General features: G+C 50.5%; 10 protein-coding genes, 2 non-coding genes and 3 pseudogenes across 14 annotated transcripts in view; 8 read left to right on the top strand and 7 right to left on the bottom strand.

Moving 5' to 3' along the window:
• RCOR1 (REST corepressor 1) overlaps positions 1-64,692 on the bottom strand; it is a 116,709-nt gene extending 52,017 nt beyond the window's left edge. The window contains exons 1-2 of the mRNA XM_052659765.1: positions 64,386-64,692; positions 64,248-64,307 (exon numbers count right to left, since the gene is read on the bottom strand). Of these exons, the coding sequence (XP_052515725.1) occupies positions 64,248-64,307; positions 64,386-64,692 (367 nt within the window). The remainder of the gene's footprint in view (positions 1-64,247; positions 64,308-64,385) is intronic.
• A 68,413-nt stretch (positions 64,693-133,105) lies between these two features.
• Positions 133,106-137,117, top strand: ANKRD9 (ankyrin repeat domain 9). Its single transcript, XM_052659855.1, has 3 exons — positions 133,106-133,261; positions 134,274-134,348; positions 134,942-137,117. The coding sequence occupies exon 3, from the start codon at positions 134,992-134,994 to the stop codon at positions 135,946-135,948; it is 957 nt and encodes a 318-aa protein (XP_052515815.1). The 5' UTR covers positions 133,106-133,261; positions 134,274-134,348; positions 134,942-134,991; the 3' UTR covers positions 135,949-137,117.
• A 5,497-nt stretch (positions 137,118-142,614) lies between these two features.
• On the bottom strand, positions 142,615-240,301 carry TECPR2 (tectonin beta-propeller repeat containing 2). The gene is given in 22 exon segments (XM_052659854.1): positions 142,615-142,790; positions 142,792-142,901; positions 143,188-143,337; positions 143,644-143,785; positions 164,962-165,110; positions 176,864-177,097; positions 178,409-178,498; positions 179,183-179,423; positions 182,223-182,364; positions 183,580-183,760; positions 185,428-185,601; positions 187,601-187,784; positions 190,015-190,973; positions 192,087-192,404; positions 192,848-192,980; positions 194,806-195,118; positions 201,713-201,870; positions 207,502-207,633; positions 208,029-208,157; positions 226,483-226,771; positions 229,880-230,057; positions 240,260-240,301. Coding segments are annotated over 20 exon segments (4,200 nt in total). The 5' UTR covers positions 226,702-226,771; positions 229,880-230,057; positions 240,260-240,301; the 3' UTR covers positions 142,615-142,748.
• A 170-nt stretch (positions 240,302-240,471) lies between these two features.
• On the top strand, positions 240,472-254,959 carry CINP (cyclin dependent kinase 2 interacting protein). Its single transcript, XM_052659824.1, has 5 exons — positions 240,472-240,523; positions 245,187-245,355; positions 247,439-247,568; positions 252,574-252,703; positions 253,841-254,959. The coding sequence occupies exons 1-5, from the start codon at positions 240,472-240,474 to the stop codon at positions 254,041-254,043; spliced, it is 684 nt and encodes a 227-aa protein (XP_052515784.1). The 3' UTR covers positions 254,044-254,959.
• Positions 246,436-246,552, bottom strand: LOC128067145 (U5 spliceosomal RNA). The gene has a single exon (XR_008201347.1). It is a non-coding gene; the product is annotated as a U5 spliceosomal RNA (small nuclear RNA).
• Positions 254,960-257,188: 2,229 nt separating the features above from the next.
• Positions 257,189-270,910, bottom strand: ZNF839 (zinc finger protein 839). Its single transcript, XM_052659470.1, has 8 exons — positions 270,623-270,910; positions 264,582-265,433; positions 263,481-263,687; positions 261,815-261,907; positions 261,012-261,161; positions 259,192-259,332; positions 258,911-259,040; positions 257,189-258,141 (listed from the first exon to the last, which is right to left on the bottom strand). Exons 1-8 carry the CDS (start codon positions 270,908-270,910, stop codon positions 257,942-257,944), a joined length of 2,061 nt encoding a protein of 686 aa, XP_052515430.1. The 3' UTR covers positions 257,189-257,941.
• Positions 270,909-282,512, top strand: LOC128066511 (translationally-controlled tumor protein-like; annotated as a pseudogene).
• Positions 281,763-281,858, top strand: LOC128067177 (uncharacterized; annotated as a pseudogene).
• Positions 282,259-282,332, bottom strand: TRNAI-AAU (transfer RNA isoleucine (anticodon AAU)). Its single transcript has one exon. It is a non-coding gene; the product is annotated as a tRNA-Ile (tRNA).
• Positions 282,513-289,964: 7,452 nt separating the features above from the next.
• LOC128066510 (60S ribosomal protein L9-like) lies at positions 289,965-291,339 on the top strand (annotated as a pseudogene).
• Positions 291,340-293,418: 2,079 nt separating this feature from the next.
• Positions 293,419-337,575, top strand: MOK (MOK protein kinase). The gene is made up of 12 exons (XM_052659545.1): positions 293,419-293,551; positions 307,859-307,973; positions 321,749-321,838; positions 323,116-323,186; positions 330,847-330,925; positions 331,048-331,096; positions 332,667-332,845; positions 334,193-334,294; positions 335,033-335,206; positions 336,137-336,257; positions 337,228-337,416; positions 337,495-337,575. Exons 1-12 carry the CDS (start codon positions 293,545-293,547, stop codon positions 337,573-337,575), a joined length of 1,257 nt encoding a protein of 418 aa, XP_052515505.1. The 5' UTR covers positions 293,419-293,544.
• A 2,652-nt stretch (positions 337,576-340,227) lies between these two features.
• On the bottom strand, positions 340,228-406,277 carry WDR20 (WD repeat domain 20). Of its 3 annotated transcripts, none has more exons than XM_052659808.1 (4): positions 405,998-406,277; positions 360,768-360,950; positions 348,837-350,096; positions 340,228-340,410 (listed from the first exon to the last, which is right to left on the bottom strand). In XM_052659808.1, exons 1-4 carry the CDS (start codon positions 406,244-406,246, stop codon positions 340,357-340,359), a joined length of 1,746 nt encoding a protein of 581 aa, XP_052515768.1. In that variant the 5' UTR covers positions 406,247-406,277; the 3' UTR covers positions 340,228-340,356. The 3 variants fall into 3 exon arrangements, with proteins under 3 accessions (XP_052515768.1, XP_052515766.1, XP_052515767.1); XM_052659806.1 differs by lacking the exon at positions 340,228-340,410 and adding an exon at positions 343,310-344,030; XM_052659807.1 differs by lacking the exons at positions 340,228-340,410; positions 405,998-406,277 and adding exons at positions 343,310-344,030; positions 369,589-369,694.
• Positions 406,278-445,789: 39,512 nt separating this feature from the next.
• On the top strand, positions 445,790-451,115 carry HSP90AA1 (heat shock protein 90 alpha family class A member 1). Its single transcript, XM_052659809.1, has 11 exons — positions 445,790-445,917; positions 446,363-446,524; positions 446,614-446,980; positions 447,283-447,416; positions 447,709-448,029; positions 448,198-448,363; positions 448,538-448,728; positions 448,837-448,984; positions 449,148-449,416; positions 449,704-450,037; positions 450,320-451,115. The coding sequence occupies exons 2-11, from the start codon at positions 446,363-446,365 to the stop codon at positions 450,427-450,429; spliced, it is 2,202 nt and encodes a 733-aa protein (XP_052515769.1). The 5' UTR covers positions 445,790-445,917; the 3' UTR covers positions 450,430-451,115.
• A 21,826-nt stretch (positions 451,116-472,941) lies between these two features.
• LOC128066508 (uncharacterized) lies at positions 472,942-476,538 on the top strand. Its single transcript, XM_052659544.1, has 3 exons — positions 472,942-473,049; positions 473,825-473,875; positions 476,044-476,538. Exons 1-3 carry the CDS (start codon positions 472,942-472,944, stop codon positions 476,536-476,538), a joined length of 654 nt encoding a protein of 217 aa, XP_052515504.1.
• Positions 476,539-478,439: 1,901 nt separating this feature from the next.
• DYNC1H1 (dynein cytoplasmic 1 heavy chain 1) lies at positions 478,440-540,050 on the bottom strand. Its single transcript, XM_052659503.1, has 78 exons — positions 539,702-540,050; positions 532,126-532,213; positions 530,032-530,205; positions 529,550-529,805; positions 528,976-529,162; positions 527,224-527,495; positions 526,905-527,132; positions 522,714-523,790; positions 521,875-522,054; positions 520,283-520,432; positions 518,412-518,558; positions 516,782-516,922; positions 516,252-516,428; positions 516,052-516,162; positions 515,850-515,969; positions 515,129-515,368; positions 513,296-513,451; positions 513,042-513,155; positions 512,715-512,825; positions 512,427-512,636; positions 512,129-512,275; positions 511,623-511,789; positions 511,354-511,527; positions 510,415-510,580; positions 510,144-510,332; positions 509,854-510,048; positions 508,908-509,190; positions 508,333-508,433; positions 507,615-507,774; positions 506,469-506,712; positions 506,113-506,296; positions 505,700-505,912; positions 503,710-503,948; positions 503,388-503,544; positions 501,621-501,848; positions 500,933-501,163; positions 500,679-500,819; positions 500,218-500,451; positions 499,925-500,131; positions 499,720-499,841; positions 499,159-499,324; positions 498,033-498,196; positions 496,983-497,112; positions 494,989-495,122; positions 494,413-494,527; positions 494,153-494,314; positions 493,853-494,067; positions 493,566-493,770; positions 492,416-492,589; positions 492,191-492,310; positions 491,850-491,970; positions 490,371-490,566; positions 489,873-489,990; positions 489,577-489,792; positions 489,079-489,291; positions 488,848-488,975; positions 487,164-487,317; positions 486,423-486,569; positions 486,168-486,318; positions 485,795-486,048; positions 485,575-485,709; positions 485,392-485,486; positions 485,110-485,284; positions 484,855-484,930; positions 484,093-484,253; positions 483,872-483,983; positions 483,716-483,776; positions 483,503-483,626; positions 483,296-483,409; positions 482,560-482,730; positions 482,263-482,480; positions 482,063-482,166; positions 480,589-480,800; positions 480,094-480,247; positions 479,578-479,720; positions 479,320-479,488; positions 479,002-479,129; positions 478,440-478,821 (listed from the first exon to the last, which is right to left on the bottom strand). Exons 1-78 carry the CDS (start codon positions 539,952-539,954, stop codon positions 478,693-478,695), a joined length of 13,938 nt encoding a protein of 4,645 aa, XP_052515463.1. The 5' UTR covers positions 539,955-540,050; the 3' UTR covers positions 478,440-478,692.
• Positions 540,051-572,401: the final 32,351 nt, after the last annotated feature.

Below are 572,401 nucleotides of genomic sequence, written 5' to 3'. Positions count from 1 at the left end.
ATAGGCAGTAAGCTCTGTGACATCAATTAATCTTGGTAATTATTTTTATATGTCTCCTCAGACAAGTGAAACAAAAGCAAAAATGAATAGGTCTCAAATCCAAAAAGCAAACAACCCAATCAAAACTGGGCAGAGGACCTGAAGAGACACTTTTCCAAGAAAAACATACAGATGGCCAACAGGCACATGAAAAGATGCTCAACTTCACTAGCCATAAGGGAAATGTAAACCAAAACCAGTGAGATTACCACTTCACATCTACTAGAATTGCTATTATCAAACTGAAAGTCACGCAGTCATGTCTGACTCTTTGCGACCCCATGGACTATACTACAGTCCATGGAATTCTCTAAGCCAGGATACTGAGTGGGTAGCCTATCTCTTCTCCAGGGGATCTTCCCAACCCAGGGATCAAACCTAGGTCTCCCGCATTGCAGGCAGATTCTTTGCCAGCTGAGCCACAAGGGAAGTCAAGAATACTGGAGTGGGCAGCCTATCCCTTCTCCAGTGGATCTTCCCGACCCAGGAGTCAAAGCGGGGTCTCCTGCATTGCAGGTGGATTCTTTGCCCATTGAGCTATCAGGGAAGCCCTGCTGTTTTTGTGTGTGTGTGTATGTGCCTTTCCCTTCTCCAGGGGATCTTCCCAATCCAGCGATTGAACCCACATCTCCCACATTGCAGGTGGCTTGTTTACCAGCTGAGCTGCAAGGGAAGCCAAGAATACTGGAGTGGGCAGCCTATCCCTTCTCCAGAAGATCTTTCCGATAGCTCAGTTGGTAAAGAATCCACCAGCGAGGCTATTATCAAAAAGACAACAAATAATAATTCTTGGTGAGAATGTGGAAATAATAATTCTTGGTGAAAATGTGGAGAAAAGGAAACACTCACACACTGTTGTTGGGAATGTAAATTGGTGCAGCTGCTATGGAACAATATGGAAATTCCTCAAAAAATTAAAAATAGAACTACTATATGATCCAGCAATTCCACTTCCAGGTACTTATCCAAAGCAAACAAAAAAACATTAATCAGAAAAGATATAAGCACCTCTACGTTCACTGCACTCACTATGTCAGCAAATTTGGAAAATTCAGCAGTGGCCACAGGACTTGAAAAGGTTTGTTTTCACTGCAACCCCAAAGAAGGGCAATGCCAAAGAATGTTCAAACTACCACACAATTGTGCTCATTTCACATGATAGCAAGGTCATGCTCAAAATCCTTCAAGCTATGTTTCAAGTACATGAACTGAGAACTTCCAGATGTATAAGCTGGATTTAGAAAAGGCATAAGACCCAAATTGTCAACATTCACCGGATCACAGAGAAAGCAAGAGAATTTCAGAAAAACATCTACTTCTGCTTCACTGACTACACTAAAGCCTTTGACAATGTGGATCACAGCAAACTGTGGAAAATTCTTAAAAGAGATGGGAACATCAGACCACCTTATCTGCCTCCTGAGAAACCTGTGTGCAGGTCAAGAAGCAACAGTCAGAACTGGACATGGAATAACAGACTGGTTCCAAACTGGAAAAGGAGTACTGGTCAAGGCTGTATATTGTCACTCTGCTTATTTAACTTATATGCAGAGTACATCATGTGAAATGACCACCTAGATGACTCACAAGCTGGAATCAAGATTGCTGGGAGAAATATCACCACCTCAGATGATACCACCCTAATGGCAGAAAGCGAAGAGGAACTAAAGAGCCTCGTGATAAGGGTGAAAAAAGAGTGGAAAAGCTGGCTTCAAATTCAACATTCAAAAAACTAAGATCATGGCATCCAGTCCCATCACTTCATGGCAAATACAAAGGGAAAAAGTGGTAACAGTGACAGATTTTATTTATTTTCTTGGGCTCCAAAATCACTGTAGATGGGGACTGCAGCCATGAGATTAAAAGACACTTGCTCCTTGGAAGGAAAGCTATGACAAACCTAGACAGCATATTAAAAAGCAGATATATTACTTTGCTGACAAAGGTGTATATGGACAAAGCTGTGGTTTTTCCAATAGTCATGTTCAGATGTGAGAGTTGGACATTAAGAAGGTTGAGCACTGAAGAATTGACAATTTTTGAACCGTGGTGCTGGAGAAGACTGTTGAGAATCTCATGGACAGCAAGGAGATCAAACCATTTAATCCTAAAGGAAATCAACCCTGAATATTCATGGAAGGACTGATGCTGAAGCTCCAATACTTTGGCCACCTGATGCAAAGAGCTGACTCACTGGAAAAGACTCTGATGGTTGGAAAGATTGAAGGCAGGAGGAGAAGGAGGCAGAGGATGAGGATGGTTGGATGACATCACTGACTCAATGGACAGGAGTGTGAGGAAGCTCTGGGAGATAGTGAAGGACAGGGTAGCCTGGCGTGCTGCAGTCCATGGGGTCACAGAGTTGGACACAACTTAGTGACTGAACAACAACATGTTCATTTAACAGCCAATAATCAAGATACGGAAGTAACCTAAGTGCCCATCAATAGATGACCACATAAAGAAGATGTGGTATATATACGCAATGGAATACTAGTCAGCCATAAAAAAGAAACCTTGTTGGTTGCAAAAACATGGATGGACATACAGGGCATTATGTTAAATGAAATAAGTCAGGGATGGAAGGACAAATACTGTATGATTTCACTTATATATGGAATCTAAAAAAAGAAACGAACAAACAGAATAGAGTTATAGATTCAGAGAACAAATAGGTGGTGCCAAGAGGTGGGGTGAGGAGAAAAGAAGTAGATGATAGAGAATAAGAGGTACAAACTTCCAGTTGCAAAATGTGTCACAGGTATGAAATGTACAGTGGGGAATACAATCAGTAATTATGTAGTATCTTTCTATGGTGACATAGACTTACCGTGGTGATCATTTTGAAATGTATAAGAATACTGAATCACTATGTTGTGTGAAGTAAAGTGAAGTGAAAGTCGCTCAGTCATGTCTGACTCTATGCAACTCCATGGACTGTATTGTCCAGGCCAGAATACTGGAGTGGGTAGCCTTTCCCTTCTCTAGGGGATCTTCCCAACCCAGGGACTGAACCCAGGTCTCATGCATTGCAGGCAGATTCTTTACCAGCTGAGCCATAAGGGAAGCCCACTATGTTTGTTGTGTAACAGGAACTAACATAGAGCTGCAGGTCAATTAAAAAAAATTTTTTTTAATCACAGAAAAAGACATCAGATTTGGGATTACAAGGTTGGGGAGAGGGGAGGGATGGGATGAAGGCAGTCAGACGGTTCAGTTCAGTTCAGTTCAGTAGCTCAGTCGTGTCTGACTCTTTGAGACCCCATGAATCACAGCACGCCAGGCCTCCCTGTCCATCACCAACTCCCGGAGTCCACCCAAACTCATGTCTATCAAGTCAATGATGCCATCCAGCCATCTCATCCTCTGTTATCACCTTCTCCTCCCGCCCCCAATCCCTCCCAGCAGCAGGGTCTTTTCAAATGAGTCAGCTCTTCAAATCAGGTGGCCAAAGTATTGGAGTTTCAGCTTCAGCATCAGTCCTTCCAATGAACACCCAGGACTGATCTCCTTTAGGATGGACTGGTTGGATCTCCTTGCAGTCCAAGGGACTCCCAAGAGTCTTCTCCAACACCACAGTTCAAAAGCATCAATTCTTCGGTGCTCAGCTTTCTTTATGGTCCCACTCTCACATCCGTACATGACTACCGGAGAAACCATAGCTTTAACTAGAGTGACCTTTGTTGGCAAAGTGATGTCTCTGCTTTTCAATGTGCTGTCTAGGTTGGTCATAGCTTTTCTTCCAACGAGCAAGCATCTTTTAATTTCATGGCTGCAGTCACCATCTGCAGTGACTTTGAAGCCCAAGAAAATAAAGTCTGTCACTGTTTCCACTGTTTCCCCATCTATTTCCCATGGAGTGATGGGACCGGATGCCATGATCTTCATTTATTGAATGTTGAGCTTTAAGCCAGCTTTATCACTCTCCTCTTTCACTTTCATCAAGAGGCTCTTTACTTTCTTTTCGCTTTCTGCCATAAGGGTGGTGTCATCTGCATATCTGAGGCTATTGGTACTTCTCCCTGCAATCTTGATTCCAGCTTGTGCTTCATCCAGCCCAGCATTTCGCATGATGTACTCTGCCTGTATCAGGCTTCCCTGACAGCTCAGCTTGTAAAGAATCTGCCTGCAACGTGGGAGACCTAGGTTCGACCCCTGGGTTGGGAAGATACCCTGGAGAAGAGAAAGACTACCCACTCTAGTATTCTGGCCTGGAGAATTCCATGGACGGTATAGTCCATGGGGTCACAAAGAGTTGGACATGACTGACTTTCACTTCACTCAGACTGTAAGTTAAATAAGCAGGGTGACAATATACAGCCTTGATGTACTACTTTCCCAGTCCATTGTTCCATATGTTCTAACTTGCTTCTTGACCTGAATACAGGTTTCTCAGGAGGCAGGTAAGGTGGTCTGGTATTCCCATCTCTTTAAGAATTTTCCACAGTTTGTTGTGATCCACAGTCAAAGGCTTTAGCGTAGTCAATGAAGCAAAAGCAGATGCTTCTCTTATTTTTTCTATGATCCAACAGATGTTGGCAATTCGATCTCTGGTTCCTTTGCCTTTTCTCCAGCTTGAACATCTGGAAGTTCTCGGTTCACATACTGTTGAAGCCGAGCTTGGAGAAGCCTATATACTCCAACAAAGTTTTTAAAAGATACCATCACAGACAAGAGGAATCTAAGGAGACATGGCAATTAGATGTAATGTGGTATCTCGGATGGGATCTTAGGAGAGAAAAAGTAAAACAAAGGAAGTAAAAACAGGAAATATATGGACTTCAAGTAATAACAATGTATTAACATTGGTTCATCAATTGTAAGAAATGTACCATACTAATTTAAGACAGCAGTAGGGGTGCTGGGTGTGTGGGAACTCTCTGGATTGTCCTGGTAACTTCTGTAAACCTGAAATTATTCTAAAATAGAAAGTTTACTTTGAAAAACTTCCATTCACAGCTTCCCCACTGTCTTCAGGATAAACCTATGGCATTCCAATGCCTTGCACAGTCTGGCCAGCCTTTCTAACTCCACGCGCCACTCTGCCAACAATCATCCCCACGTGATAACTAGGTCACTAAGCCTTTCTGCTCTCTCACATATTTCCTCTTACACTTCCTTCTCACTGCAATGTCCCTCCCTCTCTTTTCCCACAAGCTAACTGCTACTAGTCCTGTAAGACAGCCCCAGGATCACCACCTTGGGAAAGCCTGCCCTGACTCTCCTAGAACAGCTCAGTAGTCCACCCCCTCACCACTCCTGTATCACCAGGGACAGCTTCTGTCACAGGTTAGACTTCGACAATGGTCTCCATAAAGACACAAGCTGCTGTGGAAAGAACAATGACTTTGTAAGTTAAACTCAATTATTACTGGTGGCAATTATTACCAGAGGCTTTGGGGTCAGTACAATCTAATTATTACCTATTAATACTATGTGCCAGTAACAGGGTTAAAGTACTGTACATATCTATGTCATAAAACACACAAAACAGCTCTGTGAGATAAGAATTGGTTTACCTTATGAATCTTTCTATACAGTGGCCATTATCTGAGCTCCTGTCTGAGACTGCATTCCCACTTTGCCACTTTGCTGCCCAGTGAGGATGAACTCAGCTTCATGGATCCATGTGTATACCGAGAGCCTGGGCTTCATTCAGAAGGGTACATGCTAAGTACCCAATACATACTTATCACTCCCTTCAGTCTCCTCTGTTAGACTGGGGCCCTGGAGACTTCTGTGTCTTCACTGCCTGGACCGTGACCAGGGCTTCATAAAAGCTGAATAAACTGGAATGCATAAAGTAACAAGTTAGGCCGCCAACTAGTGGAAAGTTTTAGGAGGGAGTGGTATGATGAACCCCTCCACCTCTAGAAGGCACGTCTCACCTCCCCCCAACCCCCCAACACCTCTCCTCAAAGAGGACAAGAATCTAGCCTGACAAGAAGGCCATTTCAAACATACAACGATGTACAATATTTCCAGCTGACAACACCAGGTGCAAACCTTCCTCAGTTCTGGTAACCTGAGTCCAACCAATCCTGATCTCTGTCCCTCTGATTCTTCAAGGAATTTAGGTTCCGATCAAATGCTACTGAAGTAAACGCTACACTAGAAAATGCACTTGTATACTCGGATCCTTTCTAATTAAAAAATGTTGCATGAAGGGGGACCCCTTCCAGGGCTGGAAAGGGCACTCTTGTCTGACACTTGGAAATGAACTGTCCAAGGAGACATGCGTGCTGACAAAGCAAGATATTTTATTGGGAAGGGGCGCCCGGGCGGAGAGCAGGCAGGTAAGGGAACCCAGGAGAACTGCTCTGCTGCATGGCTTGCAGTCTTGGGTTTTATGGTGACATGAATAGTTTCCAGGCTGTCTCTAGACAATCATTCTGACTCAGGGTCCTTCCTGGTGGCACACATTGCTCAGCCGAGATGTATGTCAGCGAGAAGGATTCTGGGAGGTGGTTGGACACGTGGAATCTCTTTTTGACCTTTCCCAAACTCTTTCTGTTAGTGGTGGCTTGTTAGTTCCGTGTTTCTTACCAGGACCTGCTGTTGTAAAATAACTCACATTGAATGGTTACTATGGTGCCTGGCCAGAGTGGGCAGTTTCAGTTAGTGTGCTTCCCCTAACAAAAACATCATGTTTTCTCTCACTCTCCCTGACCTATCAGTTCAGTGCAGTTCAGTCGCTCAGTTGTGTCCGACTCTTTGTGACCCCATGGACTGCAGCACGCCAGGCCTCCCTGTCCATCACCAATGGCTGGAGTTTACTCAAACTCATGTCCATTGAGACGGTGATGCCATCCAACCATCTCATCCTCTGTCGTCCCCTTCTCCTCCTGCCCTCAATCTTTCCCAGCATCAGGGTCTTTTTCAGTGAGTCAGCTCTTCGCATCTGGTGGCCAAAGCATTGGAGTTTCAGCTTCATCAGTCCTTCCAGTGAATATTCAGGACTGATCTCCCATAGGATTGACTGGTTTAATCTCCTTGCAGTCCAAGGGACTCTCAAGAGTCTTCTCCAACACCACAGTTCAAAAGCATCAATTCTTCAGCACTCAGCTTTCTTTATAGTCCAACTCTCACATCTACACATGACTACTGGAAAAACCATAGCCTTGACTAGACGGACCTTTGCTGACAAAGTAATGTCTCTGCTTTTGAATATACTATCTAGGTTGGTCATAAATTTTTTTTCAAGGAGTAAGCGTCTTTTTATTTCATGGCTGCCGTCACCATCTGCAGTGATTTTGGAGCCCAAGAAAATAAAAGTCTGCCACTGTTTCCACTATTTCTCCATCTATTTGCCATGAAGTGATGGGATCAGATGCCATGATCTTAGTTTTCTGAATGTTGGGCTTTAAGCCAACTTTTCCACTCTCCTCTTTTCACTTTCATCAAGAGGCTTTTTAGTTCCTCTTCACTTTCTGCCATAAGGGTGGTGTCAGCTGCATATCTGAGGTTATTGATATTTCTCCTGGCAATCTTGATTCCAGCTTGTGATTCATCCAGCCCAGTGTTTCCCATGATGTACTCTGCATATAAGTTAAATAAGCAGAGTGACAATATACATCCTTGACGTACTCCTTTTCCTGTTTGGAACCAGTCTGTTGTTCCATGTCCAGTTCTAACTGTTGCTTCCTGACCTGCATACAGATTTCTCAAAAGGCAGGTTAGGTGGTCTGGTATTCCCATCTCTTTCAGAATTTTCCACAGTTTATTGCCATCCACACAGTCAAAAGACTTTGGCATAGTCAATAAAGCAAAAATAGATGTTTTTCTGGAACTCTCTTGCTTTTTCCATGATCCAGCAGTTGTTGGCAATTTGATCTCTGGTTCCTCTGCCTTTTCTAAAAACCAGCTTGAACATCTGGAAGCTCACAGTTCACGTATTGTTGCAGCCTACAGGTGTCTTGAACTCAAAATCAGTCTTCTCTAGAGAAAACATAAACATTTTCCTTCCATTCTGTCAATCTAACAAACTCATTCCTTAATACCAATGCAATATCACTATGTATATAATCTTTAAACCAAAACAAGGAGGGACAAAACATTTCCAGCACCATTTAAATACACAGTGAAAAGTTTTGTGTCCTGGGTCTCCCTATTTCTCTTAACACTATTCTAACGAGCAATGTCACAAAAGTACACTGGGTCCCAATGGGCAGAACTACTGGTGTTTCACCACCAGGCACACCAAGAAGGGAAAACCCCTCTGGCCACCATCTGACTAATGGTGATACACCACCACCATGAGAAATACACAGGGCTGGTTTATCCTACACAATCATCCCCACGTCTGCATGGCCCAGGGAAAATTTCAGTCACTGAACTACCAGTCGAGGACACAGCTTTAATATTGTACCCATTTATTAATTAGAATCTACTTATAAAGAGTTGGTTGGGGAAATGAGAACATGGAATTCTTTCCAAAAGTTTGGCAGAGCAAGATGTTAGAGAGGAATACAGAAAAACTGGCAAAAAGCATTGACAGAATACCGACAATTGACATAAATTAGTTTAGCTTTCAGAAGGGCAGTTTGGTAATGTTTACCAATGCCTCTAGCAATTTATCCTAAAACAAAATCATCATAGAGTTACATAAAAATTCATCTACCAAGCTGCTCATCAAGTGCTACCGAAAATGGCAATAAATTGGGAACAACTCAAACGTCCAAGAGACTTTAAAAGTTTGATATAATGATACAAGGGAAACTACGAACACTTTAAAAGAAGTTGCTTTTTTAAAATGTACATTTAATAACATGAGGAGACAATACACCAAGTAAAACAGAGCAGGCTACAAGAAGCGCTGTATGTTACTGAATCATCCAGGGTAACAACTCATGTCCACTTACAATTACGTTTCTATTAACATAACTCCGTACCTAAGAAAACCCCAATATAGCCCACTCACCCGGCTGGGCTGCCTTCTAACAAGAGCACCTACTGTCCTCGCAGATGCTCCCTCCCCAAGGCTTCTCTCACAGCTGAAGACTTAATAAATGATTAAATTGTTGACACTTAGTAAGAAATTATTTCCTTCCATCTGATGTCTTAGGAAGTTAGGAGATGCTTAGAATATAAACCCAATGACATAGTTTAATCAAAGAAAAAGGAATGATTATCCAATCTATTGATGGAATTAAAAAACAGCACTATGGATCAAATTTTTTAAAATCTTCATAATTATTGCTGACTCTTCCATAACTAATCCAGATGTGTGAGGATTTTATTAGCTTCTTGCCTTCTTAATCTCTCTTTACAGTGCTTTATCCCTTTGAAAAAATTTTGGACATCCTTGGTCCCACATGGGTGCATGCTAACTCAGTTTAGTCGTGTCTGACTTTTTGCAGACCCATGGACTGTAGTCTGCCAGGCTCCTCTGTCCATGAGATTCTCCAGGCAAGAACACTGGAGTGGGTTGCCATGTTCTCCTCCAGGGGATCTTCACCCAGGGACTGAACCTGCGTCTGTGTCTCTTGCATTGTTGGCAGGTGGGTTCTTTACCACTGAGCCATGTAGGAAGCCCCCCATGGTCCCATAAATGGTCTTTAAAAAAAGCACTACAAGAAATCTAACATATGTAGAATAAGCATACTTTCTATGACTACAATGCCATTAACCTAATTGAACCCAAGAATACTGTAAAACACTTTGCACCCAAAAGGTTAAATATCTATGCTTAAAACAGAACACATGAAACCAAATGTAAAATAAGACTTTTTGTTGCAGTTTTAAATAGAAATTAGGGAATTCCTCTCTTTTTGATATACAGTGATATACAAACAACTTAGTAATAGACTTTGGGGGGTGGGTACCACCTGTAAGCAATGGGTCTCACTCCTGTAAGCAATGATCTTAATTGGGCATATAGTCTGAAGCTAGGACTATTACTATACTAATTCAAACAGTAACATATAAATACAAAAATCACATCATATCTCAGAAGAGTTTAGAAATACCACAATACACAATTTTACTGTTTTCTTTTCTTTTAAAAACAAATCTAAGCCAATTTATAAATCACACCATATTAACAAAACCTCTATCCTTAATATTACAGCTGAAATTGAAAACTGTCATACAATCTTTTCATTAACATACTAATCTGGTATGCAGATGACACCACCCTTATGGCAGAAAGTGAAGAGGAGCTAAAAAGCCTCTTGATGAAAGTAAAAGAGGAGAGCGAAAAAGTTGGCTTAAAACTCAACATTGAGAAAACGAAGATCAAGGCATCCGGTCCCATCACTTCATGGGAAACAGATGGGGAAACAGTGGAAATAGTGTCAGACTTTATTTTGGGGGGCTCCAAAATCACTGCAGATGGTGACTGCAGCCATGAAATTAAAAGACACTTACTCCTTGGAAGAAAAGTTATGACCAACCTAGATAGCGTATTCAAAAGCAGAGACATTACTTTGCCGACTAAGGTCCGTCTAGTCAAGGCTATGGTTTTTCCAGTAGTCATGTATGGATGTGAGAGTTGGACTGTGAAGAAGGCTGAGCGCCGAAGAATTGATGCTTTTGAACTGTGGTGTTGGAGAAGACTCTTGAGAGTCCCTTGGACAGCAAGGACATCCAACCAGTCCATTCTGAAGGAGATCAACCCTGGGATTTCTTTGGAAGGAATGATGCTAAAGCTGAAACTCCAGTACTTTGGCCACCTCATGCGAAGAGCTGACTCACTGGAAAAGACTCTGATGCTGGGAGGGATTGGGGGCAGGAGGAGAAGGGGACGACCGAGGATGAGATGGCTGGATGGCATCACTGACTCGATGGATGCAACTCTGAGTGAACTCCGGGAGTTGATGATGGACAGGGAGGCCTGGCGTGCTGCGATTCATGGGGTCGCAAAGAGTCGGACACGACTGAGCGACTGAACTGAACTGAACTGAACTGAACTAATCTGGTAATATCACATTTTTAAAATGTTGGAAAACCAGATGCCTTCAATTTCTTAATACTAGTCTTAGAAAAGGAACATCTCTTTTTAATTTAGCACAAATGGAAAGGTTAACTTTATTATATAAGATTATTAAATTATAATAATTTTATTATAAACAAAACTTATTTTTGCCCCCCAAAGTAACCTACGCAAAAATATCTGTTCAAATTTTTATACTTGTTAGGGAAATCACAACAAATACCACTTACACTGTACATCAAATTCATAGAACAATTTTATTAAAAAGCAGCAAAATGTTCACATTCATCAGATCACATAAAGCACACAAACTCTGGTTCACATCCACAGAGAACCCATGATGATGAACCAGTTAAATAGATGGGTTCAAACTCAAACTACTGTAGGTCAGAATTCTAGGTGTACTGCCTACAAAGTTTAAGACACTGAAAAAGTTCCTTGGAAAGAAGTCTTCATTTTCTCAAATGAAAAATTGACTACTCTTACTATGAAAGCCAGTGTTTGGAGTAAGACAAGCAAAAAGTACCACCTGAGAAAAACTGAACATAACTTTCTAAGTGCTTCCCAGCTATGGCTCTCTTCTCCTACATTCCAAACCACTGACCCAGGCCCTCAGTGCCTTGTTCAGGTCGCAACATCTTTATCAAACTCTCTGCCTCCTCCCCTTGCCTCCAAATCCAAACTTGTTCCAAACAGATTCAGGAAACATCTGTCTTGCCTGTGTAATTCTATTTCACATTACCTCATGTAACTCTACTTCACATTTTCCTCCAAGAATTTCTCCGAAGTTCATGCCGGCTCCTAACCTGACTTATAATGTTACAGCTACAAAGAACGTCACAGTCTGCCTAATTTACAAGTGAGGAGACCATCCTCTAGAGACATGCAGTGTCTTGCCCAAGGTGATTCAATGCCAAGGCTAAGTCTTTAATACAGGCTCCCACTTCTATTTCAGTCCCCAGCTCTCAGCCACACTTGATCACATTGAGTCCAGACCTTTCACGCTCAGGAAAAAAGCATGGTTCCTTGTCATGGTGCTGTGGGACTTCACAGAAATTTCTGGTAAAACAAAGTAATTGTTCTTGTTACTATTATGTTACCTGCCACCAGAAGAGCCAAAACACCAACAGAAGGCTCATGAGCTGGAATGACTCTGCCACCTAGCCACTCATAACTCTGGTGAGAAGACATATTTGTTTTGATAGTAGAGATCTCATAACTTTCTATCAACCAAACAAACCAACTTATTTATATGCAAATAGCTAAGCTCAATAATTTATCCAAATATTTGTTAAGATACTATGTAAAACACTTCATTTAACAGTTAAATTTTTAAAAGCCCAATAAGCCAACAGAAAAATGGGCAAAGAAGCTATTTCCTAGGAAAAAGTGGCTTCCCTGAAGAATTCCAAGTAATTTATGTAAATACTCCCTTTCTCCAGAAGGTGGAGCTTTACTTCCCACCACTCCCTTGTGAGCTGGACTTAGTAACTGGATTCCAAAGAAAAGAGCAGGAAAGAGGGCGGGGTAACCCACTACCTTGGGCAGGTAATGAAGGTTAACATGGCATGGCTCTGCTCTCTTCATGATTCCAGCACGTACGCCATCCCTGCTCCCCCGACCCGCGACGCACACACACTCTAATGTGATGAGAAGTGAAGGGAAGTCTGCCACTGTACAGTCCTCCCCAAACCCATTACACCAGCCTCACTGTAAGAAAAAGGACAGATATATTCAGGAATATTCTACAAAACTCCTCAAAACTCTCAAGCTCATGAATAATAAGGAAAGACTGATTAACTGTCACAGCCCAGAGGAGACTGGGCAGGCAAGACAGTTCAATGCAATATGGAGACCTGGACTGGATTCTGGAACAGAAAAGGCACATCAATGGGAAAACCAGTGGAAGCTGAATAAGGCTGAGGCAACAGCGACGCAGCAGCGCTGGCCTCTTCCTTTGATGCTGCGATAGACGGGAATGGAAACCTAAGAGGCCAGCACCAAGGGGCCCTGGGAGAGGCACCTGATGATCCACAGTGTACAGGAAGGGGAGAAGGGCAGTAGCCATCGGCTTCTGAGAAAGTAACACCCCCAAAACTTCTAGAATTAGCGCAATAAACATAAGAAAATGTCAAAACTACAATTTGCAGATCATTTTTAAAAAGATCACTCATCAGAAAGAAAAACCCTGTACTTGTTTCAGAGAAACAATGCAATGGGAAACTGTCCAGTTAAAATTATATCCTTAATAATCATACCTTAGGAGAAACATATAAAGTTTAAAATCTCACTAGATAAATAAATCAAATTATCTAATATCAAAAGGGATGGGTAAGATCGAAAGTTTTGCTTTATACTACAGATAGCTTTTCCAGGATGATGACAGCCATTTTAATTATATGCCAATTATGAAAATTTTTTTCATCTTCAAAAGCCATTAATTAATCAATCCTCACAATACTTCTGTGTTACAGAAATCTTATTCAAAGCAAAGACAACCTGCCTAAAAAGGTTTAAGTCAGTCAGCTTCAAGTGGAAGTAAACCAGGTTTAGATCAAAATACTTGGGCTTTAAAGCACCTAACAAAAAGCCATTATGTCTCCATGCCTTAAACCTGAGGACATGAAGTCACTTGGGAAGATTCACCAAAAGAACAATACAGGCGGGAAATCCTAAATCCAGACACTGGGCACATACTAGTATCCACCACTGGGATGAGGAACATCTTGAAAACAAAGAAACAAAACGCCTTTTGAAGGCTGGGTGTGTTAGTTGCTTAGCCGTGTCTGACTCTTTGAGATCCCATGGAATTCTCCAGGCAAGGAAACTGGAGTGGGTTGCCATTTCCTCCTCCAGACATCTTGCAAAGATAAGTTCAAGAGCCTTTTTTACACATTCCTACCTTGCATGTGTTTGGGCTTACACAGTCAATCTAACAAAACTACTTCAGGGCAAAAACCAAAACTAGAAAATTTTTTTTTTAACAGCTGAGGCAAAGTGAATTAAAAGAATAAAAATGACTTATTTCTACTCGAATGAGTTCACCAAGAAACATTACTACTCACACAAGCTTAATCTTAATTTTGGAATTTACTGTATTGCCTGGTTCACAAATTTTTTTTCATCTTATCTTTTGTTTTATACAAACCAAGTGGGAGGAAGAGATGGGGCAAGACAAAAGGAAATATTTATTAACCAACTATTATGTGCCAGGTACTTTCACAAACATTAACTTATAATCATCTCTAAAAAATATACCAAAGTCAGTTCTTAAAAATTGAAAGACCATAAAAACACAGGAAAACATCATGATAAAGTGGAAAAAAGTAAATTATGAGGCTTGCCATAGACAAGGTCCTAATGCCAATGAGCACCATAAAAGGAAAAAAGTAACGTCTGAATATGAGTCGTTCTAAAGGACGACAGATAGGACACTCTCTGGAAGCCAGTGCCAACACACACAGGAGAAACGAGTAAAATGGCTGTCTCCAGAGAGAAGAAACAGAAGGCTAAGAATGCAGGAGAACTCTCCTTTTCATCATACAAACCCTTTTGCATCTTTTAATTGTGTACCACATGCCTATAATACCTATCCAAATATTCAATAAATTTTTATTTGAGAAGGAAAAAAGTTAACTACGGGGAATGAGCTGTGTCCACGACCACCGATCCTCAGTTACTGAGACTGGCTGGATCACCGCCCTCTGGCTGGGAACACCGTGGTTCCCGCAAACGTCCAGGCCTTCCACATCACAGGAAGGGGGATGTTGTCAGAACCCACAGCCATTATAAGGCATTACTCAATGACAAGCTCAAATCAGAATTTAATCTTGTCTTTACTTCCTCTTCAGCTTTACGCAAGTGCCCAACTCAAAATGGAATCCACATTTTACCTGATGGCTACAAACATGTAACAGCAATCTTTTACGAATTACTAAGAAATAACACTAAACCTCGACAGCAGCTATATTCAAATGGACACACACACCCTTCTAATTTATTTTTACCTATACATTCTTAGAGTCAGGCACGACTGAGCGACTTCACTTTCACTTTTCACTTTCATGCATTGGAGAAGGAAATGGCAACCCACTCCAGTGTTCTTGCCTGGAGAATCCCACGGACAGAGGAGCCTAGTGGGCTGCTGTCTATGGGATCGCACAGAGTCGGACACGACTGAAGCAACTTAGCAGCAGCAGCAGCAGCATACATTCTAAACACATTCACTATTTATCAATAGTAATATTTTTGTCAACTGGAAGACAGAAAATGTTAACAGCAGGTGGCTGTTAAGCTTCTAAGCAAAAAATCTCAGCTGGGAGGCTGGTTCTAGGTTGACAAAAACAGAATATGCTAGAGAGAAATGTAGTTTTGAGAATTTTCACCCAAAGTAAGGTTTCAATGAAAGGACATAATAAAATACTTAAATACAAATGTAGGCAGATGGTACAACAATATGTGAAGGGAAATGGTCAGAAGGACAAGCAGACAGGCAAGCTTAATAAGAGGACAAAACAAATAACATCACACAAAACACTTAGTTTGAGGACACAAGAATCAGGCAAAGGTCTGAGAAATCTAAGCACTGCCCAGAGGAGACAGAGGGCAGGAAGGTACCCACCGGGCACTTCTCAGCACCCTTCTTCCATCCTGCCAGTCACCCTCTGATGCAGCCATTTACGGGGTTTAGTGAAACAGTTCTGGAACGCAACAAGACTCTGTCCAGATTGAAGTAGAGTTGCCTAATATTTTTAAGCCCCAGTTTTCTCTACTGTAAAGATGAAGAAAACAATTTCTTCCTCATAGAGATTAAATAAAATAGCATTTTAAAACAAGCAGCAAAGGTTATTTAGCACATATGAGGGGCTTAAAATAAATGATCCAGACATCAGGACTAGATTCAATCCTAAAGCTGCTTCTAAGAGACCTGGTTACCCTGCTCCCATAGAAAACAAACCTAACAATTCTACTTATTCCAAGCATAAAGATCCTCTAGATCTAAAACTTAAAGAGTAAGTTTTCTTTATTTAAAAGGCCTACTACTAATAATCAACTCAGGCAACTCTCAGCCACCAGAGATCAGATACATGCAAGTCTCTAAATAATAAGGGGACCCATTCACTCTATAAGTACGCTTACTCATATCAAGAATTTCTACTTCAGTCTGAAACTATTTTTAACTCTATATCCCTCATAAATGGCAATACTCAAAACTTACAAGTCAAATTATTTTCCCTAATCACAGTCGGTGATCTGTGATGCAACTGTGAGAGTTCTATTAGCTGCTGGTAAATTAGGAGTTCACTTTAAAAGTGAAAATGTTCTCATTAAAATACATGGATTCTACTATGAGTCCAAGTCCTAATACTTACACAGCAGTTAGGAGTGAGAAGACAGACTATTCAGTACATGGCACGCCATCCAACACTGAATAATTCATAACTCTAAAAGGGGGCACCTTTCCTGGCCATCCAGTGGTTAAGAAGCCACCTTCCAATGCAGGGGATGCAGGTTCCATCCCTAGTCAGGGAAGTAAGGTCACACATGCCCACAGGGCAACTAAAGCCTGTGGGCTACAACTAAGATCCGATACAGCTGAATAAATTCATTCATTTAATTTTTTAAAAAAGAGAGTTCCATGATGTTAAAATATCTCAGGGAAATCAGTTCCAAACTCAGCTGGAAAGAATATCCATGATAGCAATGAGACCAAATAGAGTTCAGTAACCCCAGAGTTCACTCCTTCATATATTAATACAACAACTGCAGAATAATCAAACTCCTGCAAAACTACAGAAATTTCAGACAGTATCTGGGACTGTTTCCCCATCAGTAAAACGAGAAAACTGGACCTGACCTCCAGATTCCACTAACAGGCAAGAGAGGACATCTCCCTACCTACTGCACTCTGAAGCCTGCCCCCTCTTCCCGCTCTCCCCCGGGAGATCCTGCTTGGTTTTATTTTGGTTTGTTTCACTGATGGGTGTGGTGAGGTCTGTGAGGTTTGTGTGCTTTTTTTCACTCACTTCCTCCTGAAGCTTTACTACACACTGATTCATGGTAACCTCGGTCGTTCGCACTGCTTGCTGGTCACTACACTGCTTCCAGCTCCCTCTGCCTCACTGCCCTCACACACCGCCAGGCTAGAGAACCAACCCACGGTGGATCATTAGACAGAATGCCCGTTTCCTCACTAGTCAGACTTTTTCACTGTAGAGCACAGACTGCATTCTAACCCAGCAACTCAGTTGCTCACACCATCTCTGAGAGGGTCAAAGACTCAACTTTAGAAGTCACGGGGTCAGATGCCACAGAACTGCTTCTGAGGAGACCTTATAGCCACAGGTGCTCCTCACGATGAGGCCAGGGGCAGCGAACACCACTCCTAGAAACTGCTGCCTGAGGCTGGTCCCTTCAGCTCTTCTGGCTCCTTCCCATCCTCCATCTTGCCCTGGTTCATGGAGCAGAAGTCACATGCCTATGGCTAACTGCACAGAAGGGTGGGAAAGCACAGTAATGGCTTCCACTTTAGGACGAATAATGTGGGAAATTCCCTCCAAAGACAATGTTCTAAAGGTGCTGGTGGCCAAAAAGATTAAAGGTATTACTGAATCTATGTCCCAATTTCCTGATTTTGATATGTGCTTATAAAGGAGAATGTGTGTCTTTATAGGAAAAACAATGATACATTAAAAAATAATAATCTACAACTTGATAATAAAAAGACAACCAAATTAAAAGTGGAAAAAGGATCTAAAAAGATATTCATCCACATAAGAACATGAAAAGATGCTCAATATCATCAGTCAACAGGGAAACACAAATTAAAAGCACCAAGGAAATTCCCTGGTGGTCCAGTGATGAGTGCAATGGCCCAGGTTTGATCCCTGGTCAGGCAATTAGATCCATAAGCGACAGGGCAAAGAAAGAAACAGAAACACACACACACAGTGAGATATCACTTCACACCACCAGGGTGGTTATAATTTAAATGACAGACAATAACAAGTGTAGACAAAGATGTGGAAAAAATGCAACCCTCATACACTGCCAGTAGGAACATGAAGTGGAGCCGCCCCTCAAGAATGGAAAACAGCTTGGTGTGGAATCCAAGACTGGAAGCAATGCTCCCAGGACCCAAGGGTGCCAGTCCACTATCCCGGAGATTCCAGAGCCACACAGACCGCAGTCCACTGCTGAACCTCATCTGTTCCCTCTGCAAGACTGTGGGATCCTCTCCACCCTCAACGTTCTGAAATTCGTTCATTTATTTTTTCCTTTACTCACTGTGCTGGGCACTTGGTGGATCTGCTCAATCTGGGGATTTATGACCTTCAATTCTGGGAAAACTTTTAAGGACTAATTTAATCACTGTGTCCTTTCAATTTTCTTTTTTCCCCTCTCTCTAGTAATTCAGATGTAGGCTCCCCTGAATTGATCCATTAACTGTGATATACTCTTTCTGTTTTGCTTCTGCATTTATCACTAACTATTAACATAAAGTCGTAATTGCTTTAATCGTCTCTCTCCCGGCATGGCATCTCTCTTCCCTGTACATATATACATACACGTGAGGAAAGCAGACAGCATACGGTGCTGCTTCAGTACACTTCTGCTACAAAGCCTCAGCACCATTACCACACTTGAAGAAAACCGACACTGAATACACAGTCCACATTCACACTGCCCCACGTAGTCCTCTTCCTCAAACAATATTCTCCAATGATCTAACCAAGGCTCGGGCACTCTACATTCTCCTTTTCATCGGTCTTTGCTTAATACTTTCTGGAAGATTTTTTTTCAGTTTCCTATTGAAAATTTCCTCTGCTATTCTATTTTCCAAGAGCTCTTTCTTATTCTCTGAATGGGTCCCTATTTTGTGTGTGTGTGTGTATATATATATATATATATATATATATATATATATTTTTTTTTTTTTTTTTTTTTGGCTGTGCAGCACACAGGATCTTAGCTCTCTGACCAGGGATCAAACCCATGCCCCTTGCAATGGAAGTGTGGTGTGTTAACCACTGGACTGCCAAGGAAGTCCCTTTAAAATACTATTTTTGTATCATGAATTTAACATTTTCTTTAAGTTCTTTTAGCCTTTTGTTTTTGAAGTTTGAACTTTCCTTCTGCAATTTACATTTTCTCTCTTCATTCAATGTCTTTTTTACCTGCTTGCATTACTGTTAGAGGCTTTCTTCATGTTTACAATGATCCTTGACTGCTTAGGCACAGTTAGGAAGGAAGCCTTAACTAAAAAGCAGGTTTTCCCTGCATGTGCACACAAGGCTTCCTAAGCAGCAAGGCTTGCAGAGTGACGGGACACGGATCCATCTGTTTCCCTGAGAGCCATGATGGACTGTACTCTCTAAAGCTGACCACAGTACCTCCTACTTCATGTGATCTTCTAACACTGTGACCAACCGGAACTCTTGCCTCCAAGAGGTGAGGTTTATGTTCCCTCCCCCTTGAACTTGGGCAAATTTGTAACCAAAGCATGTGACATGCTTTGACTTTCAAGCATAGAGACAAAACAGATTCTACCTGTTTCTCCTGAGACATACACCTTTGCAAAGTGTGTGTCTGAGTACGTGATCTGAGTGCCTTGAAGCAGCGGCACAATCTAGTCCACACGCAGAGACCTCGTGGAGAGGCCCTGAGACTACATGCTGAGAAAGGAGCCTGCCGTGCCCCCACCACACACGCAGACCCACCTCCCTGTGCCCAGGGCTCTTCCAGCTCCACCGACTGAAGGCAGCCAAGACATCAGAATCGCCCAGCAAAGCTCCCCCAAATTCCTGACCCACAGAAACCATGCAAATAGCGTGGGGGGTCATTTTTTAGGCACGAAAGTAAGAAAAATACTATTATACACTGGAAAAAAGGGGACCTTTGTTATGTGGTGTGCAGTCATGTGGAATCTTTTACCTAATCAATTCAAACGACCCATCGAAGGAGACTCCCAGGCATAACACTGAACATGTCACCAGTCTCTTCACAATGCCTATGATAAAATGAGAGGGGAGAGAGAGGAGTAGCTAGGGAAAACGAATTGTTAAAAATAAAGGAAGTCAGCTGCGCCTGAGTGCCATAAGTAGTAAAGCCTGTGAGCCTAATGCCCATGCTCCGCAACAAGAGAAGCCACGGCAACTACAAGCCGCACACTGCAGCTAGAGAAAAGCCCAGGCAGCAACCAGGACCGAGCACAGTCTAAATAAATAAGTAAAGGGATAGATCAAAATGAGAAGTGGCTATGGGGGAGAAATCAAATCCAGGCTATGGCTGAAAACCTTTTTTAAATACCTCAGAAAGATCCAAGAAGGTTCCAAACTGGCATTTCAAAACAAACCAAGGGTCTTCTAAAAACATTAAGGGCTGCTTCTAAAGAGCCTCTCCACTGAAGCAGTGGAGCTGCTCAGACTGTTAGGAGCAGCTGTCCCGCAGCAGATGCACAAGGAGCCGGAGGAAGTGAAGGACCCATCAGAAGTGTGGCTTTTGTCTAACTGGAATGGATTAATAAATTGACACACAGAAAACCTACACAAATTTTTAAGGAAGTGTACCAGTTTGGACTGAAAGAGGCAAAAATAATACAGAACGAATGCCTTTTTTCTTCCCAAAATATTATGAGCATGAAGCAGGCTAAGAAAACTTCCCTCAGCTTTAAAACCCAGCCAGTCCTTTTTTCTTTAAACGTTATACTGGAGCACAGCTGATTAACAATGCTGTGACAGTTGCAGGTGCGCAGCAAAGGGATCCAGTTATACATATGCATGTATCTGCTCTTTTTCAAATTTTTTTCTATTCAGGTTATTGCAGAGTAATGAACAGAGTTCCCTGTGCTACACAGTAAGTCCTTGTTGGTTATGTATTTTAAATACAGTAGTCAATCCAGAATACATGTCAATTGCAAACTCCCAATCTATCCCACTCTAAAAACCAGCCATTTCTTGAAAAAAAAAATTGCAAATCATAGATCTAATAAGAGATTAATAACCAGAATACATAGAGAACTTGCAAAACTCAACAGTATCAACAAGAGATTTTAAAAATGGGCAGAGTATTTCAACAGACATTTCTCCACAGAATACACACCAATGGTTAAGAAGCACATTAAAAGATGTTCAGTATCACTAATCATTCAGTTCAGTTCAGTCGCTCAGTCTTGTCCGACTCTTTGCGACCCCATGAATCGCAGCACACCAGGCCTCCCTGTTCATCACCAACTCCCGGAGTTCACTCGGACTCACGTCCATCGAGTCCGTGATGCCATCCAGCCATCTCATCCTCGGTCGTCCCCCTCTCCTCCTGCCCCCAATCCCTCCCAGCATCAGAGTTTTTTCCAATGAGTCAACTCTTCTCATGAGGTGGCCAAAATACTGGAGTTTCAGCTTTAGCATCATTCCTTCCAAAGAAATCCCAGGGCTGATCTCCTTCAGAATGGACTGGTTGGATGTCCTTGCAGTCCAAGAGACTCTCAAGAGCCTTCTCCAACACCACAGTTCAAAAGCATCAATTCTTCGGCGCTCAGCCTTCTTCACAGTCCAACTCTCACATCCATACATGACTACTGGAAAAACCACAGCCTTGACTAGACGGACTTTAGTCGGCAAAGTAATGTCTCTGCTTTTGAATATGCTATCTAAGTTGGTCATAACTCTTCTTCCAAGGAGTAAGCGTCTTTTAATTTCATGGCTGCAGTCACCATCTGCAGTGATTTTCGAGCCCCAAAAAAGAAAGTCTGACACTGTTTCCACTGTTTCCCCATCTATTTCCCATGAAGTGATGGGACCGGATGCCATGATCTTCGTTTTCTGAATGTTGAGCTTTAGGCCAACTTTTTCGCTCTCCTCTTTTACTTTCATCAAGAGGCTTTTTAGTTCCTCTTCACTTTCTGCCATAAGGGTGGTGTCATCTGCATATCCGAGGTTATTGATATTTCTCCCAGCAATCTTGATTCCAGCTTGTGTTTCTTCCAGTCCAGCGTTTCTCATGATGTACTCTGCATAGAAGTTAAATAAGCAGGGTGACAATATACAGCCTTGACGTACTCCTTTTCCTATTTGGAACCAGTCTGTTGTTCCATGTCCAGTTCTAACTGTTGCTTCCTGACCTGCATACAGATTTCTCAAGAGGCAGGTTAGGTGGTCTGGTATGCCCATCCCTTTCAGAATTTTCCACAGTTTATTGTGATCCACACAGTCAAAGGCTTTGGCATAGTCAATAAAGCAGAAATAGATGTTTTTCTGGAACTCTCTTGCTTTTTCCATGATCCAGCAGATGTTGGCAATTTGATCTCTGGTTCCTCTGCCTTTTCTAAAACCAGCTTGAACGTCAGGGAGTTCACGGTTCACGTATTGCTGGAGCCTGGCTTGGAGAATTTTGAGCATTACACTTTATTAGCACGTGAGATGAGTGCAACTGTACGGTAGTTTGAGCATTCTTTGGCATTGCCTTTCTTTGCAATTGGAATGAAAACGGACCTTTTCCAGTCCTGTGGCCACTGCTGAGTTTTCCAAATTTGCTGGCATATTGAGTGCAGCACTTTCACAGCATCATCTTTCAGGATTTGAAACAGCTCAACTGGAATTCCATCACCTCCACTAGCTTTGTTTGTGGTGATGCTTTCTAAGGATCATTAGGTAAATACAAACAAAATTATACCCAGTAGAATGGCTACTACCAAAAAAAATGGAAAATAACAATCATTAGTGAGGATGTGGAGAAATCTGAACTTTTACGTGGTGCTGGGAATGTAAAATGGTACAGTTGATGTGGAAAACAGCAAGGCAGTTTCTAAAAAAAAATTAAATTACCATATGAGCCAGTAATTCCACTTCTGGGTATATATCCAAAAGAATTAAAAGCTGGGTCTCTGTGATATTTGTACACCTAAGTCACAGCAGCATTAGTCACAATAGCTAAAACATGGAAGCAACCCAAGTGTCCATCCACAAAAGAATACCCAAGCAAAATATGACACATCCATACAATGGAGTATTATTCAGCCTTGAAAATGGAAGGAAATGCTGGCATTGGACAGCATGCAGGAACCTTGAGGACATTATGCTAACAAAAACAGGCCAGTTACAAAATCACAAACACTGCATGAGTCCACTTATATGAGGTACTTAGAGTAGTTAAAAATTACAGAGACAGAAAGTAAAATAGTGATTGCCAGGAGCTGGGGGGAGGCGGATTGTGGGAATGAGAGGTTAAGTGTTTAATGGATACAGAGCTTCAATTTACAAAATGAAACGCATTCTGGAGGTGGATTTTTGCTGACGGCTGTACACTATGAAGGTATTCAATATCACTGAACTGTTCACTTAAAAGTGGTTAAGATGGAACAAGAAGGTCCTTGTGCAGAGCACAGGGACCTGCATCCAGTCTCCAGGGAGGGAGCACGATGGACAAGACTGGGAAAGAAGGCGCATGTGTGAGACTGAGGCGCTGCACAGCAGGGGCTGGCATGGCAGTATGACCTGTAAAGCAACTATACTTTGGTAAAAAATGGCTGAAGAGAACTGAAAGTTGCTCAGTTGTGTCTGACTCTTTGCAACCCCTGGACTATACAGTCTATGGAATTCTCCAGGCCAGAGTACTGGAGTGGGTAGCCTTTCCCTTCTCCAGGGCATCGTCCCAACCCAGGGATCGAACCCAGGTCTCCCACATTGCAGGCAGATTCTTTACCAGCTGAGCCACAAGAAAAAATAATTAAGATGGAAAATTTTATCTTACATGTATTTTAACCCAATTATTAAAACCTAGACACTACTAATAGTAAAGGATAACTCAGAAGGCAAAACAAAACTCTCAGAGTAGAGCCAAGAGCCTTGGAGAATCACCCCCAGGTGAGAGAACGGATTCCTGATGAAGGGCCGGCAGCTGTGCCCACCTGGATTTCAGAAACACCTTGGACCCGTGACTGCTGTGCCTGTTTTCTCCTTTTCTGAACAGGTGTGCCTGCAGCATCTATCCTAAGCCTTACCCACCATGTGGAGAAAACAGTAGATTACTTGGCTCTTAAGTTCACATGTGTCCAGATCCAGAACTATACCTGAGGAAACACATCTGGCTACAACTGGCCTGATTTAGGGGACAGGATCTGATGTCACAACTGGAAAAGGGTGCTGGGGGAGGGTATGAATATAATTTGCATGTAGTAGGAACATCTTTGACTATACAGATAAAGGTCCATACAGTCAAAGCTATGGTTTTTCCAGTAGTCACATACAGATGTGAAAGTTGGACCATAAACAGGGCCAAGAGCTGAAGAACTGATGCTTTAGAACTATGGTGCTGGAGAAGCCTCTTCAGAGTCCCTTGGGCTGCAGGGAAATCAAACCAGTCAATCCTAAAGGAAACCAGCCCTGAATATTCATTGGAAGGACTGATGCTGAAGGTGAAGCTCCAATACACTGGCCACCTGATGCGAAGAACTGACTCACTGGAAAAGACCCTGATGCTGGGAAAGATTGAGGGCAGGAGGAGAAGTGGGTGACAAAGGATGAGATGGTTGGATAGCATCACCACTCAATGGAAATGAATCTGAGCAAACTCCCAGAGACAGTGAAGGACAGAGAAGCCCGGCGTGCTGCAGTCCATGGCGTGGCGACAACTTGAACACGACTTAGGGACTGAACATCAACAATGGGGAACATCTTACAATCAAAAGGTAAATTGTGGTAAATCATCTTTTCCAAAAGTGGCCACAACATCCTCCTACACATTCTCCTCAGAATCAGACTTTGATTCAAATTCTGCCAAGAGGTGGAGTCTACGTTGCCTCCCTCTGAGGCTGAACAGACATGAGACAAGGGCAGAACCGAGGCCATGAGGCTCCCGAGGCAGGTCACAAAGGCGATACGACTTTCACCTGGCTCTCCTGGCACGTGCCCATGCTGAGACCCAGGAAAGGAGTTGCCGGGCCAGTCCAAGCTGCTTCAGTGGCCCTGCTGATCTGTGTGCAGCCGCTATGTGACCACAACCTGAAGAGAAATACAAGCCAAACCAGCCCACATGAGCCCTTCCTAAACCCTGACCACCAAAATCCATGTGAGATAGTGAAATAACAGTTGTTGTTTTCAGGCAATAGCCATGACAACAGCAATACAAACAGTGACTAGGATACAGGCTGACAGTTGTTGGAGGCTGTAGGCCTTTATATCTGGGCCAGTTTTCTCTCAAAGAAGAATCTTCTCATCTGCTGCCTGGAGGGTATAACCAGGCTGCAAGAATTCTGGGATGTCCTGAGGTTCTCACCATTCAACATGGAAATGTCACGCAATCTCTGCACCTAGCACCCTCTCTGGTCTAGGCACCCTGACTCCAGCCCTCCCCTCCAGTGTCCCTGGGGCTCACACTCCACTGGCCCTCTGCTGGGAGAGGGAAGGGGTGGCTGCTGGGTGACCGGGGTGGAGCCAGACTTCCGGCCGGCCCAGCAGCTGAGCCCTGCCCACCCCACACTAGGCCCTGCAGACAGCTGGCACGTCCACCTGCCTGCCACCTGGCCTCTGGGAGGCGCTGCAGCAGCAACCTTCTTGCTTCCTAGAGCCTCACACCACCTCTCCCTCCCTCGGCTCAGCCTCCTCAGTTCTGCCAAGGTAGTTACTTTACATTAGCCTACTTTCAGTTTCCAAAACACTAGTGACATCTCCAGACTGCTCTACTCTTTCCAGTATCCCATTACTTAAGGCATCAAAACTCAGTCTTTTTACTTCCCTACCCGTCTGCCAGCTCTATATGCTTTGTTCACGTTCCCTCAAAGCTAATCTCTTAGTTCAGCCTTCACTCTCACTATAAAATCTTTCAAATGGCCTTCCAAACTCTCTTCTACACTCTACCCAGGCCTTCCTATGATGTCTCAGAATACTTCTCTGCTGATATTATGCTAGCACATACAAAGTGTTCAGTGAGTTTAATGATTAGTATTATCATTAAATAATCAGCCCAAGACTTTCGTAAGGATTATCTCTTAATCCTCATACCAACCCTATGAGATAAATATTATCCTCACTTAACAAAGAAAGTAGTTCAACAATTACCTATGGAATTGAATCGTTTCTCATTCTCCTCTTGCCAAATAATCTCAATAGTGTTACCCAAGCTCTAAAATTTTATTTTCTACAGTTCAAAGGTAAAAAATTGGAGGCACTACACATAATTTACACTAAACACAGATTTTCAAAATCACAGACACTTGCTAATACTGGCATTTAACAAAACACTTTACTCCTTCTAGATGACTCCTAGTCCCACTTATTCCTTCTCTTACATCATGAAACTAAAAGGACATGGGCCAAGATACAGCTGAGGCAGGAGAAAAGGGGATAAAAACCAAACACACCCACAAGGACTGGAGTCATAATTATATCAATGCCTATGTTAATACCCTCATCCTCAAATACTGAACTTATCCAATCACAAGGGAGGTTCTCCCAAATGTCCCCAACATGAGATCCAGAAATATAAGATTCCTTTCATGAATATTCAGATGCAATGCTGGGCCAATCCTCAGTGTAACTTGTCTACAAAGAGAAGTGAGTCACAGCTACACAAGTTCAAAGCCAACAGATGAGGATATGACCACCTGTGTAAAACCAGCCTTCATACTACACTTTACACACTACCCCAATCCCACAGTCATTGTACTAGACACAGGAGGACAGAGCAGAAATAAAATATGGATTAATCTAGTGGGCAAGAAATATGAAACCTTGTGCAAGTTATTAAACTTTCTGAAGCCTTAAGAGTAGGCTTCCCTATCTGTAAAACAGTGAGTAGAAACTACTTCCTAGGTTGTCCTGCGATGCACTGACCACAGTGGCTGGCATACAAAATGCATAAATGTCATCTACTATTTCTAAATAACTACTCAAACATATTCTTTAAATTATAATCAGACAAGAGGTTAGTAAGTATGGTGGTCTCTGGGTAACTGTGAGATTCAAGAGGAAAAAGGTAAGAAACCATTATATTTCACTCTGTACCTTTTTCAAATTTAGCTGTTTTACACCAATGACACATTACCTATTAAAAGATTTTAATTAAAAAAATGAAATTTCAACCAAAATAGGAGAGGCATCTGATGCCCCACAAGGCCTCCTTCATGAGTCTGCCAAGTCTGGGAAGGACGACCTAGAGTATCTGTCGTCTTTCTGGAATTGAACATGTGTTCTGAGATAGATTTAGGGGTCCACATCTAGTCCCTACACAGCTGAATACTAACCTTTTAAACCTAAAAGGCCAAGCTTGCAGCACAGAGTTATCTTATTCTCTTCAATTTCAAACATTCAACTAATTAAAAACATGACCAGTTCTTTCCACTATAAAAGGTGTATACAATTTCACAGTTTTAATTCCAAACTATTCTGTTTAGTTACCTTCCCCCACAGAAGGTAAAACATCCAAACACTTTTTAATGAGGAAATTTTATTACAGTTCAAGCTAGATCTGCCTAGCAACAAGTTATAAACTTGTGTCACCCTACTTATGTTCCCATGGATACAGTCATGAACAGTACAGTGGCAGCTGTACAAAATCAGGAAAAGAACCCCAAGAGATTCATATTGAAAACTTGAACAGAAAACAATACTACGAAGGCAGGGATAATGTCTAGTACCCTTCCCATTAAAATTCACCTCTCCGTTACTTACAAGTCCAAACATCCTTCTGCTAGAATCTCCTTCCTTAAACCGACCCCCAATCAGTGTTTCTGAAAAAAACTGTTAATAAGAGTTCAGTAACAACGTCTACATCAGAGCTGATACTGACCTTGGCCTATCTGTATATTCCCAGGGTTGGTTCCCATAGTTCTTTCTGATGTAGCAAATTTGTCAAATTGGCTTGGACACAAGGTGGAAACCCATTCTATGCGTTAAATCTATAATCTGAGGAAAGTTGAATGTTTTTACTGGTTTCTTAAACTAATATTTTTTTAAGTACTGATATTTGAAGTAAAAGAAGTACTTAATACAAACTGTGAAGACAATTACTTTAAACTTGGATGTTTATTTCCAGTTTTTAAACACTATAAAAACTATAAAAAACTAAATTTAAATACACTACAACTAGAGAAAATAAAGAAATGTTCCCTCATAACAATGTACTTTTTCCCAAACTGTAAAACTTCTAACACAGAAAAGGCAAAGACTTTTCTTTAAACCATCTTTCTCCTAGCAATCTCACCAAAAACTAAAAATCCTAGAAGTCGTAAATAAAATGACAAATTTGTATCCATAAAATCTAAAACTTAAAAAAAATTTTTTTAACTTTTTAAGAGCTAAACTCCTTACATCATCAAAATAAAAGCATTTACCAAACTGGTATCAAGGGCTTCCCTGGCAGTCCAGCGGTTAAGAATCTGCCTCCTAATGCAGAGGACACGACTTTGATCCCTGGTCTGGGAAGATCCCACACACCGTGGAGCAGCTAAGCCATGCGTCACCACTACTAAGCCCAGGTGTCCAGAGCCTGTTCTCCACAAGCAAAGCCACTGCAGTGAGAAGCCCACACACTGTAACAAAGGGCGGCCCCTGCTCACCGCAACTAGAGAGAGCCTGCGCACAGCAATCGAGAGCCAGTGCATGAATATATATCAAAAGGCTAGTGCCTTTAACGTACAAACAGTCCTCATGAAGCAGTAAGAAAATAAAATGGGCAATGGTCACAAATAGTTCATAGAAAGAAAAAACAAATGATCCATAAATATATGTATACGTATACAAAAAGACTGAGACTCATTCTTACAATAAGGACACTTTCAAAATCCTCCTAGTTTTCTATCTAAATTTTGATCCCATTGTTTCATTTCTAGGAATCCACAGTTGTTGTGTTAGTCTCTCAGCCATGTCTGACTCTGCAACTCCATGAACTGTAGCCCACCAGGCTCTTCTGTCCATGGGGTTTCCCAGGCAAGAATGCTGGAGTGGGGTGCCATTTCCTTCTCCAGGGGATCTTACCAACCCAGGGATTGAACCCACATCTCCTGTGAGGCAGGCAGATTCTTCACCACTGAGCCACCTGGGTACCTACTGTACAGAAAAGTGAACCTAAGTGAGCAGAGACTGCACGTAGCAAGACAATCATGCAGAAGTTGTAACAGAAAATACCAGAAACAGGAATATGTTTGTCAATAGGGTTAAATTATGACTGTAGTGAAGTGAAGTTGCTCAGTTATATCTGACTCTTTGCGACTCCATGAACTGTAGCCTGGAAGGCTCCTCTGTCCATGGGATTCTCCACGCAAGAATATTGGAGTGGGTTGCCATTTCCTTCTCCAGGGGATCTTCTCGACCCAGGGATCAAACCCAAGTCTCCCGCATTGCAGGCAGACTCTTTACCATTTTAGCCACCAGGGAAGTCAAATTATGATTAAATCTACACAAACACTACACAGTCATTATGAAGAAAAAATAGCTGCCTTTATAGTTCATTTCTATATATGTGTATATATACAGTCTAATAAATATATATGGCTTCAGTATTTCTCTACATAGGAGATTTTAGAAATTTATATGGAGGAAAATTTTAAAGTTGGCATGAGAGAAACTAGAAATATGGGACAGAGAAGGACTTAGAAATTAAAAACAATAGCAGTACGTGCAAAAAAAAAAGCCACAGATTTACTAAAAAAAACATTGTATCTAAATGGCAAGCAATCTGAGACCATATATCTGCAACAGATAACTAATATATCACATTGATAAGAAAATCATAAAAAAAGATTCAATGATAAAAGGATGTAGAGACAATTCAAAAGAGTACAGAGAAAATGTTTTACCTCTGGAAGCTGCAAAAATTATTATTAAACAAGGCAGTCTTGTTTATTAATCTATTTGTCTAGTGCAAGCAAAAATATATACAGCAAAACAGACTGCAATTTACTGCTGCTACGCACTACTGTGTGCCTTCTGGAACGCAGCCTGGAAATATGTCTAAAGATCTTCAGAATGTTCATACATGGTGACCTAGTAATTTTGCTTTGGGGAATCCACAGAAAAAATCCAAAATACAGGGAACTGTTTTATATATATGGAGATTTATCTCAAATTGCTTATAAGAAAAAAATTAAAACTGAATATTGAAATTAAACCTGAATATTACCAACAATAAAGAGAGGGTATGTCTGGTAATATTCTATTTCAAGTACCGTTATCCAATTATTAAAAGTTTTGAAGACCATACACATAGAAAACTATTAATGTCATCACAACACTAATAATGAGCTTACTTCTTGTCAGGTACTGTTCTAAGCACTTTATGTACTTTAATTCATTTAATAATAATGCTAGGACAATACTAATGGCACAAAGCATTACTGTTGGGGGTTGGTTTTTTTCCTTTTATTTGAGTCAGAAACCATTGAGAATTTAATGAAAGTTTTCAATGCTGACATTTTCCACAAAAAAAGCACAACATTTTGCACACCACTTCAGAGGGTTCCTAGGTCCCAGGTAAAAAACCCTGTGTGATCAATATGTTTACCACAGCGTAAGAAACAGGCGTATGGAAATCACAGGGCAATACAGCCAGGTGGAACTGCTCTACACTGGGCTGTGGGTCTCCATATTCAGTGGAAGAGAAAGCACAGACCATCTCTAGTTGGGAAGGATTTTTGTGTAAATTACCAAGGTGGGGGGTGGGAGAGCGGAAGGGGTGATCCGTGAGAATTTTTAAATCAAACAAACCTGAGCTCAATCCAAGCTTGACAGATGACTAACTATGTAACACTGGGTGAGTCAGTCTTAGTTCCCTCTGGGTAAAAGGCCAGAGTTCTTCACAAGACTGCTATAAATGTACATCTATCTATAAAAGATAATCCTCTCCCTACATAATTACTTAACAATTTTAAAAATTAACATTACCTACCCCAAACTCAGGATCTCCCTGGTGGCTCAGTGGTAAAGAATCCACCTGCCAATGCAGGAGATGTGGATCCCTGGTCCCTGACCCAGGAGAATCCCCTGGAAAAGGAAATGGCAACAATCCGGGAAATGGCAACCATCCAGTATTCTTGCCCAGGAAATCCCACAGACAGAGGACCCTGGCGGGCTATAGCCCACGGGATCACAAAGAGTCCAACATGGCTGAACAACCAAATGCCACCGCCGCCAAACTCATCTGAAAAGCGAACAAACTAGCTACCATCCCCTGAACCTCAATACACACGAGTCTGCCAAGCGCATCCCAGCCCACTAGTCACCCCAGCCACCTTTCTCCCCGTCCTGCAAGTGGAAAACAGACCAAAGGCAATATGTAAACTGAGCCTTGCCCCTTACTACAAACACAGCTCCTAGTGTCACAGCTGCCGCAGCATTAAAAACATAACTCAAAACACACTGCGGAAGAGAGTCATAAATACCGAAACATTTGTTGTATACTACATGAAACCCTCTGCCCCCAGTGGCAGAAAGCATAGCGCTTCACTTGACCACAGTCCACTTCTCAACTTGTTGAGCAAAAAAGAGGTCTCCCAACTACTCAAATCTGCAGAAATCTGGTTTGGAGAGGTCGGTTTTGTTCTGGTTTTTACACTACAGTCAGGGCTAATAAAGAGGCTATTACACTGCATTCAAGCCTAGAATTTTCACTGACACTCCCCCTCACCAGCTGGGGCAAGACAGCACAGGGCATCAGGAAGCCCTCCTCAGGAAGTCCGTCCCTCCCCAGTGAACTCAAGGAAGACAGAACGGCCCTCAGCCCACACTCTGCAAGCACAGCTACGTGTGGGTGCACAAGCATGTCAGTGCAAGACACTCTGGAGGTGCTTCACATCAAAATGGAATCTTAAAGGTCACACCTCAGAAGTCTACCTTCTATTATACAGAAAAACAAGATTTTTAATTTTAGAATTTTCTTTTACAGATGAAATATTCTACGGAGCACAAGTTCCATTTTGGATTGCAAACCGACGTTCCTTCAAAGTACAGAGTAAAAAGAACTCCACCCACACAGCTTTCTGGATCCCACCTGGCCCCAGACCACATGGGAGCTGCGGATGCGCCCGCTGTCCTGTGAGCACCTGTAACAACTTCCTACCAGGTGAGAGGGAGTTTCTGAGCAAACAGACCTTCCGAGATCCTCTAATTAACTGCAGAATGAAGCTCTATCTTAAGAAAGGATGAGGTTCCAAGTTATCATGTAATGTGAAAAAGGCACACAGTCAAAATCAATCTTGAAAAATACCTCAGGAAAACTCCCCACTGGAGGCCAAAAAGCAAAGTCATCTCAGGAAACGTAAAGCCTTCACTGTCAAAATAACTCCTATACTCACTTACTGAGCACCCAAAGTTGTTGGCTTGTTATTTAAAAGTCATGTTCCACTTAAAACATGAGACCCGAACTTCACATGGTCAAACTCCGTCCTGAGTGAGAGAAACCCAAGACTGAGGGTAAGCCCAGCTCCTGCCTCCTCCAGGGCACAGGCATAACTATGATGATCGCACGTGCAGGCGAGGCCTAGCCAGCTTCAGTTTATACCCACCAGCTCAACATAAGCTTTAACAGGCCCCGGTTCACTCTCAGAAGTAGTTTGGACTAGTCTACTATCAACGAACCTGCTCCATGCCTCGTGTAGTGAATTCACAACAAATCTGGGCTGGTCTATGACCCGTGTTAACCAAGCACATGTGACAGGACTGACGATGTGCCAATTTTGGACCTACAGGTTAAAAAGATTAGCAATTTCTGGGACTTCCCTGGTGGTCCAGTGGCTAAGGCTCCACACTCCCAATGCAGGGGGCCCAGGTTCGACCCTTGGGTGGGGAACTAGGTAGGATGCCACATGCCACACCGTGTGGCCGAAAAACAAAATAAAGTAAAAGCTTATAAAGTTTTTTATAAAAAGAACAGCCAATTTCTGCTTCCTCTTTCTTGAAATGCTTGCTATGGGGAGCCCTGAGCCACTGCGTAAGAAATCTCACTGTCCCAAGTACAGGCCCTGCAACTGCACAGAGAAGCACAGAGTCCAGGTGTCCCAGCTGCTCAGTGAAGCCAGCAGACAATACCAACCCCGGCGACTTCCAGACAGTGACCTCATGAGGCACCCCAAGCAAGCCCAACAGGACAGCTATCCAGGCTCCGCAAGAACCACAAAGTAAGCATTGTTATCTACAGCTTAGAGGTTTGAGTGGTTTGTCACACTTTTCTGTAATTCCTTATGGAATACTCCAGTGGTAGGTGGAGCTGATTTGATAACCTGAGCCAGAAAGGGCAGGATCTTTGGTGATGGCAGTCACTACTTCCTGTCTGATCTCCTAGGCAAGGTATGAACCTCAGATCCAGAAACCTAACATAACAAGTAGACGGGGCCAAGAAGATCTGGGAAGGCTAAAGCTGAGAAAGGCTTGAGGTTCAGTTACTGCTCCACTGATGTTAGAGAGGATTCCTGACTTCCAGTGGAATCTCAAACACCTTGAATATTTATCACCATAATGGCTGAAATGCAACAAATAGCCTGTCCAAGATTTCTAAATTCCTGCATGCCACAAAACAACATGACATCTCTACTAGTCGTCAAGAAGACAGGATCAAGATCAAGGTACTCCAAGTTGGGTTCTGCCACTCACCAACTGAGACCTTTGGGCAAGCTGGTTAAGCTCTCTAAATCTCAGTTTCACCATCTGTACAAGGGGGATGATACAACTTGTGTTGCAGGATTTTTTTAAGGATTAAATAATCGTGTCCGTAAAGCGCTTCAACAATGTTGGTTCTTGCACACATATGCGTGCATGCACACGCGCGCGCACACACACACACACAGAGCTAGAAACAAAGGTGAGAAAGCCGATAATGCGCCTTTAGAATGACATCAGCTCTTTCACAGTTAGACTACTAAACACGTATCTTAAAAGGACATATACAAAAGGCACCTACAAGCCAATAAAGGTATTCACTGCTGAGAACTCAGGCTAGAAACCTGTATTTTATAAACTTCCTGGGAAGAGATTCTGTCCATATCTTTAAACAAAAAGAAAGTTGCTACTGAGAGACAGATTTGCACCAGGCACTATCCCAGAAGCTGGGGTATGAAAAGCAACTAGATTGAAAAGCTCTCACCTCAGAAAGCTGACCCTTCTAGTGGGTGTCTGAGGGAGTCAGACAATAAACAAAATAAATTAGGAAGTATGTCTGATTAATGAGAGTGAATAAGAAAAATAAAGCAAGGAAAGGGAACAGGAAGCAGCTGAAATGCTTAGACAGACTGACCCTGGAAAAACTTCAGTGAGAATGTAGTATCTCAGTGCAAAGGGAAAGAGATAAGGCCATGAGCCACATGGATTAAGGGTTGGGAGGCAGAGGAACAAGAATCAAAGTGAGTGCAGAGACCCTAAGGCAGGTGCGTCTCTGACAATGGTCAAGAAACAGCAAGCAGGCATCTGTGACCGGAGTAGAGCAAAGCTGGAGCTGAGGTCAGGTGTGACAGTGACCAGATCTCAGAGGGATGACCAGGCATCCTGCTCTAGATGTCACGGGAAGATGGGCCAGGCCAGAGGGTGCCCAGATACTGGTCACACATGACTGTGGCTTGTCAGGGAGGGTGTGCTTCCAATGAAGTTAACACTTGAATCAGTAGGCTGAATAAAGCCTACCTATTATGAAGACTGTGTTCATAATTTGGATGGCCTGCAACCCATCAGCTGAAGGCCTGAACTGAACAAAAACACTAAGAGGAAACCTCTCCAACCTGACGACTTGAGCTGGTTTTCAGGCCTCTGAACTCAGGCTAGAACTTACACCGTCCTCTCTCCTGGGTCTCCAGCATGCCAAGGGCATATCTTGGAACTTCTCAGCCACCAGAGTCACATGAGTCAATTCCTTGTAATAAGCCATATAGATATTGACACAGATGGTTCTCCTATTGATTCTGTGTCTTTGGAGAACCCTGCCTGACCAGACTTTAAAGAGGAGTAATCTACTGGGTCTCTTGGGGGCAGACAGGTCAAATAACATGAGGACTGCAAGCTGACCACTGGATCTAGCAACAAGGAAGTCACTAATGATGTTATGAGTGATTCTGGAGTGGGGCCTAAATGGAATGTGTTCAAGAAAGAATAAAGGAAAAAAAAAAAAAAAGAAAGAATACAGGGATAGGAAAGAAGAGAATATAGACAATTAACTACAAGAGGAATTTTAAAAAAAAAGGAACAGTAACAGTGCTTTTTAGGCTACTGAGAACGGTACAATAGAGAAGAAAAATCTAATAGCATTATATAAAGAAGAATAACTGGAGTGAGTCTTCGAGTAGGAAGAAGGTCGAGTGCACGTGAAGAGGTGGTGGTCTCGGCCAGGAGCATAAACACTCTCACAAGACAAGGTAGAGGGCCAGGCACACAAGTAGGAGGGGCACATATGCCTGTGGGAGCCTGTGGACGTTTCCTTCCAATGGCTTCAGTTTCTTTTCCAGTGAAATAAAGGAAGGATGGGGAAGGAAGAATTGGAAGGTTTAAAGTGAGATATTTAAATAACATTCAAGAGAGTAACTAGAGTAAAACAGAATGTGACCGAGAACTGGCCTGCTGAAGTTTGATGACCAGGATTCTGAAGTCAGACTAGTCACTAGGCTTTCTCAGCCACTCTTCAGCTGTGCAGACACAAGCAAAGGATAAGCAAGAGGCTGGATTAAACAGGCCACGACAGATGCAGCTGTGCCCCTCCCCCAGACCCCACCTCCCAGCTCCAGCTGCCCTACCAGGCTGCCAAGGCTCGCAAGCTTCACATGCTCACAGAGCCCCAGCCCACACCCAACACCCCAGCTGTCCCCACCTCCCCCAGGGGTGAGGGCTGGGCTTTGGTGGGCTTTCTTCTGTCCACTCTAGCACAAGCCACACCAGCTCCAACACCCAAATTCAGCTGCTTTTCCAGCAGGTACTTAAGGAAGCCAAGAGACAAACCCGAATGCACAGAATACTTTAGACCCTGGGAGGCAACTCTGACCATTAAGAGACAGGAGCCAAGGCATGTCTCCGTGGGCCTCCCCACACCCCGCCCCTGGGAGTGTTCTCAGAGGTGCTATGGTTCTCTGGGGACTTTCAGCATTGCTGAGCAACCAGCTAAGGTCCTTGTGAACCAGTGGCCAGCTTGGTAACATACCTTTTCCTATATGCTTTCTCTCCTTCTCTGCCTCACTTTCTTGTTCCCCTCTTACTCTAACTTCACATAAAGTATTAGCATATAAGCTTTGTCTTATGCTCTCTTTTCTGGCAAATCCAGGCTAAGACACAGGTTGTGGCTTAGCCAAGATTGTAGATGAAACCAGAAGAACACAAGCAAACAGGAGTAGAGGATGTGATTATATCGACCAACTATGGAACTTAAGTGAACAAAACCACGACAATGCTCAGAGGAAAAGTGGTAGGATCAATGAACTGAAAGTCACGATGGAGTTGAAGTCTGTAGGAAATGGGATGTTGGAAAGATGTGAGCTAAAAAGATCAAGGAGGAACAGTCAGAGTGCTAAGTTTGATACTAAGATGACAGAGGAGTTTCAGTAATCCAAGGGAACGGAAACACAGGGACGGGCAGAGAACAGGGGACCTGGAAACGGGTCAAAGAACTAGGAAGCTGAGGTGCTTAAGGACCAGGGTCACTGTAATGTAACCGTTGCCCAGCCACTCACAGCAGCTCTGAGATCAGTCATCTTCAGGGATACTGAAATCACAGAGGACTACAGACACTGGACTGTACTCAGCCACAGAAAGGTAGAAGCTACTCCTGTTCTAGGGACAGTCTAGTAACTCAGACCCCACCCACTGAGGATACTCACAGAAACTGAGCAAAATATTTAAAACATGCGCTTGAAGCAACAAGACAACTGACAAGGTAACGTCAGAATGCAGGAGAGATAGGCTTGGGGAGGGAAGGCCAGCCACTGAGGTCACGTTTTTCCCCGAAGGTGGTTTGCCAATTTCACAGGGGACCACTGAGAGACTGAGCAATGCCTCTGACAGGCTTGCGGAGCTAGGGCAAAGACACTGGCCTGCAGCAGCACTACGCCAGAGCGAGGAGAGAAAGACAGGCGAGAGGGCGCCCATTTCCTGGCAGACACTCCAGCAGGCTAGCCTCCAGGAGTTAAAGATGAAACTGAGGAAGACAGACCTTCAAAGGGATTGCACCTTAGCTCTGAATCATTTCAACTGGCTCCTCTGAAATTGGATTAAGGTGATTCCAGTATCCTGGACCTCAAATTTCTTCTGTAATCAATTTTTCAAATTCCAAGTTTGATATAAAACATGTAATAAAAAATGACCAGGCATATGAGGAAAAAATACAACATGAAAAGACAGAAGAAATATAAGATAGAAGCAGATCCCAAGCATTCCACATATTAAGAGATGCCAGATTTTAAAATAAGTGCACTTACAATGTTCCAGGAGATAGAAAACAAAACATACTATTTTAGCAGAGAACTAGGAACTATTAAAAAAAAAAAAAAAAGAACCAAATGGAAGGTCTAAAATTTAAAAAAAAGACTATACAACTGAAACCAAGAACTCAATGGATGGATTTAGAAGCAGACAGAGAAAGACAAGTTAGACCAAAATATGTCAAATGAAGCCCAAAAATATTAAAATTTGAAAAACATGGACCAGAGGCTAAGAGACAGGGATACAGAACATATATGAAACTGAAATTCCAAAAAAGAAGAGGAGAACGGAACAGAAGCAATAACTGAACAATGACTGAGAAGTTTCTAAAATCAATGAAACACAGCAAGCCACAGAAGCCTAAGAATTCTGAGCAAATTAAAAAAAAATTCATATCTAGGAACATCATAATAAAACAGCTGAAACAAAGAGAAAAAAATTTAAGTCACCTAAAAAAAAAAGGCAGGTTACAATTATACTACTTTACTAAAAAAGACAAAACACAATGAAATACTTCTAAAGTGCTCAAAGAAACCCAATAAAAACAACCTTTCATAATAAACCTGAAATGAAAACATTTTCAGACAGATTCATCACCAGCAGGTGTCCCCTAAAAGAAATATCATAGGATATTCCGCAAGCAGAAGAAAAATAAACCCAGAAAGAAAATTATGAGAAGACACAAAGAAACAAAGGGCAACAAAAAGGGTAAATATGTTAATAAATCCAAATGAAATAACTGTGTAAGAAAACTGTTTCTTATAGGAATTAAAACATGTAAGACTTAAAATATAAAACAACCAAGGCACATAGGGAGCAGAAAGGTAACTGAAGGGGTCTATAGTCCTCGCACTGTCCTTCAAGAGGGTTAAGAGCACTTAGTTTACATCAGATTGATAAATCAAGCATGTAAAAACTGTAATCGCTAGGGGAGAAGATTCTGGGAAGATGGTGGAATAAGAAGCACAAGAAATCTGTCTCCCCAGCTAGACCACAACTACACTGGCAGAATCTGGTGATGTAGCTGCTGCAGAACTCTGGGGCTACTGAAGGCTTGCAACTTCTAGAAAAGACTTGGAAGGTACACTGTTTAATTTCAACTTCAGCTTTTATACCTGCATCCCTGTGTTCACAGCAGCACTATTTGCAATAGCCAAGACATGGAAACACATGTCCATTGACAAATGAATGGCTAAAGATATAGTATATATATAAACGGACTATCACTCAGCCATAAAGAAGAATGAAATAATGCCACGTGCAGCAACATGGATACAACTAGTATCATCTCACCAAGCAAAGTCCGAAGGAACAAGACAAATACCATATGACACCACTTACGCAGAATCTAAAATATGACACAAAATGAACATATCTACAAAACAAAAATAGACTCACAGACATAGAGAACAGACCTGTGGCTGCCAAGGGGGAGAGAGGTGGCAGCTGGATGGATAGGGAGTTTGGGGTTAGAAGATGCAAAACCATTTTAGATAGAATGGATGAACAACAAGGCTGTACTGCACAACACTGTACTCAATATTCTGTGATAAACCATACAGGAAAAGAATATGGAAAAAGTATACATGACTGAATTACTCTGCTATACAGCAGAAACAGTCAAACTTTTGAAAGTCAAAGACAAAGAGAGATTCTCAAGAGAGAGAAACGACACATCACATCCCAAGGATCCTCAGTAAGAGCACAGGCAGATTTCTCATCAGAGACTCTGGAGGCCAGAAGACAGCAAGTCAGTACACTCGAGAGTGCTGACAGGAAAGACTCATCAACCAAACACCCTGTATCTGGCAACACTGTTCTTTAAACAGCATTAGAAAGGAAGGAGATTCGGACAGATACGACGACATGAACGAGTCTTGAGGACATGACGCCAAATGAAGAAATCAGTCTCTCTCGCACACACACAAAACAACCAGAAACGGTATGATTCCACTTATGTGAGGTCCCCAGAGTAGTCAAATTTCAGAGAGACAGAAAGGAGAGTGGCGGTTGCTAAGGGTTGAGGGGAGGAGGGAATGGAGTGTATTGAAGGGGTTGAGTCTCAGTTTTACAAGATGAAAAGCATTCTGGAGATGGATGGTGGTGATGGTTGCACAATATCATGAATGTATTGAATACCCTGAACTGTGCACTTAAAAATGATGAAAGATCATAAATTTTCTATTGCATGTATTTTACCACAATAAAAATATTTAAAATCCAAAATTAAACCTCTCGGGTAACCATTAAGAGAATAGTATTCTGAAAAAGATCATATAACTACCAAGCTAGGGAGAGAGGGTAGAAGAATAATACACACAAAATGCAAAAGAAGATCAAAGGAACAAGAAAGAGAACAAGTGGGTCAAATAAATAGAAAGCTTTGAATCAGCAGATTTAACTACAAATATATGAGTGAATACTTAAAAGAAACTGTGAACAGTACTAAATGTCCAAGGTAAAAGCAAAGATTTCCTTTTAAGATTCGGATGAAAATGTGTATAGACATACCTAAAACAGAAGAATAAAGACAGACGGAGAGCACAAAGATTAAAAAAAAGTCACTATGCAAACACTAACGAAAAGCAACTGGACTAATTATATTGACGAGGCAAAAAGCATTAGGAGAGGCAAGGAGTGACACTCCGTCACTGGGGTTGGCTCTTCCACAGCAATCTTGGGAGAGGCAGCAAAAAGCAGTACTGAATGGTATAAATCTTTGACATCACAGTCATTGTGGTGTTTTATGGAAGAGAAAAAAATGGTACAGAAGTGTTAACACAGAACAAGGAAGATATCCCACTTCTTGAGTGGGATGTGACAATGACAGGAGGAATGTAAGGGGAAAAGCAAGGTCCACTTGAGAGGGCTGCAGGGAAAACGGTGTCACCAGGAAACCACCAAGCTGCAGTAAGAACAAGAAGGTGAGGGACGTCACAAAAGAAACAGAGGATCAGAGGGATTCTGCTGCTGCACCCCGAGTTTAAGGCTGAATGAATATACAAGTGTCCAGAGAAGGTCAGGGGTGCGAGATGGGATCAAAAAGAACGTACAGTCTTAGAGAGCCCATAGAACGAGGGAATGCCCTAGGAACCCTGGCCTTCCTGGTGACTGATTACTAAGGAAAAAAGCACATAATGAGATCAATACCACAGGCAAAGCAAGACAGAGATGCTAGGAGCGCTAAGGGAGGGAATGGTGGGGTGCGGATCCGCCAGAACACCTGAAGTTCTGGGGCTTCCTCTGAACTTCTGTTGAAGCCTTGAGGTTGGCAGGGTAGCCATCTCATTCTGAGCACAGGAACGCTTTCTTGATCCCCTGAAAAAGGCTGGGACTCTGACCTGGGATTTTAAAGGGCCAATAAATCTCTGGTAGCTACCAAAAGGAGGGTTAGTCTCAGAGGAAGAAGCAGATCTGGTTACACAGCCCTCTCCCAAATCTACCTGGGGAGTTCCTAACTGCCCAAGACCCAGAAGAGTTTACACTGTCTCTAACAGGGTTGTTAAACACAATTATTCTCACAAAAGAAAATGTTACTTTTCTATCAAAGGAATCAGGCTAAGGACAGTTCACCAGTTCTGCACCTTTTACTGCATTAATTTTTTTTTTATTCAAAAGATTTGTATTCTGTGCCAACTGGATGCTCAACAATGTTCTAGACTCTGAGGATACAGCAGTAAACAAAGACCTGCGCCTTTATGGAGTCTAAATTTTAGAACAGACATTAAACAAATGTACACATTTATGTTAGTAAGTGCTACAAAAATAAGAAACAGTATACCAGGATAAGAGCTTCCCAGGTGACTCAGTGGTAAAAAATCCATCTGCCAATGCAAGATACTAGGGTTCAGTTCCTGGGTCAGGAAGATCCCCCGGAGAAGGAAATGGCAACGCATCACACTACTCTTGCCTGGAAAATCCCATGGACAGAGGAGCCTGACAGGCTACATACAGTCCAGGGGGCTACAAAAGAATCGGACACGACTGAGTGTGCACACACACGTTACAGAAAGCACAAAGGAACATGTTTTTAAAAAAGCACAGGGATGTAATGAGAAAACCTAGAATGAGGGAAACTCAGCCAGACAATCTAGTGGTTTTCTATAATTAAATTATGAGAGAAATCAAAAAGAAAGGGTGAAATTTAGATATTAAAATTCATGTGTGTGCTTTTGGCCAACATGGGAGTAACAGAGACCAGAATTACCCTCCTCCTTGAAAAATCCAAACAAACATGAAACAACGGTATTCCAGACGACGCACATCAGTGACAGCTCAGAGATGGGAAACGAGAGAGGTGAGCCCTACTGCTGTCCCAGCTTCCTGTTCTGAGAGCTTCCACGCCATGGAGGCAGGAAAGTGAACTAAACTGTTACAGGTAGCTACAGAGATGGCAAATATACTTATTTTTAAATGTTCAATACCATCTGTCAGTAGGCAAATGTAAGGTAAAACCACAGTATGATACCACTACATACACATTAGAATGTCTAAAATTAAAATGACTGACCATCCCACATGTTAGCAAGGTTGTGGAACAACTGGAACTCTCATACACTGCTGGTAAGAATGCAAAATTATACTGGATAAACCCACCTTGGGGAAGTTTGCAGTTTCTTAAAAACTTAGGTATACAACTACAATATGATTTCATCCTGAACATTTACCACAAGAGAAGGAAATACATGTTCACACACAGACTTGTACACGAGTATTATTCACGCGTGCTCAGTTGTGTCCGACTCTTTGTGACCCCATGAACTGTAGCCCGCCAGGCCCCTCTGTCCATGGGATTTTCCAGGCAAGAACACTGGAGTGGGTTGCCATTCTTACTCCAGGGGATCTTCCCGAACCAGGGGTTGAACCTACATCTCCTACATTGGCAGGCAGATTCTTTGCCACTGTGCCACCTGGAAAGCCAAGGTCATTACCACCTACCTATAATTTCTTTTAATAAAATACATATAAGGGGGAAGGTATATTGTTAAGTATTACTCTATCATTCTGGAATTTCTAAATGACACATACTATTCATACTAATATTTGTCACAGCCCAACAATGGAAATAACTCAAATGTCCATCAAGAAGTGAGTGAATAAAAAAATTCTGGTGTATTCATACAAGCTAATATGACTAAGCAATAAAAATTAATCAAATGATACACACAACAAGGTGGATGAGTCTCAAAATAATTATGCTGAAAGAAGCCAGATGTCAAGATAGTACAGAAGTTAAGCTTTCATTTATATAAAACACAAGAAAATGCAAACTAACCTCCAGTAACAGGAAGCAGATGAGTGGCTGCTTGGGGGAGGAAGGGCAACTAGCAGGAATCACAAGGAGCAATGAGGAAACTTGGGTGTGGGATGATGAATATATTCAGTCTCTCTTTTTTTTTTTTTTTAATTTTTTTTAAATTCAGTCTCTTGATTGTGGTAATAATTTCACAGGTGTGTACATATGTCAAAACTAATCAAACTGTACACTTTAAATATGACAGTTTACTGAGTGTCAATTACACCTCAATAAAGCTACTTTTTTAAATGCAACATGTACATCATTTTGAATGCTGGTCTAAACAACTGTTTAAAAACAGCTGACTGGAGATTTAATCACACGAAGGAACAAACATTATTTTTACTTAACTGTGCTATCTGTGGTTATATATTTGCTGATGCTGTTGTTGTCTTTTACACTTAAAGACAATTATTTTAGAGCAGTTCCAGGTTGACAGCAAGACTGAGAGGAGGATACAGAGATTTCCCATATACTCTCTGCCCCCACCCATGACAGCACCCCAGCGGAGCGGGACATCTGTCACAGCTGACGGACGTGTCCTGATGCATCATAATCACACAAAGCCCAGCACACACCAGGGCTCATTTCTCGGCCGGACACTCTGAGTCTGCACGAACGTGTAGCAGCAGGTATCCATTACTATGCATTCAACAGTGTTTTTCCTCTGCTCTAAAAATCTGTTCTGCCTAATCATTCCTCCTCCTACTCTAACCTCTGGCAGCCACTCATCTTTTTACTGTCACAGGATATCATCGAGTTGAAAGAATACAGTATGAAGCTCGACTGTATTTTAGAGACAGCACACTTATAGATGGACAGTAGGTAGGTCAAGATAGGCCTCACTGAGAAGGTGATATTTAGGCAAAGATTTGAAAGACACAAAGGAGATAAAAGTTAAAATAGTAACACAAGAACCAGACTAAATAGGTCTCGTAAGGCCACTGTGAGGTTCTGGGCAGTAGAGAAACATGCTGACTTACACTGCAGCATGTGGAAGCAGAACACTTACTGGAAGGCAAGCTCAGTAATTCACGTTACAGACGACGGTGCACAGGAGGACAGCCGCAGTAGAGGCCAAGAGGAGCTATCTGCTCTCCAGGCTGGCAGGGACGGCTTGCAGGCAGGGATGGGAAAATGATACAGGTAGTTCCCACCCTCAGTGGGCAGGGAGAAGACAACAAGAAAGTCAGTAATTACCTAAAGAGACAGAAGTGCTATAACAGACGTAAATCCAAGGTTCAATAGTAAGACAGATGAGGTAGACCCAAGTTAGAGGAGATGGCAGGACAGTCCATGAAAATTCCCCATAAATGTTGCCGGACTTCTGTGCGGGTATCTCAACCTCAAAAGAGCTACATCCTCTATTGGCAGAATGGTACCACCAATCAGCAAGTCACTTTGGCCAAGACCCCAGGAGCTGTCGTCCCCCCGTGGCACACGTTAAATCCATCGTTCCAGTCTGTCTACCGTAACCACTTAAGAGCTTGCCAGCACAACCTCGTATCCCAGCCACCTTCACAGCATCCCCTTACCACTCAACTCCAGGAGGGCCAGGTGTGCAGTCTGTTCAGAGTGCCCAGCAGTGTCTGGCACACAGTACATGCTCATTTACGAGTTTCTGAATAAGTGGTCTTCTCTACCTTCCATTAATTCATTCTCACAAGCTCTCCTCATCACAATAACCAATGATCTTTCCAAACTGCAACTACATTCACAGCACTCTGTGGCTCAAAGTTCTCTAGTCTTTGAACTTCACTGATGGTCCAGTGGTTAAAAATCCACCTTCCAAGGTAGGGGACGTGGGCTCCATCCTTAGCTAGGGAACTAAGACTCCACATGCCTCAGGGCAACTAAGCCCACCAGCCCAGCACAACTACTAAGCCCCCATATCGCAACTAGACTGGCCCGAGCATAACAATGGAGAGCCTGCATGTGGCAACGAAGACCCAACACTGCCATAAATAAATAAATACAACATTTTTTAGAAAAAGAAGTTATGAAATGAATTTTTAAAAACACACATGGTCAACACCTGTGACACAGTATTATTTCACAAAAATATTACACTACTGCCTCCACAACACAAACGTTAGGAGGGTTGTTTTTAAGAGAAATAAGTCTTAAATGATTATTAAAGCTCATTTAATTTTGCACAGCAAAGGGAACCACTGAAAAAAACAAAAGGACAACCTATAGAACGGGAGAAGATACTTGCAAATGATGCAACCAACAAGGGGCTAATGTCCAAAATATACCAACAGCTCATATAACTCAGTATCAGAAAAACCCCAAACCCAAACAACACAATCAAAAAATGGGCAGAAGACCTGAAGAGACATTTTTCCAAAGAAGAAATACAGACGGCCAACAGACACACGAAAAGAGGCTTAACATCACTAATTATTAAAGAAATGCAAATCAGAACCACAGTGAGGTAACTCCTCACACCAGTCAGAATGACCATCATCAAAAAGTCTACAAATAACAAATGCTGGAGAAGATGAAGAGAAAAGGGAACCCTGGAACATTGCTGGTGGGAATGTAAACTGGTACAGCCACTATGGAGAACAGTATACTGCTCCTGCGGCTAAGTCGCGTCAGTCGTGTCCGACTCTGTGAGACCCCATAGATGGCAGCCCACCATCTGGGATTCTCCAGGCAAGAACACTGGAGTGGGTTGCCATTTCCTTCTCCAATGCATGAAAGTGAAGTCCTTCAGTCATGTCCGACTCCTAGCGACCCCACGGACTGCAGCCCACCAGGCTCCGCCGTCCATGGGATTTTCCAGGCAAGAGTACTGGAGTGAGTTGCCGAACAGTATGGAGGATCCTTCAAAAACTAAAAATAAAACTATCATATGATCCAGCAATTCCACTTCTGAGTATATATATAAAAAAAAACAACCACAAAACACTAATTCAAAAAGATAAATGAAAAAAAAAATGCACACCAATGGTCACAGCAGCACTATTTGGTACAACAGCCAACACATGAAAGTAACTCAAGTGCCCGACAAAAGACAGTATGATTAACAAGATGTGATACACACACACACACACAAGAACGTGAGTCAAAAAAAGAACGAAATATTGCCATTTGTGGCAATGTGGATAGACCTAGAATAATATTATGCTGAGTGAAATAAATTAGACAAACTGTATTATACTGCTTACACGTGGAACCTGAAAAATAAAATAAATGAATGTATATGCAAAACAGAAACAGACTCACAGATACAGAAAACAAGCTCACGGTTACCAAAGGGAAGAGAGAAGAGGGGAAGGGAAAGTGAGGGGTATGGAATTAACAGATATAAAATACCATATATAAAATAGATAACAAGAATTTACAGCACAGCTCAGGGAGCTATATCCATTATCTTATAATAACTTATAATGGAGTATAATGTGTAAAAACACTGAATCACTATGCTGTACATTCAAAACTAACACAATACTGTAAACCAACTCTAAGTAAAATAAAATAGGTAGTTTCCTGGTAGCCTAGTGATTAGGACTCCGTGCTTTCATTGTTATGGCCCAGGTTCAGCCCTTGGCTGGGAAACTGCGATCTTGCAAGCCACACGATGCAACCAAAAACAAATAAATAATAAAATACAATAAAAACATTTAAATGACATTTAAAATAAATTCCAAATGGGGAATGACTGCTAATAAGTACAGGGTTTCTTTGGAGGTGATGAAAACAGAATCAGACAGTGGTAATGGTTGCACAACTCTGTAAATACACTGAAAATTGCCAAGTTGTACACTTTAAGAGAGTAAACTTTATGGATGTCAATTATATCTTAGTAAAGTTATTATTTAAAAATTAAATAAGCTCCTCAGCTTAGCACACACAGCCTCAGTGATCTGTCATATGCTGCCTCTACAGTCAGATCAAACTTCCTCAAAAACATCACATCTCTCAGTCCTGGAGAGCTCCCCTTTGTCTACCCTTCCAGACCGACCTCAGGATCACCTGGGGAAAGCCTTCCCCTCCACACCGATTCCCACCACCCCCTCAACCCCCCGCACCCCCCCACCCCCGTCCCTAGAGCACAGGCCCGCCTGTCTCACACAGCGCCCACCGCACCCCAGGCGAGGTGCTTTATGACTGCTGGACCAGGAAGCATCCAAAAGTCTAACACACAACTTCACCTTCTATAACGTGGAAAGCGAATTTATTAAACTTTAGCCAAAAAAAAAAAAAGTGTTTTTATTTATTTGGCTAAAGATGGCTGCCAGACAATACAGGACTCAATAATATTTCTATTGCTTTCTACATGTTCAAATTCTCCATAAGCAAAAAAGCAACTCATCAATGTTTAGGAAAACTATACAAGTGTAAAATCCTGTAACAGAGGGAAAAATTAGTGTTTTTAGACCACCAGAAGTAAAAGCAGTCCATCGTTTTTTCACATGAGTTCCTTAAAATAGTACAAAAGTACTATGGGTAAAAAGCTAGACAATATATGTCAGAGCGGAATTATGTTCCTGAAAAGCTAAAACTAGAAAACACCTAATTACATCTCATCCTGCTTTTTCCAGAGCATAATTCCAATTTCATACATGTTCTTAAATTGTTTTTTTCCTTCACAATTAAACACAGTCCACCAATGAATGTGTCCAACTGAGGTAAAAGCTGCATGTTTTTAGACTGCCTAATGATCATTAGCCTGTCTCATCTGCACCAAACTTTCTAGAACTTACACTTCAAATCACTGGTATTAACACTTCACTGGTATTAACACTTTCACTTTGCCACTGCTACTTGATCACATGAGACAGAAAGTGTGATTTAAAACTTTTTTACAGCAATAGAACTCTTGTTTTTAAAATTATCTAGAAACTTAAAATGCAAAACTAAATAAAAGCTCAGTTATTCCAGTTCAGACCCTGTTAGCAGGCAAGGGCCTGCATGCCCACCCCTAGCCTCTCTGCTCCACCAACCGCTGTACAAAACGGCAATGCCATGGAAGCTGGCCCGCTGCCACACAAGCAGAACACCAGCAGGGCTCAGAATGAGAGTTCATCAGTTATACAAAACCCTAATGCAGTTCAGGAGTGTCAATACATGGTATATGAAAGTGGCAGATGTTCAAAATCTAGAAGACGTCAAGCTGAAAATGACTAGGAAACAATGAAAATTCTATAAGAAGGGCTTCAAAAGGAAATACCAATTTTATTACAAATACTCGTTTTTTTCACATCCCAGCAAGATGGTTCCTCTGTCCATGGGATTTTTGTGGGCTACAGTCCATGGGGTCACAAAAGAGTCAGACACAATTGAGTGACTAAGCACAGCAAAATGGAGATCTTACACAGTCCAAGAAGGAGATATTTCCTAAATTACACTTTTCAAAGAGAAAAGTATACTTTTCTCCAAAAAAAAAAATTAGTTCCTAACTAGGGCTAATAACGTTTAAAGCTAATTTTTAATAGTTTTAATTTATACTAATAATTTATAAAGAATAGTGAACTAAAAAAAAAACTATTCTGCTTTGGAAAATTCTGGGCTAGAATCATCCGATTTCAATGAGTAAGCAGTTAGTCTGAGCACTTTGTCATGGGCACTAAAATGAATAGTGGCTATATAAAAACGTGAAATTTTAATATCCTGGTTTCTAAAAGCATTTACAGAAGGCTTCCATGAACATAAGACTCAAAAGTTTAAAAGCTATAACACACCAAAGCAATCTTCAGAAAAAAAAACAACAAAACTGAGGGTATAATGTTCCCCGATTTTAAACCATATTACAAAGCGAAAGTCATCAAAACAGTATGCTACTGGACCCAAAAAAGACACACAGAAAAATGGAACAGAATATAGAGCCCAGAAATAAGCCTACATTTATTCAGTCAATTAACCCATGACAAAGGAGACAAGACTATCCAATAGGGAAAAGACAGCCTCTTCAATAAATGGTGCTGGAAAAATTGGACAGCAGCATGCAAAAGAATCAAACTGGACTACTTTCTCACACCATATACAAAAACAAACTCAAAAAGGATTAAAGACTTTAATTTAAGACCTGAAACCATACAACTCCTAGAAGGAAACACAGGCAGTCCATCTGGTTACTAGAAGGGATCGGGTGGGAGTGGTTGTGAAACAGAGGATGGGGAAAAAGAGATACAAATCTTCAGTTTGTAAGAACAAACCTCCAGTTATGGGGATGTAACAGACAGCCCAAGGTGTATGGTCAATAATACTGTGACAGCCCTGTATGGGGACAGATGGTTACCAGACTTACACTGGTGATCATTTCATAATACATGCAAAAGTCAAACCATTATGCAGTCTACCTGAAACTAACATAGCACTGTACATTAACTATACAACAATTTTTTTAAAAGCCCTAACAGCTTTAAGAAGAAATGAAATAGATTAAGAATAACAGACAACATATAAATGTATACTAATATTTTCTTTAAAAAACGAAATGAAACCAATTCTTCTACTTTTCTTTTTAAAAAAACCTAGACTTCTGTTTCCAGCCAAGGTGGGGTGAACCAGATTTATCCTATCATTATAAACAACTAAGGGCTTCCCTGATAGCTCAGTGGGTAAAGAATCTGCCTGCAATGCTGGAGACCCTGGTTTGATTCCTGGGTCGGGAAGATCCCCTGGAGAAGGGAAAGGCTACCCACTCCAGTATTCTGACCTGGAGAATTCCATGGACTGTATAGTTCATGGGGTCGCAAAGAGTCAGACACGACTGAGCAACTTTCACTTTCACTTCACTTTCACTATAAACAACTAAAGACCAGTCAAATCTACAAAGCGACAGTCTTCAAGACAGTGGACATCAAGCAGCAGAGTACACTGAGCCCTGAGAGACAGGAAACAGACAGGGTCAATTCCACAACTGCCCCAGCCACTGCCTAGTGAACGCTGCCAGCTGGCAGCACAGGGAGGGAGAGCCCAAGGAAGCCAAGCAGTTTCCCCAAGTTTAGGAAGCAAGCTGAGGCCAAGGAAGCCAGGGCAGCTTGAGTTTGTAGGGCAGGATTCCATAAGGGGAGTGCCTCACCGAACTCCAGAGAGCTCCTTAAGGACTCAGCACAGTACTGATCAGCACACGTCTGTAAAGAAAATACTTGAGGTTTCTGATTGGGTAGAGAACGCAGAATGAAAAATAATTAGCCCTGGGCTACGTGGCTCTGATCCCACCTAACAAAGCAAGATGTGCAATGAACAAACCATTTCTAAGGAACTTAACCATGTTCTAGAACAAAGCTCAAGAACATTTATAGAACTGTAAAGATATCCAGCATCCATCAAAATAAAATTCATAATGTCTAGCGTCTAAACAAAAATTACCAAACAAGCAAAGAAACGGGAAAAGACAACTCATAATGAGGGGAAAAAATCAATCAACTGATACCAACTCAGAAATGAGACAGATAAGAGAATTACTAGACAAGGGCATTAGAACAATTATAAAGTGTTTAAATGTGTTTGAGAAGTTGGAGCAAAGGCTAAGTATGCTCAGGAGAGATATGAAACCTAACATTTTCAAACAAGGGTAACCCTTCACATTGCTGATGTTTTAAGTTCTACATTTCTCTTCAATATAGTCACACATCTTGATTATCCTTTTGGTTTAACTAGGTGTTATACAACCATCCCCCTACCATCACATAAAAAGCTTTCAATTTCTACTTGCTTTCTTAAGAAGCCTTATTTTGAATACCTTAACAGCAATATTTTAACAAATACTCCACTAGAGGAATTCCATACGCAACCATCACATTCCAGTATCACATTTCACCATGCACCTTGATTAGAGGCAGAACCTCTGAATTAATTATAAAAATTAAAAAGAACAAGCTTTCACTCCTAAAATTCTCTGGCTTCGTGCTGTCCAACAGCATGGAAAATATCCTGCTCTGTGCAGTCTAACACAGCAGCCAGGAGCCACGTGCTTGAAATGATGTGGTTAGTGTGACAGAACTGCATTTTCAGTTTGATTTTAATAAATTTAAATAATTATAGATTACTAGTGGCTACGTTACTGGACAGCACAGCTTAAAACAATTTAAAAGAAAATCTGGATTGAAATTTTCAGAAAGATTAACATTTTCAAAATAACAGTTTTATAGTTTTAAACTTCATAGTTTAATATTAATTTTTAAATTAGTAAACATTATAAAATCATAAACACAGGAAAACCCCTATTTTCAAGACTTGGCTCAAAGAACCACTTCACCTACAACTTCTTCCTGGTTTCTTCAATCACTAAGCCCCAAGTAAGGAGACCCCACCCCACTATGCTGCCAGTGCCCTCTGTCATCAGCAATGTGCAGGGGGAGGGGGATGGGGAGGGGGAAGGAACCACTTAATAGACGAGATTTTCTCTTGGGGTGAGGGAAACATTCTGGAACTAGACGGTGTGGTGGGAGCTGCACAACAACGTAAGTGTCCTAAACGCCACTAAATTACTGACTTCACAACGGTTAACCTGGGGATGCCTTGGCAACCCAACGCTTAGGACTCTGTGCTCTCACTGCTCAGGGCCCAGGTCTGATTCCTAGTCTGGGGATGAAGATCCCACAAGCAGTGCAGTGTGGCCAAATAAACAAACAATTTTTTAAAGGGTTAATTTTATGTTATATGAAAGTGAAAGCGTTTTAGTCACTCAGTTCAGTTCAGTCACTCAGTCCTGTCCGACTCTTTGTGACCCCATGAATCGCAGCACGCCAGGCCTCCTTGTCCATCACCAACTCCCAGAGTTCACTCAGACTCACGTCCATCGAGTCCGTGATGCCATCCAGCCATCTCATCCTCGGTCGGCCCCTTCTCCTCCTGCCCCCAGTCCCTCCCAGCATCAGGGTCTTTCCCAGTGAGTCAGCTCCTCGCATGAGGCGGCCCAAGTGCTGGAGCTTCAGCTTTAGTCACTCAGTTATGTCCAACTCCTTGGGACCCCATGGCCGGTAGCCCACCAAGCTCCTCTGTCCATGGGATGCTCCAGGCAAGAATACTGGAGTAGGTAGCTATTTCCTTCTCCAGGGGATCTTCCTGACCCAGGAATCAAACCCAGATCTCCTACACAGCAGGCAGATTCCTTGCCATCTGAGTCACCAGCGAAGCCCCATGTTATATGAAATTCACCTTGGAAAAAAAAATTGTAAGAACGTATCTAAGATGTATATCTCTAACTCATACAAATTCATTATTAAGAAAGCACCTAAAACAGGGAACACCAGGTTTTTAATGCAACTTTAAAGCTCACTTATTCCCTTAGGTTTCCATTTTTTAAGTAAACTTGGTTCTTAATTATCAACTGTCCACTACAAAATGCCTATTCGAGCAAAGTCAATCAGTGCACACAAGTGCTCTTATTAAATGCAGAACCACATTCGACTATGTCAAGTGAGAAAGATAAACCTTTAGATATTTAAACAGAACTGGCGGCTCAGAACACTCAGAAAGCAGAAGTGCATGACACCACGAAGACTTCACGGGACCACCTGAGATCAGACTAGCCAAGTCTTACCCTACCCGTCTTACCATCCTGCTCCCACACGTGCACGCTAAGTCTGAAAGCAGACAAGTCCCAAGCCCAGAAGCTTCTGTGCCAGTAAAACAGGATGTGCAGCCTTCAGTAAGTGTGTGTGTATATGTGTGAAATAGCACAGAAATACCCTGAGTTCAAGTGAATGGAATGTTTAACCAATCCCAAAATTTTAATGAACCTTTTCAGACATAAAGAAGGCCATCAGCGAGTCTTTCCTGGTCACTAGATGAAGCTGCTGAAGAGGGGCAAGCACAGCCAAGCTCCGGGGCAGAGGCTCACCAGGGCCCCTCGGTGAAAACACAAGGCAAGCCTTGGTTTCTGCGCAGACAGAAGCTAGTCCTCAGTTAACCTTATGATCAAACCAACCATGGCAAACCTCACATTTAAGTCAACCAGAATAGAACTTACAATTTTCTGTAAGTATACTCTGGTCTTTGAAAAACAGAACACAATTCACTAATAACACTAAGAAATACATATATCGGGGTTTTTTCAGGGGAAGAGAGGCAGAGTTAGTTTGGTTTTCATTTTTTTAATGGGGAAGGAGATTGGGAATAATATACAAGGAAGGAGAATTAGTTGCTGAACAATACTAACCAGATAGTTGTACAGGTGAAACCAATGGCTTTTAAAAATACTCTTAGATATTTTAATGTGTGTATCTTTTCACACTTTATTCAAGACATGGTTCTTAAACTCATTCCACAGCTCAAGTTCAATGTGAACCTGCAGAAAAACATATGGGGAGGGGGGAAAATAGATATTTAAATGTTATACTGTCATCTGTTAAACTAAAAGGTAACCAACATAACACGGTCCTTTGTAACCTTAAGTCATCCAATCACAAAAAATCACTCCCCTCAAAAAACAACTATATTTTACACTCTGAAAATGACTATTTCAACATACGTGCAAGAGTAAAGCAACTCATTCCAACTCGCCTCAGTCAACCAAGCCAGACACCTCCCATTTCATTTGTGCTTTCATTGAGAAGAAGAGGAAGAATGCAACTGGGCACGAATCAGGCTATGGCCACCCTACACAAAAATCTCCACAATACCTGGGACCACATGCAAACAACTAAGCAATTGATCCAATAAAGCGCTGTTCCAAGTGGTTTTTCTTAAGAGAGGATTTCTGGCTAAGCCTCCCTGAAATACACTAGATTGCAGTCTGACTGCAACTTATCTTAGTGGTATCCTGGTATTTTTCCTTCCTTAGCAATAAACAAAATAATGATGCTTCTGACAACAGATGGCATCTTAGAATGGGTTACCTTGGGCAAGTTACTAGGGTGAACCATAACAGTAAACCTCTCTGTGCCTCTGTTTCCTCATATGGAAAATGATGATAACAACTTTATCTGATGTGATTGTTGTGATTGTTATGTTAAATTATTAATGAAGTATTCAAACCAGTCTGCATATAGCAAACACTACACTAACCTGGCACTGACATTATTCCTTCAAGGGTTTTCTGTTGTGATGACAAGTGGCACCACACCACTCATCCACTCCCTCAAAATCAGTGACAAAACCGTAAGACAGCTGAATTGGGTTTTAGTCCATAGCACGTTCACCTTTTACAGAAAAATAACTGACCATCATAGAAAGTAAAGTTATGACTTTAACCTCTAACTCAGTTCAGTTCAGTCACTCAGTCATGTCCGACTCTTTGCAACCCCATGAACAGCAGCACGCCAGGACTCCCTGTCCATCACCAACTCTCAGAGTTCACCCAAACTCATGTCCATTGAGTCGGTGATGCCATCCCTCCATCTCATCCTCGTCGTCCCCTTCTCCTCCTGCCCCCAATCTTTCCCAGCATCAGGGTCTTTTCAAACAAGTCAGCTCTTCGCATCAGGTGGCCAAAGTATTGGAATTTCATCTTCAACATCAGTCCTACCAATGAACATCCAGGACTGATCTCCTTTAGAATGGACTGGTTGGATCTCCTTGCAGTCCAAGGGACTCTCAACAGTCTTCAACACCACAGTTCAAAAGCATCAATTCTTCGGCACTCAGCTTTCTTGGCAATGGCACCCCACTCCAGTAATCTTGCCTGGAAACTCCCATGGACGGAAGAGCCTGGTGGGCTAGAGTCCATGGGGTCGCTAAGAGTCGGACACGACTGAGCGACTTCACTTTCACTTTCATGCATTGGTGAAGGAAATGGCAACCCACTCCAGTGTTCTTGCCTGGGGAATCCCAGGGACAGGGGAGCCTGGTGGGCTGCCTTCTGTGGGGTCACACAGGGTCGGACACGACTGAAGCGACGCAGCAGCAGCAGCAGCTTTCTTTATAGTCCAACTCTCACATCCATACATGACCACAGGAAAAACCATAGCCTTGACTAGACGGACCTTAGTCGGCAAAGTAATGTCTCTGCTTTTGAATATGCTGTCTAGGTTGGTCATAACTTTCCATCCAAGGAGTAAGCGTCTTTTAATTTCATGGCTGCAGTCACCATCTGCAGTGATTTTCGAGCCCAAAAACATAAAGCCATCAACTGTTTCCACTGTTTCCCCATTTATTTGCCATGAAGTGATGGGACCGGATGCCATGATCTTAGTTTTCTGAACGTTGAGCTTTAAGCCAAATTTTTCACTCTCTTTTTTCACTTTCATCAAGAGCCTCTTTAGTTCTTCACTTTCTGCCATAACGGTGGTGTCATCTGCATATCTGAGGTTATTGATATTTCTCCCAGCAATCTTGATTCCAGCTTGTGCTTCTTCCAGCCCAGCATTTCTCATGATGTACTCTGCACAGAAGTTAAATAAGCAGGGTGACAATATACAGCCTTGACGTACTCCTTTTCCTATTTGGAACCAGTCTGCTGTTCCATGTCCAGTTCTAACTGTTGCTTCCTGACCTGCATATGGGTTTCTCAAGAGGCAAGTCAGGTGGTCTGGTATTCCTATCTCCTTCAAAATTTTCCACAGTTTATTGTGATCCACACAGTCAAAGGCTTTGGCATAGTGAATAAAGCAGAAATAGATGTTTTTCTGGAACTCTCTTGCTTTCTCCAATGATCCAGTGGATGCTGGCAATTTGATCTCTGGTTCCTCTGCCTTTTCTAAATCCAGCTTGAACATCTGGAAGTTCATGGTTCACGTATTGCTGAAGCCTGGCTTGGAGAATTTTGAGCATTACTTTACTAGTGTGTGAGACGAGTGCAACTATGCGGTAGTTTGAGCATTCTTTGGCATTGCCTTTCTTTGGAATTGGAATGAAAACTGACCTTTTTCAGTCCTGTGGCCACTGTTGAGTTTTCCAAATTTGCTGGCATACTGAGTGCAGCACTTTCACAGCATCATCTTTCAGGATTTGAAATAGCTCAACTGGAATTCCATCACCTCCACTAGCTTTGTTCGTAGTGATGCTGCTTAAGGCCCACTTGACTTCACAAGTCACTATGAACAAAGCTATTATGCTGTTAAAACTAGATGTTGAACAGAAATTAAATCAGAGCTTTTCAAGTCATCCAGCACTGCAATTTAGGTCAATTGGTTAGTAATTAGTACACCGAATTAACTGAAGAAAGTTGCAACATAACAAAAAAAAGATGTATCAAATTCTCAGTGACAATCATCTTAGAAACCAGGAGTCCTAGTGACAACTGGTAAGGAGCTATGTACCAAGTCCAGTCTCTGAGCAGAAATATATCCAACCAGGGATATGTTTTTATTGCTTCCTGAAAAGAAATTCCATCAACTCCCATACTAGAGAGGAAAACTACAACAAAAACTTTACAACTCTACAACCCTAAGAAAGGATCAGTATCCAAATATACAAAGAGCACACACAAATCAGTAAGAAAAAGAACACCCTACAGAAAAACAGCAAAAGACGTATACACAGAAGGAAACCAAGTAGCTGCAAAAACACAAAGAAGCACACTTGACCTCACCAGCCATTAGAAAGATGCCAACACAGACGACAGAAAGACAGCACTGCAAGAAGTCAACAAGCCCAACACCTGTGAAAACTGAATGAAGGAAAGGAATTTTCTGTGCCTGTTACAGGAATATGCACAAAGAATTCCATTTACCAAAATACTTTGACAATAACAAAACAGACCGCTTTTCATACATAAGTATATACTCAAGGACAAAAACAGGCATAAGCATTCTGATGACCTTGAGAGCCTGCCACTCAAATTTCCCTTCAAGAGAGAAAGAGCTGGGAGGAGTGTAATTAGCTGACAGCCCCAGCTGCCCAGCACCTTCATGGTCCCCTGCAGCACGCTGCATGCTAACTCCAGGCCAATGACAGAATACAGCCAGTTTTCTAGAGAAGGCCTGGTCCTGCCCAACACACGCTAACAAACCGCCTTCGCTCAGGCTGCACTGCAGTCTCAGGCTCCTAGATCTCGCCATCCATCGCCCTTCCTTCTGTTTTCCTTCACAGGTATCACATCTGCATCCACCCTGAAGGCTCTGCTGCCTCACCTTCTTCCCTCCTGCGGTCTCAGGCATTTACATCTCCTTCACAGGTACCACATCTGCATCCACCCTGAAGGCTCTGCTGCCTCACCTTCTTCCCTCCTGTGGTCTCAGGCATTTACATCTATGAAACTCCTGCACAAGAGTTTCATGTCCATCGAATCGGTGATGCCAGACAACCATCTCATCCTCTGTCATCCCCTTTTCCTCCTGCCCTCAATCTTTCCCAACATCAGGGTCTTTTTCCAGTAAGTTGGCTCTACGCATCAGCTGGTCAAAGTATTGGAGCTTCAGCATCAGTCTTTCCAAAGGATATTCAGGGATGATTTCCTTTAGGATTGACTGGTTTGATCTCCTTGCAGTCCAAGGGACTCTCAAGAGTCTTCTCTAGCACCACAGTTCACAAGCATCAATTCTTCCACATTCAGCCTTATGATTCAACTCTCACATCTGTACATGATTACTGGAAAAACCATAGCTTTGACTATACGGACCTTTGTCAGCAAAGTGATGTCTCTGCTTTTTAATACGCTGTCTAGGAGAAGGAAATGGCAACCCACTCCAGTGTTCTTGCCTGAAGAATCCCAGGGATGGTGGAGCCTGGTGGGCTGCCATCTGTGGGGTCGCACAGAGTCAGACATGACTGAAGCGACTTAGCAGCAGCAGGTTTGTCATAGCTTTTCTTCCAAGGAGTAAGTATGTTTTAATTTTATGGCTGCAGTGACTGCTGACAGTGATTTGGGCGCCCAAAAGAAAATCTGTCACTGCTTCCACTTTTTCCCCTTCCATTTGCCATTAAGTGGTGGGACCAGATGCCATGATCTTAGTTTTTTTTAACGTTGAATTTCAAACCAGCTTTTTCTCTCTGCTCTTTCACCCTCATCAAGAGGCTCCTTAGTTCCTCTTCACTTTCTGCCATTAGAGTTTTATCATCGGCATATCTGAGGTTGTTGATATTACTCCTGGCAGTCTTGATTCCAGCTCGTGAGTTATCCAGCCCAGTATTTCACATGATGCACTCTGCACATAAGTTAAATAAGCAGGGTGACAATATACAGCCCTTGTCATAATCCTGTTCCAGTTTTGAACCAGTCAGTCATTCCATGTCCAGTTCTAACTGTTGCTTCTTGACCTACATACACATTTCATAAGAGACAGGTAAAATGGTCTGGTATTCCCACCCATAAGAATTTTCCAATTTGTTGTGATCCACACAGTCAAAGGCTTTAGCATAGTCAATGAAGTAGAAAAAAATGTTTTTCTGGAAATCCCTTGCTTTCTCCATGATCCAAAGAATGCTGGCAACTTGACCTCTGGTTCCTCTGCCTCTTTGAAAGCCAGCTTATACATCTGAAGTTCTCAGATCATGTGCTGCAGAAGCCTAACTTGAAGGATTTTGAGCATTGCTTTGCTAGCATTGAGCACAACTGTATGGAAGTTTGAACATTCTTTGGCATTGCCCTTCTTTGGGACTGGAATGAAAATTGACCTTTTCCAATCCTAAATTTTCCAAATTTGCTGACATATTAAGTGCAGCACTTTAACAGCATCATCTTTTAAGATTTTAAATAGCTCAGTTGGAATTCCGTCACCTCCACTACCTTTATCTAAAATTATGCACACGTTATTGTACCCAGAAACAAGGCTTTAAAACGATAAAATTTGGTGTCACACGCCTCAAACCTACCTGGAGATGCTTTTAATGACTGAAAGACAAATACAAGTCACTTTGTCTCTGCAGGCCTTACCTTCCTCATCTAGAACACAGGAAGGCTGCATTGAGTGGACACTACCATTTTCTCTCTCATTGCTCTGAGGGAGAGAAAATCCAGAAGCTTCAAAGAATTATGTCTAGCATGCAATTTTTACATGATCCTCATATTAAATAAAGAATATGACTAACTTAAACAAAAAAAAAGAAACAACAAAATTTGACTAATTTGGAAAAAAGTAGGCGTTTTAGGGCTTACTATCAACATTTCACTTGAAGGACATTTTAATTTTACTTAAAAATATTTATCTCAAACATTTTATCAAAACACTTTTGGTCACATTAAACCGTTCTATTTTATACTCTGTTTTTTAAAAAATCAACAATAAAAAATATAAAACTCAACCAGAAGATATGTGTATTAGTAAAATTTCCAGAACACAAAACAGAAACAGTTAAATTACAACCCTTATCCCTGATCAATCCTAGGTCACACGTATTTTCCATACTCACTATTTGAGGCTGTAGAGGTGACTCAGCCCAGTCACTGAGCCAGCACTCAATCCCCATTCCTGCCTCAGTTGGGCCTTTACTGCTGCTCCAGAGACTCCCTCTATGGCAAGGTTTTTTCAGCTCTCTGTTTTAATGTAAATACCAACAGAACACATCCTCCTTAGCAAAGATCACTGTTTTCCATCAGAGTTAAGGGGACAAACAGAAGCCTTATTTCTTACTTTAACATTATGCATGGAACCTCTAAAGAAAGGCTCAGAAGAAAATGAGGGCTAAATTATAAATTAAGTATAACAATCAACATAGCAGAGAGTAAAATATAAAAAGTAAAATAAACTGGGGAAGAATACAGTAATTCGGATAGACGTTGATGTTTCATTTCCAAAGACTAAGAAGATTTTTTTCAATTAAACTGCCCTATAGAACTTTATAACACTAAAGAAACTAGCTTTCCTAGAGTAAGCCTAGGGAAAAGAAAAGAAAAAGAAGAAGGAAAAGAAAAAAGAATAAGCCTAGGGCTTCCCTGGTGGCTCAGTGGTAAAGAATCCACCTGCCACTGGAGGAGACACAGGCTCGGTCTCTGACCCGGGAAGACCCCACATGCTGCAGAGCAGCTGAGTCGGTGCAGCACGACTACAGAGCCATGCGTGCTCTGGAGCCAGGAGCAGCGACTACTGAACCCACATGCCTCAGCTACTGAAGCCCGCATGCCCTAGGGCCCATGCTGCTCGACAAGAGAGCAGCCTCCATTCACAGCAAGTAGAGAAAAGCCCAGGCAGCAACGAAGGCCCAGATAGCCTAAACAAATTAATGAAATTGTTTTTAAAAAAGAAAAGAGTAAGCTTACATTTCTTCAGTACCAATGACTTTCAACACTGCTTTTAAAACAACTCTGCTCTGATGAGCCTCTACCAACTAACCTTTGGATCACACCCAAGGAAGTACTCATCACCCAAGGACGTACAGCAGCAGCAGAATCTCACTTTGACATTAACTCTCAAAGACAAGGACTTGAGAATTGAGAGTAAAAACTCCCTGACTCAGAATGTAAGTAATGTGTGCCTCACTTTGGCCCAGGGGTGGACTCAAGGCCCACACTACCCTGAAGCTTGATCTGAGCAGGGTTATCTATTCCGTCTGGATCTCAGTGTACTTTTCTGCTATAAAAATGCTTTGGACTAGTTCTCTCTCCCAGCAAAAGGGTATTTACCTAAATTGCAGCCGGTCCATGTAACTTCAAAGCAATCATCTTCAAGTATCTCTGAGTGCATAATTCGCATTCAAATCTACGGCTTTATTATAATCCAGCCTTACCTTTGCAGTAAAGCAGGCAACGCAAGGACCACTACTTGGCAACTTCAAAGTCCTTCAAATGATAACTAAAGTAAGACAGCAGAAGATGTTTGCTTAGCATTTGCTGAGTGCCAGGCACTGCACTGGACATTTTACGTGTATTAACTCAGTTAATTTCTTTTCTTGAGGAAGAAGTTCCATTACCTCTACTTCACAGATGAAAGCAAAAATAAAGAAACCTGCCCAGGGCCCAAATATAATTGTCAAGAGGCATTGTCAAGATCTGAACTTGGGTTGATGGTTCTCACAACCCAAGCTCACAGTCTGCTCTACGTTGCTTCTGAAAGAAGCCTGAAATTAAAAAGATGACTGTAACTGACATAATCACAGGCCACAGTGATGAAAGAACCTGATTCACAATGCAGGAAACAGAGGCTCCTGAGATAAAATGACCAGCCTGACCCTTTTAAACCACCTTCTTAATCACAGAGACAGGGCACTAGACCTCCTGAGAGACAGCTCTAGGCACCTCCTACTGCACGGCATCACAAAGGGGGTCACACACAGGACTTCTCACTACCCTCGCCTCTCATCTGGGTAAACACTGCCTCCAAGTGTGCCTCCACCATGACTTCACCATAACTTATGAATTTTGGGGTATCTATAAAATTTATTTTTACAATGAAACTAAAGCAAAGCAAATAATGTGTTCGAAGAGGAAGACAGAATCACCACCAAGAAGAAATGAAAAGCAGGTAAAGACACTCTGTTCAGGAAAATTATTCTACATTTTATTAATATAAGTCAACTCTGAAAGTGACAGTTGAACCAATGACAACCACAAATTTTCTAATCTGGTTAAATATATTGGATTCAATGTTCCAAATACAGGTTGCATGTTTAAAGAGCCATTACCTCAAAAAAATTTACCATTAACACTTCCTCTTCTGTAAGAGCCTTAATTTTACTATTAGTGAACTGTGATCACTAACTCTGATAGAAGTTGACAATAATAACACATGCTTCAGAAAACAAAGAACTTGAGTCAATCTTAAAATCCTGCCACTGTGTTCCTCTAGTTAGAAGACAACAAAGAGGAAGAGTACCAAACAAGGGATCAAAGAAACACAGAGGCTACCGCTTCTTCCTCTGCACATTTATCGGTAAGACCATGGAATTACTTACATTTTTGTACAGAAGAACACTACTAGTTTCAAAATAAATTATGTTTTGCAAATGCAAGAAATAACTGACCAGAGGTAGGCTAGCATAAGCACTCTTCCCTCTTATTTACTGTGTGTTTATTAAATTCTAAAAGAAACCAAAGCCAACTCAGCATACGATATGGCATAGAGTATGAAATAGAGTATGAACAGTCTGGACCCCACACAGGAACAAAGACAAAGTTAAATATATGAAACTGCATTCTGGTCTTTGTTTTTAAACCTACCTGATAAAACCTGTTCACCATTATAAACAAAGATGTTATTTTAACTACCAAGTTCTGATCCAGTGGTCCAGTTTAGGTCGTAATTAGGTAATAAGACATGAATCAGCATTTTAGGACAACTGCTCCGTCCACTTTGTTCACCATGTGTGAGGGATGACACAAATGCATCTTTCCTGGACTATACAGGGAATTTCAAGAGGATCTAGTTTCAACCATTTGTTTTTAAAGCTAAATAGGGTCAACTTGGGAGACTGTGGGTAAACAAAACCTGACCTTAAAAAAAAAAAAAAATCAACATTCTTCCACTCATACATCTTTACAGAGATAGGTTTTTCTGTGTTTTTTTTTTTTTAAAGTGGCTTTCTGGTGAGTTTCACATTCACTAGTTTGTTCAAATGGTGGTAAAAATAAATAAATAAATAAATATGCATTCAAAACTCAGGAAGAGAAAAAGAAAAAGCAGTAACAAGCACAATCTCAATTCCATATTATTCCTAACTTGTACTCATGGAAAAAAACTAAGTCCAAAGACCTAAAAAAAAATTTGCTTGACATGAAACAAAACTGGTGTGTCATTTCTATTCCAAAATGGAAGTCTTCCCTTCCCTTAGATTTTAAGTTAAATGAGAACACATCTTTTAAATAAATAAATAAGTAGTAAAAAGTAAAGTCCTACAATTTCCAGCCATGCCTAGGAATCTGTCCCACTGCTCAGAACAGCAAAACAAGGCTTCAAATTATTTCACACCAGTTAAGATTCCTTTCCAGATTAAAACAAACACAAAATAGGAAATGTTAAAGCCAAGAGCCAATCAACTGACAGTAAGACTATACAGCAAAACATTTGCAGTGTTTCACTGTTTAGAATGGCAGGTCTCTGACAAATTTATGCTTGCCCTTAGTCCATCAAAACTGCAAGGACAGCTCAAAATATGATCCTACTACATGTGCTGTTTCAAAGATAACAACTCCAAAGAAGTCTGCCTCATTCCTAACAACGCAGAGCTAGGCATCAACATTTAGAACAATATCAGAAATCTAACTCTCGCTGTTGCCATCAAATATGCACTTATCTTTAGTCAAAGCCAACATATTTAAACAAAGCTTTCAAATGAATGTAACCAAAATGTACCCCAAAACTGACCAACTTATTCAAAGATGTGTACAAGTTGATATATATATTTTTTTAATATGTGGGGGAAACTTGGTGAAGAGCTTTGCTTTATGGTCTGTGTATTAAAACAAAGATGGACTTGACCTACAAAATGAAGATAGGGTCAACTGTAACCAAAAAACAGTATGCTTCCCCTGGTGGCCAACCGAGGAATGGAGAAGGCATGCACAGGGGAGAAGAAGCCTGGCCTGGGAGTCCCAATCTGTCGCTCTTATAAATGAGAAGTGACGACCAAAAAAGGAAGACGTGGGGGAAGGAGAAACTATAGGAAGACTAACAGAAGTTTAAAAGGAATCAAACCTGGGCGTCAGACGGCAGATACTTTAAGAGATTTAAATCATCAACAGACCAAAACTGTAGAAGGCAAATGCGGGAAAGGTCATTTATTTCCAGAGAACCCAACAGCTCACTCAGGGATGCCTACGTATTTTCACTTCAAAGAACACCCAGAGTTTCATACCTTAATAACAGCTTAAGAGCAATCGCCTTTTTCAAGGGCTAGATCCTTGCAATTTTCTGCAGTCTTGTTTCCAAGGAAAAGCATTTATGCATTTATTCTCTCAAATAAACTCGTGGTGTAACCTACATAGAGAACCACCAGTTCTAAAGCCCTCCAACCAGGAGGACTGTTAACTCCAGTTCCACAAGGTTCTCTTCTGAATTTGATTTCTGAAATAAAACCCACGTCCTTTCAAACATTTTCCACGCCAACAATCTTTAAAGACAGTCTTATACGGAGACAAGCTAGAATCTCACTGACGAATTCCTTTGTCTGGTAGGATTTTTCTGGTACTTTGAATTTGCTTGCACACAGAAGCGCAGCAAGGGTAACAAATGTTCCAAGCAAGGGGGTTGGGATGCCTTGGAGGTGTTAGGCTGAAGCTTTCCGAGGGTTCTAACCTTTCACAACCTCTTCCTTTAAAACAAAACAAACAACAACAAAAAAAGGAAATAACACACATATTTACAAATAGGTCCTACAAATCAAACTGCCACCGGCAAGCCTCTCTTCCCCAGGCAGGCGCCCTCTGGGAAGCACACTTCTTCGACTAACTGGTTTTGGGGGGAATCTCAGGACGGGAGGGGAGTCGGGGGCAGGCAGGAGGCCGGGGGCCGGCAGGAGAGGGCACGCGGGGCAACCTTCCGCAGGGGAGCGGCGGGTCCGAGGCCGTCCCGAGCCCTGGGGCGCTCGCAGAAAGCTCCGTCTCCGGCGCGCGGCCACCCCCGCCCGGCCCCGGCGCGGCTCGCGCGGACCGGGGACGCCGGAACCCCGGGCCAGGTGGCCAGGTGTGGCCGGCGCGCCGCCGCCTCGCGTCCGACCCGCCCGGGCGACCCTCGGGCCTCCCCGGGGTGGGGGGCGGGGGGCCCGGCCCGCCGGCAGGACACACTGGCGCGAGCGTCTCCCCGCGGACGGCAGGACCCACACCCACAGCAAGAAAAGTTGTCCGAGGCCGTCCGCCCCCTCGGGTCGCCGGCCGGCCCGGGGCGCTACTCACCGGGGTCGAAGTCGGGCACCACCGCCTGGTACTGGGGTCCGACCCGCATGCCGCCGCCACCTGCGAGAAAAGCAGAGGGGGGCAGTCAGCGCGCGGACGGGCAGGCGGGCGGGGGCGGCGCGGGCGGCTGCCACCTACCGTGCTCCTCGTCGCTGGACGAGCCGGAGCTGCCTTCCTCCCAGGAGTTGCTGCTGCTGTTGCCATTGGGCGCCGCCGCCGCCGCCAAACTTTTATTCTGCCCATTATTGGGGGCGGCGGCGGCCGAGGCGGCGGCTGAGGCGGCGGAGGCGGCGGCGGCTGAGGAGCCGGCGGGGGCTGAGGAGCCGGCGGCGGCCGAGGCGGCGGCCGAAGCGGCGGCGGCGGCCGAGGCGGCCGCGCTGGACGCGTTGTTCCTCCCTCTCCGCTTCCCTGAGACCTCGGGGCCCTTCTCCACCATGGCCGGCATCGGCGGGGGGCCCGGGCCGGCGAAAGTGACGGGGGACCCCGCGGCTCCCGAGGAGGCGGGGGTGGGGGTGGGGGTGCGCTGGGCCGGGGGAGGGGGTGCGGGCGGGCGCGGCCGGAGCCTGCGGGCGCGAGTTGGGGCTGAGGCGGCCCTGGCGGGCGGAGCGCGGAGCCGCTTCAGAGCCCCCGGCGCCGAGCCCAGCGCAACTTTCGCTCTCCTCGCCGCCCGCACTTCACTGGCTCTAACTACTCCGGGAGCAGAGAGCGGGAGGGGAGGGGGGCGGGGCCTGGGCCAGCAGTGAGGTGAGTGGGGGGGTGGGGGGGAAGCCGCGCGCAGCCGAACCCGGCGCGGGGAGGGAGTGGCTCCGCCCCCCGCGCGCCCCATTGGATCTCGTGCCATTTGGACGGCGAGCGGCAGCCCGATTGGCTGCGGGCAGCCGTCCATCCGAGGGGCCGGGGCGGGAGAGCGGGGAGGGGGGTGGTACCAGGCTTCCGTTGGTCAGGTTCGGTTGACGCGTATCGCCCGCTGTACGTGGTTTGAGGTTTGCCGTCTCTCTACGCCCCATGATCCATCTCTCTAGGCAATAGCGAGGAGTTAGCCGCCCTCCCCGCCCCCTCCTTCTGCCGGCACCCCCCCCGCCCCGCTTCCCCTGAGCGCACCCCACCCCCACCCCGCGGCCCCGGCCCCTGCGTTCCCCCGAGGGCTCCGCCGAGAGCCCCACCGATTTCCTGAAGGGAAACATGCTCGACGCGAGAGAGGAGACCGAAGGCGAGGTCGGGACTACTTTCCCCCTCGCGCGGAGGACTACCTCTCGCAGTTTGAATGGGTTCTTATACAAAGAAGGGAAACTAATTGGAAGAAACTAATTGCGGCCCCGCGGTTCCCACGGGGTTTTGGGGGGGGTGTCTCCGCGCCGGGGGCAGCGCCGGTGCAGGGGGACAGAGTTCCCAGGTGGCGGTGTCTCCTGGAGTCGGAGGAGGCAGTGTGGGAGCTCGGGGTGCGGGGTGGGGTTTTGGTGGGGCTTTCTGCTAATTGGGGGGTAGGGGGGACGTTGGAAGTCGCCGCAATCGCCCGAGTTTCGGGGCGCTGCCGCGCCTGCGAGGCCGAAGGATAGGGTCCTGAGCGGGGGCCCTGCCCGGACGCAGAGTCGGGGCGCGGGGTGGGGTGGGGGGGGTCCCCCTGCCATCCCAGATGGCCGTTTGGAGAGCTGTGAAGGGGCAGGATTGTCCCCGGGCGGGGAGGGGAGCCCTTAGAAAACGGGGATGGGGGGCTTACAGAAACGGGCTGGGGGTCCAAGATGGGTAAAGGGGGTAGAAACCGTTTTCATCCCAAGCCCTCGGTAGGGGGAGGAGGGTCAACTTCCTCCGAGGCAAGAGCCACTTTTCCGGATCTGCCGCCTGCACGGCCTCCGCCGCTCCACCCTGAGCCCCCCGGTGAGGAAACGCTCGACCCAGGCCGAAATACCCTTGCCCTGGACAGTGACCAGTGAGCCCAGGGGCTGCTTTTTTAGCTGTGAGAGGGGGATGGGAGAGTGTGACCCCCTCCCCCGCCAGGTCTGTATCTGCCCCACCCCCACCGATTCCCCCAAACGACGCGCGCTCTTCACACATAATTGGGAGGCGAGAGCAGGTCTATAAATGAAAAAAAAAAATTTTTTTTTATTTTAAATGCAGCGGATGGCTATTTTTCTTTTAAGTTTCTTCGAACCTGCGCTTAATATGGGGACAGTTTACACCAGCTCTGGTTATAAATAGCTACAGGGAGAGATCTGGAGTTTGATGGTTTTAAAAGCCTGAATAAATAAGCAGGATGTTCTCCTCCACGTTTTCTGCAGCATGGACCGTCGTTATTACTTCAATGAAGTGACCACGTTCACTTCTGCCCGAAGGGCCTGTAAGAAAAGGCGCTGTGCCCTCGCAATGGAGGAGACTTGCCCTCACCGAGTTCAGGGTCTCAACTCCTGGATTCCCCTTAAAAGGACACCCGTCTCCTTGGAGAGCCCAGGTGGTGCAGGTGTGTGCCCCCCCCCCCCCCAATAACTCCCCACCAGCCGCAGTGAGAGGATAGAGGCAGCAAAGCCAAAGGTTGGGAACCAGAAGTGGCCTTCACACCTGGCTGAGGGCTGTGACTCATCTCCTGGGGAGCACTGCGTGAGAAATGAGGTTGAGAACACTGCCCTGCTCACTTGGTGTCTATGGAGCTTTACTACCAGACTCTGGAGAGATTAGTCTACAAAGGCACATGGCTGATATTGAGTCATCTATTAGGGCCACAGGGAAGATGCCGGATATGGGGTCACCAGTTCCACCTATACCAAACCCCAAGGTTGGAGCTACTTCCTAGCTGGGTAATGACAGTGGATACATCACTGGGCCTTCCAGCCAGTCACTTTTTTCAACAAATATAAAACAGCTAACATGTGCCAATCCCAGTTCTAGTTTGACCCCGAAGTCATACAGAATTCCATACTGGCCTTGACCCTCTCAGCTTCCTGGTCTGTAAAACACAAATAGTAGTACTTACCTCCTAGCCGGCTGGATTTTTACAAATTCCATCTCCCCATCCCCTCTCCTTCCACCTGAAGCAACCCTGCAACCTAAAAGAAAGCCCCTTTCCTGCCCCTGCCTATTGTTGGGGGGCAGGCAAGGGGGCCCACATACAGCCCTTCTGATTGGGAATTTGTGATGTCAGACTTAAAGCAGGCACTCCACAGAGTCAGCAGCCCTAGCATGTTTTCTGGGGACACTCTCCCCACCCTCTAAGACTAAGATTTCACACTCTCTTCCCTCTCCTTACACACCTCCCACAGCCCTTCTGCCCTCAGTCCCAGCAAATGACCTCGCTTCATTTCTTCAGTGAGGAAAACTGAATCCGTCATATGGGATCTCTCATCTTCCAGTCCCCAAACTGACACATCTCCCTACCTGGCATCCACCTCCCCCTCAGGCTCTCCCACCGCCATCTTGATCTCAAGCACCCGCTTCCTGCTGCCCTCCCGTTGCTGCTGTCCTGTACCATCAGCCTGTCTCTCTTTTCCCTTGGGTACCATGTTCCGAAAAGGAGGTAGGAGGGGGCGCGGAGCTCACCATTGCTCCCAAGCCCCCTTCTGCCTGCTCTCCCCGCCCCCCCGTAGAAAACTCAGAGGCTAGTCTAAACCTGCCTTCTCCACTCCCTCCCTTCCCAGTCTCTCCCCACCCCACCCCAGCAGGGATTTATCCCTACCCTTAACTATTGCTAAGGTCACCCACAAGCTCCCTCCTGCCCAATCCAGCGGTCACTTCCTGTTCTCAGTGCACTTCTCAGCAGCACCTGGGTCTGCCACTCCTCCCTTGGGAAATTCCCTCACTTCCCTGGGCTTTGGTCCTCCTCCTCCTCCTCCTTCACAGACCACTCCCCCCTCAGCCCCCTTTGCAGCTTCCACCCTCTCCTCCCGATTTGTAGGTGTTGGGGTTCGTCCTGGACCCTTCTCTGTGCCTGATGTATCGTAGGAACTCATTAAATATTTGTTGAGTGAAAAATGATAGGGAACACAGGCTGCTCATGCGTGCACAGAGCAGGACCAAGCCCAGTGAGGAGAGGGTTCCTGGCACAGGTGAGGTCTGACGGAGACAACGTGAAACACACCCTTGAGGAGGACCTTGGGTTTTGTCAGCGCAGCATCTCCCAAGAGGCAGCCCATGCTCACCACCCTCTCCCAGCTGTTGGCTTGGGGCTTCCCCATCTCCGACCAGGACGTGACCCAGGTCTGGCCAATCAGAGAGCCCTAGAACTCTGGCTGCAGTGATTGGCTCCACAAGGGCACATGACCTGGTCAGGCCAATCAAGGCTCTCGCCTGAACTTTTTCTTGGAGCTCTCAGGGAGGAAGGGATCTCACTCCCTGAAATCAAGACCCAAGGCTCTAAAGCCTAGAACTTCCAAGGCCAGGCCAGGGATGGCACAGGCGAGACGGGCTGCAGGGCCAGAAGCTGGAGGAGGCACTTGCCCTGCGAGGGCTCTCTCGCCCACGCCAGTCCAGGCCCTGTTCCCTGGAGCTCTTCTTACACCCCCAGTCTATGCAGAAAGGCCAGTTGAGTCTGATACAATCTTCTGACCTGTCCCCACTGCTCATGCCCCGTGAGCCAGGCCTGAAACCCTGGCTTTTAAAATAGAGCCATTGGAGATCCTGAGATAGAGAGATTGGAGATTCTGCTACAACTCAAAGAATCCTGATGCTGCTGAGTCGCTTCAGTCGTGTCCGACTCTGTGCGACCCCATAGACAGCAGCCCACCAGGCTCCGCCGTCCCTGGGATTCTTCAGGCAAGAACACTGGAGCGGGTTGCCATTTCCTTCTGCAATGCGTGAAAGTGACGTCGCTCAGTCCTGTCCAACTCTTAGCGACCCCATGGACTGCAGCCTACCAGGCTCCTCCGTCCATGGGATTTTCCAGGCAAGAGTACTAGAGTGGGGTGCCATTGCCTTCTCCTGAATGATACAAATAAGTAAACACTAACCCAGTGCAGAAGGAGAGAACGGATATGCTATGCTCTGCTTAGTCACTCAATCATGTCCGACTCTTTGCGACCCCGGGGACGGTAGCCCACCAGGCTTCTCTGTCCCTGGGGATTATCCAGGCAAGAATACTGGAGGGGGTTGCTGTGCCCTCCTCCGGGGATCTTCCCAACCCAGGTCTCCCACATGCTGGCAGAGAAATAGCACCTTCTCTCCTGTGAAAGGTTTAAAGATAATAGCTAATGTCTTCAGGTATATAACTGCCTAGTTCTGCTCTCCGGATAGAGATCTTGGGTTCTTTTAATTCACCTAGTAATCCCAGGGGCTCATCCATGCCTTGTAGGTAAAGAAACTGAGACACCTAGAGGTAAAGGCATCTGTCTGAACCACGTGCCCCACAGCAGGTCTCAGCCACAGAGCCATGCAAGCCACATGCCTCACCGGAGACCTAGGAAGGCAGGGAGGACAAAGTTTGAGGATGTGGGTAAAAGACCTTGTTTGATTCTACACATACCGTGTGAGCATGCCTGTGTGCGTGCTCAGTCATGTCTGACTCTTTTGCAACCCGCTGGTCTCCTCTGTCCATAAGATTTCCCAGGCAAGAATACTGGAGTGGGTAGCCGTTTTCTTCTCCAGGGGATCTTCCCAACTCAGGGATCTAACCCTCATCTCCTGCGTTAGCAAGGGGATTCTTTACCAACTGTGCCATCTGGGAAGCCCTCTGATTCTACACATAGTGTTTATAATTGTTTTTAAATATTTATGTCATTTATTTGTATATCTGGCTGCCCTGGTCCTCAGTTGCAGCACGCTGCATCTTCGATCTCATTTCAGGACCTTTCAGTAACAGCATGTGACCTCTTAGTTGTGGCACACGGGACCTAGTTCCTTGACCAGGAATCAAACCCCCTGGCCCTGGTTTGATTGCAAGCATGTCTTCTTGGCCACTGGACCACTAGGGAAGTCCTGTGTTTATAATTCTTACTGCTACTCTTTTTTTTTTTTTTTAGTTTTAGTATTATTGTTAGATGGCTTGTTAGAAATTTGCTAGGCATGGAATAGCTTCTACAAAGCTGGAGCCAGGAAGAAGGATGTGTGCTGGGCTGTGGCAGAAAAACAGCCAGAAGCCAGTCCTGGGTGGGTTCATTCCCCGAGAAGACTCTTCAGAAACTGAGATTCCAGGCAGAAATTTTAGCTCTCTAGTTCTTAACCTGTAACCCATGGATAGAGCTCAGGGGTACTGTGAGCCCTGGAGGGTAGTTACAGGTTTGTTTAAATGAACCTGTAACTGAAATCTATCATTTTCTTCAATTATGAATGTAGGCAGTATTAGCGATGGCTAGGGCTCTGTCTCCCCATAGAAATCATGATACTGTCTCATCACATTTCATGTTGGAGAGATCTCAGAACAGTGTGTACACTCAGCTCCAAAATCACAGCAGATATTAGACCTGCCTCCAGATCTTGTTACTTAAATGTGTTAATAACTGAAGAAAAACTCAAAATGGATCATATACCTAAGTGTAAAAGCTAAAACTATAAAACTCTTTTGAGAAAATACAGGCGTAAACTGTCATTTCAGAAGCAGAAACTTAGAGTTAAGCGCAGACTTTGTTTTTAAGTACAGACTTCTTACACAATTCCAAGAGCATAAGGAACAAAAAGGAAAAATAGATAGATTGGACCTCATCGAAATTTAAATATTTTGCTTTTCTTTTACAAATGATACTGTCAAGAAAGTTAAAGACAGTCCACACAATGGGAGAGGATATTTATAAATCATACCTGGTAAAGGGTTTGCTCTAGAATACATAAAGAAATTTCACAACTCAATAATAAAAGATGAATAAGCCAATTTATTTGGAGAAGGTAATGGCGCCCCACTCCAGAACTCTTGCCTAGAAAATCCCATGGATGGAAGAGCCTGGTGGGCTGCAGTCCGTGGGGTCGCTAAGAGTCAGATACGACTGAGTGCCTTCACTTTCCCTTTTCACTTTCATGCACTGGAGAAGGAAACGGCAACCCACTCCAGTGTTCTTGCCTGGAGAATCTCCCAGGGACGGCGGAGCCTGGTGGGCTGCCGTCTATGGGGTCGCACAGAGTCAGACACGACTGAAGTGACTTAGCAGCAAGCCAATTTATTTATTTATTTATTTTTGACTGTGCTGAGTCTTCGTTGCTTTGCAGGCTTTTCTCTAGTTGTGACGAACAAGGGCTGCTCTCTAGTTACGATGTGCGGGCTTCTCTTTGTGGTGGCTTCTCTTGCTGTGGAGAAGGGCTCTAGGGTGAGAGGGCTTCAGCAGTTGTGACGCTGGCCTCTAGAGCACAGGCTCGGTGGCTGTGGGGCATGGGCTTGGTTGTCCTACAGCATGTGGGATCTTCCCAGATCAAGGATTGGGAAAACCCATGTCTCCTGCATTGGCAGGTGGACGCCTTACCATTGAGCCACCAGGGAAGCCCTAAACCAATTTTAAAATGGGTAAAAGTATCTAAACATTTCTGCAAAGAAGATATGCAAATGATCAATCAGCACGTGAAAAGATGCTCAACAATAGCCACCAAGGAAATGAAAATCAAAACTGCAATGAGATAGCACCAGGTATCCATCCCATAGGATGGCTATCATAAAAAAAGAGTGGTGATAACAAGTATTTGGGAGGATGAGGAAACGTTGAAACCCTCATACACTGCTGGCGGAAATGTGAAATGATGCAGCTGCTTTGAAAAATAGTCTGGCAGTTCCTCAAAAAGTTAAACATAGAGTTACCATGCAACCCACCAATCCTACTTTTAGATATATAACCAAAAGAATGAAAACATATACCCACACAAAAACTTGTGCACAAATGCTCATAGTGGTATTATTCACAATAGTCAAAAAGTGGAAACAAGGCCTTCCCTGGTAGTCCAGTGGTTGAGAATCCACCTTCCAAATAAAACATCATGTCAAAAAAAAGCAAAAAGAATCCACCTTCCAACGCAGGGGACACGGGTAGGATCCCCGGTTGGGGAACTAAGATCCCACAGGCCTCCAGGCAACCAAGCTCACATACCGAAGCTAGAGAAGTTCACGAGCCACAATGAAGACCCAGCGCAGCCAAAATGAAAGGGGAGAAAAAATGGAAACAGAGTAATGTTCATCAGCTGATGAATGGTTAAACAAAATGTGGTCTAGTCATAAGATGGAATTTTTAAACTTTACTATATAATTAATTTTTTTGGCCTCGTCACAACATGTGGGATATTAGTTCCTCCATCAGGAACTGACCCCGTGCCCCCTGCAGTGGAAGCACAGAGTCCTAACGACTGGACCACCATAAGATGGGATATTAGTCAACAATAAAAAGGAAAAAATAGACACATGCTACAATATGGATGAGACTTGAAAACATTATGTTAGATGAAAGAAGCCAGTCACAAAAGAGCACATATTATATGATGCCATTTATAGAAAATGTCCAGAGTTGACAAATGAATAAAGACAGAAAGAAGAATGCAGGTAGCCAAGGGCTGGGAGAGGAGTGCACTCGGGAATGAAACGCTGATGGGTATGGGGTTTCTGTCTGAGGTGATGGGATGTTCTCAAACTGCTGGTAGTGCTGGTCCCAGACTCTGACTATACTAAAAACCATTGAATTGTACAGGTTTCCCAGGTGGCGCAGTGGTAAAGAATCTGCCTGCCCATGCAGGAGACACAAGAGATGGAGGTTTGATCTCTGCTAATTGTGTCCAACTCTTTGCGGCCCCATGGACTGGAGCCCTCCAGGCTCCTCTGTCCGTGGGATTCTCCAGGCAAGAATACTGGAGTGGTTGCCAATACAGGAGGGTTGCCTCCTCCAGGGGATCTTCCCAACCTAGGACTGAACCCGTGTTTCCTGCATGGGCAGGCAGACTCAACCACTGAGCCACCTAGGAAGTCCACGGGGTGGCAAAGAGTCAGCCACGACTGAGCAACTGAGCACACACACACACACTGAACTGTATGCTTGAAATGGGTACATTGTATAGCTCATGAATGGTTTCAGTAAACTGTATGCTTGAAATGGGTACATTGTATAGTTCATGAATGGTTTCAGTAAAGCTGTTTTCAGTCAAGCCTCCCCGCTGGGCCTGGAGGTCTCGGGTCCGGCTCCCCGCATCGGCCTCCTCTGGCTGATGAAGTCCTAACTTCGCTGGGATGCCAGGGCCAGCGTAGTGACTACAGGAAGGGCCCCTTAGGTCCTGTCTTGCAGCTCCCTGCTTGGTCAGGTCCGCGCTGTGCAGTCTGTCAGCCCCCAGGTGGAGTCTTGCAGCCTCGACCCTATGGAGGTCAGAGGCCCAGTTGGAGCCTGCCATCAGGGAAGGACTCAGGAACAGAAGTACCAGGGCCAGGTCCTTCTTGCCCTGTTCCTGCTGCCCTTTCTTCAACCAGCCTCAGGAATATGTCCCTCTTTATCTAAGAAGCCTCCCCAAGAGGGTTGGGAGATGGCCACAGGCCCAGGGCAAGTGGCAGGGGGCAGCGCGGGCTACAGGCCTATGGAGGGTCAGCTGAGACAGACCCCAGCCCCAGGCCTGCAGGTGGCCATGGGGAGTCTTCTCGCTGGAGCTCAAAGGCCCGGCAGCCCCAGGTCTGTCTCATTTCCTCACTTTGGGGGACCTCTGCCTTCCTGGGGTTGCTTAGGGCATGCCACTCCCACCAGGCCACATGGCCCCCTGCATCCTGTCTCAGCTCATGGGTCACCTCCTCCAGGGAGCCCTTCTGCCCTCCCTGACCACCTGAGGCCCCTGTCCCAGCCCGGGTCCCTGTGATCCTGCTTCCTGGCACCGGTCACAATGATAACCACCTTTTGCAGCTCTGTCTTTCTCTCCTTCTGGAAAGTAAGCTCCATGAGGCCACTCTGTGGTCTGAGGGCCTCATGCACAGCAGGGTTCATTAAAATACCCCTGCTAAGGGTCCTGGGGTCAGTCTGGGATGTTTCGACAAAACCCGAGTCAGAGTGTAAACGTGTTGCTGTGCAATAAACCCTGAGCACGTGTGGCTTCCCAGGTAGCCCCGCGGCTGGCAGATGCCAGCTTTCAGGCTGCCGCCAGCTGCACCCAGACATTTAGACACTCAGAGACAGGGTGTCTCTCGTCTAGAAACCGCCTTCCAGCGTGTGGTTTCCTGTCCGAGGACGCACCCCTTATCTACAGGAGGGACAGTGGGAGTTAGCTACTCCTCCCCACCCCAACTCCATGGGATGCTGTGGCAGAAAAAGGCAAACCTGCTAAAGTCCCCCTGAGACAGACGGACACACGGACCGGGGAGACAGCTGGCCCTGGCAGGTGATTGTGGGAGCACTGGGTCCTGGAGACAGGTCACTGCCACAGGTGCCAGGCTCAAGGGAGCCTTGTGGGGTCTTTTCCTGGGCAGGGCAGCTCAGGACACCTGGGCAGTTCCTCCTCCCTCCCAGCTTGAATGTGTGTCGGACACCATCCCTTTGCCCCAGGACATCCAGACAGTGTGTATGCATGCTCAGTCGCTCAGTCCTATCCAACTCTTGGAGACCCCGTGCACTGTAGCCCACCAGGCTCCTCTGTCCATAGGATTTCCCAAGCAAGAATACTGGAATGGGTTGCCATTTCCTCCTCCAGGGAATTTTCCCCACCTGGAGATTGAACCCGAGTCTCCTCTCTCTCCGCATTGGCAGGCAGATGCTTTACTACTGCGCCAGCTGTGAAGTCCCAGGACAGCCAGAGATCATCTTTAAAACATGACCTGGAACCTGCCTTCCCAATTCGCAACCCCCAGGTTTCCTGCTAAGGATACAATTCAAAGCCTCCTCCACAAGCTCCAGGCCCTGGGTGGGTATGGGTCTCCCTTCCCGCCCTCTGATCCCTGCCCACCCACTCACCTCCTCCGGGACTTTGCACAAGCTGTTCCTGGCCTGGAGTCCCTGCCCCCTCTCACTCTGCCGTCACCTCCTGGGAACCTTCCCACCTCCCACCTCCAGCAGCCAAGGCCTCCTCCTGCAGCCCCTCAGCTTTATCTCAGTGACAGTTGTGGCTCTTTGTTCTTGTGTGTTATCACTCACTCACTGGACTCCACCTTGGCACCAGGACCTGTCTGTCTGTCCCGCTCACAGCGTGCTCCAGCCCTGGTCGGTGCCTGGCCTAGAGGAAAATATACCTCCGGGTCCTCCTCGTGGCCCCCACGTGGAGTGGGGTGCTGTTGAGAGTGGTGTAGGTGAAGATAAGGCCGGAAGAAGACCCCCTCACCACTTGCAGGAAGGGCTACTGTGGCGGGGCTCAGCAGAAGCCTCTCCTTGGTCCTCCCACCCTTTCACCAGCCTTCCTCCCTCTGGCCCAAGCATCTGTTTTTTTTTCTTAATTAAAAAAATTTATTTTATTTTTTCTAATGGCAGAAAGAGAAGAGGAACTAAAGAGCCTCTTGATGAAGGTGAAAGAGGAGAGTGAAAAAGCTGGCTTAAAACAACATTCAGAAAACAAAGATCATGGCACCCGGTCCCATCACTTCACAGCAAATAATAGATGGGGGAAAAGTGGAAGCAGTGATAGATTTTATTTTCTTGGGCTCCAAAATCACTGCAGATGGTGACTGCAGGCATGAAATTAAAAGACGTTTGCTCCCTGGAAGAAAAGCTATGACAAACCTAGACAGCATATGAAGATGCAGAGACATGACTCTGCCGACAAAGGTCCATCTAGTCAAAGCTATGGTTTTTCCAGGAGTCATGTACTAGATGTGAGAGGTGGACCATGAAGAAAGCTGAGCGCCAAAGAATTGATGCTTTCGAACCGTGGTGTTGGAGAAGACTCTTGAAAGTCTGTTGGAGAGCAAGATCAAACCAGTGAATCCTAAAGGAAATCAACGCTGAATATTCATTGGGAGTTGGAATATTCACTGATGGTGAATATTCACCGATGTTGAAGCTAAAGCTCCAATACTTTGGCCACCTGATTCGAAGAGCCAACTCATTGGCAAAGACTGATGCTGGGAAAGATAGGGCAGGAAGACAAGGGAGCAACAGAGGACGAGATGGTTGGACCGCATCATGGACTCAATGGACATGAGTCTGAGCAAACTCCAGGAGACAGTGGAGGACAGGGAAGCCGGGTGTGCTGCAGTTCACGGGGCTGCAAAGAGTCGAACACAACTGACCAACTGAACGAGGACAAGGATTTTTTTTCCAGCAGTATCACGCAACTTGTGGGATTTTAGTTCCCAGACCAGGGATCGAATCCAGCTCCTCAGCAGTGAGTGCAGAGTCCCAACCACTGGACTGCCAGGGAATCCCCCTGAACATCTGTCTTGCTGATATCTGTCTTCCCACTGGCCTAGAACATGTGGGCCTCAGTGAAAGTTAGGGGTTCTGATGGGTGGCCCTGGGAAGAAGACGTCCTTTCAGGCAAGGGCACAGCTCAATAGTGTCAGGCCAATTTACTAAACACCCAGCCTTTTCAGAGACAAGGGAGGAATGGGGCAGACCCGGGGCTGCCCCACTCCATCTCCAGGGTGCGGCCTCCGCCTGGTCAGACTCCCCTCTGAGGAGCAGGTGAAGCCTGTCCGCAAGGGCTGCCTCGGAAATCTCAGGAAGCCTGCGAAGGAATGGAATGATGGTCGGTGGAGCCCATTCGCTCACCTTCAGTCTTGCCCCAGAAAAGAAAAGAAAGTGAAGTTGCTCAGTCGTGTCCGACTCTTTGTGACCCCATGGACTGTAGCCTACCAGGTTCCTCCCTCCGTGGGATTTTCCAGGCAAGAGTACTGGAGTGGGTTGCCATTTCCTTCTCCAGGGGATCTTCCCGACCCAGGGATCAAACCTGGGTCTCCAGCATTGCAGGCAGATCCTTGCAATGCTTCCCTCTGAGCCACCAGGGAAGCCCTCGGTCTTGCCCCAAGCCCCATCAAAATGAACAGAAAGAAGAGCGGCAAAATCTTGGAAGCCAAAAATCAGGTGGGTGAGTGGTCACTGACTTCACCCACAGCTAGAGCTGGTTCCAAGTCCCGCTGGAAGCTGAGGGGTTGCCTCTGACTGTGCAGACCCCCAAAGCCCTCCCATCCCCACCAGGCCCACCTCTCTTCCCCTGCCCTGGCCCAGGAGGAGGAGGACTCACTACCTTCTGGTGTACTGAAACCTCCTCATGTCAACCCAATGGACTAAGGTGTGTGACTCCAGGTGGCAGAGCCGGCCAAGGACGGAGGGACCCGGCCAAAGAAAGGCATGAACCATGGGCAGACGGCGACTGTGTGGATGAGCCTGAGAGCAACATGCTAAGTGAAGGAAACAGGCCCCACGGTGTCTGATTCCATTTCTGTGACATACAGAACAGGCAAGTCCACAGAGACAGAAAGCAGATCTGGGAGGTCCGGTGCTGGGGAAGAGGGAATAGGAGTGACTGTTTATGGGGCCAGGGTTTCCTGCCGAGGCGAGGAGAAGGATCTGCAACTGATAATAGAGATGATTGCACAACACTGTGGATGGACCTAACTGCAGCTGAGCTATAGGCAGGCGCCAAAATGGTAAAATGATACATCGTATGTGTATTTTCTCTCTCTCTCTCTCAAACACACATACAGGAATTGAGGGGCCAGGGTTGGAGTCCAGCCTTCAAATTCAAGGCCAGGACCCCCTAACAGGGCCAGAGGGGATGGTGGGGCAGGTGGTAGACAGCCTTGCATCTGGACGCAGCTGTGCACCCTGCACTCTCCCTCAGCCTTCCGACCCCAGCTCTTTTTTTTTATTATGATTTTTATGATTTTAATTTATTTTGGCTGTGCTGTTTCTTTGTTGTGGCAGCTTCTCTCTAGTCATGCTGAGAGGGCGCTGCCGTCTAGCTGCAGCGTGAGGGTTTCTCACTGCGGTGGCTTCTCGGGTTGTGGATCATGGGTCCTGGGGTCCGTGGGCCCAGTAGCTGTGGCTCCCGGCCTCCAGAGCACAGGCTCAGTAGTTGCAACGCACAGGCTTAGCTGCCACCCCAGCTCTTGTCTGGACGTGGTCTGTGATGGAGCGGCCTGGGTGTCAGGCACGACTGTCACAGTGAGAGAAGCACCCGGGCCTGAGCACCCGCCAGTGCTCCCTGAGTGGGAGACGCTGCTGGTACTATCCGCCCCCAGCCTCCTCTCTCGCTCACCCCTTGGTGATCTCAGGCTGGCTCATGGCCTTAAAGAACACCTCTACCAGATGACTCCCAAATGTATGTCTCTAGCAGAAACTCGTCCCTCAAGCCCGGCCGCCCGCTCCAGGACTGTCTGGTGGCCCGTGGGCATCACCCCTGCCCCGCCCCCCCCCCCCCCCCCCCCCCGGGGACTGTCACCTCTTCTCCCATGCGCTCACTTCACAACTTTGGAGGCACCTTGCTTGGCTTCTCTCCTCCTCAAATTCCGCCATCTGCTCTGCCCCCAGGCGTGTGCAGAAGCCAGCCTCCGCTGGTTCCTCCAGGGTCCCTGCCCGGGAGGAGACCTGTCACCTCTCACCTGGACTACTACGACTGGCTTCTCGGCCTCTGCCAGAGGAAGATGGTGAAAACAGAAAGCAGATCGCTCATTCCCCTGCTCTAAACCATCTCCGGGCCGCCCTGGGGGCTCAGACGGTAAAGAATCTGCTTGCAGTGCAGGACATCTGGGATTGACCTCTGGGTCGGGAAGATCCCCTGGGGAGGGGAATGGCTGCCCACTCCAGTATTCTTGCCTGGAGAACCCCATGGACTGAGGAGCCTCGTGGGCTATCGTCCTCGGCTTCGCAGTCAGACGCCACAGCTGAGTGGCTAACACTTGCACTTTTCAGACCTTCCAGGGGCTCCCGCCATGTTCAGAATGGAAGCAAAGGCTTTGCAGTGGCTCTGAAGGCCCCACCCAAGCAGGCCCCTGGGGCCTCCTGGGCCCTGTCTTGTCACCTGGCCTCCTCTCTGTCACCACTTGGCTGTTGCCCCACTATCCTTCCTGCTGCTCCTCGAACAAACCAAGCTCGCCCAGCCCTCAGGGCCTTGGCGCCTGCTGTTCTCTGTGCCAGGAGTGCTCTTCCCCTAGAGACCCCCTCAGCTCACTCCTTACCTCTTTCGGATCTGACCGCCCTTTTGAAACGGGCCACCCTCCATCCAACACACTTTTTCATTTGCACACATCATCAGCTGGTGTGTTTTTGCCGAAAAAGGTCCATCTAGTCAAAGCCATGTTTTTTCCAGTAGTCATGTATGGATGTGAGAGGTGGACCGTCAAGAAGGCTGAGTGCCAAAGAATTGATGCTTTTGAACTATGATGCTGGAGAATCCTCTTGAGAGTCCACTGGACAGCAGAGAGGTCAAATCAGTCAATCCTAAAGGAAATCAACACTGAATATTCATTGGAAGGACTGAGGCTGAAGCCGAAACTCCAATACTTTGGCCACCTGATGTGAAGAACAGATTCATTGGAAAAGACCCTGATGCTGGGAAAGATTGAAGGCAGGAGGAGAAGGGAGCGACAGAGGATGAGATGGTTGGATAGCATTACCGACTCAACGGATGTGAGTTTGAGCAAGTTCCAGGAGTTGGTGATGGACAGGGAATCCTGGCATGCTGCAGTCCATGGGCTTGCAAGGAGTTGGACCGGACTGAGCGACTGGACCACAGATAACCCTGTCTGGCTCGCGCCTAGGATGACAGCCTCTTGAGGGCAAGTACTCCTGTGTTCTTCGTTCACTCTGTTTCTCCAGAACCTAGAGCAGTGCATGGCACACAGTGGGCTTCTGTAAGTATCTGATAAATGGAGGACACCGGGCCCAGAGGGGCAGAGCGGTGCAGCTGTGACTAGCAGCTCCAGGGCTTCCTTCAGGCCTCTCTCTCGGGCTCCCAGATCCCTCCAGCCCACGGCGCTTGTTATTTCTGTTAGTAGCCGCCCGTATGCAAGACGGAGTGTTCTTACTGCGTCTTCTTGCTGAGAAGGCAAATATTCAAAAATACTTTGACAATGACGTTCTCCACTTCCCCGAGGCTGTGTGAGATGCCAAAAATGATGTGCCTAATTAGCCGCACCGACTCCCCGCACATCCTGGCATCTGTGTCTCCCGGGGAGAGGGCATAGTGGCGAGACTCTCTGGATGCTGCCAGGGGACCCCCAAGGCAGAGGGCAGTGGAGCTTGAACCTGGGCCAAGACTTGCTGCACTAGGGCTGCCCTGAGGGCCCCTGAGCCCGTCCCTGGGGCTCTCTGGCCTCAGTTTCCCCATCTGTAAAATAAGAGGCTTCTGCCTCAGCTTCAGGTCCAAACGGGACCTGATCTGCTACAGGACGCTCTGACGCCATGTGCCAGCGCTGGTGAGGCTCGAGTGGTTTTATCTGAACCTCAGAGACTTGAGCCCCTTTCACTTAAGCCCACTCTCAGCCTCGTTCACTTTATTTACTTATTTTTAAAATTTTAGTTTTGGCTGCACTGGGTCTTCGTCGCGCTGGGGGCTTTCTCCGGTTGCGCCAAGCGGGGGCTCCTCTCTAGTTGTGGGGCTTGGGCTTCTCACCACGGTGACCTCTTTAGTTGCAGAACACAGGCTCTAGTCACGCGGGCTTCAGTAGTTGTGGCGAATGACCTCAGTTGCATGTGGGATCTTCCCGGACCAGGGATCAAACCCATGTCCCCTGTCTTCCTGCACCACCAGGGAAGTCCACAGCCTCCTTCACTCTTTAACTGTGCTGTGGGATCTTCGTTCCCTGACCAGGAATTGAACCCAGGCCCTGACAGGGAGAGGGGAGAGTCTTAACCACCAGTGAGTATGAGTGAAAGTTGCTCAGTTGAGTCCGACTCTTTGGGACCCCATGGACTGTACAGTCTAAGGAATTCTCCAGGCCCGAATACTGGAGTGGGGTGGCCTTTCCCTTCTCCAGAGGATCTTCCCAACCCAGGGATCAAACCCAGGTCTCCCGCATTGCAGGCAGATTCCTTACCAGCTGAGCCACCAGGGACACCGTAACCACTAGACCATCAGGGAATTCCCATCAGCCTCCATCCCTCTTCACGAGAGCTCCACACCCTGAGAGCACCCCACTGAGCCAGGTGCCGGGGACACAGCGACAGGGTCCCCCACCAAGGTTAGCTCTCTCCTGGTCCCAGTCCCCTCGAGACCAGGCTTTATTTGACTCTCGCAGCACCACAGGAGGCCTCCAACACAGGAGTCATTGCTCCCACTTGACAGATGTACAAAATGAGGCCCTGAGAGAGGAAGGGACTTGTTTGTTCCAGACCACACAGGAAGCTGGGCAGGTGGAACCAGACCTTGAACCTGTACTTCTGAGTGCTGGTCCAGGACTTGCATCTGGACACCCCTGAGGAGCACCAAGATGGGGCCTTAAAAGCTGGGAAGGGGCCCCTGTTCTCAGTCAAAGACAGATGGACACAAGCTCACAGACTCCATCGGGCTCGGGGCCGTGGAGAACAGCCAGAGGGGCTGGACCTGGCCAAGACCACAGCAAGAGCAAGAGCGCCCCACAGATCAGTTTCGCCAAAACACTCCTCTGCTCAAGACCCTCCCGTGGCTCCTGCTCCTCAGCCACACAGGCCTCCTAGCCCCGTGTCCCTTGTCACCCTCCAACTGGCTGCAGCAGACGGTGTCTGGGTCCCTCCAGGTCCCCATCTTGGGACCTTGGCTGGGGCTGGGGTCCCCTGGGGAGCACCCCTCCACCCCCAACCTGGTCTCCTTTCCTTTCCTCCTTAGTGGCCCTTAGGCCATGCCAGCGCTCCCTCCCTTGGGCCCAGAGATCAGGAGGACAAGATCCCCACCCTCCAGAAGCTCAGATTTGCAGAAGCAAATACATCTATGAAAAATCAGAATGTTGTGGTGGTTTAGTTGCTTGGGACCCCACGGACTGCAGCCTGCCAGGCTCCTCTGTCCACGGGATTCTCCAGGCAAGAATACTGCAGTGGGTTGCCATATCCTTCATCCTGGGGATCTTCCCGACCCAGGGATCGAACCCACATCTCCATTGCAGGCAGATTCTTTACCAACTGAGCTACGAGGGCAGAATACAAGGCAAAGGCACCTTGGGAGTGAAGGAGCTGACAGCCATGGCAGCTTCTGATCCTCCCCCAGGGCCAAGAGAGGCTGCAGCATTCCCAAACTGAGAAGAGCTGGAAGGGCATTCCCGGAGGGAGGAACAGCCTGTGCAAAGGGCCAGGAGTGAACGAATATGACTTGTTCCTGGTAAATCACCCACCACACCCCCAGCCCGGTTCTGTGTAGAGATGTGGTGTCAGAAGAAGCTGAGGAGCATGAGGACTTTGAATGCCAGGCAAAGGGTCGGGCTTCATCCCCCAGGACAGGAGTGAGCAGACCAGCCCAAAGGCACTACATCTACCCCATCACCGGTGTTCGTACAGCCCGGGAGCTGAGAATGGTTTCACTTTATTTTTTTAATTAACTAATTAATTAATTGATGTGGCTGCGTCAGGTCTCAGCTGCATCACCTGCAGTCTTGGTGGCATCATGCAGGATCTTTCACTGCAGCACGTGGAGTCCCTCGTTGTGACTCATGGGCTCAGTAGTTGTGCACGGAGGCAAGTGGGGTCTTAGTTCCCTGACTGGGGATGGAACCCGAGTCGCCTGCATTGCAAGGAGGATTCTTAACCACTGGACCACTGGGAAGTCTCTGTTTCCACTTTGGCTATTTACTTTTTTTAAATGGTTGGAAAAATCAAAAGAGTCTGAAATTCAAGTTTCAGTTTCTATAAATAACATTTTATTGGAACGCAGTCACGCCCACTTGTTTGCATATTGCATGCAGCTGCTTTTCACGCAAAGATACAGTTGGTTCAGAGGCTCCCCCCACCCACTGCGAAGCCTGAACTACTTGCTATCCGATGCTTCCCAAAACGTCTGCCCATCCCTGTTCTAGGAATTGGCAGTGGTTCCCATCGGGGATTCTAGGAAACTCTCAGCCCATGAGATGCTCTGGGAGAAAAGGGTTCCCAGGCAAGTAAATCTGGGCTCCTCTGCCTGCTGCACCCCACTCTCTCCAGAGAGGGACAGGGAACAATAGCACAGTAAAGGCACTGAGAAGTCCTGCAGGAAAGGATGCTATTCAACTGCTGAGTCATCAGAGATGTTCCAAGATACTGGAATCCTCTCCTTCCAGGCTCAGGGGAAGACTGCACATCTCCTTGGAGGGAGGCATGGCTGGGGAACTCGCTGTGCCACTGAGACGCAAAGCGATGTGTTCTGAGTGGAAACTTTACGAGCCAGTGGGTGAGTGAACACTTCCCCCTCCACGTCCCCCTCACGCCCGCCTTGGCCACCAGTGTAGCTCCAACAGCCTGGGTCCTGGACTGAGGAGACTTGGAGCAGAGACCGTGCCAGCCCGTGATGGACGTGAAACAAGACCAGGAAAATGTCCCTTCCTGTTTTGCGCCTCTAATGAATGAACGGGGTGGAGGGGCATATGGGAAAATTCACTGGGGGGTGAACCTAAAGAATAAAGTCTAATAAAAAAAAAAAAAGGGCAGTGCATACGACCCAGAAATCCCAGTCCTGGGCATATGTCTAAGTTGAAAAGATACATGCACCCCAATATTCATAGCCATACTATTTACAATGGCCAAGAGCTCAGTCGGTAAAGAATCTGCCTGCAGGGCAGGAGACCTGGGTTTGATCCCTGGGTTGGGAAGATCCCCTGGAGAAGGAACTGGCAACCCACCCCAGTATTCTTGCCTGGAGAATCCCAAGGATAGAGGAGCCTGGCAGGTTACAGTCCATGGGGTCGCAAGAGTCAGACACAACTTAGTGACTAAACCACCACCACCACCAAGACATAGAAGCAACCTAAATGTTCACCAACAAAGGAGCAAAGCTGTGGCATGCACATCCAATGGAACATTACTAGCCATAATAAAGAACTAGATAATGCTGCTCACAGCAACATGAATGGACCTAGAGGTTATCATACTAAATGAAGCAAGTTGGAGGAAAACAAATATCTCGTGGTATTACTTATACGTGAAAAGTGAAAGTGAAAGTCAGGCATGTCTGACTCTTTGCGACCCCATGGACTATACAGTCCCTGGAATGCTCCAGGCCAGAATACTGGAGTGAGTAGCCTATCCTTTCTCCAGGGGATCTTCCTAGGGATTGAACCGAGGTCTCCTGCCTTGCAGGTGGATTCTTTACCAACTGAGCTATCAGGGAAGCTCTTTACTTATATGTGGCATCTAAAATATGATACAAATGAACTTATTTACAAAACAGAAACAGTCACAGACAGGGGGAACAAAACTAATGCTTACCAAAGAGGAAAGAGGGAGAGAGATAAACTAGGAGATTAGGATTAGCAGATACAAACTATCATGTATAAAATAGATGGAACTTCCATGGTGGTTCAATGGCTAAGACTCTGAGATCCTAAAGCAGGGGGCCCAAGCTTGATACCTGGTCAGGGAATTAGGTTTCACATGCCACCAACAAAGATCGAAGACCCCATGTGCTACAACTAAGACCTGGCACGGCCAAATAAATAAATATTAAATTTAACAATAAAATAGACAAATAACAAGGTCCTAATGTATAGTACGAGGAATTATATTCAATATCATATAATAAACCATAATGGAAAAAACTATGAAAAAGATATTATATACATATATGAACCATCTTGCAGTAAATCAGAAATTAATATTTTGTAAGTCAACTACAATTAAAAATTTAAAAAATTGAAAATGGGCAGAGGATCTGAATAGATGTCCCTCCAAAGAAGTTATATAAATAGCCAATAAACGTGTCAAAAAATGCTCATCAGTTAGTTAGGGGAATGCAAAACCACAGCGAGGTTCCACACCCAGAAGGATGGCTTTCACTAAAAAGACAGACAATACCAAGCGTTGGCAGGAAATGAAGAAACTAGAACCCTCATACACTGTTGGTGGGATGTGAAATAGTACAGTCACTTAGAAAAGCATTTGGGCAGTTTCTCAAAATGTTAAACATAGAGTTACTGTAAGACCCAGAAATCCCATTTCTAGGTCTACACCCCAGATAAATGAAAACTTAGGTCTATGAAAATCTTGTATCCAAATGGTCACAACTGTATTATTCATAACAGCTAAAACATAGGAAGAACTTCGGAGAAGGCAATGGCAAGCCACTCCAGTACTCTTGCCTAGAAAATCCCATGGACTGAGGAGCCTGGTGGGCTGCAGTCCATGGGGTCGTGAAGAGTCAGACACAACTGAGCGTCTTCACTTTCACTTTTCACTTTCACGCATTGGAGAAGGAAATGGCAACCCACTCCAGTGTTCTTGCCTGGAGAATCCCAGGGACGGGGGAGCCTGGTGGGCTACAGTCCATGGGGTCGCACAGTCGGACGCGACTGAAGTGACTTAGCAGCAGCAGCAGCAGCAGCAAAAAGAACTTAGTGTTTATCAGCTGATGAATGGATAAGCAAAATGTTTTCTACCCATATGATGGAATATTATTCAATCATTAAAAGGAACAGAGTACACCACGGGTTAACCTTCAAATTATGGTAAGAAATTAGCCACAAAAGGCAACATACAAGGTTCCATTTATATGAAATATTCAGAATAGATAAAGCTATCCAGGCAGAAAGATTAGTGGTTGCCAGGAGCTGGGAGTAGGGAGTGGGTTAATGGAGATAGATTACCGGTGCGCTTAAGGTTGCTTTGGGGGTGATGAAAGCATTCTGAAATTGTTTATGTTGATGTTACACAGCTCTGCGAGTGCATTAACTGAATGGTACGTTCCAGGTGGGGAGTTCTATGGTGTCTCAAAACCTTCTAGATTTTTAAAATCTGTAGGAGAAAAGGAAAAAAAAAAAAAAGAATCTGAGGTTGCTTATTAGTATCACATATCCTAGCCCATCCTGTATAATATAATTCAGAGAGAGGAAGGGACTTGCCCAGACCTCATGGCTGGTGGGCGGCAGGGCTGGCCACCCACCCCTTGCCGCATTCCCCTGGCGGTGGAACGGAGACTGTGACCCTGGTGGGTCCCAGACCTTGGGTCTTCTGGTGGTACCTGGGCAGCCCCCTCTATTCTCCATGTCCCACCCTGGAGGACAGCTGTGGCTCCCTAGAGAGACTGCCTGGCAGCTGCTATGCAGGGGGCAGTTGGATCCCAAATATAATCACAGCCAAGATGGAACCGGGTGATTTCCCATTTCTGCCAAGAACAGAGCCACTCTTCTCTTGAGCTCCGTGTGGGGCTGAGGGAACCACAGCCCCCCTCCCCAGAGCCCTTCCCAGCGGTTTCACCAGGGCTGCAGTATTCACGGGACACATGGACCCATCTCTTAAGTGGCTCCCATCCCGGGTACAGCCTCAATCATTCGTTAATCAAGGGTCTGCACCATGCGGTCCTGAATTGGGTACTGGGGGCAGCGTTGCATCCCCTGGACACCCTCCTTGTCCTGGAGGCCACCCTACCAGTCACTGGGCCTCCACCAGACCCTCCGGTCCAGCCCCAGTTACATGACCGTGGCTGGTCCCAGCCCCGAATATCTGGTGACTCCCAGACACTTCCAGGCCAAACCAAGCTCCTCAGCCTAGCATTCAAGGCCCTTTGAGGTCTGGTCCCTGCCTCTCCCATCACATGAACGCCCAGGGCTCCTGCAAAAGGAGCCTGATCCCAAACTGTTCTTGGAATGGCCCCTAGCTGATCCCATCCCTCCGTTTTGTTCACTGCGTTCCCTCGCCTGGAATGCCCTTCCCCAGCCTGTCTCGTTGGTCCAAGTCTCTGCTGCTGGAGGCTAAGTAGGAGGGAAACAGGGAGCAGAGAGGCCCCTGGCCCTGTCTCTGGCTGGGGTAGGTGCAGGGATGCCAACGAGGCGATTGCCAAGGCTCTACTCATCAGACTCAGCCCAGGTGAGCTCTTGCCAAGTGCTCCACGGGTTAACCCGCTGGCTCCCGTGAAGCCGTCATCTGTCATCGTCCCCCTTGTGCCCAGGAGTAATCAGAAGTCACCTGCTCAGTGCCACGCGCATGAGACAGCGGCAGAGCGGGGACTTGAACCCGAGCAGAGCCGGACTCTGGCGCTGCCCTCTGAACCGCAGTGCCCCTCCCCTGCCTGAAGGAGCCACCTGGCTGCGGTCCCAGCTCTGGCTCCACTTGCAGCCTTGGGCCGCATCATTTCCTGTTGGAGGGCCTCCGTGTCCCCATCCTCACCGAGGGGAGGAGGGTCCTGCCTCCCTACCCAGAGGACAGCCTCTATCAGATGGTCCCACAAATACACCAGGCCCAGAGGGGCGGAGACAGCGAGCCCACAGAGAGCCGTAGCCTCTCCCTGGCTGCTGGGGGGACAGACCAGCAAAGGGACTGAGCCACCAGGATGGGTAATAGTGCTGTCTGGATATATACAGTGCTATGTATACAAGAGGTCACTAATGAGAACCCACGGTGGTTAGGGCGGGAGAGAAGGCACAAGCTGTTTATAGGGCCCATGCTAACCTGCAAAATGTATTCCAGTATACATTAGGTGCCAGTGGGGAAGAATCCGCCTGCCAATGCAGGAGACGCAGGAGACTTGAGTTCAATCCTGATTTAGATCCCCTGGAATAGGAAATGGCTACCCCACTCCAGTATTCTTGCCTGGAAAATTCCACGGACAGAGGAGCCTGGTGGGTTACAGTTCATGGGGCTGCAAACAGTCAGACACAACTGAGCGACTGAGCATCATACATTAGATCCAGACAAATACTGTTTGATTCCTAGATCAGTCAAATTCATAGTCAGAAAGCACACTAGTAGATGCCTGGGGCTAGGGGTGCGGAGGGGCAATGAGGAGTTGGTGTTTAATGAGCACGCAGTTTCAGCTTGAAAGAAGTGAAACTTGGCTGCTCAGCGGAGTCCGACTCTGTGACTCCACGGTCTGCAGCCCACCAGGCTCCAGGCTCATCTGAGCCACTGGGAAGCTTAGGGGAGAAAAATTCAGGAGATGGATGATGGTGAGAGCTGCACAACACTATGAATGTCCTTAGTGTCACCGAACTGCGCAGTGAAATATGGTTAAAATAGTATGTTTTGTATGATGTGACTTTTGCTGCTGTTGACTTTTGCTGCTGTTATTTAGTCGCTAGGTCTTGGCTGACTCTTTGCGACCCCATGACTTTTACCACACACACACACACACACACATTTTTAAAAGTGCTGTGCAGATCCATGAGGGGGTTGGAGGAGGGGAGATGTGAGCTGAGGGGTGAGGGACAATCAAAGGTTTACCAGGCAGCCAAGGGTGCGAAGGACACCCCAGGCTTTGGGAGGCAGGAGAGGGTCAGTGTGAAGCCTCTGCCCTCGGGCACCCTGCAGCTGGAGAGGGCAGTCCCACGGTGGGAGCTGGGCTGAGGCTTGGGGCAGCATTCCTGCTGGCCTGCCTCTGGGGCCCTGAGCTCCCATGACCCCAAGCAGCAGGGGTGGGTGGGCCTCTGTGATGACCCCCCACCCCGGGAGTGACCCTTCACTCTTCACTGTCCATTTAGGAAGAGCCTCTCCGCTCCGGCCCCTCCCCGCTGGTCACACACAAGGGGAGGAACTGGGGTCAGCCCGCACTGTTAGGTGAGGAACAAGCTCAGGTCTCCTCCTGGCCCCCTCTGCTGGGTCCTGGGGCTGGAGGCTCTGCGAGGCACGGCCCAGGCCCAGCCCTCACTGGGACCAGACCCTTGGCTTGGAGTCTAGCCCAAGGGGACTGGGCACAGAAGAAGACCACCTGTTCACCTGTTACCTGCAGCATCTCCTCGGTTGCCCAGGGTGGCACACACAGCCCAGAGGGGCCCAGGGCTCTGTCACCCCTCACATCAGCCCACGGGGACCAGGAAAGGCCTGGCAGAGTTTAGGGCTGCAAAAAGCTAGAGTCTAAACCTCTGCGTGCCCCCTTTTACAAATGGGGAAACAGGCCCAGCTTGGGGGTGAAGGAGAGGACCAGTGTCCCCCAGCCTGTAGACTCTCTGGACTCTCAAGAAGGAGGTGGAGAGCCAGGCTGGGCCTTGCCTCTCCACCGGAAGGGCACGCAGGGCTGGAAGTGGAGCTGGGACTGGGGCCTCTGCCACCTGGTCCTGAGGGGCCCCCTGGGTTGTGGCCAGTGCCAAGGCGGGGCCAGGCCAAGAGGGGGACCATCTCGGTCACTCAGGGCTCCTCACAGCCTGTCCCCACGCTGGGAGGGGCGGCCCTGGGCCTCAGCAGGGGCCGGGGGACCCTCCGTCCCCATTCAGGACCTGTCTGCTTCTCCTGTGACGAGGGGGGCTGCTCCCCGCCTGCCCCGCGCACTGCCTCCCCCGGGCCTCCTTAGGAGGACCCTCCAGACTGATTCATCTTTCCGAGGGAGGAGGCGGTGAAAGGAAGGGACAGCGTGGCCAAACCCAGCGAGAGGTCAGAGGAGCCAGTGTGTCCGGGCCCGCTGTCCAGACAAGGAAACTGAGGCCCCAAGCGCGAGAGGCTGGCCCGAGGCCACCCGGAGCCCCGGGCTGAGCCGCGGCGGGCGCTGGCCCCCGCGGGGGTCCCCGCAGGCCCACGCCGCCTCCGTCGCCTGGCGCCGCCGGTTCTTTGTCTCCCGCGGTCACCATGGCTACGCGTCCCAGCGCCGCCTCCGACCGTGGCCGGCGGGATTTCTCTTCCGCGCGGGGCTGCATGGACCTGGCCGCAGGCGGGGGCGGGAAGCGGCCGGCGGCGCGGGCGGGCGGGCCTCGGTCTCCTGACCCGGCAAATGGGCGGGTACGCCTCCAGGGAGGGGCCCGGCGGAGCCCCTGACCCTCTCCTTAGGGGGTGCTGAGTGGCCTGGGGTCTCTGCGCCCCTTCCCGCCCGTGTCACGTGGATGAGATTGCAGGCGGTGGCGGGAAGGGCCCAGGAGCCGAGGGACACGGGCAGGTGCCCACTCCTTGGTAGCCAGTGTCATTATTCTGAATAAAACGTGGTGACTTGGGTCCAGGTGGCCGGGTCTGCAGGCCCGGCTGGTGCAGGGCGGCGGCCTCATTGAGCAGACCACACCTCCACCCCCAGCCAGTATTAGGAAGAGCTGAGCCTGGATCTGATGACAAAGGATACTGCAGGGAAGAGCACTTTATGCGGAGGGAACAACATAGACAAAGATCCAGACGTCAGAGGTCTGGGGCCCCTCCCTAAGCTGAAAGCAAGCCAGGTCACAGGAGGACCCCGCAGAGACCTGGGGGGAGGCCAGCCCTTCTGGCTCCTACCCAGAGGAGCCCGTTTTTGGTCCTCAGCCCTGCTGTTGCCCAGTCTGGAATTCTTAATTCTTGAACAGAGTTCCTGCAGTCTCCTTTTACACTGGGGCCTGCAAATTATGCAGCTGGTCTTCACCGAGGCAGTGTGGAGCCAACGGAGGGTTTTGTGTTTAATTATTATTATTTTATACATAGAATTTACCACTTTAAAGTGTGCAGTTCACAGGGAACCTATTCAATATCCTGGAATAAACCACAGTGGAAGGGTATGAAAAAGAAAACATGTATATATGTGTGTGTGTGTGTGTGTGTGTGTGAGAGACCATCACCTTCCTGAACACCAGAAACTAACACAATCTTATAAATCGACTATACTTCAATTAAAATAATAACAATTTGGGGGGGACTTCCCTGGTGGTCCAGTGGCTAAGACTCAGAGCTCCCAATACAGAGGGGCCTGGGTTCAATCCCTGGTCAGGAAACTGGATCCCACATGCTGTGACTAAGACCTGGCACAGTCAAATAAATAAACACTTAAAAAAAATAATAATAATTTGGGGAAGGGTGGGAGGGAGGCTCAGGGGAAGGCGTATATACATACTTAGGGCTGATTCCACTTGTACAGCAGAAACTAACAAAATTGTAAGGCAATTATACTCCAATTAAAAAACACATTAAAAAAAAAAGCAAGATGATGCCGGTCAGACCCCCTGATGACCAATTTCAGGATGACTGTCAGAGCTGACTGCTGTTTCTACATGTAGCCCCCTCCCTCTGCATATAAAAACTCTTGCCCCTGACAGTCAGGGCAGGGAGTCAGCCTTTGGACAGGAGCCTGTCCTCCCCACCTGCCTACCCCAGTCCCTAGCCCCATTCCCAGCATCTGAAATAAACTTTACTTCCCACCAAAATAATAATAATCGTAAAAGTGTGTACTTCAGAGGCATTAAATAACACACATTGTGAGCAGCCATCACCACCATCCATCCACAGAACTCTCTTCATCTTGCAAAGCTAAACCACTCCTCATCCCCCCAGCCCCTGGCAACCACCCTTCTGCTTTCTGTCTCTGAGCAAGGTTACACTAAGCACCTCCCATAAATGGGATCATGGAGACTTGCCCTTCCGTGGCTGGGTTATTTTACTCAGCATAACATTCTCAAGGTTCATTCATGCTGTAGCTTCTGTCCGAATCTCCTTCCCTTTGAAGCCTTGAATATACGCTACTGGATGGATAAACCACATAATTTATCCAATCACCCTTCCATAGAGATAAAGCCAGAGGGTTCCCCGTGGCTTACAGTCTCACCTGTCCAGCCCCAGCCTCACCTGACACTACCCACCCTTGCTCCCAGCATTCACTTTTCTGTTATCAGTATGTTTCTGTTAATGAAAACAAACCTTCTACGTATGACAAACCTAGACAGCATATTAGAAAACAAAGTCATTACTTTGCTGACAAAGGCCCATATAGTCAAAGCTATAGGTTTTCCAGTAATCATGTATGGATGTGAGCGTTAGACCATAAAGAAGACTGAGCACCAAAGAATTGATGCTTTTGAACTGTGGTGTTGGAGAAGACTCTTGAGAGTCCCTTGGACTGTGAGATCAAACCAGTCAGTCCTAAAGGAAATCAGTCCTGAATATTCATTGGAAGGACTAATGCTGAAACTGAAGCTCCAGTCCTTTGGCCACCTGATGCGAAGAGGCAACTCATTGGAAAAGACCCTGATGCTGGTAAAGATTAAAAACGGAAGGAGGTGACAGAGGATGAGATGGCTGGATGGCATCACTAATTCAATGGACATGAGTTTGAGCCAACTCCAGGAGATGGTGAAGGACAGGGAAGCTTGGCATGCTGCAGTCCATGGGGTTCCAAAGAGTCAGAACAGGACTGAATAACTGAACAACCACAACAGCAACAATGTATCAGGTGCTGGGGGTACATCAGAGAACAAGAAGGACAAAGACCTGCCTCCAGAGAAGCACAGGCCTAGGGCTGCCGGTTCCCCCACCCCCACCCGGCCCTGGGACTTGGGGTCTTTAATCCTGCTGCTCCCCCGCCTGTACGCACCCCTCCCCTCACTTCTTTTGCTTTAATTCTCTCATGCTCCCCTCAGACTTTCTTTCTCAAAGCAGTCTTTCCACCTTACCAGCGTGGTCCTTTGCACACATCTGTACTTCCCTGCCCCTCTTTGCAGCAGAGGTTAGCACAGCCGCTGTGGTGGGCTACTGATTTACAAGCGGATCATGAAATCAATTTATGAAACAAACAGCGTTTTCTTTCTTTTATGCAAAATTTTCATACAGGGCAACGCGCCCATTTTAAGTAGCGAGTTCTTTAAGTTTTAGCCAGTGTATGTATCAGTCATGAAACAGCATTTCCATACCCCAAGATGTTCACCAGTGCCCCTCCCCATCAATCCTTGGGCCCCCAGCCACCACAGATCAACTTCTTGTCGCCGTAGATTAACTTGGCCTGCTTTAGCACTTCACATAAATGGGACCATACAGTAGGTAAGAATCCACCAGGATTCTTTCAACTCACTGTCAGGTCTGTGAAATTCATGCGTGGTGTTGTGGGTATTGTTTAGTCAATATGTCGTGTCTGACTCTGTGACCCCATGGACTGTAGCGCATCAGGCTCCTCTGTCCATGGAATTTCCCAGGCAAGGATACAGGAGTGGGTTGCCATTTCCTTCTTCGGAAGATCTTCCCAACCCTGGGATCAAACCCACGTCTCCTGCATTGGCAGGTGGGTTCTTTACTGCTGAGCCACCAGGGAAGCCCTGTGCACTAGTACTTTATTTTCACTGCAAAGCGGTGTTCCTCTGTACAGTTACACCACATTTGTTTATCCATCCATGGCTGATGGAAAGTTGGGTTGTTTCCATTTTTGGACAACTACAAATGAAGCACTTTTTTAAATGAAATAAGGGTAAGCTCTGTTCCATAAGCTTTTCCTTGCTGTAATTGAAGACGTATGTGCAGGGCATGGGGTAGAATGCAACGCTTCCTGCCGCCGCATGGAGCAACCAGCTCCGGAGCGCCTGTGTCCATGGTCAGGGGCAAGTGGAGTCCACATCAGAACTCAGCAGGCTTTGCTCTGGGCAAGCGTAGGAGTGGAGAGGGTGGTCTGTGTCTGAAAAGGGATCCACTGACCCGGAGGTCTGGGCTCAGGCAGTGGGACCCCCGACGGTCTCTGGGAGGGTGTCAGGCCCCACCCTCTGGCTGGTCCCCACCTCCTTCTAGAGCTAGGGAAGCCTGGGAGGCAGCCCGACTTCTGCGGCTCAGCAGCCCTTCCTCTCAGACCCCATCCCCACCATCAGGATTTCCTCCCCTGCTACAGCCTGAGCCCTGATTGTGGGAGACCGGGGAGCTCCGGAAAGGAGCCTGACAACACCCCCCCGGGGGGCCTTGGACTTGAGCTGCAGGGGTCCCTGGGCAGGCACGTGTCTCTTATTAGCTCTAAGCTGTCCCTCCAGGACAGCCTGAGTCAACTGAGGCCAAGAGACTGGGGCCCAGCCACGAGAGGGGCTGGAGCACTGGGACGGGGGGTGGGGGGTGGGGAGGCAGTTCAGACCCAAATTCTGACACACACTCCTTTCCGGTTCTACTCGGGAGGATCTTCTTGTTCTCATGGCCCAGTCCCATCCACGCTCCCCTTGGAGGGCCCCCGACTCCTCCCTCTGCCCTCCTCACCGTCTCCTGCCTCCCCTCCGAGGACAGCTGTGCTCTTGTCATCCCCATTTTGCAGATGAGAAAACTGAGGCCCGGAGAGGTTAAGCAAGTTGTCAAGGCCACTTTAAAGCAGGTATAGGGAGGAAGTGACGAAGCCAGAGTCGTCCTCCAACCACAATGTTCCAGGCACGGGGTGTCTCAGCCAGTCCCAGCCCTGCTTGGCAGGTGGGCAGCCCTGAGTGGCCCCGTGCCCTGCCCACGAAGGTGGGCAGACACCCCCAGCAATCCCTTTCTGTTTCCACCTCTCACACCATTCCTCTCCTCCCAGCAACTTTGCACCAGACCTTCCTCAACATTCAGGCCACACTGCTATGAGGTCCTAGGACTCAGGCCTGTGACAGGTGTTCCCAGACAGACTCGGGTTCCCAGGGCAGTGAGGGGGTGGGGGAGAAAGCCCGGCGGTCTGCCTGGAGGTGTCCAGCCACAGTTGAGTCCGTTCAGTTCAGTCACTCAGTCGTGTCCAACTCTTTGGGACCCCATGAACTGCAGCATGCCAGGCTTCCCTGTCGATCACCAACTCCCAGAGTGTGCTCAAACTCATGTCCAGCAGCTGAGTTACTAAGAGCAAAATCTTACACTCAAGCTGAACACCCACCACTGGGGACTGGGCACACCAGTGCAGGCTCCTGGCACAGGGGTCTGGAAAAAGGGGTGAGACGGCTCTCTCTGGGGGTCTTGGCATGAGAGAAGAGTGCCTGGCCAGGCGGCAAAGTGAATAAAGCGGGGTGCAGACCATGGGTGTGCAGAGAGAGACCCCTGCGCGCCTGGGAGAGAGAGACAGACGTCAGCAGGAACAGGAGGACCCCTGGGGACCTGCAAGGGGCTGGACACCCCTGCTGGGCCGCGTTTTTCCAAGGCATCCTGCTTCCCAGTGTTCTTACCAGAAACATTTACTACTTAGATTAAAAACAAATTATACAAAATCTACTGAACGAAAAACAAAGCCTCACGGGAACCTTCAGAGTTTTTCCAAGAAATGTCTACGGAGAGGGGGACTACGAGGGTGGGGGCATCTCGCCGGGGGCCTGAGTCCCCCCCTCAATCCTGGGGTAGGGATCCTGGTTGCCCCTCCCTACTTCCTTCCCAAACCCTCCCAGTCCCCAGGCTGTTACCGTATTCTCCATGTGGAAGCTCCAGTTACCACATTCCCCCGAGTATGTGCCACTCAGTTTCTCCCCCCGGGACTGCCATTCTTGCCCTGGATCCGCAGAACCCCTCCCCGCAGGGTAAGGAGAAGTTCGGATGGCTCAGCATCCCCGGGGACTCCACTGTTCCCTCCAGGGGATGGTGCTCCTCCCCCTTATCTCTTTCTCTATTAATTAATGTGTATTTTTATCGAAGCAATGTAATAGTTTAAAGCATATGTACTTGACACGCACAGAATTTTCCAAGATACACAGGCCTACAGTGATGAGCAGCAAGCCCTCCCCAACCACCCCACCCCCAACTCTCCCCGGAAACAACCACAGTCAACGCTTTTGGCTTCTTCTGGGTTTTATCTCCATGTTTATAAATAACATGCTTGTGCTGCTGATACTTGATTTACCAATTTGAGCCATTATCTGCTGACTTCCTCTTACAGAAGACAAGGGTTGAGCTCTCTCACACACAGTCCCCCTCGGCTACACACCCACACAGCACTCTCCCCCTCTGTCACTTCTTATTACCAATACGCAATAATTTTTAGTTCAAGGAATATTCAGTTGTTTAATGATTATGTAAACACTGTCTGCTACTGAGTCAAGTAATGTAAATGTGGTTGTATTTCCTTTCTGGTTTAACTTTTAGTTTTTCATGAAGTTAATAATTAGCTTTGTTTAGGCTACTTTAAAAGTGGGTCCTAAATTTTAAGAAAGTGGCTCCCAATATAAAAGAATGAAATTGGATCATTTGTAGAGGCGTGGATGGACCTAGAGAGAGTCACACAGAGTGTAAGTCAGAAAGAGAAAAGTAAATATTGTATATTAATGCATATATGTGGAATCTAGAAAAACGATATAGGTGACCTTACTTACAAAGCAGAAACAGAGACACGGATATAAAGAACAAATGTATGGATAACAAGGGGGAGTGGGGTAGGAGGAGTTGGAGGGTTGGAATTGACACATATACACTATTGATACTGTGCATAAAATAGACAACACATGGGAACACACTGCAGAACACAGGGAATTCTGCTTAATGCACTACAGTGTCCTAAATGGGAGGGACATCCAAAAAAAGGGGGGAAGTATGTATATGTATGGCTAATTCATTTTGCTATGCAGTAGAAGCTCACACAGCATTGTAAAGCAACTATACTCCAATAAAAATTACTTAATAGAAATAAGTGGCTCCCAAAGACTCCACCATCTGGTGTTCACACCCTTTTGCAGCCCCTGGCCTTGAGTGTGGGCATGACCTTGACTCATTCTAACCAACTGACCATGGCAAAGGCAACGGGATAGACACGGTCTTGTAGTATAAGATCGCAGAGCCTGTCACGCAGGTGGCTCTTGGACCCCCCTTGACTAGGAAGGAGCAAGCTGCCAAGTCGTGTGGTCCCAGCAAGAAATTGTGTGTGGTCTCTAGAAGTCGAAGGCAGATGCTGGGCAATAGTCAGCAAGAAGCTGAAGCCCTCAGTCCTATACAGCAAGAAACTGAGTTCCAGCAACATCATCAGCGACCCTGGAAATGGATCCTTCCCCAGTCCAGCCTCAGATGAGTCTGCAGTACCATCAAGCACCCTGAGTGTAGCCTTGTGAAGCCCTCAGCCAATGACTCAGCTCAGTTATGCCTAGACTTTCCCAGAAGGTAAATTTGTGACAATTTGTTAGGCAATGATGGGTTACTAATAGCTTGCTTACTTATCCATTTCTAAGTATACCCGATGGTGGACAGTCTCTCAATATTATTTCCTAACTATCAAAGAAACTGTGCTCCGCTTGGTCCATACCTTCCCTGCCAGAACCACCCCAACATCATCACCACCCCTCAACAATCCAGGCTGGCTGCTTCCGTTTCCCCGACCCAGTCTTTCTTGTTCTTGGTTTCCTTGCTTTGCTAGAGAACCTCCTCCAGGAACTTCCTGAGAAAAGGAGCATGGAAGATTGATTAGTATAACTCTTGCACATCTGAAGAGGTCTTCAGCCAACATCATGCTTGGTGATAGCTTTTTTAAACATTTTGGCCACGTCACATAGCATGTGGGATCTTAGTTCCCAGACCAGGGGTTGAACCTGCCCTGTCTGCTCAGCAAGGTGAATTGTTAACCGCTGGACCACCAGGGAATCTCCTTCAGCAGCACTTTGAAGGCATTTCTCCATTGACTTCTTAGCTCCCAGGGCTGCTGCTGAGAAGCCCAGAGTGTCTCTGACTCTCAGTCCTTTCCATGAGACAGACTTTTCGTCTCTGGAACTGATTAGTATCTTTGCTTTATTCCCGGTGCTCTGGAACCCCTGTGCCTTGAGGGGAGGGGAAGACGGGGATGGTCTTTGTGCAAGTCTGTGCAGGGCAGGCCTCTGCATTCTGGGGACTCGTACTCTGCAGGCCTCTCCTTCTGGGACTTCTGTACTTGGATTTAGCTCTCATCCTCTAATTCCGCCCCCCGCCCATTTCTTTGTCATTTAAGTCTACTCCTTGGCGATTTCCCTACCTTTCACTCCATCTTTATTTCAACTATTGTCTTTCAAACTTCTACAAGCTCTTGGCTCCATTAAAACAAATAACATTGTTCTGGCTTAATGTCCTCTCTGAGGAATAAGGATTAATTCTGACGTTTTCTTCTGCCCCCTGATTCCTCTCCTTTCATCTTACTTCCTTTCCTATCTTTGTTTTGCTCTCTCTTCTTCCACTGATGGGTTTCCTCTAATGTCTGATGACACTCAGCTGCCATACACACCCCCAGAGGGCACAGACGGGCCAGTCGGAATCCCTGTGTGGAAGGACTCCCTGGATTTTCAGGCATCCAGGCAGCTTTCTTGGGTGTATCAGTCAGCTTTGCAAAGTTATGCTTCAGTAACAAACAATCCCCCCAAATCTCAGAGACACACAACGGCAAAGGTTTATTTGATGCCTGCAGGTTGCTGCAGCTCTGCTCCACGTGTCCTTTTCATCCTGGGCCCTCGGCTGAAGGAGCTGCCTCCATGTAGGACAGTCTTCTGGGGCAGAGGAAAAGAGCAATGGTGGGACCACAGGACGACTTTTCACATTTTCAGAAAGTACATGTCACTTCCACTCTCTATTCATTCACCAAAGCAGGGCACATGGCCTTTGCAGCACGGGGCAGTGAGTGATGGGGAATCTTCCCGTGCTGGTGCTTCCGGGTGTCCACAGAAGGCCCTCCACCTTCCGCCCAGGGACACACACGTGGTTGCTGGCATTCCAGAGGCAGGGCAGGGAAGGATTGGGAATCCGTGGTCACTTAAGCATCTTTTTCAGCTCCACACTCATTCCTGCCTCTGCCATGCCCAAGGTCCTGATTTTGGAATCTCTCTCCAAAGAGGATGCATTTTGTCTTCTGCAGGAGGGGCCGGTGCAAACAGGGAAGTGAATGGTGAGCAGCTGTGGGAGGGCCTGGGAGTCTGTGTTTTCTACGCTGAGTAACAGATGACCACAGACGGAACAACTGAAAACCACAGACATCTATTGTTTCACAGTTGCTAGGGGTTGGAGGTCTAGGTGGGCTGCTGCTCTGCTTGGGGTCTCACGTGGCTGCAATCAAGGTGACACTCACTGCGTGCCCACCTGGAGGGTCTACTGGGGAAAAGGTCCACTTCCAGGCTCATTTGGTTGGTTGCTGGCAGGATTTCTGTCCTTGTGGCTGTGTGACTGAGGGCTCCAGCTTCTTGCAGGCTGCTGGCTGGAGGCCACATGCCGTGTCTCGCCTCATGGGCTTCCTCTTCAAGGCTGCTTACCTTGTCCAGCCTGCCAGGAGGGTCTCCTTAGACAGGGGTGGGCCGTCCCATCACCTGTGCCGTAGTCTATTGGCTAGAAGCGGGTCACAGCTCTTGCCAGGGGTTACACAGGGGTGTGAACATCAGGGGACAGGAAATCGCTGGGGTCACATTAGGGTCTGTCCACCACAAGGGCTGTCTTCAGACCTGCCCCCACCTTCCACAGTGGGGCCCAGACCCAGCCCCACCACCAGTCCCTGCCAGTCTGTGGGTGCCAGTCTCTGGTACAGGCCACCCCAGGGCGGCACACAGGTCAGTTTCCATCTTCATAAAATGTGCGGCCCCTCTCATCTGCAGAACTCTCCTGTCTCGTGTTTATACCTTTTTAAACTGTTTTGCCATCATTTTTATGAAGTTTCCAGAGGAAGCAGAGGTGAGCATGAGGTTTAGTCTCCAGGTTAAACCTCCCCCCTCTACCCACCAGCTAAGCCTCCCCCATCTGACAGCCTGGCTTTGATGTGGTCTTCCCTGCCCCCTCTGCCCATCCTCCACCCCCGCAGGTCCTGTAACCACAAGCCCACCCAATGCAGAGGCCTCTCGCTGCTCCTTGCCTGCACCTTCAGAGAGACACTGACACACGCGCAGACACACTCCAAGTCCTTCACACTCAAGTTCTCATGCAGGAGTTCCCTGAGCACCCTGCACTGTTTCCTGCCTCGGTGCCTTTGCACATGCTAGCCCCTCTCTGGGATTCCTCCCCTCCCCTACCTCTGGGCATATCTCCCAGTGATCCCCACTCAGCTGAAGGCTGGGGCCCCTGTCCTTGGAAGCCGTCTCCAAGTGGTCCAGGATCTCGTATCCACAAAGATCTGCAAAGTGGGGCTCGCATCCATGTCCCTCGACCCCCATGAAGCCGACCAGGGCGAGGAGGCATTGTGGCAGGATTGCATGACAAGCAAGGAATTCTTTCCTTCACAAGCTGGCAGAGCCCTGGGAAGGCACCAAGGCCAGAGGGATCTATTAAAACCCTAACTGGCCGCACTAAACCCCTGCTTACAGCCCATCCATGTGTGGCTGGGCTAAGATCCAAAGGCCCACAATGCTCTGCGGGCGGTCTCCGCGCCCCGCCCCCACCTCGTCGTTCTTTCAAGGGAGACCAGGAATCCTCCCCAGTCTCCGGGTGGAAAACTTGGAGCTCTTTCTCTCCCTTCAACTCCAGACCCTCCCCCAGTCATTCCCTGAGGGCTCTCAGGGTCTCCCCCTCAGGCAGTCTCCAGCCCCGGCCCCCCCTTAAGTCCCCCTCCCCACAGTTCGGAGGCACAGACCCCCCTGAGCATCCCCAGGCTGTGAGCCCCGGGGGGCAGGGCTGTGTCTGCCTCACTCAGGACAGGTCCCGTCTCAGACAGCAGGTGCTGAGTGCAGGAACATGGGCAGCAGAACCCACTGTGCAGCTTCCAGTGGACAGATAACCAAGTCAGAGGATCCTCGGGGGTGAGGCGAAACCTGTAAACAGCCTGAAGCCATCAAGTCGAGCAGACAAGTGCAGCGACCCAGCCTCAGCCGCAGCTAGCCCGGGGCTGCGCTCTCTGCCCCTCACCCTCCCTCCGATGAGGTCTCCACCTGAGGTAGCCCAGGTGCCCCCAGGTCACCAGCCCCCTCCCCACCCGCAGGGCTGGGGGTCCTTCTCCAAACCAGTGGGGCAGAATGCTGCTTGCAGGCTTAGAACTAGGAGGATAGGGCGCCACTCCCTCACCGTATCCCTGGAAGGGGCCTGGGTAGGGTCCCCCTGGAGAACCAGGGTGCTCTTAGAAGAAGGAGGGGTTAGACATCCCCCCCAGGGTGAGCCCAGAGGAGTGGGACCAGCCCTGGGGCCCCAGGAGACTCAGCACTGGAGAGCTGTCCTAGGCCACTGAGTCCAGCACCGCGAGCGCTGGTCCGGGGCCAGGCCGCACAGTGGTCCAGCCCGGAGCTGGAGGAATAAAGCAGGGGCCTGCGTGCCTTCCTTGCCCCGCAGCGCCCAGGGCGCTGAACAAAGGACCCACTCCCGGGCGGTGAGTCACCAAGTGGAGAGTAGGCTTCCGGGATAAGGTGGGCCTCTGGAGCTGGGCTTCCAGCGGGCAGGGAAGCGTCCACACCCACAGGAAAGAGTCCCTGGGATCCCCGGCCCATTTGCCGCCCGTGAAATGGGTCAACAATCGCCCAGCACAAAGCCAGGGGGCGTCGCAGACCAGCCTGAGAGACGGGGCGGGCAGCCTAGGTGCGGGGCTCTTTTGCGAGGCCAGGGTTTGAAAACAATCGGGTTAATCTTCCCCATCAGGGTTTGGGGACAGGGTTCAAAGTTCACAAGTAATCTCCTCGCGTGAGAGGCAGAGGGGCGCATGCGCCCTGGGCCGGGGGAGCCACTCGCCCGTGGGTCCGCGATGTGGGGCCCCAAGTCCACAGGCTCGCGTCTGGACGCGACACTCGCATCCTCAAGCCCCGCTCGGTCCCCGTCCCGGTCCCCGGGCTGTGCTGTGTTGCTCCTGGGCTGAGCTGGGGCAGGTGCCTGACAGTAGCGAGTCCTTACCAGGGAAGAAGGGCGGCCCTTGATGGAGCGCGCAAGGCTGTGTGTGGAGGCGGGGGTGGGGAGTTCGAATCTCGACGCCATCTCCCCCTCCTGAGACCTTGGGGGCCACTGAGCTCCTCGGTATCTCCCTCTCCTCGCTCTTCACCCCTAAAACGTGGGATAATATAAATAAAACCTGCCTGGTGAGGACGCGCTCCGCTCCCCCGCCCCATAGCGGCAAGGGTACTTCTAGGGGTGGAGTTCGGGTCATAGACAGATTTGGTGGTATTTTTATGGGGGAGGAAATGACAACCCACTCCAGTATTCTTGCCTGGAAAATCCCACGGATAGAGCCTGGTAGGCTACAGTCCATGGGGTCACAAAGAGTCGGACAAGACTGAGCGACTTGACTTCTTCACTTTATGCGGGAGGGGAGTTATTTACTGACCCCCCCCTCCCTCCGCCAGTGACTGTACATTACTGTCGGTCTTGGACAATAAACCTTCCCTCAAGAGACTCGCAGTTAGGGGTGAGGCTTGGAGGCGGTGCAATCGCCCCATTTCACAGAGGCGCACGGCTGGGGGCGGACCGAGTCTTCCTGGAGCTCGGCCAGGCTGAGCGGGCAAAACATCTCACACACACACACACACACACACACACACACACACACACGCACACACGCACACAGAGGCCCCGCCCCCCCCCACACCCACAGGCCCGACTCAGGCTAGCCCCGGGCTCTCACACACACACACACCAGCACACACACACACACACACACACACACACACACACACACACACACACACAGAGCCCCCTTCACCCCCAGCCCCGGGTCAGGTGGAGCCCCGGGCTCTCGGATTTCACCCCGCCACCTGTTCCCAGCGGGCGCACAGAGGGTCTCCCCGCGGGCTTCCCGAGCCGCCTTTTAGGGGCCCTTCTCTGGCTCTTGGGGGGTGGGGATGGGCCGCCAGTGGTGTCATCACCACCTGGCAAGGCTCGGCGAGCACCTGGCCGGGAAGAGGAGCACAGCGGGCTGGCAGACGGGCCCAGAAGGCCGCGAGGCTCAGGGCCCTCCTGTGCGCCAGGCGCCCCACAGGCCGCGCGCCCTTCGCTCCTCCCCGCTCCCCGACCAGAATTCGCTTCCTGTTGCAGCCGGGGAAACTGAGGCCCAGAGTGGTTCAAGCTCGACGGCGATCTGGGCATTTGGGGAGGGAGAGTTGCGTGTTAGGCAGGGGACCCACTTGGGCGAAGGCAGTGGGCCAGGATGCGGGGGGGCTAAGCCCCGGGTGGGGCCGGCGGAGAGCGGGGTCGGCCAGAGGGCGCGCTGGAGGGCATCCGCCCGCCGGAGGGCAGGAGGCTTAGCTGGGGAGCTGGGCGGTCAGATGCGATCGGGGGAACAGCCCGGAGGTTCCAGAAATGGTCCGTCTGGTCTGGAGGCGGGCGGGGAAAGAGGACCAGCCTGTGGCACCTGGTGAGCGCTGGGAAGCTGGTTCTGGGGAGAAAGCATGACGTGTCTGCCTTTGCTGGGGCGTGAGGGTGACTCCTGCAGCTCTCTCTGCACAGATGCCTCATCTGCCCCCTCGAAGGGTCTGGGAGTGGTCAGGAGGCCCAGCGGGCTCCCGGGAGGAGGAGGCACCTGGCAGTGCGACAGCCTGCTTGGAGGCGGTGGGTTGCTCCACGGAAGGCGGTGGGGGCCGCAGAGGCTGAGGGCAGAGGACAGCCAACCGGGCGCCCGGTCAACGGGTCGGACCGGCTGGGGAGGGGGCACAGCCCCTGGGCGCGGCACCCGTGACACATTCCTGCCTGGAGGCTGGTGACCAGGGAAGCCACATCCGGGGGTGTCACCCTGGGCGGGGTCTGGGGCTGCCCCGCCCCTCAGAGAGCGCGGAGGGTGTGGCCACGGCCGGGATACGCCCCCCGCCCCGCCACCCCGCTACCCCCGCGCCACCCCTAACAGAAATCTTAGGGCTTGTTCTAAGGTTTGTTCTTCTCTAGAGATGCACCCCTCACCTCCGCCCCCGCCCCAACCCCGTGGCCTCTCTCACTCTCGGGTTGTCTCTGCCCCCTCCCACCACCGCTCCAAGGAGGCAGATCTGTGGCGGTCAAGGGAGGTGGTCTGTACCCCTCTTCTGCCCGGTCTGTACCCACTCTTCCTGGGGGCGAGCCTGCCTCCCCAGGACTCATCACTCCCACCCCTCCCGCAGCTAAAGGCGCCCATCGCGTGCCAGTTCCAACCTGCCTCTTCCTGAACTTCAGACCCAAACAACAGCTCCCCTGAGGGCACTGGCAGGCTCCTCAGACACGCCATGCCCAACCCAGCTTCCTCCTTGGGCTCAAATCCGTGTGGGTTCGAATCCCAGCCTCATCCGGGCTGCGGGGTTTGAGGACAAGCTCCTTCCCTCTTTGTGTCCCCCCAAAATGGGGAGGATAATAGTGCTGAACTCATAGGGTGGTTGGAGAAGGGCACGACAACCCACTCCAGCATTCTTGCTTGGAGAATCCCATGCAAAGAGGAGCCTGGCGGGGTACAGTCCATGGGGTCTCAAAGAGTTGGACATGACTGAAGCAACTTAGCAAGCATGTACAGAGTGGTAGATAGTGGTCCTGAATCAGCGTCCACAGTAAATGCTCTGTCCTGAGTGAATTAGATTCTAAGAAGACCCTTATCCCACTCAAAATGGACATTTTATCCTTGAGATCATGATGGGCAGCTTTCAAAAAGACCCCAAATGATCTTGGCAGTGGTATTCATACCTGGGCACAATGCCTGCCCCTTCAGGGTGGTTGGGAGGTAATGACCTGTGCTATGAAAAGAGCGGACTTGAGAGGATCGTCACTTCTGAGATTGTTGCTGTTCAGTCACTAAGTCATGCTGGATTCTTTGGGACCCCATAAACTGGAGCACTCCAGGCTTCCCTGTCCTTCACCATCTCCCAGAGTTTGCTCAAACTCATGTCCATTGAGTTGGTGATGCCATCCAATCATCTCACCCTCTGCCACTCTCTTCTTCCCCTGCCCTCAATCTTACCCAGCATCAGGTCTTTTCCAGTGAGTCAGTGACGAGCTGACTCACGGCTGTGGTTTAACTACCCACATGGCTATGGTGTTTCCAGCCTCTGGGGCTTCTAAGAGCTTCAACTGAGGGAGCATCCCTGCCCACCCCCACATTAAGCTCTGTGTCCCATCTGTCACCGAGGCTCAGTGGTTGTACCTCTCACATGTCCCCCGGGGTCTCCTTTTCTCCCTCCCAGTAACCACACTGCCCCCTGCCTCCATTCAGCTCCTTCCAGAAGGCTGCACTGGACTCTTCCTGTCCTCATAGGCAGCTGGAAGGTATCTGTCCCTCCCCTGCTGACACCTGCCCGCCCCTCCCCTTCAGCCATCCCTCTGCCCCACCTGCCAACTCCTCCTTCCACGGCTCCCCCTTCTGCCTTTAAATTCCAAACTTCCCACCTCACCCAGGTACATTTCCAAGGCCCCTCCTTGCCACCTGCTCACCCAGATAGAGGGCAGATAGAGGATGTGCAGAGCCCAGGGCTCTGGTCCTACCAGCCGGCACTGCTTACCTGTCCTCTGCGTCCTAGTTGGCCCAGCTCTAGGACAGAAGTAATGATGGCTCTCCATGCTCTTCCCAGGATTGTTGGGGGAATAAGATAATAGAGAAGAAAGGGCTTGGGAAGGGTCAAAGACTTTGTGAAGGAGTGATGATGAATAATAATGTGATGATTAAAATAATAATCGTTATTATTAATTAGGGGCTTCTGTGGTGGCTCAGATGGTAGAGAGACTGCCTGCAATGCGGAAGACCTGGGTTCGATCCCTGGGTCGGGAAGACCCCCTGGCAAAGGAAATGGCAACCCACTTCAGTATCCTTGCCTGGAAAATCCTGTGGTCAGAGGAGCCTGGCAGTCTACAATCCATGAGGTTGCAAAGAGTCGGACACGACTGAGCAACTTCACTATCACTATCACTATTATTAATTATCAGTGTTGTTACAAGCACTCAGAAACAAGACAGTCCAAGCCATAGGGTGGCTAGTAAGAAACACCAAAAAGCAGCAAAAATCCACCAGGTCTTTCCCCAAAGTGGCAGACTTGGGGGGAGAAGAGGTTGGGGGTTCAGAAGACCTGGGTTCAAGTCCCCTTCCAAGGAGAGGAGCCTGCCAGGCCAACCCCCCTTCCCCAGATACAGCAACTGGGTGCTGGAGCTGCAATATTTGTAGGGGCCATGAAATGGCTCAATTTTATTTAAAATCAGAATGGGGGGGAGGAACTTTTAGTATGAAGAAAATGTTCTAATATATTATTAATATATTCTTTACAGTAATGTAGTCATACAATAGATTTGTGCATGTGTGTGTGGAGGAAAAAGCCCAGGAAGACCAACTCTCAGGCCTCTGAGAGTAAGACAGGTGGCCCTGGGCTCTGGGCAAGGTTTTCACACTGTGAGCCTCAGTTCCTGGCCTCCCGCATGGCTGTGGTTGCTTGAGCCTCGTGGGAAGGAGGGAGCAGCGCAGCCTGGGTGCCTGGTGGGGGCTCCTCCCTCCATCCGTCCCTCAGGGTCTCTGATCACTGCTCTGGCACTTGAGACACAGTTTAAGAGAGGCTGACGAGGTCTAGGCTTGAGGCCTCAGGAGGCTTAAAGGGATTAAGATGAAGAAAGTGAGAAAGGAAAGAAAGAAAGAAGGAACAGAGTGAACCAGATACAAGGAAACCTTTGGGGAGGACAGACCCTGGCCCAGCCAGTGACACAGAGGCAGAGGGAGCTAGAGCACGGGGTACAGAGCTCCACCAGCCCTGCTGGGGTCCCCTGCCAATAAGGAGAGACAGGAGCCCCCCACAGCCCATCCAGTCTCAGTGTCCCAGGTAGGCCATCTGAGTGCCTCTCATGTGTCAGCGTGTGCCATGCCTGCGTCAAAACCCTGCTTGCCGGAGCAGGCAACTCAGCTGCCACGCAGCCCCATCTGTTTTCCAGGTTTAGGCATGACCCCTCCATCTTAGGGAACATGTGCGCCACTCAGAAGATGCTCAGGGACAGCCCGGGTGGTCCAGTGGCTAAGATGCCTCGCTCCCAATGCAGGGGGCTGAGTCTGATTCCTGGTCAAGGAACTAGACCCCACGAGCCGCAATTAAAGATCTCGAGTGCCGCAAGGAAGGCCCGTTGCAGCCAAAATAAAATAAATAAATAAATGTTAAAAAAAAAAACAAACAAGAAGATGCTCAGGAGGAACTCCAGACAAGCTGAGGGAGGGGCAGAGGCATGTTTGGGACAGGAAGTCTGCCCTGGATGCCCCAATACCCAAGTGTGTGTGTGAGACAGGGAGCGATTTACCACCTCAATCACATCCTCACATACGTGCCCCCGTAAGACTGTCACCAACACACTCAACCCGAATGCACACACGCGCACACACACACACACCACACCCCGGGGCCAGTCTATAGCCCTGGGGGAAGAAAAGTTCTGGCCTCTTTCTGAATTCAAACACCACTCTGCCAAACACCCCAGGACAAAGCTGCAAGGGAAACGCTTATTCTTCCTAAGAGGCCGTGTGTGACCAGCAGCCCAGGCCCTCCCGGATCCCATCAGGACCCTCCTCCCTGCAGCCTGGGGTGTGTGGTGCCTGGGGCCTCCCAGGGCAGCCCTCAGCCCCTCTGGGCCCCAGACCACTCCGAGCCTGCCAGGCAGCCTGCTGGAGAATCTCGGGTATGGATGGGGGGCTGAGTCGGGGGAGGCAGGCGTCAGGAGGGAGCACCGAGAGGGGCCCTGGCGTCTCCCCCCTGCCCGGCCTCCTGCCAAGACCCTTGCCAACTCCCCCTTCCACCCCGACCCTGGCTCCAAGCCCAGCAGCCTCCCCTTCAACGCTCTCACGGTTGAAAAGAGAGGGTGAAGAGACCCCACTAAAGCACAGCCTCCAAAACTCCTCCGGAGCCCGGGGGCCTAGAGGGCCCTGACTACCCCCCCAACCCCGCCCCGGGCCTCAGTTTCCCCCAAGAAGACCCGCCTAGGGCCCCGAAGATCCGTGCGGATGGGCTAGGGTGGGGCCCGCACGTCCTCCCCCACCGGCCTGGCAGGCCGTGGGCGTTCTTGGCAGCAGGCAGCGAGTCCCAGCTCCGGAGGAGGAGACCAGGCGGGGGCGGAAGCTGCGGGCTCGGGAAAGCGAGCAGCCCGGCCTCCCCAGGAAGGGCCTCCATCCCCCGCACCTGGAGAGGCCGGGCCCCGAGGGCAGCGCCTCCAGCTGGTGGAGGAAAGAAAGGGAAGTCGCTCAGTCGTGTCTGACTCTTTGGGAGCCCTACCAGGCTCCTCTATCCATGGGATTTTCCAGGGAAGAGTACTGGAGTGGTTGCCATTTCCTTCTCCAGGGGATTTTCCCGACCCAGTGATACGAACCTGGGTCTCCCGCGTTGCAGGCAGATGCTTTACCTTCTGAGCCACCAGGAAAGCCCCAAGCTGGTGGAGGAGGGGAAGGGTCATCTCAGGCCCAGGGTCGCCTTCCCCGCCCCGCCTCCCACACACCAGATCCCCGCTCAGAAGTGCCCTGGGACAGATCCCCGCCGGCGCCAAAGGCCCAGGCCTCAGTCTCCACTTTTGTAAAACGAGTGGGCTGGGTGGCGCTGGGCTCCGCGCACTTGGATCTCCTGGACTTGGGGTGCTCCTTTCTTCACCCCACGCCCCTCACCTCCTTCCCAGGTCACTAGAGGGGTTGTGGACCCCAGGTGCTAGAACCCAGGATCTCAGAACCTAGCTCCTGGACTCTCAGACTCCAGAACCCCAGGACAGGGAAGCCTGGACCAAGGACGGCCTCCAGAGCTTGGGCTGCTGGGGGTCGTGTTAGGTCCTGTGAGGTCCCTGTCCTTCAGGCAGCTGAGCGCTTTTCGTTCAGTCCCCCAGGTCCAAGGCCTCGGAAGCAATGGCGAGCAGGATGGAGCTCTTCCTGCGGAACCTTGGGGCTCTATTCTCGGAGTTTCCTGGTCTCTGATCCTGGGTGAGTGAATCCCGCTTTGGGGGCTCAATCCCACCCTGAAGGCTCCTGTCCTTGCCCTGCAGGGTCACCAGGAGGGAGCAACGGCCCCTTATCCGGCTGAGGACACCAGGGCCGGCGGAGTCCACCCACTGACCCACCCATCCTCCTCAGCGCGGGACTGCAGTGACCTGGAGGCCAAACCAGCCCTGGCCCAAGCGGCCCCTCCAGGCAGGGCGGGGCCTCGGGAGACCCAGGGGGCGGGGCGGGGCCTTGGAAGACCGGGGGTGGGGCGGGGCCTTGGGAGGCCGGGGGTGGGGCCTCCGGGAGACCCGGGGAGGGGCGGGGCCTCGAGAGACACGGGGGGCGGGCCCTCCGGAGCCTCCCGAGTCTTAGTTCCCGGGGTGCTCTCCGCACCCACCCTTCGCGCTGAGCGGCTGAAGGGGCTGATGTAACGAAACATCCCCACGCTCATCGCTTGCCAGGGACCCTGCACATCCTGCCTGGGCAGCTGGGAGCTGTCTCGTGCCCAGCCTCAGGAGCTCCGTGGTCACGGGCACAGAGGGCATGCCCAGAGCTCGCCCTAGGCGGGGGTGGGGCGCACCCCAGGGTCTCTGGGAGGAGCTTTCTTGACTCGAGCATCAAGTGATGTTCTAATCAGACCATGGACCCCCGCAGAGCCTCGAGGAGCCCCAAACTGTGGCTGGGGCCAGGCCTAGAGTCTGGGATCTGAGCCCCCAGGGGTCAGTAAAAGCCCAAGCGTTTCAGACTTGCCCGGCTTCAGTCTCCAGCCTGTGGAGTGAGAATAACCCACCTCAAGGGCTGCAGTGAGGACCAGAGAACATCCGGAAGTGCCAGCCTGGCCTGTGGCCTGCCCTCTTCCCCATTAGCCTGGTGGCCTTAGGAATGGACTGCTAAGAACTTCAAAGCAGGTGAGGCTGGTGCCTGGCATTTAAACATCTGGAAACTTCTACAAGAGCCAGGTCTACTTTAGGGCCGAGATTTGGGGTCCAACCCTCCTACCCTCAGTCTTGGAAGGCCAGGCCAGCAGGGCAGGCCCTGGAAGACAGTGGCTGTTTCTCCATAGGAACACCAGGGTGTGGGGGTGGACAGTGCAGGGCCCTGGGGGTCCCCAGCCCCTCCCAGAAGCTCAGCCCCACAGGTGCACCTTCCGGGCTGCCCAGGCTGCCCCCGCCTCCCCCACTGGCCCGCACGCTGCCGCTCTGAGATTCACACCTCAGGACTCTGCCCTTGCCAGGGACCCTGCCAGCAAAGCTCTGCCTTCCTCCCCATCTGTCCGTCCTCAGACGGCCCCTCCCATTCCTCCTCAGTTGGAATTAATTCATCAGCCAGAGCGGTGGGCCCTGATCACCTATGCCCCACTGAAGTGGACACCCCCGAGGGCAGGGTCCTGCATTGCCTGCTCTGGGAGCCAAGGACACAGAACCAAGAGCCGTTTCTGTCTGAAGGACAGAAACACAAATCAACAGACGCTATTCGTAGCCTCACGAGAATCCCACGTTGTCCCCAGTTTACTGATGAAGTGGGCTCTGCAAGGTTAAGTGACTTGCTTGAAGCCACACTGCCTGGAAGTGGCAGAGCTGATTTAAAGGAAGGCCAGTGCGGGCTTCCCTGGTGGTGCAGAGGTTAAAGCGTCTGCCTGCAATGTGGGAGACCTGGGTTCGATCCCTGGGTTGGCAAGATCCCCTGGAGAAGGAAATGGCAACCCACTCCAGTATTCTTGCCTGGAGAATCCCACGGACAGAGGAGCCTGGAGAGCTACAGTCCACGGGGCCACAGAGAGTCACACACGACTGAGCATGTGCGCAGTGGGCCTCTTGGGCCCCTGACGAGATGCAGGTCAGTCAGGCTGACAGGTGCAGAAATGGACTCCAGGTCTTGCTCTGGGAGGAAGGGGGAGCTGCTGGAGGAAGCTTCCTGCCTGGAGAAGGACATTGTCCAAAGCAGGGACCCATGGAGAGAGGGGTTCAGATTTCAAGAGAGGGGCTCTGCCCCTGGCCCAGGGGTCTGAGAGCACAGAGCCCGGCCCCGGCCCCAGGGCGCCGTCCGGGCTTGGCCCTGCGCAGGCCGGCCAGCTGGTGGCTGAGGAGCCCCGTTTACTCCGGCCCCCGTGGAGGTCACCTCTCCACAGCAGTGGCGGTCTGAGGAGTTGGGGGACCCCAGAAGCCCTCTGCCAGTCCCGCTGCCCTCAGAGTCCAGGTGGGCACACGGGCAGCAGCGGACTGGCGTCTGTCTGCCCTTCAAACAAGCCTCATCTCCACACGGTCTGCTGTCTCCCCCTTGGCAGGAGAGGCGGGCGGTCCAGTGTGCTCCTGGCTCCTCCGTGAGGCTGTGGTGTGGCAGTGCCCTCGGCTTTCGTCAGGGCAGGTCGGGGGCCTTGTGTCTCCCGTCATTATCGCTGACGACCCTCAGCCATCCTATTAGCTTTCACTAATGCGGGAGACCCGGGTTCCATCCCTGGGTCAGGAAGGTTCCCCTGTCGGGGGGCATGGCAACCCACTCCAGTATTCTTGGCTGGAGAATCCCACGGACAGAGGAGCCTGGTGGGCCACAGTTCAGGGGTCGCAGAGCCGGACACAACTGAGCGAGTGAGCAGGAGCACACAGCAGGCACTTGGCCGCTCTGAGAGCGGCTCTGGAGGCTCTCACTTGACTCCTGATTCCGCAGACGGGAGAAGCAAGGCACAGAGGCTGTGTGGCTGCTCTGAGGCTACGCAGCTGGTACGTGGAGGACCGGGGACTTGAAACCCTGCTGTTGCTCACCAGGCTCATGTGTCTTTTGTATCAAACAGCTGGAGCCCCCACCTTGAGACAGGGAGAATGTGCTTCTTCCCCTCCTAACCCCTCACCCCATCCCATGGGAAGTCCAGGCCCCCCAGGCCTCGCTCAGGCCTGGACGAGGACTAGGAAGTCTGCTGCGTGACAGGGCCAGGCTGCCTGACCCCTGACCGCCGGGGCCACCCCATGGGGGCGGGGGTCAGGGGACGGGAAGGGAGGGGGCGGGGCGGCTCCCAGGGCCTGGCTGCCGGGAATCACCCTTTGGTTACACAGGAGTCACAAGCCACCCCCAGGCCTGGCTCATGGCAGACTCCCTGCAGTTCCCCAGGGCCTGCCCCTTCCTGCCAGCCCCATAAGGGCCTGAGCACAGCAAGTGGGGTGTCCCGAAGCCTCGGCTCCCCGCTTCCAGCAGGTCAGGTGACTCTTCAGTTTTTTGAAGAGCTCCTTATTTATTTTTTGGCTGCACTGCGTGGCTTACAGGATCTTAGTTCCCTGACAAGGGATTGAACCCAGGCCCTGGGCAGCGAGAGTGTTGAGTCCGTCCTAACCCCCGGACCACCAGGGACCTCTCTGGATCTCTTTAATATCTGTTATCACGGTCATACAAGGGATGACGTTAGGAGAAAAGGGAGCTCTAGGGGGACTTCCCTGGTGGTCTAGTGGCTAAGCACACTGAGCAGGGGGCTGGGGTTTGACCCCTGGCCAGGGAACTAGATCTCACATGCCGCAACTAAGAAAAGATCCCCAGCGCTGGCAAACACGTAAACAAATGCAAATAAATATTAAAGAGAAAAGAAACAGAAAGGCTTGAGAGGAAAACAACCCAAGATTTCTTTCTTCCCCGCCCCACCCCTAGAGAGCCATCCCAGCTCTGGGGGGTGACTTCCCCCTCCCCGCTGCCCCTCCTCACCAGCCCCCGAGTCCCTCCCCAAAGGCACCCAACCCAGCTTTGTTCCTCTCTTCCCCAGCCGCCTCCACGGCCCTAAAAGAGGACAGCCCAGCTGACTTCCGCCCCCTCGGATCCCTCCTGTCTCAGGAAGGCCGTGGGGGCCTTCCTTGCCCCCCTCCCCAAAAGGGTCTCCCAGGCTGTGTTAATCAGTTGACAGTTTGAAAATCAATAGTCAGGTTTTAAGCTGCTGCAGATTTGTGCATCTTGGAACAGGCACTTTTTAAAAGGAGCTGTTGTACCCTTGGTCTCCGCCTCCCTGGGCTCCCTGCTGCAGGGTCATGAGATGTCAGAGCAGGGAGGGGCCTTGGAGACAGTCTTCCTACAGCCCTGGTTCACAGAGTCAGCCAGGAGCTCAGAGAGGTGAAGGGGCTTGCCCAAGGGCACACAGCTTGTCAGAGCTTGGGGCAGAGACTTCTCTCGGTCCCTCAGGTTCCTGTCCCCACCCTGCCACCTCCATTGTCCAAGGATATAAAACCTCTGAAGGTCTGTCGGTATTTGCTGCCTGGAACGAATTCCCAGCCCCTCTTACATCTAGGTGTGGTGTGGCCATATAGTTTTGGCCTAGATGTGAATAATGTTTGCTTTCAGAAAGAGTCTTTAAAGGACAAGGCACATCCTGTTCGCCTGTTTCTTTCCTGCTGCCTGTAATGCAGATATAATGGCAGGAGTTTCAGCAGCCATCTTGGACTACAATTTTTTCACATAAAAACTGCATGGCAGAGCCATGTATAGAAGGAGCCCAGGTTTCTGATGCTGCCCTGACCACCTCTAACCATCTGCAGTATGAGAGAAAACTAAACTTCCATCTCGTGAAAGCCCCTGGCTCAGCGGGTAAGGAACCAGCTTGCCAATCCCTGGGTTGGGAAGATCCCCTGGAGGAGGGCATGGCAACCCACTCCAGTGTTCTTGCCTGGAGAATCCCATGGACAGGGGAAGCTGGTAGGCTGCAGTCCATGAGGTCACAAAGAGTCAGATACGACTGAGCGACTGAACGCAGCACACACTGGCATTTTGGGTTTCCCGCTGGGTCTGTCTGACTCAGGCCAGGGCTCTCCTTCCTCTCCCAGGGTGTCTTCTCTAAGGAGACTTCACAAGGAACCACCAGGTCTGGGTGCAGAGCAAGCCCTGGGCTTTGTGACTTGACACTGCATGGGAGTGCAGGGACCCCAAATGTTTTTGAAATAGCTTAAGCCCTGAGTGAGGAAATCTCACTCAGATCCCTAAAAGATCACAGTCCCTTCTTTCCAGTTGAAAGGAAGAGGGCAGGAGCCCCCCGCTCAGCCTTTGCTGACGTGTCCCAAAGCCCCTGAGCCCACCCAGCATCTGTTCTTAGAAGCACCTGCCTGCACCCCTGTCCGCCCATCCCAGGTCCCCAGGTGTCAGACAGACTGACTGATGGAAGGTTGCATTGACTCAACCTAGCGGTATAAACAACCCCTACTCCCGGAGTGGTGGCTCTGACATCCCCAGAGCATCCCAGACCCCAGGGACTCTGGGTACAGCTGCATCCCTCCCTGAGCCCTCCTCATCCTGGGGGACACGTGACAGAAGCCGCGTTCCCCCCCACACCAAGATACGCAAGCTACTGCCTGGCAATGGCTAGGCAGCTGGAATCAAGATCCAACCCACAGGACCACGAGCGGCTGGCGCCACAGTCCTCCGGCGGGACCCTCAGCACCGTGCCGCCTCTCTTCCTGGCCCCCGGGCTCTCCTGGCATCAGTGCTGCCTTCTGTCAAGTGGGCACATGGCTCCTTGCCCTGCCGTCTCCCTCCCACGCTGCTCTGTGACTCAGAGAGAACAGATGAGAGCAGGGCTCTGGGGTGAGAGGCTGGTGTGCACGTTGCCAACCTGGGGGGCTTGGCAGGCAGCCGCAGATGCCACCCTTGCTGACCCCACGGTGGCAGATGGAACACCAGCTCGTCCGTCAGCAGCCCCTCAGTTGTGGAAGCCAGTGGGCTCAGACGGCGGCTGCTGGCACCGAATCCCTTGGTTCACGGAACCAAGTGCCTGTGGATGTTGTGCTCTGTCCCTTTAACATGGGGGCGCTTCAGCAACAAGACTTTTATGCATTTACTCAATTCTCCACCTCTCACCCTAAATGCCTGAGTAACGCAGATGCTCTGGAAGGTGATCTGTGTCTGTCCGGTGGCTACTCCCCGCTCTTCCGCCCTGCACTCCTAACTGAGAAGCAGGCCCCCAGCCCAGCAGAGAAGCCTTTCTAATTGCCGCTTCACCTGTGCAGCTGGGCAGGGCCTCCCCTGGGGCTGGAGCTTGTTACCGGGAGGAAACTGATTTCCCCAGGTTAGAAAGATTCAGGCTTGGGGGGTGACGTCTGCTGGTTTGGAGCCTTGATCATTCACAGCAGGCCTCATTCGCTCACGGTGGGTTTTCTGTCAACAGCTTAGAAGGGATCCCTCATCATCTGGGCTCCTACCCCACTGGGGTTCCTGGCCTAAGGGGCAAGGGTGGCACCCAGGGTGCCACGACCCTGCACAGGCCCCCGCGGGTCTGGGATCTGTAACCGGAAAGGCTGGGGCCGACTCCAGCAGGCTGCGCCCTCAGCGGAGCCCCACCCACCCTGAAGGCCTGGCCCTGGTTTCTTTCTCCTTCTTCTAAGAGCTTTGTTGATGTATCGCTTTTGTGCCGTGAAGCTTCCCGAATTGGAAGGGCACAACTCAGAGATCTCCAGCACATTTATAGAACTGTGCAGCCACCACTACAGTCTAGTTCTAGGTCATTCCATCCTCCTCCCCCCCACGTTTCCAGCACCTCTTTTCAGTTAATCCCTGCTCCCACCTCAGCAAGCATTGACCTATTACCTATATACTTGCTTTTTTTCTGTACACGCTGCCAAAATGGAACCACACAATACGTACTCTTTTGTGTTTGGTTTCTTTCTGTGTGTGTGTGGCATGCTTAGTCACTCAGTTGTGTCTGACTCTTTTCGACCTCATGGACTGTAACCCGCCAGGCGCCTCCATCCATGAGGATTCTCCAGGCAAGAATACTGGATTGGGTTCCCATGCCCTCCTCCAGGGGATCTTCCCAATCCAGGGATCAAACCCAGGTCTCCCACACTGCAGGTGGATTCTTTATCATCTAAGCCACCAGGGAAGCCCCAAGTTGTTTAGGAATTCCTTCTAAGATTTTCTCTTTTTTAAGTTGTATTTTATTGTGATAAGATCTATCCTCCTAATGCAACTTGAAGTGTGCCACTGGAGTGTTTGATTTCTTTTACTTAGCATCATATTTTTGAGGTTCCTTCTTGTTGTGGCATGTATCAGACTTTGTTCCTTTTTCAGTTTTTTAAAACTAAATAATTATTTATCTTTGGCTATGCTGGGTCTTCGTTGCTGCAAGGCCCTTTTTCTCTGCTTGCGGAGAGAGGGCTTCTCCTTGCGGGAGCACCGGCTCTAGGGGTGCGGCGTTCAGTAGACGCTGCCTGTGGGCTCTGTAGTCGCGACTCCTGGGCTCTGGAGCACAGGCGTAATAACTGAGGTGCACCAGATTAGTTACTCTGCAGCAGGTTGCATCTTCCTGGATCACGGATTGAAGTCCTGTCTCCTGCACTGGCAGGTGGATTCTTCACCACTGAGCCGCAGGAAAGCCCAGAGTTTGTTCCTTTTTATTGGTGAGTAATTTCCTGTTATGTGGACAGACCACAGTTTATTAATCTATTTGCCAGTTAATGGCATGTGGACATATGCTCCCATCTTTGGACTGTGATGAGCAGTGCTGCTGTGAGTGTACAAGTCTTTGTGGGAACATATATTTTCATTTCTCTTGGTTATATACCTGGGAGTGAAATTACTGGGTCATCCAGAAACTGCCAAAGGTTTCCAAAGTGGCTGCACCCGACTCCCAGCATGTGAGAGCTCCAGCTACTCCACTTCCTTGTCAAGAGCTGACATGGTGCATCTTTTTCATTTTCTTGATTTTCAGCTGGAATGAAGATTGTCAGGAGGAACATCAACAACCTCAGATATGCAGACGATACCACTCTAATGGCAGAAGGGGAAGAGGAGCTAAAGAGGCTCTTGATGAGGGAGACAGAGGGATGAGTGATAGTGGCTCAGTTGTGTCTGACTCTTTGTGACCCCTTGGACTATATCTGCCAGGCTCCTCTGTCCATGGAATTCTCCAGGCAAGAATACTGGAATAGGTTGCCATGTCCTTCTCCAGGGAAGGGTGAAAGAGGAGAGTGAAAAAGTTGGCTTAAAGCTCAACATTCAAAAAACTAAGATCAAATGGCATCTGGTCCCATCACTTTATGGCAAATAGATGGGGGAAAAATGGAAGCAGGACAGATTTTATTTTCTTGGGCTCCAAAATCATTGTGGACAGTGACTGCAGCCATGAAATTAAAAGATATTTGCTCCCTGGAAGAAAAGTTATGACAAACCTAGACAGCATATTAGAAAGCAGAGACATCATTTTCCCAACGGTATAGTCAAAGCTTGGTTTTCCAGTAGTCAGAGCTGGACCATAAAGAAGGCTGAGCACCAAAGAATTGATGCTTTCGAACTGTGGTGCCGAAAAAGATTCTTGAGAGTCCCTTGGACAGCAATCGTAAAGGAAATCGATCCTGAATATTCACTAGAAGGACTGATGCTGAAGCTGAAGCTCCAATACTTGGGCCACCTGATGTGAAGAGCCTGGAAAAGACCCTGATGCTGGGAAAGATTGAGAGCAGGAGGAGAAGGGGATGACAGGATGAGATGGCTGGATGGCATCACTGACTCAATGGCCATGAGTTTGAGCAAGCTCCGGAAGATGGTGAAGGACAGGGAAGCCTGGCGTGCTGCAGTCCATGGGGTCGCAAAGAGTCGGACAAGACTGAGCAACTGGACAACAATGAACAACAGCCACCAATTTATCAAAATCTTTTTATTTGTTTTATAGGAAGAAAAGCTAAGATATCTTTGTCTAGCCCAAGATCATGAAGATGATCTCCCAAGCTCATTCTTGAATTTATCTTCTTACCCTTCACCCCCTGCTTCCTAGATCTGACAGTTCCACCTCCTCAGTTTTTTCTTCTCACACTCAGCCACCTCCTTTTGTTCCATTTCAGTGGTGACTTTAATTTTTTTTTTTATCTTTTGGCTGCACTTCATGGCTGGTGGGATCTTAATTCCCTGATCAGGTGTCAAACCCCTCTGCATTGGAAGCGTGGATCATAAGGACTGAATTGCTAGGGAAGTTCCAGCAGTGATTTTTTTAAAAATCCCAAATCAAATCACACTCCACAAGGACAGGAATGGTTCTGTTTTGATCACCAGTCAGTCCCAAGTGCCTGGAACAGTGCCTGGCATACAGTAGCTGCTCAGTAGATAACCCTGAGCACCTACATGGAGACACTGAGCACCGAGTTGGGTTGGGTCATATTGTTCCTTGGGAGACACTGGGCTGCACTTGGAGAAAATGCAGCTTCAGTGTCCAGGCCTTCAAGACTCAACAGGGGCTTCCCAGGTGATTTGTGGTAAAGAATCTGCTTGCCAGTGCAAGAGAGGTAGGAGACGTGAGTTAGATCCCTGGGTCAAACAGATCCCCTGGAGAAGGAAATGGAACCCACTCCACTATTCTTGCCTGGAGAATCCCATGGACAGAGGAACCTGGCGGGCTACAGTCCAGGGTGTCGCAAAGAGCTGGATACAACTGAGCGGCTGAGCACAGCATAGCACACAGAAGACTCAACACGGTCCGACCCTACCCACCCTGCCCCCTTGCCCACCCCTCTCCTGCCACCCTGATCTGCCGGCTAACCCTCAAATGTGTCAAGCTCATTCCCATCTCAGGGCCAGTGCTTTAGCCTGTGATTCATTTCCCCTGCACTCCCCAGGCCTGGCTCCTTTTGTTGGTCTGAACTCAGCCCAAATGTCACCTCTTCTGAGAAGGCTTCCCTGACCACCTTATCTAAAGCAGCTGCCCCACCCCCACATCCGATACATCAACCTATTTTCATTGTCCACAGAGCACACATCTCCCGATGTTTTCCCAGTTTGTATCTTTACTCACTGGATGGTTATCCTCCAGCCTCCATGGGCCCCAGGATGGAGCGGGGTGGGGGTGGGATGGGGTTGAGGGTGAAGAACAGAGCTCCTAGTGCTCTTTAGCCAAGCCCTTCCTCCTTCAGGAGGCCTCCTCGGTTATTCTGACCCCCAAAGCTCTCCTGTCTCTTGTCTGTCTGCCTTCCTTTCCCACTTCAGTAAACTTACAGCTGGTGGCCCACAATGGCTCATGCTTCCTGGTATTCATGTCCTGGGGAAGTCGCATTCCACACTGACTCTGGGTTGGTCATGTCACTTATCCTGGCCAGTGAAATACTAGCAAATGTGATGGAAGTAGAGGTTTGATGAGCTTTTGCATACTGAAGCTTGTCTTAGTGGAACACAGCTGCCATGGTGTGAAGAAGCCCCAGGTAGCCCTGTGTAGAGGCCAAGCAGAGGAGGACAAAGCACAGGGGCTGATGCCAGGACCTCTGCAAATACCAGCCTCCAAGGGTGCTCAAGTGCCTGGTACATGGTGGCATGGGGGGATTCCTGGCGGTCCAGTGGTTAGAACTCGGGGCTTCCATTGCCTGAGCCCAGGTTCAATCTCTGGTCAGGAAACTAAGATTCCACAGGCCATGTGCTGCAGCAAAAAATAAATAATAAGTGACACAGTATTTGCATATAACCTATGCAATATCCTTCTGTATACTTAATTATTTTAAAAATATTTATTAATTTGACTGCCAAGTTGACAGTTAACATCAACTGCAGCTGTGTGGGTAAAGCCACCTTGGACATTTCACCCCCTTTGAGCCCCCAGCTAATTGCAGCTGTATAAATGATCTCACCCAGCAAAATATGAAGAACTGTCCAGTCAACCCAGAGGATGGTGAGAAATAAGCAATCATTGTTTCAAGCCACCGATGTGGGGTTGTTTGTTACACAGCAGTAGATGACTGATCCACCTGTGGAAGTCTCTCTGGTCTCTCAGGGCTTATTGGCAAACTAACTGCAGCTCACCCACCCGTCCACCACTCCTGCCCCCTTCCTGTTCACTGCTCTTGGAGTTGGTCAGTTTGCCCAGTCCTCCCTGTCCTTGCACAGAAGTCCCTCCCAGGCCTTACTGACCTGTCTCCTCGCAGCCCAGTTCCATGCTCCCTGCACAGGGGTCATCGGGAAAGCTCAGGCCCTTAGTGCCACGTGGCAAGGCCCTCCCTGCCTCTGCAGAGCCTCAGCTCCCCATTGGAGAAGCGGTGGCAGAGTGAGAAGCGGTCCCAGGGGAATCCCTGAGCCTCCCACCCAGACGGCAGCAGACCATCAGTGGGCTCTGCCAGGCACGTGCTGTCCATTGGCCCCTGGAGTGGGAGCAGAGAGACAGGCTTGGGACACGGTGCCATGGGGGTGGGTGGCACAGAAGTGGGTCACAACCAACCGTTGGTTCCCGCCAGCCCACCTCCCAGGCGGGCACCTTGTGGCCCGCTTCTGCGGACACTCTGGTCTCGGTGCCAGCATTCTGTAAAATGGGCCCGAGGTAGGATGAACTCTCCCCTGGTGAGGGCAGTTAGACCGCTTGCCCAGGCAGGCCCAGCTGGGTGGACTGCATTCCGGGCGAGGCAACAGCTGGCGGGAAGTTCTGTTCCCTGCGGGGGAGAGGAGGCCTTTGCGGAGGACTGGGGCTGGGCTGGGCACCGGGGCCTCCGTTGGGCCAGAGGCCCTGCTGCCCTCCCCACCCTGCCACCTGCTGGGGTCCGAGGCCTCCTCGGAGCGGGGCACCCCAGGAGGGGAGATGCCTGGACGGAGTAATGCAGGGAGGGGCCCCACTTAGGCCCCCGCCACGTCCCCGGATTTCGCAGTGGCCTCCCGGGGCAGTGGCCTCGCGCACTAGGAAAGGGGGGTGCCGCTCACCCCGGGTGACCGCGCGCGGAAGGAAATCGGGGTTCGCGGGCCCCGAGGGGGTGGCCTAGTAGCCACAGGCGTAAGATGGGCACGACTGTCACGGCGGAGACAGACCCAGAACGGGAAGGGGTCGGTGGCGGCCGCACGGCGAGTGGAGGGCGGGGTGGGAATCTGTTCGTGGACCCCGGCGCGGTGCAAGGGCGCTCAGACGACCCCCGTCCTCCGGTGACCGAGGCGCCCGGCTCCCTCGCGGGGCCAGGTGACGGCCCGCGGGCTGCGCTAACGCGCGGGGCCGCCAGGTGGCGGTGTCGGCCCGCGCCGGGAGGTGGGACCGGACGCCGTGTCCCGGACTGAGCGGACCGGGAAACTGAGTCAGGGCGTCGCCCTCCTCCGCCGCCTCCCTGTGGCTGCACAGCGGCATCCGATAAGGGGACCCCCTCCCCAAGCCCTGGACCTGATGAGCCCTGTAAACCTCGTTGACGCTCATGCCCCTCTGCCCATTGGCTCCGCCTCCCCGCACCCGTTTCCCCTGGTGTCCCCCGAGAAAGTGATAGTGAGGACGTGGGCATCCAGTCCCCGACCCTCTGGGGTCTTGAGAAGGCGGAAGCTCATGTGCGCGGCTGGCTAAGCTGAATGGCCAGGGCGAGGCCTCAGTTTCCCCTGCTGACACACTGCACTGCAGGCCACAACTATTTACTCAAGGGGACGTGGAAAACAAAGCCGGAGGGTCACAAAGGGGGGCTGCTCGCGGCGCGGCCCACCTGGAGGGCTGCCCTCTCCCCCCGGGTGGCTGAGGTCTGGTGGGAGCCCCTCCGGATGTTCACCTGGCCTGCCCAAAGGCATAGCCAGGCAGGAGTCCAGCCCCTCTGTGCTGGGAGGCTTCTGGAGACAGCAAACCCATCTTCCCTCTGCGTCCTGCTCTGCCACCTGGCCTCCCCCAGGAGGAGCCAGGTCCGAGTTCTGTGGGCTCCTGCCAGCCAGAACTTGGGCTGGGGCCCGGCTGGGTCCCCTCGCGCCCAGGGCTCCCTGGTGTCCCGGCCCCTGATGCAGCAGGGGTGAATCAGCCCCTCCAGGGGCAGGCCTGCTCTTCCATGGGGTGACTGGGCCTTACCCGGCTCCCACCCAGCCTGCTCCCTCACTTCCTAGCCCGCCCCAGCCCCACCCTGATCAACTCCTTCTGCACTTAGTCACCTGCATTTATCCAGCACCTACTACCCTCCCCCGGGACAGGCAGGCCCCAAGCTATGAGCCAACAGAGGAGAAACCCGGTAAGACCGCAGGACGCCGTGGGTGATAGGGCCAGATGGGCGGGGCCCGCTCCTCTAGCCAGGTCACACCTGAAGTGAATCCCTTTGGACTTCTGGGGCCTGAAGGCCAAGGTTCTCCTGGAATGTGAAGGGGTTCAGCCTTGAGGACTGAGATGGTTGGATGGCATCACTGACTCAGTGGACATGAATCTGAGCAAACTCTGGGAGATGGTGAAGGACAGGGAAGCCTGGTGTGTTGCAGTCCATGGGGTCACGAAGAGTCAGACTCCACTGAGCAACTGAACAACTGGCCTTGAGGCAGAGCAGGGGTTTTCCACGCAGGTGGGTGGCACCTTTGAGCAGGAAAGGCTCCCAGAAGAAGGGCTGAGTTGACAGGATCGCCTCGGCGGGAAGGAGGCTGAAGCTGAAGCTGCAGCCTGCAAGGTCTGGGGCAGTCTGGCCCTGGAGGGGGAACAGAGTGGTGAGGAGGGGGGCAAGGTGTTTGAACGCAGAGTCCTGGCGGTGATGTGATGGGTGCTGGTGACTCCTCTTCTCCTCAGGTGGCCTCCTCCAGGAAGCCTCTCCTGCCCACTCACCTCGGGTCCTCAAGAGCAGGCTCCAGGGGCTTGTCAGTTGAATTACCCAGCTCAGAAGGGCTGGCTGACCATCCGAGTTCCCTGGCCAGGGATGAAGGGGCTCCCACCACCTCCACCTGCATCCAAGGCCCCCGCCATCCTGTGAGTGGCAGAGATTTCTAGCAGAACTTATGTCAGCCTTCACCAAGGCTTGGGAGTTCACGAAAGCAGAGCTTTCCCTTCCCAGACCAGAATGAGGCCTCTTTGCTCCGACCCTGTGGGCAGAGTCCTGTCTCTTCTCTGAGCTCGGTTCCCTACCTAGAGAGAGCAGGCTGACGGTGCAGCCTTCCTCACCCCCGGCAGATCCATGAGGCAGCATTTCACCCACAGGACCTGCCTCTTTAAAAACTTGCCTTAATTACACAAATAATATTTGAATATGTGAATGACTCAAACCACAGAGAAGGTGCAGGGAATCAAGAATCCTTTCCTCCTCCTCCCTGACTTTCTCTCCAGGAGGCCCTGCAACCCACACATCATTGTGTGGCTTCCAGTATTTTTCAAACATCATGAGGGACTTTCCTGGGGGTCCAGTGGTTAAGACTCTATGTTCCCAGTGCCAGGGGCATTTGATCTCTGGTCAGGGAACGAAGATCCCGCTTGCCACAGAGTGTGACCAAAACCCAAAACATATGTATATGCTTTTCCTTTTAACATTTTTATGCTGAAATGTTGAAAATTAATCCTAAGAGCTCAGTTATTGAGGGCAGCTCCATGCCCAGCACAGCGGAGTCCTGCAAGAACGCCGTAACTTCTCAAGGACAGCTCTCTGATCCCCACTGACAGATGGGGAGACTCAGGTTCTTTACTGGAGGCTGTGGCTGCTTGACATTAATACTTGGGATGAGCATGAGTCACAGGGCAACTGTAGATTTCCGTCCTGAAGTGGAGCCAGGCAGGAATCTCCCTGGCCGTCCAGTGGTTAGGACTCTGCCCTTCCACTGTAGAGGGCACAGGTTGAATCCCTGATCAGGGAACTAGATCCTGCAAGCTGAGAGAGGGAAAAAAAAATTTAAACAAGGACCTGTTGAGAGTGTTGTTGTTCAGTGTGTCCAATTCTCTAGGACCCCATGGACTGTAGCACATCAGGCTTCCCTGTCCTTCACCATCTCTCGGAGCTCACTCAAATTCATGTCCAGTGAGTCGGTGATGCCATCCAACCATCTCATCCTCTGTCGTCTCCTCCTCCTGCCTTCAATCTTTCCCAGCATCAGGGTCTTTTCCAATGAGCTGGCTCTTCACATCAGGTGGCCAAAGTATTAGAACTTCAGCTTTAGCATCAGTCCCTCCAATGAATATTCAGGACTGATCTCCTTTAGGATGGACTGGTTGGATCTCCTTGCAGTCCAAGGGACTCTCAAGAGTCTTCTCCAACACCACAGTTCAAAAGCATCAGTTCTTCGGCACTCAGGTTTCTGTATAGTCCAACTCTCACATCTGCACATGACCACTGGAAAAACCATAGCTTTGACTATACGGACCTTTGTCAGCAAAGTGATGGCTCTGCTTTTTAATACAAGGGGACACTGTTACAATCGCACTGAGATGACAGGGACTGTCCTGAGCAAATACCCTTGAGTCAGGGCTTTTTCAAGTGACAAAGCCCTGTCTCCAATTGGCCTAATCCTGAAACTAGATGATTCACATATTAAAGAAAATACTAAGAGATAGAGGAAAGCAACAGAATGGGAAAGACTAGAGATCTCTTCAAGAAAATTAGAGATACCAAGGGAACATTTCATGCAAAGATGGGCTCGATAAAGGACAGAAATGGTCTGGACCTAACAGAAGCACAAGATATTAAAAAGAGGTGGCAAGAATACACAGAAGAACTATACAAAAAAGATCTTCACGACCCAGATAATCATGATGATGTGATCACTAATCTAGAGCCAGACATCTTGGAATGTGAAGTCAAGTGAGCCTTAGAAAGCATCACTACGAACAAAGCTAGTGGAGGTGATGGAATTCCAGTTGAGCTGTTTCAAATCCTGAAAGATGATGCTGTGAAAGTGCTGCACTCAATATGCCAGCAAGTTTGGAAAACTCAACAGTGGTCACAGGACTGGAAAAGGTCCGTTTTCATTCCAATTCCAAAGAAAGGCAATGGAAAAGAATGCTCAAACTACCGCACAATTGCACTCATCTCACATGCTAGTAAAGTAATGCTCAAAATTCTCCAAGCCAGGCTTCAGCAATACGTGAACCGTGAACTCCCTGTTGTTTGAGCTGGTTTTAGAAAAGGCAGAGGAACCAGAGATCAAATTGCCAACATCCGCTGGATCATGGAAAAAGCAAGAGAGTTCCAGAAAAACATCTATTTCTGGTTTATTGGCTATGTCAAAGCCTTTGACTGTGTGGCTCACAATAAACTGTGGAAAATTCTGAAAGAGATGGGAATACCAGACCACCTGACCTGCCTCTTGAGAAATCTGTATGCAGGTCAGGAAGCAACAGTTAGAACTGGACATGGAACAACAGACTGGTTCCAAATAGGAAAAGGAGTACGTCAAGGCTGTATATTGTCACCCTGCTTATTTAACTTCTATGCAGAGTACATCATGAGAAACGCTGGACTGGAAGAAACACAAGCTGGAATCAAGATTGCCAGGAGAAATATCAATAACCTCAGATATGCAGATGACACCACCCTTATGGCAGAAAGTGAAGAGGAACTAAAAAGCCTCCTGATGAAAGTGAAAGAGGAGAGCGAAAAAGTTGGCTTAAAGCTCAACATTCAGAAAACGAAGATCACGGCATCCGGTCCCATCACTTCGTGGGAAATAGATGGGGAAACAGTGGAAACAGTGTCAGACTTTCTTTTTTCGGGCTCCAAAATCACTGCAGATGGTGACTGCAGCCACGAAATTAAAAGACGCTTACTCCTTGGAAGAAGAGTTATGACCAACCTAGATAGTATATTCAAAAGCAGAGACATTACTTTGCCGACTAAGGTCCGTCTAGTCAAGGCTATGGTTTTTCCTGTGGTCATGTATGGATGTGAGAGTTGGACTGTGAAGAAGGCTGAGCGCCGAAGAATTGATGCATTTGAACTGTGGTGTTGGAGAAGACTCTTGAGAGTCCCTTGGACTGCAAGGAGATCCAACCAGTCCATTCTGAAGGAGATCAGCCCTGGGATTTCTTTGGAAGGAATGATGCTGAAGCTGAAACTCCAGTACTTTGGCCACCTCATGCGAAGAGTTGACTCATTGGAAAAGACACTGATGCTGGGAGGGGTTGGGGGCAGGAGTAGAAGGGGACGACAGAGGATGAGATGGCTGGATGGCATCACGGACTCGATGGATGTGAGTCTGAGTGAACTCCGGGAGATGGTGATGGACAGGGAGGCCTGGCGTGCTGCGATTCATGGGGTCGCAAAGAGTCGGACACAACTGAGCGACTGAACTGAAGTAAGAGATTTATATTTTAATATAAATATTAGATAAAATATTCATGTAATTAAATAGTGCATTAAAAAATAAAAATCCAGCTGGCTCACTTAATGAGAGAGCCGGAGTCCTCAGGCATGGCTGTCTCCAGGGATTCCCCATGGACTGAGAGATCCTATCAAGAGTGTCTCACAGCGGGTGGGGACGCGGGCGGGGGGGGGGGGGGTGAGGGAGAGGTGCCCTAGGCTGCAGGCCTACACAAGGTCCTCTCTGCGAGCCAGCAGGGCCCCGGGGGTGGGGGAGGATGCAAGCCTTCCAGCTGGGAAAAGGCATCACGACCATTTTGTGCGCCCCTTCAGATGGCCACCTAGGACATTTCCAATTTTTTATTAAAAACACAGCAGTATCATACTTTCATAATTTAAAAAAAATTCAGAGAAAAAAACCCACAGCAGTGATTGTCTATTTGGTGGTTGAGCCGCACTGTCTTCCAAGGCAGCCCTCACTTTACTCCACTTCACTTCCCGGTGCCCCACAGACTCTCCGCTTTTCTCAGACGGGAGGCTGGTGGCTATCCTCCGGCGAGCAAGTCTATGGGCACCATTTTCCCAACTGCGTTTCCTCACTTCGTGTCTCTGTATCACATTCTGGTAATTCTCACAATATTTCCAACTTTCTCATTTATACTTTTCTGATTTCTGTCATCAGCTATGTTCCCACTACATCTCACTGAAGCCAAGATAATACTTGGCATTTTTAGCAATGAAGTAATGTTTTTAATAAGTTAATTTATTTCTTTGATGGTATCAGGTCTTAATTGCAGCACAAGGGGTCTCTAGCTGGGCCAAGCAAACTCTTAGTTGCAGCATGTGGGATCTAGCTCCCCCACCAGGGATCAAATCTCAGCCCCCTACCTCAGAAGCACGGTGTCTCAGCCACTAGACCACCAGGGAAGCCCCACAAGAAAGTAGTTTTTAATTAAGGTATGTACCGTGATTTTCCTAAAGAGATGGGGATACCAGACCACCTTATTTGCCTCCTGAGAAATCTGTATGCAGGTCAAGAAGCAATAGGTCAAACCAGACATGGAACAATGGACTGGTTCCAAATAGGAAAAGGAGTACGTCAAGGCTGTGTATTGTTACCCTGCTTATTTAACTTATATGCAGAGTATGTCATGAGAAATGCCAGGCTGGCTGAAGCACAAGCTGGAATCAAGATTGCCAGGAGAAATATCAATAACCTCAGATATGCAGATGATACCACCTGTATGGCGAAAATCGAAGCGGAACTAAATAGCCTCTTGATGAAAGTGAAAGAGGAGAGTGAAAAAGCTGGCTTAAAGCTCAACATTCAGAAAACTAAGATCATGGCATCTGATCCCATCACTTCATGGCAAATAGATGGGGAAACAGTGGAGACAGTGTCAGACTTTATTTTTGGGGGCTCCAAAATCACTGCAGATGGTGATTGCAGCCATGAAATTAAAAGATTCTTGCTCTTTGGAAGAAAAGCTATGATCAACCTAGACAGCATACTAAAAAGCAGAGACATTCCTTTACAGACAAAGGTCTATTTAGTCAAAGCTATGGTTTCTCCAATGCCCATGTATGGATGTGAGAGTTGGACTATAAAGAAAGCTGAGCACTGAAGAACTGAGACATTTGAACTGTGGCGTTGGAGAAAACTCTTGAGAGTCCCTTGGACTGCAAGGAGATCCAACCAGTCCATTCTGAAGGAGATCAACCCTGGGATTTCTTTGGAAGGAATGATGCTAAAGCTGAAACTCCAGTACTTTGGCCACTGATGCGAAGAGCTGACTCATTGGAAAAGACTGATGCTGGGAAAGATTGAAGGCGGAAGGAGAAGGGGACGACAGAGATGAGATGGCTGAATGGCATCACTGACTCAACGGACATGAGTCTGAGCAAGCTCCAGGAGTTGGTGATGAACAGGGAAGCTTGGCGTGCTGCAGTCTGTGGGGTCGCAAAGAGTCGGACACAAGCAACTGAACTGAAACAAACCTTGGTTGTTTAGACATATTACTCTTGCACGCTTAGTAAACTTTAGTGTAGTGTGAATGTAATGTTCACATGCCTGGGGAAGCCAAAATATTTTTGTGTCTCCTTTTATTGCGATACTTGCTTTTTCATGGTGTCTGGAACAGAGCTTGCAGTATCTCTGAGGTCTGCCTATAAAATTAAGCTTGAATTCTCTCCTAAAATTGTAAAGAATTAAGCAAGTGAACAAAAACCATAACAGTGAGCATCGTACATGGAACCTGGCACTTGGGCCAGTATTTATCTGGAGTAAGATACCCACGAAAGGTACTGCTGGACCCAACAGCACAAGTGTTTTCCCCGCTGGTGGGCCTTACCCAGGTGCTTGCCCGCCCCTCGTGTGAGAGTGAGGGCCTGACTCCTGACCTTGTCGGTACAGGCTGTTTTCCGTCTCCTTGGGTTTTGCCATTAGGCGAATTATTAGAGCTGAGTATCAGGCGTTTACTGGTCAACCTGTGAACTGCCTATTCGTACCCCTCCCCCATCTTCCTGGGTTAGTCCTTCTAATTGGCTGCTGCTGCTGCTAAGTTGCTTCAGTCGTGTCTGACTCTGTGCGACCCCATGGACCGCAGCCTACCAGGCTCCTCCGTCCATGGGATTCTCCAGGCAAGAATACTGGAGTGGGCTGCCATTTCCTTCTCCAATGGATGAAAGTGAAAAGTCAAAGTGAAGTTGCTCAGTCGTGTCCGACTCTTAGCGACCCCATGGACCGCAGCCTACCAGGCTCCTCCGTCCATGGGATTTTCCAGGCAAGAGCACTGGAGTGGGTGCCGTCGCCTTCTCCACTAATTGGCTGCAGGAGCTCCTTATTCATTCTGAATACAGACCCCTGGAGGCCAGGTGGGCTTTGACCCTTTCCAGCCCAGTGGTGGAAGCACAGGGCCCAGGTGAGGTGGGGGTGAGAGGGATGTTCCCAGCCTCTTGCCTGATCCTGGCCACTTCCCATACTGGCCATGGCCAAGCCTGCCCCCTGGAACACCTTCCTTTCGAGATCCAAAAATCTACCTGACTCATCTCACAGGTAAGTGACTGGCGCTCGGGCAGGTGCAGTCACACACAGCTGGTGAGCAGTGACTAGCACCCAGCTCATTTGGCACCAGCCTCCCCCAGGAAGCTCTGTGCCCCCGACTCCCTGCGCAGTGCGCACCCCGAACTGTGCTCCCAGGCCCAGGCCACCTGCCACCTGCCACCTGCCCTCTGCTCTGATGCCACGGGCCAGGCTTGCTGGCGGCAGCTGGGACTCAGGTCAGGGAGGATCTCCGCGTGGTCAATGAACTCCTCTCCAGCCCCGCCCTGCACCCCTTGTCACGCTCAGCAGATGACCTTGGAAACAGAAGCCATCAAAGCAGACCTCTGACTCACTCGTGCTCTCATTGGCACCCATGCCCAACCCTACGCCGCCCAGGAAGAAGGGTCCATGCTGGAGGCTGGGGGCTCCCCTCCACGCCTGGTGGCCGTCCCTGAGGGCCTGAAGGTCCTGGCGCCACAGGCCTTTCCTGCATCGGTGTCCTGCTCACATGAGCACACACGCACACGCACGAGCAAGATGCAGCACACTGCACACGGACACGTGTACACACACGTGTACACAGCACAGCCAGCCAGGACCTGGTGCACACGTGTCTGCATGCGCACCACTTATGTATTCAGTGTTCACTCTTTCATTCATTTTGGCCCAACCAGGAGACTTGTGGGGTCTCGGTTCCCCTACCAGCGATGGGAACCCGGCCCACCGAGTGAAAACGCCGAGTCCAAACCACCGGACTGCCAGGGAACCCCCACCTCTCGCACTCTTTAGCCCTGCTCACCTCCCGCCCCTTCTCCTCTGCTCCTACACATCTTCCCCAGCCCTGCCCCCAGTCCCCTCTCCACAGGCTTCTCCAGCCGCCCATGACCTTCTGGAAAGGGCACCATGACCTCCGTGTAGCCAGATCCTCCTGACCCTCTGGTGGCACTTGCCCCAGGTGGCCACTCCCTCCTCCACAGGGCGCCTGTGCCCTCCGACCCCTGACTCCTGGCGGCCTCTCCCAGCTCCTGGCTCCGCCCACCTCCTCTCCCTACCCTGTGTGCTAGATGTCAAGCCTGGCCTCCCAACCTTCCCTCCCATGTCAGGCTTCCAGTACCTTCTCTCTATCGCCGGCCAGGGCTTCTCCCTCCACTTCCTGTTGCCATGAGACCCCCAGAGCAGCTGACAGGCATCTTTGGAGGCGCCCTGCTCCTCCCCACGCTTCCACATGCTCAGCCTGACTGGGAGGCATTCTGGACTGTGCTCTCGCTCTTGGACGCTGCCCAGTTGCCCCGAGCACACACAGGATTCCCTGCTTCTGCTTCTCCCCCGTGAGCTCCCTGCCGCTCACCCCAGCCACCCCTTCCCAGGCCGGTCGGCTACAGGGGCTTCCACCCTCTGCCCCTGGGGTTGGCTCCCTGCAGCCAGAGGGGCCTGAGAAAAGACCCCCAGCCCCTGCCGGGCCCCTGCTCAGAGCCCTTGCTCCCCTAGTCCTCGCACTGACCCTTGGGTCCCTCTGGACCTGGGCGCACGCAGACACCTGCCCGTGGGTGAGACAAGCTCTCCCAGGAGAGAGGGGAGTGTGTCTTGGGTCAGGTCCAATGCGAGCATGACAGGGTCAAAGGTCAAAGCCATATTTAGAAGGCTGACTGCCCACCCTCAGATCCCCTCTTAGTCTGTGGAAATTGAGCCCTCTGCCCCGGCTTGTGCCCGCTCCCCACCCCCAGCCCCTTCACTGCCCACCAAGCCCATCTGCCCTCCCGGGGAAGCTCTGTTCACAGCCCCGTCCACAGCCCGAGATGGCAGGATGCTGCTTCTCTGGGCGGGGGGGCACCTGCCCCCACAGCCACCCTGGACGGCTCGCAGCCGTCACAGCCCCACGGAGGCGCGGGGAAGGCGTTCACAGTAGCACCAGGGCCCCACACCCGCGCTGGGCACAGGCAGCTCTCGCCAGCAGAAGGTTCCTCTGCAGGGATGGCACGGGACCCAGAGCAACATGTACCCCAGAGGGCGAGTCTGAAAGTGACCTAGGAGAGAAAGGCAGCCTGTCGAGGCTGGTAGCTGATGGATCCGACCAAAGGGTTACAAGGTCCGCCACCGCTGTGGGGAGTGCCAGCGCGGGGCTGGGCCGCCGGACGGGCACATCGGCCTTCAGACGTCCCAACAGGTTCGTTCCTAACGGGTTCATGGGTTCCCAGGTATTGAAAAGTTATCAATACTATTATTTATGCCTGAAATAATCCACCCCCCTCTGCCTCCAGGTCCTCGGGACAAACCCCAGCTCCTTGTCCTGGCCTTCAAGGCCTTAGGCTCCCCTCCCGCTGCCCTCTGCAGCCGCCCTCGGTCACGGCCGACCTTTACCCTGGTTGTGTCCTGACCAGGATCACCTTTCCTCTGCCTCACCTGGTCTTTCTGCCTAAGTTCATTTCTGAAGGCAGCTTCTAAGTAGCAACGGGGCCAGATTTTATGTTGAGAGAGGCCTTCAAAAAGGCTCTTTCTCTTCAGGAAAGCCAGCAGCAAGCAGTGAGGAGGGCAAGTTGAAGCAGAGGGCCAAGAGGGCTGGGGGTGGAGAGACAGTTGCCCAGAGGCCAGCTGCACAGCAGACACCTACAGCCGATGCCCCTTCACCCTCAGCCCACTGGTGGCCGTGGAGACGGTGTGAGGTCTCACCTATAGCCCTTGAGGAGCAGCCTGGGCACGTGGGACCCATGTGGTTAGCGTCTTGAACCACAGGGAGTTCACTTGGGACACCACCTCCCCAGCTTGTTTCCCAGGGCCTGGGGGCTATGAAAGGCCAAATGTCAACCCCAGAATTTCTATCTGCTTTCCTCTTCCTAGTGGCTCAGAGGGTAAAGCGTCTGCCTGCAGTGCAGGAGACCTGGGTTCGATCCCTGGGTTGGGAAGATCTCCTGGAGAAGGAAATGGCAACCCACTCTAGTACGCTTGCCTGGAAAATCCCATGGACGGAGAAGTCTGGTAGGCTACAGTTCATGGGGTCGCAAAGAGTCGGACACGACTGTGCGATTTCACTTCGCTTTGTCCCCCGTCAGAAACATCAGCAACCTGACAGCTGAGAGAAAATGTAGGAGACTGAGGCCTGGAGAGGGGAGGACACAGTGAGAGGTGAGGCGGGGCAGAGGCAGAGGCAGAGCCTGGACTCCCAGCCCGGTGCTCCCCGGACCCCAACCGTGGTCCACGGCCATCTCTGTTCATCTGGTGCTGATCAGGGCTGCCCAGGTGGCACCAGTGGTAAAGAATCTGCCTGTCAATGCAGGAGATGCAGAAGGCATGGGTTCGATCCCTGGGTTGGGAAGATCCCGTGGAGTAGGTAGGATATGGCACCCCACTGCAGTATTCTTGCCTGGAAAATTCAGTGGACAGAAGAGCCTGTCAGGCTACAGTCCATGTGGCGGCAGAGTCGGACATGACTGAGCAGGCACCATCATGGATCCCCGCCCCCACCCCCCCTCAAGGTATGGTAAGGCCTGCAGGGCCTTGTTGCACTAAGGTAGGCAGCAGTTTGGGTGGCAGGGTCTGGTGAGATCTTGGGCATGTGTGTGCTACTTGTAGAAAGGCCAGGTGGGCAGGGCCCATTCAATCATAAATGTCTGAAGAAAAGAAACACACGTGTCCAGCTTCCCTTTTGTGTGTTCCTCACTTGAAGGACCGATGCTGAAGCTGAAGCTCCAATACTTTGGCCACCTGATGAGAAGAGCTGACTTATTAGAAAAGACCCTGATGCTGGGAAAGACTGAGGGCAGGAGGAGAAGGGGACGACAGAGGAAGAGATTGTTGGATGGCATCACCGACTCGATGGGCTTGAGTTTGAACAAGTTCCGGGAGATGGTGAAGGACAGGGAAGCCGAGTGTGGCAGTCCACAGGGTCGCAAAGAGTCGGACAAGACTGAGCGACCGGACAACAACAACGCATGAAGGTCACCTCCCTGTGAGACCCGGTTTCATGGTTGGTGAATCAGGGGTCATAATTCCCACCGCCACTGGCTGTGGAAATGAAATCAAGCGTGTTTAGCACAGAGATTGGTGCAACTAGGCGCTGATAAGTGACTGTCTGCATCCGGTTCACCATCCATTCCCTGGGAAAGTCAGCCTGGAGCAGGGGCTCCAGATGCTCGGACCCTCTGGGGCAGAACGCGGCCGGGGACGCTTAGGGGTCACAACCCCTTCCCCCTCCACGTGCGGTCCCGGGAAAACAGTCCCGGAGGTCATCCCCAAGGTCACAGAGGGTCAGTGCAAAGGGGACGTGGAAGACGTCTCGTGGGGTGCCGAGGAGAGTCACGCTCGGCGGAGCCCGGGCGCCTGAGTGCGAGCACAGACTCGCTGAGCGGAGGCACAGCAGGCCGAGGGGCCCTCCCGGCGCGGGGGGCCAGCCGCCGGGAGCCGGGAGCCCTTCTCCGCCAGCCACTCGGGTTTCCGGGAGCCCCGCCCCGCTCGCTCCCATCGCGGCCCCGCCCCCCGTGCGCCCGCAAGTTTCTCCCAACTTTTCCGCGGGTCCCCCCGGGTGCCCCGCCCGCCGGCCGGTGACGTAACAATGGTGCAGCGCGGTGGCCAATAGGCGCCGGCGGAGGCCGGCGGCGCGGACCAATGGCGGCGGCGGGCGGCCCAGCGGTCCTGCCCGGCCGGGGCCGCACTGCGCCGCCCGCCGCCCGCCCGCCGCCGGCGCCGGCACCGCCGCCCAGCGACCCGGCAGCGGCGGCTCAGAGCGCGGCTGAGGCGGGCGCGGGCGGCGGCGGCGGCCTCCCGTCCGTCTGTCCTGGGAGCTTCGCCTGCGCACCGACCGCGGGGAGACAGCGCGCGCTCCCGCCCGCCGCGGGGGCGGGGACGCCAGGCTCGCGGCCCCTCCAGCCCCCAAGGTGAGTCCCCCTTCCTCGGCCCGCTCGGCGTGCGGCTCCCGCCCCAGGCGCGACTCCTTGGCCACCGCCCCCCCCCATCCTCCCTGGACACACGCTCACGCAGGTGCAGCCCTCGCTGCGCCGGCCACCGGCCTGCAGATACTCTGGCCTCGCCCCCCCGCGACCCGGGGTCCGGCCGTGCGGCCGGTGGGGGCCGGGGCGGAGCTGGCGGGCGGCCCTGGGCGCGCGGCCTTGCCCTCGGTGGCCCAGCCCCCACCCCCCATTCACTGAGCCGCGACCGTGACTCGCTGCCCAGTGACGTGAGGCCGGCCCAACTTTACGTAACCCGCCCGGCGCCCAGTGTCCACACAGGGTACACCCGGGGTGCGGAGGCCCCGGCGTGGGACGCCGCTTTCCAGTTACGGTGCCCCCTTAAAGGGCGCTGTGGCTCCAGCTCCCCTCCGCCCCCTGCCCCGTGCCCGTCTCTGTAACTTAGTTACCCGGTGTGTGTGGACTCAGCCTACCCGCTGACCCAGGGCCCTTGTGACCCAAGGGCTTACCCTTGACAAAATGCGGTGGGGAGCTGGGGCCAGGGGCTGGAAGTCAGGGCTCAGGTTGGTTGGTGCAGGGGGCTTTGGGGACAAGGTTAGGGCTCAAGCTGGGTTTCCGGTGGGTTGGCGGGTTCCCCCCACTTCTGGAATGAGCCCGAAATACGAGGTAGGAGATCTTGGGTCCAGGCCTGGCTCTGCCATGACTTGCCGGCTGACCTTGGACAAGTTTGTCCCTTGCTGGAAAGTGGGATGCCAAGCCCTGCTTCGTCCAGCCTCTGGGAAGACCAAGGGAGCTAGCAGACCTGGGGCGGGGTCTGCAGGCCCTGAAGAGTGTACACACCGGTCTCTTGGTTGATTTCATCCCCCCTGCCTCCTCGCGGGAGCTTGGGGCTGGGACGGCGCGGAAACACCATGTTTGGGTGGAAGGCTAGAGGCCCCGCTCCCTGCTGTGGCTCCCAGCCTGCCTTCCCTCTTTCTTACAGATGAGGAAGCTGAGGCTCAGAGGATAGTGATACACCCACCTGCACAGAACTTGGTCATTGCGGTGCACTAACCAGGTAGGTCTGAGTCTGGAGCTCTGCCCCTGGGCAGGGTCTCCTAGCTGCAGGCAGGGGTCAGATGGCAGGGTCAAGGTTAGATGGAGTTGGGGAGAGGGAGTTTGGGCTACAGAAAGGGTTTGGTTCAGCTTGAGATGTGAGATGCAGCTCTCCTACACCCCCACCCCCGACCTGGCTTTTTCCTTAATTGGGGTTGGGTGCAGCTGCCGCAGGTGGGAGCAGGAACTCTTCTGGCGGGTCCCTGGGCTGGAGGGGGTGTGAGGTTTCAGTGTGGTCTTGGCAACGGTAGGTGGGGGGCTATGAGGGCAGAGGCAGGGGAAGGGGGTCCTTAGTCGAGGTACCAGATAAGGAGACGATCTCAGGGAGGGCCACCGTCTGCCGCTAGATCCAGGATGTGGGAGGTGGTTCAGGGCCTGGAAGAGAAGCGAGCTGTTGAGGAGTGACTGGGACAGCCCATCGGAGGCTGGGGGTGGGCGGGGGAGGCCGGTACCAGACAGGCCCAGCCAGGTGGGGAGGCGTGGGGGGGCTTCGACAGGAGACCCCCCCCCCTCCCGCCTGGATCCTCGACCCTCACTGGACCTCTCTGCTCGCAGGTGGTCGGCCCCCGGGGGCCCATGCCGTGAGGTGAGGACGCCCAGCCAGCATGCCGTGGGACGCGCGACTGCCGGGGGGCGGCGCGGAAGGCGGGCCCGAGGGCGCGGGGGCGGCGCGCTCTAGGGCACAGAAGCAGTGCCGCAAGTCGTCGTTCGCCTTCTACCAGGCCGTGCGCGACCTGCTGCCCGTCTGGCTGCTGGAGGACATGCGCGCCAGCGAGGCCTTCCACTGGGACGAGCGCGGCCGCGCCGCCGCCTACTCGCCGTCCGAGGCGCTGCTCTACGCGCTCGTGCACGACCACCAGGGGTACGCGCACTACCTGCTGGCCACCTTCCCGCGGCGCGCGCTCGCGCCTCCTAGCGCCGGCTTCCGCTGCTGCGCGGCGCCGGGGCCGCACGTGGCGCTGGCCGTGCGCTACAACCGCGTGGGCATCCTGCGCCGCATCCTGCGTACCGTGCGCGACTTCCCGGCCGAGGAGCGCGCGCGCCTGCTCGACCGGCGCGGCTGCAGCCGCGTGGAGGGTGGTGGCACGGCGCTGCACGTGGCCTGCGAGCTGGTGCGCCCTGAGTGCCTCTTCCTGCTGCTCGGCCACGGCGCCTCGCCCGGCCTGCGCGACGGCGGCGGCCTAACGCCGCTCGAGCTGCTGCTGCGCCAGCTGGGCCGCGACGCCGGGGCTGCCGCCCCTGCGGCCTCCGGGGCGCCCGCGCCGCCGCTTGGGGAGCCGCGTCAGCGCCGCCTGCTGCTGCTCGACCTGCTGGCGCTGTACACGCCCGCGGACGCCGCCGGCCCGGCCCGCCGCGAGCTGCTGGGCGACCGGCCACGCTGGCGGCGGCTGCTGGGCGAGGAGAAGTTCCAGTGGCTGGCGGGCCTCGCGCCGCCCTCGCTCTTCGCGCGCGCCATGCAGGTGCTGGTCACCGCCATCTCACCCAGCCGCTTCCCCGAGGCCCTGGACGAGCTGCCGCTGCCGCCCTTCCTGCAGCCGCTGGACCTCACGGGCAAGGGCTAGAGCGCGCTCCAGACCCTGGACTTTTGGAGCATACAATTTTTAAGAGCGTTGTACCTGGCACTTTACATATATTGTTTCTGGGCGGCAGAACCTCTGTTTTCGTCTGTTGGCGTGCTTCGGGGGGCCAGGCCAGGATGGGCAGGCGAGCCGTGAGCTGCGGCTTCCGGATGCGGCCGCGCTCAGCTCCACACCTCCCTGCGTGCGTGGAGCGGGGCTGCGAGGTCAGGCAACTCCCGAGAGCCGGGCCCTGTCCTCAGATCCCTGCCCAGACCCGAGGACCGGAGCCCCGCCTTGATTTAGAGCCTCCGGAAGGTGTTCCAGAGGGAGAGACAGCTGAGCGGAGGAGTTGGGCAGGTGCTGGGGGACGGCTTGTGCAAAGGCCTGGAGGCTGAGGGAACCGCCGTGGGGGCGCTGGCTGGAGGGCCTCTACCCCGGCAGCAAGAGGAGCCTCGCCAGCTGCCCTGGGGGCTCGGGCTTGGGCTCGGGTTCTGAGAGCTGACGACGGAGGAGGGCCTGCGCGCCAGGTGGTGGGGCCAGGACCCAGGCCGTGCCTCCTGTTCCCACCCCACCCTGGCCACTGCCCCTCCTTGGGTATTGCTGGCGCTCTTCCCACCCACACAGGCCTAGGCCTGGACTCGCCCTCTTGTCCCCTTTTCTTTCCTCTGGCAGTTGGTGTCGGGGCCCCTGCTTCTCACCTCTGTTCTGGTGGATGCAGCTGCCTGGGGCCCCTGGCTCCAGCCTCCCCTCACCCGGGGTTAGATGTGCCTTCTTCCAGGCCTGCCGCTTGCCCTGGGCATGGGCTCCCAGGACCCAGCCCCCGATGCTCGATGGCATCTGTGGGTGCTGGCAACACCCTGTGGGCAAGCTCTCCTGCCTCAGCCGGTAGAGCTGGTTTCTGCTGGACGGGTTTGAAGATGGAGACTTGTCAGCAGATGTTACCATAACCCTTAAGGACCAAGGGAAAGCAGCGTCCATGCCTGGAGGAGTGTTGGGATCAGGGATGATGGCCAGGTTGTTGCGCCTGGGAGTTCTGCAGGGCGGTGAAATTCAACCCATGCCTGCTGGGCTGGAGAGCCACGGTGTGCTGCCAGGAGTCGAGGGCTCAGGAGCTGCCCGATGACCTCTGACTGCTCAGCCAGGGGTGCCCACTCCCCACCTTGCCCCTGGTGTCCCTGAGGGGAGCCTGGCTGGGGGTGGAAGAGGCTTGGGGGGTGGTGGCAGTGCCAGGGTGGTGGCCATGGGAGGAGAGGGGTGGGATGGGAGCGCCCTGGTTCTGGTCTGTATCTGCCACTTCTTCGCAGGATGACTTTGGGCACATCCCTGCCTTGGGCCTCAGTGTCCCTGACTGCCCTCAGAGGGGTTTTGGAGCATCTCCAAGCTCCCTACCTAAAAGGATGTTTCTGGGAAATGTAGGGTGGGCAGGAGCACAGCCCTATGGGGGAGGGGACAGTGGGGGTCAGTTCTGCCCAGTGCTGACCCTAGATTCTGGGGGGGGGGGGTGAGGGCGCCTCCCTACCCACTGTGTGTCCTGGTCCAGTTAAACAGACTTTCTGAACCTTGACACTTGGCGGGCAGTGGATACTAACATCTCTTCTACCTTAAAGCGTGGGGCATCAGGAGCCCCAGGGTATGAACACAGGGAATGTGTTGCTGGGGAGGCACGCTCCTTGGAGGGGATGGTGAATGCAGACCACGTGCTGTGGCTCCCAGGGGCCGGGCCTGGGAGGCGCTGGGGACTCGGGGCGCCCTTGTGCCCTGGAGCTTCTGCCTGCAGAGAGCCCGGGCACCTGGAGGGCGTGCAGACTTGCCCTCGTGTCTCCCTGCTCCCAGCTCTGGCCCCTGTGGGCTGAGCCCTCCTGGCCCGAGGCCCAGGGCTAGGCCCTCACTCGCTTCCCCACTAGACCTACAGCTGCCCCACTGGGGACAAACTCCTTTGAGCTCCCTGGGCTGAGGATGGGGTGATACAGGGTTGGGCGGGCTCCCTGGTGGGGACCCCACAGAATCCGTTGTCCAGTGAGCAGGAGGTGGCCCTTGGGAGGCTCCTTGTGTGCAGGGCAGGATCCGGGCAGGAGTTGTGGGCACCAGAGTGGGGGTGGGGGGCGTCCAGCCAGAGCCTAGCTTCATAGCTTAGGGGGTGGAGGGCAATGGGGGTGTCCTCGCCGTGGCTGGGCGGGACAGGGAGCCGCCGGAAGGCCGAGGACACCCTGTGGAAGCAGAGTGGGGCCTGGTTCCTGGCGCAGCTCCCGCGGAAACGGGGGCTACCTGGCTCAGGGCGCCCTGGTGTCAGTGAGTGCAAAGAACCAGAGCCCAGCACGGGGCTATCTGGCCTCAGGGTTATCTGGTCGCTGCCGCTGGCCAGCGCGAGGGCGGCTGGGTTCCGGTGCTCGTCTTATCGCTCCCCGGGGCCCTCCAGCTCCAGCAGGGGCCCCTCCCCAGCCCCATCACCACCGCCCTGGCAATGAGCCTGGGGGCCTGGAGGGGGTCAGAGGCAGCCGGGAGATGCAGCTCTCGGCTGTTGGCAGGTGGCCTTGGTGGCTTCTCACAGGCAACGGCTCTGCCTGGAGCAAGGCCCATGTCTCTGGGCCAGAGTTCCTCTGTTCGCTTCCTTCATTCCACGGACCTTGTCTAAGGAAACCTGGCATTGGCCAGATTGCCTCCAGCATGCCCACCCCTGGGGCCTGGTGAACTCCCAACAGGAGAGCTCTGGGGCCAGAATCTGGGCACCCCAGATGCCTGTCGGGGAGGTGCTGTGACTTGTTCCTGGAGCCTGGAAGGGACACACAGCCCTGAACCGCGCCCCACTTCGGCGGTGGCGACACAACCCCGCGCTGAGGCCTTGCTTCACCTCCTCGTGTGCTGACTTCTCCCATCACTACCTCGATTTCCCCACTGATCTCCTTTCCTCCTGATTTCTTCAACCTTCAAATATTGTCCTGAGAGCAGTTTTCCCCAGTCCTGTTCAGAACAAGGATGCCTCCTGAAAGGCGAATGTGGGGTTAGGGGAAGGCAGTGGAAAACCAGCTTCTGCTCCAGGAGACCGAGTGGATGTGGGGACTGGTTTTATCCCACTCCGTTTTAAAACTGAGGCATGACTGACATGTAGTAAGTGCAGACTTCAGTTGTGTGGTTTGAGGAGTTAGCCCCCTGTCAGTACATGTGTAACCACCCCAATCAAGACAGAGGTGAAGAGATGTCTATCTTCAGTGTTCTTTTTAGGCCGTGCCTTGTGGCTTGGGGGCATCTTAGTTCTCCCACCCCCGGGATGGAACCTGGGCCCTGGCAGCCAAAGCCTGGAGTCCTGCAGCCGTAACCACTGGACTGCCAGGGGATTCCTGTATCTTAAGTGACTTTTTAAAAAGAATTTCTGCTTATAGATGCTGGCTCACGGTAGAACACTCAAACTGTGCTGGGAAACCCAGGGCAGGATGGATCAGAGCCCTGACCATGCAGCTCCCAAGTAAAGGGGCCGCCGGCCTGTGGGCCCCCCACCACCCAGGCGACTGCTGCGCGCATTTTAGTGTACTCTAGTTTTTTTTCTATGCACTTATATACATGTGCTAAAATTTTTTTCTATGGTTATTTCTTATGTACAGATTGGACATCAGATCAAATTGAGTATTTAAAAACTTACTGTAGAATAAGCATTTCCATATGTTGTATAACATTGTGTAAAACAGCCTCTGGTGTTTATTTTGTGATTATTTAATTCATCTAGTATTGGTATGATAAGGAGTTGACGTTAGAGAGGACTGAGTCTTTAAAATGTAAATTTTATTTTTGGAATAAATAATACATTTACATGGCTCAAATTCGAAAGATACAAAAAGGTACACACTATAGGCGACCACCAGCCACCAAGGCCAGCTGCGTGTGTAGTGTCTGCCCCTCCTGTGTGCCCTGGAATTACTATGAAAGGTTTCAAACCCACCAGAAGGCAGAAGAGAGCAACGCGAACGTGTGTTATCTTCCTGTGTAGGAAGTCCTACAAAGCCACGTTCTCCTTACCACGCCCCAGAGATTTAGCGATGATACGGTAAACGGCCTGAGAGGCTGCTCAGCACAGATTTCCTCCAGGGCACATGGTTTTAACAGCTGCATACTGTTTCACGAGAGGAATGTTCCCAAAGGTCAGCTGCTGTTGGTCAGCTGTTTTTAGTGTTTCACAATTACTGCGGATGCTGCTGGGGTATGCCTGACTTAGGGTTTGTTCTTGAGGACAGGTTTCTAGAAGTAGGGATTTCAGGGTGTGAGGGCTGTAAGGCTGCTGCCGGCTCCACGTGCACCCTGGGGGGTTAGAAGACAGTGCCCTTTCGCCTGTTTACAGGTGTCTCAGCTGTTCCTCTGACTTGCTGCAATTGTTTCCCCTTTTAGTTTTATGGGTTTTTTAAAAGTATAAGATTGTTATAATTGGAAGAAATTAATTGAAATAATATACTATTTTCCTCTGACTTTTCCCACCACTTTGGGGTTTAGAAAGCGCTTGCCATCCAGAAGTCAGCTACTATCCTTTGTCCCCTGGTTTTAAGGTTCTCTCGTCCACTTGGTATCTGCTTCACCAGAGCGGTCAGGCTGAGGTCCACGCCAGCTCGCAGTCTCCCCCCTCCATCTGGCTAACTCCCCATGGTCCTTGCTGGGCCGCCCGACGTCACTGCCCACCCACCCACGGCCGGTCATCACCCGGCACCACTCACCCGTTTCTTCCCAGCACAGGCCTGGAGCCCCCGGAGCTGGGTCCAATCCAAGCGCGCTGTGCCGCCTCGAGCAACTTACTTTCCCTTGCCGGGTCTCACCGGAGCCCCAGTGAGCTGGGAGACCCTCGGGGCAAGTCTGTGGGCACAAACATTATTTTATGGAGTCTTCCCTGCCTCCCCCAACAGAAAGAATCCCAGTGGGGAGTCTGACAGAGGGAGAGAACGCCCTAAGTGCCTTGGAGAGGACTGGCATCTTTGCCTGGTGTCCGTGGCCTTCCCCGGAACGCTGGCCACGCCTTCCTGGCCAGGTGCTCTCGGAGTCTCACGCAAGGCCCAGCCGGCTCTTGCCCGAGTCTGGCGTGTCTCATTCAGGTCGTTTGCTGGCCATCCTGCTGTGTCATGAACACGATCTTTCTCCACCTGCTGGTTTCCACCAGGGCACTTCTGGTATCTGGTTTTGGATCGTGGGTGGAGATTCAGGCCCGTGGTCTTGCCCCCAGGGGCACCTCTGGAGTGACATTCCCCCAGGACTGCCCCCGGGCACACCCTCCTGGCGGGGAGCTGGGCCGGGAACACCAGCAGCAGAGTTCCGGTGGCACCGGCGGGAACAGCCTGCACGACTGCCACTCAAGGCAGCTTCTCCCCTTCAGACGTCAGACTGGACTGGGCGGGGAGAGGTCGAGTTTATTGCACTGTCTCAAAGCACAACTGAAAAACCAGAAAGGAAATTCGTACAAAGCACTGAAGCGAAAGTATTAAACCAGACGGGGGCTCACTGCCCTGAAGTCCCGCGGGTTCAGCAGAGCCGAGCGGGAGAGGGGCCGGGCAAGGCACAGCGGGCGCGGGACAGGGGCCTCCGCTGTCGGCACGCGAGAAGCGCTGGCCGGGTGAGGTGCGAGGTGCAGGCGGGCGTTGCGGCTTCTCCTCCTGGCTGGGTCCTGTCACAGAGTGCTTCTTCCCGCTTTTCACCTGTGGCCCACGGGCTCTCGGACACAGTTGCCTAGTTGAAAACAGGCATCGAGTAACAGGGTCCCGTGCCAAGGGCAAGCTAAAAAAAGCAGCTCAGCCGGAGTCCTGCTGGGGCGGCGCTGGCTGCCGCTCAGAGCCCGGCGACGCGAGTGGGCCCCGCGGGCCGAGGCCCCGGCCTGAAGTCTGACATGGCCACACGCAGCAACGGACCACACAGGCACCAGCTGCGGCCCTGTGAAGGCATCTACCCTCCCGAGGTGGATGCCCGCTGACAGAGGCTGCCCTGCCCGGGGAGGACACGCAGCGGACAGCGCGGGCTCAGGACAGACCACGTGAAGAGGCGAGGCCTTCCACTGGGTCCAGAAAATACATTTCAAACATGTAAGATCGGACTTCAGATGAGGTATCTCATGTAGGTTTGTAATACAACAAACAAAAGGCAATCACTAGGGGGTTCACCTCTGAGGGTGCCCGGGTTCTGCGATGCCCCAGCAGCGTGGGCTGTCACTGAGACGTTCCTGCGTCACAGCGGGGCTCAGGCCGCACTGCCGGCCCCGCCGCCTGGGATTCACGCGCACACGTCAGTGTCAGTTCCGTTCGCCCACCGGCCTTTATTGTTCCGGCTGAGCTGTGTCTGCCGGGGAGGGCCAGGGCCCAAGGCGGGGTGTGTGTGTGTGTGTGCGTGCATGTGCCCCCATCCTGGCACAGCTGGCTTCCCATCCAGCGGGTCCGCAAGGAACGTGTGCCGGGACCCGCGTCTCAGAGGAGGGGAGGGCCCGTGATGGAGGCGGGGCCCCGGCGGGAGTGCACTCGGGAGAGGGCAGCGCTGACCCGGGCTCGGGGCCGCGGTGCTGAGGCGGCGGCGGCGGCACACGGCGGGAACTACCACACGCGACCGCAGCAGCTGCCGGCCCCACCGAGGAGCCCAGAGGCCCTGCTGCTGCGGCGATGGCTCGACTCTCGGCCGAGGCTGTGGGTTCCGGGACGAGACGCAGACGAACATGGATGAAAGCAAGAGTGGGCCGTCCGACCTGGCTAGATGTGTCTGACGGGGGCTGGCGAGGCGTGTCTGGGGCGAGTGACTCCGAAGCCGACTGTGTCCCCACTCGGGGCCTGGCGTCTGCCCTCCCGGGAGCCCCTTCAGATGACCTCCCACTCGTCCTCCAGGTCCTCGGGGTGGGGGGGTGGCGGCGTGGCTGCCCTGGGCCCCGTGCGAGTGGCTGAACGTCCTCGTCAGCCGCTGGAGGAGGTAGCCGGGCGGGCCCACTGCCCACAGCTCGTCTGACGAGGTCACTGCGGGGCGAGAGCCGGCCATATACTGTTACTCCCCAGCCGGGGCTCCACGACTGCAGGCACTGCCTAGGGGTGGCCCCGGGCACCCCTCAACCTGCGCCGTGGCCGCCTCGGCCTCCAGCGGGCGGGCCTGCGGCCCGTCCTCTTCCTGGGAGACGACCCTGGCAGAGTCCGGGTGCCGGGCGTCTGTCAGGCGTGCCGCTGGGATGGGTCTCGTTTGGGAGAGCCAGCCTAGTGGGAGCAGCCCCCCTGCACCACCCCCAGCGCCCTGGCACCCAGCACCTGCCTGTGACACACGTCACGTTCCCAGGGATCTTCTTCCAGTAGTCCCCGGCAGGGTTCTTGTCGGTGACGCCATACCGGCGGGCGAGGTCCCCGTTGGGGCACCGGGCCCACACGGTCCTGGTGCTCAGGGCCAGCTGGCAGGCCTGCAGCCCTGCAGGCAAATGGGGCGTGTGTCTGTCCTCAGACCCGGGGTGCAGCAGGGATGGGCCGACCCTCCCCGAGAGCCTGCTCTCCCCTGGGCACAGGGTGGGAGACCCAGGAGAGGATGCCCTGTTGGCTGGGCAGGCATGGCCGTGAGCCTCGGACCAGAGGCCCCCGGGGTCCAGAAATGACTGTCCCACAAGGAACCCCAGGGACCGGGAGCTGGCGCTCTGCTGGTGGGGACCCCACCCTGGGGCGACGGGGCAGAAGCCTGCTGTTGGTGGTCTGACAAGCCCCATGTGTCCGCCGCCTCTACCTGGCACGTGCTCCCAGTCGGTCCCCACTGGCATCTCCTCAGTGATCCCAGCTCGGACATGCACGTTCCACCTGCTGTCCAGGGCCCACAGCGTCTGGTCGTCAGGGCTGCAGTGGACGCTGACCAAGGTGACCCCGGCAGGCTGGAAGTAGGGAAGGAGATGGGGGCATGTGATTGCAGGGGGCAGCCCCTCCCCAGCCCACGGCAGCCTGCCGCGGCGGGAGCAGCGGGCACAGGGGCAGCCCTGTGGGGACAGAGGCACCCAGCAGACCCAGACCAAGGGACACCCTCCCAAACACAGAGCCTGGCTCTCCAGTGGCCGCCTGTCCCGGGCCCAGTGGTGGGCTGGGTGATGCGAAGGGAGGGGTGCCAGGAGAAGACGTGTTGGGTCCAGGGCTGGGGAGGGGGGTGTGCTGCGTGCAGGCGGGGACAGACGGCGGGGGCCACCGGGGAGGGAGGTGGTGGGGGTCTGGCCTCTGAGGGCGCTCACAGCATCACGCCTGGAGAGCACACACGTGGCCCCGTGCAGGCATGACTCTGGGTGAGTTGTCAGAGTTCACAGTACCTGCCCCTGAGTTTGCTCTATTTTTTTTGGCTGCACTGTGCTGCATATGGAACTTCCCTGACCTGGGAGCGAACCCGCAGCCCCTACAGTGGAAGCACGGAGTCTTAACCACCGGGTCAGCAGGGAAGTCCACCGCCTCTACGTTTCCTGTTGGTTTAAAGACGTCAAAATGAAAGCTTAATCTTAGATAAAAGTCACCGGAAAATGCACTTGCTGTCGAGTGTGTTGGGACAGAGGGCCCCTGGGCAGGGGGCAGGTGACCCTGTCCGCGAGCTCGATCTAAGGGGGCGGTGGTCTGGGGAGGAGGCTGAGGCGGGGTCTGGGAGATGGACCTCCTCATTCGCACCCCAAGCCCCTCTCTTCTGCTGCTTGTCAGGCCAGTGGGACCGGGCCAGCCGTGCGGAGCTGCCGAGAGCATCGCAGGACACGAGCTGGCAGGCGCGGTGGGCAGACACCCCGTCTCACAGAGGGCTCGGGGCGGGAATCCTCACGCTGCAGAGGCCTGAGCGGAGACGGTGGGGCTGCGTCCTCACGGTGCTCTGAGTACCAGGCCCGCTGACACCCCCAGGACCCGGAGCCGGCTGGTGTGGGCATGAGCTGACCACAGCCCACAGCACCCTGTCCGTGAGGTGCAATCAGAGCTCCGGGGCTGGGAGCTGAGGCGCACCCTAAACTGGCTCAGTTGAGAATGTCACCAGTAAAAGGGCCTCTGCTTTCCCGTGTCAGGTGGGGCCGTGAGTTCCTCGGCCCACTGAGACAGGGGTCTGTGCCCAGCCCTGGAACCCCCTCTGTCACTTCTTGGACCAAAAGAAGAATGTGACGTCAGCGTCGAGGAGGCAGGGCAGAGCCTGGTCTGGAGGGGCGTGAAGTCTGCGGTGTGGACGTCCCGAGGAGGGAGAGAACGCTTGCCCCCGAAGCCCCACTGTGGTGAGGCAGGGAGGAGACGTCCACGCTGGACTCTGCCCACACCCCAGACCCAGACTCCCGAGAGGTAACAGCTGTCAACTGCGGTAGAAGCCGCGGACTTTCAGGGCCATGTGTTGTGGATGAGCGGAACATGGAGAGACAGACAGGAAGGCTGTGCTGGGGTGAGGGGACCAGGAAAGGGAGGCGGCAAGGGCTGGTGCAGACGCAGGAGGAGGGCGGGGAGGAGGGAGGAGGGGACCACCCCCACCCCCCCCAGCCCCTCTGCTCTCCACCCTCGGGCTCCCCAACGCCCTGGATGGCTCTGAGCTAACTCAGAACCTCTTGGCCCCTGCCCCGCTGCCTGTCAGCAGCCTTCCCAGGGCACTGTGGGCCCACAGCACAGGTGTGGGACCGGGCCCCCGCCACCTGGAGAGCCAGGCAGACAGTCCTCAGCAGCATGCCCCTGTCTCCTTCCCAGCCTGCCCCTTGCCCACAGGGTCAGCTGGAGCCCACCCTGCTCAAGTGCCTCCCCACCAAGCTCCCTTCCTGCCTCTTCATTCTCCTATTAAAGACAGCGTATTCAAAAGCAGAGACATCACTTTGCCGACAAACATCTGTCTAGTCAAAGCTATGGTTTTCCCAGCAGTCACATATGGATGTGAGAGTTGGACCATAAAGAAGGCTGAGTGCTGGAGAACTGATGCTTTCGAACTGTGGTGCCGGAGAAGACTTTTTTCCTACTTAAATGAAAACCATTACTCCAGGTGTCGCAAGCCATTTACAACACTTGGGGAAAACCATTTACTCCATGTGTCTAAGGACGTAGTGGGGGTGGCGGCTGCTCCCTGCACCCCGGTCACCACACAGGGGTCCCATCCCAGAACATGCGGGTCCCCCACGGCTTCCCCCATGGCCTCTGGCCTCTGTCAGTTGGTCGATCACGGGGCCCAGCACGAGGAGGGCGGTGGGCCGGGTCCCGGGCGCCCGTGGGCCGAAAGGAGGAGCCCGGCAGCGCCCCCGCCATCGCTGCTGCCTGTTTTTCTTCCCGGCGCCTTCAATCCTTCTGCAGCACCCTGACAGGGACAGATGGTGACGGCATCCTGAGGCCGTAGGCCCGCCTCTCTCTCGGAGGTTCTGGATGGGCCTCTGCGTGCTCAGAGCAGACTCCCACGTGTCTCCTTCCGAGGCGCCCGGTCCTCCCCCGTGGCTTCTGTGGACACCCGCGGGCTGGGCCTCAGCTTTCCCTATCAGAGCGGGGGTCTGCAGGGTGAGGGGACGTGTCACCAAGTGCTCCTCCCAGTCCCTGCTGTCCCGATCGCCTCCGTGCAGCCCTCTACCCGGCACTGGGACATGCCCTGTGCTCAGCCAGGATCTGGAACAGCGGGTTGTGCCACTCCAGGACGTGGGGGTCCGGCAGGTGACCGGAGGGGAAGGCCCGCCTGCAGAAGGAGCAGACGTGTCCGTGCAGAGCGTGGTGGTGGTGCTCACAGTCTTCCAGGGCGCCAAGCACCTGGCAGCAGCTGGCCGCCTGACAGGTGAACTCAGCACGCGGGGCCTCTTGGGCTCCCCAGCCGCCTGCGTGAACACATCCTGGAGGCAGAGGGGCCTCTGCACGTCCCTGTGCTGGAAGAGCACGTGCTCCCGGCAGCGGTCCCACCGCACGGGCAATGGCTCGGCCATCCCAGGTGCCCCCGCCAGGCGGGCAGGCAGCACCTGTATCACCCTGCGTGCCACTGTCTGCACACTGGCCAGGGCAGGGCTGGAGAAAACTCTTGAGAGTCCCTTGGACAGCAAGGAGATCAAACCAGTCAATCCTAAAGGAAATCAACCCTGAATATTCATTGGAAGGACTGGTGCTGAAGCTGAAGCTCCGATACTTTGGTTGACTCACTGGAAAAGACCCTGATGCTGGGAAAGACTGAAGGCAGGAGAAGGGGACGACAGAGGATGAGATGGCTGGATGGTATCACCGACTCGATGGACATGGGTTTGAGCAAGCTCCAGGAGATGGTGATGGACAGGGAAGCCTGGTGTGCTGCAGTCCATGGGGTTGCCAAGAGTCGGACATGGCCTAACAACTGAACAACAAAAGTGCCTTCAACGAACACCCCCCACCCCACCTGCACACCACAGCCAGAATGCCCAGTGAGGCATCTCAAAGGCCGGCTCTCTGGGTGGCTGGTGTGAGCGGCCTGTTGAGAACCAGAACGTGGACAGCCTCTCCAGGGCTCTGAGATCGGAGGTGTTCAGACAGACAGGTTTGGAAACATATCCAAGGGCAGATGGCAAGAGACAAGACGCAATGAATAAGACAGCCTCCCAGCTGAATTGAGGACTCAGCACAGGTCTGACGGGCACACCGCCCTGGCCTCCAGAAGAAGAGGGGTTAAGCTGGAGGCAGCAGCGGGAAGACAGACACCTGCCCAGGGAGAGCCCATGAAGCACACCCACCCTCTGCCACCTGCCCTGAAAGCTCCTGAACATGGCCCAGCAGAGGTTGCTTCACAAAAGTCACTGGAACAAGTTCCAATGACCTAACTCCCGCAGTCAAACAGGGCCAGAATGCCAAGAGGGGCTGAACAGGAGATGGCTGGGAAGACTGTTCTCGCAAGAGATGGCCATCTCAAACTGGGAGGCTCACTCCTGCTGAACCCCAGACCCTCCCGAGGAAGATGAGTAAGAACACAGTGGTTCTTAAAGCTCGGAAGTCCCTGGGACTCGTGTGCGGACCTTGTGAAACCGGCACCCTTGTGGGCCCGGGGTCAGACCTTCCACATCAGACTTTGGGGCTGGAGCCCAAAAGGGACCTTTCATACCAGCTCTCCAGGTGATGTGGGCTGTAGCCTTCTGTAAAACACCACTCTGCTCTATGGTGCAGAAGCAGGCAAGGCAATACTACTCAAAGCCATCTACACATCTCAACGCTATCCCTATCAAAAACCCCAACTAGGGTTCTCAGAGAAAGGAAAAGCTGATCCTAAAATTCACATGGAATTGCAAGGAACCCTGAATAGCCAAAACAATCTCGGAGAAGAACACAGTTGGGGATTTCCCTGGTAGTCCAGGCAAGAATCTGCCTAGCACTGCAGGGGACGGAGATTCGATCCTGGTTGGGGAACTAGGATCCCACATGGTGTGGAGCAACTAAGCCCGTGTGCCAGAGCTACTGAGCCCGCAGGCAGCGCCTAGAGTCTGTGTGCCTCAATGCAAGATCCCGTGTGATGCAATGAAGACCCGATGCAGCCAAACAAATAAAATTAAATATTAAAAAAATACGCTTGGAATTTCAAAACTATTATAAAACCACGGTGATTGAACAGTGTGATACTGACATAAGAAAAGACATGTAAATCAATGGAACGGTATTGAGAATTCAGAAACAAATCCATTATAGTCAAGTTATTTTTGACAAGGTTGCCAAGATTATTCAATAAAAAGAGCAGTCTTCAACAAATGGTGCTGGGACAGCTGGACAGCAAACACATAAAAGAATCAGGTTGGATCCTTACTTCATACCGTGTATAAAAATAACCTGAAATGGATCAAAAATAATCGTAAGGGCTAAATCTCATAATGGTTTCTTAGATAGGCACCAATAACAAAAAAGATAAACTGAACTTTATCCAACTTAAAAATTTTTGTACATCAAAGAACACCATAAAGAAAGTAAAAAAACCAGCAGGAGAAATTTCTCCTTATAAGGATCTAGTATCCAGAATAAAGAACTCTTAAAACTCAACAAGAAAAATAAAACCCAGCAACAAAAAGGCAAATAGCTGACTTTTTAAAAGGGCAAAGGGCGTGAGTGGACTTTTCCTCAAAGATGTACAGACGGCCAACAGAGATGTGACAAGGGGCTGAAGGTTATCGGCCACGAGGGGCGTGTAAGTGAGACCCAACGAGGCTTCACATCACACTCAGTAGGATGGCTAAAAAAGTGTTAGTAAGGATATGGGGAAACACAAACCCTCATATATGTCGCTGGGGAGGTAAAACGGCGCAGCTGCTGTGGAAGGCACTTTGGCAGTTCCTCCAAAGGTTAAACACGGAATTCCCACGGGACTCAGAAATCCCACTCCTAGACACCTCGAGAACTGGAGCAGATGTTCAAACAGAGCTACACCAGTGTTCAGGGCAACGTTCTTCACAATAGCCCCGAAGTGGAGACAACCCGAACGTCCGCCCACTGATGAGCAGGGGGCAGAGTCTGGCCTCAGCCACACGATGGAGGGCCTTCAGCAACAGAGACGAAGGAGGCGCTGACACCAATACGGCACGGGTGAGCCTCGAGAACAGGATGGTCGGTGCAAGAAGCTGATCGCGAAGGCCATGTGTTGCGTGACTCCTTTTACAGAAACATCCAGAAGAGGGAAATCCACACGGAGAGAGGCACATGCGTGCTTGTCAGGGGCTGGGGGGCAGGAGGACTTCACCGGGCACAGGGCATCCTTCTGGGACGATGAAGCTGTCCCGGTAACATGTAGTGACAGAGATTACACAACGCTGTGAACGTGCCAGATGTCACAGGTGGTAAGTCTTACATACGTGTATTTTACCACAATTAAAAAAAAAAAAAGCAGACAGGGCTCGGTTGTAACCATGTGCTATCATTATGCAGAAAGTCGCCAACTGGGGGAGACTGGGCAAAGGTACGCAGGGTCTCTGGCTTCTTACAGAGCCTGTGAGTCTGCAGTCACTGCAATAAACACTTCAATGAGGAAAAGCAACAGGCAGCCTTGAATTTTGGTTTATTCATATTCAAAACCACAAAAATGAAAAAAGAGAAAAGAAGGATGCTGTTTTATAAAATGGGGTAAATAAGGAATTTAAGATTTAAAAATCATTTGGAAATGCTAAAAAAAAAACACAAAAAAAACAACAACAAAAAAACATGTATCTTGGTGTGCTTCCAAAGACTGAGACAGACTGTGTGTGTGTTTGTGCGTGTGAGTGTGTGTGGGTGTGCGCCTGCTCCTTAGTTTTAAGTCCCCTTTAAAGAGCAGCTGCAGGGCGGGGCCACACCCGCTTTCTGGAAGCACCCAGATTACAGCCACCAACATGCTCTGATGTTTACAAATCAAAGGGGCTGCTCAGGCCCATCAACACCTCAAGCTGCTGTCCCATGTTCTCAAAAGATAAACACTCATCACTAATCATTACCAACAAGTAACACATTTTATTTGCTCCGAGTCATCAGTGTTACAGGACAAGCCATTACTCTTTCCTAGAATTTATTTTATACACTGAGATCCTGACTAGACACAATGTTAAGGGGTGTCTGAGGTTAAGGGGTGAAGTTCTCAGCGAAAGACTGTTCCCAAACCAGGACTCCAAAGGCCCTGCCGCCTTGGGCCCTGGCTTGGGGCCTGGGGTGACTGCTCTCAGCTGAGGGGATCCACAGTAATTCCCAAGTGCAGAGAAAGTACTTCTGAGCCTCGATAACATGTACTAGAAGCGTGACGGGTTCTGTGTTCCCTGGCATCCAGTTACATACAGTACTTGTCAACGTGACTCCGAGCTTCTCATTTAGTAGATGTCCCAAGAATTTGGACGATAGCTGCTAAGGTAGCTGTAAGGCCACACATTCTGAAGATATACAGACAGCCAAAAAGCAAGTGAAAAGATACCCAACGCCACTAATTATGAGAGAAATGCAAATCAAAACTACTGTGAGGTACCATGTCATACCTGTCAGAATGGCCATCATCAAAAAACCTACAAACAATAAATGCTGGAAGAGTGTGGAGAGAAAGGAACCCTCCCACACTGTTAGTGGGAATGTAAATTGGTGCAGGCACCGTGGAGAACAGTGTGGAGGTTCCTTAAAAAAAACACTAAAATTGGAGCTACAATATGACCCAGCAATCCCACTCCTAGGCATATACCTGGAGAAAACCATAATTCAAAAGGATGCGTGCACGCCAAAGTTCACTGCGGCGCTGTTTCTGACAGCCAGGACAGACGCAACCCAGATGTCCACCGACGAAGGAATGGATCAAGAAAATGCGCTCCATGTACACAATGGGATATTACTCAGCCATAAAAAAGAACAAAATAATGCCCTTTGTAGCAATGTGAATGGACCTAGAGTGAGTGAAGGGAGTCAGACAGAGAAAGACAAATTTCCTATGGTACTGCTGATGCGTGGGACCTAAAAAACGGGGTACAGATGAACTTAGTTACAAAACAGAAGTACGGCCACAGATGCAGGAAACAAATTTACAGTTGCCAAGGGCGTAGGTAGGGAGGGATATATGGGAAACTGGGATTGACCCACACACACTACTATATATAAAATAGGTAACTAATAAGAATTTCCTGCTGTTGAGCACAAGAACTTGGCTCGATGCTCTGTAATGGCCTATTTGGGAAAAGAATCTAAAAAAACACAAAAGTGCATATATGTGTAACTGATTCACTTTGCTGTACACCTGAAGCTAACACAACGCTGTAATAAATCAGCTACACTCCAATGAGAGTTTAAAAACAAAAACAGACCACGCCCTCACAGGAGAAATGATTCTGGGGACTAAAGACAACGCAGAGGGCACCGACGGCCCTGGTCGCCTGGCTCTCCGCTGGTGGCACCGGAGGCAGAGAGAGGGCTCACCCACAGGTCCCCCACCCTTCGCTCTGCCTTCTTCATCAGTGCTGGCTTTATACCCCGTTTCACGAGACTGCCAGCTCGGGGCCTGGTGGTGCGGCCTGACGGCCTCGGGGGCCTCTGAGCCGGCCTCCAGCCCACGTTGGCTGTGCGACTGGCTGGCACCACAGGCTGAGGCCCCTGCCATCTGCAGGTCACCCCTGCCCCTGTGCCCTCCTCGAGCAGCAGCACCTTCTGGCCCCATGGCTGGCCAGACCCTGTGGCTCTGGTGCCCAGCAAACAGGCCGCATGAAGGAGCCGCTGCCCCCTCCACCAGCGCAAGGGGACCCGTCCAGGCCCACCCCACGCTCACTCCCCTCAAGGCTGGGTGGACTCAGAACCCATCATGCTTTTTCATTTTCACAGCCCTCAGAGCTCCACATACGGCTGGTGGCACAGAGCCTCTGCTCAAGAATCCCCCACGTAACTGGCGTCTGGGGCACAGAAGGCTCGGAACCCCGGGAGGAGGGTGAGTCAGCACCGCCTCTCTAGAACACTCTGGCTGGTCTGAGCCAAGGGCTTGCCAAAACCAGTTTGGGGCTGGAAGGGCCCTAGGAGACCGGTTAAGCCCAACTCTCTCACATACTGGGTGAGAAAATGGACAAAAACTCAGGCTGAGAAGTGAGGGTCCTGCCCATGGCCAGAGCTGAGGCTAGAAATGAGATGTCCAGGGCTCAGACCAGAGGGCTCCAAACTTCTGGCAGATTGGGCCTTTATCCCAAGGAATGAATACACACGTGTGCATACACACGCTTCCCTCAGCCAGAATGTGAGTGTGCATGCGTGCTTCACCGCTTCAGTCGTATCCGACTCTTCGCCACCCCATGGACTGTAGCACCAGCTCCTCCGTCCATGGGATTCTCCAGGCAAGAATACTGGAGCGGGTGGCCATGCCCGCCTTGGGGGGGTCTTCCTGACCCAGGGAGCGACCCTGTGTCTCTTACATCTCCTGCACTGGCAGGTGGGTTCTTTACCACTAGCGCCACCTGGGAAGCCCAGGAATGTGAATAAATCCAAGCGTAAAGAAAAAAGTCAAAAATTCTGCAGCCAGAGTAAGTGCTTGCCTAGACAAATCACTCCAGTAGGGGCTTCGTGTGACCTGGATAAAGTTCACATGAAGGAATATTTCGGGGACACCGAAGTGAACCGGGGAGCTTGCTGGGCACGCAGACCCCACTGAGAAAGACGCTTCTGAAGAGAAGCCCGACCCCGCACGGCGGCCAGCCACGCTTTCCTTCCCCTGCACGCTCCCCCATCTCAGTCCGAATGAACCTCGAGCCCACCTAACATCTGGGAGATGTGGTGAACCCTGCCTTTCCTGGAGGATGCGGGGTCTGGATTGAGCACCGCAAGGCAGCGGTGGGAAGCCCCAGGCCGCCAAGCCTCCGGCACATTCAGCCCCTGGGCACGTGGCCCCAGGCTGCTGCGCTTCCTGAGTTCTGTCTGGTCACCTCAGTTCTTCCGTCGCTTCCCTGGAGCGGATCCCGTGCCGCCTCTCATCTACTCCTCATTTCACAGGAGCCTGAACAGTAGACACTGGGGTGAACAGCCCGTATCTACATACAGGGCCAGTGGGCTCTCAGCGTGCTGCCTGGGGCAGACCCGCCCTCCCCTCCTGGGCTCTACGTCCTCAGCTGGCAGAGGGCAGATGGCCCGCGGGGCTCCCCTGTTAGGTGCTCGTGCTCCGGGGCTGGGGCATGGTGGTTCCGGCTGCCCTGGGGCCTGCGGGGCAGCCTGGGGGTGTCTTCCACCTGAGGCCCGCAGACCCCGCTCGGCACGCTGCCTTCGCCGCCAGGGCAGTTGTGTGGGAGCCACTCTGCTGTCAGTGTTAAAAGCGTCTGGCTGAAGTCCAGGATTTTCTCTGGAGGGTGAGCCATGCTGCTGGAACTGCTAACCCAGTTGGGTGAGGCCACCAGACGCAGGCTCTGGACTGGAGCAAAGTTTCCGGTTTCTTTCTTCCTCTTGCTGCTGACGGCAAAGCCAGAGGGTGATGGGTGACTCCTGTCCCGGCACGACCTCGGAATCCAGTAAGACACAGCAGCTGCCAGCTGCTGGGGGATGTGCCAAGGAAAACACTCAGAAACAGGTTTCCTGGGCAGAGGTCACTTTCTGTGCCTCTTGAGCCGGGCTGGCGGGGGCGGCCGTGCTGGGGAGCGGACTGCAGGCCGCGTGCCGGGTCAGCGAGGGCGCCGGCGCTGCTGTGCTCGGAGTCCGTGGAGACTTGACCCCGGGGCGCTGGCCCAGGTGCTCCGAGGGCTTCTCACAGTCAGCAGCGGAGCTGAGTGCCCGGTGCTGGGGGCCTGCTCGCCGGGAGAAGGCCGGGAGAGCCCCCTGGGGGGCACTCGCACACACCTGTAGGATGGGACAGGGCCCCTAGGCGTTTGTTTCAGCCTCTGGGTCGACGAGTTGAGAGGTGGTGAGGGGACGGCTGGAAGGCCGGGGGGTCTGGCCGGGAGTCACAGCCCCCCAGTGAGAGGAGAGAGGGCAGGGCCAACCCCCGCCCCCCCCAGGGAGGACGTGGTCTGAGGAGATGGAAGCTCAAAACAGCAGGTGTTCAAATGGAGCCACGGCGGGGTGGGGTGGGATATAAAGGCAGTTGTCAAAAAGTGTTTTTCCTCAAAATGGAGCTGTGCTGGCCAACGGCGTGAGCCTCCATTTGCGGAGGTCTTATCCCCGCCCTCGCAGGCGGCACCACCGAGGGCATCAGACGACCGCGTGGGCGACAGGAGCCCGTGAACCTCGACCCCGCCCAGGGGTGCTCAGGAGAGCCGAAGAAGGGGTGCAGGAGGGGCGCGTCCTCGGAAGGGCCCCGACTCGGCCGGTGGGGGGAGAGGCATGCGACGCCCTGGTGCTTAGTGCAGGGCGGGGGTGCCAGCTGCCGAAGAGCTGTGACGCCCACCGCCTCCCGGGCGGTGATCCCCCCGTCCTCACCTCTCACAGGAGTGTGGGGAGCCCAGGGGTGATGACGTGAGCAGAGCCTGGCCACACCGCGCGGGGCTGGGAGGCAGTGGACGAGCAGGAAAGGGCTCAGGAGCCGAGCGAAGCCCCTCTCCCCCCAGCAAACCACATGGCCTGACCACCACGGAGAGACCACCGTCAGCAAGCCTCACGCACGCTCGCCCCCACCCACCCAGTGCACAAGAGCACCACTGTCTAAGGAAAGCTCTGTGCGGAGAGGCCACAGGAGAGACAGGAAGCAGCACCTCGGGGACGTGGGGTCTCAGCCCGGGAGGAAACTTCAGAACAGCCTGGAGGGCCTCCCTGGCGGCACAGTGGATCAGAGTCCACCTGTCAATGCAGGGGACACGGGTTCGATTCCTGGTCTTGGAAGATCCCACGTGCTGTGGAACCACTAAGCCCGGGAGCCGCGAGTACGGAGCCCACACTCGAGGGCTCCGTACTCTGCAACAAGAGAAGCCCCCGAAATCAGAAGCCTGTGCGCCACAACTACAGGGTAGCCCCCACTCACCCCAACGAGAGAAAGCCCTAGGACAGCAATAAAGGTCTGTGCTGTGCTCAGTCACTTCAGTCCTGTCTGACTCTGTGAGTCCCCACAGACTGTAGCCCGCCAGGCTCCTCTGTCCATGGGGTTCTCCAGGCAAGAATACTGGAGTGGGCTGCCATGTCCTCCTCCAGGGGATCTTATCTCTTATCTGCATTGGCAGGCGGGTTCTTTACCAGTGGCGCCACCTGGAAAGACCCAACAAAGACCTGCTGCTGCCGCTGCTGCTGAGTCGCTTCAGTCGTGTCTGACTGTGCGGCCCCACAGACGGCAGCCTACTAGGCTCCCCCGTCCCTGGGATTCTCCAGGCAAGAACACTGGAGTGGGCTGCCATTTCCTTCTCCAATGCATGAAAGTGAAAAGCATAAGTGAAGTTGCTCAGTCGTGCCCGACTCTTAGCGACCCCATGGACTGCAGCCTACCAGGCTCCTCCATCCATGGGATTTTCCAGGCAAGAGTGCTGGAGTGGGGTGCCACTGCCTTCTCCGCAACAAAGACCCAGCAGAATCAAAAAAATCAAAGAAAGGAAAAAACATCCTTGAGGGCAAGAGAAGCCTCAACAACTGTGAAACAGCAGCAGGAGTGCCCAGAAATTAAAATAAAATCACGGGGGGGAATTTTCCGGTGGCCCAGGGGTTAAGAGTCAGTGCTTTCACTGCCAAGGGCCTGGTTTAACCCCTCGTTGGGGAACTAAGATCCCACAAGTCACACAGAGTGTGGAGGAAAAAAGTATATACAAACATATTTTAACATTTACATACGTATATTATATACATACGTATTTTAACAGACATAATGCCTGGAGTCCGCCGCAAACTCCCCAGGCCAACAGGCGAGTTCCCTGGAGCCTGAGCCAGAGGCCCTCGCCAGGCTCCTCGGGCAGCTGATGTTCCTCCTGTGTCCTGCCCTGTGGAGAGGCTCACGGGGCAAGGCTTGGGACTCAGCGCCAAGAAGAAGAAGAAACTGATGTCTCAACAGGCTCAGACAGCACCCCGTAGAGGGACTGCAGGATGAAGAAAATGGGATAGAAGTGTAAGAGAAAGAAAACAGCAGAGAAAAGGTAAGAAAAGCAGCGCCCTGGCACAACAGCAAGAGGCCCAGGAAGAGCATCTGCGGGGTGGGGGAATTGGGTTGGGGGGGGTCAGGCAGAGGCCTGGAGGAGATGCCAGCACCAGCCAGCCCGAGCACAGGACATACCCCAGAACAAAGGCCACGAGCGCCAGGCTGGAAGGCTTCCTGGCACAAAGACTAAAACAGACTCCCCCAGGCACATACCACTCTCGGCTCCCAGGACACAGGGAACAAGGAGATCTTACAAACTTCTGGGAGAAAACGCAGGTCAGATAACAAGGATCAAGTATCAGAATGGCTTCAGACATCTCGACAGGAATACTGGACGCCAGGAGATGATGGAAGAAAACCTACAGATTCTAAAGGAAAATGATTTCCAACCTAGATTGCTCAACTCAAGACAAGGACAAGGACAAACGTGAGCAAAGACTTTCAGACATGCAATGTCTCCAAAAGTTACCTCCACAAACCCTTCTCAGGAACTGACCAGAGGAGAAACTCCACCACAGCAGCGACAGGCAGAGGAAGACACAGGATCCAGGAGAGAAGAGATCCCACACACCAGTAAGACAAAGGGTGACTCCAGGAGGACAGAGCAGCAGGCCAGACTGCAGCTGGCCAGCGTGTCTAGGGAGAAAACTCCAAGAAGGGGATGGAACCGATGTGTCTAGGCATACGGAGGGGAAATGGACTCAGCTGGCGGGGAGACGTTAAGGCTGAATACGTAAACCATATAGAAAACCAGATGGAAAAACAAGACAATGCTCAAGCCCAAGAAAAACAGAGTCAGGCAGATAAGACAGTGGGGCGCAGTTCTCTGCCAGCTCAGCTCTGAAGGGTGTGTGCCCCATTGCAGCACCACAGCGCTGGGAGGAGGTAGGTGGGGAGGCAGGGTGGATGGCTAGGGGGAGGGGCAGCTCCTGCTTCCAGCAGGAGTCAAATGAAGACCCCCAGAGCTAGAAGGATGGAGACACAGATTCCTACCAAGCTACTTAGGGAGACGAAGCTAAGAGGCAGTTGTTCTCTTGAGTGGGGACCGTGGAGGGGACATGAGGCGCCTGTGGCCCACTGGGTAGACCCAGCCGACTGGTGAGCTGTCCTTGCCGGTGCGCCCCCAGCACTGCCCCCTGTGGCTGAGGAGGAAAGGCACACCCTCCCACGTGCCTGTCCCAGGCACCTGCGTACAGACAGCTGGGGTGGCGTCCCAGAGTTTGTATACGCACACCACGCTGCCTGGGTGAGCCCTGGCGGGTCAGCCACAGAGCTGGCAGGGGCACACGGGGGCGGCCGGCCTCGTCACCGGGAGAAGCCTGGGCCCCAGCACAGACGGGCTTCTGTGCCCAGACATTCGGGGTCCGGGTCGCCACCCGCCTCCTCCCAGTGCAGTGATCTCACAGATGTGCATTCCAGATCCAGGGGACTGGGCCAAAGAGTCTGGCGGCTCCGCAGGACGTCCTCACCCAGAGCCATCGTACTGGCTGCCCAGGATGCTGGCTGCCCCTGGAGTCCACTGAGGACTCTCCAGGCCAACAGTCAAGCTCCCTGGAACCTAGGCCCTGGCCAGGCTCCTCGGGAGCCCCATGTTTCTCCTGCGTCCTCCTCTGCAGAGCACCTCGCTGGGCAAGATTCAGGACTCAGCCCTGAGAACAAAAAACTGATGTCTCAACAGGCTCGGACAGTGCCCAGCTACAAACTGTCCCTAGCAACAAACCACCCTACCCAACACACCACGAAGCAGCCCCTTTCCCTGCTCAGAAAGACTGGCCAGACCAATTTCTTGCTGCTGACCGGAAATGCACCCTGGCTCTGTGAGTTCAAGGCCGACTTCATCCACAGAAGCCACAGCTGGCAACCCTCAGTGACCTGGGCTTCCTTCCTGGCTGGGACCCTGGCCTACCCCCGCTCTGCCTGTGGTCTCTGTTCACCTCCCTCCCTCAGAGGCGGCCTCCCTCCTCACCGCCCTCCAGCACAGCTCAGTGCACCGTTCGGCATTCATTTAAACGTTTTCACTGTTTGATACAAGTTTTTTTTTTTTTGGCTGTGCCCCACTGGCAAGCGGATTCTTAACCACTGAGCCACAAGGGAAGCCCTTCTCTTTCTCTTATTAAAAACCAGGGGGACTTCTCTGGCGGTCCAGTGGCTAAGACTTTGTACTCCCAATGCAAGGGGCCAGGGTTCCATCCCTGGTCAGGGAGCTAGATCCCACATGCAGCAACTAAGAGAGGGCCACAACTAAAGATCCTACATACTGCAGTGGAGATCAGAGATCCCATGTGCTGCAGTGAAGACCCCGTGCAGACGAATAAACAAATAGATGAATGAATAAACAAAGAAATAAAATATTGAAAAACCAGGGACTGTCAGATGCGACTGTGTCCCAAGCTTGGCATGTGGAGCTCCCAGCTCCCCATCCCAGGACGCCGTGCGGTGTTCCTGTGCGATGTCGCTCACTGGGCTGTGTGGAGGGATTTAGCCCACGGTGCCACAGATGCAGTGAAAGGAATCTGGTTTAATTACCCCAAGGCCTTGTACTTTGATGTTAAGAGGGAACATGAGTCTTCAGAATACCCCAAGACTCTTGGAAGCAGGCACCAGGTTGGACCTGCAGCACTTGGCTTTGGGGTGTGGGTGCCACCTCCTTCTGCCATCTTGTCCCCGCCTGAGTGACCTTCGCCAGCCATGCGGGGGGGCGGTGGTGGAGGAGCTGCATCCAGGGATGCCCATGCGCCCTAGCTGGTAGCAGAGAGGGTGAGGACCGCTTTCCCTGTGAGGTCCCAGCCGGGCAGGATCCCCTCTCACTCTAACGCCTCTCTGAAGCAAGCCTTACTGCCTGGAGCTGTGAAATTGTCTGAGACCTGGTTGTGTAAAGTAGCATCAACTTAAGTCCCCACCGGCACCACCTGTGAGCATGACATTCTCATGGGATTACCTGTTACCAAGCTTGTATGTTTGTTTTTTTTAGTTGTTGTTCATTTAGCTAAAAATACCTACAGTAGTTGAATTTAAAATAAGTTTTCACCATTTGCCAGTCACATGAGTCTTGATTTTGCTGGTCTCTCTCTTTTCCAGACAAAGCTGTAATCCACGCCAAGTAAACAACCCCGGAGACCGGCTGGAGCCACCCACCTTGGGAGGCCTGGACACCGGGCATGTCGAGGAGGAGCAGGGACTGTCCAGAGGTGAGGCAGGGAGCACAGGAGGGCAGGGAAGCCCCTCTGAAGGCAGCAGTGGGCAGCGCAGGCCGGGGGCTCACGGTGCCCACAGTGCTGTGAAGTCACGCCATCAGCTGTGCTGCTTTAGAGGCACCACTAGTACGGACAGAAAACGCTCCCACCAAAGCAGCAAGCTCCAAAGAAACGATGCTAAACACAACTATAAATATTTTTTCCAAATCCTTCCAAATGTTAGCAAGTCTGCAAACTGAGTCATTTGTTTTGAGTACTTGGTTAAAACTTCACCCCAGAGCTACTGCAGGAGGGAGGTGCTCCCAGAGGAGAGCGCAGGACGCAGAGACAGGGAAACTGCTGCTGGTCCCGGAGGCCCCTGTGGCCTCGCCGCTCTGTGCCCTGCGAGGCCTGCTGTGGCCTCCACAGACTAGCTGCACACACATCCTACCTGGAGACCAGGACGCTCATGCCCAGCAGTAAATAAAACAGAGCAGAAAGAGGTCGATTATGACCAAAACACGGAAACACTATCCACATTCTAATACCTGCATTCAACCAAACCATCCCGACTTTCTAAACCATTTCACAAGGCCTCGTATGATCCCCACTCTACCACTGGACTAGTCTTCTCAGGAACTTCTGCAACTCGAAGGTTAATCTGAAATTCAATTTAAAGGCAGGCTTTGTCCTAAAGGCCCGCCTGGGGGCCGCCGGCTGAGCCTGTGGCGCGCGGCCTGGGCCTGGCGCTCCACTGAGGCTCCTGAAGTCGCAGGCGGCCCAGGCCCTGTTCCTCAGCAGAGCGCGGAAGAGCGCAGCGAAAGGCCTGGGCAAGCGTGAAGCCTGGTTTTCCCCACAGGAGCCAGTTCTGTAGCTACAGGCTCAACGTGCACCTCTGCAGCACACTGGAAGCTACTGAATGAGAGAATGTGGTCCATTCAACAGAAGTGCCTGAAACAGTTAATGTTGAACAGCCCACTGAGCAGTCACTACTTTACTCAGAGCACAGCTCTGAGGCCCTTTCATGTGAATTTGTTCCATTTTGGCATTTTCTTGGGCGAAGCTTTGATCAACCCACAGTCAACAGTTAGTTATAGTTAAAGTGAAAGTCGCTCAGTTGTGTCTGACTCTTTGCGACCCCATGGACTATACAGTTCACGGAATTCTCTGGGCCAGAACACTGCAGTGGGTAGCCTTTCCTTTTTCCAGGGGATTTTCCCAACCCAGAGATCGAACCCAGGTCTCCCACGTTGCAGGCAGATTCTTTACCAACTGAGCCAAAAGGAAAGCCCAAGAATAGTGGAGTGGGTAGCCTATCCCTTCTCCAGCGGATTGTCCCAACCCAGGTATCGAACGGGGATCTCCTGCGTTGCAGGCAGATTCTTTACCCACTAAGCTACCACGGAAGCCCACAGTCAATATAGCCCTCTAAGTAAAGCTTACATCCCCCAATTTTAGCTTTGCCCCCTAGAGGTTCTTCCAGAATCTAGATGCTGAAAGAAGAGGAGCTTATGGTTTCATGACATTCTCGATGACACCAAAAGTATGAGCAACTGAAGGAAAATGGAGGTAAGATGGCCTTCATCAACATTAAACAATTCTGTGTGCCTTAAAAGACACCGTAAAGGAAGTGAAGCAACAACCCCGAGAGTGGGAGAAAACCTTCGTAAATCATAATTCTCATAAGGGTCTGGGACACGACTGAGCAAGTGGGTATGCACACGTGAGACGCACACATCCAGAATATATGAAAAAGCCTTACAGCTCAGTAGTAAAAAGACAAATAACCCAATTAAAAAATGAGCAAAGTACCTGAATATGTTAGTTCCCCAAATAAGATACATAAATGATGAATAAGCACACAAGATGCTCACGGCCCTTCAGGAAACACAAATCAAAACCGCGAGGACATGGGACTGCAGTGGCCAGCACAGTGGCCGCGGTCAACACTGCACCGCAGGCCCGTAAGGCCGAGAGGCCCGAAGCCCGCAGCGCGAGAGAGGACTGCGCCGAGAGGGCGGGCCTGAAGCCCGCAGCGCGAGAGAGGACTGCGCCGAGAGGGCGGGCCTGAAGCCCGCAGCGCGAGAGAGGACTGCGCCGCGACAGGCGCACCAGCCTTGCTGCGCGATCACTCTGCAATATATGCATGACTACCAAATCACACACTACCTGTGAAACTAACACAATGCTACACATCAGTTACACCTCAATTAAAAAAAACTCAATTGAATTATAACAAAAACTGCCAATTTGAATCAGATCAGCTTTCCTTTCTGTATCAGTTCAGTTCAGTTGCTCAGTCGCGTTCGACTCTTTGCGACCCCATGAATCGCAGCTCGTCAGGCCTCCTTGTCCATCACCAACTCCCGGAGCTCACTCGGACTCACGTCCATCGAGTCTGTGATGCCATCCAGCCATCTCATCCTCTGTCGTCCCCTTCTCCTCCTGCCCCCAATCCCTCCCAGCATCAGAGTCTTTTCCAAGGAGTCAACTCTTCGCATGAGGTGGCCAAGTACTGGAGTTTCAGCTTCAGCATCATTCCCTCCAAAGAAATCCCAGGGCTGATCTCCTTCAGAATGGACTGGGTGGATCTCCTTGCAGTCCAAGGGACTCTCAAGAGTCTTCTCCAACACCACAGTTCAAACGCATCAATTTTTTGGCACTCAGCCTTCTTCACAGTCCAACTCTCACATCCATACATGACTACTGGAAAAACCATAGCCTTGACTAGACGGACCTTAGTCGGTAAAGTAACATCTCTGCTTTTGAATATGCTATCTAGGTTGGTCATAACTTTCCTTCTAAGGAGTAAGCGTCTTTTAATTTCATGGCTGGAGTCACCATCTGCAGTGATTTTGGAGCCCCAGAAAATAAAGTCTGACATGTTTCCACTGTTTCCCCATCTATTTCCCATGAAGTAATGGGACCAGATGCCATGATCTTCATTTTCTGAATGTTGAGCTTTAAGCCAACTTTTTCACTCTTATAGGACTGTTTTAATACAAATCAGAACATTCAGTAACCCCCATAATATAAAAATTAGCTTTTCCTGTTTCAATGAACTTTTTACCCTGTTTTTTAAAGAAAACCACCATGAAATATTGTTTTACACCCACTAAGACAGGCTTTTTAAACTGGGCCAAAAAAAAGTTTTTCATTAAGGGTATAGAGAAATCAGAACCCTCATACATTGCTGGTAGAATGCAAAATGGTACAGCCAGTGTGGAAAACAGTCTGGCAGTTCCTGAGAAAATTAAACATACAATCACCATATGACCCCACAATTCCACGTAAAGTTATAGACCCAACAGAACTGAAAACACAAGTCCGTATAATTTTCTACAAGAATGTTCACAGCAGCACTATCCATAGCAGCCAGAAAGTGGGAACAACCCAAACATCCATCAGCTGATGAATGGGTAAACAAAACATGGCAAATCCACACAATGGAATCCTGAGTGAAAGTCGCTCAGTTGTGTCCGACATGAACTCTACAGTCCGTGGAATGCTCCAGGCTGGAATACTGGAGTGGGTAGCCTTTCCCTTCTCCAGGGGATCTTCCCAACCCAGGGATTGAACCCAGGTCTCCCTCTCTGCAGGCGGTTTCTTTACCAGCTGAGCCACCAGGAAGCCCTGGTAGAAAGGAATGGAATGGAATACTATTCAGTCATTAAAGGAATGAAGTACTGACTCGTGCTATAGTGTGGATGAACCCTGAAAAGATGACACTAAGGGAAAGATGGCAGATAAAAACGCCACCAATGACAAGATCCCATTTACATGAAATAGGAAAATCCAGACCAGGCAAGTGCATAGAAACGCAAAGGAGACGGGTGGCTGCCCAGGCTGCGGGGTGACGGTTCTGAGAGGAAAGGGGAGTGGTTACTGGTGGGCCAGGGGTTTCTTTCCAGGTGAGAAAGTTCTAGATTCGAGAGCAGGGATGGTTGCAGAGCTTTGCAAATATACTAAAAAGCACTGAGTTGTATACCGCAAAGGGTGAATTATAACCTTTAAGATAAAGCTGGTAAGGCGGCAATGACTACCAAAGGAGTCAGACAACAAGAGGGAGCCGGCTAGTCTAAGGAGAGTTTGAGAACAGCAGAGAAACCCTCGCCACCCATCAGCAGAGCGCCACATGGCCGGCCGGCCACACCTCCTCCCCTGTGCTGTGTGGACTGCACAGGGCAGCTGTCAGCCAGCTCTGTGTGCAGAGGAACGTGGGGCTGGTGTGCACACGGCACCTTCAAACTCAGATACGATTCCACTCACTCTTGGCCATGACCCTGTGAGAGGAAGATCCGTGTGGAGCCTCCCTGTGGCCGTGGCCACTGGCCTGGAAGAACTCGGCACGGGCCTCTGACTGCAGAGGTTCCCAGCACGCGTCCCAGGCCTCCTGGGCAGGACAGGCGGTCCTCAGCCGTGCACCCTGACCTCTGTTGCCACATCCCTAGGGGTTAAAGGTGCCCAAATGCAGACGCCCAGCAGCACTGGCTCCCGCCCGGCACTGGGCTCCTCACCTCTGTTGACGTGTCTGTTCAGCCAGCCACTCCCGCCGCCCCTGTGCGTGAGGCTTCAGTTTTTTTTCCCAACAAAGTCACAAACGGGGACTAGAAAGCACTGGAGTAAATAACTCATTAGAGCACAACCTTCCGTGCAAAAGTTTTAATAGACGTACACTTAGCATAGTCACCAGGGCCACTAGCTATTTAAGGGTAACTAAAGAGTGTACGAAAATCAGACTTCAGCTTTTGAGTTGAGTGGCAGAACAGTCAAACGAAAAACATTTAGGATACATGGTAAACTAAAATATGGCAGGCGCTGGGGATGGGATGGGATGCATAAGAAAACTATTTTCTGGGGACTCCCCTGGGCATCCAGTGGTTAAGAATCCCCCTTGCAAAGCAGGGGACGTGTGTTCAATCCGTGGTTGGGGAACTAAGATCCCACATGCCTCAGAGCAACTAAGTATGTGCACCACAACTAGAGAATATGTGCCACAGAGAGACCTCACACGATGCACAACTTAAGACCTGATGCAGCAAATAAAATATTTTTAAAAAGGAAAAACAATTTCTTCAACAAAATAGAAAAGGCACTCACAAAATAATAATAGGCTCTCTCATCACAAGATCTTTATGGGACTTTTACTCTCTTCCCTTTGGATATTAGTTGCTTAAAAAAAAAATGCTCATTTTTAAAAGGAAACAAAACATTTTTGAGAAAGAAAAAGCAGCCCTGGCTCAGATAATCATGAACCTGTTCAGCTCTAAACTCCACAAATACCAGACTCCGAGTTGGAACGGCAGGGGATGAGCGTGTGCAGACCCCGGGCACACTCAGCCCCCGGAGCCCGGATACGTGCCTCCGCCCTGTTTGCTGGGAGGCCCTCGCCGGCAGGTGTGGCCTCTCCCCAGCTCAACACCTCACCGGCCAACTGGGGAGCTGGGATCAGGCAACCTCTGCTTACCTGGACAGGCGGCTCAATCGCTATCCAGGCCGGAAGCATCAGACTGGGGTTCAGCGGCTGGGTGCCAACGCGGAAGTAAACGCCACCCCTGGAGTCGCAGGCCCAGACGTGCTGGTTTCCACAGGCCAGGCTTGTCAGTTTCACAGCTCCTATGAACACAGAGAAGGCACATGTGCTAGCCACTTTCGTGTGATGACTCGCGGCTCACGTAAGCTATGAACTTTGATTTTGTTCCTCAAAGGAAGAAATGACACTGCGTGTGCAGCTGAACTCTATGGCTAGAGAATATTATCGCGCACGAGAGTCACCAAGGCCTCCGGGTGCCCAGCCACCCGCCTGGTGCCACACTGCAGCCCTGCCACGCCAGAGACAGAAGAGTCAAGACGCCATCAGCACACGCCCTGAGCCACCGAGCACGGGTTAATACTTCAGCACGGGCCTCACAATGAGCTTCATCACATACACAATCGTTAGCAGCAAATTCTGGGTCTGGGGTGAGAGAATTTATTCTTTGCGTAATCTTGATCCTAATCAGAATTCAGTCCAGTTCAGTCACTCAGTCGTGTCTTGACTCTTTGTGACCCCATGGACTGCAGCACGCCAGGCTTCCCTGTCCATCACCAACACCCAGAGTTCACTCAAACTCATGTCCATCGAGTTGGTGATGCCATCCAACCATCTCATCCTCTGTCGTCCCCTTCTCCTCCTGCCCCCAATCCCTCCCAGCATCAGGGTCTTTTCAAATGAGTTAGTTCTTTGCAACAGGTGGCCTAAGTACTAGGAGTTTCAGCTTCAGCATTAATCCTTCCAATTACGATTGACTAATGAAGCCTCCTGGAATCTTCATTTTCCTTTTTACGTTTCTCCTTGTTTATTAAACTAATTTTAAGAGGAAAAGAAGTGGGAGGAGCCTTTAAAGAGAAATTATATTTGATTAAGAGTTTATCTGGGAGAAAGAGCAACAGCCAACAGTCACTGAACCTTGTAACAACCATACCCGGTTATTATTGCCCCAGCTCACACATGAGGCCATCAGGACATGGACATGAAGAGATCTGCCCAAGATTCCAGACAGAAGGTGGCTAAGCCAGGAGGCAAAGGTGCACTGGGGTCTGAACCCAGGCCAGGCCAACTCCTCCCTGTCGGCTGCTCTGACCTTGGGCTCCACACATGCTGAGTGCACAGATCTTACAAGGTCAGCCTCATCACTGCTGACAAGTGAATGTACCCAAGTAACCCGTGTCTTACCCCGTCACGGAACATTTTCATCCCCCAGAAAGTTCCCTCAGGCCTCTTCTGGCCAACACCCTCTGCCCTGAGGCAGCCACTGTTGTCAGTCTGGTCTAGATGTCCAGGGGAACAGGATCAAGGCCCGCGCTCCCCCTGGCCCAGCTTCCTGCACTCAGTGTAATGTTCTGGACGGGACACTCAGCCATTCACCCCTCCTCACTGCTGAGTATATAGTCCGTGCATGTAACAGCTACAGTTAGTGTCTCCTACTGGCAGACACTTCGGTCACTTCCACACTGTGCTACTAGGAGCAAAGCTGCTATCGTCATTCCTGGAGAAGACTTTTTGGTGAACATGTGTTGTTTTTCCTGAATAACACCTAGGACTGGGACTCTGGGCTATGACGTTTATATGTTTAACTTCCAAAGAGGCTGCCAGTACCCCATCTTACACACCCACCTGCAGCCCACACCTCACCAGCAACCACTCTGGGTACCTTTTCATGTCGGCCATCCTAGTAGAAGTAAAGTGGCGTCTTGTCATCGTTTTAATTTGCATGTTCCTGATAACAAGTGATGCTGAGAACCTTTTAATGTGCTTATGGGGGGCACTTCCTCTGTGAAGTATGCATCAAGCCTTTGGCCCGTTTTCCAGGCTGAACGGTTTGGCTTCTTGTGCCTAAGTTAGAGGATGCGTCACTCTGACCGTAAAGCAGGAAGAAGGTGGTGCAGCTAGGCTCTCTGGCGGGGGGCTCTCGGCCACCCCACACAGTAGTCACCTGTGTCAGAGGACAGCCCATGTTATCACCAGATAGTACAGGCACGGATCCTGCAATGGGAAAATCTCACCACATGCACTTAGCTTAAAAATATTAGTCTATTACTACTGGAAAAATTTCCTAAAGATGATGATTTCTCTACACCAAAATGAACTGTATTTTAAAAATCTTTTACAGAGTTAAAATAGACATTCCATGGCTCCAACATTACATATTAAAAGATCTGTAGCAATCCAGATAAAGTATTTCCAGCAGTAAATTACAGAAATAGCTGAGAAACAAATTCTCACTTTAAAATGTTAATTTAAAATGATTCTATGTTGGGATCGTCAACCTGCCCTACTAGGAACTGCTCCTGTGAAGAAAGGTCCATGGTGACAGAAGCACCCTGGGTCAGCACCTCAAAGTGAGCAGCGAGCTCCACCCCTAGTGAGACACAGAGTTCACATGACAAGGTCAGCGTCTTCCAGAACAAGTGTATAAACCTGTGTATAAATGAACTTATTTTGAATGGGAGAGACAGGTCAAAAGAGAAAACATTTAGTCGAGGGCCTTTCTGTGGTGTCCTACCTCCCAGAGGGTCTCCCGGGCTGCCGGGACGCAGTTCTATGGGGTGCAGACAGGTGGCGCCAAACACAGCTCCCCAGCACCCCAGGGCTTGTCACAGCCCCTGGAGTTAAGAGCCCCGCCCCCCACAGGTTCTGGACAATGGGCTGTGAGCGGAAATAGTCCGTCACTCCTGAGCTGAAGCATAAATGAGCTGGCGAGAGGGCCGTCCCTTCAGTGGTCCCTGCTGCGGTGGCCACAGTGCACAGCAGGGGCGCAGTCAGTCACCACCCGCGAGACGACCGGGCGAGAGCCAGCCTCGTGGGAGCAGAGAGCAGCAGGCATGTGTTAAATCGCGGGTATCTGGGGCTTGTTGACTACAACACTAGTCCAGCTAACACAGACACACTGTAATTTTCCTGTTTCGCTTTTCGCTTCCATGTAAAAAAAAAGTTTTAATTACTTTATTCAACAGATCAGACATTTTCCCTTTAAGAGTACTTTTTAAACATATATTTTAGAACAAAAGGTGGCATTTATTTGGTTTTCACTATTTATAAAATTGCTTTTCTGCATAAATTACAGTATAGTCCTATTTGTTACCTAAAGGCATGAACTGACGCTGAATATGTCTTCATTAAATGCTGTGACCAGACAAATTCAATTACAGATTGCGTTAGTTCGCTAAACATTCTAGTGCCTGACACAGGCATATTTACGTGTACTGGGACATGAAATGTTATGAGCACCTTAAATATCTGCTAAACGATGCAACTTTTTTCTAAAAACTAGGCTTGTCACAAATCATAATATTTCATGTTCAGTCTCTGTAACTGAGCTCAACAGCTAAACATTTAGCTGAAGAAGTCTCTCAGTCTAAGAAACGCAAACTGAAACCACAATGAGGCACCACCTCACAGCAGTCAGAATGGCTGTCACTAACAAGTCTGCAAAAAGTAAACACTTAAACACTGGAGATGGGTGTGCAGAAAGGGGCCCTCCTGCACTGTCGGTGGGAACGTCAGCTGGTGCAGCCACTGTGAACAGTATGGAGGTTCCTTAAAAACTAAAAATAGAGGTAACACGATCTAGCGATCCCACTCTTGGGGATGTATCTGGACAAAACTATAATTCCAACAGATACAGGCACCTGTATCTTCACAGCAGCACTATTCGTAATAGCCAAGACATGGAAGCAACCTAAATGTCCATCGATGATGAATGGATAAAGATCTGGGATAATGCCAGTAAGGCCACTTGCAGCAACATGGATACAACTAGAAATTATTATATTAAATGAAGTCAGAAAGAGAAAGACAAATATAATTTTTGTCTATATATATAATATGTACATGTAATAATTATATACTATAATAATTTCACTTATACATGGAATCTAAAACTTGACACAAATTAACTTATTTATGAAACAGAAACAGAATCAGGGACATAGAGAACTGACTGGTGGTTGCCAAGGGGTTGGGGTTAAGGAAGGGATGGATTCAGAGGTTAGGGTTAGTAGATGCTACACTATTACATGTAGAATAATAACAAGGTTCTACTATATAGCACAGGGCACAACAGTCAATATTCTATGATGGACTTTTCTAATATTCATAGAATATTCAACATTCTATGATGGATAAACCATGATGGAAAATAATATATATATGTGTGTGTAGGTATGTATAACCGAATCACTTTGCTGTATAGCAATAATTAATGCAACATTGTAATATGGGAATAGAATCTAAAAAAGGGTGGATAGATGTATAACTGATTTACTTTGCTATAGTTGTTCGCTAGACTTACTTTGCTAAATTTGTTAGTAGCAACTAACACAACACTGTGGATAAACTATACTCCAATAAAAACTAATTGAAAACCTCACAACACTGTAAATCAACTATACCTGAATTTAAAAAGAGAAAAATAATTCTCTTAATCAAATCCCAAAGCAGCGATTTAGTAATGTGTACAAGGACAGAAAAGAGGGATGCTGTATCTTGAAAAAGAAAGACAGAAAAGACAGAAAGCATGTTCATGATTTGATACTTTGCTAAAGTCATTCTGAAAACTGAAATACCTGCTTACACTGTAAGAGGCGGTGACGTTCCAGACTTTAAATGACCTGGTGCTGCCCACGGTCAAGGCCGCCATGAGGTAGCCTGGATCACACTGCTAGCGCTGGGAAGATGGGTTTCTGTTTTTTTGTTTTCAGGGTCAGAACATCCGTAAAGAGGCCAGGACTGAAAGGGAACCAGGTAATAAAGCACATCTCTGAACACCTCTGATAAGCCAGCATCTCCTACCTCACGCCCCGGGCAAGCGGATGATAACGTGGAGCTGGACTAATGAATTATGGTGAAGACATCTTGTACCTGTTACTAGTTTTATTTGTGATGATCAGTAACAAAGAATCAAAACCCATGTTCCAGAATTACTTAGAAATGGAGTTTCAAAGTGATGACAACTTGCCTGACAGTCTAATTTCTGCTGTGGGTGGATATGGCATTGCTCTTCTTTGGAATTGGAATGGCAACTGACCTTTTCCAGTCCTGTGGCCACTGTTGAGTTTTTCAGATTTGCTGACATATTGAGTGCAGCACTTTTAACAGCATCCTTTTTTAGGATTTTAAATAGTTCAACTCGAATTCTATCACCTCCACCAGCTTTGTTCATAGTGCACACACGTATGTGTGCTAAGCCACTTCAGTCGTTTCCAACCCTTTGTGACTCTATAATCTGTAGCCCACCAGGCTCCTCTGTCCATGGGATTCTCCAAGCAAGAATACTGGAGTGGGTATTCTTGCCATGCCCTTCTCTAAGGGATAGTCCCAAGCCAGGAACTGAACCCACATCTCTCAGGCCTCTAGCATTGGCAAGTGGGTTCTTTACCACTAGCTCTACCTGGGAAGCCCTTTGGTCATAGTAATGCTTCCTGAAGCCTGCTTGACTTGACACTCCAGGATGTTGTTGCCTTTTCATTTTGTTGATGGTCCAAAATGTACTCTCTTTCCTGACTTCACTTCTCTGTTCCATTAACTTCTCTGGCTGTTTCTGTTTCTCTTTCTCTGCTGGTCAGTGTGGTCGACAGTGTGTCTCTCCGTCTTCACCAGAAGGTCTCCTGGGCTGCCTTATCCTCTGCTTCCCTCCGCCACTGCCAGGGCCAGAGCTCTGCCCCTCCCGCACACACTCCTGCACACACTCCTGCACACACTCCTGCATGGCCATCACCGCCCCTCGGCTCCGGGGTGCCCCACTCCCGCCACAGCTGCCTGAGCTCTCCTCCTAAAACTCGGCTCAGGACACCACCCGTGCTTGACCTTAAATGGCTCCACAGGCCCTGGAGTCAAGTTTCAGTCTTGGGGTGACACCTGCACCCTGGCGGCCTGGCCAGCTCCGGCTGCCTTTTGAGGGCCTGGTGCAGTGGGGTCCCCAGTGCTGGCCATTGCTGTTACCGTGCCGGGCTCCCCTTTCTCCCTGTGCTCTAGAGCGTCCACCCTGCTCTTGCCTTCCTCAGAGCAATGCCAAAGAAAGTTCACACTATCATACAATTGCACTCATATCACACACTACCAAGGTTATGCTCAAAATCCTTCAAGTTAGGCTTCAGTGATATGTGAACTGAGAACTTCCAGATGTACAAGCTGTGTTTAGAAAAGGGGAACCAGAGACCAAATTGTCAACACCCACTGGATCATGCAGAAAGCAAGGGAATTCCAGAAAAACATCTACTTCTGCTTCACTGACTACACTAAAGCCTTTGACTGTGTGGATCACAACAAACTGTGGAAAATTCTTAGAGATGGGAATACCAGACCACCTTACCTGCTTCTTGAGAAACCTGTATGCAAGACAAGAAGCAATGGTTAGAACAGGACATGGAATGATGGACTGGTGCAAAATAGGAAAAGGAATACGTCAAGGCTGTATATTGTTACCCAGCTTATTTAACTTATACACAGAGTATATCATGAGAAACGCTGGGCTGGATGAAGCACAAGCTGGAATCAAGATTGCCGGGAGAAACATCAATAACCTCAGATATGCAGAATGACACCACCCTTATGGTAGAGAGCGAAGAGGAACTAAAGAGCCTCCTGATAAAGGTAAAAGAGGAGAGCGAAAAAGCTGGCTTAAAACTCAATATTCAAAAAACTAAGATCATGGCAGCTGGTCCCATCACTTCATGGCAAATAGATGGCGAAACAATGGAAACAGTGACAAACTTTATTTTGAGGGGTTCCAATATCTGCAGATGGTGACTGCAGCCATGAAATTAAAAGACACTTGCTCCTTGGAAGAAAAGCTATGACCAACCTAGACAGCATATTAAAAAGCAGAGACATTACTTTGCCAACAAAGGTCTGTCTAGCCAAAGCTATGGTTTTTATAGTAGTCATGTATGGATGTGAGAGTTGGACTATAAAGAAAGCCGAGCACCAAAGAACTGATGCTTTTGAACTGTGGTGTTGGAGAAGACGCTTGAGAGTCCCTTGGATAGCAAGGAGATCCAACCAGTCCTTCCTAAAGGAAATCAGTCCTGAATATTTATTGGAAGGACTGATGGTGAAGCTGAAACTCCAATACTTTGGCCAACTGATGTGAAGAACTGACTCATTGGAAAAGACCCTGATGCTGGGAAAGATTGAAAGGAGGAGCTGAAGGGGATGACAGAGGATGAGATGGTTGGATGGCACTGCCAACCTGATGGACATGAGTTTGAGCAAGGTCCTGGAGTTGGTGATGGATAGGGAAGCCTAACGTGTTGCAGTCCATGGGGTTGCAAAGAGTCAGACACGACTGAGCGACTGAACTGACTGAAGGGGAGAAAGAGGAAGCAGTGACAAACTTTATTTTCTCGGGCTCTAAAATCACTGCGGATGGTGGCTGCAGCCATGAAATTAAAAGACGCTTACTCCTGGGAAGGAGAGCAATCTAATCCTAGACGGCATAATCAAAAGAAGAGAGATCACTCTGCCGACAAAGATTCGCATAGTCAGTTTTTCCAGTAGTCATATATGGATGTGAGAGTTGGACCATAAAGAAAGCTGAGAGCTGAAGAATTAATGCTTTTGAACTGTGGTGTTGGAGAAGACTCTTGAGAGTCCCTTGGACTGCAAGGAGATCCAACCAGTCAATCCTAAAGGAAATGAAGCCTCAATGTTCACTGGAAGGACTGATGCAAAAGCTGAAGCTCCGATACTTTGGCCACCTAATGCAAAGAGCCGACTCATTAGAAAAGACCCTAACGCTGGGAAAGATTGAAGGTTAAAGGAGAAGGAGGCAGCAGAGGATGAGATGGTTAGATAGGATTGCTGACTCAATGGGTATGAATTCAAGCAAACTCTGGGAGATAGGGAAGGACAGGGTAGCCTGGTGTGCCGCAGTCTGTGGGGTCACAAAGAGGTGAACACAACTTAGCGACTGTGCAACAATGATAACTAAATGGGAGATGTTTGTAAATGATGTTTGATGAGTTAATATCCAAACTATATAAATTATTCATGTAACTCAAAATCAGATAAACAATCCAATTTAAAAAAGGGGAGGGGGCCTGAATAGACGTTTTTCCAAAGAAGACATACAGATGGCCAACAGGCACAAGAAAAGATGCTCAACATCAGTAATGATTAGGAAAATGCAAGTCAGAGCCACAATAAGGTATCACCCCTCACACCGATGAGAATGGCTACCATTAAAAAGACACCAGATAACAAATGTTGACAAGAATGTGGAGAAAAGGGGACTCTAGTACTCTGTTGGTGGGAATGTAAACTGGTACAGTCACTGTGGAAAACAGTAATACTCCACAAAAAATTAGAAAGAGAACTATCGTATGGTCTAGCAACTCCACTCCTGGGTATTCATCTGAAAAAAAGAAATGAAAACACTAATTTGGAAAGATATATGCACCTCATCAAGCTGTTCACAGCAGCACGATTCACAACAGCAAGACGTGGAAGCAACCTGAGTGTCCATCAGCATAGGACGGATGAAGATGCGGTGCATACACACGGCGGAGCATCAGCCGTGGGAGAACGGAGCCGCGCCGTCTGCAACAGTGCGGATGGGTCTCCAGAGCGCCGTACTCAGGGAAGCAGCCAAAGACAGACACCATGTGGTTCACTTACAAGTGAAAGTGAAAGTCACTTAGTCATGTCCAACTCTTTGTGACCCCACAGACTATACACAGACCATCGAATTCTCCAGGCTAGAATACTGGAGTGGGTAGCCTTTCCCTTCTCCAGGGGATCTTCCCAACCCAGGGATCAAACCCAGGTCTCCTGCAATGCAGGTGGATTCTTTACCAGCTGAGCTATCAGGGAAGCCCTTAAATGTGGAGTCTAAGTAAGAAAACAAATGTAACAACACAGAAATAGACTCACAGATTCAGAAGACAAACTAGTGGTTACCAGGTGGGGGTGGGGTCGGGGAGGGGGCAAAATAGGTGAAGAGGATTAAGAGGTACAAACTACCAGTTATAAAATAAACTGACTAAAGATGTGATGTGCAACATGGGGAATACAGTCGGTATTTTATAGTTGATAACAACTTTGTATGGTGTGTAATTGAAAAGACCCTGATGCTGGGAAAGATTGAGGGCAGGAGGAGAAGGGGACGACAGAGGATGAGATGGTTGGATGGCATCACTGACTCGACGGACATGGGTTTCGGTGGACTCTGCGGATTGGTGATGGCATGCTGCGGTTCATGGGGTCGCAAAGAGTCAGGCACAACTGAGAGACTGAACTGAAACTATAAAAAGATATTGAATCACTATATTGTACATCTGAAGCTAATATAATACCATAGGATGACTACCAAAAAAAAAAAAAGTGCATTTGGGAAAGAGAAGCTACTGCTGAACAGAATCCTCACAGGCAGAACCACGGGCTTACAAAGCTGTGCTTCCTGTTCCTGCCGTTGAGCACCACCACAGCCAGCTTTTAGAACAACAGTGGAGCATCCCAGGCCAGCCCAGGTGTGCAAGCCAGGCAGCACCCACGGCCTCCGCATTACCACACGCCGTTCACTGCTGTTCAGCAGAGCCGCCTGACGAGCGTCTGCCACAGACACACAGACAAGCACACACCTGATCTCAGAATCTGCATCTCCCACTCTAAATAATAATTCTGGAAACCCTGATTGAAACCTCGCTGTCCCACAGGCTCCACAGCCCAGCCCTGCAGAGAGCCCAACGACAGAGGAGCCAGTAGCCCAAGCAGCCTTTGCCGCCCCCACCCTGGCCCAGCACCCCTCGCGGCTCCCTATACAACCTCCCATTTCCCAACTCTGAACATGCTGCTGCCTTCCTCCAAGATGTTCAGAAGACGGTGAAAGGGTCTTCATCTGTCATCTCAGTATCAGCCAGTAACTCAGGTAAATAAACTCAGAGCTCAGGCAGGATAAAGACCAAAAAAGTGGAGCTTCCTGGAATCACGCCTCCGACCCCACATTCCCCAGCAGCCGTCGCCCCTGCCTGAGAGAGACAGCATTCACACAGGATGCTTCCTTGCAGCCTCCATCTGGGGGGGGACTGTTGTTACTATTACAAAGGTGGGAGCAGAGGCTTCAAGGTGACCCAGAAGCTCGCGCAGGGCCCAGCCCCGCGCACGACTAGCGCGGGCTCCTGCTGCTGTGAGCCCCTGCGTCTTGGCTTGCCCACCTGCATGTGCTGTCTGTGACCCATTCCAGCCCTGGCTGGATTCCAGACACTTCTGCTGACAAGAGGCAGGGCAGCTCCGTGAGCCCCTGCCCTCTACAGGCTGGGAAGGAAGTGCAGCCTGAACTCAGGATGGTCTTGGCAGTGGGCTCCCACTCTTTCAACTGAAACTCAACCCCCGCCACCAAGCTGAGTTTCTTCCCTCGAAGGAATGGCCACCAACTCCAGGGAAACCCAGATGGGCAGCTCCAAGACCTGTGACATGCCAGCGAGTGCGCCACCGTGGGAAGACTGGAACTAGGTGGGAGGCCCAGCAGGGCTGGTTCCACAGTGGAGCCAGGCTTGACAACTGCTCATGCTGTGCTCACAGTGGCCTCTCTACAAAGACGAGCGCTGCTTCTGATTCAGACGGGGCGAGGGCGCAGCCTCCCACTGCTCTCAAGACTGTAGCAAGGACACAAACCTCGTGCTCACCTTTGTACCTCCAGAAACTCCCAAGCTGGCCTGGTTGGGGCTGATGGCAAAAGGCTCAGGCCAGCAGAGTCTGACCCAACCAAAGTGTCCCAGGGAAGGCAGGAGGGCGCCCCACAGCGCAGGCGGGAGCACAGCCAGCACGGCCGCTCCGGTTCTCCCGGGGGTGGCGGCGGTGGCGGCGGGCGAGCGCTCTGCTGGCTAGACCGCGACCCGCCCTGGTGCGGGGCTTAGGTTCAAAACAAGGAGATGCCAAAAGCATAAATAATCTAAATGACCCTGGAGAATTCCTAGCTTTGGAACAAAGCTTGCTTCTTTCGTTGAGAACCAGCCTGCTTCTCCAGCTAAGCTGATTACACTTGGGGGCCTCGTGGACCAAAGAGCGACGGTGCTCCTGCGCATGGCGGGATGGCGAGAGGCCGCCAGCTGGAGGCGCGGCGAGGGCTGCCGCGCGGCGGGAGGCAGACAACGCCCCCTCCTCCTTTCTTGCTTCCTCATCCTTCCTTTTCATTTGTTAAATGAGAACATGTGGTTGAATTCTCAAACGTTAAATGGTTGTAAAATTCAATTCTATCGCCTAACAGAATACTGGTTGTCAGTTCACCGGGTGGGAACCCATCCAGCTGAGAAGTATTCCTAAGGCTCATGCGGGCCCTGGAGTGGCTGGGGGAGCCTCGCCTTCTGACAGCCATGCCTGACTCTGTCCGGAGGATGACCTGAAGGTTCGGCTCACTCTCTTATTTCCCAGAATGGGAATGAATTACTTATAAGCAGCATCAGGCTGCTTAGCTGCCCTGCAGCCCTGGCGGGGACACTCAGAGCATAAGGGGATCCGCACAACCCAGGCAGTGGGGGGAGGAGGGCTGTCCCGGCCGCGGGCCTGGCCCCAGTGCCCAGACCAGACAGGCACCGAGCAGCAGAGACAGCCGCACCGCAGGATGGGCCGGAGCAGCTCTCCTGGCCCCTCTCTGGGACATGCTCCTCCTGGGTTCTGAACCCTGCAACCTGGAGAGGGTGGGGAGGGGAGGCTCCTCATGAGACTCTTAGGAGGCCCGTTAACCCGCAAGAGCGGCTAATCAGCCTCCTGCAATCTAGTGAGCGGCCTCCAAGAAGTCACATGGTTGAACACAGGGACCCCGGGAGGCAGGTCAGGCCTCCCGCCTCCACGCGGCTGAAGGTGGGCGGGCGCGGCAGTGCAGGCGGCCTACCTAGCTGGGAGAGGTCCAGCCGGGCCCAGTGCATGCCCGTGGGGCAGCTGGCGGACAGAGTCCGGATGAACACCTGGCCGAGGCTGTCCAGCGCCCACAGGGCATCTTGGCAGGCGGCGTAGGCCCTCATCTCAGCGTCGGGGGGCAGCTGCACGGTGGACGGGCGGCACTGGGCGTGCTGGGCACTCACACGGCACAGGTCCTTACTGCTCTGGCACAGCCACAGCGAGCTTCCTGCAGAGAGGTCACAGCATCACCATGAGGCCCCGGCTGGGCACGCACCCTTGCTCCCCACTGCGGGGCAGGAGCAGCCAGTACACAGGAAACCAGCCCGACACACTCGGAAGAAACAAAAGAAGTCAGATCTTGGAAGCCCACATCACTGGCTTAGTGGCCTAGACCTTGGATGTTCTACAATGAACTGGGAAGCCTTCATCGTGGTGTGTTGGCCAGGGTCCTGAGGAAGCAAGCTCAGCGACTCCTTGGTAGTACGCCACTGAGGAGCCTCTGCCTGGGTGACAGGAGGGCGGCGGGGTGAGGGTGCTGGAGGAGGCCCAGAACGCCAGGAAGCCTCTTCTCCCTTTCCTCACCCTCAAATTACAAGCTTTCATTCTCTCCATCTATTCAGAGTCCTTGAGGCTCAATTCACTTTAAAATGCAAACCACACTTAGAGAAGTTTTACAATCTCAGTCAGATTATCTAAAACCTGGGGCCAGATAACAGTTTAAAATTAAATTTTTGGGGGGATTTTGAAAACATAAGGTCATGGCCATGCCAGATATCAGCCCTGAGGAGTCAGTTGGTAACCCTCCACCCCGCCACCCCCAACCCAGGCAGTGCAGTGACGCTTCTCTAATGCAGTGTGTCCAGTCATGACCTGCATGATAGATGAGGGCAGGAGGGGCCTCCTGTCAAGTCAGTTTTGAGGCCGCATTCAGGACACCTGTGGTGTTCAGAGCTCTCTCCCTCGGCACTGCGGTCAGACCGTCTGGCGAGGGAGGGTTCTGTTGCACTGACCGAATCCTCCACATTCTGGCGGCTACAGGCTGGACCTCGCTGGCCACTCCCTCTGAACCACAGACTCATGGCATCGTCTCGTTGGACTCGGCACCATCCTGGGCGGATGCTTTGGCCACCAGCAGGGCCACCTGACTGCCCTGAGCTGCAGGAGGGGCCCTGAGTTCTAAGTGGAGCTGGAAGGCGTGCTTGCCAGGGGGACAATGGGTCTGAGGCCAGCAGCGTCTGTAAACGAGGATCACAGGGGAAATGGCCCAGCGCCCGGACACGCCTGGTGCCGACTGGCCTGTGTTATGGCCCCGAGACGTGCTGCTGGAGTACCGGCTGCCAGCCTCAGCAGCCATACTGGAAGCGCCCAGCCATCAGGAGGAGCCTCGCCTCCAGACTCCCTCAGCACCCCACACCAGGCCCTTCTCTCCTGTCCAGCTTCGGGGGCCCTCGCCCATGACACCACCACGACCAGGCTCCCACCCCAACTCGACCACGTCAGACCATGGATTTAACCGTTCAATGGCACCCCAACCCACCTTCCTTGGTGGGGGCAGTGGATGCCAACACGAAGGCCCACTTTGTGGCAGAGGCAGTCCCCCGGGGAACAACATGATTCCAGTAAGTGCCTGGAAAGAATAAGGGAAGACTGTGTTAAAGAAAGAAGAACTTCAGAACGCTTCAGAACTTCAGTTCTAGGCCTCAATTGGTCTTCAAAACCCCTCACAGAGGAGGGGTTCTAGAGGGCCCTTAACGTTGGAGACCCAAGCCAGCACTGCGAGAGCCAGCCCAACAGGCAGAGGTGCAGTCCTGCCTAGGGTGGGGGGAGGCCATCCAGGGGAGACGAGCTGGAGGAGACCCACTGAGCAGGGCTCACTCACAGAAACGAAGGCTCAGCTGGCACGTGAGCACTTACGCCTACGTTTACAGATCTCGCCCGAGCCTCGCGTCTCCCACAGGGCAGTAATTTTCCCTCTTGGAAACAGAATATTCTCTCATTAGACTCTAAGTATGGGAGGAGTTTTCCATGTAAATGGAAACTGCTGACATAAAAACAAGCTCCACGTGCTCTCCTTATATCCTACGACATCCCTAGTGGAAACTGACGACACACCAGGTAGACACTGGTGTCCAAGTTGTAGGAACGACAGACAAAAAAGAGGACACTGATCAAGAGCACAGAGAACGCCTCCATCACACACTTCATACCACTGGCACTAAACGATCCTTTCAAGCGGGGATCTTAGAGCCGTACTTTAAAAGCTAACTCTAAGTGGAGCTGCCCATCAAGCTGACCGAAGTAATTCACCCACCGATGAGACTCCCTCGAGCGACGTGGAATTCGTTCTTGCCCGAGGAGATCCAGACGCCACTGTTGTTGACGCCCAGCAGGCTCGGCTGGCACTGCAGCTGCTGGGACCAGAACGCCGTGCGGAGCCTGTCCGCCACCTTCTCCACGGGCACCTGGGCCGCCGTGGCCACTGAGTGCGTGGCACGGATGACGGTCTGGAACAGGCTGCACTGGTCGAACACCACGTAGTCCGTGACGCTCACCTGGAGGGAGGCAGGCAGGCGCCCTGCTCTCAGTGCAGTCACAAGCGCCTTCTGTACGCGTGCGGCCCGAGAGCTAAGGCCCCGCCCACCTGCACCGCGCTTGTGTGAGGACTGGGGACAGGTGTGGGGACAGCCCCGCAGCTGAGTGCGATTACCCCAGAGGGGTTGATCAGGGGGATGCTAACATCTGCCTTTAGTTCACATACTTTTCTACTGCGTGCACCTCTCACGAGCATGTATTCCTAAATATCACCCTGCCACATCCCGGAAGTCTTTTGTTCTAAATCAGTGAGAAAGGATTATTTTGTTTTGAAATTTAGAAATTTCCAAAGGACAACCGGTATAATACTTAGAATCATAACATGGTTTTTAAAAAGGTAGTGTAGGTAGAGTGATGGAGCAATTCGTGACCTAACAGGAAAATAAACGTGTTAGTCGCTCAGCGGTGTTCGACTCTGCAACCCCATGGACTGTAGCCCACCAGGCTCCTCTGTCCACAGGATTCTTCAAGCAAGAACACTGGGGTGGGGGCTTCCCTGGGGGCTCAGTTGTAAAGAATCAGCCTCCCAGTGCAGGAAGCCTGGTTTTGAGCCCTGATCCAGGAAGAACCTGCATGCCTCAGAGCCAGCTAGGCCCGTGCGCCACAGCTACTGAGCCCGTGCTCTGGAGCCTGGGAGCCGCAACCACTGAGGCCTGCGTGCCAAGAGCCCGCGCTCCACGGCAAGAGAAGCCAGTGCGCAGAGAAACCTGCTCTCTGCGGCAGGAGAAAAGCCAGCGCAGTACTGAAGACCCGGCACGACCAGGGGAATGCTGGCGTGGGCGCCGCGCCTCTCGGGGCCTTCCCGACCCAGGGGCTGAACCCCGTCTCCTGCTCTGCAGGCAGAGGCGCTCCCACCTGAGCCACCAGGAGGCCCTGACCTCACCGGCACCACCAGTGACTACGCCGGAGCAGCAGCACAGACTGGACCTGTCCTGGACGTGCGGAGCACAGCCGGGCTCAGGTTCTAGACCCGCTTCTCTCACTTTCCCGAAAGAGGCCTTTCTCCAGGCTGTCTAAGGAGACCCCTCCTTGCTGGGCAGCTCTGGTTGCTGGAAAGCTCTCTGTCCACCCTGGTGGATTTAATTACAGAGAATGTCACAGCCCCACTCTTAGGACGGCCTTGTGCAGGCCACACTCCGAGGTCATGCACAACAAAATGCTGAGAGACGTGAAATCACTCCCGACAGGGAATCTCACGTGTAATAAACAAAACAGATGCAACAGGAGCAGCTATGAAGTCAGCACTGCACTCCGTGTGGGCGCATGGCCCCTCCTCACGGCGACGGAACCCGGGCTGACTGCGAGTTGCTGTTTGCACTGAGGTTCAAGCAAATGGTGTTTGTTAGCTGCAGAGCCTGTGGCCTCTTTCTCTCTTATGGGCAGAGCGCATGCCAGCTTGGCCAGGCAGACTCTACCAGAGTCCACAGGAGGCTGGCAGAGCCTGGGGACCACTGCCCTTCCTTGTGGGGTACGGCGCCAGGCCACACGGAAAGCCTGGGACACATTCAGTCCTAGCACCCAGGCCTGGCCAATAAGTAGGATGCAAATTAAAAAAAAAAGAACGGTTTAACGGCCAAACATAATGCTGACTCGAGCACTAGAGAGAATCAGTCCTGCAGTGACTAACGCAGCTCTGCTTCCAAATGCCCCAGAGATGACTGTCAAATCCCTCTGAAGATAATGTTCTGAATACTACGATAAAATGGTATCTAGCTTTCTTTAGGCTACTTAAACACAGAATTTTGTACATATACACATTTTGTGTGTGTGTGTGTGTGTGTGTGTGTGTAAAACCATATGATACAGTTACAAATACAGAGTATTTTTGAATCATTTGTGTAACTTTTCAAATAGCACCTTGCACATTAAATCAGAGTCATAGAGCAAACACAACTTCCTCTTCCCCACGCTAATCTGAAAGACCTAAGAGCGGCCGGTGGAAGACCTGCCCTCGACGAGAGGCCTGAGGGGCAGCGCCTGACCCAGTGGGGCCCGCACAGGAAGAGCCGCTGCATGCCCCACGGCGCGAATGCCAGCACGGCCCCACCGCCCTGCTGGGGACTGCGGGCGACACGTTTATGCTCAATGTTGCCAGAGGAGTAAAGAGAGCTTAATTATACCATCCTATTTGTCAGTGTTGACTTTCCTGGGAAAAGTTCTCCTTTTCTTTGTTGAAATACCATTTGTTTACAGGCCTTCTGTACAAGCAGGGACAGTGAGTTTAACTGTGGGTTGGGTTTCTCACGCCTATTATCTAATCTCTTCTCTTAGTACATTCTTTCAGAGTTAAATGTTAGTATTACCTAGGTCTTCAAATGGATGTCACTATGTTTATTTAGCGTGTAATATCAAATTTCTAAATAACACCAAAATTTAAAATAAATAAACAAAGCCGGCATATTTAGGCAAAAAGAGCTTTCCAAGTTACTTTCTGTGAGAAAAGCCCTGACATTCCTAACGTGCTCAGATGGAGACTCAGGGGTGAAGACTCTGCCTGCAGCGTAGGAGATGTGGGTTCGATCCCTGGGTCAAGAGGGCCCCCTGGAGGAGGAGTGGAAACCCACTCCAGTATCCTTGCCTGGAGAACTTCATGGAGTTCACAGGGCTGCGAAGAGTCGGACACGACTGAGCACGCACAGCTCATCAAACAGCAAAAGTGAACACTGTTGGTTTAACCCAAGCTCCCCGAACTCCGTAAGAAAAGGGAGGGGCGCTGCATGGGAGGCGCCCTGGCGCGGACCCTGGAGCTGAACACCTACTTGCCACCAGTGGTCGTCGTCTCCTTGGGGCTTCTTGGAAACGATGCCAGTCCGGAACCACAGGTTTCCTCGGATGTCCAGGGCCCACAGGCTCTGCTGGTCCCCGAGGGTTATACAGACAGGCTCCAAAGCCTGCCGCTCACTGGAAACAAGGACAACAGCGTGGTGTCAGCACCCAGGTTCCTGGCCCCCAGCGTGTCTGGGACACTGACATCAAGTGTCTGGGGGGGGGGGCCCGGTGTGGGACAAGAGATGAGCTCCACCCGCAAGTCCCAAAGAAGGAAGCTTGAGTTCAGAGTTCAATGGCTGTGCAGTCCGCACCGTTCAGACATGTAGCAGGACCTGAGGGACACACTGCAGGCCCAGGACAGTGGGGAACACTCCTTAGAGAAAACGACCCGGGAAGAAGCACAGGCGCCTGAGGGACACCAGGCCTGTGTGGTCCAGCGCCCCACCCCTGCCTCCACCAATTAAGTGAATAGAACCTGCCAGTGCCAGGCTGTGCGGGGCAGCGGCAGCCTGGCAGACCTGCCCTCTCAGCGGACAACACCCTCCCTCTGCCATCCAGTCGTCCCCGCCAGCGTCAGGGATTCGCTGCGGTCCCCCAAGCACAGCGCCTCCCTGACCTCTGCAGGGGAGCCGGGGCACCCCCGTGAGGCATGTCCCTGTCCAGCTCAGGACCATCTACACCAACGGGCGGTGGTTCCCCCAGACGGGAGCTCTGTGAGGCCAGGGCAGGTCACGTTCACACTCTTAGCCCAGCACCACCCCCGGCTCTCAACAGCAGCTCACTCAAGTTTCCTGGGATGCTAAACTCAAACCAAGACTATCCTAACTTTTCTAAGGACTACTGATAATTTCACGCTAGAAAAATGACCTGACAGTAATTCTGCAAGGAAAATTTTGACTGGTAGAAAGCAACCAAATAAACTGCAATTCATGGATAATTTCAGCTGACAAGGAGGATAATAAATGAAAATATTTGGCTTAGTCATCTGAGACTCTAAACAGAAACTTTCTGATGCTGGGCAGTTCTGCAGAAAGACCACCACGAGAGAACTGTGAACATGTGGGACTCAAGGTCACACACAAATGCTGCTCAAGGGTAGAAGCATTTTTAAAACTGAACTCTGACCCAACGTCCAGCCTGCCAGTCAGAGGGAGGCACAGGGTGCCTTCAAGGCCAGGCTGCTGGCATTGACTCTGACAATCCCAGAGAACACCACAACCTTGGAAACCTTCAGGGAACCAGCTCTGCCTGGGAGAGGCTCACATGGGTCCCTTAAGGGGTGTCAAGCTGACAAAGACCAGACAGGGACAAGGAGGACACAGACAGTGTCTGCCCCTGCGTGCATACCTGACAATGTCGCACTTCCAGAGCTCCCCCTCGGGGCAGAAGCTGCTCACTCCCTCTCGGTACAGGAGGGCTCGCTGCTCCGTCAGCGCCCACACCACGCTGTTGCGGGCAGTGACCTGGGACAGCGGGAACGGACAGTCGACCTTCACGGCTCTAGCGCAGGGGCGATCCACGCTGAGACCTGCCGGGGAGGGCGGAAAGACCCCAGAGACACACCTTCAGGATTTCACTCCCCATTCTCATCCTGTTGCTGGCTTATTTTTCTTTCTTGGTATTCTGTTATTATAGCCTTTCCTTTCATAGTAAGTGTTTTCTCTTTTTAAGGTTTAGTCAACCAAAGATGGTTAAATTGTGCTTAAATATAACATCCATCTGAAGTGTTTTTGGATGCCCTTTGGAAACTGGAATAACAACAATTCAGGACCTTCTAGTGTCCCCAAGTAGCTAAACAAGTTCTGAAAGAACACGAAAGCCCAACACAGGAGAGCAGCCAGACCCGAGCCAGGAGGGCCCTGGCCCAGAGCTGGTGCGCAGACACCCTCCGCCCTCAGTGGCCACGGCCCTCGGAGACTCTGCAAGTCCTGTCTCAGGAGTCCTGAGGCCACTCCTAAGGGAGCTGGCAGAGCAGCTGCTACCTGAAGCCCGTACCTGCAGCCTTGGCCTGCAGCCGGGCCTCTGCACTCCCCAACGTGTCCCTACTCATCACTCAGGTGCCCCTCGGCATCACAGTCCTTGGGCTGCACTTCTTCCTCGGACTCAACACGGTGGGAATCACCTACATGACTTCTAACCTTACTAATCCTCAGGCCAAACCCGGAGCCTCTAACCCGGTAGCTCTGGGTGGGTCTGAGTTGGGCTGAAATCACTGCCCAGGTGATTTCTAAGGCCCTCCTCATCCCCAGGCCAGAGTGCCCTCTTTCCCCAGCAGGAATGATATTCAGATGCCTCTGGAAGTTGGACATGCCTGTCTTCCCAGCTATTTTTCACTTTCAAGGAAGCCACGGGAACAGGCTGGAGAGACTGGTGGGCACACGGGCCTGAAGCTGGCAGGGCTGCCCTCCGGGCTGAGGCAGGAGCTGCTGGTACGCTGGCGCCCCACACCCGAGAGCAAGCCAGGTATGGAGGGCTTCCAGTCCCAGAGCTGTCCCTGGCTGACTGTTTCCAACAGAGACGGAAACATCCTCTTGGAAGCAGCAGTATTAAATGGTCAAAAGACTGATCTTTACATAAATCCAACAGGGCCTCTTGACAAGCGAAAAAGAGCTCCTGCCCTGTACTCATTTCCAGGTACTGCTAAACCATGTTGCTTTTGGAAACCCATATCCCATTTTGCTGACAGTACATAAACACTGACTCTCATTACAGTTTATTTTTAATAAACAAGTCCCACTGAGTCTCTTCCAACAGCTAAAGGTTCCCCTCAGGGCAGTTTCCTAGGACAAGATAAACTGCTATTTGGAGCAGATTGTTTCTCGTTGTTTTTTCCTGACCCATGTGTAAATAAGGATATGGAAGCAGGGCTTTGACCGGGCTGAAAAGACTCAGTCATGAGTTAAAGGGAAAAATGATTCTAATGTCATTTCTCTGTTACTCTTTCCTCTTCAGATTTGATACCACAGGAAAAGGAACATGCAATAGTTAGCCCTATAAGATTCAAAATAATTTTATTAATTCCTGCTGTAAATATGTCCTGGGCTGAATGTGAGTGAATAGCAGAAAGCTGCTAATAGATTTCAATGGCAAATACTCTCTTTCTGGAAATGTTTTAACTTAGATTCACATCCAGCCCCTCCATCACCGCCTCCAAGCACATCGCCACCAAAGTGCAGTCACCCCGGGGGCAGCCACCTGTCTGCAGGTACAGGTCCCCGTTGGTCCTGATGATCCAGGCCGTGTCATCGCTCAGGGCCACAAACACCGCCTGGGGCAGAGCTTCGTACCAGTGGCGTTTCCCCTTGATGGTCACTTTTCCGCATGCAAAGGCTCGGTTAGACTTCTGTTCAATCTTCCAGAGAAGGGCGCCTGGGGAAATAAAAATTCTATCCACGGGCCAATGGACACTGAGAACTCTTACCTGCTAAGCTCCCTTCTGGGCGCTGCGGGCAAGCGATTTCTCCAATGCGCCCCCTTTGCTCCTACTCCGGCCGGGGAAGGGCAGTGCTGAGGCGCGAGCCCCCGGGCCCCCTCAGCCGCCACCTCATATGTGAAAGGGGATCAGTGGCAGCACGCAGGCCGTCAGGAAGGCAGGAGGGGAGACTGCCTCAAGGACACAGCACACAGGGTGGGCGTCAGGGGCCCACACCACGTGGGAGAGGGGCAGCGCCGCCAGGTGTGCTGGGAGAGGACCCAGATGGCCATCCTGAGGCACAGTGCGTGTCCCAGGAAAGAGAGCACCTGAAGGGACTCGGAGGGACAGGGTGAATTCTGGACCAGCCAAAAGGATATGGTGCAGGAAAAGGGCGCATCTGAGCTGGCTGTCCCTTTTTCCACTTAGAAAAGGGTTCTACTAAACAGAAGATGGGGAGGGAAGGAGGAAAGGCAGACAGGAAGCCCGTCTATGGAGACGGAGGCAAGGTGTAACAAACCACCAGCGTCACCAAGAGCGCACAGGCTGGACAGAGGGTCCGAACGAGGCTCAGACGGAGGAGAGGCAGCTGGCCCAGCCCGCAGCCCCGAGTGCCCACCCTTGTCGGGGCCCTGCAGGATGGCTCAGCCAGAGCACCAACCTGGTGGAGACAAAGCTCCCACTGGAGCGGTGAGGGCGTGAATGGTGTGTAGACACAAAGTAATTCACAGAATCAGGAAAGAACCAACGTTTATAACCGGCTGGGGAGGTGAACCCAAAGGTAAATGAGAGGGAAAGGGTTAAAGTGCACAACTATATAAAGTCAGCTAATGGAAACAGATTATCTAATCCCTAAGGAAAAATATTTTTCAAACAGGCCAAAGATGGAAGAAAACCCTGAACAAAATAGCAGTTTACATAGTGACAAAGGCCAGGGGAGTCAGAGGGAGTCTCTAACAGACGTCACAGGCTCAGTTTTGTCTGCCGTCCATTCTGATGCTCTAACCAACTAGCTGCTACTGCTACTGCTAAGTCGCTTCAGTCGTGTCCGACTCTGTGCGACCCCATAGACGGCAGCCCACCAGGCTCCCCCGTCCCTGGGATTCTCCAGGCAAGAACACTGGAGTGGGTTGCCATTTCCTTCTCCAATGCATGAAAGCGAAAAGTGGAAGTGAAGTCGCTTAGTTGTGTCCAACTCTTAGCGACCCCATGCACTGCAGCCTACCAGGCTCCTCCGTCCATGGGATTTTCCAGGCAAGAGTACTGGAGTGGGTACCATCGCCTTCTCCAAACAAACCAGCTACAACCAGGCAAATACACATACATACTTTTGTTCTATTCCCCTCCCCAAATAGGTAAAGCAGCCAACATTTTGACAGACACAAGATTCTGTACAGATGGGGGCGGGGGTAGACCCTCACCCAGGAAGTGTCTGTCCCAGCCCACTGACAACGGCCTGATCACAGCTTGAAGGACTGAATGCATTTTCTTTTCACAGCCCAGGAGTAGCTTGTTCACCCAAAGATGTATGTAGCTCATTAAAAAATAATTTCTAAGAAAGAAACCAAATATTTCAAATTTATCCAACATATCCATGGGCCCATCTTCATTAGTTCAGTTGCTTTAAAGCAACATTAAGAAACATGAACACATTTATTCTTATGAGAAATTTGTATGTTAATATTTCTTAAAAAAAAACCCTCAAAATTCAAGCTATTTGCATAACTTAACAAAAGTATACTCATGTGTTACCACTGCAATAAATTAAAAAAACTAATAACTGAACTGCATTTGCACAATTTTTAGTTGATGTCAAATGAAGCAGTCCACGTCCCATGGCGAAAAGCCCTCAAACCTGCAGGAAAGGCCAAGGTCTGCTGAGTGGATGGTTCCGAGTGCTTGGGTTGGCTGCGTGGGGTGGGGAGGGGGCCGGGCGCAGGGAACCAGGGGGCGAACCTGAGGGCGAGACTGCCACCTGCTGGACGGCATCTTCGAACTTCTGCCAGCGCAGCCCAGCGCCCGGCAACGCGCTGCAGAACAGGCCGCCTTTGTAGTCCAGGCACCAGAGGTACTTCTCGGAGACTGCCAAGCTGAGGATGCCGTGGCCGGGCCCAGAGTAGCCCATCCAGCTTTCTGCAAACTGACAAGGACAGAGCCTGCTGAGTCGGCGACAGAAGACACAGCTGCACGTGCCCCACACCCGGCAATCCGAGAAGTGCGCCAGCATTAAAGTCGCGGAGCTGAAAGGGCTGTGTACGTGCCAGTGTGTGTGTGTCTGTAAAAGGCCCTTTGAGCAGCCATGCGGAGACCGGCCCCGCTGTCTCTGGACCAGCTCTAACAGAAACACTGTGAGACGGGAGCTGCTGTCCCTGCAAGGACCCCACCACATCCCTGGATAAACACTTTCTCGTAGATACTGAAACCTCTTCCCTAACCCGGGGCTCACACCGACATTCTGCAGGTACGCCTCACTTCCCACTTGAACGCAGCCTGGTCTCTGTGTGTCTAATCATTACAGGAGAAACGGCACTGCCACTGCCTTTGTTTTCTCACAGTATGGTTTTGAGTTCTGCTCCAGTCACCACAGGCGGCCCACCCTGTGGTTGATGGACACCTGGCCAGGACACCGCCTGACTGGAGTTTGGAGACTAAGGTTTAGCTGCGAGGAGTCTTTCAAAAAGCAAAGCTGAATAAAGCGTGTACTTTAAAAGGTTCCCAAGACTGCAGAAGAAGCCCATGCATCTGCACAATTAGCCACAGGAGGACGTTAGCTGCTCCACGGAGCATGATGCCCAGTTCCCCAGCCGGCCCTGCTCCCAGGACACGCCTTAGCTACACCCTCGAAACCCACCAAATGTGGCTTTCAGATGGCTGGGCTGGGTGAAGGCAGGTGAGGTCCTCACAGTGCTAGGGGCCCTCTCACCAAGGACTTTCTAAAACTCTGCCCAGAAGCCCAATCGCACAGGCCAGAGCTGCCCGGCCAATGCCGGGGTGGGTGGGGGCCCTGTGGCCACCCCCTCTCTCCGCCCTATCCTCATCACCAGCGCCCAAGTCCTGCTCCACTGCGAGGCTCTGCAGACTGTCTGGCTCCTCCCTGACTCGGACTCTGGGACCCAGGACTGTCCATCACAGGCACTGCAGCATCCCAGCGCCAGACGCAGACCTTGGCAGCCGAAGACACTCAAGAAAGGACACACACACAGAAAACCGCGGGAAAGGGCCTGCTCTCTTAAAGCAAGTAAGCGCGACGTTTTGCTCTCAAGGCAGGACAGACAGCACTGAAGTCTGAGAGAGGGGACCCTGGGGCCACCCTGGCCCCACCTGCTACGTGACCCGGTGAAGCCAACAAAGTGCCTGAGTCTCCACTTCCTCCTATGAAATGGGAGCACCTAGCTTGTGGTTTTTGTTTCCAGAGAAGTAAACGAATTGAATTTGTGAAGTGCTGAGTGTGGCACCTGACCCCTGTGGGTGCTGCCGTGCCTCGGCGGGACAGAGGTTCCAGAGGCACCTGGGGACGGCGCGTGTGGCTGTAGGTTCCCCCGCAGGCCACACCTCACAGCCACACCACAAGAAGAGTTGCAATACACAGCTTTGAACCCAAACACATCTAACGATAATTACTTGCTGGGCTTCCCTGTAAAGAATCCACCTGCCAGCAAAGGAGACATGGGTTTGATCCCTGATCCGGGAAGATCCCACGCGCCAAGGAACAACTAAGCCCATGCAGCACAGCTACTGAGCCTGCGCTTTAGGGACCCAGACCACCGAGCCTGTGCTCCAGAGCCCGGGGGGCCCAGACCACCGAGCCTGCGCTCCAGAGCCCAGGGTGCACAGACCACTGAGCCTGCACTCTAGAGCCTGGGGACCCAGACTACTGCAGCTCTTGCGCCTGGAGCCCAGGGTCATCCGTGCCCCGCTGTCTCAGGTCCCACAGGGATCAGCTCCCTTCTATGCCCGTCACACCTTGGCACCGATGTTGAGTCAAAGAGATGCGCATCTGAGGAGAGGGGGTCGGGGACTGTCGGCCTCCAGCCTGCTCCACGCCTTCTCCTCCACGAGGGGATGGGCCTCTGCCCACTGGGTTCCTGGAGTGGCCCCAGGCCAACCCAGCCACTCTCCAGGATGATGAACACTAAGTGCCCATGCTGGGCTGGCCCTCCCGGGTCAGAAGCAACGGTGAGAGGCCGCTCTTGTTGGTTACTGATTGGGAATGACAGGTCAGCAGGAGCCCAAGCCATTTCAGATCCCTGTGCTGGAGACCCCTCAAATCTGGGCCTCCAACATTTGGCTTACAGGGTTGACAGTGGGAGTGTAACTTCTCCCCAGTGTCAGTTTGCCAGTGACTTCCCTTAAGGAAGGAGCCCTCGTACCTGATCGGCCTTGAGCAGCCCAGGGTCGTCCATGCCCAGCTGCCTCAGGTCCTGCAGGGAGCGGCCCCCTCCCAGCTCTGTCACGCTCGTCTCCGAGGACGAAGAGGGCAGCCCGTGGCCGTAGATGTCCTCCTCATCGCTGGATGTCAGCACCTGGTCCCGTGGGGGCTGCTCCTGGGCACTGGCAGCTGAGGCCGAGGCCCAGGGAGGTGGTCGTCCTCCCCCTCCCAGGTCATGCTCGGAAGCGACGACCGCTGTCTGGCCCGTGTCAGCGTCAGGAGCAGCGCACCGGGGACTTGGGCTGAGGTGGCGGGGGGCTCCCATGTGCATCAGGAAGCCCTGCTCTTTGGGGGGCTCCTCAGCCCTGCCTTCGTCAGCCATGGCCCCCAGAAGGCGCTGCTCTGCACTGGGGGCCCAGTTGAGGCGGGAAGGCTCCGGCGCCAAGTCCAGGAGGCAGGCTTCTGAGAAAGCGCCCAGGGGGCCATCAGGCTGCACAGCCCCATCCCCCCGGGCCTCCGCCGCGCTGCCCGGCCCACTGTCTGCAGGACGAGGCTCCCCCTCAAGCTCCACGATGTCCTCAGTGTCCTCCGCGTGCTCCGTCGGACGCCAGGAGGAGCTCCCCGCCCCACCGGGGGGCTCTGTCCCGCCCTCGCCGTCGCCCAGGGGGCTTTCAGTTCTCCCCTCGGCTCCTCCGTTCAGCAGGTCGGGGGCGGGCAGGGGCACCTCCAGGACACTGAAAGCCTCGGGGTCGCTGTACTCCGGCAGCACACCGCCGGCCTCCCCACTGAGACTGCTCTCCTGGTCAGGAGACCCTGTGCTGGACTGGTCCACGACGCTGCCCAAGCTGGAGGCCGCAGACGGCAGGTCCGTGCTCACGGACTGGGGGCTGTCCCCAGGACACTCATGGCCGGGGGTCGACTCAAGTGAGCTGGGCCCCGCGGTGCTGCTCCCGCCTTCTACTAGAAACAAGAACGGTTAAGATTAGGCAGGACGCCACACAAGCGGCAAGACGCGAGCTAAGAAACAAAAACTTGGCCTAAAGAAAAAGCATCTTAAATGAAGGAGCTGTAATTGGTGAAGAATAAATCTCTCAAGTACAAAGTATCCCAATGCAGGGGTGTTTTAAATGGATGCAGATACTGTACACATGATGGGCTCTGAGGCTTCCTTCAATAAATGTTAACTAAGCAAAAACAAAGGAACAAATGGATCCCAGAACAATTTTTTAAAGTTATTAAAATATTAAGGCATCTGATAACATTTTCCTTCAATACTGCAGCGATGTTTAGTAGAGAGGCTCAACAGGCATCAAGGAGTAAGTAATAAGTTAAAAAATTTCCATGTTAAATCCCGTATCTGGGACTTCCCTGGTGGTAGGTTAAGAATCCACCTACCAAAGCAGGGGATGTGGGTTTGATCCCTGGTCCGGGAAGATCCCACGTGCTGCCGGGCAACTAAGCCCATGAGTCACGATTGAAGGCTGAGCTCTGGAGCCTGTGAGCCGCGATGACAAGCCTCTGTAAGAAGCGGCCCGTGTGACACAACCCCCACTCACTGCCACCGGAAAAGCCTGGGCGCGGCACCAAAGACCCAGTGCAGCCAAAAGTAAGCAATTAAAAAAAAACCCCATATCTGGGGACTTCCCTGGCAATTTAGTGGTTAGGACTCTGTGAGTTCACTGCCAAGGACATGGGTTCATACCTTGGTTGGGGAACTAAGATCTCACAAGCCCCACAGCATGGCCAGAAAAAAAGAAAAAAACATCCCGTATCTGATGACACACCCAACACTAAACATAAACTGATGCATCTGAAGATTTCCACAGCTTTCCTTCCAAGTTCATAGACTCTCTGGTCCAACAGATGATATACATGAATAAACCAAATTTTTAACTTAAGTATTGGAAGTATATCACTTTGTGTTAAATACTGGATAAAGCTTTCACAGTGAAACTCCTCCTCCGAGGACAGACGCTGCTGCCTGTGCTCTCGGCGAGCAGCCCCCGCCCGCCAGGCTGGTGAGAGGCCCCACGTGGTGGGAGGGGGCCCCAGGCGCTCTGCCGAGGAAGGTACCTGTCTTCCTCGTCCTTTTCTTCTTTTTCACTCTGAGAGGCTTCACCACGAGCTCCTGGTCGAAGTCCTCCGAGCTGATCACGCTGAACCTCTTTGAGGTGAGTGGGCCGCCCCTGCCCAGCTCGGGGGCTGCCTGCGGCCCGGAGCCACTGTCTGTGGAGTTGAGTGAGCTGCTCCTGCTCCTGGGCTGGCTGGCCATGGAGCTGGCCACCGAAGAGCCCCGCAGCCTCGTCTCGGAAGGCGTGGCCACCGGCAGCTTCTCCGCATGTGGCCCGTGGACTTGCTCTGTGCACGCCGATGTCTCCAGACCATCCCGCACTGGTAAAGAAGCTGGTTTTACTGTGGTTATCGGAGGGAAAGATGATGTGCTCTTATTATTAAGGGTAAAACACATGTCCCAGGTGACAGACCTCAATGTTCAAAAGTCTTATGCATCAATCCCACAGGCTGGGTCAGAGCATCAGACGGAGATTAGTCAGGCGGGTGCCGAGTTCCCCTGCCTATCCACTCAACCCCCAACCCTCCAGACCCACAGAAACGATTCCAGCAAATGTGAGACCCTGACTGAAAGTAGGTGATCTTCAAGAAAAGTATCATAAACTGTTTTTTAAGAATAAAAAGAAACCCTCTGAATAACTCGTTTAAAGCTACAATCACTTAATGAGTAAATAAAAGTGGTAAGTTTTCTACATTATAAACTTTAATTACATACATTTTATAACAAAGTTTTGTAACAAATACATTTTATAACAAATACAAACCGATTGATGCTAGTCCTTCAGGCCTGCTTGAAATTCGTATAATGTTCCTGTCTCCCTTTAAGAAAAATATTTCATTTTCTGTGCAGGAAACAGACACGATATCACCTGATCCTTCCAAACCAGCAATTGTAGCCTGTCCAGAAAAAGAAAATCACAAAACCAGGCAATGGTAATAGCTCAATCTGTACAAGCACGTGTTGGAATCCAAAGAAGTCAAGTAACTGCTGTTTGCTGCCATGACTTTCTGAAACTTGGGAGTTATTCAACCCCAAGTGAGGGAGTACCCGACAGATGGTAACTGAGTACCCGTCAGTACCTTTCTGGGACCGAGCTTGCAGTCTCTCCCCGCCCCCAGCCACACTCTCCACTGGCCCCGGTTGTGCTATCGTGCCCACCCTGCGGCAGGTGCATCCACTGGCCAGTCTGGACCCTGGCCCTGACCCCATGACGCCATGCCCCCTACTCGGATTCTCTCCCTGGCCCTTGGTCACTGAGAGTTTCAACTTGATTCAGATGCCACCTTGGGAAGAGTCCCTGACAAGCTGGCCTTCCTCAGCAATGCCCAGGACTCTCAGAGCTCACAGCCCTTTACACAAACCCCCGCCCGGCCCGTCTCTCCTGGGCTGGATGTGTGCTGGCCGGTCTAGGGCCCCTACCATGTGGATTTCCACGGGAGAGGCCAGGTGGGCACTTCGAGTTGCGGCTGTGAATGAATGAGGAGGGAGACAGGACTCCTCCAACGCCATCTGAAAGCCGTCAGCACCCAAAACACAGGACAACCCTGAGCCCTCACTGACCGAAAAACATTCTTGCTTCCCAGTCAACAGCAAATAGGAGACTAGCTCAATGCAGAGGAGAAAATGGGTCTAAGTCCTCTGTTACTTCTTAGGTAACCCTGACAGTGGTCTGAAAGCTTCCCACCGTGCTGCCACGTTCAGACTGTCTGTGCGTGCCCCGCCTCTCTGGCTCCACTCCTCCACCCACAAAATGAAGCTAATTACACCTACTGGAGAAAGCTTTGGGTAAGTGTTCAGAAGAGAGGAACTGATGTATAATTATAGTATACCTTGACCCCACCAACTAATAAGTACACATTAAGTTCAAAGAGGACCCAAATTAAAAAGAAAAGCTGTGTTCTCTAGACCCGGGGAAGAATACAAAAGTGTCTTTCAAACGATCTTTAAGAAGAGAATCTCAGGGCTAAAAGGCACCTTGGTGATTCCCTAGGCCAACTCACTCGTCCCTGCCCCATGTCGCAACAAAGACTTAGTGCAACTAAAAATAAATTTTTAAAACAAAGAATATACCGAAACTGAACAGTTTAAAAAAAAATCCTAAAGCAATCTCTATTGGCAATAATCTCATCACCCTACTTTAAACAGAAATTGTTTCCAACCATGATTTAATAGTGCTGGAAAGATGTCCAAATACATCATCAAGTAAAGTGGGGGGAAAATGGCAAAACGAAGTAGCTCCACTCGGGAAAAGAAATAAGGGTGAAAGAAGAGGGTAGAAAGCAAGCTAGAGAAAGGGGCCCCTGCTCGCTCAGCCTCACCCTGGGGAAACCCTGGGGAGTGGGCCCCTGTCTCACTCTTTCTGTTAATGTTTGAGTTTTGATCTCATTTCATTATGCTCACGGTAATTTGGTAGCCATAAAACACATGATCCAAAGAAATTATAAAGAACAAATTTACTTTTCTGCTTAAACAAAACACACACACACACACACACACACACACACACACTTTCTTAGCAGGGGATAGGACTACAAATATTTAAAGCAAATATTTTTTCAAATCTACAAAAGCAACCAAACCTTCACCTGGTTTCCGTTACCAGCTCAATGGAAAAGGCAACACACAGGACCCAGGCTGTTCCACCCTCTGAGAGGAAGCAGAAGGCCTGTACACACCCTCCTGCCTCTAGACACAAAGGTGCAGTACCATCCCTTTGCTCACCTGGTTGACGGTATCCAGGAGGTAAATACTATATTCATTCCAACTCAACACCCAGCCTTCTTGGAAGAAGCACGACACGAGCCCCAGGTGCTTCTCAGGTGAGCTGCACCCTCCGCGCTCGGCCGAGTCCAGGCGCGGGTAAAGCTCGAAAGGCTTGACTCCTCCGGCGAAGACGTCTTTTAGGATAAACGTGGCCTGGACAGTCCCGTGGATGTCGGCCTTCCACAGCCGGAGCCCAGGCCGGGACGCGTACAAGGTTAGATCACTTTGCTTACAGAGTCCTGGTATAAAGCAGGCACCAAACTTCCCAGTGCTGAGACAAGGAAAAAAGGAGGGAAGAAAGAGAGAGACATGGACTGATTCACAGTGCTAGCTGTCAACCCCTCATTTTAAGTCCAAAAGGAATTTTTGGACTAAGCCAGAACAAGACTGACTCTTTTTCAAACCCTTTTCTACAGTGTGTGTTTTGGTTACGTGAACCGCTGCTCTACCCCGAGCCCACAGAGGACACGACCTCTGCCTGCACCCCCTACAGCAGCCTCAGAAGTGTGCACCCCACGGAGCACGCATCCCAGTTAGACACACCGAGCCACAGCCCCGTGAGGCTGGAGTCAAGACTCCTGTACTAGAGAAGAGGACGCAGCGGCAGGAGGAGAGAGGCCCAGGGCCAAGCAGCTCCCCTGGTCTCAAAGTCTGCTCCTTCCGACGCCTGCTGCTGGGTTCACCCAGCATCCCAAGGAACGAGCTTCAGGCCCAGAACTGGGGCAGCCCTTTCGGAACTTCTCTTAAACCCACAATCTCCATTCTGACCCTCAGGCGTGGTGGGTTTTCTGGTTTTCCTATGCTTAGTACCATGAAATAGCTAAAACAAACAAATGAAATGTACACCCAGGAACCTGTCCCTCAACTTTGGAAGTAAAGCCAACAGCTGCATCGTTGATGTTCTCCTGCTCCAAAGGTCCCTGCCCCTCAGGGCCCCAGGTGTGAGTCCTACCCTGAATTCTGTGTTCATTACTCCATTGCTTCTATCAACACTTTAACCACATGCCTATGCATTCCTAAACGCTACATACTTGGTACAGACACACTTTTGTCTGTCATTTGTACTACAAAGTACGATGCTATTTGTAGTCTCTTGCAACTTGCTTGGAGAAGGAAATGGCAACCCACTTCAGTATTCTTGCCTGGAGAATCCGATGGGCGGAGGAGCCTGGTGGGCTACAGTCCATGGGGTCACAGAGTCGGACACGACTGAGCGACTTAACTTTCACTTTAACCTAATAATTCTGAGATTTATCCTTGTTGAAAAAAGCGCTAAGGCTCATTCATTTTCACTGCTATACGGGACTCAGGTTGATGGGTATTTGAATTATTCCCACTTTTTCATTTTGAATCATGCTCACCATGAGCATGTCTGCACATAAACTCCCGGTACACAGGTCTGACAGTTCGTCACGGACATTTCAGAGTGGACTGCTGGACTGTCACGTGACTGCCGTGTTGCTGATTAAGAGCAGATTCAGGTCAGGAAGACAATTTCAACTTTTCCCTGTGTGTTTACACCAGCCTCACTCCCATCAGCAACCTGGGAGTTTTCACTGCTCCACATCTCTGCCGAACCCCCGTGTCTCCCAGGGTTCAAACAGTAAGAGTTCAGTTTAACCCTAAGTCCTCTGATTCTCTGTCAGAAGTACTTCCCCGATTCTGAACAGCAGAAGGCATTGTGGCTTGTTTTTAATACTTACTTGGCCGCACTAGGCTTCAGCGCAGCATGTGGGATCTCTGATCTTCATTCAGACTCTCAGTCGTGTCACGCGGGATCTAGTTCCCTGACCAAGGGCTGAACCCAGGCCCCCTTCGTCGGGAGTGCAGAGTCTCAGCCCCGGGGCCACAGCGAGGTCCCACAGCCCTGCCACTCACTCCATGCCGTGGACTTCAGCTCCCTCATCTGTAAACCAGGGATAACAACTCCTACCTCAAAGGCTGATGTGAGGCTGAATGACAAGCCGTGAAGATGACAAGCAATGCCGGTGACACTGTAGGCCCCCCAGACGCTCAACTGCCTCTGCCGTCGCGCTCCTGTGGGTGCCGGGCCCCACCTCACCCTCACCCTGCACAGCAGCACCTGGCTCCCAGGGCGGCATCCCAGCGCCCACCAGGCAAACTCAGCTGGGTGCTTCTCTGCGGTCCAGCATCTCACTGCATCCCTCTGGAGAGGGTCCATGGAGGACACAATATCAATTCGACTCTGAAGTGAAGACTGTCAGACTAACCCACTAGCGACACCGTGGTTCATTCCTGGACAACTCCATGGTCAGCACGGGGGTGATTACTGCCTCTGGTGATTTGTTCTGGTAAGGTTCTCAATAGAGACGCCCACAAGAGTTCCAGTAGGACAGCCCATAACCTCTTCTTCCTGCCTTTCCTGTCAATTTCTATTTCGTGATCCAATTTTCAAACCAAAGTATTTTCCTTCTACTAATAAGTTCTCTTAAAAATCTGTCACTTCAGGTGGGGTGACTAAAGCCTCCATCTTAGTCGACATTCAGTGAGCTCCCGCACCACGCGAGGAGCTGTGGTGCAGGCAACAGCAAAGAGGCAGGAAAAGGGTCTCGGCCCCGCGAGTAACACACGGTAGAGACGGACGCGTGTCAGAAACATGCCACCCCCGCAGCGCCGAGAGCTGCTCGCGGCCGCTAGACAGAGGGGACACACTGTGCCTGGGCCGAGGAAGGCTAGACCTTGGACACTGAGCGGACCATGACCCTTTGGGGAAGGGCCGGCTGAGCAGGGCAGGCAGGGGCCTGCTCCAAGGAGCTGCTGAACCATGTTGGCAGCAGGCTGGGAGAAGGTGGCCAAGCCAGGGGTAACTGGCTACATACCACTCAGGGCAAACGGCCCTCCACCCCGACTCGTCCGCCACCCACACGTAGGGTGACTCCCTAGCGCCAGCTGAAGTCATTCTGAATCAGACACAAAAACTCTAACTTTTAAGGTCCAAGCTCTACAGGATTCTAAAATCACAAATCAACCGAGTTTCTCAACTTTGGTGGGGTTGTTTTCTAGAAATATCAACCATGACTTTAAAAAATGTCTTCATTTCCTTTATGAGACACACCAATGTTGAAAGTAGTGTTTCTAGTTATCAAATTCTAACCATAAATCAGATTTTCTAATTTATGTACAATAACGCTGAGCAAGACAGAGAGCCGGAAACGAGACAACAAGCCACAGCTTGGATGGCAGGCTCAACAGCCGGATGCCCAAAGGCACTAGAGGGCATGATAATGACGCTGCCCCAGAGCCCACGTGGCTGGGCAGGGGCCCAGGCTCCACACCCACCCCGGCCCCACAGGTGCTGCCGACCCAGACAGCCTGCCGCCGGACACGGAGGAGAAGTGGACGGCTGGGGGCTGCGATCGCCTGGGAGATACACATGCACTGTTCTGTTCTATCTGAGGGGGTTCACGGGCTGATCACCCACCAGTCCCTGCAGCTGTCCCCAGGCCCGGCTGCCCCGCTGACAGGACAGCCTCCGCCCCCTTTGGGCCAAGCCGGCCCTCCTGGGCTCAGGGCCGTAACATGCACCATCACTCGGTCACCCCGTGTGCGGGCCCACATGCCCAGACATCCACACCGCCAGAATCCCACACCCCCACACCCTTAGACACCCACACCACCACACACCCCCACACACCCAGACTCCCACACCCCCACACCCACCTAGCGTGCGGCCCACCCCTCCTCCCTAAGCTTCCCCAGCCCCATGGCCTGCGCCCCACAGGTGTGTTTTTTGGCCAGGCCGCACGGCATGTGGAATCTCAGTTCTCTGGCCAGGGATTGAATCCATACCCCTTGCAGTGGCAGAGTGGAGTCCTAGGCCCCCAGGGAAGTCCCCACAAGGAGGTGTGCCTGGCCACCATGCTGCCAGAGCCAAAGGCCCAGCTGGGCGCATCGCTCGGGGCCAGTCAGCAGCTGCAGCCCGGCTCTTTCTGACAGGTAAAGGCAGAGTGCGCTGGCACACAAGGCCTCCCTTGGCCAGTGGCACCCACTCAGCAGAGAGCTCCTAGGCCCCAGAGCTTTAAGCACCGTCCAGAGGCCCTCGAGGGCACCGCTGTGGCCACCCGCGGCCCGGAGCACACGTCGCCCCCACCTGCCACCCCAGCCTGGCCCTGGAGGAAGACCACGCCCTGCCCGCAGCGATGCTCTACCCACTGCCCAGACCACCGCCTCCAATGGCTCTCCTCCCACACCCCAGAGCCAGCCAACCCATCGGCTCTGCCTTCAAAGCATCCCTGCCACCCCGCCCTGGTGTGAGCCCGACTCTCACCTCGGTCACCCGGGACCCTGGTAGCCTCCGTGGTGGCCGCCCTCGCCCCCTCCACAGGGCAGCCAGAGTCAATGCCAGCTCGTGACTCTCACGGCGCTGAAGTAACACAGCCCTGAGTGGGGCCGTGAAGCCTACAGGATGGGCTCCCAACCCCTCCTCTGCGCCCCCACACCTGGCCTGCGCTCCTCTGAGGGGTCCTCACGGCTCCCCCAGCCCTCTCCCAGGAATCGGCTCAGACCCCACCGCACAGAAGGGTGGGGACATGTCTGCCTAGGCAAAACACACCAGACAGCCATCCTCACAGCTCCACCCATCTATTATTATTTTATTACCGCAGAACATTCTAGAACATGCTTATTTAAGGTTGGTCTCCCCCACAGGAACGTGAGCTCCTGAAGACCAGCGCTCTTGTCCCCCTTGCTCACAGCGGTCTTCCCCAGATTGCGAAGGGCACTGGGCAGAGCAGACACCCAGGAAGGATCCTCCATGGTTGCATGGGAAACACGCCCCCAAGATGACCTCATCCAGGCCAGGGGGCTCAGTGGCACCTGCATCTGACGATCTCATCTTCATGTCTGGCCCAGCCCCCTCTCCTGAGCTGCCGACCTGTGCACGTTACTCCCGATGGGGATTCCGGCTTAGCCACCTAACAGGCATCTTGAACACAACATGCCCGAGAGAGAATCCAGACGTCTAGACCTTAACCCAGGGCTTCCTGTCCGAGTTAAAGGGCTTCTCTCTCCATCCGGTTGCTTTAGCCAAGGGCACAGAAATCCTTCCTTACTTTGTTCTCCCCTTGCCCCCTGTATCAAATTCATCCCCAAATCACCGTTCCCTCCCCCTCTCCAGGTGGACTCCACGCCACCCTCCAGACTCCCGCAGCTGCCTCCTTGCTGTGCAGAACCAGGCATGCTCAGGCCGCCCTCCTCCTGCCTAAAGCCCCCACTGGCTTCCCATCTGGCCTGGAGTAACTCAGGGCAAGGACTGGCTCGGGTCTTCCTTTCCAGTACCCGCCCACCCTCCACAGCTGCCCCAGTCCCCCTCTGGCTCCTTGAACATTCCAGGCCTGGGCCCAACATGGCCTCGGCACCTGCTGCTCCCGAGACCGGAAGGCTCTTCGCACACTGGAGGGTTCAGCCGAGGATCTCTTCCCCAGAGGCCTTTGCTGACTGCCTGCCTCCACCCGACCCTTCACCCAGATGCTGCCTCGGAGCACTGCCCACACTAAGACCGGCATTTCCGAGGGCAGAGCCTGGCTCGCCTCTGAGCCCTGGGTGCCGGCTGGTGGGACGCCTGGTGACCGAAGCTGCAGCTCCGGGAGGCAGCTGTCACTGGGGTCCTTTTCTAACCACGATCTAACACAGCACACAACAGAGACGAGCTGTCAGGACACATGCTGGAAGTGTTTCTGTTCACTGTTGTCCCCTACTTCTCTAACACGGCTCCCTAACAGAAAGGGGACTCAGCACCCTGAGTTTCGGCACCCTGAGATGGTGCCTGGCAAGTGTGCGCAAAGACCCGGCCACAGAGACCCACCAGGAGAGGGTCAGAAGAGGTGCTGAGGCTTCACGCCAGAGCTGAGAAGGCCAGGTGTGAAGGCAAAGACTGCTGGGTACACGATTCACGTGGAGGTAACCGGTTTTTAAGTCTCTCTCTCTGCATGCCACCTTCCTTCCAAAAAGACACAACACAGCGAGACACTGACAGACAGGCCAGGACAAGACGTGAGGGGGAGAGTGGGGTCCCGGCAGAGGGGGAGCCTGGCCAAGTCTGCAGGACCACCAAGCCCGAGTGGCGGGTCCTGCTGGGCTTCCCAGGAGCCAAAAGGGAGACGATCGTTATAAGACGACCAACTGTCGATGGAATTAAGGGGGCGTTCAACATGGAAAGGCGAAGCCGAAGGGGAGATGTGACTGTGTGAATAGCCATGGGCTGTTCTGCCAACAGAGAAAGGAATAAACTTGCACTGTGTTCCTGCAAAGCCCGGGACACAGCATAACAGACGTTGAGAGGACCAGAGGCTGGCACCACCAGCCGCACACTCGTCCACCCCCAGGCTTCTTGGCCGTCTGCTCCCCACCCTCCACCCCACCCCCTCCCAGCTCCCATGCCCCCCTGCCGTCCCCCCACCCCCAGCCTCTGCAGACAGTGGTGTCCCTTCCCCTGGCACTCCTCCAACTCCAGCCGCCGGGGATGGGGCTAGACCGACCCTGCTGCCGCTGTTCTTCCACAAGCAGCAGGTCACAGAAGGGGTCGTCTCTCAGCCAGGAGCTCTGACCCCTTCCAGGCCTGGCCCCCTTCTTCAGGACACCCCACCCTGGGTTACAGCCCACGTCCTGGCCGTACCCTCACTAGGCTCCACAGCAGGAGACACAGCCAGCAGCGCTGAGGTCACCTGCTTCCACAGTGGCATGGTTCAAGGAGGGAGTGAAGTGGGAACGCCCACCCGACCCTGACCTCTGAGCCGAGCTGTGCAGGAGGCGGCCTGCAAGGAGCAAATGCCGGCATGAGACATGGCGGGGGGCTGGGGACCCACGTGGAGCCCCGTCCCTCGCGCCGTGACCCCGCGCAGCTCACCTTTTCCTCGGCTGTGTCCCAACCTGCTGGACAGAGCGCTCCTCGGTGTAGAACAGCAGGCTCCTCTGCAGCGTGGAGACCAGCAGCACCTTCTGGCTGTAGTCCAGCTGCACGATGGAGGCCGGCTCTTCCAGCACCAGGTGCGAGTGGCAGACACCCTGCGGAGAGAGGCGTGTGAGGCCCGCAGGGCAGGCTCCAGGGGGCCCCCAGCTCCCAGGACTGGCCCGCCACCCTCCTGCGTCTGCATTCCGGCCAATGTCTACCTTACATGAAGGCTCTCATCCTCACTGCATTCAGTGCCAACCCACTGTGGTGATACCACCCAGAGAAGCCCTCACTGGTGAGAAAATTGTCAGGGTTACCATCTAGGTCAGGCCACAGCAAGGTCACCAAGAAACGCTTAAAACTTCAGTATGATTTTTAAAAAGGCTTTCAGCACGTGTCACCCTGTCCCTCCGTTCACTGAACCCAGGGTAGGCAAGGCACGAGCGGGGAAGCCGGGAGACGTGAGGAGCTACAGGAACCGTGACATCCTGTGTTCACAGCAGCAAGGCAGACACGCCTCACCCTCTACCAGCTGACGCAACAGCAACGACGATGACGCAACCCAACACGCCTCCACTCGCCGCTCCTTTGAGGGGCTCAGATGGGGCTTATACAGGTCACTGGGCATGCACAGTGCTACAAACGATCTCAGCTGTTACAAAACCATGAATTTACAACTCGTGGGGTGAGAGCGGGAGGCCATGACCACCGCCATCCTGGCTAATTTGCTCTTTCCCTGCAACATGGTTCAGAGAAGGAAGACTCCGTAAAGATGTAAGCAGAAATATGTTGCACCAGGTGTATTATTTATTCCAACAGAACACAACGGGACTTCCTAAAAAATTATTGTGACAACTTTCACAGTTCATATCACAACCTCCTCCACAAAGGGTTCAAAGTAATTCTGGGGACATTATATCCTGGCCTACGGAAAGGGTCAGAAGAGACAGGTTAGAAAGAAATGAAAATAGTATTAAGTATGTTAAAGAGCCAAGTCAAGCTTTGCGAGGCACTTTATCGCTGACACAAATGGTGTGTCTTTGGGCCAAGTATCTGTGCCTGTAAGTCCCTCTTCTCCTGAAGCCTGTTTCTTTAACTGTGTAGGAAATACTGATGCAACGTCGTAGACTTTTGCGGCAAAGGGAGCAGCCATCAGATTTGCTGGTAAGATTTACATACAGTAAAAGTCACCCTTCTTAGATACATGATTCTATGAATTTCGACAAACGCATACCGGTATGTAACCACCAGCATGATTGAGACGGGGAAATTCCCCTCCACTATCATGGACATGAAGCCAGAGTTCCCTCCCACCTTTACTTACACAAACTGCAGTTTTTCAACTTTCGACTTAGCTCGTAATGGAATTAAATTCATTGTATTGTACTGTGCAAAGGGCTTCCCTGGTGGCTCAGCTGGTAAAGAATCCACCTGCAGTTCAGGAGACCTGGGTTCGCTCCCTGAGTTGGGAAGATCCCCTAGAGAAGGGAAAGGCTACCCACTCCAGTATTCTGGCCTGGAGAATTCCATGGACTGTACAGTCCACGGAGTCGCAAAGACTCAGACAGGACTGAGCGACTCTCATTGTGCAAACCCATACATCTTTCCTGCAAATTTCATGAAACACCTGTGTCTTTAAAAATGGATCAGAACCTCAATAAAGCTGGGAACAAATGACCAGGATGCCAAGGTGTGGGGAAATTAACAAGATGGCACCGGTGAGGCTCTCTCGCTCCACGTTCTGTAAACAGTGGCTGTGCAGCTGTGTAACAGCCGAGACTGCTTAAGGCAGTGTGTGTGCGTCACAAGGTGCTCGCCTGGCCACAGGCCACTTCTGCTCTGGTTGAGCATAAACAAGCTTCACCTGGAAAAGCCCTGAAGGATTGTGTGCGGTTACGTTATGTCTGCTGTGCCAGCTAGGAGAGAATAAACGTGTCTGCAGTTCCTACGGCTCCTCACATTTTCTTCCAGCCTCTTCGCCTGCACCTTGCCTACCACGGGTTCAGGGAACAGTGCTCACAGTGGGACACAGCGAGACAATCGGTGCTGTGAGCAGGGCCAGCAGTACACAAGGAGAGTGCTCTCCGCGTGACTTTTCCATTTCCTGACATGCATGAGCAATGTTCCCATGGTGCAACCCACGCTGTGGGAGTGACAGCAGGAAGGCACAAATACGGGATCCCTGAAAATCTTAACAAAATGTTTTCCTGGAGAGCAGCAGTTCTCAAAGTGTGGCCCACAGTCCCTGAGGGTCCCCTAGGACCTCTCGAGGTCAAAGTCATTTTCATTATGAGGTTTTCTCTGCCTTCTTCATGGAGCAGTGGTTCATACTGCTGGTGGGTAGAACTCCTGAAAGACTGGGGTGGGGGGGACCCCAAGGTGAGAAGGGCACCAAACTCCAGGAGCTGTCACGGTGCCCCCGGCCACTGGGCACGTGCAGCAAAAACGTGAATTTCCCTTCAGAAGGTCTTTGATGCAGGAAAATAACAATCCCAACAACTCTTGACCTTGGGGACACCTGTCTTTGTATTCTGTGATGAGCCCAGGCCTGCACACAGCTCCCTGGCTGAGGCTGAAGTCCTGTGGTTCTTTGGAGGAGGAGCACTTGGACGACTGTACGAGCTAGGAGCTCAACTTTTTTTCCCCCCAAAATATGTTTTTATTTGAAATACTAGAATTATTCAAACTTGGGTATTTGTCAGGCATTTTCTCAGAAGGAATAAAGCATATCTATCACTTCAAGGAAAATAAGTGTCATTTCAAGGAAAATAATTATTATTTTCTGCTGATAATAAGACTTGATCTTCACAAATGAAGATCAGAATCTGAAAACCTGTATCCACTCTTGTGAACCTGATATTCCCAACAGCTTAAGACCTTCCTCATCAGAATGATGGAAATATTAACAATGGTGTTGTTTTTGCTTTCAGTTCAGTTGCTTAGTTGTGTCCGACTCTTTGCGACCCTATGAATCGCAGCACGCCAGGCCTCCCTGTCCATCACCAACTCCCGGAGTTCACCCAAACCCATGTCCATTGAGTCGGTGATGCCATCCAGCCATCTCATCCTCTGTTGTTCCCTTCTCCTCCAGCCCTCAATCTTTCCCAGCATCAGGGTCTTTTCACATGAGTCAGCTCTTCGCATCAGGTGGCCAAAGTATTGGAGTTTCAGCTTCAACATCAGTCCTTCCAATGAATACTCAGGACTGATCTCCTTTAGGATGGACTGGTTGGATCTCCTTGCAGTCCAAGGGACTCTCAAGAGTCTTCTCCAACACCACAGTTCAAAAGCATCCATTCTTCAGCGCTTAGCTTTCTTTATAGTCCAACTCTCACCTCCATACATGACCACTGGAAAAACCATAGCCTTGACTAGATGGACATTTGTTGACAAAGTAATGTCTCTGCTTTTTAATATGCTGTCTAGGTTGGTCATAACTTTCCTTCCAAGGAGTAAGCGTCTTTTAATTGCATGGCTGCAATCACCATCTGCAGTGATTTTGGAGTTTTTGCTTTATATTATATAATTAAATGTATCAACAATTGGAAGATCTGCATCACTTGGTACATCAATATTTTCCAAGTGACCAACACAAAAAATTACAGAATTACAAAATCAAACAAAATGAGTCAAGGAGTCCTTCAAAGTGCAAGACAGACCAAGGGATTTCATAGTAACAGAGCAACAAAGATTCATCCACATGCTTTCAGATTCCATGTTGTAACCAACCTTTAAAGAAACTAATTTGGGGATGTGATTAAAGAAGAACCTAACACAGTTCTCTGGAAGGGCTATTAAAACACTCCTATTTCCCACCACATATCTGTGTGAGGCCCAATCTTCTTGATACACCCCAACCGAAACAATGTATTACGACAGACTGAATGCAGAATCCGGCTGTCTTCCATTAAGGCAAATATAAAGAGATTTGCCAAAATGTGAAGCAATGCTACTCTTGAAAGGAGTAGTTTTTTGTTTTGTTGTTTTTTTCCGTCACACTGCAAGGTATGTGGGATCCCTGTTTCCCAACCAGGGATCAAACCCAGGCATCCAGCCTGGAAGCGAGGAGTCTTAACCACTGGACCACCGGCAAGTCCCATGTTCCATGTTTTGTTTTGGGCCTCGCCTTGCAATTTGTGGGATTTTCCAACCAGGGACTGAATCCGGCCCTCCGTATTGAGAGCTCGGAGTCCTAACCACTGGATCACCAGGGAATTCTCAGTACTATTTATTTTCACAAAAATATACAAAAACTTAACCCATACAAACAGAACCTCTCTGGATACCTCTTTTTAAGAGGTATAGTGTAAAGGGGTCCTGGGACCAAAAAGTTTGAGAACTACTGCAACAGAATATTTGTGATAGGTCAGTCTCGGATCAGAGGGACTCAGAGTTACCCAGCTAGTAATCGCTGAATTTCTGGACGCACTTGGAATAATGGCTACAAAACAAAGAAGACGACAAAAGGACCATACCACCAAGGACAGAATTCCAACCGGGCAGACGTCTGACAAAACAAAGCACAGGCAGGCTTAAAGCCACCCACACAACAGAAGCAGACCCTCGGCCTGAAGTTGAGGTCTGCTGGGCGTCACCTGGTGCCTGGACCCCTGGGAGCAGGGGGTTCTTATCTACTGACTAAAGATCAGAATGTGAGGCTTAGGGCTCTGTCCAGAGGCTTAAAGAGCAAATATAGGGGTGGAGCTGGCTCCCTGCTGCCGCCACACCTCCTCCTCCACCACTCTCCCACAGCCAAAGCTCGGCTGGGGTGAGCTCACCGTCCACTCCAACCACTGTCCACAGAGTGAACCAAGACTGCTGCCTGCCGCGTCAGTATTCAAGGGAGGTGGCAGCCATCAGCCACAGGGCTGTCCTCTCCCCAACCCCAGGGTGCACCCTCAGGGAGCTCAGGGTGGAGTACACAGGCCACCCTGCATCAAGCCAACAGCCGCTGCGGGCCACCCCCAACGTGTGGCTGAGGGGTTCAGGATGCAAACTGGCCCCAGCGTGAAGGTGCACATCAAAGGAATGTGATCTCAGGGAGCCCAGACTCTCGCATCTTCCCACATAGAAAAGTGCTAAATTCGTTAACTTGAGAGATTTTTTTCTTCTTTAATTAGCACACTTCTTGATGTTTAACAAGCAGGTTTGTTTTTTCAAAGCTCCTGTAGATCCTGGTTCCTCCCCCACCTCTTTGGAAGGATCCCTCAGAGTTATCTGAGACTGTCTCCCAGGCTTAAGTCCTCAGTAAGTCCACCGAATAAAAATTCTCAACTTTTAGGTTGTGCTTTTTATTTTTCGGTTGACACCTGTCGTGACTTTGAAATGTTCCATGTCCTCCTCTACAAACTGCCAAGGAATAAGGCTTGGTAGTGGCCTCTTTTCTAAGTGGTAGCCAAAGACAACAGGAGAATGAGAAAAGTGTATGTTCGAGTAGAAACACAGGCCAATTCTTAACACACAGAAGTAGAAGCTTATAAAGCATCAGGAAAGCGCTTGAAAGAAAATGTTACGAACAACAACTGAGAATAGAAAGAGACAACAGGGAGTTTTCTGGGGGCCTAGAGGTTAGGATTCCAGGCTTTCACTCACGAGACCTGGGTTCAATCCCTGGTTGGGGAACTGAGATCTCACCAGCTGACTGGTGCAGACAGAAAAAAATGGGACAAGGATCAAGAATACAAATTAACCAGCTATAATTTCTCCAATTATCTGACCAACAATACTTCTGAAAATGATTTTACCTGATCTAGATCCAGAGAAGAATAGACGATTTTCCCTTTATCATCTCCGGAGAACAGTTTCATCCCATTGGGGCTCCAAGCCAGAGCTGTTATGCTATTTTTGTGAATGCCAGTGACGTCAAACCTCCGAAGCTGTGAATAAATGATAAAAATACACACAAGAAAAAGAAAAGGAGAGACACTGTGAGATGGAGCTGTGTGGACGAGGTGGTATGCAGTCCCTCCTGTTTTGTGGAGTAACTGGTGTTCCCAAGCTGCTTTCCAGGCAAAACCCTGCACAAGGGCCCATCTGTCTATTTACCTTGAAAACTGATGGAGAGGAGCCAGAGACTATTGAGCAATTTAAATTACCCATATGTGCTTTTCACCAAGTGTCCTACCAGCAACAAAAATGTTATCTGACTATGAAGAGCACAGAGTTAGGCTTTTTTGAGCAAATATTTTCTCAGCAGATGAGGACTTCTTATTTTAAAGGATGAGAGGAATTCGCCATGAAATTAAGAAATGCTAAAATGGTTGGCACTTACCTGTTTATTTCTCCCTGGCAATGAGGATACAAGCTGAAAAACTGCAACCCTCCCAGAGGCTGTGCCTGCAGCCACCAGGTCATCGAAGCAGCTCAGCAGCTTCACCACCGTGATGGACTCCGTTTTCCCCTGAAAGAGCAAACATCTAAAATCAAATGGGCCTGTCACTGGGCCAGATTTCAAACTGTGAAACAGCACCTACAAGTGAAATGGAAAACCTCACCACACAGCAGCCTATACATATTTCTGATTGAAAATGTATATAGTTCAGAAAGATAATTATATCTCTTTTTCTTTCCAAGTTTTTTATTTTTGAAATGACAAAGTGTGAACCACTGAGCTCTTCTCAAGAGAATTCTAAGGAGCTTGGACAAGAGAGATTGTTCCCCCCAAAACCGGAGTCTGGAATCAGGAGAGCTGTCCCACTCCCAAGCTCTGCTTCCTTCTCTCTCAACATGGACAAGTCCCCCACCAACTGCCACCCATGGTGTGTACCTGCCACACAGCTGTGCTGGAGGATCAACAAGTGCTTCATAAACTTATTCCTGTTTTGAGTCTTAGATCAATAATCATATTAAATAACATTAACACAGGCTTAATATATTGGTTTAGTAAAAAGCACATGTCAAGCATTGAATACAGACCTTTAGGCTTCCAGTACACCTGAATAATCATTTTTTATTTTGAAACCACTCATTCAAAAAAATTACACAACCATTTCCACCTTGCTAAGACATATGGCAAGATCTTCAATAAGCTGTTTTGAACCCTGATGCAGTAATTTACATGGTAATCAATCTGTCAAACCCGAGCGCACCCCGCGCATTCAGGATCCTGAGTCAGCTGCTGGGTTAACACACAGCAGGGCGAGGGCCTGGCCTCTCAAAGCGGAGCCACAGCAGCGAGACGTGCACACAGAGAGCTGCCCCAGCGAGCGGAGGTGGTCACATGGGAGCACTCTTTCAGGCCCTGTTCAGGCTATAAATATGCCTGGTGCCAGAGCATGACATGGGGTAAGGGAGCTAGATCTTAAGCGACAGGAAGGAAAAGCGGACGCTTGAAGACGCCTGCTTTTGCAGGTGTACCAGTCTGAAGTCTTACTGGGACACCCTCTGGAACAGGCTGGAAGGAGGAGGGCATGGGCCCAGACAGGAAGACTGGCCAGGAGCTTTCTGTGCTTATTCAGGTGGCGCGAGTTCGCACCCAGTCAAGAGAACTGGCCAACTCCACAGGCGCCAGGGCAGAGAACCCTGGGGAGGAAAGACGAGTGGGAGGCCCAGTGAGGATGCCGACGGCAGCGAGGGACAGGGCACAGGCCTCTCAGCAGCACACGTCCTGTGCCAGGCCGCCTGGCCGACACTGCACAGGCATTACCTCCTGGGATCCTCAGGCCACCGAGAGCGTAGGAGCTGGAGCTATCCTTGTGACACCAGGGCTGTGAGACTGGTCTCAGGCCACACAGCCCGGGAGAACCGAGTCAGGACTCTGCCTGAGTGTGACTGCAGAGCCAGGGCCTGCTCTGCCTCAGGGCTCCAGCAGACCCGCGGCGTGGACATGGGAGGCGGGGTCGGCCAAGAAGGAGCAGGACGGTGAGGGGAGGGCAGGGACTGTGAGGGACAGCTCCACCTCCGCTCGCAGGCGAGAAAGGCGCACAACACGCCTTAGGTGTGTATCGTCTGACAGGCCAGCGGGGCCTCCCTGGTGGTCCGGTGGTTAAGACTCTGCAATTCCACTGCAGGGCATGCAGGTCTGATCCTTGTTTGAGGAACTAAGATCTTGCATGCTGCATGGCATGGCAAAAATAAAAAAGAATATTTTTCCTGGGAATTTGTAATTACAAAAACTGCTACTCCATCAGGAATCAAAGTCGCTTATTGGAGATCTTGCCATGTCATAGCACAAAATCAAAACAGCTGTGTAATTTTTCTGAATGAATGGCTTCAAAATAAAAATCATTGCACAGATGGGCTGGAAACTGCAATGCCTGTAAACATGCTTTTAATAAACCAATGTACTAAGCTTGACTTAACATTCTTTAATATTATTACTAACAAGTGTCATCATTCTTGACGTAAGAACCAAAACATTCAAAGAATCAGACTATGACACCCAACTATACTTCAGACAGAAACAAAATATGAAGTCTCAGCTTCTGACAGGGTAACACTCTGGCTGTTCTGAAAAACAACGCCCTCCAAACACCCAGAAATGCTGAATAAGATACACAAAGCACTTATTAAACGCTCAGCTGACCTCTATAAAGTAAAGAAAATCTACGAGAGCCGAAACCCAAGAGAGTCCTGTCAAACCAGACAGAAGCCAGCCCTGAAGCCACAGGCTGCCCAGTGACCGACCAACACCCAGACCCGGGATTTTCTCAGGTGAGCAGGGGCAGTGAGGACAAGGCTTTGGGCCAGACGAGGTGGGGAGCTGGACCTGACCTCCCCATAAAGCCAAAACCCGTGAAGACCTAACGCTCAGTGAAAGTGTAAACGAGGGAAAAATCAATTTGCTAGCAAACGGGGCCGACAAGGAACTCAGTCTTGTATCTCAGGCACTGAGTGGAGGGAATAAAAACAACAGTTCCTAAGGATCTGTAATCAAAAACCTGCCCCATCCAGCACCGGGGTTTGAAGGTACTCTCCCTCCCCACTCAAAAGCAGCTCCGTGCAGGCAGCTTAGCTGACACGCTTTCTTGTCGGTAACACTTCAAGGGGCCTGGCAGAGTGACCATAAACCCCACCTCTGGGGCTCAGTCTTGGCTCAGGCCCCTCAGGATTCACACGTGCCAGGATCAGCCACACAGTTCACAGTTAGAGGTGACCACAGGGAAACAGGCCCATGAAGAGGACTCAACCGAAAAAACACTAACAGAACTGGGCAGCCCCTCACCCCAACTCAAGCAGTTTCATGTAGACTAAGAAGAACCAGAACCATAATGGAAATATGCTTAAGGGGAAGGATAAATTGGAAATTTGGGATTAGCAGATATAAGCTACTACATATAAAATAAAAACTAAAGACCTACTGTATAGCACAGGGAACTATATTCAATACCTTGTAATAACCTACAGTGAAAAAGAATCTGAAAAAGAGTATGTAACTGAATCACTTTGCTATACACATGAAACACAATAAATCAACTATACTTCAATAACAAAAAAGGCTTTAAAATTTTCAAGGACTATAAAGGAAATTGAAACATAAGAGCAAACCACTGTCAGAAATAATTAAATATATATGAAAAAGAATCAAAAGAATTTAAAATCTCAGTGGCGGATTAAAAAGCAGATTATTCACAGCTGAAAGAAAAATCACTGAATTAGATGACAGATCTGTGCAGCAAAGCTATAAATTAAGAAAGAGAAGTTGAGAGTCACAGAGGATAGAATACAAAAGTCCAACCTACATCTAACTGGGATCCCAGAAGAAAGGAAAATAGGATAAGAGAGGGCAGTGTCTTCAGAGATGAGGCTAAAAGCTATCCAAAACTAGGGAAAGGCCTGTATCCTCAGGAGCACAAGCCTTGAACAAGATTCATGAAAAGAAGTGCACACACACATATCTTTCAAACAATAAAACCTCAAAAGCAATGAGGAGATATTCATATGTCAGAGAAAAGAGGCAATAACTAAATATGAATAATTATTAATAAAAGGTGTCTCAACAAAGGAGTCCTGGAGACCGTAGAGTATCATCCTCAGAGTGCTAAAAGAACTGATAGCCTTGAACAGTATGTCTTTCTAAACAATTCAGAGACGGAGACACAGGAATTCTCTGGCGGTCCAGTGGTTAGGACTCAGCACTTTTACCGTGGCCTGGGTTCAATTCCTGGTCAAAGAACTAAGATCCTTGCAAGCCATGTAGCATGGCAACAAGCAAACAAAGGCAGACAGTCAGACAGACAGAGTGTCCAGAGCGCCTGATTTTGTGCTTTGAAGTACCACCGACTGCAGGACAAGAACTACCACAGGATGCACTCCAGCAAGAAGAAAAACGGTGGCAAAGGAAACTGAAATGTAACAAGGGCGGCAAGTGAAGACGCGGGTAAAACTGTGAGGAAATCTAAACAGTGATTATAAAATATAATAATAATAATGCCCAACTTGAGTAGTTAAATGTAGAATGAAAATACCAAATAGTCAGATGCATAATGAGAAAGGCCAGATAAAGACATCATAAGAAAGCTACAGACCAATATCCTTCCGTGAATACAGACACAAAAAAAATCTCAACTAAAATACAGCGAGATTTTTAAAAAGGATATCATGACAAAATGTGGTTTAACGCCAGGGATGTTGCTAAACACTCTACAACACACAGGACCACACCCCTAGGCCAAAGCGCCATAACATCAGGTTGAGAAACCCTGACTCAAAGCACTGCAGTCAGGACGGTAAAGACAAGTGGCCTAAATATGCCGATTAGAAGGCAGCGACTGTTAAAAGGGATTAATTAAAAGACCCAAATTTATGCTACCAATATGGAATGCACTGTAGATTTAAAGGCACAGACAAGTTGAAATGAACAGTGGAGAAATAAACCATGCACACTGTAAGTTTGGAGATTTCAACACTCTTCTCACAGTATTTGGCAGAACAAATCGGCTGCAGAAGTCTTGGGAGACGGAACGATACCACTGCATTAGTCTGTGTGCGCAGAGAGCAGGCCCTGAGGATGGAATCAGACATTCAAGGCACTTACTGCAGAAAAAAAATCTGAGGGAAAAAGGGATGCAGCTGGAGAAGGCAGGAAGAACTGTCAGATCACAATGCAGGCTGTGACCTTGAAGGAGGAACAGCCTGGGAGCAGCCAGGAGGTGCGCCATGGAATGAGCACGGTGGTGGCTTCGGTGGCCTCGATACACCGCCCATCCCCGTGGCGGGAAAGAAGTCAGATTACCGCCAAGTGACACACAGAGTTCAAAGACATTAACAGACTTCCCTGGTGGCGCAGAGGATAGGAATCTGCTTGCCAAGGCAGGGGACACTGGGGTCTGGGAAAATTCCGCATGCCACAGAGCAACTAAGCCCGCGGGCCGCGGCTGCTGAGCCTGCGCTCTAGAGCCCGCGAGCGCGGCTGCTGAGCCTGTGAGCCACAGAGCAACTAAGCCCGCGCGCCGCGACTGCTGAGCCTGCGCTCTAGAGCCTGCGAGCGCGGCTGCTGAGCCTGTGAGCCACAGAGCAACTAAGCCCGCGGGCCGCGGCTGCTGAGCCTGCGCTCTAGAGCCCGCGAGCGCGGCTGCTGAGCCTGCGCTCTAGAGCCTGCGAGCGCGGCTGCTGAGCCAGTGCTCTAGAGCCTGCGAGCGCGGCTGCTGAGCCTGTGAGCCACAGAGCAACTAAGCCCGCGGGCCGCGGCTGCTGAGCCTGCGCTCTAGAGCCCGCGAGCGCGGCTGCTGAGCCTGCGCTCTAGAGCCTGCGAGCGCGGCTGCTGAGCCAGTGCTCTAGAGCCTGCGAGCGCGGCTGCTGAGCCTGTGAGCCACAGAGCAACTAAGCCCGCGCGCCGCGACTGCTGAGCCTGCGCTCTAGAGCCTGCGAGCCGCGGCTGCTGAGCCTGTGCTCCGCCACAGGAGCAGCCACCGCAGTGAGAAGCTCACAGCCTGCAACGAAGAGCAGCTCTGGCTCACCGCGACTAGGGAAGCCCGCACAGAGCAGTGAAGACCCCAGCACGGCCAAGAGGACAAATTAAAACAAAAACCAATTTAAAGAAGCATTTATTGTGAGTCCCTCTTTAAAAACAAACACACTGCCAACAATTCTACTTTATTTAGAGAGATAATATACTTAAAGATTATTTTTCATGACTGCATGGATATACAAAACCTCTTTTAAGATACCCAAACACTTAAGGTTCAAATGCACTGTTAATATCATAATTTTTAGCAATACATTTACTTCATAAAATCAATCCTTCATTTACCACATTATTTAATAATGGGATTTTTACCACACTAAGAGCATTAAGATATCAATCTAGTACTGTTTCATACAAGTCTACAAATGAGATAGACTTTAATAATATCAAGTAGCCTATATAAAAGAATTGCTAGTTTAAAATGAGATGAACTAGGTTTCAGCAGTTAAATGTTTACTGATGGCCTCACTGTGCTCGTTGTGGGGACACAAAGGTGCTGCTTTCAGGGGGTCTCATGGTCCAGGAAGGACAAGGTTAGCTCCGACATGCTCAGGAGAGGGGTGGGCAGGCAAGGTTGCTGCCTTCAGGGTGCAGTCAGCTGCACATCAAGTGTCTCGTGGCATGGTTATTTTTCATTTTCTAAAACAGTGAAATACGATCATAAATACAAGACAATATACTGACATATACATGACACGACCCTTATGGCAGAAAGCAAAGAGGAACTAAAGAGCCTCTTGATGAAAGTGAAAAAGGAGAATAAAAAAGCTGGCTTAAAACTCAACATTCAAAAAACTAAGATCATGGCATTTGATCCCATCAGTCCAGTTCAGTTCGGTTGTCCCTCAGTCGTGTCCAACTCTTTGCAACCCCAGGAACCTCAGCACGCCAGGCCTCCCTGTCCATCACCAACTCCTGGAGTCCACTCAGACTCATGTCTGCTGAGTCACTGATGGCATCCAACCATCTCATCCTCTGTCGTCCCCTTCTCCTGCCTTAAATCTTTCCCAGCATCAGGGTCGTTTCTGATTAGTCAATTCTTCACATCAGGTGACCAAGATATCGGAGTTTCAGCTTCAGCGTCAATCCTTCCAGTGAATATTTAGGACTGGTTTCCTTAAGAATGGACTAGTTGAATCTACTTGCAGTCCAAGGGACTCTCAAGTCTTCTCCAACACCACAGTTCAAAAGCATCAATTCTTCAGCACTCAGCTTTCTTTCTAGTCCAACTCTCACATCCATACATGACTACTGGAAAAACCATAGCCTTGACTAGATGGACGTCTGTTGGCAAAGTAATGTCTCTGCTTTTTAATATGCTGTCTAGGTTGGTCATAACTTTTCTTCCAAGGGGCAAGCATCTTTTAATTTCATGGCTGTAGTCACCATCTGCAGTGATTCTGGAGCCCCCAAAAATAAAGTCTGCCACTGTTTCCCCATCTATTTGCCATGAAGTGATGGGACCAGATGCCATTCTCTTAATTTTCTGAATGTTGAATTTTAAGTCAACTTGTTCACTCTCCTCTTTCACTTTCAATAGGCTCTTTAGTTCTTGTTCACTTTCTGCCATAAGGGTGATGTTATCTGCATATCTGAAGTTATTGATATTTCTCCCGGCAATCTTGATTCCAGCTTGTGCTTTATCCAGCCCAGTGTTTCTCATGATGTACTCTGCATAGAAGTTAAATAAGCAGGGTGACAACATACAGCCTTGACATACTCCTTCCCCGATTTGGAACCAGTGTGTTGTTTCATGTCCGGTTCTAACTGTTGCTTCCTGACTTGCATACAGATTTCTCAAGAGGCAGGTCAGGTGGTCTGGTATTCCCCACTCTTTAAGAATTTTCCACAGTTTGCTGTGATCCGCACAAAGGCTTTGGCATACTTAATAAAGCAGAAGTAGATGTTTCTCTGGGACTCTCCTGGTTTTTTGATGATCCAGCGGATGTTGGCAATTTGATCTCTGGTTCTTCGGCCTTTGCTAAATCCAGCTTGAACATCTGGAAGTTCATGGTTCACGTACTGTTGAAGTCTGGCTTGGAGAATTTTGAGCATTACTTTGCAAGCATGTGACATGAGTGCAATTGTGAGGTAGCTTTGAGTATTCTTTGGCATTGCCTTTCTTTGGAATTGGAATGAAAACTGACCTTTTCCAGACCTGTGGCCACTGCTGAGTTTTCCAAATTTGCTAGCATGTTGTGTGCAACACTTTCACAGCATCATCTTTTAGGATTTGAAATAGCTCAACTGGAATTCCACCACCTCCACTAGCTTTGTTTGCAGTGATGCTTCCTAAGGCCCACTTGACTTTGCATTCCAGGATGTCTGGCTCTAGGTGAGTGATCATATCATTGTGATTATCTGGGTCGTGAAGATCTTTTTTATATAGTTCTTCTGTGTATTCTTGCCACCTCTTTTTAATATCTTCTGCTTCTGTTAGGTCCATACCATTTCTGTCCTTTCTTGTGCCCATTTTTGCATGAAATTTTCCTTCGCTATCTCTAATTTTCTTGAAGAGGCCTCTAGTCTTTCCCATTCTATTGTTTTCCTCTATTTCTTTGCACTGATTACTGAGGAAGGCTTTCTTATCTCTCTTCGCTATTCTTTGGAACTCTGCATTCAAATGGGTATATCTTTTTTTTTTCCCCTTTGCCTTTCACGTCTCTTCTTTTTATAGCTATTTGTAAGGCCTCCTCAGACAACCATTTTGCCTTTTTGCATTTCTTTTTATTGGGGATGGTCTTGATTCCTGCCTCCTGAACAATGTCACGAACCTCCGTCCATAGTTCTTCAGGCACTCTATCAGATCTAATCCCTTGAATCTATTTCTCAATTCCATTGTAAAATTTAAGGGATTTGATTTAGGTCATACCTGAGTAGTCTAGTGGTTTTCCCTACTTTCTTCAATTTAAGTCTGAATTTGGCAACAAGAAGTTCATGATCTGAGCCATAGTCAACTCCCGGTCTTGTTTTTGCTGACTGTATAGAGCTTCTCCATCTTCAGCTGCGAAGAACATAATCAATCTGATTTTGGTATTGACCAACTGGTGACGTCCGTGTGTAGTCTTCTCTTGTGTTGTTGGAAGAGGGTGTTTGCTATGACCAGTGCGTTCTCTTGGCAAAACTCTATGAGCCTTTGCCCTGCTTCATTCTGTACTCCACGGCCAACTTTGCCTGTTACTCCAGGTATTTCTTGACTTCCTACTTTTGCATTCCAGTCCCCTATAATGAAAAGGACATCTTTTGGGGGTATTAGTTCTAGAAGGCCTTGTAGGTCTTCATAGAACTGTTCAACTTTTTCAGCATTACTGATTGGGGCATAGATTTGGATTACTGTGACACTGAATGGTTTGCCTTGGAAATGAACAGAGATCACTCTGTTATTTTTGAGATAACATCCAAGAACTGCATTTGACTATGATGGCTACTCCATTTCTTCTAAGGGATTCCTGCTCACAATAGCAGATGTAATGGTCATCTGAGTTAAATTCACGAATTCCAGTCCCTTTTAGTTTGCTGATTCCTAAAATGTCGATGTTCACTCTTGCTATCTCCTGTCTGACCACTTCCAATTTGTCTCGATTCATGGACTTAACATTCCAGGTTCCTATGCAATATTGCTCTTTACAGCATCGGACTTTACTTCCATCACCAGTCACATCCACAACTGAGTGTTGTTTTTGCTTTGGCTCTGTCTCTTCATTCTTCCTGGAGTTAGTTCTCCACTGATCTCCAGTAGCATATTGGCACCTACCGACCTGGAGAGTTCATCTTTCAGTGTCCTACCTCTTTGCCTTTTCGTACTGTTCATGGGGTTCTCAAGGCAAGAATACTGAAGTGGTTTGCCATTCCCTTCTCCAGTGGTCCCATCACTTCATGGCAAATAGGTAGGGAAGCAATGGAAACAGTGACAGATTTTATTTTCTTGGGCTCCAAAATCACTGCAGATGGTGACCACAGCCCTGAAATTAAAAGACACTCTTTCCTTGGAAGAAAAGCTATGACCTACCTAGACAGCATATTAAAAAGCAGAGACATTACTTTGCCAATAAAGGTCCATCTAGTCAAAGCTATGGTTTTCCCAGCAGTCATGTATGGATGTGAGAGTTGGACTATAAACAAAGCTGAGCACCAAAGAATTGATGCTTTTGAACTGGGGTGCTAGAGAAGACTCTTGAGAGTCCCTTGGACTGCAAGGAGATCAAACCAGTCAATCCTAAAGGAAATCAGTCCTGAATATTCACTGGAAAGACTGATGCTGAAGCTGAAGCTCCAATACCCTGGCCACGTGATGCGAAGAACTGACTCATTTCCCTGATGCTGGGAAAGACTGAAGGCAGGAGACGGGGATGACAGAGGATTAGATGCCTGGATGGCATCACTGACTCGACGGACATGAGTTTAAGCAAGCTCCAGGAGCTGGTGATGGACAGGGAGGCCTGGCGTGCTGCAGTCCATGGGATTGCAGGGAGCTGGATGCGACTCAGCAACTGCACTGGACTGACACACACGATCACACAAACAGCTGGAAGAGCCGTCACAGAGTGAGCGCCTGTGGAGCCCCCACCCGCCTGGGAAAGAAGACCCCAAGAGCACCTTTGAAGCCCTCTATGCCCTGCATCACCCCCCGCCCCGCAACCTGACTGCATTGCTGTATCAGACCACCACTGTGGAACTGGGATCCATCACTCCCACGCTCTTATTCAGAGCTTTCATGCTTGTGTGTTTACACACAGAAGTGTAGAGAAGTTCCTAAGACACAGATCCACACTGGTGAATGGGCACCTGAAGGATCTGCCCTCAAGCTTCCTGATCCGGGTATTCAATTCGTTCCGTGTCCTGCTGTTCATCAGCCCAGGAGGGTTGTTTTGTGATCATCCAACTCACACGGAGCTGAACCCCAAAGCCAATGCATGATTACTTCACAGTGAATGAATGCTCGCACAAACCAGAAGGCTCATGTAGGACAACCGGCACTCTGCCCCCACTGGCCGATGTAGGTGGGCAGCAAGTTCTAGTTCAAAAGCTGCTCAGCAAGCATGGGGCAACTTCTGAGGAAACCTCAGTAAGCCTCAGGGCCAGCCACACCAAGGGCATCAGAGCCCTCAGGGAATTGCTACCCCCACCTCCTGCAAAGCCCGGTTCAGCCCAACGGTTAGTTTCCCAAGGTTACCCAGCAGCCTGCAGGCCTCCCCTCCGTCATACACTCTTTTTGAAATGAAGACAGTTCTGTCCTCTTCTGGCCTGGGAGGCACTCTTCTGTCTCTTTAAGGAGACTCTGTCCTCCGAAGAGCTTATCTATTACGTGTTCAACGCTTCTATTTCCCTCCTTTCCAGCTTCCAGGGAGGGAAGTGAGGACACTTCTTGTTGCCTGTATGTGGCAACTTAACTTCCTCAAACAGAAATCTAGTAATTAGCTCAAAAGAAAAAGCTCTGGTTTGCAAGAAGCCAGCAGTGGTTTTCTGGACAATCACTTCACCAATAGGTCTTAGCCAAGTTTCTCAGGCTCCTTGGCAGGCACTTTTCTCCTATACACAAAACAAAAAACATCAGGGAAAAAGTGTTCTTTGTGAGCAAGCTCAAGGAAGCTGTGAAGTCTGACAAGGCTTTCTTTATGAGCTGCTTTTGGTGTGTCAAAGCTGAACCTTCAGTAGAAACTCAGCACATCAAGTAACCAACAGATCTGAACTACTTAGAAATGTTTAAGAAGACTCAAATAAGATATAAACGCACTAAATTCATAAGAAATGTTTCACTATTCTTCTTTACTAGCAAAGAACCACAGTTTAATAAACCACCATTTAACTGAAACCAAAGTTTCAATATTTATACAACTTTTTAATGATCTCGAAGTTAAACCAAGGCATCTTCTTCTGGTACAATTTCCCGAGGCAAATTGGAGTAGGAAAGGTCTACTAGGCTTGAAGGAAGTCGCAGGCGCCTGAGACTATCATTAGGGATGATCTTAGGACAGAGAGAAGGCAGATTACCTACAGAAAAACAATTAGACCTCCAGCAGAAGTCTCAGCAGTCAAAAGACAATGGTATAGTACCTTTGAAGTGCTAAGACAAAATAACCATACATAGTGAGGTAGGGATCAAGTTTCACTTCCACCCCTATATTCATGTCCAACTGCTCACATCATTTACCAGAAAATCTTTGTATTATCACTTTGTGTTCATATACATGCGGATTTTCTGGCTTCTCGAGTCTGTTCCAATGACCTCTTTATCTATTTTTGTAGTAATACCACACTGTCTTAATCACCAAAGCTTTATAAGTCTTGTTACTCAGCAACAACTGTAGAGTTATTACTTCCATCAGGACACGGGAGGCATTAGATACACACACCTCTGGCTGACATGGTGATTCAAAAGCTCTCATTTCTGCATCACTTTAAAAAATACAACAGGCATCAGTCAATGAGCTGTTCACAACATCCCCTCACACGCCCAGGGCTCCCCTCCCTTCCCCCGGGACCCTCCAGCGGGAAGCTCCTCCTGGGGAGCTGTTCACTCTCGAGGTCTGTGTTCACCTGCCACCTGCTCAGTTAGCAGCCACTCCTGCTGGCAACTCCCCTCTCCCCTCCCCTAGCGCTGCTCCCCACCCGGCCAAGTGGCCTTCTTGCACTCATCTTTTGTTCTGCGCGTTAGAGCTGGTGTGCTCTCCACTGCATTTCCAAGTCCTAAAATGGGCCTGGCACAGGGTAAATACTCAATAAACACTTGCTGAATAAATTCACCAGAGACCAGTACGGAAAAGTTGCAGAAATGAGAACTCGCACAGCTAGGCTTAATGCAAAGACAGTTTTGAAGGCAAATCTATGAAATTTCAACAACGTGCTAGGTGCTAAGGAGAGATCACACATTTAATTTCAAAGCAAAAGACCAGAAACTCCAGTCGGCTTATCTTTCTGACTTTCTGGTCTCTTCTTCTGTGTGTTACACCCGCATATCTAACAACAGGTTTATAACACTTCTGTACTTATTAGCTCCTCACAGCATTTCCTCCATGCTTTTGCACTTAGCAAGGAAGCATTTCCTGTGTTTCCACCTGCCCTCTCCCACTAACTTGTGTAAGAAAAAGGTTTCTAAAAGCATTATTCTTGAAAACACCCCAGACTTTATCATATAAAAGATCTGCTTTCTTCTTTTGGAAAATAGCTTCATTTAAAAACACAATCTTTCACCCATGCATGCCACACATGGATTTATTAGAGGGTAAGCTAATTTTTGTCCTTTTATACAGCTGTGAAGTTCTCACGGCAAGTACACTGGGGTGGTTTGCCATTTTCTCTACCAGTGAGGCAGAAAGCGAAGAGGAACTAAGGAGCTTCTTGAGGAGGGTGCAGGAGGAGAGTGAACGAGCCAGCTTAAAACTAAGTATTAAAAACCTCAGATCATGGCATCCGGCCCCATCACTTCATGGCAAGCAGAGGGAGAAAAGGTGAGAGCAGTGACAGATTTCCTCTTCTTGGGCTCTAAAATCACTTTGCGTGGTGACTGCAGCCATGAAATCAGAAGATGTTTGCCTCTTGGAAGGGAAGCTACGACAAACCTAGACAGTGTGCTGAAAAGCAGAGACGTTACCCTGCCGACAAAGGCCTACAGTCAAGGCTGTGGTCTTCCCAGTGGTCACACACAGTTGTGAGAGCTGGACCGTAAAGAAGGCAGAGTGCCCAAGAATTGATGCCTTTGAACTGTGATGCTGGAGAAGACTCGCGAGAGTCCCGGGGACTGCAAGGAGATCAAACCAGTCCCTCTTAAGGGAAGTCAACCCTGAATACTCAACGGAAGGATTGACCCTGAAGTTGAAACTCCAGTAATTTGGTCATCTGATACCATCAGCCGATTCACTGGAAAATTCCCTGATGCTGGGAAAGATTGAGGGCAGAAGGAGAAGAGGGAGTCAGAGGATAAGATGGCTAGATGGCATCACTGATGCAATGGATATGAACTTGGGCAGACTTCTGGAGATGGTGAGGGATACAGAGGTCTGGTGTGCTGCAGTCTATGGGGTCACAAAGAGTCAGACACAACTGGGCAACTGAACGACAACAGCGAAACGAGTTTGTGTTTACCTTCCCATAACATCTCAGACATTCCCTAAACCAAACTGGTTGAGGGGCTTCCCTCATGGTCCAGTGGTTAAGGCTGTGCACTTCCACTGCAGGGGGGCATGGGTTGAACCCTGGTTGGGAAACTAAGATCCCATATGCCTCAGTGTGGCCAAAATTTTAAAAAACAAACAAACAAAACCTAGCTGATGCACCTCCCAACTGTCACTAGGAAATTCCAAAGAAACTCTTAATTGACCTGTTTCCACTGTCCTCTAGATCCAGGCTTTTGTGGAGGCCCTGCCTTCTCACTAGGAAGACAGCAAAATGGTTAGGCAACCAGCTATGTGGCTTGGGGCAGGAATCTCACTGTTTCTTTATCTGTAAAATACAGTGATTGTGCCAAATGACTCTAAGACTCCCAGCTCTGAAACCGAAAATTACAGGAATTCATCCTCAGCTCACGCAACTAGTGACGGACAGTCAAAGCTCAAAGCAAGTCTTTGTTGTTGTGTTTATACAAGTAACAGATGAATATGTACTTACTGTCCAAATTCTAATAAGTCCACAATATTTAACATAAAAAATAATAAAGTAAAAAAAAAAAGAAAGATACTTCCATTCTCCTTCCTGCCCCCATGCTCAGTCCCCTCTATCCTCATAATGAAGAGCTGGGAGGTATTCCTCCAGATCCTTTCCTATGTGTTTACATACAGATATTTAACTTTGTTTAAAACCCTAATATTCTAAATCAAATTCTCTGTTCTCACCAAAATGAGAAGTTTTATTTTCTACTTCCTTTGTGATTCTCCACAATATGCTTATATTTTATACCCAAAGGGTATTCAAAAACACTTTTGATACTCAGAGTTGCTAAGTGTGGATTTGGGCCCAGTAAAATATGCTTTCTTATGGCCCTATGCATAGGACTTCCCAGGGTCCCCTTCCACCTTCCTGGTCAGGTCATCTGCACCAGAGTCCCCCAGTCTTGCTCGTCCCTGCAGAGGCTGTCCACACACAGCACACCCCTTCAGAGTTCATGGGGCTCATCTGATAAACAGAAAACTAGTTCCAATAAAACTAGGAAACTGGCATCAGATGCAATTTGTACTTTCACTCTGGGGAGGACTAAACTCTTGCTTAAATTTTTTTTTCAGTTTGGAGGCAGAAACTTTAAAAATAGTTATAGGCACGCCTCGTTTTATTGTGCTTCACGGATACAGTGTTATTTTACAAACTGAAGGTCTGTGGTCTTTACGTAAAGTGCTCCAATTTAAATTTATTGAGGAGTGTTTTACGACCAAGAATACAGTCTGTCCTGGTGACTGTTCCATGTTCACTTGTAAAGAATGTGCTCTGAGCTGCTGTTGGGTGGAGTGCTCTGTAAACATCACTTAGATCACAAAGGTAGATGGGCCTGCTCGGGTCTGCTACACGCCTGCTGATTTTCTGTCTGCTGCTATTACTGACAGTGGGGTGTTGACATCTCCAGCTAGAACTGCAGATTTTCCTCCTTCTTCTTTCAGCTGTGTCAGCTGTTGCTTCATTTGTCGTGAAGCCCTGTCATTAAGGAGCACAACACACTATGGACCACGGTAGGGCCACTGCGCCGTCCCACTGAACCGCCGCTCTTGTCATTAAATACTGTCTCTCTGGTTATTTCCTTGCTCAGAGGGCTACTCTGATGTTAATACAGCCACTCGGCACTCTGTAATACTTTCATTTGCTCATGTTTGGCTGTGCTGGGTCTTTCTTGCCGCGTGGGCTTTTCTCCAGTCTCAGCGAGTGGGGGCGCTCTGCGGCTGCGGAGCAAGGGCTTTTTCTTACAGTGGTCCCCTTGTTGCGGAGCATGGGCTCTAGGGCACGGGGGCGTCAGGAGCCGCAGGCGGCACTGAGGGCTCTAGGGCGCAGGCTCGGGAGCTGTCGCCCAGGCTTAGTTGCTCCACGGCATGTGCCACCTTCCCGGGCCAGGGATCGACCCTGTGTCTCCTGCATTGGCAGGTGGATTCTTTACCGCTGAGCTACCAGGGAAGCCCTCAACGTTCTTCTGATAAGCATTTACATGGTACATTTTTTCATCCTTTTACTTTTTATCCATTGACATGTGATTATATTTGAATGGGTTTCTTATAAACAACAAATAGTTGTTTATGAGTTTTTTTCCATCCCAATAATTTTTTTTAATTGATGTGTGTGGATCACTTTCATTTAATATACTTATTGGCATGTTTCGATTTAAGTCTATGATTTTGTTTTTTGTTTGTTACTCCTCTTTTTCCTTCTTCTGTTTAACCTTTAGTGTTTTCCTGAGAACTGTCTCAATATATTTAACATTCTATTTTGGTATGTCTATAGGAATTTTTTACTATACCATGCTGTACAGGGGTTTTAAGTGGCTGCTCTAAGGATTACCATATCAAATGCGGGAGATATACAAATACACACGTGCGCGTACATATACACACACAACTTTTCAACATCTATTTAGACTCAGCATTTAACCTCTTCAAGTAGAATGAAGAAACCCTACTACCCTATAGGTCCCTTACTCTCCCCTCTTACATTATAATTCTTCTATATATTACTCCATGTGTATAAACTGAAAACTCAATCAGACAATGATATAATTTTTTTCTGTCAAATGTATTTTTTAAAAACTCAAGAGGAAGAAAACAGCCTAGTATATCTAATATTATTCTTCCTTCTTTACTGATGTTCCAAGTTTCCTTCTGGTATCAGCTATCGTTTGTCTAAAGAACTTCCTGAAGCAATTATTTAGAGACGGTGTGCTGGCAATGAATCCCCTTAGTTTTCCTCCATCCGAGAACATTTTTATTTCACCTTCTCTCCTAATATATTTTTGCTGGATAAAAATTCTGAGCTGACAGTTCTTTTCTTTCAACACTTTACACATGCTGTACCAACACCTTCTAGCCCCCATAGTTTCTGAGGAGAGATTTCCCATCATTCAGGTAATTGTCCCCTACAAGCAATGTGTCATTTTCTCTGTCTGCTTTTAAGATTTCTGTCTTGAGTTTTTAGATGTTTGATTAGGATGCGTCTAGGCATGGATTTCTTTGGTCTATCATGTGCAAGGGGCGGTCACTGCTGGAGTCATTAAGTTTTCCTTGTTCAGTGCTAAACTATTTGAGAGATTTCAGATTAATTCATAACCACTGCACAGCAAGGAAATCAAACCAGTCAATCCTAAAGGAAATCAACCCTGAATATTCAGTGGAAGGACTGATGGTGAAGTTGAAGCTCCAATACTTTGGCCACCTGAAGAACCGACTCATTGGAAAAGACCCTGATGCTGGGAAAGACTGAGGGTAGGAGAAGGGGGTGACAGGATGAGCTGGTTGGATGGCATCACCAACTCGATGGACACGAGTCTGGGCCAGCTCCGGGAGACAGTGGAGGGCAGGGAGGCCTGGCGTGCTGCAGTCCATGGGGTCGCAGTCGGACACGACTGAGCAGCTGAACAAAGCAACAGTTCAGAGCCACAGTTCTGAAAGGCTAATTATGTAATGGCCTTAGATGTTTGGGGAATTAGATCAGTCAAACCCTGCCCTATTAATCAAGAAAAGAAACAGCAATTCTTTAAATTTTCATACAAAAAATACAAATATAAACTCCAGAGCCAATCTGCCCAAGTTCAGACCACGGTGTCACCCCTTCTGACTATCTCGCAAGTCACGCAGCCTCTCTGAGCTTCAGCTGTCTCCCTGATAGAACGGAGATGACGAAACAACGTGGAGTTGTTCTGTCTACCTCACAGAGTTCTGTGGGGATAAAATGAGTGAATATGTGTAAAGGGTTTAGAATAATGCCTGGCACATAGTATGGATGTTAACCATTTGTGTTATTTTAATTGAGTACAGAGGCTTAAGAAAAACCAACTTTAAAAATTAAACTTTAATAAGTTGATACTGATTAAAATATAGATATTTGCAAATACTTCTCTTAAATACAAAAGCCATGTCTTAGTCTGCAAAAGTCCACTAACCACAGTGTAGAGCCCCAAGTGGCAGGAGCCACACCTCAGTCACCCTTAAGTCTCTCACAAAACCCACGTTCTTACAAATCACAGATCCTAACAAGACAGGTGAGGACGGTGATGGTGCATCCCCAACACCTACAACACACAGAGCTGCCTGAGTCAGCAGCCCAGAAGAGACGTCGGTCAGGACCCCAACAGCAGGGCGCTACAGAAGTGCCCTCATTTAAGATGTACGCGTTCTGGCACCTACCCAACACTGATCCAGACCCATTTTTCTTAATAATTTTGCCAGAATACCTAGAGATTACTTGAGTCAGTCAGTGAACGCACTCTTGAGAAAACACTCAGAAAACACTTTCAGACACTTCTCTGGTGGTCCACGGATTAAGACTCCACGCTCCCACTGGTGGGGACCCAAGTCCTATCCTGCACGCCATGTGGTATGGCCAAAAAATTTTAAAAAAGAAGGAGAAGAAAAAAAAACCCATTTAGAAAATTGTGCCTATTTTCAAAGTTCAAAGTGTTAAACACTATAATGCTCTCTTTTAAAGTAATGCTGGATTTTTGGAGGCAAGAAAAAAAAGTTAAAACACTGCATTTTTAGTTGCACTCCACCTGAAAGATGGCTCTAAGGTACTCTTTGGGTAGGACACTCAGGCCATACTTCAGCAACTCAGAAGTAACCCCCCATCCTGGGACTCGCAGGCGTGTTACACACCAGCCAGGGCCCCACACGCTCAGTGGGAGACAAGCGGCACCCACCTCGAAGTTGTACTTCCTCATCTGGTCGTGCCGCCGGCAGTACAGGTAGAGCATGCCAATGCTGCTGCCCACAGCGATGTAGTCCCCGTTGGTGTCGAGGGCCGTGAGGTAGACCACCAGCGAGCGGAACCCCTTCTGGATCTTCGTGGGGATGGCATTGAGCAGGTAGTACAGAGGGCAGAACTCTCTGAAGGTAACAGGCTCCGACACAGACGCCATGGCCAAGGTCTCCACCGCTGATCATCAGGCAAGACGAGGGATTTTAGCTGGCATCCGGGGAAACCTGGGGCTGAAGAACAAGGCATGACAATGCTTTTGATGTCTGGTCATGCAAAGGCAAATGAGAGTTCACAGTGGGAACAAGGAAGTTTCAGGTGGATACAAACTACAGTCAGAGCCTAATTACACAGGGAAAGTAAACTAAGTGCCATTAAGATTACTTTTGAGGACTTCCCTGGTGGGGCACTGGGTGAGAGTCTGCTGCCAGTGCAGGGGACATGGGTTCGATCCCTTCGGGAAGATTCGGCCCACGCACCGCAAGTGCTGAGTCTGCACTTGGGAGCCCTCAAGCCGCAACGCCCGAGCCTGCCCTCTAGAGTCCGTGCTCCACGGCAGGAGAAACTTCGGTGATGAGAGGCCTGTGCACCACACTAGAGCGGAGTCACTGCTCACTGCAAGTAGAGGAAGCGCGCAAGGGCAAAGACCCACACAGCCACAAATAAGCGAATGAGCAAAATCACAATCCAAAACTCACTGCCCTATTTTCTGCCCCCTGTAATTTATATCATGATAAATGGTGGGGAAGGGGTGGGAAGAATATTAAAAATAGCTCTGAATCTCAAGCAGCGTATGATCTAGTCAGGGAGGCAAAAGAACCTGAAAAGACACAAAACCAGATATGACTGGTGCTAACCTGTGGGTCTCAATGAGAAGGAGAGAGCTAGCATGGACTAGAGTGTGGAGAAAGCTTCTCTGAAAACATTCGAAACTCTGAAGCCCACCAGGAAGCACAGAACATGGAAAAGAGGAATTTCCTGGCAGCCCAATGGTTAGGACTCCGCTTCCACTGCCGGGGGCACGGGTTCGATCCCTGGTCGGTAAACTAAGATCCCACATGCCACGCCGCCAAAAAGACGATGACAGTGATGTGTACAAGGCAGTGGAGACGCTGCGCTGGGAGAGCAGTGGGCCAGCCCAGGCGGAGGTGCCGTCTGCAGGGGGAGAAGCGTCCACAGCCTCCTCAGCCACACAGTGCCTCCCCGCACCACCCTGCCGCCCACACCTCTCGGAAATGTGGATTCAAACCTCCCCTTGGACTTCTCCAGGGGCTCAGTGGGAAGAAATCTGCCTGTCAATGCAGGAGACATGGGTTCGGTCCCTGATGTGGGAAGACCCCACCTGCCATGGAGCAACTAAGCCTGACCGCCACAACTACTGAGCCTGTGCTCTCGAGCCTGGGGTCCGCCACTGCTGAGCCCACGTGCCCTCCAGTCAGTGCTCTGGCAGCAAGAGGAGCCACGGTGGTGAGAAGCCTGCACACCACAGAGAGAGAGCGGTCTCTGCTTGCTGCAACTAGAGAAAAGCCCACCCAGCAGCAAGACCCAGCACAGGCACAAACCGATAATTTTTCTAAAAAAAGCTTCCCTCAATCATCACATAGTATGTTATAATTTATGAAGAGCTCACTCGTCCATTAAATCCTTACCCTACAAACTTTTACATGAGCTACCAAGGGCCAGAGGACCACAGGACTTGTCCAAGGCCGTGTGGACAAGACCTGAATCTATGCCTTTTCACCCTTCAAGTCCTCCAAGTGAGAGTTGCTCAGTTGTGTCTGACTCTTTGCAACCCCACGGACTACATAGTCCATGGAATACTCTAGCCGGAACACTAGAGTGGGTGGCCTTTCCTTTCTCTAGGGGATCTTCCCAACCCACGAATCGAACCCAGGTCTCCCGCATTGCGAGTGGATTCTTTACCAGCTGAGCCACAAGGGAAGCCCAAGCACACTGGGGTGGTTAGTCTATCCCTTCTCCAGAGGATCTTCCCGACCCAGGAATCGAACTGGGACCTCCGGCACTGCAGGCAGATTCCTTGCCAGCTAAGCAGTCCTGAGCCGTTTCCAAAAGGCTCTCCATCACACCCCACCGCTGCTGCACTTTCTCCACACGCTCTCTTCCTCTCCTGTTGATGGCCTTCTCTGCCTGAACCCCACTGGTGTGAGCCCCCCCAGAAAGCAGAGCCCAGACATCCACCTCACTCACCCTTCTAGCCCCTGGCACCTAGAAGAGGTTCAGGCACATCAGAGGCAACAAGTATTTATTGAATAAATGAATGAGTTATGAAAAAGGAAAACTGGCAAGGGAGGAATGAGTGCAAGAATGGAAACAAAGCAAAATCTCATTTTTCCTCCAGTATGGCCCCAGTGCAACACTGGAATAAAAATCCTCTAGATCTGTAGGGCATTTTCAAATCCCTGTTTCATTTGACAGTCACAGTACACAAGACGTACAGCGAAGTAGGCAGGGTAACTTACAAGCCCTGTTCCCGTAAGTAAACAAGAACGTCCCTCTGTGATGATGGAGGGCTTCCCTGGTAGCTCAGCTGGTTAAGAATCTGCCTGCCATGCAGGAGGCCCTAGTTCGATTCCTGGGCCGGGAAGTTTACCTAGAGAAGGGATCGGCTACCCATCCCAGTATTCTTCAGCTTCCCTGGTGGCTCAGACGGTAAAGAATCCACCTGCAGTGCAGGAGACCTGGGTTCGATCCCTGGGTTGGGAAGATCCGCTGGAGGAGGGCATGGCAACCCACTCCAGTACTCTTGCCTGGAGACTCCCCACGGACAGAGGAGCTTGGCGGGCTACAGTCCGTGGGTCAGAGTCAGAAGCGACTAGGTGGCTAAGCAGAAGCGCAAGTGATGGTTAAGAACACCAATCTGCCCTCTTTCAGCAGAAGCTGAAGCACTCTGGGAGGTTCAGAAATGTGCCTAGGGTCATACAGGTTCAACAGCTTTGTTGTTGTTCAGGCAAGAGGCTACTACAGCAGAAACTTTGACAGTGAATGTTGATCCTGTCCATACAGCAGCGCAGTTCATAAACTGACAACTCTGTAAGGGCAATGCTGTCTTGGCTAAGCAGTGCACGTGCTCCCCAATCCTCGATTTGTGTAAGAACTCCAGAGGGTTGGGCAAGACCCACATGACCCCAAAGTCAAGTGAAAATGAAGTGGTTATCAGGCAAACTCTAGAGAGAACAGCCACGGTCAGTCACCTTGGGAAAGCACGCAGACCACTATACATGGACACGAAAGCCAAAGCAACATTGCAAACAGCAAGAGTGTAACAGCGGCATAAGTGCTTAGTGGAGACTATTCCAGCACAAGACTCACTGAATCCTCACCAAAAGCCTCAGGAGGCAAGGCGTCACTGACCACTGTCACCTCCGCTGCACCGGTGAGAAATGGTGGCCTCGTTTCCAGTCTCCTCTCCGTCTCCAAGGGCAGCGCAGCACAGGGGCAGGAAAAGCTGTGCTTCCTTCACGCGTGTACGCACGCGGACGCGCCCTACTTTACATGGCACTTTTAAAATAAAAGTTTACTTTTTTACAAGTTACAAATGTTCTCTATCGGGACTTCTCCAGTGGTTAAGATTCCGCTGCGCGATGCAGAGGACATGGGTTTGATCCCTGACTGGGGAGCGAAGATCCCACAGGCCACAGGACAACTAAGCCCGCGCCACAATCGGAGAAGCCTCCACGCTGCAATGAAGACCCAGCACAGCCCCACCAAGAAATAAGTAAAAACTAAACGTTTACCCTCAAAAACTGTGGCAATACAGGAAAGTACCAAGAATGAAATAAATGCCACTCATAAGCCCATCAGAGAGATGCTACGGTATAAACGCTTAATAAATCACGAGCATTTGCCACATCATTAGACACTCCCCTAGAATGAGATTTTTAATGACTACACTTAAAAAAACTACGGAGAACACAGTAGACTCAAAACTGACATTTTCCTGGTGTTTTAATTTCTGCTCCAGCCGATGAGGTCTCCAAGGAAGCAGGCAGAAGTACTGAGCACTTCTCGAACGTCAGCAAATATTATTTCCTCCTTTAAAGCCTTTTCCCTCAAAGTAGCTCTGTCAAATTATGACATTTAGATTTCAAAAACTCATTCACTTGAACTGACAGCATTCGCTGAGAGCTCCACAATCTCCACACAGAAGCGGCTTGGAGACTGCAGTCTGGTTAGAAGGGGGCAGAGGGTTCGCCTCAAAGCTGCGCCTGCAGGGCAGGCACACTATCTAAACACACACAGCATGTGTGCCACAGGTGGCTTAGGGGATGTGAGAGGACAATACAGAAGGTCAGGGTCCCCGGACCAGCTCCTTGGCACAATGAGTGATCACACATCCAAAGGCCACTGCAAGTGTGTGAGAAGGGACTACAGGACTCACCTGCCAAGCACCATTAAGAACAACCGTAATTCTGTAGCAGGCGACAGGCAGCTGACCGAAATTATCTAAGCTGACGTCCTAGCACCCGTCTGGCCTCGCTCCCTCCCCCTCCGTGACAGCAATCCCGCACCGTGTTCCCCCAGCCCTGTCTCCCAGCTGCCTCCCGCTGGCCCCTTCTCAGCTCTGTGGCCATGCCCGAGCTGAAGCCAGCACCCCTCTCACCTGGACCCCCATGCGGTCCTTGAACAGCTGCTCTCCTGCTTCCACAGCTACCCCGGAAGTTGATGCTCACACAGAGCAGGCACAGCGACCTCTCCAACTTCATCAAAATTAAAAAGTTTTGTGCTCCAAAGGCATCATCAAAAAAAAAGTAACAAGATGGACTTCCCTGGTGGTACAGTGGAGAAGAATCTACCTGCCAAGGCAGGGGACATGGGTTCCATCCCTGGTCTGGAAGATTCCACAAGCCAACTACTGAGCCTGCGTGCTACAACTACTGAAGCTCACGTGCCTAGAGCCCACGCTCTGCAACAAGAGAAGCCACGGCAATGAGAGGCCCTGCAACAAAGAGCAGGCCCTGCTCACCACAACTGCAGGGAGCCTGCGCGCAGCAACGAAGAGCCAGCGCAGCCAAAACTAGAGAAAGAAAAATGAAGAGAGGGGCTTCCCTGGTGGGCCAGCGGTTAAGACTCTGCACTCCCAATACAGGGGCACAAGTCTGATCCCTGGTTGGAGAACTAAGACCCTCTATGCTGCAAAGTGCAGCAAAAAAAAAAAAAAAAAGAGAGAGAGAGAGAAAAGACAACCAACATACTGGGAAAAAATCATTTATCTGACAAAGGACTTAAATCCACAATACATGAAAAATTCCTAAAACTCAATAATCAAAAGATAATTTTCAAGCAAGCAACTGAATAGTGCGATCTGAATAGACATTTATCCACAGAAGACATACAAATGGCCAATAAGCACAAGAAAAGATGCTCAACACCAGTAATCATCAGGGAAAATGCAAAACAAAACCACAGCGACATTATCACTTCACATCCACTAGGATGGCTATAATCAAGAGACAGATAAGTGTTAACAGAGGTGTGGAGAACTGGAACCCTCGTACACTGCTGTCTAGACGCTCAGTCGTGTCCGAGTCTGCAGCCCCACAGCTTGCAGCCTGCCAAATTCCTCTGTCCATGGGATTTCCCAGGCAAGCATACTGGAGCGGGTTATCGCTTCCTACTTCAGGGGACCCTCCTGCGTCTCCTGCATCGGCAGGCGGGTTCTTGACCACTAGCACTATCTGGGAAGCCCCATACATTGCTGGTAGAGAATACAAGGAGGCAGTCACTGCGGAAGTCTGGCAGTTCCTCCAAAGGTTAAACACAGAGCTACCCTATGGCCCAGCAATTCTATTCCTAATTATACACCCAAGAGAAATGAAAACATATGTCTACACGAAGACTTAAATAATTTCAAAATATTACCATTCATAAAACCAAAGTAAAACAACCCAACTGTCCATCAACTGATGAATGGATATACAAAACACGGTGTATCCATACAATGGAATATATTGTTCAACAATAAAAAGAAATGAAGTACTGATACACACTGTAATATGATGAGCCTTGAAAACATTATGCCTAGTGAAAGAAGCCAGACACGGAAGACCATGCACTGGATGATTCCACCAAGATGAAATACGCAAATGGCCCGAGTCAGCCCGTCTACAGACAGAAAGTAGACCAGTGACTGCCTAGAGCTGAGAGGGAAAAAGGCTGAGGGTGGGGATGGCTGCTAAAGGGTTTGGAGTGTCTTTTTAGGGTAAAATGTCTTAAAATTGATTGTAGTGGTGGCCGCATAACTCTATGAATATCCCCAAAAACACCGAATTGGACATTTTAAATGGGCAATACACATGGATGTGAATTCTCAATGGAGCTTTTACCAAAAAAAACAAGAAGTATCAGCTCTCCAACACTCACTCAAGACAAAAAGCTTCAGTAAACCAGAAATAGAGAGGAACTTCCTCAACCTGATAAGGAGTAGCTACCAAAAAATCCAACAACTAACATCATACTTAATGATGAGAAACTCAGTTTCCCCAGCTAAGACCAGGTACAAAGCAAGGATGTCCCCCTCTCATCACTGCTTTTCCATATCATACTGGAAGTTCTAACTAATACAATAAGACAAGGAAATGTAAGACTGAAAAGGAAGAAATAAAATTATCTCTGCAGATGACATGTTCATTTGTGTAGAAAATCCAAAATAATAATAAAACTGAAACTAACAGGCAATCATAGCAAGGTTGCAGAATACAAGAGTAACAAAAGCCGATCACTTTCCTCTCTAGGAGCTGTGAACAAGCGGAATTTTAAGTTGAAAACACAGCATCGTTTACCTTTGCATCCCCCCAAATAAAATACTTAAGTATAAATCTAACAAAATGTGTAAAGAGCTATACAAGGAAAACTACAAAAGTCACAAGAATGAAATCAAAGAACTAAATAAATGGAGAAGTATCCCATGTTCATAGGTAAGTAAATTCAACATTGTCAAGATGTCAGTTCTTCCCAACTTGATTTACAGATTCAGTGTAATGCCAGTAAGTTATTTTGTGGCTATCAACAAAATAATTCTGAAGTTTTATAGAGTCAGAACACCCAGAACAGCCAACACAATATTGATGGAAAAAAATAATAAAGTCTGAGGACGGATATAATCTGACTGCAAAACTTACTACAAAGCACCAATTATCAAGATAGTGTGGTACCGGCGAAAGAACAAACGAATCTACAGAAGAGAAAGTGCAGATACAGACCCGCATAAGCAAAGCCAACTGACCGCTGACAAAGGCGCAAAGGCAACACAATGGGGCGAAGACAGCCTCTTCAACAAATGGTGCTGGACAACTGGGCACCCACAGGGGAAAAGTGAGTCTAGACACAGAATTCACACTCTTCACAGAAATCAACTCAGAACGGATCACAGACCCAAATGTAAAACACAAAAACTATAAAAATTCCAGAAGGCAATATAGGCGAAAACCTAGATGACTCTGGGTATGGTGATGACATTTTAGATAACATTACCAAAGGCACGATCCATGAAAGAAGTAACTGATAAGCTAGACTTCATTAAAATTAAAAACTTCTGCTCTACAAAAGACTACGCAAATGAAGGAGAAGACAAGTCACAGATTGGGAGAAACATATTTGCAAAATACCTACCTGATTAAGGGCTGCTATCCAAAATATACAAAGAACTTTTAAAACTCAAGAACCCAATTAAAATATGGGCAAAAGATCTTAATAAAACATCTTACCAAAGAAGATACACAGATATCAAGTAAGTCTACGAAAAGAAGCTCCACATCATATGTCATCGGGAGAATGCAAATTAAAACAAGAGACCACTATAAACCTAGCAGAATGGCCAAAATCTCTAACACTGACAACACCAAATGCTGTTGAGAATATGGGGCAACAGGAACTCTCATTCATTGCTGGTGGGGACAAAAAATGGTACAGCCACTCAGGAAGACAACATGAAGGTTTCTTATAAAGCTAAACATAATCTTATCATATGATCCAGCAATGCAGTCCTTGGTACTTATCTAAAGGAGTTCAAAACTTACATCCACACAAAACCTTCACCAGGGTATTTGTAGCGCCTTCAATCAAAACTGTAAAAATCTGGATGCAATGAGGATGTCCTTTAGTAAGTGAATGAATAAGCAAACTCTGGTACATGCAGACACTGGAATATTATTCAGCACTAAAAATAAATGGGTTATTGAATCATGAAAAGACATGGAGAACTTGAAGTGCACATTACTAAATGAAAGAAAGCAATCTGAAAAGGTTTCATGCTGTATAATTCCAACCATGTAACCTTCTGGAAAAGGCAAACTATGAAGACAGTAAAAAGATCAGGCGTTGCCAAGGTTTGGGTGGGGAGGGAAGGGATACATAGACAGAGCACAGAGGATTTTTAGGGCAGTAAAAGTACTGACACCATAATGATGGATGCATGCCACAATACATTTGTCCAGACCTATGGAATGCACACCACCAACCCTAAGGAAAACTATGGACTGTGGGTGATAATGCTGTATCAATGCCGGTTCACCAACTGTAACAAATGTCCCACTGTGGTGGGGGATGGTGCTAATAAGGAAGGTGATACATGTGCAGGGGAAGGGAGGCCTGGGTTCGATCCCTGGGTTGGGAAGATCCCCTGGAGAAAGGAAAGGCTACCCACTCCAGTATTCTGGCTTGAAGAATTCCATGGACTGTTTAGTCCATGGGGTCACAAAGAGTTGGACACAACTGAGCGACTTTCACCTTCACTTTCAGGGAGTATAAGGAAATATCTGCAGCTTCCCCTCAGTTTTGCTGTAAACCTAAAACAGCTCCGAAAAAGTGTTTTGTTTCGTTTTGTTTTTAAAGTTCTTTGAAAGAGAAATGGGTGGTTCTCATATCACTCACCCTATTCAAAATTCTTCGGCGGCGCTTCCTAGTGCTTTGAGTCAGCCAAACACCTTTCTGTGGCCAACAAGGCCCTGTGTGGCCTGACCCCTTCCCAGCTCCCCCATCACACGTCCACCTCTCCCCACTCATCCTCTAAGCTCTGTCTCTACCACCCACTTATTCCCTCCTTGGGCTTCAGAACTGACTATCATCCCTGCTCCCCACCACGTGGCATCTTACTCCACACATCTGGCTTCAGAAAGACACCCCCTGACCAGATCACTGACAGTGTCCATCAGTCCCCACATCCCTCAACTTTTCACCTTGTCCTTCATAATTCTCATCACACTTTTAATTACTTTATTTGATAGTTTAATGATCATCTCACTGATGAGACTGTGAGCAACGCAAATTCTCTCCTGTTTACCAGTGAAAAGCCTAGTGGCTAACAACACCTTTGGCACGGAGTAGATGTTCAATACCAATCTGTTGAATGAAAAAATCCAAAAAGTCAACTTCAGGTCTTACTGCAAAGGAGTATCCTCAATCCAATCTTTAAAATCAGTAACGCTTCCCTGGTCATGGATATTTCCATTAAACATATAAAAACCACAACATTCTTCCTCAAGACAGGATAATTCCCTCCCCCATTATAACCACAACCCACATATCTGGAAGGTGGTAGCTGACTTCACACTGACTGATGGCACCCAAATACCTGACTGGTAGTTTTAAAAAATCATCCACTTGGTACAATGGTCTAAATTATCCACTTAGTACAATGGTTGGAAGTTGCCAAAGCACCCTGACAAATCTAATGGTTTAAGGATTCTCTCCAAAATCTCTATGAAGTGGTAATTAGTCTCCCTGTTGTACAGTCTATTATTAAACTCTGGCTACAACAGCCACTATTCTTTTAAGTATTAAAATCTTATCAGTTCAGTTCAGTCACGTCACTCTTTGCAACCCCATGGACTGCAGCACGCCAGGCTTCCCTGTCCATCAACAACTCCCGGAGCTTACTCAAACTCATGTGCATACAGTCGGTGATGCCATCCAACCATCTCATCCTCTGTCATCCCCTTCTCCTCCTGCCTTCAATCTTTCCCAGCATCAGGGTCTTTTCAAATGAGTCAGTTCTTCCCATCACGTGGCCAAAGTATTGGAGCTTCAGCATCAGTCCTTCCAATAAATATTCAGGACTTATTTCCTTTAGGATGGACTGGCTGGATCTCCTTGCAGTCCAAGGGACTCTCAAGAGTCTTCTCCAACACCCTAGTTCAAAGGCATCAATTCTTTGGTGATCAGCTTCCTTTATGGTCCAACTCTCACATCCATACATGACTACTGGAAAAACCATAGCCTTGACTAGATGGACCTTCGTTGGCAAAGTAATGTCTCTGCTTTTTAGTATGCTGTCTGGGTTGGTCACAGCTTTTCTTCCAAGGAGCAAGCGTCTTTTACTTTCATGGCTGCAGTCACCATCTGCAGTGATCTTGGAGACCCAAAAAATAGTCTCTCACTTGTTTCCATTTTTTCCCCATTTATTTGCCATGAAGTGATGGGACCAGATGCCATGATCTTAGTTTTCTGAATGCTGAGTTTTAAGCCAGCTTTTTCACTCTCTTCTTTCTCTTTCATCAAGAGGCTCTTTAGTCCTTCTTTGCTTTCTGCCGTAAGGGTGGTGTCATCTGCATATCTGAGGTTATTGATATTTCTTCCAGCAATCTTGATTCCAGCTTGTGCTTCATCCAGCCCAGCATTTCGTATGATGTACTCCGCATATAAGTTAAATAAGCAGGGTGACAATATACAGCCTTGAGGTACTCGTTTCCCGATTTGGAACCTGTCTGTTGTTCTGTGTCTGGTTCTACCTGTTGCTTCTTGACCTGCATACAGGAGGCAGATAAGGTGGTCTGGTAGTCCTATCTCTTGAAGAACTTTCCACAATTTGTTAAGATCCACACAGTCAAAGGCTTTGACGTAGTCAGTAAAAAGAAATAGATGTTTTTCTGGAACTCTCCTGTTTTTTCAATGATCCAACCGATGTTGACAATTTGATATCTGAATCCTCTGCCTTTTCTAAATCCAGATTGAACATCTGGAAGTTCATGGTTCACATACTGTTAAAGCCTGGCTTGGAGAATTTTGAGCATTACTTTGCTAGCATGTGAGATGAATGTAATTGTGTGGTAGTCTGAACATTCTTTGGCATTGCCTTTCTTTGGGATTGGAATAAAAACTGACCTTTTCAGTCCTAGACTGGCTGAGTTTTCCAAATTTGTTGGCATATTGAGTGCAGCACTTTAACAGCATTATCTTTTAGGATTTGAAATAGCTCAGCTGGAATTCCATCACCTCCACTAGCTTTGTTCCTGGTGATACTTCCTATGGCCCACTTGACTTCGCATAAAATCTTATGGCTGAACATAATGAGATGGAGGCAGTCATTTATCTTTCAGCTGAAATTCGGTCACTTCCCTGACCCCAACCCTGCTGGTTAGCCAGTGCTCAGAGGCTTAAGTCTGATCAGAGCATGACATTGAGTATTTCAACAAGGCAGCCTGTATCTAGCTTCATCTCAGGCCACTCTTCCTTCCACATACCCCACACTGCAGCCACAGTAGCTTGCCACCACAGCCCTGAACACCCACGGTTTTTGCAAAGTCCCTTTCGTTCCTTCCCCATCCCCCACACATATCTTGTAAGAACACGCTGCCCACAGGAAGCCTTCAGACTCCCTCTGACACTCCGCTGGTGTCTCTCCGCCTTCACAGAACGCTATGAGCGCAGTTACCACATGCTTTGCTCTCTCTCCTCCTCAGTGGCTTCCTGCCAGTCTTCATCTACATCCTGCTCATCTCCAAAAGACCACCAGGGAGTGTGGTACAATCAACACGTATCTGTTGAATTAATCTCTCTCTAAACACTGCCAGAACTCCTGAGGTATGGCAGAACAACATATAAATCCACTCCACATCACTTACATCCATCATTATGCAAAAATTCAATGGTCTCTTTATGTCTGGGTCCAAAGAATACATTCACTTAAAACTGATACACGCTTCGAACGACAGCTCACGTCTGCCTCAGCAGTTCAGAGCCATCAACAACTCCCCTGGAGTCTACCACGCTCGTAGGCTCTTCTGTATCTAGACATCTCTCAGGGCCTGACTCCAAATTTGTTTGTTACGAGTAACTGTTTTCCAATCCATTCTCCACTTCTAAGTTCAGTCAGCTACTCTGCCTGATGCCTTTTTCCTTCCCTTTTTCCTACTAAGTTCCAGGAGCCATTCTGTCCAAACTACACAGAAGCTAAGATAAAATGAGGCCTGCCCCAAACTTAAAGTCTAATTTCTCTTAGAGAAAATGGAAAACGAATCCAACAGGAGCCAATCTCACGCTGAAAAAGACAATGAGACTACAAAGTAACTTAAACCTAACAAAAGCTCCTTACTAGTCACTCCTTCAGAAGAGGACCACCCTTATTCCACCACCAGCCTCCAAGCCAGTCCTGAAAACTCCAGCAGAGCATCCCCTGTACCTACACCTGCTGGTTCTCAAGCTGGAAAGTTCCCTGGGGACAGGGACTGGGTCTGTCTGGTCCACCACAGCGTCTCTAGAAGCTGGTACTGTGGCTGGCATACAACAGGCACCAAATAACTACCTGCGGAATGAACCAACGAGGGATGGTAAAAAAAAAAAAGCAAATTCAGAGCTTCACCAAGGTGCACTGTAGCTTCTAGGTGAGACAAAGTACAAAGTGGTTTGCAGCTCAGGGGACCAGAAGGACTGGTGAACACAAGGGCTACAATGACTTTATTCCCAGATTCTGTCCATCCTGGGATCTGGGTTTGGGGATTTCCAGAACTTCTTTCCTTAAAAGTTTTCAAGACCTTGGCTACTAGGAGGAAGTCAAGCCCAAGTGCAACTGATCACTCCAGCAGATAAGGCAAGGGTGCTGCCAAGCTGGTACCCCGCACTCTGCCAACAAATGTCAACAGAAGCAATAGGACGGAATAAAATTCCTGAATTTCAGCAGGAAAAGGGATGAAGAACAAAAGAGCAGAGAAGACAAAAGTAAGTAGGGTGTGCGGGTAAGGACCGCAGGGGCTAGCTAGCCTTTATTGAAATGCACAGCGCCCGGCCACGGTGCTGAGCAGTTCACAAGCACTGACCCATTTAATCCTCTCACCCAGCCAGGGCTGGAAACTATTGTCAATCCCTACTTTACTGACGGTGAAACTCAAGTTTACGGAGACATCACTTGCCCTGAGCACATAGCCGAGGAAGGGGCTGTGCTATGGGCCGGGTCGCCGCACTCTTCAACCTGCACTTACTATCTTGCCTAGGGCCTTAAAGAAGGACTGAGAGGCGAGTCGCTCACTTATCCATTTAACGAACACTTAGCATCGACTGGGTACGAGCCAAGGCCTGACGCCAGGCGCTGGTGGGCGGATGAAGGGACCGGGACTGAGAGGCTCGGGCGTGGGGACAGGGCGCAGGGTCCCTCAGAAAGACCCTGGAGCTCGGCACCCGGGGCCGGCGGGGGTACGAGGGCGCGGCCCGGCAGAGGGAAGGCGCGGAACCCGAGGGGCGAGCGAGCCGCGCGCGCGGGGCGGCGGACCCGCGGCGCCCAGAGGCGTGGGCGACGACGGCTCCCTCAGCTGGCCGCCCGCTTCTGCCCGGAACGGGGCCCGACGCTTCGTGCGCCTCGGCAACGGCCTCGGCCACCTGGCGCGGGCGAGACGGGGGTCGGGAACGGGGGCGAGACGCGCAGTGAGACCCTGAGGCGCGGGAGCTCGGCTCGGGCGGGGGAGCGCGGGGCCGGGCGGCGTGGCGGGACTCACCTCCCGCGGCAGCCCCTCCGGACTCGTCGGCCCGGCAGGGCCGGAGGAGGTGGGGATGGACTCCGGGCCGCGGGGACTGCCGGGAGCCCGTTCCCTGGGCAACGGGACGGGCACCGCCGACGGACAGCCGGCTCCGCCGCCGGCTAGAGCGGCAGAGCCCGGTCTAGGGGCGGTGGGCGTGTCGGAAGTGACGCAGGCGGACTTCCTGTGCCATGGGCGGGGCTTCGGGTCTTTTTCCCGGGATCCCTGCGGAAGGCATGGAAGGTGCGTGAGAAGGGCTGGTTTTCCCAAGCGGGAGGGTGCGAGTGGTGCCGTTTGGTCTTGGAGCTGGACCCGCGGCCGGAAGTTTTCCGAGTTGCGTGCCGATTCTTGCCTGGCCCCGGCCCAGCCCGCTGGCCCTGGCACAAGCTCCGCAGTCGGCCTGGAAGTCAGTTTTACCAAAATGATACAAAGGAGCGTCAGCAGATCCTGAGACTCAAATTGTCGTTATAAATTAGCAACAGCAGAACGCTTTTTCTGAAATCCCGTCAGTCAGAGTTCCCGGCCACAGAGTTTTTTCTGCTTATAATAAAAGCTGTCATTCAGCGAGTGCTCACTGAGCCTCACCGCGATCCCTTGAAGTGTCCTCAACAGGTGGGAAGTCGAGGCTTGGAGAGAATAAGTAAGATACCCGCTATGCTACTGTCCTGCACTGTGGCTTATACGTGATCTCGTTTGAGTTGAAGTCAGAGTGTTGTTTTTGGTTCCTAAATATGTGCTGTATTATGGGGCAGACAAATGGTGACTCTCAAGTGCTCCTCGCCCGCAAGGAGCCCCTATTCGGTAAGGGAACTCCTTAGAAGATCGTGGTACAGGCGGTAAGAGATTTTTTCTCCATTTAACACATTCTAGTCTGCACCTACTGTGTGCTGAGGGCTTCGTTTGTGGCTCAGCTGATAAAGAATCCGCCTACAATGCGGGAGACCTGGGTTCGATCCCTGGGTTGGGAAGACCCTCTGGAGAAGGGAACAGGCTATCCACTCCAGTATTCTGGCCTGGAGGATCCCATGGACTGGGATGTTTGCCCATGGGGTTGCAAAGAGTCGTACATGACTGATCGACTTTCCTTAACTATGTGCTGAAGTTGTAAGAGGGAACAGGATAGCCTTAGTCACTACTGTGGTGGAACTTAGGCTGTCAAGGAATGTATTAGGCATTAAACAAGCAAATACACTGCGTTGGTGAGTGTCATGAATGAAGCTTAATGAAGTCGAGGGTGTTCAGGTATAGAGTACAGTAAGTCCTAACCTAACCTTGGGATCCAAGAAGACTTCTTTGTGGAACTGACTTTCTAAAAACCTACGTCAGGTCATGTAGCTACTCAAAGCTTCCTGCTTGCTTTTCATTGACTTGGAATAAACCCAAACGTCTTACCTTGGCCTACAAGTTTCTGGCTGTCTTGACTGCCTCCTCAGCTACTACTGCCTCTCTCTCCTTTTCATTGTAGCCACATGGGTCTGGTTTCACACTCACCAAGCTCATTCTCACTTAGGGTCCTTGCTGTTGACTTCTCATCATTTAGGTTTCAGCCTAAATGACAATGGCTTCGGGGTTTACTCTTAACACAAGACCCTGTTTTATTCTCTGGCATTTATGATATAAGCTAATGATCATAGGGACTTCTCTGGCGGTCCAGTGGTTAAGTCTCAGTTCAGGGGACTTGGGTTCAGTCCTTGGTCTGGGAACTAAGATCCCACATGCCACATGGTGCAGCCAAAAAAGAACAAAAAAAAACAAACCTGATAATCACCTAATTGTTATCCACCTCGTCTTTGGAAAGTAAGTTCTATGGAAATGGTCCTGGTCTATGTAGATCACTCACTTCCTCCCCCCATGTCTGGTGTAATGTAGTTCAGCTCAGTTCAGTTCAATCGCTCAGTCGTGTCTGACTCTTTGCGACCCTGTGAATCGCAGCACGCCAGACCTCCCTGTCCATCACCAACTCCCGGAGTTCACTCAAACTCATGTCCATCGAGTCGGTGATGCCATCCAGCCATCTCATCCTCTGTTGTCCCCTTCTCCTCCTGCCCCCAATCCCTCTCAGCATCAGAGTCTTTTCCAATGAGTCAACTCTTCGCATGAGGTGGCCAAAGTATTGGAGTTTCAGCTTTAGCATCAGTCCTTCCATTGAACACTCAGGACTGATCTCCTTTAGGATGAACTGGTTGGATCTCATCTCCTTGCAGCCCAAGGGACTCTCAAGAGTCTTCTCCAACACCACAGTTCAAAAGCATCAATTCTTCAGCGCTCAGCTTTCTTCACAGTCCAACTCTCACATCCATATAGGACCACTAGAAAAACCATAGCCCTGACTAGACGGACCTTTGTTGGCAAAGTAATGTCTCTGCTTTTGAATATGCTATCTAGGTTGGTCATAACTTTCCTTCCAAGGAGTAAGCGTCTTTTAATTTCATGGCTGCAGTCACCATCTGCAGTGATTTTGGAGCCCAAAGAAATAAAGTCTGACACTGTTTCCACTGTTTCCCCATCTATTTCCCATGAAGTGATGGGACCAGAAGCCATGATCTTCGTTTTCTGAATGTTGAGCTTTAAGCCAACTTTTTCACTCTCCTCATTCACTTTCATCAAGAGGGTCTTTAGTTCCTTTTCACTTTCTGCCATAAGGGTGATGTCATCTGCATATCTGAGGTTATTGATGTTTCTCCCGGCAATCTTGATTCCAGCTTGTGCTTCTTCCAGTCCAGTGTGTCTCATGATGTACTCTGCATGTAAGTTAAAGAAGCAGGGTGACAATATACAGCCTTGAGGTACTCCTTTTCCTATTTGGAACCAGTCTGTTGTTCCATGTCCAGTTCTAACTGTTGCCTCCTGACCTGCATTTAGGTTTCAGCAAATACTGGACAGTTGTCTAAATAAAGAGTGAATGAAAAAAAATCAATGATATTTAAAAGTGAAGCTCCTGGGTAGCTCCTGGTAGGCTGGTTGTCAAGGGGGAGCCACCCATGTGATTAGAAGTGCAACTTTCAGTCCCACCCACCTCAACCACCAGGGGAGAGAGGCTGGAGTTAAATCAGCCCCATCGGTGACTCATTTAATCAGTTGTGCTCATGTAATGAAGCCTCCATAAAAACACAAAAGTGAAGGGTTGTGAGAACTTTCAGGAGTGAAGGATTGTAAGAATGTTCAGGTTGGTGAGCGGCTGGGATTGCAGGTAGAGCGCTCTGCTCCCCTGCCCACATGCTTTGGCCCATGCGTCTCTCCCATCTGGCTCTCCCTGGTAGCCTAGTAAGGAGGATGTTTTCCTGAGTTCTCTGTGAGCCACTCTAACAAGTTAATCAAACCTCAGGAGGGGGAACTGCAGGTCAGAGGCACAAGGGGCAACCTGGACTTGAAGCTGGGATCTGAAGTGGAGGGAGGGGAGAGGAGTCTTACAGGACTGAGCCGTTATCTTGCGGAATCTGATGCTGACTCCCAGTAGACAGTGTCAGGGTGGAGTGCACCGCTTGGTGGTGGTGGAAAAAACACTGGAGAGGCCCTTGAGGTAACACATACTGTGTTGGATACTTGCCATGTGCCAGGCCCTCACAGCTTTGCATATATTATCTTCACATTACCTCGGAAGTGGATGTAGTTTATCCCCATTTTACGGATGGACACTTTGAGACCATGAGAGGTTGAGTAACTTACCCAAGATTGCACAGGTGGCTGTAACAGAGCTGGGACTCAAACCCAGTCAGCCTGGTCTCTAGAATCTATATTCCAGACAATTGTGTTTCCTGGATTCCTAAGGACCTCTCTGAGAATTTGGACCTTATCCTGTGGCCCATGAGATGCCTTTGTAGGATTTTTGGGGGTTTTTTTTTGGGCTGTGTTCTGTCTTAGTTGCAGCACAAGGGATCTTCCATCTTCACTGCAGCATGCAGGATCTTTATTTGTGGCATGTGGGATCTAGTTTCCTGACCAGGTATCGAACCTGGGCCCCCTGGGCCACCAGGGAAGTCCCTGAGGGATTCTAAGTAGAGAATAGAGGGGTGGGAGGCCAGACAGCCTGAATGGTCTGGGTGTTGCTTCCCACAGGAGCTGGGGTCTGAGTGAGCCTCAGGATATGGGCAGCATTATTTTGAGGAAGGAAAGAACTTTCTGGCAGAGAGAACTGCACATGCAGAGGACTTTTTAAGAGTTGCCAGTGGTTGGTTTTAGTTAGAAATCGAGGGGCTTCAAGGTGGGGGTTGCAGCGAGGCCGAGAGGGAGTCAGGTCCTGAAGGAGTTTGGACCTCCCCATGTGTTGGCAGCGTCGAGACCATCACTGCGTCTCTGGGGTCCAGCCTTGTCAGTGTTGGAGTGACTAGCACCAGTTACCCACAGGGCTCGGAGCAAATGCCTGAGGCTAGAGAATGGGAGCGCCAAGGCAGGGGCATCAGAGCCTGGCAGCAGAGAGTTACAGCTCTGCTTCCATCCCAGCCTTTGCAAGTGGTCGGAGTGTTCTCAATGTGGGAGACCTGGGTTCCATCCCTGGGTTGGGAAGATCCCCTGGAGAAGGAAGTGGCTACCCATTCCAGAATTCTTGCCTGGAGAATTCCATGGACGGAGGAGCCTGGCAGGCTACAGTCCATGGGGTCGCAAAGGGTCGGACACGACTGAGCGACTTTCATTTTGACATCACAGAGTGCTCGGGGTGAAAGAGTCTCGAGCCATTAGGCTTCGAGAGGACTCAGCTATATCTGCCGAGACTTTAAAGGTAGAAACAATTCTCTTTGTCTAGTCCCAGGAACTTTCACATTCATCCGCACGTCTTCGTTTCCACAACACGATCTGTCCAGTCGATGCAGTGTTTTAAATAGTCTTACTGTCGCAAATCATAAGGACCATTTCCCCCCAGCTGTGATCTTGAATTTCATAAAGTGATGTTTCTCTTCCTCCCTATTAGCAAAGACTCTTGGAACTGTAACACCAAGAAAACCTGTCTTATCTGTCAGTGCAAGAAAAATTAAGGACAATGCAGCCGACTGGCATAATTTAATCCTGAAATGGGAAACCCTCAACGATGGAGGTTTTGCTACTGCAAACAGCATTGCCAACATGAAAATCAGTTTGTTGTAAGTACTGGCAGAACATGTTCTGTGCGCTTCCGCCTTAGCAATTGGGCAGACATTTCATGGGCGTCTTTTAGAGTGGGCCAGGTAGCCTCCAGCAACATGGATAAATAAAGCGAACAAGCAACTGATAAAACAGTGCGTGCGGGTATGAAGTGTACGTGCATTTTAAAAACAAAATTATGCTACCAATTGTTTGTGGTTACATCTGCATGTCAAATTATCAAAATGGATTGGGAGGAGACAGACTCAGGCGCTGGTACCTTCTGGGAGGACTGAGTGGGACGGTAGGGCAGGTACCACTTCATCTCCAGACTGCTGTGTTTTATTTCTGCGGTGTTCTGACTATCACTAGAAAATACATAGATTTGCCCTTTATCCCTGTTCTTGGCACATGGCTCTTAAAACCCTGATGATTTCCTTAGGGACTCGAGCTATGGAAGAATCTTTAGTTATAGTAATATTTGTTCTTTGGTCCTCCAGTTCCTGAATTAGCTCCAGAAGGATTAAGGAGTGCCCTGTGGTCATAGTAGGCCCCTTCCTAAGACATCCGAGCCTGTGTTAATAAGGGGGCTTTTTGGAAAACCCCTAAGGAGGGGATACCAGCCGTGCAATTGGAGTTGGCACTGTCAGCCCCGCCCCCTCACCTGCACTCTGAGGAACTTGAGTTAATCGCCAATGGCCAATCATTTAATCAATTGTGACTTCATAAGGAAGCCTCCATAAAAACCCGGAAGGACAGGGGTTTGGGTAGCTTCTAGGTTGGGGAACCTGAACGCTTCCCTGGGCCCTGTGCTTTTACCCCAGATGCCACAGGGAGAGAAGCCCCTGGACTTGAGACCCTCCCAGACCTTGCCCTGGGTATCTCCCTATGGCGACCAGGAGTCAGACATGGAGTGGGGTGTCTAGAGCAGAGGAGACATGCTGGAGTGTGTTCCCTCAGCAAGTTCTTTTAAAAAGACAAAAGAGTTATGAAGAAACTGTTGGCAGTTGCCAGTTCTGATGGAAAGATTTGCTTTATTATTCTTTGCACTTTCCTGTATATATGTTTTTAGTTTTGGATTTGGGGTTTTTTTTTAAATCAGCCTGGCTTACGCAAGGCCTCAAAAAATTTAATCAAGACTCAAGCTTGTTCCTACCCATGGAACTCTTTTAGTAAAAGGCGAAAGGTTTAAATGACCTGAAGAGAAACATGAGTGCGGATCTGTATATAGTAGTTGTAATTTCTCAAAGCTGCACATCTTTGTCTACCGGCCGGAGTCTAGAGTCTTAACTCCTTGGGCTGGACCCCTGGCCTTCGCCAGCTCTTCCAAGCACATCAGACATGTCAGCCCTCTGGTCCCTTCTCCTGCTCAGTAAGTTCCAAGAAGCAGGTCTTACCTGACTCCATAAGATGCTCTCTGAAGTTGGAGGTGAGGGGTGGGATACATTGGGAGTTTGGGATTGATACATACACACACACTACTGTAAATAAAATAGATAACTAATAAGGACCTACTGGATAGCTCAGGGGACTCTACTTAATACTCTGTAGTGGCCTAGATGGGAAAAGAATCTAAAAAAGAGTGGCTATATGTGTATGTATGGCTGATTCACTTGCTGTACAGCTGAAACTAACACAGCATTGTAAATCAAGTATGCTCCAAAAATCTTTTTTAAAACTTCTTAGACCACAAAATGAAGAACAACGAGAAGATCTTCTCTGATAATCTTCTAATGTTTCATTTTCTCACTTAAATGTTGATTGTGGAGCCACTAGATTAATTTCAGGTGCCGTGGATCACAGCTTTCCAGCTACAAAACACATTCCTAGCTGACGGGCTCTGAGGAAATGACTGTGTCTTGCCCACTGAAGACGCCACAGGACTCGATTGAACTGACTTTGTTCTAGGGCAGAATCGGGCAGCGGATGGACATGTTCCTCGTATGCGTAAATAACATGCAAACGTGATGACGTGGAATGACACCGGCGGAGACGGTCGATGATGACACATGTACACGGGTATTGAGTTTTCTGGGGTTCATCCTAACGAAGGGAGGTGACCTCACGGAGTGTGTTCTGTTCCCGCTTTTCCATCTGGTCCAGGAGCAAAGACAAGATAGAATTAGTGAGCAGCGGCCTGGCTTCCGACGACTGTGCAGAAAAGGAGCACCCGGAATACAGCAGGGAGCTCGAGACGCTGTGCGAGCAGCTGCAGGCCACCCTGGAAGGTTTGGTAAGGTGCCGCCGCCCCGGGCCAAGTGTGCGCAGGAGCCCGGAGAGGCTCCACAGTTCCCTCCTCTGAGATTTTGTTTGTCCCTCCTCCGCCTCCTCTTTGGTCTCTTGCTCTGCCTGCCCTATAAATCTTGTTTCCGAGATGCTGTCCTGACCGTCCTTCTGATCGGCGTGTCGCAGGGCAGTGTCCCTGCTCCAGGTCCCCACAGGGAGCAGATTAGGCTTGTGGGCCTCTCGCCTCTACTCAGCAGCCGTCCGGAGGCGAGTGGGCGCCACCGCCTTCCAGCAGAGCTCTATTTATGGACGCTGAACTGTGAATTTTATACAACTTTCATGTGTCACATAAAATATTCTGCTTTTGATTTTTTTTTCCCAACCACTTAAAAATGTAAAACCCATTCTTAGCTCAAGGGACGCACAAAAATAGACCGAGCTGGATCTGGCCTGAGAGCCCTGATCTCGCCCATAAGGGATGCTCTGAAGGGTTGTTTAACTCAAGGCTGGATGTCGGTACCCACCACGCTGGCCACCACATGTGGACGAAACAGCTCATCTCAGCCAGACACAGGGATGGGGTTTACACACCTTAAACACAGATAACTAAAGCTTCTCCACATAGAGCGTCTACATATTCTAACATTTCTTGATATGTTTCTGATGCTTGACCTGCTTCCTTATCTTTTCAAACAGCATATGTCGAGTATCATTGTATTTCTTCAAGATACCACTTGTTCAAAGCCAGGATTCCACCTATTAAAAGGCAGACTATAGGTTTATAAGTTTTTCAGAAAAGAAGCACATTCTTTATAAGGTGTAATGGTTTCTGAAACATGAAAATGAGAAAAACAAATAGAGCACCAAGGACATCTTGGCGGTTTCGCCTTTCCTTTGATCGAAATGCACCGCTGTCTTCAGGATATTTTGCCGTGGGGGAGTGGCGGGGGAGCTGTCTGTCTCCTCTAAGTAAATAATCAGGGTTTTGTGATTGTCCTGGTTTGTAACACTGCCTTTGGGTGGTGCTGTGATAAGAAACACTTGCCTGCCTGCCCGACCCCTTGCATGCAGTGCTCAGGCAGAAACAGGACAGGCCTGTGCGGTCAGGCCCTTCGTTCTCAGCTCCACCCTAGGAAGGCTGGAGGGGAAGGCGTGTGGGTGTTTGCTCGGTGGCATCTCTGTGTTCACTGCTACGTCTCCAGTAATTGGGTCATTGACCTCAGCTTCTGGACCTGGGCTTCCTGAATTAACACAGGCAGAGTAATCAATCAAGTTTCCAGAAAAGCCAATTGAAAACTGGCCACGTGTATTTCCCCCCCCCCCAATTAACCCATTTGATTTTGGCAAGTGGTTTTGTTTGGACAAAACACCAGTGCACACGTTGCTTGAAAGAGAAAAAACTGGATGGCTAAGTTCCTACATTGAAATATTTATTTCCTGGTCACACTCAGCTTTTAGTTGTTAGCTTTTGTTGTTCCGTTGAAGTCTAGTTGGTTTAAAGCGTTGTGTTCCTTTGTGCTGTAAAGCAAAGGATTCCGTTATCCACATGTACACACTCTCTCATATCCTTTCCCACTATGGTCTGTTACGGCATATAGAATATAGTTCCCTGTGTATATTGAAATGCTTTCAACATGGTTAAGCACAGGCAGCCGGGCTATCGTCTGTTGGGTCGATGTGGCAACTCTTGCACCAGAACTTCCATCATCCGCGGCCTCCCGCCTCCCTCTCCGCACAAAACATCTTACAGAACCCCCAACTGGATCAGAACTGGAAACACTTCGGGCACATGCTAACGTGACTTTTACGAAGCGTAAAAACCCTGGGAAGGATTTTGTTTCTAAATGCCATTTGGCTTTCTTTAGCACGTACTTCCCTCATTTATAACTCTACATATGCACACCACGGTGGGGAAGGAGGGCTTGGGCAGGAACAAGGGGAAGAGGCTGTTCGCCTCCCGTTTTAGGTGAGGCAGGAGGGACTGACTGGCTTTGCTTGCGCGGTCCCCACTCTCCCTGTTCTTGTGGGACTGTCTGGTGCCACGGGAACCCCTTCCCCACCCTGCTGACCATGCAGAGGAGGGGTAGCCTGGGAGGGCGTCAGACCTGAGTCAAGGGCCAGAAAGTCCAGCCTGATGGACTGAGCAGGTGACACGTCCTGTGCCCAGCCCCTCCACCCACAGCACGTGGCCTGGCAGGGCAGCTGAAAGTGGCCGCTGGGTTTGAGATGGCCACATGCCCCACAGTGGCCCTAGCTCCCAAGGCCTTCCTTCAGACAAAGCCTGGGCTGGCCATGGGTGCTGGTGGTCAGGCCCCAGAGTTCTCTGCCCCAGTGGATTTTTTCTATTTCAGATGGAATAAGTGGTTCGAGGGACTTCCCTGGCAGCACAGTGGTTAGGACTGGTTTCGCTGCTGTGGGCCCAGGTTCAGTCCCTGGTTCGGGAACTAGGATCCTTCGAGCTGCATAGCATGCCCAAAAAACATAAAATAAAGTAGTTTGAAAGTTAGTTCTTCTCACTCAGTTTCAAAACCAAAGTTGATGTTATGAGGATGCTGATATCATTATTCCTATTTGCCTTGAGCCTTTAGAGAGAATGGTTTCCCAGGCTTGACTTGGCCTTGAATCTGGCCTGGGTGGAGGTGTCCTCGTCCCTCAGCTGGATGAACATTTCACAGTGAGGGCTGTTGCCTTTAGGAGGGACGTGGAGCCACAAGCTTGTCACTTCAGGGCTGTGGGCGGGTGTGGCTTTGGTGTCATTATTGTTGAATGAGCCCCTGGATGGAGCTGGCTCCTCCGGCCCAGGCTCGAGCCTCCAGTTTCCTTTGCTGTCCTCGGGCTTGTCAGCTCTTCTTAGCATTAGGTGGCAGCGGGGAGCTGCCGCAGGATGCAGAGGGCAGGGCTGAGGATTGGGTGTCGAGGCCTGGCCTCGTCCTTCCCGAGCTCAGCAACCTTGAGAATTTTCCCAGCTGTCATCCGGAAATGATGAGTCCTATCTCCTGGGGTTGGGCCAAATGAAATATCAAACCTGGAAAGATTTGGGAACAGAGTCTGGTTCTTTAAAAACTAATGTTAGCTAAATTTAGTTCAGCCGCTTCGTGTAGTTAGAGAGTGCTTGAAGGACCAAGTGCAGGGAATTAAGGTTTGATGACTGATACAGCTTTTCTTACGCCCCACTGTGTACATAAAGCTAACTTCATACTTAGGACCTAGAGTTGTGGTCTAGCAGACCTACGATGGGGCTTCCCAGGTGGCGCTAGTGGTAAAGAACCTGCCTGCCAATACAGGTACACATAAGAGACACGGGTTCGATCCCTGAGTTGGGAAGATCCCCTGGAGGGGTGCATGGCAACCCGCTCCTGTATTCTTGCCTGGAGAATCCCATGGACAGAGGAGCCTGGTGGGCTACACAGTCCATCGGGTCACACAGAGTTGGACACGACTGGAGTGACTTAACACGCACACACACAGAGCTATGCTACTGAAATCCAAAAGCTTGGTCACTGCACGCGTTTGTCTTACTTCACAAACACTGATGTAGCTCTGACCGGGCGCCCCACAGGCACTCGTCAGTCCCCCGGCCCTGTTAGCAAGCGCTCTGTCGGGCCGGTCCACACTGCAGCAAGCTCCTGACGAGCACCAGGCACCGTCAGCGTCACGTGGTCGCTGTTGCCTCCCTGTGTGCGGCGTGCTGGGCTGCCTTTGGTTATTACAGGTTTTTATCAACAAGGAAACCAAGCCTCAGAGGTTTCAGTGAACTTGAAACCAAGCAGGTCACGGAAGACTTTTTGTCCCACCTTTCTTGTTTGTAGGCAAGACCCCCAGTCTCGAGACCTGCCTGGTGGTCCAGTGGCTAAGATGTCACGCTCCCAGTGCAGGGGACCCGGGTTCAATCCCACGTGCTGCAGCAAAGATCAGAGATCCTGAGTGCCGCAGCTAAGACCTGGCACGGCCAGATAAATAAATACGGGGCTTCCCTGGAGGCTCAGTGGTAAAGAATTCGCCTGCCAGTGCAGGGGACATGGGTTCGATCCCTCATCTGGGAAGATCCCACATCCCGCCTAGCAGCTAAGCCCATGAGCTACTACTACCGAGCCTCTGCTAGAGCCCATGCTTGGCAACAAGAGAAGACACTGCGGTGAGACGCCCGAGCACCACAGCTGGAGAGTGCTGCCCTCCCCTGCTCACTGCAGCAACAAAGGCCCAACACAGCCAAAAATCATTAGATAAAGTTGTGATGAATAAATAATTTTAAAAAAGACTCCAGCCTCCCTGATCTTCCCTGAGTTCCAAAGGGTGGATTCCAGCAGTTGCTAATTTAGAGAGGAGCAGTTAAGAAACTACTTGAGGCAAGATTAAAGGGACCCTGGAAACTCATCAAGATTAGGAGACCCGACCACCTGAGACCAGGCCCTCCACACACCCTAATCTTATTGGCAACCCCACCCCTTGAACTCCTCGTCAAATACCCCCGGGCCGCAGACACGCAGTTTTTCCGAGCAAGAGGCTGCCATGTCCCCCTTTGCCTGGCAAAGCAATAAAGCTATTCTTTTCTACTTCACCCAAAACTCTGTCCGAGATTTGACTCAGCACTGATGCACAGAGGCTGAGTTTTTGGCATCAAACTCAAAAGGCAGTTCATATCGAGTCAGAAGTGAGCTTGTTTAATGCCTCTTCTCCTGTCTTTCATTCCATAAAAGGGAGAGCCTACCTTGCCACCCCTCTAGGTCTTCAGTGCTAAAGAGTGAGTGATGTTCAGAGAGTTCAGTGAAGTGGGACTCAGCAAGCTTCCTCTTCTCCAGCAATGGAAATCCAGGGTTTATTACTGGATAAACTTGTGAAATCAAAGCAACCATTTACCTCCATGTCCCAGAAATTTGCTGCACACGAGTGAATGGTGTTGAGTTATTGGACTTACATCTCAGACTTACCTTTCTTAGCTTTGGAATCTTCAGAGTTACTGAATCTAAGACTGAATTTCCAATAATATTCTCATAGTCTAATATCTTTTTCAGACCAAAATACAGATGAAGATGGAAAAACTGTCTTCAACCACCAAGGGCGTTTGTGAACTAGAAGATTACCATCATGGGGAGGAGAGGAAGCGCCCCCCACTCTTCCACACGTGGCCCACAGCTCATTTTTGTAAGTAGTCCTTTCTGCCTTCTTTTCAAGGGTAGATCCTGAGAGCATTTCATGCCATTTCGATCTGGCCCTCTAAAGCTGACAAGACTTTGAGATTCAATTCAGGAGGATCCTTTGGGAGGGAGGGAAATGGAGGCATCTTAGATGAGCATTTCTTCTTGGCTCTAATTACCTACTAACCAGCAAAGACTCACTGGAAAAGACCCTGATGCTGGGAAAGATTGAGGGCAGGAGGAGAAGGGGGCAACAGAGGATGAGATGGTTGGATGGCATCACCAACTCAATGGACATGCGTTTGAGCAAGCTCCGGGAGATGGTGAAGGACAGGGAAGCCTGGCATGCTGCAGCCCCTGGGGTCACAGAGTCGGACACGTCTTAGTGACTGAACAACAATCAGCAAAGAATATTAAACATCATTAGAGACCCATGAAGCAAGCTGCCATTAGTCCTTTAAAGCCAATGGGCAGAATGAACTTAGCCTCCTCAGCAGAGGCAGGATTTTTTTTTTTTGTAGAAAGATAGGTTTTCACTTTTTGTTTTGCTTTGTTTAAAAAGTAAATGAGGGTCACTTTAGCCTGCCCCATGAAGGCAGGCTTCTGGGAAAACAAACTCCATTACCTAAATAAATTGTGCAGTAAGGGCTCTTTTTAGCATTATTAGTTTGAAAGAATGGCTAAACTATTTGCTGTCGCTTTGAGACCTCACTTCTAAATAAGGGAGAAGGATAAAATCACCTAATGTAATGTGTTCATTGAATATTGTCAGTTTGAGATGAATGTGCTCTGTATAGTGACTGTAGGCTCCTAAGAGCTGCGTAGAAAAGATTACAGGTGCCTTTTAATTCCATGGCACTCATTTCCCTTGTTATATGATCCTGATCTACACTGGCTAGAGTCCATCTTCCTCCCAGTTCTGCTGCTGACTCTGGCTTTTAAGGAGCAGCTTTTCAAAGTCCCCGGTGGTCAGGATTTGGTGCTTCCACTCCGGAGGGCATGGGTTCGATCCCTAGTCCAGGAACTAAGATCCCATAAGCAGTGCAGCAGGGCGGGAAGAAAACAAAGCAGTGGCGGGTCATCCCAGCCTCGGGCTCCCCCTCCAGCAAATGCCACTGTTCAAGGGGGCCCACGTTCGTTGCAGACGAGGTCTCCCGCAAGCTCTCGGACATGTACAGCCAGGAGCTCCGCCTGAAGCGCACGGTGGTGGAGCAGCTGGCACACACGGCCGACCGCGACCTCGCCCTCAGCTACCTGTCCATGTGGCTGCACCAGCCCTACCTGGAGGGCGGCAGCAGGCTGCTTCTGGAGAGCATGCTGCTGGAAACGGGGCACCGCGCACTGTGACCTCCCCCCCACACCTCGGGGCTCCAGACCCCCTGGCGGACAGACATCCAGGTGGGCGCTGGGCGGTACCCTGGGATGACGCCCCCCGGCTGCACCCGGCGATCAGGCCCTGTGCTTGATCCTTTCACAGCTCTCTGGGGCCTCTCCAGACATTGATTGCTGCTGCCTGCCGTCTGCCTCTCAGCCTTGTCTGCACCTGTTGTGAATGTGGCATCTATGAAGACTTCTGCATGAGATAACTGAGTTCCTCGACTAAATGACTGAGTGGTCTGGTTTTTGTCAATTAGGTCTATTTTACATAGATTCCACTTGCATAGAAAATCCCTGGTTTAATATTTGTATTGTTAAAATTGCGGGACTGTATTAGCTTCGTAACTACAACTAACATAGGTGGCACTAGCGGTAAAGAACCTGCCTGCCAGCGCAAGAAACGTAAGAGATGTGGGTTCAGTCCCTGGGCCGGGAAGATCCCCTGGAAAAGGGAATGGCAACCCACTCCTATATTCCTGCCTGAAACATTCCATGGACAAGAGGAGCCTGGTGGGCTACAGTCCATGGGGTCGCAAAGCGCTGGACACGACCAAGTGCACATTAGCTTTGTGATTGCAACCAGTGTCTAGAATACGTCAGAGGGCGCGGAATAAAGATCAGCGTCATGCAGATACAAACCAGCTGCCAAAAAATTGCCCGTCCTTGCACTTAGGCCATGACAGGCCAAGTGAAGTGTCTTCCATGTCCTTCTGGTTTAAATCCTAGTTTGGCAATATTTGCAACAGATACTGGGGGTCAGTTCTGCTATTGCTCCCCCAGAAACAGAAGTCTAAGAAATGTCATGCTATATGATACGGGGCGTAGTCTCATGACACTCAAGTCCTAGCAGCTCAGGAACAAGTGCTTCCCAGGCAAAGAAAGAAAATATTCCAAAAATAAAACACTATATATGATGGGGGTGTATTTGGAATGAATCACACTGTGTAAGTTGGCATTTGCAAAGCATTCCAAAGCAGAATTTCTTAGAACTTCTTGTTCCTGTCCTTTGCAGTATTTATGAAAACCCAACCATCATAATAGTAGCCCGTCAGATGTCCTGCAGCCTGGAAGCCGCCTGGCTGGCATTCGGCAGAAGGGGCATCCCTCCCCCAGGGCTCCCTGCTGTGGCCCCAAGCCAGGTGGGCAGGACCAGCCCTCCTCAGAGGCATGGGGTCAGTTTTTAGGATTGGGATGGGGTCTTTAAAAGAGTAAATGCTCTTCAGGGGAGACACTGAAGAACTGCTCGGCCTTTCTAGGACATTTCCTGTCTTCTCGACACCTCATCCACGGACACTCAGGTTGCCCCAGAGAACTAATGGGAACGAACAATGCTGCTGATGCGGAAGCCCAGCCTCAGTGCACCGGTGCTGAACCGAATCTTGGAGACAGTTTGGGGTGAAGTAGAAAAGAATTGCTTTGTCAGGTGAAGGAAGGGGGCCACACTGGGCTAATGCCCTCAAAACTGTGTCCTGGGCTTCCGTGGTGGCTCAGTGGTAAAGAATCCGCCTGCCACCGCAGGAGATGTGGGTTCGATACCTGAGCCAGGAAGATCCCACGTGGCAAAGGGCAATGGGACCCCTGTGCTACAACTCCTGAGCCCGTGCCCCGCAACACGGGAACTCGCGCAGCGAGAAGCCCGAGCGCAGTGACGAGAGGAGCCCCCGCTGGCAGCAGCTAGAGCAAAGCCTGCACAGCAGCAGGCCCCAGCACAGCCGAATAGGAATAATAACAGACAGCTGTGTGTCCCACCCGGGTGAGGGTGAGGGGTTGTGTGGTGTCTTATAGTCAAGGGGGCGGGCTTTCTGATTAGGACCAGGGTGCCCACAGGGCCTGCATTCTTCAAAGCCAGAGGCCATCTGGAGTCACGGGGTGACCTTCTCTCTGGAGAATGTTTCATCAAGTAGTTAACATGTTCCATTTGTTGGGACACCTACCCAACAGAAGAGCTCAAAGATACTCTTGTGTGTATCCTGAATATTCATTGGAAGGACTGATGCTGAAGCTTCAATACTTGGGTCATCTGATGGGAAGAACTGACTCTTTAGAAAAGATTCTGATGCTGGGAAAGATTGAAGGCAGAAGAAGGATGAGGCAGAGGATGAGATGGTTGGATGGCATCACCAACTCAGTGGACATGAGTTTGGGCAAGCTCGGGGGCTTGGTGATAGACAGGGAAGCTTGGTGTGCTGCAGTCCATGGAGTCCAGAGTCGGACACAACTGAGCGACTGATCATTGGAGGGGGAGCCACGGCCCTGCCCCAAGGCTGCACCATTGCTTCTCAGCTGCTTCTCCCTTGTCACTCTATACCCTCCCTTCCCTGATTCAGTTCAGTTCCGCCCCTCAGTCCAACTTCCCTGATTAGCAACTGTTTGAACCTGTCCTTTGGAACTCAGAGGCTTCCCAGGTGGTGCAGTGGTGAAGAATCTGCCTGCCAGTCTGGGAGACACAAGAGACACAGGTTTGATCCCTTGGTCGGGAAGATCCCCTGGCGGCGGGCATGGCAACCCACTCCCTGAGAATAAAGCCCACTCCTCCCCAGCACAGGGAGGGCGCAGCCCACAGCCCCGGCCCCAGCATCCAGGGTCCCTCCTGATGGCGTCAGCCCGGGTAGGGAAAGGACAGCTGTGCCCTTCTGATGCTCTCATCTGAGTGTGGACAAATGGCCCTCTCTTTCTCCCCGTGGTAGAGCCCAGGAAAACATTCCAAGAAGAGACGGAGAGACCTTGCTTGATAAGTGGCTTTACAAGCGGGACGTGGAGAGGCTGCGGCTCCTGTCCTGTGCCTCGCTCTCCCTAGCCACCGAGTGTCAGCACAACGTCCTTCCCTACTTCCCAGTAAAACGCTGCCCAGATGGCAGGCTTGCACATTGACTTATTGAACCCAGAAGCAGCTTCTCGTGTGGACCAAGTCTGCTATAAAGCAGCACATCGCTGAGGAGAAAGGGGACGTCATCTTCTGTGCCTGGGGGCAGGGGAGGCAACCCAGAACCAGTGCAGCGGCGCCCCCTGCAACAGCTGTCAGAGGTGCCCAGGGGCAGGTGCGTCAGAGGGATCCATCCCCAGCTAACGCATCTGCCATCATTACAACAAGCAAGGTGTAGAAAAAGGCAGACAGTGAGGTAGAAAGACATTATTCTTTATAAATAAAATGTTCATTTGTGTCAGTATTCACATTAGAAAAATACACGTTCCTTGAAACAGACCTTCTCTGGGTAAAATCCACACAGATCTAGGGCTGCGGCTCTGACCCCATCTCACTGAGAGGGCTTCGTCTCCAAGCCTCCAGAGGAGCCGTTCCGGGGGGCCCCCCTGCAGGGCAGGCCCCTCTGCGTCTGTCACTGTGACAGTACCCCCCTCCCCGGACACTACGGAACCCGGATGGAACAAGGGAAGCCAGTCAGAGTCTGAACTGCCGTCTGCTCCTATTCCTGAGACAAGACTGCAGGGCACCCGTTGCTGAGTTCAAAAGCACGGCCTCCCCGACGGCAGCACCGCCTCCAGCCCCTGGTCTGTGTGCCTCTCAGGGCAGCTGGTCCCAGCCCCCTGTGGCCTACAGGGCCCCCTCAGGACTCGGCATCTGCCCCCGGCTGGGCCGAGGCTCCGCTCAGACTCGGTGCTGTGCGCACAGTTGGCTGGCACGGTGTGCATGGACCACGCTTTCCTGGGCAGAGGGGCAGGGGCCTCGCCAGCGCTGGACTCGGGGCTGCTCGGGTGGGAGCCACACGCCTCGCAGAAACTTCCTGCCTCTGAGTGTCCAGGCTGGAGACAGGTGCTGCAGAGAGCCGGGCTCCCCAGGCCAGCCCCAGCATCTGGATACTCTCCCCAGGGAGCGCTGCCAGCTGGTGCTGGGCCCATGTCCCCAGTTCCCCTAAGGGACAGGGGAGCCCCAGCCTAGGGCACCCTGGCGCAGGGCAGTGGGGTCTACAGGCCCACCCTGAGCTGCCCAACCGGTCAGTGCTGCCAGCTGGTGGCCTGCCTGTGCCGCACTGCCCTCTTGCTTGGGAGCCGGCATCGCGGGGCTTTCCTCGGGGCGGGGAGAGGAGCCCCCATTCACTCCAGGGGCAAAACCTAAACGGTTCAGAAAAACAGAGTCAGTTGTGTACTGCTGCTGGTCACACATCACTATCCAAACGAAGCTAGTCCAGAGAAACCTTCCTGCCCCTGAAACAAAAACACAAACCCTCCTTGTTACTTGGCGGCTTCCAGGAATGGATGAAGCTAAGAGGAAACTCAGACCTGTGAGGTGAGGGGAGCCGTGTTCCAAACAGGTGCCAGACAGCCCTCATTGTTCTCAGTGAATAAACCTGCTCTCCTGTCTGGAAGAATTAAGTCCCAAGTTCTGAAGGAGAGGAGGCCTCTTTATACTAGAGACCTACGGATCAAGGAAGGTTATCAGGCAGCTGTGACATTTTGGAAAGTTACGCCTGCAATATATTCCAGGTGTCTCATGGATCCGTTCTGGCTAGCACCAAAATAAAAGCTAGAACATGTCTTGTTTTCCAATGTTAACTCTGAGCTGGCACTGAGAACCAAGTTTCACGAAAGCCAAACCATGGACTCACGTGTCCCGGGACCAGTCCCTGCTCTCAGGTCTCCCCAACTCCTCGGGGCCCTCCCAGGCACAACCCACTTAGCACCATGAGGCAGCTCTTCATTCCAATAAAGGACTCAAGAAAACCCCAAAGACCCGAGACTCCAGGGAATAAACACTGGGAGGTTGGGGTAAAACTCTTGAGAAACCAGAGCAGTCTCTGAAACGCGGCCACAGGAGCGCCATCCCCACCCCCGAGCAGCAGGTCTCTGAGCCCCGGGGTGCACACCGCGAGGGCTGTCTTACCCGCACCGGCCGCTGGGGCACACAGGGCCGGCCTCTGCAGGCCCCCGTCTTCAGCAGGACACTCCGTGGGGTCCTGGGGCACAGCGTCTCTCCTGGTCCTTTTCACTGAGGCCAGCCCATCCTCTGCAATCTAGGGAGAGAAGACCCAACCAGCTAAGACTAGGAAGAAACAGGCCAACCAGCACCTCTTCTTCCTGGAGAAGTGCTGGAGTCCCAGCGGTCCACCCCAACAATTCCCCACTGGCCGGACGGCGGCCTGGCGCCCCTCGGGCCATGCCCACCTCATTCGCCCTCTTCTGCGGACCCGCTCCCTCCAGCTCCGCTGGGGCCTCCTCCGGGCTGGTGCACTTGCCGGGAACGCAATCTGCATATCCTTCTCTTTTCCTTAGGAACTCCTCTGTGATTCCTAAGGACTCAGCAACCTGAGAAGAAAGGGGCCCATAGAGATGCTTCACTCAAAACAGAAGATTCAGAAGCATGTCTGCACTTGAGAATAAAGGGCTGAGTGTAAACCTATGGAGTCCCTTTGTTCAGCAAGGTGCCATGAAGACAATGGGAAGGATGAAGACGAACTGTCACCACAGCGGCATCGTGTTAGTCTGACACCACGGTAACTTTCTTGCCCACTATTCCTCCTGGATGGCTTCCACGCCTGCTCAACTGGCAGGTTATGGACAGGTAAGTGACCACTGCCAACCAGGGCATCTATGTGAGGCTTAGCGAAAAGTCCATTACATTTTTTAAAAATATGTAACTTAAGGAGATAAAACACAGGGCCTCCCTGATGGCTCAGGGGTAAAGAATTCACCTGCCGATGCAGGAGACACAGGTTTGATCCCTGGTGCAGGAAGATCCCACATGCCTCAGGGCAACTAAGCCCTAGCACCACAACTACTGAGCCTGTGCTCCAGAGCCCGGGAACCACAGCTACTGAAGCCTGAGCGCCCTGGAGCCCGTGGGCCACGAGAGCAGCCAGCGCAGCGAGAAGCCCAGCACCGCCCCAGGGCAGCCCCGCTCCCCAGCAGCTAGCGAAGAGCCCCTGCAGAGCAACAAAGACGCAGCGCGAAGAAGACACAGACGCGGTACGTTAAGCACTGAATTTGTATAAAACGGATGAGGACAACCCAAAAAACCCATATGGTATGTTTCAGTGTGGATCAAGATACTTCTTGCTATAGAAGTAATGACCCTGAAACACTACGCTTTCTAGGCAGGCAGCTCCATTGTCGGTATAATCAAATGTTAGGAGCCCTTAAGTCAACATGGCCTAAGTGTTATTCACTGTCGTAGGAGCATTTCTTTTAGTACACCTGACCCCACTCTGTTTACTTACTTCCTTGCTGTATTCACTGGTTTGTCGTCCTTGCTGAGATTCTAAATGAACGCGAGATGCCGTGGCATTCGCCTTCCTCTCTCTGACTTCTCTCACTCGGCATAATACCCTCCAAGCCCAGCCATGTTGTTAAAGGAGTGTGGCAAAACCAGACTAGTGAAAAGCACAGCATCGCGAACGGCAGAAAAGATGACTGACGACTCAGGGCTGCCCTCTGCCGAGGCGGGAGGGTGTGGGGAGTTGGCGCAGCCACAGGCGGTTGGTGGGGTGAGGACCTCAGTCTCTGAGCTGGGCGCAGGGAGTCCCCCTGGATGACCTGCCCGCCCGCAGAAGCGTGCTCTGCCCGGCAGAAGGTTTTATCCAAAACAAGTAAAACCACGTCAGTTCACAGCCTATTTCTGTCAAGGACTCAAAATAGCTAAAGGCAAGGATACTGACATGGGAGCTCTGTGAACACAGCCACAAACAATAACTGCTGGCCCCTGTGTAATTCATCCCTTTGCAAAAACCTGCATAATGAAGAAAAGACACCACCTATTCACTGTGATCATCGGTGAGTGGGAGGATGGTGGGTGTTTCCTTTTTTTTTTTTAGCTTATCTGCATTTCTGAGTTTTCTGAAAAAAGCATGTATCACTTTTGGAAGAAAGAGCTACACAGAAGCTGACTATGAAGACGTCAAGACGTCATGACTGAGGTAAACATCCTCCTTCTTTACTGGGCAGCTCTCCCTTGGCTCTGGGCCAGACTTCCCACGGGAGCTTGTTACCTTATTGTTGTTTACTTCCAGAGGCTCCTGAGAACAGGGTCCAGAACTGCGGAGGTAATCTTGACACAGTTTCATAACCATTTTATGTAGCTCTTCAAACTCCTTGTATACAGCTGGGAAGAGAGGTTTTGCTAGATGACCTTTTTCAACCTCAGTGAAGATAAAGATGACAAAGGGGGAAAAAAAAAAATAAGATGTTTCAACCCAAGGCAAAGATGTGGAAAATACAGAGAGGACTCCGAAGGCGGGAAGGACACTCCTGAGCCCCCAGCCGTCAGCAGACTCGGCCTTCGCTCCCCAGCGAGAGCGCAGCGTGCCCTGCACTGTGCTCAGGGCAGCAGACGGCCGGGAGAAGCGGCCCAGGAAACCAGCCCCTGAGGGCCGCCGGAGAACGGTGGCCGGGAAACGGCACGGACAGGCCCTGAGGGCCACACAGGCAGGTTCTGGGGCCCGCAGCTGGGGGAGGGCCGGGTCCCCACTCCTGGGGCGCTCCTGAAGTCCGGGTGCAGGCAGCAAGGCCGCATCTCGGCGCGGGCTCCTCGGGGGCGGGGCTGCCATGGAGGCGCAGGCAGGGCCGTGGGTGCGAGAGAAGAGGGGAGTCCACGCACACCGAGTCCACGCGGGCCTGCCTGACGGCCTGTGCCGGGCGCACGGGCCGGACCAGCCGGCTCACTTCAGCCCTCTCTGGGGAAAGGAGATGATTCCCAAGGCCTGGCTCTGTCTAAGAAAATATCACAAAGGATGCCTTTCTAAATAACTTCAGATCATCGCCTCAGTCGCTTAGCAACACTAAGAAGACCCACCTTCATCAGAAGAAATTCATACACGGTCACAACCTGAGCCAGCCGAGGCAGCGCCAACCCCACTAGATCGTCCCGGTCACACTGGTGGAGAAGCTACCGGAAGAAAGCGTTTGACATCTTTGAAAGAATTTTCCAGCAGCCAGTAAGCTGGTGCAACAAAACCCACAGGAGACAGAAAGTTCCCTAACGTCTCAGTGACTAAGCAACTCTCAACTGGGAGCGCTGTGCCTGTTACACAGCTCACATGCTCACGCATAACCAGTCCTGTGATCAACTCTGCATTCAGAGTCTGCCCCCGACGGGAGCACCGAGCGAACCGTGGGCACCAGGCCCTGGATGAGGACACAGCCGCGGTGGGGAAACGGGTTTCTGCTCCCCAGGGCTCACTAACTGGTGCCCGAGCCCAAAACACAGCAAGTCCTGAGGCAGCCCGCAACCAGGAGACCACACCAAGGTACAGGGACAGGCGGGAGGAGACGAGGACCTGGGGAGGGGCGGGGCTGGGGGGCGTGGATGGTGCAGGAGGGCGCAGTCCTCGGACGGGACTGGAGTGAGTGACGGGAAAAGAGGCGGCGTGGGCACTGTGTCCCCCCACACCCTGGACAGGGCCTGATACCGGACACCCCTAGTCATGTGTAAACCAGTGCCCATCTCTGGGGAGCTTCTCTTGTGCGGGATCAAGAGAGGCGCTCCTCGGAGGGTCCCTGATTCTCCGCAGGACAGTACAGCGCTTGGACAGTACGGCGCTTGGGCAGTACGGTGCTGCGGGTCCCGGCCACGCACTCCAGTGGCCTCACTGACCTGACCCAGCAGGGAGCGTCTCTGGGGTTCCAGTTCCTCATCTAAGCGGAGCTACTGACATGTAGTGAACTGAGCGCAGCTGGAACCCAGCAGAAAGTGCTCCCAGGATGGAAGCCATTCACTCGTTTCGAATGTTAGTGAGCAAATCACATCAGAAGACTCCTGACCTCCTACTCCTAAAACTCACTCAGCCAGGACTTGGTAACAAGCTCATGGGGAGGAAAGTTAATTCACCCAGGTTTAAATTTCCCGCTGGACCCTGAAGCCTCCTAGGCTTTCTAGAAAGCCATTTCCTCTCTGAAAACCACTTTCCCCTCATCTGTAGTTTGGAGGCCCAGGGCCCAGAAAGCCACTCTCTCTGGGGCTGGTTGTCTCATGTACTTATCTGTGCTTTCCCTTTGCTATTTTTTTTACTTATTTTCTTTAAGATGCAGGCAAATAAATACATCCTCACCAAAGACAACGTAAGCTTGGGGTCCCACTCTTCTAAGCCAACCCAACTAAATTCAATAAACCTACTTTCAAGGGGCTAGAATGGAGATTCTAGAGTTTAAAACCCAAAACATGCTTTTATATCTTGAAACTTTTTACAAAACAAAAACACCATTTCTGTTCTTTTCTAAACTGCTTCCACGCAAACCCAAGTTATAATTATTCTACAAGTTATCAAGGCAAGCAGCTGGTACACCTAGAAATCATTTTGGGCAATGTTATCTTTGAATAGAGCGTTCATCCCATTACACATCAGGTAAACTGTTTGAGTCGATCTGGGCATTTTACTCTGAAATTCAGAAACCTAGAGTGAGTTGCCACATACCATGCCAGAGACACGGGTTTCAAGAACGGAGCTCTAAGAGTGACGCACCTCCTGGAGCCTGGCCCTGCTCCTCGAGGCCCCAGCACCCACTGGCGGGTAAGCCATGCCGCTCTGCTCCAGGACAGCTGTGCTGGGCTCTGTGGAGTAGCTGCTTCTTCTAGGTCCGGGATGTCTCTCTGATCCCAAAAGGGCTGAAAAACTTCCATTTTTTGCTTCAGAAACCAGCGCTTCTTCAACTTCCACAGACTGACCATTCTAGATTGGGGTGCACACCCAAACCAAAATAAAATAATCATCCTTTATACACCGTAATGAAAACCTTAGAGCAGAAAAAATATCATCAAAGCAAGGAACTTGTAAATTATTCTTCTTGGCGTAATCAAGACACATTAATGGTAATCAATGCATCTTAAACAAAGGTTCCCTTAGAGATACCAGATGAACACCAGCCTGCAAACCTGGGCTGACAAACCATGATCATGGAGTGGTGCCCAAAATGAAACGAAACACTCTTCTGAGGTCACTGGATATTAAAAATTGACCTGAGCTTTGTTAATTCATAATTCACCCACGACTTGTAATCTTTTTTTACTGGATACACTTCAAATACCATAAAAGTCATCCTTTGGAAATATACAGAGAGGGGGACTTTAGAAAATTAACCAGGCTGTGTAAGCTCAGGGTCCTAACCACTGGACTGCCAGAGAAACACCTCAACGCTGTTTTTTAAATAATGGCACATGGCACACAAATGCTCACCCCACACACACTGGGTTTCAGTGAATAAATGCTGACATGGTCATGCAAATCCATGGTGACTGGGTCTGCTTTGTCTGTGAGTTTCGAAAGGGGAAAAGCGGGGAGAGAAGCTGGTAGGGCGTGTTACTGCAGACGGTCCAGGAAGCAGACTTGTGGACCAGCGCCCCCACGCAAACCTTTCCCAAGGCCACGGTCATGTAGGTGTCAGCAAGAGCGCTGCGATTCATTTCCCTGACCAGCCCTGAAGGACCTGCGCCTGCATTCCACGGCACGCAGTGAGCCATGCTGCCGAGACAGGAGACACACTGCTCTGTGCCAGCCATGCGCACGTATCGTCAACTCAAGGACAACGTGCAGGAACGAGAACACAACCACCAACAGCAAGGTTACCTGCAGGCCCCGCCACGCTGACGCAGCCCCTTCCTCAACTGGCAGAGCAGGCGTGGGTGGCCCCCGAGGCGCCAGGCTGCAGGTCTTGCCCTCTGTGGGGCCCGCGATCACGCTCCCATTGGCTTTCTCAGATGGTGACATCTCAGGCTCCAGGTGGCCGTGGCCTGGGTTAAGTTTAAAGTGCCGGGCCAGCCCCCCCTTTCCTATGTATGACTTTTCACATGTCTGACACTTGAAAGTTTTGGGCCTCAGGGAGCAGCTTGCCAAGTCAAAGAGCGCCTGCCTCCCTCTCTGATCTTCATCTTCTTCCACACTCAGTTCGGTGTAGTCGTCGGAGTCAGATGGGTGACCATCGGCCAAATCCTCTGTCTTGATGAATTTATAATCTTTAGCTTTATACTTGGGTGGTCGAGATATCCGTCCCGAACGTGTTTTCACTTTTAAAGACTTCTTTAGTTTCTCAGCGTGTTTTGTTTGCGAGCTGGAAATAAATAAATGTGCTGAACTGGATGAAACAGATGTGATTGCTGGCAGGTCAGAGGCTGACAGACGGACTGCTGCAGTGCTCCGGCCACTCGGAGGCTCGGCAGCCAAGACTGTCTTCACAGGGACTGGCCGGAGGGCAGGCAGCGGCCTCTGTATGAACACTCGAAGAGGAGGCTGGGGGTGGTGACTCAGGACACATGGCGGCGCCCCCAGCAGCTGAGAGCTGAGCCCCACCGCGCTGCAGTGCCCACTGGGCGGCGGGCCCAGCCTGGCCGGCTTGGGCTGGATGGCGGCCAGCGCGGGCATCGGCTTTTCCTGACCTTTTGTCTCTCCAGATCTTACTTTGACACAAATGGCTTCCAATTGCTTAAACACAGAAAAACAAAAGAAGCACTGTGCTTATCAACATTTCCACAATTTTGTTCCCATCTTAAACCCACTGCTGAAATTTTTTTCTAACTTACACATCTTACATATAAAAAAACTCTGTATCTATTCTGTTTATACTGACGTTTATCAACATTTCTGCCCAGTCCATAGTCATCTATTTTACGTCACATTTCTTGTACTTGCATACATAAGAAGCATTTGCTTATATACACAAAATAAAAAGTTCATGTAACTACTCACCATTCCTACATAAATGCCTTCTGATAGCACTGGGTTGGCCAAAAAGTTCGTTCAGGTTTTTCTGTACAATCCTAACGGAAAAAACTGAATCAACTTTTTAGCTAGCCCAGTATCTACTATATCATTGTTTAAAAAAATCCACTCAGTTGATCTCATGAACCATTAAAAAATATCCTTCTTTATAGTTTTACCACATGCGTACTTAGAGTTCTTAGTACTCTAAATTGGACTCGGTTCAATACGTGGCCTTATTTTTTAAAGTTTTCAGTGAAATTCTGGAAACCAAAAAAGCCATCAAGAACTACGCACCTCGGGTCCCTGGCACCTGCGTTACGACACGCGACGTTACTACACTGGGACGTCTTCTTGGCCCACCTCTGCGCGCCTTGTTTTTCACCCTACCCCGAACGTGCTGTTTGTCGTTTGCACGCATTCTTTATATCACACTTGTGCTTAATCGCTCATTCATGTCCAACTCTGCGACCCCATGGACTACAGCCCACCAGGCTCCTCTGACCATGGGGATTCTCCTGGCAAAAATACTGGAGTGGGTTGCCATGCCCTCCTCCAGGGGATCTTCCCAACCCAGGGATCGAACCCAGGTCTCCTGCATTACAGATGGATTCTTTACCAGCTGAGCTACCAGGGAAGCCCGTATTACACTTGTAGGTATCCCTAAAAATAAGTAGTTCTGTTTTGATGTGTTTTCAAACGTTATATAAGTGAATATCATCTCTGGTTTATCCTGGTGGGGTTTTTTCCTATCTTGCTTGTGAAATTCATCCCAGGGGAGGTGCATAGCCCTCGGGCACTCATTGCTCTGTAGCGCCCTCTGCAGCCCGCGGGCGCTCACTGCTCTGTAGCGCCCTCCGCAGCCCGCGGGCGCTCACTGCTCTGTAGCACGAGGCAACAGGTGGCCTCCCGCCCTGTGGTCTCTGGTCTGCTCTGCGCAGTCACAGACCACAGATGTGTGTGTACACACGTGTAAATTTCTCCAGGGCACACACCTAGGAGTTGGGCTGCATTTCTTCATCAGCTTTTTTTTTTTAACATCTAACAAAATTTTATCCTTTTGGCCCCATGGCTTGTGGGATCTTAGTTCCCCAACCAGGGATAGAATCTGAGCCCTTGGCAGTAAAAGAGCAGAGTCCTAACCACTGGATGGCCAGGGAAGTCCCTAAAAATATTTTAAACGCATGGGCTTTTTGACCCAGCAATCTTGCTTCTTGGATCCCAGAAGAAACACTGGCACTGTCACAAGGATGTATGTCTAGGAGGTTGAAGGTAGTGCCATAACAGAAAACACCCGCCAAAGGCGAGGGCTGCTGCCGACTAGGTTCCACAAGTACTTTTTAGAAAAAGAATATTTATTTATTTGGCTATGCTAGGTTTTAGTTTCGACACTCAGTATCTTCGATCTTCACTCTGACACGGGGGATCTTTAGTGTAGCGTGCAAACTTAGTTGTGACATGCAAGATCTAGTCCCCTGACCAGGGATCGAACTGGGCCCCCTGTATTGCGAGTGTGGAGTCTTAGCCACCAGACTACCAGGGAAGTCCGCACCAAGTTACTGAGCAGTGACCTTGTGCCTGATACAATGGTGTAGGTGTTCGGGAGACAGCAGTCATGGTCTCAGGGGGGTGGGCGGGGCAGGAAAACTAGGTTCCTGCCCCCACTGAGCAGAAACAAAGAGAGAAAAGACAGATAAACCTCATCACCCAGAGCCGACTTTTTCAACTCGCCACAGCTGACATCTTGGACCAGTCTGTCATGCCAGCTGAGCTGGGCAGCGTTGATCACAGCCCCACATCTACCCAGCAGAAGCCAGCAGCACTCCCCAAGCTGTCACAATCAAAAATGTTTTCAGTGACTTCCCTGGGGGTCCAGTGGTTAAGAATCTGCCTTCCAGTGCAGGGGATGTGGGTTCCACCCCTGGTTGGGGAACTAACATCCCACGTGTGTCTGGGCAACTAAGCCGGTGCCCCACACTCCAGAGCCTGTGCTCCACAATGAAGACCCCGCGTGCCCCAACTAAGTCCCAGTGCAGCCAAACAGATTAAAACCAAAACCAAAATATCACCAGACGTTGCCAAGTGCCCTCTGTGGGGCAAAACTGCCCCCATTGAGAACCACCAATTTGGGGTCACTAACAGGCCCTCCTCTTTGGACTCAACCCTCTACCAAGGAAAGGATCAATAAAAATATAACAGGACAGAATGAAAACCTGAAATCAAGTTGAAGGTTGGAGTATATCTGTCTGCACATTATATACTTACTACAAACAGCAGACAATTCAATATATTGGTTTTTGAGGTGTGCAGAGCTGGCCCTGAGCCAATATGAATCAAATGACAACTAGCTCTACTTTGCTAGTTTTAAGAATCACATTTGTTTCCTTTTACTACCAATCACTTAGAATGTTTCTCTAAGCTCTTGAGGTATTATCAGATAATGCCATTATAAGAGAGAGACACACACACATACAAACACAGAGCAAATCCTATTGTTTCTGAATTACCACAGGGGCAAAGCTGGTCTGATTTTTCAATCTGCTCTGCAGACTAGTTTACCAAGTGGGTATTCTACCTGATACCTGTTATATGTCTATTTCATTCAACAAACTTTTCCTAAGTATCGCTGGGGGCCAATTCATAAACAAGTCAGGTCCCAGCCTCACCCGTGGGGCGGCGGGGTTTCCCCTCCCAGGCCTGCCACCTGCAGGCCCGCTGACTCAGGTCTGCACTTTGCCTCAATGTCTGTACTTTCAAAAGCTCCACTGCTACATCTGAAGGCAGACTGTGTTAATCGCGGAATGCTGATAGGAAAACACCACCAGCACAGCGCAACAGGTGCAGTAAGAGAAGCAGGGGCAGCTCAAGGCTGGCAGGCTTCCTGGAAGAGGTGACCTCCGCAGGGGTCCTTGAAGGATGAGTAGAATTTTGGAACAGATATTCTAGGTGTAAGGACAAACATGTGTGAATGGACGGATGCATGACAAGGAGCACTGTGTGTGGAGGAAACTGAAAATCTCTCTGTGGGGCAGGAACAAGGCTGGGAGGGGTAGGAGCTGACCTGAGGGAGTGTGTTCAGATTGTACCTTCCAATCCACACCACCCCCCAGAGACCCTCCCCTGCCTGGGTTCTCCAATCACACCCGGGTCCCCGCCCCCACCACCTCTCCTCTTCTGCATTTTCAACTCGGACCCACCCTCCCAGATCTAGCTCAGACCACCTCGTCTCACCCCCTTGGCCAGAAACAACCTCGTCCTTTCTCTCCGTGCATTTGGCTCTCTGTCCTATTTATAATCTCTAGCTTTCTGACCTTGGCCAGAAGTTATCTGAGTGATGAGTTACCTCCTTGGTCACATAACCTCCATCTCATGCGTCTCTATGGCCTTTGTGGCACAGCCAGGGGGCAAAGAGTATTACCAGAACTGAATGCAAAACCACAATATCATGAATGCATTAAGTATTTATATCACCCCAATGAGAAGAGCTAGAGAACATGATCATGCTATCTAACTCCAATTAAGTTTGCTTTCATTTTGGGGAATACATCATTTTGGGGCTCTTTCCTAAGTTATCTAACCCAAAAAGCTATAGCAACATTCAACAGGCCCTGGAGTGCAGCCACGCCTCGGGGAGGCTCAGGGTAAGCACTCAGCTCCTTCCTCATCTATAAAATGCTGATAAAAACACTTTTGTGTGGTTGCCGAGACCCAAGCAGTCCAGCACTGTGCCAGATACAGAGAGGAGATGGACAGACTCGGCCACCAGAACCCTTCGGACTCCACAGACCTGCTGTGCAGGACTTCAGTGGGAGGCGTTTATGTCCTCAGCACAGTAGGAGACAAACATCCTACAAATAAGGAAGCCAAAGTCCAAACAGGTTGAATTACCCAAGGTCACACTTCTAAGAAGTTTGGTGTTTGGGCAGTCATACTTGTCTCCCCAAACTTGGGTGAGACAACTCTCCAGTCTTGATGACCAACTGGGTACCAATGTTAACTGGCCAAATCCCTCAGAAACAAAAACATAAGCTTAGTGAAGACTGATGATTCTACTCTCTACCTATTTCTTCTAGAGGCAGGATCTCTGTGGCACTTTTGGAGTGAGAAGCACGGTGATATTTACAAGCCCAGTGCTGAAAGGGAATGTGACTTTACAGGTGACATGAACGACCTCAGGCTTGGATGCTACTCTGGACGCTCTGGGATGGCAAGACCCATGTTCGAGTTCCAGCTTCCTTAGCGGCCAAGAGCTGTGTGACCCGGAAATCAGGCCACTGAGAGAGGACGCTGGCTAGCACACGGAGTGCTTTCACGGGTTTCATTCATTAAGCCAATGTCAGGCACCTGCCGGGTCTGTAACAGGGGTTGCAAACGCAGACGCCGCCACTGCGAGCAGGTGCTGCATCAAGTCACTAGAATGTACTTCGTTCGGCCCCCGAGTCTCGGCCGGGCCACCTGCAGCCCCTTCCACAGAAAGACTCTCTACGTTGGTTCCTTTTAATCCATTCAGGTCTCCGCTGCAGTGTCAGGCCTGGGGACCCCTCACTCGGGAGCAGCCCCCAGGTCCGGCCGCTCTTCATGGGCTGGGTTCAAACGCTGCACCCGCCGCAGCGCCTGGACACCGTGAGCGCTCAACGAAAACGGGACGAAACGCCCGCGAGAGGAGCCAGGCGGCGCGGAGGAGCCGCGGGCAGGGGCCCGGCGGGGTGGAGGAGCCGACGGTGCCGGCGCTGACAGGGGCGGGGGGCCTGCCGTCCCCAGGGAGCCGAGTATGGGGACGCCCTGAACTGTAACGGCCGCTCTCTCGGGCAGGGCGGCTCTAAGGCCTAAGCGGAGAAGCCTTCCTTCCCCGCGCGAGGCCTCTCGGCCCGCTCCGGGCCTCAGTTGCCCCACGACCCCGCCCGGCGCCTCACCTGCGGCGGCAGCAGGCGCGGCGGGCGCGGGGGCTCGGTGCCGGGGCCCCGCTGGAGGGCGGCCTGCTGGGCCGCGTCCCGCAGCCGCCGCGCCGCGTCCAGCACGCAGGGCGGCGGCGGCGGCTCCGCGGGCGGCTGCGCCTTCGTCACCTGCTCCAGGACGCGCCGCAGCTGCTCGGGGCCCAGCGGGGCCACGCGCGCCGCGCTCCCGCGCTGGGAAAAGGGAGCCCGGCCGCCGCTGCAGCCGTCCTCACTGCCACCCTCAGCTTCCGGCTCCGCGTCCGCCATGACAGCCGACGCGGAGACCCGAACCCGGGTCGCCGAGCGCCGGCGGCTCAAATGTGCGTCACCTGGGAAAGGAGGCAGCTACGAGTGCCCCGCAGGCCAAGACATCTCGGAAGGCGACCGCACCTGACAGACAGAGCCGGTCGGTGGGCGGGGCCTGAATTGGCCCCGCCCTGCCGCCCCTTCCCGCCCAGAATGCTACCCGGCCACATTGCCTCATTGTCAGGCCATATTCATCCTTCACCTATCACCTCCTGCAAGAGGTGTCCAGCAAAAAGTCTGAGGTTCCAGAGCTCCTGGCCTAACATCACATTGTCCAAACGCTCTCAGCGTCACCTGAAAACCCTGTCTGGATCTGCGGAGGCATGGATCAGCAGTGGCCTGCTGCAGGGCCAGGGGCTCCGGGTGCAGCAGGCTTGGGTGCGGCAGAAGCCCTGTTAGAGGAGGTCGCCGTTAACCCCACCATAGAGTTGCGGAGCAGACGACCCAAAAACTGCAGAACAATTATACCAAATAAATTCTCCCACTGTTAAGAAAGTTCTAGGACCTACAACAGATTGCCCAACCTGGGGATCTGGCAATGGGACTGAGAACCCCCAGGGGAATTTGACTTTGGAGGGCAGTGGGATTTGCTTACAGAACTTACACAGGACTGGGGAAATAGATTCTTGGAGGGCACAAACAAAATGTTCTGCACACCAGTACCCAGGAGAAAGGAGCAGTGACCCCGCAGAGACTGACTCAGACTTTCCTGTGAGTGTCCATGAGTATCGGGCAGAGGCAGGCGCAGGGTCGAGGGCACTGAGTGCAGCTGTGTGCACAGGAGACCTTTTGAAGGGGGTTGCCATTATCTTCGTCATGGCTTCCCTCGTAGCTCAGTGGGTAAAGAATCTGCCTGCAATGCAGGAGACCTGGGTTCAATCCCTGGCTCTGGAAGATCCCCTGGAGAAGGAAATGGCAACCCACTCCAGTATTCTTGCCTGGAGAATCCCTTGGACAGAGAAGCTTTGTGGCTACAATCCATGGGGTTGTAAGAGTCGGACGTGACTTAGCAACTAAACCACCACCACCACCATTATCTTCATTACCTCCGCCATAGTTTGGTCTCAGTCAAACAACAGGGAGGGAACACAGCCCAGCCCATCAACAGAAAATTGGATTGAAGATTTACTGAGCATGGACCCACCGATCAGAACAAGACCCAGTTTCCCCCACAGTCAGTCTCTCCCATCAGGAAGCTTCCATAAGCCTCTTATCCTTATCCCTCAGAGGGCAGATAGAATGAAAACCACAATCACAGAAACTAATCAAAACCAGTCACATGGACCACAGCCTTGTCTAACTCAATGAAACTATGAGCCACGCCTTATAGGACCACCCAAGACAGAGGGGTCATGGTGGAGAATTCGACAAAACGTGGTCCACTGGAGAAGGGAATGGCAAACCACTTCAGTATTCTTGCCTTGAGAACTCCATGAACAGTACGAAAAAGCAAAAAGATAGGATACTGAAAGATGAACTCCCAGGTCGGTAGGTGCCCAATATGCTACTGGAGAGCAGTGGAGAAATAACTCCAGAAAGAATGTAGAGACGGAGCCAAAGCAAAAACAACACCCAGTTGTGGATGTGACTGGTGATGGAAGTAAAGTCCAATGCTGTTAAAACAATATTGCATAGGAACCTGGAATGTTAGATCCATGAATCAAGGCAAATTGGAAGTGGTCAAACAGGAGATGGCAAGAGTGAACATCGACATTCTAGGAATCAGAGAAGAAGAAAGGCAAACAGGCAAAATGGTTGAGAAGGCCTTACAAATAGCTGAGAAAAGAAGAGAAGCTAAAGGCAAAGGAGAAAAGGAAAGATATACCAATGTGAATGCAGAGTTCCAAAGAATAGAAAAGAGAGATAAGCAAGTCTTCCTCAGCGATCAATGCAAAGAAATAGAGGAAAACGATAGAGTGAGAAAGACTAGAGATCTCTTCAAGAAAATTAGAGATATCAAGGGAATATTTCATGCAAAGATAGGCACAATAAAGGACAGAAAGGGCATGGACCTGACAGAAGCAGAAGATATTAAGAAGAGGTGGCAAGAATACACAGAAGAACTATACAAAAAAGATCTTCATGACCCAGATAACCACAACGGTGTGATCACTCACCTAGAACCAGACATCCTGGAATGCGACAACAAGTGGGCCTTAGGAAGCATCACTACAAGCAAAGCTAGTGGAAGTGATGGAACTCCAGCTGAGCTATTTCAAATCCTAAACAATGATGCTGTGAAAGTGCTACACTCAATATGCTAGCAAATTTGGAAAACTCAGCAGTGGCCACAGGACTAGAAAAGGTCTGTTTTCATTATAATCCCAAAGAAAGACAATGCCAAAGAATGCTCAAGCTACTGCACAATTGCATTCATCTCACACGCTAGTAAAATAATGCTCAAAATTCTTCAAGCCAGGTTTCAACAGTACATGAGCCATGAACTTCCAGATGTTCAAACAATTTACAAAAGGCAGAGGAACCAGAGATCAAATTGCCAACATCCATTGGATCGTCAAAAAGGCAAGAGAGTTCCCGAAAAACATCTATTTCTGTTTTGTTGACTATACCAAAGCCTTTGACTGTGTGGATCACAATAAACTGAAAAATTTTTTTCAAGAGATGGGAATACCAGACCACCTTACCTGCCTCCTGAGAAATCTGTATGCAGGTCAAGAAGCAACAGTTAGAACCAGACATGAAACATCAGACTGGTTCCAAATCGGGAAAGGAGCACCTCAAGCCGGTATATTTTCACCCTGCTTGTTTAACTTGTATGCAGAGTACATCATGTGAAATGCCCAACTGGATGAAGCACAAGCTGGAATCAAAATACCAATAACCTCAGATACACAGATGACACCATCCTTATGGCAGACTGCAGCCATGAAAGTAAAAGACGCTTGCTCCTTGGAAGAAAAGCTATGACCAACCCAGACAGCATATTAAAAAGCAGAGATGTTATTTTGCCAACAAAGGTCCATCTAGTCAAAGCTATGGTTTTTCCAGTAGTCATGTATGGATGTGAGAGTTGGACTGTAAAGAAAGCTGAGCGCTGAAGAATTGATGCTCTTGAACTGTGGTGTTGGAGAAGACTCTTGAGAGTCCCTTGGACTGCAAGGAGATCCAACCAGTGCATCCTAAAGGAAACCAGTCCAGAATATTCATTGGAAGGACTGCTGCTGAAGCTGAAACTCCAATACTTTGGCCACCCAATGCGAAGGAGGAGAAAGGGATGACAGAGGATGAAATGGTTGGATGGCGTCACCAACTCAATGGATGAGTTTGTGCAAACTCTGGGAGTTGGTGATGGAAGGGAAGTCTGGTGTGCTGCAGTCCATGGAGTCGAAAAGAGTTGGACACAACTGAGTGACTGAACTGAACTGAGAGGGAGTTCAAAGTGTGCATCTTATCAAGCGTGGTCCGCAGCCCCGAAATTGTTTCCCTGTTGGCCCACTCCTCCTGCCCGCTCACCCAAAGGCTCTCACTCATCAGTGCCCGTTGGTTCACGCTCAGGGAGTGAATGATAGATGCATGAATATGAATGAATGAATGAGCAGAGGAACCTCCCCCCCTTCACACTTCAGTCGCAGCTCTGCCACCCCTCTTCTTCCTTTCCCAATCTCCCCTCCCCGCCTTTCCTGGTTCCCAGTGTCTTATAGCCACAAGCACTAAGGCGGCCGTAGGGCCATCGGTCAACAAACACTAAGTGCTTGTCGGGTGAGTCATCATCCCTGCCCTCTACGTATAGTCTAGGCTGGAGGGGAGGAGCCTAGCATTTGCAGCATGATGTGGTGAATCCATGATGCTCATGGTTGGGGAAGCTGGGGGCCAGGCTTATTTATACTAGAGAAGTTTCCAGTAATCTTTCGGGTAATTTTTCTCTCCACTGGACCACCACGATCGTCATCCCCCATCATCATCACCATCATTTCATCATCAGAGTCAATAATCTTGCATTCACTATTCCCTGCAGAGTCTAACTTAATTCATTAGTAGCCTCACTAAGGATTGACCAAAAGAGAGATCAGATTCGTGGGATTTGCTCCAATTTCTTAATCCTTTTCTTCTTTCATTAAAAAAAAAAAAACTTTCAAATGAAAGACTTTCTCATCCTTTCATCCTCAAAAGTCAGACAGGTCCTCTCTGACATCTAAGAAAGAACTGTCCCCTCATCTAGAACACAGTATCCCATTTATCTTTTTTTGAGCCTATCAGGGAGGAAAAACTTTTCCCCTATCCGCCTATGTTCTGTCTCTGAGGGCTTGTGAATTAAGCTGACAAAAGACAGATTAACAAGAGAAAAGACAAATATTAGGGAGTTCCCTGGTGGCCTAGTGGCTAGGATCTGGTGTTTTCACTGTGGAGCCCTGGATTCAATCTCTAATCAGCAAACCATGCTACACGGCCAAAATACATAAACACACAAAAAAAGAACAGGCAAATTTTAATATAACGTATTTTTATTAATGTACCAATGGAATTCACAGAAAAATGTGGCAGTTAGAATGTGGGGCTTATACATTATCTTCACAGGGGAAGGGATGGAGGGAGAGGGCACTTATGGGAAAACAAACAACTTAGGAATGATAAATAGGCGCTAACCTAGAGTAGATGGGAGATAGGATAGTTTCCTGACAATGCCTGCTCAAGGGTGGTGGCAGCTTCTCCTGTCCAGTGGTGAAAGTCAGCCTTGCCTGGTTGTTCCCAGGAAAGAGGATTTAAGACAACCGAATTCTTTTGGAAGACTCTACTTTAGGCAGAAAAGACTTTTCAGGAGCTAAAACGGCTTCTGTTCAAAATAATTTTTATGCCATAGAGGTGAATTCTGGACCCTTTCAAGTCCTTGTTTAGGGCAAGTTATGGGCTCAGAGGGCAGCAGCTTAGGCTGGCTCCTCCCCTGCAAGGCGTCTGCATCTAACAAGGTGCCTGTCATACACACCCCAGGTGTTGATGCCGAAAGCTCAGTCTCTCTACACTGATGCTGAACTACATCTCAGAGGCTGAGTTTTGGGTGAAATAGAAATGAATAGCTGTGTCGCTTTGCCAGGCAAAGGGGGCACAGCGGCCTTGTATCTCTCAATATAGTGTGTCCTCCCCTGGGAGGACTTGCTGAGGAGCTTTATAGCTGCAGCCCCAGGGTGGGGTTGCTGACGAGCATGTACAGGGCCCGCACTCCAGGACTCTCAAGTGCTCAGCCTCCTAACCGTGGCGAGCTTCTCTGGGGCCTTCAGTCTTGCCTCAGGCCCTTTCTTAGCTGTTCCTCCCTTGATTAGCAACTGTTGGAATCTGTGCTTGGGACTCAGGGAAGGTCATGGAGGCTGGAGTCTCCCCTACAAACAAGAAATGGGGGACAGAAAGGCTTCCGGGATCTTCCCTGGTGGCTCAGAGGTAAAGAAGCACCAGGCAATGCAGGAGACATGGGTTCGGTCACCCATCCAGGAAGATCCACATGCTGCGGAGCAACTAAGCCCAGGCACCCCCTGAGCCTGTGCTCCAGAGCCCGGGAGCCGCGACTACCGAAGCCCGCGTGCCCTGGAGCCTGAGCTCCGCACAGAGAGACGCCACCGCGGAGGGAGGCCCGCACCCACAGATTAGCCTCCACCCTTCCCGACCAGAGAAACGCCTGTGCAGCAATGTAGACCCAGCGCAGCCAAAAATAAAATAAATGAATAAACAGAATAAAATAATAAAGGCTTCCATGCCTAGGAGCCCACAGAGTCCTGCCTGATTTCAGTGTGAGTAATCTGAGTACAGGTGCCTATTCTAGGGGTCAGGAGCCCCAGGCTCTCCTTCTAACTAACTGTTCATAATAATAATGGTCCCATTGCACACTGTATCTATTTATTTATTTCTGGCTGCGCTGTGTCTGCATCGCTGTACGCAGGCTTTCTCTGGTTGCAGAGAGCGGGGCGGGGGCTACTCTTTGGTTGCAGTACGCACGCTTCTCATTGTGATGGCTTCTCTTGTCACCCAAGGGCCTCAGCAGTTTCGGTTCCCAGGCTCTAGAGCACAGGCCCAGCAGCTGTGGTGCACGGGCTTAGTTGCCCAATGGCATGTGGAATCTTCCCGGATCAGAAATTGAACCCATGCGTCTGCATTGGCAGGCAGATTCTTTACCACTGAGCCCCAGGAAAGCCCTCCATCACACTTTTAGTACACACGGAGCGCTTGCCAAAGGCGTTAAGCCTGTAGTCTGTGGACTTGAGCTGTTACTCATTTCAATCAGAGCTTAAGGCACATTTGAGAAAAGAATGAATGAATGGTCTAGTAGAGGTTCTCACTTGAGATTTTTTCAAACATGATTGGACCTTGACGTAAGATGGCATCCACCCTTAAAAGCCTTAGCTAAACGAAAAACTCCTGGGAACTTCCCTGGCAGTCCAGTGGCTAAGACTCCACGCTCCTAATGCAGCGGGCCCCAGTTCAATCCCTGCTGGGGAATTAGATCCCACGTGCTGCATCTCAGCATTCACATGCCACAACTAAAGACCCTGTGACGGAGATGGAAGATTCTGGTGCCGCAACTGAGGCCCAGGGCAGGCAAATAAATAATAAACATTTTTTAAAAATCTAAAAATGCCTGACTTGGACTATGAGTGAGAAATTCATCCAGCTGCCCTCTCGCTACATACTGCAGAACTGAGAGGAAGAAATGTGAAGTCTAACCAGCCAGAATGGTCGTCAAAAAATCCACAAACAATAAATGCTGGAGAGGGTATGGAGAGAAGGGGATTCTCCCACACTGTGGGGAGGCATATAAATTGGTACAGCCACTATAGAGAACAGTATTGTCTTTTAGTCGATAAGTTGTGTCTCTTTTGCGACCTCATGGACTCTAGCCTGCCAGGCTTCCCTGTCCATGGAATTTCCATGGAATACTGGAGTGGGTTGCCTGCATTGACAGGGTGTCCCTTTTACCACTGAGCCACCAGATGGTAAACTGGAAAAAAAACAAACCTAAAAATAGATCTACCATGTGCTGTGCTCAGTTGTGTCCGACTCTTGGCAACCTTTGGACTGTGGCCTGCCAGTCCATGGGATTCTGTTCATGGGATTCTCCAGGCAAGGATACTGGAGTGGGGTGCCATGCCCTCCTCCAGGGGATCTTCCCGACCCAGGGATCGAACCCATATCTCCAGCAGGTCCTGCATCATAGTCAGGTTTTTTACCCACTGAGCCACCTGGGAAGCCCAGAGGTATCATATGACCCTTCAATCCCACTCCTGGGCATATATATGTAGAAAAAACACATGGTCTGGAAAGATACATGCACCCCAGTGTTCATTGCAGCACATTTTACAATAGCTAAGACATGGAAGCAACCTAAATGTCCATCAACAGAGGAATGCATAAATAAAGTGTGGTACATATACACAATGGGATATTACTCAGCCCTTAAAAAGAATGAAATAATGCCCTTTGCAGCAACATGGACGGACCTAGAGTGTCATGCTGCGTGAAGTCAGACAGAGAAGGAGAAAGATCCTATGGCATCTCTTATATGGGCAGTTTATAAACAAATGATACAAATGAACTCAAAATAGAAAGAGACTCACAGACTTAGAACATGAATTTGTTGCTGAGGAAAGCATAGTTAGGGAGTTTGGAATGGACACACTGCTCTGTTTAAAACGGATAACCAACAAGCACCTATTGTATAGCACGTGGAACGCTAGTCAGTGTTATGCGGCAGCCTGGGTGGGAGGGGAGTTTGGGTGAGAATGGATATACATATATGAAAGGTTGAGTCGCTTCCTTGTTCACCTGAAACTATCACAACATTGTTAATTGGCCATATCCCAATACAAAATAAAAAGTTAACAAAAAATGTGAAGTCTAAGATCTCCCTGAAAAACAAAAAACAAAATGTAGCAAAAGATTTCCAGATGCTTCTGCTACCCAAAAGTTGGATTCGCCTCTAGGTGAGTGTGGACCCAAAAGACAGCCAAGTCAAAATCTAAAGGAACGGCGCATTCCTTGCAGGAAGTAAGGAGAACACCAGGGATCTTTCCTAAAGTGGTGTCAATTCAAACAGCAAAACTGGGGAAGGGGCTTGGGTGGTATATACATATTCATGAAGGGGATTGAGCACAGGAGAATTCAGCATAGCAGTGGGGCAAAGATGCTGATTGAAATCAGGAGTCAGAAAACGTCAACATCACGAACCTTTCGGTTCCAGTAGATCTGGCAGAGGGAGTTTAAATTCTGCAAAATAGCTCAAGAAAGTGCTTCAGGCTAATCTTTACCTTTGAAACAGAACTGGGAGTCTTTACAACGGATTTATTATCTTTGGTACTGTCACTTCTCTTGCCACGTAACAGTTTGTTCTCTGTGCCCTTCAGGTTGTTATCACTGAGCGCCTGCTCACCCCCACGTTAGGCTGCACTGTGTTTGCTCTGAGCTCCAGCTTCCTACCAAGCTAGCGCCGCTGTGGTCTCCCTCCAGTCACCCTCATAATCATCTACGAGGACCTCATCAGCCATGATGAGATGTTCTCTGCCATCTGCCACATCCGGGAGGTAGCAGACGCGCTGTCGTGGACAGATCGTGTCTGGAGGTGGAAGGGAATATGGCCAGTAGGACAGAGGGTAACACTGATGACTCGCTCGTTGGTGGAAATTTCTCTGCTGAAGACCCCCAACGATGAAGGAACTGAAAGCACAGCAATCGCTGACATTGATATTGTCATGAATCATCACTTGCAGGAAATCCGCTTCACAAAAGAAGCCTACAAGTGAAACGGGAGAGAAAGGGGGTGGGGCACAACCTTGAAAAGGATGGCATAGCCCTAGGACACAACATAAATGGTTAGAGCCAACGAGGTCCAAGATGGTGACAAGACTTCCACTAGACCTTGAGCCTCAGTGTATGCTCACTGTAGCGTGTCAGCAAGCTAACTGACACACTCACAGGCGCTCATTAGCATATGAAATTACCCACCCCAGTAAAAAGTGGCAACCCGTACCCTGGAGCCGCTCTTGCCTTCCGAGATGGCCCACGCTCTGCCTGTGGAGTGTTTCTCTCTAAATAAATCCACTTCTCACCTATCACTTTGTCTCTCACAGAATTCTTTCCGCGATGAGACATCAAGAACCTGAGCTTCATTAAGTCCTGAGACCAGGTGTGTGATCTCAGTTAAAAGACCATGAGCTCAAGTCCCAGTGTGGGTTGCACGGTTTTACAAGAAATACGTGAAAGATTACATGAGGTCAATCAAAGGGAAACTTGAAGAGGAGACCAGAAAAACTAAAACCTTTTACGACAGGGGCTGCGGAACAAACCAAGCACATCCTTACTAGTTTCAAACACGACTGGTTCTTTATTAGCGTACACATGGATTCAGATGGCATGGTTGCTCTGCTGGACTACTGTGAGGACGGTGTGACCCCATACATGATTTTTCTTTAAGGATGGCTTAGAAATGGAAAAATGTGAACACACTTGGCTGTGAGTTTGAAACAACTATCCTCACAACTGGCTGCCTGCTGCTTCTCATCCACACAACACCAGGCCTTAGACAACTGGGACTGATGTCATCCTGAGCTTTTCATTTATTTTCTCATTGATTTAGAGCTTCCCTGGTGGCTCAGAGTTGTTGTTGTGTTTTTTTTTTTTAATTTTAAAATTTTTATTAATTTCTTATTGGAGGAAAACGGCTTTGCAGTGTTGTGTTGGTTTCTGTCGTACATCAACATGAATCAGTCACAGGGATACATATGTCCCCTCCCTCTTGACCCTCCCTCCCGCCTCCCACCCAATCCCACTCCTCTAGGCTGTCACAGAGCACTGGGTTCAGCTCCCCCCCTCCCTCGGCATATTCCCACTGGCTCTCTGTTTTACATATGATAATACGTCTGTTTCAGTGCCACCCTCTCCTTCCTTCCCTGTGGAGTGGAGGTATGATTTTTGAGGGGAAAAAACACATGTCGTGTAGGTTGTCTAAAAATTGTTATTGTTTAGTCGCTAAGTCATGTCCAACTCTTTGTGACCCCGTGAACTGCAGCATGACAGACTTTCCTGTCCTTCACCATCTTCCAGAGTTTGCTCAAGCCCACATCCATTGATGCCATCCAACCATTTCATCTTCTGTCGTCCCCTTCTCCTCTTGCCCTCAGTCTTTCCAGCATCAGGGTCTTTTCCAGCGAGTCAGCTCTTTGTATCCAGAGGCCAAAGTATTAGAGCTTCAGCTTCAGCATCAGTCCTTCCAGTGAATATTCAGGGTTGATTTCCTTTAGGATTGACTGGTTTGATCTCCTCGATGTCCAAGGGAATCTCAAGAGTCTTCTCTAGCACCACAATTCAAAAGCATTGATTCTTTGGTGCTCAGCCTTCTATAAAGGTCCAACTCACACATCCCTGTATGATTACTGGATAAACCATAGACTTGACTAGACAGGCCTTTGTCGGCAAAGTGATGTCTCTGCTTTTTAATATGCTGTCTGGGTTTGTCACAGCTTTTCTTCCAAGGAGCAAGGATCTTTAATGTCTAAAACTAACATGCATTTAAACTAAACAACTCTCATTATTACTGAGACCTGTTCAAGGACAAGTATGGTGGCCAGGCTTAGAACACTAATTAGCTAGGTCTGAAAGGGCTTTTCTCATGTCCTGAAATCTATGCCTGGTTCTCTTTCCCCGGCCTGCTACCCTATTTGCTTTCTAACCCTAACTCCTCACTACAGACTGGGCTCATCTGGCCGGTTCTTGTTTCCACACCTGCCGCCTGCCGGGATGCATGTCTCTTTCCGGGTTCCCCAGCTGGACTAGGATGCGTGCAGTAGGCTCTCCATAAACACGTGGGGAATGGCCTTCGCTCTGGCAGCACATACACTAAAATCTGAAGGATACAGAGATAGGGCCCCTGAGCAAAGATGACACGCAAATTCGTGAAGCCTTCCATAAAATTAAAAAAAAAAAAGAACCGCAACAACAACAATTAAAAAAAAACAAAAACGTGTGTAATGAATGAATTCCAAGGCTGGATTTTCAACCCTAAGAAACTCCAGAAAACTGAAAACTGAGGTCCCCCTGAGGGCTGTCAGAAGCTCTGCATTGGGGAGCAACCCGCAGTGACATCGGAGAGTATCGTAAAATATGCCCGAAGCGAGCAGCATGCCCCCAGCGCGCGGGGACTTGGGGTACCTTCCCCTCCCTCTGCACCCCGCCCCGACTTCCGACCCAAGTCCAGAGTGACTCCGCGACTCCTTCTGTTTGCACGCGGCCCACGGCACTCAAGAAGCCTATTTTTCAAGACAGTTGTGAAACAAATCCATAAGCTGGGGGGAAAAAAAAACCCCTGTTTTTCGTGGCCCGTACGGGGATCGAACCCGCGACCTTGGCGTTATTAGCACCACGCTCTAACCAACTGAGCTAACCGGCCACTTGAGCGCAGGGCGCCGCCTGCTCACTTACCAGATATCCACGCCTGCGCCGCATGGAGCCGGCGAAGCGCCTCCGGGCGGAGTCCGCCGCGCCGACTTCCAGCCAGCGCCCGCCCGCCCGCGCTGCCGCGGTCCTCCTAGTCACCCCCGTGGGCCAGATAAAACAACTGAGGCCTTGAGGCCTTTAAGGGGAGGGGAGGAGACGTCTTAGAGCGAACTGGAGGCTTTCACTGGACAAATGCAAGCTGCCCCTGAAACTTCTTAACTGGGGAGTAGGATTCTCCAACTCAGTGCTATTTTTATTCATCACTGCCAATCTCACGGCGTGGAAACTTCGTGTATCAAGAGCATGGCTAAGTCACTTCAGTCGTGTCCGACTCTGTGCGACCCCATAGACGGCAGCCCACCAGGCTCCCCCGTCCCTGGGATTCTCCAGGCAAGAACACTGGAGTGGGTTGCCATTTCCTTCTCCAATGCATGAAAGTGAAAAGTGAAAGTGAAGTCGCTCGTTGGGTCCGACTCTTCACGACCCCATGGACTGCAGCCCACCAAGCTCCTCTGCCCATGGGATTTTCCAGGCAAGAGTACTGGAGTGGGGTGCCATTGCCTTCTCCAATCAAGAGCATTGGGCACTGCTAAATGAAGTTTGGAAAATGCAGAAAACCAGATAAAGGACCAAAGAACCTCCGAATTCCCCACCGCCCCGAGAAACAATGGCTACTGGGGTCTTGGCATCCTTCCTGCCAATCTGTTTTCATTGGACGGTGTATTAAATATATGCAACCTTGTGAAAAAGAGAATAATTTTTATGTTACTTTTTGTGCTGAACATTCTATTACATGTATATCTCTAAGTGATTGAAAATGTCATTTTAAGTGGTTCCTCAATGTTTCTTAAGTAAGGCATAGTTTTTCCTCCTCCCTCCTTTTGGAAGTGTCTGGAAATTGTCGTCATTTTGCCCTCTTTTGTTAACTAGCACATGAATAAATCATGAAATAGCTGTGGAATGGGCAATGTGATAGCCACTGCAAAGGCAAAAGGTCTGTATGCAAAAAAAAAAAAAAAAAAAAAAACAGCAGAAAAGTGCTGGGAAGACAAAACCCAAAGACGTCCATTCCTCCAGCCGTGTGTCCTCGGGGTCTCTTGGTCCCTGAGAGGCCCTAGCTGCCTGCGCTAATGTGCAGGTGCTCCAGAGCGCAGACACGACGGAGCTCCAGCTTTTCACCTAGTCTACGCCTCTGGTCTGATCACCCAAAAAAAGTGCTCCCGCGGGAGATGTCTCATCAAGGTTCCCTGTTGCAAGCAGCAGAAGCCAAGCCTAGTTAATCTTAACTGAACAGATTTAATTGAAAAGATGTGAAGTAGGGAATTCCCCAGTGGTTAAAACGCTGAGCCATCATTGGCAACGCTTCAGGTTCGATTCCTGGTGGGGGAAGTAAGATCTCATAAGCCTCCAGGTGTGGCCAAAATATAAATAAAATAAATGTCATGAAAAGATGCACAGGGAACCCAAAGCCCCGGCTCTGTGACAACCTAGAGGGGTGGGCTGGGGAGGGAGGTTTCAGAGGGAAGGGACATATATATATCGATGGCTGATTCATGTTGATGTATGGCAGACACCATCACAATATTGTAATCATCCTCCAATTAAATAGAAGTAAAAAATAAATATCATGAAAAGATGTGAAGTTCTTCACCTCACCACCAGGAGGGCTGGAGAACCAAGCGTGGACAAACAGCCACTCAGTCAAAACATCCTCATTCAGCCTGGCCATACCCTAAGCCCCGGAAATCGGCTGTGAGCAAAACAGACCTAATCTGGTTTTCAGGGAGCTCAGACCTGTGCTGCATCAGCGCAGGTGGCTAGGGCCTCTCAGGGACCGAGACCCCGGGGACACACGGCTTGGGGAATGGACATCTTTGGGTTTTGTCTTCCCAGCACTTTTCTGTTTTTTTTTTTTTTTGCATACGGACCTTAGCCTTTGCAGTGGCTGTCACAGTGCCCATTCCACAGCTATTTCATGATTTATTCATGTGCTAGTTAACAAAAGAGGGCAAAACGACGACAATCTCCAGACATCTTCAAAAGGAGGGAGGAGGAAAAACTCTGCCTTACTTAAGGCATGGACAGGTTTGGCAAAGACACATTTTAGAGTGCTTAGACGGTCTTAGGTGCCGTGCTGAGTGTATTAAACGGTGGTGCTAGTAGAGGGTTGATTGGACAAGTTCCTGGAGACTGGGACGCTTGACTGTGTTCTCAAGGACAAGGATAGATCGGTGTAAGCCAAGAGGGTAGAGTGAGCTGCCTACGATGAGTTGTAGGCAGGCATCCCGCCCATTTTGCTTACAGGTGAATGTCCAGAGTCTAGCACCCTGTCTGGAATAATACATGATTAATAAACAGGAGTCAGGCTGTTACTGAACCAAACTTGGGTCCCCTCGTTTGTTTACTGTAAAGCTCACCTACTGCCCCCAGGTTATGGTGAAGGAAAGGGTGACATCTATTGTAGGAAGCCAAGCAAGGAGTCCAGCAGAGCTGGTGCTCGGAATACCCCAACTCCCCAGTGGGTTTCAGCAAAGCATTTTTCAAGGCCAGGTGAGGGGGGCGCATCATGGGGTGTGAGATGAGCTCATACACAGTTCTCTGGGTGATAGCGGTAACGGGATGGTGTCACGGGGTTAACCTTTTCGCTCCTTAAGCATCAGTAGGCCTGGGGCTTTGCGCTCATGGTCATCAAGAAGTTAATTCCTTCCATTTGGTGGTGGTTGTTCGCACCTGTAAACAACTCAGGAGCTGTGCAACAGATACTGTTATCTAGGCGCTTCCAAGAGAAGCCAGACCAGAGGACATGGGGGAGGGCGTCTGTCCCGGGAAGGCCCCAGAGGGTTCTCAGTTATAAGATGGATAAACGAACTAATTTCAAAATTATCTAACACTTTAAAACAAAGTCAGATAAAGTTATTTCTCTGAGATCAAACTGTCCTTTTCTGGCCCAGCCCTGATAGGGTTGCCAGACTTAGCAAATACTTTAGCATAAGTCTGTCCTGTGCACTATCTGGGGCATGCTTCTACTAAACCAGCAGCTTCCCAGGTGGCCCTTGCGGTCAAGAACCCACCTGGCCAATGCAGGGGACATAAGAGAAGCAAGTTCCATCCTTGGGAGGGAAGATCTGGAGGAGGGTGTGGCAGCCCAGTCTAGTATTCTAACCTGGAGAATCTCAGGGACAGAGGAGCCTGGCGGGCTACAGTCCACGGGGTCGCGAAGAGCCGGACACGACTGCAGAAGAGATTTAGCACACAGACTAAACCAGTACGCGGCTGATCTGAAATTCGGTTTCAGCTGGGCATCCTGTACTGCATCGGGCAATCCCACAGCCGGAGTAACAGCCGCTTGAAAGACCCCCCCCAACCTGCTCCTTTCCCCGCTTTCTTCTGCCACAGCCTCATCACCCTCTTTCGTGGTTGTTCCAGCCACGTTTCCTGAGCAGACAAGGCCACCCAGGATTCAAGGTCGGGAGACGCAGTGACTAAGAATAGACGGCAGGGGGCACCCTAGACCGACGTAGGGAGCTGCGCACTTGGGTGCCTGGGCTCCACCGAGTCCGGTGCTGGCAGAAGGCTGCAGCGCTCTTCTTCAAACCTGTCTGAACTTCTCCGGCCATTTCTCACCCCATCTTACAGGGCTTCCAGGACAAACAAGTCCTAATTTGCAATCTTTGAGTTAGGAAAACACATACATGATCAGAATTAAACCCGTATAGTTACATGGGTTTTTAAATATCCAAGGGGGTGCTCTGTTGCATGCAACTATCTCAGATTTCAGTTGTTTGGTTTAAAATCAACTTATAAAATGTGTCATTCTGTTTATAAATTGGAACCCTTGGTATGAAAATAAAGGCACCACTGTATTCGTCTCCTCTCAGAGCGTGTATTAGTCACCCAAACGTATCTGACTCTTTGTGACCACCTGGACTGTAGCCCGCCAAGTTCCTCTGTCCATGGGATTCTCCAGGCAAGAATACTCGGGTGGGTTGCCATTCCCTTCTCCGACTCAGGGATTGAACTGGGGTCTCCTGCACTGCAGGCAGATTCTTTGCCATCTGAGCCACCAAGGGAAGTCCATTCATTTCCTAGAGGTGCCATAATAAAATCCCACAAACCGGGTGATGGAAACAACACAATCATTCGCTCACACTTTTGGAGGCCACAAGTCCGAGGTCAAAGTGTCTTCGAGGTTGGTTCCCTCTGAAGGTTCTGAGGAAGAACCTGTTCCAGGCCCGCTCCCACGCTCCTGGCACTTTGCTGGCATTCTTGGATGCTCCCCAACTTGCAGAAGCATCACTGATCTCTCCCTCCAACTGCACACTCACGGACCCCAGGTTTCTAGAACAGCACCAGGCACAGCACACATTCAATTAACTATTTGTTACATGAATGTAAAATTCACTGTGCTGAGCATTTCACGGCCTTTTCAACCTGGAAACGTGTCCTTTTGTCCTGGCAATTTTTTTTTTTCTGTTTTGGCCATGCAGCGAGGTTTGTGGGATCTTAGTTCCCCAACCACAGATTGAACCCATGATCCTGCAGTGGAGTCTTAACTACTGGGCCACCGGGGAAGTCCCCTTTTTATATTTTTCATTTTGACTCGGGGCCCTGGTGCGCGGAGACAAAGAGAGAGCAAAGCACTTTCAACACTGAAGCTGAATTCTTGCCAGCTGATTCTGGAAAAAAAAGAAAGAAGGGAAGGAAAAAGAGAAGCAAAATGCTTCATTGTACAATATGTACTATGTCAAAGCTGTTAGATAATACAAAAGAAAAACAGACAAACAGAAGGGTTTTTCAGATGTTGCTTCTAATTTGCTACAACAAATAGGTTGATTCAAGGGACTTGTAAAATGTACTTCTTGAGAGTACGTGCCTGCACTGGAGAGCTTCTATAAAGGTCTCTTTTCGACACAACAGCTGGAGAAGCACAGGGAAGACCTGGGTCAGAGCCCAGGGGGCCGCCAGTGAGTGGGTGATTTTGGTAAAGACCTTCCCCTCTCTGGATCCCCAACAACGGGCCATATGACTTCCACAACCCGTCAGTCTGCCTGTTCAAGGATTAAGGTTTACCCTCGTTATCGTTGCTTAGTTGCTAAGTCGTGTCCAACTGTGTGACTCGAACTGTAGCCCACCAGGTTCCTCTATTCATGGGATTTCCCCAGACAAGAATACTGGAGTGGGCTGCCATTTCCTTCTCCAGGAGAACCTTCCAGACCTGAGGATCAAACCTGTGTCTGCCGCTTGGCACTTTATCACTGAGTCGCCTGGGAAGCCCAGGGTTTGCCCTAGATGCTCAACACTCATCGGAAATCGGCTTGCCCCTCCTCACGGAGGAGTGACAGCGCAGGTGACGGCTGATGGTGTTTCTTGATTAGTCAACAACCTGTATCGAACATTTGCTCTCTGCCAGGCCTGTTTTAGACCTGATGCAGAATCCAGCCTCCATACACTGACACCAAATTAAATTTTGGAGACAGAGTTCTGGGTGAAGTAGAAAAGAATGGGTTTCCCTGGTGGCTCAGCAGGAAAGAATCCACCTGCCATTGCAGGAGACAGGGTGCGATCCCTGGGTCGGGAAGATTCCCTGGAGGAGGGCACAGCAACCCACTCCAGTATTCTTGCTTGGAGAATCCCGCGGACAGAGGAGCCTGGCTGGCTGTCGTCCATAGGGTCACAAAGAGTCAGACATGACTGAAGCAACTTAGTACGGACGCACTCATGCTATACAACAAAGTGACTCATTATACACACGCACACATATATGTACAATCTATTTCATATTCTTTTCCATTATGGCTTATCACAGGATATTGAACGTAGTTTCCCGTGCTATCCAGCAGGACCTTGTTCATTCATTCTACATGTGCCCATTTGCACCTGCTAGGTCCTCCATTCCCCCTTCGGCTTGCCTGCTCCTCCTTTGTCTCCACATCTCCTCCCTTCCCTAGCTGGCAACCATGTGCACCTGCTCCTTGGGACTCAGGGGAGGTCATGGAGGCTGAATGACGTCTATTTCCTACAAACAAGACACTGAAAGGGGGACACAGAAAGGCTTTTGTGCCCAGGAGTCCTACAGGGTCTTGCCTGGTTTCAGACTCTGGGCAAAAATCAAACAATATCCTCTAGAGAGACAGAGATATCACATCTACTCTTCACTCTTTGCATCACTCTTTGCAGAGGGTATTTTTATCCTCATTGTTCAGAAATGAGGAAACACTGGCCCTGCAACTTGGCTGGAGTCACCCACTTGGTTCGCTGATTGGGGTCACTCACTTGGCTCACTCTCCTACCACTTTAAGAATTTTTCTATTCTCTTCTTAGGAAAAGTTTTTTCCCACTTAAAAATCTATTGTTCCATGTGCCTTTCTGTTGGAAAAGTGCCTGGACTCCTCTTTAGCCTGACATTGACTTGCTTTGCATCCACACTTGACCACAACCTCATTTGTAACTGCTTTGGTTAACTGCCACTCTTCATGTTCATTTGAACGGCTGATGTTCTTGCTCTTTTTTCACATTCCTGCTCTTGCTAAGTTTCCTCTGAGATACATTTATTATTTATTTTTATATTATTATTATTATTATTTTGGCCATGCCACATGGCTTGTAGGATCTCAGTTGCCCAACCAGGGGTTGAACCCAGGCCCCAGCAGCAAAAGCGCTGAGTCCCAACCACCAGGTTACCAGGGAACTCCATTATTTTCTTTTTCTTTTTTTTTCATTATTTTCTAAAGTCAATCTGATTTCTAATATCCATAGGTAGATTTGCGTTTCATCCACCTCACCGAGGTTAACGTGTGAAATTTCTGTCTTTCCTAATTTTTCTAACTTCTGCCCATTTCCTGCTTTGAACATTCATTAAGAAGCTCAGCAGAAACAGATTGTCTGCTAAACATAGCTTGAATCTCTTGAGACTGGAAATTAGGGAAAAGCTAATGTTGGGATACAGGATGAACTGTCTGAGGAACAGTTTTGGAATGAGTCAAAAGGCGCAAGTGGCTATAATTAGGTGCTATTCATGCAGAGCTTTAAAAGCAGAGCTCCAAGGATGCAGGCTGGTTTCACTCACAAGCATCTTGCGAGCATGTGACATGTCCCTGGTGGCTGTATGTGCTGAGCGGGCAAGGGGCTCAGGGCGGGGCCCTCCCTGGAGGAGCTCGCAGCCCATTATTTCTCCTCTGTCCATTCTTCCTTTGTCATTTAGTGCAAGAGTGGTCTAAACAAGCAAGGGCCTAGGCCACACACCTGAAACCCGAGAAGGCTGAGCCTGCTGTCTATGAACTCTACAGAAAGACTTCCCAGGCTATTCTGAAGTAGCATTTCCTAGTCTTCTTAGAATTAAAGAAAGAATGAGCTAGTGGGTCTCAAAATATGGTCATTAAGTGCAGCAGTGGCATCACCTGGGATTCTGTTGGAGATGCACATTTTCTTTCTTTTTAATATTTATCATACTTATTTATTTGGCTGCACTGGGTCTTCAAGTTGAGTCTGGTGGGATCTAGTTCTCTGACCAAGAATGGAACCTGTGTGCCCCCCACGTTGGGAGCGCAGAGTTTTAGCCACTGGATCACCAGGGAAGTCCCAAGACATGAATTTTCAAATGCCACCCCAGAATGACAAACTCAGGAAATCTGTGGTTGGGGCCCTGCAGAGTCCAGAATCACCTGAAGGCAGGTGAGTTCAGCGCAGGTTAAAGATTGAGAACCTCCGCTCTAGGCAAAATCTCACACAGTTCCCTTTCTGCCTTCCTGCTAAGGTCCCTGTTTGTTTCCTTTGATCTTCCACTCCGAAGGCCCTCCCACTCTCCTCTCCCAAGGCCTCCAAGTTCAAAGTGCAGGTTGCAGACCAGGGTGCTGGTGTCCGTGGCCTGGAGGGCTGAAGTCCAATAGCCCCTGCTCACCTGCGGAGGAGCACCAAGGCTGTGTCTGCCTACAGGGGACGCCTTGCTGTGACCCTTCCTCAGGATCAAGACCCCCCTGGGCTTCTTCAGGATTTCACTACTAATTGTCCACAGTGGTGAATAGAAGATCCAGATGATGACATAAAATCCATTCACCGGTTCACCTTTTAACAGGTATTCAGTGACTACCCAGAAAGTCCTTCCGCCTGCAGAAGAGATAAGACAGGTGGGTGGGCTAAGAAGCCTAGAACCTACCTTGGTAGAAGAAAGGAATATGAAAAGGACAATATGAGAAAGAAAGAGAGATCAATGTGACTTAAATACAAGTCCCCACGTAAGGGGAAAGACCACAAGGAGAAAGAAGAGAGAAATCAATTCCAGTGATCTGGAGAGATTAGATGTGACTTTTCAGAGCCAACAAGGACAGGACCACCCACAGTAATACCCACACCTCATCCACTGCGAGAATGTAGACCATTCTCAGCAATCGGACTGCCGGCGCTCCAGAAACGTCGACATGACTCTGAGCTAGTAACAGCAGCGCTCAGTGGCTAAGTCATGACTCTGTGCTTACTCGGAAGGGACGCACAGTGAAGGGCCCCAGAGGCTCAGTGGAGGGACTTCGATCACGTCAATGTAGCATTCAGTCTCCTCAGGAAGAAAAAGAAGAGGCTCCAAGTTGGCAAATGGTGGGGAAATAAAAAGGAACTGGTTACTGTTTGCATGATCTGTAGTCGTGTACAGAACATGATCAAAAGTGTCACGCTGGGCCTCTGTTACAAGATGAGGTCTGTGTGTGCTCACTTCCCCATCGATGTTGCTATTCAGGAGAATGGTTCTTTTGCTGAAATCTGAAAATTCTGGGGGTGGAAAATACATCCACACGGTTCAGAAGAGGCCAGACATTGTTTATACAGTACCTCAAGCCCAGGAAGATGAGTCGAGTCTTGAAGGAAACCACATGGAACTTGTGTCAGATTCAGCAAGCCACAAGGATATCAGAAAATTTTTGGATGGTATCTACGTTTCTGGAAAAGGAACAGTTCAGCAGGCTGATGAATAAGCTCTGGGTGGTCCGGCTATAGAAACCACAAGATGCCAGATGATTCTTTGGACTCATTTGTGATATTTTAAAGATGAAATAAAAGCTCTTTTGATTTGAAAAAAAAAAATACCAGCAATAATCACCCTGTTTTTTTTCAACTCACTTGATAAAATTCACATAAGGGACCATTCTAACCATTTAATACATACAATTCAGTGATTTTTACTAGACTTACAAAGTTGTGCAACCATCACCACTACCTAATTCCAGAATGCTGTCAACACCACAAAAAGAAATCCCTTACCTGTTAGCAGTCACTCTCATTCCCACAGTCCCTGGAAACCTGTATCTACATTCTGTCTCTATGGATTTGTCCAGTCTGGAATTACTCTGTAAACGGAATCATACAACAGGTGGCCTTTCGTGTCTGGCTTATTTCACTTAGTATCATGTTTTTGAGACTGATTTATGGGTTTGGAGTTTCCTTCTGGGGCAATGAAAATGTTTTGGAGCTAGATAAAGATGATGGTTCCACAACTTCATGAATGTACTGAATGTCACATTTTAAAATGATTGATTCTATGTTATGTGAATTTTGACTCAAATTTTTAAAGTGCAGTAAAAAAACAAAACAAAGTAGATACCTTTTGATGCCTTCAGATTGTGGTCCTGGAGAAGACTCTTGAGAGTCCCTTGGACTGCAAGGTTATCAAACCAATCAATCCTAAAGGAAATCAACCCTGAATATTTATCAGAAAGACATGCTGAAGCTAAAGCACCAATACTTTGGCCTTCTGATTCGAAAAGGTGACTCACTGGAAAAGCTCCTAATGCTGGGAAAGATTGAAGGCAAAGGAGAAGAGGGAGGCAGAGGATGAGATGGTTAGATAGTATCACCGACTCAAGGGACATGAATTTGAGCAAACTCCAGGAGACAGTGAAGGACAGGGAAGCTTGGCATGCTGCAGTCCATGGGGTTGCAAAGGGTCAGACACTACCTAGCGACTGAACAACAACAGCAACAACCTTTTGATTCAGCAGCTCCACTTGAAGAATTTCTCCTACGGGTATACACGAACGTATGGAACATGATGTATGTTCAGGGCTGGTCACTGCAGCAGTGTGTGAAAGATCAGCTTATTAGAAACAACCGAGATGTCCAGCAGGGAACCAGTTAAACAAGAGATGGTGCAACCATGAAGTGGAACTGCCCAGGTGGCTCAGGGGTAAAAGAATCCGCTTGTCAATCGAGGAGTCAAAGGAGGTGAGAGTTAGATCCCTGGGTCAGGAAGGTCCTCGAGAAGAAGAAACGGCAACCCATTTCAGTATTCTTGCCTGGAGAATCCCATGGACAGAGGAGCCTGGTGGGTTACAGTCCATGGGGTCGCAAAGAGTCGGGCACGACTGAGCGCACACACAGACAACCATGAACTAGAAGAGCCATTAAATAAAATAATGAAGCTCTTTGGGTCCTGTTAGGGGAAAGCATCCAAGGTAAAGTATCAAGTAAAAAATGCAAAATACAAAGCAGAGTCTATACGAGACTACCACTGGTGTAAGAAAGAGGGAAAAAAAATAAAAGCTCTCTTATGAGTTACCTACTTTATGCGGAGAGGAACTGGGGACAGAACAGTGGGAGGGAGGATTTCCACTCTGTTCTGTTTTTGTTATTTTTGAATCTTGAATCACGGGGCTATATTATCTACAGTCAATGGATATTCAATTGTAACATGGGACTGCAAAGAAAAGGTATCAATTGACAATTATTTAGTGTGTCTCAGCCCAGTTAAAGCTCAAGGCTTTCGTCCAGGCATTAGGTCCCAAATCACTAAATTCTCAGGACGGCTGGGGAGAGCGATCCCAGAGAAAGCCGCCTACACTCAAAAGCGGGGACCAGCTTACGGCTGCAAGGAGGGTTGCTTAGCAACTAGAGTGAGGAGGCGGGCCATACTGCGCACGCGTACATGTAGGACCAGAGGGCGCCGGTAGGTCGTTTTGCGCACGCGCGGTCTCCGGCCTCGGAGTGGTCGGGACCTGACGGTTGCTAGGGTGACAGGGATACAACATGGCGGCCGGATCCTAACGCTCTCCGTTTAGGGACCACCACGGAGGTCCTAGTTCGGGACCCTGGCTCTAAGGAGTGGAAGCCAGGGCCCACACTTTCTATCCCTTTCTTCTCCGTCCAGTATCGGCAACGGGTTGTCGCCGGCTTCCGCATCCAGGATGAAGAGTTGAGTGGAGCCCCGAGGGGCGGGACCAGAGGGCGAGTGGCGGCGGGTGGGGGCCGGCTTCGCGAGGCTCTCGGTGGGCGTGGGAGGTGGGCAGTGTGGGGACCCCAAATCTCGGTGGGCTGTCGGGGACCCGCGTCCCCGGGGGCAGCCGGAGGGGGCAGCCCGAGGGGTTCAGGGCTGGTCGGGCTGTGAGGGGTCTCAGAACGTCGACGCGAGTCCAGCTGCGGTTTATTTTGGTGCGAGGTTACATTAGAGTTTGGGGAGTTTTTCATTCTTTTAAATGGTGGGTTGAAAACATTTGGCAGTAATGTAGTGAGCGGTTACAGTGTGGCTTCCTACCTGTCATTGTCATTGGTTTAGTAGGCAGTTGAGAGGAAAGCTGGGCTGTGTATTTTACTTTATTATTATTTTGGGGTCAGGTAGTGCTGCTTTCGGAGAAGGCAATGGCATCCCACTCCAGTACTCCTGCCTGGAAAATCCCATGGACGGAGGAGCCTGGTGGGCTGCAGTCCATGGGGTCGCTAGGAGTCGGACACGACTGAGCGACTTCACTTTCACTTTTCACTTTCATGCATTGGAGAAGGAAATGGCAACCCACTCCAGTGTTCTTGCCTGGAGAATCCCAGGGACGGCGGAGCCTGGTGGGCTGTCGTCTGTGGAGTCGCACAGAGTCGGACACGACTGAAGCGACTTAGCAGCAGCAGCAGCAGTACTGCTTTTGTCAGAACTTCTTTACAGAAATTTTGGAAGAGCCTTTCAGTAACAGAGCGTTGCTGGGAAGTTATGAAATGAGATAGTCATCCTTGAAAATGTGAGGGGTACCATATTTATCGGTGCTTCAATTTGTGGATTGTGAACAATCCAAGCGTAATCAACTAGAATGGGCTGCTTTTTTATTTTTACATTACTGTACAGATATACTTGTCATTTATGCTGTGAACCTGAGGTCCAGAAAAATTCCAACCTGTTTTGCTGTGAAAAGATTAGATTATATTCGGTGTAGTTATGATGTTAAATTTGCATTGTATCCTGATTGTCAATTGGTAATTGGTATATGGCATAAATTGTGTAACAAAGATGTTTAAAACAATTAATTCATCTCATTCATCCTTGCCAAGACATTCTTATTTTCTTCATATAATTAATTTTTCCCTGCACTGGGTCTTCATGGCTTCAGGCAGGCTTTCTCTAGTTATATCCTGTGGGGCCCACTCTTTGTTGTGGTGCCTGGCTTATTGTGGTGGCTTCTCTTTTTTCTGAGCACAGGTTCTGGTGCACAGGCTTCAAGAGTTGGAGCACTCGGGCTCAGTAACTGCAGCGCACAGGCTGTAGTTGCTCCCAGGCAAGTGAAATATTCCCTGACCAGGGATTGAACCTGTGTCCTCTACATCGACAGGAGGATTCTTACCCACTGTACCACCAGCGAAGTCCAAGAGGTTCTTATTTTCTTTTGTTAGATATTGTTTACGTGATTATCTTTTTCAGTAATGCACGCAAAGCAGTAGTTAGAATACAAGGTCTACAAAAGGCTTTACATTTTTATGTATAGTGTGGACTTATATACACATTATTTTTTACTGTATTCTTTTTTTTTTTTCCTTCCCAGCTATTCATTTTGAAAAATTTCGAATCTACAGAAAAGTTGCAAGAAGAGTACACTGAATATCCGTGCACCCTTCACCTAGATGCTCCACTTGCCTTGTGCTTGTGTACTGTCTCACCGTGCTCTGGCATTTTCTGTCTCTCTCCGTTATGTATTTATTTTCACTAAACCTTTTGAGAGTTAGCTGTAGACATCATTACATTTCACCATTAGTAATTCAGCAAGTATCTGCTAAGAACAAGAACATTCTCCTACATAATCACAGTAAATAGCATGCTGATACAATACTGTTATGTAATATGCAGTCTATAGCTCACATTTCCCCAGTTATCCCAGTAATATCCATGATAGGTGTTTTTATTTTTTCCAGGATCCCAGTCAAAAATCACAAATGTTAGCACATATGTACATATATATACACACACACACACAGTACGTAGACACACACGATCTATATGTTGTTAACATTTGCATTTTATGATTTGTATCTTTTAAACTTTTGTTTTTTAAAAACTGTTTATTTATTTGCCTGTACTGGGTCTTAGCTGCAGCATGCGGGATCTTCAGTGTGGACTCTTAGTTGTGGCACATGGGATCTGGTTCCCTGAGCAGGGATCGAACCCAGGGTCCCTGCATTGGGAGCTCGGAGTCTTAGCCACTGGGCCACGAGGGAAGTCCCAAAGGGTGCACTTTAAATTTTAAAATTTTGTTTTTTTTTCAAGTATAATTGACCCACAACAGCTGCACAGCGTAGTTATAGTGTTTCTACACATTACAAAATGATCGTTTTTATGAGTTTATGAATAATTTTACGTCTTTTTGTATTTTCATGATGTTTAGTAATTCAGGTCACCATTTTTCCCACAGTGCATGAACTAATTAATTTGGTACAGCCTTCTTTATTGAAGGATCTTGACCTTGTTTTTAGTGATTTGGTTTGAAGTACTTTCTCTCTCAAAGAGTGTAGGAATTAGAAGCTGAATCCTCTTTTAAACTCTAGTTGAGAGTTACACTTAGTAATTAACTTGCCCCTTAGTTCTGACTGGAGAAGGATATGGTAACCCAGTCCAGAATTCTTGTTTGGAAGATCCTGTGGATGAGAACCCTGGTGGAGTATAGTCCACAGGGTCGCGAGAGTCGGCCGCGACTGAACGACGAAGACAACATAGTTCTGATGCTTATCACCTGCCTTGATTACGATCTTTAGAAGCGGTGTTAATACAGATAGTTGGATTTGGGTGTGACAGTTTCAGAATTGCACAAAAAGTGAATTTGAACTCCATTTTCATGGTTTAAGGCTCAAATTCCACTTAAGTAGGCCTTGGTTTGGTGGAAATGAATGGAATCTTAATGTGAACAACTTATTTATCTTCCGTGTTCTCTCTGCCTTTTTCATGTAACTATGTGATTTAGACTTGTAAACACTTGGTTATTTGTTTTGTCGGTGCTGGGTTTCCGACGCTGTGCACTCGCAGCCTTTCTCTAGTCGGCGAGTGGTGGCTGCTCTCTAGGTGCAGTTCCAGGCTTCCCATTGCAGTATCTTCTCTTGTTGCTGGGCAGGGACTCTAGGCTCGTGGGCTTAGTCACTCCAAGGCAAGTGGGACCTTTCCAGACCAGGAATCAAACCTGTGCCTGCTGCACTGGGAGGCAGTTCCCAGCCACCGGCCACCAGGGAAGTCCTATCAGTGTTTATACTCCTCAGCATATAAGCCTTCCACTTTCTTGGTAGGATTTGTTTTTATTATTTTTGACGTGATTTAAAGGGATTATTGTTTATATTCCTTTTCTGGTATTTCGTTGTTAGTGTAAAGAAATGCAACCAATTTCTGTATGTTAATCTTGTATCCTGCTGCCTTGCTGAACGTTTTTTTTTTTTTACATCAAAACAATTTATTAACAGAAAGCAATAATTTGAGGAGTTCTGTTCACTGATGGGGACCACAGCGATCCCCCTTCCTGCAGGTGCTGTCGGAGGGGATGGGGGTGACATCCTCAATCCGCCCAGTCTTCATCCCTGAGCGGGCGAGGGCTCTGAGCGCTGACTGGGCCCCTGGTCCAGGAGTCTTGGTCCTGTTTCATCCTGTGGCCCGGATTTGATGTGGAGGGCAGTCAGGCCCAGCTCCTTGCATCTCGGGGCTACATCCTGGGCAGCCAACGTGGCAGCATATGCAGAGGACTCACCTCGGCCAGCCTTCACCTGCGTCCCACCAGTTACACGGCAGATGGTTTCCTTGCCAGAAAGATCGGTGACGTGCACAGAAGTGTCGTTGACGGATGCAAAGATGCGGCACACACCAAATACGTTTTCTCCTCCAGCCACCCGAGGGCTGAGGCTGATGACCTGTTCTTCCTTCTTTTCCTTCCCTTTGTGAGGTGCCATTTCTGTGCGTCTTCTCCAGACTCCGCCACCGGAAAGAGAGGGTGGATGCCTTGCTGAACTGAATCAGTTCTTGCAGTTTGTGTGTCCTTAGGGTTTTCTATATATAGTATCATGTCATCTGCATATAATGACAGTTTTACCTCTTCCATTCCAGTCTGGCTATCTGTTGTCTTGTCTGATTGCTGTGGCTAGATCTTCCAATACTATGTTACATGAAAGTGGTGAGAGTGGGCATCCTTATCTTGTTCCAGATTTTAGTGGAAAGGCTAAGAGCCTTTTCATTTTTATCCAGTTCAGTTCAGTCGCTAAGTCGTGTCCAACTCTTTGCAACCGCATGGATTGCAGCAAGCCTGGCTTCCCTGTCCATCACCAACTCCCAGAGTATACTCAAACTCATGTCCATTGAGTCAGTGATGCCATCCCGTCATCTCATCCTCTGTCGTCGCCTTCCCCTCCCGCCTTCAGTCTTTACCAGTATCAGGGTCTTTTCCAATCGTCAGTTCATCCCATCAGGTGGCCAAAGTATCAGAGCTTCACCATCTGTCCTTCCAATGAATATTCAGAACTGATTTCCTTTAGAACTGACCTGTTTGATCTCCCTGCTGTCCAAGGGACTCTCAAGAGTCTTCTCCAACACCACAGTTCAAAAGCATCAGTTCTTTGGCGCCCAGCTTTATTTATGGTCCAACTCTCACATCCATACATGACTACTGGAAAAACCTTAGCTTTGACTAGACGGACCTTTGTTGGCAAAGTAATGTCTCTGCTTTTTAACATGCTGTCTGGGTTGGTCATAGCGTTTCTTCCAAGGAGCAAGCGTCTTTTAATTTCATGGCTGCAGGCACCATCTGCAGTGATTTGGGAGCCCAGAAATAAAGTCTCTCACTGTTTGCATTGTTTCCCCATCTATTTGCCATGAAGTGATGGGACCGGATGCCATGATCTTAGTTTTTTGAACGTTGAGTTTTAAGCCAGTGTTTTCACTCTTCTTTTTCACTTTCATCAAGAATATCTTTAGTTCCTCTTTGCTTCCTGCCATAAGGGTGGTGTCATCTGCATATGTGAGGTTATTGATATTTCTCCCGGCAGCCTGGATTCCAGATCGTACCTCATCGTTTTTACTGGCTACATAATATTTCAGCTTGTGGATTCAATCCCTGGTCAGGGAACGAAGCTCCGGCAAGCCATGTAGCCAAAAAAAAAAAGACGCAGAACTTTTCTGTCACCCCTGAAAGTTGTCTTGTGCTCCTTTGCAGTCAGTGCCCTCCTCCACCCCTGGCTCCCAAGATCATTGATATGCTTTCTATTACTAAAGTGTTGCCTTTTCTAAAATTTCATATAAATGTAGTAAATATAAATGTATGTGGTTTTCTGAATCTGTCTTCTTTGGTTAGCGTGTTTTTTTGGGTCCATGCATGTAGTGGCATCTTAGTAGTTTGGTCCTTTTTATTGCTGTATTCTAGCCCATGAATCGGAGAAGGCAATGGCACCCCACTCCAGTACTCTTGCCTGGAAAATACTATGGATGGAGGAGCCTGGAAGGCTGCAGTCCATGGGGTTGCTAAGAGTCAGATACGACTGAGCGACTTCACTTTCACTTTTCACTTTCATGCATTGGAGAAGGAAATGGCAACCCACTCCAGTGTTCTTGCCTGGAGAATCCCAGGGACGGGGGAGCCTGGTGGGCTGCCTTCTATGGGGTCGCACAGAGTCGGACACGACTGAAGCGACTCAACAGCAGCCTGTGAATATGCCACAGTTTGTTTATTCATTTTTCAGTTAGTGAACATTTGGATTGTTCCCTTTTGTGGCTTTTGTGAATAATGCTGCTATGAACATTCATGCACAAGTCTGTGTGTGGACGTTTTCACTTCTCTTGATTCCTAGGAGTTGAATTGCTGGATTGGGTTGGAAGTGTGTATTTACTTTTATAAGAAACTTCCTGTTTTCTAAAGTGGCTATGCCATTTTAAATTTACCATCATCCATGTGTGAGAGATCCATTTATTCCACATCCTAGCCAACACTTGGTATTTTCAGCCTTTTAAATTGGAGCCATGCTAGTGAATGTGCTTCAGCTTGGGTTTTAAGAGCTGCTGCTGCTGCTGCTAAGTCGCTTTAGTCGTGTCCGACTCTATGCGACCCCAGAGACAGCAGCCCACCAGGCTTCGCTGTCCCTGGGATTCTCCAGGCAAGAACACTGGAGTGGGTTGCCATTTCCTTCTCCAGTGCATGAAAGTGAAAAGTGAAAGTGAAGTCGCTCAGTCGTGTCCGACTCTTAGCAACCCCATGGACTGCAGCCCACCAGGCTCCCCCGTCCCTGGGATTCTCCAGGCGAGAGCACTGGAGTGGCTGCCGTCGCCTTCTCTGTTTAGGAGCTAGTTGTTGTCCTTTTATTTGTTCAGCAACTGTCTACGGCCTTCCCCAAAGGCTCAGTCGGTAAACAGTCCGCCTGCAATCCAGGCGACGCAGGATCGATCCCTGGGTCAGGAAGATCCCCTGGGGGAGGAAATGCCAGGAGAACCCCATGGACAGAGCAGCCTGGCAGGCTCCCGGCCAGGGGTTGCAGAGAATCAGACACGACTGAGCACGCTAGCACACACAGCACTGTTGTGAGAGGCGCAGGTTACGGCTCAGTGTAGACACGGGCACGGGATATTGTGACTGGAGTGCCTGGTGGACTGCCTGGAGCAGAAGGCCCGGGAGGACCCAATGAGGGAAGAGCAAGCACGACTGCGGTCACCCCGTGTGCAGGTCGTGCCGCTCGCCGCTGGAGTCTGTGCGGCGCTTTTCCTCGCACCAGAGAGGGGGTCTCTCTATCACGGGCCTCCCTGGTGGCTCAGACGGGAAAGAATCTGCCTGCGATGCGGGAGACCTGGGTTCAGTCCCTGAGTCAGGATCCCCTGGAGCAGGAAATGGCAACCCACTCCAGTATTCGTGCCCAGAGAATTCCATGGACAGAGGAGCCTGGCAGACTACAGTCATGGGGTTGCAAAGAGTTGGACGCGACTAACACGTTCACACGTCCGTACGTTGGCAGTGGGGCCCCCGAGCTCTGCCTTTCTCTTGGGCACTGTCAGCCGAGCCGTTACTTTGGAAAGGGTCTTATGGTCACCGTTCCTACGAGTACACTTGTGTGAGCTCTGCATCGCCTGGACAGCGTTCTGCTCACGGGAGACAGCAGTGGCGGTGTGCTTGGGAAGTTATTCTGGGGTCAGACTCCCTGCGTGTGTAGCCTGCTGCTTCATTGGTGTGGCCCTGGGCAGGATACCTAAATTCTCGGTGCCATAGTTCCTCATTTGTAAGATGGGCCAGTGGGGTACCTGTTGCATGGGGCTGTTGAGATGATTAAGTGGAAAGTGGTGCCTGATGCTTAGCGTTCAGATCTTGGTGTTTGATAAATATCTTTCTCTGATAGAAGGAACCAGAACTCCTTGGCCAAGTGGCAATCCTGGGACTGAAACAGGAAATATACAAGATTTTGTAGTGCCAGAAAGTAAGAAGGTACTGAAAAAACAGATAATGTAAGCCTAGACAAACAAACCTTGTGGGTGGGGGCGTGTCCAAGGGACCAAGGAGCCAACAGAAAGCGCTCCTAAAGGCCAGAGCGGGAACAGTGTGAAGCAACACACTAAAGTAGCATTAGATTATCCCGGAATATAAAATAAATATCCATGGATTCCTGCTAACATTAATGAAAAAACATATTCTGAAAGAGAGTTTGATGGAGGACTGTGAAGGTAGTTTAAGGAGCATCTTTCCAGTCATTTATCCTCCCTGCCCGCCTGATCTCTCTGTTGTTTATGTGGATGGTCTGACCTGGGAAAGGAAGTGACCTACGAGACAGGAGGGCTCTCATTGTGATCTGAAATACCCGGTATTTAAACACACATGAATAAAAAAGGATTGGTTGGCAGTTGTCAGTAGTCGTAATTTTGTGATTCAGCTGTCCAAGTTCCCCCTGCAGTGTGTGTCTGGAGGCCTGTAGGAATATTGGATTGGGGGCATGCGACATGGCATTTCTTCTTTGATTCATTAGTTGAGGAGGACGTACAGGGCGTGAAAGACGCTAGTAGACTTTGCCTTTAAGAGGCTTACGGCCTTGTGGAGAGAGGTGCAGAGTGGACACGAACAGGTCTGTGGCAGAGGACAGGGTGCCCACCGAAGGAGGAAAGGCGTCTGCTCTGAGGCCTCCCTACCAGGTTGGTCCTGGGAGATTAGAATCTACAGCGTCACATGCTCAGTTTTGGACACTCAGCATCCATTAATTTGGCCTTTAATATTATCTAAACAGGGGTGTGCCTCTCTCCCGCTGCCTCCCTTTTAGTAAAGGACCTAAAGCTGGGGGCTCGGGAACACACTCTATCCTCGAGCTGAGGGGTTGTGTCCTCCTGACCTCTGTGTCCTCCACGCGTAGCCCAGCGCCTGCTGTGCAGCTGGTGCCCGTGGGCTGCAGTGATGTCCACAGTCCTGTAGTCATACCGCCAGGGGTGTTTAATTCATTTAGGCTGAAGTACAGTGCGCATTGGGCTTCCCAGGCGGCACTAGTGGCAAAAACAAAAAACCCGCCTGCCACAGCAGGAGGTGCAAGAGACACGGCGGGTTCGATCCCTGGGGTGGGAAGATGCCCTGGAGTGGGGCGTGGCAACCTACTCCAGTGGTCTTGCTTGGAGACTCCCACAGACAGGCGGGCTACAGCCCGTAGGGTCATAGAGAGCTGGACACAACTGAATCGACTTAGCATGCACGCCTAGCAGAAATTGTGTTGGGTGGGGAGTGTGGGTCCCAAGGCCACCCCTAGGTTTGCTCAGAGAACTCAGCATTCCGGTTACACTCTGGCTCACAGCTGTGATGTCCTCAGTGAAAGGAGCAGACCAGCGAAGGAGGAAGGGCCGCGGGCCAGAGCCTAGAGGAAACGAGATGCAGGCCCCCGAGTCCTCTCCCGGTGGAGTCCCCCAGGCCGCGCGTCGCTCTTCCAGCAGCAAACTGACAGCGCGTGTGACCTGTTCCTGTCAGCACAGCTCGTGAGCCCCGCTGCCCCGGGGTCTTACGGGGGCTGAGAACTCAGGCGCCCTCTGCAGATTCAGTGCAGACCACGCTGCTCGCTTGAACGGTGTAGGCATCGGGAGGGGCTCTTACTGCAGAGACTGGGGAGCCCTTCCCAAATCTGGGTTCCCAGATGGCAGCCAGGGCCAACCTTGCAAGCAGATGTCTCTGTGGGGAGTGGCTTTAGGCCCGCCACGTGAGCTTTCTCTGCACAGTAATAGACTGTCTCTTTTCAGGGAAGTTTCTGGGCATTCCAGTCCAGTCCATCCAGGAGAAGGGAAAGGTTTGATGCTGTGTTAATGAGCAGCAGTTATTCCCTGGCTGTTCCTTGACAAGTAGGAGTGGGGTTAGGCAGGTCAGGTGGGTCTTCCTCAGGACCAGAGGATGTATAACTCAGTAGAAGCATCCATCTGGTTGAATTTCCCCACAAAGTTTCAAGTTTGGAGGCTCCCTAAGAAATTTGTCAAAGTTGTTTTATGATGCTCCAAACTGGACAAACTAGTGGTAAGCCACACACAGGGCCTGTAATTTGGTCCGTTTGTTTTGAAGAAGCTTCTCGGGAGGATTCACCTAAGAATCTTACCAGTCTGGTTGCAGGACTTACTGGGCAGGTTACCTGTTTGAGGGAGGCTCTGGGCTTTACTTGAAACTTTGGTTGTCAAGCGGGTTACAGCTTCTGGTTTTAGTCAGAAGGGCTCTGACGCTTGTATCCTGAAGACCTCCCCAGGGCTGAGCCCTGCCTTACTCCATCCAGCCGCTCTCGGAGGGCGAGCGGGAAGAACTGTAGAAATGGCAGAACAGCTTCAAACTCCTGCCGTGCTGGGAGGTCGGTCAGTTACTTTCTACTCAGGGAAGACTCGGTGAAGAGGGATTGTAGGGCTTAAATATCCGCAGTTTGGGGGGCCAGAGCAGCCCCAGGGGTCCTGAGAGACCTGTGTGCTCATACGCAGCGCAGCCCCCATGTGCTCCAGGGACACACGGCTGATTCAGGGAAAGTCACTGAGGAATTCTGTAGTCAGGCCTGTTTCTCTTTAACCTAACCCACGTTCCCTAAGCTTGTTTGCTCGTGCAACCCCCTTTTGGGGAATACCCATTACTGTCTTAGGGGTACTAGTGTTTTGCAAAACTCAGTTTGGAAAATGCTCGCTGAGAGTTTATCAGCGCCCTCGGGTAGATTTCCTGCAGGTGATGCTTGGGGAGGCCCTTCCTGGTGTGATGGCCCAACCTCTTCTCACACAAAGTACAGGCGGTCGCGAGGCTTGGCTTCCGTCATGCTGTTTGCTCAGGACTGTGGCTTTTAATGTACAGATTTCCTTACATGTGAATTGTTCAGTCATTGAGTTGTGTCTGACTCTTTGCAACCCCATGAACTGCAGCACATCAGGCTTCCCTGCCCTTTACCATCTCCCTGAGTTTGCTCAAATTTATGTCCATTGAGTCAGTGATACTATCCAACCATCTCATCCTCTGTTGTCCCCTTCTCCTCCTGCCTTCAGCCTTTCCCAGCATCAGGGTCTTTTCCAGTGAGTCAGCTCTTTGCTTCAGATGGCCAAAGTATTGGAGCTTCAGCTTCATTCAGCATCAGTCCTTCCAGTGAATATTCAGGGTTGATTTCCTTTAGGATGGACTGGTTGGATCTCCTTGCAGTCCAAGGGACTCTCAAGAGTCTTCTCCGGCACCACAGTTCAAAGCATCAATTCTTCGGTGCTCAACCTTCTTTATGAATGGAATGGTCATAAGACTGAAACCGTATTTCACTGTCCCAGGCAACGACACCCCACTCCAGTGTTCTTGCCTGAGAAATCCCATGGACGGAGGAGCCTGGTGGGCTGCAGTCCATGGGGTCGCTAGGAGTCGGACAGACTGAGCGACTTCCTTTTCGCTTTCCACTTTCATGCACTGGAGAAGGAAATGGCATCCCACTCCAGTACTCTTGCCTGGAGAATCCCAGGGACAGGGGAGCCTGATGGGCTGCCGTCTATGGGGTTGCACAGAGTCGGACACGACTGACGTGACTTAGCAGTAGCAAGCATTCTTTTTTTTTTTTGCTGTTGTTTTTTGTGTGTTTGTCTTGGTGTAATGTGGTTGTATGTCCAGCTCTTGTAAGTTGCCAGGACCAAGTACTGTTAGTGTTGGGGCTGGCAGTCCTGCCCAGAGAGTTTTCATTTGGGAAATAGGATGGAGACCTGTTTGAGGAGCCAGAAGAGGCTCCCTGGAGCTAACCACAGAAGAGGACATCTAGTCTCCCTGTTAGGGGGTCTGTGGAGGAATGTCAGTGGTCCCTAAACTTTGCTTTCCTCATTCAAGAGGTGGTTTCAGTCTGCTTTAGTTGTGAGGACCAGTGAGTCTCACTACACTTCACGGTATGGAGTTGTCTTGTAATTATAACCGTTAATTAAGGCTGAGCTTGAGAACAGGACACGTCTAGAGCAGGAAGACCCGGCCCTCCCGGGAGCTAGAGCCGTGGTGAGAGCCAGCTTGTGTTGGTCTGGGCAGTGGGACTTCGTGCACGTGACTGTTCCAACAGTAGCGTGATCTGAGTCTGTTTTTCTTTCCGCCTTTCCCTGCATGTACTCTTTACTGTATATCTTTTCTGTTCCTCATATTTTCTGTTTATTCCTAACTTTGGCTTGCTTTTTTCTTCTTCTGATTTTTAAATATTGGAGTATAACATCCGTCCAGAAAACTGCACACTCTAAAGGAGGGCCTCCTCTTTCAGACAGAGCACATTTTTAATACCTTGCGTGAATTCTGATTTGAACAAACTAACAGAAAAAAGGCCCGGTTTTTTAGAGTACTGTTTTTGAGAAATAGTGTGCTGAAAGACTTTAAAAGTGCTTATCCGTTAGCAAGAAGTTATGAGTGCAGGTTGGCGAGTTTTCAGAAAGTGTAACCTGCCGCACAGCCGGAGCAGAGCTCACTGTGTCCTGAAGTCCCCAGGCAACCACTGTTCTGACTCAAACACCGCAGAGCTGTCTGTTTTCACAGCTTTACTGAGATGTAATCTACATACTATAAAGTTCACCCAGGTAAAGTATATGATTGGGTGATTGTTGGCGTTTTTACTGAGTGCCCCAGCCATCATCATAATCTATTAAAGCACTTTCATCGTCACCCCAAAAAGAAACCGGGATCAACTTGCCTGTATGCCCCATTTCCTGCAGACCCCGCCCACCCTTGGCAACCGCTCACCTACTCTCCGTGTCCATGGATTTGCCTGTTCTGGACATTTCATGTAAATAGCCTTTTGTGCTTGGCTTCCTTTACTTAGCATAATGTTTTCAAGGTTATTCCGTGTTGCACCCTGTGTCTCTGGCTGAATACTGTCATCATGTAGCTAGACCATACTGTGTTGATCTGTTTTATTTATTTGGCTGTGCCAGGTCTTATTTGTGGCACTCAGAATCTTCATTTATTTAGTTTTTATTGTGGCATATGGGATCTTTAGTTGCAGCATGTGGGATCTAGTTCCCTGATTAGGGCTCAAACCTGGGTCCCTATGTTGGGAATGCAGGGTCTTAGCCACTGGACCGCCAGGAAGTCCCTGTTGACCAATTCTTTAGTTGATGGACGTTTCTTTTTTTCCCACTTTTGGCTATTGTGAAAATGCTTCCATGAATATATGTGTACCACCTATTGTTTAGACTTATGCTTTCATTTCTCTTGAGTCTATACCCGAGAAATCTGAGTCATAGCTGTATTAGTTTATACTTCCGACAGAAGTGAATGGAAATGTATAGGATTTTAAAGAAAATCCAAACATTATGTCATTTTACCTGGAAAGACTTTAGTATCAACACTTCTTGCTAACGGATGAGCACTTTTAAAATCTTTAAGCGCACTATTTCTCAAAAACAATACTCTAAAACACTGGGCCTTTTTTCTGTCAGTTTGTTCAAATCAGAATTCATGCAAGGTATTAAAAATGTGCTCTGTCTGAAAGAGGAGGCCCTCCTTTGGTGCGGGATCATTTTAAAAGCCTGCTCTCTGTCGATGTGGGTCTGGGACCTGCAAGTGCTGGGCTCTGTTTGGTCCAGGCTTGTTTAGGACGTTTCTGATCTTCCTGCTTCTGGTCAGTTGCACGCTCAGTGTTCTCTTCTAAACGTCCCTCTCAAGCCTTGTTTCTGCTGTGCCTTGCTGCCTCAGGCTACAGGAGTCTCCTTGCTCTCTAAGGCAAGTGCTTGGGTGGGGTGGAGACTGGCTGTCTTCCTGTGACTTTCCAGTGACCTTGGTGCAAGGCTGAGTAGCTTGTTCACCTGTCAAGTCTCACAACTGCTTTCTGTGAAGTTTTTTTGGTCTTCTCCTCCTCTTACTTGGACCACAGAAGCTTTTCCAACCCAATGAAGCGTTTGGTTTCTGGGCTTCTCTCATGCCTTCCGTTTCTGCTTGGAAAGTAGCACGTTTCCCCTGCGCTCACTTCTGTCTGGAGAGCCCTTGTCGGGTCGTCATATTCACCACCCTCCGTCGTCCTGGCGCTTCCTGCTGTGTCCCTGGGCTGACAGGCTCCGTGGACACTTGGCCTGTGAAAGGCAGAGTCGCTGCAGGCAGTCTGCCGTGGCCGGCAGTTGCACCCTGACGAGCCGGGCCCTCCAGCGGCCGGCCTGCTCGCTGCCCCCTCGATGCTCCACGGGCTGGTCTCTGTCTTTGTTCCCAGCATGCTCCCGGAGACTCCTTTCTGTGCCTGTCAAGGTTCAGTCAGGAAGACAGGAACTGCTCCGGTGTTTCAGGTGGCAAGGGATTTAACGTAGTGACTTGGAGACTTATAGAGCCACCATCTGGGCCCAGGTGATGGTGGCGGTGGCCACAAAGCCAGGGAGACGTGCTGTCAGCTTCCAGAAACGCAGGGAGCGATGCCCCAGGAGGCTGCCGCAGGTCCGCCGGGCCTTGTGTGGGACCTCGGGGTGGTTTTCGGGGGCGTGCTCCTCGCCGCTGGGGCACGGCCACGCCTGCCGGAGGCTAGGCCCGGGCTCGCCGCTCCCGCGAGGGCCACCCGTGCAGCCCGCCTCGGCGCCTCTGCTCTCACGTCCCATAGGGGTCCCCAGCCTTTCCTCGCCTCGCGTGACTCCCACTGCACGAGGGGGACAGAGACTGTGCTGCCAACACACAGCCCAGCTTCTCTTAAAGTGAGGGAAGCACCGAACCTTAGAAAACATAAGCAAACCATCCTCGACATGTTGCTGTTGGGTTATCTTACAAATGAAGACGCCTGCTGTCTGGAAGCGAGTATGAAACAGGTGCATAAATAAACTTTTATTTTTATAATTGTTTTTCTTTATAGACTATAAAGCAATTGGCAAAATAGGAGAGGGAACGTTTTCTGAAGTTATGAAGATGCAGAACCTGAGAGATGGCAACTACTACGCGTGTAAACAGATGAAACAGCACTTTGAAAGGTAGGCAGCCCGAGGCCTGTTGGAGACTAAATACAGGAATAGGTGTGAGCCGATAAGACCAACTTAATGGGAAAACTGTGTTCATGCGATAGCATGTAACGTCAGATTTCTTTGGGCAGAGAGGATTAAAGGCTAATTTTATATTTATCGTACTGGGATTTATTCATGTCCCAGTTTCAGCTCAGTTCAGTCGCTCAGTCATGTCCGACTCTTTGTGATCCCATGAATAGCAGCATGCCAGGCCTCCCTGTCCATCACCAACTCCCGGAGTTTACTCAAACTCATGTCCATTGAGTCGGTGATGCCATCCAGCCATCTCATCCTCTGTCGTCCCCTTCACCTCCTGCCCTTAATCCCTCCCAGCATCAGTCTTTTCTAGAGTCAACTCCTCATGAGGTGGCCAAAGTACTGGAGTTTCAGCTTTAGCATCAGTCCTTCCAGTGAACACCCAGGACTGATCTCCTTTAGAATGGACTGCTTGGATCTCCTTGCAGTCCAAGGAACTCTCGAGAGTCTTCTCCAATACCGCAGTTCAAAAGCATCAATTCTTCAGCGCTCAGCTTTCTTCACAGTCCAACTCTCACATCCACACATGACTACTGGAAAAACCATAGCCTTGACTAGATGGACCTTTGTTGGCAAAGTAATGTCTCTGCTTTTCAATATGCTATCTAGGTTGGTCATAACTTCCTTTCCAAGGAGTAAGCATCTTTTTATTTCGTGGCTGCGGTCATCATCTGCAGTGATTTTGGAGCCCTAAAAAAGAAAGTCTGACACTGTTTCCACTGTTTCCCCATCTATTTCCCATGAAGTGATGGGACCAGATGCCTTGATCTTCATTTTCTGAATGTTGAGCTTTAGGCCAACTTTTTCACTCTCCTCTTTCACTTTCATCAAGAGGCTTTTCAGTTCCTCTTCACTTTCTGCCATAAGGGTGGTGTCATCTGCATATCTGAAGTTATTGATATTTCTCCCGGCAGTCTTGATTCCAGCTTGTGCATCTTCCAGCCCAGTGTTTCTCATGATGTACTCTGCATATAAGTTAAATAAGCAGGGTGACAATATACAGCCTTGACGCACTCCTTTCCCTATTTGGAACCAGTCTGTTGTTCCACGTCCAGTTCTAACTGTTGCTTCCTCACCTGCATATAGGTTTCTCACGAGGCAGGTCAGGTGGTCTGATATTCCCATCTCTTTCAGAATTTTCCACAGTTTATTGTGATCCACACAGTCAAAGGCTTTGGCATAGTCAATAAAGCAGAAATAGATGTTTTTCTGGAACTCTCTTGCTTTTTCCATGATCCAGAGGATATTGGCAATTTGATCTCTGGTTCCTCTGCCTTTTCTAAAACCAGCTTGAACATCTGGAAGTTCACGGTTCACGTATTGCTGAAGCCTGGCTTGGAGAATTTTGAGCATTACTTTACTAGCGTGTGAGATGAGTGCAATTGTGCGGTAGTTTGAGCGTTCTTTGGCATTGCCTTTCTTTGGGATTGGAATGAAAACTGACCTTTTCCAGTCCTGTGGCCACTGCTGAGTTTACTATAATAGTAATAAATAATGGTCACAAAAATTTAAACTGGAGAAGTATACCTCACTTTAAACCGTTTGTATGTTCCTAAGAGCTGTGTTTGTTGGATTTTTATAATTGAACCCTTGGATTAGAGATTTAGAGGTCCTTGTGACTTAATTAGCTGTGAATCAGTTACTATGTTGAAAAATACCTTTCAGGTAGGATTAGAGAGATGTGTTCCCTGGGAGGGAGCGGTGCGCGTCATGGTGCGGGGAGTCCTCTGGTTCAGACCGCTGTGACCTTTCCCACAAAGCAGCCTCTCAGAGTCCTCAGCACGGACCACCCTGAGTCAGAGGCCACGTGTGGTTAGGAAACTGTCAGGTAAGGAAATAAGCGATGGCACCACTGCAGCTGTCCTGCTTCTCAGTAAAGAGGTGTGAAGCTCAGTCTTTTTTAAGATCAAAGGAGTTGAAGCCTCTGAATATCTAAGGCAATGTTTTAAAAAGCATAGTAATCCCTGTCCTGAAAATGTGGAGCCTTCTGTGTGTTTTCGGGTATAGGCCTTGATTTCAAACTCTTAGGATGCAAAGATAGTGTCTCAAATGGGAAAGCAGTTTAGGCCTTTTACCACGTCAAGGACATTGGGTAACAGTGATGTCAGCCTGGTGACGTCCCCACGGAGCAGGTGTCACTGTCCCTGCTTGGCACCTGAGGAGAGGTGGTTAGCGATGTGAAGTAACTTGACCGTGGTCACCTCGGCCACTGGGTGGGCAGAGCCGGGCCAAGGCACGCGGTGTTTGCCTGCTGCACCGACGCTGAGGTTGCGGGGGCTTCTGCTCCTCCTCCTTTCTATTACTTCTTCCTCCACTGTGTTCTGAATTCTCTGTATTTCTTTATCCACCCCCCACCTCTGTCTTTACCTTAACGCTACACCTGGTGGAGAATTTGCTGCCCAGTGTTCCGATTACCCCCATCGCCCAAGCAGACAGCTGCACTCAGCCGCCATGGACAAACGAACGCCCCACAAACCCAGCGGAGCAAGATGGGACTCTGAGCGGCGAGTGGGATGCATTCGCTCGGCCAGAGGCCCAGGCTCCCTGTCAGCTCACTCTCGGGTGCGGGGTAGACATGCTTGCGGACGGCAGGACTTTCCAGCTGCAATTTTGGTGAAGACATAAACACGAAGTACAGGCCAGACAAAACACCTGCGGACCCCAGGACTCCCACGAGGGCTGCCGGGTCAGAACCATGCAGAGTCAGGGCTGCCCTGGGGACCCAGCCAGCCAGGAGAGGTCACGTGGCCACCGATGGGCCTTCAGGAGGCAGAGAGATCTGTAACGTGTGAGGAGCGCTCCTGGAGGAGGTTAGAGTGGTTTGAGGGCAGTCCTTTGGGGAGGCAGCACTCAGTTTATCTGGAAAAGTGCCTTGGGCTGACCTCAGCCCCTGGGGAGAAGGTGGAGCCACCCGAGGGACGCGGTTCCCACCAGGTCCCGACGCTGAAAGCACCTCGTCCACCCGGCCCTTGGCTTCCTTGTCGTGAGGCGCGGAGGACGGACCGCGGCGGGAAGCGGAAGGAGCCGTCACGTGCGGCCCCTGGTGACCGCTCGGGAGACGCTGGCCCACGTAACCGATGTGTGATCGTTTGTTCTGTTTCAGAAGCACTTGTCCTAACTTTAGAAGAGATTGATTAGAACACTTACTTTTCTTTAAAAACAAACCCATAATAAGTAAAGATTTTCTAATAAAGTATCACTGAATCAGTTATACTTTCCCCTTTTTTTCCCAACGTGTGTGTGTGTGAGGGGGATTGTTGACAGCCAGTGTCACATACTGGCTTTACTTAAAAGGAAATTCACTGTGAACTGGCGGTGTTTTGTGGCTCTTTGATGTCCGGAATCACTGACGGCATCTCCAGCTTAGTTCTGACAGGTGTCTGCCGGCCTGTGTAATCCTAACCCACAGGGAATGGGTTTTGCCTTTTCTCTTGTGAGTTCTCGTTTGCTCTTAGACATGTGTTGATCGAAACCCACAGGGAACAGGCTTTGCGTTTTCTCTTGTGAACTCTCATTTACGTTTAGACATATGTTGAAAACCATAGGCGACTATAGTCCAGTGCTCTCGTTATTTATTTGATAGTTGTTCGAGCTAAAACTGAGCCCGCCCTGGCTGTGGAGAGCACCTTCAGGGTGGCTTCTATGTTCTTGTGGCATCCCCCATCGTTTTCTTCTTTTTTAAACCTCTTTTTTTTTGCTACCGGAATGTCAGCACCTTTAGGTCCTCTCAGCATATATGTATACTAACCTCTCTCTCTTCATTCAAATAACCTTGAGTGCATACTGATGTAAATGCCAAATGACTAAACAAATTGGGATGAGGGGGAAATTTTTTTCTAATTTGTGATTCATAGATACAGAGAGGAATGAGGGAAATGGAAAAATCATCATTAGAATAATCATTTCTGCAGGCAAGATAAATTTATGAATGCTAAAATTAGTAAGCTAAAACTTGAAGGAGAATGGGATTTCTGCACAGCCTCAAATGATCTCCTGAATATTTATTAATTACCGTGGTGGTTTTAACTGACGTCCACAAATTGTTTGCAGTTTCTTCCTCCAGGAGGTGGGGCTTAATTTCCTTCCATTTGACTGAGGGCTGGACTTGATGACTTGCTTATAAAGAGTAGAAAATGAAAGGGAAAGATAGTTAACTTTACAGAGAAAAGCCTGGTAGATGCTACTTAACTAAATCATTTATATCAGCGTCATCAGTAATAAGACATCCAAAATCACTGCAGATGATGACTGCAGCCACGAAATTAAAAGACGCTTACTCCTTGGAAGAAAAGTTATGACCAACCTAGATAGCATATTCAAAAGCAGAGACGTTACTTTGCCAACAAAGGTCCGTCTAGTCAAGGCTGTGGTTTTTCCAGCGGTCACGTATGGATGCAAGAGTTGGACTGTGAAGAAAGCTGAGTGGTGAAGAATTGATGCTTTTGAACTGTGGTGTTGGAGAAGACTCTTGAGAGTCCCTTGGACTGCAAGGAGATCCAACCAGTCCATTCTGAAGGAGATCAGCCATGAGTGTTCATTGGAAGGACTGATGCTAAAGCTGAAACTCCAATACTTTGGCCACCTCATGCGAAGAGTTGACTCATTGGGAAAGACTCTGATGCTGGGAGGGATTGGGGGCAGGAGGAGAAGGGGATGACAGAGGATGAGATGGCTGGATGGCATCACCAACTTGATGGGCATGAGTTTGAGTGAACTCCGGGAGATGGTGATGGACAGGGAGGCCTGGCGTGCTGTAATTCGTGGGGTCGCAAAGAGTCAGACACGACTGAGCGACTGAACTGAGCTGATATCACATACCTTCTGATAAATGGCATGGGAAGAGCATGTCCCCTCTGTGATATTCTCTTCCAAAGGTCTGTAACCTCAGCTGATTTATGAGACTACATCAGGAGAGCCCACACTGAGGGGCATTCTACAAAACACCAGCCCAGCCCTCCTCGAAACGGTGACGATAATGACAAGGACGGGCTGTGGTGCTGTCACAGAGTGGGGGACACGGCCACTTACTTGCAGTGTGGTCTGCTGGATCCCAGGAGAGAAAAAGGCATCAGTAGAAGAACTGGGCAAACCCAAATAAAGTGTCTAGCCTAGTGAGTAGAGTTGTACCAGGGTTCATTTTCGGTTTTGGTAAATGTTATGTGAGATGTTAACACTGGGGGAAGCCAGGTGAGAGGGGCGTTCTTTATTGTTGTTGCAAGTCTTCTGTTAGTCTAAAGTAACTTCACACTTAAAAAACAAATCAGAACAAACAGAAAATAACCAGAGACGATCCAGAATGAGTCCTATTGTACGTGGCTTCTAAGGTTGAAAAAGGTATTGCTATTATTTCTGTTTTACAGGAAGACATGACTGTAGTTTCTAGAAGAAAGTTCTAGAAGAAAGACAGCTGCATTTGGTGTCACTTCTAGGAGTTTTATTGCTGACCATTTACTGGATATTCCAGTGCCACTGATCCTTGATCCACAAGTTTTATTCTGTTCTTTGGTTTTCTTTTTCTTTTTCAACCATGAAAATAGTATCTTCAGCTTTTAGAGCTCTGGAATATAATATCTGTCATTATAAATCAGTTTAACTTTATTCATTTGAAGAATAATTTTAGGTTCCTTTAAAAATCCATTTCTGCTCTGCTTGTGGTTGAATGAAACCTCAGAGTCACCTTGCGCAGTTGTGTGGGTGGTGTGGGCAAGGAGAGTCAGTCAGTAACAGAGGCAAGTCACTCTGAGTCACGCAGCCAGAAGGAGCTTGGTTTCGGAGCCTCTGACCCACCTCCTCCCAGTGTTACTTCCAGCCCTTCCTTTCTGCTCCTCTGAAATAGGAATCGATGGCTTTGGCAGTTACCTTTGCTGATAGGAAGTCAAGGTGAGGTATTATAATAGACCAGTCCATTGGTACTGTGTCGGGAGGGGCGTCTGCAGCTCCTGAGATTTGTCTTCTCTCCGTGGCTCAAAGCCTTAGTTTGGGGACAGTGAAGTTAGTTACTTGCATAAGGCCAGCAGCGTGACCCAGTTGCTTTGATCTTTGTTTGCTCTGTCTTCAGAGGGTTCTCCCGCCTATACTCACCAGAAATACACTGTTAATAAGATGCTCTTTTATTTGCTACGACTATATTCTTCCTTTAGAAATGTTGTAACGAAACGGAATGCGTCATTAAAAAAGTTGTTAGTCCTGGTGTTTGTAGGATCTCTCTTTTTGTCCTGAAGCAGTAGGAGAAGCCCGAGCGGATCCTCGCCAGCACAGGGTTACTAGGTGAGGGCAGAACCGACGGCTCTCCCACTTGTAGCTGTGTGGCCGTGGGCGGTTCATTAATCTCCCTGTGGTTCAGTTTATTTATGCAGTGGGAACAGCCACGGTGTCTACCTCGTAGGGTCATTGGGAGGGTTAAGTTAAAGATGCAGGTGAAACGCTTAGCACAGTAATGGGTCAACTTGTCACCTAACAGTTGGTGCAAGTTACTCAGCAAAAGAGTTTGAAGACTATTTGGAAAATTGGGGTACGATAATAAATACGAGTAGCAATACTAAAAATGAAGATTACACAGGCTTCCTTGGTGGCCCACTGGTTAAGACTCCATGTTTCCATGGCAGAGAGCACAGGTTAAGTTCCCAGTCGGGGAGCTAAGATCCTGCATGCCTCGTGGCACAGCACCCCCCCTCCCAAAAAAAGTGAAGCTTACAGCAGTTGTTCAGAGCATCTGGTGCCATGCCCAGTACCAGGGGAACTGTGTGCACATGTCGTTTAATCCTCCCAGTAGCCCTAGTGGAGAGTCTTCCCTCAAATGAGGGACCCTCCGCTAGAGGGGCAAGCTCCCAGGGCTGCCAATCGCCCCTCAGCCGCCCAGGGGCAGAGCGTGGGTGGGAGCCCCGTCTGGGTGGGGCCGGGGGCTGTGTCCTTTCAGGGCTCTGCTGCGGGGGCAGTGCGGCGCCTGCTCTTGACTCAGAACACGGCTTTTTCCCAAGTCACATCTCTCAGTGGTCCTCACATTACTTCTATAAAAATAAGTCTTCTGTGTGGGATTCTAAATAAAAACAAAGGCAAGAAACTCATGAGTCACTTTAAAGACTCTTTTACTTAAATAGGATATAATTACAGAACTTTTCAAGTATATATAAAGTAAACAGTAGTATAATGAACCCCAGGTACCGCAGCCACCACCACCAAGCCTGTGATTTTTAATTAATCTGTATAACTCCATCTGGTCTCCCGCCCCGCTTGGTTGCTGTCGTGATTCAGTCACTCAGTCATGTCCGACTCTTTGCGTCTCCATGAACTGCAGCATGCCAGGCTCCTCTGTCCTTCAGTATCTCCCAGAGTTTGCTAAAACTCAAGTCCATTGAGTCGGTGATGCCATCCAACCATCTCATTCTCTATCGTCCCTTCTCCTCCTGTCTGCAGTCTTTCCCAGCATCAGAGTCTTTTCCAGTGAGTCAGTTCTTCGCATCAGGGGACCAAAGTATTGGAGCTTTAGCATCATTCCTTATAACGAATATTCAGGACTGACTTCCTTTAAGATCGACTGGTTGGATCTCCTTACTGTCCAAGGGACTCTCAAGAGTCTTCTCCAGCACCACAGTTCAAAAGCATCAATTCATTGTCTAGGTTTGTCATAGCTTTTCTTCCAAGGAACAAGCGTCTTTTAATTTCGTGGCTGCAGTCACTGTCCACGTTGATGTTGGAGCCCAAGAAAATGAAATCTGACACTGCTTCCATTGTTTCCCCATCTATTTGCCATGAAATGATGGGACTAGAACCCATGATCTTTGTTTTTTGAATGCTGAGTTTCAGGCTTTTCGCTCTCCTCTTTTACAGTCTTCACGAGGCTCTTTGGTGCCTCTGTTCTTTCTGCCATTAAAGTCGGGTCATTTGCGTTATCTGCATAATGACATTTCTCCCGGCAATCTGGATTCCAGCTTGTGAGTCATCCAGCCCAGCATTTCGTATGATGTACTCTGCATATAAGTTAAATAAGCAAGGTGACAATATACAGTCTTTATGTACTTCTTTCCCAATTTTGAACCAGTCTGTTGTTCTGTGTCTGGTTCTAACAATTGCTTCTTGTCCTGCATACAGGTTTCTCAGGAGGCAGATAATGTGGTCTGATATTCCCATCTCTTTAGTAATATTCCACAGTGTGTTGTGATCCAAAGGCTTTAACATAGTCCAGTGAAGCAGAAGTAGATGTTTTTTGGAATTCCCTTGCTTTTTCTGTGATTCATCATTTGTTGGCAATTTAATCTCTGGTTCCTCTGCCTTTTCTAAATCCAGCTTGCACATCTGGAAGTTCTTGGTTCGTGTACTGTTGAAGCCGGGCTTGAAGGATTTTTAGATAATCTTGTCTGCATGTAAATGAGCACAATTGTATGGTAATGGTAGTTTGAGCATTCTTTGGCATTGCCTTTCTTTGGGACTGGAATGAAAACTGACCTTTTCCAGTCCTGTGGCCACTGCTAAGTTTTCCACATTCGCTGGCATGATGAGTGCAGCACTTTGACAGCATCATCTTTTAGGATTTGAAATCTCTCAGCTGGAATTCTGTCACCTGCACTAGCTTTGTTTGTAATAATGCTTCCTATGGCCCACTTGACTTCACTTTCCAGGATGTCTGGGTCTAGGTGAGTGATCCCACCATCCTGATTATCTGGGTCATGAAGATCTTTTTTGTACAGTTCTTCTGTGTATTCTTGCCATCTCTTCTTAATATCTTCTGCTTCTGTCAGGTCCATACCACTTCTGTCCTTTATCGAGCCCATCTTTGCATGAAACATTCCCTTGGTATCTCTAATTTTCTTAAAGAGATCTCTGGTCTTTCTCATTCTGTTGTTTTCCTCTTATCTTTGCATTGTTCACTTAAGAAGACTTTCTTATCTCTCCTTGCTCTTCTCTGGAACTCTGCATTCACTTGGGTATATCTTTCCCTTTCTCCTTTGCCTTTGGCTTCTCTTCTTTCCTCAGCTGTTTGTAAGGCCTCCTCAGACAACCGCTTTGGCTTCCTGCGTGTCTTTTTCTTGGGGATGGTTTTGGTCACCACCTCCTGTGCAGTGTCACAAACCTCTGTCCATAGTTCCTCAGACACCTGTCTGTCAGAGCTAGTCCCTTGAATCTATTCATCATCTCTACTGTATAATCATAAGGGATTTGATTTAGGTCATACCTAATGGCCTACTGGTTTTTCCTACTTTCTTCAATTTAAGTCTGAATTTTGCAATAAGGAGTTTGTGATCCGAGTCACAGTCGGATCCTACTCTTATTTTTGCTGACTGTGTAGAGCTTCTCTGTCTTCAGCTGCAAGGGATGTAGTCAGTCTGCTTTTGGCGCTAACCATTTGGTGGTGTCCATGCGTAGAGTCGTCTCTTGTGTTGCTGGAAGAGGGTGTTTGCTATGACCAGTGTATTCTGTTGAGAAAGCTCCGTTAGCCTTTGCCGTGCTTCATTTTGTACTCCAAGGCCAAACAAGCCTGCTACTTCAGATATTTGACTTCCTACTTTTGCATTCCACTAGGTTATTACTGTACATTTCTTTTATAAAGGCAAAATTTGCCTTCATTGAAATGCACAGTTTTGAACTGCATGATTTTTGCAAGTGGATATCTCAGTGCGCTCACAGCACAGAGCGCTTCTTTCGCCCTCGAGTTCCTTCTCGCCTCTTGCTTGGTCCTCCCTCCCCATGTGGCCGCTCTTCTGGGTTTTGTTTTGTTTCTCTTTACCCTCTTCTAGAAATTCCTGTTAAATGGAATCTCTCCACTCCTTTAGCACAGCATACATGCAGTCTCTGAGGTTTATCCCTATTGTTGTATCGGCCGTTGATATCTTCTTATCGCCGAGTGGTGTTCATTCCAGTCTGTGACTGAGAAACGCCTTGTTTATCTCGTCTCTTGTTGAGGAACTTTTGGGCTGTTTCTGGTTTTGGACCACTATGAGTAAAGCTTCTGTAAAATTTCATACAAGACTTTTTATGGTTATATATATGTATATATATATATTTTTTTAGGTCATTACCTGGAAATAGAATCTCTGGGTCACAGGGCAGATGTATATTTAACTTTGTAAGAAACAGCCCAGCCTTTTTCTGAAATGATTATACCTTTTTCCACTTCTACCAGCAAAGAGCCCGAGAGCTCCACTTGCTTCATGTCCTCTTCAGCCTTTGGTGTGGTTAGCCTTTTAAATTCTGGCCATTCCAGTGAGTGTGTCCTGTTGCTTCACTGCGTGTGTGCACTTGAATGTTTATCTGGCTGCGTTCGGTCTTAGTCATGGAGCTCGAGGTCTTCATCAGGTTGCGGGGGTCTTTCACTGTGGCGCAGCCTACACACAGGCCCTGTGGCTGTGGTGTGGGCTCAGCACTTTCGGCACGCAGGCTTCGTTGCTCCGCAGCATGCTACTGCTGCTAAGTCGCTTCAGTCGTGTCCAACTCTGTGCAACCCCGTAGACGGCAGCCCACCAGGCTCCCCCATCCCTGGGATTCTCTAGGCAAGAACACTGGCGTGGGTTGCCATTTCCTTCTCCAATGCATAAAAGTGAAAAGTCAAAGTGAAGTCGCTCGGTCGTGTCCGACTCTTTGCGACCCCATGGACTGCAGCCTACCAGGCTCCTCCACCCATGGGATTTTCCAGGCAAGAGGACTGGAGTGGGTGCCACTGCCTTCTCCAACTAATTCACTAGTTTAGTATGCAGTAAAATAGCAGAGGCTTTGAATAAGTTGAACTGGCTACTAACAACTAATTAGTTTTCTCCAGTGATCACTGTTCTAGACCAGGGATTGAACCTCACCTCCTGCATTGGCAGCGCAGAGGCTTAACCACCGCACGGCTGGGGGACCCCGTAGCCGGCTCTGCTGGAGGCAGGGGCTGGCCAGCCGGGGGATCCTGCAGCTGGCTCTTCTGGAAGCAGAGGCTCACCACACCCCTGTGTTCCACTCCATGATGTGTTCTGTTTCCAGCAGGGCAGTAAAAAGACAAACACACAGAAAAAACCTGAATGTCACTTGCCCACAAAATCCAAAGCAACTCCAAAGCAAATAAAAGTGGTTACTTTGCAGATTTTTAGGTTTTTTTTTCCCCCCCAAGATCTTTAAAAGCAGGAGCAGAGTTGATTTACATTTGAGCACACACTGTTGCTTGAACTGAGGCACACAGAACCCAGTCAGCGTGCCCATCTAATGTTCGCACTCTTTCCTTGGTTCTGAGCGAGTGCCTGGGGAGGCATAAAATGATTCTGTCTGCAATTAAAAAACGTGTTTCAGGGTATCATAGCTGGTTTTCATATTAAAGATGAAAAGAGTGAGTAAATGTCTAAACGACAAAGCTGTTTGACTAACTGGTCCTAAAAGACTGATAAATTTTTTTTTTGGTTTTTTTTTAGATCGGGTGTATAGTTCAAAATTTAGAACTGTTGCTAGCTCCAGTTGGTTTCTGCTATTTCCACCTGAGGCTGGGCTTGTTGGTGCCGTCGGCGTTTGGGCCCAGGTTCATCTTTGCTACAGGTCCTGTCCTGTGCACCGTAGGGTATTTAGCATCGTCCTTGGCTGCTGCCATTGAATGGAGCAATGACGACTTAAAGTGTCTCTAGTATTGTCCCGTGTCCCTTGGGGGGCAAGGTCCCTTCGGTTGATAACCACTGACTTGCAGCATGCCCTGGGCAGAGGCGTGGCAGGCACTGGTGGGGGGTCTTCAGTGGCCTGGCCCTGGGTCAGGGACTCTGCGGTGTGGGGCTGCGGGGTGAACCGTGGGTGCCCTTCCAGTGTGCACCCCAGGGAGGGAGGGAGAGATGCTTGGCAGCCGTCGTATAAGCGTCCTCCAAAGAATGCCCTGCTTGATTTTTTCTTCTTCCTCTTGCCTTGTTGGTGTGTGTGTTCCTCTCGTCTGCCCTAAGGAAAATAATCTGTATCTGCCATGTCACTCAGAGGGAAGGTCTGACGTGGTGTGTTCTCTAGAACCTTAGTTCTAAGGGACGGTGACTTAATATATGTAAGAGAGGACCCTGTGCCCCCAGAAAGTCTGGAAAATGTTGGTTTAAATGAAGGTAAAGTGTTTTCCTTATTTGGTAGGATTTTTGAAAGCTTCTAACACCAACTGTAAACTGTCACTCTCTGAAAGGAGCTAGATTGGCCCTGTCTCACGTTTCTTCAACATGCAGTTTATCCACAAAGCGTTTTCCGGAGAAATAAAATTCTGTGGGACATGTTTTGGGAAGTACTGTTCTAGAGTCACCTAGGGGAGGCCAGGGTGTGGGCAGGAGCAGGTGGTGGGCTGGGCATTGAGCTGGTGGAGTGGACGGGCAGGGTCATGGTATGGTCCCTGCACACCCCAGGATGGCCATCCATAACAGTTATTAGGCAGTGAAAAACTCAGATTCGAGGCGGGAAGGAGCTACTATCCTGAGCCTCTGGGGTGTGGCCCCACCCCCACCCCCCTACGCAGCATGCTTGGCCCCTTACCCAGCAGTCGTGGGATCCCCCACTCTCTCCAGCAACTGAAGGGTTACAGTCCCGGCTTCAGCAGGGACCCTCCTTAAGGCTGCTGCGCCAGCAAAGTGAGCTGTGTCTTCAGGTTGGCTGTGGACCATGGTGTGTAAGTTGCTAATATTTTGAGTATCATCCTGGGTATGAGGGAGGAAACGGGGTGACAGCTAAAAGGGGCCTAAGGCTTTTTGTCAGGAGTACCCTTCTGCTCAGACTGCCCAGGCTCTTGTGTATCAGGCTCCCATTTGTTGCCTAGCATGAGAGAGACTGGAAATATCCAGCCGTGTTGATTTACAACAGCAGTAATAATATGCTATTGGGTATAACCACTCTTTGAATAACCAAACAAATTGCTGAGCTTTACTCTACATGTTGAAAGTTGGTTGGGAATTCCCTGGCTGTCCAGTGGTTAGGACCCGGTTCAACCTTGGGGCCCAGGTTCAATCCTTGGTCTGAGAACAAGAAGCCCATGAGCCACGTGGCGAGGCCAGGAGGAAAAAAAAAGAAGTTGATGAAACAGTTTTGCCAGTTCAGAGAAAGAATATTTCCAGAATCAGTTTCTCTTGGAGCCGCTGAGATGGAGTCTCTGGTGGATGGAGTCACCCGGCTGGGCTGGCCCCGTGGGCCCAGCCCCAGGGAGAGCACCCTGGCAAGGGTCAGTTGGGAGGCGGGCACAGCCAGCCCCAGGCCGTTGGCCTCTGTTGTGTTGTTGTGATCTGTGATGTGAACACAGTGGCAGGCAGAGCAGTCCCATAAAGAAAAGCCTCAGGAAGACATGCCTGCTGAGAGAACGCCTCTCCCCAGATGAAGGACTGTGAAAACGTGTACAGCCTGCATTAAACATTAGAAGGAAGGCCGGTCTGAACTTGAGATGCTTATTTTCAGATGTTGCTTACATTGCTGTTAGTTCCTATAAACTGACTAATGGAAAATTTTAGTCTCTGTTTCTATATTTATTAATTGTAAGAGAAACTACCAAAGTATTCTTTCAGGAGTTTAGATGGGAAGAGTTTGAATGCATGTCCAAAGCTATAAGAGCCTCGATTTCCGTAAGATAATGTAGAAATGAGATATGCTTATGTTCAGCTGCTGATGGGAGAAATAAAACCTGATAAACTTGCTTGGCATTGTTTGTGTTTGTAACTTGTGATCATGGATAATAAACAGTGATTTGATAACCCTGACTCTAAAGTTGACCTGAATAATAAACTCGTTTGTTTTTACCTGCACAATAGTATTGAGCAAGTGAACAACCTACGTGAGATACAAGCACTGAGACGCCTGAATCCACACCCGAACATTCTCACGTTGCACGAAGTGGTTTTGTAAGTATATCGGGGCTTTAAACATTATCTAACCTCGATGATAATTGTCAGATCTCTTTTTTAAGAAAGAAAACCATAGTAGACATTTTAAACACCGGCTCTGTAGCTCAGACACGTATTCGGGCCATTGTCTGCATCCGAGCCCTCAAGGGGAAAGGCCTTCTTTGCAGCGACTCTGTGTCACAGCAGAGAACATCATTCGAGCGGTCCCCCTCCCGGAAGCTCAGCTGGGCTTCTGTGGAGGCGGCGGCGGCCCGGGCACCTGCGCGCGAGCCTGTGGCCCTCTTTCGGGGGCTGCGCTTAGGTCATCCCTGCAGTTGCCATCTTGGTACGGCTTCATACAGCCCTTCTCACCGTATTCCACATAACTTCAGGGGGCTTTGCGTTTCTGTTCTGATCAAGAAGGCAGAGCGGAGCTCATCTGGAAGAGCTTGTCTGCCGGGGGCTAGGCTTGGGATCTGGCCTGAAGCTCCGAGAAAGCGCTCCTCAGCAGGAAGCCTGGCCTGTACCACCAGCCGGGGAAACCGCAGTCTCTGACCATTGAGCTGGCGGAGGTTTTCATTAGAGAGCTGACCAGTTCTAAACTTAAAACGCAGTGCCTTGTCATGGCCTCCTGGCCTCCTGGCCCGCGTGCCCTGAGGCACGTGTTTGGCCGGGTCCGGAGACTGCAGCCTTCACGGGGCCCTGCCTGTGCCAAGTGCTTCAGGGGCAAAGCGCTTCTGTCCGTGGCAGCCCGAGGGACAGTGCGCCCCATCCAGCCCCTCCACAGGTGCCCTGAGGGGCCTGGGGCGACCCTGCAGGGGCGTGGGCATTTACTCCTTTTGCCCCTGGCTGGGTTTTGTATTTCACTCCCCACACTGTGATGTATCTCAGTGACATGGAAGTAATTTAGGTAAATTAAAGCTGAATTTGCAGCCACAGAGCTTGAATTAAGTCCTACTTTCTTTGTTTTGCTTCTCAAACTCCTCAACCTGTTTCTTCTGTCTGAAGATATAATAGTTACTTTCATAATCTCAAGATGCTTTTTTCCCAAAATTATGGGAGGCCAGCTTTTAGCATTTCTGCCTACAGTCGTTTTATTATTATTTAAAATTATTTTTACCTAAAATACTGATTGAAAATCAAAACTTGTGCTGTTTCGGTCATTATACTTTGGCCTTTGCTGTGGGAGTGTTTTATGTTTATCAAAAGTGTTTACAAATGAGTTAAATATTTGATGCTTTTTTTCTGATTAATACAAGGAAAAAACCATTTTAAAAACCTGCTTTCTTCTTCAGTGACAGAAAATCTGGTTCTCTCGCACTAGTATGTGAACTTATGGACATGAATATTTATGAGCTAATACGAGGTATGTAGAATAACTGGAAAGAGTGTCTAAGATCTTTTAAAGCTTATAGTTCCCATATATCTGTCTTAATTCTCAAAATCATCAGTCACCACAGTTCAGTAGTTGTATATAAGTGTGCAGTGCCTGTGTGCTAAGTCGCGTCAATCGTGTCCAACTCTCTGGGACCCAGCGGACTGAAGCCCACCAGGCTCCTCCGTCCGTGGGATTCTCCAGGCAAGCATACTGGAGTGGGTTGCCCTTTCCTCCTCCAGGGGATCCTCCCGACCCAGGGACTGAACTCGTGTCTCTCGCGTCTCCTGCACTGGCAGGTGGGTTCTTTGCCGCTAGCGCCACCTGGGTGTGGGAGGTATCGGGGGGCAGTCTTGCCTGCTCAGAGCATGGCTGCGGACGGGAAGGGATGCCACACGGGGGGACGCGGGTGAGGGAGGCGCAGCGCGAGGCCCGGCTCAGGCCTCCCGCGGGCTCGTGCCCTTCCAGGGTCCGTTCCGGGCTCTGCCGCGGCTCGACATTCTACTCTAGGCTTCGGAACGAGGCAGGCTTCCCCCACAAATCATCGCCTGAGAGGGACTCTCCTTCCTCCTGGGGTTGGGGCCCTCACGCGGCGCCCTGAACTGCTGAGTGCTCATGCGTCCCTGTCTTTTGAACAATACACCTCTGTTTGGGGAAGCCACTGGCCTGAGCCGACCCCAGTCACGGCTGGTTTTGGAGGCCGGCAGAGGTCACCTGAGGGAAGCAGAGGGCAGGAGGCAGAAGATTGGCCCACGTTGGTCAAATAGCCCTGGGTCTGACCCCCTCCGTGGTGTTAGATGTCAGGACAAATGAGCTTTGTAAATATCACACAGCAAGTGTTAGACTTTATGGATCATATTATTCTTACCAAAAAAATAAAAAAAATCACTGCCTTATGTTATATGAGGGACTCTATATCTGAAATTGAGTTTTAGCAACAGTATCATAGATGATTTAAAAACTGCTATATTACTTCAAGCAGTTTAGGCCAAAGGGCATATGATGTGCTATGGAAAACTTTCAGATCAAGAAGCTGTTCTTGCAACAAAGGGGACCTTTAACATGATGTTAAAGGTGCATGCGAAGAGTTCAGATAAAATTATGTTTATGAAGTAGGAGCATGGAAAGAAGTATTATGTCAAATGGACATATTTTATATGTGATTTAAAATATGTGGCTTAGTAAGTTAGTAAATAGCATGAGTAGACAAGTTTTACATCTGTGAAAGTTGATATAAAACTTTTGGATCCAGAAGCGTTTACATCTTTTGAGGAAAGTAGGAGATTGCCTTGTATCTGGAAATATATGGTGTTTCTTTTAAGTTACAAACCTTGTGTATTTTATTCATAGACAAACCTCTCATTCAGGTGTCTTGCTTTAAGTACAATTTAAAATAAACTTAGTTATCTGGTTTCCTGGTCTAAAACCTATTAAAAATAAGAGCTCTTAAAAGGAGCTTTTAGAACTTGACACACCAACAGAAAGTGACAGGTGACGATCCAGTAATGGGGGAGGAGACTGAAAGTATAAACCAAACCAAGAGCGTCCGGGAAGACAGCTGTAAGCCCCCAGGGTCCCCAGGACAGGTTAGCGGGAGCACAGTCATGTACTGGATTGTGGTAACCATGTCGCTGTAGGATATGCTGATGGGAACGTGGGTGAAATGTTTTTAAAAGATTCCCATGTAAAATACCGCCAAATAGAAGAGAGTTTTATATCTGAGGAGTAAACCTCACTTACCTGGAAATTTCACTTGAGGTCTTATTCCAGACAACTTGGATAAATAAGGTGTTACTCTGTGATTAACTTTCAAATACACTAACTGACTTAGATTTTTCACTTTGATAGTCTCTGTGTAATACATATTTTAACAGTGTATCAGGACAGGTATCAATGCAACCAAGAGAAACAACCACTAATTTTTACTGTAATTTGCAATCATCTTTTTACCAGTAAGCCAACATTTTGTTCTTAATGAATCTACAGAATCAATTCCTTTTAGTATAATAAGAATTCTCTTGGTATAAGATACATATCTTATGTTAGAATTATGATTGTCAGAGTGTGATATTTTAAAACTCGAGGGGAGGGGATAATTTCTGGCAAGTTTCTATGTGTTTAGATTGGAGAAAACTTTGTTTAGAAATCGATATTTTAATTTCCAGTAGTAGGGGAGTTGTGTAATTGGAGGAAGTGAGTCTGTTTCTTTCAGTATCTGTCTACAGATACTGCAGAAAGCAGACTGTTGTATTAAGGCTCAACGGCCGCTGGTTCATCCCGTGGATGCCGAATGGCTTCACAGGCCAGGCGCTGTGCTCTGAGCATGGGATCAGGTGCTGTCGGTGCTAAGGGGCCTCTAAGTGTCAGAGATGTTAAAACGTGGGGAAAACGGTTGACAGTGATTGTCAGACACTGACTGTTGGAACGTGAACCCTGATTTCAGAGCTGCCTTAGCATTGAGGAAATGCAGTCATCCCTTTGTGTCTGCAGGGTACTGGTTCCAGGAGCCCCGCAGGTACCAAAATCCATGGATGCTCAAGCCCCTTGTGTGTGAAACGACTCAGGGGTTCAGCCAACCGCAGAAACCTCAGATGCGGGACCCGTGGACAGAGACCCCGGGGCTCGGGGGCGCCGACTGTGCGGCGAGGACAGTGACGGCCGATGGCCGTGAGTGCTCTCCACAGGCCCGGCGCTGCCCCTGGCTCTTGAGAGGAGTCAGCTTATTTCACCCTGAGAGCCTGTGAGGCAGATTCTGTCATGATGGCATGTTCGGGATGGTGAAAGGGAGGCGTGGAGAGACGAGGGACCTGTCCACGGCCGTGGGCCTCGTCCGTGATGGTCTGGGGTCGGGACTCGGGCAGCGCCTGCTCTTGCCCACCCTGCACGGCCCTCTGGACAGCCCTGAGAGGACCGGGAAGGCCCGGCAGCCAAGGCCACCACCGACCACTTTTGGGCCACGCAGTCTCCTGCTGCGGCTCCTCTGCCTGTCCTCCTCGACAGACTTGGCCACCCAGACCTCGTGACTCTCCCCCGGCAGCGCATGCCTGGAGCGCAGGCAGCACAGCCTGGAGCGCAGGCTCTTCCAGGTCCAGGGGCTCGTCTTGTCACCTTAGGGTTATACCATTTAGAGCCTGTGAGTGGACCAGGCATCCTACAACAAACCCATGACTCTGAGCCAGGTAGGAAAAAGCAGACCAAGCTTTGTTTGACTGTAAGCGTAGCGTTACAGTTTGTTTCCCTGAGGAGCTTAGGCAGTGTGTCTGAGCTGTGGAGCATATTACAAGGGGCTTGTGCATCCACGGATTGTGGTACCTGAGGGGCTCCTGGAACCAGTACCCTGCAGACACCCAGGGATGATTGTATTTCCTCAATGCTAAGGCAACTTTGAAATCAGGGTTCATGTTCCAGTCATTATGCAATGTAACGATTTTGCATGACAGATTAATTACTGTGTCAGTTTAATTCAGTTGTATTTTTATATATGATCAAATCTGAGCCACTGAACTGTAAGGTGCAGTATTTTTTATGTACCAAAAAAAAGGAAGAAAAACATTGCCACTGCCGCTCTGACACATACCTTTCTTATCACTTAGCAATTTTAGTTCTGTCCTTATTAACGGAACTGGTTCAGAGCTATTGAGACAGTTTCCAGCCATGTCACTTTTGTGCATATATAAAAAGGAAGTAGACATGACATAAACCTGTTACGGCAATTCCTAACTCTTCCTTGAAACTTTCTGATGTGGCATGGTCGCTGAGCGTCTTTCTCACATTGTCCATCTGTGCCGTTCAGGGTGTGAGTGAGTAGCATTATTTTCGCTGGAATTTTCTGAAGCTGATGGCGCCATCCTGTTAAGTCAGTGCTGGTGCTTCTGGGAGGTGCCCTCCGGTTCTGTGTCGATGGAGCACGCGTGTCCCCGATCGCACTCCAGGCCAGAGCACGCACAGCGCCGTGCACACCTCGTGGGGTAATCATGGTGTCTGGCTCTCGGGGTGGCTGTGAGGAGTAAATGACAGGTGTGGGGTGTGTGGAGCAGCGCCCGGCTGGCGTGGTCTTTAATCAGTGTGGGCGCCTGTCATCACCACCACCACCATCAGCACGCTGCGCCCAGCTAAGTGGGCCGGCTCTGGCTGTCTGCACTGGCTCGTCCCTGTGCTGGGAGCTCAGCTCCACTCCAGAGATGAGGAAAAGAGCTTCCAAGAAGTTAGAGCACTTGCCTGAGACGAGCCAGCTTCAGAGAGCAGAGCTGGGGAACCTCCCTGGCTGTCCAGTGGTTAAGACTGTGCTTCAGTGCCAGGGGTGTGGGTTCCATCCCTGGCCAGGGAACTGAGATCCCCCATACTGCATAGTATGGCCAAAAAATAAATAAGAAACAAAGCAGAAGGCAAAGAGCAGAGCGGGGAGGCCCTCCTTGAATGTGGTCTTGTTGAGAGAGGGGTGCTGGTGATGGCTCCGGCTCCATGCTGAGTCTGACAGCCCGCCTGCTACGCTCTGCCGGTCGGGACCTCCAGCTTCTCTGAGAACCACGTGCTGTCCTGCAGGGCTCTCTCTTGGAAAACACGGATGGCAGACACGTGCGCGCACGCTGCCTGGGGGCCTAGCCTCTGGGCCCAGGTGTAGACTGTGGCCCAGCAGGCACCTCGGAGGCTGACCAGGAGAGCCAGCCGCAGCCTGGGGACGGGGCCTCTTGTGGGAGGGGCATGTGTGCTAGATTGCCTGGTTCGGCGCGGGCTACACTGGAGGCCACAGCTAGTCACTGTGTCCACTTCCGACCTTTTACATTGCTGGTGTTATGTGTGACATTCATTAAGTGCCTTCTTAATGAGAATGTTTGGTAAAAAATTATCTTGGAATAATTAATTTGGCTCAGTGAGCCAGGGAAATACTGTTTGCAGTCTGCTGACTTCAGTAAAGGGTCATACAAAGAACCTCAGGGTGTTTTATTCACAGTATTTTGTCTGCTTCAAGGTGTTTGTAAGCGAGAATCTGGTGGGAACCGGATACCATCTTGCGCCCGGAAAGTTAGGATCTTTTTGGGGGGAAATACTTTTGAAAGTCGACAGTCCATCCATCTTGTCGAGGGTGTGGACTCTGATTGCTCAGACCAGTGGTGCCCGTGGCTCAGGCGGGCCCCTTGTTCCCCTGGGAGCCCCCCTGTGCAGACAGGGATTCCCACGGAGAGATGGGAAGGAGTCACAGCCTTGCCCCTACGGCTACAAATGGGTAGAGGGAGCTGGCCCGGGAGGAAGGGAGAGAGTCCTGCACTGGGGGCAGAGAGCAGTGAAAGGTCAGACTCCTGGCCCCCCGCCTGCTTGTGATTCCCTCGGTCTAGGCCTGGGCCTTGGAATCTGCTTGATGAAAGATCCCTAGTGATTCCCTGAGTCTAGGCCTGGGCCTTGGAATCTGCCTGATGGGAGATCCCTGGTGATTCCCCTGGTCTGGGCCTGGGCCTTAGAATCTGCCTGATGGGAGATCCCTAGTGATTCCCTTGGTCTGGGCCTGGGCCTTGGAATCTTCCTGATGGGAGATCCCTGGTGATTCCCTTGGTCTGGGCCTGGGCCTTGGAATCTTCCTGATGGGAGATCCCTAGTGATTCCCTTGGTCTGGGCCTGGGCCTTGGAATCTTCCTGATGGGAGATCCCTAGTGATTCCCTTGGTCTGGGCCTGGGCCTTAGAATCTTCCTGATGGGAGATCCCTGGGCGATTATAAAGATTGGATGCAGTAGACTTTCCCTAAAAGAGGCCACCTTCCCTGAGTTCAGGTTCTGATGAATGTGAGGACAGCTTTATGCTGTAACTAGGATGTGGCTGTGTGGCTGTGGCTGGGAAGGGTGCTTCTAGGAACAGCGGTGTGAGCACGACCAGAAGCGGGAGAAGGGGATGGGGCGGGGGCGTCCCGGCAGCGAGAGCGAGGCGTGGGACGTGGTTCCCGAGGCGCGCAGCCAGGCCCCGCAGCTGGTTCTGGGCACTCGTTGGAAAGGCAGCTTTCAGGGCCCCACCGCAGACCTGCTGAACTGGACGTGCCAGGCGGGGATGGGGAGCAGTCACTGTCTTCACCAGCCCTGAGGGACTGGGGCCCCTGAGCCGGGGGGGAGTCTGCCCCTGGGGTCTGGGGAGCCCGCCTCATCCGTGGCAGCGAGGACAGAGGGGAGAGAGCCTGACAACGCTTCAGCCAGCCTCACGGGTGACAGCGGAAATTTTGCTTTCTTCTCACCTTTGTATAGATAATCAATAAAATTACAGAGTTCCTCAAGCTGTGGGAAGCCCACAATCTTGGTTTTAATTCTTTTAAATTGTGGAAAACTGATGTGAAACAGAATAAAAAGATGACATGGAAAAATTCACTCCACTTAGACATTTTGTAAATTGTTACTTTCTATGATTAACATAAACATTCTTGTTATGCGAGAAAAAGAAAACATTAATTTTTCAACAGAAATTGCAAACTTAGGACCAAAAATGTCAAGTGGGCCATGTGCTCGTGTTGGCTCTCTGAATTGTTAGGTGAGAGTGTGTGTTTCTCATATTTAAAGCCTAATGACCTAGAAACACAGGCCTCTGAGATGAAAATCAAACAAAACGTGACATCTTCAAGAACGCAGGTGTCTGTGCTGCTGGTCGTCTTTCAGCTGCTAAGTTGAGTCCGACTCTTTGGGACCCCATGGCCCGCAGTACTCCGTGGGACTGGAGTGCGATGCGCAGGGTTCCAGAGCACCATGAACAGTGCAGGAGTGAGGAGGGTGTAGGTTGCAGGCTGTGTGGATGGGTGCCCGGTGTGCTGCAGGGCGTGGTCAGCGGTGGCAGGGACTGCTCCCTTTCGTGAAAGGGGTGTGTGGGCTGTGCAATTCGGTCATTGGTCGTCTTCAATTAAGAGAACGTACTTCTGGGGCCTCCCTGGTGGCCAGTGGTTAAGACGTCACGCTTCCACTGCAAGGGGCGCGGGTTCAGTCCCTGCCAGGAAACAAGATCCCATATGCCGGGAAGTACAGCAGAAAAAAAAGAAAAGAAACTGTGATCTAGTCCCTTAAAGACGGAAATCTCCATCTAGACAGGAAGCTGAGGAAAACGCTGGATTTGCAGCTGACTCCTGCCATCTCGGGCTTCCCAGGTTAGCTCAGCGGTAAAGAACCCACCCCGCCTGCCAGTGCAGGAGACACAGGAGATACAGGTTCGATCCCTGGGTCGGGAAGATCTCCTGAAACAGGAAATGGCAACCCACTCCAGTATTCTTGCTTGGTAAATTCCGGACAGAGGAGCTGGCGGGCTGCAGTCCATGGGGTCGCAAAGAGTGGGACATGACTGAGGGCGCATGCACGCAGGTGGCCTGCCAGCTCAAGTCACAGTGTGAAGGAGTGTGCCCTGCAGGCCTTCCTGAGCCTGTGCGGAGGCCCCCAGACCGAGTGCCCCTGGGTGACCGCCCAGCACCTTTCTCATTGCAGAGAAGGCCTGGGGCCGGGCGATTCTGGATGAAATAGTGTCGGTATGTAGAATTCTACATGGCATATTTTGTAGATGGACTGCATATTTCCTAGAACTACTCCATTCACTGAGAAAATTAGAAATTCTTGCACATTATTAAAAATGGATTGTGCTTTATTTAAAAAGCAGGGATATTGGTGACCATATTTGGCTGTTTCCTTGATTGCACAGGAAGAAGACACCCATTATCAGAGAAAAAGATCACGCTGTATATGTACCAGCTGTGTAAGTCCTTGGACCACATGCACAGGTATGCACGTGGAGGCTTGAGGCTTTTGGATTAATAAAATGCGCTACCATTCATTAGAAAATGCAGTGTGAAAGAATCTGAGTGAGGCGCAATTAATTCTGTCCTTTTCATGTTGAATGCAGAAATGGAATATTTCACAGAGATGTAAAACCAGAAAATATATTAATAAAGGTAAGAATTTTTATATGAAAATTGATATCAGAATGAAGACAGAATATAAAAACTTTTCACTGGATATGCTTTCAATCCCAATGGATGTCATGTTTGTTATATTTTTTTTTCCCTTCCAGTTTGGAAAAAAAAAATTGTTAATAAATGCCATCAACACAACTGTACGTCTGGAAAAAGGCACCCTTCTTATATACTGTGTATAAAAATTAACTCCATTTATTGATAAATTATTCTAAACGCTGTAAATATAAAAGGGGAAGAGGCAGGATTTGAGCTCAGATCTGTCTCACTCAAAAGCCCTTAAACTGTACATGTGTTAAGTGTACAAGTTGTTAGGTTTGGGCATCTGTATATACCCATGAAACCATCCCAGTCGCCAAGCAAAGCCGCTGCCCCAAGAAGCTTCCTCTTGCCTTTGGTAGCCTTTGCCTTCCTGTTCCTTGTCCCCAGGAAAGACAAGCTGACTCTCTGTCATAACAGAATTAGTGTGTGTCTTCTAGAATGTTCTGTAAATGGAATTACATGGTACATACCCCTCTGTGATCCGACTTCTTTCACTCAGCCGCATTTCTCTGAGATTGGTCCACGTTGTAGTGTGTGTGCCACGGCTTTTGAAATTGTCTCACAGCTCCTGGATGCTGGTTCTGTTTCTGATGTTCTTCTGTTGCTTTGCATTTCAGTTTGGGAAGTTTCCTGTTGGCATGTCTTCAAGCTCACTGACTCTTCCCTTGGCTGTTTAGTCTATTGATGAACCTATCAAAGTCATTTAAAATTTTTGTTCCAGTGTTTTTTATTTCTGATGTTTTATTTTGACTTTTTTCTTAGGGTTTCCATCTCTCTTCTTATGTTTCCCACCTGAACTTGCATGCTGTCTTCTTTTTCCCCTGGAACCCTTAAATTAATCATAGTTTGCTTGTTTTTTAGTTTCCTGTCTGGTAATTCTAAAATTCTAAAACCTGTGCCGTATCTGAGTCTGGTTTTGATGCCTGCTGTGCCTCTTCAGACTGTTTTTTCTTGCCTTTTTATGTGCCTTAGTTTTTGTTGAATGTATCAGGAATGGGGACAGAGGTACGAGGCTGTCAGTGTAGGTCTCTTCATCATGTGGCCGAGAGAAGTGCTGTTTAACGTGGGCTGTAGCTGCAGGTGCCCGCCAGAGACTTCATGTTTATTGACAGCATGCATTTTACGACTTGAGTATGAGAGATAAAGAAGAGGGAAGAAATACCCTGAAACCTGTTTGAGGCATAATGGGGGATATGACCAGGGTATAGAATTCATCTGTAGACTTACTCTGTGACTTAAACATTTGCACAGCCCATAGACGATTTGCAGACATTTTGAAATGTCTATAAAACACAGCCAGAATATTTGTAAATGTGATCCGCTGGATAGAGACCCCACTTCCTCATGGGTTAGCGGCAGCTTCAGATGCTTACAGAGCCAGCACTCTGGTCTACAAGCTCACTAGACGCCAGGCGCCCTTGTGTTAGCGCGCCAGTGCCAGGAATGGCCCACGTGATGGTCGCTGCTTGGTGAGACGTTCCCTGTCCCCGTGTCTCCCCGCTCGCAGCGGGATGTCCTAAAGCTCGGGGACTTCGGGTCGTGCCGGAGCGTCTACTCGAAGCAGCCGTACACGGAGTACATCTCCACCCGCTGGTACCGGGCCCCTGAGTGCCTCCTCACCGATGGCTGCTACGGCTTCAAGATGGACCTGTGGAGCGCGGGCTGCGTGCTCTACGAGATGGCCAGGTACGCTGGGCCCCGGGGGGCACAGCCAGTGGCTTCCCGCCAGGCCCCCCCTGCGCCCTCTCCTGTGCCCCTGGAACAGCCCTTCTGGTGTCCTGGCTGCTCTGGAACCTGACAAGAAGCGGCCGGAACGCTCTCCTTGCTTGCCCAGCGTGGAGGGCGGAACACTGTCAGTTACTTCTCTCCCACTGGCCGCTGGGCCCCGGGTGGCCGGGCCTCTCCGTGTGGCCTCATCAGCGGTAGAACCGGTGAAGCCCGCGGAGGAATGGAGCCAGGGCATGCTTCCTGCGCCGTGTGGGGCCTGCCATGGGGAGTGGGGGCCATGCCCCCTAGCCTGCCCTTGGAGTTCAGTCATTCCCATGGGCGCTCAGGCCCCGGGGTGAGGAGGAGCTGGAGTCTAGAGCGTGCTGCCCCCACCCCAGCCTCGGCTCCATCGCTGGACGGAGCAAGGCCACAGCAGAGGCCGGGCAAGGAGGAGGGGGGCGCACCCTCCTGCTCCAGCGGGTCAGGAAGGACGGGGCCAGGGTGTGGGAGAGGTGATTTCCGTCAGAGTGACGCTGGTCAGAACAGTACCCAGCAAGGCAGGAGGACCCAGGGCGTCCACGACCACCTGCTCCACTGACCCCTTGGTACATGCACAGGCCCTTGAGGGCGCAGCTTCTGACTCTAGACCTTCCTGTTGATAAGTAACTGTTATTTTTGGAAAGGAGACTTGTGGTTTCACTGATGCTGAAGTTACAACAGATGGTCTTTTCTCATGTACTTAAGTCCCTCGGCTTCCCTGGTGGCTCAGATGGTAAAGAGTCTGCCTGCCATGTGGGAGACCCGGGTTCAGTCCTCAGATCAGGACGTTCCCCTGGAGGAGGGCATGGCAACCCACTCCAGTACTCTTGCCTGGAGAATCCCCTGGACAGAGGAGCCTGGGGGCTACAGTCCACGGGGGTCGCAGAGAGTCGGGCACGACTGTGGGTCTAAGCACAGCACAAAGTCACCTGGGCCAGTTTGGAGGGAGGTGAGAGGCACCAGAGCCCTTTTAGCCACGACTCCCAAGTCTGTGAAGGCTCTGAAACCGAAACGCTCCGTGGACCTCGTTTGTCCACGCAATCTGGCCTGACCCAGCCTGAACTGCTGTTGACAGAGCTCCCCCGTGGCGAGAGGCGCTGGGGGTTTCCTCTCGCAGTTGGTGGAGACCCGTCTGTGCAGGTTCGGGAGTGGGCTCTGCGCCTTAGGACTCCGACGTGGGGACAGTGGAGGAGGAAGGCCCGGGGTGGGGGTGGGCGGGGTGCGTGCTGGAGGTCCCTCTGCCGCTGGGAGGGTCGGGGCCCTGATGGCAGCCTTGATCCCGCCCAGCCTGCAGCCGCTCTTCCCCGGAGCCAACGAGCTGGACCAGATCTCCAGGATCCACGACGTCATGGGCTCACCTCCTGAGAAGACCCTCACCAAGTTCAAGCAGTGAGTGCAGGCCCCGGGCCCCCGCCCCAGGGCTCGCCCCGCTGCCGTTCCCCACGGCCTCAGCACAGCCTGCTCGGCCCAGGCAGTGGAGAGGCGTCCCTGGGGGTTCACTAGGACCTCGGAGTCTTGGGTGAGGACGGCTCCCAGCACAGGCCGCACGCCTGGCCTGGGGCAGCTCTGCCCGGCGCCCTGCCACACTGACCCCTGGGTGGGGACTTGGGGGAGCCGGGCTCTTGGGGGTCCCCGGCGACGTGAGGGGCGGGCAGCACCCAGCAGCTCCCAGATGCTAGGAAGGTAGGGAGATGACAACTCTGTTGGAGTCTTGTTCTTTTTTTAAATTTTACTTGTTCTTCTCTGGTGGGAATGTGCTATTAGTCTTTTCAAGGGAAAGTTTTCTTATCTCTAGAGTATGAGATTTCACACACACACACCCGTTTTAAAAACAGATTTAATGTCGTGGAGCAGTTTTCGGTTCACAGGAAAACCAGTGGCAGTGCAGAGACCGCCCCTCTCCTGGGGCCAGCGCTGCCCGGGGCACGCGGTGGCAACCGAGCCCAGGGCTGCGGCTCCCTGAGCGCCTCTCTGCGCGGAGTCTGGACGCCACTGTGCCTCCCCGCCCCACTGTTAGAGCGTGAGCTGTTCCCTTCTGCGCAGGCCCCTGTGCAGTCTTGACACTGGACCGGCCACGTGCTCTAAATGGCGGCGTGACCGTTTATTATCATTGGGCTTTTAATGCAGGTCGAGAGCTATGAGTTTTGATTTTCCTTTTAAAAAGGGATCAGGGATACCTCTACTGACCACCAGTCTGTCCCCGCAATGCCTCTCCCTCCTGCATGCCATGGTGGCCTATGACCCCGACGAGAGAATCACTGCCCATCAGGCCCTGCAGCACCCCTACTTCCAGGAGCAGAGGTGGGCGCCCTGCTGCGGCCAAGGGGAACGCAGAGGGGCGGTGGGGGGGTGGCGGGGTGGCAAGCGGAGGGGCTGGGGAGGGGGTGCATAGGGGCTGGGGAGGGGGTGCATAGGGGCTGGGGGGCAAGCGGAGGGGCTGGGGAGGGGGTGCATAGGGGCTGGGGAGGGGGTGCATAGGGGCTGGGGGGCACGCGGAGGGGCCAGGGGGCACAGGGAGGGGGTGTGGAGGGGCCAGGGGGGATGTGGAGGGGCCAGGGAGGGGGTGTGGAGGGGCTGGGGCGCAAGCGGAGGGGCCGGGGAGGGGGTGCAGAGGGGCGGGGTGGGAGCGTGGGGGGGCTGGGGAGGGGGTGTGGAGGGCTCAGGGGGCATGCAGAGGGGCCAGGGAAGGGGTGTGGAAGGGCTGGGGGGCGAGCAGAGGGGCCGGGGAGGGGTTGCGGAGGGGCCGGGGCCGGGCGGGCGTGGAGGGGCCGGGTGGGGGCGCGCGGGGGCCGGGGGGACGTGGAGGGGTAAGGTGGTCCCAGGAACAGTGCCCATACCTCTGGGAACCCACCCCTCGCTCCTCTTTGGCACTTTTTTCCTAAAGGAGGCTAGTGGCATCAGGGAGGGTAGAAGGAGGGCCTGTGGCCACCTTTCAGTCGAAGTCAAGGCTCCAATGTTTAGCCCAGGGAGTCAGAGCAGAAGGGGCTAGTGGGGTGAGCCTGCTCACTGTGAGGCTCCAGAGTGAGCTGGGGGGTGCCCGACGTGGGCAGTGCCTGCGCCAGGGCGCCTGACCACCCCTCTGTGTGAAGACCAGAAGCTGTCAGGCTGATGCAGAGAAGGGGTGAGCTCCCTGGCGGTCAGTGGGTGAGGTGTGTGAGCGAGGCAGGGGAGCGGAGGCGGCAGACGCCACAATGGGTTTTCAAGAGAGGCGCCCTTCTGTGTTCCCCACAGGGCGGCTGAGAAGCAGGCGCTGGCGAGGGCCAGGTGGAAGGCCCCTGCTCCCTTCCCCGAGTGCCCCACGGCCCCAGAGCTCAGCAGCACCTGGCAGACGGCGCAGGAGGGCCGGAAGCAGGTACTGTGTGACTGGGGGAGCCAACGGCCGCAGGCACCCCCCGTGTCTCCCAGACAGATGCCCTGGAGGGCCCCCCACCCCCCTGGAGGGGCCGTCATCGACCTGCCACCAAGCCAGACAGCGTCTGCACATACCGGGGGTGGGCACCGGCTCCCATGGCCCCCGCCCTTGCTGCCTACCAGCTCCTTCCACAGCCTTGTGGGGTGGGTCCTCCCACCCCCAGGGCCAGGCTGCACCCAGACCCAGCGCTGGTCACCTTGTCGTGTCGCCCAGACCACCCTAGCTGGGGGCGCAGGGAAGCCACCCCTGGCCAGGTGACCCCTTGGCTGCTGAGCCCTGCAGGAGCAGCGGGCCACCGGCGGTTGCTGCGCACGCTTTTAGCAGCTGTGGCTTCTCCTTGTGAGAGCCTCACCTTTCCCTTCAGGCCCCGAGCCCCCTTCACATCTGTGGGCAGGCACCGAGCTCTGTGGTGACTGCCCGGCTGCCGTTTATTGAGGGTCCATCTGCCGGGGGCCGAGGACGCAGGTGTCCCTGCGGCCAGGCTGCCCTCCAGAGAGCAGGACCCCGGGTCCGGCCCGTGTGCTCCTCCAGGAGGCGACCGCGCCCACGCCTCATACAGTTTTTGCATGCCGTGAAATTTTCTTCAGCCATTAAAAGCTGTGAAACCCATTAGCTCACTGGCCACACAGAAGCAGGCTGCAGGCCACGCGGCCAACCCCAGGGGTCAGAGCAGGAAGCGAGACCGCACCTCGCACCCCGCACCCCCACCGCCGTCCACGCAGGCCTGGCCTGGGAGCGGCCCCCCGAGTTTCTGCCTGGGACACGGTGTGTGTTGTCCAGTCACCGTGTGGTCCCACCTCATGGCCCAGAATTGTGCGAGGCAGGAGCAGTAAGGGCGCCCCCGTTGCCCTGCCTAATTCCCGCAAGGGGCTTGGCATCCTGCGCTCATCTGGCCTTCTCCTGTTTCTAGAAACAGCCCCCAAGGCCAGAGGAGAACTACCCCCAGAGGCCGGGGCCGGCCTACCTGATGGAGCTGCCCAGGCTGAAGCTGTCCGGAGGGGCCAAGCTGGCCTCCTACTCCAGCCCGGCCCTGCCGTCAGTATTCCTCCCAAAGGTGCCGCTGCTGAGACCCCTGAAGTGCGTCGGTGCGGCCCAGAAGGTGGGCGTCCCGCAGCCCCCCACCCTGTGCTCCCGCCCACCCTGGCCCCCACTGAGTGTCTGTCCCTCTCTCTGACAGACAGACACGCAGAAGGACATCAAGCCCAGCCTGAAACAGTACCGCCTGCCCACGATAGAGCGCAGAGGTGGGGGCTCCTGAGCGCCGTGGCGCCCTGCTCGGGCTGGCTCCCCGCCGCTGCGCCCGCGAGCGGGCAGGGTCTCCCAGGGCCGGGCGTCCTGTTCCGGGAGCGCCGCCCCCAGACCCGCACCAGGACAGCCGTGTCCAGAGAGCGGCTTGACTGTGTTCCAGTCTAATACATCTGCAAAACCGTCTCCTTCTGGGGTTTTACTTCATTTCCATAATGTAAGGGTTCGGGGCAGGGATATTTTGTAACTTTTGTATGAATCAGAAGAGAGAGATTATACTGTCATTATGTGTTGTTTAGGCTGGCTTCACCGCGGGCTCCGCGTGCCTGTAGTCCATCAGCGCTCGTGTTTAGCACAGTTCAGCTTCCGGATTATACCACCGGAGACCCCTGATTTTATTAAAGAGTAAGCTGTCCTCACGGTGTCCTCCTGTTTGCCGAGTTGAACGCGTGTCCTGACCGTCCTTTATCTTGACTTCTGTGGGTGCATCAGGGGCACTGGCTCTGCTGGGGAGACGGGCGCAGCGCCCGGCTCACCTGATCCCCTCCTGAGGGCAGCGCCCAGGCCAGCACGCGGCCCCAGGGCAGTAAGTGGGTGCAGAAAACACCTGTTTCCCCTGGTGGGGGGGCAGGGCAGAGCAGCGGTGGCCGCGGAAAGTGGGGGGTGGGCGGGAGGGACGGACAGCGGGGCTGGGGCAAGGGGCTGGCGTTTCACGGAGCCCAGGGGAGGGGGGCAGGGGGCTGGTGTTTCACGGGGCCTGGGAGCAGGGGGAGGGGCTGGCTTCAGGGCCCTCCCGTGTGAGGGTGGCATTGGGTGGAGAACAGCAGAGGGCCTGGGGTCCATGTCCAGCCCGGGGGCTCCGAGGGCTCAGCAGATGAGGGAGCGGCTGGGGATGGGGCCTGCTCGGAGCGAGGGCAGCTCTAAGGGCAGTTCAGGGGCATCGTGACCCACTTTAAATACAGAGACGTGAAGGGCTCCGTGCAGTGACTCTGCGCCTGTCCCCCAGCGTGGCGCTGGGCTGGGCTCCCGGGCAGGGCTGTGCGGTCCCTGGGCCCCCGGGGGGCTCCCCTTTTGGTGTCAGCAGGTGGGCCTGCTCTCCCGGGTTTGAGGAGCACAGTCCTGCTGCCCCAGGGCCCCCCCGCCTTCCAGGGCTCTGCGCCCCGTGGGCCAGCACTGGCCAGGCCTCCGGGGCACAGGCGGCCACCTGCCCTGCTGCCCGAGCGCCGGTGGTCTCTGTCCACATAGACCCGACCTGCTGTGCGGCGAGGCAGCGGTGGAGAGCTGGCTCCCCAACCTTCCTCCTCTCCTCTCGGGGAGGGAGCAAGACTGCGCTGATGAGTTTTCCCGCACCCAGCAGTGTGATCCTGTGGGGACGCTCACGCAGATGATGGCAGGGGAGTGAGTGGAGTGTGTTCCCATCTTTTCTAGCTAACATCACTCGGACGTGCCCCTGGTTTACTGGGATCTCTGGGAAATGTGTTTTAGGCACCATGGTTTAGAGCCTGACTGAATAAAGGCCTTCAGAAGAGGGCTCAACTGTGTATGATTTGACAAAAGGGTCTCGGCTTGGCAGCTACACACTGTTATTACTCTAGTCACCTGTAGAGTCTGCACGCAGGTGTGGGCCTGACCTATGCTCAGAGCTGCTCACCAGCTGGTTTCAACCAAATCAAAGTCCCAAGTCATCTCATTAGCCTTTTCACCGCATGGGTGACAAAGCATTTTCACACACAACGGTAGAGAGAGTTGCGGGTGAGATCTCTCAGCGACAGAAGGTGGGCTCGTGGGCTTTAAGCTGTAAGGAGAAAATGGTTCGCTAAAACCAGAGTTGGCACCCATGTACCACGGCCCACCACGGCTGAAGATGGGGACGTGGCAAGAAGCAGCCAGAGAAGCAGCGATCTCCCCAGGTGAGCCGAGGGTTCAAGAGCTGCCTGAAATCGATCTCACTGGCTGGAGAGCCTCGAGGGACGTGGCCTGAGCACCTCAACAACAGGAACGCAGTGAAGCTAGAGCCAGTTTAACAGAAGACAGACGAGTGGTATATTCAAGATAGCTTTAATATTAACTTTGTGTGAATTAGAAATATTACTCTTAAATGATGAAAATTACTTGCTGAAGTGACCCTTTCCGCAACTGCAGACTTACATTATTTTATATATAATACAGAGCTGACTGCATTGGAACGAGAGTATTAAAATAAATGTTAACAGATTAAAAAAGGGCATGTTTGTGCCACACCTTGGTGGTCCACTACACCCATATTCAAAATAACTTTTTAACAGCATTAAGCTATTTTAAGTGCAAACAATTTTTAAAAATCTATGATTGCAGCATTTGTCTTCCTGAATTACAAGAAATAACTTTAACAACTTTTATGAGTGCATTCCAGGTTGTCTCCTGACCACCGAAAGTATTACAAATAGTGCAGAAGCAGGGAAGTGCTATTTATAAACAGTTGGATTTAAGGGGATTTCTTGTCCAAGAAATATTTTTATTTTACACTATGTATATATGTATAATTTTATATATATATAACATTTTAATTACATTGTATTTTAAGAGTAAAAAGCAAGAAAACCTCATTTCTCATTTTTTACTGCAACCCCAAAAGAATGGTTTAAAACCGGAAACAACTTGTTGGGGTGCGCGGCACCGAGCCCCGCTGAGCTCCTCCTTGTGGCCTGCCCTCCACGCAGCGCTGCTGAAGGTCCCACGCAGCTGGCACTGCGCTGTGGCTGCTCCCTCGAGACGCGGACTGGGGTGAGGATGTCCGAGAGCAGGCGTGGGGTCGCTACACTACAGTTCCACCTGGAGAAGTGGCCTGGTTTGGGGCTGACAGTAAACCCTGCAAACAAAGCAGTTTCCATTAATCCAGCAAAACACAGGGCAGCAGAGACAGCCACAGTCACTCAGCCCTTCCAGCAGCGTCCGGGGCCACGACTGGCCTCGTGTCGGTTTGGGAGCCAGCGTTTCTCACAGGCCCCCTCCATGTCCATGTATCTAGTCCCTGACTCGGGGGAGGCCGCTGAGCTGCTCGGCGGGCACGCTTTGGGAAGGGCTGGCCAGGGCGAGAGGGTGGTCTCTCAGGGCCTGGGTGCTTTGAGCATCGCTGCGCAAAGGCGAGGGGCACCTCCTGGGGGCAGGGGCTGTTCACTGCCCTCCCCAGGGGCTGCAGCTTGGGGCTGCCGAGGGGTTCCCCAGCCCCCAGGCCAGCTCGCCAAGCGCGGCCCAGAGCCTGCGCCCTGTCCCCCAGAGCCAGCGTTCCCCAGAAACAGAGCCTAGTGGCATTTCTTAAAAGGCGTTTGCTCTGCTCTCTGAGGGTGGTGATGGCGGCGCCCCTCTGGCGGGGGGCAGGAGGCCCTCCGAGCTCAAGATGAACCTGAGAGGGCTGAGCCTCGTGCAACCACCAGCACTCACATTTCCTCCCTCACTGGGATGCACGTCACAGTCTGGCATTCATTTATTAATAAGGTTACACATACTGCAACGCTGAAGCTGCAAATTCCCAGGCCTGTGAACACTATTCCAAAGAAGATGTGCAAAGTCACCTTATTTCTGTAAGCCTGCGCTTTAGTCTAGAAGCTAGTTACTGGGTGACAGTGAGAAAAAGGGAAAACACACTGGTGGGCCTCCGTCAGAGACTCCAGACCACTGCCGAGGGGAGGCCGGCTAGACCTGTGAACTGAGAGGAGGGCCCACTCTCCTGCTGCCTCGGGCCGCTCGTGAGGGTGGCCTGTCCTGCCTGCCTCCTCCCTGAGGATTTTCTCAGGAGGACAGAGCATCTGGCCTCAGAGACCCTGCTGGTGTCCAGCTGTCCAGACAGCCAGGTAGCCGCCAGGCTGTCCCCCGGACACTGGACAGCTGGCAAGGAAGGGCTTTACAAACACCCCGAAGCACAAGCTCTCTCCAGCCTGGAATTCACGAGCCATCCTACCAGCCCCCAGGAAGGAAGCCGGCTTCAGGAACATTGGCAACTCTTGAGTCTAACCTGCCGATCTGGTCTCACCAGAGTTGCCGCTTTAGTCCTGCTAGCGATTTCGTATGAGAATTAGTTTAAGTAAGTGAAGTCGCTCAGTCGTGTCCGACTCTTTACGACCCCATGGGCTGTAGCCCACCAGGCTCCTCCATCCATGGAATTTTCTAGGCAAGAGTACTGGAGTGGGTTGCCATTTCCTTCTCCAGGGGATCTTCCTGACCCGAGGATCAAAACCAGGTCTTCCGCATTGCAGGCAGATGCTTTACCGTCCAAGCCACCAGGGAATCCTGTTGAGATTCCCAGAATCCAATTCAATGAGAATTGATCAGAATACCCCAGCTCTTAGTTTGGGTTTGATTATAATACTAAACTGATATAATTAAACCTTGTTTCATAAGAAAGAATATATAGAAATAGTAACATTTCAGCTAAAAAACGATTTACAACCATGAAACACATCTTTGTTTGGGGCGATGCTGAGATTGGAGGCCCCGAGAGCAAGCAGGGAGCATGAGGGTCTCGGAGACCCAGGTGAGAGCCAGCCCTCGTCCTGAAGCCTCCCCAGGTCCCAGCAGGGCTCCCCTCCGCCCCACGGCTACCTTGGCCTTGCCCCTCAGGCCCTTGAGGGGGTGGTCGGCGGACTGGCCGGTGGCACTGGTCCAGGCTTGTCAGTCAACTCTCTGAGTCGCCCTCCCCGCCCAGACCATGACATGCACACTGGCCCCAGGTCCTGCTGCAGACAGACCAGCAGCCTCCTGAGCCCCAAAGGAAAGGGGCGCGGGCGGAGCTCCGGTGCTGGGTCAGCCTCACCTGCGGAGCGGGCCTGCACCCGCCCTGGAAGGCCGACCCCTGGGGCTCCGGTCCGAGGCAGCCTGCCGGGAGCTCCCCTGAACTGCCCTACCGGCTCGAGAGACGGGGTGAGTCTCCATAAAGTGAGGCCCTTTCAGAGATGGTACAAAAGTGACAAGAGCTAGCACCCAGCTGCCTTCCCCCGGGGCCGCTTCGAGCTATGGATACGTTTTCCGTAATTCAGCCACAAGAATCCCACCACTCCCGCTGCCCAGACGGTTGCATGAGAACCAAAGAAAAGCTGGACAGAGCGGCTGCGCGTGAGGCCTGGGTCCTGCACTCAACAAGCCAGATTTAGGACGCGGGTGCGGGGCGGCGAGGGGCTCTCTCCGCTGGCACCTCCTCTGGGCCATTCCCTGGCACCTGGACCTGCCCTGCCCCAGACCCAGCGCTCACCAAGGCCTGCGACCGTGACTTCAGGGGGTAACTCCCCTTGGGCAGCCCTGACCTGCCCGCTGACAGGTCACACGGATGGTGACACGCTTCCTCCAAAGAGGCCACTCAACCTTGGAAAAGTCACCCAGAGAAAACGACCATGCTTACAGACATCTGGGGAAAGGGGAATATTCTGAGGGAATACCCAGTTACGGGCTCCAGTGGGAGCTGTGCTGGGGAAGGGAGGCCCTCCCACGGCCTGCAGGCTCCCGCCCGGTGACCCACTGCGCCTCTGAAACTCCCTCTGGTCTGCGGACCTCCGCGTCTTCCAGGAGCCTCCGAGCACGAGTGGAGTCATGCGGCCTCCACCCAAACGCTGCAGAGGCTGCCGACCAGACGGGGTGGGGCCCCGAGGTTTCCTGTTCCTTTTCAGAAAGAGGCCCGCTGGTTCAGAATCTGGTCCAGAATCGCCTGTTTCAACAGGCAGCCACACACGGGAGGAAAAAATGGGACTTATTTTTTCAAGGTAAAAAACTAGTGGTTTTAAAAAGATCAAAATGTTGCACCTGTGTCTTTGTGAACTTCCGTGAACCTACTAGAATTCAGGACCTAAAACCTACTCCAGGGCTGAGGAGACGGTGTCTGGCTTCTGCAGGTCACACCGAGGGCGGAGAAACTGATGTCTCTCCCACTCCGGCAGCTCCGAGTCAAAGGCGGGCGAGGGCCCCACTCTCAGGAGGCCACACCGTCGGGCGGGTTCTGGAGTCCAGGGGGGCCGGCCGCCCACCCCGAGGAGAGGCGGCCAGGAGGGAGCGGCCTGAGGCTTCGCCCTCCCCGTGTTCCAGGCCCAGATGTTTCAAGAGATGGCAGGGAACACCAGCTGAGTGGGGATCCCAGGGCCCGACGAGGGCGAGCCCTGGGCGGGACGTGCAGGTCCAGGCCCGGAATTCTTGCTGAGAAGCTTCCAGAGACGGAGGTACCAGTGCCCAGGGTGAGGAGCTGGCCCCTCCTTCCCGCCCACTCACGGTGCTCCCTCTGCACCGGGGGCCTCCGGGGTCCCAACAGCGCTGACAGAGCGCCTGCGAACAGTTCGATACTCGATACTCGGAGGAGGAAGCCGACAAGTCCGCTGCTGCAGAGCTGCTGCAGAAGCACGCCTGCCGCCACCTGGAGCTCTGGCTGGCGGGCGGCCTCCCAGCGTCCGCACAGACCGGCCACCAGCTCGCTGCAAAGTCAGGCCACGTCCTTCCCCACGGGGCACTCGGCTGAGAGGAAGGTCACAGAAAACAATGAATACCTCCAATGGTCAGAACAAACATTTCATTTAGTAAGCTTCGAATTAGGAAAAACTCAATCCAGTAATAAGAGGTAGAAATTCCTGGGGCTATTTGTTCTCTAAACATAAACAGAGCCCTAAAGTTACAGCATTTAAAAGCTTTTCATTTTTTGGTTCACCAAGTTTTTTTTTTTTAAAGCTTAGATGTGAAAACGATTATTAAAAATTATCTATATTTACAATTCATTCACACTTTTATTTAATGTCATTATACAGAGGACAACCCCAAAGTTCTTCAGAATATCAAGAACGGCGTCTCTAGCTGTCACAGTGACAAGGGACAGCTGAAAACAAGGGTAATGAAACAAAAGCATGATTTTCTTAAAATTACAAAGTAACAATGCTGATATTAAAGCTTCATTAATATTGCAACAGTTAATTTACCAACATTTCCTGTTAGGAAGGCTCTTTATGAAATTTATTCAAGTTTTCAAGAAATCAGATGAAAATGTAAAACAAGGAAATACATATTTTTTTCTTTGTTAAAGGTAAAATATTCATACAATGTTATACAGTGTTACCTAACACAGTAACCTTTAATAAGCTTAGGTATACAGAAACCAAAGATGCAGAAAAACTTTCTTTTACATATTTAAGTTGAGAGACAGCGATGTTAACTGTGACACAAAGTGCATGTAACAGACGCAGCAGTGAATGAAAGCTCAGCACCAGCGGGGCCGCTGCCCTCTCTGGAGGGAACCCGTGAGCTTGGCTTTGAGCTTCACTGGGAACAGCTGGTACCAGTGCTTCTGCAGGTGAGCCCCGGACCCCCTGCCCCCATCCCTGTCCTTCTCACTGGCCAGCACTGGGGGTGTGGGGCTGAGTCCCCTGACGACCCAAACAGGGGACAGTCCCAAGCAGCCTAGCGTGACAGGTGCACGTGCTGGGCGAGGAGAGGGCCTGGGCGATAGCACCCTGCTTGTGGGCCCCAAGGTAGACCTCTCCGGTCACTCGTGAGCCCTACACGTGAACGTGGCAGAAGGCAAGCCCCGGAGTGGACACTCTGGCACAGCGGGACCACCTGTGCAGGCCAACTGCCTCACCTCAGGCCCCAGGCACAGGGGCCAGCGGCCGGGCCCCCTACCAATGATCTATCCAGGGGACCCCTGGGCCGGGCCCTCCACACAGGATGGGACCCCACATGCATCCCTTCCTGGGAAATCCAGTCGACCCCTCCCGCCAGTTTCTCCTCGGACAATTGGATCCACTCACGTAGCTTTCGGGTGTTCACAGGACTCCTTCCCCGGAGCCCCCCACCAGCCCCTTGGTGTCCCCTTACCCTTTGAGCTTCTGCACCAAGAAATCAAAGGCCTCCCTCTGACAGGAGATGACGAGAACCTCATCCACCGGTGCAGACATCGATAAACAGCTTTACCAACTCCAGTGCAAACACGATACTCGACAGCCTCTTTCCCTCAGGAACTGGAGAAATGGCTGCGGGCCCGAGGGGCCAGGACGCTGAGGATGCACACATGCCAGAGAACTGAGGCGGCTTCGCGGCACCCTATTCCTCCCTGCTTCTGGGTGTCTGGGACAGCGTAACTGTGGTGACTTGTTCCCATATTTCCACTCCTCAGTGTTCTTCCGTTAAGGTTTATCCTCAACCCCAAGTCAAGGGCTCACAGGAGAACCCTTCCAAAGTGCTAGAAGGTCCGGCACAGAGACGAAATTTAAGATTCTTCACTACAATGCGAGTCAATTTAGGACCCAAAGCTCCTGATTATTTTTAAAGAGTCTGCCTACTCCCTCTTACACATTTGTTTTTAAAAGAAGGCAAGGTTTTCCCAAGGCTTTCTTCTTCAGTCCTCCAGGGGAGGAGAAACGCAGAGAAGGGCCAGGGCTGGGGCGGCCCGGGGGTTCAGAAGCCAGAATCACCCAAGGGACCCTAGGTCCTGGGTTTCCTAGAAGGTTGAAAAGAGGGAGCCCGAGCAGGGGAGGCAGAGAAGAGCCCCCGACACTCAGGGGTCTTGGCTTATGGGCCTCCCTGAGCGCTTTATTTCTGTGCTTTTCCGTCAATGCGTCTCAATGCGTGATGGAAAATCGTGCCAACTGAGCTGTCTCAGATTCTGTCTAAAGCTGTTTTATTCCAGAGGTGAGGTTAGAAAATATGTTTTTGCTCAGGATAATGTTTAAGCTGAAAAATCGAACAGTTTCAGTGAGGAAGCTCAAAGTTTGGAGACAAAAGTTGCAAAGGCCACTCCCTAGAACCCCCTCAGCAGGCCACTACTCCTTATACACCCGCAGTTGGAACCCCTCAAAGTTGAAGCAAACCCTCCTGACCCCAGGCCACTGAAGCTGGGACCCTGAAAACAAACCCGGGGGCAGTGGGGAGGTGCTGCATGCCCCCGGCTTCTCCTGAAGCGCCAGCAAGTTTCGTCCTGGTCTCGGAGAGCCCCCGGCACCGTCCTCCTGACGGCAGCAGGGCTCTGCTGGCTGTCCAGGTGCAGGGCGGGCCTTGGGGGGCCCTGCTCCGTCCAGAGCCAGCCTGGGCCTTCCAGCCCCTCCCCAGCTCCTGACACCCAGCCAGGGCCCCGGACGGGGTACGGACGAGACATCAAGGGCACACTCACCCGCAGACACTGCAAGAGTGAGTCTGTGACCAAGTTCCAAACCCCAAACTGTGCAGGGACGACATTTCTTAAGTTTGGGGTGGAGGAGATGGGCACAGGCTTCCGGCAGCACGTTTCACAGCTTGTTTATTAAGAAACCAACAACATCCTCCTCTTGCCCCTGCTAACCCGCTCCCATCCACAGGCCCACCCTGGGTGAGTGCCCGGCAGATACTGACGGGCGGGAGGAGCCAGAAAACGCCCCAGAGCAACATGGCCCGCCCGTCCCTCCCCCCACCCTCTCAAGGGCACTTACCTGCATCTGCCACTCTTCACTTGGGCCCAATATCAAGTCCTGAATTTTCAAACTGCATACTCAATGCCTCAGAAGCCTCTGACACTGAATTTCTAATGCAATGCGGGTACAGAAGCCTCTGGCACTGGACTTCTAATACTATATCAGGTACACAGAACTGCACACGGGGAGTGGTCTCCTCTCCCCATCTGACAGCCTCAAAGCTGAAATGCTCCGCAAGGATGGCTGCCTTTGCTACCTGACTTCAGTTAACATTTAGGAACAAAGGGCCATCTCTTAAAGGCAGACAAGACGTTAGCATTCCCATGGACTGTGGTTCTCATGCAGAAGAACACCACCTCCTCTGTCGCGGGTCACAGACACTGCCGCATGAGGGAGCGTCAGCCAAACAGTGCGGGGCTCCGGCCCTGACCGAGGGCAGCGGGGGCCGGCGGGGACCTGGGGGGCCCAGAGCTGCTGCTGCGCCAGAGTCTCGAGCCACAGAGAAACCAAGCCTGCGCTTTGCTGCATCGCATTCACTACTCAAACCAGTGTAAACGATCAGGGTCTCCGTATTTAATCACAAAGGTGTACACAACAGAAATACAAACCCAAGTGACCAAAATAAGCTACTAAGACCATCATCATCTCGACATGGAACATACAGCTCCAAGAGCCACCTCGTCCACAGTGAACAGAAAAGCGACTGCGCCCACAGCTCATCCTCGTGCTAAGGAATCAAGTCAAACAGAGCGGCTTCCCCTGGAAGTGGGCGCAGCCAAGTCGGCGGGGTGCTGGGGAAGCCGCTGACACAGATATGGGGCGCCTTCCAAGAACGATCCAGAAGACGGACACGCTACACCTGCCTTTTGCCTCTTGTGGGAACCTGAAACCCAAACAGGGGAGAGGTGGGAAGCTCTCTGAACCCTGGGGCCTGTACAAAACAGCTGAGGAGGCTCACGAGGGCCTGCGGTCATACGCCTCACTGAACAAAAAGCAAACCAAAAAACCCAACCAAAACCCCCACAAAAAAACAAAAGAAAGAAAAGAAAAGCTCCTTTCCCTTGCTGGAAAAAACATAAGCAAGTCACATCCACCACGCGAGACCCTGGCTGTGTGGCAAGAGGCACTTCTGGCGCCCTTGGCCTGAAGTCCATGGCAACCGTCCAGGCTCTGAGAAACGTGGGTACTTCATTCAATGCACAGAATCTCAATCAAAGTGCTACAAACTGCTTCTTTGAAAAAAGATGTTTATTAAACAATTTTAATTGTCATAAAATGACTAAAATGGGTTTTAAAAATTAAGGCTCTTCTCTTTCTGTGGATTGCCAGAACAATGTAAAAATAATATCAATCAACCCTGCTGAACACTTTGTTCCTAAAGTTAAATTTCATAGATTCCTAAACAGTTTATGATTAAGATAAAAAATTGGACTATAAATGACAATTAATGGCCGTCTGTATTGAACATACACTCTGATCAGGTGTACAATATTCTAATTGAGTAGTTAAGCAAAAATATTCCAGTTAAAGCAGAAATTTTAATTTTAGCATTTTAAAGTCATTGTTTCCCCACACTGGCATGATTTTCCTAAAATTGAAATAGTCTAATACAGGAAGGCTAACCGTGGGACTCTATACTCGCAGGAGGGTGACTGACTTGGCTGGCAATTAGTTTGATTATATTTTTTAAACGTTCTACGGTGAATTATCAAATGATTCGGAATTATATGGCATGCAGTATCCAAAATTATGGCTCTGATGCATTTAGATTTACATTAAGAATAAGAAGTGTCATTCACATTCGTTGTACACCCCACCCCTCCCGCAAGAAAAAAATCACTACCTATTCAAGTTCTAGATCTGTGCAGCATTAAGGATTAAAACTTACCACTTTACCAGGCCTTCCCCATGTGCAAATAAATCCCTCCTGACAAGCAGTGACTATACAGTCTTCAAGAAAGATTAGCACGGTCAGTCTCTCGTGTGCTATCTTTTTACAGATGAGCGGCTCTAACAAGGGAACGTCTTCCATGCGAGGACACAGGGGCGTCCCCAGAGTTTTGGCCGGGTCCGTTTTGGTTTTAGAGACTAGGTTCAGTTTGTCGCTGCTCTTGCTAGAGATGTGCCCCATGCTATGGTTCCGCTTGTGGTCTTTCTCGTGGTGCCTGTCCTTCCGGTCGTGCAGCGAGAGCGTGGCGAACTTGCTGACCCCGGCAGCGATGGCGCCGTCCGCCACGCTGCCCTTGCTGCCGGCGCTGGAGACGGCGGCGTGCGGGAGGCTGTTGGACCGCGGCAGCGGGGGCGGTGCGGCGCTGCCGGGCGTGGGGACGCTGTTCCCGGCACTGCCCGCGGGGGGGCTGGTGGCGTTCATGACGTTCGTGTGTGTCCGCGCGCGCGAGAGGGGCTGGTGGGGGAAGAGGATGTCTTCCGTGAGGTCCCATAGGCACAGCTGCGTGTCCTGGCCCACGGAGCCGAACCGATACGTGACGCTGACAGGCCGGCTCTCGGTCGAATTCCGCTTGGACAGCCGGGACTGGGTGCTGTTCGCTCGGTCTCTCCCGAAGTGAAGAAGGTCCTGGAAGTCCTCATCACTGCCGCTGAACTCCATAGGGTCGCTCTCTTCCACGCTGGTGGTGTAGGGGTCAAAGGCCACCACACTAACCCAGGACTTGTGCCCGTGGCCCCGTGCAATCACGCGGCAGTCCCCAAAGGACCAGACGGTCACCAGGTCGTCCTCTCCACCCGCCACGATGTACTTGCCGTCGGGGCTCCAGCACACACACAGCAAGCCTCCAAAGTAGCTTTTCATGGTGCCGTGCAGCTCCACCGAGTCAAAGTTGAACACCCGCAGGAAGCCGTCCTGGCTCACACACGCCAAGAACTTGCCATCTGGGGAGAAAGCAAACTCGTTGAGGGCCCCCTCGCCCACCGTCCATTTGAGGAGAGGGTTCCTCGTGGATTTGCTCTTGCAAGTGTGCACGGCAAAGCTCTCCCCCTGCTTCAGGAGCTGGTAGTGGGGGGCTGTGGTGCCACAAGTGTGCTCCACATTATACAAGTACATGCTCCCACTCGAGTGGGCTACTAGGAAAAGGCTTTCCGAACCAGGAACCCATTTGACACAGGTTACTCGTGACTTGTCTATTAGTCTCTGTGAAGACAAAGGAGAACAAGTTATCACAATGGAGAAGTTTTCAAGGGCTACTTTTCCAGCAAGAAACCTTGTCTGCTTCTCGGTGAGAAGGACACATCCGTCCAGGCGTTCCACGCCCCAGCCTGAGGGCAGGGCAGCGAAGGGCATTTGGCCCCTCGTGGAATCGCTTTCTAGGACTGCACTGAGGTGTCGGGACACTGGCTTGCACTGAGGGTGTCAGTCATTCAGCAAACCCTGCTGGGAGCCCAGTCTGTGCTGGCGCGATGCTGTGCCAGGCTCAGGACGCACCGGGTTGTGGAGGGAGCAGCCCTTGGCGCGTCGCACGTCCGACTCCAGGAGCCCGGGGTCTGGGACTCCAGCACCTGCACAGCGTCCATGCTACGCAGCCCCCGGGCAAGCCTCGCAGGCCCCACAGCCGAGCGCTGGGCCCCCCCAGGCTCTCCGCTCTGCTGCTTTGCACCCTCACGGCCCCCTGGCCCGTCCCCACTGCACCCGCCCCTTCAGACTCCCAGTGGTCGGGGGATGGTCCACATGCAGCCAGCAATACCCAGGACAGGAACACCTCCCTGGGCTCTGACCTCAGCCCTGATTCACTGACTGCCTCACTCACCATCCTTGTCTTGCGTGTATTCTTACAGGCCACCCCCCCACCTTCTTTGGAACAAGGTGGTGTTTAAGAACACTAACAGATGATTAACACCTGATCACTCTACCCCTTGCTTACTTTTGACCCACTGACCAATTTTAACGGGCACAGACTGGGAGTTTTGCCTTTAAAACCAAAAGCATAAAAGGCAAAAGCAGAAACTCCCCAAAGGATGATCCCCACGTACGTGCCCCTGCTTGCAGACCTTGCATGGGGCTCACCGGCCCCCAAATCACGGCACCAGAAACCACTGGGAGTTCCCAGGACTCCCAAGCTCCCAGCAAGTCCTGCTGCCACCCCCATAACTGGTGCCTTGGGGGCCCTCAGGCTTGGGAGGCGATACACGCTTCCACTTCCCCCGTGTGGTTGGGATTCCCTGACTCAAGCCTCAGGTGGCCACGGGCTACAAGGACGGGAAGCTAGCTCACCAAGACACAGGGCCTCGTGCCCAGGCGGCTTTGCGCCGTGTGTCTGCTGCACCTCTGCAGAAAGTCACAGAAAATGAGGCCCCAGAAGGGAGGTGGCCAACCTGTCCCCAGCTAGGGAGGAGCGGGGAGGCCCGCGCCCATGCGGCGCAGGGCCAGGGGCTGGGGCCAGTGGGCTGGGCGAGGGCTCCGAGCAGCAGGAGGCCTCACTGCCACTGCAGTTTCACAGCCGCACAGTCCCCCTCGCGCCCTTCCTCTCCTTCCCGGGACCCACCGGCCCAGCAGCTGACCTGCACCAAGGCCAACAACCTGCCAGCCCAGGCTGCTCTGCCAGGGTTTCCACAGGAGGTCGGGGGCACCTCACAAGCCCCCAGGGCTTGCTGTACGCAGCGGGCCAGGCTGCCTCTCTGAATGTGACCCGCCAGGGGACCGAGGGTCCCGGGGCCGTGTGGCTCACCTCCCGGCCAGGGCCTCTCGAGGCAGCTGCAGAAGCGACCTTTCCCCCGCCCAGCTGTGCGTGGCCTCAACTCCTGCACCTCGTATCTCACCGCAACCAAACCTCATCTCAATCTTTCCAACATCTCTCCATTTAAAGATGAACACAAAAATATCTAGCACTATGGTTAGGAGAAAGCTTTATTTATGGCTTAAAAAGACACAGCAAAAATGACTCCATTAGAACTCAAAATTGTAATACTATCAAATAAAAATGGCATTTCTCTGCAACTGTGAGGTATGGAGATAAAGAATCACGGCACCATTATTAAAATACATGTTACTGGGTTGCCAAAACACATTTCAAGAGTATTCCACGCTTAAAAAGTGCACTGAGCCTGCTGTAAGCACACACGCAGATACAACTTAGGGACTAAAACCGCAGCCCACCTCCGCACCCTGCTGGGGCACCAGACACGCCACACCTCCCCACCTGCACACCACTCAGATCAACGGCCCACAGCTCCAACTCCAACGTGGAAAGGGCTTCTCCAGTGCTCTGCACTGTCAGCCTGCCACCAGCCTGAGTCAAGTGCAGGGAAAAGTGCCTCTTCGTCTCGGGGCGCGTCGGTCTGGGCGTGTGGTGGGCACATCAGGACGGCAGTGCTGACCTCTGACCCGAGGATCTGCTCTGTGGCCAGGCCCTGAGCACGAGGCTTTGCATACACAGACCCCGCGACATAAGCTTTTGTTTTTTAAATAGGTGACAGAGTCATAATTCACATATAAAAGTGTCCAGTCGGAAGCCTCACTCACACCCCTCCCCCCACCCCAGAATCACTGTCGCTGGCTTCCTGTCTGTCTCCCAGGGTCTTCCTGTGGGGACAAGGCCAGTACAGGCACATGTGGGCCCAGCTTCCTCTTTTGCACTGTCTGCACCTCTGCTTTCTCACCCAGTCACGCATCACGCGCATCGGTCGGTACTCGTCCAAACAGCCTCTTCGCGCCTTCCTACAGCGCAGAGGGCTCGACAACAAGGATGGCTGAGCTGCCTCTGAAAAGCCCCTGCCAACGGACACCGACACGGCGAAGACTAACCGGAGCGTGCTGCAGCTCTCACCGGCAGACACAGCTGCAGGGCGCGGCCCCAGGGGGACGGCTGGTCAGAGGGCACACGCGCCGCTAACTGTTCGCAGGGGTCACCATTACCACCCACGGAGGACGCAGCAACGTCTGCTCCCACCGGCAGGGGGTGGGTGTCCCGCTCCCACGAGTGCCCTGCCGCCCGCCCCCGGGGGACAGGCTCTGAGGGGCTCCCTGCAGGCCCTCCCGCTCACCACCCACGCCCATCCGTTCACTCCTGCACTGAGCGCAGACGACAAGCCGTCCCTTCCTGTGGGGAACTTGCGTTCACGAGGGATGAAAAGGAGGGAAATGGACAGGGTCTGCTGTGCGCGAACACTGAGCAGGCACAGGGACGGGGGCGGGGAGGAGGGACTCAGCCTCACAGGAGTGCCTGGGAGGTCTCTGCCCGGGCGTGCGGGCTTGCCAAGCCGAGAAGGAAAGGGAGCTGACAGCGGCTGGAGGCAGTGGCAGGGCGCCCACACAGGAGGGCAGCGAGGGCGCAGACGGGGAGTGAACCACCCGCTGTCATCCTGGCAACACGCCAGGTGACTCCCGGCACAGGCCTCTCAGCCCCAGGTGAGGTGCGGGACACATGTCCCAGGCTGGCTAGGAGTCACTGAACTAAGTTGCTCTGGGCTATTATTTCATACTATTCTTGGTTTGGGTTTGACAAAAAGAGAACAGAAATCAAGAAACAAATACCTAGAACATCCTGTTCAATAACTGTAACAAATGCAGCCCAGTCTCGGGACCATAAGGGTATACTTTTGTTCTAGAAAATGTCTAGTAAACAGGGTAAGGCATCTTAGTTCTCGAAGTTAAGGAATGGGATTTCCCTTCTGTGCTTCAATTCTCCAGTTTCAGTGAGGCCTTGAGCTGGACAAGCACATGTTTATGTTGGAAAAACACTCTTGGCAAAACCCAAGGTCCCCTGTGAGGAGCTCCTAGGCAGAGGAGGGGCGAGGCAGCCAGGGAAAGGCAGGCGCCCAGGCTGGGGGCAGGCAGCTTGGGGATGTGCTTGGCACCCCCTCCATTGGAGCACCTGAGCAAGGGCTGGAAATCAGATGTGGAATTGTGAGCTAGGACTCAAGGACACGGAGTCCCAGGCTAAGGGCTCTGGGCTGTGACCTTGAAGCCCAGTGCTAACCAACCCCACAGCCCCGAGCCCTGGAGAGTGACTGGCCCAGAGTGAGACATGCTGCAAAGGCACAGCTCACCCTGAACTCTGCAGACCTGGAAAACTATGGAGACCACCTCATTCATAATTTTATATCGATTACGTGCTAAAATAATACTTGGGTGTATTAGATAAAATATCAACTTCACCTATTTTTTAAATGGTTTACTGTGGCTAATAGAAAATTTTACATTGAATTTGTGGCTCACACCCAAGATTCCTGGAAAGGGAAGTCACAGAACCAAGCAGAATCTCCCGTCGGGAGGCACAGAACGGTGCGGGTGGAGAGAGACTGCTTCGGAGCCTGTGACAACTGTCCCCCGACAAGAAGCTCTTAAACTCGACCAGAGGTGGGGGCAGGATGGACGGTTTCCCGGGGGTGAGGCTGGGCGGAGTGGAGGAGGCGTGTGAGCAGACTCCGAGGAGCTGAGGGGCAGCGCCCGGGAAGGGTGTGGCAGGAAGAAGCGGGCGGCGGCCGTGCTGGGGAGATGCCCATGTGTGCCCACTGGGTAAGGCGCTGAGGAAAGCGACCAGGGAGGACAGGGAGATAGGCTGTGGACAGCGACCGCCAGACACGGACACTTAGGCAGCCAAGGCAGAAGGCGCCCAAGAGGAGCAGGGTGTGAACTCGGGGGACAAGCTCCTTACGGCGAGCGGGACCAAACCCAGGCAAGCAGGGAAAGCAAGCTGGAAATCCCATGAGGAAAGGAAGGACCTGCCGCTGAGTGAGCGTGGGGCCAGGCCACGGGCCCTGCTCCCCGCCCCCCACGTTCCCCTCTTGGCACAGGGTCGGTGGGGGGGCAGGAGAAGCAAGCCCCCAGGGCTGCAGAGTAGAGGCTGAGGGGGGCCGCCCCAGCCTCTCAGGTCGCCTAGCATCGCCGCCGGGCTCTCCATTAAACAGGAAAACACCAAAATGCTCTGAGGCCTACTGCCAGGATCACTCCCATAAAATCCCATAATGTCCATAATCTGGGCATTAGTATGCCAGGTCTGCACGCCAAGACACCTGCCCAGGAAGTGGGCTCCCTCACCCACTCTCCCCCTGGTAATCACCATTCTGGATGCAGAAGAAACCATCTCATTTCTAAAATTAATCCAGTGAAGAAACGCAACAAGCATCAAAACTACCATCATCAATGTCATTCACAAACAAGATCTTCTAACTATATGAAACTAGTATAAAGGAAACAATGAAAATAAACCTGTAACCATATTAAAGCCACCACTGCTAAAATGAAGCTTTCTCAAGCACACACACAGTTTCACTGCTATCAACATGATAAGCAGGAAAAAAATTACTGGGGAGGGACGGGTATGCATTTTACAATGCAGATATTAATTTATAACAAAAACACTAAAAACAAACAATTCAAAAGCCACAGCAGCTACTGGAAAAGCCACAATGTAGCCACAAGCAAAAACAGTGACCAAGAGCTTTGATTCTATAAAGGCACTTACAAACTGCTCCCTCAGGAAGTACTACTATCAGGAGAGGGAATTTCAAAGCCTGGGAAAGAGGATCAAATGTCACTTTTATCAATGTCAAAACTTTAAGGAGATCATTACATGCCCATTTCCTTCCTTTGATTAAAGAAAGCAACAGAAACAAAACTAACCAAGTGCCCAGAGCCACTCTTCGCAGGGTAACTAGACAGAATGCTGGAAACTGGGCCCCTCTCCTCCCTGCCCCGGGGGCCTGGGCTGAGGAGAAGGCCCAGCGTGGGCAGCGGCCGGCCGGGTGCCCACCAAGGAGACCGCAGCCTGTGCCCTGCTGCCCTGGCCACGACCTGCAAGAGAGGAGACAGGCGACAGGGACGCTCATCACATGCCAGGGATGCCAGCAGCTGAGATGACCAGGTCTTTCGAGATTTTCCATCTAACCCAGCAATCAGACACACTTGAAAACACTCTCAAGTTACTATTCTGTGGACACAATCCCGATATAACCAGGACTTTTACAAAGACGAACAGCCCTGAGTTCATCACCACACAGGAACTGCCACTTTACGTCTCTCCTTCCCCAGTGCACTGTAATCATTAGTGATGAACAAGTGGATCCACACCCCTCTGGGGTGCTCCACACCAGGCTGAACACTGACCTGGGCGACCCCCTCCCACCAGTAGCTCTTACTAGGAAGGAGGTGGCACGGTCTGGGAGCTCATCAGAAGCGCCAAGACACTCGACAGAGCCCATTACACACTCCAAATCCCGTCAGAGACAGAGTGACACTACGAGGAGAGCCGCGAAGTCCACCTGAAGGCTGCAGAAAGCAGTCTCGGGCTGACACTCCTGAGGGGAGGCCAGAGGGCAGCGTCCTGCCTTCCTCCCGAGCTGGGCTCCACTGGCACAGCAGCCGGGGCGGCCCGGAGGGCAGGGCTCACCTCCGATGCCCGGAGAGAGCCCGGGTGGACTGAGGGCCAGACTGGGAGGTGAAGGCTGCCAGCATCTCTAACGGAAGGTGTGAGTCTAACAAGTTCACCTCTTAGAAAACAAAAAACTACAAGCGTGATAGAGACCAGTGAGCGCTGGGATTCACAGGTCACGTCCCCTATCTGTTTGTGCTTCTCTCTGTCCCAGTTTTTTGTATAAAGAAGTATTTAAAACTTTTTATTCAATGGGCGGAAAAATCACCTTTTAAGATACACTCTATTCCCAGACAGAATATTTCATCCATCTTTGGTCTAATGTGGATTTCTAGAACTTCATTTCCACTCACCCACCCACCTATCCTATCCGTCCACCCAAATGTCTGCGCTACTCTCGTGCAGCAGACACCCTCAGAAAGGAGGCCAAGGTCAGAGTCGCCAGTACTGCAGCGAGTGCACACATGTGTGCCTGTGTATCACGGGAGGCTGAGCAGCCCTCAGACGAGTAAGACAGACGCCGCAGTCCGGATAAACAGGCCCCATCACCTGTCTGCCGAGTGTTCATTCTGTGTCGCCCTGCTCTTACCCTCTTGTTCTGGAAAGCCGTCGTGCCTCTCCTTCAAAACTGCTGCTGCCTTACCCCCCAAGCAGCTTTTCCTGCAAGCCCCGGTGGGAGGGACCTCTGGTTTCCCCCAGTGCGCAGCCTTCCCGAGCTCTCCCCAGGGCTGGCGCGCCAGGCGCTCTGCTGGCTGGGGAGCGCGTCTATCCACCTTCCGGCTGAGGAGAGACGATGGAACAAACCCACACCCTGCGGGCAGGAAGGGGCAGGGCTGCCGTCTGTGCTCTGGGCACTCAGGTTCAAGAGGCTAAGTTCTTAGCCACTCACTCTGCGTCTGTAAAGTTCGTGGTAATAAACTGGTGTAAATGCCCCTTTGCAGGCAATGAACAGATGGCCGGAGCCTTGGAGTATAAACAGGGCTCAGTCCTAGACACGTCCAGGACGCAGCAGACCTCTCTGCTCCTACTGTGCTTTCTCCACAGACCTGCCAGCTACTCTCAGGGACGCGATTACTATCTACATGCTGGCCACTCCCAGAATTCACCTCTAGTCTGAAGCTCCAGATCCACAGACCCAACTACCCCGGCCTCGCAAGCTTGACAAGCGGGAAAAGGAACTCTGACCTTTCGCTCTGCTCCAGCACCTGCTCCTTCCCCTCTCACCCAGTGCGCCTAGTGAGCCAGAAACCCAGCATCTGCTCATCTATCTCTCCAACTCCGTCTCCAAGATGGAGCCAGAGTAATTTTCAAAACCACCACGCAGACCACCTCTGGCTCCCCTGTGCGAGATTCCCTGCACGGAGGCCAGGCAGCAACCGTGGCCAGGCCCTCACCCCACACCCCTCTCCCAGGGCTCCTGGCCCCGGGCGCATTCCCACAGGGGCTGCCCCTGCTCTCCCTCCTGCAGGGACACTCCAGCTCCAGCTCCGTACCTGGGGGGCCTTCTCACGCGAGGCGAGGTTCAAAGCATACTACCTCCTCCGAGACATGCCCCACGTCCCTGTCCATCAGGCGCTGTGTCTGTCTCTCTCCCTCAGGCCCACTGTCTCCTCTGACACGACAAGTCACCACCACGTGCCGTGTGCGTGCGTGTGTGGCACTGTTCACACTTCTCCCCTCTCTGGAGGGGAAACACAGGGCAGGTGTTCTCTGCACACGGTCAGCCACCAAGGTCTGCAGAATGAATGAGGAAATGGTCCCAACTCCAGGTCAAGTCCTCAGCTCTCTCCTGGACAGTCACTAGAGCCTCCTCACTCATCTTGCTATCTTCATTCCAATACGGCTTCCCCAAGTGCTGACAAGAGTTCGGAAAAAACACACTTGATCCTATCACTTCCTTCATGAAGTAAAACCCCAAAGGTTGCCCCACACCCTCCAGTGTCAGATTCAAGTTTCTCAGCATGTCACGAAAGGCTTTTGCAATCTGGTTCCGGTTCACCTGTCCAGCTTCACCTCCAGCCACTCCAAGGCCCACGCACTGAGGTCTGGACTCCTTTGTTGGCCTCATGTTCCTCCACATGCTAAGGTGTTTTCTCCAGCTTCGAAGGCCCTTCTCATCCTCCTCCAACTCCTCTGCACCTTTCAAACCCAGGTCAAATATCACCTTCTGCAAGCTTTCTCAAACTTCCCTCACTGAATTTGTGTGTTTATTTTATGGTATCTGGTACATCCTGAAGAGTGCAACTAACACCCACCTCTCTTGCCACTTTGTTCCTAACACACACTCCACATCCCCCCTGTCCATCTCACAGAAGAGTGAGCTCCAGAGGTGACAAGGCCCATATGGCAACCAGCTATGATGGGGCTTCCTATCTATGGCCAGTAAGGATGTGTGGAATTAATTTCTGGATCTAAGCATAACATCAAATTGCTGCCGGGTCTGGACGACTCACTTGCCCTCTCTCTAATTCCTTGTCTGCACAGTGGAGACAACAGCCCGCCCTCTCGTGCAGAGAAAGCAGGTAAAATACTCGGAAACCTCCAAGTCTCACAGGAATGCAAAGCACGGCCCAACGACTGCTTCGACTACCATCCCTGGCACCCTCTGAGAAACAAACCTCCAATGACCCTGTCTCTAAGATATCCTGACCAAAATCTGATGAGAATGCTATCCGTACGACAAAGAACACCCTCACTGTGAAGGGCAATCAATTTCAGCCTCGAGCTGTAAATGCCAAGTTGGCATTAAACCACACACAATCCTCTCCCTTTGAACAGCCACTTTCCAAATAAAATGTACAAAGAGTAGGAGGTAACTCCGCTTCACTCCCTGAGGGTGGGGAGCTGCAGCCTGTGGCTCCCGGCTGTCCTGAATGAGGAATGGGGCGAGCTGAGGCGATCGAGTGCTCTTGGGGCCCTGGGGCCTCTGCTGCACGCCACCCCCCTCCAGCGATGGCACACAAATCCTTCTTGTTCTCCAAGAGGCATGCTGTGTCATCCACAGCTGGGCAGCCTCCCGACCTTGTTTACCAACCACCCTTTACATGGCTCCAGTCCCTCCCCACCGAAAGCACGTCCCCACCTAAATAAAGACCCTGCAGGATGCCAAGTTCGCGTTTCTACTGAGAGTGTAGGCAAGGGTAGTTTTGTGTCCCCACTCTCCCCACCACCAACCTCCCCCCAAATCATCCAGCCACTTAGAAATCACTCCCTCAGATGCTGTTAATAAAATGTTTAGGTAAACAGAATAATTTTCTGCTTAAGATTTTTTTTTTAAACAGAAAATGGGATTAAATACTTTTCCTCTCTAGTTTGTCAATCCAGATGGCAAGTTTTGTTCCAGTCAACCCAGATGAAACTAGAAGAGGAGATGGCATGGTTCAAAAGATTTCACCAAATCCATTGGCAAAGTCCAACAGGAGCACTGTGGATGGATACTGGATATACATGGACAGCATATACCATAGGGACTGCAAAAGAATCAGAATTTTAACTGCAATTTGTCAAGTGGAGTATTCTTTCCCAAACAAAATTGCTTTCTTAAAAACCAGAATCTATAACTTACTTCTGTTTCAAGTTAATAACTTTTAGACCATGCAACAATGCAAAACCTCCTGCCCTTCCCGACAGGGGCTCAGGTGACCTGACCTCATCACCCCAGGGCTGAGGTTACACGGAGACTGCAGCCAGGGCCTCTAACTCAGCAAGCCGACCTCGTCCGCTCCATTTACTAGGAAAGTCACACTGAAACAGCAGAGGAAGTGCATCAAATATGTAACGGCAAGACTTGGGACTAAAAAGCCACTCCAAAAGCTTTTAAAGATATAATCTATCCGGCAACTTCCATCTGCCCAGGTTTAAAGGTTCTGACATGTTTCTGAACGGACAGCTCAGATCTTTCGGGCTCCTTCAAGAATGAGACTGGAGACACCAGGAATCCCAGGACACAGCACAACACAGGCAGGAGCTTGTGCCATGCCAGCCAGTTTCAAGGGCCAGGACTTTTAACCACATCAGAGGTGATTTTAGAGCAAACGCTTTCAAGAGCAAGAGAGCAAATTCTCAGATGTATGCCTGTCAAACACACACATCAACACTTTATCTACCGTTTGCGAAAACTAAGGAAATATTAGCAAGTTCTTTGATCTGCATGAAATTTTCTGGCGATGTGAACACAGTTTAGAATTCTTTATCTTCTTATTTAAATTATAAAGATCAAGCTATTAGTCTCATCCTTATCTCCATTATAAAAACAATTTTTCTTAAAACACCTGCTATAGACACAAAAATGCACAAAATAACAGTTAGCCCAATAAAGAACAGGTAAAAGTCACCAAGTTAACGCACCACATTTAAACTTGGGTCATACTAGGTAGGACAGCTGAGGATGGAAAATGGGCTTCACTCAAAGAGTAAAATTATAAGGCCCATACCCTCGGTAAGAACGTATACATTCTTATAGGGGTTCTTAACAGCTAAGACAGGGTACTACTTACTTCCTCATTAAATAGTTTGCTAGTTTCTTTTTTGATTGGGTCTATAAGCTGGACTTGGCCTGCGGAAAAGCCCACTAGGAGAGAGACACTTTCTGCTGTGGCTGTTAGGTGGTTGAAGTCATGACAAGTAGGCTGTGTTCCTTTGTATATCCTTTTATCTATTGGTTTACTCAAGTCAGCAGCCTGGAGGAGAAAGAGAAAAATACACACGGTAAACAGCACATTGAGATGAGAACTCCAAGTTACACTATTTTATACTCCATTATGATGCTCAATCTTAAAAATTGAAATATTAAAATATTTTAATTTTTATAAATTTTTTTTTGCAGTTTTCAGCATTTTATAAAAGCACGTTCACATACCTCGGCCAATCTGATATTGTTAGACTACCCATAATATCTGATATTGTTAGACTAGCCATAATATCTGATCTTGTCAGACTAGCCATAATATCTGATATTGTTAGACTAGCCATAATATCTGATCTTGTTAGACTAGCCATAACATGTTTACAACTGTTACTCTTGCAACGCATTCTTCTTCACATGTATTTAATGAAGACTCCTGGACTTCAGGAGGTAAAAACCCTTGAGAGACTAAATTCAGTGTTTGAGAAACGTATTCCAAGCATTTTCTAACCACATAAAAGCTCGGCTTTCAAATACAGCTCCAGCACCTACAAGCTCATTGGTGAGTTTACCTGCAGCCCAGGTGTTCTCAAAGTGTGGTCCCCAGACCAGCGGAGGCAGCAGCAGAGTCACCTGGAAACTCAGAGACGCACCTTCTCCCGCCCCACCCCACCCCAGACGAACTGAACCACCAGGCTGGGTGGGTGGGCCCAGCAAGCCATAGGTGCAACAGTGCTCCAGGTGATCCTGACGCCTGCTCAGGCTGCGAGCCAGGACTGCGGCCACTTACGCAGAGGCAGCGGCTCCTGCACTGGGTCACAGTCTCTCGTGCGTTAGCTTTCAAGTGACTTTCACTCATCGAACCCACACTCCAAGTCTGGTACAGGCATCATCTTAATCCTTATCATAACGCTTCAAAAGAGACCACGTTCCCCCCATTTTACAGACGAGAAAACAAGTTCAGGGAAGGAAGTAACCCAGCCGAGGTCCCGGTACCTACCGAAGAAGCAGAAGGGTGGGATACGGAGCCCACGCCTGTTTTACCATAAAGGGGGTGGGGAGAAAACACAGAGGGCACTCCAAAGTCTGACTTCTGGCGTGGGCTACATGTGAGTTTCAAAGTGCCTCCCCTCTTTAAAAGCAGGACCATTTTCTTCATGAGAAACCTTCTGTGCAATCTAGTATGCTGTTGAAAGGAAGGTGAGCCGCCCCTTCCCCTGCTATCGGAGAATCACCGGTGGAGACAACCGAACGTCTCCTTGAAACACCCACTTCGGCCCTGGGTGCGGTTCTGGGGCTCACTGCTCTGGTTCCTATGGACCACCCCGAGTGTGGGGTCTGAAGATCTCGTTCTTCCGAAGAGGCCTGGGACAGTGACTGAGTATTCTAGGTCTGTCAGATTACAAACAGTGAGTGAAAAAGAGGACCTCACGATAAGGCTCAGAACCTGAGCACCGGGCCGTCTGGAGCTGACTGACCCTGGGAGCCCAGGGCAAAGGAGTGAAGGCGTGCATGGAGGGCCCTCCCTGCCTCACCGCAGCTGCAGTGGGGAGAGCACCTCTCTTCCCAACCGCAGGGCACTGTCCAGAGGGTGAGCTAAGCAGACTGTGGTCACGGAAGGAAGCCCCGACTCTGGAGTAAGCAGAAACGGGGCCGTGCGCGGGGCCTGAGCGTCCTGTGACGTGCGAGGTGGGTGCATGGCAGAGGTGAGGGGGTCCGGACAGGAGCCCCTTCACCGCAGACAGGCAAGGCCAGCTGGGGGTAAGCAGCTCCTGGGCTCAGCCCGAAGGAGGGAAAGAGAAGTCGAGGCTAGGGGAACAACTCAGCAAATGACCTCAGGGCAAGGAAACAGCAGCAAAAGAAAAGACAGCTCAAAATATAAAATACACTGATGGCGAGAGTCAAAACTCAAATCTGAAACTAGAACCGCTAAATTATTACGTCATCTCTATATTAGCATATGCAACCACTGGGACTTCTTTTTTTCAGTTTGCTTAAGGAACTACCCCATGGGAAAAAAAGAAAAAAAAGAGAAACTACCCCATGAAAGAATATACATAAAATTATGCACCAAAACATAAAGAACAATTCAGAAACAAGCCAAATGGTAACAGAGAAAACAAATTCAAATTAAATAAGCAAAAGAAATAGTGATTCTCAGAAGAACAGAGGAAGTTTAAAGCACCACTGTTTCCAAATATTGCTACTAGTAGGGGACCTTACTGAAAGATGCTGTCATTAGAGCACACAAACACAGGTCTACAGTATTTCAAACGCCAACTGATGGACAATTTTTACTCTCCGATGATGTAAATATTCCAAAAGCACCCTGTTTACTAATTTGCTTAACAAAGTTTCTCCCTAGATTATTGCTCTCAAAGTGTACCAGCCCGTGAGTAGTCTGCTAGCCTGCAGGCAGAACTGAGCAGAGACTGAGAGTAAGCATTTACAAGGGCAATGTGACAGGGTGATTTTATACCCACTGACTCTAATAACAAAAAATCCAAACTTGCCTAAATGTCTTTTTCAGTTTCTTTTCCTAGGAATCCTTATTTTATTTTACAAAAGTATCAGTCCAGGGCTTTCCTGGTAGTCTAGTGGTTAAGAATGTGCCTGCTGATACCGGGAACACAAGGTCAACCTCTGATTCGGGAAGATCCCACACGCCACGGAGCAAAGAAGCCTGCGCACAACTCCCGAGCCTGCGCTCTAGTCCTGAGCCCACCTGCGGCAGCTACTGGACCCTGCGCCCCTGGAGCCCCTGCTCCCCAACAATCAGCCACTGTGACGAGAAGCCTGTGACCACAACTCCTGAGCCTGCGCTCTAGTCCTGAGCCCACCTGCGGCAGCTACTGGACCCTGCGCCCCTGGAGCCCCTGCTCCCCAACAATCAGCCTCTGTGACGAGAAGCCTGCGCAGCGCGATGGAAAACAAAGAGAAGCCCCTACTCGCTGCAATTTTTAAAACTGGTCTTTCAACACTGGTGGGGGCGGCACTGTCCCAGAAGGCACAAACACAGACCGAGGCCCGAGGAACACAAGCAAGCACCTCTCTTCCCTAAGGTCACTCCCCCTCAAGCCCCAAAGGCAACGACGGCACCAGAGCAGCAGACACTAGCCAGGCAACATGTCACTCACACCAGCAAGACTCCTGTGAGCCCCGAAGTGACAACAAGGTGCCCAACTACAGGAAATTATCCTTCTGAGAAACCTGGGGACTCCAGCCGTGGTGCCTGAGCTTTCTGCAGCCTGAACCCAGGTGAGGGGAACGCTGGGACCACCAGTTCCTGCGTTTATTTCCAGCTGCACCATCACCTCCAACTCACTTCTTTCTCTTCCCTCTGACAGCCAGTCACCGAGTTCTGTCTCTTTTTCCACTGCTGGGTTACTATCTTCTTTCCTCTTCTTAACCCTCCTTTTTTCTGGCGAGTCGGGTCAGAACCCACCCACCTTTCAGTAACAGTGCCAATGACCTGAGCTTGCCACCACTTCCCCATGGGGTCATCAGCCCGACAGATGGTTTCCCAGGTCAAGACAGTTTAACAGAAGGATAAAGAGCCTACACTTTGGAACCAGGCAGGCCTGGGTTCAATCCTTGCCTTCCCAAGAGGTGGCCGGGTGGCTCTGGGGAGGTGCCGTTACTTCTCTCACAGCCGCAGAGAACGAAGCTCCCCGCAGGGCCAAGGAGAGGCCCACGGATAACGGAGATAAAGCAGTCAGCACACATGAGCACCCAAATGGTCGCTACCATTCTTGGTTTATCCCGGTGACGGCCTACCTGGGGGCAGTGCTCCAAGGGCTTCCTATTTCCCGTCACATCGTAACATGATGACTACCCAGCAGTCTTGCCCTTCCACCCTCCCTAACAGCCACAGCAACTTCTGTCCACTGAACACTTCTGTGCACCAGGAGCTTGACTCTTAGCATCGCATTTTGTCTCACAGTCGCCCCCCAGAGTCTGCGCTTATACCAACCGCATTTTACTGCTGAGGAACCTGGGAAGGAAGGGAGGGGTCGAGGGCCGTGTCCCACCACTCAGCTCATCCTGCCGTCCACCCACGTGGAGTCTGGGGAGGGCAGATGTCCCCTCTTTCCTGGCTTGAGTTGCCCTCTTGGTAGGGATAGTCTCGTTTACCCCTGTTCGCAGGAATCTTACCCATCTGTACAAGTCCCAACACCTCCAGCATTTTCCCAACTACCACTTCCCAAGTTGGCTCCTTTATCTCAACTCTCAAGTACTTTAGTTCGTTACACAAACTTTAGTATTTAATCACTTATACGATCACAGTGTTCAGTTCAGTCACTCAGTCGTGTCCGACTCTTTGCGACCCCATGAATCGCAGCACACCAGGCCTCCCTGTCCATCACCAACTACCGGAGTTCACTCGGACTCACGTCCATCGAGTCGGTGATGCCATCCAGCCATTTCATCCTGTCGTCCCCTTCTCCTCCTGCTCCCAATCCCTCCCAGCATCAAAGTCTTTTCCAATGAGTCAGCTCTTCTCATGAGGTGGCCAAAGTATTGGAGCTTCAGCATCAGTCCTTCCAATGAACATCCAGGACTGATCTCCTTTAGGATGGACTGGTTGGATCTCCTTGCAGTCCAAGGGACTCTCAAGAGTCTTCTCCAACACCACAGTTCAAAAGCATCAATTCTTCGGTGCTCAGCTTTCTTCACAGTCCAACTCTCACATCCAAACATGACCACAGGAAAAACCATAGCCTTGACTAGACGGACCTTAGTCGGCAAAGTAATGTCTCTGCTTTTGAATATGCTATCTAGGTTGGTCATAACTTTCCTTCCAAGGATTACAATTACGAATTCTAATAAAAACTCCCTTAAAAAGCAGAACTACTTTATTAAACAGTTGCCACTATATCATTCCACAAAATCACTTCTGCTCTTCAGCTTTCTGGTGAATCCTTCACAGACAGGGCACAGATGCTTTTTTTTTTTAGTGCTTCTGCATCCTAATTATTATCCATTATCTAAATTTTTAAATGTCAATTTATAGCAGAGCCAATTTATTTAAAAGTCTTACCCATTTTAAGAACTGGCAAGAATTCTAAGAACTGATAAGAATATTTGGTTATTCAGCTCCAATAGAGTATAGTATCTGTCACAAAAGGTGAATGGAACCATGATTTTTCAATAGTAAGATTAAATTTCATCATTATGCTCATTAGTTTCTGCGTAAGGAGCTACTGACTACATTTATCAGTGTCTCATTCTCAACAGAAGAAATTTACATGATGCTTTAAACAATTCCTACTACAGAAACAGAGCTAGTTAACCGAAATCCTCGGTCAGGAAGTACAAACTTTAAAACGTTTTGTTTCTTTTTTCCTTGGACTTTTGATCCTTTAAAAATCCCTGGAATTCTTCTCATGATGACTACTGTCAAAATATGAAGTCAGCTGGGTCAGTTCAGCAAGGCACTAACAACCATTTATCTTTCCAGAACCACAGAGGTCTGCAAAAGAAACAGTTTCAACTCACACCTTCCCCCCAGACCCCTCCCTGGTCCACAGGAAGGCTGCGGGGCCAAGAGGAATGCGGAGGAGGAAGAGAACCAGCAAGGCAAAAAAAAAAAAAAAAATAAGAACAACCAGCAAGGCAAGGCCTCCCACGGGCGGGCGGGCCGACAAGCCATTCCAGGAGCTCAGGGAAGGCGTGTGCCTGGCCACGCCCTCCTCCCGGGAGCCTGCTACTTCGTACTCCTCAGTGCCCAGAAGCACGTGATGCGGTGTGGAAAAAAATCTCAGCAAGACCTCTTCTGAAAGAGGCATGCCAGATGATGGTACATGGGAGGCGTATAGGTGATAAAGGTAAAAAATGTCCCATTTTCCTTCCCCTTTTGAGAACCACCTCAGAGAGAACTAGTCTCACAGAACTTGCCAAAAGAGAGTCCAGTTACAGGCATATCTGCTGCTGCTGCTGCTAAGTCGCTTCAGTCGTGTCCGATTCTGCGCGACCCCAGAGACGGCAGCCCACCAGGCTCCCCCGCCCCTGGGATTCTCCAGGCACGAGCACTGGAGTGGCATATCTAAACACTGTCTAATGCCCCCCAAGACCAGACGCTCACCCTGTCTACACTATTTGGCTCCCCTCCACTTGAGGCCCCTCTCCTGAGCTTCAGGCCCGCTGCCTCCAAGGTGCCCCCCGCCCAGCACCCTGCCCTCCGCCAGGCCGCCTAAGCCCAGGGGCAGCTCCCATGGCTCGGCACCGGGCTCCTCCCCGCCTGTCCCCACATCTCCAGGTTGTCCTCCACGCTTGCCAGATTAACCCTCGCGAAGACTCACGTCACTCTCCCACTCAGAACCTCTGAAGCCCTGCCCGGCGCATCAGTGGCTAAACTCCTTAGCTGGCACCCACAGGCCAGGCAGGGGCCATCCACGATGGGCCTCGACACACACACCTGCAGAGGCGCGTGCTCACACCGTCTGGGCTCTCCACACCCTCCAGCCTCCCCGGCCTTCCTCTTTTCCCTCAGAACACTCCCCGCCCCTCCCATCACACAAATGCTGCCCACCATGGGGCCAGTGCCATTTCCCCCCGAGCCCACCCTGCGAGGCATTCTTTTGCTGGGCCACCACTGCGTGCCTATCCCTCTGTGCCACAGTTATTAGCGCTAACATGGGAACTGTGTTCCTTACACGGTGACAGTCCTTTTAAAAACAACAAAAAAGTCAGGAGGCTGCTGACTCACTGACAGCCTGAATGGATTAATCCAAAATAGCTGGAGCCGCCCCAGTGACATCAAAGGGCTCCATTATGCCATCTGAAAAGCGAAGAAGGGCCGTGGTGCTGTTACCACTCCTCCTGACCACCTCTCAGACAACCGAAACAGGAGCCGGAAGTGGACAGGGGATTCCTTCCTGGGGCCACAGAGGATCACCGACTTCAAGAGTCCTATCTCCAGACTGGGGACTGAAAATAAACCTCAGTACAGACCGTTCCCCACTTTTTCCTGCGGGAGACTTTGAACCTAGGTAGGCCTGAGGTCTCGTGCCTGCGCGGGCCTAGTCCGCCGTCTGGGGCGAGACCACACCCCGCTGGTCATCCTGAGGAAGCGCCTCCCGGGCCCAGGCCTGAAGACAGCAGACGCAGAGCACGCCGAGCTGAGGGCCCCTTGCTCCGTGAACAAAGAGCAATGCACTATTTAATACAAATCTTCTCCACCAGAGTGGAAAATAACCTGGGGCCCTAGTGACAAAAGTACCGACCAGGGATTTTTCAAACACATCGCCACCCACCCAGGGAACAGTCAGCCGCCAGGCGCCGCCAGAGGCCGAGCCGCCGCCCGGGAAAGAGACAGAAACCAGGCTCCTGCTGTGGACAGCCGCGCACTCCATCCTCCTCACGTTTCTTCAGACCAACAGGTACATTCAAAACAGCTGCACAACTGGCATGAATGGTATTCAGGGTCTCACACATTTAAAACAAAAGACGCCAGGGGTATTAAGAAGTCAGGTTCGGGATAACTTATACCAACAGGCCAACTGTACAGTTGGAGTGTTTCAAAAAGGACAAAACCTTATCTGTCTTATTCACCACTCATCTCCAACACCTAATAAAGGGCTGGCACACAGAAGGCATCCTTAAGTTTCTGTTGTAGGAATGATACGTTTTTGAAAACGGAGGGAAAGAAAAGTAAAGGAACAGCAGGAACCAGAAGAAATCCAGAGCCAGACACACACATACATACATAATTCTGCTGCTGACCAAAAGCCCAGCCAACAACTAATGCCTTCTTGGGCGCCCATCTGTGAAGGAAAACCACCCTCGTTGGCACATACCAGGTCACCTGACGGCTTACAGAGCACCCTCAAGCATCAGTTCCTCTGGCGGTCGTTACAGACCTGTGCCCCGAAGAACTACGGCCACTCCCATGTTCTAAACAGAGGAACAGAAACAGCTGTCAAGGAGAAGCAAGTGGTGGGCTGCTGAATTCCAGGCCCGCTGCTCCCTCCGCTGCTCTGACGGGAAGCTGATGAGACACCGTCGGAGGCAGCACCTACCCTAAAACCCTGTCCCTGTGTGACGGCAGGCTCCTGGGCTTGCTGAAGTGGGACTCAGACACTCGGGCCTCGCTCAGGCTGGCCCAGACCCCAGACCCACCCTCTCAAAAAGCATGTGCCTCGTGGGGCTGTTGTACTAAATCGGAGACCATCTGAAGAGTAACACCTGACACTTAAAAGGCACTTTAGAAAAGTTAGTTCCTCTCGCTGAAACTCATATTTCTCCTTTTGAATACAGAAGGACTTGATGCTTATCAGAGAGGCTTTGAAATGTCTCATCATTCAGTAATACTTTCAAAGAAATATAAATAAGGAAAAACAGGGATATTTCTTTCTACTCTAAATTTCCTGGAGAAAAACAGCAGAAGCCAAGTTTAGGGGCATGTTTTTTCCTTCCAATATAATTTCCTGCAAGACAGTGCCTCCCCTTTCTTAGTTCCCGTCCTCCTCTACTGTCAGACAGACGTGCACACGCCCACTCTTGCACTGACACCCCAGACCCACTCCCTCCACCGAGAACAGCTGGCATGTCGCCCTTGCAGGCTCCTGCCCGTCCTGACCCTGAAACAGGCACCCGGCACTCACGCCCCAGAGGTCCTCCCCTGGGCCAGAGCAGTGAGTGGGGCAGGGAGCTCCAGGGAGGGAGGGAGACAGAAGGTCAGCGCCACCCACCATCGCCATCGGGAGATGGAGAACGTGAGGGCGCCACCCTCAGGTCCTTCCAACACGGGGAGAGACGCACAGTCAGAAGAGGCATACGTTTGGTGCAGTTTCACAGGACAACCTGGGGAACTGCTCTGTGGTCCCCAGAGAGAGACGTCCCCGGGAGCCAGGCGGGCTCCTGCTCCGGGCGGGTGGGAGCTGCCCCAGGAGGGCAGGGCTCCTCCCGGGCCAGCACTGTCCGTCACGTGTCTGATGAAAAAACAAGCTTCTGCTGTCATCCCATGCCATGTTCCCCGAGGCTCCTGTCACTTAAAAACAGCTATGTAAGCCCGACTCCTCTTCCCCCAGAGTGGTCTTTCAAAAACGAACTTAGGGAGCCGCTGAGCCGCAACACCTCCGCCGTCTCTTCCTCTGTTCACGCTGCACTCCACGTTCAGGTTGTCTCTTCTCACAATGTGAACCACTACAATCGGTTGTCCTGGTGCTTCATTTAAGCTAATAAAATACTGATTTCTTCATTAAAGAAAAACTATGAATAAACATTAGGTAAAATCAATCTGCACACATTCTAACACCAGATCTCATCACATTAAAATGCTGACATTTTCAAATGCCCTATTTTTATTAAACCCTTCTGTTAAACATGCATAGAAATATGCCTATCCAGTCCCAAGAGAACACCAACATCTCAAAGGGAAGATAAGGGAAGATGCTTTCATTTCTGCAAAAGATACTTATTTCAAATACTTGGAAAATAAGTATTTTTAAAGTTTCTCCTAAGAGGGGTGGGGGTGGGGGGAAATTCTGTGGCCGTCTGAAAGGGCGGTGGCGACAGTGGTAAACTGAAAGCCCATCCCAAGGCAGTGAGTGGCTCCTATATGCTGCTTAACTGCCATACTACTGCCTTCCCGACACTCACACAGTTCACAAGCGCCCGCCTGGCGGAGCAGCCAATGATTTTCCAATTTTCTGATTCAAGATGCTGAGTAACACAAGCAGCGCTCTGCAAAGGGGCTCCTATTCTAACCGAGAAACACCCCAGATCTCCAACTGTGTAGAGGCCCTGCCAATTTTCTGACCCCCATTTCCTCATCCTACATTGAAACTGAGCCCAGGGAAAGGTGGTGTGATCTGCTCAAGGTTGCACAGAGCTTAGAACTGCGATTTCAATCACACCAAGCTACCAGCTTTTCAATCACCCAACCTCAGTCGGAACAATGAGCTACTCGATCTGCAACATGTGAAATTTCAAAAAATGGCAATGATGTGTGCCACTAACTCTACACCAAATGGCAGCATTCTGGGTTTCACACGTCGCCGGGTTTTCAAATAGGAAGCGAGAGAGCTAGAGGGAGCGTTGAGCCTGTCTTACACAAAAGGCGATCGGCACGGAGGTCAACGGGCAGAACACTGCATCCGGCCTCTGTGCCTCAGAATAGTCCTCCAGTCCAGCCAGGCCTCAGGTGAAGGAAGCAGCCTCAGGTCCACAGCAGTGAGAGAGCTGAGCCATTCCAGATACGACCACGAAGAAAAGTGCTGCTCTCTGCTTCCTCTGAAGTTCCACAGTATCGCTGGAACTACGGTTCACTTGGCACTTCTACTGTCTATCCCTTGTCACATGTCTTATCTACCCAACTAAGCCAATTCTTTCTAAGACGTACCTGCCTTATAGGCGACCTCAGTAACAGCCACTCAGACGTTTCTAGTGCTTCTTCCCTACGCCCTTCAGGCGCCTGCAGTGTATTCTGCGCTGGCACAGCAGTGGTGATGCAATGCCACCCATTTCAAAACGCACCAGCAGGACCAGCACACGCAGGAATGCGGGGCACAGGCCTCGCCTGACTGTCATGGGAACGTAAACTGGCACAGCCTTTACACAGGGCAATTTGGCAACACGGAGCAAAAGCCTCCTACCCTTTACACAAAAATTCGACTCCCAGGAATTTACCCTTAGAAAATACTTTCCAAGTGGGTAAACAATCTGCAGCAGCCCAGGGCTGGCCCAAGCACAATACTAGAAGCATCCATACTAGGCTACCCACACAATACTACCCATGCAAGACCACGCACTGAGAAAAAACATGGAGAAACACCACAAAATAATCTTGAATTAAAGGAGCCAGATACAAAAGCAGCATAGGATATATGAAATGATTCTATTTACTTAAAATTCAAAAATAAGTAAAACTAGTCTGCGATGCTGACTGTGAAGATGGATCGCCCCTTGTGGAGTGTGGGGAGGTCTCGGGGAGGCCAGGAATGAAGTTTCTTAATCTGGGGTTGACCTATTTTGTGAAAAATTAATAGAACTTTACATTTATACACATTTCTGTTTGGATGCTAATCATAAATTTAAAAATAATTTTAATAATCAAACACATGTACAAAGATAGTCTCCTCAGCTTTTTAACAAAACATTATTAACATCCTATGTTCTAAAAATGAAATGGGTAAATATATCATGTAGCCATTTAAAATGAAGACATTTACTTACCAGCCAAGAAGGATATTACATGCTATATCATTAAGTGAAAAATGCAATTAAAAAATAGGATTCCAAAGACAAAAAGAAGTATGAAGTCTTAAAATGGTAGTCATACTGTAATCATACTATTAGTAGTAACAGTATCTTGTTATTCTTAATGTCTTGTAAAATAAAACAAAAAATCATGTGAATGTCATTAGGAATTCAGATTCTCCACACGGAAGGCAGAAACGTACAGAAGCAATGCCCAAATGGCAACAGGAAGTCCCGGTGCCCAGACTGGGCAAAAGCGACCTGTCACAAATGCTGTCACTTAAAGTCACCAAGGCGCCTATATACTTGACACCAGGTACGGAGCAAGAAACGGACAAGATAAACCTGGAACACCTTTCTGTACCGCTGAGCAAGAAAACTATGAAAGAGCTCTGAGGCTGGGTCCAAAAGACTCTGGGGACAAAGCAGAGAAACTACTATTGGTCAGAGATGGGACAACTTAAACATAAAAACAACACTCCAGAATTTTCATGGAATGAAATAAGAATCTGAGTTCATGCTAATATTAATAAATGGGGAGGGGAAAACGGGCTTTCCCTTACAGTAGACTAACACACAATAAATGCAGAAGGAGAGAAAAATGGAGTTTGAAAATCACCATTTTATAACTATCACAGTTCAGTTCAGTCGCTCAGTCGTGTCCGACTCTTTGCGACCCCATGAATCGCAGCACGCCAGGCCTCCCTGTCCATCACCATCTCCCAGAGTTCACTCAGACTCACGTCCATCGAGTCAGTGATGCCATCCAGCCATCTCATCCTCGGTCGTCCCCTTCTCCTCCTGCCCCCAATCCCTCCCAGCATCAGAGTCTTTTCCAATGAGTCAACTCTTCTCATGAGGTGGCCAAAGTACTGGAGCTTCAGCTTTAGCATCATTCCTTCCAAAGAAATCCCAGGGCTGATCTCCTTCAGAATGGACTGGTTGGATCTCCTTGCAGTCCAAGGGACTCTCAAGAGTCTTCTCCAATACCACAGTTCAAAAGCATCAATTCTTCGGCGCTCAGCCTTCTTCACAGTCCAACTCTCACATCCATACATGACCACAGGAAAAACCATAGCCTTAACTAGATGGACCTTAGTCAGCAAAGTAATGTCTCTGCTTTTGAATATGCTATCTAGGTTGGTCATAACTTTCCTTCCAAAGAGTAAGCGTCTTTTAATTTCATGGCTGCAGTCACCATCTGCAGTGATTTGGGAGCCCCCAAAAAATAAAGTCTGACACTGTTTCCACTGTTTCCCCATCTATTTCCCATGAAGTGATGGGACCAGATGCCATGATCTTCGTTTTCTGAATGTTGAGCTTTAAGCCAACTTTTTCACTCTCCTCTTTCACTTTCATCAAGAGGCTTTTCAGTTCCTCTTCACTTTCTGCCATAAGGGTGGTGTCATCTGCATATCTGAGGTTATTGATATTTCTCCTGGCAGTCTTGATTCCAGCTTGTGTTTCTTTCAGTCCAGCATTTCTCATGATGTACTCTGCATAGAAGTTAAATAAGCAGGGTGACAATATACAGCCTTGACATACTCCTTTTCCTATTTGGAATCAGTCTGTTGTTCCATGTCCAGTTCTAACTGTTGCTTCCTGACCTGCATACAGATTTCTCAAGAGGCAGGTCAGGTGGTCTGGTATTCCCATCTCTTTCAGAATTTTCCACAGTTTATTGTGATCCACACAGTCAAAGGCTTTAGCATAGTCAATAAAGCAGAAATAGATGTTTTTCTGGAACTCACAGTAATAACCGATTCAGCCAAAACCCATCAATGAATGCCAGAACAGTGGATGAAGGTCTGATGGGTAAAAGGATATTTATGTAGCCCCAAAGTATCCCTTCACAAATTATGTATCGATTACAAAGTGAAAAGCAGAACCTGACAATGGATGAATGTAGCAAACACAACCTTAATCAGCAAGGCAGGCTCCTCTTTCTGCTCTCCTGCTGCCCTGAGAAAAACACAGCAGCAGTTCTGTGGTGCCCCAACTGTGATCTAGAACTGTGAACTAGACTATGAATCTAATCACAAAAACACCAGACAAAGCCAAAGTGAGAGATCCTACAAAACAACTGGTCTGAACTCTTCAAGATGTCAAAGCCATGAAAACAAAGAAAAAACTAAGGAATCAGTCCAGACTGAATGGGACTGGAGAGCCTGCAACTAACTGTAGTTTGTGTAGCTGGACTGGCTCCCAAACCAGGGGCAAAAGGCTCTTAAAGGACAACATGCAGGCAACCACTGAGATTTTAATGTGAGCTTCAGATGAGATCAATGGTACAGTTTAATTTTGATAAATGTACTGTGGTAATATATGAGGAAATCTTGCTCTTGGGAAATAGAAACTGAGGTTTACATGGATAAATGGGCACAATGTCTACAAACTACTCCCAAATGATTCATATTATACATGCACCTATATACATACGGGAAGAAGGGAGGAAGAATGAGCAGAGGCGGAGGGAAAACACGATAAAGCCAACAGGCAGGTCTTAAGCAGTCACCCGGGGGTTCTTCGTGCTGTCATCGTCATTTTCTCTAAGTGTAAAATTACAACAAAATAGTTTTTTTATTAGAAAGAGACTTAAAAGGCATGCACACTATACACAATGTGTGGTCTGGGTTTGGAAGTAAGTTTAAGAAAACCCACTACAAAATGAATTTGAACAAACCGACTATAAAACACTTATTGTGGCAGTGGTTACGTGAATCTACAAGCGAGATAACACTGCAGAGAATACACAGACACAGACACACCCGTGTGAGCCCAGTGAAATCCAGACGTCCACCAACGTCGCCTTCCTGGCCTCCTGCTGCATGCCCCACAGTGAGGCAAGACAACACCACTGGGGAGACTAGGTGAAGCGTGCGGGGGGCCTCCTTGCACGTTTTTTGCAACATCTCATGAATCTGTAACTATTTCAAGATAAAAAGTAAAAAATAGAAAAAGATCCTTATATATCAACAGACCAACTATAAAAATCTTTATGAGTCTGTCAAAGAACAGACGTTGATCAAATGTAAACTTTTTACATGTAAAAATATGGTTTTATTTCCCCAAACAGTATACGTATTGTAGAAAATATATGATGCTTGGGGTTTGTTTTAAAATAATACAGTATGGGTGAGACAGTAGATGAAATGAGACTAGCCACATGTTGACAAATGGTGAAGCTGGAAGACATTCTCTCTGCTATTGTGTAAGTCAGAAATTTTCCATAATTAAAAAAGTTTCGTTCTGAGATATATATGTTTGCAAAGAGAACAAGTTGAAAAGATACTTAGCAAAATATTAGAAATGTTAAAAGCAGGGGTAGCATTTAAATGACTTTTTTTTCCCTATCTTAATTTCTAACTTTTCCTCAATAATTATTATACTACTTGTATAATTTTTTAATAGAAAAAGAAGGAAACACAGGCCAAAAAACTGAAACTATATGAAAATTATTCTAGCTGTTTAAAAGCATGTCATGGTCTAGCACAGGATCACAGGCAAATACATGTCTGAACAAACAAGGAAAATTCACCATAAAAGGAAGCCTGCAGCTACATCAGGTAAACGCGTGAGCAGGGGTGACATGTCACCAACAGGTGATAGGACTATTCAGAACTGGCCAAATCATAAGTTTCACACCCATCAGGACTGCCGGTGTCTGTTATGAATGTTTCTGTGGCACCACTGATGTTCCTCAATGAGGTAAGACAGGAAAACTCTTTCCAGCAGCCAGCCATTCAGGGGACAGATAAGGAGGCCGCGGCTGGCTCTGTTGTTTCCCTCTTCCAACAGTGCTACAGTGTGAGAAGCATTCGCTGGGCCTCCTAATTTGCTACAGTGGCCAACAGAGATAACGTCCCCCAGAGTCCTCTTTGGAAAATTCAATCTGTTCCACATTTACCTTCCAATTTTTCTTCTAATGTGGATCTAAAATCGAAACCCCGTCTTTCTCACAAGAACTGAACTACAAATTTATCATCAATCCCATGCTTTTCTAGAGATTCGAGGCCCTGGATTATCCTCAATCCGGAAGAAATAGCTGAAAGGTTACACAACAGCATCTGCCCTCTGCTATTCAGCAGCATTCTAACAAGGAAAATCTGGAGGCTGAAGTAAAAATATTAGGCTCAAGAGAGACAGTATTGTATTTGTAGCCTCCACGGGGACAATACTGCATTTTAAATGTAGGTTAGCAGGCCAACCAGCCGAATAAGCAGTTTCAAACTCAAGGCTGAAATCAACCATAATCCAAAAGTTAGCACTTGGCAACAACTGCACATTTGCTTCACTCTAAGTACTTTTCACTATCTCACATAATAAAACAAACAATTAAAAACTTGCAAGTACTAGCTTAAAAAGTTAAATATAAAGCTATTCACAAAGATATGGACTGAAGCAGCAACTGGTTTCCCAGCATGAATAATTCTGTAACATATCTCTACCTACACTAGTCTTATCTGAACAGAGGTAATCTAGGTCTCACATTCACAGAATCAGAAGCTAGAGGGGACCTTTTAAAAAGTCACATTTGCTCTCAAGATCCTGCAACTTAAGACAAAGGAAGTAAATTGTCTACAATCACAAAATCAATTCATACCGCAGCTAAACTTGGAGCTCTACACCCAGTAAACGCAGGAAAAGCACCAAAGGAGAGGAAACCAAAGCCTTCATTTCTGTACCCTTCCTTCACCTGTGGTCTTCTGGCTTCTACATCAGACAATAACAACTAGTTGTCAGAACTTGAAATTATATCATGTATAACATAGAGTGAAGAAATATAGAAGACTCTGCAAAACTTGTTAAGCTTAGCATAAACCAAGTGACACTCATTTAGCTGGTGCCAAGTCCCAACTGCTGTAAGCCTTCTCCAGGCTGAGCCGTGAGGAGGGTGGACAGAGGAGGCAGAAGGGCGCTGCTCACCTCCTGACAAGTCCGAGTTCTGGAGCTGCGGGTCCTGAGCAACGAACGCCCACGCCCACGCCCACGCCCACAGCGCTCTCCAGAGCTCCAGACAGCCTTTCAGAAAATCTTCCCTCTGTAGCCGAGGCTAACGTCCACTAATAAAATTCTGGCCAGCAGGGATGTATTGAAATTTTGTACGCAAATCCAAGAAGGATGGCAGAAATAGGCAGCAATTTTAAGTGAGGCTGCATAGCTACTGAAAGCTGAGAAACGCAGGAGAGCAGCTCAGCTTGGTGGTAGTACATACGGTTCTGACAAAGGCTGAGGCTCCAAATACCAGCAGATCCCATCAGCAGCAGCATTTTTAAGTAAGTGGCCATAACTGGAGCTGAAGCTCCAATAGTTTGGCCACCTGATGCTAAGAACTGACTTATCAGAAAAGACCCTGATGCTGGGAAAGACTGAAGGCAGGAGGAGAAAGGGACGAAAGAGGATGAGATGGCTGGATGGCATCACAGACTCGATGGACTTCAGTTTGAGCAAGCTCCAGGAGTTGGGGATGGACAGAGAAGCCTGGGGTGCTGCAGTCCATGGGGTCGCAAAGAGTCAGACACCACTGAGAGACTGAACTGAACTGGCCATAAACTAGAAGGCAGTCTTCAGGGAGGTATGCGAAGGTCTCCTCTCCTCCATGTAGAGTACTGCTGCTAGATTTGTCTTTAAACTAGAAGAGACACGATAACAACGTCCCCAAATTTTCTTGTTGTCCACAGCAAACCTGAGTGTTTGTGCTCAAATCCCAAAGTTCTTGGACCTCAAGCACAAATACGCATGCTGAGTGGTCAGAAAGCATGGCACACTCAGGACCCCAGAGAAGGACAAGCCCAGCCCAAGCACAGAGCAGGCCAGGGCCTGTCCTGTGTGGGATGAGGCTGAGCCAGGTGGCCCAAGCCTGTGTTCAAGCCTGGGACGTCCTGTTCCAGATGCCACCTGCCTTCATCACAGGGCTTTGGCCTGTGTCCCCAGCACACTCCTTGATTACTTGATGTTTTTAAAAGCCTAGACAGCATATTAAAAAGCAGAGACATTACTCTGTCAACAAAGGTCCATCTAGTCAAGTCTATGGCTTTTCCAGTGGTCATGTATGGATGTGAAAGTTGGACTATAAAGAAAGCTGAGCGACGAAGAACTGATGCTTTTGAACTGCGGTGTTTGGAGAAGTCTCTTGAGGGTCCTTGGATTGCAAGGAGATCCAACCAGTCCATCCTAAAGGAGATCAGTCCTGGGTGTTCATTGGAAGGACTGATGCTAAAGCTGAAACTCCAATACTTTGGCCACCTGATTTGAAGAGCTGACTCATTTGAAAAGACTCTGATGCTGGGAAAGATTGAGGGCAGGAGGAGAAGGGGACGACAGAGGATGAGATGGTTGGATGGCATCACCGACTCAATGGACATGGGTTTGGGTGGACTCCGGGAGTTGGTGATAGACAGGGAGGCCTGGCGTGCTGCGGTTCCTGAGGTCGCAGAGTTGGACATGACTGAGGGACTGAAACTGAACTGAATCTATTTGTCTATGGAAATTCACACATCAATTCCATCCTCCACACAGGTCCTAACAGGAAAAAACACAAACGCTAAATAGGGTACCATTTCAAAAATGCAAAGTGAACACAGCGTCAGAGGATTAAGGAGTTAAAATACATAAAGTGACTGGAGGTAGTGCCCACAGAAATAGCTACCTAAGTATTATTAGCTATTATCATTATTAAATAAATGACAATTTATTTGTTATTTACATTTCACATAATCAATTCACATTTGTTAAATGCATTCAAACCAAGAACTATAGTGAGAGTAAGCACTTACATAGTTAGGGTAAGAAATAAGCACTTAATTCTGTGTAAAAATTTTAAAAATAAACGGATTTTCCTATTTAACTGCCTGTCCCAAAACGTGAGTGGAGGGGCAGGGGTTTGAGAGGGAGAGGGACCTGCGGTCTAAGAGGGAAGGGGGAGCAAAGAAGACCTAAACAACACGCCCTCCCCCGAGACAGCAGCTGTCCCCCCGGGTCACGGCAGCGTGCAATCTAAAACTTGTTCACGTCACTTTCCTAGCACAGCTGGACTGAGGCAAAGCCAGCAAAAATACTTTTTCTGACCAATTAAAATTTTTCTAAATTCGATGTAGCATGATTTTCTAAAGTTGTAAAAATAACCTAAGTGCAGGGGCCAGAGTTGTGGCATATACCAGTTAATACTGCAACAAAAATACATGTTGATTTTTGAGAGAAAAACAGCACACATAATGTAACGGCTAGATATGCAAACGTGTAGAGGCTGGACTATGATCTCAGTCTCCTTTACCTCCCAATTTTCTGATATACTGTAAGTAAATGAGTATTAAGGAAACAGTCTGTTTCTACCTTAAAAAAAAAAAAAGCTGGAAGGCTGTCGCTTAGCAGATGGGGTTAAGAATATGAGGGGGAGGTCCAGAAAGGTGGGCACTCCAGCCACTTGCTCCATGACCGCAGGACAGCCACAGGCTCACAGGCACTCTCTGGGAACAAGGTGCATCCGAAAGGCAGTGTCACGCGCCAGGAAGGACCCTGGGATCGGCGCAGCATCTGATGGGCCCACTGAGGCCTCCCGCTGCCTCTCAAAGCCATGTGCCACCCTGGCAAGCTACTGACCCCTCCGAGCCTCCCCATCCTCATCTATACACCAAGTGGGAAACACCACTCCCTACTGTGCGAAGTGCTGTGAGAATGAGACAATGTGTATGAAAGCACCTCGTTTAGTGCCCAGCACTGAGTAGATGTTCATTAAATGGTAACTGTGATGACAAACACATTAATCAATGGCTATTAATATAATCCACAAATTAAATGGCCAGTGAGCTTTTAGGGACTGCTTCCTATAAGGAGAGCTCTGAATTAGATCCTGTAAAGCAGTGGTTCTCAAACTTCAGCACATGAGTATCAGGGGCTTCCCTGGTGGCTCAGATGGTCAAGAATCCACCTGCCACGCAGCAGACCTAGGTTGGGAAGATCCCCTGGAGGAGGGAATGGCTACCCACTCCAGTATCCTGGCCTGGAGAACTCCTGGACAGAAGAGCAGGCAGATAAAACCCAGTGAGCTAAACATCATGCTGGGCCACACCCCTGGAGTTCCTGTTTCAGCTGGTCAAGATGCGGGCTTGGAAACCTACATTTTCACTAGTTCTGAGGAGCTGCTGCTGCTGCTTGAGGACCAAATCCAGGAGAACCTCTATATAAGGGAGGAGGGAGGGAACAGGAACCCAACAGTTTTGGAGAATGTGAGAAGTCAAACATTTAGGCAATGGCATGGCTGAGCAGAAAGGTGTGGGAGGGCACCTGAGCAAAGATGGAGACGGCGACAGATCAAGCAAGGGTGCAGGGCGACAAGGGGCCAGCTTGGCCAGTTACGTATCTCATTGTGAGAACCAACAGAAAGAGTTTGAAGAGGCCGTGGGCAGGCTAACTTTTTTACTAGGCCCAGCTTGGATTTTTTGACAGTTTAGTAAAGTGAGCCATTACAAACTTTGAGAAAGCTAACCACATGGTGAAAATGCCACCTGCCCGCAGAGATTCAACAACAGTCCAGGCTAAGCAGCATGCAAATAGAAGAGAGCAAAAGTGTGAAGACCATCACTGAGCCCGTGCAGGTAATCCCAAAGCCTCCTCTGGCACTACAGCCAGGATCTTCAGGACTGTCACTCTGCACGATGACTGTCCATAATGGAAGTCTATGAGATACAAGAATCAAGCCCCAGTAAACTCTTATTTATTAACTTGGCAGAGCCAGGCATTAATCAAGGCAGTGAAGAGATCTCAAACATGATTCACTCAAATGAGGGGATAAAATCTCGTATTTCTTTAGTTTTAAGTCATTTACTAAACATGTTCCTTAGGTGTAGTACATAATATTAATTAGCTATCATTACATCTATTATTACTAATCATAATCTTTACTTACCAATTGAAAATTCTACAAAATTTATCTCAAAACAATGCTCACCAATAGACTGAATCTCAATCCTTATTTTAGGTCCACACTGGTAAGACAAAGATAACTGCAACCTGGAAATTCCCTGGAGGTCCAGCAGTTAGGACTCCGCGCTTTCACGGCTGAGGGCCCAAGTTCAATCCCTGGTAAGGGAACCAAGTTGTGTGGTATGGCAAAAAAAAAATAATAATAATTATAATGATAACTACAGTTTATAATGAAAACTTACACAGGTCAACATGATCCATTCACAGTTCAGCAGAAAACTGCTGACAGATAATTTCTCAAGTAAGATGGTAAGAAATTCTACAAATTCTAAGATTTTAAAATAAATAAAAGGGGTTGAAACTCCGTCTCACATCTTATTCCAGAAAAAACTTGAGCAGTACCAAAGAGATAGCAAACATAAATAATGAAACCTCAAAAGTATAAGAAGACATCATGATGCTTTTAAAAATTAAAATTATAAGGGCTAGGTATGACCCCAAACCCATACCAGAAAAGATGAGTATGTTTTCCTATAAAAGATAAAATTTCTACCTAGTAAAAACCACCATGATCAAAATCAGAAAACAACTGGCCAATGGAACCAAATGTTTGCAACTGAGATCACAAATTAAAGGCCAATTTTACATAAAAGAAAGCTTCTACAAGTCAATTTTTAACAAAAGAAAGACCAAAATCCTAGTAGAAAAATGAGCACAGGACATGGACAACTCACAGAAAATACAAACGACTTAAATATATGATGACACTTACATCACTTTTCACCTGTCAAACTGGCAACGATCAAGTAACAGCACACTATGCCAGAGGCAGAAATTGGTATAACCTGTGGAAGATAAGCTGTGTCCGTAAAAAGCACACACACCCATTCTTTGATCCAGCAATTCCACTCACAGGAATTTATTCCTCAAATACTAGCAACATGGCAAATGATATATACACAAGGTTATCGATATTTACTGCGGCATAGGTGCAACAGCTACAGGCTGGAGACAACTTCAGTGTTCATCAAAGAAGGAGCTACAATACAGCCATACAGTGGGATGCTGCGCAGCTGTTCACAAATACAGAGCTTTACATGCTGACAAGGAAAAATCTCCAAAATACACTGTATAAAGCAAACAAACCAGAAAGAAGGTACCAAACAGCACAGATGCTAAAAGTCACATCTTCCTTTTAAGGAGGCAGGAATATGCCTGTGATTTTACATGTAGAACCACAGGCTGTCTCTGGAAATATACACATGAACTTAACACTGGTTACTTTTGAGACTGGGGACAAGGTGGCTAGGGGACAGGGTATGAGAGACCTTTCACTGCGTGCCACGTGTGCTTTGAGTCATGTGCACGCATTACCTATATAAAAGATAAAATATGCCTATGAGATGTCATAATGTCTATGGTTTTTATTTTTACTTTATACTGGAGTATAATTGATTTACAATGTTAATTTCAGGGGTAGAGCAAAATGATTCAGTTTACACACACACACACACACACACACACACACACACACACACACACACACACACCCCCACCTATTCTTTCTCAGGCTCTTTTCCATCTGGACTACTATAAAATAGCAGAGCTTCCTGTGCTACACAGGTCCCTGCTGATTATTTCACACACAGTGGTGTTCCCTGGTGGCTCAGATGGTAAAGAATCCGTTTGCAATGCAGGAGACCCGGCTTTGATCCCTGGGTCAGGAAGACCCCCTGCAGAAGAGAATGGCAACCCACTCTAGTGTTCTTGCCTGGGAAATTCCACGGGCAGAGGGCCTGACAGGCTACAGTCCATGGGGCCACAGAGTCAGCCAGGCCAGAGTGACTAAGCACACGGTGTGTGTATGTTAATCCCACACTCCCGATTTATCACCCACCGCACCTCTACCCTTTGGCAACCACAACTGTGTTTTCTAAGTCTGTGAGTATGTTTCTGTTTTGTAAATAAATCAGCGATATCACATGATATCTTTTTCTTTTTGACTCACTTCACTCAGTATGACAATTTCTAGGTGCTTCCATGTTGCTGCAAATGGCATTTCTTCATTCTTCTTTTATGGCTGGGAACTGCTCCATTGTATATGCGCATGAATCTATACATCACATCGCTATCCACTCATCTGTCGATGAACATTTAGGTTGCTTCCATGTCCTGGCAACTGTAAATAGCACTGGGGTGATGTTCTAAACGTTCCTATTCCTAAATGAAGTACCTATGTTCTCAATGAAGATTTTCTGACTAAGTTACCTGAGAAAATAAACTCCTTTCACTATGCAGTTACTGCTGAGTTCCACATGCGCCAAGCACTGCTTTAGGCACCGAGTCTCAGCAAAGAGAGAATAAAGCCCTCCTCCCGTGGACTCAGGAGGGACACCGCCAGTAAGCAACTACTCAAAACAAGTATCACAGAGTGGAAAAGGCTATGAAGAAAGCCCAGTTGGGAAAGGGGAGAGGTGGGACTGAGGGGAAGGGTGATTACAGAGCCCTTCTGGGGAGAGGTAACAGAAAGCTTCTCTGACAGGAAGACACGTGGGCAGAGACGTGAAGAAGTGAGGGAGCCAGCCCGGTGGCTGCCTGAGGCAGGCAGAAGGAACTCAAAGGATTCCTCTCAGGAGGAACAGCACGCACAATGGCTCGGAGGGTGGAAAGGGTCCTATTCAAGGCGCAGAATGGAGGGGGGTGATAGAGAGAGTGGCGGAAAACCTCATGGGTATGGGGGGAGGGAGGAGGTGCCAGATCACAATGAAGAATGAAGGTCTTATTCTAAGTGATATGGAAAAGCATTAGACATTTTAAACAGAGGAGAAATGTGTTCTGACCGATACTGTTTAGAAGCCTGCTCTGCTGCCACTGGGAGAAGAGACTGTTAGGGGCAAGGGTAGACGCAGGGAGCCCACTGGAACGATCCAAATGAGAGACGTTGTTTCCTGAAATTAGGAAGGTAGTCGTGGAGATGGGGAGTGATCAGGTTCTGGATATTAATTTACGGCAGAGCCAACAGACTACTGAAGAGCTGAAGTAGACTAAGAGAAAGAAGTCACAGGTGACTCCAAAGTATTAGCCCAAGCAACTGTTCACCATGATCTTAATAGGATCGTTTTTTTAAAAAGTCTCACACTCACACAAAGCTCAACACTCTAAAATGGGTTATAAATACCATCAACAAGAAGCAATTTGTAGCCACATACCAAACAGAACACACACCTGGGTACATTCTCTAAATACTTAATGGGCATTTACACTGCGCCAGGCACAATATTAGGTACTAGGGACCTCAATTATGCTTAAAATGTGTAACTGAGCACCTAAAAAAGGACTGGGAGGAAAAACACCAAAATATTAACAGGTGGGGATAAGGGCTTTTTTTCTTCCTTGATATTTTCAAATTTTCTACCATAAACATATCTTACTTTTAACTTTAAAGGGAGAAAAAAACTTTCCTTTTTACTGCTGCCAATGAAGGAAAAACTCCTACAGGACAAACTCATTAGTAATTTGAATGATCAGCAGACTTTCCTTCTAAGAAAACCTTCTGGGGATTTCCCTGTGGTCCAGTGGTCCGCCTGCCAGTGCAGGGAACAGGGGCTCAACCCCTGGTCCGGGAAGGTCCCACACGCCACAGAGCAACCAAGGCCACGCGCCACAGCTACTGAGGCCACGCGCTTGGAGCCCACGCTCCACGAGAGACGCCCGGAGGGAGGACTCCACTCACCGCAGCCAGAGGAGAGCCTGCAGGCGACGAAGAACCAGCACAGCCAAAATAAGGAAAGAAAATAAATCTAAAACAAAACCCTTTACACTGAACAGGATTCTCAATTGTTTTCCTGCCTTTACCCATTGCCAGTGGTCAGGTAAGGTGCGTGTGGACGAAGGGGGAAGAGATAGTACTAAGTTAGAGTGAGATGCGTACAGCTTGCTGTTCTTTAAATACATCTCACAAAACATGATGAGAAAGAGCAGAGTATTTAACCAAGTGCCAACTACATCCAAGACAACATGCTTACCATAATCTACCCACTGTCAATACACATGACAGTCATTTACACATTTATCCAATCATTCAAGTATTTGTAGACTGCCTTTACCGCATCAAAGGCACTGAGACATGGGGGTTTAAGAATGAATTAGATGAAGTCAGCCCTGCTGAGTTCACAATCTAGTTTACGTGGCGGGAAGAAGAGGCACATTAAATTTCAAAATCAGTTTTTCTTTGAATGATCGTGACGTGCTAGAAAGATGAAAGGCCTGGTAGGGGATAAAAGGAGGCCTGGCCTCGTCAGCTGTGAGGGTAAGAGGCCTGGAAGAAAAGGACATGTGAGGTAAGGTTCGAGGAGGAGGAAGTAAACAGGTGAAGGGGCAGGGAGTGGAAGCATTCCGTGCAAAGGGAGCTGGCATACAGGAAGAATCTGTGGCAAGAAGGTAAAGCTGGTCCTAAGAATTAAAAGGCATGCCAGTGAGTCAGACAGATACAGCCAAGGGGACAGAGGGTGATGAGGTAAGCTAGAGCTGGCTCATGCAGGGTCCAGGGGGCCATGTTAATAATTTTGCTCTTCATGCTAAAAGCAACAAGAACCAGTGGACACATTTTAACACTGAAATATTTTAAGCCTGGGAGCAACAATCAGATTTACATTTTTAAAGATCACTCAGGCTACTGCACAGGGAATAAATGAGCGGAGCAAGAGCAAAGCAAAAGCCCAGCCAGGGGCCGCCCAGGGCCGGTGGTTAGGACACCTCGCATGCACTGCGGGGTGCAGGTCAGAACTACGACCCCGCGAGCCCTGGCGAGGCAGCCCCGCCACAGAAAAGACCAGTCAGAAGGCTGCACGTGCCTGGGTGAGATGAGTGAAGGCGGTGAAAACAAGAGCAGATGTACTCAAGACCTGTTTTGGAGATAAAACCAACAGAAATTCCTGACAAAGTAGGTGGAGAGAGGAAGAGAGAAAGAGAAGAAAGCGTCACAGATAACGATGAAACAAGAAAGATTTCAAAGGACCAAAATATCAAAAACAAATCTACATAAAAAAGATGAAAATAAGGGATAGGAAAACATTCCGTGCCAATATTAACAAAAATAACTGATTTTCCAACCCTCAAAACAGAATTTTGGAAACAGAATTTCCAATCCTGGAAACAGAATATCACAGTGAGATGTTTAATGCACATCTATCAAAAATTGATAAATAAAGCAGTCATAATAACTGTAAAGATAAGGGCAATGTGAACAGCATTAAAACCTTTATCAAACACACATACAGAGATATGTCACCCTGAGCCTAACAAATAGAGGATACACATTCTTTTAAAAATACATGAAACATTTTAACTAGGTTACGAGGAAAAAAGATCATTACCTTTCAAGTAACTGATATTAAAATATATATATATATTCTATGACGATATCATGAGAATAAGTTAATTAATAGCAAAACTAAACACCATGAATAGAAACTTTAAAATGCCTGTTTAGAAATTCAGGGTTAAAGAGGAAATAAAAATGGAAATAACAAAATACTTAAGATCTTAATGACAATGATGAAGAGGGCACGGCAACCACTCCAGGATCCTTGCCTGGAGAATCCCATGAACAGAGGAGCCTGGCGGGCTGCAGTCTGTGGGTGGCAGGGATGGCGATGGTGTCACCACATGCATAACGCACGGGCGACAAAGTAACGCTTAGGAGGGAATTCTACAGTTTGAGCACATCACTAAAAAGCAAGGCCAATAACCTATGTTTTCAAGCCAGAAATCTCGAGAAAGTACAAAGAAAACAAAGGAGATAAAGATAGATCTTATTAATAAAAAACAGAAAGCAAAAAAAAAAAAAAAAACCAGAAAGCAAAGAAATACCCGATTCTGTGAAACAAAACTTGACAAACTCTTACAAGTTTGTTCAAGAAAAAAGGTAAAATATGAATGGGGGGTGCAGTTCCAGCTGGTGACTGCGGCCAGGGACTGCCCACGAATGGCGGGAGCACAGGTAGCCCAGCAACTCCAGGGCAGCCCCCGCTCTGCAGAGGGGCCACAGTCCACCCACAGTCCACCACGACGGCTGACAGACGGCCTGGGAAGCTGACGGCAGCAGAGCAGGAAGAGCAACTGGCAGAAGCCACCACCACGGAGGCTCCAGAGGGGACAGGGACAGAGACCCGGCTTTGCTGCAGCGCAGGCCACACCAAGGAAAGCCCCCATTTGTTTAACTGCCTTAACAAACAGATTCTGCTCCCTGCGGAATACCCACTGGATTAACTTGTTGCAATACTTTTTCCTTTGGCGGGTGGTGAGAAAAGGCAGAAACAATTTTAGGAACAAAAGATACAGAGAAGTATCTGTAGTCCATATCATGGGAGTAAGAAAAGGAAAAGAACAGGACCGAGCCACAGGGCAGCCCAGTTAGAGACTAGGAAGAACAGAAGGAGCAGGCAAAGGTGAAGCAGCGTGGCCAGACAGACATGGTCCAGAGAAAGAGAGAGAGAGTCACGGTTAACAGTGGCACACAAGACAAGGAGGGCTGCAATGAGAGAAGACAATCAACTGTGCCCACTGCTGCTGAGAGGGCAACAAAGTTTCGGGCTGCATGGCGTGCACCGGTTTTGGCAGTGTGCCGCTGAGTAACCTGTATGCTGGAGAAAGCAAAGAAGTGGGAGCCAAGGTCACCCTGGGGCAGAAGGACAGCTGTTTCCATCTGGATTAGTGCTTCTGGAGCTAAAGCTGTTTCAGCTGATGACAAGACTCAGAGTGTCACTTTGGAAGGGAGTGCCAGAGGTGGACACGTAAGGCAAGACACCGAGGCACCACGGTGCCTGATAGGTGACAGGAAACCGCCCAGGATGGTGGCCAGAACTGGAGTGGAAATGGAGGCTGCGAGGCAGGCACCAAGGCGTTCAATGAGCAGACAGCAAGGCAGGCAGCTCGTGGCCACGAGGAAGACAGAGAAGGGTGGCCTGAGTCCAAGGGCAGAGACTCCAGAGGGACGCCAGGAGGGATGGCAACTGGACGGAGGCCTAATCCAGAGCCTGCTGTGCAGGGACTTGACGGAGCCTTTCCAGCTCAACCTGCGCCGCACCCTCCGAGATCTCCCGGATTGCAAACTGCAGCCACACCAAGGAAAGCCCCAAGAACAACCCCCATTATTTTTTAATAGCTGAGCTAATATTACCCTCAGTTTTGCTAGCTACCTGTACACCTACCTATTCCAAAATCCAGAAGGGGGGAAAAAAAATGTAAGGAGTTGTGTAATTCCTAGAATTAAATGGGGCATAAGGGACTGGAAGGGAGAGTGTGAGCACTTCTCCAAGACACCAGGACAAGGAAGTGGTTGCTTCCGAACAAAACAAGCTCCAGGCAATCAAGACACCAGACAACTGCCTCCTGGGTTAGCCTGGAAGAACCCTAGCAGCACAAGATCTGAAGCTGTGACTGATTTCTAAGAGCCTCTCAACCAATGCAAATGGGGTTGGCAGGCCTACCTCTGTGAGCTCTGGCAGCAAACACGGCCCAGGCCTGTCTTGTGACAGGGATTTTGAGAGATTACTGAATTTACTCCAGTAAGTCCTTAGCAGAGGGCAATTTCAACCAACTCATTCATTTAAAATTGAACACAATGTGCCTACCATGTATAGGCTTCCAGAAAAACATCTACTTAATTGACTATGCTAAAGCCTTTGTGTGGATCACAACAAACCATGGAAAATTCTTAAAGAGATGGGACTACCAGATCACCTTATCTGCCTCCTGAGAAAGCTATAGGCAGGACAAGAAGCAACAGTTAGAACCACACATGGAACAACTGACTGGTCCAAAATTGGGAAAGGAGTACGTCAAGGCTGTATATTGTCACCCTGCTTATTTAACTTATATGCAGAATACATCATGAGAAATGCCAAGCCGGATAAAGCACAAGCTGGAATCAAGATTTCCAGGAGAAATACCAATGACCTCAGATATGCAGATGACACCACCCTAATGGCAGAAAGTGAGAGGAACTAAACACGAGTGACTGGCTGAACAATAGTTACAGGCACTGCAACAGATCTAAGATGAAGAAGACGGTTTCTGCCCTCAAGATTCACCATTTGGTGGAAGAGACAAAGACTCATACAAAAATCTCCAACACTGTGAAAAGGGAGAGCAAGGGAAACAGAGGTTTCTAGAGCACGCAGAAATGCGGCGCAGCCCAGGCCGCGCTCAGCGTGCAGCTGCAGCGTGCTGTGCTCCTTGCTTTACCGACTCATCCCACTGCGGGCTCTTCTCCAGAGCGCAGAGCTGTGCCTACTACGTCTGGGTCGCCTGACTTCAGTGTGGCCTGCATCTCTTGGTTGCCCACCCTTTATCTATCTGCAGACCTATTCTCCTGTCTGGGATCTACTCATACTGCAGCTCCAGAGCAATCAGCGTGTCATATAATCCAATCCCCTTAAGAAAGTCATGAGTCAGTCAGGACTCCCACTTGAACACCGCTTATTTTCTTGGCCTCAAGAATGAGCTGGTGACCCAGTTTGGGGCAAGGAGTCAAAGGAGGTTTGCTGGGGGCTTCTATGAAACAATTATCCTTATTCTGAGAAAGTGCTTAAAATTGTTTATTCTCATTCTGGATACTGGCTCTCACTGTGGGCCACGCGGGACAGAAATCTGAAGCCTAGAACCCCTATCACTATTCTGCCACCAAAGGCAGGATGACACACAGTAGAAAGCAAAATACACAGACGCTCAGCAAAACGGAGCTGGTGCCCCAATCAATCCACACCTGAAATCCACCTTATCTCTGGAATTTTCAGTATCATAAGCCAATACATCCCCCTTTAAAGTTTAAACATGAGTTTGGCTTCCTGTTACTTGCAAAACAAAACATACCTAACATTATAATATATCCAAGGTATGCTAAACCCTAAAATCACTGGTGAATCATTATCTATAGATAATCAGTTTCTTGTACAACACACTCTGATGTTCATCTCTTGCTTCCAGCATAGTCTTATTAAACCTAAATTTTAAAATGTAAACTTTCCCTCTTATTTAAACTTTGGAGAATAGCAACTGGTTAACACCTAAATAATAAAACTGTGGCTTAAAATTATGAAAGGAAGTTTGCAGATTTATAAACTTAACTGCAAAAATACAAAAATTCTTTACTGCAAAAACAAATACAAACACATCCTTAAGCAAAGTTACAAGACAGATGACAAACTGAAAAGAAAAAAAAAACCTGTTAATTTATTATCATAGACAAAGGACTAACCTCCTTAATGTATAAGGAACTCCCCTTTTAGAAAAAACAAGATGTTCAAAAACCCAAAAGAGAAATGGGTAAGGGATATGAAACAGTTCACAGAACAGGAAATCTATTTCATCCTAAATATATAGAAAGATGTTCAACCTCACTTGCTACAAGGAGAGAGAAAACATACTAATTTCTCACCTATCATATCAAATGCAGAAGTCTGGGGACACACTGCTGGTGAGGCTGTGCTACAGTATAAATCAGTACAGGCCCTCCCTATGGAGGCTTGACGACACCTATGGAAAACATGCACATTCATTAAAAACATGTCCAGGTTTACCCTCTGACTCAGAAGCATCTCTTCTGGAAATACTACAAACACACCTGCCTCCCTGCAAATTAATGCACATGCAAAGTTGTTCACTGCAGCCTTATCTGTAACTTAAAACCATGAAGAGTCGAGAGTCATCTGGTTAAATAAATCAGGGTACACCCACAGTATGGAGTATAAAGCAATGACGAGAAAGAGTGAAGCTCTCGATTTACTAATACGGAAAGATCTCCAGTATGTATCGTTAAGCAAAAAACAAAAGATGCAAAATACCATACACAGTAGGTTCCCTCAATTCCTTCAGACCTCTGCTCGAATGTCATCTTATTCTTATTATAACAGAAGGATAGGTCAGAAACGAATAAAATGATTATAGGGAGAGGAAGGGAATGGAGTAAGGGGTCAGAAAGAATTGGAAGCTAGAGGTCTCTGAACATAATCATGTTTTATAGTTTTGATATTAGAGGCAGTAAATGCTTTACTAATAATAATTAAAATGTAAAAATAAATGTATTTCTGACAGCTTTATAAAGGAATAATTGACATACAAAGAACTGCACGTGTTAAACATTTACAGTTCGATGAGCTTGGGTAGCCTTCTCCAGGGGATCTTCCCAACCCAGGGATCGAACCCAGGCCTCCTGCATTGCAGGCAGACTCTTTACCAGCGGAGCCACCAGGGAAGCCCAAGAATGTTCTCCCGTGGATCCATCTTCCTGACCCAGGAACTGAACCAGCGTTTCCTGCATGGACGCATGCAGGAACCCATACCACCACACCACAATCAAGGTAACGGACACACCTAACACATCTCAACACTTCCTTGCGTCACGTCATTTTTGTTTTTTTCGGTAAGAACACTTAATATGAGATCTACCCTCTTAACAAATTCTGACGCACACAATACTGTACTGCTAACTACAGTCACTGCACTGTGCAGCAGGCCTCAGAATTTACTCACCTAGCCTAACTGAGGGAGAAGGCCATGGCACTCCACTCCAGTACTCTTGCCTGGAAAATCCCACAGACAGAGGAGCCTGGTGGGCTGCAGTCTATGGGGTCGCACAGGGTCGGACACGACTGAAGTGACTCAGCGGCGGCAGCAGCAGCAGCAGCAGCAGCAGCAGAACTGAAACTCTGCGACTAACTATGTGTGTGCTCAGTCGTGCCCAACTCTTTGCAACCCCATTTGAACTGCGCCCGCCAGGCTTCTCTGTCCATGGAATGTTCCAGGCAAGAATACTGGAATGGGTTGCCATTTCTTACTCCAGGGGATCTTCCTGACCCAGGGATCAAACCTGAGTCTCCTGCATCAGCAGGCAGATTCTTTACCACTCACCACCTGGGAAGCTCCAACTGAAACTTACACAAAATTAAAATTTAAAACAATCTCTGAGGTACTGAAAGTGGATTATAGTAATAGTTGCACAACATAGTAAATTAACTAAAAAAAAAAAAAAAAATCCCAGTGAATTGGACACTTACAACAGAGGGCGGGAAGATACAATAATTTGACCGGATTAAGTGTGAAGAGATAGTGGAAGACTTGGAGAAAGCTGTGCCAACCACCACCTCTCCACCTTTAGTGAGCACACATATCACCCGGTGGTTCAGTTGCTCAGTCGTGTCCGACTCTTGTGACCCCGTGGACTGTAGCCCGTCAGACGCTGGTGTCCATGGAATTTTCCAGGCAAGAATACTGGAGTGGGTTGCCATGTCCTTCTCCAGGGGATTTTCCTGACCCAGGGATCGAACTTGCACCTCTTGCACTGAAGGTGAATTCTCTACCAACTGAGTCAGGAGGAAAGCCCTTGAGTCACCTAGGGACTCTTGTGAAAGGCAGAGTTTGACTCGGTTAAGTCTGGAGTGGGACACAATTCTGAAGCCCAACAAGCTCCCAGGTGACAACACTGATGGTGCTGGTCTGCGAACCACACTTTGAAGGGTCCAGACAACTAGAGGAGCCTTCCAGTAAGCCGGGCTTAGTCGCTCAGTCTCTATGTGACCCCATGGACTGTAGCCCATCAGGGTCCTCTGTCCACCGGGATTCTCCAGGCAAGAATACTGGAGTGGGTTGCCATGCCCTCCTTCCAAAGGATCTTCCCAACCCACGGATTGAACTCAGGTCTCCCACATTGCAGGCAGATTCTTTACCATCTGAGCCACCAGGGAAGCCCAAGAAGTAGCTGAGAAATTGGGCTGAGATCTCGTCAAGAAAATCAGACACACCAAAGGAACATTTCATGCAAAGATGGGCTCAATAAAGGGCAGAAACGGTATGGACCTAACAGAAGCAGAAGATATTAAGAAGAGGTGGCAAGAATACACAGAAGAACTATACAAAAATGATCTTAATGACCCAGATAACCACGATGCTGTGATCACTCACCTAGAGCCAGATATCCTGGAGAGCGATGTTAAGTGGACCTTAGGAAGCATCACTGCGAACAAAGATAGTGGAGGTGATGGAATTCCAGCTGAGCTATTTCAAATCCTAAAAGAGGATGCTGTGAAAGTGTTGCACTTGGTATGTCAGGAAATTTGGAAAACTCAGCAGTAGCCATCGGACTGGAAAAGGTCAGTTTTCATTCCAATCCCAAAGAAGGCAATGCCAAAGAATGTTCAAACTACCATACAATTGCATTCATCTCACATGCTAGCAAAGTAATATTCAAAATTCTCCAAGCTAGGCTTCAACAGTACCTGTACCGAGAATGTCTAGATATTCAAGCTGGACTTAGAAAAGGCAGAAGAACCAGAGATCAAATTGCCAACATCCATTGACTCACAGAAGAAGCAAGAGTTACAGAAAAACACCTACTTTTGGTTCATTGACTACGCTACAGCCTTTGACAGTATGGATCACAACAAACTCTAGAAAACTCTTAAAAGAGATAGGAATATCAGACACCTTATCTCTGCCGCCTGAGAAACCTGTAGACAGGTCAAGAAGCAACAGTTAGAATAGGACACGGAACAAGACTGGTTCAAAACTGAGAAAGGAGTACGTCACCTTGCTTATTTAACTTCTATGCAGAGTACATCATGCGAAATGCTGGGCTGGATGAAGCACAAGCTGGAATCAAGATTGCCAGAAGAAATACCAATAACCTCAGATATGACAACACCACCCTTATTGCAGAGACTGAAAAGGAACTAAAGAGCCTCTTGATGAAGATGAAAGAGGAGAGTGAAAAGGCTGGCTTAAAGCTCAACATTCAAAAAACTAAAATCATGGTATCCGATCCCATCACTTCATGGCAAATAGATGGGAAAACAATGGAAACAGTGACAGACTTTATTTTCTTGGGCTCCAAAACTACTGCAGCCATGAAATTAAAAGATGCTTGCTCCTTGGAAGAAAAGCTATGACAAACCTAGACAGTGTATTAAAAGCAGAGACACTACTTTGTCGACAAAGGTCAGTATAGTCCAAGCCGTGGTTTACCAGTAGTCATGTACAGATGTGCAAGCTGGACCGTAGAGAACGCTGAGTGCTGAAGAACTGATGCTTTTTAACTGGGGTGTTGGAGAAGACTCTTGAGTCCCTTGGACTGCTAGGAGATCAAACCAGTCAATCCTAAAGGAAATCAAGCCTGAATATTCACCAGAAGGACTGATGCTGAAGCTGAAGCTCCAATTCTCTGGCCACCTGACATGAAGAGCTGAGTCACTGGAAAAGACCCTGATGCTGGGAAAGACTGAAGGCAGGAGGGGAAGGGGACAGCAGATGATAAAGTGGTTGGATGCCACCACTGACTCAATGGACTTGAGTCTGAGCAAACTCTGGGAGACACTGAAGGACAGGGAAGCCAGGCGTGCTGCCATCCATGGGGTCACAAAGAGTTGGACAGGACTGAGCGACTGAACAACAACAAGCTGCCCCAAACAAAGAACCTGCAGGGAGTGGGTGGGGCCCAGAAAGGGTTCTCCCTTCCTCTTTCAGGATGGCGGGAATAACAACACGACTGCTGCAGAACCGGATTCACTCAGGGCTAGGACAGAGTGTGTGGGCAAAGGGGGTCAGAACTATTAGTCACAGCATTTAAGAAAGGAGTGTGCTGGAGAGAGCAGCAGGGCGGCAGGAGTTAGAATCACTGAGAACTGAAGCAAAGTGGGGCGAGTCCAATGAGGGCTGCATGACACAATCTAATGGCTTGAGTCCTGGAAGAGGATAACACTCCAGGAACTGTAAGGACTAACTAAAACAGGACTAATCCATTCCTGCAGAGGCAGTATCAAAAGAATGAAAATACAGTAAAAAAAAAAAAAAAACAAAAAAAAACTTTCAAAAAGTCACACTGAAAGTTCTAGAAGCTAGGATATATCCAACATTTAAACTGTCACTCACTAAGGAAGATAATCCTGTCCTCCCAAGACCTGCACAAGCTTCAACCCTCAGGAGCTGCTCAGCACTTTCAGGAGGAGCCATCAAATGCCACATCCTTAGGCACTGGGCTCCCAGGTCCCTTGTTCAGAATCCTCTCCGTCTTCTGCCCGCCCACCCATCAGAATTCAGTTCAAATGTAACCTGTTAAGACCTAAGTTCCCACTGCACTTGAGACAAGGAAATATCACACTGTAATCATCTGCTCCAGGATCCAACAGAAACACAGTCCACCTCGTGGGCAGTGCTGCACCTCTCCCTCCATCTAGGGCAGCGAGGGCCGAGAACCATGACAACGAGGAAACGCAGCACACAGACCCGCCGACGCAGACTCCTGGACTCAGCAGCTGAGCAAACACCACCCGTCAGAGACGCCACACAGACCGCTTCATGGAGCGAGGTGTCACCCGAGAGAAGACACCAGCTACCTCCTCACATTTAATCACACACAATACTCTAAAGAAGGCAAGCCAAGATTATCTGATCAGGATGCTTAAAACTTTCTGTACCATGGACTCCTCATAATAACGTTTTTAATACAGAAGAGTATAAAGGAGGGACTTCCCTGGTGGTCCAGGGGTTAAGAATCTGCCTGTGACACAGGCGACATGGATTCGACCCTTGATCTGGGAACTAAGATCCCAGACGCCCCATGGCAATTAAGCCCGTGAGCCACAACTCCCAAGCCCACGAGCTCTAAACCCCACGCTCCACAAGAGAAGCCACTGCAACGAGGAGCCCACACGCCACCACCAGGGCGAAGTCCACGCGCGGCAGCAAAGAGCCTGCGCGGCGCAACGAAGACTCAAAAGCAGGCAGATCGGTTATATTAACACGGTAACACTATAGTAAACAAACTTAGAATTTTTAAGGTTTATTTCACACTGAATAACGGGTTCTAGTAGCAGGTCCACTAACTGCTGTGATTGCCAAGAAGTGATGAGTATAAATGAGACTTGCTATGTCTGCAACAACCATAATGCGATATGCACACACCTGTGATTTCACTGGCAATAAAGTCACAGGTCTGTCACTGTGTGATTTGTTGCCCATGTCCATAACTGAAGAACACAGTAAAACTCAGTTACAAGTTCAGTTAGAAATAAAGATGTAAAACATTTCTTCCCATCTAGGTTGACACACCTGCTAAATTCTAAGCAGATTAAGAAGCCCCAGGGAGTTCCCCGGCAGCCCAGTCGTTAGGACTCTGTGTCCTCAGTGCCAAGGGCCTGGGGTTCAATCCCTGGCCAGGGAACTAAGACCCTGCAAGCCTCACACTGTAGCTGTAAAAAAGAAAAGCGCCAATAAGTGAACACTGTCTAAAACAGCAGACACCATACATCTCACCACTATCTGTTCATCAATCTTATCACCTGGTTATGGCCATGTTGGGCCAGGGACCATGTCTTATTTGTCTTTGGGCTTACAGGTCCGATACACGTTAGATGAATGAACAAGCCATTTATCATCCTACTGGACTGTGAGCTCCCTGACCACAGAGGCTCAGTCTCAACAACAATGGAGAGCAGGCACTGGAATCTTGAAAGAGTGTGAATATCTTGTCTCCTTGGTTGGATGATAATCCTCCTGCGTTCAGGGATCAACTCACACGTCTTTGAGTTCCCAGAGTCAAGTATACTGCTTCTCACATAAAACCACTCAAAAAAAAATTTTTTTTGACAGCACCATGCAGCATGTGGAATCTTTGTTTCCCAACCAGCGATCAAACCCACATCCTCTGCAGTGCAAACTCGGAGTCTTAACCACTGGACCCACCAAGAAAGCCCCCAAAACCACTCAAACATTTATTAAATGAAACATTAAGACAAGACAGAGCCTCTGAAACAAAAATTAAAGTAGAGAATGAGCACCTGGACCAGTTTTGTTGCAGCAGGAACACACATACACACACACACACACACACACCCCACCCTACCCCACCCCACCCCCTGCAACGGTGAGCCTGGCTATGAACCAACTGATGGAAAAACAGCTTAATGTCACAGGGGTAAACTACAATGTGGCTACTTGAAAATATGTGAAAAATATTCCCACTCTTAATTTAAAAATATAAAAACCTTAAAAATTCCTTCCTCATGAACGGTTCTTGCTTCTTTCTCATAAAAACCTACAGTTTCAAGTACATTCTCCTACTGCTACAAAACAAGATTAAATGTGGCACAAGACTTCTCTGGTGGCCCAGTGGATAAGAACCCGCCCGCCAACGCCGAGGACACTGGTTGGCTCCCTGATCCCGGAAGATTCCACACGCCGCGGAGCAACTACACCCGTGCACCACAGCTGAGCCTGAGCTCTGCAAGAAGAGAAGCCGCTGCAACCAGAAGCCTGAGCACTGCACGGAAGAACAGCCCCTGCTCACGGCAGGAAGAGAGAGCAGTAGAGGCCCAGCACAGGCAAAGAAGTAAGATGAGAAGCAAAGAGACTAACTACATTGCAAAGCAACTATACTACATAAAAGACAAAGCAGAACAATATGGTTTTTTTAATGTAGAACAGGCTGATTTGACTTGTTTTTAGCATTAATACAATCTACCCTACTGTTTAAAATTCCATACCACAAAATAGAACCGACATTAGTCAGTTTACAAACTACCAATTGTCAGAGAAGCAGTGAAGTTGGTAAAAATGCTGAAAGGTAAGACTGGGGGGCAGGATAAACTGGGAGATTGAGATTGACATATACACACTACCAAATATAACACAGCTAATTAGAAACCTCTTATATAGCACAGGGAACTCTACTCAATACTCTGTGATGGCCTATCTGGGAAAAGAATCTAAAAAACAGTGGATACATGCGTAACACATCCATTTTGCTGAATACCTGAAACAAAGTACTGTAAGTCAACTATGGTGATGGTGAAGTCGCTCAGTCGTGTCCGACTCTTTGCGACCCCATAGACTGTAGCCTACCAGGCTCCTCAGTCCATGGGATTTTCCAGGCAAGAACACTGGAGTGGATTGCCATTTCCTTCTCCAGGGGATCTTCCTGACCCAGGGATCAAACCTGGGTCTTCGGCATTGTAGGCAGACACTTTACCGTCTGAGCATAATAAGTGAGTGGAAAGGGATAGAAAAACTAAGAGTAACTGCCAGCTAAGGGTCAATCAGAAATGAAGACAAAGCATTTCTGAAATTAGAAACATAAGGCTAAAAACTTTTTTTATTTTTTGGAATTTACAAAAATGTGATCTGTACACAACATTTCAGGACAAATCATCTATTTGAAATCCAACTCAGAATTCTTCCACTAGGCTAAGAAACACTCCTCCACTTCACCCTCGCCCCAAATTCCACCGGATTCGTGTACTGCTCATGCCGTGTGCCGAGCAATCATCAAGACAAAAATACCAGCTCCGTACAGATAGCAAGTTTCTTAATTTACCTTCACGTCACCCGCAAGAGATAGTAGTAACTTGTATATAAAATTCAGCAAAAAACGCTTGATGAATGAGGGTTATTTTTTTCAAAACAAGACATATCTTGAACTCTATTATGAAAAACAGATGTCAAATGTTCAGAGGATAACCTGTCATTGATACTCTCAATTTTAAATGCACTGAAAATTAAAATTGAGAATGTCTACCAAATAAAGTTATTTCTATTTTTGATGTCTACTCCTAAATAACAAATAGGACCACATTTCATATTTCTGCACAAACTAACCTAGCTGAGATATAAATTAAAATGGTCTCTCAGACAATACCAGACTATGAAAATCTTTACATTTACTTTGGTTCTTTAGACCTATAGCCAAGCCAGTCAGCGAGAAAATCCACTACGTTCTGATTCTTGCTCAAGTTTTTACCAGAGTACAACAAACACTTAAAGTTACTAGATGATTAACTCAGTGAGAATACACATAGGTGATATAAGTTTCTTGAGGGCATAGACTTTGTCTACACCCAGCACTGACTCGATGGGACATGTGTTTGAACAAACTCTTGGAGAGACTGGAGGACAGGGGAGCCTGGCGTGCTGCAGTCCATGGGGTCTCAAAGAGCTGACGTGACCTAGCGACCGAACGACAACAGAAACAGACCTAGCACCACGGATCTGGGAGGTGCGCCCACAAATACCTGCTGAAAGGATGACACTCACCCTAGCTCCCGGCTCTCACTGACACGCTCTGGGAGCGTCGCCCCACGGCTCACATCCACCCATGAGCCTCTCCAAGTACCAGCACCATCCTCCTCTTCAAGGCCAAGGGAACCAAGGTATCACGTGCCAGTTTCTCAAGCCTGCTTTAGGCAATAAACTAACACGCTTCCCCCTTAGTATAGATGATTCTACAGTCAAATAAATTAATCTTTATATGAATACTTCGGAAGTCATTAAGTGGCCCTTAATGGGGGAAAAAAAAGATTTCCATCCAATTCCATACGTACCCTACTAAACGAAGTATAACATTTCTCAAAGTGAATTTGATATAAAAAAATTCTGAACTTCTAAGCCTCTTCTAAATAATAAATGGGGAGCAGAATGGTGTGAAAATACAAATGGGGAGAAGGGTGTGAACATGACCTTCTTTAGAGCAATCTAGCATCTAAAACCCAGGAATCGAACCTGTCTCCCCCACATTGCAGGCAGCCACTTTACCGTCTGAGCCATCAGGGAAGCCACAGTATCTAACACTAGTCTGTGGATAAAAAGCTGTGACAGGCATGTAGTCCACCCTCCCACCAGCAGCCCCGGTCACCAGCAGGCGGTCCTGCAGTCTTTGACAAAGAGACTTTGCTATTTCCTATACGGAACACTCACTGTCTCTCAAGTCAACCCATAACTCTCCTGGATAACTCCATCTCAAAAAACACTTTGGCTATTATTATTAACTGACCTTCTGACCCCAGCTTCATCTCAGCATGGTGAGTACCCAAGCTTTTCCCAGCAATAAAGACCTAGGATCACTGTATGTTCAACCTGCTTTCACTACACACCCCACTCTTCCCAATTCTCATTCAAAAAGTAGGCAATGAATCCAAGTCAGGAAGACATTTCCCTAATGCAAAGACAAATTTTCATTCAAAACTCATTGAGCACAGAATCACACAATCTTGAGAACTGAAAAGGCCTTGTATGTGTGTTAGTCGCTTAGTCCGACTCTTTGTGACCCCATGGACTGCAGCCCGCCAGGCTCCTCTGTCCATAGAATCCTCCAGGCAAGAATACTGGAGTGGGTTGCCATTTCCTTCTCCAGGGGATCTTCCCGAACCAAGGATCAAACCCTGGCCTCCTGAACTGCAGGCAGATTCTTTACTGAAAAGGCCTTGGACACCATCTAATTCTACTTTTCATCTCTTGTAGGAATTGTTTCAATCTCTGGACAGTACATCTATGGCCCAGAATCTTAAGATGGCGGGCAAAATGTAAAGGCTCTTTGCTTTGAATATTAAGTAGTTCTGTGTGTAGCTTTAAAAACTTATTTGATTCCATTTAAAAAGGAGGAGGACTTCCTTGGTAGCCCAGTGGTTAAGAATCTGCCTGCCAATGCAGGGCAGAGATGTGGGTTCATCGCTGGTCTGGGAAGATTCCCCCCACGCTGTAAGCCTCCAAGCCGCAAGTACTAAAGCCTGCGCTCTGCAAAAAGAGAAGGAGAAGAAGCCAGAGCACCACAGCTAGAAAGCAGCCTTGCTTAAAGCAATTAGAAAAAGTCCGTGCACAGCAACAGAGGCCCAGAGCAACCATAAACAAACCAATATTTTACGGGGGGGGTGGGGGTTGGGAAGGCATAAATTAGGATAAACAAGGTCCTCCACAGAGAACTAGATTCAATAGCCTATAACAAGCCATAATGGAAAAGGATATGAAAAAGTATACAGACATAAATGTGTAACTGAATCACTTTGCTGTATACCAGAAACTAATGCTGCTAAGTCGCTTCAGTCGTGTCCGACCCTGTGCGACCCCACAGACGGCAGCCCACCAGGCTCCCCCGTCCCTGGGATTCCCCAGGCAAGAACACTGGAGTGGGTTGCCATTTCCTTCTCCAATGCATGAAAGGGAAAAGTGAAAGTGAAGTCGCTCAGTCGTGTCCGACTCTTAGTGACCCCATGGACTGCAGCCCACCAGGCTCCTCTGTCCGTGGGATTTTCCAGGCAAGAGTACTGGAGTGGGGTGCCGTTGCCTTCTCCAGCCAGAAACTAATACAACACCGCAAATCAATTATGCTTCAATAAAATATTTTTTAAAAATTTGAAAAGTTGTTTGACAGCACATAGGTCTGGTAGGTAACATGGTTTGACAGAAGCAAATCAAAAGTAACCTACACCATTTGGCCGCTTTCCACCACTTTACTCTTGCTACATAATTTCCCAGTTATAGAGAGATAAATTTGTTACCAACTAACAATAATTTACATTTACATCTTTTGAGGGGACTTCCTTAGTGGCCCAGTGGCTAAGACTGGTGGCTCTCAATGTAGGGGGCCGAGATGTGATCCCTCGTCAGGGAACTAGATCCCACGTGCTGCAACTGAGAGCTCACAGGTTGTGACACACCACGGTGAAGATGGAAGACCCAGTCTGTTGCAACTAAAACCAGTGCAGCCAAATAAACAATAAATAAAAAGAAATATGAAAAAGTACTTTCAGCTTTTAATAAAATGTCTTTTGGGAATCCCTGGGCAGTCCAGTGGTTAGGACTCGGCTCTTTCACTGCCGGAAACCGGAGTTCAATCCCTGATCAGGGAACTAAGAATCTGTAAGCTGTGTAGTCCAGCAAAAAAAAAAAAAAAAAAAAAATTTGTTTTTTTTAATTAAAAAATAAAATAAAATAAAAATGTCTTTTAAAAGATATGAGCTACTACAGATACCTGGTAATTTGGGGCCTAAAACTGAATACATCTTCCAGCACCTAAAGATCTTTCTTTAAACTAATGTATGCGGCTGCATCAGGTCTTAGCTGCCACACGCAGGATCCTCTGTTGCTATGCACGGGCTTCTCTCTAGTTGTGGCACGAAGGCTAAGTTGCTCCAGTTCATGTGGGATCTTAGTTCCTGGACCAGGGATTGAACCCAGGGCCCCTGCACTGCCAGGCACATTCTTAACCACTTGACTACTAGGGAAGTCACTAAAGATCTTTTTAAAGTAGGACACAGATGGACATGGACACTTTTCCCAGTCATTCACTCAACAAATTTAACTGTAGGGGTCTACTTCATGTAGGAAGACAGAGAAAACAGAAAGACATACTATTCTAAGAGAGCTCTGTTTCTAGAAGAGATAGAGAATTACAAATTGAGAAAAGTTCTAGAAAGACAAAGTATAGGATGCTATAAAAACATATGATGGGGAAAACTGATCTTGACTGGGAATTCAAAGAAGGATATGCTGAGAAGTGATGCTTAAGCAGGGATCTGAGTGGTGGCATTCTCATTTATGCTAAAACAGATCTCCATAAAATCAAAGAGTTGGTACAACAAGCCCAGTACCTTGGCATCTGTATCCTAAAACCTCTTTTTAAAAAAAAGAAACCAAAGAATGCCATAAAGAAAGCTAGTAGCTGAAAATTCTTGGGGAGAAGGGTAGGGTCTCACTTGTCTTTGGGTATCCCACATTACCGTGCCAAGTAGAATTATCATCATAGTAGTCACTTAAATCTTTGCTGAAACAATGAGTTTACCCTCAGTATTAAATCAGTGTCCATATTATTTTTAGTTCAGCAAAATAAATTTATAAAACTAGATGTTTTCACACAAGAAACCCTACTCGGAACTTTGGTTCCAAAAAGAAATGATGCTTCATCTACCTAACAGGATTGCAAGATTCAATACGCTTACACACGGCAAAATGCTGGGGTAAATTCTGAAAAGCTTGAAGTATACGGTTATCTGTGCAACCAAAAAGCTAGACTGGTCTCTTCTCACTGAGACAGCTGTTTAGATTCAGCTGTGCTTCTTTGTCATGAATTCTTTACCTCGAGAAAAAAACTGATTCACAGGTTGCAAATCCTCTCTAGCCTTGGCTTTCTCCAAAGGGGTGAGACTCCACAAACTGAAGGTCCCTTTCAGCTCCAGCAACTGACCTGTGTTTTCAAGGGGCCAAGATCACACTCCTCAGCTCAGGTCTTTGACGACCTCCTCATCTACTCTTTCTCCAGGACTCCAGCCCTGCTTTCAGGAAAGACAGTAGAGAGTTCACAATTTAAGGTTTTTAAAAGACCCAGTTTTGCAGCAGTGTGCATGGACCCAGGAATATTACACTTGTTGACGTAAGTCAGAAAGAGACAAATGTTGTATGACATCACATATTATATGTGGAATCTAAAAAATAATACAAACAAACATCTATGTAAAACAAACAGACTCACAGTTAAAACAAACTAGCAGTTACCAAAGGGAAGAGGGAAGGTGGAAGGGGCGAGTTACGGGTACAGGATGAGAGATATAAACGATGCATAAAATAAACAGGGAACAAGAATATACTGTATGGCACAGGGAATTACAGCCATTATCTTATACTTTTAATGGAGCATCATCTGTAAAAATACTGAATCACTATGCCTTACACCTGAAACTAATATTATACTATAAACCAACTATACTTTAATAACATAAAAGATCCAGTCAGATTTAAGTTGAATGTATTCATCCAATTTAAATCTTCTAAATTATGTAAATGATCTGATTAATTGTTGTAAAACTTTATATGCCCCAAAGGAAAAATTTTTAGAGTCAAAACAACGAAATGTCAAAAACAGATTTATAACTCCTAACCCCAAAAAGTAAAATTTGAAGGTTTTAAATTAAGGTTTAATCCACCTTTAATTAAGGTTTTTAATTAAGGAAAAGTATCTGCTATATTTTAAAATCAGAAACAGAGTCATAAAAACAATCACTTATACTCAGAAATAAAAATAAATGCAAACTCATTCATGGACATGCTTTTTAAAAAAAATTACAGTGGCTAGAAAAGAGCTTAAATGTCCAACATATAATGCAAATGTATCTACAAGACATTACCACATGAAAATGAAATTTTACAGAAAAGTTAATGTGCTCAAGTAAATTACACAGCTGAAGGCAAATTTATATGTTTAAGATTTGTCTTGTTTAAAATAATTGTTTGTGTAGTTTTGAAAAGATCTCCTAATTCATCCTTCATTGAGTAGGAGTAAAAGTAGGCACCATTATGATACTTCCAGGCAAGAGACCTATTTTTATGATGCAAACCAGAGCTACCAGGTACAGATACAGTTTGCCACTAGAATGCTTCAGAAATAGTATACTTTAAAAGAAAAAAAATTTTTAAAAGGTAATGTCTACACTAGTAACTTAATATATTTAGCTTTTAGGCACTTAAAAATTTTTTTGTAAATCAATTTAATAACTTAAAATTCTAAACTTATTTTCAGAGAAAAAGCTGATCCTTTCAGTCACTGCATCAATGTTAAGATAAACGCTCCTGCTTGACAGATGCTCTTAACACTTATTTGAACTGTATTTTACATCTACTGAATGTTTCGGGCCTTTAAAGTTCATTATAGTCATAAAACTAAAAATCACAACAGCTGTACTGCAATACTGTCTTTTAAAGAGCTGCAGATAGAAGTTAAGTAACTCGTCAAAGGTCACCCAACAAGTCAGTGACAAAGTTGAGGGCAGGACTAAAAACTTCAACTCCTAGACTACTAACTACTTCAGACTTCTCCAATTCTACAAGAGAACAAAGTCAAGCGATTTACCTCCAGTAATTTATAACAGGATACCTCAAACACAGTAGCACACTTAGCGCAAACACTAACAGACAGGCTCACCTGGAACAAATGAGACAACCTGCTCCACCGAGATACCACTGCCACATTCCTAGATCTTGTAACCAAGCAAAAACCCACTGCTTCTGGATACAGTATATCCGGGGAAACGTTCACCCTTCAATACATACAATTTATTTTCACACTAACTGACCACTTATAAATTAATCTGTTAACACCTTTTCCCACGCCCAGGTGCTGGCGGGGACGGCAGGGGCATTAATTTCCTCATTTTTCCAAGAGTCAACTCCCAGACAGCGTATCTCAAAAGCAAGCAGTTCTCAATGAGAACACAGTTATGTAGCCAATGAAAGAAAAGTTCTAATAAGTTGCTTCTTTCAAAGAGATACTTTAAGAGGATGATTACATGCTTGCGAGAATTACTGTTAAAATCGCCCGCCCAGAATAATGGTTCTTGTGAAGCAGCTTTTAAGGCATACCCTCCCTTGCTGGGCACATACAGTCTGACTTGTTGGACGAGGATGGATCTGGGCACGCTCATACAGCATCCCTAGGAACCAGCTCAGTTCACTGAAAACATCTCCTCCACTCCCAAGTGTGGTCCTCAGCCCTTTCCATACTGTAAGGGACAAGATGAGCCCTACCTTAACAATCTCTCAGGAGGAAGGTTCCCTCCGCGGAGACAAGTGACAGCCGGCCCCCCTCGGATGAGTTTTCTTTTTTTTGGAAACGGCCAAGTGTTAACAGCAGGAGAGGCTCCTAGTGAGTGGCGGTGCGGCAGCAGGTGAGGCGGCCCTTGGTGCCGAGCCGGTCCATTTCTGACCGAGTCCTCCGCCTCCCGGCCGGGTTCCGCCTTACAGATCTGCGCCCAGCCGCCCCTGGTCTCTCACTCAGAGCCGGACTCGCAACCCTCCCCGGGAGGCGAGGCGGCCCGAGCCGCGACCAGACGGCCACCCCACCTCTTCCGGGGACTCGCAGGCCCGGCTCCCCGGCCGTGTCAAAACCTGACAGACCCTGCCGGCGGGGCGGCAGCCGGCCCCACACGTTCCCGGGGGCCTCCCGGGCCGAGCCCCGCACCCCGCGGCCCCTCGCCACCGCCCCCGCCGCCGCCGCCCTCCTCCTCCCGAATCCCCCCTTCCTCAGGAGCACTCCGGTGGAGTTACCGGCCCACTCCAAAGTGAGAGCGGCGGCCACCCCGGCGGCCACCGCGGCCGCCCGCTGTCACCGCCCTGCCGCCGGCCTCTGCCCACGCCGGGGCCAAGTCCCGCCGACGCCCCGGTCGGTACCTTGCGGACCCCCTTGTAGATATAGAAGTAGAGCTCCCGGCCCACATTGAAGCAGAGGCGGTCGCCGTTGCCAGACTGGTCGTTGAGGTTTACGAAGGAGACGCGGACAGGGTTAGAGCCCTGCGAGTTGAAGGGCACCCGGTTGGGCCGGCTGTACTCCGAGTGCGGCAGCAGCTTGTACAGACCTTCCCGGGTGGTGAATTGGGTCTTAATCTCGTTCATCTCCTTCCCTCCTCCCTCCGTCGCCATCTTGGAAAGCAGCGCTCATCCTGCCCTAAGTGCCCGGATCACGCCCACTGCGCAGGCGCCGTCCCGGGGCTCTCGCTCTTTCCTCCCTCCCCCCCCACGCCCCCGCCCCTTCCTTCTGGCCCCTCCCACCCGCGAGCCGGCCCCGCGGAGGCCGGCGAGGAGAAGGGGCGGGCTTGTTTACGGCCCGACTGCGCAGGCGTGCTCACCTGGCGCGCTCCACGCGACGGGGCGTCCGCAGGCTCCTCCCCCCGCCTCCGCGCGACCGCAGAGCCGCGCAGGTGTTGTGGTGCGGGGTGTGCGGGGGTCGACGAGCGGGTGGAGGGGCGGACGGGCTGACTGGACTGAGCCGGCTAGCGGAAGCCGCGCCCGGGCTGCGGTCGGCGGCGCTGAGGGAAACTCGGGACGGCCTCCTCAGTTGCCTCGGGCCCTGCGCTGAGAGGTCCCGAGACCTTTAGGGGCTGAGGAGGGAGCCTCTTCGGCAGCCGGCAAGTCGGGGTCGGCGCGTGGGGCGCCGCGAACACGCGCGGAAGCCTCAGTGTTCTGACCCAGGGGAGGGCGCGGGGGAGCCCCGAGGCTGGCAGGGGGCGGGCCCCCCTGTCCTGAGCCTCCGCTAGGCTGCCCCGCGCGACCGTCTGGATGCGCGAGTCGGGAAGCCCCTCTGCGCTTCCCAGAGTCCGTTTCCGACAAGGTACTGAAAGACCTCAGCTTGCCGCTTCATCTTTTTTTTTTTTTCCTTTTTTTAAACGGATTGGCGGGGAGAGGACGTACAGATACGTAGCATCTGGGTTTGCTAGTCAAATATCTGCATACGTATCTGTGGTGAGCATTGGCTAATTTCAGGAAAGCAGGTTGTGTCGGCGCTTGTTTCTTAAGTGTATCTCCAACAGGTGTTTAGAGAAAAGGGGAGGGGTCGGGTCGGGTCGGGGAAATGACTTGTGGAACCAGATACTGAATCGAAGCAAGATTCCCTTCTCTTGCGCCACAGTTTATTAAGAGCGCTCCGGAAAATTAGAGACTGTTGATTTTTTTATCAGGCTCAAGTGGAATCTGCAGAATGGTTTACTCCAGGATATGCTGTAGCAGGTCTCAATTGTAAAGCAGGCACGCGGATTAAACCGTCACCCTTTTATCCTTGGGTTTCTTAGCATATTGCACTAGAGTAAGAGAGTTTCTCAAGTGATAAACATTCTAATAGACTTTGCGGAGTTGGAGTGCGAGGCCAACATTTGTTACACCAACAATGTTCTGTTCCCTCAGTACAAATCATAGATGGGGGGGTCACAAAAGAAGTAGAGGGAGGTAAGTTGTAAAGAGGAGTTTAAATCATAAACATTTTATGTATCACAAAGCAAGCAGATGCCAGTGCAGACGGTGTCACTGATGTAATAATGCGTTTGACGCTGACATCCCGTATCCCGTGTGCATGTTGGCAGAAAAGCTCTAGAATAAAATCCTACTTAAAGAATAGATTCCTAAAACACCTAAAATTTTGTGTTACAATTGTTTTGATGTTATGTTTTCTGCTAAAAGTCGAATAGGCATCAGAAGTCTTGATAAATGCCACAATGTATTCTGGGTCCCATGTATTTATCCCAATTTCCTGTAACCATGTTATTTTACGTTGAAAATGTGTATAATTTCCTTGAAGGATAGTGACATCCTGAATCGTCTAAAAATGATTCAACTGTGTTCCTTAGTTACCAAGGGGCGAAAGCATAATAATACTTCTTGGAGGAAAAAAAAACCTAAGCTATCAGAAATTAACCCTCAAATTAACCACAAGTTTCAATTACCAATAATACCTATAATCTTAGGCTTCTATTAAGGTTTTATTCTATATAAATTTAACATTTGATTGTGATCACAGTAATAATAGGTTGTTCACTTTGTCCCATCCAAATCCTTTGAAAATTTTAATAGTTTTCTTTTCATTTACCCTGCTACACACTGAATTCAATAAATAACACCAAATTTATATAACTGGGCCTGACTGATTTTTGGTTTCAAACCAGGCATTTTTACATGGATTTGTGTCTCAGATTCGTTAGCCTCTAAATCTTACCCACATCTTCTTGAATATAGCTTTCCTTAGCAATATACCTTTCCTTCATTTCACTTTTTTTCTCTCAACTTTCCTCGAAGAGACAACTACTAAGTTAATTTTCTTAAAACAGTGCTTTAGATATTACATTATTTTGCCCCCAAACTCTCAATGACTTTGATTATCCATACTATTCTGTTCTGCATGACTCCTCCATTCCAATCAAACTCTTCTGCCATCACTCTTAGCTCTTTGCCCTACCATGGGAAGATCTAGGTAGAGCTGACCAAGAAGAGGAAAAAGCCCCCACAGGGTACCCAAGGCAGGAGTGTGCATAGCATGTGCAAGGAGTAGCAAGACAGTGTGGCCAGAGCAGGGTGAGTGAGGAAGCCATTGCAGGCTTTAAGAATCCATTTGAGAAACATCCTTCATGGTTCAGTGGTTAGGACTCGGTACTCCCAATGGAGGGGACCTAGGTTCAATCCCTGGTTGAAGAACTAAGATCCCATGTGCCATGGGCAAAAAAAAATTTTTTTAATTAATAAAAATCAAAAGAATCCATTTGCTTGCTGGTTTGAGAGTAGTCTCAGGGAGACATGAGTGGACAGGGAGGCCACTTCAGAGGCTAGCAGTAGTAATCCAGGCCATGGAGGCTTGAATGAGGAGTGGTGGCAGTTGAGGTTAAGAAAGACTAGAGAATCCTAGTTACATTCTGAAGGTAAAGTCAATGGGATTTCCCAGCAGATAAGAGGTGACTTGTGGGAGAAATGAGTCAAGAATGACCCCATGATAGGCAGCTGGAAAATGGAGGTACCATGAACTGAGATGAAAAGGCTGGTGAAGAGCAGGTTTTGAAAGGAGGATTAGTGTTTCCCTAGTGAGTCAGTGGGAAAGAATTCACTTGCTGGTGCAGGAGACACAGGTTCAATCCCTGATCCAGGAAGATCCCACATGCTGCAGGACAGCTAAGCCCATGAGCCGCAATTATCAAGCCTGTGCTCTAGAGTCCACAAGCCGCAACTACTGCCTGAGCACCAAAGCTTCTAGAGCCTGAGCTCTGCAACAGGAGAAGCTGCTGCAGTAAGAAGCCTGAGCACAGCAGCTAGACAGTGTCCTCTGTGGACTGCAACTGAGGGACAGCCCGAGCAGCAGTGAAGACCCAGGCCAACGGGAAATAAACAGAATTCTTAAAAAAAATAAAGGAGGACCAGGAGCTCAGTTTTGAGCATGTTGGGTGTGGGATGTCTGTGAGGCATTAATAGGAAATGTCCAGGAGGCAGCTGGATAATCGGGTCTGGATAGAAGTCTAGCCCACTGGCATGTGCATGTATTCAGCAGTCCTCAGCTGATAGAAGGCCTCCAAAGCCTGGATCCTGTCACCAAGGGAGTGAATGGGGACAGTGGGACAATCTAGGAGGTGAGAGAGAAGAGGGATATTTGTTGATGAAAAAGAGCATACTATTTTTTTTCAACTTAATACATAGAAGTATTCACTTTAGACCAAACTTACTGTTTTTTCCAATTCTGAGATTGGTTCATTAAGATACTGAAAAGCGGTCTTGTTTTTTTTAACCTTGAAGAGAAGCAGTGTTTGCCACAGTGACCTTGGGCTTCCCAGATTGCCCAGGTAAAGAATCTGCTTGCCAGTGCAGGAGTCCCGAGAGATGCGGGTTCAATCCCTGGATCAGGAAGATTCCCTGGAGGAGGAAATGGCAACCCACACCAGTATTTTTGCCTAGAAAATTCCATGGACAGAGGAGCCTGGCAGGCTACGACTAGTACATGGGGTTGCAAAGAGTCAGACATGACTGAGCACGCATGCACAATGACCTTATAAAGAAAAATGGGCACAGACAAGTGTCTTTGGAAACTACACTGGAGTTCTTTACTGACTCATTATATACAGTAACCAATCTCTCAAATTTATCTTGTTGATGAGGTTATTTTATTATGAATTACGTCATGACTTGGTACTTCTTTATAACACTATTATGGGACTGGAAAACAAATTTGGAAAACATCACGTAACATGTGTCCCTAATAACACCACACCGACTTTGTATTTCAGATGTGCAAACTGGTTAAACCAACACACCACTGGAACCGTTCAATTTTGATATGTACAAATTGATCTTGTGTAAAGCATCTTATTCCCTAACCATTATCAAGTGGAGGCAGTGCTTCATATTTCACACATGCTTTGCAGTAAAAGTACTTTTTAAAGAGCTCTTGTAGGGTTTTCTAATAGAGTTAAGGGGCTTCCCTCATGGCTCAGATGTTAAAGAATCTGCCTACAATGCAGGAGACTCAGATTCAGTCCCTAGGTCGGGAAGATCCCCTGGAGAAGGTGCTGAAGAAGACTCTTGAGAGTCCCTTGGACTGCAAAGAGATCAAACCAGTCAATCCTAAAGGAAATCAACCCTGACTATTCATTGGAAGGGCTGAAGCTGAAGCTCCAATACTTTGACCTCTTGAACTGACTCATTAGAAAAGACCCTGATGCTGGAAAAGGCTGAGGGCAGAAGGAAAAGGGGGTGATAGAGGATGAGATGGTTAGATGGCATCACTGACTCAATGGACTTAAATCTGAGCAAACTCTGGGGACAGTGAAGGACAGGGAATGCTGCAGTCCATGGGATGGCAAAGAGGTGAACACGACTTAGTGACTGAACAACAGCGGTGCGGCCTAAAGGAAGTGCCTACTCTGGGCATTTTGCCAAGTGCTCACACACACCCTGGTCTTCATGTACCACCTGGTGATGGAGGTACCCTCATCTCCTGTCTACACGTGACAAGAGAGAGCAGTGAAGTGACTTGTCCAAATTACTGCTCTGCAGTTAGGTATTAACAGAAACAAAACTTGAATTTAGATCTTAAAAGAGAAACATCTTGGCGTAAAGTAACAAAATATACTCATCTGTAAACCATACATAACTGAAGGGGGAAGAATAACAGTTCCGATGAAGCAAACATGTATTTTTAAATTAAAAAAAAAATTGAAGTATGGCTGATTTACAATGGTGTGTTAATTTCCACTGTATAACAGTGATTCAGTTATAGATGTATATGTATACATATACACATTCTTTTTATACTCATCTCCACTATGGTTTATCACAGGATATTGAATATAGTTCCCTGCGCTATACAGTAAGACCTTGTTGTTTATCCACTCTATGTATAATAGTTTACATCTGCTAATCCCAAGCTCTCACTCCATCTCTCCCACATTGCCCTCCCCGTTAACAACCAGAAGTCCGTTCTCTAGCAAACACGTGTGTTTTTTTTAATTCAAAAGTTTTTTTTAAAAAAACTCAAAACTAGAAAACACAACCCAGAGAATGGGAGAAAATATTTGCAAATCAGGTACCTGATAAGATAATTGTATGTATAATGTATTGACAACCCCTACACCTTAAAAAACAACCTAGTTTTTAAATGGGCGAAGGACTGAATAGACATTTCTCCAAGAAGATATACAAAACAGCCAGTAAGCACATGAGAAGATGCTCAGCATCACTGTCATCAGACAAATGCAAATCAAAGCCACAGTGATATCTCACTTCACACCCTCTAGGATGGCTATGATCAGTAAGACAGGTAATTCCAGGTGATGAGTATGTGGAGAAACCCAAACCCTCATGTCCTGCTGGTAGGAATGGGAAACAGCACAGCCACTTTGGAAAATAGTCTAGTGTTTGTTCCTCAAGTTTAAACAGTTACCAATGACCCAGCAATTCCTCTCTCAGGTGCATGAGACCCAAGAGAAGTGAAAACATGTCCACACAAAAACTTGTACATGAACGTACATAGCAGCATTCGTCATAATAGCCAAAAATTAGAAACAATCCAGATGTCTGCTAACCGATAAATGGATAAACAAAATGTGGTGTATCCATGCAGTCAGATTTTATTCAGCCACAAAAGGAAATGAGGTACCAATGTGTGCTACGGCGTGGACAGACCTTGAGAACGTGCCGAGTGAAGAGGCTGACACAGAAGGCCACATGTCTTAGGATTCCATTTATAGGAAATGTCAGGAAGAGGCAATTCTATAGAGACAGAAAATAGGTTAGTGGCTGCCTAAAGCTGGAAGTGGGAAAGGGGAGGACTGGCTGCTAGTGGGTTTGGAGTGTTTTTTTGTTTGTTTTTTTTTGAGTGTCCTTTTGAGGTGACAAAACTATTCTAGCATTGATTGCATAGTTGCCTAGTTCTGAGTATACTAAACCCACTGAACTGTGTACCCTTTACATGGGTAAGTTGTACGTGCTATTGAGTCAAAACTAGAGCAAGCTACACAGGGTCCAGTTTATTTTTCAAACAGCTACTAAATTATTAGGAATAAGTACCTGTTAGGCTGTTTGGACTTAACCTAATAAACAGAGCTGTTAGGTGTTTTGTTCTAAGCAGTGACGGGGGACGTAAAGAAATTGCTGATACGCTCAGACTGAGAACCAAGCAAGTTTGGGAATCTCTGCCATAAGGCATGAGCCTCCCCCAGTTTCCAAGTTGTACCTTCATTTTTCTCTCTGTGTGCCTCTCCTTTTCAAAACAAATTTCTCCCCTTGGCTCTTGTAGGGAGTCCCTCTTGTGTGCTCAGGACAGCATGCTTAATTTCCCTGGCTCCCAGGCACACTGCTGCCTCCACTGCCTCCTTCCCGGCAGTGTGAACTTGCTGAGCAAGGAATAGTAGTCAACAGAGGTGCTCTTTTTCTCTGCTTAAAAACAAAACACTCTATCTAATGCCCAGTCTCTCAGCTCCCAGCCTTGAAAGACTCACAGCTGTCTCCCCTGCCTTATATATATATTCAATTCCACGCATGCTATTTTAAATGTCTTAGACTCAGGATAAGAGAGAAATGTGGATTTCAAACCATTGTAATGAAGGAAAAAATACAGGAAGAGGATGAGAGAGTCGTTTGTTACAAGGCTGTGACATTCTCTCTGTCGCTCACAGACCCAGAACCAGTGGAATGATTTAAGGCATTCTTAGAACTGCACCCAAATTCAAACATCAATTTTTTGCGGTTGGAGCTTGCGCCGGCTTTGTTTTTCATTATGAAGCTCCTCTGGTTGCAGGTTCAATGACAGCCTGTCCAAGCAGCCCAACAAACATGTTTTATCTCTTAAAGGTTAGAGCAAGGACATTCAAGCTTAATAGCCTCAATAACAATTTCTGATGTTTTCTGAGAACCTTAAACAGGAAAGAGAAAAGGAGATCGAAAAAAGAGTTAGTATTGCTATCTGTAAATAAAAAATTAACATGCTGCTAACTCATGAGTAGAAGAACTTGACTCTTTGGAGAGCCTTGTCAACATTTTATTAGGCTCCTGAGAAACAGCCAGCAAAGCTGAGTGATTTCTAGCCATCGGCTGCCGTAAAGTAGTGGTTGGGAGCCTGTGGTAGGAAGTAAGATTCATTTGTTAATTTAAAAATCCATGGGACTTCCCTAGTGATCCAGTGGATAAGACTCCAAGTTCCCAATGCGGGGGGACACAGGTTTGATCCTTGGTCAAGGAACTAAGATCCCATATGCCTCACAGTGTGGCCTGGGGAAAAAAAATTCCATTTTGGGGAATTCCTTGGTGGTCCAGTGGTCAGGACTGCGCTTTCACTGCAATGACCCAGGTTCAAGCCATGGTTGGGAAGCTAAGATCCCACATCCACTTGAGGAGTTACCGTTGGGTAAAGCAAAAACGCAATTTATATCAAAAATATCTAGTCTCAGACAGGGTAGAGAGTATTCTCTGAAAGATTATTGTTAAGGACGGATGTTCCTGTTATCCATTCAGTTAGACTCCAAGTTGACTGAGAGGACAAGCCATTCTTTTTCCTCTTTAGAATGAGGAGGATCCCCTCTCCCTCATATAGCATAACGCACGTACTCAATGAATTTCCGGCTTTCTCCATGCATGCACGCTCAGTCACTAAGTCGTGTGCAACTCTCTCTATGGACCATAGTCTACCAGGCTCCTCTGTCCATAGAAATTTCCGGGCAAGAATACTGGAGTGGGTTGCCATTTCCTTTTCCAGGAGATCTTCCCAACCCAGGGATTGCCTCTCATTTCTTGCATTGGCAGGCGAGTTCTTTACCACTGAGCAGCCTGGGAAGCCTTCTCCTTTTCCACCTCCCTCATATTTTTGTCTTTATTTTTTCTTTCTCTTCCTGGTGTTTCCACTTACACACCTTCCCTCCCTGAGCTGTGATACTTGTAGTTCCTCATACCTGTCACACCTGAGCTTTCGTGCCGTTGCACAAGCTGGAGTCCCTTCCTCCTCTGCTGCTCAGAGGGGACGGAAGGCCGTCTCATCCTGTGAACCTTGGCTGGGAAGCCGCCCCTGCCTGGCGTGCTCTCAGGTTTCAACTTAGAGGCTGCTTTCTCAGGGAGGCTTCCTAGATGTCCCAAATTTAAATTATGGCACCCGATTCCTTTCTGAAGGACTTTCCAGGTGGCTGAGATAGTTAAGAATCTGCCTGCAATGCAGGGGATGTAGGTTTGATCATTGGGTAGGGACGATCCCCTGGAGAAGGGAATAGCAACCTACTCCAGTATTCTTACCTGGAAAATTCCATGGACAGAGGAGCCTGGTGGGCTACTGTCCATGGGTCGCAAAGAGTTGGATATGACTGAATGACTAACACACAAACACGTTGCTTTCTGAACATCGTTACATCCTTCAGAGGCAGGGGTCCCCAGCCTCCGGGATCTAATGCCTGATGGTCTGAGGTGGAGCTGATGTAATAATAATAGAAATGAAGTGCAAGTAAACGTGACGCACTTGAATCATCCTCAAGCCATCCGCCCTATCCCCGGTGTGTGGAAAAACTATCTTCCATGAAGCCAGTCCCTGGTGCCAAAAAGGCTGGGGACCACTGCTTTAGAGCATCTATCCCAATTTCTAATAATACATCCACACATACTTATGTGTTTACTCCCGGGTAGACTGCAGGCTCTTTGAGGACAGGGATGCTGTCTTCTTCATCCAGCATTTTGTGTCCAGGTTGGGTCCTGCCACACAGGAGGCAGCCCGTGTAGATTTGCCAAGTGAATGACTCACCCACTTTGAGAAACAGCCTCTAACTTTTAGCACCTGATGGTAATACCTCACTTGATGATGGCATTTGTTACACTGCAGTCTCATCCCACCAGTTAGCTGCACATGACAGCAGCGCATGTGCTTGAGAACATGCTCTTTCATGCTGTCTTTACCCCAAGGTTAAACCTTACCCCCAAGGTTAAACTCTGCCTCAGGGCCTTATTGCGTGTGCTATCTGTTACCTCTGCTTCCAGCGTCTCAAGGGGGATTCGGTCCTTTGTTTCCTTTCTGTGTATGGCTTTCAGGTAAATATCGATCATGCCCTTTGAGCCACTTCCCTCTCCTCAAAAAACGAAAGCAAAACTGTGTCCTGTTTTTGGAGAAGAGTATTTCTTTAGGGTCACATTTCTATTTAGTAGGATAGAATACTGAATTTGTCAGAGAGGTTTTTAACAGCGTAAGAATTATCAACTGAATATTTACTTAGATCTCTCTATTGGGATAAAAGATTAATAAACTAGAGCACTGAACAGTTTGTTTTTATTTTTACCGTATCTTTCTTGTATAGAATGATGCTTTTTATGTAACTGGGGCTCAGCAACCATTTAATGAATTGAATATGTACCTGAAAAAGAGCGTCGGGACTTAAGGTCAAAAGACCTGATGTGAGTTCTGCACTTAATCCCATCACTTAATATTGTATTGGAAGTGTTCGCCAGTACAGAACATACAAGTCCAAGGTGAAATTGTCGTTAGTTATCATGATTACATGTTGAAAACCTGAGGATCAACTGAAAAAGTGAAGAAACAACAAGCGTAGCAGGTTATAAAGTGAATATTCAAACATCAGTAACTTTCTCGTGTCAAAATAGTGTCTAATTTAAATATAGCAGAAGAGAATATCACATGGTAAGAAAGTAAGGTATAGAAAGAACTCATGACACAGTGAATAGGGACCTCAACCATTGACGTCAGTGTGAATGTCGCCCCCTTGGGTTGAACTGTGCAAAGTCTCTGAATATATTCAGAAAGTTTTCAGAACTACTTGAAGAATACTATAAAACTCTATGAAGAAACCGAATAGAATAATTCAGTGAAAACACGTTGTTCCTCCGTAAGAAGACTCACCAATGTAAAAGTGCCAGTTCTTTCTGAATCAGTATATGTACTGAATACAACCTAAATCAACAGAATTTTATTTAGAACTTGTCAGAATTAGGGACTTCCGTGGTGGTCCATCCGGTTCCATTCCTGGGTCCGGAAGATCCCCTGGAGAAGGGATAGGCTACCCACTCCAGTATTCTTGGGCTTCCCTAGTGGCTCAGCTGGTAAAGAATCTGCCTGCAGTGTAGGAAACCTGGGTTCGATCCCTGGGTTGGGAAGATCCCCTAGAGAAGGGAATGGCTACCCACTCCAGTATTATGGCCTGGAGAATTCCATGGACATCGTAGTCCATGAAGTTGAAAAGAGTCGGACACGACTGTGCAACGTTCACTCACTCCCTTCCCGTGGTACGTTGGTTAAGAAGCCACCTTGCAGTAGCGCAGGGGATGCAGGTTTGTTCCCTGCTTGGGGAGCTAAGATCTGCATGCTGAGGGGCAACTAAGGGTGTACACTCCAGAGCCCTCGGGCCACAACTAGAGAGTCGGTGCTCAAGAAAAGATCCCCAGAGGTGCTGCGAAGATCCCATGTGCCTCAACTAAGACCTGACACAGCCAAGTAAATAATTTTTTTAAAAAGGGACTTGTCAAAATTGTTCTAAATTTTGCTTAGAAGAATAAATAAGAATCACTATGGAAAATTCTGAAAAAGAAGAGTAATGTTGGAGAATGACTTGCGTTGCACTAACGTGCATATTAGTACATATTTTGAAACCTCTTTGATTAAAACATCAGTGGACCTTCCCTGGTGGCTCAGTGGTAAAGAATCCGCCTGCCAATGAAGGAGACGTGGGTTCGATCCCTAATGTGGGAAGAGCCCACATGCTGTGAGCAGCTAAGCTCGTGTGCCGCAGCTACTGAACCTGTGCCCTAGAGCCTGGGAACTGCAACTGCTGAAGCCCACGTGCTCCAGAGCCAGTACTCTGCAATGCGAGAAGCCACCTCTGTAAGAAGCTCTTGAGCCGCAACTGGAAAGTAGCCCCCATTCGCTGCAACTCGTTTTCACAGCAAAATGACCCAGCATAGCCAGAAATAAATTATTTTAAAAATTAATGGAGTACAATAGAGCATAGAATTAGACCCCAATAAAAATAGACATACAATAAAGACAGGGTTAATAAAAGGGATTGGGATAATCAACTAGCCAATTAAAGTAAATATGGATTCCTAATTCCTTTTTCAATCCAAAATAAGCTCCAGATGGATCAAAGACTTAAATATAAAAATTAACCTGAGTCCAAAAAGAAAGTACTTCAGTAAATATTTATATTGGTAAACTTGAAATAGGGAAGGCTTTTCTAAATATAGCCCCAAACTCAGAAGCCTTTGGCTATTTGTATTCTATATTTTGCTTGGCACAAAACACCATTTACAAAGATAACAAACTTGGAAAAAATATTTGTAACACATATGGCAAGGGGATATTATCCCTAAAAATAAAAATGCTTCTTTAAATCAATAAGAAAGGAAAAATAATCATTTTTTAATATGTAGGCAAAAGACATAAATAAGCAATTCGCAAAATTGCATTGATTAGACTTTTTATGACTTCTGAGTTTCTTGTCATACCTAGAAAAAACTTCTCCACTCTAAGATGCTCAGCTTTTCTCATAATAAAATAAATGCAAATTAAAACAAAGTGGGTTTTTTTTTTTTAATGTCTCATTGGAGAATATAAGTTACAATAAAAACTTGATAAAAGGGCTTTCCTGGTGGCTTCCCTGGTGGTTAAGAATTGGGTGCCGATGCAATCAGGGTTCGATCCCTGATCCAGGAAGGTCACACATGCCTCAGAGCAACTAAGCGAGCCCGTGCCCTGGAGCCCAGGAGCCACAACCGCTGAGCCCATGCGCTGCAACTGTGGAAGCCTGTGTGTCTGGGGCCCGCACTCAGCAACGGGAGGGGCCACCGCAATGGGCAGCCCACGCACCACGACTAGACAGGGGCCCCCACTGGACGCAGCTAGAGGAACGCCTGTGCAGCAGGAAGACCCAGCACAGCCAGAAATGAACGCAGCAGCGACAAACCCCAACAGCTTGATGATAGTGTTGCCGCAGACTTTTCACTGGCAAAAGTACGAAACTGGCACTTTTAGTCTCCACTGATGGGTGTGAAGTGCTGTTATTTGGAGGGAAATTTGATAATCACTGTCAAAACACCTGATGGAGTGACGCAATTTGACTCAACAAATCTTCGGTTCCTGCACAAATGTACAAAGTGTAGGTATATCAGGATTTTCACTGAAGCATTGTTCCTAATAGTGGAAAATTGAAAATTACCTAAATAGCCATGAATAAGGAATTAGATAAATTATGGAAATGCCATACATTGCAACTGTTAAAAAATAGATATATAAACCCATATGTAGTGATGTGGAAAGATGTCCAGAATATACTGCTTGAAAAACAAGAAGTTGTCGATAAGTGTATACAGTATGATTTCATATTTGAAAAGCTAAAACACATGTATACATATATGTATTTTTTTAAAGACCTGAGTTCAAGAACTGACTTGTTATTTACTTTTTCATTTGATAGTAACCTCTCTGAATCTACTTTCTTCTGCCTAAAACTAGAGTATTATATACATACCTCTTACATATGTGAAGAGGTTCAAAAGACAAAATGCATGTAAAAGCTATCTGTAAATGACCACACACTGTACAAGTACATGCTAGTCAAATGTCATTAAACATAGATGACTTCCATAATCAACAGTATAATAGAAGTTTAATTTTTTGAACTTGATTTAATAACATAATGGTTATTGCCTTTTTGGTCTGCATGAGTAAGTCTTAAGTTTTTAGGGGGTGAAAGACCCCCCTGGAAATCCTATGCCCATCTTAAACCCCCTTCCCCAACCCAAATGCATACCTGTACCTGATTTCACATACAACTTTAAGGGTTTCATAGACACGTCTTCAAAATGAAAAACTAATTCCATTGATCTCTGCTATTAACCCTACTCTTGAAGGTGCCTCAAGAAGAGGAAAACAGGGACTTCCCTGGTGGTCCAATGGCTAAGACACCTCGCTCCTGATGCAGGGGCCCGGGGTTCCATCCCTGGTCAGGGAACTAGATCCCACGTGCTGCACCTGAGACCTGGTACAGCCAAGTAAATTTTTTAAAAAGAGGAAATCATTTCAATGCTGTTAGAGGTTGACTCGTGTCCCCACTAAAGAGATGTTACAGTTCTGGCCCTCGGTGCTTGTGAATGCAATCTTTCTGGAAATACAACCTTTGCAAATGTGCTTATTAATAAATTATGATGACACCATTAGGATGGGCCCTGATCCAAAATGGCTGGTGTCCTTGTGAGAAGAAGAGAGGCACAGATACACACAGGCAGTGAGCGAAGTGCTGCGGCTGCAACTGGAGGAACCCCAGGATTGCCAGCGAACCCCCCAAAGTAGGAAGAGGCAGGAAGAACCCTTCCCTACTAGTTTCAGAAAGAGCAGACCCTGTCTGTACCTCAGTTTCAGACATTGAACTTCCACATCTATGAGACAGCTAATGTTTTAAGTCACCCGGTTTGTGGTACTTTGCCATATTAGCCCTAAGAAATGAATACGGATGCTGTGGGTAATCAGAATATCTAAAAACAAGTGAATTTTAGATCTGAGAAACATTCTAATTGGGAAAAAAAGGTTAAGTTATCATTATGTACACATGAAATTTGTTTGGGAAATGCAAGAAAATAAATGAAAAGTCCCTGGTGGTCCAGTGGCTAAGACTCCAGGCTTCCAATTCAGGAGGCCCAGGTTTGATCCCTGCTCAGGAAACTAGGGCTTCCCCAGCGGCTCAGACGGTAAATCTGCCTGCAGTGCAGAAAAGGCATTAGACCCAGATTTGATCCCTGGTTCGGGAAGATCCCCTGGAGAAGGAAATGGCAACCCACTCCAGTATTCTTGCCTGGGAAATTCCGTGGGCAGAGGAGCCTGGCGGGCTACAGTCTACAGGATTGCAAAAGAGTCGGACACGACCGAGCAACTAAAAATCAACAACTTGTTGCAAGGTACACACCGAGGTTCAGTTCAGTTCATTGCTCAGTCGTGTCCGACTCTTTGCAACCCCATGGACTGCAGCCCTCCAGGCTTCCCTGTCCATCGCCAACTCCCAGAGCTTACTCAAACTCATGTCCATCGAGTCAGCAATGGCATCCAACCACGTTATCATCTGTCGTCCCCCTCTCCTCCTGCCTTCAATCTTTCCCAGCGTCAGGGTCTTTTCCAGTGACTCAGTTCTTCACATCAGGTGGCCAAAGTATTGGAGCTTCAGCTTTAGCATCAGTCCTTCCAATGAAGATTCAGGACTGATTTCCTTTACGATTGATTGGTTTGATCTTCTCACAGTCCAAGGAACTCTTAAGAGTCTTCTCCAACACCACAGTTCAAAATCATCAGTTCTTCAACACTCAGCTTTCTTTGTGGTCCAACTCACATCCATACATGACTACTGGAAAAATCATAGCTTTGACCTTTGTCAGCAAAGTAATGTCTCTGCTTTTTAATGTGCTGTCTGGGTTGGTCATAGCTTTTCTTCTAAGGAGCAAGTGTCTTTTAATTTCATGGCTGCAGTCACCATCTGCAGTGATTTTGGAGCCCCCTCCAAAAAGCCTGTCATTGTTTCCCTATCTATTTGCCATGAAGTGATGGGACTAGAAGCCATGATTTTAAAACCACAAAACCCAGACCCTTCTCCCATGATCACAGAAGACACCGGGGACACGGCTGCCCAGATGGACTGCGTTCCTGGGGTGTTAAGTATTGACTATGGTCTTGTTTATAGAGCCTAGTAGAAGTCACATGCTGCTTCCGGGTCTGGATCTAAGACTTTCGAGTGCCGCTTCCATCATTTTTTTTCCCCATTCCTGCCAGCTGTCACTTAGATGCATCAATGACACAGCTTCAACCAAAGAGATGGTGGAATGCCCTGGTGCTGGCAGAGGACAAAAATATAAGCAATCAAGTCTCTCGAATGACCACGTAGACAAGAGCTGTCCCACCAACCTGAACTGTTCACCTCAGACTGGCATAGGAATGGCTTATTTTTTAATGCAGTGTTGAATATCTTTATTTCAACACTTTATTCTCCCCATACCCCAACTAACACAAAATGATAACCCAGAAGACAAGGTGGTAGCTACCTCAAGGAGAGGCACATAGGGAGCTTATGAGATCCAATAATACTGTTTCTTAACCTGAGTGATGCATAGACTGGTGTTGATTGGTTTTATTCCTTTAAAAATTTTTATTTTTTGTTTATTCATCTGGCTGCACCAGGTCTTAGTTGCAGTGTGTGGGATCTAGTTCCCCGACCAGGGATCAAACCCAAGCCCCCTGTGTTGGGATCACAAGTGGGGTCCTCGCCACTGAACTACCAGGGAAGTCCCTGATTTCATTCTTATTCTTTTAAATACACATGCTTTTATATGTATACATGTTTGCATGAATCAACCTAAAGTTCTAAAAAGTTAAAAATAGAGTAATAATTAAATACCTTTTGACGCTTGCCGTATTGACAAACATTAAAAAGTCTGATCACTCACCTAGAGCCAGACTTCCGGGAATGTGAAGTCAAGTGGACCTTAGGAAGCATCACTATGAACAAAGCTAGTGGAGGTGATGGGATTTCAGTTGAGCTGTTTCAAATCCTAAAAGATGATGCTGTGAAAGTGCTGCACTCAATATGCCAACAAATTTGGAAAACTCAGCAGTGGCCACAGGACTGGAAAAGATCAGTTTTCATTCCAATCCCAAAGAAAGTCAATGCTAAAGAATGCTCAAACTTCCACACAATTGCATTCATCTCACATGCTAGCAAAGTAGTGCTCAAAATTCTCCAAGTGAGACTTCAACGGTACATGAACTGAGAACTTCCAGATGTTCAAGCTGGATTTAGAAAAGATAGAGGAACCAGAGATCACATTGCCAACATCTGTTGGATCATCAAAAAGGCAAGAGAGTTCCAGAAAAACATCTACTTCAGCTTTATTGACTACTCCAAAGCCCCTGACTGTGTGGATCACAACAAACTGTGGAAAATTCTTAAAGAGTTGGGAATGCCAGACCACCTTACCTGCCCTCTGAGAAATCTGTATGCAGGTCAGGAAGCAACAGTTAAAACTGGACACGGAACAACAGACTGGTTCCAAATTGTGAAAGGAGTAAGTCAAGGCTGTATATTGTCACCCTAGTTATTTAACTTATATGCAGAGTACATCATGCAAAATGCTGGCCAGATGAAGCACAAGCTGGAACTGAGGTTGCCAGGAGAAATATCAATAACCTCAGATACGCAGATGACACCACCCTTACGGCAGAAAGTGAAGAGAAACTAAAGAGCCTCTTGATGAAGATGAAAGAGGAGAGTGAAAAAGCTGGCTTAAAACTCACCATTCAGAAAATGAAGATCATGGCATCTGGTCCCATCACTTCATGCAAATAGATGGGGAAACATTGGAAAGTGACATATTTTATTTCCTTGGGCTCCCAAATCTCTGCTGATGGTGACTGCAGACATGAAATTAAAAGACGCTTGCTCCGTGGAAGAAAAGCTATGACTGGACTAGACAACATATTAAAAAGCAGAGACATTACTTTGCCGACAAAGCTCCGTCTAAGCTCCATCTAGTCAAAGCTATGGTTTTTCCAGTAGTCGTGTATGGATGCGCGAGTCGGACCACAAAGAAAGTTGAGCAGTGAAGAATTGATGCTTTTGAACTGTGGTGTTGGAGAAGACTCTTGAGAGTCCCTTAGACTGTAAGAAGATCTAACCAATCAATCCTAAAGGAAATCAGTCCTGATATTCATTGGAAGGAGTGATGCTGAAGCTGAAACTACAATACTCTGGCCACCTGATTCAAAGAACTGACTCACTGGAAAAGACCCTGATGCTGGGAAAGATTGAAGGTGGCAGAAGGCGATGACAGAGGATGAGTTGGTTGGATGACATCACCGACTCAATGGACATGAATTTGAGTAAGCTCCCGGAGTTGGTAATGGACAGGGAAGCCTGGCGTGCTTCAGTCCTTGGAGTTGCAAAGAGTCGGACAGGACTGAGCAACTGAACTGAACAGAAAAAGTCTGATAATATTCAGCATTGGAGTGTGTATGGCAAAACTAGCATCTTCCTAAATTTCAATAGAAAGGTAAATTGACCTAAACTTTTTTTAGCATAATGTTACATAATGTATGAAAATTTTAAATATATAGAGAAAATCAGCAACAAGAAGACAACCCAATTTTTTAAATGAGCAAAACACTTGAATAGACACTTTACAAAAGGTAACATTCCAGTGGCCAATCAGGGAAATACAAAATAAAGCCACAGTAATACTCTTGCACTCGCAACAGAGTGGCTAAAATTAAAAGGACTGACTGCAAAGCCAAGTGTCCTGAGGAAATGGAAGGAAATGGAACAACTGAAAGTGTGTACCGGTTGCAACCACTTTGGAAGACTGTTCTGCAGTGTGTGCGAAATTGAGCACATTGTATGCGCTAAAACCCTGTGAAGGAAATGGCAACCCACTCCAGTCTTCTTGCCTGGAAAATTCCAGGGACAGAGGAAGCCCATGGGCTACAGTCTATGAGTTGCAAAGGGTTGGACACGACTGAGCGAGTAACACACACATGAGCTGAAACACATGCCCTGTGACCTAGCAATTCCACTCCTGGATACAGACCTAATTAAGATGCATACACACGTTTTTACAGTAACTTTATGTATAATAGCCAACACTGGAAATAACCCAACATCTATCAGCATGGAATGGTTAAATGGGTGGTGGTATATTCATATATTCCTGTGGAATTCCACATAGCAATGAAAAATAACCAGTGCTACATGCACAACATGGGTGATTTCACAGACAAGATATTGAGTGGGAGGACTGATCGTAGAGTACGGATCGTACAATTCCATTGCTATGAAGTTCAAAAACAAAGCTAGTGAATGGTATCAGGAAAGTGGTTATCTTCGAGGGAGATAATGATTAACAGCAGATACATGGACCCTTCCAGAGTGCTGGAAATTTTTTTTTTTTTTTTAATTTTAGCTTCACTGGGTCTTGGTTGCAACATCCAGGCTTTCTCTAGTTGTGGTATGTGGAGGCTTCCCTACTTGCCCCGAAGCACGTGAGATCTTAGTTCCCTGATCGGGGATCAAACTCTCTTCCCCTGCATTGGAAGGTGGATTCTTAACCCTTGGGCCACCAGGGAAGTGCCATGGAAATTCCGTGTTTTGACCTGGATCTGTACATTTGTAAAACTTCATCAAGCTCTACACTTAGGATCTGAGCACTGTACGTTTACTTTAATAAAAAAAAGTAAAAAAAAAAAAAAAATCCAGTGGTCTCATTAAAATAAAACATAACGTCCATAACCTTACTAAAGTCAGGACAAGAAAGGACGTGGACTCCCCTGGTGGTACAGTGGATAAGAATTTGCCAATGCAGGGGACGTGGGTTCGAACTCTGACCCGGAAAGATTCCATAGCCTCAGAGCAACTGAAGCCTGTGCGCAAGCACCGAAGCCCATGCCCATAGAGCCCGTGGTCCGATGAGCAGCCACCACAGCGAGAAGCCTGCACCGCGGCGAGGCGGAGCCACTGGCAGCCCCGCGGCCACAGAGACTCAGCGAAACCAGAACTTAACCAACTAATTGATGTTTTAAAATAAGACAGGGATGGCCATCGACTCTACTACCATTTACCACGGTGCCGGAAGTATTGACCAGAGCAATCAGAAAGGAGGAAGAAATCAGATGCATCGAAATTAGAAAAGAGGACGAAGCGCTTTTACTATTTGTTGATAATATAATCAAATACTTTAAAACCCCAAGAGGATCAACTAAAAAGCTGCTGTTCAGTGAAGTGATAGGGTATAAATTATCTACAGAGGTCAGAAAACTTCCTGCACACAAATACACCAGGGCTTCACCGTGAACATCTCTTGTGTGTATCCTCTTAGGGCCCCACGTGACCTCTTGAGTGAGTGCCCAGGAGCAGGATCCCAGGGTCAGAGGCTTCCTGTGTTCTTCATTTGATTGACACAGCCAGATGGCCATCTGGGACAGCTGCACCAGCTGACACACCCACCAGCGTCCGCACGAGTGTTTGCCATGTCCCTAGAGAACATGCTTCTGCAACGTAGGGGCTGAACCAAGGGAGAGGATGACATGGGATCTAGGAAGCAGGGGTTCTAACCCAGGAACGTGGGGAAAGGAATTCCCAGGATGTGTGGCAGGTTGGAGCAAGACGATGTGAGGCTGTGGGAAGGAGGCTTCCAGGAAATTAATAGTTGAGCCACTGCGTTTAAGTGGTTTGAAAATATTATATTGATAGGTATTTGAAGAACCTGTTGGAGACTTTAGGAAAAAAAATGGGGAGAAAAAAAAAATGGCAGTGCAAATGTAAATACAAGGCAGTCATTAGTGGAATAAGTTGAAGTTATCAACAATGGGAAGGAGGCAGGAACTGCCCTGGTGGCCAGTGGTGAAGACTCCGGGCCCCCACTGCAGGGGGTGCTAATTCAATCCCTGGCCAGGGAACTAAGACCCCCACATGCCTAGTGGCTTCAACCAAAGGGGAAAAAAAGGACACTTGCTGAAAGTGAAAGTGTTAGTCACTCAGTCATGTCTGACTCTTTGCGACCCTATGGACTGTAGCCCACCAGGCTCCTCTGTCCATGGGATTCTCCAAGCAAGATACTGGAGTGGGTTGCCATTTCCTCCTCGAGGGGGGTCTTCCCGACCTTGAGGCTTCCCAGGTGGCGCTAGTGGTAAAGAACCCGCCTGCCCATGCAGGAGATGCAAGAGACACGGTTCAGTCCTTGGATTGGGAAGATCCCCAAGAGGAGGGCATGGCATCCCACTCCAGTACTCTTGCCTGGAAAATCCCATGGACAGAGGCGCCTGGTGGGCCACCGTCCATGGGGTCACGAAGAGTCGGACACGACTGAGCACTTAGCACGCAGGGATAGAACCGGGGTCGCCTGCGTTGCGGGCAGATTGTTTACCTTCAGAGCCACCAGGGAAGCCCTGTCGCTGACCTTCCCTCAAATGTTTTCTTTACTATCTTCTTTCTGCCTTTTTTGTTTTCTGTCTGGGAATGTCCTGATTCTCATAATCTTCCTTGTCTCCACTGCTTTAAGGTTCATTATCTGTTTTTCTTGGCTGTCAAGATTCTTCTCTTTATCTTCATGACTTTGACCATAAGAATGTTTAGTGTTGTGGTAAAATGATACCTTGTAGTGTTCCAAACTTTCTGTGCCTAAAGAAAGGTATTTCACTTTCTTTCGTTTTAGGTATTTCACGTCCACTAGGTTATCTCCTTACCATATCTGAATTTTGATGTGATCAACAATTCAGAAAGAATCTATAAAATTAATCTGAAATGAAGATATACAAATGACAACTCAAATGTGTTTCAGCTGCTGTGATATATTGCATCCCATTATTATAATCAAACTGTTTGTATACTTCATACATTGGTGTATACGTCCATACTCATCGATGGAATGTGCGAGAGTCTTATCTCAGGAACACTTGTTTCTGTGGCTGTTTTGCTGCCTCGGGGACAGTTTTGCCAACTGGACTTCCTCAGGATAAGGTGCATCAGATATGCAAATTTGCACCCCTACAGACTGGGATGTGGGCTTCCCAGGTGGCGCTAGTGGTAAAGAAGCCATCTCCCAATGCAGGAGACATCAGGTTCGATCCCTGGTTTGGGACGATCCCCTGGAGAAGGAAATGGCAACCCACTCCAGTCTTCTTACCTGGAGAATCCCATGGACAGAGGAGCCTGGCGGGCTACAGTCCATGGGGTCGAAAATAGTAAGACGGGACTGGAGCACCTTAGCAGGGCAGAGCACACTGGGATGTAGAAAACACAGGACGTTACCAGTCCACATGGGTGGACTCGGCTATTTGTCATGTTGCTGCCGGTATTGGAGAGGACACAGGAATTCTGATCAAGTCTATCTCATGTATTTCTTATCAAAACGGAAAAAAAAATGTGTGATGTGTTTGTAATTGTTTTCACTGCTTGCCAGAGTATATCCCTACCAGAGGAGGCCTCTGTTTTGACCAAGTATTGATGAGAACTGAATCCTCCTTTGACATCTGGTAACTGGAAGAATTTTCACCAGCAGACTCCTGGCTTCGTGTATTTCTGACAGGTCGTGTTTCTCCCCATGTCACACGTGCTTCCGTTGCCAGGCACAGTAGGACCTGTGGGAACTGTTGGTCCTGAACCCTTGACTCATTGGGCAAGCTAGTGACCCCAGAGTGACCCCAGAGTGCACAGAGAAGTGACCCAACCGCATGCACACCACCCAGGAACCCAAACCAAGGGTGATGCTCAGACACAGGGTGGAGGGCGACAGTGGAAATGAAACAAAGGACCCAGGACCATTAGTGTTGATGTGGTTTGAATGTTCAAAACCTACGAAAATGTGAGCACGTCACTAGGCCCATCCAAGGGGGCCCTTGCCAGCGAGGGACCTCCGTGGTGGGGCCCACCTCTGCTTAACTTCTGCCCCATGAATGGTAGCTGTTCTTGAAAACCTGCCAGACCCCATCGACCCCCAATCAGGAGCTCACTCCCACATCTAGACCAGGAGACTCCTCTTCCTACCGCCTCCCTTCTCTCCGCTCTGCCCCGCCTCCTTTCCCACAGGCGCCGCTGCTTCCCCAGGATGGAGCCTCTGCGTCGCCCTGATTGGGCCTCCCGGATCGGAACCAACCATGCCGCAGCAGCAAAGGCTCTGAACATTTTGCCTTATTAATTCCATTGTTTTGAGTCAAATGTTGCTTCTCTGTAACTTTGACTCATTGTCCTGTCCTCCTGGTTCAGATGAGAGCCCTTCAAATAGTTCCCACCTGTCTCATCCATCAGTCTGGGTTTGTCAGCCGGTGGTTACATCGGTGCTGGCCCAGGTGCCGGGTCTACAGGAAGAGCTTACAAACTGTCTTCACTCCTGCACACTCGATTGAGTTCAGCTGACTTTCCTTTGTAGCAAGCTCTATCTTTCTATCTTTCTTTTGTAGCAAGGGGCTTCCCTGGTGGTTCAGACGGTAAAGATTCTGCCTGCAGTGCAGGAGACCTGGGTTCCATCCCTGGGTCAGGAAGATCCCCTGGAGAAGAGACAGCTACCCACTTGAGTATTCTTGCCTGGAGAATCCCATGGATAGAGGACCCTGGTGGGCTACGGTCCATGGTGTCAAAAAGAGCTGGACATGACTGAGTGACTAGCACTTATCAAAGAAGCAGGGCGTTGAGTCTGTCCTGTGGCAAGCAGTCAGGTAAGAGTGTGAATGGGCAGCCGGTCCACAGGTCATACTTTGAGCAGCACCATCTTTGAGGAGATGATTTACAGTCTCAGGAGGTTTGTAAATAACCTCTGGCTTCCCTGCCTGAGTTCAGAATTACCTGAGAGACACAGGACTTCTTGGACAGGTGGAGATTAAGCTATTAGCTTTATTACTGAAAAGCTGATTAGAAAGATGAGTTATACTTCTGTGGCCCAAGGTACTTCACTGTGAGTTCAAATTCCCTTTGAATTCATTTCACCCACCATGTCCCAGTCTGGTGGGACCATAACTGACCTCTCCCCAGGGCAGAGAGCCAACCAGGAGGCATGCAGCCTGCAGGTAGGTGATCACAACAGAATTGGTTTGAAAGCGTTCAGTTCTCCTTCCCAAACATCACCCATCATTTATTTCCTCTGAGAGTGGAGGAAAAGGTACAAGGTGGGATGAGAGGGCCTAAACCAGCATCCCATGACTTCTGAGTATTTGTGAAGTCCCTGAAATGGAGCTGTGTGTGTGATATTTTTCCAGATAGTCTATAGTAGGTATTGTGGGCACCTTGACCAGATCCCTTTAGCCCCTGGGCTGCAATGAGTGTCATCTGTTAATCACAGCTGCCCCCTTCTCTATGATAACAGCCAACACACTCCGCAGCCCTGGGGCTAAAGGGATCACAGGGTGCCCTCCTCTGGGCTTCCCAGGTGGCACTTAGTAGTTAAGAACCCGCCTGCTAATACAGGGTAGATGTAAGTAGACACAGGTTCAGTCCCGGGTCAGGAAGATCCCCTGGAGGAGGGAAATGGCAACCCACTCCAGTATTCTTGCCTGGAGAATCCCATGGACAGAGGAGCCTGGTGGGCTACAGTCCATAGGGTTGCAAGAGAGTCAGACCTGGCTGAAGTGACTTAGCAGGCATGCAGGCCTCATTCTCTGATGAGTTTTCTTTGGCCATAAGGAGCCCCGAGCTGACAGAGGCTATACTTGCCCCCCAGGAGGGGCAACCGACTGCATAAAAGGCTGCCCCCTGGCCTCAAGGTGGGAACAGCCGTGTAGCAAAGCTCATGTTCCAGGGCCTCTCCCGAGGGCAGGCTGAGCCTAGCTGCCACTGAGACCACCGTCCAGCTTAGTCCTTCTCCCCTGCCTGAGCCTGCCTCTCTGTCTGTTTCTCCTTGGAGCCCTCCCTCCAGAAATCACTCGTACAAGAACCCCCTGTCTCAGGCTCTGCTTCCAAGAGCTTGACCCAGTTCAAGGCTCATTAGCTCTCATCAGATTCTGAAAGTGGTTTAAGGTCCTGAAGCGACTTAGCAGCAGCAGCAGCAGCAGCGTGTTGTATGTGTCGTGCGTGCGTGCTAAGTCACTTCAGTCGTGTCCGACTCTTTGCAACCCCATGGACTGTAGCCCGCCAGGCTCCTCTGTCCACGGGATTCTCCAGGCAAGAACACTGGAGGTGGGTTGCCATGGCCTCCTCCAGGGGATCTTCCCGACCCAGGGGATGGAACACACACATCTCTTCCTTCTCCTGCATTGGCAGGCGAGTTCTTTACCGCTAGGTGCCACCTGGGAAGCCCAGTGGGTTGTATAGTGACACCCCGCCAAAAGATATACATCCATGTCCTGAACCCTGAAACCTGTGAATGTCACCTCGTTGGAAAAAAGGTTCTCTGGAAACTAATTAAGTGAAGGATTTTAAGATGAGATCATCCTGGATTATCCTAAATCCAATGACGAGTATCCTTAAAGAGACACACAGGAGAAGCCAGGTGAAGATGGAGACAGAGACGAGCAATGTGGCCGCAAGTCAAGAGCACCCGGAGCATCAGAGGCAGGGCGAGGCAGGGGCAGGGGAGTGAGGTCCTGCCCAGCCTCGATGTCAGGCTCCTGGCCTCCGGAAGCTTCTCGTTTATGCCCCCCCAGTCGCGATCATTTGTTACAGCAGCCACACATACCCCACAAAGGGTTAAGAACTGCGTATAGTTATAGAGCGCTGAAGTCCTTCCCCATGAAACTGAGAGTGCTGTGACCAACCATTCCCCACCAGCAGCATTGGGGTTTCCAGAGTCCTCCTTCCCAGGCTTTTCAAAGTGTTCTGTGTTCATTTTGTTTTTAGACTGCTGTACAGCAAGCAGGATCTTAGTTCCCCAACCAGGGATTGAACCCACGCCCCCTGCATGGGGAGCGTGGAGTCTCAACCACTGGACCGCCAGCCGATTCCATCAGGGGAAATGGCCTATACTTTGCCGAAATTACTGCGTAAGACAGCAGCTTTTCTGTCCCTGGAGGTCAGCATCTCTGCCTTCTCTCAGCATCACTCCACTTGGAACTGTCCCCTCATCATCCCTTCTTTGTTCTTCTTGCTCTAAGAATAACTTTGACGACCTTTTCGTCTTCCTCAGGGTTTCTGGCAAGCCGCAGCACTTCCCGACAGTGTTTTTTGGGCATGGTGTCATTTCCCAGGACCCATCTCTGTATTTCCTTCATCTGTATCTTGTCCATCTTCTCACATGAGGCAGCTCAGGCTGGCAGGCTGATCTCTACTACAGCATCCCTCTTCTCATCTTCATCGTTATTATTATTCGTATGATCATCATATGATTATTCATGATTGCATAATCAGGATGGCTTTTTAAAGAAGCTCCCTACTTGCTATTAGCTGACAGAATTAAAGGTTCTCCATTAAAGGGTGGCTCCTTTCTGCTCCCTGAAAGGCAAAAGCTAATGAAATACTTTGACCAAAATGAAAAAACAGCAGAAAACTTCAGGAGCAGTTGAGCAGTTGTTTCGGGTGGATGCTTTCAGAGGTCAGGAATAATTGATCCAAGGGCTGTAATTGAGTGAGTAAGGGAGAAGGCAGACTCGGCTCACACCCGGGCACGATGTGACGTGAACGCCTGGCCTGCCACGCGCCGAGTTCACAGGACTCTCGCTTCTCTGCCTGGACCCTGGGAACAGCTTCCTGAGTGTCTCTGTGCGTCTAACCCGTGCAGGAATCATGCCCGCCCTGGTCGCCAACATCTGTGCCCTCGCCTGATTCCAATGAGTGAAGTGCCTTGTTACCATACAACTTGGCCCCTAAGTCACATTAACCACCCCATCCAGTGCTTAAAGAAGAGCCAGCACCAGTTCCAGGCTGGAGCAAAACCCATAGCACACATCTACAAACAGACACCCTCCCGGGGGGCGTTTCAAGAGGGATTGCCCCCCAGCTCACCAACGGTGTGGCCCAACCAACCTTCAGACGCTCCAGTTCAGCTCACCTGCACCGTCCACACAGTGCTGCTCAGAGCTTGGGGATAAGAAGCCCCAGGTTCCAATTTTCCCTCGGGCCCTCTAGCCCAGGCCACGACCACCGGTCGACAGGCCGCCTTCCTGGGAAATGGGAGCTGGGGATGCGCTGACGACCTTTGAGGTCACCCAGCTCCCTGTCCTCTGACTGTCCGTCTTTCGGATCCCCACGGTGGCTTTCCAAGCAGGACGAGAACACGCCACGTATTTTAATCCCTTAGACAGTGGCAGGGCTTCTAAGGAAGCCCAGCGTGTCCCACCTGGCAGGTCCAAGTTCATCCTGTGCCCGCCACAGGTCCTGGCAGGAAGCAGGTGCTTGGCACGTGTGTGCTCCATGTGTTTCTACCTCGTTCAGGGGGTTCCCTCCCACAAAGCCTCTCTCGCCTGATGCTTTCTCCCCCCAGCCTGTGTCTGGGTGACTTGCCGGCTGATCCCCGGGTCAACTTCCAGGTGTTCATGTTGCTCCCGCCGCTCTTGTGTTGGCTCAGACAGCTTCCCTCCTGAACCTGGAGAATCCCTGGCTCGGCTCTCCCATGGGCTCTGCCTTTACCGAAAGCTGACTATGCAGGTTTGGCCTGGAAGTCAAGAAGATGGCGTTTGTGTCGTCAGCGGGGTGCTTGGTCACTTGAACCTAGGAAAGGTCCAGGAACTTGCCTGGTGGTCCAGTGGCTGACTCCACACCCCTGATGCAAGGGGCCCGGGTTCAACCCCTGGTCAGGGAACTAGATCTCACATGTCGCAACTGAGACGGATATAACCAGATAAATATTAAGAAAAAAAAAAAGGCCCGAGTGTCCCCGGGTGTGAGGCATGTACGTCTGGATCCATCACTCTGTCTGTCTCTGGGAATAGCCCCCCTCCCCAGTTCTCTGGGCTCCCTCGGGAGAGACCCCCTCGCAATGAGGCAGCCACCACGTGTACAGTTATATAGTTAAGGGTGAGGGGACTTAGGTTTACAATTCCTATCCCAAGCATTTCTAGTCAGCTCCCCAGCCCTCCACGCCACCCTCAGTGAGGGGCGAGGGTCCCAGAATGCAAGCCTGTTTTCCCTTGCCTGCCCATTCTTCCTTCACTGCACCAGCGTCTCCTTGGGGGCCACTAGTGCCCAAGAGGTGCCAGGTCCCTGCCTGAGTGCAGCTGGCTATTGGCCACAATAAAGGACTAGAGAAGAGTGCTGGGGCAAAGGGGAAAGGCATGCAGCCCCCTGGGCTCCCAGAAGAGGCAGCTCTGGCGGCCCCTTGAGCACCTGCTCACTAGGGAAAGCGCAGGGTGGCCAGCGGGGCGGGGCAGCAGGGGGGAGGTTGGAGAGACCGGATCTTGGGAGGAGGGTGGTGCTGGCAGGAGGTAAATGGGGGCGGGGAGGGCGGGGAAGACTGGGCCTGGTAGATGTGCTGAGGAGTGTGGACTTGATCCCAAGGTCAACATGAACCCTGGAGCAGGGATTCAAATCCATGACCAGTAAAGACATGAAAAGACACGAACACTGGGGCTTCCCTGGCGGTCCGGTGGCTAAGACTCCAGGCTCCCAATGCAGGGGGCACAGGCTTGATCCCTGGTTGGGGAACTAAGATCCTACAATGCCATGCGGTGTGGCCCCAAAATTAAAAGGATAGAATTACTAAACTAGGAGATGCACATTAAGATCGCAATGAGAAACTACCACACACCCAATAGACTGGAAAAAATGTTTACTATGTCGCAGCAAGAGTTACTGATAATGCAGAACAACAGGGACTCTGCTGGGAGTGTAGATGGTATAAACCATTGTGAAAACAATTTGGCTGTGTCAGCTAGAACCGAGGAGGCCAGAACCCAGTGAGACGTGGGAACATGATTGGAGTGTCCACAGCAGCACCGTGGTAGAATATTACACAACTGGAAAAAGGAATGAACTAGTTATTCAAGCCAATGTGAATAAATTTCACCATGTTGAGCAAAAAAAAATATGTCACAGACTACATATGATAACCCTTAATTTACATTCAAACACAGCCACCATTTAAGGACACACACACATATATGGTAAAACAGAACACTTCAGCACGATTGGTGGGGAGTTCCCTGGTGGTTCAGCGGTTAGGACTCAGCCAGGGGCGCAGGTTTAATCCCTGGCCAGGGACCTAAGATTCCCACAGGCTGCATGGCTCAGCCTAAATAAATAAATTTATTAATAAAATAATTTTATTATAGCATTAATTTATCGATAAGTTAATGGATTTGCTATGAAATTTATTTAATAAATGTGTCATTAACAAATCAACAACAAATGTATTTATTAATAGTAAACGTACTTATTGACAATAAATAATTAAAACTTCATTTTTAAAAGACCATAAATTGATGATGTTGAATGACCTTCAGCAGGGTGGCCCTGCATGACTCTGTTTCTTTGTTGAGAGTCTTCCCATCACTCTCTCCAGCTGGCGTATATACATGATAGGTCAGCATCCTAGGAGAATTCATGGATCCAATGCCCCTCACTGCTACCATCCTCCCTAAAAAAAGGAAATGTGCTTGGAGGCTTGCCAACCTTTCTGTTTAAAAGGGGGGGGGGCGAGTTTAATAATGACTTCATTAATAGATTTTTTTTAAAAAAGAGATGCAAAGAGATAGCGTTAATGACAGGAACACCTAGGCCTCTGAGAACAGGGGGGCAGGCTGCTAACCCGTGGCAGGGTGGTCGGCGCAGCGGTGATTGTGACTGCCTGGCCTCCTGCCCCTGTGAACAGCCCGGGGTTTCTAGGACAGGTCATTCTTCAACAGACCCTTCGTACACTTGTCAGGTTTAATTCCCTAGTTGTTTTATTTTGGATAATGAGATTGAATGCTGATTGAAATGTCGTGTTCGGTGGATTTACTTATCCAGTAGTTTTAAATGAAATGCCAAGTTGTTGAAAGGGCTTCAGATTTACAGGGCAGCATGCTGTTGGTGTGCTGCTCAGGACACTGCATTGGGAAGTAGCTTAGAAACTAGAAGGTTCTGGGGCTTCCCTGGCGGTCCAGTGTTAGGATGCCTCGTTCCCACTGCAGGGGCCACGGTTCAATCCCTGGTGAGGGAACTAAGATCCTATATGCTATGTGGCTCGGCCAAAAAAAAGGAAAAAGGAGAAAGAAAAGAATCTTATTATACATCCCTCTAAGGCTTTCCTGGTGGCCCAGATGGTAAGAATTCGTTTGTAATGCAGGAGACCTGGGTTCGATCCCTGAGTTGGGAAGATCCCGTGGAGAAGGGAATGGCTACCCACTCCAGTATTCTTGCCTGGAGAATTCCATGGACAGGGGAGCCTAGTAGGCTTCGGTCGATGGGGTCACAAAGAGTCGGACACCACTGAGCGACTAGTGCAGCTTCATTCATCCGTTAGCAACTTAAACTGCAAACTCAGCTTTATGATCTGTCCAACATATTCACTGGGACACGGCTGTTAATTAACACACTTACACACGCTTGTCTACCTAACTTCGGATAAGGTAGAGGGTGTTTGCAAAGTGCGGAAGTTTCCATTAGCTCATTCACTGCTTGATTCTAGGTAATAACACACGTGTGCCCCAGCTGATTTGTCCTTGAGTGAAAGAATTTAGAACCATATGAAGACAGATTGGGGCAGGGGGGCTTCCCAAGTGGTTCTAGTGGTAAGGATCCTGCCTGCCAGTGCAGGAAATGTAGGAGACTCAGGTTTGATCCCCAGGTCAGGAAGATCCCCTGGAGGAAGACACGGCAACCCACTCCAGTATTCTGGTCTGGAGAACCCCATGGACAGAGGAGCCTGGTGGACAGTTCATAGGGTCGCAAAGAGTTGGACAAGACTGAAGCGACTTAGCACACACGCGCCCATGCAGGAAGACAGAAGGAACCTGTTCCAATGGTCCTGTCCCTGCCCCTGTTTTCCAGGTAAGGAAACTGAAGCTTCAAGAGGCTTGGCCCCAAAGTCAGCAGAGGAGGCGCAAAAGAGGGACAGAGAAGCAGACAGCACCTCACTGGGCAGGGAAGGGGTTGATCTGGCTCTTGAAGGGGTGGGCGTTTTCCAGGCTGGATGGGAGGAGAAGGCAGGAGCAGAGGTGTGAACAGGCGGGAGGCCGGGGCACGGAGGCAGAGCCCCTTATTCAGGGTGTTGAGGTGGGGAGCAGGAGGAGAAGCAACAGGACTGTGGCCTTCCAGAGGGCCTGGCCGGGACCCCTTTATGGGTAGTCAGTGCCCAAAATGATGGCCCTATTCGTGGCAAACTGGCCAGACCTAGGTGCCCTCCCCTGGGCCACCTGGGCAGAGTCCTGACAGCCTGGCGACCCCTGGCTCAGTGCAGATGTAAAGGAACTGTCACCTCCCAGGCCTGCCAAGAAGGTCACACCCGCTTGTCCCCCTCCGGTTTCAGCTTCTGACCCACCTCACCTCACCTCGGGGCATCTGAAGATCAGCAGCAGCTGGCCTATTCTTCCACTGGCTGAACACGAGGCTGCCCCTGGGGGGAGTCTCAGCCTAAAGGCCTCTGCCCTCGTGTTGGCCAAGACAAAGAAGCGAGCAGGGAGGGCAGAGCTGCCCCCAACCCACCCCCGACCCTCCAGCTTTAGGGCCACAACCCTGGGATGCCAGGGAGGCCGAGCGGCCCGGGGAGGGCTGGACGCACACCTGACTCCATCCTAAGACTCAGATGATTTGAGGCTGGTATCTTTTAACCCTCCGGTCTGTCTTTATGTATACAGGGTTTTAGTGGTGAAATACACACACACACACACACACACGTTGCTGTTGTTCAGTCTCCAAGTCGTGTCCGACTCTTTGTGACCCCATGGACTGCAACACACCAGGCCTCCCTGTCCCTCACCATCTCCTGGAGTTTGCCCAAGTTCATGGCCATTGAATCGGTGATGCCATCCAACACACATATATACAAATTATATATAACTTAACACATGTATATATATAATATTTTTAATTTATAAAAGTTGCCTCCAGTTCTCTCACAGTTTCATTCCAACTCAGTGACAGGTTGACAGCTTTGTCACGAACTCTCAAGAGTGAGACATTAATGAGAGTGACCTAGGGAATTCCCTGGTGGTCCAGTGGTTAGGACTCAGCTTTCACTGCCTAGGGCCCGGGTTCAATTCCTAGTCCGGGAAGAATCTGCAATCTGAGTGGCACAGCCAAAAAAAAATGATGGTGATTTAGACTGCATCTCACATAATTCTCTCCTCTCTTTCCTAACTTTCCAGCTGGCAAGAATAAAGAAAAATGAAATTCCTAAACTTCAATGCCACTTCCAGTTGGAGGCCCCAGACACAGCCAATCACCTACCTGGCCCTTAGGTGGCGCCAAAGGTTAATCTGCCTTCGAAGGGGAGCGGCCCCACCTGGCCTCTTCCAACACCTACTCTTGGTGTGTGGAGATGGTAGACAGCCACCTGCCCAGCCCTGCTCTTGAGCTGGGTTTAGGGGATCAAGAGACAAGACAAAACCTAGTTTCAGCTCCTCCCTGCAGATCAGAGTGTGGAGGAGGCACGCACAGGAAACCGGTCAGGCGATCTCTGGGCTGAGCTGAACTCCATGCAAGTGTCACCTGGCGGAGGAGAGGGTGTCCAGGGGGATCCCCTGCCCTGGGGTCCCTCCTGCTGTGCCTTCCCCCGACCCCTGAGGGTGGCTCTGGGAGGGGCTGGACAATGGAGGTGGGAGGCTGGAACAAAACCAGAAACCACCACCACACTTTCAGTCTGTCCTTCCTCCCTTTGGACCTGTTTCTCTGCCATATTCTTCTTACAGGTCACCTGGACGGGGTTGATGATGGTGGCGCCCCAGCCTCCGACAATCAGCGGGGCTGGGGGCTGGGGCGGGAGTCTGCAGCCAGCTTTCTGGGTCTGAGAGCACCAAGGTCAGGGGTGGGGATGGGGGAGGGTGTGGGCTGAGGTCAGAGCCAGAGGTGGGCGGGGTGGGCGAGGTGAAGGGCCAGCGGCATGAGCGGGGCCTGGGGTGTGAACACCCAGACAGGGCTGCTGGCTGGGGGTCCCGCAAGCCCCGGACGTTTCTGCACAGGGAGGTGGGCAGGTGAAGGCAGGAACGCAGAGCAGGTGAGTCCAGGGAGAGCCAGGTGACCATGGCATAGAGTCTGGATCCAAGTGGGACCCTGAGCTTGGAGAGAGACGACATCTTAGACGCTCCCGCGGACTTGGCAGCTTCAGAATGTGGGGGCTGAAGGGTGAGTCAAAGATGGCTCGGAAGGCCTCAAGGTGAGTTCAGGGGAAGATGGCAGAGCTTCCGGAAGTTGTCTGCGTGCCCGTCCAGGACAGCCGGTTCCTGTAGGAGCCAGGGATGGGCCTGAACTCGGTCCGTTGCTCCCCCAGGAAAGTTCTGAAGGCTAGGTCTGGGAGTCTCCAGCTGAGCCTTGCCCGGGCACAGCGCACAGCTGCACACCTGTCCTCTGCCTGACTTGGGCGCAGAACAGAGACCAGGGAGGGCTGGATGGGGGACGAGGAGCCTTCCAGGAGGGTGTGCCCCCCACCCCCACCACAGCTGGCACCGGGCCCTGCCTCCCGCAGCAGGCATCGCCCCTCACCCCAGGCCCTCTGCCTCCCGGTCCCAAGGGCGCACTAAGGCTGCGGTTCTCAGGAAGTCCTGCTCCTGCCCTCACTGTCCAGCTCCCTTCCTGCCCGGCCAGCCCTTCCCTTCCCTGCCTTCTAGCCCACATCTCAGCAGCCCCTCTACTGGATGCCTGTCCTCTTGGATACCTCATAGACGTTTGTGCCCAACACGGGTCACACTGAGCCGGTCACCTGCTGCCCCGGGGTGACGGCAGCCCCCCCCCCCCACAGGACCCTTTGCGTCACCGGGGCTGTCCCTCACTCTCCGGGTCTTGCTTGTGCCTGCCCCTTCTCCACCCACTGGCTCTGCAGGTGCAGCCCTCCGTGGGTCTCACTGGCCCCCACCTTCATCCACACCTTGGCCAGAGTGGACATGGGCCCCCGGGACGGCCTCCGATACCTCCCATGGTCCTCGGGCCACAGTTCAGGTCCCCTGGCCCGGCGCACTCACCCCCTGCCTCACGCGGCTGTGTCCCCCAAACCCCAGGGCTCTGAAGGGCTCTTCCTGCCTCCACTTCCTTTGCCGTTGCCCTCCCCTTCTCCTCCACTGACTCCTTTCAGATTTCGCTTTCGCTAACGCTGTTTCTTGGCCTCCTCCTGGGTGCCTCTCCTCTCAGCTCTCAGAGGAGCCTCCGGCGTGCCCACACCCTGCCATCTCATGAATCCACGGGTCGGCCTGGTGCTGGCTCCACACCTGCCCCCACTGTGAGGGCAGCAACCCAATTTCCCGCCCAGTGCGCCCTAGGTCTGCACACGGCCTCAGTCAACAGGCACTGAATGTGCTCATTACACAAGACACCGTTTCCTCCAGCAGGACGGCCACCGCACTCGGCACTCACAGCAGTAGCACAGCAGGGAGAGAGTGCATCCCTGCGATGAACTGAGGAGGAAGTAGCCAACCCCTCCCAGACCTCCAGGGATCCGCCAGAAGATCTGCCAGAAGAACAACACATTTGGCACCAAAGCATCCCCAGTCTCGCAGTCAAATGGAAAACTGGTTTGCTCTGTGGCAATGTACCATAGAGCGGACTCACACACACACGTCCAGAAATGGAGGGCTGGCCCCCTCCCTGCTCGAAGCATTCATCCCCACCTTTGGGGCTCTCCTGCCAGCCCTCCCGCCCCTCTCAAGTTAGAGCTCAAACCGTGCAGGATAGATTCCTGGTGTTCCAGGGCTGCCAGCGAGGTCACCCTGTCTCCCTGCTCTCCATCAAGGGAACAACAGGGTGCCCATCCACAGCGCACCCACCACGTGCCAGGGGCCAAGGCTTCCCAGGGATTAGCTCAGGGCATCCTTCCATGTCCTTGTTGTAGATGAGACAATAACGAAGCACAGAGAGGCTGCGTAATCTGCTCAGAGTCACACAGCCAGCAGCTGACTGTGGCACAACAGACAACCTGCTCCACGTCAACTGTACCGATTTCCAAAGCATGCATTTTCCAACATAGTTACAACTTGATTGTGAACGTTTCTCCAAGGTCATCGCTACCCATCAGTTTTTTAAAAACAGCTTTATGAGATATACCTGATATGGAATAAAATGCATGTGTAAAGTACAATTGATACCTTCTGACATCGGCATGCACCTGTGGAATCACTCTTACCACAGAGATGAGATAGTGAACAGACCCACCACCTAAAGTTTCCTCCTTCATACTCCTGTCAGCACCATCCCCAGGCAACCACGGATCCTGAGGGGTTTCAGCTCGCATTTCCTAACCCTTTATATGAATGACTGGTATCTTTCCCTTGGCATAATTACTTTAAGTATAAAACATTTACCAAGATAGGCCACAACCTGGGCATTAAAACAATAAATCTGAAAGAATTCAAATCCTGCCATGTACATTGTGACCATCGTGGAATTAAATATTAGATATCAATAATAAATATCTGGAAAAGCTAGTGGAGGTGATGGAATTCCAATTGAGCTATTTCAAATCCTGAAAGATGATGCTGTGAAAGTGCTGCACTCAATATGCCAGCAAATTTGGAAAACTCAGCAGTGGCCACAGGACTGGAAAAGGTCCGTTTTCATTCCAATCCCAAAGAAAGGCAATGCGAAAGAATGCTCAAACTACTGCACAATTGCACTCATCTCACACGCTAGTAAAGTAATGCTCAAAATTCTCCAAGCCAGGCTTCAGCAATACGTGAACCATGAACTTCTGATGTTCAAGCTGGTTTTAGAAAAGGCAGAGGAACCAGAGATCAAATTGCCAACATCCGCTGGATCATGGAAAAATCAAGAGAGTTCCAGAAAAACATCTATTTCTGCTTTATTGACTATGCCAAAGCCTTTGACTGTGTGGCTCACAATAAACTGTGGAAAATTCTGAAAGAGATGGGCATATCAGACCACCTGACCTGCCTCTTGAGAAATCTGTATGCAGGCCAGGAAGCAACAGTTAGAACTGGACATGGAACAACAGACTGGTTCCCAATGGGAAAAGGAGTACGTCAAGGCTGTATATTGTCACCCTACTTATTTAACTTCTATGCAGAGTACATCATGAGAAACGCTGGACTGGAAGAAACACAAGCTGAAATCAAGATTGCCAGGAGAAATATCAATAACCTCAGATATGCAGATGACACCACCCTTATGGCAGAAAGTGAAGAGGAACTGAAGAGCCTCTTGATGAAAGTGAAAGACGAGAGTGAAAAAGTTGGCTTAAAGCTCAACATTCAGAAAATGAAGATCATGGCATCCGGTCCCATCACTTTATGGGAAATAGATGGGGAAACAGTGGAAATAGTGTCAGACTTTATTTTTTTGGGCTCCAAAATCACTGCAGATGGTGATTGTAGCCATGAAATTAAAAGACGCTTACTCCTTTGAAGGAAAGTTATGACCAACCTAGATAGCATATTCAAAAGCAGAGACATTACTTTGCCGACTAAGGTCCATTTAGTCAAGGCTATGGTTTTTCCAGTGCTCATGTATGGATGTGAGAGTTGGACTGTGAAGAAGGCTGAGCGCCGAAGAATTGATGCTTTTGAACTGTGGTGTTGGAGAAGACTCTTGAGAGTCCCTTGGACTGCAAGGAGATCCAACCAGTCCATTCTGAAGGAGATCAGCCCTGGGATTTCTTTGGAAGGAATGATGCTAAAGCTGAAACTCCAGTACTTTGGCCACCTCATGCGAAGACTTGACTCATTGGAAAAGACTCTGATGCTGGGAGGGATTGGGGGCAGGAGGAGAAGGGGACGACCGAGGATGAGATGGCTGGATGGCATCACTGACTCGATGGATGTGAGTCTGGGTGAACTCCAGAAATTGGTGGTGGACAGGGAGGTCTGGCGTGCTGCGATTCGTGGGGTCGCAAAGAGTTGGACACGACTGAGCAACTGAACTGAACTGAACTGAAACCTCCAAGTATTTAGAAACTAGCACATTTATAAATTACCCATGGGTCAAAGAAGAAATCAAAAGGGGAATTAGAAAGTTATTGATTTACGTTAATAAACATGTGTACAGCAGTTACTGTGTGGCAGGTGCTGTCGGGCCCTTTCCCAAAACAGAATGAGCTAACATTAGGACTTACAACAGCTCTGTGAGGAAGACACATACCCATTCTGCAGACACTGAACCCCGAGGCCCAGAGGGAGTAACAAGTTGCCCCAGCGCACAGGGAGGCAGTGGTAGAGCTGGGATTTGAATCCAGGACACCTGCCCCCAGGGTCCAGGCCTGGTGTCCCAGCTTCCTAATGGAGGGACACAGCAAGGTTTCAAACAGAGAAAGGTGGTCAAATTGCCCTGACAGCATCACTTTGGGATGAGCTCAACAAACATTCAGCAGCTAAGTCTGCAGGACTTGAAGATATATTAGACATAGCCTGGTGGAGGAAGCGGGAGAAGGCTGGGAGCGAAAGGAAGAAGTGAGTGGAGACCACGGGGGTAGGGCTCCGTGGGGCTCAGGCCAGGAGGGAAGGTGCCCACACGCTGAGAACCCAACTCTATTAGGGGACAGGCTGGGCCTGGCAGGAAAGCACAGGCAGGAAGGGGCCCCTAAGGAAATGCCTGTGCTGAAGCTCCCCTGGAACACTGATAGGAAAGGCACCGGTGCTTCAGGTCGACGGGAGCCCATGTCCCAGCCCTGCGCGGGCCGGCCGCTGCGGCAGCGAGGGTTAGAGAAGAGCGTGGCAGGGTGTGCAGCGGGAACCGAGGACCAGGGGTTCGGTGGGGCCGCCCTGCAGGCCTGGCTTGTCTCCCAGGAGGGATGTGGTGTCCCACAGGGTCTGGGGCGTGTGTGCGGGAGCGGGAGACACGGCCAGATCTGGCTCTCACAGCTCACCCCAGCCACGGGGTCGGGGACACACACTGGGCACGCCCGGGCAGAAAGAGGCGCGAGGCGGCCGCGAGGCGGCCACGCGGCTCTGGAGGTCTTGCAGGTGAGCAGCGGCGTGAGGGTTGGGGCGGTCTGGGGATGGACTCCAGGTGCCCGGGGGCGCAGGCGGGGGGCGTGAGCGCGGCACCCAGGCCTGGAGGCTGGAAGCGCCCTGGCGCCCAAGAGGGGACGGGGTAGGAGCGGCAGGGGAGAGGGGACCACTGCCGGCCCGGGCCATTGGTTTGGAGCCGGCGCCGGGAGGGACGGGGCCGAACCGTCCTGTCCCCGGCGACCGCGGTCAGTAGGCGGGCGGGCGGCAGGAGTTTGGAAGAAGGGGGTTAAGGCTTGGGGCTTGCGGGGAACGCCGGGTCCACAGTGGCCGCTGGAGGAGACGAAGGTCCAGACACCGGGGATCTCACCGCCGGGGCTCTGAACGGCTCGTCTACGCCAATTCTTAAACTTCCCCGGCCACGGCAGCCGGGCAGAAAGAAGGAAGTGGGCCGGGCCGCCGGAGGGGCGCCATCGCCCCGGCCGCTCGCCTTGTCCTCCCCTCCCTCCTCCCCCCCCCGCCCCGCCCCCAGCCCAGGCCGCTGGGAAAACCCGGGCCGCCTGCCGGGAGCTGCTACCCCATCTGAGCTCAGAAACACCTTTTACTCCTTCTCTCGGCGGACGGACGCTAACCACCCCCACCCACCCTCACCACGTGGCTGCTGGTTTCCAGTCTGTTCTCCCGGTTTTAACGGGGCTCAGGACACCCCGCGCTGATGTCAACAGCCTCCCAAAGGGGGCTCAAGCCCCAGTGTGAGAACCCTGTTCCTGGAAAAGCTGGGTTTCTCTGGAGACTAGGAAGTGAAGGGAGTCGTCAGTCAAGTTTGTTTACATCGTAAGGAGCTTCCAGATTGTTCCCAAGAAGGGGTGGGGGGGGCAGTGGTAGAAGGCACTGGAGACAAAGGAGCCCAGAAGGGGATGGCTAACCGGGAGAGGCCTGGGCAGGGCAGGGATGCCTGCTCGGGAAGCCTCGGCTTCCTGGATCGCCGACGCCCCCACCCCCCGCCCGCTATAGACCGGGTTGAAGACCCAAGATCCTCCCCCAACCCCCCCCCCCCCCCCCGCAACCATCTGACACTGTTCTAAACACTTTTAGGATTCCCACTTAGAAATTATCTTTTGAAGCAAGTTAATTACCCATACCGTGAATTACATACTTCACGTGTGCAAGATATGTACTCAGTCGCTCAGTCGTGTTCGACTCTGCAACCCCTTGGGCTATGTAGCCCGCCAGGCTCCTCTGTCCATGGGATTCTCTAAAGAACACTGGAGTGGGCTGCCATGCCCTCCTCCAGGGGATCTTCCCAACCCAGGGATGGAACCCAGGTCTCCTGCATTGCAGGCAGATTCTCTGCCGCAGAGCCGTCCATCATACGATATCTCAAATTACACAGAAGAGTAAGTAAAAAGAGATGGGCCTTTTAACAAAATCATGATGCGTGCGTGGGCTGGGTCAGCATGTATGATCACCAAGTCCCAGAATTCCAGACTAGGGCCTGCAGTGCCTTGAAAGATGCAGTTTTAAAACAAACCCAAAGTAGGTAACAGGGAAGCCACCGGCGCAGACGGTAAAGAATCCTCTTGCAATGCAGGAGGCCTGGGTTCGATCCCTGGGTTCGGGAAGACCCCCTGGAGGAGGGCATGGCAACCTACTCCAGTATTCGTCCCTGGAGAATCCCCCTGGACAGAGGAGCCTGGCGGGCTACCGTCGCAGAGTCGGACACGACTGAGCGACTAAGCACAGCACAAAGTAGGTACAAACGCTCAGAGAACTAAGCAAAGGCTGGGAGAATTCGGGACTGTGTCCCCTTTTAACATTCCCCGCGCCACCCCACCCCCCCTGCCTCGGGCGCAAGCGGGCCTAAGGACAGGACGAGTCCCCATACTGGAGTGGCGGGGGGAATGGCGGTTTGTTCCAGGGCCCACCTCTGGTTCAGAACCAGCCGAACGGACCCACGAGGCTCTGGAGTTCCCCTCTGCTCCCCCTGCACACACGCTGGTCACCCCTCGCTCACAGACCGCTGCACCCCACAACCAGGCTGGGGCTCTGAGCCTCCGCGTTAACGAGGCTCTGGCAGGCACTTGTTGCCCGAATTCCTAGGGCCCTGAACCTATAACCGCTGCCCCTGGCAAACAGATGCGCCCTGGACCCCCTAATCGCTGCCCGGACCCCCCAAACCCCTAACCATGGACCTGAGCCTGCGATCAATGCCCCAAGCATATACCTGTGACACGGGACTGGACCCCTCACCCCGGCTTTGATCCCCTAAGCGCGGCCTCAAGGCTCGAAACCTAGCCCCAGGCCCGTAGTCGGGGGGTCCCGATGCTGGGGGGAATCGGAGCGCACACTATCTGGGGACACGCTTTCACCACCGAGAGTTTACTTTTCTGGACTTCCCAGAGCCGCTGGCACGGGCGGTCAGCCCCCGGGGCCTGGACAGAGGTTTGGGTCGGGGGAGCGTTAGGCCGACGCGCGCCAAGCGGGGTTGGCGGGCCAGCGGTGTGAGGCCGGCGGGGCGCAGAACGCCGCGCGCCGGGGCGGGCAGGGCCGGGAACGGCGGCACCGGAAGGCGCGAGGCCCGCCGGAACGCTCCGGGGAGCGCAGGCGCACTGCGGCGGGCGCGGGCACGCTTGGCACGCAGGCGCCGGGAGGCGTGGGAGCGCGCGGCGCGGCCCGGCCCCGAGGAGGGGGCGGGCGGCCTCCAGTGCGCAGGCGCAGGCGCGCGGCCGCTCCGGCGGTTGGGGAGGGTTCTTCCGGAAGGTTCGGGAGGCTTCTGGAAAAGGCGCCGCGCGCTGGGCGGGCCCGCCTCTATATAAGGCCGGCGCGGGGGCGGCGCGCCAGTTGCCTCTGCGTCCCGGTGCTGCGTCGCTGCGGAGCCCGTGCTAGTCCTTCAGCCAAGGTGAGGGGAGGCGGTTGTAGGGGGACGCGGGGATCCAGGGGCGGGTGGGCGGCGGCGAGGGCAGCCCCCGGAGCCCCCTGAGGCCGGCGGGCCCGGGGTGGCCGTGGTTAACCCGGCAGGCCTCGGGCCTGCGGCGGTCTCCCGTCCCCTCCCCCCCCCCCCCCCGCCGTCGGGAGCGAGTGGGCCCCGGGGCTCCGGGGTCGTGCGGGATGGTGAGGGCCGGGGTCTGCGGCCCCGGAGGGGGGTCCCCGGGCCGCGGGTGGGGGCGCCCGGGCCGAGCGGCGGCCGGCGTGGGCGGCGGCGGTGGCGGCGGCGCCCGGCCCCCGGAATGAGGTCATCCTTTGTCAGCCGGCGCCTCCCGCGCGCCCCGGGCTCGGGAGCGGGAGCGAGACGCGGCGGGGAGGGGTCCGGCCGGTGGCCTCACGGGCTCCGCGTTCCCCGGCAGATGCCCGAGGAGACCCAGGCCCAGGACCAGCCGATGGAGGAGGAGGAGGTGGAGACGTTCGCCTTCCAGGCGGAAATTGCCCAGTTGATGTCACTGATCATCAACACTTTTTACTCGAATAAAGAGATTTTCCTGAGGGAGCTGATTTCAAACTCGTCAGACGTAAGTCTCATTGCGGAGTGGGCTGTTTGTGTGAAAGGGCACTGTTCAGGGGGGAAGTTGTGTGTCATCACGTGTCTTTTTTTAAATAGGCCCTGGACAAGATCAGGTATGAGAGCTTGACCGATCCCAGTAAATTAGACTCGGGGAAAGAGCTGCACATTAATCTCATACCGAACAAGCAAGATCGAACCCTCACCATCGTGGACACCGGCATTGGGATGACCAAGGCCGATTTGATTAATAACCTGGGCACCATCGCCAAGTCCGGGACCAAAGCGTTCATGGAGGCTTTGCAGGCTGGCGCTGATATCTCCATGATTGGCCAGTTTGGTGTCGGGTTTTATTCAGCCTATTTGGTGGCTGAGAAAGTGACCGTCATCACCAAACATAATGATGATGAGCAGTATGCCTGGGAGTCTTCTGCAGGAGGGTCCTTCACAGTGAGGACTGACACAGGTAGGCACCCGAGAACAGGGTGGGGTGCTGTAGGCACTGGAGCCCCAAAGAAGGGGTGAAGTTTGTGTGTAGTGTTTAAAAACCTGTTTGACTGGAGGGTGATAGCATGCACATGCACTTGTGGTTGGTTATCTTGGGCAAGGCCGTTAACTGCCTTCAGACTCTGCCCAGTTGTAGTAACCACAAGCTTCTGCTTCGTAGACTTTTCGGATAACTGCCCTAGAGAGCGAAATAGTATTTTTTTTGCCTTGATCAGGCCATTGTGATTGAAATTGGCCTCAATCTCTGGACTTCCTTTTCAGGAGAACCGATGGGGCGTGGAACAAAGGTTATTCTGCATCTGAAAGAAGACCAGACTGAGTACCTGGAGGAGCGGAGAATAAAGGAGATTGTGAAGAAGCATTCTCAGTTCATTGGCTATCCCATCACTCTTTTTGTGAGTTTCCCTGTATCCTGTATATGTAGGTTACTAAAATGATTGAACTGAAATCCTGTTAGTCCTTAGTGCTTTTTATAAGAGATCCAAACTTGCACTAATTTCCTGGGCTGGTGGGTCGACTCCTGTCAAGGTTCCCAGGGCTGTTAATAGATCCTTCAGAAATGGGTGAGTAAGCTTCCTGGCTACTAGTGTTTCTCAGGTGGTATTGGTGTAAGTGCTGCAGTCTGCTTTAGCTTTTTTTTCCCCAGTTTTGTGATGGAGAGGTGACATGATTTGTCCTCCTTTGAAGGTGGAAAAGGAACGTGATAAAGAAGTTAGCGATGATGAAGCAGAAGAGAAGGAAGACAAAGAGGAAGAGAAGGAGAAAGAAGAAAAGGAGTCTGATGACAAGCCCGAGATAGAAGACGTTGGCTCAGACGAAGAGGAGGAAGAGAAGAAGGATGGGGACAAGAAGAAGAAGAAGAAGATCAAGGAGAAGTACATCGATCAAGAAGAGCTGAACAAGACAAAGCCCATCTGGACCAGAAACCCTGATGACATCACTAACGAGGAGTATGGAGAGTTCTACAAGAGCCTGACCAACGACTGGGAGGACCACTTGGCGGTCAAGGTGAGTGACTGCTAAGTGCTTCCATCCCTGCAGATGTTGGGGGCAGCATTCTGTTCCCCGATGCCCCGTGCTTTGCCCAGAGTCATTGTTAGGTAACTCTGGTATACGTGAAATTTTTTATTGCGTCAGGTTGTTTGCCCTGTGTTAATCTTGATTGTTTTATTATAGCATTTTTCAGTTGAAGGACAGTTGGAATTCAGAGCCCTTCTTTTTGTCCCAAGACGAGCTCCTTTTGACCTGTTTGAAAACAGAAAGAAGAAGAACAACATTAAGTTGTATGTTCGCAGAGTTTTCATCATGGATAACTGTGAGGAGCTAATCCCTGAATACCTGAGTAAGTATAGTCTGATATGAAGAACGGTCACTGTTACTAGTCTAAGAGATTAATCCTGTCAGCTCCTGGTTTTTAAACTAAACATGGGGAAAATCATTCATCTCTGATTTTTTGGGTTTACAGATTTGTCAGTTTTTGTCTTTGGAATGACTGGCTGCATTTGGTCTGTTTCAGATTTCATTAGAGGTGTGGTGGATTCTGAGGATCTCCCTCTGAACATTTCCCGTGAGATGTTGCAACAAAGCAAAATTTTGAAAGTTATCAGGAAGAATTTGGTCAAAAAGTGCTTGGAACTCTTCACTGAACTGGCAGAAGATAAGGAGAACTACAAGAAGTTTTATGAGCAGTTCTCTAAAAATATTAAGGTTGGTTAGAAACACATTTGACTATTAAGAGTAGTAATCAAACTGATTTTCCTTTTGAAAGAATTGGAACACAGAGAAAGTCTTTCTAAAGCTAACGTTGTCTTTCAGCTTGGAATACATGAAGATTCCCAAAATCGGAAGAAGCTTTCGGAGCTGTTGAGGTACTATACTTCTGCTTCTGGTGATGAGATGGTTTCTCTCAAGGACTATTGCACAAGAATGAAGGAAAACCAGAAACACATCTATTACATCACAGGTAACTTACAGGCAACAACTGTGGCAGTCGATCTTTTTGTGATCCCATAGGAACAGTTGCACGTGTTTTCTCCCCGTGTGGTGGTACACATAATTTAGTAGGAGTTGATCTAACCAAAATAAATGAGACCGCTGTTAACAGATATAAAACTTCTGTTTCTTAGGTGAGACAAAGGACCAGGTAGCCAACTCGGCCTTTGTGGAGCGTCTCCGGAAGCACGGCTTGGAAGTGATCTACATGATTGAGCCTATTGATGAGTACTGTGTGCAACAGCTGAAGGAGTTTGAGGGGAAGACCTTAGTGTCAGTCACCAAAGAGGGCCTGGAACTTCCAGAAGATGAGGAAGAGAAAAAGAAACAAGAAGAGAAAAAGACAAAGTTTGAAAACCTCTGCAAAATCATGAAGGACATTTTGGAGAAGAAGGTTGAAAAGGTGTGTGAATACCATCTTTTTTCTTTTATTTTCTGGTTACTAACCCTTCTTAGGGGTGTTAGGTGTCTTTTGAACAAGTCACATATAGATAGTCCTTAACATCTTTAAAGATATTAGAACTTAAAAGGAACTTAAAGCTTCGGATTTGCAATAGTATTTGCAAATAGTATTTCTGATGCATTAATACTCAAGTTCCTTAAATATTCAAATAAACCTGGTGACAAGCACTGAGAATGGAGCATCTCTATGCCCAGTTATCGCTGTATACTTAATTTTTTTTATGAAAGGTGGTCGTGTCCAACCGGCTGGTGACCTCCCCATGCTGCATTGTCACAAGCACATACGGCTGGACAGCAAACATGGAGCGGATCATGAAGGCGCAAGCCCTGAGAGACAACTCGACGATGGGTTACATGGCAGCCAAGAAGCACCTGGAGATCAACCCTGACCATTCCATCATCGAGACCTTGAGGCAAAAGGCAGAGGCTGACAAGAATGACAAGTCTGTGAAGGATCTGGTCATCCTGCTGTACGAAACAGCTCTCCTGTCTTCTGGCTTCAGTCTGGAGGATCCCCAGACACATGCCAACAGGATCTACAGGATGATCAAACTTGGTCTTGGTAAGCCTTGTGCAAGTACCATGTGTAGTACCATTGGGGGAAAACCTAAACAGATGACTGTTGAAAGGGGTGAACTTTCAGCAATTTCAACAAAGTTGGGCGCTCTTGTTTTTCCATTTGCAAAACACTGACGTCACATGAGTTAAAAGGGGGTAAATAAGCCCTTTTCGTCATGTCCCTTCTAATTCACTCAGCCTTGAGAAGTGGGTATGATGAACCTGTAGTGTTGGACTGATTATGCGGCTTGAAGAAATTTAATCCATGTTTTTTATTTCCTTAAAGGTATTGACGAGGATGACCCCACTGCTGACGATAGCAGCGCCGCAGTCACTGAGGAAATGCCGCCCCTGGAAGGAGACGACGACACGTCCCGCATGGAGGAAGTAGACTGAGCGCCGCCGAGGCTCGCCTGGTGGTGTGTTCAGCGCGCTGTCTCCGTTCCCTCCAGTATGTTCTCGAGTATTTCTTTATTTTTGTTAACATTTAAAGTCTGTATGGCATGACAACTGCATAAGGGGAGGATAAGATTTCTTTATACTAAGTGTGATACTGTGATACTTTTAGCACTAAAGCAGAGCTCGTTTTTTCCTAGTTTCATGTTGGCTTATTTTAACAGATGGAAGTAGTTAACCTTTGTTGTAAGGTGTGTGTAACCTCTGTTAACTTTGTGGTCTGAAGTGTTTAGCTATCAAGCAGATTCTTTAATAGACCAAAATTTTCTGTCACTGAAGTGTTCTGAAGTATATACCTTGGTGTTTAAAAGAAACACTTATTACAGCAAGTTTTCATCTTCCGGGATATACTTTTTAAAACTTCCATCCCCTGTAGTTATGACTGCATGTACCAGGCCTCTAGAAGTTAGTGTGTTAAGCTGAACCAACTTGGAGTCACTGTCCATACATAGGGCTTGTTTTCCAAAGAAAAATATTGTTTAGAGTAGCAAAATTATAAGCCTGCCCAGGCATGTTGTAAAGCCGCTGGAAAGGTAACTTGGAGCAAGTTTTGTGAATGGAAATGTAGTGCTCAAGTCACATTCTGCTTCAAAAAGTTGTAACAAATACAGATGAATTAAAAGAAATGATGTGTGATGTCTTACTTGTGGGGGTGGTCCCAGAATGTAAAACATGAGGTGTGTGCCTCTTCCCTAGGAGAGTCAAGGGAGCAGGTGGTTGGTGTGGCCTCCCTAGAGCCTACTGCTGTGACCTTAGGGCGCTCAGGCCGCATGTTTGGGGGTGAGCCTCTATACTTAAAAGACAGGAGAATGAAGCTTGCTGCTTTTGTGTCCATGTGTTAGACTTTATAATAACATCATTGTGCTTTAGGATTTCAATGTCTGAGCTGCACTCTGATGGTATTGGTGAAACGGGGGATGTGTAATAACCACCCTTTTACTGCCTTGCCCTTATGAACCACAGCTGCTGAACACCTTCCCAGCTGAAACCGTCTCTGCTGCGTGTTCTCTGGTTCTTTATTGAGCCTCAGGAAAGGTGTGTCCGGGAGGCTGCTGACAGCCATAAGCACACAGCAGTTGGAGAGGGCAGGGGTGAGCATTAGAGTACTTGGTGGGAGGTCTACCCAGGATTTGGACCTAGAGCCTGAGAGAGGCCTGGAGCGTCCATAGACTGGAAGGTCTGTCATGGACAGTAAGTACTGGTGGGTAGGAAGTGCCTGGGTGGGTAAGCAATAATCTTTAATCCTTACCAGTCTAATGCAGCAGCAATTTTTAACTCCCCTTAGTCTAAGGAGGGCTTCCCTGGTAGTAAAGAATCTGCAACACGGGAGATCCTGGTTCACTTCCTGGGTCAGGAAGATCCGCTGGAGAAGGGACAGGCTACCCACTCCAGTATTCTTGGGCTTCCCTTGTGGCTCAGCTGGTCTGGTGCCAGTGGTCCTGCTGTTGAATTAATAATTGAAGGACGAAAGCAAGTTTTCTTATTTCCCACCTCTAGTAAGGAGACTAAGAATTCCATTCAAATTAAAAGTATTAGTCCTCTATAAAGTGTCTCCAGTGGAAAAAAAAAATGCCCACAGAGCATTTCCCCCCTGAATTATGGAAAGGCGTGTTTATGGCAGGTGTGTAATTGGAACTGCCCCCTAGCAAGCCCTTGCCAGAGATGGACCACGGAGACCACAGGTGCCCGCCACTGGGGGTGAGAAGATGAGGTAAAGCACACACACACCAGGCTGGTGCTGACCTTCAGTTGTCGGGGGGTCCCCAGCCTACTGCTGCCAAGTCCAGTGCTTCACGCTGATGTAACTAGTCCCGCGCTGGTGAGCGCACAGAGCGCTGGGAGGCAGAGGTGGGTGTGGTGCAAGATGGGAGTGTGCTCAGTTGCTAACTTGTGACTGACGGTGACCCCCGTGGACTGTAGCCTGCTGGGCTCCTCTGTCCATGGGCAAGAGGACTGGAGTGGGGTGCCATTTCCTTCTCCAGGGGATCTTTCCTAACCAGGCATTGAACCTGCTGCTCCTGCATTGACAGGCAGATAGTGTACCACTGACCACCAGAGTGGAAGAAGACTCACTCAGGGATTACGTGGTTGTGAGAAATCTACAAAACCGGCGCAAGGATTCATCAGCAGAGCAAAGTCCTAAGACAGGAGATCAATATATGAAACAGCTTAAGTTTTGTTAGCTGGGAAAAAGGTCATCAGTGTGTTAAAATGCCTGGAAAACAAAAACAACAAATTGTAATGGCATACTAAACAGGAATACATTTTACAAGAAGTTATGCAAGACCTTGTATCTGAGAGCTGGAAAGCAGAAATTGGAGACCAAGGTAAATGGAGAAAAGTGAAAGAAGCCAGAGAGAAAAAACACTACCTCCTGTGAGATTTCATAGAATTTTAGGTAAGGCACAGCTATGGAGGCTCAGAGGTTAAAGTGCCTCCCTCCAGTGCGGGAGACCTGAGTTCGATCCCTGGGTTGGGAAGATCCCCTGGAGAAGGAAATGGTAACCCACTCCAGTATTCTCGCCTGGAAAATCCCATGGACGGAGAAGCCTGGTAGGCTACAGTCCACGGGGTCGCAAAGAGTCGGACACGACTGAGCGACGCGACTTCACAGCTATGGAAAGCAGGGACCCTGGTGGGGACTGGACTGCAGGGGGCCCAGGAGGGAACTTGGGCCCTGAAACATCACAGCTGCACAGCTGTGTGTGTTTATTAAAATTCCAGCTTAAAATACACAAAATGGGTGAATTTGAACCATGTTTTGTACATAAACAACAAATGAAAACAAAGCAAAGCTATAGAAAGCAGAATATAGGGATTCAGAAGCGAGTCTGAGCAAGTCCTGTGCCTCATTACTTCACTTGTAAATCAGCTAATAGAAATACTCAGGAGCCTGTTCTGGCATTTTCTAGGTAGTGTGCTTAGCAGGTGCCTGGTGTTTAACTGGGGCTCACTACTCAGCCGGTCACCGTGCTTGGGCTCAGGTCCGCCCATACTTTCTGCAGTGTAACCACCTGCAATCCCCAACCCAGGCCTCACCCTTCTAGAATTTTCCCTAGACTGCCGTGGCCTTGCTGTCTCCCGGTCCTCTGAACTCACTAGTTGCTGTCAAGCACAGATTCCTCATGCTTTCATTGAACACCAGCGAAGGACCAGCCCAACACAGGAAAGATGCATCACCAGGGGGTTTCCCTGGTGGTCCAGCGGTTAAAAAATCCCCCTGCCAGTGCAGGGGACACGGGTTCAAATCCTGATCTGGGAAGAGCCGCGGAGCAGCTAAGCCCGTGTGCCAGAACTATTGAAGAGCCTGCGCCCTAGAGGCCCTGCTCTGCAACAAAAGGCGGCCCCGCAATGAGAATGCGCACGCACTGCAATGAAGAGCGGCCCCAGCTCACCGCAACTAGAGACAAACCTGCACAGCAGTGGAGACCCAGCACGGCCCCAAGTAAGTAATTTCAGAGAATAAAAAACGACAGAGAAACACTCATCACTGGGGAAGGCAGCCATGGCAGAGGTCACGGAGCCCCCGTTGTGGTTGGAAGTACAGGGGCTCAGCTGGGGGGGCAGGGGGGCAGGGGTGTGGGGAGGCTCCAAGGGGGTGGTGTGGGGGGCGGTGTGCTCCAGGAAGAGGGTGACTGCTGGTAGAGGGGGGGCTTCCCAGTGTAACCAAGTCTTGAGAGCCTGGACGTGTTAGGTCTTGAGAAGGGACCCCTGAGCGTCTGAGTGATGAGAGAAAGCTAGAAGGTGAAACCTCAGTGTGCCTTGAACAGTCAGCCTTGGGCGTGGACTGGAGACTGTCCAGCCACTTAGATGATGGAAAGAGGGTCACCGTGGTCTGCCCTGGGGCTGCGTTTGCAGAATAGGGGGGCCCACCCCTTGGGAAACATCCTCAATACCAGGAGTACTTGAGTGGGTTTGGTGTGACAAGTCAGCTGCGCCATCTCCGTGAAGTTGCCTCATCTTCGGACCCTACACATGGGAAAAACAGCACTGAGAAATCCAGGGCACTACCCCAGTGGCAATCCCACACTTTGGTCTGACGATCCTACCCTCTGTGATGGGGCTGAGGAAGAGCCACTGGGACCAGTCCTGACTCTCCAACATAGATGTGTTTGGTAAGTATCTGTATCCAAAGTACTTCAGCGTTTGGCACATGGTACTCACATCTCTGTACAAATTCGTCTCAGACCTTCACAGTTTACACTTTCACTTACGGTTTCTAGTTTCTTTGTTAACTTTTCTTTTGTAGACCGCTAAAGTGCACGCAGAAGTGGAGAGAGACGAGTAAGTGTTGACAAGGACACACAGTAACTGGAGCCCTCACACACCGATGATGGGGGTGTAAAGTCGTGCCATTTTGGAAAACAACCTGGCAGTTCCTGGAAAAGTTAAACAGAATTACCATGTGATCCAGCAATTCCACTCCTGGGTATGTACCCAGGAGAAATGAAAACATACGTCCACAAAAATACACAGTCCTCCCAGGGTGTCTATTCCTCAGGGGCTTTGTTCCAGGACCTCCAAGGACACCAAAATCTGAGGATGCCCAAGTCTCTTATATGAAAAGAAGGATGAAGTCAGCCCTCTGTGTCCTCAGGATATGTGTGCACACATTTTCATAGCAGCATTATCGATCCTAAAGGAAATCAACCATGAATATTCATTGGAAGGACTGCTGCTGAAGCTGAAGCTCCAGTACTTTGGCCACTTGATGCAAAGAGTGGACTCATGGGAAAAGACCTTGATGCTAGGGAAGACTGAAGGCAAAAGGAGAAGGGGGCGGCAGAGGATGAGATGGTTAGACAGCATCACCAGCTCAATGGACATGAATCTGAGCAAACTGCAGGAGATAGTGAAGGTCAGGAGAGCCTGCAGTCCACAGAGTCGCAAAGAGTCAGACACAACTTAGCGACTGAACAATTATTCATAAAAGCCAAAAGGTGGAGACAAACCAAATGTCCATCAACTGATGAATGGAAAATAAATATTCCATGGCAGTGGAATATTATTGCCATAGAAAGGGATGAATACTGATTCGCACTATAATACGAGTGTACCTTGAAAACTATGCCAAGTGAGAGAAATCAGTCACAAAGGACCACAGTTTTATCCCATGATCTCACTCATACGAAATGTCCCGAGTAGCCAAATCCACAGAGACAGGACATAGCTGCGTGGCTGGCCAGGGACCTTGGGGAAGAGACACAGAGTCGCCACTTAATGTCTATAGAGTTTCTTTTTGGGGTGTTTGTAATGTTGAACCAGAGAAGGCAATGGCACCCCACTCCAGTGTTCTTGCCTGGAGAATCCCAGGGACGGGGGAGCCTCGTGGGCTGCCATCTATGGGGTCGCAGAGTCAGACACGACTGAAGCGACTTAGTAGCAGCAGCAGCAGCACAGTGTTGAACATAGACTGTGACTGCTTTTCAGCACTGTGGAAATAGTAAAAGTCGGTGAGCTGTGCACGTCCGAGAATCTTTGGCTGTGCAGGCTTTCCGTTGCGGTGCAGGGGCCTCGCTGGTTGGTGTGCTGGCTTAGTTGCTCCTTGGCTCATGGGATCTTAGTTCCGCTGCCACCGGGGGTCACACCTGCACCCCCTGCATTGGAAGGCAGGTTCTTAACCCCTGGACCACCAGGGAAGCCCAGAACTGTACCCTTTAAATGAATGAATTGTATAGTATATATATGACTCTCTCAAGCTGTTACTGAAAAAATGTAGAAGGAGTTTGGTCCCTCAAAAAATTAAACAATTAGTATACGGCCCAGCAATTCCACCTCTGGATATATACTCAGAAGTCAGTGTTCACAGCACTGTCATGATATTAGCCAGAAGGTACAAACAACCCAAACCCTCATCAGTGAACTGATGGATAAACACAGTGTGGCATATACCCACAGTGAAATATTATTTGGCCTTAAAAGGAAGGATATTCCAGTACATGTTATGTCATGCATGAACCTTGAGGACAGTATGCTATGTGAAATAAACTAGACACAGAAGGACAAATTACTATATGATTCCATAATTTTTAAAATTTTTTGCCTGTGTTGCACAGTTCCCAGGATATTAGTTTCCTGACCAAATTGAACCCCAGGCCGCAACAGCCAAAGAGCGGAGTTATAATCACTGGATTAGCAGGGAATTGCCAAGTATGATTCCACATAATATGAGGTATCAAGAGGAGTCAAATTCATCGACACACAGTACAAAGGTGGTTGCCAGGGGCTGGGGGAGGGGGAGTTGGTATTTAATGTGGACAGTTTCAAGTGGGGATGATGAAAAGTTCTGGAGATGGATGGTAGTAATTGGGTCACAATGATGTAATTGTACTTGATTCCACTGACCTGTACACTTAAAAATGATTGTTGTTGTTGTTCAGTTGCTGAGTTGTGTCTGACTCTTTGTGACCCCATGGACTGTAGCACACCAGGCCTCTTTGTCCTTCACCATCTCTTGGAGTTTGCTCAAACTCATGTCTATTGAGTTGGTGATACCGTCCAACCATCTCATCCTCTGTCGTCCCCTTCTCCTCCCGCCTTCAATCTTTCCCAGCATCAGGGTCTTTTCCAATGAGTCAGTTCTTGGAATCAAGTGGCCAAAGTATTGGAGTTTCAGCTTTAGCATCAGTCCTTCCAATGAATATTCAGGACTGATCTCCCTTAGGATGGACTGGTTGGATCTCCTTGCAGTCCAAGGGACTCTCAAGAGTCTTCTCCAACACCACAGTTCAAAAGCATCAATTCTTCAGCGCCCAACCTTCTTTATGGTCCAACTCCTACATCCATTTAAAAATGGTTAAAACAGTAACTTTCACGTCACGTCTATTTGCACACACAAAGCAGGGGGAACTGTTCTGTGAGCCGCTACAGTCCCACCAGCCAGCTTCCACAGTTACTGTCATGGATCTCAGTTGAGTTTGAGATCTTCTTGTTTATCTCTAATTTTACTGATTTATGACTGCTCTGGGTCTTCACTAGGCTTTTCTCTAGTCGCGGCGACTGGGGCTACTGTTCAGTTGCGTGGCAGTGGCTTCTGGTTTCAGAACACGGCTCCAGCGCACGCGGGCTTCGGTAGTTGTGGTGTGTGCGTTTAGTTGCTCCTCAGCATGTGGGACCCTCCCAGATCAGGGATCAGACCCGGGCCTCCTGTGCTGGCAGGTGGATTCTTTACCACTGAACCACCAGGGAAGCCCTGGAATCTTCTAAGGATCATTATTCATCCCTTTGATAGATGAGGCCACTGCAGCTCCGAGTGGTCCCGGGTATGAGGGGGTGCCATGAATGGACCCTGTCTGCCACTACTCACTCCTCAGTGGGTTGTCCACAGACCCTTGACTTTTTCCCCACACCAGCTTTCCATTCAGTGACCCCATTCAAAGTGTGTGAGTGATGGCACCACAATGATGGGTGATTGGCTGATGATGGCTGATCATCAGAGCCATCATTGGATCAATGGCGCCTGATCTTCTCCCCGACTGGCCTCAGTTTGCCCTGGACCCTCCCCCTTCTTTGACGCATTTCTCACAACTGTCCTGCAATGAAAAGTCCGCAGTCCATCTTCCTGCCTCTCCAGTGCCTGTTGGCCGTGAAGGTTAAGCGTGTATCCGGTTTGTCCACTGCCAGCCCAATGCACCGGATATTTATTTGTGGGCTGAATGAAGAACTGGTGCACACAACTGATCCTTCCCCCCTTCCTGTGGGGATGGCAAATTGTTAAAACAATTGTATAATCTGGGAAGATGTTCGTCCCTTTTCTAAGCCTTCAAGATCTTCTCGAACCTTTGAAAGTGTGATAACAGATTACTCTTCTATAGGAAGGAACATTCCAGGAAACAGGACTCTTTGTGAGTCATGGTGTATTAATAGCACCATCAAAGTCTGAACAAAGATCCTGTGACACTGTTTCGGCTCCGAGGAGCGGAGCGTATTTTCTCCCAAGTGTATATGTCTGCTCAGAACATAATCACCTCCTTATGAAAGCCTCAACACTTGGTCAGTGAAAGTTCTAGAACTTAAAATGTGGCCCCTAATGCACTGTTGTGTTTCTTCAACTCCAAGGTAAAAAATAAAAAAAGCTAACAAATCAGAGTGAAAAAATTGATGTCAGCTCTCCACCTTTTAAAAAGTTGCATGGATAGGGAATTCCCTGGCTGTCCAGTGGTTAGGACGCTGTGCTCTCACAGCTGAGGGTGCCGGTTCAATCCCTGTTTGGAGAACTAAAAGATCCCACATCCCACAAGCAGCTAGGTGTAGCCAAAAAAAGGCTGGACGGTGAAGCCAATAAAACATTTCACCTTTGAACTCCATTCGTTGTGCATGGAACCCCATGAGCCCATGACTGTTCCCATCTGGCCAAATGGTCGACGCCAGTCAGTCCCCTCCACACTCCGTACAACCCGCTTCTGTCCCCTAGGCTTTCTGAAGCAGTTTCTGAATTTCACTGAATCATTTCATCTGTAAGTATTTCATCTTTTCCTTAACATGTCTTTGTAATTCAAACAGACTCAAGGTACTTGGCACTTGGTACTTGGTACCTGGCAATGAAAAATCCACAATTAAAAACCAGAGAGGATGGGACGCACCTGGTATTGCGGTGGGTAAGAATCCACCTGCCAATGCAGGGGATATGGGCTTGATCCCTGGTCGGGGAAGACTCCACATGCCATGGGGCAACTCAGCCCCGGGCTCCGTAACCGCTGAGCCCGTGCCCCACACCGAGAGACGCTGCACAGTGAGCGCCGGCGCTCCGAGCGGGGTGGCAGCCCTGCTCGCCCCGGCTAGAGAAAAGCCTGCGCAGATGAGGACCCAGCGCCACCAGAAATAAAATAATAGTAAATAAAAATGAAAAATAAGACAAGATGATCATTTTTACCACCTGAATTTAACACCATCCTGGAGGTTTCAGCTAGGGCAGTTAGGCAAGATAAAAAGTACCCTGACTGACAGAAAAGAGAAAGAGTGGTCTCTCTCTGTTCATGACATGGTCTTCCACATGGAAACCTGTAAGGAACCCACACACACAGAGTGGACTATTACTCAGCTATAGAAAGAGCAAAACACTGCCATTTGTGGCAATGCGGAATATTACGCTTAATGAAATAGGTCAGAAAAACAGAGACAAATATCAATTATATGTGAAATCTAAAAAAATAAAACTAATGAATGTATATACAAAACAGATTCACAGGCATAGAAACCAAATTAGCAGTTACCAAAGGGCAGAGGGAAGGGGGAAGGATGAATGAGCAGTATGGGATTAACATATACAAACTACTATGTATAAAACAGATAAGCAAGAAGGATTTACTGTATAGCATAGGTAACTAAACCAGTTACCTTGTAAATAACCTACAATGGTATATAATCTGTAAAAATGCTGAATCACTGTCACCAGAAATTAAAGACAACATTGTAAATCAACTATATTTTAATTTTAAATAATTAGTGACTGTGCAGCTAATATTATTTGTGGCATATTAATTTGGTAATCCCCTTCATCATTCATTGAAAAAATATACTTTTGAGCAGTTTTGCTGTGCATATAACCACCATCCCCAATAAAAAGAAATGCAAGAAGGAAAAGTGGTCGTGTGAGGAGGCGTTACACATAGCTGAGGAAAGAAGAGAAGTGAAAGGCAAGGGAGAAATTAAAAGTAAACCCAACTGAATGCAGAGTTCCAGAGAATAGCAAGGAGAGATAAGAAAGCTTTCTTAAATGGACAATGCAAAGAAATAGAGAAAAACAATAGAATCGAGAAGACTAGAGATCTCTTCCAGAAAATTGGAGATATCAAGGGAACATTTCATCCAAGGATGGACACTATAAAGGACAGAAATGGTAAGGAATTAACAGAAGCAGAAGAGATTAAGAGGTGGCAATTATACACAGAATTATACCAAGAAACAAAATAAAAATCTTAATGATCTGGATAACCATGATGGTGTAGTCACTCACCTAGAGCTAGACATCCTGGAGTGTGAAGTCAGGTGGGCCTAAGAAGCATCTCTATGAACAAAGCTAGTGGAGGTGATGGAATTCCAGCTGAGCTATTTCAACTCCTAAAAGATGATGCTGTTAAAGTGCTGCACTCAATATGTCAGCAACTCTGGAAAACTCAGCAGTGGCCACAGGACTGGAAAAGGTCAGTTTTCACTCCAATCCCAAAGAAGGGCAATGCCAAAGAATGTTCAATCTACCGCACAACTGCACTCATTTCACATGCTAGCAAGGTAATGCTCAAAATCCTTCAAGCCAGGCTTCAGCAGTACATGAAGCGAGAACTTCCAGACGTACAACCTGGATTTAGAAAAGGCAGAGGAACCAGAGATCAAATTGCCAAGATCCGTTGGATCATCAAAAAAGCAAAGGAATTCCAGAAAAACTCTATTTCTGCTTCATTGACTGCACTAAAGCCTTTGGCTGTGTGGATCACAACAAACTGAAAAATTCTTAAAGAGATGTGAACACCAGACCACCTTACCTGTCTCCTGAGAAATCTGTATGCAGGTCAAAAAGCAACAGGTACAACCGGACACGGAACAACGGGCTGGTTCAAAATTGGGAAAGGAGTACGTCAAGGCTGTATATTGTCATCCTGCTTACTTAACTTATATGCAGAGTACATCATGTGAAATGCCAGGCTGGATGAATCACAAGCTGGAATCAAAATTTCCAGGAGAAATATCAACAACTTCAGATATGCAGATGATACCACTCTAATGGCAGATAGTGAAGGCCAGGGAAAGCTGGTGTGTGCTGCACTCCACGCGGTCCGAGTCAGACAGGACCTAGCGACAGAACGACGAGCCCGTGGGGGAGCTTAGGGCTGAAAGCTCCTTGGCTTACAGAGTGACAGTCTAGTGAACCGGGTAGAAATCAATGGGCAGCTTCTATACAGGCTGGTCTGGCCTGCTGTGGGTGGGAGTGCAGAGAACTGGCTCCTAACCAAGGCTTTCAGGTCAAGGAAGGCTTCCTGGAGGAGGTGCCAAACTAAGAGGAAGAGGATTAAAAAGTCAGGGGTGGGGGCAAGGAGAGGGAAGCCTTTCCCGCAGAAGTCAGAGCTCTGGGTGCTTGGGAGGGAGGGGTCTCGGTAACTTTCCGCATCCAGAAGGAGAGGTGGGGGCAGGCGCGGTTTTTAGGTCTGGATGCCGCCGGCAGGGAATGTGGGGTTACGTCACTCAAGGTTTTGCGGCAACATTGTGTCCGCGAGTGGAGCCGGGATGGGGGCGCCTAGCGCAGCGGGTTCACAGGAGCTTCGCAAAGGGGCCGCGAGGTCGAACCGGAGCTCTGGGGGCGCGGGCGGGTGGAGAGCCGCAGGATGCGTTGTCATGGAGATGCCTGTGACGTCACACCGGTCGGGCCGCAAGACCTTCCTTCTCGACCCAGTGGGTGGTCACACTGGGAACAAAATGGACATGCCATTCAGAAGGTAGGCCTTCAGTGACAGTGCTGCGCCTGCGACCCCAGCTGCTCTGTATAAACAGCACCCCGGCGCCAACCTCACCTGAGCAAGGGTCCCCCCGGCCCCCACTTGAGTAAACAACGCGCCGCCTCGGAGTCACCCTTGGGAGCCAGTGCCTCGCTGCTCCTGGAGGCCGCACGGGGCGCTGCGGGCCTCGGGCAGGTGGGCGCAGGTGGGCGGCCCCGCACGGGGCGCCTTTCCCCGCACCTGCCGCCTGCGCACGGGGGCCATTAAAGCCGCGCCGGGCGCGTTAGGTCGCGGGGGGGCCTCAAGAGGCCCCAGCGGCCAGGAGGGACCGAGACGGCAGAGCCCAGACCCTATGGGGGCTCCCTGCCCCGAGGGGGGGAGGACCGCCAGCCCCGGGGAGGGGATGGGCCCTGCCTTGTGGGAGTGAAGAGACCTTCCCCTCGTGGTGGGGGCCCCTGACTCCCGGGCGTGAAGAAGCCCCCGAGCGAGAGTGGGCAGCTCCTCACCCTGCCCAGCCAGCACTTTGGGGGCATCTCGGGTATGAGGTGGTTCCTCCTCCCCGGGACTGGGGTCCCTGCCTCGGAGACAGCCGCCTTTCTTTCCCCCTTAAGGAGAAATATCTGTTGAAGCGACGTGAAAGTCGCTCGTGTCCCACTCTTTTCGATCCCATGGTCTATACAATCCACAGAATTCTCCAGGCCAGAACACTGGAGTGGGTAGCCTTTCCCTTCTCCAGGGGATCTTCTTGACCCAGGGATCGGACCCAGATCTCCCGCATTGTGGATGGATTCTTTACCAGCTGAGCCACAAGGGAAGCCCAAGAATACTGGAGTGGGTAGCCTTTCCCTTCTCCAGCAGATCTTCCCGACCCAGGAATCCAACCCGGGTCTCCTGCCTTGCAGGGAGATCCTTTTCCAACTGAGCTATGCTGTCCTCCCCCCAGGCCCCCTGCCCAGGGCTGGTGAGGGCTGAGGCGCTGCCATCTCCTCAGGCGTGGAGTGAGGGGTCGCGAAGGGGCACCTGCAGCTCCCCGCCAAGGTGGGGTGGCCTGGGCCAGCCCTGAGCAGGTGCAAGTGAGAGGGTGAACTTGGGCTGACCCCGCTCCCTCCTGGGACCTCTAGCAGCCTGGAGGTTCCCCTGCCCCAGACTCACAGGAGAAGTCTAAGACACCTAGGAATTTACCTGAAGCCGGAGATCTGGGTTCCATCCCGGGGTTGGGAAGGTCTGATGGAGGAAGAAATGGCAACCCACTGTAGTGCTCTTGCCTGGGAAGTCCCATGAATGGAGGAGCCTGGCGGGCGACAATCCCTGGGGTTCGCCAAGACTGACTATACAACAACATGGCTTAGTGACTAAACAGCAACAAAAGTAATGTCTGCATGTAAAACTGCACAGCATTCTTTTCAAAATAAAATATTATTCTAACCTGTAGTTTCCCCAAGACAAACTGATTTATAAGAAGGAAACCTCAGATGGTCTCTGGCTTCTCTGTGGGTTCCTTCAGCCTGAACGGGAATTCTTTTATTTTGGGTGCAGAACTGGGTGACCTTGATGGATTCTGAGAGGAGCCTGGGAGCTCTGGAGAGGCCGACCTACACACACAAGTTACCATGAGATGTGGCTGCCTCTGAGACCGCTTCTCCCTTCACAGCTTGCTCAACATTGTCTTGAAGTGGAGTTGTAAGTTTTGATCTGTTTTTCAGACAGGAGATTGCAAAATGAAAGAAAAAAAAAATCCACTGTCATTTTAAAAAACTTTATCTCAGAATAATTGTACCCAAAAGTGTCTGGTCAACATAATACCAAGTATGGTATGAAGGGGTTCATCTTAAAAGTTAACGCTGGAGGGCTTCCCTGGTGGCCCAGTGGTAAAGAACGCGCCTGTCAGTGCAGGAGACGCAGGTTCAATCCCTGCTCTGGGAAGATTCCACATGCTGCTAAACACCTGAGCCCCTGAGCCACAACTACTGAGCCTTTGCTCTAGAGCCCGGAAGCTGCAACTACCGAAGCCCGGACACCCTAGAACCCACTTCCCAGGAGAAGCCAGCTCAATGAGAGGCCCGTGTACCGCAGCTAGAGAGCAGCCTCTGCTCGCTGCAGCTAGAGAGCAGCCTGAGCAGCAACGAAGACCCAGCACACCTGTAAATAATAAATAAATATGTATTTAAAGAGTTAACACTAGAGAAAAAAAACAGAAACTTCCCTGTAGTTTGTGCATGAAAATACAGGTCTTACTGTCCCCTGCCTCTTCCCAAGAACCTGACCGGATATACTAGGCAGAACGTAATTCTCTGGGGTGTGCATTCTTCCTTTCTTTTATTTTAAGCCAGGGATCAAACCCACGCCTCCTGTAGTGGAAGCGAGGAGTTCGAACCACTGGACTGCCAGGGAAGTCCCAGAGGGTTCCAGGAGGTGCAGGGGGTAATGTTCAGCCTTCTGGCCTCCCGTTAGCTTATTGCACTTCAATAGTATTTCCTGAGCACCTGCTCTGGTGCAGTGGATGGGAGTTGAGCTTGTGAAGGTGTCCTTGGAAGATGTACACATCCAGGATTGTTTCTTGTCAGTGTGTGTGTGTGTGTGTGTGTGCGCAGGAGTTTATCTTTAGAAATCTGACCTTCAAAGACTTCTTGCTCTCTTGGGTTCCTAGTCCAGGAAAGGTGCTCAGCTATTCGAAGCTTGACCCAGATCTTGGTTTCATGTGGGCAGAGACATAAAGACCCAGCACCCTGTGGAACGACAGACCGTTTCCATGCTGCCTTAGAGGCCGCTTTTAGGGGAAGAGGAGTTGGGAAATCTTTCAGGGCAAATTTTATTGCAAGGAAAAGATGCTTGCTTCGAACTGCTGGTTAGTTTTTCAATATTGTTAAGGGAGAGTTTTGAGTGTGTTTTTCCTTTAAAGCAGAAATGCAAAATTGAGTAAAGCACGGAGGCCAAGTTCTTAGAGATGCCCCGTTCTGCATCCAGACCCCTTCATCCCCCAGCGTGCCTCGTCCGTGGGGCCCTGTGGAGGCTGGGGGCGAGGAGACTTGCTGAGCTCCTCTTTGGCCAAGGACAACTTTGCCTGTCTGTTCTCTCCTTCAGACCAGCGTTGCTCCCTCCCAACTCCTCTGCTCTCAGAAGCCGGCCCTCTGGACTTCGCCTCCGCCTTCTCTCTGCAGCCTCTGCTCCTGGTTGCTCCCGGACTCCAGGTAGGAACCTTCACAGGGGGCTCCAGTTTGGAGGCTGGCCTGTTCCCCAGGGCGCTCCTCCCGGTGTAGGGGGCTGGGGCAGGTCCAGGCAGGGAGGAGAAGGGAGCCAGCTAACCTGGGCTGCAGAGAGGAGGCCACTCCAGTCTCTTTGGACTGTTTGGCAAGGCCCCCTTTCCCCTCTGTCTGTCTAGTTAACAGGCATTTTAAAAATTACGTCTGTGCTGGGGCTTCATTGCTGCGCATGGGTTTTCTCTGGTTTTGCTGAGCAGGGGCTTCCCTTGAGCTGTGGCCCGTGGGCGCTCGTTGCAGTGGGCGTCTTGTGGGGCATGGACTCTGGTCGTCATGGCATGACAGCTTAGTTGCTCCGAGGCATGTGGGTTCGTATTCCCAGGTGTCCCCCGCGTTGGCATTCAGATTCTTTACCACTGGGCCACGAGGGACATATTAGCAGGTATTTTCTTTAAAACTGAAGTAAAGTTGATTTATGGGCTTTGCAGGTGGTGCTAGTGGTAAAGAACCCACCTGCCAATGCAGGAGACATAAGAAACCTGGGTTCATTCCCTAGGTCGGGAAGAGCCCCTGGAGGAGAGCATGGCAACCCACTCCAGTATTCTTGCCTGGAGAATCCCCACGGACAGAGGAGTCTGGCAGGCTACAGTCCCTGAGGTCACAGAGAGTTGGACATGACTGAAGCGACTGAGCACGAAGGCATATCTTATATTTCTTGGGGGTTCTCAGGCCCTTTGCTGGATCTCCAGGTTCGGAAACCTGTTGTCGGCCCTAGAACTTGCAGAAGTGCGAGAGCTTCTTTGGCATAATTGTTCTCCAATTTGTGGGTGGTCTGCTCGGCGGCTCTACGGTGGGGCCAATGGCGACCTCCTCCGAGAGGACTCATGCGCCATGCCATGCGTCCCAGGGCTGCTTCAGCCAGAGCCCCTGTCCCCACGGCAGACCACTGCCAACCTGTACTTCCACAGGAGCCCCCAGACACTCACAGGCAGGTCTGGCTCAGTCTCTTGTAGGGTCGCTGCTCCTGTGCCTGGGTCCAGTGCACACAAGGGTTTTGCTTTAGGCCTCCAAGCCTCTCTGGTGGCTATGAAGTTTGATTCTAAACATGATTTTGCCCCTCCTACCATCTTGAAAAACATCTACTTCTGCTTCGTTGACTATGTCGAAGGCTTTGTGTGGATCACAGCAAACTGTGGAAAATTCTTCAAGAGATGGGAATACCAGACCACCTTATCTGCCTCCTAAGAAACCTGTGTGCAGGTCAAGAAGAAACAGAACTGGACATGGAACAACAGACTGGTTCCAGATTGGGAAAGGAGTACATCAAGGCTGTATGTTGTCACCCTGCTTATTTAACTTATATGCAGAGTACATCATGCGAAATGCCAGGCTGGATGAATCACAAACTGGAAAGACGATTTCCAGGAGAAATATCAACAGCCTTAGATATGCGGATGATACCACGCTAATGACAGAAAGTGAAGAAGAACTAAAGAGCCTCTTTATGAGCGTGAAAGAGGAGAGTGAAAAAGCCAGCTTGAAACTCAACGTTCAGAAAACTAAGATCATGGCATCCAGTCCCATCACTCCATGGCAAATAGAAGGGGGAAAAGTGGAAGCAGTGACAAATTTTAGTTTCTTGGGCTCCCAAATCACTGCAGATGGTGACTGCAGCCATGAAATTAAAAGACGCTTACTCCTTGGAAGGAAAATTATGACCAACCTAGATAGCATATTCAAAAGCAGAGACATTACTTTGCCAACAAAGGTCCGTCTAGTCAAAGCTATGGTTTTTCCTGTGGTCATGTATGGATGTGAGAGAAAGCTGAGCACCGAAGAATTGATGCTTTTGAACTGTGGTGTTGGAGAGAACACTTGAGAGTCCCTTGGACTGCAAGGAGATCCAACCAGTCCATCCTTAAGGAAATCAGTCCTGAATATTCATTGGAAGGATGGATACTGAAGCTGAAACTCCAATACTTTGGCCACCTGATTCCAAAAACTGACTCATTGGAAAAGACCCTGATGCTGGGAAAGATTGAAGGTGGGAGAAGGGGATGACAGAGGATGAGATGGTTGGATGGCATCACTGACGTGATGGACATGAGTTTGCACAAGCTCCTGGGAGAGAGTAATGGACAGGGAGGCCTGGCGTGCTGCAGTCTGTGGGGTCACAAAGGGGACACGACTGAACAACAATAACATTTGTTACATTCAAAACTCCTCATTTATCCCTCCCTCTTCTCCTTTGGTAACCACAGTTTGTTTTCTGTGTCTTCTGAGCCTGTGGGTCTGTTTCTGTTTTGCATATGAGTCGGGAGAAGCCACTTTATTTTTTTATTGGCCTGCTGTGTGGCTTGTGCAATCTTGGTTCCCCAACCAAGGATCGAACCTGGGCCCCGGCAGTGCTGGTGCCAAGTCCTAACCACTGGACTGCCAGGGATTCCAAGGAGCAGTTCCTTTAGACGTCTGAAGTCCTGCAGCCAGGTTGGTAGCAGACCTGGGTTTGGGGCCCAGGAAGTCTGGTCCCAGGCCCAGCCGCTCTTCAGCTTCCAGGAGAATCTTTTTGGTTCCTGGCGTAGGGGTCCGGGAAGATGGTGGAGCCCCTTTAGGTTCAGTGGAGACGGGAAACGAGGGGCATGTCTTGAGGGGAGAACCTTTGGTTGGGGACACCCTAGGTGAGAGGCCTCTGCGGAGCATATGGGTGTGGTTTATCCCGGGAACACTCACTGAGCACTGGCCAGGCTTGGGGGACACAGCAGCAAAAAGCCAGGGCGAGTGTGAGCTGGTGGGAGGGACTGCAGAGCCTGGAGACAGACAAGGAGAGTACAGAGAAGGTTAGAGATGAGGGCCAGGGAGAGACGCGCAGCCTGTGTGTGAGCCAGAGAACCGGCCCTGAAGGCAGGGAAGATGAACACACAGGAGGTGAGGCGTCTCTACCAAGAACGGATGCTTTCGAACTGTGGTGCAGGAGACTCTCGAGAGCCCCTTGGAAGCAAGGAGATCCAACCAGTCCATCCTAAAGGAAGTCAACTCTGAATGTTCACTGGAAGGACTGATGCTGAAGCTGAAGCTCCAGTACTTTGGCCCCCTGATGAGACGAGCTGACCCACTGGGAAAAACCTTCATGCTGGGAAAGATTGAGGGCAGAAAGAGAAGGGGGCAACAGAGGATAAGATGGTTAGATAGCATCACCAACTCAATGGACATGAGTCTGAGCAAAGTCTGGGGAATAGTGGAGGAGAGGAGCCTGGTGTGCTGCCACCCAAGGGGTCGGACAGGACTTAGCACCTGAATAACACAGGAGATGGTGAAGGACAGGGGAGTTTGGCGTACTGCAGTTGCAAAGAGTCGGACGTGACCGAGTGACTGAACAAGAAGACAAGACGGAAGGGAGGGGCCCGCCAGGTGCAGGTGGAGGGAGGCTGAGCTTTGGGGGTGGGAGGGGCCCAGCGGGCTCTACAGGAGAGCTGGGGGAGGCCTGGGTGCAGGGGCAGGCCTTGGACTTCCTCTGAAGCAGGGCATTGCTCTGGGCTGAGGACTGGGCAGGGCTAGGTGAGGGCTGAGGTGGGGTGGTGGTGAGGACGCCAGAGGGGCTTGGGGGGTGGGTAGGCCAGTGAGGAGATGCAGAGAATGACTGGGTCAGGGAAGTGGGGGCAGTGGCTGAATTCTGGCCTCGTGGGAAGCACAATCCGTGTGGTTGGTCACTGAATGTGGGGGTTGGGAGAAAGGTTGGGAAGGTTGTTGTAGCTTCACCAAGCTGGGAGGACCCCGGTGGGGCCATTCTGGGGAAAGATCAGCTATTTGATCTTGGCTGAGTCAATTTGGGAGAACCTATTAGGGACCCTAGAGCAGGCTGGGCGGTGGGGCTGGAGATGGACGGTGTGGGGAGTGGCCTGTGGGTGCGGCCTGTGTGTGTGAGCACAGGTGTGTGTGTGTGTGTGCATGTATGCAGGTGCAGGCATAGGTGTGTGTAGCGGGCAGATGCCGGGTGGGCAGGGACACTCACAGGACTTGCAGGTGACGATTGTGTGGCTGGCTCTCAGGACAGAGGGTCACTTCTAACTCTTCCTCAGGAAGTGTCTGGAGAGAAAGCCCTCGAACATCTCCTGGAGGGGGGACACCCCGAGTTGTCAGCTGGGTTAGGTTGTGGTCTCTCGGCAGAAGCCCCGAACTCTTGGGGCAGGAAGAGGGGAGGGTGGCTGCAGAGAGGCCCTGGGAGAGCTGCTCGGCGGCTGCGAAGGGCCTGGGGTCCTGGGGCAGAGCCCCCTTCTGGGTGGAGCAGGGAGGGCCAGGGCCTGCCTGTGGCCCTCTTTGACCTTGACTCAGAAGGGTCCAGATGGAGTGGCCAGGAAGGACTGCAGGGTTTGTGTAACCCAGTGGCTTCAATAATAATAGGTTTGGTTTCAAAGAATTCTCCGGTAGATCTGCATGATAAGGGCTTTTTAGTGTAACCTGTGAGGGCGTGCGGGGAGGGGGATGGGGAGGGGAGAGGCCTTGGGCGTTAGGAATTTGTGTCTTTGCTCTGCTGGAGAAGCTGCTGGGCCAGGGAGTGGGGCGCCGGCCCTGAGACCCTGGGGACCTGGACATGCCCTCAGGATATCCCCCTGGTGACATATAGTGTGTGTGTCTCTGTGTGTGTGTGTGTCTAGGGGAACAGAGCCCAGCCAGTAGGAGCAGCTGGTATCCAAGGCTGAGGAGTGGATCATTCCAACCATTCTGGGGAGGGGGCAGAGATTTCCAGGAATTGGGCCACCACCCACTTTTTGGCCTCTGAGGGTCGGCCTTGGAACGGCCCTGGCATCTCTGGGTGTGTCGTCTAGCTGCGCACTGAGGACCGCGGTCTGGTGGAAGTTGATTGCTCTGCGGACTTGACTCTCTTTGACTCTAATCAGCTTCTGTTATGCCCTCAGGCAATGTCACTCTTCCAGAGGTTGTGCTCTGCCCCTCCCTCCTGTTTCACCTTGGCCTAGAGAGCGCGTCCGACTCTTTCTGAGCCCTGGACTGTGGCCCACCAGGCTCCTCTGTCCATGAGATTCTCCCGACAAGGACCCTGGAGTGGGTTTCCATGTCCTCTCCAGGGGATCTTCCTGACCCAGGGGTCACACTCCCATCTCTCAGGTCTCCTTCATTGGCAGGCGGGTCTTTGCCCCTAGCACCACCTGGGAAGCCCATGGAGAGTCCTGACTAACTCACAGGGTGTATTCTTTTGGAAATCAAAATTAATTTGGGTTGGTCCTGTTAGAGGGACACGGGAGCCAACTGAAGTTCCAGCCAAAGTCAGAACAAAATAAATGATGTTGTCTTTATTACAACCCAAGTATAGATGCTGGGAAAGATTGAAGGTGGGAGGAGAAGGGGATGACAGGATGAGATGGTTGGACGGTATCACCATCCAACAGAGTCTCAGTACTCTTGAGAGTCCCTTGGATAGCTAGGAGATGAAACCACTTAATCCTAAAGGAAATCAACTGTGAATATTCACTGGAAGGATTGATGCTGAAGCTTAGGCTCTAATACTTTAGCTACCTGATGCGAATAGCTAACTCACTGGAAAAGACCCTGATGCTGGGAAAGATTGAGGGCAGGTGGAGAAGGGGATGACAGAGGATGAGATGGTTGGATGGCATCACCGACTCGAAAGACATGAGTTGGAGCAAACTCTGGGAGATGGTGAAGCATGGAGAAGCTGGGTCTGATGAGGTCCATGGGGTTGCAAAGAGCTGGACGCAACTGAACAACAACAAATATAGAATTAAATGAGAGCATGCTGATATGAGTCAATGATTTAACAAATCAGTCGTTCAGTCCCTCAGTCGTGTCCGACTCTTTGCGACCCCATGGACGGTAGCATGCAGAACTTCCCTGTCCTTCACCATCTCCTGCAGTTTGCTCAGACTCCTGTCCATGGATGCCTAACAATGAACAAATCAACAGGTGGGAGAAAAACCACCCCAGCCGAGAAATTTAGGTAGCTCCTTCCCTCCCAGGGCTCCGGCCTAACCCTCTACAAGTGAGCGGGTGCTGCACAGAGGGACGTCTTTCCAAAGAGGGAAGGTGGAGGGGGAGGTGAGACCAGGTCCCGGTCTTGGGGGGAAGCCTGCGGGGCACGACCTCAGCCCAGCGATGGGACACGCCAGGGTGAGGAGCCTCCGTGACGCCCTCGGCAGGAGAGGGGGCCTCGCCTCTGGTGGTCCTCCTACTCCCAGGACCCCGCGTGTGCACGGGAGAGCAGGGCCAGATCCCAGCTGAGGGACAGTCCACCAGGGGCGTCCGAGACACTCACGGCCAAGAGGAGCCTCGAGAGAGATGGACTAAATGTGATGGGGCGTCCTGGCTGGGATCCTGGGACAGAAAAATGGCTTTGGGGGAAAATTAATGATATCCGAATGTATGGAATTTATGGACTTAATATGAAAAAGAAAAAAGAGATTTTTGGATTTTACCAGGAGCTTTTCTAGCCTTTAAAATGCAAATGGAGGGACTTCTTTCCTGGTAGCACAGAGGTTAGGAATCCACCTGCCAGGGCGGGGGACACGGGTTCCTTCCCTGGTCTGGGAGGATTCCACGTGCCGAGGGGGCGGCTGAGCCCGTGTGTTGCAGCTACTGAAGCGTGTGTGCCTTAGAGCCCGAGCTCCACCAGGAGAACCCGCTTCGAGAAGCCCACACGTGACAGGGAGTAGCCCCTGCTTGTCACAACTAGAGAAAGCCCTCGTGTAGCAACAAAGACGACCAAGCACAGCCAAAAAAAAAAAAAAAGTAATTAAACAAACAAACAAACAAACGAGGGGCTTCCCTGTCTGTACTTCTGTTGCAGGGGGCCCCAGTTTGATCCCTGGTTGGGGAACCAAGATCCCACAAGCTATGGGGCATGGCCAAAAAATAACGAAAATAAATTTAAGTAAGCATCTTAAAAATAAATAAATAAAATGCTAATGCATATGGTGCTTTCGGGTCTGATTTGTAGCTTTTCCTGTTTCTGCCTCAGAACTGATATTGCAGGGAGTCCAGTGTGGGGACCCCTGAGTCGACCACGCATGGCACATGGGTGGCAGGTGGTGCGTGTTTGTAACAGAGGTGTTTCCTGCAGGGCCTAGGGCGCCGACGCCCGGGATTCTGGAGGGAAGCATGCGACATGAAACAGCACGGAGGTGTGTAGTCTCTGATCTCAGTAAGCCGCGCCATGATCTGCCTCGTTTTCAGTGGATGTTTGCTCTGCTCTTCTTGGGCTGCGTGGTTTTAAAAAATTGCCAGATGTTTTTGACGACCTAGTGCTTCTCGGGGAGGGGGCGGGGGGGAGTGCTCTCTGGGTTTGTCACCTTGGGTGAGTCCGTCCACAATCTGGGCTTATTTTTCTCATCTGTTAAAAATAAACCAAAGGAGGGGGGGACACAGGAGCTGGATGCGTGACCCCCTCCCTGCTCCAACCTAGGACTTTCAGTGTCGAGGACGTGTGACTTCGCCCGTGAGCTTCTACACGACTGGGTGTCCGGGTGCGAAGGGGCTTTCCCCGCACCAAGGTGCTGCCCGCGCAAGGCCCTCCCAGGCCACCAGCTGCCTGTGGGTTTCCTTTTAGTTAAAAAACTTTTTGAAAACTCGCTAGGCTTGTTCTGCTGAGCTATCACTCACAGTCACCCCTTTGGGCAAAGAGTTCTGACTTTTGTGACAACTCCATCAGCCCGGTGGAGACCAACAGCTCAGGGGCTCCAGAAAGTTCTCTCCACACCCCTGTGGTCAGCCCGCCCCCACCCCTCGCAGCCACTGACCTGTGCCTTGTCCCCGATGCTCTGCAGTCAAGTGAAAGGTCCACCCCCGGTCCCCGAGCCATGGCTGGTCTGCGGAACGGCCATCGCAGCTGCATCCGGGCCGCGTTCACAGCCAGCACCAGGGCCAGCTTCCAGAAGAGGCAGAGAAACAGGCTCCATCGCCTCAAGGTACCCCTCCCCTCTTGGCGGGGCAGGGACACGGTGGGGAGGGCAGAGGGGGCTGGGGGCCAGGGCAGACTCGGACCCACCCCCGAGAGAGCAGGGGCCCTTGCAGGACCCCACCCCCTTCTTGGAATCAGTTTCCTCTGCGGCTCTTGGTGTCACCTTCTCAGCTTTTTTCTCTTTCCCTGCCAACTAGCAATGTTCAAATTCCTGTCCTTTGAGAGTCTGTCTTTTGATGAAGAACAAGAGTTGCTTTTCCTGGTAGCCTGGTGCTAAGAGGGGAAGGTTCTGGAATATGGGATGCCAACCCTGGGTTCTTCCCAGGGACCCTGAGCAAGGCCTGGCCCCTGTGTGGGCCTCAGCTTCTGCATCTGCAAAGGGAGGGTTTGGGGTGGATGACCTAGAACCTTCCACCATCTTCTGGCTTCGGGTCCAGCACAGGTGCCCGGCGCTGTGTAGCCGGGCGGTCCTTCCTGGCCGATGGTGGGCTGCTGAGCCCATATCCTGGCCACATTCCTGGCTCTGCTCTCCCCTCTCGAGTGGCCCAGGTTTGCATTTTAAGTCCTACAAACACACTCTTGAAGAGGGGGTCCCTGCCTGTGCTCAGCTTCCTGGGAGTGGGCTCTCCTTGTCACCACCCACCGTGGTCCACCGTCCACGAGTGTGGGCAGTGCAGGACTGCTGGCCGGGGCAGTGAGCCCCTGGATCCTTGCCCTTGAACTCGAATCTGCTGCCTGCCCTCCCTCTTAGAGAGGATGACCCAAACCCCTTGTTTTTCCAGGCCAGTCACAAGAAGAATCATCTGGACTTTGTTGAAGGCATCTGGAGGGAGGTACGTCCCTGAACGAGGCAGCCAGCAGCCGCTCCTGTCTCTGGGGACGGTTGGGGCCTCAAGCCCAAGTTCCCAGAGGCCAGGCCGAGGGCAGCCTTGTAGGCAGGCCTGCTTTAGGGGGCCTCTGCCTGGCCCAGTGGCCTGGCTACGTTTTAGAAAAAGCTTCATTGTGACATTTACGTTGATCGCTCCTCTTTCCAGTTTAAGTAAGAACAAAAGGCTTCATGTAGTTTGCCTGGAAGATAGATTGACGAGACCATGGGTTTGCAATTAGTCAATCTCAGAATGAATCTCAGGCAAATTAAATTCACTCTCAGGGATCACACAGGTGTAGGTAACCCTGGCCTCCTGGTGGTTTAAGACGCCAGGTGCCCCTGGAGAGCAGGGCGTGCTGCTAAGTCCTTCTACTCAAAACCAGTGACTGGCGGGCCTGGCCGGGCGTTTCTTGGTTTGCCAGGAAGATTCTGTGGGCTTATTGCAACGTGAGGCCCTCACCTGCACCCCCAACCCCACACCCGGCGGGGGGTCTGGGCTGGGGCCTCTGGGGACACTCACTGCTCTGCTGGGGGTGGGATCACAAGAGCGAGTGTGCCTGCTTTGTGAATTCCAGCAATTCTGACCAGTTTCTGGCTCTGCAATGGTTACGGTTACCGGTAGGTTACGGTGTTTACGTTAATTTCTCCTTCTGGAATAAATGAATGTCAGCTGTCCAAAGACGAAGTGAGCTTTCTCGGGGGTTGTCACCACTCAAGGGAAAGGGCCCCAGGGGAGTCCCCTGCTGACTCGGGCCTGGGGTCCCTCTGTGCAGAGGCTGAGGGTCAGCGGGGAGGGAGGTGCTCACAGGTCGAGTCTTGTGGTTGCGGGTCCTCACGGCTGGAGCCTGTCTGGAAGGATCTCTGTGCAGCACGGGGTCATCCCTGGTCTTGGGCACCTGGGCTTTCTCTAGAGACCTTTCCAGCCAGAGCCCCAGGGCAGGAGTAAAAGAAAGAATAAGAAACAGGAACTTTTGGTTCCTGGGTGGTGTGAGGAGGATCCAGAAAGCTCTGCAGCCCCCGTTGGCAGTGGTGGTAGACGTCGAGGGAGGCGTTTGGCTGCCCTGGGGTGTCACCTGCCCCTGATGGGCCCATGGCCGGCTTTCAAGAACCACCCGGGGCACCTTGGAACCAGTGAATGTTCTAGAGACTCATTTCCACCTCCTTCGGCGCCTTGGGTGGCCCTGTGTGTTAGAGGGCTGTTGAGGCTCCACGGCCTGCTTGTGCAGGCCGGTCAGGGGCCTAGGGCAGCCCGAGTGAGGCTCTCACCGGGGTCAGAGCAGGAAAATGAGCTCAGACTGAGGTGGTGGGCAGGGGCTGCCAGCGCTGGAAGGGGGGCTTTAAACGATGGGGCTCGGTCTGAGACACCCCCACAGTGGGGCACCCTCAGGCTTTTAGGAGGCTCTGGGATATTTATCAAATGCACTAAAAATATTTATTTATGTGGCTGCCCTGGGACTTAGCTGCAGCATGAGGGATCTTTATGGGGGTGTGTGAGCGCTTATGGGGCACACGGGATCTAGTTCCCCGACCAGGGATTGAACCTGGGCCCCCCTGCATTGGGAGCATGGAGTCTTAGCCACTGGACCACCCGGGAAGGCCTTATCAAACGTGTTTAAAAAATCATTTAAAACGTTTGGGCCTGTGCTGGGTCTTGGCTGCCGCACGCATGCCCTCTCCAGGTGTGGCACGCATGCCCTCTCCAGGTGTGGCACGCATGCCCTCTCCAGGTGCCGCACGCATGCGCTCTCCAGGTGTGGCACGCATGCCCTCTCCAGGTGTGGAGAGCGGGGGCGATGCTGGCAGCGTTGCATGGGTTTCCCACCGCAGCAGTTTCTCCTGTTGCGGAGCCTGGGCCGCAGGGCCCAGGGGCTTCTGCACTAGTGTTGCTGCTCCTCGACGTGTGGCTCTTCCCGGGCCAGGGATCAAACCCACGTCTCTTGCCTTGGCAATTGGATTCTTGACCAACTGAGCCCCCAGGGAAGCCCTTATCAAAGGCATTTTTGAAGATTTATTTGCAGGGCAGATCGTGCAAAATTTGCCAAGGTCTGTGACAGAAGAAATTACTTATGCTTGTAAGGTGTGTGTTCTCCCTGATTCCCTTGCTCGCCGGCTCAGAAACTCTTCTGTCGTCAGCTTTTAGATCCGTACGATGCTGACTGGGAAGACGCCCGTGGCCACGCCTCCTGTCATCTCAGCGGCTGTTCCTTGGGTGCTGCGAGCTGTGACGAGCCTCTGCACATGCTCAAGTCCAGGGGTCCAGGGGATGTGAGCTTAGAAGACCCTTTCTCGGCGAACCTTCCGGTCTTGGTCCTGACGGCCACCGGCTGGGCCTCTGCAGCCCCGGAGGCCAGCGACGTGGACATGCAACCTGTGGAGGCCGGCCGCCTGGAGGCATGGGGGCGGATGGCCCGGCTGCCTGGACCCCCAGAGGACTCGGGGATGATGGAGGAAGACCGGGGGTCCCCCGAGGCTGGCAGACCCCAGGGCAGGGCCAGAAGATCACGGCCGCCCCCCAGACTCGGGACCGAGAGGGACAGGGGGCCCAAGCTCCCCCTCTCCAAGAGGAAACTGGAACTTCTACTTGCAGAGCCGGAGAAGAGTAAGCGAAAGAAGCAGGATGTGGTCTAGATCAGGCGAGCGGGGCGACAGCTGACGGTGGGCCAGGGCCTCGGAGGTGAGGACAACGCTGACGAGCTTTAAAAAAGAGCTTCCATGAAACACGTGGCTCCTTTTGTGTCTTCTTGTTCAAACAACAGAAATGTATCGTCAAGTTTCGGGAGCTGATGGTCTGCGGATGATGCGGCTGGTAGTCATTTATGTTGTAAATAGTGCCTCTGGGCCCCACCACTGCGCGAAGATGGTTTCCAGCTCAGGAAAGGCCCCACCTCCCGGGTCTGAGTTGCAGAGAATTCCTTTACTTTTAGTAAATATGTATGTATTTTTAAACCTTGACTCAGAGGCTGGGGCCCATGGCCCTCTAGCCCACGTCCATCCTGGCTGTGACTCTTTCCCCCAGAGCTCCTCACACGCGGCTGCTTCCGGAGGGCTCAGCGCCCGGGGTCGCTGAGAACAGCTGCAACGTGGGGGGCGCTCAGTGGGGGCGGAGGCAAGGCCACAGGAGGGATTCTTCCAGCAGCCCCGGGGCCGGCCCTGGCCTGGGATGCCTCCCTCTGCTTCTCCCCATCAGCTTCTCCGGTCGCGTCTTGCCTCGGGGACAGGGTCTGCTAAGCACGGTGTCTTGCAATCAGGGCCCCAGTGCGGTGACACCTGGGTGTGGAGGTGCTTTCCTTTTTCTCATGGAGCCTTTTAAGACCTTCCTGGCAGGGAGGATCGGAGCCCCCCTTGCTGTGTTCACTGCCCAGGAACACACGGTTCCAGTAAAGGGGACTCCACTGAGGCGAGGCATGTGGTCTCGTCCCTCCTGGCCAGGGTGGACCCCTGAGGCTCCTCCAGGGCACTGGGTGGGTGAGGGTGCCCAGGAGGTGCTGTCCGCTCTCCCCCAGGTCCCCTCTGGGCCCCCTTTCTGCCAGCTCTGCCCACTGTCCAGCCTGACCCCACAAAAGCAGGTGAGGAGTGGTCTAAGTGGGGGCCCCTTGGATCCCCCAGACTAAGCTCACGTCAGGGTGAGGCTGGGAGGCAGCAAGTAGGGGCCCCAGGCACTCCTGGTGGGGTGTACGTAGACCCCGATGGGGAGCTTGGTCCTGGGCCTGCGGTGCCCTACACCCACCCGCAGGACACTCGGGCACCAGGGTCTGGCGGCTGCAGCAGGCCCTCCTCCCCAGCCAGGCCTTCGGGCCATCAAGGACGGCGGTCCTCCTCCTGCGCCCAGAAACCCTGCCCGGCACCAACGGGCCTCTGTGCTCGGGGCCTGCACTGTAAACAGGGTGGGCACGGGAGGGTCAGGCTTTCCGGGGGCTCTCCTTGGTGTTACCAGCTTCTGGGTGAGAGACTGTGGCACTGCTAAACTCTCTGGGTGATGGAAGAAAAGCTAAAAAACCAAAACCCGCTCTCCCCCCCAAAAAAAGAAAAGCTAAAAAACCGTGTTTGTTGGCTTAGAGGAAAGCATTCAAAATGGGCCCCCATTTTCAGTCGAACATAGCTCTTGATGGCGCTCAGCCCCGCAAGGGACCCCAGAGGGCATGTCCCGGAGCTAAGTGGGCGACGGCTCTTGCTCTGCGGTCCGTCCGCTGTCTGGGGTGGGGTGGGGGGGGCGGGCAGGGCTAGATAGGGGGTGCCATGGAGCCTCAGGCTGTCCGTCCCTTCGGAGCCGAGCTTGCTTTCCACCAGGACGAGCAGGTCTTTATTGCAGGGCTGGTGCCACACCCGGCCGGTCACCCAGCCACCGGGAGCTCTCGAGGCTCCAGACACGCCAGGAACCCATTCCACAGGCCGCAGCCGACACCCCAGGACCGTGGGGATGGAGGCCCCAGAGGCGCGCGTCACGGGTCTGGGCCGGGCTGGCCAGGCTGCCGGAGTCACGCGGGCTCCCGGGTGTCCCCCGGAGCCAGAGACGAGACGAGAGGCCGGAGCCGCGTCATGCTTAGTGTTTTATTTCATAAAACAAGCCCCGCCTCGGCCCTCAGAACCGCGGCCCTGGGTCCCTCCCAGCTCCACCTCCCAACCGTCCGGCTTCTTTCCGCGTCCTGCAGCTTCCGGCCTCGCACCAGCGACGTTCCCTTGACAAGTCCGTATACTTTTAACAATGAACCTTCCGTAGGCTTTAATAATGAATAAACGTTAAATATTATTACTGTTACACAAAGGGGACTAGAAAAGGTGGCCTCACTCGGTGCAAAGGACGGCCACGCCGCGCTCGTAGAAGCTGCGTGGGTCCTCCTTGGTGGCGATTTCGAAGTCGACCGTGAAGATAAGGTCGGCGCGGGTGAAGTTCAGGTAGACAGGCAGGGTCACCTGGGAGAAGGCGGGGGAGCTGGCTGTGCGAGGGGAGGCGGCCCTGGGGGCGGGGCGGGGGCCCACCCAAGAAGGGAGCAATGCGAGTCCCCCTGGGGGGGGCACGGCGGGGACACAGCCCTAGTGCCCAGGGGGTGCCCACGGAGTCACCTGACCACGGAGGAGGGAAGGGGTGCTTACCACATTAGCCTTCTTCTCTGCGTTTGTCTGCTTGACCCAGCGCAGCTGCGTCAGGGGGAGGACGGTAGAGATGGCGTTGGAAAGAGACAGCTTGTTGTTGCCGCACGTGGCCCCTTGGAGCTTCAGGCCTGTGGGGGTTAAGGGGGGCGGTCAGGAACCCAAGGGGCTCCACTGCGCGGGCACGGCCCAGGGACACTAACCAGGCACAGCCACGCGGGTACCACTAGCAGGCAGCCCATGAGGGGCGGTGGCTGAGTTGCAGGCTGGGGACAGGGCAGGGGAGCCTGAGGGAAGCCGGGCTGGAGTGCCCCCACTCACCGGTGACCCCAAAGCTGCAGGCGTCCAGCGTGGCGCTCTGGGAGGTGGTGACGTTCACCTCCAGGCAGAGCTCCTCCAGGGACCAGCTGTTGGCCTGGGCCACGTACTGCCGGGTGGCGGTGATGTAGGCCTCGGGCACGAACAGGCCGCCCAGGCACACGTGGATGTTCTGTGGGGGAGAGCGGCAGGTGAGGGAGGGCCGCCCCCGCCCCAAGGGCCCCGCCCCAGCCCGAGGCGGCCTTGGGGAGCCGCCCTCACCTTCAGCTCCTTGGCGCCCCCGGAGGCGGCCGCCTGCGAGACGTTCTGCAGCTGCTTGACCCGCTCGCTGAAGTCAGAGACCCACTGGATGACAGTCATGCCGGCGGGCACCGTGTAGTGCGACCAGCTCCGGGGCAGGATCCCTGCAGGGAGGGCCCACCCACGTCAGCGCCCACAGCCCCTCCGCCGAGCGCTGGCGGACCCCGTGTGGGCTCCGCTGCCTCCCGTGCCCGGTGCACCCCCGTGCCTGCTCCACAGACCCCCCGGGGGAGTGAGCTGGGGGAGCACGACCGCCCTGAGGAACCACAGCTGCAGAAACCCCTTCACAGACAGTGTGGCTGGGTGAGACGCCTGGGGCCCTGCCCTGCCCTCCTCCTCGGTCCTAGATCTCTGGGGCAAGGTCCTGGCAGATGCTCGGTGAGGCAGCAGGAGCCAGGTCCTGGCAGTGTGGGCCCGGGGGGGTCGGGGTGGGTGCCGAGCTGCCCCGCGGAGCTCCCGGGGGCCCCCGCTGCCCACCTTTCACCAGCTCGTTGATGAGCGTGCGGAGGTAGTTGGTCTGCTTCTTCCTGCCCTCGCACACCTGCACGACGTCGGCGAGGTCCTGGCGCACGTCCTGGAGCAACCTGGCCCCCATCTTCACTTCTCTCTCAAAGAATCGGAACAGAGGATCCTACGGTCGTCGGGAGAGACAGAGGGCTGGAGTGGAGTGGGGAGGGGGGTCGGGGAAGAGGAAGGGAACCAGCAGGAACTCAGCCTCAGGGAGCCCTGGGTTTGCAGCATCGCCAGAACTCAACCTTGAACCAGACCTGGCATGAAGCTGTGGGCGCCTGACCACAGCAGCTCCGGACCACCCTGTGAAGAGGCCACTGACATCCTCCACTCTCGGGCATTCCAGGCCGAGCCCTCTGGCCCAGGCGCACACCTGCCCTGAGGCAGCACTCACCTCGACCGGCCCAGCCCCACCTGCGAGGACTACCCCGAGCCCCCAGATATGAGGTGGGGTGCCGCCACCTTGATGTTCTCCACTGTGCGCTTGAGGTGGCTGAGTGTCTGCGGGATGAGGTGCAGCCAGTTGGAGGCGGTGGTGTGCAGTGTCCGCATCCAGGCGGGGCGCCCGTCGGACGAGGAGTCGGGCCGCGCCTTCTTCTCCGTCTCCGCGTAGGCCAGGTCGTCCTCGTCCTCCAGCATCTGCATCTTCAGCATCTTGCTGATCATGTCCACACCTGGGCGGGGGCGGGGCGGGGACAGGCTGAGCACGGAGGCCTCCCTGCGCGTCTACCTGGGGGCACTGCGCCCCGTGAGGTGCCCCGCGGGCACCTGTTCCTACCGCACTGAGGGCGGGTTGGCTGGGGAGAAGGGCCAGCACCACGGGCAGAGTCTCGACCACTGGGGCTGCACCGGAGGCTGCGGGCAGACGCCAGAGGCGGCTCCAGGACTCACGTGTCCACTGCCACTGGGGAGCAGGCGGCCTCCTGAGAGCCCTGGGCTCGGCCTGTGCCCAGGGCCCTGGCCCCAGAGAGCGCTCCGAGTCCAGTGCTGAGCTGTCCCCTGGCCGGGCCCCTGGGCTCAAACCTCACAGTCTCCACGTGGGACACACGACCCTGGGCACCGTTAGCCCGGGGCCTCCTGCATGGACCTGGGGGCGAGCTTCTCTGCAGGGCTCCGGCTTGACTGGGGCTCAGACACCCTCAGTGCAGTGCCGAGGGGGCCCCGTGGCTAATCCTGGCAGGCGACACTGGAGTCGGCACCCTGCGTGCTCTCAGCACACGCTTCTGCACAGGACGGCACCCACCCAGCCCCCGCCCCAGACCCTCCCGTGTCCCAACTGAATCACGACTCAACCGCAGACAGCCCGACCTCCCTCGTGGTCACCGCGGGGCCCACCAGCTTGACCCCACGTGGGCCCCACAGCGAGAGGCTTGAGCCAAGGTGGTCCTCAGGCTGGAGGTGGGCCCCACAGCTGGGGTCCTCGTTACAGAGCTGAATTGAGGGCCTGTCCTGTTCCCCAGCTGTGTGGCTTCGTGCACGTCGGTCTTCTCCCATAAAGAAAAGCCTGGGTCAGAGCGGTTCTCACACCGGAGTGTCCCGGCACCCCCAGTTCGGATGCCTGGGGAGGGATGGGCCCGAGGACCTGCATCTCTAAAGCTGCAGTCCGAGGCTGTTGCTCCAGGGACCACACTTTGAGAACCACTGTGTTTGATGACCTCTTGACTAGTCTTGAAGTTCTAATAAAAATACCTAATAGTTCTAAGATGTCACTTAATGCCAGGAACTTAAAAAAAATGAAGAGGAGGAAAGATGACATCAATTCTGAACCCAAAACAGAAACCTAAATGCAATCTCCAGACCCCACGTACCAGCTACAGAGCCTGTGTCCCAGAAAGGAGGCTGCAGAACAGACACCGCCTGGGCTGAGGGCTTCCCTGCCTCCCCGGGGCTGGCTGGAGGAGGAGTGCCCGGCCGGCCAGCGGACGGGGTTACCTACCCTGTGTGGTGAGGAGAACCTTCTCGGCGTTGTTGGGCAAGCCCAGCCAGGAGGGCGTCTGCGTATCGGGCAGCAGCTCCACCCACTGCACGAACTCTTCTCGCCTGGAACAGCAGCATGCTGGTTAACACGTTACCATGGCCAGAGGTGCCCGGTGCCCTGGCCCCCTGCCCCATACTGGTGGTGGGGAGGGCACGCACCTGATGCCGTCTGGCATCTGGATGTCCTTGTGCCCGTCGACCTTGCAGGCCAGCTTGAACTCACTGTCGAAACTCCGGGTGGTGAACAGGCGCTCCAGGAAGGTGTTGAGCAGACGCTGGTCGAACTCGTTGTCCACCCGGCCGCCATAGATGGACTGGGCCATCAGGGTCTTGAGCGCAGACCAGGGAATCTTGTCTGGCGAGATGTTCTGTCTCCCCTGCGGGAGAAGAGGTGGGTCATGGCTGGGGCGGGGGTGGCCTCCTCATGGGCCCTCCCGCGGTGCAGCCCATGCTTGCCTTGGCTGTGTCGTCTAACCACGTGTCCACCGTGTCACAGGCTGAGCGCAGGTCAGACTCCCCGAACTCGTACTTCTTCGACCAGCCCAGGGGTGCGTATCGTAAGCGCTCCTGGATGACGGCGTGGAACCAGGCCAGCAGGAAGTACAGGCGAGCACGCTCGTTGGGAGACTAGGTGGGAAGTTAGCAAGTACAGGGTCACCGGGACGTAGGCCTGTTCTAACTAAGGCGACGGTCCAGGGCTTGCTGCAGTCAAGGTCTTAAAAAGCGCTCTGCACGTACTCATACTGGGACCACCCTGACTTCAGTCATTAATGAGAATGGTGTTGCTAGGAGAAAACCACGCCAAGTTTTCTTTTAATAAAGATGTGCTCCTGATTACATTAAGCTAAATGACACAGCCAACAGGAGAGTACACAGAAGACCAATTTCTAAAAACAGCAGAAAGGATGGATTATGGCCCCAAAAATAGGACTTAAGAAACACAGAATTGATACATAATTTTTTTAAGGCCACGTTGTGCGGTACATGGGATTTTAGCTCTCTGAACAGGGACTGGGCCCAGGTCCCCTGCAGAAGTGCAGACACTTAGCCACTGGGCATCCAGGTAAGTCCTGTAATGCAAAATTCCTGCCATGACCCCCGCCTCCCACCCACAAGCCCCGGCCTCCGCCTGGCGCCCAAACATCTGTGTGGCCCCGCACCCCAGCGCGACAGCAAGCTCGGTGGCGCTCACCTTGCATATCCGAGACACGGGGATACTGCTGAAGGTCCTCAGCATGTTGGCCTTCACGCCCGGGGGTGGCTCGAACACGAAGATGCGGCCCGCTCGGAGCAGGTTCACGGGCACCTAAGGGGCACACGGGGGCCCGCCGCCTGTGAGCGCTCAGCTCCGCCACCCCACCCCCGCCCGGTGCCGGGCTGGCGCCCTCAGTCCCCGCACCTTGGGGTTGATCTCCATCGTGAGGAAGAGCCGGAAGCAGGCGTGCGGCTGCAGCGAATGCAGCTTCTTCTCCAGCTGCATCAGCCAGCCCGGGGCCAGGTGGACGTTCTTCAGCATCACCCACCTGCGGGCAGGGAGAAGGCCGTGGCCTCACATCTCTGGCCGGAATCCTTGGGGACTCGGGCCTCATGAAGCAAAACCAAAGCAGCCTACCTGCCCGACTTCACAGCTGTATTTATTGCCTTGTCTGCCTGGTTAAAGCCTTCTGTGGAGCCTGGAAACAGACAGCTGAAGGGTCAGCAGGCGGACTTGGACTCTAGCGGCCCCCGCCGTGAAGTCCCAGGGAGGGGATGGACTGACCGCCCTTACCGATGGCAATGGACGTGATCTGTGTGTTCTGCTCAGCGGCAAGGTCCTCCACGTGCCCGCTGGCATCGTACCCGGGCACAGAGCACATCAGGACGGGCGTGTTCGGCTTGACCTGCAGACCGGGGAGTCGGGCTTTGGTGAGGGGGGGGCCCGCCAACAGCGTGCCCGTCGAGGGGCAGGGCCCTGTGGGGGCCCGTGCAGACAGGCAGCTCGGCGCCCACCTCTGTGTCCACAATGTGGGTCAGGTCGAGCGGCTGCTCCATGATGGACATGAAGGACTCCCCGAGGTTGGTGGACACAAACGTGTGCGCCATGGCCAGCAGGCGGTCGGGGCGGAAGGCCTGGATCAGGAGCAGGCGGTGGATGGCCTGCCCGATGGGAGCTGGAACGAGGCGGGGAGGAGGGTTGGCGACAGCACAGGCCTGAGACGGCCCCCCGGCTGTCCCCACCGTGGGCCCCACCCCACAAACAACACCTGAGAGATCAGGACGCACCCTTGTCTTCTCTGCCTGAGAATCGCCAGCACCCCACCTCACCACAGCACCCTCTGGGCAAGCTGAGACAAGACCTCCACCCGGGGCCCTCTGTGCGTGACGGGTGGCTACTGACTCTGAATGACCACGTGGAGCCCGCTCAGGAAGGACCTCGAAAAGCCCCAGAGACCCGGCAGCCACTGCCAACCTGTGTCCATGCTGAACCCTGGCCCCCGTGCCCCTTCCTGGGGCCCGGCCGGCCCAGAGCCTCATACTCAGAAACAGCCCCCTTCTCCTAACGCCCAACCCTGGGCAGGGACTTCCAGCTATTCCTCTTTTTGCTTTCCCACGTCCAAGCCGCCCCCGCAGATTCCCACAGGTTCTAACACTGAGATGCGAATCTCAGGAATCGGTGATTTTCTGTCCCCGGCCCGTCCCTGCGTCCAGCCAGCAAAGCGCATCCCATGCCCAGGTTCGGAACGGCCACAGTGGGGCAGGCCCCGGGCTCACTTGCAGGGCTCTCCTCGCTCCAGAGGTACGGCACTGTCTGCTCGGGGGAGCTGCTGTCCAGCCAGATGCCAAATTGCTATGGGGACAACAGAGGACGCGTCACCACGGGCTCTGCCTGCCCACCTCCGGGCGGAGCGGGTGGACTGGCGTGTCAGATGTTTGACGGGAGAGAACACGACACGACGTTCTGGGCTTTACAGGACAGGCGACTCCCTGGGAGGCCGGCTCCCGCTGCGGACGCGCACAGACTCTCACCTCGTCCGCCTGGACCTTGGCGATCAGATCCTTGAAGGCAGGCAGGCAGCTCAGCCTCACCACGGCCTCGGCCTGCTCCCCGGTCAGGCCCTGGATCTTGGGTGTCGAGCCCGCGCTCAGCACGATCTCCTTCCCCCTCAGGAAGTGCTGGAATTCTGCGTCGTAGGTGGGCTCCCTGGAGAGGGGGCAGCCGTCAGCCAGGGCCTCTCGGCGGAAGTCCCGTCTGCTGTCACCAAGGCCACAGCGTCCTCTGGGGGGACGTGCGCTGGGGCGCCGACTCACCCGACAGTGCCCTTGAGCTTGATCCTGGCCAGCAGCATGGCGAAGGTGATGTGGTCCTGATGCAGCATGCCTCGGGCCACGCGGTTGAACGCCACCTGGAGACAAGGCAGGCAGCGCGCCATCACAACACCGCCGTCCCTGGAGAACGCACCCCCAGCGCCGGGCGGCCGGCCCGCGCTGTACCTGGAATAGGTCCTTGGTGATGGTGGACAGGCGCTGGGTGTGGTCGGTGACGCCCTTCAGGTTGGGGTTCTCATACAGGACGTTGTGGTAGATGTCCAGGAAGAACTGCAGCGAATACTGGTACAGGAAGTGGATCTGGAGGCAGCAGAGGGGGCCGTGAGCACCCGTGCGCGGGCGGTGGGCGGCGGGGGGAGCCCCCGGCCCGGCGCGGCCTGCCCACCTGCTTGAGCGACTCCATGGTGAAGTAGATGCTGCTGCAGGCGGTAGACAGCGGCAGGTACTGCTGGGACACCGTCTCCACCTCCTGCATCACGATGTCCGTCTCCTCCACCTTCCTCGTCACCTCGGCGGCCTCCCTCTTGAGGTTCTCCAGAGTCGTGATGATCGTGTCGTCGTCCAGGATGCGGCCCTTGACCTCATTCAGAGCTTGCAGCAGAGACTTCTCCAGCTGACGCAGGCGCAGCTGGAACTCCCCTTAAATGACCAGAAGGCGCAGAGTTCACCCTGGTGCTGCCGTGACGCGGCCCCGAGGCACCTGGTCCTGGGGAAGCTCAGCCCCGCACACACCGAGAGCCAGGGACCTGGAGCCGTACCTTGGAGTTTCAGAAGGTCGGACCGTTTCTCATCCACGTCGGGTCTTTCCGCTTTGAGAACTTCGTTGAGACACTGGCTCTGCAGACTGCTACGGGTGACGGTGAAGTTGACGAAGGTCACCCGGGAGCAGAGATCAGGGGGGAACTCGACCTGCCAAGAGGGGCGGCGGACCAACCAGTCAGCGTTGTCACATTCACCGCCCTGCCCATGGCTGCCCCGTCTCCGTGGGGGTGGGAAGCTGCCCCAGGCCTTACGGTGGGATCGCGAGTGGACAGGAAGATGACAAAGGACGGCGACAAGTCTATGTCCTGGTCGCCTAGGGTGATCAGCACTCTTCCCCCTGTTCGCCGGACTTCACGGTTCAGAACGGGGTTCAGAACTGGGTCGTAGCTCTCCACATCCTACGTGTGGGTACGTGAGGTGTCATTAACAGCCAGAAGCCAGAGTTTTACAGTGTGTTATTTCCACCCACATTTAACTGACTCCTGCTCCAGATAAATACATCTCCCCAGCAGCTACCCAGCCGTTTAGACCCACATTGTTTGGCACGTGGCCGCTAGGCGCCCATGGCTACTTCAGGAGATGAAGGGCTCCGCTCCTTGCTCGCACAGCTGAGCGCAGTGCTCGGCAGGGTGGTGCCGTGCAGCTCAGCACAGGTCTCAGGGCCCCAGGGGATGGGGCTGTTCAGACTAAGTGGAGTTAGAGGGCAAACACTGCTTCTGCTGGGTTTTTATAGAGCTGTCTCACAGCTTTATCCCTGCTTTTTTTTTCTTTTTGGGCTGTGCCGCGCGGCTTGTGGGATCTTAGCTCCCCAACCAGGGACCAACTGCACACCCCAGCAGTGAAAGTGCTGAGTCCTAACCACTGGACTGCCGGGGAATCCTTTCTCACAAAGTCCAGAAGGCAGCACTGTGCCTTGTGACTCACGCCAACCGCGTTTGCAGATAACTAACCCAGCCCAGAGGCCTTCCCTCTGGCGGCAGAGAGGCACACACCTGGACCAGGAGGGGGTTGCCGAACCTCAGCGCGCTCTCCAGGTTCTTCCTGAAGGCGTCATCCAGGAAGCTGGTCCGCGTGATCTTCCGGTCCTTGTACTCGTTCATGATGAACTCTGTGGCCTGCCCCGAGGGGTCGATGATCAGCGGGTACCTGAGGGCGGGCCGAGGACGGGTCAGGTGCCAGCAGAGCCCGAGGACGTGACGGCAGGGCCCGGCAGGGCGACGGGGAGGTGTCCCGGGCTCAGATGTGGGCTCCAGGTTTACAGGAGACACCACGTGACCCAAGGCTTGGTGCTAAAAACCCCCTTCTGAGGACCTCCTGTGAAGGGGCGGTGACTCAGGCAGACTGCCCAGAAGGGCTACCGCCAAAGCGGCCCGTCTCTCTGGGGCAAGGACGCCGCTCCATGAAGGCCGAGCACAGGCGCTCGCCTGGCTGGGTGGCCCGCAGGGCAGACTCCTGGAGAGCAGGGACCGGCACCCCTGACCCGCAGACCTGTGAGCTGCAGGCGTGCCGGACCCCCCCGCTCAGTGCTCACGGCAACCCTGTGAGACAGGTGTGATCACCACACCCATTTTATTTATAAAGGAGGAGATGAGCCACAGAGGGGCGAATGTCCTCTGTCCAGGGTCACAAAGCCAATTCAGGCTTTTTAAAGATACTGTAACACGTACGCGTGATTGCACAAAATTCAGAGGCTACAAAAGGGCAGGTGGTGAGAGCCCTCCCCCCTCCACCCCTCGGCCTCCGGTTTCTGCTCTGTGTACACAGAGGAGGTTCAGGCCATTTGTAGACACACATGTGCCCGGAAGCATGCCACCTGGCACTGCCATCAGCTGCAGCCACCCTCGTGTGGGGCCCTGGACGAAGAGCTCCTGGCTTCCTGCCAGGGCTGGGGGAGACACACAGTGGCCTCGTCACTGGCCCGAGCGAGGGGCCTCTGAGGTGCTTCTGGGCCTTTGCCGGGACACACCCTGGCCTCGCGGACGTTCACGAGCACAGGCTTCGAGGGACGGGCACCGCAGCGTGCACTCTCGCGCAGGTGAGTGCAGCCCTCATGCTGACCCGCCAGGACGCACAGCGTGGCCACGCCCGCCAGCGCCCCCAGTGAGACCCTCTGAGACCCGAGGGTCGGTTCCTCGTTGGGCCCCGGGGACAGTGGCACACAGAGAGAGGTGCAGCTAAGGTGAGACGGGAACCCGGGGCTGGGTTTTCAAAACAGAAAGAAAACCCAGGGTGTCTGGGTCTGGGAGCTGCCACGGGGGAGGCTCAGCCAGGGGACCTCTGTGCGGGCTCAGGACTGGGGACGACCAGACGGCACCATCGCCCTCCTCCGCGGCAGGCCTGTTCCCCTTCTGACTCCAGCCTCCTTAAGTCAAAACCAGGCAGCAGCTTCCTTTACCTCCAGCTAGATGCTTTCGGTTCTCACAGTATTTTAAGAGAGGGTCTGTTTTAATGTTCACCCATCACAGTGCCAAGCACATCAATTTCACAAGGTTACAGGGTGACCACTCAGGGAGGGTCAGTGTGGACAGTCAGAACACAGGAACGAAGGGAACCATGCAGAGCCCGCCGTCAGAGGAGAGCCTGCCGGCCCACCCCAATCTGCTCACCTCTTCCAAAGGAAGTGGGAGCACTGCCCACGCACCTCTCCCCGCCCCTCACCACGCATGAGCACACTACCTGTTGAACCTCTTCAGCATGATGGCGTTTTCTGTGCACAGGTCGTCTGCAGGGAGGGAGCTGGCCTGCCAGCGGAGACGCTCGTCGGCGTTGGACAGGTACTCCGTCCGTGCGATATCTGTGCGGAACTGAGAGGGGAAGCGGATGGTGCGGCTTCCTGGTGAGGCTGCTGAGAGCTCACTGACCCTCACGTCGGCCCCCGCCTTCCTGAGAGTCTCTGCGGACAGTTACCTGGATGTTGGCTTGCTGGAGGTGATGGGACCAGGTGGTAAACAAGTTCTGGCGCATCTGCTGGTCGAAGTAACCTGCGTAAGCGATAAAGGCGGCTGACAGGAGACAGTCCCCGGCGATGGTGGACATCTGGTTCTTGAATGTTTCACTTGTCTTCTCCCACCGTTCCCGTTCGGCAGACAAGCTCTTCAGAAGAGCTGTGCTCCGGTTCACCTAAAAGGAAAATCAAACAGGTTAGTTAGTTAGTGAAGTGAAAGTTGGTCAGTCGTGTCCGACTCTATGTGACACCATGGACTATACCATCCGTGAAATTCTCCAGGCCAGAATAAACTGGAGTAGGTAGCCTTTCCCTTCTCCAGGGAATCTTCCCAACCCAGGGATCGAACCCAGGCCTCCGCCTTGTAGGCAGATTCTTTACCAGCTGAGCCACAAGTGAAGCCCACACAGAGGCAGCGCTTCCAGGGCAGCAGGAAGCCTGCCTCCCGAGCACAACCCGACCTTGGCTTCCACGGCCGCCAGGTCCGCCTTGATGGCCTGGGCCTCCGAGATGAGCACCGCGTACTCCTCCTTGTAGCGGGCAATGCTGGCCTCCAGGTCGCGGATCATCTGCTCCACCTCGTTGGCCTTCTGCTGGTTGTCCTTGGCGTCGTCCTCCAGCTTCTGCAGCTCGTTGCGCAGCGGCTCCACGCGCTTCAACATGTCGGCGTAGTTGAGCTGCCGAGGCGGACGGGTGGTTTTTAGACGTGACAGGGTGAGGGGGCCCTTCCCCGGGGGCTCCTGGTGGGGCTGCTCACCTGGGCGATGGCCCACTTCACCATAGGCCCGCAGGCCAGGGAGGCCCGGTTGACGATTTCGTAGTTGTAGCTGGGGTTGGACATGTAGTTCTTCTTCATCTTCTCCCTTATGGCGTCACTGCAAAAGAGGCGCTGTGTTTCTAAGCACGTGGAGGGCAAAAGTGAAGAGGAGCTTTTTGGAAATCAAGAGCCAGTTCCCCTCTGCCACCCCGGTGCCCACGGAGGATGCTCCAGGCCATGGCTCGCCCTCCCGCCCCTCCCCTCCCCTCCGGGGCCAGCTCTGCGCTCCCAGCCACTTGTGGGGATCACAGGGGCAAGGGATCAGAGAACTGCCGTCAGGAACGGGGGGAGGGAATCTGGCTGTCTGGGGTGGAAATGGCCTGGAGAGGCGTCTGTGTGACCCGTGAGCCAACACTGCTTCCTGCGGAGGCCGCGTCAGACGCCCAGGCCCCAGCAGACAGGAGAAGCCCGGGCCCCTGGGCCCGCACGCCCACCCACCTGATCTCCTCGGCGGAGAAGTTGACGATGGTGGGGATGAAGTTCTCTCTCATGATGATGGAGCGGATCTGCTTCCAGTCTGTCGTGCTCTCCCCCAGCAGCAGGCAGATGGACTCGAGCGCCAGCTTCACGGCAGCGGGAGGGTTGGCCATGGACCGCACCTCCACCAGGTGCTGCTTCTTGATGGACTTCACGGCTGGGCACGAGGGGGGGGCGGTGAGGGGGGCCAGACCACAGTGACGCTGCGACTCCCAGCAGAGAGGGGCGCATGCGCAGGAGAGCTGAGCCAACGCGGGACGGCCTGTCTTAAAACCCTCTAGAGTAGCTGCAGCGGCCAAAACAACTACTGCCACGTTCTGGAAAATGGATGGTATCTGTACAAATGCCTCACAAATCCTGACTCCTTTACCTCTGTAAAGATGTAAATACTTTAAAAGAATGAAATTGCTCATTTATGTTACAGCCGTTAAACAAAGACGTCTTCAGTCCACACTTTAGTACTTGTCTTTACTGACTGGCTGAAGATGTGGAATTAACAGTTCAAAAAAATTGGCCAACACGTTTCATAAGCAGAAATGTGCGTTTTTTTTTTCCAGTCTGAACTTTCATTAAAACACTTTTAAAAGTGGTCATTTGGCAGGTGAGACCTAAATTAAATTCTCATCCAAATCCAACTCAATGAAAACCCAGTTTGGAAGGCCACTTCCAGTCCTGTGTGGTGTAATGTGAAGACTACAAGCCGTCAGGTGACCCAGAACAAGTCTGAGGCTGGTGGGCGGGAAGGCCGGGGTGAAGGCCGCTCCCAGGTGTGCGGCAGACAAGGACAGGGGCCCGGGTCACAATCTCCTCCTGAGCACGTCCCAGCACACGGGGTGCAAGAGGGAGGGGGGAGGAAGCTGGCAACTCGTCACTGCTGGCCACAACCAGGACACTCAATAGTTACGGCAAAACTGCACACTTCATGACATTCCTAGCTGAAATTCAAGCCGAGGATTTGCAAACAGTACACTTAGGAAATCATTACCAAATTAAGAAAATGTTTTGATGAAAAACTTACTAACTTTTTCTCATAAAAAGGGCCCAGGTGGTGCTAGTGGTAAAGAACCCATCCACCAATGCAGGAGACGTAAGAGACGTGGGTTTGATCCCTGGGTCAGGAAGATCTCCTGGCGGAGGGCATGGCAACCCACTCCAGTATTCTTGCCTGGGGAATCCCATAGACAAAGGAGCCTGGTGGGCTACCGTCCATGGGCTCGCAAAGCGTTGGACATGACTGAAGCACCTTGGCGTGCACGCGTGGGGAAAGTGGACTAGCTCCACGGGGACCTCACTTTCAGAGATGAGGACAGTCTGAAGTAGTTAGGGAAGGTTTCTGAGACCTCTCACTGATGCTTTCGGGGACGTACAGCACCGGGACCTGTGGGGGGCCCTGCTGCCCCCCACCCGCCCCGACGCGAGGCCCCCGCGGCGAGCACACACCATTCTGGGCCTCGATGACAGCCGGCTCCACCTTGTCCAGGTCTTCCTTCACGCTCATCTGCTTGTCTGCGATGACCTCCTGCTGCTTGTGCAGCTGCTCCTGGATTTCTTGGCTCATGACCTGGAGACAAAGCATGGCTCAGCTCTGGGGTGAGCACTGGTTAACTTGCTGAATGAAACCCTAGACAGCACTCCTCACGCCGCCCGGGACACACACGTGCGTGCGTGTGTGCGCACCCACTCCACACACACACACGTGCATGCACACACGCACACACAAGCCGGGGAGACGGAGACGCGCGGCCCAGACAGGCCACAGTTCCCGGGACAGGAAGCGGCACCTTCTTCTTCTCGGCCTCCTGCTGGTCTTTCACCATCTTCTTCAGCTTGTCGTTGGCCGCTGCGTTCTTCACCTCCAGCTCTTGGCTCTTTATCCTGAGGTCCCGACGCAGCTCTTCCACCTGAGGAGCAAAAACAACATCAGGGCGACAGAAACAGGCAGGGCTCGCCTAACACACAGCCTGGCCCGCTCCCTCCCAGCGAGGGCCGCTCGCGCCGTGGCGGACCTGGTCGACCGTCTCCTTGATCTTCCTGAGCCCCACGTTCAGGTGCATCTGCTGCTCCTCCAGCTCGCTCCGCTTCTCGTGGAACAGGTCGGCGTAGTGGTTGATGAAGTCCAGGTAGTGGCGCGGCGTGATGGCCATGGTGCGGCCTCCTCGCTTCGCCAGCCGGGCGTTAGCCTTTTGGAAAATGAAGACCATGTCAGTTCTCCGCGATTTAGCCTCAAAACGTCACAATTTAACCTCAGAACATGACTGTTCTGCTGGCATGATGTGGTGGCATGGCTCCAGATCTCAGGAGTCCCATCACTCGGGACTGGGTCCGGCTGCCTCCCGTGAGACACCAAGAAGCCCTCCCACCTCTGAGGTTTCTCCTCCCGCTTCTCTGAGAGGAGGGTTGTATTCGCAGGGGTGTACTTCCCAGGAAAAGACTCCCCACGCTGGTCGTCACTACACAGGCGTCAGTACACCTCCTCTCCCTTCTGCTGATTTTCAGCGGAACCAAAATAAGAAACGGCATTGAGAAGGGTGAGACAGATCACCTCCTCCGGTCCCCGCAGGTGGAGGGAGGTGTGGAGAGGGCAGGGGGCAGTGGAGGTGGCCTGCGGAAGTGGGAGGGCAGGGCCCACAGGATGCCTGCAGGTCAAAGTGCTCTTCACAGACCCCTCCGATGGGGGCAGACTGCACTCCTCTGATACAGAGAACCCACGGAGAGGCAGCCAGCAGAGGCCAGCAGGTCATGCCCCGTGGGGCGGCCTCTGCATGTGGGGCTCCCACTTGCTCACGGCCACGAGGCTCTCGGGAGGCCGAGCAGGGACGGTGAGGGCCGCGAGGCCTGAAACACCAACCAGCTGGCCCTTCACAGAGAAACCGTGGCCCCTGCCCTAGGGGAGCACACGGCCTGGAAAGAGGCAGCGAGACAGGGCAGATGGAGGCAACGTGGGGAGGGGCCAGACGGCCCGAGAACATGCCACCGGGCCCCGAGCAGCTAAGACGTCGCTGACAGAGGCAGGAAGCAGGCGAGAACCAGGCACTCTTTCCTGGGCGACAGTACAGTGTCAAGCCCGAGGTGCCTCGGGGGCTACTTCTACATCAGCTCAGTTCCACGTCAGCACGGTGGTCAGCTTCGCTCCCGTGACCTCAGGACTGAACCCACCTGGTGAAGAGTCTGATGAACAAACACACAGCTGTTCACGATGGCCTCGCGGTGAGAGGGCGGCTGCGGCAGCTTGTCGTACACGACCGGCATGTAATCGGGCACGATGTAGTTTGGCTTCTCCAGGTCCATCTTACTGGTGAATTCTTTGCCAACCTGATACAGAGCTTCCGTGGACCAGTCCCCAAACCAGTTCAGCACACACCTGCAAAGACACCCACGTCTCGGAGCGGCTCCCGAGGGCGGGGCCTGCCCCAGGAAAGCAGAGCTGTGCGCGGTGGGCGTACCTGTTGAACAGCGCGGGGGAGGTGGCGGCGCGGTCCTTGAGGCCCTCGGAGGACGGGTTCATGGTGAAGACGACGTGCAGGTTGCGGATGACCTGGCTGGTGAACCACTTGTACAGCTCCTCGTGGGAGTCCAGCATCAGGCCCTCCTTCTGGGCCCCCTCCTTGCACTGGGTCATAAGGGTGGCGTACTCGTCTCCCTCGAAGAGGCCGGGCACCTGGGAAACAGCACAGTGCCCTCGCTGGCTGGTCCTCGGAGCCCGGCGCCACGGAACGCGACCCGCACGGCACGTCAGGGGTTACCTCGCCGTTGGCCAGCAGGGTGTTCATCCGCTCCAGGAACCCGGAGTCCAGCACGTTGGACTCATCCATTATGAACGCGATCTTCTCGTTTTTACAGCCGGAACGCCGCAGCACCGTGCGGAGGTCTTCATCAAAGTCCTCGCCCGTGTACTTCCTGTGGACCTGCAGGAGTGGGGCGGGTCAGCTCCTTTCTCACCCAAAGAGCTACGTTCGTGAGCAAGGATTCACTGTGGGGATCAAGAGGCTCCGGCCAGACCCACCTTAATCTGGTACACACTCAGCCCATTCATCCAGGCCACGAAGCGTGACAGGGTGGTTTTGCCCGCTCCACTGACACCAATCAGAAGCAAGTGGCCCTGAGGCTGACGGAATATTCTGGAACATCATCAGAAGGGATGCAGGTTGAGGCTTTTATGCTCCACTCCCCCTTGGATACTCCAATCCTAACACTTTTCAGGATCTAGTCTATAATATCTGGAATGCATTTCAACTTGTATTTGTACATTAAACATCCATGGAGCAACTGTGATTTGCCAGTGAGGCAGCAAAGGTGAAAAAAGACATGGCCCTGTCTCCAGACACCCTGACAACTCGAGCAGGAGGGTGAGCGCCCGGAACCAAGGCAGGTGGGAGGCGCCTGGAGAGGCAGAATGAGGCTCTGCTTAGTGGGGACATTGGGGACAGTAGAGCTGGACTCAGAGGAGGAGTGGGAATCGCTGGCGGAGGCGCAGGGGCCTGTCAGGAGGCCAGCACGAGGCCAGGCATGAGCCCTCCCCCTACCAGTAAATTGAGAGCAGTGTGGGCGAGTGGGGAGGCTGCAAAAACCAAAAGCCCACCGGTCAATCCTGAGCACGTGGTCCAAGACCTCGTTGAACAGGACCAGAGGCACGTCCAGCTCTTCCTCGTAGAAAACTTTCAGCCTGGCTTTGACATAATCTCGTAACTCCTCTTGGTCTACTGGGATGTAGTCCTATAGGAAAGAAGGGAAGATCTACTTAACTAAGAAGAAATCACCTCAGTTCTTACAGCAAAGTGGATCCCATCTCTACACACTGAAAAACTGTCCTAAAGAATGAGAGAAAAGTAGGTATTTACAACACAGCAACAAAAAAGAAAGCGAACTAGGGTGAGACCTAAAGACACGGAAAGTCTTTATGGAGAAAGCCGAACATCACTGAGAGACAGCACAGAACGTGTCGGTAAATGAAGAGACACACCACAGTCCCGGAGAGAGAAATGCAGGACTGCAACCACGCCAGCTCCCCACAAGTGACACATGGATTCAACGTAACCCCAGTCAGAGTCAGTGGTGGATGGTGGAAGTCACACCGGCGCAACTTGACAAGCCAACTCCAAAGTTCATTTGGAAGAGGAAAGGCCCAGAATGCAAAGACTCCCCCAGAGAAGAGCCAGGAGTGAGGTACTAGCGTCCCAGCAGGCAGATTCACAGCCATGATCACGAGCACGTGGTTTTAGCCCAGAGAGCAACGAACAAACCAGCCAACAGGACAGAGCTCTGTAAGAGGCCCCTGCAAAAACCTGTGACAGAGCCACCCAGAGCCCCCGCGCCAGGCCGTGGACATGCACTTGGGGAACCCTACATGCTAACTCAATTCAGACTGAGGATTTAAATGACAGTCCGTTAACAACGCTCATTCTTCCAATGATGCTATAAACAAAGTGAAAAGACAAGCCACTGGTAGAAGATGTTGCCTGTGAATGAAACAGGATTAGTATCTAGAGCCTAGAAATAAACAGGACATTCTAGCAACACTGCACAGAACTCCCTGTTCTTCCCGCTTCTGTACCCCTGCCTCCCACAGGCCCTCCGTCTGCCACGCCCTTCCTGACACCCAGATGGAGGCCTGTGAACACTCACCTGAGCCCCCACACCGGGGTCAGCAGCTCCCAAGACGGAGCTGCTTCACCGTATGAGTCTGAGCTCCTAAAGGAAGACTGTCCTCGGGCGCAAGTCAGCACTGCCCACTGAAGAAATGCACGCCAAGGCTGCAACCTTCTAAGACGCCCTGCTCTCCTTCTGAGAAAAGGACAACTCCCAGCTATTCTGGAAATGTCAACTCTGCCTAGGATCTCAGTACATCGAACACTTGCACACAGATTACCCACAATGCCTTGTTTTTACGGTGAGGAAAGTAAAAGCAGGTGAGGCAAAGACTCCCTTCAATGCAAACATGTTGAACCACACCTTCTGGTGGTCAGCATCCACAGCTCTCAGAGCAGCCTGCTCCTGGGACTGTCTGCCCTAAATTATTCACGGCTACAATTCTGTAGCCCATCACACCTCCATCATGTGAGAGTTGGACCATAAAAAAGGCTGAGTGCCAAAGAATTGATGCTTTTGAACTGGGGTGCTGGAGAAGACACTTAACAGTCCCTTGGACTGCAAGGAGATCAAACCAATCAATTCTACAGGAAATCAACCCTGAATATTAATTGGAAGGACTGATGCTGAAGCTGAAGCTCCAATACTTTGGCCACCTGATGCAAAGAGCCGACTCAATGGAAAAGACCTCGATGCTGGGACAGACTGAAGGCAGGAGAAGGGGATAACAGAGGATGAGATGGTTGGATGGCATCACCGACTCAATGGACGTGAGTCTGGGTAAAGTCTGGGAGACTGTGATGGACAGGGAAGCCTGGTGTGCTGCAGTCCATGGGGTTGCAAAGAGTCCAACACGACTGAGCGACTGAACAACACCATGCCTTCCTTTACAGTAAGTGCAAGTCAAAGACATTTCTGATTAGATGATGATCCTAACTGAAAGGACAGAAGGAAAGGAGTACTGCAGACATGGCGCCAATGCGTCACCTTTGACAGCCAGTTGCTGTACAGGATGGGGCGGCTCATGGCTTTCTCCTTGTCGATGTTGGGAAAGTGCTTCAAAGCAACCATATCGATGTTTTCATCGGTCCAGCGTCTCTCCTCATCCTCGACAAGTCTGCAGAGGAAAAGACAGAGGCCGCGCTGAGAAAACACCAGGCTCTGAGGGTGCTGTGGGCTACTCCAAGGCCTGGCATTAGTCTTCTACCAGAAACCTTCATTTCCCGCAAATGAAAGAACCAAAGAATCTGAACTCAAGATGCCTTAAGTGATCCAGAATGTAGATATTACAGTGCAGTGCTTAAACACACGAAATTAAAAATAAAAGAAAAATAAATAAAAATAACAAAGCAGGACCTGGGGAAACTAAGAATTTGTCATAAAACAAAGGTTGTACAGAGCTATAAACAAAGAATATAAGGAAAAGGTTCTGATTTTTAAAAGTCAGTAATTCTTAAGATTTCTTAAAAGATAAAAAGACTCAAGCCTTTTACTGACACAATGGTTAAAACCACAGAACCTCCCATGATCCATGCTGAACACCAACTACAGCTGTCAGGAAGTCTTCCCTCTGGTACTGGTCACTTAACCAGCAAAAGTCAAAGCTTACAAGTGATATATGTGATCAAAGTTTACACTTGATATAAGTGGTTAACAGGTAAAAGAGAAAAACCACAGCCCCAGAGACACAGCTACAAATCCCCTGCTGAGAGCCAAGGCTGAGGACGAGGGAGGGCTCACGGTTACAGGACGGCACCCCAGGCTGTAGTGAGAAGGCACTGAAATCACCTGTGACCTCTGCACTCTGACCTTTCATGGGGCCCACCCGACAGGGAGAGGTGAACTAAAATGCCTTGCCCAAGGTCCAAAGATAACCAAGCAGGGCCGTCACAGCACCGAGATCCTGGGCAGGGGGTGGCCATGATCAATCACCAGAGGTGAGGCTCCCCTCCACCAGGGGGCAGGCAGGCCCCGTGCAGACTCTAGCTCAGGGGTCAACATAGGGGAGCAGGGAGCTACCCAGACCCTTGGCTTCACCTGTCCTGGAAGAGACGGAGGGCTTCGTGTGCCCAGATGCGGATAAGGCCTTCCACAGGCAGCGTCTCCAGGGGCCTCAGGGCCTCGAAGATTCCCCGCACCCAGCGGGTCATCTCTCGGGGTGAGTAGATGTAGTGGGGCTGTGTGTCCTGAGTGAACCGCTCCTGTGGGAAGAAAAAGAACACCAAGTTCCGTGTAAAGTCCCAAGACAAGAAAAGCAATAGCAAAAGGAAATGTGGCATAACATGTTTATATTAAAAAAGAAGAATCTACACCCTGCGATATGTAAGAATGAAATAATAAATAATGGGGGGACTATGATTTAGTACAGAATTAGATCCAAAGTGCTCACTTTATGTTGAAATTAATTATATCTTATTACATTGAGAAAACTAAAAGTAAATAAAACTACAGAAAAATTCTTATAAAAATGCTTTTAAAAAAATGTACTTCCTAAGCTGAAAGAAAGCTTTTCTAAGCATTATCTCAAAAAGAAAAAGAAAAAAGTTTACATTTCATGATACTTAAAACATGTAGGTAAAAGGCTGCAATCATGAAAAGTCTAAAGCATTTGTAATAACATGACAAGTGAGCTCTCACACAGGACTCTAAGCTAGATGATGTCTCAGTGGAATGTTGGCAGCTCTCCTGCAGGAGCCCTTATTAGAAGCTAACAGAGGAATGCCAATCAAAACCATGAGAAGCACCTCTGCTCATCCAAGGAGCAAAGACGGTTTGAATCAGCCTTTTTCCAAGTCTGGACGAGGCACCGTGGTGGGAGTGTAACTGGTCCAGCCTGAGTGTGGTGGCCACACCAGGTCACCATAAACACCACGGAAGAGTGAGCGCAGACCCACGTGCCCGGGTTGGGTCTGCTGAGACACAAGTGTGCACACCCGCTTAGAAAGTGCACCGTCCAGTCTCAGCTTCATCAGGGAATGAAGATGCACACACGGCCGGACCAGGACGCAGAACAAGGGAGACGAGGCGCCTGGGCGTGGCACCGGCTGGAGGAGTGACCTGACTTAGAGTGCTCTGCAGGAAGCCTCCGTGCTGAGCAGGAGCTCACGGAGCGCAGACTCTTCCCAAGCCCTCGGCCCCGGGAGCGGGCAGGGAGACCGCGCACCTGGGACATGGTGTAGAACTCCACCATCGCCGCAGTGAGTGGCTCCGCGTACGTGCGCAGCGACGGGATGAGCCGCAGCATGGCCCGGTTGAAAGTGCCGTAGATCTGCGTCAGCGAGGCGGGGCCCGGGTAATCCACGTACACCACGGGCACGTGGCGCAGGAACCTGTAGGGAGAGCCCGGCTCAGCCTCCGGCGCGGCGTGCCCGCGCTGGAGGACCACCCCCTGCCCCGACCCCAGGCTTCCCGGCACAGCTCAGGGTGGCCTCACACCGAGCAGCAGATCCAGAAACCCGAATATGAAGCCAGCAGAGATGGGAAAATGACTCCGGCTTATTTCAGCCTCACCCGGGCCCTGCAGGCAGCTCTGGGCAGCTCACTACTGCTTTCATCCTGAGTGTGTTTCCGAGGTTTCCAGCACAGTGCAGGGAAACCCAGAGGAATCCCAGTGATGAGCAGTATTTTGTTACTTTTATCATCAAAACCTTGTTTCTGTTATGCTGTTTAAAGCAATCCTGGAACTGGTGTGTGTGAGCCCGGGGAAGTCTACCAGCGGTGTTACCTGTGAGAGAGGGGCTTTCTCCCAGGGTCAGTGGGCGGGTTACAAGCCCCCACAAACTGGATCCTCTCCAGCTTCACCCAGGTTTGATCAGAGGTTCGGTAAAAGCCCCCATGCTCCACCATCTGAGAAAAGGGGGTGACGCGTCAGGAGCAGAAGTGAGCAGTAACGTGGGTGGGGAGTCGGGGCCTTGCGGACAGGAACAGACCTGTCTAATAAAGGATATGACCCTCTGCGTCCCGTATTTATCCATGTCTGGCAGGTTGATCTCGTCACAGAACAATACCAGCCACTTTCCAAGCTGCACGGGGGCCAGAACGACCCCGTTCGGGGTGCGTCTGTACTCGCAGTAGTGGTCAAAGGTCTTCAGCAGGAGCTCTGGGGTGGTTGCACTCGAGAAGTTAAGACCCACAACCTGCAGAAGGACAGGGGCCAGGGGAGCGGTGGAAGGCCGATCGCGTCCCTGGCCCCGAGGTCGGCCGCCCGTTCCTGCCCCTTTACCTCCATGTCGGGCAGGGCCCGCAGGGCGCTGAAGAGCGTCATGGTCTTGCCAGACCCGGGGGGCCCACACAGAACCAGCGGCTTGTGCTCGGCCAGCCAAGTATACAGGAGGGCCTCGTGGCGGACGGTGTCCAGAGTGGGCACCACCACGTCCGGGGCGGCCACCTTGTGTGTCTCCACCTCAATCTGTGGCACCTTGGCCTGCCACGGCGACCACTCTCCACTGATGGACACCTGCAGACGGGCGGGCGAGGGTCAGCCAGGGTGGGGGGTGTCCCCCGAGCCTGCCGGCCTGCAGGACCTGCTCCCTTTCACCCAAGTCAGGACCTCCAAGTTAACCCTCCTTCCCTGTGCCATGGGAGACTAAAGGGACAAGATCCCCCAACAGGAAAGGCTGATCAAGTGCAGGCGAGGCCGCTGCGGGGCGAGAAGCGGGGTGGACACTGCCCTCCAGCACGTGCCTCGTAGTCGATGATGGGGATGTTGGGCGCGGCGGGCAGTGGCACTGTGGTGATCCTCCTGATGTACTCGCCCAGCTCTGCCCTCATCTTCAGCCTGCTGTCTCCAGACAAGGACCAGAGGATGGCGTAGACCAGGTACCGCTGCGGGGGAAGGAGGCAGATCCCGATTTGAGTGGAGTCTCAACATTCAAGGAGAGACATACGCAGCGACGTCAGCCCTGCAGCCGCGGTGCCCGGAGCCGCCCGGCCCTGACCTGGATGTAGCGCTCCAGCTGCTCGCTCTGCATGGGGAAGTCAGGGTGGTTGGCGTTGTACTGCGCCACGTTGCGGCAGGCCTGGTGCAGCATGGAGAAGAGCGCGCCCAGGCAGCGCAGGCGCGTCAGGTCCATGATGTGCTCCAGTGTGAGGGCGTGCTCCAGCGCCTTGGTGACCAGCCCGCTGGACGTGAAGTACGGCTGCATGATCGTCGCCGCGTCCCTCTGGATCTGCGAAGGCGGGTCAACAAGTTCAGCGGCCAGCTAGCAAGGCTGGGGGACTTTCACCTGCTCTAACCCGGGCCTGGGGGAGGGCCCCATCACGATGAAAAGTTTTATGGGTTGAAAAATGAGGAGTCGAGGCTCCAGTGACCAATCCCACTCCTTCATCTTGGCAGTTCTCAAAAATCACGCTTCCTGGGAACACTGGGTTTTACCATCAAAACTGAAAACAGGCCATTTTTCATCAATTTGCAGAGAAATCTTAAAGAACTCTTTAAATTTTCCATGCATGTCTACACTTTTGCAACTGTGACCACTGGCTTCCTCAGAAGCTGGCGTGAGGCAACGCTGATCATGCTAACCTCCCGCAAGTCCCAGGCTGCAGCGGGGGCGGGGCTGCTGTGACGTGCCTGGACTCTCGGGGGCAGGGGACCCCCTGGGCGCACACCGCCAGCCCCGCCCGCACCTGCAGCATCGGGGAGGCGGCCTCCTCGCCCTCGTCTTCCTTGCCCTTGCGTCGGCGCTGGGCCTCATCCTCCCCCTCGTCCAGTGGGATGCTGCGCAGCCTGGCCAGGAAGTTGTTGAAGATCATGTCTGTGCTCAGCACGTCCTCGCTGAACCAGACCATGCCGCAGCGAGACACGGTGGCCAGCGTGGCGTACTTCAAGTCCTGCACCTCAAACATGATCCGCACCTGGAGGGAGAACGGCAAGCAGATTTAAGAACGTGGGCTTGGCAGGTATCAGCAAGTTAAAGTTGGTTTACCTACCTACCTACTGAAAGAGCGACTTAACTCTAATCTCTCTGCGCTCAGTTCAGAAGTAAAAACATCTAAGTCTGCATTATTCCAACACCCAGCAGCCTGTCTCCTTAAGAACTTGGGCCGGAAAACAACCCTGTGGTTGGGAGAACCGGGAGCTCTAATGCGACAGAACCATCGCTCCCTGGACGGCGGGGCTCCCTGGACCACAGGGCCCGCAGTGAGGGGCTGTGGCCAGGCCCTCGCACTTGAGCCCGCCAGGCTGGCCAGCAGGGTTTCCGTTTGCACAGGGGGTTGGCAGCCTCGCCGGGTCCATCGCTAGTAGATGGTGGGGCTGAGAGGCAAACCAGAGTCTGATTCCAGAGCCTTCACCTCAGGGCTAACGTGCCTCACAAGGAAATCCACCTTTCCGACAACAGTCAGAATCTGCTGGGTGATGACCCTAACAAGTCACACCGACACTCGTCTGCTGAGTGCGTGTTCCTAGACCTGCGTCTTGGTTTCACAAGTAACATAACTGCTAACGCTGACCCTCTGTCGTGATGAAAGCACCCACTCACCCACTCAGGTCCTGCTGGAGCCTCCGTTCCCTCAGCCCACCAGCAGATCCCATCAGCACCCGCTTTAACTCACACAACTCGGTCACTTCTCAGTATCTCCACGGCCTCCCAGCTTACCCCGGCAGGCAAGCTCCAGTCCTCGGGGACCCCAGGCCTGTTTCCCCTCGGGTCCTGTCCCTACGTCCCTGCACCCTGGCCAACCGCCCCCCTCCCGGTGTGTGTGGGCATGTCCAGGGGCTCCTCCCGCCACCAAGGCTCCATCCCAACGCCCGGGAGCTGCTCCCTCAGGCCCTAGTCTCCACTGAGGCCGCCAGCAGTCCCGTGAAGCCCTGACGGACCGATGTCCTGCCTCAGCCGCGTTACTCGTCTGCTCGCTCCACAGCCCCGTGCCCACTTCTCCCGTCTGTGTCCTCCGCCTCTGATTGTGAGCCCCAGGAGAGCAGCGGTTTTGTCTGTGTTGGTTACGGCTGTATTTGCAGCATACAGAAGGGGCCCGGCACACCGTGGCACTCCATAAACGTGGGGTCAAAGCATGAACACACGTCCATGCCAGGCCTGCGCATGGTTACCCACCTATCAGGCGTTGTAATCAGAAGGACCCATACAAGACGCTCATTTCCGAGGGATGACCGTGAGGTCCACGTCTAAATCCCTCACTGTGCCACTTCCCAGAAATCCCCACCACAACCCTACCTCCCCGGGCTGCAGGAAAGGCTGATTACAGAGCATGCCTGACAACCAGTGAGCAGCAGGTTACAAATGAACCCTCTGGAAAGTCTCTCACTGGCCCTGGGGATGGAACAACCCTAGCAAGAGAGGCGCCAACTGCGAAGCTACTGCCCCTCGGCTACCCCAGGGCGACCAGAGCCGCCCTCCTGGCTGAGCACGCTGGGCACAAGCACGCAGGCCATACGTTGGGCGGGAGGCTGAGGCGCTCCCCGTTGGGCAGCGTCAGCAGCTTGTTGTCGTCCAGCACCGAGTTCAAGTTCTCCACCCACTCAGGGTCCACGTCGCCGTCAAAGACGATCCACTGGCGCTTCTGCAGCTCACCTCTCACGTTGTCTATGATCCTGGAGTGGAAGGGGTTAAGACAGCAGTGACTCAGACTAAAACGCTCAGCTTGCAACCATCTCTGAAGTATTCCGAGACTGTTTAAGAATAATGCAGTTTCCACAAGGACAGAACGCCAGGCCCTAGTTTTCTGGAGGCCCCGACCCCACCCCACGTGCACTCACTTTCTCAGAACGTGTGTGAAGAGCCCGTCCGTCCACTCCCGGGTGTTGGGGTCCAGGGTTCCGTACAGGTGGTCTTTGCTGATGGCTTTGGGGTCGATTATGTGGGCCACACCCTCCACACCCTCGAGTCTCTCCAGAGCCTTCAGAAGGACGCGCCAGGCCATGCTCTTCCCGCTGCCCGAGGGCCCCACCATCATCAAGCCGTGGTTGATCTGGGTGATCTGATAGAGCTGGAGAACCTGGGGGCAAACCCAGCAGTGACATCAGCGCTCAAGAGAAGGCACGCCAAGGCTCCTTCCTGCTCCTCACTGTGCCCGGCAAGAGACATGTGCTGGGAGCCCTCCAGGCAATGCCTGCGATCTCTAACCAGAGTCCCTGAGCCAGACACAACCATGGCGGATAGAGAAGGGTTTAACTGCACTGAGGCGCTGTCTGAAGAGTCAGGGAAGCTGCAGCCAGTGGAACGGGCGCTGCTCAGCAAGCTGCCTCAGGAGAGACCCCTGCCAGGAGGATGGAGGGCAGCTGACGGAGCCCTTGTCTAACCCAGGAGCAAGGCTCAGGGTCACAGGCACAACCTGTGCACATGACCCTTTTCCCTAAGTGACTCTCACAGAGGAGACGAAGGGAAGAAGCCGGTGCAGAAGAGACTGTAAACTCTGTACCAATGGGCATGTTTATATTGTTAATCGTGATGCTGGAAAGACCTTCTACTATCAAAGACATTTCTTCCCCAGTGTCTGTCATTCCCCTTTAGCTAGCATTTTCAGAGAGCAAACTACACCATGTGAGTGAACATTTCAGGTAAGTTTTGCTATCACTGCACTTAAGAAAATAATCCTACCAAGGGTCTTAGGACAAATCTTCACAAACCAGATGGCATGCCTGGTGGACACAGGCCATCAGATGCGGCTCCTCCCAGGTAGGCAGGGCCGCTGCCACTCTCGGCCCCTGGAGGGCTCTGTGAGGCTCCAGCCAGCCCCACGGCCCCTGAGGGGGGCATCTGTGAGACTCCAGCGAGTGCCACGGCCCCTGGCGGGGCAAGGGGGTCTGTGAGGCTCCAGCCAGCCCTGCAGCCCCTGGGGGGGGGGCATCTGTGAGGCTCCAGCCAGCCTTGCAGCCCCTGGAGGGGGCATCTGTGAGGCTCCAGCCAGCCCCGCAGCCCCTGGGGGGGCGTCTGTGAGGTTCCAGCCAGCCCCGTGGCCCCTGCTGGCGGTGGGGGGGCATCTGTGAGGCTCCAGCCAGCGCCACGGCCTCTGGGGGGGCGGGGGGGCGGCTGTGAGGCTCCAGCCAGCCCTGCAGCCCCTGGGGGGGCGGGGGGGGGGTCTGTGAGGCTCCAGCCAGCCCTGCAGCCCCTGGGGGGGCGGTCCGTGAGGCTCCAGCCAGCCCCGTGGCCCCTGCTGGCGGTGGGGGGGCATCTGTGAGGCTCCAGCCAGCGCCACGGCCTCTGGGGGGGCGGGGGGGCGGCTGTGAGGCTCCAGCCAGCCCCGCAGCCCCTGGGGGGGCGTCTGTGAGGCTCCAGCCAGCCCCGTGGCCCCTGCTGGCGGTGGGGGGCATCTGTGAGGCTCCAGCCAGCCCTGCAGCCCCTGGGGGGGGGGGGGGGGGGTCTGTGAGGCTCCAGCCAGCCCTGCAGCCCCTGGGGGGGCGGTCCGTGAGGCTCCAGCCAGCCCCGTGGCCCCTGCTGGCGGTGGGGGGGCATCTGTGAGGCTCCAGCCAGCGCCACGGCCTCTGGGGGGGCGGGGTGGGGTCCGTGAGGCTCCAGCCAGCCCTGCAGCCCCTGGGGTGGGGGTCCGTGAGGCTCCAGCCAGCCCTGCAGCCCCTGGGGCGGGGGTCTGTGAGGCTCCAGCCAGCCCTGCAGCCCCTGGGGCGGGGGTCTGTGAGGCTCCAGCCAGCCCTGCAGCCCCTGGGGCGGGGGTCTGTGAGGCTCCAGCCAGCCCTGCAGCCCCTGGGGGGGCGTCTGTGAGGCTCCAGCCAGCCCCGCAGCCCCACTCACCTTCTCCACCCACATTCCGCCGACCTCCTCTCCGTCCCCGTAGGTCAGGTACATCTCCTGACACACTTTCTTGAGCTCCTCCCGCAGTGCCGCCATCTCGCCCCGGTGGTACTGGACGCCGGGGAACACGTCCGACAGGAGGCTGAAGAGCAGTGGGATGTCTTCGGCCACCAGCTTCGGCACCATCGTCTCACAGACGCTCTGGATCAGGATCTGCGGGGGAGCGGGCTGAGCTCCGGGGGCGGCGGCTCCGCGCTCACGGCTCTGTCCCCGCAGGGACCCGCCTCCCCCTCGCCCTGAGAACAAGTGCGGAGACCCAGCACCCCGCCCCACCCACCCCACTGCTGCCCGTTTAGCACGTCCGTCCCGGGACCGTGAGCCCTGGATCAGTGCGGGGGAGGCCGCCCCCTCACCTCCTGCTCAGGCAGGTTCTCTGCGATGTCTCCTTCGTCGACTGCCTCCCCGCGCTCCTCCTTCTCCCGCTTGATCTTCTGGATCCGCTCCCGTTTCACGTTCCCCGCGCTCACCAGCACGCTCTTCAAGGCTCGGAGACCGAAGTCGTAGTGGCTTTGGGAAGAGAGCTGCTCGTCACACAGCCTACGAGAGAAAGGGCTTCCTTAAGAACAGTGCCCGCTGAGCCCCGAGCAGCGTCAAACGTCGAGAAACGAGAACGGACATGTGGAAAGAAATGGGATTACACAGGCCGCGTTTAAATGGTGCAGTTAACACGTGCCAGAAACACGATTAAGAATGATGCTCAGCGACTCACTTGAAAAAAGGGACGATCTTGTTGGCGAGGACCTCCGCCGTGCGGAAGCCCTGAGAATACAGCATGACCTGGGCGATGAGCTGACGGTCGGGCTTGGTCATGGCCAAGCTCCGGAACAGCTTCTTCAAGTTGTCTGGGAGGTTCGACCGGCCCGCGTAGCCAGGGTTCATGGTGATGAAGATGGCCATGTCTGGGCTCACCTTCACTTGTTTGTTCAGCAGCTCACAGGTAATGGGGGCAGAGGCTGAAATTCATATGACGGTGTTAAGGCTTGTGATGGTCAGAAAACCACCGTAAAATCTGAAAGGGCAAACTGAGCACCCTGCCAGCCCAGGACCCACGGGAGCTGTGGCCTGGCCTTTCCGTGGGCTCTCAGCAGCACAGCGCCACCTGCCCAGGGAGACCCATTTCCACACTCCCTGCCCACGTAAGAGCCACTCAGGTGTGGCCCAGATCAAGGCACCGGAGCGGCGACTACCCTATCTGCGTGTTATTACTGAGCGTCACGAGGCCGACGTGGGAACAGGAACATAGCCTCACAGCAGCAGCAGCAGCAACGCCGATGAACCAACTGGCTAAGATCACGGACACGGCCCTTTCCTCAGGCCACTAAAAACCCACCCACACACAAAGACAAAACCAGCCCCCAACTCTCGACACTCAGGGTCAGGTTCCTCCGTAAGCGAGCGTGGAGGTCACAGGCACTCATCTCTCTGACACGCCTCTCGTTTTATTTGGGTCTGGTAAGACGAGCTACTATTACTATGGACCAAAAGGGAAAATTAACAAGCAAACTACCCATCGTGGATGTATGTAACTCCTCCAGCTCATGCGTCTAGGCTCTGTGTGGAACTAGCTCCCAGGGACCCCCAGACACATGACCAGGGTCGGGTCCCAACACTCCGGCCAGAAGGCCTGGCTCTGCGGGGCCACAGGGAGGAGCCCGGGGCCTCTGTCTGCAGAGGAAGCACGGCCCGCCCCGCTGGCTGCCATGGGGCGAGGTGGGCAGTGCCATCCTGGGCCCCGCCCACGTCTTCCATCACGACGCACCACCCCGCCTGCAACCTCGGGTCTGGGAACTACAAGAAACCCCCTCTTGTTTCTAAGCCACAGCAGGGTAACTGTACGCAAGAAGGCGAGCCTCACTCTTCTCGAAGCTGGGGTTGGAGTGCTCGCGCAGCGCCTCCTGGATGCACTGCACTTGCTGCGACACAGCCGACAGCATCCGCTCCTCCAGGCGGTTGAACTCGTCAAAGCAGCCCCAGGCCCCCACCTGGCAGAGCCCCACGAAGATGCGGCCCATCGCCTGAAACGAGAAGGGAGCTGAAAGACGGCCCTGGTGCTGGGCGTACAGGGTTCCGATCCTGGCTCGGGTGACTGGTCCAACCCGGGCAAATCACATCCTGAAACCTGTCTGCTCATCTCTGAAACGCGAATAATACCACCTTCCTCCCAGAGGAGTGCAGGGGGGTAGAATGGGCTGTGAAGGTGGAACCAGCTTCACCTGTGAGGCAAGGAGCCCAGCCCTACATGTAGCAAGTACTCCGTATACAAATGAACAGATTATTATTTTCCCTCTTGTGCAAAAAATTCCAGTGACAGAGCTAACACTTTTTGTTGTGTAAAAAAAGCCTTCGCTATTTGTTTTTCCTAAACACAGACACCAGAAGGATACGTCACACTGAAGAGTTAACCTGAAGACCTGAGGCTCACGTTGGCGTCACGCACCAGCTGGCCCCTCAGACAGCCCCAGTAACCCCGTTCCCAAAGGAGAGCGCTGTGCGCACGGCTCATGGCCCCAGAGGTGCGGGCCTGCGCTCCCCACCCGGGCTCTGCTCTAGGTGGCTCCCTCGGAGCCTCTCACCTGGAAATCAAAGGTTTCGTCACAGTTGAAAACTAAAACAAAGCGGCCCAGCTGGTGGCCGAGGGCCTTGACAGATTCGGTCTTCCCAGTCCCTGCAGGCCCTGTTATTTGAAGAAAAGGAATTGAGAACTCAAATGAGAATACGTCTTTAGCTTTAAGAACTGTAAAAAACAATCCTATTCAAAAGAAATCAAAGTACAGTTCGCCCTCTGTCTCTAAGCAAATTCCACCGGGTCCCACTGTCGGCCCTCCATATCCACAGGTTCCACATCCTGGATTCAACCAACCTCAGAAGGAAGCTTCAATTCACGGCTGGTTCAATCTGAGGATGTGAATCCCGTGAACACAGAAGGCTGACTGCGTATCTATTAAAAAATCTGTGTCTAAGTGGACCCTTGCAGTTCAAACCAGTGCTATTCAAGGGTCAACTACAAACACAGTAACTGATGTAAAGATTTAAAGTTTAAGAATGTACTAGCCACACAGTTAAGAAATACATTTAGATCATTTGCTTAATCTCGGAGAACTAGGTTCACCCCCTGACTTCACCTGACCAGGTGTGTGGAGGCACTCACCGAATGGGGACCCCCCGAGCCTGGCCTCCAAGGCCTGCGTCATCGTCAGATAGCAGCGGTCGGTGAGGGGGGTCTGGACCAGCTTGTCCTGAACACCCAGGTATTCGAAGCCGTAGTTGAACTTGGCATTCGCCATCTGAATCGACAGCTGCTGCAACACGTCGGTCTGCTTCGGGTCAAAGTAGAACCGCATCTGGCTGAGCCACTCAAAAGACTTGGCGTTGTCGACCTTGCTCTTGATCAGGGACCTGGTGACGTCTCTCTGGTGAACCAGCTCTGTGATCTGAAGACAGACTCACTTTAGGAGTTAATCGTAACGTACACTCCCTGAACTGAAGTACGGAAGTGCCTCTTCTGGGAGCGCGCATTACTTAGGAAACTGTGAAATGAGATCCTAGGTCCAATTATGATGTAAATAAGTATTCCGAAACATAAATTTACTTTTAAAAACAACAGAACTGGTAGTCACAGGATGGAATTACATAGAGTAAAGAACTGCAACAAAAACAGAGAATGACAGAGACACCCTATTTTAAGTAAAAACCCTGCAGCTCACATAAAACATGACGGGAGAAGAGCTGCCTCTGACCTAACAGTCTGTCTGCCCCACACGACCTCACAAGCCCAGCAGCCAAACAGCAAGGCTCCCAGACACGCCGCCGGAGGTGGAGCCCTGGGACGGTGGGGTGAGAGCGTGAAGACCCCGAGGGCTGAGCGTCACGCTTTGAACCGGGAGGTCACCCTTTGTACCAGGACGTGTATGTGGCTCCTGTTCCCCAAGGTTGCCCTTCAACAGGAAGAGAGAGCCAAGGACTACCCAGCGCTTCTCAAGAGGCCATCGACTTGCTTTCCTCCAAGACACCAATGAGGATATTTCTCGAGTGTGAGTTCTTTTAGCTGCTCAAGGGGAAGGCAGGGGAGCCTGACCAGGAGGAGGAGGACTCACCAAGTGCTCCAGCTTGCGCCTGCGGAGCGGCGGCTGCTCCATGAGGACCGAGTCAGCCAGCACGTTGAGGGTGACCTCCACGTTGCTCAGCACGGAGTGCAGGGGGGCCGCGTCACCGCTCCCGCCCATGCTGCTCAGTGCCGTCTCCACGTTCTCAGACCAGGCGATCTGGGCTGACAGGACCACCAGCTGGGCCTGGGAGGCGCGGCACACAGGAGACCCGAAAAAGTGGTTTTAAAGATCAGCCAGTGGCCCCACCCACAGACCGTCGCCCTTACACTGGACAGTACCTGGTATTTGTCAATCCAGGTGATGTAGGTATTTGGGTCGATTGATGTTGCTTTACCAAAGACCTCGACTTCGGTAACGGACTCGGCGAGGAGTTTGGCCAGCGTGACCCGCATCTCCTTTTCCACCAGTGTGAGCCACTCGTTGATTTTGGGATGCTCGGTGATTGACACAGGAGTTTTAAACATGACCTGAAATAAAGAAAACCCAAGAATTAAGGTGTGTGGAAGACAGGAGCGAAGTTCTCTGAGTTACGGTCGTAAACCTAACTACCTCCTCTCCTTCACGGGACGAGATGCCCAGGACGATGGAGTTGTCTTCATTGAGGATGATGCTCGAGACGCCAGCGAACATTTTCTTGAAGTGTTTCTGTAACTTAGCTACATTCTTACTGTTTCCAATGATTTCAAGCAAATCTTCGTCACCCACAAAATAGAATCTAAAATCGAAACAGCACTGAAGTTGCTGAAACGTGACACATACACAAATAAGGTGAATCAAACAGTAACAGAGGCCAGTGGGCGTGGGCTGTGTGGACCATCCCCAGCCTGAATGCAGATCACACCCAGGCCTTCTCCAGCCTCAGCAAAAGAGACTCACTCACCTAGCAAGACACTGAAGAGAAATACAATGCATTTCATATAATTCGCCTCACTTCATCAATAAAAAAAAAAAAAAACCTGCTCAATTTATAAGTAAACTATTCAGAGGGCTTCCCTGGTGGCTCAGACCATAAAGAATCTGCCTGCAGTGCGGGAGACCTGGGTTGGATCCCTGGGCTAGGAAGATCCCCTGGAGGAGGGCATTGTCAACACACTCCAGTATTCTTGCCTGGAGAATCCCCATGGACAGAGGAGCCTGGCGGGCTACAGTCCATGGGGTCGCAAAGAGTCAGACACAACTGAGCGACTTTCACTCACTCAAACTATTTCGAAAGAAAAAAAAATGCCACTTAGAAAATAAAATCATCAGAGTGAGTTTTTTAAGAGAGACAAGCTGCCTGGGAGGGTGAATAATAGTTTAAATGGAGCTTAGTATACAAATCCACGGTAGAAGATTAAGAGGAATCAGTCGATGAAAGGAAAACTGTATTCATTAAATGGATTACTGGCAACAAAACCCTTGATGTCAGAGTGAGCAACACACAGGCCAGGAGGGAAGAAAGCACAGAACTGGGCCTCCCCTCAGTCTGCGCCTGAGACGCCCCCTCACCTGGGGAAAGACGAGCGCTCTCTCTCCAGGTACTCTCCCAGGGCCTTCTGGATCTTTCCCAGCAGGTCTGCCAACCTCTCCAGAGACCTCTGCACCCCCTGGATGTTCAGAACGTCCATCACCAGGGGAGACTTGGATACTTTCTTCATTAGAGCCAAGAACTCCGTGCTGATGCTACAGGTCAAATCAGAAGCGAGGTCACTGTCAGCCTTCACGCAGTGTTCCCGGCCAAGCCCAGACTTCTGACCCCCACCCGCCGGAGGCCGCACCTCTGGAACCGCTGGGTCTCCACCGGCAGCAGGTGCTTGATGTCCGCGCTGCCCGTGAAGATGCCCTCCAGGTAGACCCAGCGCCTCTGCACATCGATCCACACGTCGAAGAGGGCCATGATGCGGTTCAGTTTGTCTTCCCAGCTCAGGGCGTCCTCCTCAAACACCTAGCGGGTGAAGCAGGGCAGAGGTCAACTGCTACCCTCTCCCCTCTCGGATATGCCAGAACTTACCCCAAAATGCAGACAGACATCCTACCAAGTTACGTGACTCCCATTTTCTAAAAACAGGTCCCTGGTAACCGTGAGCCTGGCCGCTTTTATTTTTAAACATTTATTAACTTATTTTGGCCAGGCAGCACTTGGGGTCTTAGCTCCCTGACCAGGGATCGAGCCCATGCCCCCCGCAGTGGAAGCCTGGAGTCTTAACCACTGGACCGCCAGGGACATCCCCGCGAGGCTGCAGGCATTACGGTGGATGTGCGGGAGGGAAGCCCCACAGCACACCTTGTAATACGGAGAGAGCTTCATGGCGGACACGCTGTTGATGTGTTCTTTGACCTTGTTGAAGAGGTCGTCCCAGCCGCGGATCAGGCGACACTTGTTCTGATAGTTAACCAAGTCCAACTCGTAAGTGTTCCACACTTCTCGTATCTGAATTGAAACCCAAAGAGGCAGGTCACCAACGTATGGGCATTCGCCAGCCACGTGAGTGACCGAGTGAGTTAACGTTATGGGGACAAGAGGGACCACAGGGGAGGCTCCGTTTTCACAGCTCAGGTGTGCATCACAGCCCGACACGCACCTGCTTCAGAAACTCCTCCAGAGCCATCTCCCCCTGTGCCACCAGCAGCACGTCCTTGACAACAGCTTCGTTCTTCTGCAAGTCTACGTCCCAGATTTGGCCGAGGGTCAATTCAGACACAACCCAGTTCACGTGAAGCCGCTTCATCAGCTGTTTCCAGTGGCGGTCCTTAAGTGCTTCAGACTTGAGCTCAATCACCAGCATGTTTATCTGTGGAGAGAGGGAGCTGAGTTATCCGTGTGGCGTGTTTCCGGCTGACCTCCCAGCCGGCAGCTCCAGGTCACCCACCTTCAGGTAGCCTTTCAGGAGCCTCTGCACAAACTCGTAGGATGCATACTGCCGCAATCGGGCAGGGAAGTTTTTCAGCTGGTTCAGGAGGCCATCTAAATTCTGTCGAAGCTGTCAAGAGAAACCCAAGGTGGTATTCAGTTTGCCAATGTTCCTTTAAAGGGTGAAACATTTAAACACTAGCCTTTAAAGAAATTTTAGGTAAACGACCGGGAAGGCACTTCTTGTGAACTCACAGCACAGCTCCCAGCTTGCCAAGTTCCTAAGTAAAGTCTCCAACTGTCAACACGCGAAGGGCAACGCGGTATCTGTTTCAGTGACGCATACCTTTCGAGGCTGCACGGAAACCCACGGCTGCTCCTTCATCTGGTCAATCTGCTCCCAGACCTTAGAAAGCTCTGACCAAACGCCTTTGAGGTCCTGTAACTCTTCTAAGGCCACCTGCGATCAAGGACAGCAGAGCAGTTATACTCCAGAAGAGGAGCCACCTCGGACCCTGCCAGGGCCTTTGGGACAGCCGGGCTGGAGGCGAGGTCGGCACGAGGTGCCCGTGCCCGCCCACCCGCGGGAGCGGCTCGTACCTGGACGCGCTCTTCGCTGCCGCTGAGAAGCCCTGTGTCGGTCAGCTCCAGGGCCTCCTTGGCCTTCGCACACTTCTCGCGGTCGTCCTTCAGTCTGCCGAACTTCCCTTCGTATATGGTGAGAGCCTGAAGCGCCTCCTCTGGACGCAGGTTGCCCTGAAGCAGTCAAGGCCAGCGAGTCAGAGCCAGGTCTCCGGACAGAGGGGCCCGGCTCCGAGGCACTGGAGGGGACTCTGAGCTCCCTTGAGTGTGTCTGTGTGTAAACATTCCCAAGTGCACGCTGTTGATGCGTGCCGTTACTTCCAGACGTGACCTGGGCAAGGGGAGCACCCGTCGAGTCAGGTGTCCCCTCGCGGAGTGCTGGGGAGACGCTGACCTGGGCCCGGAGCAGGACAGCCCTGCCAGGCACGCCCTCCCCAAGGGCACGGCCGTGCTATCAGTGACGAGGGAAGGTGAGGAGGAAAGCACCGTTCTCACTGGAGGCGGCTCGACTTCTGCACTGACACGATTCACAGATCTCTTTCCACTTTAATAACCTTTGAGAATGACTACATCAAGTACCGATTCAAGTTTTCTTTTTTTGCCACGCTGTGTCCTATGGGACCTCAGTTCCCTGACCAGGGGATGAATCCAGGCCCTCAGAAGTGAGAGCATCGAGTCCTAACCACTGGACCCCCAGGGAACTCCCTCAAAGAGAGTTCTAGCTAAACACATCACCCGCGAGGCAAGGCGATCAGAGACGTCCACGCTGAGGTGCCGCACTCTTGCCTACTGATCAGCCCTCACTCCCCCGCATGACCTGGCAGCGCTGGCATCAGCGAAGCACAGCCTGCTTCACCCCGGGGCCCCTTGGCCCAACCAGACACAAAGCGGGACCTTAGGCCAGCAGCATGGACCAGCTGAGGGCAGGACGGAGGCCGACCCAGCAGACGTGTGTGTGTGTGCCAGGTTGGGGGGTCGGGGGGAAGGAGCGGGGAGGAGCCCGATCGGTCCCCAGGCCTTGCGTGGAGAACCGAGCCCCGCCCACAAAACCAGACCAGCATCTAGGAAGCACTCACATCTTTCCCCTGCAGGGTTCACGTGTGTGCCTCCGTGTGGATCTCGCCCAGCGAACCAGGCGGGCCATGACCTACATGGCTGAGCCCCATCCTGCCTGTCTGCACACCCCTTGGCACGCCTGCCTGCCGCCACCGGTCTCCACACGCAAGACTCCCCGCAGAGCAGTGAGGCCCCAACACCCTCCCCCAGCACGTGTCTCCATCTGACTTGAAGTGCGTGTCCTTCCGGTTCCCTTCTCATCCTCTGTCTCCTGCGGGAGCTTGTCCCCCTGGGGGCAGGCTCCTTTCTGGTCACCGCTGTGTTCCTGCTGCCCAGAACATGGCTGGTGCTCAGTACAAACTCTAGTGAACGCGGAGGCCTGGCTGCGGCAGTCTCTGGGCACAGAGAGGCTTAACCACTGCGAAGACACTGGCACAGCCCAGGACGGCCCCAGTGCACAGGCCGGGCAGTGGCACCGGGGGACGCCTGGCCTGAGTCCACAAGAGCGCCAAGTCTAACTCCCAGCTACAACTAAGAGGGTAACTTACGAGTGGAGAAACGCTAGGCTTCAGAGGCATTCCCTGACTGTCGCGAGGGGTCTGGCTGAAAAGAGGTCTGTCTAAGCGGGCTTTCACAGTATCACATCCACTCTCTGCAAGTACGGCTCCCTTAATTACAGGAAGGCAGCACCTTCACCCTGGGAAGCGCAGCCGCGGCCGGGCGCCTCAGTCTGAAAGCGGGGACACAGAAGATGCTGCTGGTGTGGGGAGAGCACGGGGCCGCGCCGGGGCTCACCGTGACGGGCTTGGTTTTCTCCCAGTCGGTCAGCAGGTCAGTGGTGCGGCTCTCCACGGCCCGGTCCTCCTGCACGATCTTCATCTGCAGGTTGGCCACCTGCTGCTGGATGGCGGAGTCCTTCCGCCTCATGATGTCGTTGAAGGCCCCCCACTCCCCCTCGATGTTGTCAATGTAGAGCCAGGACGGCGGGAACTGGAACCTCTGCTTCTCCAGCAGCCGCTGGCCATTGCGATAGAGCTGGAGAGGGAACAAACACATGGGGCTTTCTCTTCTAGAGGGGTAACAGGAGCTACGGTCAGACTCCACAGGAGAAGACCTCCGTGGGTACAGAATGCACCTGCTCTCCTCCAGGAACCTCCCCTGCCCACAGCGCTGCGTCCCAGGGCAGCAGGCCGCTGGGGGCCCGGATAGGCCAGCCCCGGCCACACTCAGGCGGCCCCGAGCAGGGCCTGAGCGCCCTGGAACTGGGCTTCACACCCTAGGTCCAAACTATGAGAAGGAAATTTAAGTTTGAGAACTTGAAGATTAACAACTAAAGTAAAAGATTTAAAAAGATAAGAACCTGTGGTTCTCAAATCTTACAGTGCCTGAAGATCACCTGCAGAGCCTTTTAAAATGCAGCCACCCAGGACACTGGGGTCCACCTTTACGGGGACACTAGTGGGTACGACAGAGACACCCCGGGGATCCCCAAGACACAGCGAGGGGCAGAGCTCACCTCGACTTGCTTCTCAAACTGCTTGATCTTCCGTTTCAGGGACTGCACATAGGTGATGAAGGTCACTGCGTCGGAGGTGCTGGCCGTGTCCACCGAGTGCTGCTCCAGCTCCTGGCGGGACTGTGGGCAGAGAGCATGGCGTCAATCGGGGAGCCAAGGGGGCCGGCGGGCCTGCCGCCCTGCCGGGGTCCCGCCTCCTCACCTTGGAGATCTGGGAGTGGAACTCCGTCATGTTGGAGCCAAGCATCTGCCCAAATTTGCTGAGCACCTCCTTGTGCCAGGAGTCGTACTTCAGGTTCACCTTTGACTGGACCTGCAGGGGGAGGAATGTTCACACTGCAGCTTCCCTGCGGTCAGATGCTGCCCTCACAGTGCGCCTTCCAGGCGGCCGGCGGGGCTCACCTTGCCGTAATCTATGACCACCGGCCCAAACTCTTTCTTGGTCTCTGCATTATCGAAGGTCCCCCGGGCCTTCCTGATCTGGACCAGCAGCGCCTGCCACCTGCTGAGGTCTTCCCCGAGCCGGTTATAAATGTTCTCGGCTTGCATGTCCCACAAGCACTGGTACTGAAGCCAGACCTGCAGACAAAAGCACAGCCACCCACAGCAGCTCGACTTCTCGTTCTGTGAAACGCCAACGCGTGCGGTCGTGCTCTGCTAAAAAGGCGCGTGTCCCTTCATCGCTGTTAGGAAAAAACTCTCATTCCGAACGCTCGGTCTCCCAACCGAAACAGAACAGAGTTTTCTGCTCTCCAAAAGGATTAATATCCCAGAAGGTTCATTCTACCATTCACTCCTTGCTTTCAAATAGCAAATATTACCTCATAAATCGCATTACGTTTGGTCAAGACTTCTTAGCTCCACATTCATTCAAGCTCACACTTGCATCGAGGACAGATCACACACGCACCGGAGTGAGAGGAGCGCCTCACCTTGACGTACTGCTCGACCTCGGTGACGATGCCCATGACTGCAGAGTAGGACTCCTCCAGGGCCACGGGGCCGTCCGGCATCCGCGTCAGGGCGTTCCGGTAGAACTTCTCTTCTTCCGTCAGTTCATAGTGGACGCCCACCTAATCGAACAAAGGCGGAGATGAATGCAGGGAGTGTGTATAGAAATGTGAACCTCAGCTGCCTTTCACGGCGTTGAAGTAAATTGAAAGAAATGGTACTTAAGGGATAACGTTCACTCATCCCGGTCACAGGTAACCTAACTCATCAAACCAAGGAAAGGAGCATCAACCACAAGCTAGAAGGTGTGGCATCCCTGTTTGAGCAGGCGTGCCTCAGGAGCGGGGAGCAGGGTGTCCAGAGAGGGCCCCACGAGACCCGAGCCTCTCATCCCAGCAGGCGGGACTGAGGGTGTCACCTCAGGGAGCGAGGGACCACCACCAAGTGTGAACACCAGCGTGCAGTCACTCGTCGGGGTCAACAACCTGCGGGCCGGTCGCAGGCCAGGCACTGCTGCAGGTACTATGAACAGACAAAGGCCTCTGCTGGCACAGACTTAAGTTCTGCGGGGGAAGGGAAGACGACCGAGGGAAAAGCAAAATACACAGGCCGTCAGAAGGCGAGCAGGGCTGTGGAGAAACGGGGTGGGGAAGGAATGTGGGGGCAGGACGGATTTCACACAGGGAGGCGCAGGAGGCCTCACAGAGGTGACCCCTGGCAGAGCTGGGGGCGGCAAGGCAGCCGCGGGGGCAGGGGATGAGCAAGGGCAGAGGCCCCGGGGGCCAGTGTCCATCTGGCCCGTGTGAGGACAGGTGGGGCCAGCATGCTGCAGCAGAGCCGGGGGGGAGGGGCAGGCGGCAGGGCAGCATGTGTCGGGGGCCCACAGGCCCCCATGGTGGGCTAGACCGGAACCGTTACCAGGCCCTCGAAACAGAGCGTCGGGGTCAACACACACCTAAGAGGTACTCTGGGCTGCTGCGCTGACAGCAGCTTTTAGAGGGGCAAGAGCAGAGACCAGTGAGGAGGGGGCTCACCTAGGCCTAGGGGGTGAGATGTACCTTGCACGACCACAGCACTGGACGCCACAAGAAACAGACCAGGGTAAATTCTGAAGATGGAGACAGTGGGCGTCCAGGCTGACATCAAGATCTGAGCAGGTTAGAGGCCGGGGAAGAGAAGACGGGGAGACGCAGGTCTGAGGGAGGGGACGTCTGCAGGCGGCCACGTGGAGCCGCAAGGCGGCGGCAGGACCAGCACGTGGAGTTCAGGGTAAGGACCAGAGGAGGCAGGAGCGCGCAGGGCCAGCAGCCCAGACGGGGCACGGAGGGCAGGGTGGGGCAGGCATGGAACACGCAGGAACCAGTGACGTGGACTGGGCGGCGAGGTGCAGGGAGAGCTGGGGGAGCCAGGAGCGAAGACCAGGCCCCAGAGGATGGAGGAGAGAGAACGGAGCTATGCGCACAGCTCAGACAAGAGACACACCTGGGACTGTGTGGAGCAGTAACTAGGGGCAAGTGTTGGGTCACATCGCTCCCCGTCCAGCGTTCCGCCAGAGCGCTGAGCTGACAAGAGCGCTGAGCTGAGGTTCAGGGCTTCCTTGCGGGCACTCACCTGGTACCGCTGGCTCTGGATCCGGGGGAGAGACAGTACCACCATCTTCCAGGCGAACATCTCCTGGTACAGCTTGTACCTGCACTCCTCAATGGGCGGGTTCAAATAGATGACCTGGTTGGTGATCCTCAGCTCGTGAACGACGTTCTGGAAAGCAAAGGTGTAGTTTTGACTCAGCAGTCTATTTCAGTTCAAGGGCTTTGAAATATACCATTTTCTCTCTCTGAATCATTACACTAGTTCTGTGTGAACCAGAAAGTCTGTTGCTAACAGATTCGGCCTTCTGTGAGCTTATGTTTGGTCTGCAGCCCTCCCCAAGGGCCCGGAGGCGGTCAGAAGGCAGCTCCGCGTGGGGTCCTCCTGGGCGATCAGCGAAGCGCCATGGGATCTGATGTGTGTGAGGATCTTGGGGCGTGAGGACCCTGCGGCCTGAGAAAGCAGTGACACAGGCCGACCCGGCTGTTGTAGGCTCGCAGGCTGGGAGCAGTCTGTGCCGCCCACCAGCGCTTTGAGCGAGTTTAAGAACTTCAGCTCAGTCTCCACTGCACGTCCGATCAACTCAGACACCCTCACTTGCGTTTCTGCATCTCGGTAATTTCTTTTAAAAGTATTCACCCCAGAGGGATGAATATCTGTAATATTCAAAAGTGAAAACATTTTAAGTATTAAAAGAAAACATGAAGTCTGGGTAGGGAAAAAAAAAAAAAGCCAATTGTTTCTCTCAGATCAAAGTTTCTACTTGCCCACTTCTACCAGACTTCTGATTTGGAGACTTTCACTGGTAAAGAGAACACAAATACTGTCGACCACACAGAACTAAAGTATGGCTCAACGCATCAGTGTAAGGTGGACGCACGTCTAACCAGCACCTGTGTTACCTGCAGAGTTTAAGGAGACCTTTCTGGAAAGCCTGCCAGGCCCCCTCAGAGCCCTCCTTCCCACGATGGGAAACGGCCGCCTGGAGACGAGGGCTGCTGTCCAGTGTGCTCCCGCATCCTTTCGGGAGAATTCTACTCAGATTTTTATTAAAACTGACATTTTAGGGTCACAGTCTGACCTTCTACTTGCAGCAGACCATTATATTCAGTTCTTCAAATTAATTCCTACGTACATCCTAGGAGAAGAGACATTTTTCCCCCAGTGTAGATTTCTAAGTTTTATTTTCCATTAAGGAAAAAAAATTAATAAATAAAGCTGGGACTTCCCCGGTGGTCCAGTGGTTAGGGATCTACCTTCCAATGCTCCGTGGTGGGGGAACTAAGACCCCACAAATAACTCAGCTGTGAGCACAACTGCCGAGCCTGCACCAAAAGGGAGACCCCATGCCCCGCAACCAAGCCCCGGCACAGCCAAATAAATGAAAAAAAAACCCCCACGTGTTTCTGAAACTGTTTTTGACGTAGAGCAGAGTTCTAAGGCAGGCGTGAAGAGGAAAGGTATGCACCCTCTTCAGCCTCCTCTTGAGTGGTGTCGTTACCAAAACAAAGACGTGAGCGCCGGTCCATCGTTCAGTGGCTCAGTCAATGGGGGCTCCGTGACCCCGTGGCCTCCAGTCAGACTTCCCAGGGTCTCACAGGACACCACCTCAGTCGGAGGCCACAACCCTTCAATCTCTTCCACTCTGCAACACTCAGCTTTTCCCGTCTTTCTCTCATGCCTTGGCACTTGGGGTGCTCTCTGCAGAACGGCCCTCCTCTGGGTCTGCCTGGTGCTGCCCTCGTGGATGGTGGCGGGAGGAGCACAGGGTGAAGAGCCTCCTCCTCACCCCACGTCACCCCGGGACGCTGACCGGGCCCAGGTCTGCCCACCGCAGTGGCTTTCTCACTGGCGCTTTATTTACTGCGGAACCGGCTGCCCTGGGAGACACTCACCTTGATCTTTGGCTCTCCTCCAGGCTTGTGACTAACTTGAGGGGCATCTGTATCCATGTCAACCTCTGCTTTATCCTCCGCTTGTCCAAGGAGCACCTGCGTCCAAGCTCTCAGGCCAGCTTGCAGCCGGACGCCCAGTATCCTTTCAATCTACAGAGAGAACATGTCCCAAGAACAGTGTTTCTCCTGAAGTTAGCTTGCAGAGCATATTGACAGAAAACCGCTGTTTGAGGCCCAGGACGAATTGCTCCTGATCACAAGCCTGCACCCCCGGTTCCTCAACCTCACGTCTTCACCCTCCAGCCTCGGGTCACTGACCACTAGGCTGACTGTGCTCTCCACCTGCGGACTCCCGCTCACAAGCGACAAGCAGAGCACAAACGCACAGGTGTGGTGAAGGCCTTGATATGTGCTCAGTGCAACAGAAAATGCAGAGACCAACACCAGCCTCGGGTACAAAACCAGGAAACTGGAATTTGCAGGTGAAGCCATTTTCTTCTTCAAATCGAGGCACAAGTGATTTTGTTATTGTTGCTGTTCAGTTGCTAAGTCATGTCTGACTCTTTGTGACCCCAGCACACCAGGGTTCCCTGTCCTTCACTATCTCCTGGAGTTTGCTCAAACTCAGTCCACTGCGTCAGTGATGCTACCCATCCATCTCATCCTCTACCACCCCCTTCTCCTCCTGCCCTCAATAACTGACTATAACATTAGTTTCGGATGTACAACATACGGATTCAATATGTATACCTATTTGTAAAATGATCACCACAGTAAACCTCAAGTGAAAAATGAAGTCAGAAATCTCTCATCTGTGAGATTTCCAAGGACTAGGGTGTCCGCACATCTTGCTCAGAGTCCCCCTCGTTGTGAGCCACTCAAGCATCCTGCGAATGCTGCGGGGGCGGCCTGAGAAAACCTGGGGCTTGCACTCGATTCAGAAGACTGGGGCTTCTGAACGTTTGCTCTGTTCAGGGCCATTGGAGCAATCACTGCATTTCACTAATCCACTTTAGAAGGAAAAACCTGTGACCCACACACAGCTTCAGAACTGACCAGCGGCCACCTGTCCACTGAGTGACCTCTGCCATAAAGCACCCTCCCTGCTTCTGGAGACTTCACGGCTGCTCTGACACCTGCTGACGAGAAAGCCACACGGGGTGCTGAGTGTGCTTCCAACACCCACCCCACAAGGGTGAGCCAAGATCCTCTAAACCAGGAACAAGAGGTGCGTGGATGCTGGGGGGCTGGTGGAGGGAGACAGGCGGCCAGAGAAGGCGGCCAGGAGAGCCACCTCAGTCGTGAGCAGAGCAGAGACAGGCTGCAGGAGGTTGTCGCGCTCCCGGAAAACAGAGCGCACTCCTCTCCTCCCCCAGAGCTCCCTGCTCCCGGCGCAGGAGGAGGGTGCCTGCAGCACTACCCCAGTTTGGCTCTACTGTCAGCTACAGGGATTTCTGGAAAGAACTGGATGGTCACGGTCACTGAAAACTGCCACGGAAACGAGCTTTTCAGGGACGACCTAACAGACTTGTGGACCGGGGCCACCCCCGTGCAGACAGCAGACAACGCCATGTGCAGCCGGCGCCACCTACCTCCATGTCCAGCTTGCTGACCCAGATGGGCAGGTTGGAGTAGGAGTGCAGGTTGAGGTCATCCACAGCCTTCTGTACTCTGTTCAGGATCTCGGAGAAAGTCTTGTGGTCGTACAGGCACGTCTCCAGGGAGCGGACTTCCAGGTCTATCTTCTCCTCGATAATCAGCAGATCGTCCACCTAAAGGAAGGTGCAGTTCGCATTTAAATCACCAGCTTACCCCAGGCCTTTATCTTGTGTACACTCTTCTCAATAAACGTCCAAGGCAGAGAAGTTCTTCCTCAGAGCGCTAACCCTGCGTGCTGGCCTGACACCACACCCCGCCTGTCTCCAAGGAGGGAGGGGAAAGGTATGGACACCGGCACCTCCCCGTTCCTGCTCCTACTCCCGGGAAGGTGCCCTCTGCCTGCACGTGCGGGAGCAGGACATCAATGTGCGCTGCTCCGCACCTTCCCTCTCCAGGAGCCAGCCGCACACCAGCCCAGCAGACTCCGCCCTGCCTGCCGAGGCAGGAGCAGGGCCAGGAGGCGGAGGCGACCGTGGGGAGGAGGGCCAGGTCAGGGGTGGGCCGAGCGCCAGCCCGCTGTCCACGCAGCTTTATCAGTAACGAAGCTCTCGTGCCCTTCATCTCTTCCCTGGCTCCCTAGCAATGGGGACTGTCACTGAATGGCCTCCCTAAAGCCCCCACACCATCCAACAGCCCGGTGAGGGGAAGGCCTCCTTCTCCTGCTCGGCAGACATGGCCCTGAGCTGTCGGAACCGTGGGCAACCTCTGTGGAGAGCTAACTGCTAACTGACTGGCAACCCTCCGGGATGGGGAAGACGGAAGCGGCATGCACCTTTTCCTGGAAGTTGAAGACCGTCTCCGCCAAGCGCTGCACGTAGGGGTCGAGCTTGTAGGACTCCCACACCAAGGCGATGCCCTCGGCGATTAGCGCCTGCACCTCCTTCTTCAGGCCCGCCACCAGCAGGGAGATGGTGCTCCGCTCCTCCACCTTCTCGCACGTGCGCTCATAGGTCCGCACACTCTCGATCAGCGAGATGGCGAACGGGTACAGCTGGTTCGCCTGGTGAGCCTTGTTCACGATCGCCAGCGGGACGCGGAAGCCGAGCCACTTGAGGTTTCGCACTTCTTTGGAGAGGGTGATGATCTCGGGGAGGAAGTTGACCTTCAGCTTGAGGACGTTGCCGGCGCGGCCCCGGGCGCGCGTGCTCTCGATGGTGAAGATGCGGCCCGACACGCCCAGGTTGCGCTGCTGCACCTTGCGGGCCCAGTCGTCAAAGATCTCCTGCGTGTTGAGCTTCATGCGGAAGCTGTCCCCGTCCTGCTTCAGCTTCTGGCCCTCCACGTGGTTCTCCCAGCCCTTGCCCAGCACGTCCTCCACGCGCTTCATGTAGGCCGTCAGCTGCCGGTCGATCTGCTTGGCCCAGATGATGGAGCCGGACACCGGTGGCAGGTCACGCACGTGGCTCATCTTACACGCCTGGCTCTGCGGGTACTGGACCTTGAACTTGTCGTGAAGAGACTCGATGTCGTCCTTCACACGCTGGATCAGCTGTGTCTGGTACTCGCGGATGGCCCCGCGAATGTGAGGCCGGACGAACAGCGCGTTGAACCTGGAGAAGATCCGGAACATCTCGTTGGCGTTCTTGGCCGTGCCGAGCTGGTCTCGCAGACGCGCGGTGATCCGAGTCTCCACCCTGTCGATTCTCTCATCGTATCTCTTCATTGCGGCCTCCCAGGCCTCCGTGCCCTCCTTGGAGACGTCCAGCCCGTCCACTTCCTTGACGTTCTCGTAAGCCAGGTTGACTTCCTCTATGGCATTCGCGTCGGCAGCGTCAAAGAGAACCTCGGCCACTTTCATGTCCTGGGGCTCGGGCACCTCTCCTTGGTTCTGCTGTGCAACTGCTGTGACCTGGAGGAGAGGGTTTGGAAGAAAACAGGTCTGCCAAGGGGAAGACTTACCTCGTTGAGTAGCACACACCACACAAGTTGACCAGTCCACCACGTAAGCCTGACGTTTAGTCAAATACTTTACAACCACAAGTCAAGACCGTGTAAGACACGATACTGCACGTTCTAACTCTGCTGTAAAGACCTTCAGACAATGTAGTTTTGTGGCTGAAGAAGCTAAAATAAAAAAGTGTTGAGACCTGGGTTTGTGGTTCTTCCCTCAAACTGCACTGGGAAGCTCAGGACTTCATAGGAGTGGTTTATACAAAGTCAGTATCCAATATACTTCTCATTTTTATTTCTAAAACTTTAGATCACCGCCCAGGGTCCACACTGCAGCACGGGGACAGGTCAAGCATGACAGTAACTGAGAGGGTCCCGCTCAGTCCCCTGATCACTCCTGGACGGACAGCAGAGCACACAGGCCCTGTGCCTCGGGACGCGGCAGACCCCCAGGCACAGCTCACGCCCACTCTCACGGAATTACACCGCCAGGCAGGGGGCTTGATCTGGGGTCCATAGACGCCACACATGAAGTTCAGACAGTCTGTGAATTTATTTGGAGAAAATCATTTTCACTAAGCCTAATTAAATTTAGCATTTTCTTCAGTCATGAATGTAGGCAACAGTTACAGCTGTCCCCAGTGCCCTTTGTCATCAATAAAGGCTTCCACATCACACGACAGCTGTACTGTAATCCTGAGAGCTTGTTTACGTTCACTACTTCAGAATCATGCTATCAGGCCTGTCTTGCCCTTTTACGTGTTCATGGAGAAGCACACAGATTACTGTCCACAGATCATAACTTCAAAACTGTGGACAAATGTTTCTTTGTAAACCTGTGCCTTTTATTTTATATATTTAAAAACATTCTGAGAACTCCTGGCAGTGGCATTATAGGAGCAAAAACTGGACAAAGTGATTAAACAGCCATTTCAGGACAACGGACAACAACCGAAGGCAGCCGACACCCTGAGGTGTGCTGACGTCAGGTGAGGGCAGTGAGCCCGGCCTGGGGTGCTCCCACCCCAGCCCAGGCAGGAAGACTCGCAGCTCTGCAGGGGGGAGTGGAAGAGCAGCTTACAGCAGGGGGTTCTGGGGACTTCCCTGGCGGCCGAGGGAGCAAGAATCTGCCTGCACTGCTCCAGAAGACCCCACGTGCTGCGAAGCCACCAAGCCCAGCACCGCACCTGCAGAGCCAGCGCTCTAGATCCCGGAAGCGGCAACTGCTGAAGCCCGGGCACCCCAGAACCTGTGCCCCACAACAAGGGACGCCACCGCAACGAGATGCCCACACGCGGCAACAGGAGGTCGCCCCCACTCGCCACTAGAGAAAAGCCCACGCAGCAAGGAAGACCTAGCACCTGAAATTCAGGAAACAAATAAAGGGGGCGTTCTGGAAAAGACAGCCTGGCAAGGGCCCACGCAGCAAACTACACACACACCCAGGAGGCCTGGGGAGCCCTGCAAGACTGAAAAGACTGGACAGATTTACAACCTGCTGTCCACCAAAACTCCTATAACCAGTGAAACTAGCCTTCAAATACGAGAGTGTTGCCAGCAAACCTATGGGACAAGAAATGGCAAAGAATTTCTTCAGGCTACAGAGAGAAGATGGCAGAGGTAACAGGCCGCAGAAAGAAACGAACAGAACTAGAAGATATAAACTGGGGACAGATGGAAAAGATTATGTCATTATGTTTCTTTTCACCGGCTGATTCTTCTAAGATATATGTGACTGCTTAACTTGTAACGCTGTAGTGCTGGGTTTATAACATATGTAACAGTAATACCACATACTAATAACGTATGTGATACAGATGCATTGTAAGAACAGCATTATTTCTCTTGCTGTAAACATGACAAGCAGGAGGAAACAGATCTATGTTGATTATGAGGTTCAGTCAGTATTGCGTATATCACAATAAATTAGAGACCTACAGTAATCCCTAGAGGAAACACTAAAAAAGAAAATTCAAAGAAATATAGCTGTTAGGTCTCTAGCAAACAGAAGCTCTCAATCCAAACTTACCAATAACGACGTTAAATGTGAACAGACTAATCCTCCATTAAGACCATCCTGAGAATGCACGCCTGCACACGAGTTTACTACGCACTTTACAAACAAAAAGGCAGTAGACACCACATGGTTTACAAATGGAAAGTAGACAATGATGTTTTAAAACAGGGATATCTGAGACGCACATGCAACAAAGGGCTGAGACACCCTAAGCTAGAACAAATCAGTCCCAGTCAAGTCTCTCACGGACACAGTAAAGGGTCAACACGAAAAACCAACACGCGCACACGTGTGCACATGGATCGGGACTGCGCGAGTCGAGAAGACACCAAGCACTCCTTAGCAACCCGCTCCACCCTGGGCGGCAGGCACTCCTCACAGAGAATGAACCGAGATGCAAGGCTTCCAGACCGGATCGCCCATCCCAACTAACACTCCAGAATTCTCCGACTACGGGAAGGCTGAGAGAATCCTAAACACACACACGAAAGACCCCACCGAGAGCCTATGATTAACACTGGCTATTGGCTTTAGCACGTGTCTATCCGTTTACCAATTCGTCTACCTACACGTGTATCAATCCACCTGCTATTTCTGGACTGGATTGTTTAAAAGGGAGAAAAGTAGTGCTCAAACAAGTGGTGAATTGAGAAGAGAGAAAAAAAAAAGCATGAAAAAAGAAAAGGGGTCATTTAATTGTTTCAATAAATCTGAGCCAAACGCAATTATTACCACATTTTACAGATAAGGAGTCTGAGGAAAAGAGTAAAACAATGAGCCCAGTCAGATGGCTAGGTCAACAGTTGAATTAGGGGGTAAACCCAGGAGGTTTGGCTCTCGGGTCCATGCAGTTTGGGGATGGGAATGAATGGATGGAGAATGTTAAAGATTTGAACTCAAACGCTATGATCTTCAAGATGACAGTGACAGATGAAAATGGAGCCAGAGAAGCACTTCACAGTGTAAAAGAGAAACAGGTAGCTGACTGCAAAAAAAGAGAGAGACAGAGAGTCATTCAAGCAATGCAGGCACGCATTTTCAGACCGTGAGCCACACCTGCGGCCTCAGGACCCTGACGATGACCGCTCTCAGCTGCTCGTGCTGGCGTCTGAACTTTCTCATCTGGTCAAGGCGCGCCTGAAGCTTCCTGTGAGCAGGGTTGATCCGCCACACCATCTTGAGGTTTTCTTCCCTTTTCCTTTTGACAATGTCTCTCAGCAATACCTGGAGCTTCTCATATTCATCATCCCACGTCTGAAAAACTTCAAAGCACGCAACCATAACCTGGGACATAATTTAAGAGGGGAAGCTTATTATTAAACCACATTTTCATCGAAATGCCCTAAAGTTGGCTTCCCAATATATTACAACTTACTTTTTCAAATTCTTCGTAGGCGACATGCATCAGTTTTCTAGTGCCCAATACTTTTAGTAACTGAGAACTCAAGTCTCTCGAAATCGCCTCCACCAAGCGCAGTGCCCTCTGAATGGGATATTTCGTGTTTCGGATCTTTCTCAAATGGGTGAAAATTGCAACAAGTGCCTGCCTTATTTTGTCCAGCTCAGTGGCAGACAGCAAGTCATTCAGAGGAAAATCTTTCATCAGAGGATTGTAGTCATTCACCGTTTCCAAAGCCTGTTTCAGACCTAGATTAATAGAGAAACAGTTACACACTTTTCACATCCAGTTCCCAGTTTTATAGCTTTCACACGAAGCCAGACAACTACAGTATACACTGTTCTATGTCAATTACACCTCAACTTTTTTTTTTTAAAGTAAAAGAGTATTCCTTCTAGGTTTAAATATTGGGTTGGCCAAAAAGTTTGTTCCATACGATCTTATGGAAAAACCCAAATGAACTTTTTGGCGAACCCAATACTAGTTAGGTAAACTAGAATACATCCTCACAATGGAAGATTTTGATGCTGCAAAAGATTTAGTAAACACAGAAATTGTGCTGTTTGAAAAAAACAATATTATTAACAGGTGATGCCAGTGCGGTCTCAATTTTGCTTTTGAAGAGTGCCAGTCAGTATACTGTATACTAACGGTACACTGTACGCTGTCAGTCACCATTCATGCACACTCCAAAGGCTGTGAGTGGCAGTCCCAGAGATGTCATCTTTGTTTGCTTTCTCTACGATCTAAGCATTCTAGTAACACTGCATTGGTTTTGTAAAACTTGAATTTTATCAGCATTAAGAACACTAAAATTTAAATTTTATACACATGGCTCAAGTTAGGGGGAGTGTATCATAGACACAGATCACATAAAAACCTGGGTCCTGGTCTTTTTTTTAAAACTTCCTCTGGCATAAGATTTTTAAAAAAGAAATCTATCAGGAAAGAAATAAAGGTTTCAGAAGCATTAAAAAAAATTCAAGGTATACATTTCGGTACTAGTGAACGTCCATATCTTAGTGAGTATATAAAATGTGGTCACAGGAACTGAAAAGGTTTCCTCTAACATTTAAAATGCGGGCACACAACCTTTTCGGAGGGGAAGGAAAAGAACACGATGACGACTGCTGTCCTGGTAACTGGTTCTAACGTGTCTCTGGTGGAGAGCACGGTCTGGCCACGGCCGGCACTCCACATCTGTGCGCCTGGCATCTGCTCATTTAACGGCACCCTCCCTGCTGTGCATTCAGAAACCACCTTCATCTTGACAACGGTTCAGAACAGGGAAGAGGGCGGAGAACGTAGGGGGTGGGGGGCAGGTAAATAGCAGAAGAGAAAGTACTGACCAGCTCTCCTTCCGCAGCCCTGTGGGGAAGAACTTCTTCTTAACGTAAACCACGCTCCTGCCTGGACTGTCAAAAGCACGCTTAACTTTACATTGAAAGAAGCACAGCCTATTCAGGGAACCAGGTAACTGAGAAACAGGAGGGGAGCCCCCAGGGCTCCCTATCCTCAGGCCTAGAAACTGGCTCCTGCTCTTGAAAGCCCTAAAGGGAAAGGGAGGTAGGTGGGAAGATCATTTCCATCACCTAGAGCTGGCGAAAGATGAGGTTAGATGCAAAGGAGTAAGCAGTCAGGAGAGACGGTGCATCTCTTCCTTTTCATCACAAACCCAGGAGGAGAGCTCGCTGCATCAGCCTCTGAGCTCCAAGCTCTCGTCCCTACCTGTGTCAGTGTCAAAGCTGACGGTGGCATGGAATCGCTTGCCGTGTTTCAAGATGTCCAGGGTCAGGAGAACTTCCGGGCTCTCTCGTTTCTCCTGGATGCGGTATAACGCCCGTTCCAAGTTTAGCCAAAAACTGATTTCCTGTAAGGCAGTTCCTGAGGCTGGATCTCGGTCAAGTTTGGTCACCTTAAATACAAAGTAACATTCAAGAGTACTCAGCATTTAAACAAAGGTAGAAAAATATCATTAACTAAACATGCACATTAAAATTTAGGGCCAATATTTCAAGTAGATTTCCTTCCTTGTATAAAAGGTGGTTTAGTTTGGAACCAAAGGACTGAGACAGCTGAGATTAAGGCTGTCTCACGGGTGGTACTTAACCATGTCACACGGTACCCTGACTGCTCCATGCGGGCTGACATTAGTCCTCCACCGAGCACTCCCAGGACCAACGGGAGAGAGAGCCAACAGGCATCACAGAATTCACCTCCTTGACAAGAATTCGTACCGGTTTTCTCACAGATATTAAAGCGTAAAGCATTTTACACGATACTTTCAATACTGTGCTCCGACCTTTTGGATTTCTCGGATCCAGCGGTTCACTCCAGATTGTAACTGATTGAGGAAGGTCGGGTCCTCAACCTTATCTCCAAAGTCTGTAACTTTCGGCTTTTCTCCACGCTCATAACACTGCTTTGCAACATTTGTAATAATCGGATGAATGGGCAGGCTGATCTCTGGAATCTCAATATTCTGCTGCAGGTGCAGGAGTCCCATCTCAAGCTCGGCAATCTTTTTCTCAACTGAAGGAGCCATCTTATCACCGTCCCTTAAAAGACAAAACCATCTCAAGTTTTGGTGTGCTGTTGTCTCCAAAGGGGTTCTATCACTTCAGGCCCGTCACATGTCGAAGCTGCACGTTACGCAGCAGACTCACAGCCCTGGGTTTACCAGCTTTGCCTCCCGATTCCCGAGCACTGCACCATTCTCTCCGAGGCGTGTTCCGAACAGTAAGGAAACGACACTCTAACGAAGGAAGGAAAGCTGGTTCTTACCTGTCGGCCTTGCCAGACTCCCTGATGTAGGACTTGAAGAAAGGCGCCACTGCGTTGCTGACGAGAGAGTGCAAGGTTTCATAGGGCGAGTCTTCGCTGAGCGTGAGGACTCGGAGCTGGGAAGACACTGGCTTGTCTGCATCAATCACTGGAGTTCGTTTAATGAACGCCAAGCTAAAAGAAAGGAAAAGAAAACATGAGAACCAACGGTCTCATTCCTCATCAGCCTTCATGACTACAGACTTCTCTGTGGTGCACGCAAATTAGAAACCCATTTGCATGTTTTGATTTTAAAATCATGTTAATAAATTGTTGCTTTTCTAATTGTGAAATACGCTGCTTCTCTTTCTTTATTCATCTACGTGAGAACTATGGAATCAAGGTTAAGGTTATAACACGTGACCATGAAACTAGGCCAAGTTAATCTGTCTCAAATGGAGGTTGAGTTCATAATTTTGTCCTCACGAAAACTAACTTCCCTAGCAACTGCAAGCTACAAGCTGTGAAGAACTTAAATCTGATCTCATTATAATCTGTCCCATTCATTTATGATATTGAATCACATGTCAGTTTGACCACAACAAAAGTCACCTGAAGGTTAAAGTGATGAGGGAACATTCCAGGCCCTTACACCCAGCCTAAACCAACTCTTCTAGTCTCATCCCCTGCCACGCACCCCATACCCAACTTGAGACACCCTGTAAACTACATGACCCGTTCTCTAAACAGCATGTGTTTTTCTGTAGTTGCTTCAGAAACCTATATTCAACTGCTGAAACTCCAAGTTAACCTTCAAAACCCAACTCCAGCATCATTTCTTCTACGGGACCTTTCCTAAGCAGAAGCAGTCTCCAGGTTTCACGGTCTTCGGCACCTCTGAGACTTCGCCAAGTAATACAGCGAGTCGTGTGTCTGCCACTCTTCCTCCCCAAAGACCGTGAACTTCTTGGGAACAGGAGTTATGTTTTATTCCTTTGCACACCCACTGCTGTTATCTTGTACAGAACAGGTGCTCAAAGGTGGCTGAACCAACAGCTTCAAGGGAAGCAATATCTGAATTTTCCAGTTCTCATATTATGTACACGGACTTTAGACACAATACTTCCTATTATTCTAAAAAATCAATGAAGCTCCTGCTGTGACACGGCGAGAAGGAACGCAGTCACAACGGTATTCCTGCCAAAAATGTACAACTTGAACGTAACCATGGAGAAGCAACAGACAGACCCAGGGCAAGGGCACCCCATCAAACTACTGGTCTGTGCTCAGCAAAGACACCAGGGTCATCAAAGACACGGAACTGGATTCTGGATCGAGGGAGAAATACTGCAAGGCGCAGTGCTGAGAAAATGCGAGTATGCTCTGTACCCAGAGTAAACTGGTCTAAGATTTCGGCAGTTTGGGAACTGTGCTGAGGCTGTGAGCAAGGATGTGGCTGTTCTTAGGAAGCGGCCGCAGCATGTTTAGGGACAAAGGGGCAGCCTGTCGATGACTCACTCTCAGATGGCTCTGGAGAAGAATGACAATGCGGACGCGGGAAAGGCTAACTGATATCTGGGAGGTGCCATATGCTGTCCAGGCAACGCTGGTAAGCTTGAAATTATTCCGACTAAAAAGTTTTAAAAAGCCAATGCAAAATAAACATTTATGTATTTGAATTTCAATAAGTCTACTAGAATAAAAATTGGCACAATCTTTTTAGAAATCTGGTAACATGTTAAAGATGCTATATCTTAACTAGTAATGCTATCTTTAGGGATTTATCCTAACAAGAATCAGACCTGTACCTATGAATGTGTGCTACTTATTTATAATAATGAAAACTCAGATATAATCTCAGAGCATTATTAGACACGTTAATATTAATACACTGTGGCTCAAGGGCTAATGTCCTGACATGGCAATTAAAATACTTTAATTTTATACTGACTTGGAAATCCTCTTAATTTGAGTAGATAAAATCGAAGACAAGAAACTGAATTAACGAGCAGAAATCTTTTGAGTGTCTTCTTGGTAACTCTGACTTGATTAGGATTTACATTTAATTCTCACAAGTTTTATAGTCCAAAATAATGGTATATTCACACTGCTCACCTATTGGACTTAACTCCGTAGTGAATGTCTATGTTGATGTTATAGGAAATAAATTCTTTTTCTTCTTCTCCTTCATCACCGACATCCTCTGCAAATCATAATAGACATTATATCAAATTCAAGTCAATATTTCAATTTTTAATTGAATTTATCAACTGCTCAGAGCCTGATGAGCCTCACCCCATCCCCAACCTGGCACCTACACCCCATGTGACGTGGCTTCCACCCGTTTTTTTCTGAGTGCCGACGGATCCGGGCACTTATTTCCAGTGCGATCCCAGGCAAGGTGCTTAACTTCCCAGCCTCTCTGCTTCCTTGTTTGTAAACTGGGGTGCGCTGGCATGCCTGGGCAGTTGAAGGACTGACTGCACGGACGCCCAGAGCAGGCCTGGCCTCAGGCAGTGCCAGCGGTGTCTGCGCACCAAGGCCAGGTTCCCCCCACCCCCATCCCAGGAGCTCCTGACACACAGGCCACCCCCCACCCCCCCACCCCAGGGTATTCTGCTAGGCTGTCCACTCAGCATCCCCTATGTGACAGGCGTTATGTCAAGTGCATCATACGCTTAACCCTCACGACAACCCTGCTGGGGTGGCATGACGACTGTTATCCTTCTGTTCCAAGCAAAGTATGTAAGTAAACTGCCTTCAGACACGTGACTAGAAAGGGACAAAGGGACGATGCAGAGGTCTGATTCCAAACCTGGGGTCCTCACAGGTCGACAGCTTGCCCTCCTCCCTCCATCAAGAAAACTGCTGCCAAGAAACGCCCCCAGGGTCACAAGGGGGCGTTCGCCTGGCCTTCCCCTCTGCCCTTACAGCACTTTCAGAGCCTGCCCTGCAGTCAACCTATGAATGCAGCAGGGATTTTGAAAAGCTTACTGGAATGTAATACCACGATAACTCAAGATGAACGTGAATAAAATTTGTAGAGAGTTAAAAATCAAAATTGAAAAAATATAAAAAATTACAAAAAATTATAAAAAGGGGAAGTAACCCAAATCTCTAGACCTAGCACTAACTGACTAAATGCATACGCCCGCTAGTTAGACTATCTCTGCAATGACATACTACGTGGAGTGACTGCATCAGGAAGAGTAAATATGGAAGAATTAATCTGACTTGGTACAAGCGATTTGCCTTCGCTTCTAACTCATGGTGTGATAGCTAAGGCAGCAGACTTAACTAAAGGATCTCGGGAAAGGCATTTTTCTTCCCCTCAGCTTCAAATCTGTAAGATGTAAAGGCAGCATCAGAAAGGGGCTGGGTACTAAACTAGGTGGTCTGCAAGGTTCTACAGACGCTAAAAACTATGAGCAGAAGCTGTTTGCTTCTTTAGTTTTAAGATGAGACATACAAAATTCCACTAAAAGCACAGAAAATATTGGTATGTTAATCAAGAAGACAATAACTCTTCCAAAATGTTGTTTTTGGTATATCTTCAGGAAGGAGAAGAGAAGAGAGCGGCAGAACATTCTAGTGTGCCAGGGACTTCCTAGCTGTTTTTGAAACATTACCAACTACCTAAAAAAAAAAACCAACCCCACACCAATCAAGTTTTCTAACTACTGAAATGTGGACATACCGACAGAAATCATACTGCCTGAAACCAACCAAACACGTAACTGCAGTCTGTAAAATGCGAGCACAGAGAATATAAGGAAATACTCCCAAACTAAAGCAGCTGTCAGGGCGGTGGGATTCTGAAATATTTTTTTCCCTCAATTTTTGGAACTTTCAGTAATGTTCTTCTATGGGTTACACAAAATACATGTCATTAAAATAACACTCCAACAATAAACAGAAAATAATTACCACAGGAAATTACTGACATAATTAAAAAATACAGTAATAACTTTGAATAATTTCTTCCTCCTGGACAAAGCATCATCCTCTATATAAATGAAATCAAGCATGCCGACTGGACTCAGCATCTAACCACGTTGCCTGCACGCTGTGAACGGGGTTAAAGGAGGCGGGCAGGAGGCCAGGCGATGAGTCACAGCCGGCTCGTCTCTGTCTCCTTCTCAGGACGGCTGTGCAGGGCCCGCCCAGCCCACCCTGGAATCACACTGCATTGCAGCAGGAGGCACGCCCCATGACATCACCCTCAGAAAAGGGTGTGCAAGGTGTCCTCCACGGCTCTGTAAAACTCGAACTGCCTCTGATGACAGTAATTGCTGGAAGTCGTCAGTAATCAGCTGAAGACTACATTTTGAATTAGGCTTTTTAACCCTGTTCCCCATAAACACAAGGACCACATGAAGCCTGAGTGGGTCTGAGTCCCATTATGGAGAACTCAGGACCTTGTTTTGTAAACAGCCAAACAATTTACACTTTAGCAGAAAATATTGGTATGTCTCTTCATAAATTATTACATATTCCGAAGAACAGTAATTTTACTTCTGCAGAAACATTTTTAAAAAACTGTTTGGAGGAGAGAAAGACAGTTACTAGCTGATTCCTAACAGGGACTGTCAATCTCGCAGTGTTAGAGACATAGGCAGTCTGCATGTTTCCCAGGTAATATTCCACTTGCCGTAAAGTCTGAGCCAGTTTCCTAATGATGCTACAGTCACCGGTGAATGCACAACAGAATGACAGTGCTGCCTGTTAACATACGCATGGAACCGAAATACCAGCCCACAGCGTTGGGCCCGCCTCTCGAATTCCTCTGCTGCCAGCCACCCTGATACACATTACAGCGGCCTGCGGTCATCTGTCTGGTTAACTTCTGAGAGTCTATCAAAACTTCTCGAGATGTTCAAAATGTCTTTAAGCACTACTCTGTGTATCCTTCTTTTGAAAGATGACTGTATTTCAAACCACAAATGATTTCGATCATTACACTGTGACTTAGGTGAGCAATACGCCTTCCTGAATGAAACACAAGCAGACCCACGTTCACCTCCTCTAGGGCTCACGGCGCCTCTCCCAGGTAGAGGGGGCGCGTGTGTGCAGTCTGGTGGACAGGCCAGGCTGGCCTGCCCGTGGTCACTCCTGCGCTCACCATCCCCTCCCAACGTTCTCCAGCCGCGGGGCAAGCCTCCTCGCAGCCAAGCATGAAGGCCGCTCATCTTTGGCCAGAGTGCTTGTTGCGTGCTCCAGGTTCTCTTTACGTGTCGTCTTCTTTTCCTTTTAAAACCCCAGCATGCCGCTAATCGCAGAGTACTGTGGTCAGTCGCGAGCACACATATCCTCCCCCGCTTCTCCTCCAGCGGCCACTCAGGCTCTTCCCCTTTCACGCCCCTGGTACCTTCTCCAGTCATCCCCAGGTCCACGCTGTGTCCTGTGCAGAGGTTGTGACACTCTCGGGCAGAGTCCTGAGCCTCTTCACTCAACACCACTGGGACTATGAAAGGAGGGTTAAACCGCACGTTCCCCTTGTACCTGAGGGAAGTCTGGGGCTCATTTTGACACTTCCAGAAAAATGAATGTCAATAATGCCTAAGAGCCTGAACGCTTTTTAAGGCTCATACTAAGTGAAAAGAACCTCTATGAGGTAAATAAAGACGAACACCCCTTTTTAATGGATACCAAGGAACTCAACAGAGAAACTGTTTTTAGGTTTCAGAACCCTCCTCAAACCATCCTGCTCCTAACTGGGTCTTAAAGCCTGTGGTTTCGGTTTCCTCACTCAGGATGGGAGTGGGCTGGGCTACCTCTCTCCCGCTGCTTCCAGCCGGATACTCTGCAGACGAAATTTCCATTTGTTTTTAGCTTTTCAAAAAGAAGTGACTGGTTTTCCTCTCCTGTACACGAATTCCACTCGCCTTGAAGCACTGCCCATCCAAACTCACCCCGCGGCAGACTGCTGTGACCGCCCGAGGGCCCGCACGGGACAGTGAGGCCCCATACATCTTTCTCCTCCACTACACCTCTAGGAGGGCAGGTCCTGTAAAAGCCAGCTTTCTTTCATACTCCGGCTGCCAGCCAGCTCTGCACTAACGAAGCGGAGGTAAAACCGCCTCAACCATGTCTGTCAGGAAAAACTAAAATCCCAAGCTTAGGCTGAGTATGGACTAAAGGCAGCCACCGTTCTCAGTCTCATCCCAGGTTAAGACACCTGAGTGGAGCACAACAGAAGCAGAGCCCCACAGCACGGGCTCCCAGCCTGGCCACAGACAAGCCCTGGGACCACCAGCCCCAGCCTGGCCACAGACAAGCCCTGGGACCACCAGCCAGCCCCAGCCTGGCCACAGACAAGCCCTGGGACCACCAGCCAGCCCCAGCCTGGCCACAGACAAGCCCTGGGACCACCAGCCCCAGCCTGGCCACAGACAAGCCCTGGGACCACCAGCCCCAGCCTGGCCACAGACAAGCCCTGGGACCACCAGCCCCAGCCTGGCCACAGACAAGCCCTGGGACCACCAGCTCCAGCCTGGCCACAGACAAGCCCTGGGACCACCAGCCCCAGCCTGGCCACAGACAAGCCCTGGGATCACCAGCCCCAGCCTGGCCACAGACAAGCCCTGGGATCACCAGCTCCAGCAGCTGCACCCCAGAGCATCCTCACCTTCCCCCGCCTTCACCACCCAACCTCTCCTGGAGATGGAACTCAAACAAAAATGCATCAGGTAAAAAAGGCTATAGAAATGTCGCTGCCGTCATAAAATGCCCGTCACGTAATGATCGCCTACCTGGTCATACTTCCAAAAGTATGCTATGAAGACAACACTTTTCCACAGGGAGACTTCTCTTTTTACATCGAGGAGCCACAATTTAACCTTCCCTTTCCTACCAACTTTTCGCTATCAAAATAAAATTGATAGGAACTTCCCTGGTGGGGCAGTGGTTAGGACTCAGAGCCCCAACTGCAGGGGCCTGGGCTCAATCCTGACTGGGGAACTAAGGTGCTGCAAACTGCACGGGGCAGCCCCTGAAACAAACTGTTAAATTCACCACCTTTATTCTACACTGTAAGGAGTGCTGTACTTTACCAAAAAAGTTTAAAGCTAAAGGCAGCAGTCAAAACAAAGAGAAAGAAACAGACCGATCTTCAGTACAAAAAATGCTTTTATATTCAATTATGTGTTTAGAAAATTCTTTCCATAAAAAAGGGGGGCATGTGAGGGGAAGATAAAGTAAAAGTAAATAAATTCTAAATTCATTGAATTAATGATATGACTTCAATGTAGGTGGTCTTTAATCAGTTTAAACCACTCAGATTTGTTCTCAATATTGTAACGGAAGCCTCCTTTTCCACTGTAAATAACTACTGGATGTTCATATTTGCTTAAAGGAAAAAATGGCAACACTAACTCAAAAAAAACACCCGGAAGACAGACAGTCTTTCTACTAAGGGACCTGGGCCTAGGCTTGTGTCTAAATTATGCCAATGCAGCCAGGATGCTAATTAGACTTATGGGACCACATAATTTTTCCTTAGATTTCTGTAAGTGAAAAATAAGTTACAGATTGATTGAATTACTAGAAATACTTATGGGACTTTTATAAATTCATGAATGAGGTAGGATTTCAATTTTAGACAGTCTCATTCCTTAGTCAATGTTCAAAAGTGCAAGTCATTATGGAGCCAAGATTCGGATGCCTGATCCTGAAAGGAGAAAATGAACCATCAAGAAAACAGAGGTGATTTGCACCAGAAAGCATTGACAGAAATAGGGTTATCCTCCAATAATTTTAGCAAAGTTCAGTCCTAAGATGTTGAGTAAAGTGAACCACCAAAGAGAACCCTAGAAGCAAAGAACAAAACTTACAGTTTATTTTCCATAAAAAGAAACTGAGACCTAATGTAGAAATCACTGATTTCAAAACACAAACAGTGCAATGAAAATATGATCAAGAATTAGCTAAGGTCAAGCCACTCAAAATACAGTAACAACAGATTAAAATGTATTTTAATAAAACAATGTATGCTCACTGAAAACCACCACAAAGACAGACACCAAAAGGCTGACTGTGGTTATATCTAGGTCAAAGGATTCCAGGTGATTTTAATTATGTTTAATTTTCTATTGAGATCATACACTTTAAAGAAAAAAAAAGAAATAAGTTCAAAAAAAGTTTTTCAAACACTGTTGGTTTCCATGTGGGAAAACAATCTCAAACAGAAAAGAAAACCCTAAACAACATTAATACTCATATAACATAAAATATGCCTGGATGGCTTATTGGCTTTGAACATTCTCTGTGGATCTAAGGAAAATTCTCTTTCCCCCTAGCTGACCCTCCTGCAGAGACCAATGCTACAATGAAGCATCTCCTGAGTAAGAATTGAAAGAAACAAATGATCTGATACAAATATAAGTCTGGGGGGAGGGGGCAGGGAACAGGACCATGAGGCAGACAGCACAGCTTTTTGAGATTACAAGAAGCTTGTCCCCCAGCACTTCCAGACAACGCCCCATCCTCAGCACTAAGCTAGAATTATTTACCTGGTCCTCATCCTCTTGGTTCCTGGATGCACCCGGCCACACCCATACTGAACTGTCAAGACCCTCCGGCCACTGGCTACAAAAGGTCTCAAAGCATCCAGGGGAAATCCTCCTGGAAGGCTAGCTCCCCTCCCAAGAGGAGTCCAGCCCTGTTCTAGGGAGTTCACTGCTGGAGGAGACGGCCGGAATATGCAAACCTTTCGCCCCGTCCCTCCACTGCGTGCCTAACCTGTTTCAGTATACCTGCTGCCAAAGCAAGCATGGTGCCTAACCCGAATCCTCTCCTTTGAAGATGGTCAAACGTGCCCAACATCCATAAGATGTTAGGGGAAAAATCCGAAGGAAGTTTCTGACCAACCCAATAGATTCAAAGACCGCTGGGTCATCCTTAGGATCATCTTAAAAGAAAGTGAAGTCACTTAGTCGTATCCGACTCTTTGTGGCCCTATGGACTGTAACCTGCCAGACTCCTCTGTCCATGGGTTTTCCCAGGCAAGAATACTGGAGTGGGTTGCCATTCCCTTCTCCAGAGGATCGTCCCCACCCAGGGATTGAACCCGGGTCTCCCGCATTGCAGGAAGACGCTTTACCGTCTGAGCCACCAGGGAGCATTCCACAAATACAAGGTATGTCTGAATGAAAACAAGCGGACTGGAAACTTGAGATGCTGGGTCCAGTCTCGGGAGGATTAGCTGGTGTGACCTTGGACCAGTCGTTTCAGCTGGGCTTCAAGTTTTCTCGAGTATGAAGTGGGGGGAGATGCACCTCGCCTCGGCAGGGGACAGCAGGAGGTCCAAGAGGCCGAGCTGCGTGCGCTGTCCAACCCAGCACACAGGAAGCCCCGCGGGGCAAGCGAAGTTGCCACGGTCCCTGCCCGGGCCTCCGTACGTGGAGCGGGGGTCCGCCGGGCCCTCCCCCTACATCCTGGCGACCGAAGGGGCCACAATCCAGGCCGGCCTGCCGGGATCCCTCCCGAGGCCGGCCCGGCCTGGACACAAACCGAAACCGAAGAGCTCATGTGACAGCGGAGGCCGGGATGCGGCCTCCGCCCGCGCTCAGCCCGGGAGACGCCGTCTCCACCCAACTCGGCCATCTTGAGAGGCCGAGCAGACAAAGCGAGCCCATTGTCCCCGCGGGTCTCCGTCCCCGGGGGTGCGCCCCCGGCGGCTGCGGGCCCGCACCTTTGAGCGTGGAGCGCTCCACCAGGACCGTGTGCACCTGCGGATCCGAGAGGAACTTGCGCATCTGCTCCAGGGCGCTCTTCTCCTCCAGCGCCGCCTCGAGCGCGGCCGGGGCCTCGCCGCCGTCCTCCAGCAGCAGCGGCACCAGCTTGCGCAGGTGCTTCTGCAGCACCGACACGTCGGCCACGTTCTGCACCGCCGACACCTCCAGGCCGGCCGAGCCGTCCTCGCCGCCGCCCCCGGGCTCCGACATGGCGCCGCGCTCGGGACCCGCGCGCAGCGCTGAGGAGGCGGCCGCGACTCGGCGAGAGAGCGAGCTAGCGAGCCGGCGCGCGAGAGAAACGGGCGACGCGGGCCGATCGTCCGCTACCCGCGGCCGACTGAGGGAGAGCGGGAGCCGGCTCCGCCCTAAAGGCCACCGCCCGCCGTCCCCGCCCCGCCCGCCGCGGCCCCGCCTCGTGCGCCGCCTACGTCACGACGTCGCGCGCCTGCCCGCCGCAGCCACTGGCGCCTAGGTCATGGCGTCGCGCACGCGCACAGACGACCTCGGCGGCGCCACCGCGCGGCCTTCTGGGACTCGTAGTTCCAGCGCTGGGCGGAGCCCCCGCCGTCCCAGCACCTCTAGCCCTGAAGGTGGGAACTTGGTGGGGCGCGGGGCGGGGTGGTCAGGGACTCCGTTCTATCTTGTTCACTGGTGCGGCCTCAGCGAGCAGCACAGAGCCTGAGACCCTACAACAATGTTGAATGAATGAATGAATGAATGAGTTCATAAATGAATGGTGTTAATCAGTTAACGCGTTTAGAGCACTTATCTCTTGCTTGATGTTGTTCTAAGCCCTTAACCTGTGCTCTTTGAACGAATGAATGACTACGATGTGTCGAGCTAAAACATAGCTTTCTGTGTTTTAGAACACACATAGGGAGAGTGGGGATCTTTTTCAGAGGGGGAGGAGAAGAGGGGAGTGTCACATTGCTAGGCCAGAAGGAGGGAGTTCGGGAGGGGACATTCCCAGCGCAAGTACCTACCAGCTTCTGCAAAGACAGAGGCCTGACTGCAGGAGAGATCTACAGGAAAGCCACAGGAGGTGACACTTGAACGGTAGGGTGAAGCCAAGCTGTTGTGTGTCCCGGTTGCTAAAGGCAATATGATTACCCCCAGGAGGCCCCGAGGACCAAGAGAGAGATCTACATGAGAGCGTCCGCGTAGAACGGTGATGCTCCCCTAGCATCCCGAGCTGGCACTGTCCTTCCGAGGGTCTTAGCCTCGGGAGCCACACAAGGTAGGATAGGGGCTGCGGTGCCTGCTCAGTTCGTCTGCCCCCGGCTCCCAGCTACCTGGACCTCCTTTGGTACACCGAGATGACTTAAGGGCCAGAATCCATGCTGCTCAGTTCTTGGTTTAGAAGTGACAGTTATTATAAGGAGTGTTAATTGGCTTTTGAAAGTTCAAACTCATAACTCACTTTTTAAGTTGGGTGGAGGAAGGGAAGTCAAAGGCCCTATTTTTGTATCAAAATGCACAGTCAGAGAGCTAAGTCCTGATTGGTGGAATGAAGATGGGCTGATTCGATTTCCCCAAATCATCTTTGGAAAACTGCGAAACATACAGTATGCCTATTCTTGCTCAATTGCCAGGTGCCAAGTCCCAGGAGCTGCTGGAACATGAGGACTATCAGATGATTCTTTAAGCAGCTCATGGAAAAGGGGACAGATTAATAGCCCATCCTCCTCCTGACCACCATCAGTCCATTCTTTTTTGTGTGTGGAATTTTTTAAATTGAAGTATAGTTGATTTACAATGTTGGGTTATTAATAGCTTCAAGTGTATAGCAAGGTATATATACACACATATGTGTGTGTGTGTGTGTGTATGTATACATATGTATTTTTTGTTTCCAATTCTTTTCCATTATAGGTTATTATGGGGTATTGAGTGTAGTTCTCTGTGCTATACAGTAGATCCTTGTTGCTTGCCTGATTTATATATAGTAATGTGTACATGTCAGTTCCAAACTCCTAATCTGTCTCCCCTACCCCAGCCCACTAGGGTTTCCCTGGTGGCTCAGACGGTAAAGGCAGGAGACCCAGGTTCAATACCAGAATTGGAAGATGCTCTGGAGAAGGGAATGGCACCCCACTCCAGTATTCTTGCCTGGAAAATCCCATGGACAGAGGTGCCTGGTGGGCTACAGTCCATGGGGTCGCAAAGAGTCGGATACAACTGAATGACTAACACTTTCACCCCACTCTGCTATTCCCTTTGGTAGCCATAAATTTGTTTTCTATGTCGATAAGTCTATTTCTGCTTTGTAAATAAGTTCATTTGTATAATTTTTTTTTTAGATTCCCCAGAAGTGCTATCATATAATATTGGTCCTCTGTCTTATTTCACACCAGTCCACTCTTGTATCATATGCCTGAACAGACATAACTAATGTTCCTGGGAAAAGATAAAGCACCGATAGTGAGTTTGTGCCATGATCACAACGGTAACGAGAAACAGTAATGCCACCGACAACCGTCACTGACTGCGTCATTAGCAGGCACTCTGCCGAGGGTTGCTCCCTGCCTCGTGCCCTTTGGGGTAGGAACTGGGATGGAAGAGGATCTATTAGATTCAGGTTAGTGAACCCTGAATTGACTACACACCATTTGAGCCCCAGAAACCCAGCAGTGACCTGGCAGATGGAGAGAGGCTGCTTGCAGCCTGCAGGGTGAGTCAGCACCACCCAGGAGACGCAGCCACTTGGGCCTCCACGGGACTCAAATGTCTGCAGCTTGGCTCCGAGCCAGGGCAACAGAGGAGCAGGCTCCAGATGTGCAGCCCTGTATGTCTGATGGCTTCAAAATTAAGTGTTACTTCTAAAAGGATGAAAATCAGAGGAACCTGAGTAACCAGGATCCGTACGTTGATCAAATGTGCTTGCATTTCTGTTTTCCAAGGATATTTCCCTGATAGTTCAGTTGGTAAAGAATCCGCCTGCAATGCGGGAGACCTGGGTTCGATCTGGGTTGGGAAGGTTCGCTGGAGAAGGGAACCGCTACCCACTCCAGTATTCTCCCTGAAGAATTCCATGGACTGACTGTATAGTCCTGTGGTCGCAAAGAGTCGGTCACGACTTCCACTTTTTTTGCTGTTTAATAAATACATAGTAAGAAGAATTGTCAGTGTTGAGTGCCAGGCACTGTAAATTCCTTGTTCTGAGGGCTGGCTAGACTGCCCCAGGCTGACCGGGGAGGGGATATTTTTGTGAGATGCTGCCTTGGGCTCCTAGCGCAGGACTTCCTGGGAAGCTGACTCTTCGTGGAGGTGCGCCCTCCGTCCAGAAGTGGCCTCTCCCCTTCTCCACTGGCCTACTTGGTTTGCCATCTCCGCTTTCTCCTGTCCTTAGTCGAATCTGCTTTCTGTTGGCAATGGGCTGTGGGTGCTGGTGAGAGAATCCTTTCTAAGATGATGGGGGATGGGAGTGGCTGCTGAGCCACTTGTGTTTTATCTGAAATTGGTGATGAACTGTTGGCATGTCCATTCGCCGCCTTCTTGGACTGCACCGGATAGCTCCTCGGATCTAAGTTGGGGACTCGCTTTCAGCCCCACTCTCCTTTCCCCTCCTTCCCCCGGCCCTGCACCACACTGAGCTCTCAACCCAAGCCGGGCTGGCTCAGCACTTTCAGGCTCTGCGCCTGGGGTCCTCCTCTCCCCCGGGGAAATTCCACACTGGGCTCGCCCATTCATTCATTCATTCATTCCACGGCCGGTTCCCAGCGCCAGCAGGGCCTGGGCCCACATGGGCGCGCGGTTGATTGATGGCTGTGAAACGAAGGCCGCACGCCCGGGGAACGGGGCTGGGTGGCAGCGGCGGCCGGTCCACAGGGCGCACGTTAGGTGTGGAACCTCCCCAGCTGCAGGAGATGAGGCGGCGGCATCCCGGCGCCGGCGCGGGACTCCACCCACCGGTCGCTCCCCCGGGCTGCAGGACTCTCTCTGATGACGCTCGTCCCAGCCTCCACCCCCTTTTCTGTCTCGGCGCCTTTTCTCTCTAGCGAGCCTCGGGGCGAGGCTGGAAGCTCCCTGGGCTCCTGGCGAGGTTGGGGCGCCGAGGGGGAGCGCCTCGCAGGAGCAGGGCGGTGCCGTGGCGCCCTTTAGCGGTGACGGGGAGGACCCGCACTCCGGAGCCGTCTCCGGCCCGAGACCTCCTCCCTGCCTGTTGGCCGGGTCCATCCCGGGAATGCCTCCAGGCTCACCTTCCCAAGGTCACCCGGGCGACCGATCCAGAGCCGCCAAGCGAGCAATGGCACTGACCAGCGGGAATGCCCGCCCGTGGTCCCGTCCGCATCCCACCGCCCATTGGTAAAGCTGGGGAAATTTGCCTCTAAAGCAGGCAATTCAGTCTCTGCTGAGCCGCAGGCCCTCTGAGACACCTCCCGCCGCCCTGGCGGTTCCTCTCTGGAGGGACTCAGCCCCTTCTCTTACTTGAGAACATCTGTGTTCCCAGCCAAGGCGACTGCTCCCTGGGGGCGCTGGAGCCCACACTCCTTCTCCTGGACATGCCTCTGAAATTCTCCTCGCCCTCAAATATTCCTCTCTCCCTCCTGGACTCTTCTCAACCATGTCCAGCCTTCTCCAACGCACCCTTTCTTTGGAAAGAAAGAAGAGACACCCCTGCCACACCTCCTGCCAGCACGGCTCATGCTTTTCAGCAAAACTGCTTGCAAAGGAGCGTAGCTGGGGGCTGCCTCTTGGCCAGCTCCCCACCCCACTTCCTGGCAGGTGCCGTGGTGAAGGCCACCAGATGGCCTGCACGCGGGCAAATCCACTGACCCCTTCTGGGTCCTCCTCTTTCTTGACCCTTGGGTGCTGTGCACACAGCGGGTCTTGTGTGTCCTGCTAACACCCCTGAGCCCTGTGACACTCAGTACATCTGTGCACGGTGACCCCCAACCTTGGGATGTCCTGTGACACTCAGTACCTCTGTGCACGGATGACCCCCCACCTTGGGATGTCCTGTGACACTCAGTACCTCTGTGCACGGTGACCCCCCCACCTTAGAAGTCACACCCACTGTTGTCACATGGAGTGTTCCAGAAAATGCCTATCCATCCAGCTTGGCTGAAGTGTTAAGACTATATCTGTGCGGCTCATTCTATTGAGAGATGTATTGAACTTTCAGCGTATAACTGTGCGATTGTCTCTCTCCACACAGCTCAGTCTGGTTTTGATTCCTGTCTGTTGCAGCTCTGTTATTAGACACACAAACATTTCACATGGTTGTGACCTTTTCGTGAATTGATTCCTTGAACACTATGAAATGCCTCTCCTATTCCTAGTGGAATTATTTGCTCTGAAATGTACTTTTTTCTGATGTCAACATGTTCTCTCGTCTTTCTCTGGATCAGTGTCAGTGTGAGCTCTTTTCCATCCTTTCAGTTCAGTTCAGTTCAGTCCCTCAGCTGTGTCTGACTCTTTGTGATCCCATGGACTACAGCACGCCAAGCTTCCCTGTCCATCACCATCTCCCGGAGCTTGTTCAAACTCATGTCCATCGAGTTGGTGATGCCATCCAACTATCTCATCCTCTGTCGTCCCCTTCTCCTCCTGCCTTCAATCTTCAATAGCATCAGGGTTTTTTCCAGTGAGTCAGTTCTTTGAATCAGGTGGCCAAAGTATTGGAGCTTCAACTTCAGCATCAGCCCTTCTAATGGATATTCGGGATTGATTTCCTGTAGGGTTGACTGGCTTGATGCCCTTATAACTGAATCACTTTGCTGTATACCTGATACTAACAGCAGTGTAAATCAACTATATTTCAATTAAACTTTTTAAAAAAATAAAAAATATTCCTCCAGGATCCTAAAGGGTTCGCTCCTTTTCTTCACCAGACCTCCACTAAAGTGGGACCCTTTAGAGGAGCCTTCAAAATAACACCCCCACTGCTCGCCCCTTTATTAATTGCTCCATTTTCCTTCGGAGCATGCTTCTCTGTATGAGATATACTTGCAATTCTTGCTCAGGGTCTGCACCCCCAGCTAGAATGAGATTCCACGCAGTGCAGGGCTTGCCTTGGTCAACGCTGCAACGCAGGGCAGGCCAGCGCCTCGAACTACATTTTGCTCACCATGAGTGAGGAGGGAGTCTTTGAGGCCTGAGGAAAGAGTACTTCTGTTCCTTCCTGGTGAATTACAAGGTGATTCCAAAAAAAAACAGAAGATTTTTAAAAAGTATGACTCAGCAGCTATTACTGAGAGCATAACAGGCAGGAAGGCCAGGGTCTCCTGGAAGTAGGCTGCCAGTGTCTCTTAAAATTCTGTGTTGCTATGACGACACCTGGTTCCACCTGAACATTTTCTCAAACCTTGAGCTAACCAAATGTCTTCTTCTTATGGAACTATTTTTCTTAAGCTATGTTAATGAAACTATGTATTTGCTTTAAAGTTTGCCTTTCTTCAAAATGGTTCCACCTAGTACTAACTTTTTTTCTTTTCTCAAACCTTGGGCTAACAATAGCTCAACAAACCAGTATTCATATCAATTGTTTTATGGCTGGAGGACGACACACCTCGTGGCATCCTACCTCAAAAATGCATTTTTTGGAGAGGCGCCTGGTGAACTTCAGCCTTGAGGTGTCTCTCTTATCTCCGACCCCTTCTGACATCTGTGTCAGAAGCTTTCTCTCTTTTTCACTTTAACAAAATTCTGCACCACAAATGCTCTTGAGTGATCAAGCCTGGTCCCTGGTCCCAAAGCTAAATCTTCTTCGGAGATCCTGAATCTCACACTGTTCACTGTAAGCTGTCATTACCTGCAGATACATTGCAGCCGATTTGTAAAGAATTGGTCATGACATGTCCATGATGCTACAGACATGCGCTAAGCACCCCTCCTGTCACACACACACACTGTGATCTTCACTCTATGTCATTCCAGGTCTTTGGAGCTCAGCTCCATCCATGGTTGAAATGGTACCCATGAAGCATTTCTTAAAAAATATATATTTTTAAATTTATTTGGCTGCGCTGGGTCTTAGTTGCAGCATGTGGGATCTAGTTCCCTGACCAGGGCTCAAACCTGGGCCCCCTGCATTGGAAATGAAAGTCTTAGCCACTGGACTGCCAGGGAAGCCCCCACAATGCATTCCTTCATTTCCTCAAGACTCTGGGAAAGGGGCAACACAAATATAAATTTCTTGATGTATCTTTATCAAGAGTCACTTGGTGGGCTGTCTGGGGATTTGAGAGGCCACTTGTGGGCTGAGCTATGTCCCCCCGAAAGATATGTTGATGTCCTGACCCCTGGAACCTCATGGGACCATATTTGGATATACGGTCTTTGCAGATGTGATCAGGTTGGGGTGAGGTCATTCTGGATTAGCGTGGGCCCTAAATCCAGTGCCTGGTGTCCTTACGAGAAGAGGGAAATTTGGACCCAGACACACAGACACGCACAGGATGAATGCCGGGTGACCATGGGGGCAGAGGCTGGAACAGCGTGTCCGGAAGCCAAGGGCTGCTGGCCACCACCAGGAGCCAGGAGGGGACTGGAGCAGATGCCCCTGAGTCTCCAGAGGGAACCAACCTGCCCACACCTGGGTTCTGGATGTCTAGGCTTCAGAACCGGGTGAGAGCACATTTCTCTTGTAACCACCCAGTGTGTGGTGATTCACTACAGCAGCCCTAGGGAAACGAGTGCACCACCATTCCAGAGACAGCTTCTTCATCTGACCAGAACACTGAATCCTGCATCGTGGAAGCTTCGAGACTGTGGGGTGGAAGGAAGCTAGGCCCCCATCTGCGGAAAATGAAGCTGTCTGAGACTTCCAGTGGCCGTGGGACAGATCACCCCACTGCAAGCCTGTTACCGTGTCTTTTGCAAAGCAGAGTGAGCCGAAGACCTCGGTGTCTGATGTGCCACAGTCCTGCCTGCCTGCTCGCTCAGTCATGTCCGACTCTTTGCAACCCCATAGACTGTAGCCCACCATGCTCCTCTGTCCATGGGATTCTCCAGGCAAAAATACTGGAGTGGGTCGCCATTTCCGTCTCCTGAGGATCTTCCTGACCCAGGGATTGAACCCCCGTCTCCTGTATCGCAGGCGGGATCTGTACCATGGAGTCACCTGGGAAGCCCATTGTGGCGTGAAGACGTGAACTTTTGGCAGCTCCCTTAGGAGTGCCATCGCAACATGCTGCTTTCAGCATCTCTGTGCTGTGGCAGGTGATTCACTTGGATACTGACATGGATGCAATCTTGTCACTAAGTGGGGCCTGCAGAGGGAGCTTCGTCCTCGGGGCCTCTGATGCCTGCAGCAGACGTTGCAGGTGCAGGTGGGCATGAGCCCGCCTTCTGACCCTCCTGAAGTTTCCTGGGCCACGAGCTGAGGGACGCCGGCACCAGGCTACGTCTCTTGTCGGTTTCCTGGGGTTTCCTTCCTGGAAGGTGATTCATGCTTCCTCAGACACAAGCTCCTGCTCCGCGCCCTCTTCCTGTTCTATCCCTTTGTGTTAGCGATAAATATTAGGACCAGGTAGCAATTTTTTTTTTAATTTTAATTTTATATGGGAGTATAGCTGATTTACTGTGTTGTGGTAGTTTCAGGTGTGCAGCAAAAGGATTCAGTTGTATCTGTTCTTATCAGATTTTTCCATGTAGGTTATTACAGAGTATTGAGTGGAGCTCCTTGTGTTATCCAGTCAGTCTTTATTTTTTAATTAAACTTTTTATTTTGTATTGGAGTATAGCCCACTAATGAGTAGGTCCTTGTTGATTATTTTATATATAGTAGTGTGGGAATGTTAATCCCAAACTCTTAATTCATCCCTCCCCACTCCTTTCCACTTTAGTAACCACCGTAAGTTTGTTTCCTATGCTTGTGAGTCTCTGTGTGTCTTGTAAATAAGTTCATTTGTACCAATTTTTTACAGTAATTGTATTCATGTTTGAATTTCGCTTCTGCGCGCAGGCTTTCTCTAGCCGCGGCTGGTGGGGGCTCCTCTCTAGTTCCGGTGCCCGGGATTCTCACTGTGCTGGCTTCCCTTTTTGGGGAGCATGGGCCTAGGACGCTTGCGCTTCAGTAGGTGTGGTTTCTGGGTTCTAGTGCACAGGCTAAGTACTTACAGCACATGGGCTTGGTTGTTCTGAGGCACGTAGGATCTTCCAGGATCAGGGATCGAACCCGTATCTCCTGCATTGACGAGCAGATTTTTTTAGCACTGAGCCACCAGGGAAACCCCTACCAATTTTTAAATTCCTCACATAAGTGATCTCATATGATCTTTTGTCTTTCTCTGTCCGACTTGCTTCACTTAGTGTAATCATTGCTACGTCCACCCATACTGCCAATGGCATTATTTCATTCCTTATTTTTTATGCCTTAGTGCTATTCCATCGTATACATGTGCCGCAGCTTTGTCTATTTCTCTGTCGTTGGTTCCATGTCTGGGCTGTTGTAAATAGTGCTGCAGTGAACACTGGGTGTGTGTGTCTTTTTGAAGCATTGTTTTCTCCAGATACATGCCCAGGAGTGGGATTGCTGGGTCATATGGTAGCTGCATTTTTAGTTTTTTATTGAGCCCAGGGGGAGGCTGATGAAATGATCTCCACACCATAGTCGCAGAACCCAGCGGAGCAGACTGCAGCGCACAAGCCCAGGGGGAGTCTGGGTAACCGTTCCAATCACAGGAGGCGGGGCTGCACTGCAGGGACAGGTGACTCACAGATCTCAGTGGCTAGAACAGTAAAGGCTCATTTCTTGCCCCAGATACGTGTCCACCGGGGGTTGGCTGTAACCTTGCCCCGTGTGATCTTCTGAGATCCAGGCTGATGGAACAGCGTCTATCTGGAGCACTGTCTGTGGTGTGGCCAGTTCTGGCTGCTGTAACAGAATACACTGACTGGGGGCTTAACCAACAAACGTTCATTTTTCACTGTTCTGGAGGCTGGGAGTCTGGGTTTGGGGGTGCAGCATGCTTGGGTTCTGGCAAGGACTGTCTTCCTGGTTTATGGATGGCTACCTTCTTGCTGTGTCCTTACATAGCAAAGAGAGAAATCATCTTCGTAGTGTTTTTTTTTTTTTTTTTTTGCCACATGGCTTGTGGGGTCTTAGTTCCCCAACCAGGGATGGAACCTGGGTCACGGCAGTGAAAGCACTGAGCCCTAACCACTAGACCACCAGGGAATTCACTCTAGTGTTTGTTTATAAGGGCACTAATCTCATTCATGAGGAATTCACTCTCATGAACTAATTCCCTCCCAAAGGCCTCATGTCCAAATATCATCAGCTTGAGGGCTGGGGCTTCAGCATGTCCCCTGGGGCAGGAGACACAAACAATCAGGCCAGAGCACCTGCTTTATGCCAGAAGGAATGAACTATGGAGAGAACCACATGCTGGCTCTTAGGTTTCTGCTCAGAAATGACACGTGTCACTTCCTCTCATATTTCATTGGTCGAAGCAAGTCACATGGCCAAGCGTGATGTCACCAGACAAGGATGTGTAAACTCACAGGGAGGGGAAATGAAATGCTGCAGTAAGCAGTGAAATGTGAACGCAAAAGGAGTTCCTAAGAAAATGAAGTTGAATTTTTTTGGAAGACTGGATAACAGCAAGTCCCTAAAAATACTGTTGAATTATGGACAGGGAGGCCTGGCGTGCTGCGATTCATGGGGTCGCAAAGAGTTAGACACGACTGAGCGACTGAACTGAACTGAACTGAAGATAAATGAAGACACTGGCAAAATCATAAACATCTAGGATTCTGTGTATCAGCTGCTAATGCAGTGCCTTTCAGCTCTCACATTGAAGAAACCAAGAAATTATACACAGTCTATCACAGGTGTACACTGTGCATGGAAGATAGGGAGGCATTTGATTGGCATCTTCCCCAAACCAAAGGCTCCAGGCTTCACTTAAAAGCCACTGTGGACTCATTCAGTGTTCAGGCCAGCAAACAACCCACTCCAGGTATTCTAAGTAGAAAGGGATTTTGTAGAGGGAGTTGAGTGCTTACAGAAAGGCACAGACATCAGGGGCTGATCCAGACCTGTGCTTTATGGCCCTACCACTACAGCAGCCAGCCAAAGTCAGAGCTTGTTCCTGTCTGGTCACCCACACTGTGAAGCAGGTGACCAGGCAGTGGGGCTTAGGTCCAGCTGCTGCCAACATACACGTCTGCCAGAGTCTGCTTGGCCCCCACTGCCCTAATCTCCTTGGAAAGATTACCCCCAAGGCTTGCATGGATATGTTTAATTGGTAAAACCTTATGTCCAATGGAATCCTAGCTGCAAGAGAGTCTGGGAAATGCAGGCTCTTTATTTTTTTAGTGTTCCTACCTCTGCAAATAGATAATGAGTTAAATGAGGGTTGAAAGAAGCGATGTACCCAGTAAAGTTGGCAAATACATGAATGTACTTTTATACGTAAATATATTTTTCTTTAATAGAGTTTAAATTAAAATAAGTTGTTTAAGGGTGCAGACGCTCCAATGATAAAATGTTATGATTCCTGGCTTTCACCAGTTTCTTCTTCTTGAAGAACAAGACCCCAATGCATCTGAGGCATTAACATAATTCAAAGTATACAAAAAGCTTGCTGGATAATGGGGCACCCTCAGGAGAAGTGCTGGGAAGGGAGAGCTGGCTGACTGCAGAGAGAGTAGGTTTGACCCAGGGAACTCTGCTGATAGTGGAAACCTTGAACTACTACTTACTGATAAAGATAATCAGAGCAGGTAGCTTTGTATCTCTTCCTAATTATAAAGGAGCTTTTTTTTTTTTTTTTTTTTTTTTTTTAAAGAGCAGATGCCAACAGCTCTCTTCCAGGGGCAGTGCCTTCTCGTCAGTTTGGTGACAGAAAGTGTCCCCTGGGCGCACCTTGCTCAGAGCAGGAGCCCCACGGCATGCCCTGGAAGCCCCGGGTTTTGTATCTCCAGCTCCTGGAACAAAGCTCAGCACAGAGCTGGGACTCTGAATATTTACTGAGTGAACAAACGCGTGACTATCCCTAATTGATAGCTGAGGAAACCAAGTCTCGGAGAGATTGCATACCTCACTGAAAATGACAGGGCTGGATGGTGGCGCAGGCAGGACTCCCAGCTGGGGATCAGGGGTCCACAGCGCTGAGGCTACAGAAATGACTGCATTGATTTCTCTGTGAGAGGGTAATATTTTGAAGTAAGGCAGTCCTTGATTTGCAAGGTAGCGTGGGACTCTAAAAATGACTGCCCCCAGGTGAACACATGCAGAACCACCTTAGTCAGTGGGTGGGGGAGGTTTGCAGGATACCATTAATACACTAAAAACCACTGAAGTGTAACTTTAAAATGGTTAAGGTGGTGAATTTTGTTATGTGAACTTTGTCCCCATAGAAATTGTTTAATGAGCAAGTATGAGAAAAAAAATCAGTGGGGAAAGTGTGATTGTTTTATGACCTTCAAACGTTAAAAATTTTCTTCTTGGTTATAATTGCATAGGGAAATAAAAAATAGTACAACTAACGTTTATCTAGTACATTCTAACTTAAACCACTAGAAGCACTGAGAATTAGAGTGCTCTATTTCTTTGTACAAAGGTCACACAGATACTAAAATCGGAAAGATACGAGAAGGTGAGCACAGTTTCGCACAAGGGTGACACAAATTCATGAAGCGGTCTGACTTTTTCAACAGTGTGAGTGGACTTAATGCCACAGGACTGGATACTTGGAAGTGGATTTTCTAGTATGTGTCTTTAACCACAATTTTAAGGAAAACTTATCAGGAGTAGTTTGAACAGTGCTTGCCCTCTCCTCATTGTATAACTGACAGTAGGGAACGAGCATCTTTTCTCTGCCATGGTGAACTGCCATTGTCCTTTCTAGATCTGAACCAGCTTCTGACGTGGCCTTTGCACATTCAACGATTTGAAACATCTCTGACTTCCTGTACTGTGAAGGTTTTTGTTGGCGCCACTTCCTCAGAGCCTTCCTCCTTCTCATCACTCACCAGGTTCCTTAGCCGCACACTTCTGGCCCTGGAGCAGCAGCGGAATCCACACCTCCCACCAGTTCTTCCTTCTAGAATTGTCACACGCATGCTAAGTCACTTCCTCCTCGACCCAGGGATTGTACCTGCCTCGCTTCTGTCTCCTGCGTTGGCAGGCAGGTTCCTTGCCACTAGCACTGCCTGGGAAAACCGGTTCACTCCAATCTCACTTGGAGCATTATGAGCAGTTTTGGTACCTTGCCTGCACTTCCACCTTTTGGCCAACTCCCTGTGTCAGTGATACAGTTTAAAAATTTTATTTATTTTACTTTGTATATTTTTAGGTCAGGTCTTAGTTGCTGCAGGTGGGACCTTCGGTCTTCACGGAAGCATGTGAGTCCTTTAGGGCAGGCGGCTCTTGGTTGTGAGATCTAGTTCGCACCCAGGGATTAAACCCAGGCCCCTTTGCATTGCGGAGCACACAGTGTTAGCCACTGGACCACCCCGGAGGTTCCTCCATTGATACATTTTTGTAACATGTTAAGTGGGTTTATCACAGAAGGCAACACAACTGCACACTTTGCTGGCTGTGCAGGAACTGAGTAGCAGGTGTGCAGTGGGCAAGACTTTGAAAGCAGCGCCATGAAGGGCTGGTGCAGGCTGAATAGCCCACAGCACAGCTTGTACCTGAGGCAGTCTCTCGTTAACACGCCGAGGTGACTGATACCCAAGCCCTGCAGGGACTGCTGTCATTTGACTGGCCCACTGTAACTAAGCTCTATGCCTGCCGGAGCTGTGTAAGCAGGGGCCGCCTACCTTGTCACTTTCCTTCCCTCTTCCTGCTCCTTCGCCCCCTGCAAGTAGGAGCCAGCCTGGGCCCCGTGCCGCAGGACTGAAGGCAGAAGGGGCCTGTGGGTCTTTCAGACTTCGTTTTTTCCCCTAAGTCCCAGACAACAAGGATGTGAGGAAAAGGAAGGAAGACCTGGAGCCTCCCTTGTGGGCAAAGTGTCCTGGAGAAGCAGTGGGTGATGAGGTATCCTGGGCTGCAGGGAGAAGTAGGGGAGGGGGTCCCCGGCCTGCTGCCCACCGGCCCCCAGAGAGCAACACAGGGGGGGTGCGCTCAGGTGCAGGACGCCCAACAGGCTCACCAAAGCAGCCCTCGAGGCTGGGGGCGGCGCTGTGGTGTGGGATCCAGGGGCTGCAGTGACTGGTATGGGTGGGTGAGGAGTGGCCAGCAGGTTACATCCCCCACCTCCCAGGCCCTGTTCCTGGGGAGTCCTGACTCAGGAAGGCGCAGAACTCTGGAACGGACTCCTGTGATGTGCCAGCCCATGGAATCGTGGGATGGGAACTGGGGTCAGAAATTAGGCTGTTACAGAAAATGGAGCTGGTGGAATGGCCCACACACGTTTGTGGCTGGGGAGTCATGCCTCTGACAAGCATGGCTGTGCACCGTCATGACCTAGCCTGACCTGATGGCTTTATCTGACGTCCCACAACGCTAGTGAGATAGCTTATTATCACTGCAGTTTGAAGACAGGGCAATGGTCAAAGGCAGAAGTAACCTGCTTAAGATCTCATAGGTAGCAAGATGCATAGGAAGAGCTCAGACTCAGGTGATACTGCACATGTCTAGAGCCTTTTAACCATCAAGACAGTGTGGGCTATCTCCCCCACCCCCCAGTCTCGAATGTAGCACCAAGCACAGAGGGGCTGCCATTGCTCCCTCTCTCTCCCAAATATCCCCCGGCAGCCACTCTCTGAGCCTCCACTTTCCATCTGTAAAATGGTGATCACTGGCCTAGAGTGACAGCATGGTCATCCAAGTATCTGCTTGGAGGGTTAAGCATCCAGTTGTTCACTTTGAGAAAACAGTTCCCTCCTTTACTTCGAGGGACGGAAGCATTTTACAGCCCCCTGCCCCAGATTTCCAGCGGGACTCCCTATCTGGCGAGGTGCAGAGCACATGGCATGGCATCCTTCTAGGTGGGACTTTGTCGAACCTCAGTGCAATGGCCCCTTTTCAGCATGAAGGCAGAGTGGACATGTCCACAATTTTATTGACAAGATAAACCCCAATTTTGCCCTGAAAGCGACAGGACGTAGTGTTTCATCGGTAAACACACACTATTTCCTTGATCCCAGTAGATGCTGGAATCCTCTGCACTGCCAGTCGGCCTTCTTTAACTCTTGACAATTGCTGTTTCTCTATCCTAAGCAATTTTGTATTTATTTTCTAAGTTGAGCAAGAAGGGGCCGTGGTTAAGCCACTGAAGCTCTCTCTCTGTCTGTTCCTTGCCCATGAAGTCGTGAGACGCTGTGTTTAGAAGCACGTTGCCCAGTATTGTCTGGAGAAACTGCACCGCAACCTGGAGGGTGAGGGCTGGTTGTACATTGAAAATGGGCCTCTGGGATCAAGTGAGGCTGGGAATCCCTATGCTAAACAAAGCTTAAGGACAGGACGTGTCCGTGGAATGTGAGATTTTTGCAAAAGCCACGTTGACTCTCTAGGGGGCGGGGAGGTGTGGTGTTCCCCAAATTACCTGGCTATGGCATGTTTTGGTTGAACACTGACATCGAGCCAGTGTGGGGCTAGAGACCTACAGGCGATGCACGGAGCCACCAGCACAGAGCAGACCCAGGCGCTCAGTAAACCGGGGCTGTGAGTTTTGCACAGCAGGCAACCAGCGGCTCTGCTGATAGTCCTCACTTCGACCAGATGAGGACTCCGCAGACATCCACCTGCCTCTCTCGCAGGCTTGTTGAAGGATACCTTTCTCCCGCTACTAGGCTGCCTTTGGAGGGGTTTGGGATGTGAGGCTGGCATGGCAGGGGGGGGTGAGCAAGTTCTGGCTCTGATACGATCCTGGTGCTGCCACTACTAGCTGTGTGACCTTGGGTGAGTCCCCTAAATTCTCTGTGCCATCTTCCCCTTCTTTACATGAAGCTAATGAACGTAACTGCTCCGGCAGCTCTGTGAGGAATACGTGAGATAAGGCGGTAAAGCTGCCAGAACAGTGAGAGATCACTCACAGCAGCTCTTGTTAAGGCTACTGTTATTAGTAACAGTGATGGCACTGCTGGAGCCCGGTCTGCACTGAGCCCTGATCCCAGGTCTGGGAGGAATGTAGGGCCTTCTGGGCACAGTTCTGTTTAGTTTTTAAGTATATACATATAGGTTTCCCTTATTGAAAAGCTAAGACTAGATATCTTGTTTAAATTGCGTATTTCTTCAGCTTAAAAAAAAAATGTGGTAAAATATACATAAAACGGGGACTTCCCAGGTGGCGCTAGTGGTAAAGAATCCACCTGCCCATGCACGTAGACATAAGAGACAGTTTCGATCCCTGGGTCAGGAAGATCCCCTGGAGGAGGGCACAGCAACCCACTCCAGTGTTCTCACCTGGAGAATCCCACGGTCAGAGGAGCCTGGCGGGTTGCAGTCCACAGGGTCACACAGAGTTGGACACGACTGAAATGACTTAGCATGCACGCACTCATACCTAAAATTGAAGCATTTTAAGTGTACAATCGGTGGCAACCATCACTACTGCTTCTGCTGCTGCTAAGTCGCGTCAGTCGTGTCCGACCATGTCCAAACAAAAAATTTCTACTTTAAACAATAACTCCCCGTCACCCCAACTGGAGGTGCTGCTCTGGAACTCCTCCTCGGAGCCCTGCCTTTCCCCAGAACCCAGTGCCCCCTCGGCTGTCACTTGTCACACACAACACCAGAACGCAGCCCCCAGCAGCAGCTTCCGCCCTAGCATTTACTTAGACTTGAAGCCAAGAAGTTCAGCAAGTACATGCTTCTTTAACCTCATCTCTCAGTACTGCACCTTCACAATGAAAAAGTCAGGTGGACAATCACATGTGATGCAGTATTCTGGACGGGCTCCTGACGCAGAAGAAACATACTGGGGAAAAAACGAAGAAACTCTGAACAAGCTGTGGACTCCAGTTAACAATAACGTGTCTGTACCGTTAAATCAATTGTAGCAAACGCAGCAACCACATAAGATGTTAGTAACAAAGGAGATACTAACATAAGATGTCAATAATAAAGGAAATTGTGCTGTGTGTGGTGGTGGCATGAGGTGTAACATAGGTACGCCTTTACTCTTTGCAGCAAACCAAAAACTTTTTAAGTCTGTTAACAAAGAAAGTGAGGCAGGGGCTGCTGTGATGACCGCAAGGGTCACAGAGCCCCTCCTCTCTAGGGGGATCAGACCTCCTAATGCGGCGGTGGGTGGCTCCGGTTCTTTGGGGAAAGGGTCCCGGGGTGGCCATGCCTAGCCTGCTTATGGCCTGTCCCTCGCTTTACGGTGAAACTCGCAGCTCCCGCCCGCCCTTCCAGCATCCTGAGTGTGCCCCCAGCAGACCAGGAGCCTGGTCTTCCAGACACCGGGGTCGACGATGGAGATCAAGGGGGCACGAGGGCCAGGCGGTTCTCACCGACGAGAGCCGAGTACCTTCTGGAAGAGCTGCATGGGCTCCTCTGGGTGCAGGAGCCACCTGGTGGAAGGCCTGCGGGGTGAGCAGGTGGACACCTGGGTCCAACCCTGGCTCCTTCGCGCCCAGGCTGTGCGGCGTCAGCACTGACGCCCCTCTACGACGCCGCCCCATACCGCTGCTAAGACCCAGTAAGACGACACAAGGCGAGCAAGCGGTTCGCACCGCCACAAGCCCACTCTGGACGGCGGGCCCCGGAAGTCAGACAGGGACAGCGGGCTCCGCTCAGCGCGTGATCCGCGGTCAGCTTCCCGGGCTGGTGGAACCGGGCGCCCGCTTTCCGGAGCCGCCGAGTCCCGCCTGGCCTTCGCCCCGCTTCCTAGCCGGCGGCGCGTCCCACGCACCCCGACTCCCCTGGCCTGGGGGCAGCCCTGGGCCCGTCTCACAGGTGAGGGCACTGAAGGCCGGACCGCGCTTCCGGCGGGCTCCTTGTTCAGTCAGGCCTGGGACTTGCCCACGGCGGCGGCGTGCGGACGCCGGGACTCCCCGGCAGCCTGCGAGCTTCGCCGGCCGGAAGCCCGTCTTGACTCCAGATCCCTCTAAGCCCTCTACCCGGGTGGCGGCCGCTGCGGGCACGTGCCCCGGCGTCGGCGCGCCCCGGGGGGACCGGACGCCCTGGGACTGGCCCATCCGGGCCACGGCGACGGGAATCTCTCCTCGAGATCTCCGACTTCTGCGTGAATCTCGCTTGCTCGCGAGACTGCTGTCCAATGGCGACTTGAAGCCCCACAATGCATCGGGCGGGGCGGAGGTGTGTCTTCGCGCGCCGCTCGCGTCATCTTTCTGAGCCCGCCTGCGGTTTGCGGTCCTTCTCACCCGGAAACGTTGGCTCGGCTTACTCGCTTCTGGCGAATGGGACGAGTTTCTCAAAACTTACGGGCCTCCCGTGGCCGTCCCTGCCCGGGCCCTAAAGGCCTTGTTCCCGCGATCTCCTCCGAAGCCGTGGCTTCCGCCCTCGGTTTTGTCTTGGCCTAGCTCTCGCTCTAAGCCCTGATTTGAGATTCCTCGTTCTATCTAGGGATACTTAAGCCGGGGTCTTTTACTGGGATTCCCTTCAGATTATATGGCGGATAGGCCGTGTAGGAAATGGCAATCCACTCCAGTATTCCTGCCTGGAGAATCTCATGGACAGAAGAGCCCAGCGTGCTACAGTCCATGGGGTCTCAAAGAGTCGGACACAGCTGAGCGACTAACACGCAGGCAGTGTAGGAGCTCCTATGGATTGTTAGTGGGCGGGGGGCTTCATCAGGTTTATATGCTAAGAACCCTCGCAGGACTAACGGGGCCCCACTTAGTCCATCCGTTGCTTTTTTTTTTTTCTCAGCACAGAATCTGGCACAGATGTTCAGAGGTGCTTATTAGAGGGAAGAGACTATCCTAACGTTATTTCTCCCAGTTAACCTGTGCACACGTCTCAGTCTACTCCAAAGGAACACTTGGAATTACCTGTACACAACTTTTGATTGCACAACTGCCTGGTGGAGTTAGGCTCTTCTTTCTGGCGGATGGTTCCAACCGTTCATTCTTCCAGCCGACTTTGATTGAGCTTGTAAACCAGCCAGTCTAAGGGTAGAGCACAGCGCGAGACCCTGGAGGCACGGTGGTGAACAAGCCGGGCTCAGGCTCTGTACCCATTGAGCTCACTGTCTATGGGAGAGGTTAGACCTGAGGGATAGGTCGTGAGTGCCTCTGGATGGGTCACCAGGGAGATCTGAGACTGAAGGATAAATAGCTAATAACAGAAGCAGAAGATATCGAGAAGAGGTGGCAAGAATACACGGAAGAACTGTACAAAAAAGATCTTCACAACCCAGATAGTCATGATGATGTGATCACTCACGTAGAGCCAGACATCTTGGAATGTGAAGTCAAGTGGGCCTTAGAAAGCATCACTACGAACAAAGCTAGTGGAGGTGACGGAATTCCAGTTGAGCTGTTTCAAATCCTGAAAGATGATGCTGTGAAAGTGCTGCACTCAATATGCCAGCAAATTTGGAAAACTCAGCAGTGGCCACAGGACTGGAAAAGGTCAGTTTTCATTCCAATCCCAAAGAAAGGCAATGCCAAAGAATGCTCAAACTACTGCACAATTGCACTCATCTCACATGCTAGTAAAGTAATGTTCAAAATTCTCCAAGCCAGGCTTCAGCAATACATGAACCGTGAACTCCCTGATGTTCAAGCTGGTTCTAGAAAAGGCAGAGGAACCAGAGATCAACTTGCCAACATCTGCTGGATCATGGAAAAAGCAAGAGAGTTCCAGAAAAACATCTATTTCTGCTTTATTGACTGTGCCAAAGCCTTTGACTGTGTGGATCACAATAAACTGTGGAAAATTCTGAAAGAGATGGGAATACCAGACCACCTGACCTATCTCTTGAGAAATCTGTATGCAGGTGACGAAGCAACAGTTAGAACTGGACATGGAACGACAGACTGGTTCCAAATAGGAAAAGGAGTGCGTCAAGGCTGCATATTGTCACCCTGCTTATTTAACTTCTATGCAGAGTACATCGTGAGAAACGCTGGACTGGAAGAAACACAGCTGGAATCAAGATTGCCAGGAGAAATATCAATAACCTCAGATATGCAGATGACACCACCCTTATGGCAGAAAGTGAAGAGGCGCTAAAAAGCCTCTTGATGAAAGTGAAAGAGGAGAGTGAAAAAGTTGGCCTAGAGCTCAACATTCAGAAAATGAAGATCATGGCATCCGGTCCCATCACTTGATGGGAAGTAGATGGGGAAACAGTAGAAACAGTGTCAGACTTTATTTTGGGGGCTACAGAATCACTGCAGATGGTGACTGCAGCCATGAAATTAAAAGACGCTTACTCCTTGGAAGGAAAGTTATGACCAACCTAGATAGCATATTCAAAAGCAGAGACATTGCTTTGCCGACTAAGGTCCGTCTAGTCAAGGCTATGGTTTTTCCTGTGGTCATGTATGGATGTGAGAGTTGGACTGTGAAGAAGGCTGAGCGCCGAAGAATTGATGCTTTTGAACTGTGGTGTTGGAGAAGACTCTTGAGAGTCCCTTGGACTGCAAGGAGATCCAACCAGTCCATTCTGAAGGAGATCAACCTTGGGATTTCTTTGGAAGGAATGATGCTAAAGCTGAAACTCCAGTACTTTGGCCACCTCATGAGAAGAGTTGACTCATTGGAAAAAACTAATGCTGGAGGGATTGGGGGCAGGAGGAGAAGGGGACGACCGAGGATGAGATGGCTGGATGGCATCACAGACTCAATAGACGTGAGTCTGAGTGAACTCCAGGAGATGGTGATGAACAGGGAGGCCTGGCGTGCTGCGATTCATGGGGTCGCAAGGAGTCGGACACGACTGAGTGACTGAACTGAACTGAACTGAGCCGAGTCAGGGTGGAGGGGGGAGCAGAATGGGTAAGATTCCAGCTGTCACAGGAGGAGAGGAGAGAAGGTGGCAGGGCCAGCGTTTTGACCCTTGGAGGGTTGCTGGGAATGTGCTGACCGACGAGAGGAAAGTGCAGAACCGGTGGTGCTCTCACAGGAAGAGCTGGCTGGCTGTTTCTGTGAGCGGTTCAAGGGCAGGAGGGATTTGGGCAGACTGAGATGGTAAAGGGAACAGCTGAACAAAGGCTGGTTGTGGAAATCTGAACATTGGCAGGAGCCTCTCTGGGCCTCAGTTTGCCCATCTGTAAAGTGGGGGCTGGAACCATCATTAAGGTCCTCCTACCTGTGATTCAAATTGAGCAACACTTGAGTTAGGTGAGGATTTAGAAGTGATTACAGCGGGGAAAGAGACGGAAGGGAGGCAGGAGAGAGTGACACAGACACAAAGGAAACACTAAGAGCGGGACTCAGGGGCCTGCCTGGTCAGAAAGCCAGCCCTAGGTTCAGACCCTCGGTCATCCAGCTATGGGACCTTGGGCTGCTGCTGCTGCTAAGTCACTTCAGTCATGTCTGACTCTGTGCGACCCCATAGACGGCAGCCCACCAGGCTCCTCTGTCCCTGGGATTCTCCAGGCAAGAACACTGGAGTGGGTTGCCATTTCCTTCTCCAATGCATGAAAGTGAAAAGTGAAAGTGAAGTCGCTCAGTCGTGCCCGACTCTTGGTGACCCCATGGACTGCAGCCTACCAGGCTCCTCCGTCCATGGGATTTTCTAGGCAAGAGTACTGGAGTGGGTTGCCATTGCCTTCTCCGGTGGGACCTTGGGCAGTTCACTCCAAATCCCAAGGCCTTGAGTTTTGTCTTTATAATTTGGGAGTAGTAGTAATAATAATTCTGGGTGACACTGTCTTTGGGTTTTAGGGGAGACCATAGCCAGAGCTATAGCCAACTCTGAATAAAACAGCATTGATTTACAAACATTAAAGATAATCTCTGGAAAAACAAGCAAGTTTGTCTCGGGGAGTGGAACTGGGGTGAGTGGATGGTTTGGGGCAGGGAGGGCACAGAGGGTTGGAAGGAGAGGGTTTTTTGTTTTTTACTGCTTTTCATTTTGAATTTTGAACAACGTGGCAAGTCAGAGAGCTATGCCAGGCCTTGGTGTTTCTGCACTGGTCCCAGCTGGGCACACACCAGACCTGAAGGCAGAGAGAGCATTAGGAAGAGTACATTCTGGGCACCTGGACACCTGAGTTCTGATTGAGGGTCTCCCACCAACATACCTTGCATTTATTTTCTTAAGCCTGGTGTGCTGCAGTCCCTGGGGTTGCAAAGAGTCGGATATGACTGAGTGATTGAACAACAGCAAATTCATAATTTGGAGACAAGTGAGGGCTTTATAGAGGGTAAAGCAAAATCTTAGGACCCTGCTGGCCTGCATTTGGATTCAGAGTCTATTAGTGACTAGCCGGTGAGCTTGGGTCAATCACTTAATCCCTCAGAATCTCAGTGTTCTCACCTGAAAAGTGGGGGTTGAGAGCACTAACCTAATTGTTGTGAAAATTCAATAAGATGCTGTGTGCAGAGGGAAAGTCCAGCATGTGGTAGGTGCTCAGTAAGAATTACTTCTGGGTGGGGGAGGGACGCACGGGACGCTTGGGGTTAGCAGATGCAAACTATTACATATAGAATGAATAAACAAGGTCCCACTGTATAGCACAGGGGATTACATCCAACATCCTGTGATAAACCACAATGGGAAAGAATAGAAAAAAGAATATATATGTACACCTGAAGCACAATACAGCAGAAATGAACACAAGATTATCAGCTATACTTCAATTTTAAAAAATTCCAAAAAAAAAAATTCCATTCTCCCCTTCCAGCTTAGAAGAGCCCACCATGACCTGCACTAGGCCGAGTTAATGTTTTTTCCATCTCACAAGGGCTTAATTCCATTTAAAGGGTATGATGCTGGGAGAATGCATCAGGAAGCTCAGAGTGTTCAGTTCACAGCACAATCTGAGCAGCAGTTATGTAGAAACAGTTGAGCATGAGGAGGCTCAGGCATCCCATATGCCAGCTGCTGCTGCTGCTAAGTCGCTTCAGTCGTGTCCGACTCTGTGCGACCCCATAGACGGCAGCCCACCAGGCTCCCCCGTCCCTGGGATTCTCCAGGCAAGAACACTGGAGTGGGTTGCCATTTCCTTCTCCATATGCCAGAGGGTGGGGAAATCTCTGTGGGTGCTTCTGGCGCCCTCTGGTGGTGAGGAGGGAGACTGCGGGTCAGCGTAATGACCTGAGTGGCCCCGGGACCTGCTGACTCTAAATGTTGCATTGATAGGTGAAACACGATTTAAAAAAAAATCAGGAATGCACACGTGTAAGATCAGTGCACGTATTCCAGAAATATATAAGATCTTGGAATATTTAATTTTTGCAATACTGATATATATAGTATATGGTATAATACATATTGCTGTTCAGTCCTACTCTTTGGGACCCCATGGACTGCAGCACGCCAGGCTTCCCTGTCCTTCACTGTCTCTAGGAGCTTGCTCAAACTCATGTCCATCGAGTCGGTGATGTTATCTAACCAACTCATCCCCCTTCTCCTCTTGCCCTCAATCTTTCCCAGTATCGGGGTCTTTTCCAATGAGTTGACTCTTTGCATTAGGTTGCCAAAGACATGTATATATACTCATTATATATAATGTATATATTCATAAAACATATGAATTTGAGCACTGTCTGGGAGACAGTGGAGGACACAGGAGCCTGGAGTGCTGCAGTCCATGAAGTTGCAAAGAGTTGGATACAATTTGGTGGCTGGACAACAGTATTTTATATATATATATATGTGTTATATTTTGGGATGCTATATATGTGTATGCATATAATGTGATTCTATTATGCAAACTGTTTTGGACCTTGCTTGTTTCATCTAAACATATGTTTTGAATAACTTTCCATGTGAGAACATACAGTTTTAACACATTGTCCATTTTTAAAACCTGCTATGGAACTGTTGAAAGCATAAGATATATTCATCTTAGGCCTGTGGCTCAATATATCTTTGTGTGTGCACACTCCTAATGCAGTCCTTTTTCAAACAGATGAAAAATGATAATAATCATAATAGTCAGTACCCTGAATGTGTTCCAGGCACTACTGTAAGTGCTTGGAGAACTTTCATTAAGGTTTACATACTGTTCCATTCTACAGATGGTCAAGGATAAACACAGCCGACATCAGCTAAAGCGGTGAAAACAGGTATCATTCAGTCACTACAGACTGCAGGGGAAAAGCTGAGTTCCATTCTGACTTGTGCAGAGGTGACAGGTGTTTTAAAGAGAGGATGAGCGAGTCGGAAGGGGCGTGTGGAGGGTGGGTGTTCAAGTGAAAAATCAGCAAGGCTGAGTGAGTGCAGATCAGACAGGGCGGCTGGGTCAGAATTCTACCTCCATGGGAGCTGTATCCTTCCTTCTGAGTCCATTTCAAGGGAACGACTTTCAGGTCCTTGAGAAAGACACTCCTGGGCTGTAGGAGGTATCCGTCTGCCTCAAAGGGGCAGAGGAAGGCTCACAACTGCAAGCATTTTTTAGTAAGCGCTCTAGAAGGGAGGTCAGGGCCTGTGGTCAGGGGTCGGATGGAACAAATGGAAAATTCTCCTGGGGCAGTCACCTGGCTTTCTCAGGCAGGTGTTTTAATGGGGAGGGGGGTCCTGGGGTCCTCCTAGGGACACAGCCTCGTGCCACAGGAACCAGGCTGGAGTTTCGTCCTCTCTTCGTGCCAGGGTTTGGACGGAGCCGTTATGTGCCAGGAACTCTAAGTTCTCAGGATGCACCTTTATTTATGAATAAGTTCTCTGTGGCTTCCACCACTTTTCACTGTAGAGACCAAGGCTACTGTGGCCATCTCAGGCTGGCAGCCATCGTTTTCCTGTGCAAGTGTTACTGGTGGCGAAGTGCCCAGAAGCCGACTTGCAGTGTGAAAGGCATGACATTTAAAAGATTTCTTACAGATTTCTTTGGGATGTGAATCGCTTTTAAAGTCTTTCTTGAATTTGTTACAATATTGCCTCTGTTTTATGTTTTTTTTTTTTTATTTTTTTTATTTTTTGGCTAGGAGACATGTGAGCTCTTACCTGCCCTGACCAGGTGAAGGTACCCCCTGCATTGCAAGGTGAAGTCTTTTTTTTTTTTTTACTTATTTATTTATTCAGTTTTGGCTGTGCTGGGTCTTCGTTGCTGCACTAAGGCTTTCTCTAGGTGCGGTGAGCGGGGGCTACTCTCTAGCCGTGGTGCTCGGGCTTCTGCTTGTGCTGACTTCTCTTTTTTGGAGAGCGTGGGCTCTAGGGAATGTGGGCCTCAGTAGTTGTGGCGCTCGGGTTTAGTTGCCCCACTGCATGTGGGATCTTCCCGGACCAGGGATCAAACTCACGTCCCCTGCATTGGCAGGCGAATTCTTAACCACTGGACCACCAGGGAAGTTCTTAAAATATTTTTAATATTACTCAACTGCCCTTCTGAAGAGTTATACAAGGTCGCATATCCATAAACAATAAACGAAGATGCTTTTTCCTCCCGCTGCCCCCCAACCCCCACCCCCACTGCAATGTGAATTTCTTTCTCAGCTCTGTGGTGACCAGCGCATCTCACCAGGGTGGCTGACTTTCCATGGATGAGCCCCCTTCCCTCTCGGAGCCCTTGTTTTCTCGCTGTGAAATGGGGCGAGGGTACGTCGTAATTATAGCAGGTGCCATCTGCTGGCTTCCTCTGCCTGCTTTAAATGATCATCTCTTTAATCCTCCCAAACACCTCCAAGGACTGAACCATTACCTGCATGTCGCAGTTGGGAGCCTGGAGGGCGAGGGAACTGGAATCTCAGCCCAACCTGCAGGCTGCAGGACGCCTTCCTCCCTAGAGCCCAGCCTCGGAGGCCGAGCTGGAAAGCGGTTGGGGGTGGATGGGTCCTCTGGCATCAGGACGGGGGAGCGTTATGGTAATCACCTGCTGGAGGTCTCCTCAGAGCTTAGAGGGATGCACCCTAGGGAGGACCCATCGGAGGAAACCGATTCTTTGTCCTCCTTTATAGTGAGAGAAGGGCCAGCTTTCTCTTGTCAATTCTGGGTCATCACCTGTAGCGTCCTTGAAAGAGCAGGTTTCATGGAGAGTTAATTCTATTGCTGTTGTTCAGTCGATAAGTTGTGTCCGACTCTTTGTGACCCTGTGGACTGTAGCGCACCCGGCTTCCCTGTCTTTCACCGTCTCCCGCAGTTTGCTCAAATCATGTCCATTGAATTGGTGATGCCATCCAACCATCTCGCCCTCTGTCATCCCCTTCTCCTCCCGCCTTCAGTCTTTCTCAGCATCAGGGTCTTTTCCAATGAACTGGCTCTTGGCATCAGGTGGCCAAAGTATTGGAGCTTCAGCTTCAGCCCTTCCAATGAATAGTCAGGGTTGATTTCCTTTAGGATTGACTGGTTTGACCTCCTTGCAGTCCAAGGGACTCTCAAGAGTCTTCTCCAACAGCACTGTTCAAAGGCATTAATTCTTCGAGCTCAGCCTTCTTTATGGTCCAACTCTCACATCCATACATGTCTACTAGAAAAACCATAGCTTTGACTATATGGGCCTTTCTCAACAAAGTGACATCTCTGCTTTTTAATACACTGTCTAGGTTTGTCTTAGCTTTTTTCCCAAGGAGCTAGCGTCTTTTAATTTCATGGCTGCAGTCAACATCCACAGCGATTTGGAGCCCAAGAAACTGAATCAGAAAACCTCACTCCTGGAGGAGGGGGCAAGCAGGTGCGGGGAGGTGGGGCCTCCCCGCCTCCCGCCCTGTGCGGCCAGAGAGAATCACAGCACTGGCCTGACTTTCAGTACAGCCTCACTGCACACTCAGGATTCACTGAGAAAATCCAGGGCATCAGAGAGCATCTCCTTCATCTACTTGCCCCAAACCTGTGCCTCTATGTGAGTTCCTCCCTCCCTTCCTTCGCTTAGCGCTGCGTCTCCTCGCGTGCACGCGTGTGGGTTCAGTCACTTCAGTCGTGTCCAACTCTGTGTCCCTGTGGACTGCAGCCCACCAGGCTCCTCTGCCCATGGGATTCTCCAGGCAAGAATACTGGAGGGGGTTTCCATGCTCTCCTTCAGGGGATCTTCGTGACCCTGGGATTGAACCTGTGTTTCTTACATCTCCTGCATTGGTAGGTGGGTTCCTTACCACTCGTGCCCTGGAAGCCCCTGGGTCCCCTTGCTGCCCCTCTTTCTGGCAGGCCTGCTATGTCTGGTCAAGGGCCCGGGTGGGCAGGGGCGGGTGACAGATGAGAGCAGTGTTTGGATTCCCGTCACCGGGATGAGGTTCCAGCTCTGCTCTGCTCAGGACAGGGCAGGCCACGTGCCTTCCGAGTCTCTGTCCCTGGGCTGCCTCCTGGATCAGCGCACAGCTCGAGAGAGAGCACATGGACATTCCCTGGGGGCGGCACGCTGGCTGCCCTCTGTGCAAGGGGACCCTGCACAGCCTTCTCCGGGCACCGCCCTTCCTCCCTATGCCATCCAGCCTGACTCCTTGGCACGCCAGGGTTTCTTCACTCCTGGTTTCCTCCGCCGGGCGCCCCGAGTCCCAGTGGCAGCAGAGGCTTGGCACCCTCAGGTGGCTCCGGCTCCTCCCAGCCGGTCCTCACTCTTTTGCACGGGAGCCCCCACCCGCCCTAGCTCTTGTCAACTTGCAGGGCTTACCTGTCACCTGCCTGTTCTAATCTTGTCACCCCCTCTGGGTAGAATTCTTTTCAGTTGCCCACCACCCACGGGCTAAAGTCTGCATTCCGCGGGCCCTTGCACATGTCTACAGCCTCATTTTGTGACCACTGTCCCTGGGCCCTCTGGTGACAGCGGAGCTCCAGCAGAACTTCAGGCCTTTGCTACCTCTGGGTCTTCGAGTGCTTCCATTTGCCTGCAATATTCTCCGCCCTCAGTGGGCGGAGTCCAGTGGGGTGCTCCTGCAGAACCCCGCCCTCTCCCTGCCCAGGTGCTGAGGTCTGTGCTGCTCATCCCCACCATCGCTGCCTGGCACATCCCATAAACACCAAAGGGACGAGGGCAAAAGATCCTCTTCTCCACGGCCACCTCCTTTGGGTGCACAGCCCCTCTCGGGCGGACATCCAGCCCTTTATACCTTCATTCGCTTGACCGAGTGAGCAGAGTATCCCAGGGACGGAGCTGGGCACAGGTGACGTACAGTGAAAAACAGGTGAGGTCCCTGTCTAGCGATGGAGGCTCTTAACTAAGGTGGAGGCTCTTAACTGAGAAACAAAATTGCAAATTGTATCAGGGCTCTGAAGGAAGGAGTGGGCTGAGAGGAATGGGAATATCCAGTTCGACAGGGTGGTCAGAGAAGGCTTCTTTGAGGAAAAGACATGGCCATTGAGACCCGTGGGATAACAAGAAGTCGGCCAGGCCATGTTGGGGATGGCATGGGCATGGCAGCCTGTGCAAAGGCCCCGAGGCAGGAAAGGGGCACGGCTCAGAGACCAGTGACGGAACAGGTCGGCAGGAGTCGGATCAGAGACTTGCTTCCACAGCAAGGAGTTCAGGCTTTAAATGCCTGGTGAAGCCCTCAAGGGTTTTAAGCAAGAGGGTGATGTGATCACCGTTTAAGATGCTCTGGAGAGAAGGCTGTCACACTGTCCAGGGGATGATGGAAGCCGAGGATGGAGGGCCAAGAGCGAAGCTTGGGTAAGGCAGATGGACAGATGCACCTGGCAGGCGTGGCCCCCGGGATTTAAGACTCCAAGTGCAGGGAGAATCCAGGCTGGCTTCCGGCTTTGGCCAGCGGAGGTGGTGGCGCTGGTCCCTGGGATGAAGATGTCAGGGTCATGGCTGGGAGGTGTGGCCCCTCCTGCCAGTGCCGGCCCCTGTGTGTGGGGTGTCGAGACCGTCCCAGGCACCCTGAGGCCCCAGCACCCACACATGCACAGACATCTGTTGTTCAGAATTCTTTCCACTGTCTTCACTCAGGTCACATCTTCACTCTTAGCAGCCTGGGTTTGTTTTTTGGGTTTTTTTAATACTCAAATTTTGCAAGGTCAACGAGTGAAAAATATGGTACTTTTTTAAAAATAGGAAATGTGTGGTTATAAATGACTGAACACTTCTGGTACATCCTGGAAAATGGACTGAAGATGATTCAAAATGCTTTTCCCAAATGTTCTGAGAAACTTGGATTTTAATATTTTGGGCTTCTCTTGTGGTTCAGCTGGTAAAGAACCTGCCTGCAATGCGGGAGACCTGGGTTTGATCCCTGGATTGGGAAGACCCCCTGGAGAAGGGAAAGGCCATCCACTCCAGTATTCTGGCCTGGAGAATTCCATGGACTATATAGTCCATGGGGTCGCAGAGTCGGACACGACTGAACAACTTTAACTTTAATATGGGACTTATTTATTTATACATGCTGTGTGGCGTGGGGGATCTTAGTTCCCCGACCAGGGATGGAACCTGGGCTCTGGCAGGGAAAGCACCGAACACTAACCACTGGGAAACCAGGGAATTCCATGAGAAATTTTTTCTTTCACTCTGAAAATATTTAAATTTTCACTTGTTAAAAAACATTTCCATATGAAGCTCATTGCCTGTCCTAAGTATTTCATTTTCCTAGAGAGATATTTAAAAAATTCACAACCTAGAAAGAATACAAGTGGCAGGCCACATAAAGGATGACCCACACACACACAACTCCGGGGTCTCATTAGACGTGTGCGATGGGCTGGGGACCGGCATCTGCTGGTTTCATCCGGGGCTTTCCCGTCTCTGGGTCTGTTTCATTCTCTGTAAAACAAGGGTTTTGAACTAGACCATGGTTCCTGGAATCCCAGATTCCACAGAACCGAAGGCAGACCAACATTGCTGCTGTATTTCTAGTTTTTCCAGGGGGTCAGGGTGGCACACAGTGGCGCCAATTGTTTTCAATAGGGAATTACTAGAAAACTACTACTTACGCTTGTGTTTCATGAGGGCTTAATGCCAAGTGTGGAGGAGAAGCATGTCGGGTGAAGGACACCTTCCTGACCCAGGTGGCACAGTGGTAAAGAGCCTGCCTGTCAATGCAGGAGACGAAAGGGACGGAGTTCGATCCCTGGGTTGGAAGAGGAGGAAATGGCAACCCACTCTGGTACTCTCGCCTGGAGAATCCCATGGACAGAGGAGCTTGGCGGGTTACAGTCCATGGGGTCACAGAGAATCAGACACGACTGAGTGGGCACAAAGGGAGGGAACTGGCTTAGTGCCCTGGAGGACAGAGGAGCCCTCTGTCATGCCCAGCACTGTGTGAGCAGATGGGCGGTGGGGGCCTGGGCACGGCCATCAGGGATCCGATATGGTTCCCGTGTCACCTTCGATGGGGCGGATTTGGGGTCTCAAATCATGTCGACAAAAGCAAGGGGCTGGGAATTGGGAGACGTGGCTTTTCTGCTCACTGAGCATCTGTGGACCTGGATATCCTCACCCATGAAGCAACTTGCTTTGGGGGGAAGTCATGCCAGTCTCCGGGCTGGAAAAGAAAGCTCACGAGGGATCTAGTGGTAACTTAGAGTTACTGGACTGCGTCTTGGTTTGGGCAGCGGGCCTGTGGTGTTCATGGTGGTTATGAATGAATGAGTGAAGTCAGGAAGCCTCTTTTGCCCGAGATCCCCACCCTGGAGACTCCTGGGCCCCTGTCTGGCTAGGCGGGTAACCAAGATCACTGGTTACCTAGACACTTCCCGTTCCACCACTCCTTACTTATCAGGATGCCCTCGCCGACCAGCCTATTCTAGAAGCCCAGGGGGCAGGGAACACGTTTCCCCCACGTTCAGACTCTGAGTTGAAGGGGAAAATGTAAAGCGAGGCGTATTTTCAGGTTTATTTGATGTTGATGTTAAATACAAGTCACCTCCGGGCCACTCCTGGGTGTGGAACTGCGTCCTCCCGGAGTGATGGAGCCTTCTCTTCACGCTCTGTCCCTCTGCTGGGTAGCTCATGAGTCTCCTCTCTGGAATCTTCTACTTCCTCAAGCAGCTGTCGGAAAGCAGGTCTCACAGTTCAGCCAGAAGCCCCCTCCTCTTCCTGTCTCCTCCTGCCTGTGTGGTGGAAGCTGTTAAAGGCCCCGCACACAGGCGCCACCGGCTGCCTGCTCTGCCCTGTGCTGGCCGTGGCCGGGACAGTTAACCAACCTCTCTGTGCCTCCCGCTCATCTGTGAGGCGGCTGAGCCCCCAAGGGCTCCCCTTGACCCGACACAGGTCTGCCCTTTGCTCCCGGCAGGTCACCTCTCGGCCCTGGGAACGTCCTGCCTGATAAGTTTGTCTGGGGGCCTTGGGCCTCCCTGGAGAGTCTGTGCTAACGGTGGGATTTGGGGGGAGGGGGGCAGAGCTTGGGCTGCATAGAATCAGCTCCATCTTTGGGGGGATTGGACGACACTCGTCAGTTATGTCAGTGTGACTGACCCCCGATGAAACTGGACTCCAAAGCTGGGGCCACGATGGCCAGGAGGAGCCGGGTGGAGGGAGGGAGGAGCTGGGTGGTGGAGGGGGGTGGGGAGCTCCCAGCCGGTCCCAGACCACCTCACTGGCTCGCGCATCTCTCCCTGCGCTGACTTCCATCTGGATCCATCTGCTCATGAACCGTGAGGACAGCAGCTCCACTCACTTCCACGTGGGAAGTGGAATCAGGGAGAATCAGGGGAATCAGGGAGCCTGAGGTGCTGATGTTGGGATGCTAAACTTGGCAACAGCCCTCCCATCCACAGCATCTGAGGGTCAGGCTGCCCTCGGGGTCCAGGAGGCCTGTTTTCTCCTCTGCCCGTCATGCGAGTGACCCCCACCTGCCTTGGGGCTGGGTTTGGCTCAGTTTGCCCTCCATAGCAGGCTCTTTACTCCAGTCTTTTTGAAGGTCACAGAGAAACAACTGTGGAAGAAGCAACCTCTAGGTTTCCTAGCAGAAGCGTTTACTATGGAATCATCTGGACTCTGACCCAAAGAGAGAAAGCTTTAAGATAGTCCGCTCAACAGCAGCACTTCCTGTGGACACGACCCGCTGTGTGCTCACCTGGGCTAAGTCCTGAGGAGCCTGCCTTCAGGGCAGTCTGAACACCCTCTAAGCAGACGTGGGGTGAACGTGTCCCGTGGGGCTATTTCCCCTGCTTGGCCAGAGCGGAAGCTTCAGCTCCCAGCCCTACCCGCATGGGCCCTGGGGCTGCAGAAGGCAGTGGCCGGTGCCCTTAAATTTGCAGGGAATTTGAGAGATTTCTAGCAAGCGCACTGGGAGAAGGCCGAGAAGACTATTAGGGCCCCCACCCGAGAGAGTGCAGCCTTAGGCCGACTTCTCCACGTTACCTTTTACCTTTCGTGCCGGGCCGCCCCTCTCTTCCCGCCCCAGCGCATATTCTGACTCTGCGTGTGCTGCCAGTGTGAGCACGTCGGGGTGTGTGTGTGTGGGGTGGGGGGGCGCGGGCACGGGAAGGCCCCGTCTTAGGACAGCCGCTCCAGCAGCTGCACCAGCGCCAAAGGGTGCCCTCCGCGGTGGAGCGGCCGCCACCAGACACGCGGGGGCGTCGCCAAGGTCGTCACTGAGCCCCAGCTCCAGGAACGACTTCGGCACCTTTGTCATTGGTGGTGGGTGGCGGGGTGGGGTGGGGAGGAGTCACAGGGACCGCTTGACAGACAAGGAAACCGAGGGGCCTGGGTCACAGCCCACCCGCTGCGAGGCCTGAGGAGGGTGAGCTTGTCGCCACGACTCCAGGGAGCAGCTGATCCTGGGCGGCTTTTCCGTAACCGCCCCGGTGAGGACAGGGAGCCCCTGGGGAAGATGAGGTTGGATCAGCTAGGACCCCAACTCC

Source organism: Budorcas taxicolor, chromosome 21, assembly GCF_023091745.1.
Source record: "Budorcas taxicolor isolate Tak-1 chromosome 21, Takin1.1, whole genome shotgun sequence".
In the NCBI taxonomy this organism is placed as follows: domain Eukaryota; kingdom Metazoa; phylum Chordata; class Mammalia; order Artiodactyla; family Bovidae; genus Budorcas; species Budorcas taxicolor.
This window is presented reverse-complemented; position numbering and strand designations above follow the sequence as displayed.

Coding starts and splice junctions, on each gene's coding strand:
- ANKRD9 (XM_052659855.1), top strand. CDS start 134,992: ATGCCGTGGGACGCGCGACTGCCGGGGGGCGGCGCGGAAGGCGGGCCC.
- CINP (XM_052659824.1), top strand. CDS start 240,472: ATGGGCGGGGCTTCGGGTCTTTTTCCCGGGATCCCTGCGGAAGGCATG. Junction 245,356..247,438: donor AACATGAAAATCAGTTTGTT/GTAAGTACTGGC, acceptor CATCTGGTCCAG/GAGCAAAGACAAGATAGAAT. Junction 252,704..253,840: donor GTGGCCCACAGCTCATTTTT/GTAAGTAGTCCT, acceptor CGTTCGTTGCAG/ACGAGGTCTCCCGCAAGCTC.
- ZNF839 (XM_052659470.1), bottom strand. CDS start 270,910: ATGGCGGACGCGGAGCCGGAAGCTGAGGGTGGCAGTGAGGACGGCTGC. Junction 261,908..263,480: donor GCAGGGCCAGGCTCCAGGAG/GTGCGTCACTCT, acceptor TTCTTCCGGTAG/CTTCTCCACCAGTGTGACCG. Junction 261,162..261,814: donor ATGAATTTCTTCTGATGAAG/GTGGGTCTTCTT, acceptor ATCTTCACTGAG/GTTGAAAAAGGTCATCTAGC.
- MOK (XM_052659545.1), top strand. Junction 336,258..337,227: donor CGCAGGAGGGCCGGAAGCAG/GTACTGTGTGAC, acceptor TCCTGTTTCTAG/AAACAGCCCCCAAGGCCAGA. Junction 337,417..337,494: donor GCGTCGGTGCGGCCCAGAAG/GTGGGCGTCCCG, acceptor TCTCTCTGACAG/ACAGACACGCAGAAGGACAT.
- WDR20 (XM_052659806.1), bottom strand. CDS start 406,246: ATGGCGACGGAGGGAGGAGGGAAGGAGATGAACGAGATTAAGACCCAA. Junction 360,951..405,997: donor TCTACAAGGGGGTCCGCAAG/GTACCGACCGGG, acceptor TTTCTCCTCCAG/GCTGCTGACTTGAGTAAACC. Junction 344,031..348,836: donor GGGGAAGGCCTGGTAAAGTG/GTAAGTTTTAAT, acceptor CCTTCCTCTCAG/CCGAGTGCCCCGTGGGGAAG.
- HSP90AA1 (XM_052659809.1), top strand. CDS start 446,363: ATGCCCGAGGAGACCCAGGCCCAGGACCAGCCGATGGAGGAGGAGGAG. Junction 448,364..448,537: donor GCTAATCCCTGAATACCTGA/GTAAGTATAGTC, acceptor GGTCTGTTTCAG/ATTTCATTAGAGGTGTGGTG. Junction 450,038..450,319: donor GATGATCAAACTTGGTCTTG/GTAAGCCTTGTG, acceptor ATTTCCTTAAAG/GTATTGACGAGGATGACCCC.
- LOC128066508 (XM_052659544.1), top strand. CDS start 472,942: ATGGCTGGTCTGCGGAACGGCCATCGCAGCTGCATCCGGGCCGCGTTC. Junction 473,050..473,824: donor ACAGGCTCCATCGCCTCAAG/GTACCCCTCCCC, acceptor TTGTTTTTCCAG/GCCAGTCACAAGAAGAATCA. Junction 473,876..476,043: donor TTGAAGGCATCTGGAGGGAG/GTACGTCCCTGA, acceptor TTCTGTCGTCAG/CTTTTAGATCCGTACGATGC.
- DYNC1H1 (XM_052659503.1), bottom strand. CDS start 539,954: ATGTCGGAGCCCGGGGGCGGCGGCGAGGACGGCTCGGCCGGCCTGGAG. Junction 503,545..503,709: donor TTCACACACGTTCTGAGAAA/GTGAGTGCACGT, acceptor CTTCCACTCCAG/GATCATAGACAACGTGAGAG. Junction 489,292..489,576: donor TGGCGGCCGTGGAAGCCAAG/GTCGGGTTGTGC, acceptor TTTTCCTTTTAG/GTGAACCGGAGCACAGCTCT.